At 41.4% G+C, this 486638-nt stretch overlaps 2 protein-coding genes and 2 long non-coding RNA genes across 12 annotated transcripts; 1 reads left to right on the forward strand and 3 right to left on the reverse strand.

Annotated features, from left to right (window-relative positions):
* The first annotated feature begins 66852 nt into the window (after nucleotides 1-66852).
* On the forward strand, nucleotides 66853-240452 carry CLVS1 (clavesin 1). The gene is made up of 6 exons (XM_019421260.2): nucleotides 66853-67026; nucleotides 78586-79213; nucleotides 151743-151917; nucleotides 205845-205955; nucleotides 209697-209932; nucleotides 238304-240452. Exons 2-6 carry the CDS (start codon nucleotides 78759-78761, stop codon nucleotides 238389-238391), a joined length of 1065 nt encoding a protein of 354 aa, XP_019276805.1. The 5' UTR covers nucleotides 66853-67026; nucleotides 78586-78758; the 3' UTR covers nucleotides 238392-240452.
* Nucleotides 240047-463376, reverse strand: ASPH (aspartate beta-hydroxylase). Of its 8 annotated transcripts, none has more exons than XM_053896187.1 (26): nucleotides 462066-463376; nucleotides 422967-423116; nucleotides 421186-421230; nucleotides 419505-419573; nucleotides 392180-392272; nucleotides 389053-389127; nucleotides 384748-384873; nucleotides 381018-381050; nucleotides 379950-380006; nucleotides 379415-379465; nucleotides 378929-378961; nucleotides 374260-374298; nucleotides 373366-373401; nucleotides 369063-369107; nucleotides 356331-356372; nucleotides 315176-315261; nucleotides 307773-307859; nucleotides 301250-301400; nucleotides 298707-298843; nucleotides 291063-291161; nucleotides 288864-288953; nucleotides 283003-283140; nucleotides 260429-260564; nucleotides 254362-254453; nucleotides 253839-253972; nucleotides 240047-242262 (listed from the first exon to the last, which is right to left on the reverse strand). In XM_053896187.1, the coding sequence occupies exons 1-26, from the start codon at nucleotides 462202-462204 to the stop codon at nucleotides 242112-242114; spliced, it is 2334 nt and encodes a 777-aa protein (XP_053752162.1). In that variant the 5' UTR covers nucleotides 462205-463376; the 3' UTR covers nucleotides 240047-242111. The 8 variants fall into 8 exon arrangements, with proteins under 8 accessions (XP_053752162.1, XP_053752165.1, XP_019276810.2 ...); XM_053896190.1 differs by lacking the exon at nucleotides 462066-463376 and adding an exon at nucleotides 428956-429122; XM_019421265.2 differs by lacking the exon at nucleotides 421186-421230 and having other exon boundaries at nucleotides 462066-462807.
* On the reverse strand, nucleotides 411215-412467 carry LOC128775292 (uncharacterized). The gene is made up of 2 exons (XR_008419917.1): nucleotides 412109-412467; nucleotides 411215-411484 (listed from the first exon to the last, which is right to left on the reverse strand). It is a non-coding gene; the product is annotated as an uncharacterized LOC128775292 (long non-coding RNA).
* Nucleotides 463377-472908: 9532 nt separating the features above from the next.
* LOC109250261 (uncharacterized) lies at nucleotides 472909-484328 on the reverse strand. Of its 2 annotated transcripts, XR_008419959.1 has the most exons (3): nucleotides 482983-484328; nucleotides 479119-481533; nucleotides 472909-474179 (listed from the first exon to the last, which is right to left on the reverse strand). It is a non-coding gene; the product is annotated as an uncharacterized LOC109250261 (long non-coding RNA). The 2 variants fall into 2 exon arrangements; XR_008419960.1 differs by having other exon boundaries at nucleotides 472909-481533.
* Between the last annotated feature and the right edge of the window lie 2310 nt (nucleotides 484329-486638).

The following is a 486638-nucleotide window of genomic DNA, read 5'->3' on the forward strand; positions in this document are numbered from 1 at the left end:
AGCCATATCATATGCTGGTTTTTACATTGAGATTAGCAGGGCACAGGGGTTTTTTCTCCACGTCCTCACCAACATTGGTTATTTTTGGGTTTTTGTTTGTTTTAATAATAAGCATCCAAAAAGAGTACGAGGGAAGAAATTTTTTTAATATTTATTTACTTATGGGAGAGTGCAAGTGGGGAAGGGGCAGAGACCGGGGGTGGGGTGGGGTGGGCAGAAGATCTGATGTGGGCTTGCACTGGCAGCATAGAGCCTGATGCAGGGCTTGAACTCCCGAACTGAACCATACGACCTGAGCTGAAGTCGAACGCTCAACCAACTGAGCCACCCAGGTGCCCCGGGAAGAATCTTTCTTAATACTAAATGCCTTTTACTTTTTTTGTTTGCTAAAGTTCTTTAAACTCATCCGTCTCTACTTATTTGAGTTCTGCTTATTTCATCTGTCTGTAAGCTCAAAAACCTATCGACTATGTCTAGCTAATTTTCAAGCACATGATAGGTACTCAATAAGATAAATATCTGTTGAGTGTGTAAATAGTTGAATTAAGTGATAAATTCCCGGCCCAGCATTATTTCTAATTTATTTCCATTCAATTCAGCAAACTTCATCAAACCTCTACCATATAGCAGATCCTAGATTAGCAACAGTGTCTTTATTTGTTTTTAATTTTTAAATTAATTTATTGTTTTTTTAGAAAGAGAGTGCAAGCAGGGGAGAGGGGCAGGTAGAGAGAGAGAGAATCTTAACCAGGCTCTACGCTTAGCAAGGAGCCCGATGCAGGGCTCCATCCCATGCCCCTGAGATCACGACCTGAGCGAAAATCAAGCCTCAGGTGCTCAACCGACTGAGCCACCCAGGCGCCCCAGATTAACAGTGTCCTGAGTGAGCATACTGTTAAATATGCTTCCTCACAGATTGTCATTCTTAGATTGACTATCTTTGTTTAAGCACTAACCTGTACTATCAAAACTTAAGGCGCTTTGGAAGAGTATATTTCCCTAAAACCATTGACCCAGTGAATACCTATTGAGGATTGAATACGTGCAAAGAAATTTGCAGGAGGTTTTGAGCAGGATGTGGTGTGTACGGTAATGGACAGAATGGTTGAAGACACAGGACTGTCAGTTCTTTCTGCCCAGAGTGTTCAGAAACCTCGATTCTCTGCTAATGAATATTTTACTCAGCTCTCAGGGCTTAAGTAAATGTCACTTCCACAGAGAAACCTTCCCATTTCCCTAAACTAGTCTAGGCTTTCTTGTTATATTCATTCTCGGGACCCTGAACGGCTTGATAGCACTTATCCTAATATTCATTAGTTATTGAATGATTTTCTTCCTGCTAGTTTCTCAGGTTGACGAGGGCAAGGCTATGTGTGCCTTATGCACCTGTTTCTGTACTCCTCGTGCAACGCCTGGCCTCTGTCAGTCGGGAGGCATTTGATGGATGAAAGAAAGAGTGCATGTGGCATCCTTGCCCTGAGTGAGCCTGTAGCCTAATAGGAGAGGTTACCAGGTGACTTAGCATTGTCAATATCCGTATAAACAAATTGCCGTGGAAGCAAAGAGAAGGAAAAAGTAATTCTAACTGCAGAGGGAAGGAATTTGAAGACCTCATGGCAAAAGTTTCTCAGCTGCGCTGTGCATGAGTTACTGTGAGGGGCAGATATGTGCTGGGTGGGGAATGGGGAGATCTTGAAAGAATAGTGAGGCGCCCCAGAGTATGTTCAGGAAGTCTCAGGTAGACCAAGGTGGCCACAATACAGGCATGGGGATCTAGGGATTCAGGAGACCCTGGCAGACATTCCTTCATGGGCATTTATTTATCAAGTGCTCGCCTTGTACCAAGAAACCTTTGGTGCCTGGGCTTCTGCCAATGTTCATGATATAATTTTAGGTTGGGGAAAAAAAATCAGGACTTTTTTCTGAAACCAACCGACCTTGACCTTGCGGAACTGTGACCTACAGCAGAGGAGCTGTAAGCTTGTAAGTGGCTTCGTCTCAGCCTAGCACCTGCCACAGACCCAGGCACCAAGAAGGGCTGCAAAGCAGTCAGCGAGCACAGGGCTGGTTTCTAATCTAATTTTTTAAAATTAACTTTTACTGAAAGGAAATGAAAAAGAAATTTTTTTAAGTTTGTTTATTTATTTTGAGAGAGACGGAGACAGCGTGAGCAGGGGAGGGGCGGAGAGAGAAGGAGAGAGAGAATCCCAAGCAGGCCCTGCACGGCCAGCACAGAGCCTGATGTGGGGCTGGCACTCATAAAATCGCGAGATCATGACCTGAGCCTAAACCGACAGCCAGGCGCTTAACTGACAGGCGCCCCTGAAAGGAAATTTTTAAAAGACACACATGAACACACACACACACGCACTCACACACACACGCACACACACACACATTTACCCGTGACTCATGCATCTTAATTCACAGACTCTTTCCATCTTGCTATGTCCTTCTTTGGTCTCTGCCGTGTACACACGCAGGTTTTACATTCTTGTGACCAGTGTAGGCACAGCGTCACAGTCTACAGATAGAGCTCAGCACGATCTCAATTTTATAGAAAAGGCTTATGGTTTCCTGTGCCTGAAAAATATTCCATCGAACCGAGGCGCCATAGTCCCCTTGGCGACTCACTGGACGCTTTTGTTAACAGCACATCAGCTGGCGAAGGCACGCGCAGACTCTTCCCTGGGATGGCCGTGGGGGCCACAGCCTGAGAAAGGGGGGGAGGCAGAGACCAAGGCTCCTGCATGTGAGGAGTTTGTTTGCTTGTCCATCCCTCATATCTTATTTGTTGAACAACCTCCAGGAGTTATAAGACCCTTTCTGTCTCCAGCTCCACCCTAAGAGCTGGGCATCTCGGGTGGAGATGAGCTCTGCTTTCCTGAGAAATAGAGACATACGGAGCTGACCTTCTCAAGCTGGATGCGCTTCACCCTCTCTAGGGAGAGATCACAACAATGCAGATTCCAGAGCCCCATAGACTCTGGTACAGGGTCAGGTATCTTTTTTTTTTTTTTTTTTTTAATGTTTTTTTTTTTTTTTATTTGGGGGGAGAAGGACAGAGAGAGGGAGACACAGAATCTGAAGCAGCTCCAGGCTCTGAGCTGTCAGCACAGAGCCCATCACGGGGCTCGCACTCACGAACCACGCACGAGGTCATGGCCTGAGCCGAAACCTAGACTTGGACGCCTAGGCATCCCCCAGGCGCCCCCAGGTATCTATGTTTTTAAAACCCCCTCAGTGATTCTTACACATACTCATGTCTGTAAGCCACTGACAAAGACAGAGACACTTGGGCTTCAACTCGGCTCGGTTATTGATCAAATGTGTGACCTCAGGGAATTCACCTATCAGCTCTCAGCCTCGGTTTCCCTTCTGTATATTGGGTTTTGGTGAGACGGAAGCGATCGTGGTGTCCTTGGCTCATAACTTACCACTATTTTCAGCGGCACAGGATGTCTGAGGTAACAGATTTGTTATATGTTTCTCTGTCATGATTCTTAGCTCTCACTCTGTTCGCAGGGAGGGCAGATGGAGATTGGGAAAACACTCGGCCCCATGGCTTCCCAGGCAGCCTGTCAACCTGGTCTTGAAGTACCAGCTTTCCACCACTGGAGGTCCTTGGAAAGAGTTTTCGACAGATTGCTCAAGGAGACCAGCTGAGCGTGTGAGGGGACACGCTGTGGTTACTGCAGGTAAACGAAAGTGAGGGAGCCTGGTGGGCTCAGCCACCATAGCCTGTAGTTCTTCAGGACACTCAAGCCCGTCCTCATAACCTTTCACCTATTGGTCTTGGTCTTTCAATAGAACTAAAAATGAGAAGCCAGAAAAGAGAAACGCCTTCACATGTTTTATTGCATACAGACAGATCAAGTAATTTTTCTCTGTGGTCCATCACCAGTATATTTGCGGAGGGGGAAGTATTTATTGGTTCCACAAAATGATAGATTTTTCCAGACACACACGCTGATTTAGTTCCAACTGTGTGGCAGAATTCCTTAAAGACCCTATCTTTCATATACTTTGGAGCAAGGTACGCAGCTCATTAATTCTGAAGAAAGTGTCCTGACAAAATATGAGATAAGTCAGAATAATATTACATTCTTACTCTTTCTTGGCAAGAGCTGCAAGAGTTTTAGAAATTAGCTTCAAGAACTTGCAAAGCTGAGGTGAGTTTTGCATTTTAGTGACTAAGGTATTTGGTACTGCTTGCACATGAAAACCAACAAAATGTAAAAGTTATCAGAACATATCTGCCAGAGAGGAAAAATAATTTAGTGAATTGAGTGCACACCATTTTTCTAATAGGATTGGAGAAATTTCCTCATAAATCCTTAGATTTCTAAGAGATGCCTACGGGCAGGTGTACGGTCCCATTAAAAATACGGTGGAAGATTATCTAGCTGGTAAGGCAGCATAAGAACTTATGTCAATCCTCCTACATTTGAGAATTATTTTAATAAGCTCCCTCACCAAAATAACAACACTCGTGCTGTGCAGGCACTGACCATATTTGTAACCTGGTGGCTCTACGGGGGATGCACAATGGATAGAATGAATGACAGATGTGTAGGCCAGACTCTAAGGGCCAGTGAGTAGCCAAGGCTGGCCTTGGAGTCCAGCACTCAGGCTAAGCTGCTTTTCTTGGTTTGGAGGTTGCTATCTTGATTGCCCAAATTGGCCGCATCAAGTTTAGAACGTTTTATCTCATCTTCATAGAAAATGCTCATTGTCACATTTCTATGGTGCTTCAAAAGATGCAAAAGAAGAGAAACTTAACTATGCTAGGGCATTGAGTACGGTATGGATTTGGATGGGCAAGACCGTAAGCTTGGGGACCTGCTTAAAGACCTAATAATGACTCCTGTAGTTGTCCAGGTAAAAGAAGATTATTGCCTGATTAAGGCAGAGGCAGGAGGGATGGAAGAAGGGGATGAATTCAACTTCATGTTGTCTGAATGTGAGTTGTAGGAAGGAATCAGAAGTCAAAGTTGACCGCCATCTTTTTTTGCATGAGTGATGTTAACTAAGCTTTGGAAAAGCAGAGGAAGGGCAAGTGTTGAGAGAAAGATTATTGATTTACTTTTGGACATAATTTGTTTATCAATACCTGTGATGTCTCAGATACAGACATCTAGAAGGCATTTGGATAGATAAATGTGAAAGTTAGTATGGTAGACAAAATTGTCAAAGGAAGGGCCTCATGACCCTTGTATAACCCTCTTCTTTTGAGTGTGTACATATGGGGTGACCTGTGACTGGCTTCTAACCAATAGAACTTGGCAAAAGTGATGGGATATCACTCCCATGACTAGGTGGTGAAGGGATTTTATAGATGTAATTAAAGTCTAATTAGTTGACTTTGAGTTCATCAAAAGGGAGATTATCCTTAAAAGGCCTGACCTAATCAGGTGAGTTCTTTAAAGAAGGTTCTTTTATGGGGCACCTGGGTGGTTCAGTCAGTTAAATATCCGACTTCAGCTCAGGTCATGATCTCACAGTTGGTGGATTTGAGCCCCTCGTTGGGCTCTGTGCTGACAGCTCAGAGCCTGGAGCCTGCTTCGCATTCTGTGTCTCCCTCTCTCTCTGCCCCTTCCCTGCTTGTGCTCTGTCTCTCTCTCTCTCTCTCTCAAAAATAAATAAACATTAAAAAAATTTTTTTAATGAAGGTTCTTTTCTTTTTCTTAATGTTTTTTATTTTTTAATTTATTTTTGAGAGAAAGAGAGATACAGAGCACGACCAGTGAGGGGCAGAGAGGGAGACACAGAATCCGAAGCAGACTCCAGGCTCGGAGCTGTCAGCACAGAGCCTGATGCGGGGCTTGAACCACAAACTGTGAGATCATGATCTGAGCTGAAGTCAGACGCTTAATGGACTGAGCCACCCAGGTGCCCCAGGAAGGTTCTGTTCTTTTCTGAAAGGAGAGACTCAAAGTGAGATATTTGCTTGCTGACACTGAAGAAGTGAGCTGTTGTGTCCTGAGAGGGCCTGTGAAGGTGATATGGCTGAGAATTGTAAGGACTTCTAGGAGCTGAAAGTGACCTCTAACTGACAGCAAGAAATCAGTGACCTCATGCCACAGTCATAAGGAACTAAATCCTAACAACAATGATGTGAAGCTTGGAAGGTGATGCTGAATTCCCAACAGGAATGTAGTGGGGCAACATCTAGACTGTAGTTTTGTGAGACCCTGAACAAAGAAAGCTCAGCCCTGCCTGGACTGCAAAGCCTTGGATGCTGTGAAATAACAAATGTTTGTTACTAAATTTTTCGTAATCTTTTCACAGCAACAGAACACAACTGTAGTTAGCATTGGGACTGGATGTATAGACGAGGGAGTCCATGCCATAGAAAAATAGATGCCATGGGTCAGGGAAAGCCTGTAGTGTGAGAGAACCAGCGGGCCAAGGAGAGAGCCTGGTGGAACACCTCCATTTTAGGAAAGAGAAGAGGAATCTGGAAGATGCCATCAGAATAGAATGGGGAGGACAAGGGGGAGGTAAAGTCAGGAAAGTCTAGGGGATAGAGGGCTTGGAGAAATGCCTAACAGTCAACCATGTTAACTGCAGCAGGGAGATCCAGGAGGGTGGAGACCAAAACATGGCCAGTGTGGAGATCATGGGGGACCTTCTGAGCTGCTTCAGTCGGGACATTGGTGAAAATATGGAGGGACGTCAGACGTGGTGGGCTGAGGAAGGAAGGTGGGATGGTTTTTTCAAAAGATTCAGTGGAAAGGATAGGCAGCCTCTCAAAAGAATCAAATAAAAATGCATCTTTCTCTATTTCTTCCTCCTCTTCTGGGCCCAGTTGAATCACAAGGGTCCTTACAAGAGGGAATCAGGAGGGCGAGCGTCAGCGACAGACTTGAAGGTATAGTACTGCTGGCTCAGAAGGAGGGAGGGCCACAAGCCAAGGAGAAGCGGGTGGCCTCTGGAAGCCTCTGGAAGCCTCTGGAAGCCTCTGGAGGGAGTATGGCCCTGCTGACACCTTGATTGGGGCCACGTCAAACCCGTTTCACACTTCTGACCCCCAGAACTGTAAGGTGATGCGTTTGTATTATTTTAAGGAACTAAACATGTGGTAATTTGATACAGCAGCGATAGGAACTGGGTACAGAAGCTAATGTTGGAGACAGCCTCGCGGACCCACCCTTCACGACGCTTTCATTGGATGTGCACAGGGCCCTATGGGGAGCCCACCCACAGGCGCTGACCACAATCGGGGACCAAGCTTGGCAAACTTCAGGAAGTGAAGGAGGCTGACTCTAGGGTACGCGGTGAGGCCTGGGGAGGGATGAGCCGAGGGCTGCGTAGGCACCCGCCATGCCTGCCAGGCTAACTTGTTTGGATTGTATCCTGATGACAAGGAGGAATCACGTGAGAGTCTTACTAGGGGAGTAAACCTGACCATATGTGTGTATTAGAGAAATCTTAGCAGTGATGTGTGCGAACGGGTTGGAAGGCTGGAAGCAGGAAGTCGGTCACGTGGGGGATCACAAGGGCTTGAGGCACTGGTGGCTTAAACAGAGGGCAGGTCATGGAAATGAGGAAAGGACAGAGTTGAATATGATTCAGGTGGCAGACGAGCGTGCAAAATAGAGCAAGGTCCCGAGGAAGACGGAAGATGGAAAGCACGGTCGACAGGGAGCAGGAGAGAGTCTTCAGAGATGGGGCAACTTAGGGCAGGAGAGGAAAACTTACCCCCGGGGGCAGAGGGGTGCCGGGCTTGCACGTGACTGGCCGGTTTCTGGGTGTCGTGGGCCATCCTCTGGCCATGCAGGGGGGCAGGGTTGAGGGAGGTAAAGCTCTGAAACATTTGCTTGGAAAAATTAATAAGGACCTTCCCAAGCCCAAGGATTAGATTACTGGCTTCCTCCAGCTCATCCTAAGCCTACACTTTGGTCTCCCCACTCCCTCCTCCTTCCCAGGGGGGCATTAATATTTGGGAGTGGGCTGAACATTCCCCCATCTCAAGTGCCTCGGGACCAACAAATGGAGGCTCTTCTCTTGCCACTGATTGCCCCGCTCTAGCTGCTTGGGTTGGTGGCGACAGCTGGGGGATAGTCAAGGCTCAGTTTTTGTTCCGAAAGTTGTCGGCTTGCTTGGCTCTCACCTGCCAGCTGTGCTATTGTTTTCTAAGCATTTCCTTGAGGGAGAATCTGATCTTTATTGCTGCTAATCCCTGAGAAAGATTGGTTTGCCTTTCTAGCACTCCCGGCAGCACACAGGGCTCTAAAACCCCCTGCACCTAGCTTTTTGTGTGTGGGAAGAAGAAAAGAGATGACAGTCACCGGGACCCTTCACACTAACGGCGTAAACTTCTATTAGAGTCTTTGCAGTCAGGAGCGGTTCTTTCTCCAGGATCACCAGGGGTGACACGGGGGTAGGGTGGGTGGGAATAATTACCCCTCCCAACAGGGTGGTAAAAGCCAATTTTAATGGTGTAAATAATTTGGATGTAGGTACTGCTCTTGGCGACAAAATTATTGGTGTACAAAATTATTTGTATTAGTCCATAACAAAGTACCACGGACTGGGTGGCACAAACAACAGAAATTTATTTTCTCAAAGTTCTGGAGAATGGAGGTCCAAGATCAAGGTCTCAGCAATTTTGGCTTTCTCTTCTTTTTTCTTAAAGTTCGTTTAACTTGAATTAAATTAATTTAAATGAAATATTTATTCTTATTATTATTATTTAGTTTTTGGTTTTTGGTTTTTGTTTTCTGGGGCATCTCTCCCTGCTTGTAGATGTCTATCCTTTCCCGGTGATCTTGCATAGCCTTCCCTCTCTGCATGTGCCTCCCCGGTATCTCTTTGTGTGTCTAGACTTCCTTTTCTCGTAAAGACACCGCTCAGCTTGGATTGGGGCCCATCCATACAACCTGATTGTACCTTAATTACTTTATTGGGGTCCTTAGGTCCAAATACACTCTCTATCTGAAGTACTGGCGTTAAGGGCTTCGATGTGTGAATTTTCAAGGGACACAATTCAACCCATAACACTTATCCTCCCCAAGTTCAGTTTCTTTCCTCATCTCTAAACTAGGGATAACAACTGCACCTTCCTCACATGGTAGGCTTGCATATTATGTGAAATGCTGCACGAAAACTGTTTAACACAGCACCTAACACTAGTGCTCAGCCAATGTCTGCTACGTGAGGCAGAGTCTGAAGACGGCAGCCCGCGTGGTGACATTTACAAAGAGGGTGAAAGTACGTTCTTTGACCTCAAAAAGGTGTTTAAGTTCTGTGCTCCTTTCAGTCCACTAGAATTCTTAGATATACATCTAGAACACATAGGAAAGCAGTAATACTAGTTATCTCTAGAGTAAGGAGTATGTGGTTAATGTTTTAATGTTGTTGATACCATTTTTTGTTATAAAAAAGTTTTAAAAACTTCGATGTGGACATTTTACATCATGTACTGCCTTAATAGCTTTTATCTCTAGACTGGTATATTTAATTACATAAAAAATTAAAAAAAAAACCTTCTTTACAACTATATGTATGTTTATATTTATGTTTACTTTTTTATTTTTATTTATTTTTATTTTTGAGAGAGAAAGCACAAGTCGGGGAGGGGCAAAGGGAAAGGGAGAGAGAGAGAATCTTAAACAGGCCTCTCACTCTTGGGCTCACTCTCATGAACCATGAGGTCATGACCTCAGCTGAAATCAAGAGTCTATGCTTAACCAACTGAGCCACCCAGGGACCCCTTATTTTTACATTTAGATACTTAACTCGACATGCATAAATTTTTGTACTTGGTTTTCAATAGGGATTTAATCTTTCTATTTTGTCACCATATAGGAAGTCAGTGGTCTCAACACTATTGAAGAGTTCATCCTTTCCCTATTGATTTGTGATTTCTTTTCTATGATGTATGAAAGTTTCATATGTATGTACTTGGATCTGTTTGGGGCTTCGTGTGCTGTGCCATTAATCTATCTCTGTGCCCCTCTCATAGTTTTAATTATTATCTTGTTTTAAAGAAGTCTTATTATCTAGTAGGGCAGGTCTTTTTTTTTTTTTTTTTTTTAATCTTTGCAGAATGAACTTATCTATATGAATTTTATTTTAAGTTTATTTATTTTTTGAGGGGAGGGAGGGGCAGAGAAGAGGGAGAGAGAGAATCCCAAGCAAACTTCAGATAGTCAGCATAGAGCCCGATGTGGGGCTCCAACTCACAAACTGTGAGATCATGACCTGAGCTGAAACCAAGAGTTGGATGCTTAACTGACTGAGCCACCCAGGAGGCCCTCTAAATTTCAAAATCAGTTCCTGTAATTGGTGATTTTTAATTTCATTGTACTAGAGTCAGAGAAAGTGTTCTAATGACCCCCTCATCCTCTTCCTCTTCCCGCACATTTAGGCTCGTATAGACCTGTGATCTCACCCCCAGAGGCTCTGATTTCATTGGTAAGGTGTGTTTCCTGAGACCGTTGAGAGTTAAGTCTATTCAGGTCATTCCCATGTCTCTGCAGTTGTTTCAAAGTGGATTTGTGGGCGGTAAACTCTCCTGTTTGACTATCTCACCCCGCTTTTCCAGCATATCTGCCCCGATGAAATACCTACCATCATAAATGTTCCCTTTGCAGCAGTTTGATGTTTTTCTCTCTTGTGGCTTAAAAAAGCTTTACCTTTGTTCTTGGATTCTACCTGTGCATTTTTGTTTGTTTTTATTTATTCACTATGGTATGTGTCCCTCTGCCCTTATTCAGTTGTGAACAGCTTTGAGCCATTACCCCTTTAATTTAGGTCTTCTGCCTCTGCATTCTCTTCTGAACAGAGCTCCTGTTAGATGCATGAGGAAATCTTTTGCTCTTTCCTCTATGTCTCTCAGATTCTCATTTATGCATTTTATCTCCGGGTCCCTCTGTACAGCATTGCACATGAGTTGCTGCATACCACATCCCTTCTTACTTTAACTTTGTCCTGTGCTGAGTTTATCCAGTTTGATAAATTCTAAAAAGTTAATTTCCATGGCGATATATATTACTATTTCCGGGGGTAACTGGCTAGTCCACCCTATTTTACATCATACTTCTGTGGTTTGGTTAAATGAATGTTATTTGTTCTTTATCTCTCTGAGGCCCTTCGCCATTGCTCACGTTAAGATCACTTCAGATTGGTCTATTATTCCAGTTTGTTGGAAGGAGAGTTGCTTGCCAGACTTAGCAAAAACCAACAGGAAATAAAAAGGGTGACTAATTAAAATTAAATTTTATTATTTATTTATTTACTTATTTACTTAAGTATTTAGAGAGAAAGAGAGAGCAGGGGAGGGGCAGAGGGGAGGGATAGAGAGAACCTTAAGCAGGATCCCCCATGTGGGGCTCTATCTCATGACTGTGAGATCCTGACCTGAGCCGAAATCCAGAGTCTGAGGCTTCATTGACTGAGCCATCCAGAGGTCCCTAAAATTGAATTTTAAATAAACAAGGAATAATTATTTTTAGTATAAGTGTGTCCCATGCAATATTCTAGACATACTTATGCTGAGAGATTTTCATTGTCTTCCCTTGTATCTGGCAATTCTATGCCTGTTCCGGCACCTTTGGGGCAGTGATCTGTATTTTTAACGCGATCCTCTGGTGACTGTGATGTGTATCAAACTTGGGAAGGACAGGTCTACACCACACTACCTCCCTCGTTGCGGGGAGAGTCATTCCTGATCACGGTTTGTGGGCTATCTTTCTCAGTGTTAATTTTTTCCCCGTGATTTGAAATGATAGTTTGCTGTAGAATCATAAGTAGTTTACCTTCAAATTTTTCCTTTTTTTTTTTTTTTTCCTCCCTGTCTGGCGGTCCTACAAGTTGTCTCCATCTGGTTTCCTGGAAGCTCCTGTTCAGACGCAGCTCTCACACTGGTGGCGTGAGCTCCATGGCGATGGTGCAGACATTGTGGAGCCAGTCGTCAAGCCAGTGGACGATCTGCCCCAGGACCAATCTGCAGCTTTAGTTTCGTTTACAGCAGTGCCCATTTCTGGTCGATAGATGGTTTCTTTTGTTTTTAACGGCGCACCAGCCGTTCAAATGAAACGTGTGTGATCTCCGATGGACAAAACAAAGAGGGGAGGTTGTAGTGTTAACACCATTTTTATGAGAAGTCTTTATGGTTACATTCTAATTCCTGTTTCTTTAGTCAATAATTTAGTGGCAACCAAAAAGTACAACGAAGAATTCTGAAATGCAGTTGCCCTCTGGGAGTTAAATTGATGGAATCCGCCATGCAGATGCGTTTGGCCACTTATGGAAGGAAACGAGGGAGGGGGGAAGGAAATGTGTGACTCGAGGGTTAGGGAACAGCCCCAATCCAAGTAAGATGCTGGTTAAGAGAGGCAGGACTGAAATGAAAGTGTAACTCAGGAAGCTTAGGTCTAACCTCCTGCGGGAAAACTGCAGCACTGAGGGGACTGGCGTTACCGAACTCAGAATGGAGGTCCTATACGCTCAGATTGGTGTTTCCAGTCAGAGAGAGTCCCCTGAAGGGCCCGCACAGCAGCACATCTGCTCAGTGGGCTCACCTTGCAATGAGTACGAGTGCAATGAGCCTACAAAGACATCGGTTATCTCACCTTGAAGGTCATCCTTTGTTACGGGCTGAAGCGCATCCTTCCAGAATCCATAGGTTGAAACCCTAACGCTAGACACCTCAGAATGTAACTACATTTGGAAATAGTCCTTAGAGGGGTAGTTAAGGTATAATGAGGTCACATGGACGGGCCTTAATCCAATGTGACTGGTGTCGTTAGAAGAAGAAGAGATGAGGTTTAGACCCAACATACAGAGGGAGGACCATGCGAGGACACAGGGAGGAGGCGGCCATCTACAAGCCAAGGAGAGAGGCCTCAGAAGAAACCAACTCTGGGGACACCTTGATCTGGGACTTGCAGCCTCCTGAACTGCGAGAAATCAATTTCTGTTATTTCAGCCCCCTGTCTGTGGTACTTTTTTGTGGCAGTTTCAGAAAACTAATATATCCATCCAACTCTTTGCGCCCTGATTTCAGACCACTGGGGTAGCCTTCTGGTTATTATTTGACCTCCTGTGCAGCGACTATTATGGGGAAAGAATGCATTCAGCAGACATCATGAGAATCCTGGCCCGCTTGTCAGCTCTATTCTCCACCGTAAGTTAGCTAACTGGCATTGCGGTTCATGTGTCCGTTTGAAGAGCATGTTTATAATGGCTCAGTCTTTAATCCCCCCATTACTAGGGAGCCCTGTAAAAGTGAGTTTCTGGGCCTGCAGAGGCATTTTCACGCTGGAAATGTATTGAGCACATCTATTGTGTGACATCAAGTAGCTATCCGGCTTTTACAAATGTTTTCTCTAAGCAGTGTGCACAGCGGACAGCCACATCCCACCTCAACCCCTCACCTCTGCAAGCTTTGAGGTCAAAGATGGGAGGGAGAAATGGAATACAGTTCTGGTACAGGAGGAGGATATCAGGTATTCAAAGGACTTAGTTTTTTTTTTTTTTTTTAAAAACTTTAATATTTAGAAATTTGTTTTTAGGCTGCATTAACTATCCTAGCAGTCACTTTAAATTGGCTGTATAAAAAGCATCCAAACTTCTGTTTTGGCAAGACTATGTGGCACACAGATCAGTGGGAACAGACATACAAACAGCTGAAGAGATGAGGAATTGTACCAAAGTCACACTGTGTACCTGAACCTGACAGCCTTTGAATTACAGATCCTATGACATCGGGCCAAACTCATGAGCTAGCTCGTTTGCCAATGATCGAAGGTAAGGTTTAGTCAATCTCTCTCTCTCTCTCTCTCTTTTTTTTTTTTTTACTGTGCTATGAAGAAAAATCAATAGTTTTCACTTGAATTTTCATTTATCTACAAACAGGTTTCTACTAGCTAGAAGAAGTTTTGAAACATCATTATTTCCCATTTGTGTTCGATGGTGTAAAGTCATTATCATAGCACTGAAACTACAAGTGTGTGTCTGGTGTGCATGTGGTGTGCACGCAATGTGTGGGTGTCTATGTATGGCACGTGTGTATGTGTGGTGTGTGTGCATGTGTGGTGTGTGTGGGTGTGTGGGTCTGTCTCCGAGTGCCATCCTACTCATACACGTCAAAGCTTCCCAGGCACTGCTAAAGCAGGTGCAATTCCGTTGACAGCAGGAGAGCTCTGTGGTCGCCCAGCTTCTCGAATGTGTGCGTGCCTGCATAACGATGGTCATGACTCCGTCCAGGCAGAGGAGACTGGCCTGGGAACGGAACTGGATCAAAGCCCGTGCCACTGGGTAGAGGAACACGAGTGCGGTTTCTTTCCAGGAAGCTGAACTTCCATCGGCAGATCTCATCTCCTCCTGCCCCGGGTCCCCTCACTCCTTGTTCATGCCACTTCTTGGGTCGTTCCCCAGGGTGTGAACATGGTGGCTGGGCAGCAGACATCCAAGCCTAATTTGTGAGTTGGTCATCTTGGAAAGAGCAGACCAGCCCAGCGTGGCAGGATGGGAGGGACCTAGAACGTATCCCCTTGGCCTTTACTTTCTCTTCTCCAGGCCTGCCCTGGGGCTCAAAATCCCTTTCCTGTCATTCTGAATTTAGGGTCCTCTGGATGAAGAGTGTTTCTAACTGGATTGTATACCAGTTTCTCCTGCAGGTAGTAGATTAAATGTTAGCACAGGCTTCTTTCTCTTTAAATCCATTAGGAACTCATTGTCACATAACAAAAACTGGGTACCAAGGGAATATGATCGAGACGCTAAAGTCCCTAAGAGGAGTGCGAAGGGTACCCAAGGAGAACCTTTGCCCTGCTGGCCACAGACATGCTCCGCTCTCTAAACAGATCTGTTTGGCCCCTCCCTGCCTAGTCTTCCCGGAGGGAAGAGTTGAGCAAACCTTGCTAGCATCCGTTCTATTGCTTCCGCACAAAGACTGCTGCTTTAGGAAGCTGGGGTCTGGATCACAAGTGCTCAAACATTAATGCACTTGGATTACATTACCTTCAGATCAGGATTGCAAGACGGTGCTTAGCAATAATCCTTGACCGAGGAAGATGGACAAATGTTGAAAACATAATAAGGATTTGAACACATAGTTTTCTGCCTCCTCTGGGACCTGGCCTCTTGCTTCTTGCTTCAGCAGAGTCTAGCCTCTGGTCCTGAGATAGGCCTTCGTTTCGATCCTGGCAGTTGAGGGTGGACAGTTCCTGACTGATACGTGGGCAAGGTTCTCTTTGGCACTCTTCTATCATGGCAGCACACAATCTTTAAAATCATGTGCATTCCACCTTCCTGGCTATTCTAAACACGCTTTCATTCAAAATAGCACCGATTTAAGCATTTTTAATCTTCCTAATTATCCGGAAGAGTGCTCATCACTTGTCTAGATCTAGATTATTCTACCTCCTCTTTTCTAAAATACCATCCTAGCTAATCTGAATTTCTTGAAATGTCAGCCCCTCCAAAATTTTTCACTTAACTTTTCTGAGGCTTTTTCACTACTTTCTTGCCTTTTTCCAAGTACGGTGATAAGTAGCATCTCTAATCTAGGTGGATGTGATTTCGATTTACAGAAGACTTCTTGGATTTAGAGATTTAGAGAGTTGGGTTTCAGATATTTCTAGTTCGCTGAGGTATGCATGTCCATGAGCCATAAGGAGGGCCCAAGAAGGGCCAGATGAAGGCGCTACAAATCTTTTTGTCTGACCAAAGGTATGTCTTAAGTCACTGTTTTGCTTCTCTTTTTGGTCATTAGTGACTATATCAACCCCACGGTTCAGTTCAACACATTTGATTTTTTTTTCTTTTATTTATTTTTTAAATTTACATCCAAGTTAGTTAGCTTATAGTTCAACAATGGTTTCAGGAGTAGATTCCTTAAGCCCCTTACCCATTTAGCCCATCCCCCCTCCCACAACCCCTCCAGTAACCCTCTGTTCTCCATATTTAAGAGTCTCTTATGTTTTGTCTCCCTCTCTGTTTTTATATTATTTTTGCTTTCCTTCCCTTATGTTCATCTGTTTTGTCTCTTAAAGTCCTCATATGAGTGAAGTCATATGATATTTGTCTTTCTCTTAGACTAATTTCGCTTAGCATAATACCCTCTAGTCCCAGCCACACGTTGCAAATGGCAAGATTTCATTTTTTTTGATTGCCAAGTAATACTCCATTCAGTTCAACACATTTTAATTAAGCATCTGTTATACACCAGGCCATGGGCTCAGCACAGATGAGATAAACACAAACAAGAGACAGCAGCTGAGCTTATAGTCTTTGGGGTGGGAAAGATAAAAAAACAGAATACCTCACTAGAATGTAGTTGATGCTCAGTCAGAGGTATTTATAGGATTTCAGGGGTCACTGAGGGCAGGGGGCAAGGGGGGTGTCCTTAGCTTATGACCAGAGGGCATTATCTGTCATACCCTATGAATTCTCCTCTATGACTCCGCCAGAAATTGAAATACATGACATATTTATGTTTTACCAAAGTAATCTTATAGTTTCAAAAACAGAAATTTTAAATCATGAACATAAAAATGTTTTATGCCTTGTGGTGATTAGCTATGATCAACCACCATTTATGCTTATCAAATTCTGGGAAATGGGTTTGTAAAAGATCATGCATTGTTATTGTCAAGTGAAATCTTTCCCAGTCTTGTTTGAATGCTCTGGACTTGTTGGGATATGAAAGTGAGATTTTCCCCTGGATGCTCAAATCCTGGTGAAGCGGTTTGAACTCTGAAGGGCTTTTTCTAAATTCCTATCCCAGTTCCTATTACTGGTTTTACAGGGAATGAACTACTAGCACGATACTTGAACCAGAAGCAACAACAACAACAACGAAAATCCTTTTTGGTTTTGTTTTGCTTTCTTTTGCTATGCAGAATGCAGAATTCAAACAGCAGGGGAATGCATTCTGTAAGTCAGCGTGTGTATTTCAGGCTATTTGCACAAGCTACAATTGTCTGAGCCACCTAACTGGATAGCACATCCTAGGGCAAAATGATTAGTTGGAATTAATGACATTTTGGCATCAACTCCGTCCATTGTCAACCCCTGAGCTGTCCTTAATCCCCAGGATGCATTTGCCTCTCCTGGTAGTGCGTCCTCCTGGGTGGCAATTGGTACGTGTAGTGCCCAGGAAAAAGTCATGTCCACTATTTCCAGTCATAGCTGAAAGATGATGTAACCACTGAATTTCTAATATTGTCTCTAAAATGTCCTCTTATTGCTGAAGACATTTCATGTAAGCTTTTTAAGAAAAAAAAATAACTGAATTTCCAATTTGAGATACACACGTGATAACAAGTAACTTTGACTACAGTGAACATAATCGCTAGGTTTGTTTCGGCTTTAGAAGGTTTGCAAATGGAGCAGAGATGCTTACTGAAGTAAAATTAATATGTTCCAGAAATGAAAAAGTAGAAGCTTGTCAGATAATTATCTTCTTAGACACCTGCTGGCTCTTTTTGAGAGAGCTAGATCAATTAGCGAATAATAAATGTCACCTTTAAAAGGAGAACCGACCCACAATTTCTCATTCAATGGTATTGTCAGAAGTTGTAGTTTCGAAGAGTGACTGCACTCTTGGCTTGGAACATGTTAGACCCTCAGAACGTTGGTTTGTTTTTAATCAAAACACAATTTGCAAACTTTTAAGACCCATGAAGTTTTCCAACTTGAGCCTTGGCCCTTCAAACCAAAGACATTTTTCACACACGGCTGACGCGGTTCTAACCCGATCAGAACGAGCGGGGGAAGAAATGTGACACTCTCCACTTGTGCCTCCTGATGTCTTCCTGTAACAACAGACTTTGTGGTAGAGCTCACTGTGCCCTTAACATCAACAGCGTCGAAGGTGAGGGATACTCTTGGAGTCCTTTTCACGTTGACTTTTTAGATTGAAACCAGCTTCTCTTCACTGGCAATCCTGCAGGCCATCCTGTGGCATTAATCTCCCACCTCACACGGAAGCCGCTGAGGAAACAGAGTCACACTGGGGGTGGCCGACGTCAGCAGAAAGATCGCTGGTTCCTATCTGTGATCACTGCCTTAGTGCCAGCAAATGATCATTCATGCCCACCCAGCAAAGGACGTAAGGAACCACCGAGTTCTAAAGATGCTGCAGCTGGGGGAGATGACGGTGTCCCTTTGGAATCTAATTAGAATGAACGAGAGTTCCTTTCGGACGATCTGCGTCTTTAGAATTATACAAAGAACACCTGCCCTATGGTGAAGACATGTTATTCCTCGCTCAGCTTCAGTGTTAAATTTAGCTTTTCTTTTTTTTTTTTTTTTAATGTTTATTTATTTTTGAGACAGAGAGAGACAGAGCATGAATGGGGGAGGGTCAGAGAGAGAGGGAGACACAGAATCTGAAACAGGCTCCAGGCTCTGAGCTGTCAGCACAGAGCCTGATGCGGGGCTCGAACTCATGGACCATGAGATCATGACCTGAGCCGAAGTCGGACGCTTAACCGACTGAGCCACCCAGGCGCCCCTAAATTTAGCTTTTCAAAAGCAGTGCAATATCATATCCGTGATCAATCCTAACAGATAAACTCTGATAACAGTTGAAAGGCACACGATATGGAAGATGTCATCAATGCGTCCATGATGTCTATGTGTGTCCTTAGCTGAATAGAAGTGTCCTAATAAATGAACATGGAGGCAGATTGCCTTATAAAACAAGGTTCTATCATAGACAGCGGGGCTATATTGAGTGAAGAATCATTAAGAATGAAGTCCACTTAGATGTGAGGAACTAGCCCTTCAAGGATTAGGTGAGAAATGTGAATCCTTTGTTATGTGAAAGACTCTACAATCTTTCTGATCAGGCGCACTGCTGTAAAATCTGATTCTGGGAAACTGTGTAATCACATTTCCAGCAAACCTTTGATGTACCCTGAGCTGAAACTACACCATTACATTTTCATGAGAACTTGTTATTTGCCTCATTATAAACATTTTGTCACATTTCCTTCTGTTTAAATAGTCCAACTTAAAAAGAATTGTCTTGAAGAGACATGAGTCATTCTTTTTATATTAATTCCTGTTTTGGGTTCTGCCAACAAAAATCGGTATTTGTTTTCCATAAATGTGACACATTCATTCTCGTGTTTACTTTTTTGCTGTTGTCATCACATCCAAAAGAAGACACTGGGAGGCAAGGCTTATTTTGTTCTATAGCAAAGGTCAGTCGCAAAGAAATGAGTCATTTTGAGACATTTTATATTGCAAAGACTGGAACCCACATGTTAAGTTTTGGGGGTTCCAAAATGTTGGGGTGCCAAGTGAGTTAAGGGCAGGGGTTTCCCAGGACACAGGACCTTCAGTGCTAACATTGTAAAATCCTGGACAAACCAAGACTATCGGTCAACCTATTGCTATGACAGTCAGCGGAACAGTGGAGCCGTAAGGACGAGACAGAGGGGCCTTCTGCTTTTCTGTGTTGGGTGAATAAGTTAGATATTCCAAATGTCAGGGCAGCTTGTAGCACAGTGGCTGATCACACTGACTTCCAGGTCTAGATTCCAGCTCTCGAGTCCCTGGCTGTGTGACCTTGTGACTAACCTCTCTGAGCTTCAATAATCTCATCTATAAAAGGATCATGATAAAGATAGCATCTCACTTAGAGGTCATGAAAAGGAATCCATTAGTTAATAGATAAAATCACTAAAGATAGTCTCTGGAACACAGTAAGTATTGGCTAGAATTAGTCAAGTCCAAGGTGAATTGTAAGGCAAGCGTGATCCCTACTATTTAAATTCCCTTAATTGTGTACTTTATAATTTGCTGTTTTCTGTTTACTTCTCCTGTGCTTATCTTCTCAGGCTTCCTACTTGAATACAGTAGGTTAAGTTACTGGGCTTATTATGCAAAATTGAACAATGTTGTTTACTTGGAGATGCAGGATGCAGAAAGCTACCTTCCCTGAAAGCTATTTGGATCTATAGGGCCAGCTGCGTCAGTCCCCATGAGAGATTTGCTTTCACTGAAAAGGACAAAACCTTCAGGTCAACTGCCACCTGCACTCAGTCTCCTCCCTCAGTGAATACATGTGTACACACAGAGAACCCCCAATGCTGGGGAACTTATTTTATAAAGCAGAGATTTTCATTGCTGGATGCACGCTAGAACCATTCAGGGAATTTTAAAAATACTTCTGCCCAGCAATTCTCAGCCTCCACTCCAGACATCTAATTAGAAACTAAGAAGGGAAATTATTATAACAGGTTTTTCACATGACTTTGCACACTCAAGTTGGAGAACCAGAGGCTAAGAGCGGTGGGGACCCATGGCTAGAAATGAGGGCAGGATCACTTCACTCAAACCTTATAAGAGTTGCACAATGCAGGAGTGGGTGTGTGCTGGGTAGATGTTGGGGAGGCAGTCGCAGTGTTGTCTATGCGTACATTTTGCTGCAGTAACATTGGATGCTTCCAGACCCTTGTGGCCAAGGGAGAAGCCAAAGAAGGAGCCCTGAAAAAAAGTTCTAGAATAATTTTAGAGTACAGTTTGCATGGGTGACCTCCAGTGGTCTGTTTGGAAGAGGTCTATTTATTTGGGTCAGTCAGATTTGGGACTTTTCTGGATATGGAAAGTCCATGGAACCTGTAGAATAAGAACCCAGGGTCCAAATGCAGTCTTTTTTAAGTCCAGATTTTTCCTGACTAGTTTCCTTCATTTGAAAGATACATCACCATAGAAATTCTACTAAATGGAAGCTGGTCAGATCTGCAAATGGTAGGTTGGTTTCTGGAGGTCACCATGATATAATCCATAGTCTTTTTAATGTGTGAATATTCATGAATCTGGGAGCTTTCTTAGTGAAAGCCTCCCCGTAACTGCAATATCAGTCTTGGGATATCCTTTGCCCTGGACTTTTTGACCCAACATCAAAAACATAGCAGTTACCATAGCAACTATCTGGCAATGTCATCATATCTCCCTCTAAGATAAGTAAGGCCTCTTGAACAAAGGGTAACAGTGTTAACGATATTTTATATTTATAGTTTGCGTTAAAATAAACCACCTTGATCATCTCTATAACTCTGCTTAATGGTTGAGATTTTCATCATCATTTTTTTTTTTTTTTTTAGTTTTGGTTTCCCAGAATCTTTGGAAAGTAAAACAATATCTAAAAACTATGTAACCGTACAAAGATTTAGCAGAAGGTCAAATACTATGGTTATTTTCGAGCATGTCTGAAGAACATAGAAATTGGTCTAATATCTTTCAAAAGATCATGACTTATTAGTCACAAGACAAACTCTTTAGGCATGTGAACATCTGAAGGTTTGGACTATTTTTTTGAATTAATTTATTTTGAGAGAGAGAGAGAGAGAGAGAGTATGAGCTGGGGAGGGGCAGAGAGTGAGGGAGAGAGAGAATCCCAAGCAGGCTCCGAGCTGTCAACGCAGAGCCCCACGCGGGGCCCCATCCCACCAATGGTGAGATCATGACCTGACCCAAAATCAAGAGTGGGACTCAACTGACATAACCACCCAGGTGCCCCAGAAGGCTTGAAGCTTTACAAGGAAATCACATATAAGGGAGTTCTCTGTTAAGCGAAAAAAATTAGGAAATAGACATTCTCTGCTAGTGAAGTTAAGCAAGGCCTTATTTCATATTTCAACAGGTTCAATGGGAATGTGCAGGGTATCTGCATATTCTGAATTCGCTTGCCTCGTGGGGTACTCAGGGTTGCTAGATGTTCATCACTGCTGTACTTCGTATTTGGTGGGGTACAAACGTGGAATGGACTTCTTTCTCCCTATCATTGCTGTCAGCCATTTTCCATTAACTCTACTCCCATTCTTTCATGAAGTCTCAGGAAGGACCCGTAGCTTTTTAAAACATTCAGGTATTTAAAACTCCAGGCCAGTCTAGCCTCGTTTAAAACTTCGGACTCACTTCTGGCTTAACGCTTCTCTCTTTCCCCTCTCCCGGAAGCGGACCTCCGCCAGCCTGCCGGCTGCACTGCCTCTCCCAGCTGCGTACCCCGACCCTCTGTCGCCGAGGTCTGGTCTCCCGCCAGCCTGTCCTCTTGGCTGGGGAGATGGCCTGCTGCCCCCACAGCGCACATCCCCCGCAGAAACCTGCCCAGCCTCGCCACACTCAGGGGCTGCCCTCCCCCCCGCGCTCTGCCTGGCGGATGGGGGGCTTCACGTGGCCACAGCCACCCACCCCCAGAGTGAGATGCCAGCCCCTTCTCCCTGCCCACCTCGTGTTCGGTTTGGTGTTCTCGGAGACTTTTTCCCCCTTTCTTCTTAAGTCAAGTCATCCCAAAGAAAGAGACTTGCTCTGGGGGTAAGTGATATGCTTTTCTGCTCTCTCTACCCTATTCAGGAGGAGGCGAGCAAGGAGCTGGGGTGGCAGGCAGACGGCAGCAGAGTTGGTGGGTTGTTTTTTAGTAAGTCGTGGAGGGAGGCTCCAGCCTCAGTTAGGTATAACTTCCTTGGGAATGGGGGCCAGATAACCCCGTTTGCTTGAGCTTTGTGTCCCAGGCACCCACCTGGGGTGACAAGGAAAGGCGCACTCGGCATCCTATCACTTGTACCAGTTCCCCCTGGAGGGACCTCCGTGTAGGACCTTCCTACAGACCCCCGGCGTCAGGGACTACCAGCCCCAGTGCAGGCGTCTCATCAGCCCAGGCAGTGGCGAATGAGGGCAGGCTGGATCCTGCCCTTGGGTTGGTGGACAGTGAGGGCGTCCTGGATGGAGGGACAGAACTTGGTTTGACCAGTGCTCATCGTCCCTTTTCTGCTCTTTCTGTTGGAGTGTCAGCTTGGCAGAGGATGCCTGTGTCTGTGCATAAGTAACCGTGGATAATTACTCCAAAGGAAGAGCTGAATTATCCCTGCTGGGCCCATCTGTATCGATAGAGCTTGTACATGCCTTTTATCTGAGTCCAGACGGGCAAAGACCCAAAGCGCATTTGAGCTTTGCTCTCATTCAGCTGCTCGAGCAGGAGGGCGAGTGTGCTTCCCTAGCGGCCCCACACAGGACTGGAAGAGGGGGTCCTGGCATTTTAGGAAGAACACTTTAGCATCCATGACAAGTCCTGCTAACTGCCGACTGTCAGATGTCCCTGCTTCCACAGGGCGGAGAGCAGGCACTCACTCTTCCCTGGAATGATGTGTCAGTGTCTGAGATCCTGTGTCATAGACATGATCTTCACAAAGAGGAAGCAATAAAAATCAACCGGAAAACAGTATCAATACATTTCTTACTAATAATGGTAGTTTGCATTTGCAGGTGCTTTTTTATATGCTAGGTTTTGTGCTAAAAGTTCGGAGCATGGAGACACATGTTCCTGTTCTCAAGTGGAGGACAGCTAGAAGCAGTCCCCAGAAGCCAGAGAAACCCGGTCAAGACTTTGTTACTTTATAGGCACCATCCCGTTTGATCCTTACAACCACCTTATGGGACTAGATATTTAATTATCCCCACCTTTTACTTTTTCAGATGAAAAAGATAAAGCTTAGGAGTATACATAACTTGCCCCAAATCGTACATGGCCGACATGTCACCAGCCTCAGTCTCTGGTCTCTGGCACTGAGGCTAACTGTTATCCCTCGTGATATTGACCGAATCTTTACCAGCTTAGGGGATGTGGGTCTCAGCAGGTAAACAGAGGTGTTCAGAGCTCGCAGACTCTGGCATACCTAGTACAATCGGAGTAAACAGAATGACTGCTGTGACTATCTTCCAGCTGGATCTCTAAGGAGCAGTCTGTCTTCTCTGCACAGCACATCCAATTCCGGGCCGCTCCAGAATGATCACTGTTACCCTAGACAGAGCAAGACGAGTGTCGCTTTTTAACATGACTATGCTAATAGGTGAACCTGGCAGGCCACGTAAAGAGAAAGTCTAGGGAACGGGGTACAAGGAGGCACTAAAAGCATCTGTGCAAAAAGCATCTCAATGACTCGGCTGTCCTACAAGCAATTACTGTTAGGGTTCTGGAGGAAATGTCTCGAAGGTCAAAATCCAAGCATGTGAGCAGAACACAAAGATATTCCCGTAACCTGAGGATCTGTGCCCCAAAAGAGAAACTACCCATGGCCTAACAGAAGCCCATTTGAGCTACACTGAAATGCCTCCTCCCTCTCCCCCTCCCCCTTTTAATGGTTTCGGGAGGCAAAATTTCCAATCACAGATGCATTCACCTAGTTCTGTGCTCTTGTCAATAACCACAATTAAAGCTGAAGAAAATGGAACTCGAGTGGACACATGTTGCATTCTCTGTTTTGTTTTGTTCAAATTTAGCCCAAGTCACCACTTTATTTTCTTAAAGCTTCTGACTGTGTCTTTCAATTAAGAAAAGCGATTACAATCTTGAGGACAAGATCTTTCTATAAAGTAGAGGGTGGAGGGAGAAGTTTTCCGCAAGGTTCCTCTTCCCACGCTGATATTCGCCAGCAGTGTTAAGAAAGGGAGACTCATTTGTAAGCAAGCCAAACCCCACAAATATCAGATGATTTGAACTGAAGATTAATAATATGAACACCTTGCTCCCCGGCACATCCTGTGTCCTGCCGTTAAAACAGAATGTTCAAGCCTCTTCTTGTTGCTCTGGATAGAGACCACTGGGGCCAAGATCTTTGGGGACTTTCCTTCTTTGTTAATCGTCCCCATCTCCAAGCCAGAAGGCCTGTAAACAAAAGCGATATGTCTTCTGGCACATGGTCAGGTGTAGTCAGGTTTCCGAGCGATGAAATCAGAGGCTGCAGTCCCATCCGCTGAGACGTGCTATCGATGTCAGGATCCTTTGTGAGGCGTCTGGACCGCTTTCCATAGTTGGAGAGGGAGCAAAACCTGTCGGTAATGAGTTGGCCTTGCCATAAATCCCCAGGCACCTGAGCCAAGCTTTCCTCCATTCATCTTGGCTGTGCTGATCTGATGTTGAAATGAGGCAATGTGTTGCCAAGGTCAAGGAAAGAGAGGGAACGGTAGACTGGCCAAGGGCATGAGAGATAAGCAGGACACTTCTCAAGCCAAAGAAAGGGTGAATGAAATCCGTAAAGGCTATGTGACGAACGTTTACAAGGTGGCTCAGAATGGCAATAGATGTGGTGACAGCAGGCAGTTAGAGATGAATGTGTTCGGCTTGCTCACTGCAGGGTCCGGAGTGAGAGCAGGTAGGTTTGTTTCCGGTGGCAGCAGGCTCTAAGAAGGCCTCTTTCCAAGATGCAGCCTGCAGCCGGGCACGCTGACATCCCTCTACAGTCTGCCACTTGCCCAGGCCTCCCTCTGGGACCCAGAAATCCAGCCGAAACCAGAGCGATGGAGTTGAGAGTAACATTTTACAAATGTAGCAGTGGCTTGCTACTCGGTGGACAGCCTTTTCTTTTTGAGAAATCATCTCTCTCCCCCCAGCGCTCAACACCTGCTCTGTTCTTTAATAGCTCCCCAGGGCCTAGAACCAGCTGGGCTTCATTTACGAAAACAAGAAGGATTACAGGTTTTTAAATAGAAATGACTGTAGAGATCATCTAGTTCACTGACCTCATTTTACAAATGAGGAAATGGTGGCCAAGAGAGGCTAAGTTACTCCCCTAAGGTCACACAGCTAGTGCAGGGGGATTAGCTCAAATGGATGAGCCCTCACTCAGAATGGGAGAGGTCAATGGAGCCAACACCTGCAGCCTCAACATCCTGTTCTCATCAATGCTGGTGGATGATGGGATGGAGGGCAATTAAGAAATGGAGTGCAATTAATTAATGAACAAAGTATAAGTAAGTGTGACTATAGTATCATGAGCAACTTGGTCAGAGGACCCAGAAACACTTCAACCCTGCCTTAAATTCATCAATTCTTCCTATGAAGTCCCTAAGGGAAATATATCCATGGAATGATGATCAGTAAAGCAAAATGGAATGTATATAATAGTAATAATAATAATAATAATAATAATAATAAAGGAGAATATATTTTAATTAGCCCAGACTTTGCTCTCAAACCTAAGAGAATTCTCGTGAATTAAAGTCAAACTACAGGATGACGCCTATTTCTGGCGAAGCTGGCCTAGGCAGCAAGCCTCTGGCAAGAGTGACAAAGTCAATTTTAAGGAGGTGGCTGGAAATGCCGGCAAGGGAGGGAAGGGAAGAGAAAGGAGGTCCACGGAGAAAAGAAGTTCTCCTCTATTTTGAGAATCCTAAAGTCACCGAGCCGGACATAGAAACAGACTCAGGGGTCGTTTTTCCAACTTCTTCACTTAATTTAAGAGCAAAGAGTATTGAGGTCTAGAGAGGTAAAGTGAATTTTCTCTCCAGCGTTAACAAAACTCGAGGATTTTCAGACAGACCACGATGAAGCAGCCACCCCAGTGGGCAGTAGATTGATAGGATCCTGTGGAAAGCAACAAGCTGTGGGAAGGGCCCATGGGGGAGCAAAGGCCCACCTAAGAAGCTGCAACATTCAGAGATTGTGAGACTTGAGACAAATGGCAGAACCACGTTGTTTCCCCCTCGGAAGTCAAGGGATGGTCAGGAAGTGCGGCCAATGCATCGCATAAACCGTGATTCTCTTCCTATCCTGACGCCCCTGTGAAGAGGACCCTGGGGGAGGTCAGAACTCTGAAATGCTGAGTATGTACCTGAGTCATCCAAGCAGAGACCGAATTAGCTAAAGAGGCACTTTGATCACTGCTTTGGCTTGAGAACCTAATTTGGTCTTAGAGTGGCTAACTCCTAGGGTTCCTCCTATCCCATCCCACATTACTTCCTGACGAAGCAGGGGGTCTCATAGAGAATCTGAACAGCTATAAAGAAGTTACGAAATCATTTGAGACTGGGCCATGAACATTACATATATACATATATATATGTATACATATACATATACACATATTACATCTATCTATATATATATACATCTATATATATATATATATATATAAAATCACCTATAATTCTTACACTCAGAATGGACCTATAGCTAAAATTTTTGTCTCTCCTCTCTCTTTCCTTTCTTTTTTCTATTTTCTCCACTTTATTAGAAGACTACATCTTTGTTTCTCCAATGAAAGTATTTCATTCAGTTCTCTGCATGAATGGGTTTTCTTTGCTTCTTTTTTTTTTTTCTGAGAGAGAGAGAAAGAGAAAGCAAGTGAGCAGGGGAGGGGCAGAAGGAGAGGGAGAGAGAGAATCTTAAGTGGGGTCCAAACCCAACGTGGAGCCCCATGCAGGGCTCGATCTCACACTCAATCTCACAACCGTGAGATGGTGACCTGAGCCTAAATCAAGAAGCGACTGAGCCACGCAGGCGCCCCTGGTTTTCTTTGCTTCTTTTCTTCATTATTTTTTTTTTTTCTTAATGTTTTATATTTCTTTTTGAGAGAGAGACAGAGATAGAGCATGAGTGGGGAAGGGGCAGAGAGTGAGGGAGAGACAGAATCCAAAGCAGGCTCCAGGCTCGGAGATGTCAACACAAAGCCCGATGTGGGGCCCGAACTCATGGACTGTGAGATCACGACCTGAGCCGAAGTCAGACACTTAACCAACTGAGCCACCCAGGCGCCCCATGAGCCACCCAGTCACCCTTCTTTGCTTCTTGATGCACCTGTGGCCCATTCACACCCACAGCCTCCTGCAGGGTACTTCGAGCCATTCAGTCTCTTAATTGTAATCTCCTTGCACCTAGTTGTTAAAATACAAAAACAAAAACTTTGTTTTATTTAATGTTATATTGTGTGGAATTTTTCATGCTATTGGATATTTTCAAAGAATATTCTTCCAAAAGAAGACAACAATTGATCTAATCCATCTGCTATTGTGGCCATTCAGGTAGTTTTCTAATTTTTTACCCTAATGCAAAAAAGATAAGTCTTTGTACATGCATCCTGGTCCATGACTATGATTCTTTCTATAAGGTAAACTCCTTATATTCTTAGAAGGAAAATTTTCATGTTCAAAGATGAACATATTTTAGTGGTCTTGATATACTCTGCCAAATTTCTTTCTGGAAGGAGCAAACCAATTCACACTCCCACACCGCCAGCAAAATATGTGTCACCATCTCAATGCAGCTTCTTCAGAATTCTACCTTTGCTATTTTGACAGTTGAAAAATGGTGTCCAACTTTCGTTTCAATTGGTCCTTTTCATTTTAAGGACTCTTTAAATAGTATGGTATTAATGGCTATATTTGTTTGATTTTTAAACCTGGTCTATCTAGTCTTTAACTTATTCGTGATTGTTTCGTAAAAACATACAGTTGCTTTCTATAAATCTTACACAACGGGACCTGTCAGCCCTACAGAAATATTTCTAAATTTTGTTAGAATCACTTGTGAAATTTGTGTCTATTTCTTTCGTGATTTCTTTGATTGTTATTGTACTTAGAAAGCCATGCCTTAGCCAGAGATGAATTAAATTATAAACTACATATTTTTCGGCCTTTTAATATTGTTTTTGTGATATGAAAGCTAATTTCAGAAAGTGCTTCCTTTGTGCCACTCCTTATGTTAAACTTTCATGTAAGATTTCATTTAATATTCAGATAAGGCTTGCAAAGTGGATACCCTTATTATTTCTTTGTTTAGAAACTAAAGGCACTGAGGCTTGTCGTGGTTAGGTGACCTGACCTCAGGCCGCAGGCCGGAGACCCAGTTCATGCCTCTCTGACTAACACCAGGGCTTCTCCCTAGTAAGCCATGTGGTCTCAGTGTTTTTTTGTAGACTGGGATTTATTTATTTTTTTACAAAGCCACGTCCCTTTACTATGGAGAGAAAACCTATTTTTAGCAGGAAAAAAACAGACCAACAAACAATGAAAAGCAGAGATGCGATAAAGGGGGAGAGGGTCTAGCATGCTCTTCTCTGTTTCTTGGATGTTTCTGTTTCTTGGATGTTTCTCTGTTTCTGTTCCAAGGGTTTCTTGGATGACTTCACGCCACCATTGGAATGAAACCAGACTCTTGGATGGGCATCATCAGACCCCCGTTTTCCTCCTGTCCGACTCCACTCCCCCTGTACTCACTGGGCTCAATTCATATCAACATTTTCCCTGTTTCTTTAATAGACCAAGTTCATTGCTGGCTTACGGCCTTGGCATGGGCCATTCCCTCTGCCTAGACTGCCCTTTACCCAGAACTTCTCATGGTGGCCTCCTGCCTGTTGTTCTAGAGCAGCCTCTTTCGCAAGAAGTCTCCCTCTATTGTATCACTCTGTGTAAGCTTCAGGGCACAATTTCTATTCAAAGCACTCTTACTTATTTTTATACATATGTATTTGTCTCCCACACAAAAACGTATACTGCAAAGAAGACAGGTTTCTTGATTATTTTATTCACAACAGGGATTCTCAATGCCTAGCATTTACCTTGTGTTCAGCAACTTTGCTAAATTTACGTATTAGTTCTAATAGGTAACGCATATACTTCTTTTGGATTTTTTATGTACCCAAAGGTATCATGTTATCAGCAAATACTAAAGATTTCATTTGTTTCTTTTCAACTGTATGGTTTCCCCTACCTCCTTGCACTGCTAAAAATCTACAGTGCAATGTTGAACGAAGTAGTGATAGTGGGCTCTCTTGCCTTGGTCCCGATCTCAGGGGTAAAACTCTGAGAATTTTAGGATTAACAATGACATTCATTTTAGCAATTTGGATATAACCGTTATCAGATTGAGGAAGTCCCCTTCTATTCATAGTTTATTATGAATTGTTATTGTAAATGAATTCGAATTACCACAAATGCTTTTTCTGTAGCCATTAAGATTATTATTTGGCATTTTTCTATTCATGAGGTGAATTACAGTAATGGATTTCAAATGTTAAACCACCTCTGCATTTCTGAAATTAACTCAAGTTGGTCACAGTATATTATTTTGTTACATGCTCTTGAATTCAGTTTGCTTTTTTTTTTTTGTTTTTTAGTGGCTGCTATAGGAAAAATATTTATATTGCAGTACATATTTTTAACTTTTTGCCGTCAACTTGGGGTTAATTAATATTGTACCACTTCATTTCAAAAATGTAAAAAAAAAAAAAACCAGAAAAGGTAAAAATCTTGCAACCATAAAGGTCTATGTACTCTCTTCCCATGATTCTTTGTTATAATTTTCATACAAATTACACCTATATACGTTATAAACTTTGCAAGACAATGTTATAATTTTTGCTTTAAACCGGCATACATTTTAAGTAATTAATAGGAAAAAGTAGTTTTTATAATTATGTAAAATTAATTACATTTACCATTTCTGATGCTCCTTCATTCAGGAGGATCTGATTTCCTCTGTAATCCTTTCTGTTCCCCCTGAAGGAATTTCTTTAACATGCCTTGCAGTGTAGACCTTCTGGTGATTATCTCTCTTAGCCTTCCTTTGTCTAAATATGGCTTTATTTTTGTCTTCATTCTTGAAGAATCTTTTCACTAGGTGAAGATTTATGGTTTCACGGGGTTTTGTTTTTGTTTAACACTTTAAACATATTATTACATTCTATGGTCTCCATTTTTTTTTTTTTTTTCTAATGAGAAAACTGCAGTTAGTTGAATCATTGTTCTTCTGTATGTAATGAACTGTTTTGTCCTGGCTTCTTTCAAATTTTTCTCCTTATTTCAGTTGTTAAGAGTGTAACCATGACGTGCCCAGGTATGTTTCTTTTACAAACATATCCTGTTTAGAGTCTGCTGAGCTTCTTGAATTCATAAATTTGTGTCTTTTACCAAATTTGGGACATTTGCAGTGCAGTCATTTCCTTCAAATATTTTTTCTTCCCCATTCTTTCTCTCTTCTCATTTTGAAACTTGGATTATTCATATGGTAGACTTTAAAAAATTACTCCATATATTCCTGACACTGCATTTTTTAATCCTTTGTTTTTCTTTTTCAGATCGGATGATTTCTAGTCACCAACCTTCACGTTTTCTGATTTCTTTCATTTCTCTTCTGCCATTCCAACTATCTTGTCAATTTTTGATTTCAGATATTCTATTTTCATTTCTAGAATGTCTGTTTTTTAAAAATCCTATTTTCTCTTTCTCTGCTGACATTTCCTGCCTTTCAATGTCCACATATTATCCTTGACCTCATTGAGCACTGACGATGGCTGCTTAGACCGAGAATTCCAGAGTTGGCATCTGTTGTCTTTTCCCTTGACAGTAGGTTTAACAGTCTCCCTGCTCCTTTCTTTTTTAAATCTTTTAAAAATGTTTATTTGTTTTTGAGAGAGAGAGAGTCAGAATATGTGCAGGGGAGGGGCATAGAGAGAGGGAGACAGAATCTGAGCAGGCTCCAGAGCCTGATGGGGGGTTTGAACTCATGAACTGTGGATCATTGGTAATTGAGACCTAATTTCAAACTCCTTTCGAGCTGACTTGCACGTGCGTGATTCAAGGGCCAGCAAGAGACTTGGACAGAATTAAAGAGACTGCTGTTCACTTCTCTAGATCTTTACAGGGTGTTTGGTGGTCCTGGTTGCCACGGGCTTCTTCAAATCTGGTTTCTCCAGCCCCCAAAATGCATATTTCCATCGAGGCTTTAGGTATTTGTCACTGCCACCGTATCTGTGGTGAAGCCAGAAAACGCTCACCCCATGTTGATGGTTTCCTCCAAACTTCCGTTCGCCTCCAAAGTCTGCCAGTTTTTGCTTATTCTCCAGAGGATTTGATTAGTATATGATCCAGCATTCACAGTTGTTGTTTGCGAAAGGTACCAATTTGTGGGAGCTTACCTATTCCTAACAGAAGAGGAAATCTTATAGGAAGGTTTTACTTTCATATTCAATTTCCTTAAATTGTGATACTCTTCTAATTTTTTGTTTCACCTGGTGTCAGTTTTGGACTAGGTTTTTTTAGATTTCTACACATCATCTCAGTTGATGAATTCGTTGGCAGACAGTTGTTCATATTATACCACGATGATATTTTTTTAATGTCTGTAGGCTTTGTAGTGAAACCGTCTTTTCCATTCCTGATATTATTTATTTATCTCTCCTTTAATCAGTCTCACTAGGGGGCTAGCAATCATTTTAGCCTTTCGAAGAATCAGTTATTGAATACTGATGATATATGGTTGTTATCTACTTCATTAATATCTGCTCTTTCATTGTTACCTTCCTTGTACTTTTGGGTTTAATTTGCTGTTCTTTTTCCAACCTCTTAAAAAAATTCTTCTTAAGTTTGTTTATTTGAGAGAGATAGAGACAGCGTGAGTGGGGGAGGGACACAGAGAGAGGGAGAGAAAGAATCCCAAGTAGGTTCTGTGCTGGCAGTGCACAGCCCGATGCAGGGCTTGAACTCACAAAACCAGGAGATCATGACCTGAGCCCAAACCAATAGTTAGATACTTAACTGACTGAGCCTCCCAAATGCATCCTTTTTCCAACCTCTTGAAGGGATACTTTACTCATTGATTTTACGATCTTTTCTAGTACAGTTGGTCCTCATTATTCATGGATTCCATCCTTGCAAATTCACCTCAGATTTATGCGTAGCCTCAAAATCAACACACGTGGCATTTTTGTGGTCATCTGTGAATATGCACAGAGCCTTGAAAAATGGGAGTCCCCTCGTGTGCATGTGCTCGGCAGAGACTGAACAAACCCAACGTTGGCCTTCAGGTTTCAGGAGATGATGAGGGTGGAGATAGGAGAGGGGAGTGAAGTGCCATGCACTGGGTTTCTGTTTCACCTTTCAGCTCAAAATATTTTCTAATTTTCATTTTGATTTTTCCTTTGATCCATGAGTTATTTATAAGCGTTTTTCTTAATCTCCAAGTATATGGGATTTTTATACATTTTTTATATTGATTTATTTCTTACTGCACTGTAGACAGAAAGCATATTCTATATGAGCAAAACATCCTTAGACAGTTGTTGGAAGTTGTTTTATGGCCTAACGTGTGATTAATTTTTGTAAAATTTTCACGTACATCTAAAAATACGTTTCTGCAGTTGTCGGGTGTTGTGTTCTACATACAACAATGAAACCAAGTTTCTAATGTTGGCATTCCATTCTTCTATGTCCATACTAATACTTGCACACTCATTTTATTAGTTACTGAGAGAGCTTTGTTAAAATGTCCCCTGTGAATATCCATAGGATGTACAACACAAAGAGTGGGCCCTAATGTAAAGTACGGACTTTAGTTAATAATAATATATCATGCTGGCTTATCACATGGTTCACACAAACTCCAGATCTTAATAATAGGAACATTTTTCTGTAGAGGGTGGAGGTGAGGGGGATAAGGGCATTCTTTCAGGTGTTGATAAGTGTTCTCTATCTCCTTTATGGGCTTCTCCTTGTAATCATTTCCGTTCTGCAAATAAATCTCTACCTTCCTTCTCGTAGGCGTGGACAGCTCTGGTATTTGGTTTCAAGGTGTATCTTTGCAAGTAAGACAACAGAACAGAAAGAGAGGTCAAATAAACCTCTGAGGAAGTACATCTTGTACCATCTGTCAAAAATAACTAAAAGATTTGCCACTGAAGAGTTCATAATTCTGTTTAGAAACCCTGAAGGTTGACTCTACTAAAAAAAATAGACCCTACTAAATAAACAAAGGGAAGGTGTATACTTTTAAAATCTAAGTACTACCTTTGACCTAAGGAATACACTACTCAACTTTCTTTCACATGAATTAGTTATTACTGCTTTGGGAGGAAGGCAGCTAAAATATTAATTTTTTAATTTTATTTGTTGTAGTGGTAACAGGACACAACATCTATCATTTTAACTATTTTTTGAATGTACAGTTCTATGGTATTAAGCACATGCACATTATTGCACAGCCATCACCACCATCCATCTCCAGAACTTTCTATCTTTTCAAACTGAAATTCTGTCCCCATGAAACAACATCACCCCATGGACACCTGTCCCCCGGCCTCCGGTAGCTACCCTTCTGTTTTCTGTCTTTATGAATTTGACCACTGTCAGAACCTCATGTATGTGGAATCATAAAATATTTTATTTATTTTTAATGTTTATTTGTTTTTGAGAGAGACAGACAGAATGTGAGCAGGGGAGGGGCAGAGAGAGAGAGACAGACACAGAATACAAAGCAGGCTCCAGGCTCTGAGCTGTCAGAACAGAGCCTCACAGAGGGCTCTCACGGACAGCGAGATCATGACCTAAGCCGAAGTCGGACGCTCAGCCGACTGAGCTGCTCAGGTGCTCCAAAATATTTTAAAATATTATTTTTTAAAAGCCAACCTACTCTATGTAGAAATCAAACAGTAAGTTACTAGCACAAGTAACTATTCTGAACATTGTTGTTGAGTGCGGCTTTTATGCATTTTGCTTATTAAACCTACGAGGCGGTTTTAGCCAAGGAGGCAATGTCAGAACGTTTCAACAAACTAAATCACCAGAGCCTTCTCATACAGGGCTTCTAAGTGAATTAAAAAAGGCACGTTTCAGAACCACGAGCTTCTCAACGACTTACATGTTTATTGTCATTAATTTCCTAGTTGGAAATATGTTATAAGAGCTGTCGGTCTTACACGGCATGCATTTGGAGTGGTGTTTCTGGTGCAAATGAAAACATGTCTCTGATGTTCACAATGATTTCCTTCCCTGAAATAACACTAAAAAATAGTTTTGATTGATCATAACACATGCATTTTAAAATGGGTGAAAATCAATCCCAACCACACCATTAGATTAAACAAAACCCAGATTGTGGGGATAACTCCAACAAACGCCATCAGCAACATCGCTTTCCTTTTCTGACTCTGTGCTAATCAAGCAGACAGACTTTTCCTTTGCAGCAAACAGGTATTGATAAAACAGCCTTAGCTGTTCGGTCTCCCATTAAATTGACGGTGGGCAGGCCTTCGATGCCTATAAATTTGATCTATTCAGCAAAGCCACACATTTAAAACCTCGACTTTTAACATTTTAAAAGTCTGAAATATATTTTAATTCCAGACCGGAAACACTTAAATTATATATGACTCAGGCACACTTGAAGAGCCTGGGTAAATTGTTTCGGATGCTTTCAATTCCCTGTCCTTTAATTAAATTAACTTTGGACACGCTCCTGTCTGCTCACAAAGTTGAAGTGAGTGGATTTTCTGTATGCACGAGTGCAGGCTGCTGGCTGCAAAACCAGTAAGATTTGTACCCATGTTCCAAGGGTGTTACCGAGCATTTTTCAGCAAATTAAGGGGGTGAGGACTGGGAGCTTTAGAGAGAGGTGAGTAAGAGAAGGAAAATGGGAAAATAGGAAAGCAGACCCTGATGGAAAAAGTAGATAGGCTATTGTTATGCTTATGAATGCATATATGAACCTAGATCCAGAGTTTAGGAAATAAATATGCCCACGTGCCCCTCACTGTCTCCTGCAAACCCTGAAATACCATGTATCTAACTAATGTGCCCTGTTTCTCTAGCCGAGGAGGAGACTTGCTAGGCACTGCTATTTTCTTAAATACGTATTTATAGTTGTTGATGATGATGGTGACGATGACGACTTTACTGAGAAGGCCAGGAACAGGAGAAAAAGCAGGGTGGGAAGAAACAAGGACATGGAGGAAAGCAAGGGGCAGAGTCTACTGAAGAGGGTAGAGCCAGCCCATCCTGCCAAGCTGCTTTGCTCCTGCCGCTGGCCACGCTGCAGTTTTGCAAGAACTTCCAGCCTTTATCGTTTAGCTGAAGACGAGTCTCATTTTCATTGCAAAAGCCTTCACTTGCAGTGAATTTAATAACGGACCAAAATTAAATTTGCTGGTAAGGCTGTGGAGAAAAAGGAACCCTTACGTACTGCTGGTGGGAATGCAAATTGGTGCAGCCGCTATGGAAAACAGTATGGAAGTTTCTCAAGAAGTTAAAAATAGAACTACCATATGATCTCACAATCCCCCTTCTGTATCGACATCTGCAGGAAGTGAAACCATTGTCTCAAAGGGATGTCTGTGACCCCATGCTCACTGCAGCATTATTTACAATAGCCAAGGTATGGAAACAACCTAAGTGTCCGTCAACAAGTGAATGGATCAAGAAAATGTGGGGTGTGTATATATTATATACAGTGGAATATTATGCAGCCTTAAAAAGGAAGGAAATCCTGTCATTTGCAACAACATGGACCAAACTGGAGGGCATTATACTAAGTGAAATAAGCCAGACCGAAAAAGACAACTGCTGCCTGCTGTCATTTACTTACGGAATCTAAAAACCACAAAACCGGGGCACCTGGGTGGCTTAGTCGGTTAAGTGCCTGACTTTTGATTTCGGCTCAGGTCATGATCTCGAGGTTCGTGGGTTCAAGCCCTGCATCGGGATCCCTGCTTGGGATTCTTTCTCTCCCTCTCTCTCTGCCCCTTCCCCACTCTTGCTCTCTCTCAAAATAAACAAATAAAAAAAAAAGTTTTTTAAAAATAAAAAAACGAACTTTTAGAAACAGAATAGAAAAGCAGTTGTGAGAGACTAGGGGGTAGGGGAAATAGGGTAAGCTTGGTAAAGGGTACAAACTTTTGGTTATAAGATACATAAAGTCTGAGGATCTAATGTACAACACGGTGACTGCTATTAATAACACTGTAATGTATAATTGAAATCTGCTCAGAGAGTAGTACTTAAATGTTCTTCCCCAAAAGGAGGAGTAGTAAAGATGTGAGGTGATGGATGTGTTCATTAACTTTCTGGGGGAATCTTTTCACAATGAATACATATAGCGAATCATCATACTGTACACTTTAAATATCTTACAGTTTTATTTGTCAGATGTGCCTTACTAAAGCTGAAAAAAAGAAGTAGATTTACAGATTTTGAATGAACCGAATGCAAAAAAAAAAAATTCCTTGGTATTTTAGTAGTCAAGATAATAGCATTCCTCCAGAAATCAGCCCAACTCAGTTTACCAAAGGGTTGACGATTTCAGATTTTAAAACATTACTTTTTCTCTGACATCTTAGAAGGCGCAAAGTGGTGCCATGCACCCTGCAAGAGGAGGGCAGGAAAATGTTCTTTCGTGTTACCGGGGGAATACCTATCAGGAGGAACTCTTTGGAGCGGGATTGAGCCAAATAATCAAGGCAGCCCAGGGGAAGGGTGCAGACCAGGAGACAGAAGTGACCCACCACGCACGGGACAGGCACAATCAATTCTCACCCCGGTGACCCAGACAGAAAACCCCAACCCCAGCACAGACACAGCTGTTATTATCCTCCTTGCCCGGGGCCACTGAATGGCTTTCCCCTAAACCACACAGAACATCCTTGGTAAGTGAATTCACAACTGCCGCTAAGTGAATGGCATAAGAAAGAGGTGTAAGTGAATTCCAGTAGGGCTCAGATTAGAACTTCTATTTACGTGTCTAGTGAAATTGTGACAGAATTACTGTTCTTGTTCCCATAAGAGCTTATTCTGTACAACAGAATGTTTTGAGGCAAAGCAATGCCTCACTTTGGCTTCATTTTACATGTTCCAAAGGAACAGCGTGAAGGGACACCATGAACCCAGAGGAAGAAGATGAGGCATATTCCCCAATTCTGGGCCTAGCAGGCACAAAATATTTACAAAGTTCCAATATCTGAAAAGTTGCATAGGAAAGGTTCCTAAGCCAGGCTTGGGCAAGAACTGTATAGCCAAACTATTACGGTGTGCTAGCCAAAACATATGTTTAAAAAACACTTGGGGCACCTGGGTGGCTCAGTCAGTTCGGCGTCCAACTGTTGATTTTGCTCAGGTCATGATCCCAGGCTTCGTGAGTTCAAGCCCCGTGTTGGGCTCTGCGCTGGCAGGGTGGATGCTGGTTGTGATCCTCTCTCTCTCCCTCTCTCTCTCTGCCCCTCCTGCATGCACTCTCTCTCAAAATAAATAAGTAAACTAAAAAAAAAAAAAAAAAAAGAAACACTCATGAAGTACTTTTTTTTAAAAAAAAAATTTAATGTTTATTTTTGAGAGAGAGAGACAGAGTGAGAGCAGGGGAGGGGCGAACCAGAGGGAGACACAGAATCCAAAGCAGGCTCCAGGCTCTGAGCTGTCAACACAGAGCCCGACGCGGGGCTCGAAATCACGAACAGTGAGATCATGACATGAGCAGAAGTCAGACACTTAACCGACTGAGCCACCCAGGGGCCCCATCTTGAAGTGCTTTAACATATCAAGTCTGTTTAAAAACTGCAGTATATATAATTAGCAACTAAACTTCAGAGTGCATTGAAAATGAAAGCTTTATTTTCAATCTTAGAAATGAAATCCTTATTTTCAGTTTTTAAAATGAAATCCAGTAACCACTGCTTAGATAGCTGGAAAGTCAACCCTGGTTCCTAGGTAGACTTTCCATTGGGGCAAGGGCCAAAATGAGAAGTGGCCTCCTTAACAGAGAGACTATTTTATTGACAGTAAAGCACCAAAGTACACTCCATGGTATGTAAACGACAACGTCAGAGGCGGTCCTCACCTTGGTATATCAGTGGAACTTCCCCAAACACAGCAGGTCAGGGAACCCTTAAATAGCAAGAAAATGCTCTATAGGTAAGAATCACTGTCATGGTATCTTCCTTGCTGGGAGAATTGTTACAAAGCAGTCCTTGTATCATGGTGGATATGGGGGTGCAGTCCTGGGTGGAGGTAGGTTAAACATGACAGTAACTGTACCCGAGGTGTTTAGGCGAAACCAGAGATGTGGTAGCAGAAGAATGAGACGACATGAGCGGCACGTTGCTCACATGCGTGGCGAGGGGGAGGGACTTCAGTAGCATGGATCACGATGGAAACGTCCATGAATTCATAGTCACCTTGTAGCCTGGACTCGGGAACAGAGACCCACAGGCTCCTTGGGCACTCAGCACCATCCGCGCTCCATGGGTACTGACGGGGAACAGCAGATGGCAAGCAGGACGTTTCCCGGGTGGCAGGTGGTCCAACGCAGCTGTCCGCAGAGCGCCTCATGCGGGGGTGCTCCGGCCCCAGCTGTCCTCTCGAAGCACCATGTTGTATTTTCTCTTTCACCTGTGCCCCACCTGCTGCTGTAACTCCAGGGCCCACCTGAGCCCCCCTTCATGCAAATGTCACCTCTGCCTGGACGGCATGCACCCCCCCCCCCCCATTTCTGATTCCTCTTCCTCCTCTGCTCCCAATTTAAATCACCTTTGCTCTGCCCCAGTGCCCATCCAAAGTAGGGTGGTGTTACCTGTTTTTCTCATTCTCCATTCCAATCCCTTCTTGCTTCCCTTCCTAGCGTTTATGGGTTAGATTGCACTTATCTGGATACCATTCAGTCCAAGCCCTTCCTTTTATAAACAAGGATGCTAATGGCCAGAGCATTGGGGAAGTGCCTGTGGTCGCTCACTTAAATTAACAGAGGTACCACAGCTATGTCTATAACATCTGAAAGGGCAAGGGCATCTGAAAGTCCATTTGCCTCTAAACAAATCCAGCTGTTCGGTGATAAAGCAAACACACAGCCCAGAGGAAGGAACAAAACCTTTTCTTTTGCTTTTTTCCTTTATATTGCCTGCAAACAATCTCCCTTTCTCTTCTTCCCACACACCAGGTAAGCAGGAAGATGCACCTTCCCTGCCCCCCCGCCCACCTTCCCATATGAGGGTCTCATCAGTTCTTCCTCTAACCCTCTAGTGAAGTGGTTGGTTAATAGAAGGAGCTGGAACAAGACTGGGGGAGGGGCTTCAGAGGGGCAAGGTGCTCGGGTCTGGTGTATAAAAGGAGGAGATGAAGAATCATTCTTCCTGGTCCAGCTCAAACACAGACAGCCTCTCGGCACCCAAGTTCTGCATTTTTATTATGCTGAGCCTTTTCTGTTTCCTCTGTCTTCCGTTATCCTGATTTCATAACTGCCAGCTCCCTAGAGGAAGCACCTGTCTCCAGCAGGTGGATAAAGGAGAGGGAAGATAACAATGCTGGGGGCTTGGGGAAATATGGTGACAAGGGAGGTCCCAAAACACAGCTTTGCACGCTGAAGGTGCATGAGAACGGTACGAGCAGCTTGCTTACGTTCGAATTCCCGGGCATCCCTCACCCTCGGAAAGTTGGAGTCAGTAGCTCTGGGGTGGAAATGTTGGATGCCAGAATCTACATGTAAAAGAGGCACCTGGTAATACTGTAAAAAGCAAGTCTTACGTTTTTACCTGTCGTAAAAGAATCAAGCACCGTGGCTTGAGCTCTCTGCTCTGACTCAATACTTCCAAATGAGGCGTGCTCAGATACTGCTCCCCAGAGGTGGCTCTGGGACCCAGCCAGAGGGATGCCCTCGACCAGCCTCACCCATTTCCCCTGCTGGGCCTTATACAAATACTGTCGTCTCTTTTGAGTGGGCTGATGTGGAAGAGATTGTGAGGCATTTTGGCTCAGCAACCCCGTTTCAGAACCCCCACACAGGCTAACTGTCCCTTGAACAATAAAGTTAATTTCAGAACCAAAAGCAGACAGAAGAAAGGCGAGTCTCTCCACAACATCCTTGTCCTTTCTACACACAAATCGGGAGATACAGAAAGGCCTGGAGGGCATGAGGGCTCCACAGTCTATGTTTTCAGTCAAGACATGCTGTCTTCTTGTGGGGGGATCACTGCTTCTTTCTTTTCTTCCACCTTTGGACAGCTCTTCTCGCTGCCTTGTGTTTTTTAAGCACATTGTAGGATGCTGCTTGACTGCCCAGGTCAAGTGTATGGTTCCCTCGGCCTATCTGCTGAGAATTCGGAAGGGTTTGGGTCCTTGTTCTGAGATGGGGAAAGGCACCGCTTCAGAGAACGTGCATCTGCTGAGCTTGCCTTGGACTTCAGTGCCTGGAAAGATAGAGATTCGGTGCCCTTTCTCCGCCCGCCAAAGCCTGTCCCCTGTTAGGACAAGTTTTCCCTTGACACAGAGCTTCCCAGGCTGCAGGCAGTTTTGGCGACAGGGTGACAGCCGTTCGGCATGCTCTCATGCTTCCAGCTCCTTGCCATTGCCTGACTTGCGCTTCTGTCTTCCAGAAGGTTCCGAGCTACAGCAGCAAAGAGCACTTGTTGCTCTGGGAGTCTGTCACACGTGTGCTCGCGCTGAAGTTACTGGAACAGGCAGAGGGGGTTGGGGGGGCAGTGCTGGTGATTTAAGACGGTCTTACTGGCAATTTCGTTAAACCTGCTGTGCAGCACTGTCTCAAGGCAGGAAGATGAATGTGCCTTTTAGTGATTGAATCAGCTGACATTTGAAAGAGGAGGAGCAAGAGACAGACACCACCCTGGGAGGCTTGACAGCTGAAAAATGAGCCAGAAAAGTCCACGGTTAAATAGCAGAACAGCTGGCACAAGGTACTGGAAACCAAGTCATATTTGCCATAGTTTAAGATCTCCACTAAAGCCCTCTGTCCCTCTCACTAGCACACAAAAGATAGGGTTTGTGTTTTCCAAATTGCTATTTTTTATCTTCTGCTTTTCTCTGAATATCAACTCTCTATTATTTGTAATACTGCAAACATCCGATTGTGGGAAACAATCCATAGATTATTTTTAGTTGACTTTTAAGTGTCGTTTTGTAAATACGTATGCACATAGGTGTGTTTCATGCTTTGAGAATTCATGTTTAACAAACTAATGAAGTCCCATGGGGCAGATCTCCCTGTGCAAGTGTTGGAATCCTGCCCAGTTCCTGGCCGGCTCCTTTTATGGGCTGTTATCTATAATCCGTGATGTCTTGGGATTCAACATTATCAATCCTGAGACATTTTGTCTAGTAGGAGAGATAAAGTTCAGTGTTTGCATTTCTCCCTTTTTCTTTTGACAAAATGAATACAGTTGCAAATGTTATCATGAAGTTCACCGGGTGTGCTGACCAGGCAGTTTTGCAGAAAGGGCACAGGATTGGGTAGTGCAAGATGTGAGTCTGAGTCCCAGCTGTGCTGCTTAAGCTGCGTAGCCTGAAGCAAGTTATCAAGTCTCTCTGAGCACTAGACCCTTATCTGTAAAGGTTTACTATCATCAGTACCCAGCTTACTTCCTGGGGTAGTTATGAAGGTCAAATGAGATGCAGATAAGAAAGCATTTAGTGAATTGCAACGTGGTTTTCTGGATGTCAAGTGGTCTAGGGCTCTAGGACCAGGTCAGCAGCCCGCATGGTAACAAAGCACTTTCTCGTGTTGAGAAAGCAGTCATTCTCGCAGTGATTTGAGTGTGAGATTTTATATATACAAAGAGATAATCTGGCCCGAACAAATGCAAATTGACTTTTTAGCTTTTTAACTTTTCAGTTTCTTTTGAAGCTGCAACAGTATGAAAAGGAGGTATCAGAACAGACACCCGTGGTGAAAGCAAGCAAAGCGGGGAGAAAGGTTCTGGGCTAGGAGTGTCACTGCTAAGCGCCCCGCCATGCCCAGGGTGCAGAGTTTGTCTTTTTCTTTTCTTTCTATCTCTGCAGATCATCTAACCAGGAACGTGAAATGCCATCTATGTTGAAGATGCCGAAAGTTATGGCCTCATTGGAAATTCCCCTGAGCTCCCAACATATACCCAATTAAATTTCTAATGCCATCAGTTGGTTGTCTAATAAGCATTAAAAAATTAACGTGGCCTATAACAAGCTACTAACCTCCCCTCAAGTCCACTTCCCACCAAGCCTTATTTATCCCACGGCAGGACCCTTCACCCAGTGGCTCAGGTCAAAATCATAGGAACCATGCATATTAGCCTCTGGACTGAAACGCACAGGGCCCAGGTCTGCAGCTTATTAGCTCTGTGACTTCAGATAAGTTACTTCATCTTTCTGTGCCTCGGTTTCCTTATCTCTAAAATGGAGACAATGTTGCACCTGAGTCTTCACATTTTGGGGGGAAGATTAAATGTGCCAGAACACGTAAAGCACTCAGAATAGTGCCTAGAACATTGTAGGTTCTAGGTGAGGGTTTGCTGTGGTTAATACCTGGTGCCTCATCCACATTTCTTTAGAAGACATTGTCCGTTCTGCTTCTAAAGCCTATCCTGAATTCCTCTGCACCATCCCACTACAAAAACCCCTGTCTGGACGGACCATCATTCTATATCTGTTGAATTCCCAGGCCCTTCTTAACTTGTCTACTTGTCTGTGCTTTGCCTCTGCTACTGTCCATCCTGGGCACAGCAGGTCCGACCTGCTCTGACTGCTTTCCCTTCCAATCAGTTGCTGCTCTCTCCTTGGGATGGTCTAGCTTGCTCTGACTGCTCTTTGGTATTATTCATTTCTCGACTCAAATGGCACTTCCTCCAAGACACTTTCCCTCATCTTTATGATCAGAGAAGCCTCCTCTTCCAGCCCACCACCGTCCTATCCACCCCTTTTATTTGTAGGCTTAACAGAATCTGAAATGACTGTACAATGGACAGACCTAAGGTTTCCTGTTCATCTCTTCCCATGGACAAGGTCCTTGAGTGTGGAAACCAACTTTGTCTATTTGTTGCTATGTCCTGATAGTGTTGAACTTCATCTGATTCCTGTGATGCTAAGAAATCCGCTCACCCTTTGTGTTCTGAGAAATGGCTTACTTGCAAAGAACCATCCTTCCCCAAATGACTTAGATAAGACTTACGGATGCCCCCCCCCCCCATTTCCTTATAACAAGGCCAGACATAGACCCTCCAAATTCCCATCCTTTTCTTCCCAAGTGATTAGCTGCACTGCTTATTCTCCAGTCGGAATAAAATGCTTGTTAACCAAAATTTGGTTAATATCCTCTCTACCCCACATGCCACTGAACTTTGACCTACTCTCAGCATGAGCCAGCAGATGCATAAGAAGAGGTTGGCCACAGGGTGAAACATTCTCTGATCTGCTCCCTGATCAGGCCACTGCCCAACACCTACTCCTGTGTAGTTTTTTGGCTTCTTTCTATAAAAGAAAAACTCTTTTTGCCTAACTCTTGGGGTGCTTACAGAGCTTATGGACATAGTATTCTTCTTGTGGCAACAATTCCTTTCCCCCTTTGCAATAATTCTTAAAGTCTCCCTGATAAATCTGATTTTTTTTTTTTTTAATTTGACAGTCCCTAGTGTCTAAAATGTGCCTGGTACGTGATGAGGACCTAACAGATATCCATTATGGATTTAAAAATGCATTGCTATTTGGGAGTCTAGTCAAAATATTGTAGCTTTAGTATGGGAACCCTGTGCACAGTGAATCCCAATGCCCATTGCTGAAAATCCCCATGGCAGAGCCCACTTTGGGCTGATTTCTGGACACAGAGTTAGAAAGAATCTTAGGAGAGACTGAGCACGCAGGCCAGGAGTGAGTAGCCGATGGTAGGGATGGGATTGCCATTCACTCATCAACTCATCTCGTTCTTTTCCACTTGCAGGAAAAAACTGCGTACTCTGGTCCTCTTGTGATTTTAGTTCCCTTGTTCCTCACCCAGTCGTTCACTGCATAGGACCTGGGTGGTACACTGAATAAAGACGAGAGTATTACGGTGTGTGTGTGTGTGTGTGTGTGTGTGTGTGTGTGTGTGTGTCTTGTTATCTGCAAGAGGCTAAATATCCATGTACTCAAGAGTATTATTAGAAATAAAATCTCCCATGTTTCAAGCAGACGCTTAGCAACTTATAAATCTTGTACCTAAACTTGTGCTGTATTCCTGGCTGTGTTTAAAAATTAAAACCAACAGAAACAGAGTAGAGTAAAATAAAATAAGCCGTAAATACTCTGCCCAAAGCAAACATACACATAACCTTCTATTTTTAAGACATTTTCTTTGTTTTAGACCACCCCTGCCTAATGTCTCACCCTTTTGCCCAGAGTAGGTAGCTCACTATTATTATATAGAATTACCTTCAGCCTTGAAAGACAGACCAACTGCTACATTTTCCATATACTGCCTAAAGAGCTGTGATTAAAACAAACAAGTTTCCATACCAGTTTAGTTTTTCCTTTTCTTCTGACTAATCTAAGCATCCATCTTAATTGCAAATATATTAAATGATAATCACGACTGAGGTACATAGCTAATTTGGGTTTATTGCCTTTTTATATGTATAACAAATATGAGCTTTCCAAGTTAGTATAATTATATTTCAAGACCCATAAAATATGCTTCATTTTATTGTAACTATATTGCCATTTTGAGTTAATTTATTTATGAAAATTCTGCTCACTGCTATTAAGAAATCTATTTCAGGGCTGGGCATGAAAAAGGCCATTAATTAACTCTTTATTGATGGATTGATCAGGAAAGGAGACTCCCATTCACAGATCCTGATGGTTACTCAGCACAATATAAGTCCTGATGCCAGCTGTTTGGTGATGGGAGAATAATTTTGAACTTGGAAGAATTAGAAATGGCTAATTATTCCAGATAAAAATTTATAAGCACAACATACAGTTTACTGTAAATGTTTCACATGATATTAGGGAATTGACAGTAATTTGTGGCGTATTTTCCTTGTACCCAGGAATGTGCTCAAGAGCCAATGGAAGATTAAAACGGTATAAGAGCTATTCTTTCAACGCTGTTTTAGAGAATCTATTTTGCCGCCATTTGCTTAGGTCAGATTAAACATTCTTTGACTTTATTTCCCCCGCATGACTGCCAGATGTACTCACTTATTCAGCTGAAATTAGCTCTATTTCCGAGTTTAAATCTTCTGGACAGTTATTGATAATGCCATTTCTCTAGCCCAATGAATCACTTAACCAAGAACATACTTAATTCCTTCAAATTTTTCTTTGTTGCTTTCTTCTCTTCCTTCATTTTAACCACATTCTGATTAGTGAGCTCATTACTGTTTGTATTTGGGTGTCTTTTAACATGTGGCGAATTTGAGATGTTTTCATCGAAGCAGGGAAATTGCTACTTCCCTCTTTCATCCTACTGCAACTGATTTTCAGGCCCCAAGAATTTATCTCCATTTTGAAGATACATTGTGGCAAAGGAGTACACAATCACTGGTTATTTTTAAGTTTGGGTGCTTAAAATGGACTTAAAACACATACATCCTTTTTCTCCAGATGAAGTTGCTAAAAATTTGGTGCTTTCTTAAATTGATTAACACTTGTAGTCTCTGATGTCTTCATAATTCATATTAAAAGCTTTGTTCATTTCTCCAAGTACAAATAAGGTTGTCAGACAGCTTTAAAGGCTGCAATCATTGAGTAATACATAAAGAGTGCAACCAAATAAGTAATTTATGGAAGGGCTCTCTGGTGGTGCAAAGAATTAATGAAGTTTTCAAAGGTTCCCTATTTGCAGTCTGGGGATAGCTCAGATGCTGAGAGATTTTGACTTGAAGCCAAAGAAACAAAGACTTAGGGGGGGGAGAGAAATATTGTCTAACCCAGAGATTGCAAACAGGGGAACTGCAGGATCCTTCTGGCTTACAGATTGCTGTTATTTCTTCAACTTTGGTTTTGAATACCTTTAGGAGAGGGAAACTGATCTTCTCCCCACCATGTTGCCCATCATTATCACTGTCTGACCTGTGTGAGCCCAGTCACACACATAACATTACCTGCCTGGCACCTAAATGCACTTCGATCTGTGACCCAGTCCTTACAGATGAGGAAACGAGAAAACTGCGAGCTGAGTGACATATTCCAGGTAACTGATGAGCAACAGGTCTCATGTGTGGATTACCTCACAAGTAAGTATCTGGAGTCGATCCATCCAGTGTTCTTTCTACTCCATGTGTGGTTATACTTGTTTGAGAGCTTAAAATCAGAACCAATGAAGAGTTGTGTTCATTAATATAACATTTCATACTTTTATGGAGTCACAAAAGTATTTTAGAAGAAAGAGTTATAAAAAGGACATTCAGGAAATTGAGTAATTTGGGGGCACCTGGGTGGCTCAATTGGTTGAGCGCCGGACTTTGGCTCAGGTCATGATCTCACAAATTTGTGAGTTCGAGCCCTGCATCAGGCTCTGTGCTGACAAGTCAGAGCCTGGAGCCTGCTTCAGAATCTGTGTCTTCCTCTTTCTCTGCCCCTCCCCAACCACCTCTCAAAAATAAACATTTAAAAAAAAAAAGGAAGTTGAGTAATTTGGCCAAGTTGAGGGAGAAACCTGGGTTTGGAGTCTTGTATTCAAACCCCACCTCCCACACCCCGTAGGTGGGATTTATTGCTTACTTTGCACAATGAAGGAAGCAACCAGTAAAAGGTGATTGAATTATGGCATTTCTATCAGCTTCAAGTCACAATTTCCAAATAACCCTCTCATAGTCCTTGCCTTTAAAATGCCACTGACAATGAGAAAAAATGAAATCTGGCCTTTTGTAGCAACATGGATGGAACTGGAGAGTGTGATGCTAAGTGAAATAAGCCATACAGAGAAAGACAGATACCATATGGTTTCACTCTTATGTGGATCCTGAGAAACATAACAGAAACCCATGGGGGAGGGGAAGGAAAAAAAAAAGAGCTTAGAGTGGGAGAGAGCCAAAGCATTAGAGGACTGTTAAAAACTGAGAAAAAACTGAGGGTTGATGGGGGGTGGGAGGGAGGGCAGGGTGGGTGATGGGTATTGAGGAGGGCACCTTTTGGGATGAGCACTGGGTGTTGTATGGAAAACCAATTTGACAGTAAATTTCATATATTAAAAAATAAAAAAAATAAAAATAAATAAATAAATTAAAAAAAAAATAAAAAAAAAAAAAATAAAATGCCACTGACCCCTCAGAAGACCAAACCACTGGACTAAAAGAAATAAAGCAAAACCTATGGCATGTATGCTCAGAAATTATTTTCTCTTAACCATCATGTTACTCATGCAAGATTTCTGTAAGTCTGACTTCATTTCAAAACGATCGTTTGGGTTGCCATAAGAGGCCATAGTATTTCTTAATTTAAGGTGCCTTTAATGGGATAACCAACAATCACAACTGCATCATAGAAGCCTAAAAGGCAACAAAGAAAGGTTTAACTTGAGAAATTCTGGATTCCTTGCACATTCTGACTCTGAACTAATCGTTCACTAAAAGAACAATAATTCTTGCAGTTTTCTAAGATATTTGGAATAGGCCATTAACAATCATCAGGGAAGATGCCCACAGAACGAAAGACAAATTCCAGACTGGTAATTAGAAATATACTCTTCCATCATTCTTGTCCAAATGGTGCCTTCAACATGCACCTACATTTGTTTACAATATTTTCCATTTCTCCCATTCTTATTTTGTAATCATCATGGGTTTGGAATACCCTCTCTTTTCTTGGTTTACTCTTGTTTTTCTTTTACAGGCTGATCCCAGACAGTTCCCTGCAGGAGATCTACCTGAGTTAGGAGGATTGCTTGAGAAGCCCTTGCATTTATGCATCAGAAAAGTTGTATTTTGGCTATTGCCAAAACAAAATTGTGTTTGTTTTTAGACCTTCATGTAACTAGACTCTTAGTTTTTAACCTCCTCTGTGCTCCACAGCAGTTTTTCATATCTGTGCTTAGCACTTATCAGATTGCACTATAATTATTTGCTCTCATATCCAGCAACCTTATTTAACACTGCAACTCAAAGACAAAGGAGTATATCTTAATCAGTTTTGTATTCCTGGCACCTAACATAGTACATGTGATATTATTCAAGGAAAAAAATGAATGAATAAAACCACACAGATAATAGGTCGGCCTGTGAAGGGTTCGGCTTTAAAAAAAAAATCCAGGTTTTATAGAGAACAGACAAGAGACAATGGTTGAATTGGAAAAATCAGGCAAGACAATTTATGTAGGGGATGGTGCCATCAAGTGAGGGGAAGCTGGCTTTAGTCCAATATCCCAAATGGATCATAGGACTGGCTGAATGGCTACCATTGACCTCAGATGTTCTCCCTGTCCCATGTCAAGTTCTGTCCTTCCTCCGATGTCTTCTTTCTTACCTCTGCCACCTCACTGATGCTTGGATGAGCTGTGCCAAACTTGTCTTTCAGATTCTGGTTTTTCTAAAACCACCATCACATACTCAACTCTTCTTTATCCATATCTTTTTATTTCATGTCTTTCGATCTGTTCAATCCGATTAGAGTCAGGTCTTGTTGGCTCAGAAGCCTCTCTCTGTCTCTTTTCCTCCCACCACTGATACAGCACTTAGTAGGTACCAGGCAAGTCGTAGGTACCAGCACTTCCTGTAGAGCTGGGTAATGGGAGCTTTTGTCCCGGCCATCTTCATATTATCACCATGCAATGAGGGGCTCGTGGCACCCAGAAACACATCCAGCCAGAGTCTGCACCACCCTCCCATATTCCAAGTACCCAGAACGTAAGAATAGCCTGTCCAAATGGCCCCCAAACCTGCATCCGGGACTCGTACAGACCTCTTCCAAAGGTTCTGCTTTCTGAGAGCACCTGTTGTCTGTGGATGAGCTTTGCTGTGTGGAATGTCTGCACAAATATCCATGAGCTCCCCCCCCCCTCCCCGCCATATAATACCGGACAGAGACAAGGGTAATTGTAGGAGGGAGTGGTCTATGGGTTCTGGTAGGACGGTGTCTCCTTTTTCTCAATTACTACTTTTAGCTCCCATAAATTTTAGAGCCTGCTAAACGCTTTACATGTTTCCCCTTATTTGTTCTTTATAGCAACTCCACGTAGGAGAAATCAAGGTCTTATGGGGAAAACAGAATTGAGGGAATTACTAACATCTCACGTAAACTCATCCTCTCAACGAGTATTTATCGATAGATACAGTGGTGAGCAAAAACAGATGGTCTCTTCCCTCATGAAACTTTTTACATCCGCTAAACATAGCAATAAAGGCAGTGCAGTAAGCAGAGGAAACACTCTGTCATTGTACACTGCTTTAAATAGCAATCACATGTACTGTAACACTAATTTCTGTTTACCAGTCTTGGATGACAAGGAAACATTTAGCTTCTACAGTTGCAAGAAGGTCCTTGTGAATGCTTCCTTTTTGTGAGCATTTTTTTCCTATGGCTTGTCTTCAAAGAAGATGTTAAAAATGTCTCTGATTTTATAACTGGGAGAGGTGGGACACAACCTCCCAAGTTCTCTGGTACTGCTAGTGACACAAACTAATTTGGTTATGTGTGTTGTTGGATGTCATCAGAGATTAAATTTATATATATATATATATATATATATATATATATATATATATATATATTATATATATAATGTATATAAATATTTATTATTTATAAATATATAAATATTTATTTATTCATAAATAATAAATAAATATAAAAACAATAAATATTATTTATATATAAATATATATTTTAATTATATTATATATTATTGATATATTATATATTATTGATATATTATATAAATAATACAAATATTATATTCATATATAATAAATAAATATAAACATAATAAATATATAATAATATATAAATATATATTTATAATGTATATAAATATTTATCTATAAATATATAAATATTTATTTATAAATAATAAATAAATATAAAAACAATAAATATTATTTTATATATAAATATATATTTATTTTATGTATACTTTATTATATATTATTTATTTATATATTATATATATTATATATTTATATATTATTTATATGTTATATAAATAATACAAATATTATATTTATATATAAACAATAAATAAATATAAACACAATAAATATATAATAATATATAAATATATATTTATCATGTATATAAATATTTATTATTTATAAGTATATAAATATTTATTTATTCCTAAATAATAAATAAATATAAAAATAAATATTATTTATATATAAATATATATTTTAATTATATTATATATAATTATATATTATTGATATATTATATTATTTATATGTTATATAAATAATACAATTATATTCATATATAAAATAATAAATAAATATAAACATAATAAATATATAATAATATATAAATATATATTTATAATGTATATAAATATTTATTATCTCTAAATATATAAATATTTATTTATAGATAATAAATAAATATAAAAACAATAAATATTTATATATAAATATATTTATTTTAATTATATTTTATTATATATTATTTATTTATATATTATATATTTATATATTATTTATGTTATATAAATAATACAAATATTATATTTTATATATAAATAATAAATAAATATAAACATAATAAAATATATAATAATATATAAAATATATATATATGTTTCCCTTTGTCTTCTTCAGTGAAATAGGAGCCTTGATATCCCTGAAGGCAACTTCTCTCCTCCAATAACCCCCTTCCCGCCAGTCTAGGACCAGAACCCTTGGAGTGACAGGTGGGTCTCCTTCAAGAAAGGAAATCATCTTGGGATCACTAAGGGTGGCTTTTCCTGCATCCAAGGATAGTTGTCATCTTCCTAATCCCATGCCCCTAGAGCCTCTGGGTCAGGCTTGAGAACCTTGACAGCCTGAGCTGGGAACAGAGGCTGCAGTAATGAGTCAGGTGTCCCTGACGGGACTGGCGCCCCGTGTGTAGGAATAGGTTGCTGGCCCGAGTGACCAAACTGTCCTCTGGGTCCGTGGGGGGGTGGGCAGCGCTCCCCTTCCGACTGAGTTAGGTTCTAAGGCTCCTGGACAATGCAGGAGAGATGGAGACTTCCTGCTGACAAGGCTTGGGGAGAGGTATTTTAGGAACTGTTTTTGCAACATAGGGGACTGGTGGTCCTGCTGCAGTGAGAATGTGCGATGCAAGTCATACAGGTTACACTTGGCATTGTAAACACTTGAGGCTTGAAAAACACAGTGATTACCTCTGGCTTCTGCCTCCGAACGACCCCGCCCTGCCTGCGGTGTCTTCACGCCAAGGTGCTTGCTCCGAGCCAGCTCTTCTTTGTGTCCCAGCTCCTGCTCCCCATTGGGCAGGGGCAACCGTGCCCCACATGGGCCCAAGTCTTCACGCAAAAATTCTGCTCCTTTCTACCTATTCCCAAGAACGAATTCTTTTTTTTTATTATTATTATTCTAGAAGTTTCCCAGAGGAATGGCTTATGAGCTGCAAATTCAGCAACTGAACTCTTGTGGTTGCTGAGGAGATGTACAGAAATAATTCCACGTGTGTTCCACTTTTGCAGAAAGAAGAACTGACCGTGGCGGAAATCCATTTAGAGACTACTTACGGCACTGATTCTCCAAATCATGATTCTCCTCTGATCCCCTATTACAATACTCCCTGAAAGTTTTAGGGAATTGGGAGGATACAAACTTTTAACTGTACAACAAGAATATAAATTTGAATTATTAGTCCAATAAGATATACAAGTAAGGTGGAGGTTTGATTGATTATCTATTTATGAAATATTTGTGTATAACATATATGTCAAACATACCGAATATAAGACCTAGTAGAGATATTTCACTTAGTTTTTGGGGTCTCAATAACATTTTTGGTAAGATTGGTGTGAATTTTGGAAGTAATACTAATAACTTTGAAATTGATTAATTTCATTAGAAGACATGAGACTTCACAAATCTTGCCGCCCATGAGAAACAGACCGACCTCAAACTCGTGCTCTTCTCCACTGAACTTTTGTTTTAAAACTCCCTCCCAGGTTTCCTCCTAAAACTTAATATAAGCTGATCTTTCCTTTGTGTCTCCATACTTCCTCTGGTTCACCATAGCTTGCACAGCCAGTACTGCGATTTCTCTGCTATTTCCCAAATAAATTCATTTTGCTGGAAAAAAAAGAAAGAAAGAAATGAGGCTTCATTTAACATGATAGGGTTTGTCGTAAAGGCATAGAACTATATGAGTAGAAGACAAAAGTAACTTTTAAACATCTTATTTTAAATAAGATAAAAAGCCCAGTGCACTTTAATATTTTCTGAACACACTATTAATCATATTATTCAAAGTATGGTACAAAAGGATTAATTTTTAAATTAAATGGATGTTTAAATATGTTAAATAAAGAACCTAATTAAATACACATTTGCTGAAGTATATCCCTTGTATTAGTCAGAATTTTTCCTTTGGAATTCAAAATGACGTCCAATTTCTAAGAAGTCCAATTCTTAAAATCATAGTGTTGACATTTGGTATTGAAGAGCTATTTTATCATGGCTTTTTTAAATAAAATATTGTTTTAAATTGAAATGGAAACGAAAAATAAATGAACATAGTAAGACTATTAAATATCTACACTAATAAATATCACATATTTTATTTTCTTTCCAGTTCTTTTTTTTTTACTTGTTTTCTTTTTTCTTTTTTTAACTTTACATCCAAATTAGTTAGCACATAGTGCAACAATGATTTCAGGAGTAGATTCCTTAGTGCCCCTTACCCATTTAGCCCATCCCCCCCCCCCCACAAACCCTCCAGTAACCCTCAGTTTGTTCTCCATATTTATGAGTCTCTTGTGTTTTGTCCCCCTCCCTGTTTTTATATTATTTTTATTTCCCTTCCTTTATGTTCATCTGTTTTGTCTCTTAAAGTCCTCATATAAGTGAAGTCATATGATTTTTGTCTTTCTCTTACTGACTAATTTCACTTAGCATAATACCCTCCAGTTCCATCCATGTAGTTGCAAATGGCAAGATTTCATTCTTTTCAATTGCCAAGTAATACTCCATTGCATATATATATACCACATCTTCTTTATCCACTCATCCATTGATGGACATTCGGGCTCTTTCCATATTTTGGCTATTGTTGATAGTGCTGCTATAAACATGGGGGTGCATGTGTCCCTTCGAAACAGCACACCTGTATCCCTTGGATAAATGCCTAGTAGTGTAATTGCTGGGTGGTAGGGTAGTTCTATTTTTAGTTTTTTGAGGAACCTCCATACTGTTTTCCAGAGTGGCTGCACCAGCTTGCATTCCCACCAACAATGCAAAAGAGATCCTCTTTCTCCACATGCTCGCCAACATCTGTTGTGGCCTGAGTTGTTAATGTTAGCCATTCTGACAGGTGTAAGGTGGTATCTCACTGTGATTTTAATCTGTATTTTCCTGATGATGAGTGATATTGAGCATTTTTTCATGTGTCGGTTGGCCATCTGGATGTCTTCTTTGGAGAAGTGTCTATTCATGTTTTTTTGCCCATTTCTTCACTGGATTATTTGTTTTTTGGGTGTTGAGTTTGATAAGTTCTTTATAGATTTTGGATACTAACCCTTTATCTGATATGTCATTTGCAAATATCTTCTCCCATTCTGTTGGTTGCCTTTTAGTTTTGCTGATTGTTTTCTTTGCTGTGCAGAAGCTTTTTATTTTGATGAGGTCCCAGTAGTTCATTTTTGCTTTTGTTTCCTTTTGTGTTTTCGGATTGCAGAGGCTAAGACTTCCAATACTATGTTGAATAACAGTGGTGAGAGTGGACATCCCTGCCTTGTTCCTGACCTTAGGGGGAAAGCTCTCAGCTTTTACCCATTGAGGATGATATTAGCATTGGGTTGTTCATATGTGGCTTTTATGATCTCGAGGTATGCTCCTTCTATCCCTACTTTCTTGAGGGTTTTTATCAAGAAAGGATGCTGTATTTTGTCAAATGCTTTCTCTGAATCTATTGAGAGGATCATATGGTTCTTGTCCTTTCTTTTATTGATGTGATGAATCATGTTAATTGATTTCCGGATATTGAACCAGCCCTGCATCCCAGGTATAAATCCCACTAGGTCATGGTGAATAATTTTTTTAATGTATTGTTAGATCCGGTCGGCTAATATCTTGTTGAAGATTTTTGCGTCCATGTTCATCAGGGAAATTGGTCTATAGTTTTCCTTTTTACTGGGGTCTCTGTCTGGTTTTGGAATCAAGGTAATGCTGGCTTCATAGAGTTTGGAAGTTTTCCTTCCATTTCTATTTTTTGGAACACCTTCAAAAAATAGGTGTTAAGTCTTCCTTAAATGTTTGGTAGAATTCCCCAGGAAAGCTATCTGGCCCTGGACTCTTGTTTTTTGGCAGATTTTTGATTACTAATTCGATTTCCTTACTGGTTATGGGTCTGTTCAAATTTTCTATTTCTTCCTGTTTCAGTTTTCGTAGTGTATATGTTACTAGGAATTTGTCCATTTCTTCCAGATTACCCATTTTATTGGCATATAATTGCTCATAATATTCTCTTATTATTGTTTTTATTTCTGCTGTGTTGGTTGTGATCTCTCCTCTTTCATTCTTGATTTTATTTATTTGGGTCGTTTCCTTTTTCTTTTTGATCAAACTGACTAGTGGTTTATCAATTTTGTTAATTCTTACAAGAAACCAGCTTCTGGTTTCATTGATCTGTTCTACTATTTTGTTTTTTTGTTTTTTTTGTTTCGATAGCATTAATTTCTACTCTAATCTTTATTATTTCCTGTCTCCTGCTGGTTTTGGGTTTTATTTGCTGTTCTTTTCCCAGCTCCTTAAGGCGTAAGGTTAGGTTGTGTATCTGAGATCTTTCTTCCTTCTTTAGGAAGGCCTGGATTGCTATATACTTTCCTCTTATGACTGTCTTTGCTGTGTCCAGAGGTTTTGGGTTGTGGTGTTATCATTTTCATTGACTTCCATATAGTTTTTAATTTCCTCTTTAACTGCTTGGTTAGCCCATTCATTCTTTAGTAGGATGTTCTTCAGTCTCCAAGTATTTGTTTTCTTTCCAAATTTTTTCTTGTGGTTGATTTCGAGTTTCATGGTGTTGTGGTCTGAAAATATGCACGGTATGATCTCGATCTTTTTGTACTTACTTAGGACTGATTTGTGTGCCAGTATATGGTCTATTCTGGAGAACGTTCCATGTGCACTGGAGAAGAATGTATATCCTGCTGCTTTAGGATGAAATGTTCTGAATATGTCTGTTAAGTCCATCTGGTCCCGTATGTCATTCAAAGCCATTGTTTCCTTGCTGATTTTTTGATTAGATGATCTGTCCTTTGCTGTGAGTGGGGAGTTGAAGTCTCCTACTATTATGGTATTACTGTCAATGAGTTTCTTTATGTTTGTGATTGATTTATATATTTGGGTTCTTCCACATTTGGCACATAAACGTTTACAATTGTTAGGTCTTCTTGGTGGATAGACCCCTTGATTATGATATAATGCCCTTCTGCATCTCTTGATACAGTCTTTATTTTAAAGTCTAGATTGTCTGATATAAGTATGGCTACTCTGGCTTTCTTTTGTTGACCATTAGCATGATAGATGGTTCTCTATCCCTTACTTTCAATCTGAAGGTGTCTTTAGGCCTAAAGTGGGTCTCTTGTAAACAGCATATAGATGGATCTTGTTTTCTCATCCATTCTGTTACCTTATGTCTTTTGATTGGAGCATTGAGTCCATTGACGTTTAGAGTGAGTACTGAAAGATATGAATTTATTGCCATTATGATGCTTGTAGAGTTGGAGTTTCTGGTGGTGTTCTCTGGTCCTTTCTAATCTTTGTTGATTTTGGTATTTATATATATTTTTTCATCTTTTCTCCCCTCAGAGAGTCCACCTTAAAATTTCTTGCAGGGCTGGTTTAGTGGTCACAAACTCCTTTAGTTTTGTTTCTCTGGGAAACTTTTTTATCTCTGCTTCTATTTTGAATGACAGCTTTGCTGGATAAAGAATTCTTGGCTGCATATTTTTCTGATTCAGCATATTGAATATATCCTGCCACTCCTTTCTGGCCTGCCAAGTTTCTGTGCATAAGTCTGCTGCAAACCTGATCTGTCTTCCCTTGTAGGTTAGGGACTTTTTTTCCCTTGCTGTTTTCATGATTCTCTCCTTGCCTGAATGTTTTGTGAATTTGACTATGATATGCCTTGTTGATGGTCGGTTTTTGTTGAATCTAATGGGGGGTCCTCTGTGCTTCCTAGATTTTGATGTCTGTGTCTTTTCCCAGGTTAGGAAAGTTTTCCGCTGTGATTTGCTCACATAACCCTTCTACCCTTATTTCTCTATCTTCCTCTTCTGGGACCCCTATGATTCTGATGTTGTTCCTTTTTAATGAGTCACTGATTTCTCTAATTCTTAAATCGTGCTCTTTTGCCTTAATCTCCCTCTTTTTTTCTGCTTCATTATTCTCTATAAGTTTGCCCTCTGTATTGCTGATTCTCTGTTCTGCCTCATCCATCCTTGCTGCCGCGGCATCCATCCGTGATTCCAGCTCAGTTACAACATTTTCAATTTAATTCTGATTACTTTTTTACTTCTTTTATCTCTGCAGAAAGGGATTCTAATCTATTTCAACTCCAGCTAGTATTCTTATTATCGTGATTCAAAATTCTGGTTCAGACATCTTGCTTGTATCTGTGTTGGTTAAATCCCTGGCTGTCGTTTCTTCGTGCTCCTTATTTTGAGGTGAATTCCTTCACTTCGTCATTTTGAAGGGAGAAAAGGAATTAATGAGGCAGAAAAATTGAAATTAAAAAAATTAAAATTAAATTAAACACACACACACACACACACACAACATCTAATAAAAGATGTTAGATCCCAGGTGTGTTTTGGTCTAGGTGTTGAAAATGGTGTGACAGATTAGAGAAAAAAGGGGGGGAAGGAAATCGTTTGAGAATTTGAAAAAAATGAATACACCTGAGGTAGACTAAAATGAGATGATGGGAGTAAAATACAATTTGAAAAAAATTACACAAAAGTAAAAAATATAGTAGAAAAAAATAAAGAAAAATATTTGTAATAAAAATTAAAAATAAAAATGAATTTTTTCTTTCTGTATTCAAGAAAAAGAAATGAAAAAGAAAAAATAGGAAAGAAAAGAAATTGTTTGAAAATTTGAAAAAGTGAATACACTGTAGTAGACTAAAATAAAATGATGGAAGTAAAATAGAATTTGAAGAAATTTACATAAAAGCAAAAAATATAGTAAAAAAATAAAGAAAAATATTTTTAATAGAGATTTAAAGTAAAAATGAGGGTTTTTTTCTGCATTCAAGAAAAAGGAAAGAAATGAAGAGAGAAAAGAAAGAGGAAAAAAGGAAATCATTTTTAAAATTTGAAAAGGTGAATACATTGAAGTAGATTAAAATAAAATGATGGAAGTAAGATAGAATTTGAAAAAATTTACACAAACACAAACGTAAAAAATATAGTAAAAAAATTAAAGAAAAATATTTTTAATAAAAATTAAAAATAAAAATGAATTTTTTCTCTTTCTGTATTCAAGAAAAAGAAAAGTAGTGTAAAAGAGAAAAAAGAAAGAAAGAAAATTAAACAGATGGACCTGGTAACAGATTGATATAGAACTGAAATTATTTCATTTTCCCCCAGGAGTCAGATTATGAAGTGCTTTATAGTCCATAAACTAAGCAGGCGGTGAGACTTGTGTTCTTGAAAAGCGAGGTGGGTCCGGTTGGGCGGGGCTCAGTGTAACGGCTCCACTGTCCACTAGATGGCGCTGCTAGCCTCCTGGGGTGGATGGTTGCGGGGCTGTAAGTATGTGCAGGACCGTGAAAATGGCGTCATCCAGCTACCCTGTCTGTTCTCCCCGATCAGCAATCGCGCACCTGTCCTCTGTCTTCAGCTTCTGTCCACTCCCTGCTTCACTCTCCATGACCAGGCCCCAGGCAGTACCTCTCTCCCAAGTTTTGTCTCAGATGCGGCTGTTTTCCCCGGATCCTTACTTCTGACGGACTGCGGCCTTGACCCGTTCGGCCCCTCTGCGGGAGGGTCTCACCGAGCAATGGCCGAATGAGCAACGGCCGAATGTCGGCTGAACCCAGGACCGCTTGTGGGACTCTGCTGCTGCCGGAGCCCCGAGACTGCGGCCAGGTGCCAGCCCGCCCCAGAAAAAGGTCGCGAGATGGTGTCGCAGCAGCGTCTCAGGGATTATGGAAAATCACAACACACGCCTGGCAGCGGGCTTCACCCTCGACGACCTTGTTCCAGCACCAGCGACTGTGGCCGTTTTCCGGGGTCTGCTGGGAGCAGGTGGCTTCAACCGTCTCCACCAAATGTCCTTCCAGCAGTGGAGCCGCTTCTCCCCGTGTGGCCCGAGCACCTCCCGGACCCCACTCTGCCCCTGGGGATTCGCCCTTCCCACCAGAGCACCGCCAGGTAGGGAGCTGCGGAGTTGCAGGCTGCACTCCCCTTGTTTACAGTCTTAATGGAATTTAAACCGTCTCCTTTCTCCTTTCTCCCTTTTTAGTTCAATCCCTGCGGCTGTTTCCACTTTCTCTCCAGCTGCTTTTGGGGAGGGGTGCTTTTCCCGTATTCTCCGCCCCCCCCCCCCCAGGCTCTGTCCTCTCTCCGCCTGCAAAAGCGGCTCCCTGCCCCCCGCCGGCTTCTCTCTCCCCAAGTTCACCTCTCCGCGCCACGTACCTGCTGAATTCTGTGGTTCAGGTCGTGCAGATTGTTGTGTTAATCCTCCAATCAGTTTTCTAGGTGTGGAGGATGGTTTAGTGTTGGTCTGGCTGAATTTCATGGACGCGAGACACACAAAAATCTTCCATGCTGTTTCGCCATCTTGGCTCCTCCCTAAATAGCACATATTTTAAAGTAAAATTATTTATTTATTTTTATTTTATTTTGGAGAGACAGAAAAAGCACACACGCATGAGCAGGGGTGAGGGACAGAGGGAGAGAATCCCATGACCCTGGGATCATGATCTGAGCTGAAATCAAGAGTTGGAAGCTCAGTCAACTGAGCCACCCAGGCGCCTCAGTAACATTATTTTTAAAAGAAACTAGATATGAATTTCCCTGGGACTTTGCTTAATTAGTTGTAATAAAAGCCCCATTTGTAAATAAAACAGACCAAAAAATAAATGAAAGTTCTAGAGTATATTTTATCATATACTTTAAAATACATTAGCCCTTCAAAGCAGTTATTTACTTATTAATATGCATATGCAGATTTTATAGTTTTCTCCTTTAAATGGCATTAACCCTCGCTTGAGAAATGCATGTGTTTTGCAGTCTCAGAGACAATGATAGAGACTCCCCAAAACTACCCAGAGACTTGTACTTGTGTATTGATTCTGCAGTTTCCTTCTCTTGAGCAGAATCAACAGCATCATTACAAAAATTTCCAGAAAGTACCAATGAAATGTGGATTTTCCTGTATGCTGAAAGTCAGCATTAATTTTTGAAGTGTGTGACAATGAGAAGGATAATTACAGAGCTATTCGTGACCCAGAGGGCAAGAAAAGGAGTTTGGGGGTATTCCAAACTGAATTGTGTCCCTGCCCCCCAAATACATTTGTTGAAGCTCTGCTCCCCAGTGTGACTGTCTTTGAAGATACAACCCTTAAGGAGATAGTTAAAGCCAACTTAGATGGGTCCCTAATCCAATATGACTGGTGTCCTTATAAGAACAGTCAAAGACACCAGGAGTGTGCAAGGACAGAGAGAAAGCCATGTGAGGACTCAGTGATAAGGCACTGTCTGTGAGCTAAGGAGAAAGATCTCATGAGAAACCAACCCTGCCAGCATCTTAATCTTGGGCTTCTAGCCTTCAGAATTGTGGGAAAATAAATTTCTGTTGTTTAAGCCATCCATTCTGTGACACTGTGTTATCAGCCCTAGCAGGCTAATATGGAGAATGCCTTTCCACTCACCAGTCCATTCCTTTCCATGTTTCTGCCGTACTTTCTTTGTTATGTTAAAATTATGTCATCCTATCATCACCCCTGGACATAACCAGTTAGAACAGAGCTTGTCTTGAGCAAAAGGCAACTAGCAATGGGACAGCCATTTTACCTGAGAGGACACTGCTCACCTGATAATGACTAAGCGAGCCAATCATATTGTGGGTCTAAGACAGTTTGAATGCAATACTCAGAACCTCAGTAAGTCATGTGGGGTAAGACACAGAGAGAGGGGGTCGTAGACATAAGGCACAAGTAGCAGAAGTCATGAAGAAGAAAGAAGAAGAAAGAAGCATCTGTAGAAACAGCAGAAGTACAGGGAGAAATCAATAGAGACACTGATTATAGGAGCACAGGAGCAACACTGAAATATATCTTTTAGTCTCCCCAGAGGCCTGATCATCCAACTCTTTTGGGATTCATACGGTACAGTAAAATGGTGGTTAAGAGCACTGACCTTGGGAACAGACGTGGCTTATGCTCCCAGTCACCCAAATAATTCAGGCACTTAACCTCTTTGTAATTCAGTGTCCCTGGTAAAATGGGGGCAATAAATGTGCTTCCCTCATGGGATTGCTGTAAGGAGTCAATGACATATTGCTTGTAAAGTTCTTACTATATTGTGTACCTATACAAAAAGCTTTGTAAATTTTAGCTATTACTTTTATTACTGTTATTATAAACTGTGTATACTTAAGCTCCCATCTGATAAAGTAAATGACATGTAGATCTGTTCTTTGCAATCTGAAAGATGCTAGAATGGTTATTATGATGTAATGAATAACCATCCCCAAAATGGACTTACATCTTAGAGAGGTTTGTTGGGAATGAAAGTATTTGGTTTTTAGTACTTAGCTGTCTCTTTTTGCCCTAACAAAGGGGGAGATTCCTGTAGAAAAGATTAGGATTCTCCAAAGTCATCTGGCCACATGGTAAGAAGTCTCATAGGCAAATCCTACTATGGGTAATGCCAGTTAAACTCACTACTTCTCATTTCCTTCCCCCAAGATTGGGTATTCACCAAGGGCTCCCATTTTCTGGGAGGTAGACTTTCCTCATGGGACTAGGTCTCATAGGGAAATTATGGTCTGACGAGTAAGATCTCCTCAAACGATTTTAGAGAAGTCAGTAGAATTAAATAGAATCATTTAATAGTAATGATGTAAACCTACTTCAAATGAATTTGATGGACTGGTTCTTGTGGCTCAGATGATTGAAGGAAGACATGTAGGAACCAAGACAAGAAATGGGACCTGTAAGACTCAATCTCCGTAGGTGTCCAAACTATCACTGGCTCCACCCCTTCCTCCTTTATCCACAGTGACGGTCTGCAGCAGTGATAGACCAGGGTCAAGTGCCTTCCCACGACCTGGTCTGGACAGAACTATTAGGTAACAGTAAAAGGAGCTCCTACAAAGGAGTATTGGCCAGTCAGAAAACACATGTTTACTATAGTAATTCGCCTGAGATCCCACAGCCAGTAAGAGGCAGAGACCTAAACCAAACTTCTATTTCCAGATCTCGTGCTCTTTCTTCAATCATGTGGATGTTGATTACTGAGCTCTTTTGTTTTCAAGTCATAGAAATAATAATCCTGATAGCAGTGGCTCTGCTTCCTTTTTAAAACAGAGTAGACATTCATTACAGGTTGAATTACTTTACTCTTCCTTTCTGTCAAGAGCTCCTAACCTTGTGCACTGCCTGCTGTTTGGTCCCGCACAGTGATTCGCTGGGATGAGTATCAGTACATAATAATGCATCGTTAGTTCTTTGTGTTTAGTCTCTCAAGTATGGAAGTGAGATTGTTTGCATTTTCCTATTAAATTTTACTGCACATCAAATACTGCCCCTACTGTTCCCAGCTCCGTGCAGTCAATTAAGACCAAAGATTTATTCTGGTCAATGAGTTATGAGTAGAAATGGTATCTGTCACTTCCAGGTTCCAACAATAGGATTAAGTGTGAGTTCGCATGTATCTGTTCTCCCTATTGTGACAGATTTGCAAATGATGCATCTTTCCAAAGCCTGACTTTGTGTAGCAGAGCCCTTCTAAATCCGCTAAACCCTATCTCTCTGCCAACTAGCACTGAACCTCCAGTATGAGAAATCAAACTTTGTTGTATTAAGCCTCTGAGATCTTTGGGTTTATTTATTATCACTATCACCTCCTGGATAGTGGAGTTCTGTATTAAAGAATGAATTGTGTAGTGTTGACTTAAGGGTTGGCAACACATGATTAGGAAGCTGATATTGAAGGTAGGAAAGATAACAATCCATGTTATGCAGTGGTAAACCATTTGGTACAACTGTCACCTGTAGTAACTTAGGGGTAAGACTATATTCTTAACAAATTCCCATCCTAGGAGAAAGTGTGTGAAAAACAAAGTGTTAGTAATATGCCCTGGTTATTATTTGCTGCACTTAGCAACATAGTAAAATAAGAAGTGACTGATTTTATAAGTAGAAATTAAAAAAAAAAAAACGGAGTGATGCCCAGAAATCCAAGAACTTGCCATGCTGGAAAAGCCAATTAATTTTTGCTCCCCAAGAAAAAGATAAAGTTAATAAAACATTTGGGAAAAGTCAATTAAAACCAAATATTTTTAGCAAGAATCTGATTCAGGATGTCACCTTCATGCTTACTTAAAACCTCAATGGTTTAGGACTTCTCAAGGAAAAGATCAGATACAGGATTTGGCTTTATCACTTACTACTCCAAAAGGGCTCAAATACATTAAGAGAGGTTTGGAGCTGAAAAAGCAAATAAATATAGCAGATCTGAGATACATATCTCCAAAGAACCATGATGTGTATACTGGAACATAGCACTGATGAAATCAGACAGACAATATACCTCTAAAGTCTTCAGGGAATTATACTTCCATGGAAACTATGAACTTGCAGTGTGAGCCTTAGAGAATTGAAATAACCCTTTGGCCCCCAATCTCCAATGGGAAGGGAGTTGGTTGAAAAACTGTATCCTCTAAAGAAGTTGAGGTATGTATGTTTCAAAGCATGCCTCATCCCATTTGTAACCACCTTACACGTGAAATTGGCTAGATGTGAACTTAATTTGACCTTAAACTTTTTAAATGTCACCCCAAAGGAAACACTTCTTTGATAACCATATGGCCACAGTGCTCTGGATAGGTTAGAATATTGCAATATAGGAACATTCCAGTTTAATGATGTAACTCTGAATGTTGTCACTTTGGACCAGTTAGAATGTAAGGTCTATCAATGCCATACAGGTCCCGGCTGGAAGAAACCAGCAGCCTGCTTGTTTTGGAGCAACCCATGATTCTGGTTTCTTGAATGGCTCCAAGAAATATTGAAATGTCCATGAGCAGAAAACAACTGATAGTGGTCAAGCCCAAGAAAGGCTGACCAATTCAGAGATTTATCTTGTATATCACTTTCCCACCTTTTAGAGCTTGCTTATGCATTTAGACTTGTAGGAAAGAAATACTGGAATTTATAAATGTTTCATTATGTGGTTGTGTGGGGTTCTTTTGAGTGCATATTGCTACTCAAGGAACTTGGTGTTTGCTGTAACCCAAATAAAACAGAAATTGAACCTAAATTAGAAACTCAATTTCAACTGAGGGCATATTCTGCAATTCCTGTTTTGGATGTGGCCAAGGAGTATAATGGAAAAACACACACACACTCAAAAGCCTCTTAAACTTTGATGCCAGAGGTCATGGAGAACAAAGGAGTAGGAAGCTTTTCCAGAGACCAGTGTAAGGCCCTGATCAAAAACCCTTTCACGCCTGCTTAGGAGGTCTTTGCCACGTGTCCAGTGTGATTTCAGAATTGCTGGGCTCGGTGACTGCCAGGTATCACCCTTGTCTTTCTGACTGGGAATGTTTTTTGTGGTTATCCAGTCTCTCTTCTAACGTTGTCTGTTAGGGGTGTTGGGGGGAGGCACTGCAAATAGTTTACATTTTTATTTATACATCTCTAGAACAAGAGAAGCACGTCTGGATATGTAGTAGAGATAAAACAATGGCATAAAACTAAGAGGTCTGGAACTTGGAGCCAGATGAAGAGAGTAAAGGACTCTTTGCAGATGGGTTGAGTGTTAGGAAGGGAGCTAAGACATTTTTAGTAACCACAGGGGTAGACTGTTGGAGAAACATTGATATTCATCAAATAGTCCTGTGCTTGTCCACACTTCCCAGCTCCCTTGCCTTTCGCAGAGCCCTGTGTCTTGTTCTGGCCAATGGGCTATGAGCAGAAACGATGTGTGCTACTTCCAGCTGAAGCGTAAGAGCAGCCCCAAGTTCTCTGTGCATCCTACTTCCCTGCTGTGGCAATTCCTCACCTGGCCCCTGGGTAACTATTGCTGTAAGTGGTTATAGAAAGGAGAAAAGGAGGAAGAGGCACAGCATAATTAACATTAACATCTCAGGAGGAAAAAAGTTTACAAAGTTTTTAAAAGGATTGAGCTCAAGAAGAAAAGAAGAATATTAGAGTGGGAATGAGAGAAAACTTTCTTTAAAAAAAATTCACAGTTGATGCCACTTTGTAAGTCGTGTCCATAATTAGATATATATTAGAAGATGCACCTTTAATTGAGCTCATTTATCTGTAATCAAAACTCAGCAGCAACCTCAGATCATTTTGGGGTGGTATACCTTTTTGAATAACTTTCTATATGAAATTCACAACTTTATAAAATATTTAAAAATACATCTATATGTGGGAGGGTTTATCATTCATTTATTCATTCATTCATCATTTATTCATCTATTCAACAAATATTTATTGACTCCTCTGATGTTCCAGGCACACTTCTAGATGCTTGAGAAGCAGTAGTAGTAAACAAAACAAAAATTTCTAACACATGGTGTTAACATTCTGTTGAAGAGAGATACAGTAAACAGATACATAAATAAATATATGATGCTACATCATAGTTGGAAGAATTCTGATAACTTCAAACCTTCCATGAGATATATAATAAAAGATTGCTTTAGGATATTTCATAAGTTTTCTTCTTTTAGTAAATATAGAAACTTTAGATAACCACAAGGAAGAAAAGCAACTTGTCCAACTTGACAAAAAGCAAATTTACCTATAATCTCACTGTGCTATCTTATGAGCTCACCAACTTGATATTTGGGGCAGGAGGAGAGTACTGTATTTGGTATTTTGCTTTTCGTTACTATTTTCTGAGCATTTTTCTGTGTTGCTAATAGTTTTCAAAAATAAGTTTTTAGTAGCCATGAATATAACAGGCTATATACAAACAATGTTAATGTTTTTATTATTTTTGACAAACTTTATGACTATAAATTGAATTTATATACATAAATCTTTATGTAAATTTATGTACATAAATTTTTATCTGCATATCTGATTATATCATTAGGAGAAGGTACATAAAGTGGAATTACTTGATGTATATGTGTGTATATTTTATGATACTGGATGTATGTTGCAAAATAGGCCTATACAAATGTTACATATTCTTACTATTATTATAGTATTGTTACTATTGTAACAGTATGGGACATTAAGTAGACTTACAACCTCAGCCCAAACTGCACCTTGGTGTTATTTTAAATTACATATCTGTATACTGGTAAGGTCGATGTTTTAAAATAGGTTTCATATACACTTACCTTTCCTTAGTGAATTCTTTGTCATTTGCTCTTTCTCCTTGTTTCCTCTTAAGCCATAAGAATTTTTCTTTTGATATATGAGATATTTTCTGTATGAAACATATATCTGTTGCAGTTTTTCCAAATAGTCATTTATACTTATGCTTTTATGATAATTTACATTTGAGAGTATTCTTATGCATTCCATCTTATTGATATTTTGGGGGTGGTGATTGCTTCTATTCCTCTTATTCTTAAAAAGCCTTCTTGGGGCGCCTGGGTGGCTTGGTCGGTTGGGCGTCCGACTTCGGCTCAGGTCATGATCTCACCGTCCGTGAGTTCGAGCCCCTCATCGGGCTCTGTGCTGACAGGTTGGAGCCTGGAGCCTGTTTCGGATTCTGTGTCTCCCTCTCTCTCTGCCCCTCCCCTGTTCATGCTCTGTCTCTCTCTGTCTCAAAAATAAATAAACGTTAAAAAAAAAAGCCTTCTTTATCAGTAAAATATTTCTTATATTCTTCTAGTTTATTTTTTTTAAATAATTTTATTTTTTATTTAGTTCATTAATCTTTGTGTAGCTAATTCTGGTGCGGTGAGGGTTAATTTGAGCCTTTTCCAAGTTGTTTATTTTCTCACTACCATTTGTTAATAAAATAATCTGTGCTTTTCCAAATGATACTTTTTCATTTGTTAAATTTACATACACACACACACACACACACGGGTCCGTTTCAGAGGTTGCATTAATCTGAAAGATTCTGTTTTTGAGATTGGTGGTAGTTGGGGTCGGGGGTGATGGTTCCTGTACTTTTTGTCCCAGGTGTTACAAAATTACAGTAATTCTTGGTATTGTCTTGATGGAACGGGGGAAAGCGGCGGTGCGGAGGCACTTAGGACCCAGGGGAAAGCCAGGCTTGGTATAGAAGGACCGAGTCTCCGGCGCACACGCCTCCTACCAAAATCACAGCCCCGTGGAGCCGGGGCTCTCATTCACAGCTTTCTAGAGAAATCTGAGCCCGAACCTGCCAGAATAGGGGATCTCACCCACTCAGCTCAGCAGCGAGGACACCTGCAGAAACACATTCCTAAAGCAAGGCTGAGCGGCTGTGTGAAGGTATTTGTTGCCTTTTTTCTCCCTTCTGTATTTGCAGCGCCTCCCCGCCTTTCCCCCCAGCTCTTGCGATGCCATGGCTGCGGCGTTTCAGCACTTCGGTGCGTGGACAGCTCCCATCTGCAATCCCTCCGCACTCCATCCCTCCCGCACCCCACTTTCCACGCCTTCGCGGTCCATCCTCCTCCTCCCGGCGCCCGCTCAGCCTGCGCTCCCTTACACCATCAGCACCCCCATCTCTCCACCATCACCGTCATGATCTCCACCATCACCAGCGCCGTAACTACAGTCCACACAACTGTGTCTTGTCACTTAGACAAAGCCCGAGGTCCTCAGGGTAGAGCAAAAGAACCCAAGTTTTCAGGCGCAGGAAGGAAAGTTCAGGTGTACGACACCCTTGAAAACAAAGAGACGCCTGCTTGAGAGAAAGGGAAAGTGAAGCCAGGACAGAGAGAGACCCTGAACAGGGGGACAGATGGGGCACTTGCCAGACACCAGCAGTTAGCCAGCTGCCTTTCAGCAGATTAGGGGCTGTTTTAGTTAGTTCAGCAAATTAACATGGCCTGGGGTATAGTGTTATTCCAGCAAAACAGATATGTAAGCTCAATCTGTGTTTCTGGTTTTCCAATGGAGAATCACCAGGAAGCAGGGTGGGGGTGACTGATGACTCATATTCACCCACACGCCAATTTGCCTTCCTAAGCGTTTATTACAGAAACTCTGGAATTAAGTTTTTTACTGAAATGTTTTGTAAAATGGAGACCCCCAAAGATGAACTCTGTGGCCAGAGTAAAAATTAAAATGCTGATGATGATAACCTAACAAATGTGGCTCTCATTGGAAAGTGCTATTTGTTCCAGGGTCTCTTCCTGTCTAGTTATTTCATTTCGGTTTTCCAACCTTAAACCTCTCTTTGAGGCAGAGAAGATAGATCCCTTGGCCAAAAGGCCAAAGTAGTAATGATATTCAGAGCAGATGGCCTGTCTTTGTTCATCACTAGTCAAGGACTGACTCGGATTTGGAAGGCGAGATTTTTGTGTGCTTTCTCAGTAATCAGGCGATAACACCATTTTCCCATAATAGTAAAGGGTAATAGAGTGCAAAAATTGAAAAGGCATTTTATGTAACTATGTTCTGCTGGGCTCTGCTTTTAGAGTGCCATCATTTTCTATCTCAGCTGAAGGGAAGTTGGAACATCTTTCAAATATCCGGAAGGTCCAAACCCAAGTCATAGCACCTCTTTAATTTATCCAGGATCATCTCTTTTATAAGAGTTAACAAACATCAGAAAATAAGAACTTGAGCCTGTCAGCAATGAAAATCTTTCAATGAATACCCATTTAATCAATTATCACTGAAGAGCAAAGTATTGGGTGGGTTTTTTTGTTTGCAAATTATTTTTCATAAAAATAACAAAATAACATCTTAATTAAAAATGAAATGGATCGTGTTTTCATATGAAAATAATGTCAGGTCACATGTAACAATTAAGTTTAAACCAGAGCACAGAGAAGGCTTATTTAAAAATCACTCTTGTACATTTATTCTGCTTTCCTTAAAAAAAAAAAAAAAAAGAGTCAATAAAGCAAGTTTTGTCTAAACTGGCTTGCTCATTTTGTCAAAAATAAAGCTAGTCAGAAACAAGTATCTTCTGGAAGAAGTTTTGAGGAAAAATTCACACCAAATACTCTTCTGGAATGAAGAAGAGTAGATTTTGTCAAAAGGTACTTGCTGCTATTAATTACATAAATACTGGCATAATTCAATTTGCCTCTAAAATTCATCCACTTTTGAACTCAAACTAAAAAAACTAGTGAAAATATTTGGTGAAATATTTGCTCATTTATATACTGTCTTTAGATTGGTAATATCCACAGTAAAAAAAGACCCCTCACATCCTAAAGAAACAAGATTCTTAATATACCCTTATCTGTTTGCAAAGAATGGTTCATCCCAGATAATTTTTTAAAGTGTACATATTGCCTGTTCTAGCTGCTTCAAAACAGAAACTCAGGCCAGGAATCCAGTGCCTCTAATGCTGCTGCCTTCCTGTGCTTAATACAATTTCCTGAGGTTGGGGAAAATTCAAAACAATGCTGCTTCGGTGAGATTTACAGGCATCTGTCTCAGAAGTGATGCCTTTCTCTGATGAAATATTATGCTAGGCTTATTAATTTTTATAGAGTGCTCCTATCCTGGCTGCTTCTTTTATTCTTTCTTCTATTAAGGGCTATTTCACTTTTTTCGTATTTTCAGTAACATAACATTCTCATTTTTATAATGGATTTAAAGGTGAACAGAAGACATATTTTCCATCACAGTGGCATCATACATTTTTGTAGACATGTTCACAAAGGGCACATCCTTTTGGAATCATGGAGTGCAAAGCTGGTAAATTTTTATTTCCCAAACGGGGGACTCGGGAACTCTTCAGAGCTAGTGGTGTCTTCTCACTTTTGCAAGCTTTACAAAAAGACACCTTATTAACCCTGAGAAGTCTATTCATGACTTTACACACACTTCCTCAAAGCAGAGTCATCCTTAGTAAGTGGATTCAGACTTATTTGGATCATCTCTCCTTTCCTGTTACATAGTTACTGAGACAGGAGGTAACATAGCAAAATGAATATAAAAACTACGAAGTTTGGTCCCATGTAGTCAGCCCGGAAATACCCCTCAACATTGCCAAGAGAGATCTTTTCCTACATTACACCCTTCTCCCAAATTTTGATAATTTTGATCGTTGTTCATTTTATCCAGATTTCAGTGGGATAAATTTGTTTCAGGAGATCCACAGTGTGAATTACTGCAAGTCTGTAACCCCCTAACATCAATCCCAAGTGTTGTATCTCTCTAGACAGAACCATGCTTACCTTTCTATCCAAGTTTGTCTTAGCTAAAGTGAAGTTTGTCTTTGGTTTGATTCTTCATGGATGTGGAAATCAACTGGACACTCACCTTCCCTCAAAAACCTTTCATTTATTCAGTTCGTAAGCTCATTATTGTTCACTACCTCTGCTCCCCTTCACAGCCCTTTATCATCTCTTCTCTGGCCAGGTGCTCTCCCTTTTCATGGACATGTTTCGGTATGAGAAAGTTTTCTGTGTAGGCAGCTAACTTTCTATGAGCCTTTCTTCTTCCTGATTTCTGAGCCAGCAGGAATTTTCCCCATATGTGTTTCAAGATGATTGCTCTTGTCTTCTGGACCCTTTTAACCACATCTCCAATTTATTGATATTATGTAAGCCAACTTTCTCCACCTCTTCTCCTTAAAATCACATCATGTCAATTCAGCTTCTGTTACTGGTCAAATGTCTTGCCTAAAGCTCCATACCTTTATATGTCTTAAGTTACATAGTGTATTCAGTGTTCATTATGTTGTAGTTTGGGAGGAAGGGAAGTCCTGGGCCTGGGAATGGCGGAAGGGCTCCCATCACAGGTTTTATGAGTAAGAGAACTCTAGCCTGATGTGTGATCAAAATAACACAAAATAAACAAAACATGAGATTCTCCTCTTTTTCTCTCTCTTCCTTCTTTTTCTCCCTTCCTTTCTCTTAGCATTTCTTGCTTACCCCACCCCTTCCTTTCTTCGTTGTTTTCTGTTTACATATAGAGCACACAAGCACGTGTACAATTAATGGAGTGAGTGATCTGATAAACTTTTATGAGCATTGGTATTCCAAAAGGAGTGAGACACTGGATGTGCTTTTAGTCTCCTGTTGGACACAGTAGCACCGTTTTTCACAGACAGTGTGAGCTTGACCTCACAGGTAATTAACCTACCTTCTCAATCCTTTCGATTCACTGCAAATCCTCTTGAGCAGTGCTTCCCAAACAACGTACATACAAATTGCCTGGGAATTCTGGTACCCGTTCAGCAGGTCTAGGTGGGTACTGACATCCTGTATTCCCAATAAGCTCCTGGGTCCTGCTGATGCTGCTGATCCATGGACCACACTTTGAGAAGTAAAGACAACAAACAATTTCCTTCTTTTTAAACATTTCCACCTTAATATCTGATTAACAAATAATGGCACTCATACTAAAACAAAACAAGAACCATCCTGGGATCTAAGACAATAACAGCTTAGAAATTATAACTGTAGTTGAGGAGAAATTTATACAAATAACCCCTTTCTTCCCACCTCACCCTTATGCACCTTGTTGTGTTCTATGTTGACCTCGAAGTTTTCTTAACTTTGATTCCTGTGGCCAACATCATCTGCCTAATCACATCTAGAAGGGTCCCAGTCACATAGAATGCTGGGGAAAACACTGAGAGGAAAAGAAAGCAAGTGGATTTAGTGGCCGTCTTTGGGTGAACCCTGCCTTTCTTACATTTTTCCAGATCCTCTTCCTCTAAAGAGTCTATTCTTAGAGAAATACCCTCTTCCCTTGATGAGAGAAGAGTCACATGTTTGTTTGTTTTTTCCTTTCCCTCCTGCTGATACTCCTAAGAAGCACAACTAAAATTAAATTTTAAATTGGGGCATTGACTGCCAGTGACTTCTTATGGGGATAGTTTAATAGCATAGAAAAAGTTCTAGTCTAATTTTCTACATCTTAATACATTTTTCCCTGTAGATTGTCTTTATTTAACATACAGTGAGGTGTAAGGTAAACACTACTTCAACTAAATACCCTTCTACAGTGAAGAGGCAGAAAAACCCCATGCCTTCTTTACAAGTTGTCTTTTCCATCAACTCCTTGAATTATTTTTCCCAAAGCAAACTAAAAGAATAAAAGTCGTATAGCTTGTTCTAGAACAAAGGTCACAATCGTCTGTCAAAAGGTCCATCTTCAGCGTCCCAGACTACTCTAATTCTGACCTGGCATTTATTTTGGGTACAAGTTCCCAGTGTCCCTACTCTGATGGAACTCATTCCAATTTACTCTTAATCTTTCTTGTGGGCAAGAGCAAATGGGAGAAGATGACTGTGTGCTTAGTTGCTATTTTAAAGGGTGCCAATGGAGTCAACACAATGAATATTTATATGGCAAGGGTAAGCCCTGGGCTAAGATTGAGCTAAAGGTGATAGACATTTGACCGTGAGCCAGGGGCTAAATTCTGGTCACACTGTACTTTCAGATGATTAAAGGTCTCCCTTTTACCCTTCTAGACTTCTCTTCCTGCCCCTGGTATAAGTAGTTCATAACTGCAAGTTGGGTAATGTTTGAGAGAACACTGATGGACTAGGAACCATTCTGTTCTCCCAGGATTTATGTTCTTTTGCCAGTACTTATGCAGAGAAGTCATACAAGCCCTAATGGTCAGTTTCAAATTCATCATTTGGAAAAAAGACTCTTTTCTATTTAGCACCAAAGAATATTATAATCAGCCAGCCTCTAAGATTAAATGTAGGTGCCACTGGCAGTAAGGGAGCTTATCATCTTTCGGAAAAGATTTCAAATACAGTTGTACTTAAAAAAAAAGATTTTTGCTCACTGTGATTTTCAATTTTTGTCTAGATGTATCAGCAGCATCTATTTTTATTTCATTCAGTATAAAAATCCCTTTCAGCATTCCTAGGGGAAAAACATAGTTAAAAATTTTGAAGTGAGATTTTAGAAAGGTGAAGAGTCATTGGGGTTAACTTAATTCAATATTCATTTAAAATCTGGAAACATAATTTTCACACCTACTAATGAATGAGGTAGTTGATTAGACTTTCATGTGGAAAGGTTTATCTCTGAGATTCACTTTTCATTTTTTTTCTCATAAAAACAAATATGGGTATAGTTTCTCACGTATATTTATATTAATTTAAATTTATGTGTACTTAAAAGGATTCTTTGTATTACCAAGAACATCCCAATGCAATAAATATTTGAAGTATTTTCATTATTTATTGATGTTCTTATATTTCCAACAGTATCTAGGCTTCATAGATGTTATCTTTCTGGTCGTGACAACAATATACTCTTTCCTCCCCAGATCTGGCCAACTTTACAACATCCTTTAAATGATCTTCCTTAGGACTGGTGGGGCGTGGGTGTGTGCCTGTTGTGTGAGTGAGTCATTGTGAGGGCACAAGTGGTGTAGAGAAATCACCTACACTGAGTGGCAGGGCAAGGTCATTGATAGAACATGGGCTTTATGTCAGGTGGACTGAGGTGTGAATCTTCATTCTTCTAGTTATAATTAATCTATCTAAACCTCAGAGTTATCCTCTCATATAATAATTAACAACCCGGCTTTAAAGGTTGGTGTGGAGATGAGATCATAGAACATCAAAGCTGTAGACACATAATAAGTACTCTAACAAATATTTGTTTCCTCATGCCCCGAGTTTTTAACATTAGTTTATTATCTGACTTTAAGACCAGTGCTTAGTTGTTCTAAGACTCAGTATCTTTTTATTTACCTGGAAACAACAAAATTATGGTATCAACAAGATTACAGTAAGTGTAAAATGGAGCTTTTTATTTCCAAAGCACTTTTACCTACATCAGTTCACATGGTCCTCAGCATCTCCTAAAGAATTCTTTTGCTTCTATTTCTTGCAGTATCACTGTAACAATGAAGAAAGATAATTGGTGTAAAATGCTTTGAGATAATACATACACATGTACATAGTCTGTAGACAAGATCTGGTTATTGGCTTATATTTAATGTGTGTTTCTGAAGATAATGAAATAAATGAAAGTAATAAATTATAAAATAACCAAAATCAATTTTATTTGAATTATTTTGCTTTCTGAAATGACTTTTACACCTGGACTCTTTAGTTCATAAATACTAGGATATATGTTTATAGGTGTGTAGGGGTGTGTGTGTGTGTGTGTGTGTGTGGTATGTGTGCGCGCGCACGCACGTGCACTGAATTTTGCATAAGGGAATACACAAATAGATCTTTTCTAATGGAAACTTGAGAGGAAGTGAGAATCTTAAATCTGTGGATGCCATGATTTCAAATATCACGATACAAAGATTCTTCTTTTCTCTCTCTCATACAAAATACTACTACTTAAATGTGTAGTTTATCAGAAAAAACATGCTGTTAGAAGTGGAAGTTAGCTCCTATGTTGGGCTCCCTAGGGCACATGGTGAGTTACTCTCCATGTATCTGTAACAATGTCTAAAAAAAGAATCATTTGGGACCCAAACAGCAATGGGAAAGATGGTTTCTGAGGCCCACATGCATCTACCTCAAGTACCCTTGTTGATTATCAAGCACATTTCAGTCCCCGGATCATGTTTCGCACTCTGCTAGGCATGGCAAAGTATCAATCCTTCAAATAGAATGGCAAGATCTTTGATCTGGCATTTTAGCCAAAGGAAAATACATAAAGGAAGAGCAAAAGTTTGCGACAGCTGGAAAAGGCATCGACAGCTAGATTTTTTAAACAGCTTTAGTCATCTTCTGGCGAAGAAACAAGGACAACACTAGACTTCTGTAAGGTATGGTATTAGGCTACCGAAGAATGTCTGTCAACTCCTTCAGCACATTTAGGCTTATAGAGTGGTAAATCTAGAAGGAATTTTAGTAAAGGACAGTAGGGTTCTGAGAGGGAAGGTGACTCACTGAAGGTCACACAGCTCTTAAGTAGTAAATCTTAGAACCTCTTTGCTACACATAAGAGGCAGGACAGCACAGTAGAAAAGAGCATGGGACTGGAGAAAGATTACTTGGTCTTGAATCCAATATCTGCCAGCTAGTAGCTGTGTAACCTTGGGAAACTCATTTTACCTCTCTATGCCTCAGTTCCCTCACCTGAAAAATGCAGACAATAATATACTCTTCTCATACAGTTGTTCTAAAGATTAAGGAATGTAATATATAAATAGAGAGTATTAAGTGCCTGGGACATAATAACTACAGTTATAATAAATTGGAAATTAAAGCTCTTGTTATTATTCATACCCCTAGGACAGAAAACGACTCCTACTTCATGTGATACCAAGTCCAATGTATCCCTCTATCCTTGTTTGACAAATTTAGAAAAGTTGAATGAGAACCAAGTCCTTCACGTGAACAGAAGATGACAGTCAAGTGAAATGCTACGTCCTGGAGAACGTTCTTGAACGGCATAGCATTTTTAGCCTTAAATATTATCAATTGACATTGTTGTTAAAGTAGCAGTTTATTCAGAGATCTGAAGTGAAGGATTTGCCTTTAATGGAAAATATCTGTTTCATCCTGAGTATGAAACCCAGCGATCCTAGCTTGGGTTCTCTCCCCAGAAGCTTCTACTGTATGCTGAGGACAGAATAAAGATGTAGATTGAAGCAAATTTATTTCAGTTATTATAGATTGGAGGCATAGCTATGTGTGGAAGCAGGCCATGAAAAACGCAACCTCCGCTCTCTCCTTGAACCCATAGTAATTTATTTCAGAAACATTGTAGAGTTCCCTGAACTATAAGGTGTTTAACTTGCTCCCAGAACCTTTAAATCTTCTGAAGGGGACAAGCTATTGCTATGACTTGTCTAAACGTCCTGTGCCATGGCTTGGAACAGGGACCATCACCGAGCATGCTTCAAGGAGGCAGTGATTTGAAGTACAACGTGCCTAGGCTAAATTCTCCTAGGAAATTAAGTTAGCTGCAACACTGTCATTTAAGGAAAATGATTCCAGAGGCATCCAACAGAATGGGAAGCAACTCACTCATTGAAACAATGTTTTGACTACCTTCTTTATGCATTTACTCTCTATATTTTTTCGGGCACCTATGCCCCGGTAGACACTGTGTTAGGTGCTGAGGATAGTTGGTGAGCATAACAAAGGTGCTCCACCCATGGAGGTGACACTCTTTGTGCCAGGCCCTGTACTGGGGATACACAGATGAGCGGGATCCAGCTCTTCTCCACAAAGAGTTCAGAGGAAAAAGGGAGGGAGGAAAATGGCAGTGAAATGATGCGGTCAGGGCTGTGAGGCTACCAGTGACCTGTGAAGGTCAGGGAGGCTTCCTAGAGAAAGTGGTGTCCAAGATGACTCCTGAAGGGCAAAGAGGAGTTCGTCAGTGGTTATTCTTTGTCAAGGTCCTGAGAGGTGAGGAGAAATGTCAAGTGACTCTGAGTGGCTACTTGGCCAGATGGTGAATCTGGAGAGAGATAGGCACCACACGGAGAAGGGTCTTAAAAACCTTATTACATAGTTTTATACTTTATCCTAGGACAATTGGACAATTCAAGGAATGACATGAGCAGATTTCAATTACAATACAGAGAACGGACGAGAGAAGGGCAAGTTTGGCAGCAAAGGTGCCATAGGGAGAACGTTGCAGGGCTAAACAGACAGTGTGAGATTGGATGGAAAAAATGGGCAGATTTAAGAAATATTATGGAAGTAATTGTCTGGAAGTGGCCAATAAGGGAGAGAGTGGAATAATAGTGGACTCCCAGGTTTTTAGAATGGAAGCTGCACAGAAGGTGACATTAGTCACTAAGGGATGGAGGTGGAGGGACAAATTCAAGATGAGGAACGATGGTTAGTTCAGGTTTAAGCATATGGAGTCTGTGGTGTGTAGAAGATGTGTCCGTGAGGTTGCTGAAAAGGCAGTTGGATATGTAGCCTGGAGACCGAGAAAGAGCTATAGACGGAAGTTATATTACACGTAGGCGGTCACATCATGGGGCAAGATCCTGGAAACACCCACTAAAGTGTTCACAGAAAGAGAAGAGGGAGCAGGGATCAACATGGCTAAAAGAAAAATCATGGTGTCTGGAGTTAGAGAAAGAGAGTGGGAGAATGGGGGAGAGAGTTTTAAGAAGGATGAAGTCAGCAATATAAAATGTTGATAGGGGTCACCCATAAAGAGTACTGAAATTTGTCTATTGGATATAGGAACAAAAATATCATCACTAGTAGGGTGACCATCTTTCTGGGTTTGCTTAGAATTGTCCCAGTTTATAGCTATTGTGCTAGCATTATTATTATTATTATTAGCATCCCCTCATGTCTAAATTTGGATAATAAATTATATGATCTTCCTGGTCAGTTCGTTGGTGGAAATAGTAAGGACATATTGCTGTGAGTGTAGGGATGAACTAGAAAAGGAGACATCAAACAAGGGAATTTTCTGAACGGCTTTTGTAAGGCTACTAGACAGGGAATTTTAACATCAGATGGGTGTTGAACGAGATGGGTTTGGCAGTTTCTTCCAATCCTGGGAATAGTTCGTAGCATTATTTTCCATTTACAATCCTAAGTCCTTAAAATTAGTGAAGCTCAAGACTTTATTCTATTTCTTGTTTTTGCATATGGCAGAGCTAAATGCCGTTTTCTTACAAACTATTCTACAAAGCCAACATTTTACACATCGAATTTCTATTACTCCCTCATCTTGACAATGAATACCAGTTACTTTAACTATTCTTCATCTCCCCTATACCACAATATAAAACAGAAATGTGTGAGTTGACTGTCTCCCTTAAGAACTAACTGGTCATTCTAAATTAAGCAGAAGAATAATTTTGTCTTTTACATTATTTTGTATGATAAAGCATTACCAATAATAACTAAGTTGGGAATAAATATTCTTCCTCTGATTGCAGATACTGTCGACCTAGGAAAGCTAGGAAAAAAAAATATGCCTTCAAGTTCATTTACACCTAGTATGTCTTCTGATGTTTAGAACTTCCAGATCATACCAAACAAATATCTGAAGGCATTAAAATATGAATTTATATTTAAAATGAGGAAGATGTAAATAATATAGATGTCCTTCTGTATACCGTTTAGGTGTAGACATCTTAAGAGATATATATGAGGAGATTAAAACAATCATCATAAGTAAAATAATATCTCCGAACGACAGGAAAGTTATGTAAATGGGAGGATTTTTAAGCCTGTGTGGATATTGGGTCAGCAGGAAAGCAATCAGGAGTTTCAAATCCCTTTGCCTTTCCTACAGAAGACTAACAAAGGCAAATAATAAAGCCGCTTGTAAGACACGTGAGCATCCTTTCTCATTGCTGTTGAATTTGATTATTGAAGGTCAGGCTTCCAGCCACGAGGCTGCCCCCCTCCCCCTCCCCCCAGCTGTTGTCAGCTCAGTTTTGAGTAATTAGGTACCTGTGGGGTTAGGATAGAGTGACCTTTAACAGTCCCTTTTTATTGTTAAGATGCAAATAACTGCCTTTGAAAAAGGTGGGGGGGGGGTGCATTTCTGTGAAAGGTACTTCTCTTTGAGAAAAGAGGCTAATGGGGAGGCTAATAAATTGTACAGCAGCCCTAATTTCTCTGCCACATCTAGGCCTGTGAACAGCCCCATAAAGCATGCTGTAACAGAGAAGGATCTTTCTTCTTAGTGTTTCTTAAAGTACTTAATAAAAGAGCGATCTATTACTAATCGGACCATACACTATTATGGTAACTAATCAGTGTCACTAGAAAGTTCCAAATATTTGCATATTATGCATTCAGGAGGTCAACAATAAAATTATCCCAATTACACCATTTTAAAGATAATTTAGCCTTTGTTCTTTGGATACCTAATCAAATCCACAGCACAATACTGCCTTTTTTTTTTTTTTTTTTATCTAAGTTCCAATTAATTTGCCCAGATTTTCTTTGTATCATCACTGTTTTGTCTCTCTTGTGTGCATTTGTTTTGCAGTAAGAAATGGTCTCGTTTTTGCCTCCTTTCTGGATGGCCACCACCACATAGGACCTGAATGTCCTACTGCTTTCTAAGAACAGAAAGAAGGCCTTCGATTTGTCTGTTTCAGTGGCAGCTTGGTAGCAGAAAAACTGTTGAATGGGCCCCGATTTCAGCAGACCATCGGGTGAATGGGACCAGTCTCCCTTCTTCCAAAATATCAGCAATTAAGCACTTGGAAAGGAGATTTGGCCAAGATGACCCATTTACAGGCCGGACTCAGTCCAGAGACTATAGAGAAAGCTCGCCTGGAACTGAATGAAAACCCAGATGTTTTACATCAGGATATCCAGCAAGTCAGGGACATGATCATCACCAGGCCTGACATTGGATTTTTGCGTACAGATGATGCCTTCATCCTGAGATTTCTCCGAGCCAGGAAGTTTCACCAAGCAGATGCCTTTAGACTCCTGGCCCAGTACTTTCAGTACCGCCAGCTACACCTGGACATGTTCAAAAACTTCAAGGCTGATGATCCTGGCATTAAGAGGGCTCTCATCGATGGGTTCCCCGGAGTGCTGGAAAGCCGAGATCACTACGGCAGGAAGATTCTTCTGCTGTTTGCGGCCAATTGGGACCAGAGTAGGTAAATGTAGATAGTGTCTTTCCTTGGTTTTTCCTTTTTATAAGCATACGTACTGCATGTTTAGGGTCGTATGGCTTTCATTTAAAAAAAAATGAAAACAAATGTGTGACTAACGAGCTTTTCTTTAAAAAAATATGTGTATGTATATATATATATATATATATATATATATATATATATATATATATAGTTTCCCCTCCCCGACCCCAAAGGAAGTTTTAAGGCCAGAGGATTACTGTCATCAAATGCATTTCCAGATTCACAGCAGTGTTTTGGAACAATAGAATCGTAGTGTTAGAATGGCAAGACGCCTTAGAAATCATTATTATGTTCATCAGAGTGGGTCATTTATTTTCATAAAGTTGAAAGCTGGTCTTCTAGAAGAACCATATATTCTGCCTTTAGTGTTTCCATCTTTAACAGCAAAAACAACAAAAATGGATTCAGTAGATGGCTTTAAATCAAGTGTTTTCATCACGTAAATAATTTCTTGGATCCTCTCCATGACTTTAATATCCTGTATTTCTTCGGAGTGCCAGACCTCTCTACCCAAGTGCATCTCTCCCTGAAAATCCTGTAAAGAACCTCGAACTCAGCATGTGTCAAATCGAACACACCATCTTTCCCACTATACCTGCTTTTCTCCCCACCCAGAAATCCGGGCGTCGTCCGTGACTGCTTCTTGCCTTTGCTCCTCACATCCGATTAATTGCCAAGGCCCACGCCTTTCTTCTCAAAAGTCTCAAATCTCGTCACTTCTCTTTGCTCCCCTTGTCACTGCCTTGGTTTAGGTTCTCTTCATTTGTCCCTTGAATTTCTGCGACAGACTTGTCACGGGGACCCCTGCCTCAGCTCTAATCTTTCTCGAGCCATTCTAGTCCATACTGTAGCTGGAGTGACCCTTCCAAAATTCTGTGGTGTCGCTCTGCTGATGAAAACTCTTCCATGACCTGCGAAGCCTTCAAGGTAAAGTCAGGTCCTTTGCAATCCATCTTGTACATCTCCTATCTCCTGCTGTACTTCATCCTCTGGCCTTCGCGTTCTCTGGTCCAGCTGGAAGGAAGTATAAGCCTTGCTTTGAATGGCTGAGGTTTTTCCATGCCTCCAAGCCTTTGGACGTGCCTCGACAAGCACCTAAAGGAGAGAACCACCACTTCTTATCCCAATTCCAACCACCCTGGACCCAATCTGCCCTACCATTTATACTCATCTTCCTGCTTCTTCACTCTATAGTCTTCATCTACTGCCAGCCCCAACCCTTTTTAGTTAAGTGCCCTTCTTTTGTTCATATTTCCATTAACCTATTTGCAAGAGGAGTGTAAGAACCATTGTTAGTACAGCTATTATTTTGGAATACTTACCTCATACTCTGTTAAGCATTTATGTATATTGTCTCATTTAACCCAATGAGAACTTTCCACAAAAGGTATTATTATTATCCCTAGTTCACATATGGTGACACAAGACTTTGAGAAATTAAGTAGCTCACTCAATGTCACAGAACTAGTGAAATATGGAGTGGGAGTGGACCCCCCAGCAGTCTGACTGGAGAACGAGTTGTCTCAACCCGGCATTACTATAATCGTGTGTTTACTTGTATACCCTTTCTTACCTCTCCACCCGAGTCTGCAAGTTCCATGAGGTCAGGAAACTGCCTGTTTCGTGTCTTTCATATCTTTTTGGCACAGGGCACACTATCCAACAAATGTTGAATGAGAAAGAATGCATGTATCACTCTCCAAAAGTTCACCTGTGGCTTTAGTTTTCACAGAGGTATAATCGTTGAAATTTTTATGGTAGCTGGGGAGACGCAGGTTTGACTTTCAGAATAAACCAAATAATTCCTCCCCAGTATAATTAAAAGGAATTTGTAAGGTGGCCCTTTATTACTTCCTATCATTCCTCCTCCTCTTAAAAATGATAATATTATAAACTAAGTAATCACTGGCTATTTTCTGGTTGATAAATTGTGATAGCACAACTTAATCCTGAAAAGGTATTTCAGGGTCTTAACTCTATGAGTCTAGAGTTTGGTCAGCTCTGCATCTGGGCGAGAATGCCTCTCCACGTTTCTGCTCTGTTAACACAAGGTCCCTGCCAGAAAAGAGTCCCCTGTGCAATCCAGTGTCCTTCAGTGTGCAAGCATACGAACAGCTAACTCCCATCTGCCATCAGTGAATTCCTTCTGAGACACACAAACCATCAACACAGGGCATCCGTCTTATACCAGAGAAAACGGCCATCCTTTTGAGAATGGCATGTTAACATGTTGAATTTTGGAACAGGACAATTTTGATGATTCTGGAGAATAATCGTGCTGACTTCATTTGTTCTTAGTGGTTGTAAGTATTCTAGAACTTCCATCTGTTTGGATGCTAAGTAGTGATTTATCCATAAAAATACATCAGAGCAAAATATCTTATTTTGTATTAGCATTCGGCCCATGTATATCACAAAATGTGTTAAGAAATAATAACAAATAATAATAGTAAAAAGAAACGAGTCTCCAAGAGAATAATCCAAATGTTTATGACTACAATAACCTTGAACAAGTTACTTCACTTCTCTGTTCCTCAGTTTCCTCAAGTGTAAAATAAGAAGCTCAAGTTAGGTAATCCCTGAGACACCTTCAGCTCTAATGGCTCATGAACGTGGAGTTCATTCAGCCTGATCCTATGGATGGATGGATAGGGATTTTAAAATTCACTTTATAGCTTCCTAATTCACTAGGCTTTTTGAAGTAACCTCTCTCTCTTTTTTCCCTCCCACCCTCGCCCCTAGCCTACAAAGGCTGAGTCTACTTGAGACGATTTTTTTTCCCAAAGTATACAATACCATTTGTTCCAAATATTTTGGTTTCAACAGGAAGGTAAATGATCAGGCTATCCCAGTGACAACCAAAGATCATTAGAAACAAGCAAACCTCAGTTGGAACCCGGCAAGTGACGTGTGCTTTATTGGTTATATGACCTGGGGCAAACAACCTCTCTGAGACTGTTTTCTCATCTGTAAGGTGGGGATGTCTAGCTAATAATGCAGTTGGGACGACCAAATGAAAGATGCACTTAAGGAACACAGCTCGTTGTTTGGCACATGGTAAGCACTCAACAAATATGAGCTTCTGGTATTATTATTAATATTATCAAACATCCCACTACAAAAAGAACGGAGCACAGAGAGTAGATAAATAAAGATAGAGACAAGAGTACAACACTCGAAAATGAAAGTGGGCCGGTGGGTGCGGTCTGCCTGTATGGCCATCCTAAGAACTTCTTTGTTTTCTCCCCGAACACATTCCCTGTCACACAGACCCAGATTAAATGAGGCCCAAAAGGCCCGGAAGGGTTGGCACAGCTTTGCAAAATGATTACTTCACTCTCATTGGGCCCCTAAGATGAGTGGGAAGTGATTTGAATATCTCCTGTGAAAGGTTTGCTGAGATTAAGATGGTTATTAATATTTATTAAAACCGTGTAAATCTCATTCATCTAAACCCAGATGCCACGAACAAAAGCGCCGAAAGGTGACCGGTAGGAAGCGCTGTCCTCCAGAGGCGGGGCTCCCCGGGCCTGGGTGAGGGTGCCAGCTGGAGTGCGGGGGCACTGGGCTCCTGGAACACACACTGGCCTCAGAAATCAGGCCTCAGCAGAGAGCTTTGTGGTTTCTGTGTTTTCTGAGGCTACCAGGCTGAAGTGAGATGAATTAGATGAAATCAGCACTCACATATTTATTCATAAAATGAAGCTGGCCCTTTCTGGGTCATCAGAGGTCACCTTTCAGCCCACCTGCTTGGTAAGTAATGGAGACCTGGGGGGGCACCACTGCTCAATGGGCCTTTTGATCTGTCTCACCTAGACTCTGTTTCCCCCTTAAGATCTGATAAAAAGGAAATCCATTTCTTGTTTCTTTCTGGGCTGCATACTTGTACCTGGTCATACAGCCTGATTTGCCCGTGAATGCCCTTCCCACAGAGGGAAGTGTGATCATAAAGGAGCATGTCTGGTTTTCTTGGATTTTACTCAGCTACAAAGGAGTTAAGTTTGGTCAAGTTATTTTACTTTCTGGAGTCTCCATTCATCAAGTGGAAATGGGTATAATATCTGGCATGTGGAGCTGTTGCAAGGATTAACCCCAATTGCCCTGCTTGATGGTGTCCAAGATGCGGAATAGAACAGTGATTAAATGCACTCAGAAACTCCGAAGCCAGACAGCTGGCTTCATATCCCAACTGTCTCCTAATCAGCCATGTGATTCTGAGCAAGTTGCTTAAATTCTTATTACACTGTTTCTCACCTATAAAGTGGGGCTGATGATGATCATAGATTAACATTAGTTGGTGTTCCACAAATGGCAGTTGTTTCTTAAGAAAAAAAGAAAAATTCCAGTCCAGCAAATATCTAGGCTACTGGGTCACAAGATGTACTTTCCAAATCCAAATAGCAGGATTTGAACCATTACCAACTTTCCTCCACCTGGAAAGGTATAAAGGATGCAGTTGAGTCCCCAAGCCACCATGCTCCAAAGTGCTTTAGGGAAGCTCAGTCATGACTGGGAGGCTCTGAGAAATGACCTGGTCTTAGTGCCCCTCCCTATTGTTGTTTATTACATTCTCAGGCTATGAGAAAGATATTTGGGAAGGAAGGTCCAGATAATAAAAGTCCCATGATAAACTACCATAATATCCATGTGTAAACCAGCTGGTCCCCAGGGAAAAACAATTGGAAATGCAATGCCAATCATAATATATAAATGACACTTGACCTTCTTTTGTCAGTGTATTGTTTATTTCTCAAAATTAAGAAAACTCAGAAATCCGCAAACAGGTTGAAAATTAGTTGGTCCTTTCAGGAAGCTGGGGCACCTGAAGGAAGAGCTAAGTTAGGGTAATTGAGTAGAGCAAAAAGGGGGCTAATGGACCATTTCATTACTACCTTCATGCTTATAGAGTTATTGTAAGAAGCCAATGAATCTTGTAGACTGTCTTTCCCCACCGTACATAACAAGGGCTGAAGGTTTAGATCAAAGCACAACCAACTGGATGGAAGATTAGGGAATCTGAGCTGAGACCTCAGACCCAGGGCCAGCATGAGGGTGAGGGATGGGGCCATTTGCCTGGGGTGTAAAATTTAAGGGGGGCACTAAAGCTCTCAGTGATCAAAATAAATAATTTTGTCATAAAATGTTTTTATGGTTCTAATTTTTATTTTATTTTATTTTATTTATTTATTTAGAGAAAAAGAGAGCATGAGCTGGGGAGGGGCAGAAGGAGAGGGAGAGTAAATGTTAAGCAGGCTCCATTCCAGCACGGAGCCCAGCGCAGGGCTTGATCTCACTGCTGTGAGATCATGACCCGAGCAGAAATCAACAGTTGGACGCTTAACTGACTGAGCCACCCAGGTGCCCCTGTCATAAAATATTTTAAAATCAAAATTAATGCCAAAAAATCCATGATGAACAAAATGTCAAAATTTAAAAGAAGGCAGGATAAGATCATTAATTTTTCCTTGTGCCTCAGGCTCCCAATATGCCTTGGCAAAGCACTGCTCAGGCCAATCAGATTTCACAAGAGAAAAGCCTTAAGTTGGCTCCTAGTCAATTGTATTACAGCACATAATACTGAATATCTGTATACTATACAGCTGCACAGAACCTTATGATTCCCAAGCGTTTCCGTGTGTGTTTTCTGATTTAATGCTCATTAACCATTTGGGGAGTTTTAGTACCACTAAGGGACAGATGACAAGAGATCGGAGGAGGAGAAGATCCTTTCTAACCAAGGAACTGAATGATTCATCAATGGAAAAACTTAGACTCAAAGCTTCTAATTCCAAGCTCCAGAGACATCTGGAGCCAATTGTTCAGCCCCTGAGTGACTAGTTATTCCAAAACACGCACGGAGCTTCTGAAAGTCTGTAAGTGGATTTCCTGGAGGTGGGTACGTGTGTAGACGAGTGCAGTGAGTCACAACGGACAGATCAGCAGGTTAGTGGCAGTGATTCTCAAAAGGAGCACAACGGCCATTCAGAGCTGCTCAGTTCTTAACGCATAGGGCTGTCGAGCATTGTGGAATGTTTTGTATCCCCTCTCCCAGGCACTGTGGTAACTGTAAAGGTCACCTTCATGTTTCAAAAGCCCTTAGGGGAGCTGGTGTCCACTTTGAGAACCCCTGATGGAGAGTGTCTAGAAATGTCCTAACACCAATGTCAATAACTCCCATTTGTTAAGCACCTTTATGCCAAGTTATTATTTATACCAAGCTATACAGTAAGTATATGTGTATATATATATATATATATATATATATTTATGTGTGTGTATATATATATATATATATATATATATATATACACACACACATTTTTTTCCCTAATCCTTTCCACAGACCCACAAGGATCTATATGGTGTTTAGATAATATATAACAGAGACAGAATTCTTCCCTGTTTTGTCTGAACATAAAGGCTATGCTTTTCTGCTAAGCCTTAGCTGTGGCCTCATTTCTACTCTGACCTCAAAAGTTTCCAGAGCCTCTTACAATCAAAATCTGAATCACTCGTATGCTATTAAGTGTTACTCGTATGTTACTACAGTGTGGCTCCAGGGCCCAAATTCAAGGTGTTTCACAACTTCTCCTCAGTTCCCTCTTCTAGCCAAGAGACACTGGGAGGTTCAGGGTAAACAATAAAGCCATTCCTTGTGCATGCGTTCTAATGGGGCTCCAAAGGTGAGGAACGTGCTTTAGAGGCTGGGAGCACCAGAAGTTGAGATGATTCTGGAGGCTCAATGGCAAGGGCCTGCCTAGTCCCTAATATGAGGGAAAGGAAGTGGAGAAGGACTTACCGCTTCAGATCGAGCAAATACAAAAGCAGTTGGGGTGCTGACCAATAGACAAGAGTTGTCATTCTTCCATGGGATGAATCCAAGCCTCGTTCATTCCTTCATGTACTCAGTAAACATCCTGAACTACTGCAGTGGTCCAGCCCTGTGTGGGTTCCTGAGGGCCCACAAGCTCCTGTTCTGAGCTCCCGCTCCCAGAATGGCTTCTCACACCAGTTTCCCCTGAGTCCCTCTAAGCATTAAATGACAGGAAGATGAATGTTAGTAAGGTGCTTGACCTTCTCGCCTTCCCAAGTCTGAAAGCAAGGACGCTGTCATATTTACTTTATCATGTAGAAAACAACCTGGCCTCTGTCTGTTCTTAGGGACAGGTGCTTTTCCACTCACTGTTTTGTTCTGGGAAGGTGTTCAGCTGCTCCTCGTCCCCTCATGCCAGGCAGTAATTTATTTGATGGATATGCTGGAGATAGAAGCTCCTTCAAACGTCACTGCTTATTGCTGACCTGTGGCAATCTCCAAAGGGCTGACGTGGCAAATGTCCTACAGCTCTGTGGTGTGATTTGGCAGTGGGAGATGAACAGTAAGTAGGTTCTTTCTTCTGATTAAAACCCTGAGGCAGTAGGAGGGATATAACTCTTCAAACTATAAATAAGCCAGTTGATTGAGGTTCACCTTTAGCTTTTGGAAGAGCATAAAAGAGCTTTTTAGAAGTAGCAGGGGGTCTACGCCTCTTTCAGTTTGACTGTGCTCAGTATAAGAACTTTGTGGCACAAAAGGGGACAAATTTCTAATGTATCCATGCCGAGTATTGGTGAGGTGAGAGGAGATGGGGCAGGCCAAGTGGGTTTTATGTTTCTCACCAGGGCCAGGAAGTCAGCCTCCTCCCCAGATCCCAAAGCCTCTTGAGAGCAGCTCAAGAAAAATATTCACCGTCTGTTCTTCCTACAGATACGTTCCTGGAATTGCTCTGGTTGTGATCAGCTTTTCAATTGTTATGAGCTTGGAAATGAGCAAAAATGAACAGAGGGGAGTTATTACAGCCACAAAATCAAACTTGCTTACCAAGTGTTTACCATGTGGCAGATAGTCGTGCTGTTACATAGGCACTATTAATATCCATATTTTGCAGATGATGAAATTAAGGATCAGCGAGGTTAGGTAACCTATCCCAGGTCACACAGCTTAGGTAAGTGGCGAAAACAAGCAGGATCTCAAACCTAATTCATTTGCCATTCTTGGGGGCCACTAAGTCAGACATTCGGGGGGCGGTTCCCAGTGAGGTCTCAGTAAGCAAGCAAGCTAACACCAGTCACTTCAAGGTCTCAGACAACTTGAAAAGGATGTCATAGCTCAATAGGCAAATCCTGTTGCCACAGATTCCAATCTCACAAAATCTAGGCAAATTAAGTGTTGAAAATCTTATCCACTAATTATTTAGCCCTAATTATTTGGCAATGGTAACAGTGATGACAACTTTGATTATCTTTTTTTTTTTTAATTTCAGCTCCCCAAAGGAATCTGGTTGTTCCTTGGAATATGTTACCAAAAGGGGTGTCAATATGAGCCTGACTTAAGATAGTGATCGGAGGCCCTCCCCATACCTTGCATTAAAACAAGTGTCCACATGGACTTTCAACTGGCTCACAGCCTGCAGGCCACCAGCTCTGCAGCCTGCTAGTGACCCTGGTGCCATATGCAATTCTTCTAACGCGTAGTTTCCTCTTTGTCTGGTAATGATCATATGTACTTTGCAGGGCTCTGAGGATTAAGTAAGTTGCCAGATCAGTAAGGGGTCTGGCACATAGGGAGACATTTATTTCCTTTCTTAACTGTAATCCAAGTGGTTTTTCCACTTTTATCTCTCTATCTAATCCAGAGTCTAAAATGCCCAAGATACGATTCCTTATTCTGTTAAAAGCTGTTATAAAATAGACTATATCTCTGTTATGTGCTCCTAAAAAGCTGATGATTGATGAGAGGATGGAGTTGGGAGAGTTTATGTTGCTTCCTCGCCCTGCTGGACGAGTATATGGCTTGTCATGTGAGTCAGCCAAACGGTTCTTCAAATATTTCTTTTAAATCCCCTTCATCCTCCACAAAACTCCTTATCAGACATTCTCCAGCACTTCCACGACCATTCCGCTTGGTCCAGGGCTCAGCTGCTTTCTTCCCGCAGTCTCCATCCCCTTTGGATTGCGTTCAGGCCCTTGGAAGCTTGCCTGTTAGAAGCCATCTCCCACGGGGTTTGAAAAGGGTCTCCGTTCTGAGATAACGCAGCAGCGTATGCCCCTGCCTAACTGGGTGGCTGGCCCTCCAAGACATGGCAGATGTCTTATGGCTCCTGCAACATGTTACAAAAGCAGGGCAGCTTTGCAGTGAGAAGGGGCTACAGGGACCAGGAAAGCAAGCTTTTATTGACAGCATATCTTTCCAGGCCAGCTGTTCTTCCCAAACTCACACTTAAAAGCCCAGGAGTTTAAAAGACACGACCCTCATTACCTTGTAGATAAAAAACTGTCCTCCAATGGCTAGAAATCTAAGGGCCTAAGAATAACTTCCTGCTCCTCAGCGCATGGCCTGGATAAAGCAGCCAACACCGTGAGCTTGCTCTCAATTACTTGACTTGAAATCATGCTGCTATGGGGGCATGCCCTGCGTCTGTTCTTGTAAAGGCCAGTGTCAGTAAAGGAGGGCACGGAGAAAGGGCAAGTTTTAAGCATGATGTTGCCTCTATGCTGCGTTCACTGTTGATTTTCTCATGAGCATAGCTGGCTTCTTGAAAGAGTATATCGCAAGAGATGGGACCTTTTCCTGTACAACGTGAAGCTCTTCTGGGTGACTAACTGCTTTCCCCAGTTCTCAATAAACCAGGAAGCATCTTCTGATCCCCTTTACAAGGAGGATACTGTAGAAGGAAGCCCTTTGGCATCTGCCCAGACTTCAACCCCCCAATCCCTGAGCCCCGAAACTCAGCTCTTTAAGAAGCCACCGGCTCTCCTGCCCTTTAAATATGGTTCCTAGATAATCGCTCCTGAGCGGTGATATACAGATCCTTAAGCAGCTGCTGGAATGATTAAATGTCTGCGCTTCCCTGAGGTTGTAAATCAGGCTCAGAAGCCATTTATTGTGAGTGTACTATAAAGCAGTAGAAGTTATTGCTACTATACTGCAAAATGTAACATTGGACAGGAAAATAAAGAGAGGGTAAATTTTGTTGTGAAGGCTTTAAAGTGATGTGTTGTTTTTCCTTTGCACATTCTCTTTCTGTTCCTCGTCATTTTTCTCTTCTCCTTGCCTCTAATTCTTCCCTATCTCCAGTTGTCCCTGCTGGATTAATTTCAAATATGGCACTCCCACAGATAGCACCCAGTGCCTTTCTGGAATAGACAATGTTCATGTTAGTAACGCTCCCAGGCTTCAAGCACCTCCTTATGCTGCACTATTAATTTAATCCTCACAACAATTTATGAAGGAGATATTATTATTCTTATTTTAAAAATATTTTTTTATGTTTATTTATTTTTGTGAGAGAGAGGGAGAGAGAGAGAGAGAGAGAGAGAGTATCTGAAGCAGGCTTCAGGCTCTGAGCTGTCAGCACAGAACCCAACGTAGGGCTTGAACTCTCAAACCATGAGATCATGACCTGAGCTGAAGTCGACGCTTAACCGACTGAGCCACCCAGGCACCCCAATTATTCTTATTTTAAATAGAAGGTATTTAATCTGGACAAAATCACAAGGCTGGCTAATGGTTCGATCCCAGATATTTCTCTTTCCCCTTCTTCATGATGCCTGATTATATTTGGGGTCTGCTCTTGGGGAATGTGCCACTGAATCTCTACTCACAATTTGTTGTAAAATCCCTGCTTGGAGTCTTTAATGGCTCCTTAATAAAGTTGGTTCAGTCCCTTCGCCACACATTGTGCCAAACAAAACCTTAAGAATTTGACATCACTTTCCATATCCAAAGAATATCCTCTGCTTGAGTCAAATGGATCTCCCTCCCCTCCCCTCCTCCTCCCGGGTTCAGCCCAGCCCTTCCCAACCTTTGCTTATGTACTTCCTCCTACTCAGTCTCTATTCCTCTAATGAGGGGAGCATGGGCCCTCCAGGAGCACAGAGAAGAGGCATTGCAGAGGCATTATCTGAGTCGAAGGAGAAGTAAGATTAAACAGGTCGAAGGAAGGGAACTTGAGGGAGGCTGTCTGAGACAAAAAGAACGCACTCTGCAGGGATCCAGGGTGAGAGAGCCTGCCCCACTGGGAGAGCTTCAGATGGTTGCATTGAGCATAGAATGTAAGGGTTCACATGAGGAGAAATGAGGCTGAGGAGGTAGGCTGAGGCCAGGAATTATCCTTGCTTGCCGTAAGGAACTTGGGCTTTAAGTTTAAGAACAAACCAAGTCCTACTCATCTTTCAAAGCTCATATTCATGCTAAGAAGCTTTGTCCCTGGCTGGGGCAGCACTGATCTTTCCTTTGTTCTTCCCTGAATGCCTGTCACACTAATCTTTGCTGCACACTTTTTCATGCTTTGGGGAAGCTCCTGGAGGCACAATGCTGGTTTTTTGTTTTTTGGGGTTTTTTTTTTTTTTTTTTTTTTGGTTTTTTGGTTTTATTTTTTTCCTTTTTTGTAGCCATAGGTACAGAGTAGGGCTCAATGGAGTCCCCTCAACTGACTTTTGGGGAGAAATTTGGAACAATGGAAAGCCCAGACACAGAGGCTCTTTCTAGACTCTTCCCAATGACAATAATCTTGTTGACGGACTGGAGTCGGGTGCAGCTGAGCTTGAGAAGGAGGGAGGAAAAGACTCGGGTGCTCTGTCTACCCGTTGCCCAGGGATTCTCAGCATGACATAAGGGAGACTGAGTGTTTTAGAAGCATCAGGAGCAACCCGGGCCCAGAATCGGAGCCAATATTGTGGATTCCACAGTGGCTCCATCCACTGTGTGACTTGAGCTCAGCTACCAACTGTCTAATAATGACGTGGAGTACACGACAACCATCATTTTCTCTCATCTCTCAAATTCTATATTCTATCTGTGTCATCGTGCCTAAGACAAAATTAAGAAAATACTTTACATAGGGAAACCTTCACTGTCCAGGGCGCTACCTTCTGTATAGAGGTCAGGGAGCGGAACCTGATTCCCTGCCTCCTTCTCAGTGAACGACTCTTTATTTCTACTCAGGGTCTCCTCATGCTAACAGGTTTGTGTGGAGTTTGTTCATCCCTCATTTTCTCCTGAGTTTCTGATGAGTTAATCCATCCTATAATTTTATAGCATGCATATTAATTAGTGAATTGCACCACCATGGGTGGAACATTTCAGTCTGCTATTACTCATCTCCCAGAATAATACTGCAATGCCTCATTTACCTTATATCTTTGCGAGGGAAGAGGGTATCCCAGTGACGTTAAGTCTTCAAATAGTTGAGGGCTGCTTTTTAAGGGCCAATTTTAAAGTTTTATTTTATTCAGTTCTGGCTAAAAAAACCAACCAACCAACCTTAGAATGCATTGTATACTCCCTACCTTGTTAAATATAACTTAACACTTCATGACAAATGGTAACTACGAGGCATATGGATTATTGTACCCTGGGCTAGGAAATAGCTAGCAGAATGGGGATTCTGGATGCATATGGGCTGTGCCTTCATGCTACATGGCCCATTGTGCCATGCTCTGTGCACTTCCTTTTTTTTTTTTTTTTTTGGTAATTCTTTCTCCTCTTAGCTCTTTGCTGATTACTATTAGTAGGCTTACTCTCCTAAGTTTCTGTGGGCTTGGAAGCTAGAAAACTGAGCTTGTTGAATTATATGCTTTGGGTGAGGATCTATGGGGAATCCCAAGGAGTCAGGCAAATGAGCTGTAGCAGGGCATGAATTTTATAACGTCTCATTTGTGTGCTCAGAAATACAGTTCTGCCTAATGCACCAGCAGGCAGGGCATGAAGCATCTTCCATTGCAGCATCTCTCTGGAACTGTGCGAAATTGGAAACCTGAGCAATTTTTCTTGCAAGGTTTCTCTAACCTTGGATTCACATACAACATGCCTCCCTGACTTATGTATCCTTCTTCTCTATTATACTTCCCTCAGCCTAACAGGAAAGGACCTATATCTTCATTTATACTTGTACTAAGGCCCATTTTTACCAAAGTGGGCACTATCCTTTGTATTTCTTCTTTAGCCTTTGTATTTTCATTTTTCGACTTTTCTCGCTATTAAATATAAGACTTTGTCTCTCATCAAGAAGATAGTGGGAAAAATAAAGTAGCTTATCTTTCTGCTTGTATCTTGTTATATGCCTTGTCTTCTCTCCATACCTACTCTAAGCCGGTGGTGGCCCACACAGCACTGTCATGGAGCCCATACCCTTCAGCCCCTCATCTGAGCTACTATTCTCTTCTTATACGTCATAAGACCCTGGCCCCATCACCACGGCCATAATTTTTATATGGATATATTTGAATCTCTACTGTTTTTGTCCCTTAAGTACCCAGTCACCCAGGTGTAGGGACAGGGGTAGGGACATTGGCAATGATCATCAGGTCAAAAACACCTTAGTCAGGGATAGAAACGTGGGAGATGCTTTCTTTCTTGTTCTTTGCAGTGGGCTAGGTAGGTAAAGCTGCTAAGTGAAGCATCTTAACTCGGGTCACTCTTAAGAGGGCAGAGGCTTTGGGTCTACAATTGGCTACCGGGAATATGTGAATGGCCTGAAATTTTAGACACATGTATTTGGTGGAGAAGGGACCCAGCTTCCACCAGATTCTCAAGAGGTTCACAACCCAAGGAAGTTTAAGGACCGCCACATTAAATTATCCTTCTACTAGTTTAGCTGTGAATACAATTCCATGATATACTGGGGAGGCAAACATCCTACTAGGATAGTATCATAGAATGGTTGTCAAATGGGTTGATGGCTCTTTTACATGAAGGGTTGTGTGATTATAAGAGTCAGCTTTCTTATTGAAGAAAATCATGAAAATGGAGGAAGTGTTGGGATATTAAAAATTATTCATAATCCCTCCACTTAGCTACTGCCATTTACATTGAAAATTGAGGTATATTTTGCATGCAGACACACACATGGTTGGGCTTATACTGTGCATAACTTTATATATCTACATGGGACAGCACAGTGGTAAAGAGCTCAAGCACTATGGCCAGATTATCTGGGTATGAGTCAGAGCTCTCCCACTTCCTACCTGCTTGAGCCTGGTCAACTTAAACACTCTGTGCCTCAGTTTCCTCACCTATTAAATGATGATAATAATAGTCTCAACCTCCAAGTGTAATAATGAGAATTAAAGGAGTTAATATAAGCAAAAACTCAGAAAAATGACTGACCCATACTTAGCACTCAGTAGATGTCAACTACTTTTTATTATTCTGCTTTTTTTTTTTTCACTTAAGTTTATATCGTGGTTACTTTATTAGTTTACTAAATCTGCATTGGGCACAAAATAATGACTGAATAGTTTAACACTCAATGAATGGCTCAATTAATGCCATTTAGATCTTTCAATTTCAATTTTTTGGCAAGTAGAAATAACAGTATAATGAATATCTCTCTATATAAATATTTTTCCACATCTTTACTTTCTTTCCCTTAGGATAAATTCCAGGAAGTTGAATTAATAAGCAATGAACACTTTTATGGCTCTTGGTACATATAGTTAAATTGCTTTCTGGAAACCATGTTCAAGTCTCTCCGCCCATCAGCTGTCCATGAGAACCCCACATCCCCTTGCCTCACAGTGCAATGCCTTGTTAGCCCACTATCGCTGAGCAATGCTTTATGTTGGGTCTAATCAAGTTTTAGTGTTTCATGCTTTTCCTCATTTTTGCCCTTTGGGTTTGGAAGTTATCTGTTTCTATTATGTTACACATTATTTTCTAGATTTTACTATGGACGTTTTACTAGTAGATTTTGCTAAAAAGTCCAAAGTCAGTCAATCTCTCCGTTTCTCACTCAGAATAACAGAAGAAAGAACAATTTCTTTCTGAACTTCTCCATTTTTAAAACCACTGCTGTTTATTGTTTTGGTCCTCCCGTGTATTCAACCGCATTGTTATTGTCACTGTTATTACTTGTAATTAATACCTATTGAAATCTACCAAACAGTTTTAACAATTTCTTTATTCACTTTTGAATCTTACACCCCGTTTTTCTTTGTGAATTGTTTCCTTCTTGCTGAAGCGAGGGGACTGTGGCTAGTAAACTTTCTTAATAACCTTTGTATGTTTGAAATGTTATTTCTTCGTTATTCTCCAATAATAATTTAGCTGGGCATATAGCTCTAGATTAAAAATGATTTTCCCTCAACACTTTGAAGTTATTAATTAATTGCATTCTGATTGTTTTTTAAAAAAAAAGTGTGTTGTCAGTCTAATTGACATTCCTTCACAGGTAATCTGTTTTTCCTTTCTCATGGCTTTAACATTTCTCTTGGTCTATGATGTTCTACAGTTGCGTCTAGGTGTTTTTATCTGTATATTTTTTTAATGATTATTTATTTTTGAGAGAGAGAGAGAGAGAGAGAGATGCAGAGGGAGAGGGAGACAGAAATCCCGAGTGTGCTCTGCACTGATGGTGGGGCTTGAACCCACGAATGGTGAGACTATGACATGAGCCCAAACTGAGAGTCAGGCATTTAATCGACTGAGCCACCCAGGCACCCCTTATCTGCATATTTTTAAGTCCTGCTTGGGATTTGATATATATATTTTTTATTTCACTCATTTTATTCATTCTTTCAATAAATCTTTGTTTTTGAGAGGGCTGATGTTTTCTAGATGCCAGGGACACAGAATTGAACAAAGTTCCTACTTTCAGGGAACTTACGGAGGAGCTTACAGTCTTACCTTCAGATTTTCAATCTTACAACTCATAAATTTATTTTTGTTTCTTTTTAAATTCTTTTTTTAATTTGCTTATGTATACATGGTGAAAAGATTCCCACAAGCGAGTTTATTAACACATCCGTCACCTCAAGTATTTTCCCTTGTTTTGGTGAGAACACTTAAGTTCCGCTCTCTTAGCAAATTTCAGTTATGCAGCACAGTGTTATTAGCTATAGTCACCATGTTATATATTAGATTCTTAGATCTTAGTCATCTTGTAACTGAAAGTTTACACTCTTTACCTACCTTTCCCTATTTGCCCTAACTCTCAGCTCCTGGCAACCACCATTCTACTGTCTGTTTCTATGAGTTTGATTTTGTTTTTGTTTTTGTTTTTCTGATTGCACATAGAAGTGATACCATGCAGTATTTGTCTTTCTCTGACTGGCTTATTTCATTTAGCATAAAGCCCTCCTGGTTCATTCATGTTGTCACCAATGCCAGAATTTCCTTTTTTTAAAAAGCTGAATAATATCTAAATCTACCTATCTATATTTATCTATCATCTATCATCTATCTATCTATCTATCTATCTATCATCTATCTATCTAATCTATATATCACATTACCTTTATCCATTCGTCTGTTGATAGACACTTAGGTTGTTTCCAACCTTGGCTGTTGTGAATAATGATACAGTGAAATGGAAGCATAGATACCTCTTTAGGATAATGATTTCATTTCTTTTGGATATATACCCAGAAGTGGGCTGGAACATATGGTGGTCCTATTTTTAATCTGCTATGGAATCTCCATACTGTTTTCCATAGTGGCTGCACCCATTTACATTCCCAACAGTCCACAGGGTTCCCTTTTTTCCACGTTGTCAACAGCATTTGTTATATCGTTTCTTTTGATAATAGACATCTTAACAAGTCTGTTGAAATAGCTCATCGTGATTTTTGTTTACATTTCCCTGCTGATTAGTGATATTGAGTGTCTTTGTGTACCTGTTGGTTATTTGCATATCTTCTTTGGAAAAATATCTATTCAAGTTCTTTGCCCATTTTAATTGGATTATTTGTTTTTATTTTCTTCTATTGAATTGTATGAGTTCCTTGTATATTTTTGGATAACAGTCCTTTGTTGTGTATGTGGTTTGCAAATATTTTCTTTCATTTTGTAGGTTGCCTTTACGTTTTGTTGGTGGTTTCCTTTGCTATGCAGAAGCCTTTTAGATTTATGTCATCCCCCTGTTATGTTTGCTTTTTTGCCCTGCTTTGGTGTCAGATCCCCCAAACATTGTTGAAACCATTGTCAAGAAGCTTACCTATCTTTTCTTCTAGAGTTTTACGTCTTCAAGTCTTATGTTCAAGCTTTTAATCCATTTTGAGATGATTTTCGTCTGCAGCATAAGTAAGATAGGGGTCCATTTTCACCCTTTTGCATGTAGCTGTCCAATTTTCCCAGCACCATTTACTGAAAAGAAGTCCTTTCCCCATTGTAAATTTTTAGTACATTGTCTAAGATTAATTTTTAGTAATATAAGCATGAGTGTGTTCCTGGGCTCTCTATTTTGCCCCACTGATGCAAGTGTCTGTTTTTGATTGCCATACCTTTGTAATATAGTTTGAAATCAGGAATTATGATTCCTCCAGATTTGTTCTTCTTTCTCAAGATCGGTTTGGCTATTCATAGTCTTTTGTAGTTTCATACAAATTTTAGGATTGTTTTCTCTATTTCTATGGAAAATGTCATTGGAATTTCATAGGGATTGCAATGAATCTGTATATTGCTTTGTGTAGTGTGGATGTTTTAACAATATTGATTACACTAATCCATGAATACAGACTATCTTTCCAATTATTCAAGTCTTCTTTAATTTTTTTCATCAGTGTTTCATAGTTTTCAGTTACAAATATTTTACCTCTGTAGTTAAACTTATTCCTAAATATTTTATTCTTTTTGATACTATTGTAAATGGGATTGTTTTCTTAATTTCTCTTTCTGATAGTTTGCTGGCGTGTAGAAATGCAACTGGGTTTTGTATTCTGCAAATTTACTGAATTTATTTATTAGTTCTAACATTTTTTTGGTGGAGTCTTTAATATATATAATATCATATCATCTGAAAACAGAGACTCTGCCCTCCCCCTGCCCACCCCCCATGAACGATAAAAGTCCCATTCTCTGTTATACTCAAAGATAAGCAGGTAGAATTTCCTTTATTCCTGTTACAGTTGGGATTCTCCACTTCCCAGCTGTTTGTTTTATGCAGAGAAACATTTCTAGTTTTAGTCTCAAGGCCTCATCATCATCATGGAAGCATTAAAACCCTAGCCCCTGAGAGACAGATCTGGTTAGTTGCTTCATAAGGCTTCAACCACTCATCCCTTTGATGACTCCTGATTCATTTGGGACCCTTGGAGATTTCCCTTTCTTACTTTTGATTTTAGCTATGAGTTAACATTTTAAAATTATACTTCTCCCACATTGCTGTCTGGTTAGGAGAGGTTTGCTGCTTTCTGGCAGCAACCTATTCTACCACGTTAAGCAGAATTTTTAATGTATGATAATAATAAATATAATAAACAACAATAATATATTTGTATATTTATCTAATATTTATTCACCTTACTTAAGTTTTGAATCTCTTGGGTCTCAAGCATATTCTAAAAGTATTGATAAATTTATTCTCTATTTTATCAACCACTTTCATATCTTTGTTTTTACTTAGGTGTTCTGTCATAAATTGATAGCAGTGGGTCAAATTCTTCCAATGTAATTTTTTTAAATCAGTCTCTCTATAGATTTGCTTCCTATAAGTACTATGTTATTCACTGTATCTTCAGCATTGATTATAGCTTTTTTCCATATAAAATAATGCTCTTTTTAAAAAAAATTTATTTTTACTTATCAGATATGAAAATGCTTTTCTATGGCTCTTCCTTTGTGTGATCTGCTCTGCCTTTGGCTACCTCAGTTGTTTTTCTATGTTACTTTGTTTCAGCCATGGTTCTTTTTTTTTTTTTTTAATGTTTATTTATTTTTGAGAGAGAGAAGAGAGAGAGCCTGTCCGTGTGAGCCAGGGAGGGACAGAAAGATGGGGGGACAAAGGGCCTGAAGCTGGCTCCATGCTGATAGCAGACAGCCCTATGCTGGCTCAAACCCATGATATGAGATAGTGACTTGAGCCAAAGTCAGTGCTTAGCGGACTGAGCCACCCGGGTGCTCCTCACCTGTGTTTCTTATAAGTTATTATTGTGGTGTTGTTACTATTATGGTGTTGTTACTGTTTAATGCTTTTTATTTTTGCTGTTTATTTGTGTTTGTTTCTGGTTTGTTCATTTTTGCTGTATAAATTTATTTTCATTTGCATTTTGGGGCAGTAATTTAGAAGATAAGCATTGTGCTTTCGATTTTAATGGCGGTTAACGTAGAGTTTTTCAAAGATAATGCTAGCCCTGTATTACATTAACTCTTACAGTAAATAATGAATTTGTTATTTTAAAAAGTATCTGTTATGGAAGAGAAGATACGGAATACTGTTTCCCTTTACTCTCCACCATTCTAATCCTAGTTTGTTTTTTTTTTTTTTCATAACTCTGTAGTTATGGATGCCATCATTTGGCTTCTATTATCTTACAAATAAAAGTGATCGTTTAATTTACTTAAAAATACCTTTTAGTAATCAATTTTATAACCATTTAAAACACATTTAAGGGGCGCCTGGGTGGCTCAGTCGGTTGAGCGTCCGACTTTGGCTCAGGTCATGATCTCACGGCTCGTGAGTTCAAGCCCCGCGTGGGGCTCTGTGCTGACAGCTCAAGAGCCTGGAGCCTGCTTCTGCTTCTGTGTCTCCCTCTCTCTCTGCTCCTAACCCACTTGCATTCTGTCTCTGTCTCTCTCAAAAATAAATAAACATTAAAAAAAAATTTTTTTTTTAAATTAAAAAAAAAACACATTTAAAACAAACATTTAAATTCATCTCTGCATCTTACGCATTTTTCTGCTCAATGCCTGTCCCACCAAGATTGCTCCGTTATGGACTTGGTTTTATATTTGCTCCATTGTTCTGGCGTAGGTTTTTCAATGGCTTATTCAGCAAGACTGCCTTGGATAGTAGACTTCTGCGTGCTCAAGTAGCCAAGGACATGCTTTTGTTGTTTTCACATGTAAGGGACAGCCCGACTGGGTATTGGCTCAGAGGCCTCATTCTATAGTGGTTTGTTAGTTTGCCTTCCAGCACTTTGACTTAAGTAGTCTGACAACCTAATTTTGCTGTGGATTTTTTTTTTTTTTTTTTTTTTTTTTGCTGGGTGACTTAGTTTTTTTCTTTCAGATTTCTGGAAGAGTCTCTCCTATTCTCTCTTTTCCTCATTCTCCTTTCAGATACTGAAAAATTCCTCCATGTTATGCTTAGGAGCAGTTCTTATCATGACATTTTGTTTTCTTGGAACATACCGTGTGCTATAAATTTTCTAACTAGCGTATTTCTTTGTCTTATGAAACATTCCCCATATCGCTACGGTTGCTTATCCTGCTGCTGTTTCTTATTAAGCAGTCGTGTTGTGTCCATGCAATTCCTTTTGCCAAAGTGACCGCTTTCATAGCAACTTCTTAAAGTTTCATAGATACGATATTCTCTGGGATTTTTTTTTAATGGATAAATGAGAAATTTAAAAATATTTTCTCTTGTTTTAGAGAGGGAAATATTTCTGACAGTTTCTCTCCTTTCCTATTCTCAGCAAAGGCTATCCTGACCATCCAGTTCAGCATTGTTATCCCTCCCCAACCCTTGAGACCAGATTCCCCTGTTTCTGTTCAATTTTCCTTTGTCCATACACTTATCACTTTCTATTTTCTAGTTTGTTTCATATACCTTTTAATTGTTGTCTTTCTTTCAATCCTCCTCCAGCTTCATTAGAATATAAACTCTTAGAGTGAGGATAGGGATCTTTTTATATTTTGTTCTCTGGTGTATCCCAAGCACCTAAAACAGTCCCTGGCACATACTAGGTCTTATTAAATATGTATTTAATGAATGATCAAAATCTTCAGTGTACCTAAATATCTGGTGATTCTTTTTTTCTGCTTGCTCATATTCTAGAAACAGATATGTTCTTCTCTAATATTCATTTAAAGTCATGGCCAATTGAAATGCAGTAGATCCCTATGGAACCTCATGTGGATCCTTCAAAGGTCTTTCAACAAAAACAAGAAATGCACATTTACTGTAAATTTACATCAGCATTTCGAGGACCGTCAGCCTGAAGTGAAGGGTGAGAGATGGAATGATCAGTATCAGAGGGTCATGTCTCTCTCCTGCAGAGCATCTCTGTGTGTCTGATGTCAGTGCCTAGGAGCAAGTTTGCTTAAGGAATACGTTTTAGGGACTCCCAATGCCACTGGTGGTACCAAATTCTGCCAGCCTGCCCAAAGAGGAATTTACTCAACTTGTCTTATCAAATAACAAACATAAAGTAAACTAGTTATTGACTGAAATACAAAGTAGAGTAGCTCTTATTTTCTCCTGGAAACAGAGGAAAGGGCTATTGAGAAGTCAGAATAATTGTTCCCATCTTCCCTGGCCCACTCCTGTTCCTTTGAGAAGCACTACTCTTCTCAGCTCAATAAATCAGCAAAGGAAATTAGGGAGCCTCTTTTCCAAGAAAACCTCTAAGATTTCTGTTTATGCTTCTCCTAAACTAAAATATTCTTCAAGATTCAGTTCAAAAATTATCTTTTCTATAGATACCCATCCTCCCAAACAAAATTGAGTCTCCCATACTTTGAACTCCCAAATTTTATTTTTTCAAGTTTTTATTTTAATCACCCTGTGCTTGGGGCACCTGAGTGGCTCAGTCGGTTGGGAGTCCGACTTCAGCTCAGGTCATGATCTCACGGTTTGTGGGTTCGAGCCCCGCATCGGGCTCTGTGCTGACTGTTCAGAGCCTGGAGCCTGCTGCAGATTCTGTGTCTCCTCCTCTCTCTGCCCCTCCCATGCTTATGCCTTGTCTCTCTCTATCAAAAAATGAATAAACGTAAAAAAAAAAAGTTAATCACCCTGTGCTCATCATGACATGTGCACTCCTTAATTTCCATCACCTATTTCACCATCCCCCTACCTACCTCCCCTCTGGTAACCATCAGTTTGTTCTCTATAGTTAAGAGTCTGTTTCTTCGTTTGTTTCTCTGTCTTTCTATTGTTCCCTTTGCTTGCTTGTTTTGTTTCTTTAAATTCCACATATGAGTGAAATCATACTTGTCTTTGACTGGCTTACTCCACTTAGCATTATACTCTCTATCTCCATCCACGTCATTGCAAATGGCAAGATTCCATTCTTTTTTATGGCTGAATCGTATTCCAAAGTATGTATATACCACATCTTCTTTATCCATTCATCAATTGATGGACATTTGGGCTGCTTCCGTAATTTGACCATTATAAATAATGCTGCTATAAACATAAGGGTGCGTATATCCCTTTGAATTAGTGTTTTTGTATTTTGGGGGTAAGTACCCAGGAGTGTGATTACTGGATCATAAGGTAGTTCTGTCTTTAACTTTTTGAGGAAACTCCATACTGTTTTCCAGAGTGGCTGTACCAGTCTGCATTCCCACCAACTATGCACGAGAGTCCTTTGTCACCACATCCTTACCAACACCTGTTTGAACATTCAGATTTTAGTATTGCATCTCTTATAATACCTAGCACAATCATTCTTACATGCATCCTTAATTAAGTGTGCACATCTCCTCTTTTCTAATATTTTATAAGCACTGAAAGAACAGGAATGAATGTTCAGCTCTCTTTTGCCACATAAAATTTAGTGGCTTAAGAGACAATTTATGATTTTTTACAGTTCTGTGCACCAAATGGGTGCTTATTCCTGTTTTTTTCTGCCCACTCATAAGGTAGCATTTAATGGAGGGAGGATGGTGTCATTGGGCACTGGGCTCAGCTGGAGTAGTTGGGATGGTTAGGCTTCTCTTTCGTCCTTGGTTTCTTCAAGACATGGTGTTCTCAGAGCAGTTCTTCCAGAGGGGAAGTGCAGAAGCTACAAAGTCCGTTGGAGCTGAGGCTTCCACAGTGTCACTTCCACCACATCCTACTGAGGTATCAAAGCAACTCACGGGCTAGTCCAAACCCAAAAGATGAGGAAGTTTCTTTTATTTTTTTGAAGTTTATTTATTTATCTTGAGAGAGAGAGTAGTGAGGGCAGAGGAGGGGCAAAGAGGGAGGGAAAGAGAGAATCCCAAGCTGTCTCCATGCTTTCAGCCCGAGGCGGGGCCCCATCTCGGGAACTATGAGATCAAGACCTGAGCAGAAATCAAGAGTCAAACTGACTGACCCACCCAGGGACCCCCCTCCCCCCACCAAGAGATGAGGAAGTTGACTCCGCCTATTTATGGGAGGAAGGGTAAAGTGAGGTTGCACAGGGATATGCAGGCTGGAAGAAATTGTTGAGGCTTTGAATGTTTGCAAAGTTGTGTCATCTGGCCAAAATAATTTGCATCCCTTCCAAATGCAGATATACTCACACCCTCCCCTAAAAGTCCCACTTCAGTTTTCAGCATCAAACTCTGAGGCCGTGATCCCATGGTTTTCATCAAATCCAGACATGAAACAAGGCTTCTCTGGTGCCATGCCTTGGGAGCAGCAGTTCTTGATCTGGACATCTATGAATTAAATGTCAAGTTATCTGCCCCAATACAACCCACATACCACGGCATGAATAACTGCAATACACACACCTATTCAAGAGCGGGAAGAACATGGGGAAGACAAGCACATAACAGTCACTGACACAGAGCAGTTTTGAAATCCGGCTGGGTCGTCTTAACAGTTCCCTCTACTTCAGGGATAGAGAATGTTCCTTTTTTTTTTTTTTTTTTTTAATTTTTTTTTTTAACGTTTATTTATTTTTGAGACAGAGAGAGAGACAGAGCATGAACAGGGGAGGAGCAGAGAGAGAGGGAGACACAGAATCGGAAGCAGGCTCCAGGCTCTGAGCCATCAGCCCAGAGCCCGACGCGGGGCTCGAACTCACTGACCGCGAGATCGCGAGATCGTGACCTGAGCTGAAGTCGGACGCCCAACCGACTGAGCCACCCAGGCGTCCCGAGAATGTTCCTTAATTAGAGCTTGTTTCTGCTCCTTTGAAGTGTTTTCCTGGTTTATTATTCTCCTAGACTCTTAGCTGTGCCCTGTGGGCTGTTGGTTCTTGCCTCTGAAGCATCTTTCCTTTTCCTTAAGAAATGACCAATGTTTGCTGCTGAGTAGTTTTCTGAGCCTACTTCTTTTGGCTGAGCATTGGAGAGACCAAGAATAGGAAACAGTTTTATTTTCCGTATGACACGTTCTGGGCCTTTTACCTCTCCCCTGAGTTTTGCTTGCTGAGTTGAGTTCATCTGTCCTTCGACATAATTTATCATACGTAGCCAAAGTGTGCCAATTGACACTCGGAACCTACTGCCCTAGCTACAAGTTCCTTAGGTACGTTTTCTGTGCTCTGCTTTACCTCAGAAAACGTCTTACGAATGTTCCATCCCTCCATAACATGAATTGCCATCCCCCAGCCTTTAATAGCAATTCCTTTCTGCTCTCCAAGCCTCTACTAACAGCCTTTTCACTGCCTTTCAGTCTTCACCTGCAACCTAGAACTAAAACCAGTGCCCCATTGTGATATTGCGATTTATCAGAAGGAATATATATTTGGTCTTTGTCCACGTGTCTGGCACAGAGCTTTCAAAACCCTTGGAATTTCCTAAATGATGAGCGCATAAGGGTGTCTTTGTTATGTTAATGAGGTGACTTTTGGACCATGCCTGGTTGTCAGGAGCACCATCCCTGGGAGTAGAAAGTTAGAACTTCCAGTCCCACCCTCTTGACTTCAGGGAGAAGTGTTAGTTTGAAACTTGGAGGGCTTCCTGGGTGAAATCTGAAACCAGCAGGATATGCAGAGGGCAGAGAGAGACCACTACAGATTGGTAGGTGGCAAGATTCAAAAACTAGGAAACTTACACAGGAGGCTTGTCCTGGGTGGCCACAGGATGAGTAGATCTCCGTACCTGCCTGCCACATCTTAAGAGTTTATAGAGAGGTTTTAACTCGATTTGATCATGTATACCATTTAGATGGTCTCAACACCGCATCAATATCTCAAGGCTATGTCCTTGGGGCAGCTTCTGGGAGCGAAGACGGCAAGCAAAATGTACATTCCAAAGATGGGGAGGGGGTGAGGATCCTCTGATCACATGGGTCCAGCTCAAGGGTCATCTGGCAGTCATGTCCTCTGGATGATCTTTCCGAAGAGGGAGAGGGACTGGAGGTCAAATCAATCACCAAAGGTCAATGATTTAATCAACCGTGCCTATGTAATGAAGCCTCCATAAAAATCCAAAAGGAAGGGGTTTGGAGAGCTTCCTGGTTGGTGAACATGTGGACATTTGGGGAGAGGGACATCCTCCAAGAGAGCATGGAAGCTCCATGCCTTGCCCCCATACCTCACCCAGGGCATCTCTTCCATGCGGCTGTGCCTCTGTTGTATCTTCCTATACTAAACCAGTTATCCAGTAACTAAAGTGTTTCTCTGCATTCTGCGAGCTGCTGTAGCAAATTAATCCATTCCAAGGAGAGAGTCACTGGAACCCCCAACCTCTAAGCTGGTTACTCAAAAGCACAGATGCCAGCTGGGCTTGGGACTGGCATCTGAAAGGCAAGGGCGGGCAGTCCTGGGAAACTGAGCTCTTCCCCCATAGGATCTGCCACCAGCTCCAGATAGACAGTGTTGAACTGAGTTGAATTCTAGGACACCGGGCTTGTGGTGGAGAATTGTTTGATGGTGAGGACCTCTCCAGCCCTTGTGACACGAGCTGGAACAGGATGCAGAAGCTTACATGTTTCCAGTGTTTGTTACAGCAGAGCTCCGCTTCCCGGTATCGATTTGGGTGTGCCATCTATTATCCGGTAGGAAACTGTACCGAAATTTAGTTCCTTAAACCAATAGTGATTTATTATTTCTCATGATTCTTTGGCCTGAGTGGATGATTCTTTGCTGGTTTTGCCTGAGTTCACTCATGTGGTTGCATTTGGTTGTAGGGTCAGCTGTGACTTAGGCTCTGCTGGAACAGTTGGGGAGCTGGGCCCCTGTCTCCAAGTAGTTAGCCTTTGACCTTGGGCTTCCCTACAGTATGGTGGTCACAGGATCCCAAAGCACAAAGGGCAAAAGGTGTAAGGTGTCCTCCTGGACACTGGAAGTCATGTTATTCATCAAAGTAAGTCACATGACCAGCCTGGTTTGAAGAGGGGCAGAAAGAAACTCCATCTCTGGATGAAGGGTCAGCATAGTCACGTTACAGAGAGAAACGTCTCCTAAAATGGGAGGAATTTGTGACCATTTAACAATGTACCACAGAAGCCAAGTCCTATTAATTTTTATATTCCTTACAGCACCAAGCACATCATATAACATAAATAAATCTATAATAGATATTTGTGGAAGTGAAGGAGGAAGAATTTAGGTCAGTAATTCCAAATCTGATGTTCTATTTAAAATAGACTTGGCATTCAGATACCTCCAAAGGCATTTTCTTCTGTTGATTTGGGAGGATTTCAGTCCACATAATAAATGGTGGCCAGGAAGATGCTGATTTTATCTTATAATCCTTGAAACCCTAAAAACATTGTTCAGTTAAAAGATTTTAGATTTGACAGCTCTCATGAATACAATATTCAGGTTATTGTTAAAAGTGAGCTGAAATAGATCTCCATATATTAAAGGCAAGAAAAACTCACACGCATAAGTATATCTCACTGTATTTGGCTATATAAATGAAACTGTTAAGAAATGAATAGAACATGAGAGAATTCAGAATGAGCATTTTAAGGAGTATAGCCAATTTTTTCTCTTTAGTTAAAAAAACAGGGGGGTGGGGAAAGCTTTGTTTTTATATATTGCAGGAAATCTTATCTTGAAATAATCTAAGTAGCTTTAAATCCCAACAATTCGAAATATGGTCAGTATGAGTATAAACCTGTAGATATCAGTACAGTTAGCATTCTGGTTGTGCCAATAACATCCTATTATTTAAAATCCTGAAGTTCATTTTATATTTCTACTTATTAATGGATAGAACAGTGAACAGAGAGTCACTTACCATTTTTAGCACTCTTATTTGTATGTAAATATTTTTTTTCCTCCTAAATAAGCTCTTTATAGTCAAAGACCATATATTATTCACTTTCTCATGTCTGGCTCCAAGCGTTTCATTCAGTCTGCCTACAATATTTGCTGAATTAAATCAAATTGGACTTGTAGTTCCAATTCCAACAATGATGTAATTGTTTCAACTTTTCTGCATGATTTTATAGCTATATGCACATTGGAAGTAAATATTTTTCAGGTACTTTCGAAGGCATTTTTCTCTTTCTCATCATTTAAAGTGGTGTCACAACACACTGGGACCATTGACTCACACCTGAGGATCCTCACTCCTGCGTCTGGATACGATTCAGTGGTCTCCCCCCAGCTATTAGCACTTAGAACCACTTTAATTAGTGGCATGGGATTCTCCGTCTTTAAGCAACACACTGTGCAGTAGCTAACCAGCCCTGTCCTGAGCCGCCTGCACGGATTCAGTCGTATCCACCACGTGCCTGGCACTATGATCCTGAGGAGGGAAAAGGACAAAGTCGCTGCGGTCGAGATATGCATTGTTTAGCTGAGAAAAGAATATTTACATAAACAATAATAATCTTGGTGATAATAATAGCAGCTACCGTGTCTTGCACACCTACTCTTTGACAAGTACTTCACATGCATCGTCTCTATTCTTCCAAGAACATTGCGAGTTGGACAATTATTATGCCCAATTTGTAGGGAAACAGGCCCAGGGAGTTTTGTAAACCTGCCCGATACCACAGCTGTAGTAAGTGGTAAAGCAGAAATTCCAACTCAAATTCAACTCAACTTCAACGCTCTTGTGTTGTCTTGTGGTCCAGGGAAGACTGGATCAAGACACATGCAGAACAACCTGTAAGTGCCCCAAATGAGGGTGTGGGACCCCAGCTAAGGGCGAAGAAGAGAGAGACACTACTGTTGTCTTTCCTAATAGGGCACGTTTTGCGGCTGAGGCAGAGGTGAAGCTTGAATTGGAAGGTGAGTGTTCTCTTACACACCCAGGATGGGCGGGATTAGCAGGCTAGATCTGGTCAAGGTGGGCAGGGGGGCTCTATCTCTTCAGCATTACTTGTTTGCTATCCTGTTTGACTTTGTCCTGGCCAATCTTAACTCTTTTTATCACCTCCCTTATCTTCATCCAAGAACTGTCTGTTCTTTCTTCATTCAATGCCTCACACAAATCTGTTACTTCCGTAAAGCCTCCTTCCCCTTCCGACTGCAAATTCCCTGAAACCTCAGAAGTTCTCCAGCATATGTCGTTTCTACTCTGCCCTGGATGGGATTTCTATGTGTTTCTCATTTGTGTATTCATGTTTTCCCACTTATGCTGGTTGTCTCTCAGCAGGAGGTAAATCTCCTGGAAACCAAGATTTATTTGTCTTTTGTTCTTAACTCCCTCCTTGACCTGCAGTCTGCTTATGCTGGACATTTGTAAATGTTACAGACTGAATAACTCAGAGGCACATTGTGAGGAATAAATTAAGGCAATAAAATTAATGAATGACAATCCACGAAGGTTCTGCAGAATGGTGCACTGGGTCTAAAATGAAATTTTTATTATTATGTCTGCAAGTTGGACCTATGCATTCTTTGCCTTTTTATTTGTCTTTATTTTTATCAAAACAATTTTTGTCCCTTCCTTTTGATGTTTCTATACTCACATTTATTTTTCCCCAGTATTTCCTTTTAAGGATCTCCTTTGTTTTAATTTAATTTTTTATCAGACAGTGCAAATAGTTTCAAAAGTCAAATTATAGTAGCCTTTGGACAGTAGGTATCATCTTTCTACCTTTCTATCTCTCCCTCTAATTCCCACATGTAAATTTTAGTTTTGGCTACTATTTAGTAATTCTACTGTGGAACTTTAACCCCACCTCACACAGAAATTTCCCCTCTTCCAAACATCCCAAAATAGTTCAAACACAATTTGGGGCTAAATCAATATTTAATGTCTATATTACTATAACTATATAAATATTATTCATAGCTGGACACATAAAAAGCTGATTAATATTTTAAATGCTTTTTTAGTAAAAATCTTTGGTGACATTTCCTTCCTTATATGGCATTTCCTATCCCTTAGGTTAGTAATTGCTTTCAATCTTTTTTAACGTTTCTTTATTTTTGAGAGAAAGAGAGAGACAGACAGAGCACCAGTGGGGGAGGGGCAGAGAGAGAGACACACAGAATCCAAAGCAGGCTTCAGGCTCCATGTTGTCAGCACAGAGCCCGACGTGGGGCTCGATCCCACGAACTGTGAGATCATGACCTGAGCTGAAGTCGGACACTCAACCTACCGAGCCAGCCAGGTGCTCCTAGTAATTGCTTTTATAAGAGTTTACTTGACATACTATGTATCTGGTACTACCCTTAGACCCAGGCCAAACGGCCCTTTGCCCTGGGCCATGACCTTTAGACTCTGGCCTTCCCCCATCCTCACCCTTCCGTGGCAAGGGATCCACGGAAGCTGAGGGAATGGGGACATGCCCACCTAGAGCCTGGGCCACTCTGTCCTCCTAGACTTTGCTTCGGAGACTCAGACTCCAGGAGTTCCTGCCCAGATGGTCCCGGTGCCCTTTTCAGGTCCTTTTTGGTAAAGACAGGAGGTGCTGCTGTGTGCACACTCCAAGGCCAAGGACTGCTTCTAAGGGTCAGCTCTTATAAGCAATGTCCACAGGCTTGTGCAAAACCCCTCATGGTGGAGGAAGGATCCAGGGCAGGAGGCAGCAGGTGGGCTGTGGGCGGGAGGCCTGCAAATGTGAGGGGCCAGTGCATGTGCACCCGTCAGTAGCTCACCCCCAGCAGGTGATGGGACTAAATCTCTCGGTTCCTCTCAACACAACCGCTAACATCTCTGTTCTGTTTTGTTAGAGGAGTCCCTCCCTTCACACTTGACCAAGCCCACCGGCCTGCTGGGCTGCAGCCGCCCATCCCCTCCCTTCTCCATCCTTTCTAAAACCCTTTTGCTTCTCCTTTGTCATGTCTCTGCTGTTTTCTGGACCCCATGTCTTTTTCTCTCTTGGATTTATTTCAAAGTTTTTTGAGGATGCACGGAAGATACACGGTCGATCGAAAAATATTTTACTTCATCCTTATGCTAAGCTTGGTATCGAATTTGTAGGCTGGATATCGTTTTCCTTCAGAATTTGGAAGGTATTGCTTTATTGTCTTCAAGCTTCCGATATTGCTGTGAAATTCAATGATAATTAAATCCTGGGTCTTTCCATTGCTTGTCTCCTGGAGTCTATCTCAGGAAACTTGGCCTGGTGTTTCATGACTCTGTACTGATGCGTGTGGCCCGGTCTTTTTCATTTATGCAGCTGAATACTCTGTGAGCTCATTCAGTCTGAGAATTTGTGTGTTTCAATCCATGGAAAGTTTCTTACCCTATTATTGTTTTTTGTGGCTGAATCCCCTCCTTCATCTCCCCTGATTTTTATTTCTGTAATTCCTGTTCATTGAATATTTGCTTTGTAGGAGTTAACTTAGAATTTTTTTTTTTTTACTCTTTTCTTCCACTTTTTGAGTTTGTCTTTTTGTTCAATTTTCATTTTTATTTTTCGGGTTCCCTTGTTGTGACCTTCTCTTCCTTTTCTGCATTTTCCATGCAGGGGTGTCATACTTTCCTAGGAGTACTTGGTTGTTGTTGTTAATGGCATCTTATGCTTTTTCTCCCCCCAGAGATGTGGTGTTTTTATTATCTCTCTGAGGATGTTAATTATAATTCTCCTTTTTGCATTTTCTCATTTTCTCCAAGTTAATCATTTCTTCATTTATCCTTGATTCTTGGCCAAGTTATCCTTCTAAGTGGGAGCGCTAAGGACCCATTTGGAAGTTCTGCACGCATGGGAGGGGCACCTTAGATGAGCTCCACGGTGGCAGGACAGAGTGGCAAGCTGTCTTTTTCTGTGGAGGACCCCCAAATGTCAGTGTCTGTAGGTCTTTCTTCCTTAGCAGATCTGTCCTTTCAGTCTCCTGCCCAAGGCTGAGGGGGGCTGCCCGCTCTCAGGAAGCTGAGAGGGGAAGGAGAGCTGGTGGTTTTGCAGCCTCAGAAATAGACTTTTGCTTCCCCTCCTATCTGGCCCTTGACCTAAGCCTCTCTCTGTTCCAACCCCATGACAGTAAACGGTCCCGCTGAGTGGGCATCTAGGTATCTAACTGTGCCTTTAAACGCATTCTGCCGATTCCCCTGGTTTTAGCCACCTGTCCCTGCCTTTAGAGACTGTATCTCCTGGGCACTTCCAGGAGTTTGTGCTGCATGTTGACTTGCTTCTTACTGGCTTCCTTTCTCTGGTCTATTAGGTCAATAGCCACTTGTCCATCTTCTTGCCGACTTCCAAAATTTGTTGACATTTCTCCATACGTTCTTTTTGTTCCCTAGGTTTATGCATTAAAAAAAAATTCCTTTACTTTTATGTAAATGGAGTTTTAAATGGAGAAGAAGTAAACTATGTCCAATCTGCCATGTTTAACCGGAAGCTCTACAACATGTTGGCTTTGTTCATTTTTTTTATGCTCTCCCGTGAATCTATTCTGAATGATGTGAGTTAGCATGTAAAAGACCTATGAATTGTCTTTAATGTCATTAAAGTTTTTGAGTGCTTTCTTTTCTTTTCTTTCTTTTCTTTCTTTCTTTCTTTCTTTCTTTCTTTTTAATATAATTTATTGCCATTGAGTGCTTTATTTTCATATGCATTTCCTGATTATGGGGTTTTTTTTTTGTTACATTGCTTAGGAAGCAGGAAGAGTTTCAAAATACCCTTTAAATTAGGGCAAGAATAATGTATGGGAAAATTTGAAAGTTTAATAAAGAATCTACATATCCCATGATACATAGGTAAACATCATAGTAAGAAGTAATTATAATCAGAAAATTTATTTAAAAATCTAAGCCCCGGGGGCGCCTGGGTGGCTCAGTCGGCTAAGCGTCCGACTTCAGCTCAGGTCACTATCTCGCAGTTTGTGGGTTCAAGCCCCGCGTCGGGCTCTGTGCTGACAGCTCAGAGCCTGGAGCCTGTTTCAGTTTCTGTGTCTCCCTCTCTCTCTGCCCCTCCCCTGTTCATGCTCTATCTCTCTCTGTCTCAAAAATAAATAAACGTTAAAAATCTAAGCCCCATCATCTAATTGTGACACCTGACAGAATCCTATAAAGATCTCAAGGGTAAGAGAGGATACTGACTTAAGGGTTCATGACTAACTGAAGCCTGCCAGAAAAATAACATAGAAAGGAAACTTAGGGATTAATTATTAATTAGAAACACTGAGTTTCAAAACTGACAAAACCAACAACAGTTTAAAATGTTTCCAAGACCCACTGCGCAAGAGCATATTGTCAAATAAAAAACAAATCTGGACTTAGGAAGGAGTGACTTTATTCAAAAAGATCATTGCAAGGGGAGAAAATTTTTTTTTTTTTTTTTTTTTTTTTTTACAATTCAAGATTTATATGAGTTTAAGCTACTTATCTGACATTGCCAAATGCTGAAGCCAGTCCAAAGGAATTCAAACACATGCCACTGCAAGGCGATTCAGTGAGTTGCTTTTTAAAAACAAATTTGTACAGCAAAAATAATCAATCACCCAATCAACTAATTAATTTTAAAATGCCAACTCACAATTTAGACCATGCAATCACCCCGTCCAGTATGCAGGAAGCCATGGGCACTCAGGGCAAGAGCTGGGATGGGTGGCTTTCCTCTGCAGGAGTACCCTTCCCTTACAGACGACATGGGATGTGGAACAATCTTGAGTCTCCTGTTGCAGGAGGGGGAAGGGAACTAGCTCAATAAGAACACTCTGAACATAAATCTGCAAGCGTCTCAAGGGTTAGGCAAAAAGGGGTTTTCTTTCATAAGGAAGAGCATGCAAGGCCAGGAAGAACAAGGTGTGGGGAAGTAGGATTAAAGTCTGCCAGATCAATAATAGATGAGAGAAGGTTTACCCTGAGACCAGGTGAGGATGAGCCAAAGTTCAAGGCCTAGGGGAAGGAAGGAATCATAACCAAATTAGGTTAACAAGCATTTTGTTCCATTGATCATTGGGGATGAGTGGTTCAACTAATTTATGAGGCAAAGAATGGGAAGCTGGCGGGTCAGTGCCTGCCTTGTCACAGGTAAACAGGGGGTGAGCATCTGTGTGAATCCCACCTAAGTCTTTTTTTTTTTTTTTTTTTGAATCCCACCTAAGTCTTAAGGGAAGGGTGGTTCTTTGCCGTCTGCCCGTGTTTCCTGGATCACAAAGGATGGGAAGATTCCATAACCTTTGCTGTTTGCCAGGGTCACAGAAAGTGGGTAAATTTTAACGTTGTCAACATGCATAAGCAAGATGGCTACCCCTGAAAAACTAAGTGGCTACTGAGGGCGATATCTGAGCAAAGTATTTCCACACACAATGTAGTAAGTGCTGTGATAAATAAATATGCAGGTTGCCATGGCAACGCAGTGGCGCTGCACCTCACATCGGGGGAGGGGCAGGCGGTGAGAGCTACACAGGGTCTTAACAGATGGCCAGAATCTGTCCATGGGGACAGGTGAGCATCAGCCCTACACCAGGGCATATCGGCCAAGACCATGAAGGTGACTGTGCTTTGTAAACTCTATGCAGCAGAGCCTGTGTTCAAGTGGACCAGCGGAAAAGAGTCTTTTTCGGCTGAGAGATTTTTCTACTCCTTAGGGCTGTTATACCAATTTTCTTCAGAGTAGGAGTCTATTTGTAAATGTGTAATAGAAAGCTAGGCAATACATGTGAATTTATCTAGAGTTTATTTTCTAATTTAAGGCTTTTGTTGTCTTTTGGCATCAAACATCACATTCTAAAAAGTGTCAAACTCCGACTTTACTCCTTTTGAGAAACAGACTGCAGCAAAACAGGTTCCTTCTCTTGCACTCCAGACACAGAGCAGAGCCTTTAGGGGGCAGGTAGCAAAGGGTCCAGGGACAGCACACCTCTCCCTTGACTTTGTATTTATGTCTGACTGACTCGCTGGAAGGAGATCCGTCTGGGTGTCAGAACTCAACCAGAAGGCACACCAAGTACGGAGGATGAGGGACTCTTCTGGGGGGCTGAGGGGTGAAGGACCAGGGTCAGAGCACAGATGGACACTGTCTGAGAGGAGAGGCACGGTGTCCCTCAGCGGGGTTCAATGAGCAGGATTCACTGAGGAAATCAAGAGGTGGGCTCAGGCTTGTATACATCTGCTGGACCCTCCTTCCCACAGTGAGCTGCCAGCCTGGGCTGGGGACTTGCAGCAGACCCAGAGCTGCCCCCAGCCGTTGTTATGACATCTGTCAAGCTTCCCTTCAGACCATAAAGTCTCGCCATACATCCATCCTGGAGAATTTCCAGGATTTACCCCAATTTGAGACTCACATTTCCCTCTAGGAGTGATAAAGATCTGTTTTGTTATTATTTGATCTCTGTAGCTCCTTTTGTAACTTCCAAAATGGTAGGGCATTTGTAACAAGAGGAAAACAAATAACGTTTTACAAACACCAGGAGAGTAAAACACAACGTGTCCTAAATTTAGAGGCAGTGGCTAGGCACGAATGTTTCACTGGCTTCAGGTCTGGTATCCTGACTTTCTGCAGGAGGGAGGGGTCCTCACCACTCTGGGTCAGGTGGCCTGGAAGTAACCACAATTCTCACTGTCCTGGCACGTTGGTCTCCGTGGGAGGAAAGGTGTGTAGCAAAGGAGGGGGCGAACAAAACAGAAAAAGGAGATTTAGGGGAGTTAAAAGTTAATAATAATAGTGATAATCTTAATCCAATAGAATGAGAAAGGAGCTGAACACCTAAAAATCAATAACATGGCCTAGGAAAAATTAAGGTGGAAAATAGGGTGGCAGATCCATGAACCTGAAGATTCATAAAGATTGACAGAGGTAGGTAGTGCAAAATGCAGGCATCTAAGGCAGGGTAGAAATGAATGTGATCTACTGGTAATGAATAAAAAAGGAAATGTAAACTAAAAATAAAATAAACTTCTCTAACCAAAAATACAGAAGGATAGATTAATCAGCAGGAAGAATGAACCGGGAAACGCAAGGTGAATTCAGCATTGGGCTTAGCTGGTAACTAATTCAATGTTCCAGGGTAAAGATCATGTGGCTTTCTTAGCTTCCATTTCTCGAACTGTGAACTCAGTTCGTAATTCAGATGTGGATACCTGACTACAATAACTACTGAAGGTGATTATCTACATCACCCGGATGTCCATGTTGACTGCAAGGAAACCAGGGGATCAGAACTAGTGGCTCTTAATCCTTGTCTACTCCCCAAACTGTTTCCAGCCCAAGGGAGTGAGCACTTTTAAACAGCAGATTTGGCTTTACCTGTGTCCTAGGGCAATCCCAAGCAAGTCTGTGTATTTCAGGAATCTCATGCCACAAGTGGGTGAGTTATGGAATGTTTCCCCTTGTGATGGGACCCTCGCCCCACAACTAGTTATTTGCCCTACAACTGCCAGCTAGTCTTGGAGTCTGCATCCTGATTGGGGCTCTCATGCTGCGGAGTCCTGGCCAGCCCCTCCTCCTCTGACCGGAGCGATTGCCGGATGGCCTGCTTCAAATGTACTGCCCTCTTCACACTCCCTGCCGTTCCAGAAACACAACCAAGACAGCTGCCATATTTTAGAGATTTCTGTCACTGTGGCCTGCCTTGCAGATGGGCCCCCATCCGATGTGACCAGTTGTGATATTGTGATCTGTGGTGTGGGCTGCTACCTAAGTGTTTTTACCTACAGCCATTTAATCTGCAAAACAGATGCGTGAAGTGGGCTGCCGTAGATTTTATTTTCAAGATGAAGCAACTCAAGTCCAGAGTCGTTACATAACTTGCCCAAGTTCATACAGCTAAGGACGGGGCAGGCTGGGATCTAGATCCTGGTCTGGGTGACATAGAGAGCTTGCATGTCCTTGTTTGTTTGTTTGTCTTTTAATGGTTATTTATTTATTTTTGAGACAGAGAGAGAGCGTGAGAGTGTGAGAGGCAGAGAGTGAGCGAGACAGAGAATCCCAAGCAGGCTCCACACTGTCAGCACCGAGCCTGATGCAGGGCTTGAACTAACCAGTTGTGAGATCATGACCTGAGCGGAAACCAAGAGTGGGACGCTTAACCAACTGAGCCCCCCAGGCACCCTAGAGCTCACTTGTTCTGTCACCTCATACAGATGACTAGAGAATATTTACCCTAACAGTCTCATTTTAAAAATGATGAGGAAAGCAAAGAACGTCAAAATTGATTTGCCTCGTGTTGCACAAGTGGTTAATGGCAGAAGTGGCTTTAAAAAAAAGTCTCCCTTGGGGCACCTGGGTGGCTCAGTCAGTTGAGCATCCAACTTTGGCTCAGCTCATGATCTCACGGCTCTTGGATTTGAGCCCCTTGTCGGGCTCTGTGCTGACAGCTGGGAGCCTGGACCCTGCTTCAGATTCTGTGTCTCCCTCTCTCTCTGCCCCTCCCCTGCTCACACTCTGTTTCTCTCTCTCTCTCAAGAATAAATGAACATTGAAAAAATTTAAGAGAAACAAAATCTCCTCCCTCCCAGACAGGTAACCAACCTTCAGCAAGAGACCTTGAGACGTGGCACTATAAAATGGGCAGTTTCCATGATTTTCAGTCTCTCTGTGTTTCTTCAGGAAAAAGTCCAGACCACTAGTTAGCATGAGCATGCAACTCACCTTCTGTCACTTCACTTTGTGTCCCTGCAACGCCAGGCACAGAGCCTCCACCATGCAAATATTTCAATTGAATTGATTTGTTAGGACCGTATACTTCTTCATTTCTGGACGGGGAAATGGAAATTAAGGTTATTATTTGCTAAGTATTTACCATTACAGACACTGTAATAGGCACTTAAAATTTTTTTTTTAAACGTTTATTTTTGTGAGAGACACAGAACGTGAGCAGGGGAGGGGCAGAGAGAGGGAGACACAGAGTCCCAAGCAGGTTCCAGGCCCTGAGCTATCAGCACAGAGCCTGACAAGGGCCCTGAACCCACGACTGTGAGATCATGACCTGAGCCGAAGTTGGATGCTTAACCGACTGAGCCACCCAGGCGCCCTGTAATAGGCACTTCTAAATCGATCAGTGGTTCTCAAACTTGGGGGTACATCAGGATCACCCGGATGGCTTGCAAAAAACAAAGATTGCTGGTCCCCCCTCCCTTTTCCCCTTAACGTTTCTGGCTCAGTAGCCCTAGGGTCCAGTCTGAAATTTTGCATTTCTTTTTTTAAAGTTTATTTATTTATTTGAGAGAGAGAGAGACAGAGAAAGGGGGAGAGAGAGAGAGAGAGAGAGAGAGAGAGAGAGAGAGAGAGAGAGAGAATGTAGGGGAGGGACAGAGAGAGAGGGAGAGAGAGAATCCCAAGCAGGCTCCACACTGTCAGCAGAGACTGTTGTGGGGCTCAATCCCACGAACCATGAGAAACTGAGCGGAAATCAAGAGTTGGACACTTAACTGACTGAGCCCCCAGGCACCTGAAAATTTGCACTTCTAATAAATTTCTAGATGGTGCTGATTCTGCTGGTCCAGGGACAACACTTTGAGGATCACTGGTATAGTGTTATATGTATCTCAGTCCTCTCAACTCACTAGGATGCTATTATCTTATTCCTTTTATAAAAAAGGAAATTGTGGCTCAGAAATGTTAGGTAAATTCCTAAGATTACCCAGCTAAATAAGGATGAAGGATCCTAGCACAGAACTTTCTGGTTCCCAAACTAGGTCTTCATTCTTCCAAAAGTCATCTCCCTCCCTAACATGCAGCAGAATTTCCAAGAGGCAGCTGAACTGATGCCTCTCCTTCCTGGTGTAGGAGCTGTGCACGAATCTCCTGAGCTGAGCCCCGGGTGTGGGAAACTCGCACAGGGACCTCTGCTCTGGTTTGATGCTCAGCGGCAAAGCACAGATCAGTCAGGTGTAGTGTAGAGCCAGCTCACCCTTCCCTGTTTTCCCAGGTCAGCGGGCATGGTAATAAAGGGGCTATTTTGTTCATGTATGTGGATTTATTTTGAGGGCCTGAGGATGCTTTGAAGATGAGGGTAAAGAGAGGGATGGAGAGGCCCCCTCAGGCATGACCCTTAGAGGACCTCCTCTACTGTCCCCTCGGGGGCCATGGTGATGCAGGGAAAATGCGCACCAGAGTTCTCTCCCCGGTAGCAATCTGAGCAGTTTGCAGAGTGAACACAGCCGAAGAGACAGAACAGAAAGGACCCTAAGGCATTAGGAATTTTGCTTAGGATGCAAGAGATCTTTATTTTCGAGCAGTTAAGCAACAGGAGAGCGCCTGACCACCTATGGGCATTTATGAGCCCTGAGTGAGATATTGAAGGGTCCCAGTCAGAGCCAGACCTGTGACCTTGTCCTGTGTCCCAGGAAGGTCACTGTGCCTGTGAGGACAGGGTTTCAACTAAGAGACCCAGAACCCCCAGATATATGAGAGGTATCACACCAAATTGAAATATTTGACTTGTATCTAATCAGCAAACAGGTATTCAGGGGAGTTATACCTCAGGCAAGCTGATGGACTATTTAAAAGGAAAAAAAAAGAAAGGGAAGGGGGGGGGGAGGAGAGGAGAGGAGAGGAGAGGAGAGGAGAGGAGAGGAGAGGAGAGGAGGGGAGGGGAGGGGAGGGGAGGGGAGGGGAGGGGAGGGAAAGGAAGGGAAGGGAAGGGAAGGGAAGGGAAGGGAAGGGAAGGGAAGGGAAGGGAAGGGAGGAAGGAAGGAAGGGAGGAAAGGAGGCAAGAAGGAAAAAAAGAGAAGGAAAGAAAGAACAAATGTCTTTTGCTGGGTACATTTCTAATTTGAATCAATTTCAATATCATATTGTTGAAAGAAGGCAGAAATCCTATTTATGAATCTCTTTTTAAAAAATGGTTCAATAATTTTAAAATGCTGGGATAGAATTTCAGGTTGGAAGCTTGGAGAATGTGTATGTCCTGGTTTCTGCTTTGTTTTGTTTGGTAAACGAGGTGTCCACATGTCAACTCAGCTCAGGCAGGACATAGGCACTGATGATAACACTCCTCTCTCTCTTACAAGTGTTGTTGATAAAAACATATACCTTTCAAATGCACTGAAAAGAATAAATTATGCCTAGTCGGTAAATGATAGAAAACATTTCCTTTTCAGCTTCTTGATGGTTTCAGTGTTTGTCGTTTCTACTCACCACAATGAATGAATTCTGTTCCACATGTTGATAAGTCCATCATTCTGTTTAGAGGGAATCGGGTCTGAAAATTGCACTGGGACTGAAATTGGATGGAAGCACAAAGCTGTTAAAGATAATAGATCTGTGTTGAAACCCAAAAATGAAGGAGCAGTCCTCTGGCCCCGCACTCGTTGTCCCCCGTGCGCCATTTTCCACACATACAATGTGTTCACAGCTGGCTGTCCATTTGGGGCATTCGTGAATATGCATGCCCCAAATCAGCGGCCTGGCTCCCAGGCTGGGAACTCACGTTCATGCCCATTTCCTCCGGCATCTATCCGGAGGACCCCAGCCAATTGTGCGCCCACCATCTGGGGTGACTGTTGGGGCCCGGCTCTTCCAGGGACTGCACACGGGCACCAAGGGCAATCCAGGCTCATCTGGTTTGAGTGTCACTAAGATGGACTCTTCCCCAGGGTTCAGAATTTTGTCCCAGGGGGAAGAAAAATGTATCCACAGGAGACAGTCTGGCAGTATTTTCTACCTTTTAAGGCTGTAGTTGTGCTAGCACATTGGGATAGAGCTACCAGACTCTTACCCAGTGGCTTCGAAGGGGGTTCGCAGAAGCCTAGGGTGTGAACGTCCCTGAGTGAAAACAGCTGCTGTCTCTTCTCTTTGAATGGATGCCGAACTCCCTGCCACTTCCTGGAGGGCTTTGAGGGCTTTTAGTGCTTGGTATCTTGAGTGGCAGAATCAAAAAGCCATGAGAAGCTGCTAGTTGGCTGTCCAATAGAAACCGGTAGAATTTCCAATCTTCAGTCTCTGAGCACCCCACATTCCTGAGAGGTGTTTGCAAGGAACACACCAGCTAGGGGTGGTTTGCCCCAAATCTCCAGTAGCCCCAAGTGTGGTGAGCCGGCTTTGCTTCCTCTTCTCTCTGTGGAGCATTCAGCCTAGGGTCCCCTCTGCCCCTTGCCCAGGTCCCACCCTGCCTTCGTTCTGCCCCCTGCAGGAGGGAAAGAATTCTCTGCCCCAACCACAGGGGGCTTAGGGCCCTTCTGATTGCATCACTGGCCTGGTGGAAGGCGAGAGAAAAGAGAGCTGAGCCCTGCTAAGAACAAAGGGGTGATGGGTGGGGAGATCCCCTACCCAATGGGGAGGTCTTAGTAGCTTGGTGGCTTCGCCAGTGAAGTCAGATGTGAGCATTTATTGCCTATATCCGTTCTACATGTAACTCTCAGAGGAGAACTGCCTGGGCTGCCTTGTTGGCCGTCCTGTTCGCTGTTGCATTGATCTCATGGGCTGGACTGCTGCGTTTTCTTCGCCGTCTCCCCCTGAAGGGTAAGCTTGGGAACAGAAGCTGTGTTTCCTTTGCTTCTGTTTTGCCTGCATCTGGCGCAGCGCATGACACAGAGCTCAGTTAACCCTTGCAGCAACGCTGAGTGATATTTATTACATCCTGTCAAAGTTCAATTATAACAAGTTATATTTACGTGGTGGCTTAGGAAAGCAGCCCCATGTGTCAAATGGAGCGAGTTAGGAAGGTCCTCTGGTGTCCCAGAGCAGCAGATACGGACAAGGGACTTCCTGAGGCTTCCAGGAGATCAGTGTGTATACCCAGCAGATTTTTCAAACCACTACCCAATTGTAATGTGTCATTATTAACCTTTGAAAAGATAAAACAAAGTCCAAAAAAAGCAATGTGTTGGGCACAGAAATGATCAAAGGAAATCATGGTTGGGAGAAGAATGAAAAGTAGCGGGAAAATGTACAGGCACAATATTTTTAAAATCCCGTTTTTTTCAATGTCCATCTGCTTTCAGGTATTAACACCTTAGGTTCTCTATACTAGAGCAAGACAGAGACCTCATTGTTCCACCCAATTTAATGAAACTAATTGAAAGTATCTTTGGTTATATTTTATTTAGCATTACCTGGTACAACGCAATTCCCTTAAAATACATAAAGTGCTTTCTTCAGATTTGCTGATGATCTTTGGATTTACAGCAAAGCAGTTTTTTTTCCAAGAGATGAACATATATATGGGGATGTTTTATTGGCTGCAGTTGCAACTAACTTTTAGAATGCAGATTTTACTGTAGCTCCTGGTGGCTAGTCTTAAGGTAGACCCATTTAAAAACCATTTTTTTTTTTTTTTACATTTATTTGTTTTTGAGAGACAGAGAGAAACAGAGCACAAGTGTGGGAGGGGCAGAGAGAGAGGGAGACACAGAATCGGAAGCAGGCTCCAGGCTCCGAGCTGTCAGCACAGAGCCCGATGCAGGGCTCAAACTCACAAACTGCGAGATCATGACCTGAGCTGAAGTCGGACGCTTAACCAACTGAGCCACCCAGGAGCCCCATGGTAGACCCATTTTTAGAATGAGTGTAAAATAGGGAGAGGAGATCATTGCACATTGACAGGACAGCTATTTAAGACCTGATAGAGACACTGCTCTGTGTGCTGATACTGCCTGACTCTTAGTGTTGTGGTTGCCCAGCATTTTCAAAGCAGCGTTTCTATAATTAAAGACAATGCACCTGGAGTGCCTGAGGGGCTCAGTCAGTTGAGCGTCCGATTCTTGGTTTTGGCTCAGGTCACGATCTCAAAGTTTGTGTGTTCGAGCCCCACGTTAAGCTCTGCACTGGTGGCGTGGAACCTGCTTGGGATTCTCTTTCTCTCTGCTCCCCCGCTGCCTGTGCTCTCTCTCTGTCTCTCTCTCTCAAAAAATAAACAAGTAAACATTTAAAGACAATGCACCTGGACTAAATACTTCAGATCAGTATCAAGTTTTCATTGTTTTTGTTTTAGTAAGTCTGAGTAATAATAAGTAGCATCCACAAATGAAGAGGAGGATTACAAACCTAAGACCCAGAAATGTGGACCTAAACAGTCTGAGCAAACTGTAAGCAACTGGGGCAACACGGAGTCTCAGGGCCAGTTGCAAAATTTATGTCAAATAAAGAGTCTCTCAACTCCTTCTGAATTCAGTTCCTCTGATTCTCCCAAGTAAAATCCTGGGGATATCTCTTACAGATACAGTTTTTCAATTGGGTGATAGGTTTGAAAAAATATCGACACTCTGATATTGTCCTAGAAAGAAACTGCTGTATAAAATAAAATTAAGCTTTCTGTAATTATCAGCCTCAATTCACTTCAAACTTTAATGCTAGGAGCTAGGAAGTGTAAAGAAAGCTCAGACCCATTTCCTCTCTTGAGAGGGCTTATTGAACATGATATATACACAAGCACACACATACATATTAATATAAATCAGAATAAAATAATATGACAAGGGATCAGTATGTGCATAGTAGTTGCCAATGTTCATTGTTCACTTACTTGTAAGCCCTGTTTTTAGTTCTTTAAGTGTATTAATTCTTTCATAAAAATCCTTTGGGTTTTGTACTATCATTTTGATTATACAGATGAGGAACTTTGATTGTACGGGGAAATTAAAAACAACAAGCTTGATCAAGTCAAAGTGATAGATTCAGATACAACATTCGACCTCGCTGTCTGGCTACAGTGTGTTCACCCTTAAGCACTGTGCCACATGGCCCAAGGACTGTCAAGAGAACAGTGCAAGGTTAATCTCTCCTTAATTCAGTAGGACGAGGCCAGGCTTGGTGCTCAGCACATTATTATAGGGTTAGATATCCCCAGGAAATGGAGCGATCTAGTTGGGCTGGATAACCTCCACCTCCTCCATGACCCCACAGCAATCTGCTCACCTCTCGATTTTGGCATCTTGCAGCATAAACTGGAATTTGTGCAGCTGTCCTTCTATCTGAGCTGTTCCAGCATGGAGCATATGGCTGGTACATCACGAGCACTTCATAAATAAATGAATGAATGAATATCCAACTAGGATCTGATCTGAGATACTTTTTCCCTTGTTGAAGGAACCAGCTCTGGGTTGTTGTTGGTTTGTTTTTTGGTTTTTGTTTTTTTGTTTTTGTTTGTTTGTTTGTTTTTGTTCTTTCCCCATTGGTTCTAACACTTACCTTGACTTTTTAGCCATGAGATATGACTTTTGGTAAGCACTGGTTTTCCACCCTTCTTAAATTGAGGTTTTGCAAAAGGTATACTATTTGGGGACTGAGCTACCCAGGAAAAAAACACTGTTTCAGAAAGAATAAAAAGTACCATATAGAATGGATGATATGAAAAATTGTATCCATGTGACCCACTGTGTTACCAAAAAGCAAAGGTATTTTGTTTGCTCAGATTGGCTTATCTGTTGTTTCTCCTCTCTCCTAGTGTCATTTTAGTGGTAGTTTTCTAAACCATCCTCATATGCAAAGTTTTTAATAAAAATAAATCCTTGTGTTAACCTATTAAAGAGTGCATGGGTACTCTTTAATAGCAATGGCACCTAACAACATATGTGTGAGAGCCGAGATAAAGCCAGGTCAACTTTCTTTCTCATGGCTATGTGCCCCAAACACTTGCCAACCACATTTTCTTTATTATAATTCTTTTAATTATATTTTTCCATTATTGACCATAATCCTTATGACTATTAGTTACAAAATCACATTTTCATTTAAAAATTTTTTATTTTCAGAACATAGTAGGCTGGTGTTTGAAATATTCCTTCATGTGAGTGCATCACATGGCACATCACATTAGCTGGGGGCAGGGGACAGATGGTGGCAACAGGTGTCTGAGCAGGTGAGAAATTGGGCCTGGAGGTTGGCAGTGTCACTTTGAGGGGGCCAGGGAGCCCCCCACCCCCAGCTTGGGTTGTAGGGCAGGCATTTCAGGAAACTCAGTCAAAATCAGCTCAAATGACTCCACTACTCTGAGGCCATATCCATTCTCGGTTATTTTAGACAATGAAGAGAGAGCACATTTAACTCCATGGTGAAATATTTTTTAAGGAAGCGTGTTGCTTCAATGGCCTAAGGTAAGATTGTGTCCATCACATTCTAAAGAAAATTTATTAAAAAATGAAGGAACTTCTAATTTCCCTACAATAAGGCATTACACTGAAGAGGTATTCACGTCTGGTATGGGGTCTCATCATATTTCTTATCCCAGGTTGCCGGGACTTGCCCCAAAATGATTACATCAGAATCTCTGAGAGTGGGGCAAGGCTGTCAGTATTTTGGAAGAACTCTTCGGATGTGAAGCCAGGGCTAAAACCCTGCCCTAAGCAGCCTTCACATAGAAAAGTAGAGGTCATGGATGAGGAAAGTAAAGAAAAAATGAAGGATGGGAGTTTTTCAGAGACCCTTAGCCTTTGTATATGTTTGTGCTCACTAAAAAGATAATAAGGACTCCTACCAAACACTAATGATAACTTCTTGCGTGTCTCCAATGTAGTTAAAAGGCACCATGCAATTGATTTCCATCTGTCATCACTTTCTCACCAGCAGACCCTCAAGATTGTGCCCCCCTGAGGTTTCTTTGTGAACTGTTTCTGACTTCTTTTTCCCCCAGATAATTTATTCATCTGACAAATCTCGAGCTCCTATAAGACACAGAGCCAGGAGCATGGCAGATGGCAGTCCCACACTCATGGGGCCTCTCTCCTAATGGCAGAGACAGTTGTAAAACAATTCACCACACAAATAATGTCTCAGTTAATTTTTAAAGCACAAGTGTGATAGGAGTTCAGAGGAGAAGAACAGGATGGTCAGGAGTAGAAAGCAGGATCCCCGATCTGCTCTGGGGCAGATATTTAAGAGGAGACCTGAGAGAGCCAGAGTTAGCATCCCAGGCAATGGAACAGTCTGTGCAAATATCCTCAGGGGGTAAAAGTATATTCAGGAAACTTAAGGAGGCTAATGAGGCTGAGGAGTTAGAGTTTGAGTAGTTAGAGTTTGGTGCCCCCCACTCTTGTTAAATGTACGCACAGTTGAGGCTGCTAAATAGCCAAGTGCAGGGTGGCATAGATCACAAGAGAGGGCTATGGCAGCACCAAGAATGCACACTGAGTTGCGTGAAAAGGCATTGAGAAGGAGTGAGACAAAGCCATGCAGAGCCTGGTGGCCATCCTAAGAAAGGGCAGGAGGAGGCCATTGAAGGTTGTAAGGAAAGGAACAATAGAATCAGTTTTGTCTCTTGAAAACTTACCTCTGCCTGTTGGGCTGAGATGGATTAGGGGATTGTAAGAGTGCACACAGCAGAGACCAGTCCCAAGTCTACTTCCTACGGAGACGGAGAGGAAGGTGACAGTAGGAGCGAGGCAGTGGTGGGGTAATGTAACCTGGGTAGATGGAACAGCTCTCAGGAGATAAAACCAGCCGGGCTTGGTGGCTGACTGGATGCAGTCAGAGGAAGGGGATAGGGAAGGAGGACGAGGATACCTTTCAGATTTCTGCAGGAGAACCCATGTTTGGGGGAGTGCCATCCCTTGAGATGGGGAGCCAGGGGAGGACCAGATTTGGGTTGTCAGATGGCTCAGCGTGCATAGCAAGTAGTTTTTTGTTTTTGTTCTTTTTCTTTTTGATCCCCCATCTGAATGCTCAGAACCTTCTTGATTTACCACCCGGAGTCAGTAGGAAACTATTTGAAATGATTTGCAATTCTAGTGTACTTGATTCCAAATTCCCAAACTCTCCAGGTTTAAAAATTCCAAAGAGAAAAAAAATACAAATTCAAAAGAAGCCTACATAAATTAAAGTTTCATAAGGAAGGGGTCACCATTTGGTGAAGAACCACTCTAAGCAGTCACGTCAAGCGCGTCTGGGCTCTCTAGCATTTTCCAAACATGACATGGGTGTGCACTATACTATGCGCATCTTTCAAGCCCTGTCTGAAAAATCTCAACTGCATCACTGAGGCACATGCTCTCTTTGCCATGTCATAATTTTTTTCATAAAGCTTTAATTTTTTCTCCTGCATAGGCTAGTAAGTCTGTGGGGGTACTATAGTAACCAAAACACATTGAACTGTGGCTCCTTTCTACTCAACCTCCTGCGGAGTGTTTTTGACCACTGAAGAAAATCCAGTGTCCCATATGGGTCGTTGTTTACTTCGCTTACCAGAGGTCTAGTTAGCATCTCTCACTCAATACATTTTCTTCACTTCTATTTCCCAAGTGAGCTATTTCTCTTGCAAGTCTGTGTATCTGGCATTATCTTATGTTGTATTGGAACGTACTTTTCTCTTTATCGTCAAGTGCGGTGATAATACGTTGCAAGAGGGAACCATTTCAATAAACCGCTAGAAGATTTTTGGTTCCTGAATGGTAGTTTTTATTACTCTGAAGATAAGCTAGCGGCATAATCTGCCATCTTGTTAAATGCACATACACATTTAAACAATTGTCAGACTCCAGGCAGCTTAGAAAATGCATGTTCTCTTTTACCCTTCTTATATCATTATGTTTTTGTTCATGTTCACTGAAACCGAAGGTAAAGCAAAAATGAGCAAAGCAATTACCATGTTGAGTAGAGGGAATGCAGCTGAATGGAAGCCTTTAGTTACCTGTGTGATTCCCAATCATCCATGTAGTGGTGATGGTAGCAGAGAGCTGCAGGGGTGTCTGGCCCATTTCTGTGAAGCCTTACTCACCTCTCTCTTGCTGTAGAGTTGAGTGGAAATGGCATACTGCCTGCCTTGTGGGCATGGTGTGCTGATGGAAATTTCTAGAAATTTCTAGAAATTTCTAGGTTGCATGAGGGGGTTGGTGGGGAATGGAGGCATGGCTTCATCTATTCCAGAAGGATGGGTTTGGCACTATAGTTGGTCCCTGTAAGCTATTTTGTGTAGTACACCCCGCATCTGGTCCTTCCTCTCTACTTGCTCAGGTCTGGACTCCTTTGAGGAATCCCACGTAGTCAGGAGTACTCCAGGAATAGGGTCTTCTCCATGAGGCCTTCACTCCATTTTGAGCAATCTCTCTTCCCCCTGAGGGGTTATGGTGAACTATTCTAGGCTCATAAAGAAGTTCTGGGGCTACAGGGTGTGCTCAGGCTACTTTAGGTCTAGTCCAACTATTTTATTCACACGGATGTTTATTGAGTGACTTCTCTATGCCACACACAGATGCTACCCCTGTAGAACTTCTATTCAAGCAGCTACTAAGTTCAGGGTTCTAACAAATCCACAACCCCTGAGGCTGTGGTTTTCATGGGTGGGAAGGATCAAGAGAAGCCAGGAGCCCTGCTGAGCCTTTCTGAGTCTGGGCGTAGCTGGTGTGGCTGCAGAGATGAGGCCACTCTGAGAGCAGGGCTTGGCTCTTTTTATCACGGTCTCCTTTGATACACATATGAAAGCTCCAGGATACAGAGAAAAGCAAATGCGCACAAAGGCACAAAATCCAACCTCAGATTATGATCCCCTGCTCTGGAAACAGAAAGCCTTAAAAAACAGTCTCTTCTGACTTCCTCTCCAGACAAGACAACATAGATGGGCTTTTCTTTGCTCCTCCACACTAACCACAACTGTCATGTCTGGAAATAGCTCCAGAGACAACCAAAGGAGTACCCGGAAAAGTGACAGGAAGAAGGGAAACAGATTAAGACTCCAGGACCGGAAAACGGCACAGCGACAAAGCCTCTTATGTCCCCACCCATGGGAGAAAGGGACCCAGGCCTGTTGTTTCCTGACACCTGCACTGGCCACAGAAAAAAAATCCCAGGTAGGCTCATTCCTCTCCATGGGATCTGACAGTCATCTCCCCAGCACCATGGGGAGAGCCATGCACCATGAAAAAATAGAAAATCTCCACAAAGGAATAGAAGTTATAAACAAGAACCAAGCGGAAATTATGGAACTGAAAGATAAAAGAAAAGAAAAACCTTGCTGGATAGTCTCAATAGTAGAATGAAGAAAAAAGATAGTAAACTTGAGGACAGATCAATAGAATTTACCCAAACTCAGTAAATAGAAAACAGACTGAAAAAAAAAAAAATTGAACAGGGACTCAGGGACCTGTGAGGCAATATTATAAGATTGTATATTCGGGAGCATCTGGGCGGCTCAGTCGGTTGAGGTCTGACTTCGGCTCAGGTCATGATCTCACGTCTCATGAGTCTGAGCTCCACATCAGACCCTGTGCTGACAACTCAGAGCCTGGAGCCTGCTTCAGATTCTGTCTCCCTCTCTCTCTCTCTGCCCCTCCCCCACTCATGCTCTGTCTCTCAAAGATAAACATGGAAAAAAAATTAAAAATAGAGTGTATATTCACATGATTGGATTTCCAGAGGGAGAGAAGAAAGTGTGCACACCCCTGTTTTATTGCGTCTCACTTTATTGCACTTCACAGATCCTGCGTTTTTTACAAATTGAAGATCTAAGACTTCAGTGGAAGAAGTAACTGCAGATGTGGTGAAAATAGCAAGAGAACCAGAATTAGAAGTGGAGCCTGAAGACGTGACTGAATTGCTTCAGTCTCATGATGAAACTTTAACGGATGAGGAGTTACTTTTTATGGATGAGCAAACAAAGTGGTTTCTTGAGATGGAATCTATTCCTGGTGAAGATTGTTGAAATGACAACAAAGGATTTAGAATATCGCATCAACTTAGTTGCGATACAGTGGTGAGGTTTGAAAGGATTGACTCCCATTTTGAAAGAAGTTCTACTGTGGGTAAAACGTTATGAGACAACATCTCCTAGAGAAATCGTGCAAGGAAGAGTCAATCGGTGCAGCAGGCTTCATTGTTGTCTGATTTTAAGAAATAGCCACAGCCATCCCATCCTTTAACAACTACCCTCTCATTGGTCCGCAGCCAGCAACATGGAGGCAAGGCCCTCCACCAGCAAAAAGACTATGACCCACTGAAAACTCAGATGATGATTAGCATTTTTTGGCAATAAAGCATCTTAAAATTAACATATGTATCTTGGGTTTTAGACAATGTCATTGAACACTTAATAGACTACAGTGTTGTGTAGTTATAACTTTTATGTGCATTGGGAATTTTAAAAAATTATTTGACTCACTTAATTGCAATATTCACTTTAACTGAACCCATAAGATCTCTGAGGCATGTTTGTATTTGAAGAAATGGTGCCTGAAAACTTCCCAAATTTGGTGAAAACCACAAATCTACAGATCTAACAAGCTGAATAAATTCTAAACAGGATAAAGCAAATTAAGACAACATCATTAAACAAAATTAAGACAAAAATCTTGAAAGTAACCAGAAACATCAATTCAAATGATGGTGGGCTTTTTATCTGAAACCATGTAGGCTGAAAGAATAAACACATTTTTTCCAGTGGCAAAAGAAAAGACTTGTTAACTGTGAATGTCACATCTAGTGAAACTACTCTTCAGTAATGAAGAAGAAATAAAAATGTTCTCAAAGAAAAGCTAAAAGAGTTTGTCCCTAGGAGAGCTATCAGGAAAAACCAGCTATCGACATTTCTACAGACAGAAAGTCAAAGGTAAAAGAATCTTGGAGCATCAGGAAGAAGGAACACGAAGAAGAGCAAAAACATCAGTACGTGTAACAGACTATTCTTTTCCTCAGGAGTTTTAGAAATCACATGTGATAATTGAAGCATCAACTCCGACATCTGATACTGAAGGCAACGATATTTAAAAAGTGAAGTAAGTAAAGGGAGCTAAATAGAAGAGAGGTTGTCATACTTTATTGGAAATAGTGCAATGTTAATACCGTAATTGTTCGTTGCATATGCACATTGTAATACCTACAGCAACTACTCTGAAAACTCTATAAAGAAATATACTAAAGACACTATGAATAAATTAAGATGGAATTACAAAAAATTATTAAAGCAACCCATAGGAAGATAAGAAAAGAGGAACAGAAGAATGATAATCAGAGAAAAGAAAAAGAAAGCAATCAATAAATGGTAGACTTAAGCACTAACATTAATAATTATGTTCAATGTAAGTGGTGTACATACACCAATTAAAAGACAGGGATTGGCACTAGATATTAAAAAACAAAAAAACAAAAAACAAAAACTCAGGGCACCCGGTGGCTCAGTCAATTAAACGTCCAACTTCGGCACTTGTCATGATCTCACAGTCCATGAGTTCGAGCCCCGCGTCCGGCTCTGTGCTGACCGCTCAGAGCCTGGAGCCTGCTTCGGATTCTGTGTCTCCCTCTCTCTATCTTCCCCTCCCCTACTTGTGCTGTGTCTGTCTCTCCAAAAACAAATAAATGTTTAAAAAAAAAAAAGCTCCAACAATATTTTCTTTACAAGAAAATCACTTCAAATTCAGTAACACAGGTAGGTTGAAAGATATATGTATATATATATAATATATATTATCGCACACATGCAAAGTTGAACATAGGAAATAGACATAGCAATACTAAGATAAGACAGACTTCAGGGGAAAGGGTATTACTAAGATTATTATCATTATATAATGAAAAAAGGATCAACCCACCAGGAGACATAAAGATACTAAGTGCATGGTCACCCAACAGGAGTCTTAAAATACATGAAGAAAAAACCAAAAGAGCTGAAAGGAGAAATAGATAAATCTACAATTATCATTGGGGACTTCAATACTCCCTCTCAACAACTGATAGAACTAGTAGACAAAAAATCAGCAAGAACATAGAAAATCTGAACAAGACAATCAACCAACAGAATCTAACTAATATTTACAGAACACTCTACATAACAACAGCAGAATACATATTTTTTGAAATACCCTTGGAACATCAATCAAGACAGATAGTAAAGTAAACCACAATAAATTAAAATGTAAAATAATATAGGGTGTTCTCTGACAATAATGGAATCAAACTAAAAATCAAAAACAGAAATGCAATAGGAACAGCTTCAAAGATATGGAAATTAAACAACACACTTCTAAATCATCTATGGGTCAAAGAATAAATCATCTATGGGTCAAAGAAGACTTTAAAAAAATTTTGTTTATTTATTTATTTAAAAATTTTTTTTTAACGTTTATTTATTTTTGAGACAGAGAGAGACAGAGCATGAACGGGGGAGGGTCAGAGAGAGGGAGACACAGAATCTGAAACAGGCTCCAGGCTCTGAGCTGTCAGCACAGAGCCCGACGTGGGGCTCCAACTCACGGACCGCGAGATCATGACCTGAGCCGAAGTTGGCCGTTTAACCGACTGAGCCACCCAGGCGCCCCCCAAAAAATTTTTTTTAAATGTTTATTTATTTTTGACACAATGCGAGAGACAGAGTGCAAGCAGCAGAGGGGCAGACAGAGGGAGACACAGAATGTGAAGCGGGCTCCAGGCCCTGAGCTGTCAGCACAGAGCCCAATGCGGGACTCAAACTCATGAACCGTGAGATCATGACCCGAGCTGAAGTCGGATGCTTGAGTGACTGAGCCACTCAGGCGCCCCTCAAAGAAGAAGTTTTAAAGGAAATTTTTAAAATTACATGCAACCAGGGGCACCTGGTGGCTCAGTTGGTTAAGCAGCCGGCTTTTGGTTTCAGCTCAGATCATTATTTCATGGTTCATGGTTTCAAGCCCCGCATTGGGCTCTGCGCTGACAGTGCGGAGTCTACTTGGAATTCTCTCTCTCCCTCTCCCCTTCTTTCTGCCCCTCCTGCTCGCTCACTCTCTCTAAATAAATGATGTCATTTTCATTTAAAAATAATAAAAATTACATGCAACTAAATGAAAATATAAAGAAAAAGCATCGATACATGTGGAATGTAGATAAAATACTGCTGAGAAGTTTAACTTAGAGCATGGGAAGTTGCTATTAGAAATTATTGGGAAAGATCTCAAATCAAAAACCTAAACTCCAACCTCTTTCTCCCAAAAGAGAAAGTCAAAATAAACCCACAGCAACTAGAAGAAGGCAATAGTAAATAAAATAAATCAATGAGGTTGAAAGTAGGAAAACAAAGAAAATCAATGCGAAAAAGCTGATTCTTCAAAAAAAATCAAGAAGAATGATAAACCTGTAGCAAGACTGACAAAATGAAAAGAGAAGACACAAATCACCAATATCAGCAATGAAATGGTGGTATCACTACAGATTCTACAGCCATGAAAAAGAAAATGAAGGAATACTTCTACAATTTTACCCTTATAAATTCAACAACTTAGAAAAAAATGGAACAATTCCTCAAAACCCACAAAGTAACAAAACTCAGTCAATATGAAATAGATAATCTGGATAGCCCTATAACCGTTAAAGTAATTGAACTAATAATTTAAAAGCTCCTGAAAAAGAATCCCCCAGGTCCAGTTGGTTCCACTGGGGAATTTTACCAAACATTTAAAGAATTAACACCAAGTTTATATAATCACTTCCCAGAAAAAAGAAAAGAAGGGAACATTCCCCAATTAATTTTAGGAGGTCCATATTATCCTGAGGAAAAACCAGACAGTAGAGAAAAGAAAAACTACTCACAAATGCCTTTTATGAACTTAGACTAAAAAACCGTCAAAGAGTATTAGCACATGGAAACCCCTGAGTAAAGAAAGAATTATACGTAATGACCAAATGGGATTTATTCTGAATATGCAAGGCTAGTTCAGCATTCAAAATTCAAGCAACATAATTCACCACATCAACAAGCTAAAGAAGAAAACTCATATGATTATATCAATTGACACAGAAAAAGCTATGACTAGATTCAATGCTGTTTATGATTAGAAAACAAGAGGTCAGCAAGTTAAGAATAGAGGGGAATCACCTCAACTCGGTAAAGGGAATCTACAGAAAACCTACAGCTAATTATACTTAAGGGTAAAAGACTGAATGTTTTCTCCCTAAGATTGGAAATAAGGCAATACTGTTCATTCTCACTCTTTTTATTTAACATAGTACTGGAAGTTCTAGCCACTACAGTAAGTCAAGAAAAAGAAATAAAAGGAATACAAATTGGAAAGGAAGAAATAAAACTGCCTCTATTTGTAGATTACATGATGTTTCAGGTTGAAAATTTCAAAGAACTTACAAATACTCTTATAATTAATAAGTGAGTTCAGCAAGCTTACAGGATAGAAGATCAACACATAAAATTGAATTGTGGATGACCAATGAGTTCTCGGAAACCAAAATTAAAAATACAGTATCAATTTACAATAGCTCCAAAGAAAATATGATATGTAGGTGTATATTTTACAAAACATGTACAGGATCTGAATCCTGAAAACTGCAAAATGTTGATGTAATAAACCGAAGAAATCCAAAACAAATGGAGAAGTATTCCACATTTTTGGATTAGGAGATTCAACCTGGTAAAGTTCTCAACTTAACATACACACCTCATGTACTACCTATCAAAATTTCAGTAAGTTTTTCTGTAGACATATACAAGCTTACTCTAAAATTTACATAGAAAGGCACAAAATCTAGAATAGTTAAGACAATTTTGACAAACAGGAATAAAGTGAGGAATCAGTCAGCACCCAATATGAAGTGTTACTATATAGCTACACTGTGGCATTGATGGAGGGACAGACACGTAAATCAATGGAACAAAAAAGAGAACTCAGAAACAGACCCATACAAATATGCCAAAAGATTTTTGGCAAAGGTGCAAAAGCAATTCAGTGGAAGAAGGACAGCCTTTTTGGGGCGCCTGGGTGGCGCAGTCGGTTAAGCGTCCGACTTCAGCCAGGTCACGATCTCACGGTCCGTGAGTTCGAGCCCCGCGTCAGGCTCTGGGCTGACGGCTCAGAGCCTGGAGCCTGTTTCCGATTCTGTGTCTCCCTCTCTCTCTGTCCCTCCCCCGTTCATGCTCTGTCTCTCTCTGTCCCAAAAATAAATAAACGTTGAAAAAAAAAAAAATTTAAAAAAAAAGAAGGACAGCCTTTTTAAGAAATAATGCAGATATAACTGGACATAGATTTTTTTAAAAAGTCAATTTAAACCTCACATCTTGCATAAAAATTAATGCAAACTAGATCATAAATTCAAATGTAAAACAAAAAACTATAAAATTCTTTGAGAAAAAAATAGGAGAAAATCTCTAGGATAGGCAAAGTGTTCTCAGAGTTGCATCAAAGTCACGAACCATAAAAGGGACAGCAATGGTATACAGGGCATCATCAAGATTAAAAACTTTTTTTCTGCAAAAGCCTGGGTGAAAGGGCTGAGAATACAAGATACAGACTGGGAGAAAACATTCATAAACCGATTTAAGAAGAACAAATTAAATGGCATAAAAAGAAAACAAAAGTGTAGAACATTCTACAGGATGGTAACATGTAAGTCATAAAAAAATTATATGAAAATTTTAATTTTCCAGGACATCTTCTTTTTTTAAATTTTTTTTAATGTTTATTTATTTTTGAGAGAGAGACAGAGAGACAGAGCGTGAGTGTGGGAGGAGCAGAGAAAGGGGGAGACACAGAATCTGAAGCAGGCTCCAGGCTCTGAGCTGTTAGCACAGAGCCTGACGCAAGGCTTGAAATCACAGACCATGAGATCATGACCTGAGTTGAAGCTGGACGCTTACCCGACCAAGCCACCCAGGCACCCTGTGCCAGGACATTTTCTTAATGAAAAGTTGGTGGAAAACAAATCCTGCTGGCTGTCTAGGGATTGGATGATCTTTAGGTCCCTTCCCTCTGTGATATTCAGACACTGAAGTTCAAATGTTGGCTCCGATATTTATTAACTGTATCCTGCAGGCCTCATTTCTTCCTCATGTATAAAGATGAAGGCTTTGGAACAGATCTAAAATTCTATAATGTCTTAAGGTCACTAGAAATTGATTGTAAATCTCTCAGTAATCTGTTCACATCGTGAGCAATCGTCACTGCCAGCACATTTTTCTTCCAACCTGAATCTTCCAAACAGTAATCTAAGAACTTTCTTTCTTTTTCTAGACACAATAAATAGAGAAGGAAGAAGAGAAAGTCATCTCCAAACATTTGAAAAATGTTCTTTGCCCCTTATTTATGTCCTTTCCTAACCAGCCATTTCCAGCAAGTCAAATCAATATATAATCATATTGTATACTGTGTGCAGGCCTCTTTCGCCTTTCCAGTATCAATATTTAGTCATTTTTTACTTTCTTTTATACCTTTCCCAAGGCCTGTCAGTCCAAAGTCTAACTAATTTGCTCAGATCACTCCAAACTGCCCGACCAGTATGTCTGATCCAAAGATAGGTTCCAAATTTGGTCAGAATTCCGGACATGGCACCATCGTTCCTCTTCTAAGGTATAAAGCTGAACGTAATTGCAAAGATTTATGTCAACAGTGTGCTTCCTGTTAATGCAAAGCCCAGCTTTGGGAGCAGAGAACTGAAAACCTACCTCCACCATTAAGGTCTGAGTATCCTCAGGACAGAGGCTGCCCAAGTAGATTACTGGAGTAAGAACAGGGTAGAAGTGATTACAAATCTATGAAGCTAGGGTACATCAGACACATTGAGGATTTTAAGTTTTTCATCATAACAATAGAAGACCTTATGAGGCCTTTCTCTTTTGTGGTTGTGCTCAATAAAATATACATTTTATTTTTTAAACATTTTTTTTACAGCAGTGTTAGGTTCACAGCAAAGTCGCGAGGAAGGTACAGAGATTTTCCCATATACTCCCTGCCCCCTCACATGAATAGTCTCCCCACTTGTCACATCTCCCACGAGAGAGGTACACTTGTAATAACTGATGAACCTTCACTGACACACCGTAATCACTCAAAGTCCACAGTTCACATTACAGTTCACTCTTGCACATTCTGTGGGTTTGGAAAAATGCATTATGGCCAGTATCCGTCATGATTGTATCGTAGAATATTTTCACTGCCCTAAAATTCCTCTGTATTCCACCTACTCTTCCCTCTCCCAATGACCACCACTAGCAGCCATCACTCTTTTTACTGTTTCCATTGTTTTTCTTTTTTTCAGAATGTCTTATAGTTGGAATCATACAATACGTAGCCTTTTCAGATTGGCTTCTTTCACTCAGCAATAAGGGAACACATAAAAATAAGTGAAACATTCTGCTGTCTTGAAGTTCAACAGTTTAGCCATTCACCTACTGAAGGGCATCTTGACTGATTGCATGTTTTGGCAATTATAAATGAAGCTGCTTTCAATATCCGTCTGTAGATTTTTGGGTAGGCATCCATTTTCAACTCCTTTGGGCCAACACCAAGAACGATCGCTGGATCATACGAGAGTATGTTTAGTTTTGTACGCGACCACCAAACTGTCTTCCAAAGTGGCTGCACCACTTTGCATTCCCACCAACAATGAATGCAAGTTCCTTCTGTTCCACATCCTCACCAGCATTTGGAGGTGCCAGTATTTCAGATTTTGGCCATTCTAATACATATGCTTTTTATTATTATTATTATTATTATTATTATTATTATTATTATTATTTTAGTTATGTGTATGTTATCTAAGTATTTCCCCAAGCAATCTTGAATATTTATAGTATTATTATTTAAAAGTTTACAGGGCACCTGGGTGGGTGGCTCAGTTGGTTGAGCATCCAACTTTGGCTCAGGTTCATGGGTTTGAGGCCTGCGTCAGGCTCTGTGCTGACAGCTCAGAGCCTGGAGTCTGCTTCGGATTCTGTCTCCCTCTCTCTCTGTTCCTCCCCCATTCATGCTCTGTCTCTCTCTGTCTCTCAAAAATAAATAAAAGTTAAAAAAATTTTTTAAGTTGTTATTTATATTCTTTACTATGGACATATTTTCAACAGTTTTCTTTTTGCCCCAAGTTGTCTTGTTGATATAAAGGAAATGGCCCTTAAGCTTTGCTTTAAGAAACATTTTCAGTTGCTGATAATGGTTTATTATGACTGTTATTCTAAAATCAAGTCCTCATCATTTAAAGGACTAAATTACCAACCACTCTACCACAGAGAGAATATTAGGTTCTTGTAACTTTATTATGTCTATAGCATATGACCAAGTTTATAGACCCTGTAAAGTTGATATGTGTTAAAAAAATTGAAGAGGGAGAGATTGCTTATTTCTATGATATAAATATAAAGGTGTATCTCTGTTTAATGAAGCTAAAAAAGACTGCTATAATCAATTTAGATGTAAGAACTCTGTATCCACTGTGCAAGGCACTTCATTTTACTAGTGGTCAACTTGAACCTTGAAGAGGTAACGTAATTTATTTCAGTATATATACTTAGCCAATGGCAACACCTGGTTTCCTTGTTTCCAACTCAGTGTTTGGAAAACACAGGCACAGCCTAGACCAGTGGCAACAAACTGGTGGCCAATAAGCATTTGCATGGCCCACTCAATGTTTTTCAAATTTTTGAATTAGCTGGCCATGGTACTGTCCTTAGAACTTGGCAGCAATGGGCTCCTGTTCTGGATCTCACATTTTAGGGGAACTTCCTCTGTTCCTAAAGTTGTGCTCCTTTTCAAGAAGGTTAGAAGCTTGTAGGACCAGGAGAAGTGCCCAACTGGAGTCCATACCCTCTCCTTCTAGACTGTGCTCTGGAATCTACAAGCCCAGAGTTGTCTGCCCAAATGATCCCAAACCCACTTCCAAGGTCTGTGTGGATCTCTTCTCCAGATGTGACTTCCCCCAGAGTGTGCAAATGTGCATCTCCAGGCTTGAGACATAACCAAAGAATACTGACTGTAGAAAATATGTCTGGAGCTTAGACACATGAACTGGGCTGTCGATCTCCCTGCATGCGAGGCCCAGCCTACATCAGATGGAGCCAGGGGTGAAAAGAGCAGTGGGTGGGTGCACTCAGGCTCGGGGGCTGGCTTTCTCAGTAGTACTACAATTGAGCATGGAATTCAAAAGATCCCCCAGATTCTAAATTAGAACCTGGCCTTCCGGGTCGTCATGCAGGTATATCTGTTAGAGGAGGGGTTAGCACATATTTTATTTAACAATCTGTTGACTTAGTTTCTAATCTTGAAATATTTAGACAGATGGTATATGGACCCCCATTTGTACTCTTTTCCCAGGCTGCCCAAATGGTAGAAGCAGACCTGTGGGTCGATGAGATTCACATTAGAAATATCAATTTCTAACTGCTCTTGGTGCCAACTGGGGGCTTCCCCATGGTCACATCCTGCCGGGGGGGGTGCACCCCCCAACCTGCTTCCTTCATTCACAAGCCCTGCCTGGCCATCACAGGCACCTGGGCTGTGAGCCGCTGTACCCTATCTCTAGAGCTGAATTTGGATCTCCCTTATTCTTTTAGCTTACACAGTACTAGTTATGAGCACAGTCCCGTACTGAACCCTGGAGATGATACACATCTCAGCCCCCAAAACCACTTGCAATTTTGGAAAGCCATTCTAGGCAGGCTGGATGGGAGTTCGGGAAGGAGTAGATTTGTGCAGAGATGGACAGGGATCTGTGTGTTGAGATCTGGGGGGAAAGTCTGGGAAGGGACCACTTAATCATGGTTTTTAGCCAGAAGGAGTAGCTTTCTTGTTGCTTTAAGAGGCCTTCCTAGTTTCTGCGTAGGAATGGAGAGAAGATGTTTTTTAATTACCTTTAAAAAAACTTAAATAGAGTTTTACTTGGGGTGTAGGTGATTCTGGAACCCTTCTTTCTCCATTCCTACCATGAAAATTCTTTAACTATAGGAAGCATCCCACAGTCAGAGACACAACTCTTTAAAAAACCTGGCTGAACAAGCATTTTGCGTGTGTGCTTTTAAAGCAGAATCACCAGTCAGTCAATCACAGAACGTAACCAACTCTCAATCCTTTGCAGTCTGCATTGCAGAGGAGGAAGGACAGGACAGAGGATTTGAACTCAACTCCAAATACAACAGGGGCAAGTGGGAACCTGGAGAATTGGGAGGTTTGGGAGCCACGGGGATGCCAAAAGTATGGCCTGGGTGGATGTTGTTCACTCCCAGACATTTGGGGCTAAGGGAAGCTTCTAGAACAGGCATTTCTCCAGGCAGCTGCAAACAGGTTTTCCTCTTTACCTTATTTATGAAGATATTTTGAGCATCAAGACCTATTTTTGAAGGGAATGTTTGGGTCAGATCCACATACCTTGCTCATGGTTCCTTGAGAACAAACTGTGGACTATGCCATTGGACACCTGGGTTCTAATCTCTGCTCATCATTTTGCTGTGTGGCTATCAGTGACCTCAGCAAGGCACAGTTTCTGCACTTGTGTGCACTAATGCCCACTTCATAGGATTGTTGTGAGGGTACTGAGCTTGTGTATGTGCAATTGTGGCACATGACACGTGGCACTTGGTACTTGTTGGTGACCCTTAAATGTCAGCTCCACTCCTTTCTTCTGAGATTAGCCAAAATGAAAATCAGCCAGACCAAAACTGTGTCTTTGGCTTACTGAACCTCACAGTAAGCGCTGTGCCCCTCTGAGATGACTCTGTCCAAATTGCCAGAGTCAGATAAATGGAGAAGTTACTCTTTTATGAAGTTTCAAGATTAGTATGGAGGGGAAAAAAAAAAGGTAAACCTTGTTTTCCTTGACAACTTCACATTAGGCTAATTAAAGAATATGTGAGTTGTCATTGCACAGTATCTGGGGCGGAATAACAAACAGATGCTCTCCTACTGATTCTTGAGGAATTTGTGTCTTCTTGCTTAAATAATAAGTAACAAATACCAGAGTGGACTTTTCTAATGGATTTCTTCAGTCTCTCAACAATGACAAATGTGTCCATGAAGAATGCATGAATCAGTACAAAAGAATGTGTCCATTCAGTATGGAATAATAACCAGAAAGGTCTGTTCTACTTGAGAGTATCCTAGCCCTTCATTTTGTCCATGTAACCCCCCAGGTACCAGCTTGTCTCTTTTGCAAATTGAATACCCCCAAGGATATTCTCCAAGCCTCAAAGTGTTCCACCTTTTCCTGGCCCGTGGATTGGCACAACGGGCTGCCTTAGCTGCAGAGAAGGCTCGTTGGCACAAATGGACCCAATGGTTGTCCCAGCACCCGTCCCTGGGAGCACAGGAGAGCTCTTCAGGGTCAGATTCTTCATTGCAGTCATTCTGGGTTCCTTTAGCTCATCCACCAGGCTTTTTTCCCCATGTGGGGACATCTATCTAGATAGCTTCTATCAGGAATTCATCCATTTGACATGTATGTATTGACACTACAAGAGAAAGATTTTTCACTGAAAAAAATTATTTTTTTCAAGACTATTGTAATAGGAAAGAGAGTTTGAACTCAACTCGGAAAACAACAGGGGCAAGTAGGGATTTACAGCCGACAGGCAGGGCAAGGTAGTAGATGGAACATTACCAAGAGAAACTTGGTTACGTGTCAGGGATGGGTGGTGCAGAGAGGAGTTTGACTAGATCTCAAGGCTGGAGAGATTCTCAGTTTACTGGCTTAGCAGGGTTATTTACTGTAACTGGGTTCTGTAGGCTGAGGATGTAGACCAACCATGAGGCCCAGGTAAAAAGGGCTCAGAGGAGCCTGACCAAAGTTTGGTCAAGGTGGGACCTTGACAATACTTGTCAATCCTTGTCAATACTTTGCTACTTCCTGTGGTAGGAAAGTCGCCCGGAGAAAGTAACATTTGTCTTAGGGCTTAAAGAATGAGAAAGAGTTGGCCTGGTGAAGGGAAGGGAAAGAACAGTCTAGGCACAGAGGAAGAAAGTGCAATAGAGAAACAGCAGGAGATATTCTTGGTTCCATACACTGCCCAGCTTCCCATTCGAGTTAGTATTTCTTCCTTTGAATGTTCTGTGAGTCTCAGGGATATAGCAGGCACACTGGACCCAAGAGTCAGGAACCTAGTTATTGCTGTGCAACTAACTGCTGATGTAGTTTCTCTGATCTTCTCTGGCTCTGAACCTCATTATTTAAGATTAAAAAAATGCAGGCATTTGGGATGGGCTCTAATTCTGGGGCTTGTACTGCACATTGCAGGATATTTAGCATCATTGGCCTTGGCCCAATAAATGCTGGTGGCAGTATCCAAATAATGTGGAAATCATCAATTCCTCCCCCCCACACATTACCAGACATCCCCCAAGTGGGAGGAAGTGATCTTACCTTTAAATGAGGATCACCACGTAATCACAAAGATTGCTACTCAAGGTCAGTTGCCTTATTCTATTTGAATTGTAAATCCATTCTGGAAGAACCAGTCTCCATCTTAATCCACTCTCCTTCCAAGCTTTCCCAGTACTCTGGCCTGCTTTGGTCAGCAATTACTTGTACATAGTAAGTACATGTAAGCAGTGCTGACGTGTTGCTTCAGGATCTAGAGAATTATGTAGGTGCGTAAGTACCATCACCAATTCCTGAATGTGGGTCAAGCAGACAGGAAGTTTCAGTTCCTTCTGGGAACGTTAGGAACCAGAATGAGGAAAACCCTCCTTGTGCCTTGTTTAATAAATAGAATAGGGATGGATAATAGCCCATCAATTTATAGCAGGCAAGGATTAAAGCCAGAGAATAAACTTGAGATAGAACCTTCCAGAGCCTGAGCATTTGAATTTTTTCCTCTTTTCCTCTTTGGACATTAAACTGCTAATCTTTCCAAGTAGTCCCTTACAGTCTCTGAGATTTTGTTAGAATAAATATAGGCACTGAAATCCTCCTACAATAAAGAGGAACAAAATCCCAAGTCCCCAAATGTTGTATTTTCTCTTTGTGTGAATATTTAAATATGTAAGTTATGTGTCTGTATACATATGTAACGCATTTTCCAAATTCTGTTCTGCTATTCAGAGTAGGATATTTTGGACCTATGTTGAAGATAAATGTATGTTGATGTTTTACAGTATCTCCGGCAGTGTAGCTACTAAGTGGCAGCAATAAATAATAACCGCTGGCTCTAATTGCTTAGAGAATTGCCAAGTGATAATCTGTGATGTAATTAAGTAAAAGAAACTAATGTTGTCTTTAACCAGCTCCATAAAATAATTCCCCAGAGTTTCCCTGTGTAAAGTCACCTTGTAGGGCAAAATCCTCTCCAAGCACACTCTACCTCAGGTAGGAAAAGTCAGCCAATTCTTTGGGGGGTTTTTGTTTTGTTTTATTTTTTTTGTATTGTACAATATGTACAATATGTACAATATGTTTTGTATTGTATTTTTTTAATGTTTATTTATTTTTGAGAGAGAGAATGAGCAGGGGAGGGGCAGAGAGAGAGAGGGAGACACAGAATCCAAAGGAGGCTTCAGGCTCTGAGCCGTCAGCACAGAGCCCGACACGGGGCTCAAACTCATGGCCTGTGAGATCATGACCTGAGCCGAAGTCGGATGCTTAACCAACTGAGCCACCCAGGCGCCCTGTACTTTGTATTGTATTGTTACATCAGCTATGATGAGCCTATGTTTATTCTTTTATAAACATTTTACGTGTTACCTTTTGTTTCACTTCCGATTCCTAGAATTAAGCAGAGTGGAAATAAGGAGTTCTGGCTGGGGCTCAGTAAGTGCGTCCATCAGAGCTCCCAGCTCACTGGTTTATAGAGTCCAGGGAGAAGGATTACCACCCTTCAGTGTCCATTACGTGCCTGATTCGGGCTGGGTGGAGTGTGTGTGGGTGCATGTGGATCTTTCTCAAGGAGAATTCTAGAAACTCCCATATCTCTATTCTGACACGTCTTCTCTTGCCAATTCTCTATTATAAAGTCACAGGACTCTAGGCTCCAGCTGTCATCTGAAATGTCCAAAAGGTTGTTTTTTGTTTTTCTGCTGAAGTTAACCACATGTCCGGTTGCAGAAGCAGTATAGGGGGTATTTGCAAAAAGCTTTTTCTCTCCAGGCCATGGGAATATATTTATCCTGGTTTCAGAAGCATGTTCAATCCTCTTATCATTATTATGATTTGTGAACCATCACTAAGCATTTTAGGAGTTGATCAAGACCCAAATTCTCCTCATGAGGCTTGCCGTACTGGTGTTCAAACTCAGAAACAGTATAGATGGTGTTAAGAGTCTCTCTGAACCTGATAGCTTTGAAGGCACAGCCACCTTCTATCCTTCTCTCTCCAAGAATCCAATAACCTTAAAGTGTCTTAAGGAAGATAAAATAGTTGAAGGCTGATAGCCAGGTAGAAGAATGCCTACCCAAAAATGAGCCAACAAGTTACATCTCTGTCAGGGTAGATAATAAATATATAAAAATACACTATCTCCGAAAATAAGATTTTTCTTTCTATTACATAATGATTTCCTGTGGCTCTCTCCTTTTCATCTTTCGTGAATTTGATTGCTTGCTGCTGTTTCAGTAGCTTATGATTAAGAGGGCTAGAATTTTTAAAAGGGGAAAGGATAAACCAACTTTGAAAACTTCAGTCAGACTGCAGACTCTCCAAATTCAGTCTCCATTAAATATTCCGATGTGAATTATCCATATTTTTCAGGGTTGAGACTCCTACTTACAGACAACTAATTTTAGAGCCTTGGGACTTCTTGGTTTAAAGATATTGTTAACCTCTTTATTAAGCACAGAGATTTGGAATTTTCATCGGAGTGGGCAATTTTCTGAATTAATTAAAATTATAAGATGTTGTGTACTTCCAACTCAAGTCACAGGTGTGCTTTCCGTGAAATGCAACATCTATAGGGTTGTTTTGCTAATGTACTATTTAATTCAAGATGTCTTGCACACTATTATCAAGTTTGTAATTTGGGAAAGGATACTCTTGATTGCAAGAGTGACAGCAGCATACGAAAGGGAAGATGCTCAGGAGGCAAAATCATTCAAAGCAATGCACTGTTATGGGATGGTTGTTTTTCTAAAATACCTTCTCACCTTACTGTCCAGTGTATTATCCTGAAAGCAATTTTGTTGTAATAAGAGCCAGACAGACTCATAGGAAAGAATATTCTAGTTCACGTGGTGACTAGTCCATAACCATGAACCCTGTGCAAAATCTATAAATGTCACTTGAACTCCGTTGGAAGTAAGAGTAATGTGACCATCCACCTTAACTCCCTCACATCAAGGGGGATCTTGCTCTTTGTGACCTCAGTTAGGCTGATATGATCCTAGCTCTGTGCATAGTATTAAATACGCGGTACTAATTATTTGCAATCTTGAGACTCTTCCTAGTTTTTACTCTTCTGCAGCTTCTCAGCCAGGGGAGTTAGCAGAAGAGAGAAGCATGAAATTAATTTTTCATAGTCATTTAGTAATGGATGGAATGCTCATAATTCATTTCCATTATAGGGTGGTTTTTTAATTCTTCTTCTGTGGCTCCCTATAGACTTTGGATCAGTCCCTATCTGGAGAGCTGGATGAAATAAACCTTTTCCTCACTTGCATGTCAGGTTGTCTTTAAGTGGTATGTGGGGATGAGTTTTTTCCCAGTGGGCTAAGAATCTTATGGTATACCAGACTTCCTATCTAGAAACATCCCCATCTAGCATTTATTATTAACTCTTCTAGATTGTCATTTTCTTGGTCTTAATTAATGCCATTACTAACCTTATGTGAAAGCATGCATGGTCTTTTCCTAAGCCAAAATCTAATCATAAAGCCTAGTTTCCTTTCCCCCTCTTGGATACATGGTGCTTAGTAGCACATTATTCTATAAATGCGAGCCATAATGGCGAAAGTGCTTAAGGACACGCATCTGACACCACTACCTCTAGCAATGAGCATAAGAGACATTGACGCGGAGGAAAATTTACCCACTGGTGTTCTCAAAGTGGCTTTTGTGTATTTTCACTGTTTCGAAGCATCTAACAGGTTGGTTTAGCCTACCTGCCTTTCTTCCTTCACCGAGCATCATTTGTTGAGTATCCACTATGTGTAAGTACTGGTGATTGCCAAGGATTCAAAGACAAATAATACACTCCCAGCTCTGGTGAGCTCATAGTCTAGGCTATAGAGGCAAGTGGTCTTTTATAAATAGAACAGGAAATATTCTTGTCTGCAGACATGGCATCTACTTAAAGTGGTATTTCATCACCTGTGTGGCAGGAATTCAGACTCCAAACAACCATGTACTTCCAGGCACCCTCTTGACAGCTTTGGTGTCAAATCATATTAATACGAATATCAACACTGTATGCTGTCCTGGGTGCTGATTATTGCTATGTAAGAACCTCTGTAAGATACAACTGCAGCGCCTGTGACTCACTTCTTACCTGACATTTGTCCTATTAAGTAGCCCTGTCTTTCCTCTCTTCACACCTACATCTAATCTGTAACTAAGTCCTAAGTACTGTCTTTCCCAGTTCTTCTCACATCTCTACAATTTCCATTCAGTTCTCACCTAATGTATTGCTGTCACCTCCTCCTAATTGGGCTGTGTGACTCCAGTCTCCTGACTCCAATTTACAGTCCCTGTTGCCAGTCCAAATCTTCCTAAAACATGCTACCGTTGCTTCCCCCTACTGCATAAACACTCAGTAGTTCTCCCACTGAGCGGAATGAAGAAGCCACAACCCCATTTCTGACCATATTTCTACATTCTATTCTCTTTGTTCCATGGCATAGGCAAGCATGCCCTGGCTCCCAATACTTGGTCTCTGTGCTCTCAACTCTTACTGTTGTTTGTATGGCTCCTTCTTCCCTTTCCCTTCTCTGTCCAGTGTCCAAACCTTCCCATTCTTCACAGCCCCGCTGAAGATGTCCCAAGTCCTCCAGCCATAAGTGATCTTTTCTCAGTACTGTGGGCGAGTTGCTATGATCCTTCTTCTGCAGATGAGAAAACGAAACCACAGAGAGATAAATAACTTACGAAGCTCACATGGCCAGGAATGGCCAGGATTTGAATCAGAGTCTGCCCAACTCCAAATCTCATTGCTTTTAATGATTCTGCTTCATTTGCCTCCCATATACATATTTTTAAATGTCTCCTACCAGTTCCCATGTACTTGCAGAAAAGGAAAAAAAAAATCCTCTTATCTTACGTGTTTTCCATAAAGTTGAACTTTTGTTAAATCTTTGAATGAATGCCTCCTGACTCCTTATCCAGTTCCAGGTACTTCAGAAATTTAAAAGAAGACATTAATTGATGAGAAATTATATTATCTGTTTAAGTGAGCAGATAGATACACTTGGTGTTAATTTAATTATTTTTAATTTGGGGGAGACTTCAGAAGCATTTGGATCAAATGTGATGAAAACACAGGTTTTATTTATTCAAACTATTTCTTGATTTAAACAAAAAAATAACTGAACGGGATGGAAGACAAGTTCTAGGAGAATTAACTCTAAACGGTGAGTTATTGTAGGTGCACACACACACGATTTGTACCCTTATTTGCCACAGAAGCACAAAAAAGGAAGGATGCTGGCCGACTGGAATTGTGAGCTTTAGTTCCAGTACCATTTTGAATGTCGGGTATGAATACTTGACATTCTTGTGTCTGTATCTCGAGATGTAGGCCTGTCGGGATTGGTCTACAGAAACACGGCCTCTTATCTTCAAGCTTTACTTGAGTGACAAAACACTGTTTTCACCATTTTTATCTCTGTTTTCTCTACATGAGTTCTAAGTGAGGGTCCCGTTCTTAGACAAGATTATTACCCTTTTGTGCTCTGTCCTCTGTAAGCAAATGGTTGGGGAAGAGGTGAGCTTGGACCAGAGATGACAGCCCCATCCTCTTTCCATGTATTGTTGCCATACTTGGTAGAGGTAGACAAACATCTGAAAGGGTTGTACTTGTTTGTATAAACTACACTCCATTTAACTTGAGAATCTGTCACCCGGACTGCACTAAAAATTCCGAAAGCAGATGATATGCTATAGCTCGCCCCTTATCTAAAACTCCACACACAGGAAGGGCCCCATATGTTATGTTTGAATGGTATCGAATACATTATTCCTTTTATCTGATTCAGAGGCTTTGAGAACCAGATATTCCCATACTGCAACTAATCATAAATCAATAGGCAACTCATTATTCTGGTGTTACAAGGAATTGTGTTCTTATGTTAACCTAAATCCTATTCACTGACCGGAATAGGATGAAATTAATAGATGATAAGTTAATTGCAAGATGTTCCCTTTTCCTTTTTTTCACTCATTCTTTCTCTTTTCTTCCCTCATCTCTTTTTCCCTTTCTCTCTTTCTCTTCTCCTCTTGAGAGCATGAGCCTCATCAAATCATGTGAGGCAGAATTAAATCCAGGCTTCTGTTCCCTCAGTGATCATCCCTGCTGAGAAAAGTAATTGTCTAATTTACTTTCCAGCTAACATTTAGGAAAATAAATTGAATAGTAAGCGCCTGCAAATATTAAGTCTAGTACAGCAAAGCTAAACGTTTTTGTTAGTATCTTCCTTGCACCTAATGTTTTCAAAACACATTTTTTTCACTGTTCCTTGATTACCTCATTGAGAAATATGGGTTCATTTTCCTCAACGCACAATGACACACAGACAACCGTTCAGCTAAGCCTTGATTCATGTAGGAATTATTAGAAGTCATTTAGGAAAATATATCACCAGAAGTCCCATCTCAGACCATGTTTTGAAAACTCTCAGTTTTAGAAAAGGAGAAAATAGGTTCCTCTGGATAGAACACGATTCAGTTTGTACATTTCTTGTTGTCCTGTTATCATCACCTCCATGAGATCAGTGGGACCAAAAAGGTTATCCCTGTAATTCATGCAAGTACCAATACTGCCTCCTATTGGGATGTGCTTCACAAAGCTTCTTCACACATCATTTTGCATAATTCTTGCAACAACCCTCTCATGGAGGAGCAGGAAATTACCCCTTACTGAACTCCAGACTCCTATGAGTGTGGTCGCATATTTGGTGTGTGGCACAGCCGGGATGTCAAGCCTTGAAGTACAAGTCCTTTGGTCCCTTTACTAAAATAGAGTTCTTCCCCTGTCCAGAGACGAAATGCACCAGAGGATCAACGGATGGAGCACGTGTTCCTCTCCACCTCGGCCAGGGCATCCTTACCAGATAAGGGGCAAAGTGTAGTCAGTAACTGTGAAAGCCATGCCATGGTTATTTTGATAATTAACATTGAAAGAAGCTTCAAAGGGGTGAAGACATAAAGAAGCATGCTCAGCTACAATGTTTCTGCATCTGTGAATAGAACATAGATATTTGGTAGCCATCTGCTTAGCTACCATTAGCCATTAGCCATTAGCCATTTGCAAAAGCATTTTGTGGTTTAAGGAGGACTTTAAAAACTTCCCAAGAAAAAAACTAAACACTCGATGACATTGAGTGTGAAGTTAAGAGATTTTGAGATAGAACTGGCCAAAAAGCTTTAACTACAAATATTAAGAGACTTCTTGCTGCAGTAGAAAAGTTAGAATAGGAATATACACTGTGACTTCAGAATGATTAAGAGGCTTCTCACTGCTCTTCCTAAGAACGAGTGTCACTGGCAACCCTATCATATCTTTACATGGTTATTTGATCACATGTAGCAGGGGTTTTTTTTCCTTATGGGAGTCTAGGATCTAGGTTCTAAGTTCTAGAATCTCCACTGAAATTTCAAAGCACAAAAGAATCACTTCTTGAAGCTTAAGTGTCTTCTCATTGATAAAAGGCTTACTATCTCCACTATTTTGCATCCCATTTGTAGTATGCTCTTGCTAAATTGTAAAGCCTCGGGTAACAATATTGGGTGCTCAGCTCATAAAAACAATAGGACCTAAAAATGAGTCACTACTTGTAATCTCTAAGTGCTCACAGTATAATAATAAAAACCCTTAGATAAACCATGACTACGTCCTAATCAATATAGATATTAATATAAATATATTATCCTTTGTGGGGGGAGGTTTCTATTGGTTAGTAATATAGTTCTTTACATTCCATTGGCAATTTGTAGTTCATATAGTGCTTTCACATATATTATCACATTTGTGCTTTTAATTGTCAATTGAAAACTGATACAATCCATAACCGACTTCTGTTCTCATTTCTACAATTTACTTAAAGTAGCTGAATTGTTCATGACCATTTTGGTTTGCTTAGAAACCTTGTTAGAAGATTCATGGAAACTTACCACAACAGATTATAAACTCTAATAAAAACTTTAAAAAAACAAACTTCTTGTTTAGAGCAATTTTAGATTTACACAATTTTTAGGAAGAGAGCACAGTTTCCCCTGTGCCCTGCCTTCAGTTGCCCCTATTATTAACATCTTACATTAGTATAGTGTATTTATTATGTCTAATAAACTGATATGACACATTTTTATTTACTAAGTCCACAATTTATTCAGATTTCCTTAGTTTCTACCTGGTATCTTCTTTCTGTCGCAGGATCCCATCCAAGATACCACATTACATTCAATCTTCATGTCTTCTTAGGCTCCTCTTGGCTGTGACAGTTTCTCAGACTTTCCTTGCCTTTTAATGAACTTGACAATTTTGAGGCATGCTGGTCAAGCATTTTGTAGAATGTCCCTCAGTTGGAATTTGTCTAATGTTTTCCTCTTGATTTACTTGGAATTATGGCTTTTTTGCAAGAAGATCACAGGGGTAAAGTACCTTTTTCATCACCATATCAAAGGATAAGACTATCAACATGAGTTGTCTCTGTGCCACAAATGTGAGCAATAATAAATGATTAGTTTCTTCAGCCACTGAGTTTGGGGACCCTAGTCACCTGGCCAAGGTAGGGCTTGGAGGTTTCTCCAGCTTATACTTGTTTCCCTTTCCGTACTGTACTCTTTGGAAGGAAGTCACCACACTCAGCCCACACTTAGGGAGTGGGGATTTATGCCGCACCTCCTTGAGGGCAGAGTATCTGCATAAAGTATTTGGTCTGAGAGGTATTTTTAAATTATAAAAACCTGGGAGGATTTCACAAGTCAACAGTGTTGTAAGGAGGAATGAGGAAAAAGATGAGGAACTCCATAGGAGGAAGGCAAGAAGTAAGGAATTCAAGATAATCATCACAACTAAGGCATGAGGTGAGGTTGTATGCCTCACCGGGGGTTTAAAGTTAAGACCTGAAACATAATCCATTCAACTTTTTCCTGCTCATCCAGTTCCTCTGTTAAAGTGAAGCATTTGAACATTGGGGAACTGTAATGAAGTCCAGAATCCCTTCACTTTTCTCCTGAGATCATCCCATGGATATAATACTTCATGCATTGACAATGCCTATCCTTCAGTAAGGTCTGGTGTTGAAAATGCATGAAATGGTTTCCCCATTTCCAGAGTTCGATACCTTTTCTTGGGAGTGGATTCAAGCGGATACGTGATGAGAAGAGGTGTTATCTCTCAAATTATACTGTTGCATTTGACTTAGTTAACTACTGATATTGGACAGCGGTTGCTGTATAACAAACCATCCCCAAACTCAGTGGCTGAAGAAAGTAATCACTTATTATTGCTCACATTTGTAGGACAGCTAGAGTTTATCTAGCCTGGGTTCAGCTGGGTAGTTCTGGTTCTCATGAAGATCTGTTAGTTGGCTGGGAAGTCACTGATCTGTGTTCCTCACCCTTTTCTTCAATTCAGCATGCTAGCTGTAGCATGTTTTAATCATAGCAATGTCAAAAGGCGAAGGAAGAAGTAGTAATGTTTGCAATCTATCATACCCTTATTTCTCGAAACACTCTTTTTTTTTTTTTTTTTGTAACTCAGGACTATCTCCATTCTCTTATCTTTTATTTCCTTAATTCTTCTTCCTTCAACTCAGTACTGTAAATAGGCTCTACCTAAGGTTTTGCCTTATAGTCCTAACCTTCTCCATGTGTGTGCTCTTCTTAAGAAGGCTTATCCAGGGTCAGATTTTCTAATTCCCCAGTGGTAGTTTCCAGTTTACTATTAGGCACTTCCGTATTTTCATAATCTTTAGTCCCATGCTCCCCTTAAAGCAATGTTTCTCCTGAATACAAAGCTGTATGGTTTTTTTGAGATTTTATTTTTAACTACGCTCTACACCCAACACGGGGCTCAAACTCACGACCCCAAGATCAAGAGGCACGTGCTCTACTGACTGAACCAACCACATGTCCCTAAAGCTGTATGTCTGAAAAGGACTTTGGTCTTCATTTAATGTTTGATGTGGATGCAAAAACAAAAAGTCCTGATGAAAACCTATCCTACATTAATAGGAATCTGACAGCTCTTAACGTTAAGAGAACACATCTGAAAGAAAACAATAATGATGAGGGGAGTATTAAACACCATTTCCTATAAGAAACGGTTAAAGTTACTAATATTTTTTTTTAATCTAGAGATTACATGGGGCATCATGATCATCATGCTTACAGAGTGGAAGGTATGAAATATGGAAGACCTGAGGTGTTTTCTTTTATAGCAGAACTACAGCCAATAGGTAGATTTGGGGAAGAAAAATTTTAGCTTGATGTAAGAAAGAAATTTTTAGTAAAAGAACTGTATGGAAACAGAATGGGCTATATGTATATCTTCATTTTTCAATTATCGTCACCCATCTTTCCTGAAATGTCTTGCTTCCCTTTCTCTCGATCATCATCAAAATCCTATCCATCCTTTAAGATTAATCCCAAGCCTTCATCTCTCCACAAACTCTTCCCTGACGACTCAAATTTTATTGATCCTTTCAACTCACGTCCATAATTTCCTAGCCCACCCCAGCTAAATTAAGCGCTCTTTGAAAATGGAAATACAACATATAACTTTATAATCTTGAGTATGAAACACAATGTTGAGCTTCTAATAGACATTCAGTAAATTCTTACTGATTTACTATTAGAAATCTTCCTGATTTCTCATCCGGAATCATTAGGCTTGGGTTAGAATTTGAACCAGGTTGAAATGCCCAAGAGTCTGATCATTTCATACTTCTTTCGCAAAAGGAGATGCCTTCTGATTTTAATAGTAGCCTGAAGAAAATACGGAATTTTGCCATCACTTGCCATCCAAGCTTACATTTTCCTACTTATCAAAAAAGACACTGAATTCACAGGTTCTCTAAGATTTTTGATTTATAGCTCAGATAATTTGTTGGAAGAATTAGCAGAAGGAAATTGGCATCAACTTCCTCATGTCTGAAAATTATCTCACCCAAAAATCATCTGGTGAATGGGAATATATGGCGTGGAGGAACACATACAACACTGGAGAACGTCACTCTCGTTGGCATTCCGGTCTGCCTGTTGTCATAGTTACCGAGGTACTCCAAGCGGTTTCCCTCCTGAATCATACTCTGCAAACCCTCAATGAAAATAAGCTATTCTTCCTGCTTTATTTTTCTCTAACCCAGAACTGAAGCTAGAAAATAGCCTCAATTGCATGGGTGTTTTTATACTTTCAGCAAGATTTTAAGCAATGAGCAAACAAAATTGCTTTTGTTTTAAGCAAACAAAAACAATGAGGAATTTAATCAAAATAAGTGCCTCTGATTGCAGTTTTTACCTTATTTGTTCAGCGATGATTCACTGAGGAGCTAGGTGTCGAGGATACAACTAAGATTGTGGCCCAGTCCTCGCCCTAGAAGCTGACAGAGCTCTGCGAGGGAGAGAGACGGGTAAGGGATGCATTTCGGGGAAATGCAATCAGTTTTGTGCCAGGAACAGAGTATGGAAACCAATGGAAACGCTAAAGAGAAATAACTTTAAAGTTCGGGGTGCTGATGCAGTTGTATCAGAGGGAGGCCCCCATCCTGTGACTCTTGCCGCGTTGTTCCTGTGAAGTTTAGCAAACGTATTTTTGGTCACTTTGGATACAGGACACCTGCATCACCCTGCAGGTTGGGCTTATGGAGCAGCGGCATGAGGCGACCAGCCCTCTCCTCACAACATGCTATCGCCTGCTGATACTCACACACAGTCTCCCCTTTGTGCTTTGGCTCCAGGAACTCGTTCACAGACATCCTCCGTGCCATCCTGCTGTCCCTGGAAGTCCTTATCGAAGATCCAGAGCTGCAGATAAATGGCTTCATTTTAATCATAGACTGGAGTAATTTTTCCTTCAAACAAGCCTCCAAACTGACACCTTCAATCCTCAAACTGGCTATCGAAGGGCTGCAGGTATGTTCACCCAACGTACAGTACGGGACTGTGTGACAGTGTACTTTTGTCTTATTCCAACCCAAGTAATATTTGTCCTTTGGAATAGGAAAGGAAAACTTCGGTGCAGTTCGCCTGTGACTCCTCCATATTTTCACTCCAGCCTGAGTTAGACTTTTTGTAAAAGTCAGTCTTCGTTTTCATTAACAACTCTAAAGTACTGTTACCACAGGCACAAATCACCTACTGTAGCAATTATGAATAAAGCTCAGAGATGTTTAGCCTCATCCGAGAGTTCACAAAAATTAAAACTAGAAAACATCTGCTCTATGAGCATGCCCTAGGTAGAGGTGGCATGGGGGCCTTCCACTCTTTCTAGAAACAGTGTTGCACTATGGAAATGCACCCCGTGGACCCTCATTTCCCAGAATGCACTGTGCTTGAGTGTCTGTACTAAAGTAAACCACGTCAGTGCAAACAAAGGAAGCAGACAAAACTCTACGTATTGTTTGTGTGACCAGTTGTCAGGACTTTGGGGAAGGGGGTTTTGTGCTGCACGGAGGTCGGGATGGTCAGTCTTGGGGTTCCTTCTACTTTTCAAAGCCAGTGATTCTGTGAAAAGTAACAAACTCAAAGGGCACTGCTGGGTAGCTTTCTGGTGACAACACTATTACAGTACAAAGTAAAGGCACAGTTCGGGAAGGTTCAGAATCAGCACAGATAAAACCCATGTCCCTTCTTAATTTTGAAGGAAGAATGACTCAATGCGGTGACCCTCCCCAAAGATGGCAGTGACATGAAGCTATGTAGAAAAATAAATACTTGCTAATTTTCAGATCAGCAGCCATTACCCTTGCTCTTCAAAGTGCAAAAGTAGGAGACCCATTTCCACCACTCATCATCGTCTAGTGTGATGGGTGGTTGATGGGTCTGTTTCTGGAACTGTGGCTTATTCGTATCGGGCCTCCCACAGATCTCTAGCACCTCGTAGGCCTCTGATAAACAGGTTTCTTGAATGGATCTTATTTTATTGAAATGGTTTCCTATTTCAAGGGTAGGAGAAATAGAACGGGCATTTCAGAAGAGGAGGAGCAAATACACCCTCTTCCACTAATGCCACGTTATCCTGGGGGGCTGCATCATGCAGTGTACTAGGGACACGTTTTGGAAGTTGCTTTCGCATTTCTAGACTACAGGCAGTGTCCTGCCTTGCCTTAACCAACCGGATCATGGATTGGTCTGCTCTATACTATCGATCACTTTCTCTCAGCTTTAACTCCTTTTGTCCAGACTCCTCTTATCCAAATCACTGAACCTCTGATCTCTCTCTCCTTACAGCTTTTATCAAAAAGAGTTTTAAAGGAAGCTGCAAAGTTTACTTCATGCTCTATAATTATGCTGACCATATTTCCAGGGTTTTCTGTGGTGGTACAAGCTTCATTTGATTTTATCCATTTTAAAAATATAATCCAATACACGTATAAGTAGCTGTGATTCTAGCTCTGTTTTTATAAGATTTTTTTCATAAATCAGGAAAGACAATGTCCTTTATCCAAACTTGTATTCCAGTTTTTCTTTCTTAAAACGTGTGAACTATATAATATGTCCCTTGCCAAGTCCACTGGGCTGATGTGGGTCTTACTGAGTTAATACATGTGATGTGTTTTAAAAGGTAAGGCTACACATAAGCTTGTAAGATGTTTTTGTGAGAAACAGTAGGTGACCTTTTGTGGGCAAGGTGAGTCCCATCTGGGCCTTTACTTGTACCAGGGCCTGGGATGAATCTCACAACATCCTTCCTACAGCTCTGGTTAAGGAGTAACTTCTACTGAGAGAAGGGAGATGCATGAGGTCAAGGTCAGAGTGGAGTAAAAGTACTTCCTCCCATCATCTCACAGAACAATGACCTGAATCCCTTTACTCCTCTCCCTTTATGTAAAGCAAGGTAAACTCCTTTGACGGTGGGTAAGTATCAGGCCAGTCTGGAGTCAGGCAGTCTGGATTGGAATGCAGATTTTTCTGGGAATTCTGCCTGCCCAGGCCCTGAATCCCTGGGAACGCTTAGGAAGGTGCAGTCTCTCCTGCTAGGAGAAGGAAGCCAATGGTTCCAGGGGAAGCTAAGCATGGGTGTAGCTCCTCCATTTTGGATACAGGCTCCCTGGACCATCTAGCTGTTGTCTGGGCCACTGTGAAAAATCCCTCAGGGCCACTGCAGATAGGTGCTGCTTTTGTTCCACAGAGGGCAGTCATATATGGCCATTCACTGGCAACTTCTCACTCCAGGCGATTACCTCTGAGGCTCATTCTAGGCTTTTCTCTGAGGGGACATTCAGATACCATGTCACCTCTCTACTGGCTCTCTCAGTGATCTTTCTTCATTGCAGGATTGTTTTTATCCACAATGTAGCCATTAGCTCCTTTGACATTTCAAAAAAGTCAGAACTTGTACTGAGCAGAATTCATGCCTTTGGTATTATACTAAGTTAAATAAGTCAGTCAGAGAAAGACAGATATCATATGATTTCACTCGTATGTGGAATTTGAGGAACTTAACAAAAGACCATGGGGGAAGGGAAAGAAAAGTAAGATGCAAACAGAGAAGGATGCAAACCATAAGAGACTCACAAATACAAAGAACAAACTGAGGGATAATGGGGTGGGGGAAATGGGTGATGGGCACTGAGAAGGGCACTTGTTGGGATGAGCACTGGGTGTTGAATGTAAGTGAGGAATCATGGGAATCTATTCCTGATGCCAAGACAACACTGTATGTTAGCTAACTTGACCAAAAACAGAGAAAAGAATTCATACCCATGTGGTCACCCTTGTTGTGAAAGGAGGATCTCATACAGGTCTCCATTCGCCAGCCACAAAGATTCGAGATTAATTCTACAATACTGCTGACATGGGCAAAGGCATAGATAGACTTTTGCGGAGAAAGGGAACTCGAGGTAAGGCCAGTCAGCGAGAGAAGAGAAGCCCCTGTTCTTCTTCCTGTGCGCCCTCTGAGAGGCCTGAAGAGGTTAGAGTATCTGCTAGGCATGCGGGAAATTGCAGGGGATGGAGATCCTGTGTTCCAGTGAGGAGACCTTGCTCTCTCTGCCGTTCTGCCTTTGTAGGGTAGATGTGAGACAGCAGCCTTGTCAGAAGGAATCATCAGACCACTTTCGTGCTAGGCCATCTGGTTTAGGGTTTTAGCTATTTATAGGAACTGTCTCAGATTACCTGCTGCTCAAACCCTAGATAATTTGGGGCCCTGGGGTATTACCACACATAGGTAATACAACACCTACCGCAGGGAGGAGGGGGTGGGGGCTCACTGCTCAGGCAGTGAGAATTTAGAATCGTTTTTGGTCATCCCACACCTTGCGTAACACACTAGTTCCCAAACCCTGGGTTTTAGCCCTATTACCCCCATTCTTAGTTCTCTGTAAAGACAGTTGTTCAGCGCTACCTTCAGTTACTAATTGTTGTGCATTGAGTTCCTTGAGGAGCAGACTCTGCCAGAGATTAGCGTGAGGTTCATCAGGGAGTGCTCTTGGGATCAACTCCTGTAGAAGGGAAGCTATGGAAGAATGTTTGCCAGCAGAAGTCAAGCTAGGATTCTGGCATTTCCCGTGAAAGCCTCGGGTGTTGTGACTGAGATGACCCTTCAGATTTCTCCCTGACTGGGGCCAAGGGGTTGGACTTTGATATTCCCACACTGTTCAGTCATTGGGTACAGGCTGCTCTGGGAAATGGGTGTGAGTTTGGGCGAAGTGACTCTCTTCAGCCGAAGCCCCAGAGAGCACTGTTATCTGCCAGCTTTCTGCTAGCAACATCCCCGAACAACTGGGGAATAACTCCGCAGTCCTGAATGAGGCCTGGCAATATATCAGAATTTCTACCATAATACGAAGCAAAAGATATTTGGAATATTCTGTAATGTAATGTCAAGGAGCTTCCTTTATTTTGAATCTAGGTGTTGAACCGCTTTTTTTTCTTGGTTACATGAAGTCCTCAATTCTACCCAACGTGGAAGAAATACCCAGTAATACTGAGGTGATGGGCACTGGGCAGGGAAATCAGTGGCCTACCAGTTGTATTTCTGTGCCTCAAAAGGCAATTATATACATTCAACTGATCCTTGATAAAGGAGAAAAGGCAGCACAATGGAACTGAGATAGTCTTTTCAACAAATTGTGCTAGAACGGGACATGTCATGTGCAAAAAACTGAATCTAGATAGAGACGTTACACTCTTCACAAAAACTAACTCAGAATGGATCACAGACCTAAGTGTAAAATTGAAAGCTATATAAATCTAGTAAGATAACATAGGAGAAAACCTTTGTGACCTTGGTTATGGCAATGACTTTTTAGATAAACCACCAAAGGCACAATCCATGAAAGAAATAATTGATAAGCTGGACTTCATTAAAATTAAAGACTTCTGCTCTGCAAAAGACCGTGTCAAGAGGATAAGAAGAAAAGTCAGACTGGGAGAAAATATTTGCAAAGATACACGTGATAAAGAACTGTTATCCAAAATATACAAAGAACACTTCAAACTCAACGATAAGAAAGTGAACAATCCAATTAAAAAATTGGCCAGAGACCCGAATAAACACGTCACCAAAGAAAACATATAGATGGCAAATAAAATAAAAAGAATGCTCCACATCACATTCATCAGAGAAATGCAAATTAAAACAGCAATGAGATACTACTGTCCACCTAAGTAGAGAGGCTAACATCTGGAACACCAATAACACTAAAGCCTTTCAAGGATGTGGAGCCACAGAAACCCTCATTCAATCCTGGTAGGAGTGCAAAATGGTGCAGCCACTTTGGAAGACAGTTTGGTCGCTTCTTACAAAATTAGACATATTCTTACCATACGATTCAGTAATCAAGCTCCTTGGTATTTACCAAAGGAATCAAAAACTTATATGTACACAGATGTTTTCAGCAATTTTATTCATAATTGCCCAAGTTTGGAAGCCACCAAGATATTCAGTAGGTGAATGGATAAATAAACTGCGATACAAAACAATGAAATATTATTTAGTGCTAAAAAGAACTGAGCTATCAAACCATGAAAAGACATGGGGGAAACTTAAATGCATATTATGAGGTGGAAAAAGTCAATCTGAAAAGGCTACGTACTGCATGATTCCAACTATATGACATTCTGGAAAAGGCAAAGCTATAGAGACAGTAAAAAGATCAGTTGTACCCAGGAGTTGTGGGTGGGGGTGGGGGGGTGGGGCCGGATGAACAGACTGGGCACAAAGGCTGTGTGATGCTATAATGATGGATACGTGTCATACATCTGTCCAAATTCATAGAACAGACAATACCAAGAGTGAACTGTAATGTAAACTATGGACTTTGGATTATAATGATACGTCATTGTAGGTTCATCAGTTGTAATAAATGCACCACTCTGGGGGGGCGGGTGCTAATAGTGGGGGAAGCTACATATGTGTGTGAGCAGGGGATATATGGGATTTCCCATATCTGTGCCTTTCCTTCAATTTTGCTATGAACTTAAAACTGCTCTAAAAAGTAAAACCTTAATGAAAAAAAAGGTAATTATATTGCCTCTAACAACAATTATCCAAAGAATTGTCTGTGCATAGAACTTTGGTTATGTGCTTCATAGGCTGAATTAGTGAGTTATAATAATAATTCTATAGAAGACTGCTCTTTAAGGGATCATCAGATTTCTAGATCAAAAGTTACGCTGTATCAGCCAGTCATGAAATTCTAATAGTGTATGTATTATACATTCCTCCTTTCACAGCAATGCTTTGAGGAAATGTCATTGTTTAGAATGTTAAGTTGTCCCAGTTACATAAATATTCTATGAATATTAGTTCAAAGAACTTCAGTTAAAATACTAATTTTGAGAATGCCTGGAAGTCATTTTCTCTCACTCAGTTGTTTGATCTCTTAAATGCGGTCAATAATGTCTAAAAGAGTCATGTATCTGTTCATTACAACTTGTTTAAATTTTAATCAAACTTAAAGTAATATTTATGCCACCATTTTAATACAGCTCAGTGTTACTCTCAATTCTGCTGGGGAATTCTGGCAGAATGAGCAACATGCTGAAATCCTGTTCTTGAGTTTTGTGATGTCTCCAAAATCAATTTTTGGAATTATTTCTTGTAAATCATTGTGGCCCAGCCATTACAATCAACACACGGCATTTATCAATGTTCAGCCAACCCAGATACTTACAAAGAGCTTACTGGGCTGAAGTGTTTTACTTGGGAAGAGCTGTAGCCTTGTGTCCCGCAGGCTATTTACAAAATGGTTGATTCCCTTAAAGACCCAGGCATTTGTTAAGGGTTTAAAGAAGCTTACTTTTCATTCACTGGAGGAGAGCCAGGCATCATTCATTCTTTTTTCTCTTTTCCCCTCATTTCTGGGCTTAGGTCGTTTTCCTCTGGCCCATCAGACACTTTTTCTATTCATTCACTCTTCATTCAAGGCTTACTGTGTGACTGTTTTGTTGTGGTTAAGGATGGTATTATAATATTTATATGATAAATACTATAAATATTTGACTTATACTGTTATAAATATTTGATTTACACTGACTTTGCCCCAGGCACTTTTCACACACCATTTAATTTCTACCATAAACCTATGAGGTAATACTGTTATGACACCACATTTTACAGGTGACAAAACTAAAATCTAGAGAGATCAATGGCTTGCCTGAGGTCTTTAAATGGCAGAACCAGGATCCAAGCCTGAATAGTTGGACTCTGCTCTCACCTACATCAAAGCGTGGTTGTACCGCAGCAGCTGCAACACCTGGGAACATTTTTGAACGTTCGGAATGTTCAAATGCTTTCAATAGAGTTATCTCCCTTCCTCCACCTCCCTCCTCAAACTCCCAAAGCTTTGAGCCAGCGTACTGCAAAAGGAGGTCCGCTGCTTTTCAAACTCTTAGCCCAAAAGTGAGAATGGATTTGGAGCAATGCTCAGAGGCTCGGCCAGCTGCAAATCATCTCTCTCTCCTGGGTGTCCCTTTTTGTTACACTGCTTCCCACCTTTGTCCAGTCTCTCTACCCGCTTCCCACATTCTACTTTTTCATCCCTTTTCTAAAACATATGACATGCTCACTTGCCTTTAGAGTATCCCAAGTGCCCTATTCGCCTAAAAGACTAGAACAGTAAAAAGTCTGTCCAGTCAATGGGCAACCTGAAAGTTCTCTGGGGCAAATGAATGTATAGTGTGGTTAGAAATTTGGAAAGGCAGGTTGGGCAAGTGCACTTCAAGTTAGCAGTAGATTCGCACCGTTATCAAGCATCAATGACGCAGACATGCAGATACAGTGACTCCCGGTGTATTCATTCCACATAGAATGTGGGTCAGGTACTCTCTAACTAAACAGGATTTACAGCAGAGAACTGAGCTGGCCAGGCTTACTGAAGCTTACTTGCTAGGGCTTTATTATGCAAAGTGTAGTCCACAAATCGGCAATATCAGCATCACCAGGAGCTGGTTAAAAATGCAGAAACTCAGGCCACTGAATCAGAATCTGCATTTCAAGTTCTTTAATGTGTAAGTGGTCTGCATGCACATTTAAAGTTGGAGAAACACTACTGTAACAGACGGCATTACAGTATAAGAGGATCTCTGCGTCAAGGGCGTCAGACTTCCCTGGGGGGCTCGGTACAAACCCCATCGACTGTATTTCATCCCCAGTGTTTCTGAGTCCATAGATCTGGAGCAGAGTTCACGAACTGACCTTTCAAAAACATTCCCAGGGATGCTGTTGCTGGTACAATCACACTTTGATGTAGGTGGGCATCGACTCTAACTATTTGGGCTTCAGTCCTGGTTCTGCCACCTGAAGACCTCAGGCATGTCATTGATCATTCTAGATTTTAATTTCATCATCTGCAAAATGTGGTGTCATAACAGTACTACCTCAAAGGTTTATGGTAAAAAGTGGATTGTACGTGAAAGGTGCCTGGGACTAAGCGTCACAGACAGTGCTCGCTGAATGATAGAGTGTTATGGAAAGAATGAAGAGACCAGCCCTTATCCATGGGCTCCTGTGCCTCTAACGTATGGATTTAAATGCATATGCTCTCCATTGTCCCAGGTCTGCCAGTGTGGATCCCGGAAAATGCGATCTCATCAACCTGTTCCCTGGCCCTGAACAGGGAGCTCCCTCTCCTCGCTCGCCTTAGTTAATGACTTAGGTCCAGCTTGTTGTCACCTGTCCAGGCGGTGGTACTTGAGATGCTGTATCTTTCTATTCATGTGGTGTGATCCTTTTCACTATCACCAAACAGTCATCTGTGCACGCTTTTGCAGTTGGGTGATTAATGGGGTCAAAATCACCTCTTTCATCTGGCAGGACTCTTTAGCGATAGCATTTATGGTGTCTTTTCTTGATCCTTGCAGTTGTCATGTATTAAAGAATATTAGATAGAAACAGATTGAAGGAAAAGGATATTTCTACTTTGCCAAGAGGTTGCTTAATTTATGTTTCCTGAACACTCCTGGTATATTTGAAGAACACTTTCCCTCCAAACTATTTTTTACCTTCTCAGCCACAAAGCTGTAATTCTGAATTTGCAATAGTGCAATATGTTACTATGGAAATATTAGAAGAATAAAATATCTCCTTTAATGCACTACCTTGTTAAGTATCAATTAAACTCGGGAAGATAATTAGAGCTAATGAGACTCTGGTGATCCTGATGGCAAACAGCATGGCCTATTTAAAACAGTTCCAATTAAATAGGCGTGTCTCTAGCATATTTTCGATAAATAGTTTTTCTGGACTTTCATGCATTATAGATCTAGCCAATGCTCTGATTCACCCATTTAAGAAACAGGTACTAAGTCTTTACTTTGTGCCAGTCACAAAAGTAAACAGATGCAGTCCCTGCTTTCAAGGTGTCAGGGGTCAAAGCAGAGGCAGACCCATGAACAAATGATGAAACAATGAGCACACGCAGAAAGGGGATATGCACCAGGTTCATAAAATCCCAGCCCAGGCCAGAGGTGTTAGAAATGGCATCCTGGGAGGGACACACATCAGCTGATTCTTAGCAGCTGAGTGCAGAATAGCCAAGAGAAGGCAGGGTGGGAGAATTTCAGGCGTGGGGGATAATACAGGCAAAGACATACAGGCAAATATACTCAATAGGAGAGAGAAATGGAATTAATTTTGTATTCCTGGAGTGCACCAAGGACCAGGCAAGGAGCTTGTGTGCCCTGCAGACATTGAGGGCCACTGAATATATTGAAGCAGAATGGCCACACACATTTATATTCACGTGGGATCAATTTGGTGGGTATGAGCAGGGAAGATTCAAAGGCAGGAGAATAATTAAAAGACAAGCGCAGTAATTCAAATAAGAAATAATAAGACTAAGTAGGGGTGGTGGAAGGGATTTGATAACTACACAGGAAGTAAACTAAGGCAGCGTTTGGTGGTTAGATGCTTGAGAATGGGACGTGGTGGAGGAGTCAAGGCAAAAGCTGAGGTGTGCAGCCAGGGTGAAGGGTGCCTTGTGGTGCCAACCAATGAGATCATGCAGACAGGAATGGCAGGTGTGGGGAGATAATGAGCATTATTGGAATGTTGGACATGGTGAGTTTAGGATCCCAGGAAATATTTGAAAGGTTTGTATGAAGTCTGAGCTGAGGGGAAAGGTCTAGGGCGGATCTGTAGAGTTGGAGGTGTCTGCAATCATGGGAAAGGAAAAGATCATTCAGAGAAAAACTAGAGTGATGAACAATGACCGAGAAAAGAACCCAAGTGATGAGCAATGTAAATGAACAAGTTGGACGAAGAGGAGTCCGCCAAAGAGAAAGGGGAGGTGGAGATGGGGAGGTGTGAGAAGAATCCTGAGCTCATCTCCCGACAGGAACTAAGGGACTGGGGCTTCAAGGAGGGAAACCATTTGAGGGTGATGGTGGGAGGAGCATCTAGAGAGCCCTGGTTTGAGGGCGAGGACGGTGGAAAAATCTCTATCAAGAGACTCTATCAAGAAATGCGTCCCGGAGACCACAGCAGGTGGTGGAGAGAGGAAACTGGAGGAGAGGGAGCAAGAAGACGGTAGTGGAAGAAGTTTTGCATCTTACTCTTCCATTGGACAGGACTTTCAGCAGCAGAATATATTAAGGGCCTTCACACAGCCGTGGCAGATCAGTCTTGACAAAAGATTGACCCTTGTGAATTGTTTAGTTCCAGGTTAATATTTCTCAATGCACCAGTGTAGAGATCTCTGCCTTCATTATTATGAAACGAGTAGTGACATGGCTATCCAGGGACTCTGCTGAATATATTATATATTTGCAAAAATATGGACTACCTATGAGTTTCTAGTCCTGTCAGTGTCCTAGGGGGCATAGTGGCACAGAGTTAATCGGTATTCAGCTGCCTTGAAGTCCAGCTGTTGAAAGAACCTGTGTGGAAAACCTTGCCCTGTCATCCACATTCTCTGGTGATTAAACTGTAGGCATTAAAATAATACTACATTTCCAAAAAAAATCAATCAGAGCCCCTTTGTTTCCTGAAATGAAACAGCAACTCAAATCTGGCTCAAACAAAAGAAAAATGCAGGCGTGGGACACGTACAGAACAGGAAAGTTCCTGGCTACTCTATCTTCCATATTTGGCTAGTCCTGGAGGCAAAGTTGCAACAATGCTCTAAGAGCTCAGTCTTTCCTTCTCTGACTGTCTCTTAGTTACACCTTTCTCTGTACTGACCTTATTCTCAGACAGGCTTTCTCCTGAGAGTGACAAGGAAGTCTTCAACAGTTCCAGATACAGGTGACCTCTCGTGTCTGCACTCTTGGCAGGAGTGAGGGGGTTGGCCAGACCAGTTTACGAGCCCTCTCAGGATGCTACACGTGAACTGCATAGACTCAGAATGTTGGAGGAGTGGCACCCAAAAGATGCTGAGAAATGACAAAAGTTTTGCTTAGAAATTTAAGGTAGAAGATTAGAAGTTTTATTCAAAGTCTTTACTTGCTATACAACGTAGCTACTAGGAGTTTGTTTCTGTTTGGCAACTAATTCCATGGATAACCTTGGGAAAATGGTTTAACATCTGTACACCTAAGGTTCTTTATCAGCAAAAAAACAACAGGATTGGACTAGAGTAGTGGTTCTTACACTTTATCACCCACAAAAATCACCAGAGGGCTTATTAAGGCTCTGATTACAGAGTCTCGACCTTGGAGTGTCTGATTCAGTAGGTTGGCGGGAGTGGGTGAGTGAGAAAGCATTTCCAGCAAGTTCTCAGGTCATCTTGATTTGCTAGTCCAGGAATTACACTTGACAACACTAGACTAGATAATTCCTCACCACCCTTTTTATCACCTAATGCCACAAACCTATAATTTTACCTCCATGGAATAGTTTTATAGCTGATGTTAGGGAAGAGAAATAGGCTTTCCCCACATAACAAATCTAAATACGGTTGACCCTTGAACAACACAAGTTTTGAACTGTGCGGGTCCACTTACACGTGGATTTTTTTTTCCAATAAATACAGTACAGTACTATAAATGTATTTTCTCTCCCTTATGAGCTTCTTTTTTTAAAAGTTTATTTAATTATTTTGAGAGAGAGAGAGGACAGAGTGGATGAGTGGGGGGGGGGGTGGGCAGAGAAAAATGGGAGAGAATTCCACGCAGGCTCCTTGTGGGCAGTGCAGAGGCTGATGCAGGGCACAACGCCGTGAATCCTGAGATCCTGACCTGAGCAGAAACCAAGCACCAGACACTTAGACTGAGCCACCCAGGCGCCCCCTTATGAACTTCTAGATAACATTTTCTTCTCTCCAGCTTACTTTATTGTAAGAATACGGTGCATAATCCCTATAACACACAAAATATGTATTTATCGACTCCACGTTATCAGCAAGGCTTCCGGTCAACAGTAGGCTATTAGTAGTTACATTTGGAGGAAGCCGAAAGTTATATGCAGATTTTCACCTGTGCCCCTAACCCCCGTGTTGTTCAAGGGTCAAGTGTAATTAGGTTGCAGTGCAAAGAAGAATTTTGAGGCAAGCTCCATGAATGCTAGCATTTATGTGAGACGTCTGCCTTCATTAGAGATAATAAAGGGGCAAGCCTGCCCATATACACTGACTCAAATATTCTCACTAACCTGTTCAGGGGACAGTCCAGTGTTCATGGTACAAGAAATAAGGAGAATAACCATAGGGGGAGACAAACATCTCAAGGAGCTCATATTTTCTAGTCTAGGTTGGAAATAAGCACACTTGATGATGCTGATGGTGGTAATAGTGATGGTGGTGGTGATGGTGCCCATTCTTCGTCCGGCACTTAATGTACTTTCGCCCCGGGGCGCCTGGGTGGCTCAGTCGGTTAAGTGTCCAACCTGATTTCAGCTCAGGTCATGATCTCACAGTTCATGAGTTCAAGCCCCACATCAGGCTCTGTGCTGACAGCGTGGAGCCTGCTTGGGATTCTTTCTCTCCCTTTCTCTTTGCCCTCCACTGCTTGCTCTCTCTCTCTCTCTTTCTCTCTCTCTCTCTCTCAAAATAAATGCATTAAAAAAAACAATAAAAATAAAGTACTTTCACACAATGTCTTATTTGATTTTCCCAACAGTCCTGTGGAATAAGCAGAGCAAGAGAATAATAAATCATCACTTCAAAATAAAAACATGAAAAAAACCGATTGGAACAATCAGTGAAATATCAGTTCTGCGTAAGGTCATAGTTGCCTTGGAGGCCAACTAAAGACCCCAGACATTGTGTCGTGTCCCACCATGAGAGAAGCTGGACTTTGTGAGGATAAATAGGTGATAACTTTCACCAAAGGAAAGCATTTGTTGCTAAGAAACCATTAAGGATTGTTAACCCCTTTTAGCCCAAAGACAAAATTTCAAAGTGCAGTTTCTTATTGTTATATTTAGAAGGACCTAATTTTTGTGTAATAGAATATTGGTGTGCAGTACACAGAGAACTACTGAAATTGTAAGTGAATGCTGAGAAATGACAAAAAACTTTGCTTAGAAATTTTAGACGGAGCGTCTGGGTGGTGCAGTCGGTTAAGCGTCTGACTCTTGATCTCAGCTGGGGTCATGATCTCACGGTTTGTGAGTTCTAGCCCCACATCAGGCTCTGTGCTGATGGCGTGGAGGCTGCTTGGGATTCTGTCTCTCCCTGTCTCTGCCCCTCCCCCACTTGTGCCCCCCCCCCCAAAATAAATAAATAAACTTAAAAAAAAAGAAATTTAAGGTAGAAAGTGAATTTTTCAGAAATGAAAGCATTTAAATGACTCAACACAGATCAGGAAAAAGACCACTAACACTTACCCTGAGGTCCCTCTTTTCTCCTCCCAGTAATAGACTCCCAAAGGTAGCTACTTCCCGACAGTCGACATTGTAGTTTTACCAGAGTAGAGTCTGATTTCCAGAAAGAAATGACACCTCCTGTGTCCAGGTGTTCCCGAGATCAATCATTCTTTTGTGTTACAACCATCATTGTGTGCTACCTGTTTGTACTTTTTTCATCAAAGATCTCAAACTATAGACGGAATTTAAAAATAAAATTATTCTTGAAAAATATTAAGGCTTAAGAAATGCAGTAGCACATTTTCTTTGTGGAATTTAATCAGACAGCAACCACATCTCACAGAATATAGAATATGCAGCAACAAATGTCACAAGAAATGGCTGTATTTAATGCATGCACTTCATTTTTAAGAGATTCCCTCAAACTTTCCCCCTCGAGCCTATTTATTCTCATTTTACACGTGATTCTCGTTGATTTGGTTGTGTCGTTTCCAACCTCACCGTGTGTTAAAAGCCTCTAATAAGAATTTGGTTGAGGGGGTTGGTCCACATTAGCATATAGACTATATCAGGAAACAGCAGCTGTCAGCCGGGGAAGAGACACAAATAACATAAAATTTTATTAATGAAACTGGAAACACCACGACTGAGGCCATTTAGCACAGAAGTTCATGCACCCTGGAGGGCATCAGCATACCAGAGAGACGTATATGATGTACACATCCGTGATCCTTAGTTGTCTGGAATAGTCTCACTCGCACTCAGTAAGCTTTACGGAAGACACTGAAGATGTGTAAAATTGTAGAGAGATTTCATCCAAGATATTTACGTGATATAGAAAATGTCATAGCGTAAGAGACAGATTCTTAGCCGCTTATATAACTAGACAGTCACTTACAGTGACTAGTGTATGTCACTTAGTCACTTATATAACTTAGGAATCCCAGAAATTATTCATTTTTCTAGAGTTCTAGAAAAGTTTCATTATAGAGTGAAAACAGTTGCCTCGTTGCCAAGACGCATCCCTTTGAAGGTGTGTCTTTTAAATTCCCCGAAACGGAAGAACAGTGCTATTAGCTGTTGAAATCTGCAACATTCTCTAAGCTAAACTTCCACTCCCCAAACTCCCAAACCCCACTGTTGTGGGTTCATTATACATGGTCAGATACAGAATTTTTTTTTAATACTGGCAATATTGGTCAATAAAAATAAGAAAATGCAAATTGCACACAACTTTACTCATCTTAAACCCAGGCATAGTATACAGTGAACAGTATTCTAGTTCTTTAAATATTGTACCTCAACATCATTTATAATGATGACATAGTGTTTTATTATTTAATTATACGATAATGTATTAACCAATTCCCAGCTTTTGAATGTCTAGATTGTTCTCATTTTTTTTCAGCAGTATGTTACAATGCTGACATGAATGTCTCTTTAGCTAAATTTTTGACCACATAAATTACTTCCTTAGAATTAATGTCTAGAGGTAAAATGTATCTTGAAGATGCTCTAGAGAAGGGTTTTTTAGTATTCACCAGTAACGTATGAGAAGGTCTGCTTCTGAACCCAAACCCTCGCTGTTAAAAATAAATCTTGGTGTGTTTGTAACCTTCCCATGATGGCTGCACCATAAGGCCCCTTTTTGTTTTAATTTGCTTTGATTACTTTGATTACTTGTGAGACAGAACATTTCTCTGTATGTTTATTAGACATTATACTCTCTTTTCTGTGTATTGCCTGTTAACGTATTTCATCCATTTTTCAGTTGATGTTTTTAAATCTTGTTTTACTGCCAAATTCTAAGAGATTTTTATTACTTAAGGAAATATGCCTTTTATCATACTGAACACTTTTTTCACAATTTTCATCTAGAATGAATACTATTTATTTTTGCTATTCTTATCTAAAGCAGTTTAAAAAGTTTATATGATCAGGTCTGTTAAGGCGCCTTTCATAGAACTCAGAAGGTCTCTTTTTTCCCCACAATTGTAGCAAAGTCACTAGTGTTTCCTTCTAGACTTAGATTTTTTAATTTAGCTTTTTTTATCTATCAGAATTTGCATTTGAAAGATGTGAGGAAGAGATCTACCTTCATTTTTTTCTCCATGTATTTTGCTTAGTCCTAATACTAGTTATTGGACAATGCATCCTGAAATGCATTTTAGAAGGTGGATAAATCAATGCTTAGGGAATATTGACAGGGAGAGGAATGAGAGAGGTGGTTATTCATTGCATGGTCTCTGTAAGAAATCTGAGGCAATTTTTCATAAGTATGAGTAATGTGAATTGACAAAGAATGGAGAGATGAGACTCACTTCACTTTAGCAACTATTTACTCTACTTACTATGCCAGAATTCCAAGCAGGCATAGATGGAGGGACCAGCTGGTCACGCCCCCAGGACGGAGCAAAGATTAGCTTGGTGTTTCTTTGGAGCCATACGGGAGAAAAGGAAAAGCGAGATGGCTTAGCCAGGTAGAGGGCAGTCATTGTTGGGCCCAAAAGCTGGAGAGCTTGGAAAATATCTTTCACTGCTAAGGAATAAATACTCATAATGAAGATCTCTCCTGTTTCAATAGTATCAGAGTGGAGTTTAGTAAGTTAAAGATGTTTAATGGAGAGTATTAACACTGTGAAAAATCTTAAAAGATTAAGCTAATGCCAGCTCAATTGGAATGTCATTAATTGAGAGGAGTAATCCCTAATGCCTTAATCTGTAGACTCATTAAGGATTTGAAAGAAATTATGAATAACTTGTTCCATTAACTGAATGAAGTTTTAATTAAGATATTCTTGGAAAAATAAGAGTACAGGGCAACACTAAAGAGGATTTTATGACTTTGGAAGGGGAGAACTCAGTTCTAAAAGAGGTCTACAGGTCTAGGTCTCCATCTCTCCGTCCGTCCCTCCCCTGCTTGTGCTCTCTCTCTGTCTCTCTCAAAATAAATAAATAAACTTAAAAATTAACTGAAAAAGATTGCTGAACTCATCCTCAGCGTTTCTGATTTCCATAGGCCTAAGCGACCCAAGAGACCATCTCACAGTGTAGACTACATCACTCAGAATAGCTCACAAGGGTTGTTCCCCAAAGGCTAAGTGGTTGGTAGAAAACTCCAGAGAATATTTGGTTGGCCCTAACATATGAAGAATACCCAGCACCATGTCTAGAACATGTCTAGACATGCGATAGATATTTATCCCTCGTTCTAAAACCTGACTTATTATCTGTAATTTCACCTCATTAATAAAGGACATATGTTTGAGAAGGAAATGCATTTTCTAACAAAAGATTTAAGTCTCATTAAAAAGCACAGATATTATTTGTAGTCTTAAATATAACTAATTATGTCTGTAGGATGACTAATATTAATATTGTAAATGTAGCCTTATGCTTAGGACTGACTAAACCAACACATCAGTAAACTCTAGTTGTTTAAGCAACTTAAAAATCTATTTTTATAGTTATAAAAATTATATTTGAAACTGGAATAAAGTACTTAAAGAAATACTGCATTGCTCATGACAAAGAATTTTGTGCAATTTATTTTCAAATCAGTTATGAGAGGAAAAATTGATTCGGTTTAATATGAGTACCATTGATTCTCAAGAAAGAAATTATAAGTATAATAGATAGGTCTGATAGTCAAATAGCCTTTTAAATTAAATAAGTCTTTTAATGCATATTAGGCCTTTCCTAACAAATACTAAAATTATAAAAGAAAGTTGGTGTTTTTTATTCAAAATTTCAGAAATCTCAGTAATTATTTTAAGTAATTATTTTAAGTATGATAAAAGAGTGATCACTGAATAAGTGTCAAGCCAGAGTCTTGTCTTTGCCAGACTGAGTGTTGTAAAAGGCAATGTCCATGTCTAATGGAGAGTTTGCTTGAATTTATTCATTCACTGAATGAGTTTTGTTAAATGTTTTTCATATGCTAGGTTTTGTGTACCCAATCAGACATGGACCTTAATTCCCATTTACTCATACAACAAATATTTTTTGAGGTCTTCTAATGGGCCAGACACCGATCTAGGCACCGAGAATACATGGGAGGGTAAGACAGACCAGGTCCCTGCTCTTCTGTAGTCTGTAATCTATTGGGTGGTAGAGAGAAGAGGGATAATAAATGATAAATAAGTAAAATACGCCAACTAGCAAGTTCGTACATGCATCATTTTTGTACAATTTTGTACAATTATATCTTCAAGATACATTCCCAGACGTAGGATTTTCTAAAATTAGAAATTATGCATTTGTAATTTGGGTAAATATTCAGAAATAGCTCTCCACACACTACTACAATATCCACCATCAGTAATATATGAGAACACGTATTGTTCAAGGCCTTGCTCAAACTTTTGGATTTTTGACAGCCTGATAGAATGAAAAATGTTGTGTCTGTGAATTTTTAATTTGCATTTCCCTAATTATAATTGAGATGGAGCATCTTTTCCTATGTTTACTTGGAATTTGTATCTCCCTTTTTTTTTTTAATTTCCTGTTCTCATGTTTCCCCCATCTTCTTTACTGCGTTATTGGTCTTATCAATTCACGGTAAGAAAATTAGCTTTTTGATATGAATTGCAAATATTTCTCATAGTTTTCTTTCAGTTTTCTTTTTATTTTCCTTACAGGATTTTTTTTGGGGGGGGGCTCTGTTTTGTTTTTGCTAGCTAAGAGGATTTTTTACTATAGTGTTTGCCAATTTTTTATGGCTTCTGGAATGTGTTCTAAAGTTTTATGGTTTCTTTTTATTTTATGTTTAAGTTTTTCATCTGTTTGTAGTTTATGCTAGTGTACAGTGTGAGGGTTTTGGCTTTTGTGTTTCCTAGAAGGCTGCCTGGTTGCTCCAACACAATTTATGGAAACTTTTATTTCCCCACTTCTGACTATACTTGCTGTCTTTGTCACGTGCCATATATACTTGGGTCTCTTTATGCAAAGATACCCATACTGTTCTAACTATTGAGGCTGAAAAAGAAGTTTTAATATCCGGTGCATCCTCCTTTGAATAATTCTACGCAATAGAAATTCATTGGCTGTGAAAACAAACAGAATAATAGAATAATGTATGACAGTAATAAAATAAAATAAAAAATGAGAGGCAAAGAAAATAAATAAATCTGGGTTCCTGCCCCAAAGTGGTTCACACTTTGTGAAAGTGGCAGACATATAAACTACAGGTCGCAGAGAAAAGGGATAAGTATGAAAACAAACACGTGTCCAAGATGCTATGAGGTTCTAAGAAATGCATCACACTGGGAGTTATGCCATCAGCCCCGTGGCTAAGATCAGATCTGCAGGGAACTTTGAACAATTCATCGGTTATAAAAGTCTCAGAGGAAAGACAGAGCATTCAAGCCTCATTTGGAATTTACCAGAAACTCCCCCCCTCCTCCCACATATTTTCCATTCTTGTTTTCTCTCTACTAACAGTGGGGCTGGGATAGTTTTATGACACAACCTGGGGACAGAATGAGGTGTCTTTAATGGAAACATGACCTTGACTTGCCAGGTCTCACACTTGTTTTCCCAGAGACAGAAAAATGGCCTCGTCCTTAGCTGGAACTGCGGGTGGGGTCTGAGGCTTCCGGACTGGTACAAGGAGTCTGCTCTGACCTTCTTCACGATTTCCAGCATGTAATACACTGAGGGAAGCTGTGGGGGAAAGAGAAATCTACAGAGAAAGAGAAACACCTCCGCGGGTCTGAGAGATATCATGACTGAAACAAACCCTGTATGTGAGGAAAACTCTGGCTGACCCTGTCAGGCAGGCCACTTCCCCCCAGGCCAGTCAGATGAGGTGTCAAATACAGCTTGTCCTCACAGCACCTGCCTCTGCTTTAGGTCTCCAGCTGGGAAAATCCACCTGCTTATCAAGCAATTTATTAACATATGTTATAGATTCACAAGGCTTCACTTACTCTCTGCACCCCCTTGTCAGCCACAGAGGGAGGCAGCGATCAGGCACCATCTGGGGATTGGTAAATGAAAAGAGTCAACCAAAGTTCCCCACTCCAATCAAACAGGAGATGGGAGTGAGTGCTTCCCTGGGTGAGGGCCCAAGCCTTCGGCCTTAATTATCCTCCCTGGCTCCTGCCTCATCTGCATTCAAGGCCTTTCCCCCACAACCACTTCTCTGCACTTCTCTGTTCTCATAGGCTTTGTCACTTTACATCAGGCCAATTTTTTACAGGATTCAGTTTGGCCTGTTAACACTTTCCTGAGGGTGGGAACAAAAGAAGTGGCCTCCCAAGTGGAGGTGCACACCGGAAACCAGGACACCTGGCCCTGGACGCTCATCGTTAGGGCTGCACTGCCATCAGCCTCCTGATCTCTATTTCACAGTCCTAAACTAGGGCTAGAACATTTTCTAGTTAAAGAAAAAAAAAAAAAAAAAAAAAGGTAAAATCTATAATAAGAAAAAAATGGTCTCTAGGAGGTTCTTAATTGTCTTTCAAATGGTGATGGCTAAGGTCATCTCAAGATACAGAACTTTACTCAAAACAACAAAATAATCAGCAGTCCAAGAGATTCCCCCCACCCCCGCCCCGTTCATCCAAAATACCTGGGCAACAATTAATGGGAGGGCTGCAGAGCTTCTGGAATGGCAGCAGAACTGTGGGAATCAAGGGACTTTAAAGGAACACTGGCTCTCACAGTAGCTTTCAAGAGGGTCGACGCATGCTCCCCGCTGTTTGTCCAGACGTGTGAAGAATTCCCCATGAGTGGCCACCTACTCTTTCCTCGAGGAGATGAATCCCACCTAGTGGTCCCCAGACGGTACACAAGATGATCTATAGGAAGAAAATTTTCTGTTTTCTATTTTCATTGATTTTATCCATGCATTCAATTTATACATAAGTATACACTATTGAAAAGTTTGGAAACCCCTGAGCTTGACCCTGACCAGCAGGAAACAAAGCCTGGTGAATTACTTGCGCCATGTGGATTCAGTGGATGTTCTTAGACAACACTTGCACAAGAGCTAAGCGGAACCCTGCAATTCTGAAGATATGGAGATGTGCCCTTGGATAACAAGGTTATGGAAATCATGACCAGAGAAAATAAGAAATAACAGTCTTCTAATTTTGCGCAATTTCTGGGATTAACAATTATTATTCTGGAGCTACCTTCAGATATGGAATTTGAGAATTCTACATTTATGTAAAATGGTGACACAAATCAAAACCACAATGAGATACCACCTCACACCTGTCAGAATGGCTAACATTAACAACTCAGGCAACAACAGATGTTGGCGAGGATGCGGAGAAAGAGGATCCCTTTTGCATTGTTGGTGGGAATGCAAGCTGGTACAGCCACTCTGGAAAACAGTATGGAGGTTCCTCAAAAAATTAAAAATAGAACTATCCTATGACCCAGCAATTGCACTACTAGGTATTTATCCAAGGGATACAGGTGTGCTGTTTCGAAGGGACACATGCACCCCAATGTTTATAGCAGCACTGTCGACAATAGTCAAAGTATGGAAAGAGCCCAAATGTCCATCGATGGATGAATGGATAATGAAGATGTGATATGTGTTGTGTATACACACACACACACACACACACACAATGGAGTATTACTCGGCAATCAAAAGGAATGAGATCTTACCATCTGCAGCTATGTGGATGAAACTAGAGGGTATTATGCTAAGTGACATTAGTCAGAGAAAGACAAATACTTCACTCATATGAGGACTTCAAGACACAAAACAGATGAACATAAGGGAAGGGAAGCAAAAATAATATAAAAACAGGGAGGGGGACAAAACATAAGAGACTCTTAAACATGGAGAACAAACAGAGGGTTACTGGAGGGGTTGAGGGAGGGGGGATGGGCTAAATGGGTAAGGGGCTTAAGGAATCTACTCTTGAAATCATTGTTGCACTATATGCTAACTACCTTGGATGTAAATTAAAAAATAAATAAACTATTTAAAAAAAATAAAATGGGGATACTGTCATTTTTCTCTTCTGAATTTCATCCCTAGTTTCCTAAAAAGATCTACTTGAGCAAGATATAGATAGATGATGACCATGATCATGACCAAGATGAAGATAGATAGTGGGACACCAGGTGGCTCAGTTAGTTGAACATCTGACCCTTGATTTTGGCTCAGTTCGTGATCTCATGATTCGTGAAATCAAGCCTTGTGTGGGGCTTTCCACTGACAACGCTGAGCCTGCTTAAGATTCTCTCTGTCCCTCTTTCTCTGCCCCTTCTGCACTCATGTTTCTCTCTCTCGCTCTCTCAAAATAAATACATAAACTTAAAAAAAAAGATGAAAGTAGATACATACATAAAATGCAGCATGTAGAATAAATATTAGAAACAATAGGTGGAAAAATACTGAATTTCGCATTGGTTCATCCCAAGATAATCTGTCACTTGTGTTAAAGGTCTTGATTCCTACTTTTGCTATTTCACAAAATATGAAATATTGATGTGAAATACACTATGCTGAGCCCTCATCTCTGCATCTACCTCCTTCAAAAGAGTGGACCACAAACAGGAAACCAACGGATACAGCTTCCATCTAAGAATGCAAGAATGGAAAAGCAGCAACTCAGTCATGGGAACCTTCCTTGATGCAGACGCCATTTTTTTCCCCATTATTTGCCATGATCTACTAGATTATCATTCCATACATTGGGGGAGTAAGGTGAAATTCAGTCTTATGGGGTGGAATGTTCTCTCAGCCAGAATTCTGAGGAGTTTGGGGTGGGCGGAGGGAGAATCCAAAGAGCAGGATGGGGTTGATTGGTAACAGAATAGCAACTAAAGTGGATGCTCTTCCCCCACTGTGTGGCAGGAAAAGCTATTTGTCAGGAGGCAAGGGAAAGGGGAAATAATCCAGAGGCACGCCTGGTCGAAGGAGATCGGGAATGGGGAGAGAGACTGAAAAGCCAGCACAAGGAGTGAGATGGAGAGTAAGAGTGAAGTCTAAACACAAAACAAAGAAGTGTAATGCTCGTCAGTAAAGTAGCCCCCACTCTGTCTGCCACCCCCACCTGCCCCGCCCCTGTCTTTATGCCTGTGCATGGGTGGGCTAACACTCTCTATATCTGAATTCTTTAGGCCTTGTTTTTCCACCAGGCTTTTGTTTCTTTAAATGTGGTGCTAAACAGAAACTGGACCATACAAAGTTCTTGGTTTTAAGTTTGGCTTTACCTGTTCAACCTTACGGTTTTCTGGCAGCCTGCAGCAAAGGCCAGAATTCTGCTGGTTGCTCACTTGCTTATTTCCAGGTGCTCTTAATTTTTTCATCACTACGGGTTATCACCACTATAATATCTCTCCTCTTTTTCGAGACTCTTCCATGGGAGAGGTGAGGGCCTTCTAGTATGTAAATTAATTTTCACCAGCATCAGATGTTAAAAACTATACTCAAAACAGAGAAGCAGGTAGAAAAACATCCTAAGCATTTCCCAACTGAGTACTCACAGCCCACACAGTTGTGCCTACCTATGAATTACAGTCAACCTTAACCACTTCCTTAAGAGTGGTTTGTCGATATCTGGAGGCTATAAGAGGGTCTCTGGACTTGGGAGAAGAAGTTATGAAGAACTTGGTGTAGTCAGTCCGGTGTCTGACATCACACCCAGGGCCAACTGGTCTACTATTGATCCCTTTAGTCAAAATGTCTTATCCCCTCATAGCAGAGACTTTTCTTTTGCTTTTGTACAATGCCCCAAATCCCCAAATCCTAACAAGTGGTGATGTGTTTGTTCCGTGGAAAAGAAACAGCTGCTGTGGGTAGAAATCCCACTGTCCTCTCAAGCAGAAGGTTTGGAATGAAGCCTGGCTCTGTTTATTTCTGGCCCTATCATCTGAGGAAGACCTTGCTTTCCCTCAGATCCAACTTCTTCACTCATAAAAAATGAAGAATTGCTAAGCTCAACCTCATAGTATTATTTATTTTTCTGCTTGTTTCTTAAGTGTAAAAATTGTTGATACTTTTCAAACTACAAAACTGATGCATGCTTATTTTACCTGATGAAACAGGTGCTAACAAAACAAAACTGTATAAAAGCAGGATGACTTCTCCTTGTATCCCTCCCCTCCCACCCTCCTGATATCGGCAATGCACATGGCCCAATGTGTATCCTTCCATTGCCTTCTCCTGGTTCATACAAACACATATAAATAATGAGGAATTTTGTTTGTACCTAAATTTATATGTAATATTATATTCTGCAACTAGAGTTTCCCCCACTCAATATATTGTTGTTTTGAGAAGCAAATGAAATGAGATTCATGACAGAGCTTGGTAAACTATAGTCACCACTCAGCCTCCTGCTTTCTTACATAAGTGACTGAGTGAAGGCATAGGTGACTTTATTGAACACAAATGAAGTCAGTAACTTTGTTGCATAGAATGCAGAGTTGTCTTAGAATGCAGAGTTGCCAGGCCTAGATAGAGTGGGGGCAATTTAAGGGCCCAGTGGCTGAGCAGGAGGAACACCAGAGCCACCAACTCCACGTTTGTCCCCCAAGACCAAGCCGCGTACAGAGTAGCTGACCAGTAAATAAGGGAGGAGATGGGAAAGATAATCAGAAGTATTAATGAACAGACCAATGAATTTAAGAAGGAGCTGCAAATGAGGACCATTTGTTTAAGAAGTGTTGCAGTAAAAATGAAGAAGAAAATAATGAGGGGAAATAGGGAATTTTCTCTAAGAGATTTAGGGATTGTATTTGAATGAGCAACGAAAAAAATTGCTGACACGCTGAAGGCTGATGGCAAGGGACCTGTAATTGTTTCACCAGCCAAGGGAACTCCAAAGCTAAACTGGAGATCAGGCTTCTCTTTTACCCTCTTAAATTAATACAGTTTAACATAATTCTTTGGAACTTCCTCGGGGAATACTGCCTCTGGAAGCGGCTGACTCACAGAACTGGATGCCTTAGTTATACACTTTATCTTTCTTAATGTCTCCATAGGCTCTCTGGCTTTGGGGGCATAATTTCCTGATTCTAGAAGCTTCTAGACTTTGCATGAACTTAACTGCTTAGTGCAAACCACTAGTTAAAGATGTAATGTCCAAAGGGGCTTCTAGAGTTTCTAAGAATAATTGCCTAACCTCTTGATACTTGCTACTTCCCCATTAGTCATGCTAAATAAGTTTGCTAAGGCTGCTGGCTCAGTAAGGTAACAGGCGAGTAACCTATCCATTATTTACTCAGGTCTGGAACCTTCGAATCTGATTATTTCTAATATAACTAATCTATTTATTTTTTAATGTTTATTTTGAGAGAGAGAGAGAGAGAGAGAGAGAGAGAGAATGCAAGCAGGGGAGGGGCAAAGAGAGAGGGAGAGAGAAAATCCCAAGCAGGCTCCGTGCTGTCAGTACAGAGCCCAACACGGAGCTTGATCCTACAAAACGTGAGATCATGAGCTGAACCAAAATCAAGAGTCAGATGCTTAACCAATTGAGCCATCCAGGGACCCCTAATCTATTTCTAATACATATCTAATATATTTCAATAACTTTCCTCCCTTTTATTTCATGGAATTCATATTCAGTATAAGAACTCTGCAGTCAAATTGCCTGGATTCAGATTCTGACTCCAGCGTGTATTAGTGGTAGGTCATGGGGTAAGTTAGTTAACGTCTCTGGACTTTGACTTTCTCATCCCTAAAACGGAACCAATAATATTGTCTTTTATAAGATTATTATGAGATTTAACCGATAAGCTTGCAAAAAGCATGCAGCAGGGAAACTGGTACATGGTAAAAACCCAATAAAGGTCTGGGGAAAAAAAAAAAAACTTTTAAAAATCACTGTTATTAGTGTAGGAATTAGGTGTATCAATCATTTATTTGTCTCAAAGACGAGTCCTAAATATCGTCTGCAACAGAGTATACAAGCTAAGAAAAAGAGAAGTCAAAACTAGCATCAAACATAGGGTTGGTTTTGCTTTTTTGTTTGAGGTCGTTGGCATTTTGGTTGGGATGCAAATCCCATTCTGAGGCAGACTCTTTGAAATATGAGAAACGGCTGGCAGGACCTCTAAAACCCACCCCCTCAAGAGAGCCAATGGGATGGCCCTGCTCGGTTGTAGTGAAGAACTGAGTGTAGCTGTGCCTCTGAGAACATCGCTCCCTGTTTAACATCCAGGAAATGGCAGTTTCGGCAAGGTAGGCGTGGGGAGGGCTGGTAGAAAGCGACACTCCATATAACAAAGCCCATCCTATGCCAGAGCTGAGAGTCTGCTTTAGGTTTTCTCAGAGTTAGCAGGAGGTTTTTGGGGTGGTTCTCGCAGGGACAGAGCCATCCTCCAACCCCCAGGAGAGCCCATAGCTGGCTGATTCTGATGACAGCAATTCTAACTCTGCCGAGTTGAAGTGGGGGTGGCTCTGGGTTGAGCTGATTCTAACACCCTTGGACTATCAAAAGGCCTAAGTTTTCTCAGCCTCCGATTACCAAGCTGTGACCGCTCCCAGGCGCTCAGCAGGTAAGCCCAGCGCTGATTGGTGGAGTATCCAGTAGAACAAGCTGCCAAGTGTTCCCACCCATTACAGGACCAGTTCCGCAGCTCTCAGACAGTTTCTGTTTCTTTCTCTGGAAACAAAACAGCGGGAGATGTTATTGCTGGCTCTTCGTGGCAAAAGGACGTGTTTGCAGTTAAATGGGAAGAAGACAACCAAATGTTATTTTATTCCTCTGTGGTCACGCTAGGATGCCTTTGTTCTGGAATGAGATGGAAGCGTGCAGCTAAGGTAGACTCCATCATGGGGCGAGGATCTCACAGTGATGCCTCCTGCTGTGAACACACAGATTGAAATACCAGACCCATGAATAAAAATGTTGTGCCTTAGTCAAGAAGAGGGGTTCGAATAATGAAAGAGGATTTTCTTGCTTGGGAAATAGTGTGAACTGGATGATTCTACTCCAGTGCTCAGTGTGTGATTCACTTTCATCAGCTTAATTTTTTTTTTCTTCTGAAGAGAATTTCCAGGTAGCCATAGACATAGTGTAGATTATGTTCAAATTTCTGATTTGAAGTAAGGAATAAAAGGCCTCGAGGATTTTTAATCACCTAAGTAAAGTCAATGGAAATACACATATATATAGAAACTGAAGATTACATATCTGCTACCATACCATCAATTCATTCACTCAGTGGCTACTTACCAAGCCCCTTTCACACGCCAGACGCTGAGTATTGGGTGCTGGCTTTGCAGTGTGCAGAGCAAATGTGGTCACCGAGTCACAGGGGCTGAGGTCCTGAGGAGGAGAAAACATAGGACAAATAAGTATGTAACTAAAGATGACATTCAGTGCTATGAAGAAAAGAAAAACACATAAATGTGATTTGTGTGGTAAAAGAAAATTCTCCTCAGCTAAGCTTTCTTGCTATTTGTCTTAGTGGTTTTGCTAATTGCTTCAACTTTCTTGTGTTTAAAACAAAATATATATCCAGTACCTACTTTTCAAATTGCTGAAGTTCCAGTTAGGAACTGTCTTTAACTTGAAGCGGGGGTACCTGGAATATAGAGGAAAATGAGGGATAGGGTAAAAATAAAACAACAATCATGGTGAATCTTCATAAAGGAAAAGCATCTTTAAAACCCATCATCAGCTATGTGTGCTCTGGAAGACTAAAAGAATAAAAGCTACGGAAATGTGCTTATCAACAGTATTTCTTAGTCTACTCATGAGTTAGTTGAAACAACAGGAGGAATTTAAAGAAGGAAAAGAGGCTTATTTACAGAGGGCAGAGGTCAAAGAAGACAGAGGTAGAGTAGCTGCAACCACCCATCACCCTGTCCTTCAGACCTGTCGCAGGTGGGCGGTCCCCCAGCTGGCAATGGATGCGTGATCAAGAGTGAGCCTTCTTGGATGATGAACTAACCCCCAGTATTCATTGATTGGTTTTAAGTTGATTTATTTTGAGAGAGACGGAGAGAGTGAGAGCGGGGGAGGGGCAGAGAAAGAGGGAGAATCTCAAGCAGGCTCCGTGCTGTCAGTCTGTCAGTCATGTGGGGCTTGAACTCATGAAACCGTGAGATTGTGACCTGAGCCGAAGTCAGGAGTCGGGCGCTTAACCGACTGAGCCACCTAGATGCCCCTCCATTGATTTGTTCGTAACGGGAAACTAGGTGGGTCAAAGTGAATCTCAAAGGTTTACCAGAGTAAGCAACGTGTGCCCTGCAAGGTGGCTTTTCCTCCTTCTCTGGCTCTGCCCTGCAGATGAGGCCACCTGCCCTGGTCCACTCCCCTTCGTCCACCTCTCCCAGGCGGTGGCATCAGAACCAGGCACTTACTTCTTCATTAGCTCATGTAATCCTAAAACTCATGTGAGTAAATGTGTAACTGTTTAACTTTAGCAGAATTTAGTAATACTAAAAATGAAAATACTCTTGAAGCCAGGCCATATAGAAAACGATGGAATTCACAGAACATGTTAACTTATGATGCTCATTAGCTGTACTCAAAACAAATGCGTTATGACTTTTACATCGTTTCTAGGGCAGGACAAGCACAGGAAATATACTGTAGGGATTTCTCCCTGCAAGGGGCACCTGTTCTCCTTTCTTACCTAATTATAAATATCCTCCAAAATGTAGTCTGTGTGGTGTTATAGAATTGTACCTAAAAACGTTTTTCAATAAGAGAATGACTGGTAGTGAGGAATGTGTCCTAAATCTGACCAAAGATAAGTATACAATTTGTAAACCTGTATAGGAAAAGTTGACAACATATCTACGCTCCCAGTTCTAAAGAAGGAGCATATATGTGCTGCCCACAGAGATTTCATACGGGTTCTTAGTGTTCTGTAAAGTCTATTTATTGGCCACTAAAATGCGTACACACAAGCAAAACCTCTTATCCAATAATCCAATGGGTAACAGCCAGTTTCCTTGCCTAATTGAATTTAATGGAATTTCCTTTTTGCTGTCCCTCTCTTTTTTCTTTTAAGAATGACTTGTCTTTTCTGGGTTCCCTTAAAATGCTCTTCAGGGAGGTTTCAACTATGCATGCCCTCTCTTACTCTTGCTTCTTACCAGCAGCTGGTAGAGGGATTCCAAATAATTGTACACAGCTGCGTCTTCCAAAAATGACCAGAATATTCCCTTCCTACTGTTTAATAGTAAACCACGTTTGACCAAAGTGTCTCTCAAGTAAGAGTGGACTGAACCGAAATGGAAATGTTACTGGAGCAACATCAAAAGATTAGAATGGTTAATTTACAAATATGAGAACACTGATTTTTCCTATGTAGCAAAGGTGTCTAATTTACAAATCAAGAATAATCTTCAGAGACTTGGAAACATTTATCAGTGATTTATAAGATTATTATGTGACACTACAGAATGCAGACCAACACCATTCATGCTCATCTCTCCTCCTTTGTGTGTATGTGTGTGTGTGTGTGTGTGTGTGTGTGTTCGTGTGGACACACACACACACACACACACTATAAAGTCTGCACTATACACAAATACTCTATATCACAGCTATATCACAGAGAACTAATTAGCAAATTCATTAATTAGTTCATGTTTTTTCCCCTAAATTGTCAGCTATAATAACTCATTTGTTTTCCCAAATTGTCTGCCATTATTATCATCATGAGTGCCTCTTAGTGAAAACTTGAACCTCACAAAGGTTTTATTCTTCCTGCAGAGCAAAGCCTCTAGTACACCAAGAGTTGTGGGCAAAGCATACAATGTCCTGAACAAATGGCTGCTTTTTGACGTAGGGAACTAAAACAAAAGACTCATTCCTAGTTTGTTTGTTCTAAGTCACCAGCAGCAAAGAACCACAGACACAAACATACACCAAAGTAGTATGGACTATAACTTCCATAGCCAAGATAATTAATTAGCAGATCATTCATTTATTGTTGCATAGCAGTAGAAGCTTTGTTAACCAAGTAGTAGTCTATGTAGACTTGTCTTTAATTATTTACAAAAGTGTCCAGGTTTTCCTACATCTACTAGTAACCAGATATCACAATTATATCTACCATTGCTTGAGTTATTTGTTTCCTTGTGTCTTTCCCCTCCCAAACTGTGTCTCTCTCTCGGAAGGCTACCCAGTCATTTCATCTTTGTATCTCTAATACCTCCACCCTGACACAGTGGATCTCATTACAGAATTGGTGGCCAAGAGCTTCAAGTACATATGAGTTACTCTGCAAAATTTGGGTTCTCTTCCACTGGGACTGTTCACGTAAAGGAAATGCACATAGAACGTGTCCTGAAGAATATACCCCTACATTTTATGCAGTTCAACTGTATTTATTTCTTTCTCCTTGCTGTGAGCTCTTTATCTAGATGGACATTAAAAATACAGTTTGCAAATGACTACTTATATCTGGGTAAAGGGCTCCAGCCGTGTTGATCCTCTCTCTGCATCCAATTCAACTCTCCAAACATCCAATATGCTGGTACGTAACACAGCACTCAACATTAGCTTCTACGTACCGTCTAGCTCTTGATGCCCAGCTACACAAGCTGCTTATCATCAGCTGGGATTCCCCTTCCCTCCCTTCAGGAGGGAAGTCTTGGTTACAAAATGGCATTAATATTTCAGAATGGCTGAAGGGTTGAACCACCTTTTGGAGTAACCTAATTCTCCTAATTTCTTCCCCAATTATGACAGCGGTTACAAAAAGTTAGTAAGCAGAACTTGCCAGGCCTCTCTTTGCGCCTTTTGATGACATTCTTTGTCACCTTCACAAGGCTGCACTCTCTTTAACAGTCCCTTGGTTGTTCATCCTCAGGGGAGGAATAGCTATGTTTGGGAGGGGTGATGTATTTTATTTCACCCAATATTTCCAAAATAGTGTCACTTCAACATGTAACATAGATTTTAAAATATTTAAAAAAAGTAGATTTTAGATTCTTTACATTTGGTGGGTACTTTATGGTGACAGCACATCCCAATTTGGACAAAATACATTTCAAATGTTAATAACCTTGTATGTCTAGGGGTGCCTATACCTGACAGCTCAGGGTTTTGAGAATTGATAACTACAGTCTGTTGAAGCTTACTGTGGATTCCAGATGGAGAACTGATGATAGTTCTGGGCCATAAGTGTTAGAAAAAAGTCACTATATCTAGGAAAGAATTTCCATTTTTGTGTTTATGAGAGCATCAGGACTTGTGGTCAAGATGGACCCAATTCTGTTTGAGCTCTGTCCCAGTTTTCTTCTGAGAGAGCCCGGATCTGTACAGCCCAGGATATAGTATAGTCAAGTGGTCTTAGAGAATTTCAAACCTTTCTAGTGTTCAATGATTCAGCCCAGTGATGAGACAGCTCTTTAGGACCTTAGAAAAATATTGCTACTCAGATTTCTTAATAAATGTTTGTTGGATGGAATGGCCAGATGAATCAATAGGCAAGCTACCAATTCTCTGATACACAAACAAAATATTTTGGGCTCCAGGTTAATGAGCCCATGCTCATTTGCATGCTGGTCTTCTATTTAAAGTGGTTTCATATTTCAAATGAATAATTTTTTCTCTATTGTAAGGTCATAATTTCCACTGGGTTATAATGTAAATTTCCTCATTTTCAAGAATAAGACTAATTTATTACACCATGCACAATGAGCTGTATTTGGATTCTAGAATTATAAAGTATCTCATTAAGACTGAATCTCAACTGTGTTTTTAAAAAATCATTTATTGAAATATAATGCACATACCACAAAATTCATCCTTTTAAAATGCATAATTCAGTGAGTTGTATTCAGAGAGTTGTGCAACCATCACCACTATTTAATTTCAGAACATTTTCATCATCCCAAATAGAAACTCAATACCCATTAGCAGTCACTCCCCAGTCCCCCTGCCTGCGGAGCCCATGTAGCTCCATTTGAATGGGGGAAAAATCGCCTTAAAGACGGCGTGTAAAGTTTTCATAATCAGAATAGGTAGTGGACTTTTTTGGTGTGGTAGTTTATGCACCCCTACCGTTCTCTTATTCATTTGGTCTACAAATATTTACTGAATAGTGGCTAGGGTATAATGATGGAAGAGAGTAAATAGGTCAGCCTATTAGAAGTGGTTCTTTTTGAGAGAAGCCCAGAGTGCACAGACTGGATCTCGTTTCTGTGCTTGATTGCTTGTAGGGTCAGATACAACGTTATTTTATATGAAGTGAGAATTTTAAGTTGCTGGAATGCCATCATTTGGTATCTCTGGCTCTGCAGGGCTGTGAATACATTTTTACAAGTTCGTTTAGAGTTAGCCCGTGGATCTGATCCAGAGACCACGTGGCGTGTAAGTGACGAAGTCTGGCTTGCTTCCATCGCACACTCTGCTTCTATTCCCTTCTTTCAGGGGAAACCCAGTGAGGGTTAGTCCATAAACTCCAATCTGTCGTTCCTACACATGTGTCATTCTCACACTCGCCTCTTCTACCGGGGGCTCTATGGTGTCACCTTAGTGTACTCAAAACAGTCTCATGGGCATTTACTTCTGTGGCATGGACTCGTTGAAGTAGGAGAAGCTTACCTGACAGACAATTCCCACAATACACAATCACGTCTAGCTCATGATCTTATGCTTCATTGTATACGGACGTATTATTTGTTATTTGTATTCTGTATTTGTCTTATCTTCACAAATGGAATAAGGTTGCCTTGAGAATAGAGAGCAGGGTGTCCCTGTCCGACCCTAGCCCTGTGACAGGGTAGTATGTCCTCATGCCATTAATACATGACAATTGATGGAATTGGCTTAGCTATTACGTGGAAAGCCATAGATTGAACCACCTTTTCTCCTGGCTCCTATTTTGTAATAGAGAGTCGGACCCCTGCTAACCGGTGTTCCTGGGTCCCTGCATTTGGTTTGCAGACCCGGTAAATTCCATTACTGGGTTTACCTCATATTTGAACACCTACTATGTGCCTCGCTCTGTGCTAGGTGTTTGAAAGCAGCACCCCTCCTCTCTGCTCACCTTGTATCCTCACTCTTATCCTGACGTTTGTTCTGCAGTGTAATGGCTGTTTTGTTTGCTGCCTCTCTCCCTAAACTGTGAGCTCATCAGGGATGGAATGGAGTTTTACACAGAGCCTGGTACACCGCAGGCTCTCAATCGATGTTTTTCATGTGAATACGTAAATAAAAAGGCAATTGTCAGTAGCATTCTGCCTGTCTGAAAGACAGCACAAACACATGGGAAATGATGGGAGAACAAGGTAGTATCATTTAAGGTGCTAATTATGCACAGCAGACAACACGTAAACCAAATAAACTTCAGCTACCCATGCAGTGTGGAATAAGTAAAACATTCTTTTAAGTACAACCCCTTAACTTCTTTTCTAGAAGTGGGTGGAGATGAGGGGACCGGCAAAGAGGATTTATATGGATGAAGACTAGGAATACCCCAACAGTAATTTTTGTCCTTGTCATGAGTGCAATAAGATTATGAAATGGAGAGAACCTGCCAGTGTTGCTAAAGAATCTTCCTGTCCATTTGGGGGCATGCCACTAGATATTGTGATGCAAACAGCAGCAAGCACACAGAAGTTGTTTGTGACCACTTAACCTGGACTCAATGGGATATCTCATGCCCTCGCCTAACACAGAATAGTAATCACATATCTTAAGAATCGCGTCCTGTGCTCTCCTCCTTGCTGGGATACGGCATTCCTGGTCACCAAGATTCTTACTGGTCCTTCCTTCAGAAGTTTTGGCTCCCCATTTCAATTCAATCTGTGGCCAAGGTTAACAGGGGTCCTACTGTGTCTTCTGTGCCTATGTGTACAGCTATATTTACCAGTCTCCTTAAGTCAACTTGGCCCTGTGATGGTCCAAATCCTTTTACCTGATGAATCTGAGGACCCACTGCTTTGAAACTCTGTAGTGTGTTTCCAGCTTAGAGGCTAAAATTTAGTAATGTCGATAACACAGCATCTGTGGACCAGTCAGGGTCCAACCAGGAAGAGAAACCACCATAAGTAGTTAAAACAAGGGTAACTTAATTTAACATAAGGAATTGGCTACCCCATGCAGGAGATGGAAAATCTGAGAAGCCAGAGATGATGAAGCAAGCTAGAGATTAGCTAGAATTGGGAGCAGAGACCTACCTGAGGCTGAGAGTGAAAGGGTTAGCAGAAAGGGACCCTGACTTGAGGGAGCAGGAGCCCTGGGATGGGTCGGTGGGGGGGGGGGGCACCCAAGGTAGAACAACCTGATAGAAATGTCCCGGTTTCTCTCCTTGCTTCACCCACCTCAGAGTTTCTACCAATAGTTCCTATTGACTGAAAAGGAACATGGAACATGAGGCCAGGAACAGGGTCAGAAGCCTGTATTATAGCCCAGATCAGGGGAGGCATAGTGATGGAGGCACCTTGGGGTAAATCAACCCAGGATGTGCACAATCATGAAAAACATGACTGACAAACCTGGAAAATAGAAGGATATGAATGAAAGACAGATATGGTGGCACAGAAATGGCCTGGCCACGTGGCCAAAAGCACTATCACCGAGAATGGGAACAGTGGGTAAAGGCTCAAAAGAGGGCCATGCAGGGCACATTCCAGTTGCCAGATGCTGTGGATTACATACACTGATCCACTGAAGCCTCACAATTGCTTGCAGAATTTTGCCAGAAGCAGACTGAGCCCAGAGAGATTAAGTAACTTGCCTAAAGGCACACTATAGGTGGCTTTGGAACCTCAAATCACTGACCGCCAAGTTTCCACTGACTGCCAAGTTTCCATTGACCGCATTGCACCTGAAATACAGCGTTGCATTCCCAAAGGTGTGCATTCATATGTCCCTTTGGTAAGACCATTAGAGAGACAGAGTTAGTACCGGTGCAGGGACACTTTGCAGTTCATGTTTTTCTATCTTTCATGCCAGGCTCCCTCCTCAGCCCTACAAATATCCTCTTGCCACCAACACTCACGTTCCTCCCCCACGACCAGCACAAAATTTGTGCCAATAACTGCTCTGAATCCGCTCCCAGGAAATAATGAGAGAAAAATAACTGAGGTGTTACCCCCACAGTGATGCCTTTAATCGACCAGGAGATTCAGCTGTGGGGCAAAGGGATGATTCTTTCATGATGGGTCTGTCAGTTCTAGAAGGGGTGCTGATTTGTTCCAGCTCCTCAGTGAGCACCCCATAAGTCACAGCTGGCTCACCTGCTGAGAAATCCAACTTTTGAGTCATTTTTATTTGTAAATTTGAAGGCGTTGAACCCTAAATTTAAGAGGCCTTGCCAATGAGAAAAGAAGGGGAAAAAAACCCGAAATAGATATATATCAACTGTGTGCTGGGGTGTGTGGCACATGATGTGTGTGTGTGTGTGTTGTGAGTGTGTGTGTAAGAGGGGGAGAAAGGAAAGAATAAAATACAAACTTTTATCCTGAGTGAATGTAGGTAAGGCATAATATGGTCACATAAAATTAAGTAAGAAGGAGGGTAACATTATAATATCCTGAATAAAATCCCTGGAAATCTTAGATACCCTTCGAGAGTCTTTTCCCTCAAGTAGTGGATTTCTCATTTCTTAAGTAAAACTCCACGTAAGACATGTAGCCAGGACAGCAGATCTGAACTGAGCTTATGTAAAAAGACATTCTTCCCCTTGGAGCCGATTGAGATATTCCCTGATCATTACGAATCCCTGATCCTGATCCCTGGTGATGTTACCCTGTGTGTGTGTGTGTGTGTGTGTGTGTGTGTGTGTGTGTGTGATATCATTATATCTAAAAGCATTTTCTTGATGATATAAGCTAATTCTGGAAGGTTTTAATCTGAAATCTTTCAATAAGAATAGTGTTTCTTGGTAGTATAAAATAAAATACTTACAAGAATTTGCGTAATAAAAAGCAGAAAATCATTTTTCCCAAAGTATATTATGATGGTGGTGGTAAATTTTGTCTAATAGAAAATATCTAATTTTATTAGCAATAATATTCTTTTAGTTGGCTGTTCTTTTATTATTATTATTAGCAATAATATTGTTAGCAATATTATTCTTTTAGTTCTCAGAGTTTCTCACGGCTGAGTTAAAAGCACCAACAGTAGAATTTAAAACTTAACAAGTCTTACTGGTAAGCTGTTATTTTTTCTGGGATCATTTCTATCATTTTTTAAAATTATCAGTGTAAGTGTCTGTCCATGAAAAAATTACTCAAATATTTATAATGGTCAATATTTGTTAAGGAGCCTATTGTGGTTTGTAAGTTGTGCCCTTAAAATACCATTTATTATTAGACCAATGCAATATATAAGTAAGTGTATAAAGAGTGTTGTAAAGTCTGAACATTTGTCAAAACTCTTTTGCAGATGCCGTTATGAATCATAAGTATATTAATGCATCAGATCTCTAGAGATGCTTACATCAAACATTAAATTTCACGAAACGATTTGGATAGTTGCGGTGTGATTTAGTGAGAATCTTATTTGAATTGTGGAATTAAGTGGTTACAAGTCAATAGAAGCCCCATTCAGCATATGAGACAGATAATCAAAAAGAAGAGGTATATGAGATAGTTTTTCAATGCAAGAAAAATAAAATTTCCCCTCAAGGTCACTTTCTTGCCCTCTCAGTTTAAATCATGTTTTTATTTTTGTTTTAGTTTTGCACTCAGCAAAGCAGCAAACTCATATTTCAGCGTGAGAGGCAATATTTCCTACATGTGCAAAATGGGTCTTGGATCCAATAGGAGGCTCTGTTCAGGCCCAGCCTGGGTCTTCTCCAGGCTCCCAGGTCATAGTGACCTGCCAGTCCTCTCTATGGCTCTGCTACCGTCAGTGTCCTGCCCTCAAGATGACACCAAATCTGTGCTCAATATGTTCCCATTTGAAGGAAAGATTACACTCTATCAGACAGGCTTGATGCCATTTAAACGTAATGGAGAGTGCAGCTTTTTCCCAAGGCCAGAGATCACAGAATTGGAGTGAACAAATAGCATCCTCAGGAGAAGATCCCATTCCCTGGTCTTACTTGGTTAGAGCCAGAAACCAGCGGGTCTCTCTTTCAAAAGGCCGGGGACAAGCTGGGTGAAATAGGAATAACACAGAATTCAAATGACTAAAACACATTTCTAACTTTAAAAAAGAGACAAAATACCTTCTTAAAATCACCTACTTGCTCCCTGTAACTATATGACTTTCATAATAGATTTGTTTAAAATAGTATGTGACAATATTTAAACTGTCACACTGCTGACTCAAATCTGACAGATGTGATACCCCAAGTACACGGTTTTCTAACTTACCAAGAGGTTAAGTCCAGAATTTCCCTTGCACATTTTCCAGAAGATTAGTTTGGTTAATAAACTCCCCAAAAAAGGTCCTGTGGCTCAAATCCCATGGGAAACAATGAATCAAGGAGAGTTCAGTTGGTTTCTTTGCTACCAGACTTTTTTTTAAAGGCTTTAATTAAATAGACAAATGTGTCCTTTAACTTCCAAAGGGAAGGCTGAGTGTGCAGTGTTTAATTTGGAATCCTCTTTTGTATGGAGAGACCCTTCGGGATTAATATTCTGCAGTGCTTTCTTTGGGAAATGCTGGTTTAGTTGATTCCTTTCTTTAGACGTGGTGGAAATGCTCCCACCTCTGGATTTTTACACCGCTTCCCTTTGCAGAAATACCAGCCCTAGGCAACCACACAGCCGGCTTACTCAAAGCAAGGGTTCATTTCTCAGTAGGCTTTTTCTGACCAGCTATTTATTTATTTATTTTTAAATATGAAATTTATTGTCAAATTAGTTTCCATACAACACCCAGTACTCATCCCAACAGGTGCCCTCCTCAGTGCCCATCACCCACCCTCCCCTTCTTCCCACCCCCCATCAACCCTCAGTTTGTCCTCGGTTTTTTTTTTAATATGAAATTTATTGTCAAATTGGTTTCCATACAACATCCAGTACTCATTCCAACAGGTGCCCTCCTTAATACCCATCACCCACCCTCCTCTCCCTCCCATACCCCATCAACCCTCAGTTTATTCTCAGTTTTTAAGAGTCTCATGTTTTGGCTCCCTCCCTCTCTAACCTTTTTTTTTTTCCTTCCCCTCCCCGATGGTCTTCTGGTAAGTTTCTCAGGATCCACCTAAGAGTGAAAACATATGGTATCTGTCTTTCCTGTATGACTTATTTCACTTAGCATCACACTCTCCAGTTCCATCCACGTTGCTACAAAAGGCCAGATTTCATTCTTTCTCATCGCCACGTAGTATTCCATTGTGTATATAAACCACAATTTCTTTATTCATCAGTTGATGGACATTTAGGCTCTTTCCATAATTTGGCTATTGTTGAAAGTGCTGCTATAAACATTGGGGTACAAGTGCCCCTACTCATCAGCACTCCTGGATCCTTTGGGTAAATTCCTAGCAGTGCTATTGCTGGGTCATAGGGTAGATCTATTTTTAATTTTCTGAGGAACCTCCACACTGTTTTCCAGAGCGGCTGCACCAGTTTGCATTCCCACCAACAGTGCAAGAGGGTTCCCGTTTCTCCACGTCCTCTCCAGCATCTATAGTCTCCTGATTTGTTCATTTTGGCCACTCTGACTGGCGTGAGGTGATATCTGAGTGTGGTTTTGATTTGTATTTCCCTGATAAGGAGCGGCGTTGAGCATCTTCTCATGTGCCTGTTGGCCATCCAGATGTCTTCTTTAGAGAAGTGTCTATTCATGTTTTCTGTCCATTTCTTCACTGGATTGTTTGTTTTTCAGGTGTGGAGTTTGGTGAGCTCTTTATAGATTTTGGATACTAGCCCTTTGTCCGATGTGTCATTTGCAACTATCTTTTCCCATTCCGTTGGTTGCCTTTTAGTTTTGTTGGTTGTTTCCTTGCTGTGCAGAAGCTTTTTATCTTCATAAGGTCCCAGTAGTTCATTGTTGCTTTTAATTCCCTTGCCTTTGGGGATGTGTCGAGTAAGAAATTGCTGCGGCTGAAGTCAGAGAGTTTTTTTCCTGCATTCTCCTCTAGGGTTTTGGTGGTTTCCTGTCTCACATTCAGGTCCTTTATCCATTTTGAGTTTATTTTTGTGAATGGCGTAAGAAAGTGGTCTAGTTTCATACCTCTGCATGTTGCTGTCCAGTTCTCCCAGCACCATTTGTTAAAGAGACTGTCTTTTTTCTATTAGATATTCTTTCCTGCTTTGTCAAAGATTAGTTGGCCATACTTTTGTGGATCTAATTCTGGGGTTTCTATTCTATTCCATTGGTCTATGTGTCTATTTTGTGCCAATACCATGCTGTCTTGATGATTACAGCTTTGTAGTAGAGGCTAAAGTCTGGGATTGTGATGCCTCCCACTTTGGTCTTCTTCTTCAAAATTACTTTGGCTATTCGGGGTCTTTTGTGGTGCCATACAAATTTTAGGATTGCTTGTTCTAGCTTCGAGAAGAATGCTGGTGGAATTTTGATTGGGACTGCATTGAATGTGTAGATAGCTTTGGGTAGTATTGACATTTTAACAATATTTTTTCTTCCAGTCCATGAGCATGGAATGTTTTTTCATTTCTTTATATCTGCTTCAATTTCCTTCATAAGCTTTCTATAGTTTTCAGCATACAGACTTTTACATCTTTGGTTAGGTTTATTCCTAGGTATTTTATGCTTCTTGGTGCAATTGTGCTTTTTAAAATTCAGGTACTTTCCTCAACATTCTGCAGCTTTCTCCCCTGTTTACTTTCCAGTGTAGCACCTTCTAGCTTTTATTGTTGTTGTTGTTTATCTCTCTTTCCCTCCCAGCTGGAAGGGAAGCCCTTCAAATGCAGGGACCTTCACCCGGCTACATTCAAGGGCCATTTCTCAGCTTTCATATTTTGTCAGCCTCAGAAGAATTTGACCCCTCTGAATGCTCTCTCGATTGGGAAAATACTGAGATAGTCTGAAAATGCTCCTTGGCCTCCAGGACACGGCCCTCTTTCCTGCCTGACGGGCCACCCTTCCGACATCCATCCTAGATTCTTCTCCTGCTTCTGCCTTTCAAACTTAGCGATGCTGAGGACTCAGTCTCTACTCCAGCTTCATTCACTTCCTGGGTCACCGCACAAAACTCACGGTTTGAAGTATCATCTGCAAGATGGTAACCCCCACGTCGTGTCCGTAGCCCAGATGCCCCCTACCATTCACTGTGAATGTCTGCGCGCATCAGGACAGGATAAGTTATGCTGTGTTTGATTTTTCTCGCTCCCACAAATCCTCTCCTGCTGTTCCTGGTGAGGCAGTTCTATGGTCTCCAACAAGTGGCTCATAGTGGCTCCATAGTGGCTCCATAGTGGCTCCCTGCATTCTGGGCCTCCCCTATCTTCTAAGGCCTCTGAGTTGTTCACTTCCAGCCACATGGAGAAGAAAGAGAGAGCATAGAAGAGTCATATCTATTTGATGTTTGGGTCTGGATGTGGTGATCTTACTTCTAACCACATTTCATTCTGCAGAACATAGTCCCGTGTGTCACTTTGTAACGGGGACAGGGAAATGTAGTTTAGCCATGCTCCCAGGAAGACGAGGCCAAGGTTTTAATGAGTTCTACCAACTCCATTACAAGGAGGAAGAAGCAGTACCGCTAATACATTTTGTGAATTGTCTAAGCCTGTCCTGACAGAACCCTCCCTACTGTTTGTTTGGGGGATATTTTATTGATAGTTTTTTTTTTAAATTTAGTTTCATTTTACTTTTAATTCCGGTACAGTTAACATACAGTGTTATATTAGTTTCAGGTGTACAATATAGTGATTTGACACCTTCCATACGACACCCGGTGCTCATCATGACAAGTGCCCTCCTTAAGCCCCATCACCTATTTCGCCCATCCCCCCACCCACCTCCCCTCTGGTAACCGTCGGTTTGTTCTCTATAGTTAAGAGCCTGTTTCTTGGCTTGCCTCTTTCTGTCTCTCTCTGTCTCTCTTTTTCCCTTTGCTTGTTTGTTTTGTTTCTTAAATTCCACATATGAGTGAAATCGTATGGTACTTATCTTTTTCTGACTGACTTATTTCACTAAGCCATATATTCTCTAGCTCCATCACATATCATTGTGAATGGCAAGATTTCATTCTTTTATATGGCTGAATAATACTCCATTATATATATATATATATTTATTTTATATATTATAAATTATATATATATTTATATATAATATATATTATATTATATATATATTTATAGTATATATTATTATTATATACTATATATAAATATATATAATATATTTATATATATATATAATATTTATATATATATATATTTTTTTTTACATCTTTTTTATCCATTCATCTATTGATGGATACTTGGGCTGCTTCCATAATTTGACTATCATAAATAATGCTGCTATAAACATAAGGGTGAATATGAATCCTTTTGAAATAGAGCTTTTGTATTTTTTGGTAAATAGCCAACAGTGTGATTACTGGATCATAGGGTAGTTCTCTTTTTAACTTTTTGAGGAGCCTCCATACTAGTTTCTACAGTTTGTATTCCCACCAACAGTGCAAGAGGGTTCCTTTTCTCCACATCTTCACCAACACTTGTTGTTTCTTGTGTGGGTTTTTTTTTAACGTTTATTTATTACTTTCAGGAGACAGAAAGAGACAGAGCCAGAGCAGGGGAGGGGCAGAGAGAGAGGGAGACAAAATTGGAAGCAGGTTCCAGGCTCTGAGCTGTCAGCACGGAGCCCAACGTGGGGCTCGAACCCACGAACCACGCGACTATGGCCTGAGCTAAAGTTGGACACTTAACCGACTGAGGCACTCAGGCGCCCCATCTTGTGTTTTCAATTTTCGCTATTCTGACAGGTGTTATTGGTAGTTTTTCACATGGAGAAATGATGTGTATTTAGAGATTAGAAAATGAAATGTGCTTCAGTACAAGAAAATTTTTGGCCGACTTAGATCTGCAAAATAAGGCCATGTTAAAATAAAGATATCTATGCTATAAAAAGTACAATGTTCCCCAATAAGGCACGACCAATATGTGGATATTCAGGTTCACCTTTAAAACTTCTGTAGTCCGTATTAAGACTAGTTGTCCATTCTATTCTAATAATAGCAGAATTAATCTTACTGATCTGATTAATCTTACCTGAATTAGTAAGTTTATGCATCCTTAAAACCCACATGAAGATAGTCAACAGTCAAAATTTTGCTCATATAAAGAGCTTAAATAAGAGGAATAAAAGCTTCAACTATAAGAACAGACAGATCTGTATTAAAATTCATCCAATCTCTTCTTGATGTGTGAATTTGGACAAGTATTTAACTACCCTAAGTAAGACTATGCTTCCTCACTTGTTAAACTGGTATACTTTAATAGGTAATACACTACATATATAATATCTATGTAATATTGTCATGAGTGTTATATGAATTAACACATATAAAAGCTCCTGCCAGATACGAAATGCCCAATTCTTAGCTATTGAGTTACCTTTATTGATTTTAATATTTTTTCTTAAATTGTATTTATTAAGACTTTACCATTTTAGTATCCTTGCTTATTACAGCCTTAGTTACAAACCAAAGACATTTGTGTGGTTAAAGGCTTACCATTGGCTGAAAACTTAGCTTTGAGTGATTTCTGTGTCTTTTCCACCATGCTTCTTTCTCTCAGAGACACCATGATTCTGTGAGTTTAAGCACTAAATTGCAGGTTGAATTATATGAATGATACTGTATCTTCTGGCATTGATTTCCTGTGCAAATCAATGATTCAAGCAACCTGGGTTTCTCCATGAATTGGCTTTTAAATAATGAACAACAATCATCTGTTTACTAGTTAGGGACCCCGAGGGAAACCTGAAAATGAAATATTATGTCCTTACCATAATGTATTTGCTATTTAATAGCCAGATATAAGGTCACCGTGGTTAGAGAAGCTGGAAGTGATTTTTATGGCAAATTAAGTTTCCATTGCTTGAGCTCACCTCTGCAGACTCAGAGCGATCATGCTGGATGGGCTTGTATTTTGTTCCTTCTCTCCTGGTAGCAGTCATGGTCACCTTTTTGCTCATCCCACTTGAGCAGCAGTGAGATTGCCAGAGTCAAAGAAGGATGCAATTCTCCTATATGGAGCTCTATTAAGTAGGAAGTTAAAAAGACAATTGGGATTGTCTCAGTTTTCTTGTTACTAAAGCCTTTCCTACCAGACACGAGGTGATACCAGTGTGATCAAGATATTCTTTTTTTTTTTAAGTTTTATTTATTTATTTTTGAGGGAAAGAAAGAGAGAGAGAGAGAGAACAAGTGGGGGTGGGGCAGAGGGAGAGGGGGACAGAGGATCCCAAGCAGGCTCCAAGGTATAAATGCAGAACCCAAGTTGGGCTCGAATCCAGGAACCATGAAATCATGGCCTGAGCTCAAGTCGGACGTTTAACTGACTGAGCCACCCATGCGCCCCAAGATATTCTTTAAATTTATAGTCATATTTCCCATTATCTTGGCAAAAATTTGATGTGTATGCACCACAAGATGATTTTTGAGCTATTTCCCTTCCTTCCTTCCTTCCTTCCTTCCTTCCTTCCTTCCTTCCTTCCCTCCTTCCTTCTCTTATGTTTTTATGTTTTAAAATAGAGATCATTTGAAACTTATTCTTATAAAATAGTGGTGCTAAGTACTAAACTCTTGAAGCAAAGAGGTGCTAAGCAAATGAACTCTTGAAGACTCTCAAACTCAGTCACATACATTTTCTGTTAGCTCTTTACATAAGGCATTTTTATTTGGCCCTGCAGGACATCCAACCTTCCCCTGATCTTCACCTCTGGCTATCTGAGCTGTTTATTAGCTTTGCTTTAAGGAACTACCATAGAACACAGAACCTAAACTCTGAATTCGGTGTCTTCCCCTCAAAGCATCGTCATTTCCCTATCTCTCCCACTGGACAATGAACTGGTTGAAGCCAGAGAGTATGTTTTGTAGGTCTGTGCACCCCTGCATTTTCCTCATAACAGGGGCCTGATACCTGCTTGCTGAACTGGTGAACAGAAACGGACACCAAAAAGATGGTCAAGGAATGTCGTTTGGGAATGTTGAAACCGGGGAGGGTTCTGAACTTAATCTGCTGGTCGGGTCAGTTTGACAGAAGGCGAGCTTTGCTTACTATGGTTAGGAGCACTGCCAATCTGTTCCAGGATCTGCAGATAAAACTTTTACCCCCTAGCCTGTCCTGATCTAAAACCTGCATTAAAAAAAAACCCAGCCCTTCCTAACCTCAAGAGAACACCAGGTCAATGCAGCTTCTTAGAAGGCAACAATGACTTCTAGGAGCATGTACTGGAAGAAAATCCATAGCCTGTAATCAGTGGAAGCCATTGACCAGCTGCCTTGCTAATCAGCATGTTCTCTCCTCTTTCATGCTTGCTACTGATATATATATATCGCATTTGGTGTGCAACTGCTATGGCATGAGCTGTCCATTTCCTTGCAAATAGGTGGATATGTGACTTTCACGCTAATGACTACCACGTGGTATAATAAAAACCCATCAGCATGAAATATAGCATTTTTAGAAGGCTCTCTTGCATCAGTGAAGCCCATTTATGCTGCCAAAAATGTTTTTATCTGTCCGCTCTGATGTGGGAAATGGGTGTCATTAGTAGGACACGCATAAACTGAATAGATAAAGCTGGCCTCCATGCATGTGTCTTTATGCTGCCTGCAGACCTCCATACGTGCTGTTATGTGAATGAATGGATGCCATCTGCCAAGGCCCTGAAGAAAACTCAGAGCTGCTAAAGGGAAGGAGGCAGAAAGTCTGAGAGACAGCTCTTGTGCTCATCCGTTCCTTTTTCTTCTTTGCATTTGGTTTTCGGAGGAATCTTCATAGGTGGGGTGGAGGAGGAGTTCATATATTTGGGGATTTGCCTGGTCCTGTTCTACTTTTCAAATAAGGGCAGTGGAAGAGGTGGGAAAGGCTGGGAGTTGGAGAGGGCAGTTGTGAGCAAAGTTCCCCAGGCTTCACAGGGCAATGTGATTTTGAGGTCAGTCGTGTTTTGAGCCCCATTGTGAAATATAATTCGCCTGCAGGCATTACAAATCTTAGCAAATGGCACTAGTAAGTGCTTCATTAGCCAGCAGGAAACCCAACCAACTGCCACCAGTAACATCTGTATCTGATTGTCAAAGAAAGAGAGAGGAAATAGTTTTGCCTCTGTCACGTTGCTCCTAAATCCCCATCAAACACAAGAAAAAGCAGCCGAGTGATGCTTGAATAGAGCCAGTGTGAAAATGAAGTGCAGACGAAGTGCCTATTAAAAAATAAAGTACACTTCCAATGGATTGCTGGAATCACTGAACACTGGCCAAAACTCCCAAAGAAAATACAGAAGAGCACCTTAGAATGCCCTGCGATGCATCTTGTGCCTTATGATTTACTTTGGCATTTTTTGTCGAACATTCCATGTAAGACAGAAAAGGTCATCTGCAGAAATGCTTCCGTTATACTGTAGAGATGGCTGCTTCCACTTTGGGGACTTTTGGAATATTCACAATAGTCATATTCTTTCATTTTTATTTTGAAATAATGTAGATTCACATGCAGTTGTAAGGGATAATGCAGAGACATCCCATATAGCCTTTATTTCGTTTGCCCCACTGGAAACGTCTTGCAAAACTATAAGCAATATCACAACCAGGATACTGACATTGATACAGTCAAGATACAGAACATTTTCATCGCCACAAGGATTTCATCGCCACATTTTCATCCTGTACCCTTTTAAAGCCACACCCACTTCCCTCCACCTTCACCCACTCTTTAACCCCTGGTAACCACGAAGCTGTTGTTTCTATGCTTTTGTCATTTCAAGAATGTCATATGAATGGAATCATACAGTATGTAACTTTTGGGGATGGGGTTTTTTGACTTAGCACGATTCTCTCTCCAGAGATTTTTCTGGATTGTTGTGTATATCAGTAAGCGTTCCTTTTCATTGTTCCTTTTAGTGTTGCACGGTGTGAATGTACCAATATGCTTAACCATTCACTCACTGAAGGACACCTAGGTTATTTCCAGTTTGGGACTATTACAAATCAATCTGCTATAAACACCCTAGCACCAGATTTTGTGTCGACATAAGTTATTGTTTTTCTGGATGAATGCTCTGGAGTGTACTTCTTAGGTCATATGGTAGCTGGATATTTAGTGTTTCAGAAAACTGCCAAAATGTTTTCCAGAGTGACTGTACTATTTCACGTTCCCACCAGCAATGTAGGAATGATCTAGTTTCTCCGTATCTTCACCAGAATTTGGTGTTTTCATTTTTTTAAGACATTCTAATAGGTTTATAGTATAATATCTCATCGAGTTTAATTTGCGTTTCAGTAATGGTTAATGATATGGAACATCTTTTCATGTGCTTATTTGACATCTGTGTATTTCCTTGGGTAAAATGTCTCTTCATGTCTCTTGTCCATGTTCTAACTGGACTGCTTGCCTTTTTGCTGTTGAGATTGAAGTGTATTATGTATCCTACATATTACTCCTTTGTGAGATAAGCGGTTTGCAAATATTTTATCCCACTCTGTATCTTCTTAATGTTGCCAATATCCAATTTATTATTCTTTTCATTTTATGGATCATGCTTTTGGAGTCAAGTCTAAAAACTGTCTACTCCGAGATCCTAGAGATCGTCTCCAACACTTTTTCTAAGTCTGTGTAGTTTTACATTTAAGTCCATGATCCATTTTGAGTCAATTTTTGTATGAGGTGTGTAGTTGAAGACAGGTTTACATTTATTTATGTATATATTTATTTATGCTTATGGAACTCCAGCTGCTCCAGTCCTATGTGTTGAAAAGCTTTCTTCCTTCAATGAAATGTTTTTGTACTTTAGTAAAAAATCAGTTGAACATATTTGTGTGGATCTATTTCTGAGTTCTCTCTTCTGCTTCATTGACCCATGTATTTCCCCCTCCCCTAATACCACACGGTCTTGATTATTGCAGACATAATAAGCTTTGGTTTTGGTAAAATAATTTCTTCCACTTTATTCTTTTCAAAATTGTTTTCACGATTCTAGGGTCTATGCCTTTCCATATAAATTTTAGAATATCTCTATTGATGTCTACAGAAAAAATCTCACTTGGCTTTTGATAGATACTGCAGGTTTGTTTATCAGTTTGAGAGGAATTGGCATATTTAGTATGTTCTCTTTTGAGTCACAACATAATATGTCTCTTCATTTATTTAAACCTTCTTTGATTTCTTTCATCAGCATTGTGTAGTTTTCAGCATACAAATGCTGGATATGTTTTGTTATGCATTTTTGAATTTTGATGGCTTTGTGTTGATTCTTTGTATGTTTATTTTCCATTCTGCAATGTTAATGAACTCAGTTATAGAAAGCTTGTTTTTTTCTTTTTTGGTGTCTGGTTTGTTTTTTTTTAATAGATTCCTTGGGATTTTCTATATAGATAATCATGTTATTCCCAAATAGAGTCCCATTTTTCCAAAAGTTGTTTTTTTTTTTTATCACAAATGGGTGTTGAATTTTGTTAAATTCTTTTTCTACATCACTTGACATGATCGAGTAATTTTTTCCTCTTTGGCCTGTTCAAACAATGGATTACTATTGTAAAGGCACCTGGGTTTTGTTTTAATCAGGTATGGTGAGACACACAGACATGGAAATGACTGTCATGAAGGAAGAAATTTGTTCTTTTTCAAGATCCCTAGAAACTGGGTCAAGGCACGCCATGATGGGAGGGGCACAAGAGGAAGCCCTGCGGTTTGTCAGGAGGCAGAGAGAGTGAGGAGAAAACTTGGGCAAGGGTCTTCATTGTGATTTAATGGGAAGAAATGAACAAGGCAGGGAAAAGAGGCTAAGCACGATTAGGATTTAGGCTAGTTGGAATAATTTCAGTGGGCTCCTGGGTATAGGAGCTGCCCCTGGTTCCGGGGGTGATTGGGGCAGAGGAATAGTGGCCCAGAGTGTAAGAGTCCAATAAAGGAGGCAGTTGGCGTATGGGTGCTGGATTGGTTAGTCTGCATATAAAAGGAGTTCTCTCTTGCTCTAAGAATCAGCCAAGGGACAGTTCCTTCCTCATCAACAAGTCCTCAGATGGCAAGGCATCAAATATAGAAACTAGAAAATATGGTTAATCATTCAGTTAATTGATTTTTAAATATTGAGCCAGCCCTGCATCCCTGGATAAACCCCACTTGAACATAATGTATAATTCTTTTTGTATATTGCTGAGTTCTGCTTGCTAATATTTTAAGGATTTTTACAACCATATTAATGAAGGATATTGATTTTTTTTTTTTTTATTTTGTGGTACTGTTTTTGTTTCACTTTGGTATTTGGGAGATACTAGCTTCATAAATGAATCAGAAAGTGTTTCCTTCTCTTCCACTTTCTGGAAGAAATTATGTAGAATAGATGCTAACTCTTCTTTGAAAGTTTAGTAGGATCTTCCAGTGAAACTGAGCCCAGTTTGGTTAACTTTTAAAATTACAAATCTAGTAATGTTCTTAATAGTTAAGGGCTATTTTAAGTACCTATTTCATATTGGGTGAGTAGTGGTACCTTCTTTCTGAGGAATTAGTCCATTTCTTCTCAGCTGTTACATATATGTGTGTATAATTGCTTATAGTATTCCTTGATTATCCTTTGGGCGTCTGCAGCGTCTATAGCAATATCTGCACGTTCGTTCCTGATTTGGGTCATTTGTGACATCTGCCTTTGTTTCTTTGTCAATCTTGCTAAATGTTTGTTTATTTTATTGACCTTTTCAAAGAATCAACTCTTAGTTTTATTGGATTTCTTTATTGTTTTTCTATTTTCAATGTCGTTATTTCTGCTCTTTATTATTTTCTCTTTTTTTAACGTTTATTTATTTTGAGAGAGAGAGCATGCGTACAAGTGGGAGAGGGGCAGAGAGAGATGGAAAGAGAGAGAATTCCAAGCGGGCTCCACACTGTCAGTTGCAGAGCCAGATAGGGGCTCGAACCCACAGACCATGAGATCATGACCTGTGCGGAAGTCGGACACTTGACCAACTGAACCACCCAGGCAACTCTCCCTCTACATTCTTTTTTTTTTTTTTTAACGTTTATTTATTTTTGAGACAGAGAGAGACAGAGCATGAACAGGGGAGGGGCAGAGAGAGAGCGAGACACAGAATCCGAAACAGGCTCCAGGCTCCGAGCTGTCAGTACAGAGCCCAACGAGGGGCTCAAACTCACGGATCGTGAGATCGTGACCTGAGCCGAAGTCGGACGCTCAACCGACCAAGCCACCCAGGCGCCCCTCCCTCTACATTCTTAAAGTGGGGACTTTAATTATTGATTCAAGACCTTTCCTCTTTTTGCATATATGTATTTAGTGCTATAAATTTCCCTGTCAGCACTGCTTTAGCTATGTTTCACAAACTTTGATACATTGTATTTTCATTTCCCTTCAGTTCCGTGTATTTGTTTCCCTTGAGACTTCTTTGATGCATCCATGAATTATTTAAACATAAGTTCTTTAGTTTCAAAGTGCTTGGAAATTTTCCTGTTATCTTTCTGTTAAATTTCCGGTTTGATTCCATCATGGACAGAGAATATACTCTGTATGATTTCACTTTCCTTTAAGATTGTTGAGGTTTTTTTTATGTCCCAGATATGGTTGGTCTGTCTTGATATATGTTCTATGGGCACTTAATTTTTTTTTAATGTTTATTTATTTTTGAGACAGAGAAAGACACAGCGCTAACAGGGGAGGGAGAGAGAGAGAGGGAGACACAGAATCTGAAGCAGGCTCCAGGCTCTGAGTTGTCGGCACTGAGCCCGAGGGAAGGCTCAAACCTACGAACCACAAGATCATGACCTGAGCCGATGTCCGACGCTTAACTGACTGAACCGCCCAGGCACCCTGTGGGCACCTAAAAAGAGAATGTATTCTGCTGCTTTGCATGGAATATTTTACACATATCAAAAGGATACTTGTTTAAAATATGAAACATGAAATAATAAAGTGAAATATTGTCTTTTTGGGGATGCCTAGGTGACTCAGTGTTAATGTCCAACTTCAGTTCAAGTCATGATCTCAAGGTTCATGGGTTCGAGACCTGCGTCGGGCTCTGTGCTGACAGCTCAGAACCTGGAGCCTGTTTGAGATTCTGTGTCTTCTTCTCTGTCTCTCTCTCTACCCCTCTGCTGCTTGTGCTCTCTCTCTCTCTCTCTCTCTCAAACATAAATAAATGAACATTAAAAAAATAAAATAAAATAAAAATTATTTTCCCTGTTTGTTCAGACCTATTCCTTACTACCCCATCAGTTTATTGGTCACTGGCTTCTCCTCCATTTATCTTAAGTCAGTGTTATTCTACTTTTCACACTCTGATATCAGATCCTTATCTTAATAACATTGAGATGCTTTAATAGTTATCCCATATGGGAAACCATAGCACATAGTTGAGAACAGCCTTACTCTGCATATTCAGAGAGCAAAGGGGGCATCCTGGACATGAGTGATTGGAGCTCAGATCTGTAGGTCAGTTGTTGAGCCAGTATTCCAGGTAGTAGAGATTTAAAGGTAGCACTCTTTGAATGTGGAGTTAGAATGCTTTGAGGACTAGTCTGGAGGATGTGTTTGCCCTCATAGATATGTGCTGAACTGAAGAGGTGCAAGGTATGGACTGATGTTTTAGTGAAGAATTAAAGATGCTAAAGAAATCATTACTTGATTGCCATTGTCTGTGTCCCCACTACCCCGTGAATGCTATATTTGTATTATTCAATACTGTATCACCAACATCAAGCAGGCCATTAATGAATAGTTATTAAGTCCAATTTCAAAAACATAATCCCACTAGGAAAGGAGAGAAGGAAGAAAAGAAGGAATTGAAGGGAAGGGAAAGGAAGGGAAGAAGGAAGCAGAGCTTGGGTAACCTTAGTGCTCTCTACCTGCAATTTTAGTCTTTCCCTTCCTAGGCACATGGTTGCATCCCACTTCCTGACCCCTTGGAAGTCAGTCGCGTGTTTGGCTTCTAACGTATGACAGATGAAGCATGTCACTTTCTGGTGGCCAAACCTAAGATCTAAGGTGTGATTCTTTCGGCTCTGGCAAGGAGCACTATTCCAGATGGGGAAGGCAGCATCCGTGGCTGAGAGCAAATCAAGCATGGCTCCCTGCCAGCCCAGCAAGGACATTCTATTCTGCGTGAGCAAAAAATAAATCTTTATAGTTTTAAATGATAAAAAGCAGGGGCTGTGTGTTATTATAATATAACAGAGCCTTTCCTAAATGATAGAAAACAGCAAGAGTATGTCTTCAGCAGTGAGAATATACACGAATTTTCTTTTCTTCTTTCTTGTCTTTCTCTGTTTTCTAGTTTTTCAAAAAATTTTTAAATCTATTTCTGACTTTTCTAGAATGGGTATTATTTTTGTCTTAAGGAAATAAATTCATTTAAAATAAACTGAGGGACAAAATTTATGATTTGTATATGCTTATAATTTGAGATGATGTTATATTTTTACTGAGAGATGCATGAAATGTAGAGAAATTGACACCATTTTCTTGAACCTAGGGTATGTTTTAGCACATATTCACTCTGACAAAGTGTTACACTGTCATTGAATCCTGGCCTGTCATCTTGAGACAGATCTGTTCCAGACCCTAAGAAATGCAACTCAGTATGGATAGTGGACCACTGAGGTCTTTGGAGACATTTTCCCTTTATCCGTGGTTTGCTTCCCTCTATCTGCGGTTTGCTAATGAGACCAGGAAACACCACCACCAAGGTAGCCATTGCTTCTAAGAGGGTTGTGTTGGCTAACTTTTCCTTCCCTCATCTTTCCCTGGCACAACACACACACACACACACACACACACAGACTCCATTATTAATAATGTGGTCAGGCTCATTTGAGAATACCAGAACATTTGCACATTGTCTTTATTAGGTAAGAGGGAATTTCATTTGAATCTTTTAGAGAGACCTGAAGTGAAGTGATCCTGTTTCCACTTTGCCCTAAACCTAAGACCTCTGAGGCACAGGATTTTTACGTGCATGTATCTGCACATAGTTGCTGGCTGACCTGGATGAGATCGATAAAATTCCATGCCTTCAAGCTGGCAGACTTGAAGCCAGGGCCAACCTAGAGAGAATTGACTGGGTCTCAGCCCTGTGTTTTTTTTTTTTTTTCAACCTTCTCTGACACAAACCGAAGAGAGTTTTGATGTCTTTGATGATTGAGTTTCCATGGACTAAAACTAAGAGTCTCTAGATATTTTAAAAAGTCTAATGTTTTCTTTAAGATTTTGCCCACTGCCTCTAGAGTATTATTTACAGAGTTTTCTTCCACTTTACTAACGTAAAAATGTGTAACACAATAGATTCTCAATAGAAATAAAAGCCCTGTTGTTGGTCCTCTTAGAAAAAGACGGTAAAGCCCTGGTTTTATAGATAAACCCTTTGTAGTTCTCTCCTCATCTTCTATAGTCCTTCAGAACCCATGCTCAGTATGGGATAATGAGTTTTATTTCTGAATAACGAGTTCAAAAGGACCAAAAAGAGTAAGGTTAGTATTTAGCACTTTTTGTTAAGGGAAAACTCTGGGGAATGATCTTTTTTTAAGGCACCAACGAACTTTTAGATCCCAAACTACCCTAACAGAGAAAAGACAGCCTTATTGAAATCTTTTACATATCTAAAATTAGATTTGGAATAATGAGAGATTATGACACATGTACAAATTAATAAAAAAAACAGCCTCGCCACCCTTACTTGGTGGTTTCATTAAGTTTTTAAAAATAAAATAAATTACTGGGTCATAGGGTAGGTCTATTTTTAATTTTCTGAGGAACCTCCACACTGTTTTCCAGAGTGGCTGCACCAGTTTGCATTCCCACCAACAGTGCAAGAGGGTTCCCGTTTCTCCACATCCTCTCCAGCATCTGTAGTCTCCTGATTTGTTCATTTTGGCCACTCTGACTGGCGTGAGGTGGTATCTGAGTGTGGTTTTGATTTGTATTTCCCTGATGAGGAGCGACGTTGAGCATCTTTTCATGTGCCTGTTGGCCATCCGGATGTCTTCTTTAGAGAAGTGTCTATTCATGTTTTCTGCCCATTTCTTCACTGGGTTATTTGTTTTTCGGGTGTGGAGTTTGGTGAGCTCTTTATAAATTAAAAAATATATACCGTCCCACCCAAAGACTTTTAATCAAATTGTCTGGTTTATCTTCAAAATATGCAATTCCTTTGTACCCTGTAAAACATCTAGATAGAGGCAAAAATTATTTTTAAGTTTTTAAAATGTCAACCCTCACGTACAGTTCGTGTACTTACATTGGGAACTAGGTCTCGGTGTGGAAGATTCCCAGGGATCTTGCAGACTCACAGGGCTCTGAAGAAAAGTTAATAACCCTCTTGCCTTGTTACTAAAAAAGACTCAGGCAAGGCATTTCATACACCCTCAGGGATCAGCTTGCTGCCTGAACTGTTAGCTCAGGCGGCCAGGCTCCTTCCGCTTTCCTCTCTTCTTGCTTACATTTTACAAAGATGCTTGTTGCGATGAAATTGATTGGCAGCACACTTGGCAATTCAAATTGCTTCAGGTGTTCCTTCTTTTTTTTTTTATTCCATTAACCAAGATGAATGCAGTGTAATCTGCAGAAGCTCTGCATCGGGAATTCGGGTCCTGGTGCCGTGGGACTAGCTCAGACTTCATGGTCAAGGCCCCTTATTTTGTGGGTCTAATTAGGATGGAGAATAGCTTCTCGGTTTTTCTAAAAGATGAGGCCGTGCCCTGAGCTGTATTCTAACATTGGAAGCATTTAAAAGATGCTCTCATTTCCTAATGTATACAGAATATATTGATGTGCAGAAGCGGAGGCCCATATTTCCTCAGTTAGGGGAATCAACTAGTCCATCAGTCCACAAGTGTCTTCTCCCTGGGCCCTCCCATGTGGGTCCTGAGACGAAAGAAGGAACTAGCTCTGGAATCTGTGGAATAGTTGCCAGCAAATGCTGTCATACGTTGGTGTGACATTTCTGGAGCATTCCAGAAAGCTCCTTCTCTTCAGCAACTTTTCAACGTTTTTTTTTTTTTTTTAATTTTTTTTTAATTTTTTTTATTTTTGGGACAGAGAGAGACATAGCATGAACGGGGGAGGGGCAGAGAGAGAGCGAGACACAGAATCGGAAACAGGCTCCAGGCTCCGAGCCATCAGCCCAGAGCCTGACGCGGGGCTCGAACTCATGGACCGCGAGATCGTGACCTGGCTGAAGTCGGACGCTTAACCGACTGCGCCACCCAGGCGCCCCCAGCAACTTTGAAATCCTACTCCCAGGGAGTTCACCTGCTGTCATGATAATGCCACTGGAAACGGTGGGGGGGGGGGCGCAAGAATGAGGGTAGAGGAGCGAGTATATACTCAGAGCTCGTCTGACATGTGGAAGAATCCCGACTCCCTCACTACCTGGTTCACACATGCTCCCGTGCCACGTCAGAGGTCCTATCACTGCGACTTGGGGAAGACAGGGCTGGCACGGAGGCACAATTTTTAAGTTTTGGAGTCAGAGGGGAGGAAGGAGGCAAGGGGAATAGAGGAGATGTTACCAGCTAGGAAGTGTGTGTGCTTTCTTTCTTTCCTACCACTAGCTGGTGCTTCAGTCAGAGAGAAGTAGGTTGCTCCCGGGGCTGTGGTCCTGCGGGCCCAGTCCAATCTGGAATGTGTGCTAACTGGTGTGCATTTCTCTCTTTCCGCCCCAGGACAGCTTTCCTGCCCGCTTCGGAGGAGTCCATTTCGTCAACCAGCCCTGGTACATTCATGCCCTGTACACGCTCATCAAGCCATTCCTTAAAGACAAGACCAGGAAGCGGGTAATGCAAACAAACACCCAATGGGGGGTGCAGAGGGACAGTGACCGGACCCTCCTTTCAATCTCTCTGCTTCCCTTCTCTCTCTTTCTCTCTCCGTCTCTCCTAAGTTTTCACTGTGGGTCTTCTGCTTTTCTGCACTCCCTGAGCCTTTGAGCCTCAGCTGGAGTTTGCAAATGGCCTGGATTTAATCAATAATTTAGTAGAACTGGGTTATTTTCAGAATCCCAGCGACCAACCAAAGGAAACTTTGAAGGCATGCAAATACCAGATGCCCATTTTACTGTAAGTGCTCGAGGGAGATACGGGGTCAAGCAGCTTCCCGTTCATGGGATATTTTAAGAGCTAGCATTTTGTCCTGCAAATGTATTATCCTGATGAAGAATGTTTACCATTTGTTTTTCTCCCCCATGGCTCTTGGGTCATAGCTGCCAGCTCCGTCACCTTTGAGGCTGGGAAAGCATTCTTCACGAGAAATAATAATGCTCTGAGGAGGAAGGCTTTTAAAGTCTTAATTGCATCGGCTGATGACATTTGGGAGGCCAGCACCTTCGATCAGGGCTGGGGCTTTTCATGGCATTCTGATTAGCTGAGAGACTGAACATTGTTTCTGCACTCCCTCTGAATCTCAGTTTCCTCATTTATAAGACAGAGAAACAAACACCCATATCACAGAGCTACTGGGTAATTGGGTAATTTAATGAAGCAGCATGTGAAAGCAGGTAGCATAAGGCCACTGATGTGGTAGAGACTCAGTGACTTTCATTCTCTTCATCATTTAGCTCCCGTTCTTTTAAACTTTTTGATTTCAGCTACCTCTTGGGTCAGGTGCACCACCTCTCAAGGGAATCTGGCCAGGGTCAGTCTTATGGCACCTTACGTATGCCCCTATACCCAGAGGAACCCGTTCTGGGGAAGAGCCTGAGAATTCAGGGGGAATGATCATGTGAGGAACCCCCCTACATACACACCCATATACACACTCTGTGTTATCCCCAACTCCTAGACCTCAGATGCTTCCAGATCCTTAGGAAATAGTACAGCAGGGAGGGGTAATTCTGTCCCCAAATAAGCATGGAACTAAGAACTAGAACTCACCAGCCTAAGGAGACAGGGACCTTTGGAAGCTTTTTGCTAACTAGGGCTCAGGGCATAGAAGGGAGTTTCTGGAACTCTGGGCACAGAACAGAATCTGACAGGTGAAGAATCCAGCCTCCTATCTGCTGAGTTCTTCCATCCCATAGCACTTCAGGAGAGACGGCCAGTTTCCACAGCACTCATTTGCCCTTTCGGAACTGGAGGCGTTGGCTATCGGTGGGAAAGCAAACTGGTGTGGCCACTCTGGGAAACAGTATGGAGGTTCCTCAAAAAGTTAAGAATAGAACTACGATATAGCAATTGCACTGCTAGGTATTTACCCAAAGGATACAAAAATACCGATTCGAAGGGACTCGTGCACCCCGATGTTTATAGCAGCAGTATCGACAATAGACAAATTATGGGAAGAGCCCAAATGTCCATCGATTAATGAATGGATACAGGAGTTGTGGTATATATATACAATAGAATATTTCTCAGCCGTAAAAAGAATGGAATCTTGCCATTTGCAATGACGTGAATGGAGCTAGAGTGTATAACGCTACGCTAAATAAGTCAGTCAGGAGAAGGACAAATACCATATGATTTCACTTGGATGTGGAATTTAAGAAATAAAACAGATGAGGATGGGGGAAAGGAGTGAGAGGAAAACTATAAAACAGACTCCTTTTTTAAATGTTTATTTATTTATTTATTTTGAGAGATAGAGTGCACACATACACAGGGGAGGGGCAGAGACAGAGGGACAGAGGATCCCAGGCAGGCTTTGCTCTGTCAACATAGAGCCCGACTCAGGGCTCCGTCTCATGAACTGTGAGATCATGACCTGAGCCCAAATCAAGAGTCGGACGCTTAACCAACTGAGCCACCCAGGCACCCCAACAGACTTTTAACTGTAGAGAACAAACGCTAGGGTTACTGGAGGGGAAGTGGGTGAGGGATGGGCTAAATGGGTGTGGGTATTAAGGAGGGCACTTGTGATAAGCTCTGAGGGTTGAATGTAAGTGATGAGTCGCTAAATTCTACTCCTGAAACTAATATTATACTATATGATAACTAACTGGAATTTAATTTTAAAAACTTGAAACAAACAAATGAATATCACAAATAAAATTGAAAGTATAAAGAATTCAAAAACAAACAAACAAAATAACTGGAGGTGTTAGGTGGGTGGGTACAAATATTTGCTCTAAAAACCAGAGCTAGTATTTAGCTCTGCTTTTCCATGCTTCAGATACTTTAGCTCCTCCTGAAAAGTGTTTTGCAAAAGCCAGAACATGGGAATTTCTTCAAAAACCATCACTCTTATTAAAATTGAAATCCACTGTCCGAAAATGTATATTGTTTTCTGAAGTGCTACCATATTCTTCTGAAGAATCTTAGCACTTAGCTTCTTGTCCCTTTCCTTTCTAAATGATGCCATTATATCATAAATTGAAATCAATGTAACAGAGCAAGGTGGTAAGTGTATGTGTTCGTTACGTGGTATATTTTAATATAGTATATGGCATAATTGATAATACTTTTATGGTATATTATGCTATATTTAAATATTTTAAAAGTCACCTGTATATTACAGAAAGGCTAACTGGTATGCATGCGTACACCTATGTGAATATAATCAGTGGTCCCACACTTGCCTAACTCATGTGCATTGAGTTTGCAACACGAAGTGTGGGAACCGAGATCACTCCACAGGTGCGCTTTGAGTAGACTTTCGGGAGTCAATTCCTAAATTGTAGGAAATGGTAATTATCAACTAGTGGCTTATCCACTTTGTGGACTTGTCTGAAAATAATTGGGATCTGGGGATGTTTTCTCCCCTGCTCGGCCAGTTTCCATCACCATCCACTATATGTTCAGAAGACGCAAATTTATGTGGGTGTCAGCCCTCAATCCACACACAAATGGAAGATGGCTGCAAAAATATCCATAAGTTCTCAGGCCACAGTTTTCAGTTCCACTGCCCAAGAATTGATAAGGCTTTTACCTCGTGTCCACACCACCCTGGGAGCTAGGAACGTATTAAGAGAGTAAGAAAATATCACCCCTTTTCCCGAGGATTCTTCTCTTCCTATGGGGACGCAAGACATAAACGAACAGATCAGAGAAAATAGGAGTCAGCAGATACTAGTTAATTGGGGGAAGTGAGGAGGAGAACCAGAGTGTGCGGGTGCCTCTGGGACAGAATGAGGAAGAGGCTGCCACTTGGTGAAGGTTTGGGAAGGATGGTGAGATGGGGGCGGGGTACAGAGGGCAGAAAGCACTGCGGGGGGAGTGGAAGGAAGAGAACAATGTGGGGATGCATGTGAAGCGTGATTGGGGGTTTGTGTGGTCTACGTCATAGCCTTTTTATCAGCAGGGATAATTAGGAGATTACTGTATGTGTAAATTTGGGCCATGGCCAAATAAGACCCAATTTGTTCATAAACTTCATTTTTTAAGGACTATTAATTCAGCCCCTTTTCTGAGCAATAAATTAACATTTTACGAAGATTAAGCTGCAGACACAAAATTGAATGCCTCTTTAAACACCATGATCACCAGCAGCACATCCAATTTGTCATCGCTAAATTGTGTTTTAGGCTAAATAGTGGCTCGTAGGTTTGGGGGGTTTTTTGTTGATAGTTGTTTTTTCCTTTGCAGATTTTCCTGCATGGAAATAATCTAAACAGCCTTCACCAGCTAATCCACCCTGAATTTTTGCCCTCTGAATTTGGAGGAACCCTTCCTCCTTATGACATGGGAACGTGGGCCCGGACGTTACTTGGTCCAGACTACAGTGATGAAAATGACTATACTCACACTTCCTACAATGCAATGCATGTGAAACACACATCCTCCAATCTGGAGAGAGAATGTTCGCCCAAGCCGATGAAGAGGTAAGACCTGCATTATCAGAGCCTCCAAGTCAGAGGTCAATAAGCATTTTTGATTTGGGCCTATTGTGGGTTAAGTAATTGCAGAACTTTATGGGCACAGAACTTGAATAAAATAAATTGCAATACATTCTCAGCTGATTTCACTAGAATTGAAAGCAAATGGGGCTTGGCTGGCGCAGAAATCTAGTTATCCCTGTTGTATTAAAGAAACAGTTAAAGGCTGGACCTCGCTCATGTCATGATTGCAGTGTTAGTCTCTAGAGAGTCTGTTAACACACACAGAATGAAATGCTGTGCCTTTGAAATACCCTGGATTGAAAAAACAACCTGCCAGAAAACATTCCTATCATCTGTGAATTTAGAACCATTTATTGAGCCTTTGCCTATAAGCACTGATAGGTGCTGCAAACACACGAATAAGAACAGAGACGTATAGCTCTGGAAAATCTGATGAGTAAGACTTTTGTCGACGTATTTATAAAGTGGGTGACATTGGAGCTAGGTTCTGAAGGGTGAAAATAAGCCAGGCTTAAAAAAGGTAGAGAAGGCATTCTAGGCAGATGGGATAGAAAGAGGTACAGAGGCTTCAGAGGGATGGGATAGTCTGGTGTGGCAAACAGGTGAGCGAGGGGTGGGGGACGGGAGTGGGCATGGAAGGAAGTTCTAAAGACTGTTGCATCTAGGGCGTGAAATATATTGCATACTGTATTTAATGGAGTGCCGTGAAAGAGGGTTTTTTTTTAACTGATGTACAAATAATATATGAGTGCTTTCTCATTGTAAAAATTAAAACCTTATTTTTAAGGCTACAATCTGTTTAACCACTACTCCCAATCTCAATCCCAACTTTTCCCAAAGGTGACCATTGTTATCGGAGTAGGGTGGACCCTTTTCCATTCTATTTTCTAGATATTACCCACATCTATCCATACCCATAGAAAATATCTAATATTATGTATTAGTTTGCTAATCCAACTCCTGCAACAACAAACCAAACTGGGTGGCTTAAGCAATAGAAATGTGTTTTCTCACAATTCTGGAAGCTAGAAATCCAAAGTCAAGGTATTGGGAGGGTTGGTGTCTTATGAGACCTCTCTCCTTGTCTTGTAGATGCCTGCATTCTCCCTATTATCTTCACATGGACTTCCCTCTGTGCGTCTGTGTCTTAATCTCTTTTTACAAGGATACCGGTCATATTGGATTAGGACTTACCCTAAAGACCTTGTTTTACCTTAATTACATCTTTTAAAGGCCCCATCTCCAAATACAGTCACATTCTGAGGTGCTAGCAGTTGGATCTTCAACAGTCCAATTTGGGGGGCAGGGCATGGTTTATCCTGTAACATACTGTAACATCTTTCTATACCAGTAAATCTAGAGACATCTCATGTTTTTCATGCTGCATAGTATTCCGGTACATAGTATTCCAGTATTCCAGAATATGTCACAGTTTAGCCATTTCCCTATTGATGAGCATTTAGCTCCTCTGAGTTTTTTCTCTATTCCAAAGGACGAGACTCAATGAAAGTCCTTGATATGCCTCCTTCATTCTCACAGGAAGTCCCTCAGGTAAACTTGGAGACTTGTAGTTGCTGGGTCAGAGAGTATGCGTATTTTCAATAGCCCACACTGCCTGGTGGCCTTCCTAAATGACGGTACTAATGGATAGCCCCAGCAGCATGTGTGAAAATGTCCTTTCCCCGGACTCTACCTTTCGTACTTGATATTATCAGAATTCAATTCTAATCATTATCCTGATGGCAGGTCAATTCTATGCCATTTTTGTTTTCATCTGTATCTCCTCACTGGACACAGTTGAGCAGAGAAATGACACAATGACAAAGTAAGTCTGGGTTTTATGAGGATCGTGGAATTCGCAGGGAAATATGGACTAAAAGCCGTCAGAAGGCTGATGCGGGGACTCAGGTCCAGGGATGAGGGCCATAACTAACACCGAACCAATGAAGACTGGCTGTAGTCTTGAGGTGTTTGGTGACGGAGGGATGTCACTGTGAGAGTCTTCTTTGGATAACTAGGCTTACACTGAGGCAAGAGAGAATGTCCAGGAGGAGGATCTCCACATTTTCTGCTCCCTTGGGAATATTACATGCAAGTGTCTGGTGAAGCCTTTCTGCTGAGACTGGAGGGATCTGGAAATTCATTTACTCCCTGGGTTAACAGCTGACATTCTCTGGGAAGTGTTGGTCATGGGAGCTGAGAACCTGGCTTTGTGTCTCCACAGTGAAGAGACTGACCTTACTGGTAGAGGTGAGATTGTCCCGCCCAGATTCTGAGCTGCTCTCAGGCCAGGCTACAGCGCAGTCATCGCAGTCATCGTAATAATGTAACAACTCACACTATTGACACCGTTCTGAACCCATTACCTGCATTAACTCTCTAAATCCTCACCATAACTGTATGAGAAAGGTATTGTCACTATTCCCATTTCACAAGTGAGGAAACAGACACAGAAAGGTTAAGCAACTGTCCAAGGTCACACAGCTAGTAAATGGCCAAACTGGGATTCTGAGCTGGGCAGCTTGGCTCCACACTCTGTGTTCGTGTCCTCTGTAAGATAAAGCACACTGTCTGCTTTTCCTCATACTTTCTACCGACACCTCTAGTGCCAGCCTTCTCTCTCCAATCCCTCCATGGGCCGGGACAATGACACTTCCTGTGGTTTGTCCTGACCTTATTTCTATAGACTTAGATAAAGTCAGCATACCCTCAGACTTGTTGGAATGTCCGAAGTCAAGTGGAATAAAATAGCAATTTGCCGCTCTTTCTCCAGGTGATCAGTTATAGAGTTACATCTCTTTCGGGTGACCAGCCATGTCCTGATTCCAAGTTCTGCCTCTGAGTTGATGTTGAGGATCAGAGAAGGTGACGGCCTCCGTTATTAGATGGTGGGTTCTAGAGGGTAAAGTCTTTGTATAACGTTTGTTCACCTTATGCCCTCCTCAAGAATCCAATTCAATGTCCAACACACAATCGACACACATCAGACACCCTGTACATGCCTGCTGCTTATGAATGAATTAGCGTTGAATGAAAGCTGCTACTTTCAAAACCCATCCTTGGGGCAGTTGTCCAATTGCTTCAGCCAAACTGTCAGCTCCTAGATGGAGAGAGAGCTAATTTCTCCTGGATTTTGTGGATCCTGGTTATAGGATTTTACGGCCTAGTAGGGGAGATAAGATCTGCCCACAAATAATGATAATATAATGCAGAGTGGAAGAGGTACTAGACAAGAGATGTAAGAACCTGCTGAAATGTTCTTTCAACCAGGAAGACTCTTAGAGAAGTCTTCATGGACAAAGGCATAGCTGACCCAGGTTTTGGAGAAGGGAAGACATCAGAGTCAAGCTCCAAGACTATGCCAGAGGAGCTAGTAATTGTGTACACATCTCATCACCCCACCATGGCCATCAAAGTGTCCTGCCCACTCCTGCTCTCACAAGTGGTGACATCTTTGATCCTTTGCTTGGGGATTTTAGACAGCAGTAGGATGGGCGGTGAGGAGACTGGCACCAGCAGCGACGCCGTGAGGAGGGACCACCTGTGGAACCGTGCCTGGTGTCAGGTGCTTCACTGATGGAGGTCTGTGCTGACTGAGAAAATTATAGGGACAGAACAGCCACCATTCATAACCTCTCTGAGTCCTCAGAGCTCAAAAGGCCATGGGAAAATTGAAAACAGAATTGGAGATCTTAAAGGTCCAGCTTCCCACCTGATATGGTATCTGTCCTCCAGCCCAGGCTGCCAGCCAGCCTCAGTTTGCATTGCCCAGAGATGGGCAGGCAGCTAACGGGGAAGCATACTCCCAGTAGCATAGTTTTAAGAAGTACTTCCTTGGTCCGAGCCAGATGACCTGGGTCCGTTCTGCGGGATAACATTTCACCTTCTAATGGGTAGACGCTGTGTCCCAATCCCTGCCACTACAGTTCCCATTTGGGGTCAAATGGGCTTCTGTGAACTTTCATTGGAACCTAGTCACTATTTATTATGTGGCCTCTGAGTTCCTAGTGGCTCAGAACAATGCTTTCTGGCATATGTAGGGTAAAATCTAAAATGTGTAAAATTCTCAGTGAATTAGTGGTTCTAACTAGCTCTTTTCTTTTTCCAGATAAGTTTGATTCAACCCTTAAGCAGAAAAACTTAAAAAGAAATGTTGGTTTAGATGGAAATTTTTCCAAACAGATTCTTTCAATATTGATCTTTTAAGAAAATGATGCTTTTATAGGCTTTTGAGTGTGTGGCATTCTCTGCTCTGACACACTTTTGCATTTTTAACTTCTTGTTTCTGCTCTTCATTTTACAATTTAGTCTATTTCCTTGCTTCCAGGCCATCAGCTGTCACTTTCTGTTTTTGGAACCACGTATGTAAGAAGCACTCTGTTTCCTCCTATCTAATTTACTACTGGAATACGTTTTAGGTTTGGAAAGTAGGGAGCCCAGCTTAATAAAACTGCCCAGCACATAACAGTAAATCGGCGTTGTCATACTTACGATTATTTTGGCTGCAAATAAGATACAACTCTGGTTGGACTGCTTTAAAGGGTATGGAAAATTTATTATTTCATATAATGAGAAGTTGCAAAGTGAGGTGACCATAGATCTGTGTGTTCCAGAACCTCGGCGGTGGTACCTATGACCCAGGCTCCTGCCCCTGTGTCCCACGTGATGAAGACTTCCTGGGCGGGAGTGCTCCCTGATTCATGCAGGAGGATAGGCCCCAGCCAGAGGGGCTTTTTTTCCCTTTAGGAAGGAGGAGGGGATGGCTTGTGGTGGGGACCCGGCAGCCTTGCTTCAGGTTTGGGATTGCAGGCCTGACGTTTCTGCTTCAGGAAGCAAGTGTGTGGTCTTTTCATCAGTGCGTTGATTTTGTGGTATCTCTTTCACTTATTAGGCATCGCTTATTAATTGCTTTCTGGTTGTAGCCTTTATCTCCGATAAAGTAATTAAAATGGTTATAGATATTATTTAAAAGGCACACACACACACACACACAGAAATGCACTGTCTTGAGCTACTGGTGGATGATTAGTCATTTTTGGAGAAGTTATACTTAAAAATATATATATGTATGTATTATATATGTGTACATATGCTCGGACATACATATACTATATGTTGTGTATGTATGGACATATAAACATGTATGCACATGTATGTATTGAAATATATACAGGTATGTTTTGTTTTTTAACGATTCCTGGTAATAAATCTTATGTAAAGTTTATCCTAAGACCTGGATTCTGAGTAAGGAACTGGGGCCTTTCCCCAGAGCCAGAGCCTGCAGTTAGGGTGGTTCAGAAGAGGGCTGCTCAGACCCAGCGCTCAGAAGGCCCCCATAGGACCCGCCTCCTGAGCCCACTAGGTGTCACAAGTGGCCCAGGATGCCTTGCCTCATTCCTCTGCTGGCTGGTCTCTAAGGCCCTGAGAGCCGCTGTGGACAATGGAGCTGCTGATCTCACAGAAATACAAAGCAGTTTCCTGGCATTTCTGGACAAAAGTAAAAGCAAGCGCTCTGGAAAGCCAGGTTTTGTGTCTTCTGAAGCCACCACCACGGCCAGCAAAGGGAGCATCTGATTTTCCAGGCCTGGGGTGTGTGCTTTCGCTCTGGTGGAGGGGCCGGGTGCTATTCTGGACCAAACAGGACTGGCACAGAAAGGAGAAGGGAAACGGACCAGATCAGAACTGCTGTGTCCCTGCCAGAGCCGGAAAGCACGTGGCCTCTTCCGGGGCAGGCAGGGAGAGAAAGCTTATATTTTACACCATCCTCTCGTTGCTTTTGAGGAGGCTCCTCTGGGCTGTACCAGTGCAGGCAGCTTCTGTCTGCAGGACAAACAGCCCCCACAAAAATTGTATATAAAATATTACAGTTATATATAAACATACATTCTATTATTCCCCTTATTATCAGGACTTGGGAAATTTTAGAACCAGGGAGATCCTTAGAAGTCACCTAGGGGTCAACAGCCTTTCTGCTACCAAGGACCTCTTCTTTTGCCCCCCGCCCTCCACATGGTATGTATATAGGTTCTGGAGAGAACATCGCATTTATTAGGAAATTACAAGCTCATTTTGCCATAATGTAATTCATGTTATTACACAGAATTATCCTAAGATCTTTAATTTTAATAAAAGCAAAGCTACTTACGATTTAATTTAAATTTTAGTCTCATAGATGGTAAGATCTCTTAAGTTTTGTGGCTTCTAAACAATGATGTAAAAATATCTGCCTATCCCCGTGCCCGTTCCTGCTTAGGTGACGTAGCAAGCTTCAATAGAGCTCAAGCCTCCAGGCTTAGGGGATTAGTCTGGGGATTTTCTGGACAGCCATGTAGCCAGCTTCTTCTGAAAGCAAGATGTCTTGCACAGGGTAGGTGCTCCATCCGTATTTGATATTTTGTCGCTTGAAAAGTAGAAGTAAATGGTATACATATGTACCCTTGTTTTCCATTGGTGCTTAGATTTAAAAAAATATGTTCCTTCTTCTAATTATTATAGTCAAGGTCCTGAGAAGTCTCACAGGGTAACAGACTGTGTCACCAAAGCTATTTTATCGTAGGAATCTTTCTGGTCCCTTGTCTCCTGGAGACTAGGGTAGGTAAACACTGAGCCAGAGTTTGAAATGGAAAATCAGGAAACTGATTTAAGTTCATGGAGACCCAACTGGTCTGAACCGTGGCTGACAATTTTCATCCTCATTGTTTTCTGGAGGTCCCCTCACATGTGCTCAGATGTACCAATCTGCATTTTGATCTGGGCTCCATCTGCCATTCAAGGAAAAGGAATATTATCATTTTTAAGGTCTTAAATTTCAGTCTCCTTAAAATTTTTTCAGTTTATTTATTTAGAGAGAGAGAGAGTGCATGCAGGGGAAGGGCAGAGAGAGAGGGAGAGAGAGAATCCCAAGCAGGATCCACACTGTCAGCCCAGACCCCGATACAAGGCTCGAACTCGTGAACCGTGAGATCATGACCTGAGCCGAAATCAAGAGTCGGACACTTAACCAACTAAGCCACCCAGGGGCCCTTGTATTGCAGTCTCCTTGGCTCATTAATTTCCCAAAAGATATTCGTGTCTCAGGACTGAAAGAGAAACTCCAAGCCCGATGGTAGTGGAACAATGGCTCCTTCTCAGAAGCTCAGAAGCTGACATAAGCAGAAAAGCACATTGTATTTCCCTTGTGTAGCAGGTGCACTGCATGGAGTTATCTCTACATTCAGCCACCTGGAGGAACAGAGTCAGTGTGAGGAAAAGCAGAGCCAGAGTGGCCTTGAAGATACACAGACAGGGGTTCTAACCTGCAGAGTCCAGGGCAGGCAGCAATGGCCACGCCTACCCTGGCCATGTCTATCCAGCAGGTACTTACTGAGTGCCTCCTCTGTGATGACCACAGGCTTTAATGGAATCCAAAGACCAGGGTCAGCATAGCACCCCAGTGCAAAAAGTAGCAACATTGCAGCATTCATGCACATAAGCATAATCATAACATTTTGGTTATTAATTCTGTACCAGCGTGCTAAAGTTGGCCTGACATAGCAAAGATTCAGATGCCTTCACTATGTATTTACATTTAAAGATGTTTGTCTCCAGGTTTTTGTTTCAAATGTTTATTTGTTTATTTTGAGGGGGGGTGCAGAAAGAGAGACAGAAAATCCCAATCAGGTTTCACCCTCCCAGGGCAGAGCCTGATGTGGGGCCGATCCCACAATAGTGAGATCCTGACCCCAGCCAAAATCAAGCGTCAGATGATCAACAGACTAAGCCATCCAGGGCCCCTCCAGGTTTTTGGTTTTTGTTTTTTAGCTATGTGATAACAGCATTCATAGAGTCAAAACAGTCAATTCTTGAAATTTCCAGGAATGCCTGAGTTCATATTTGGTACAGCTGATCACAAGCAAGGCTTGGCTGAGTATATGCAATAACTCCCACTTTGTTTATTTATTAAAACCTCAGCACTTCTCGGGGATGCAGACAAGTATTTATAGAGGAAGAAATCTAGGCAACCCAAACCGCATTTCCACTCATGCCAGTGAAGAATGACCCCAACCTTCAGAGAAATGATCCACCCTGGTCTACACTGTATGCTACACAACTGGAGGGGCCAATGTTTTGGGGTCTTGGCCAGCTGTACTGTATGGTAGAATTATTTCTGATCCTTTTGACCAAATGCCTCCATCTTTGTTTCCTAAACACCCTTCCCTCCTAGAGGAAGTGAGGAAGATGTGAGCCACCTGATTTGGGAGAAAGGGAGAATCTGGGAGAATGCCTGGGTCTAGTTCAGATTTCTGAGCCAGAGGGAAATTTTGTCTTCTGCCTGGGTGGTATAAGTCAGTTTAACTGTTTTCAGCTGTCTGTAGAATTGGCCATGACCTTGGCGATCTTCCAGCATGCGGTCCTCTTTTTATAGGGTGAAGGTATGCATTGGCTGGATTAACTACTCACTTCCGGCAGAGTGATACATCATCAAGAAATACAACCCATAGGAAAAGAATGAGGGGTGGCAGTATGGAACAGGAGGACCCTTGTCTTCCAAGCAGTCAGGGCAAAAAGGGTGCATTTTACTGTGTGGCCCGGGAACAGATGTTCCATCTGGATGCCACGTTCAATAAAATCACAGAATGCATCATTTCTTAACGAATGACCCACATTCGCTACTGCCCTCTAAGTTGTCTTGTGACTAGTTTCCAATCCAAAAAAATTGAACGTCTTAGTTTCAGGCTGTCACTCAGTCCTACTCAGGCAGCTAATGTCTGAGATGTCACCACTTCTAGAAGCAAAGACCTCGCGGGCAAGCCATGAATGCCCAGCATTTTATGTTGGTTATCGGATACTGCTGTGTTTCATGGATACCAACAAGAATTCGTTAACATTTCTTAAGGAACATAGAAAAATGGCTGCAGAGCCTCATCACTATTGTGTGTCTGGCTGAGATGGATTTCCCGCTTTTCTAGGGCTTTCTTTCTGTGGCAGAACTGAAGGGGGGGCGTCTCCTTGCCAGCACATCCTATATAGCCATGTAACATCAGAGAGAAAGAAAATCTATGCAATGGATTTGGTCAATAAGAGAATGAATGGGGCTGGATAAAATGTTGTATTCAGGGGCATGTTTTCTCTTCTTTTTTTAAAGAATGACATGAAAAATTAGGAGATAAAGAGTTCGAAGCTCCTGGCAAAGCAATGAAGTAGGGTTGATGTTGAGAGAAACCAACACATGCGGCTGAACTGGCCGCGTCGTCTCAAATACAAACTGATTGCTCTCGAAGTGTGTTCTTGAAACGATTCTTATTTACTGAAGCACCACGGTCAGATGCAACTAGTTGGAAAGGGAGATGTAGTCTGGGCAAGAAAAACAAAGAGCACTTTCTTGTGAACATATTGCTATTGGTAAACCAACATTTTGCCTGATTTCATTAAGCCGATGCTGTTTGGGCCCAACAGCTAGCCCACGATTTATCTGGCTTATAAGCTTTAATGACCATGTGGATGAAACAAATATTTGACATAAGACGTCATCAAAATCTCTTTGCAGTGTCGTTCTTAAAAATGATGTGCTGCTTGCATACAGGATTACGGTGCCTGTTTAGGAACCTAAGGGGAACTTTGTTGGACATATCATTTGGGCTTCAGGTGTGCAAACTGTAGCACTGGTGGTTTTATGTTGAGGCCGCAGAGGAGCGTTTTTGAGCTTCCAGTATCTCGTTGGAAACTCCGTCAAGGCCCCACTTCAGATGTGTTCCTGTTGTTATGGGTGATCAGCCCCAGGGAGCCCGCTTCACGCTTGCTTCACGTTGCTCTGCTACTCTCGAGATGGGCCTCAGGGGGCTATGTACTGCATCCTGAGCGTGGCCTCCTTGCTTCAGCTTTGTAGCTTTGTGACTTTCGTGGGTTTGCATTTCTTTGTCTATTTGTCTTTTCTTCTCAATCTTCCCTTATCAGAGTAGACATGGCTTCTGATCATATTATTCCTCCGATTTTTTCTGGTTGTATGTCCTTGAGTAAGTCATTTAACCTCACCCAGTCTTGGCTTCCTCAAGCATAAAGTGGCTGTAACTTCAGGGGATCGCTGTCAGGGTCAAAAGGCGGCAGGATGAGAAGTCTGCAGAGCACTAAAGGAAAGCAGCACAGTAAATAGCCCTTTCCTTTCTTCCCCAGCCTGTTCATAAGGATTTCCAGGGGCGCCTGGGTGGCTCAGTCGGTTACGCGTCTGACTTCGGCTTAGGTCATGATCTCCCGGTCCGTGGGTTTGAGCCCCTCATCGGGCTCTGTGCTGACAGCTCAGAGCCTGGAGTCTGCTTTGGATTCTGTGTCTCCCTCTCTCTCTGCCCCTCCTCGGCTTGCTCTCTCTCTCTCTCTCTCTCAAAAATAAATAAACATTAAAAAAATAAAAAATAAAAATTCATGAGGATTTCCATGTTGTTAGAGTTTGGATTTATTTTCCAATGGAAGTTCCTCACTAACAATGAAAATTCCCAACCCCTTAATAGAGAGGCAAGCAGCAGTTAGTTGTATGGGCTAATGGAGGGGGGAGACCTTGACTGAAAGTCAGACTGACATTGGTTGTTTCCTTCTTCTTTGCCTTAATTTATGCATGAGGCCAGTATTGGGCCCTTCTGTACCCTTGGAGCCCTGCACCCAGAAGATGCCCAGGCCCAGTGAGTGCTGGGCACAGAAGGCAAAACCAAGGAGAGGGGGGAATTAGCAATACAGACACCCCTGCCTCTTCCTCCCTGTCTGCCAGGAGGACCTCACCTTCGTACAGCCATGATTTCCCACTCTCCACCCTAGGCAATCTCTCTGCATGCCCTCTCTGTCTTTGTACACCTTTATTGGTCTTTGCTAACGTTCCCCTCCTCTCCGTCCCTCTAATCTTAATTGTTATCCATCCAGTATTGAGTGTAATCTTTAAAAATGGTAATGATGCCACTCTTTTGCCCAAGAGCCTCCCAACACCTCCCCTTGGTCTTCCGCATGTCATAAAGGCTGCCCTTGCTTGTCACAGGCCTGGCCGCCCTGACTTCTGTCACCCACTCAGTGTGCCAGGCTGTGTCCTGCTCCTGGGCCTCCCCTGCCCTGGGTTACTCTTCCACTCACTTGTGGCTAACTCCTCATTCATCAGGTCTGACTTCTCCAATTACTCCTCTGAAGGGAGTTCTTCACCTTTTCTATCCTGCTATTCTCTATCACCAAACCATTTCCTTCTTAACAGGGATCACGATTCCATAATCACATATTTGTTGGTTTTACTTATGTATGAAATCTCCCTTCTGTACATTGTTTACTCTCTGAGTGCAGGGATGGTGCTGTTCCATTCACAATATGTATCCTGTGTGCCACATATCCCCTAGTATGTAATAGACGCTCAGTGAATATTTTGTGAGGAAGCAAGGAAGGGGAAAGAGAGAGAGGAAGAAAGAAAATCGAAGAAGGGAAATAGGAAAGAAGGAGGGTAAAAAACACAGGAAGGAAGGCAGGGAGGGAGGGAGGAAGGCAACAAGGGAAGGAGGAAGGAAGAAAGGAAGGGATTCCATGACAGTAAGTGCTGTTAAGAATAAGGTACTTTGTAGAGTGGCGAGGAAATTGTTGCCAACCATCCGGATAGAATAAGACGATGCCATGGTCTTTGCGATCAATGTTTGATTAGAATTTGAAATGGTTTCTGAGTTTATCAATAACTGCCTCCTTAGTCTTATTATTTCTCCTACTTTCTAGATTTCCATTAATAATTAATACTTACAATACTTCTTGTCTTTTTGAAGACTTTTTTATTCATTCAACAAATATTTACCAAGTACCTACTAGGCATCAAGATATAGTATAGGATAAAAGTGGTTAAAAGACCAGAATCTGAAATCAGATTCTAGGAGTTCAAATTAGTAGTCATGTGGCCTGAGGAGTATCTCTCTATGGCCTTGTTTTCCTGTCTCTAAGAGGGGTAGTAATAGAAGTGCCTTATTATTGTGCTGTGACGATTACATGAAGCAAGGATAAATGTTAGCTGCTGTCGATAGCATGGTTATCTCCTGGTCTGAGTCCATAATCCGTAAGGGGGGGACAGACTTTAAACACATTACTATACAAAAGGCTGTTTCATTAACACCATGACAAGTGTTTTGAAAAACTAGAGTGTAGCATGAGGGTGTATAACGGGGTCCCAACCTGTGGTGGGACCATAGTGGGGGTCAGAAAGGGCTTCCCTGAGGAGGTAACACATAAGCTGAGAGTTGAAGGATGCGAGAAAGAGTTTCCTGGCAAAAGAAAGAGTGATGTGGTAGCAAAAACCTCCCTGTTTAGAAGGGGCAGGGCCAGCTGCAGGAACGACTGTTTTTTAACAATTGTAAATAAGATTCTTTTTTTTTTTAACATTAAAAATTCCCATCGGTACCTGGGTAGCTCAGTTGGTTACGCATCTGACTCTTGATATCGGCTCAGGTCATGATCTCACAGTTGTGATATTGAGCCCTGCACTGGGCTCTGCGCTGACAGTGTGGAGCCTGCTTGGGATTCTCTCTCCCTCTCTCTCTCTGCCCCTCCCCTCTCTGTCTCTCTGTCTCTCAAAATAAATAAACTTTTTTTTTTTTTAATTCTAGAAATCAGGACATGTTCTATTAATGACCTCTCAGACTCAATGAAATACAGAATTTAAAAAATAAACCAAAACATCATGGTTGGAGAGCAGAAAGTAAGAAGAAGGATGGCCGGGGATGTGTGCAAGGCCTGCTGTGTAGGGCCGCATAGGTCTTAAAAAGGATATTGGACTTATGAGCAGTGGAGAGGTATAGAAAGATTTTAAGCAGAGAAAAGATATGAATAGGTCGAGCTTATTAAAAATCTCACTCTGTTGTGAGAAGATTGAACTGAAGTGGGAGAAAGTAAGAGTGAGAAGACCATCTGGGGCTCCTGAGACAGCGTAGGTAAGAGATAATAGACACTTGGACTACAGTGGTGGGACAGGGACAGAGGGAAGAAGACAGACTCAAAAACATTTGGAGGGTAGAATAAGGCCTGACAATCAAGTGGTTATGCGAAATAAATAAAAGAGTTTTCAGGAATGACTGGAGGTCCCTGGCACGTGAACCTCGATGGAGAGCAATTCCATCTGCCAAGATGGGCAACTCTGGAGGAGGGGCTGGGGAGAGCACCTCCCTTCTCTGGGGGAGAAGGTTATGAGTTCAGGTGTGGGTATGGTTGGTGTGAAGAGTTACGTGACACCCGGTCGCAGTGGGTCACGTAGGCAGTTGCGCATATGGTTCTAAAGCTCAGGAAAGGATTCTGGAATGAACATAAATTAGGGACTCAAAGGCATAAAGAAAGGAATGCATGCCAGGGGAATGGAGAACTCCAGAGTGAGCATCCAAAGTGGTAGGAGGTAAACCAGATGCATGGTGTCCCTGAAGCCAAGGGGACAGAGTGAAGTCTCAAGGACCGTGGAGGGTCAGCTCAATTGACTGCTGCCAGAGACCAAGCAAGATGAAGACTGAAAGGTGTCCGCTGGGCCTCATGACTTGAAGGCCATCGCTAGCCTTCGCAAGCGTGAAGGTGACATTGCAGCTCAGATGCAGATGGGAGGTGAGGCTCAGAGACAGAGAATAGAAACAATCATCATGGAGGGTTTGTCTGTGAAGGTGGAGGAGATCTTTGTATCTGGAGACGTATGTGTTTTTACTGTAGCTTTTGTTTTATTTTGCTTTTCTTCATCGTTGTCTTCCTCTGCTCTTTATCCTTTTCTTCATCGTCTTCCTCTTTTATTGGAAAATGAGGCGAGGGGGATCTTTCAAGACTAATAGCACAGAAATCAGTAAAGAGGGCGAATTTGAAGACATAGAAATGGGAATGAATAGCAACCTAATTAGTAACCTAATTAGTAACCTGACCAAGCAGGTGTGACGGGTTAGGACCCAGCACCTGAGTGGAGGAGGTTTCTGACTTGCTGAGGAAGCTCCCTCAGCAGTAACCAGACAACTGAACGTGGTTGTGGTGGCCTGGAGCTAGGGGGGCTCGGCTCTCATGGGTCTGTTGGCTACCATTTTCCCCAGGAAGTAGGCAAGTCCTACCAGTGAGATCAAAGTGGTGTGCAGGGGGTGGTTTGGATAAGGTGACACGGAGGTGTGTGGATTAAAATTTGTGGAAAGTTGGGGAGGGTTTGAAATTGCTTTCAGGGGAAACATAGCAGGTGTAAGACAGTATTGAGAGGAGAGGTAGGAGAGGTGCTAAGGAGTATACAGTGACCTCCATGTTACCGGGTAGCATGAGCTGCATTTCTCATTAGCTACCAGGCTGACCCGGACGAGCCATATTGTTGGGCCCAACTAAAGTTGGGATTTGTTGGATTTTATTAGGTAGTTCAGGGTATGGCCAAGAGAAAGATTAACGGCTTAACCATGTAATCTCAGTCTGTAGGGAGGGAAATGGAGCTGAGAGGGGCCTCGTGCACAAGGAGGTATGGGTGTCGGCCGGAGACGGCTGTAAGGAGACAAAGACATCCAGTCACTGACCAAAATGCTCAGGAGTCATCGCCCTGAGCCCTTGCCCTGTCATTGGACATAGAAGAAAGAGGATGAATGGTGGCACAACGCCTCGGAGAATGCCAGAAGGAACAGGAACGAGACTGGAGGTGGTGGTGTAGCTTTGCAAAGGGGTACTCCGGGGGGCAGGTAGCATGCTTGCGGTTTACGTTCTCAGGGCCTCGCTCAGAGGCAGGCCAAAGATAAATGTCCAGCGCGTACTCCCTGAATGAAGAATGAATGAAAGAACAGGGCTCAAAATTAATGGAAATATTTTCGTAAGAATTCACCTACCTCAGGCGGTTATACTTCTGGTGAGTCTTTGACGTTTGACTAAAATCATACTTCCGCCTATTGATCTGGATGCGTTATTGTAAAATCTGACTTTTGTGTTATTTTGAAAGTCAGTCAGGACCTTTCATTTGAACCAAAGTAAAGCAATAATCCAAGTGAACGCACAGTAACCCTTTATGTGGCTTGAACTATAGACAGACATAAAGCATCGTCCAAGTTGAAAAATGAATTGAGGGGCGCCCGGGTGGCTCAGTCGGTTAAGCGTCCGACTTCGGCTCAGGTCATGATCTCACACTCTGTGAGTTTGAGCCCCGCATCGGGGTCTGTGCTGACAGCTCAGAGCCTGGAGCCTGCTTCAGATTCCGTGTCTGCCCCTCCCCTGCTCATGCTCTGTCTCAAAAATAAATAAAAACATCAAAACAAAATTAAAAAAGAAAAGAAAAATGAATTGAATGAGTTGCAGTGTTGCAAATGGAGGAACGGGGAAGGTGTCTGTGGGTTGGTTCTAGGAAGGGAACACCGCTTTCTCGCAGGTATACTTTAGGGCACCCACTGTGTATTCTACCCTCGTGGAGGGTAGAATGAGGCGGGATAGCTGGTTCCCACCACAGATACACAAAGTTGCTGGAGGAGCATTCTTACTAAGCAGCACGTCTCCTTTCCCCGGGGCTTCTTCATCACCTGCTTCCCAGCACTTCTCAACTTCCAGAGTTTCCCATTTGCTTCTGTTTGTCTGTGTCAGCCCCCACCACCTCTGCAATCAAGGAATCTCTGACTGGGTCAGTCCTGTGGCCTAACACCTAGACTGATCCCCAGCTTCGAGAAGGCATAATTCTGACTTGACTACTGAGTCTTGGCATCCCCTCTCCAATGTATGAACTAGCTCCAGAGGTGACAGACAGAGGTCGTGATAGTAACTTCCTTCTCTTTCATGTAAGTGCCTTGAAGCCAGAGATTTTTTTCTTTCTCAGCATACAGCGTGCGCTCGAACCTTGTGAAAGAACGTATCGTATGACATAGATGCTGAAAAATGTGAAGTGGAAAAGCAGGATGGCCTCAGTTCCCCAACTTGGAATTTCTGAAATGTTTTCCTGTCCTCCCCCCTCTCCCCCCGCAAATCATTTTTCAGAGACGAAGACAGATATTCCTAAACTGAAAGCTATTCTCTATTAAGCACTATTATTCTCTCATAAGTAAGACCCTTCATGAAGTCTTTTAAACCTCTAAGATATTGAGTGAACTAGGGAACAGAATCAGGAATGTGGTTGGAAATGAGCCGCACCTGACAAATGCTTACAGCTCTTCTTGACGTAGACAGAAGCAGGTTTCCGCAGTGTTGGATTTGGAGCAATGCTTTCTTTCTTAAAAAATAAAATGAATGTTTATTTTTGAGAGAGAGAGAGAGAGAGAGAGAGACAGAGACAGAGCTTGACTGGGGGAGGGGCAGAGAGAGAGGGAGACACAGAATCCAAAGCAGGCTCTAGGCTCTGAGCTGTCAGCACAGACCCCGATGCGGGTCTTGAACCCACGGACCTCGAGATCGTGACCTGAACCTCCAGATGCCCCTGGAGCAATGCTTTCAAATTTTAACTTGTGCACAAAGCAGCAGGATCTTGTTAAAATGCAGCTTCTGATTCCATAGGTCTGGGGTGAGCCTGAGACTCTGCATTTCTAACCAGCTCTCAGGTGGTGTCCATAGGGCTGGTCTGAAGACCACGCTTTAAATGGCAAGGCCCTGAACTGTAGGATTTTTCCCACAAGCCAGAGCAGATACGGATGTTTTTGGATTTGTCCCGAGCCTTCTTGAAAAATGAACCTTTCAGGTGTTTGGGATTTAAAAAATACATAGATTTTTAAAAATAGATGCCTTTTAAAAATTGATTTAAAAATAGATTATTCTGCCCACGTTATAAATAAAGTGACTCAAGTATGCAGAGATTAAATGACTTAGGCCAGATTACAGAGCTAGTAGGTGGAAAAGTGTTTTAAATCTGGTTCTTTTCTTTCCAAGTTAAATGCTCTGTCTCCTTTATCACGACTGTTCTCATGTCACTTGTGTGTTCATTCCTTCATTCATTCCACAAAGGTTATCAAGCACCTTTTGGGGGGCGGGATTTGCCTTTGCTCGAGCTGCTGCAGCTGTCATGGATATCTGTCCCCATTTCTGCCAGCCCCGATTTCTACCCTGTCTTTAAGATACAGTGGAAAAGCAACTTACTCCCTCCCGCTTGCCATGCACTGTGCTGTCCCCAAACCCCACTGTGAGTGGGGAAGATACAGACGTTCGGGAATTCAGGCTCATACAGTAATATCAAAGGAGATCCATGAATATACTGTCATTTAGATCTGTGAACATACTGTCATTTGACTCAAAAAATAGACTTTTATGAAGAGGTAGTTTCTATCGAGAACACTAGCCATCCTTTTCAAACTCAGAGCGAATGAGTCATCCTCATTGTCTTAGTTCTTGACAGCTTTTGGCATTTCTCTACCTGCTTCGGGACATTATATCCTAGTTCTACCAAAGCAGCTCCTCTGAGGGTGGGCACCACCAATTTCAGAGGGAGGAGAATAATTAGGAACAAGTAGGAATGCTCTGACACTGGCAGCTCTTTGTGCCGGTCTAATTCTAATGCAAGGTGACTCCATCCAAAGCAGGTGATGCACGCACCTGCAGCCATTTGCAGCGATGCTGTTTTAAGTTATGATTGGGAGCAGAAGAAAACCTCTCCAGAAATATCTGCATGTGAAGAACATATTTTTGTAATGCTCCCGTGACCATCTCAGAACCCCTGAATCATGCCATTCCTCAAAATTTGGTAAACCTACACACACAGAATCTGGAACGACTGTAAGAACAGCTGACTGGTTCGGGTATAGATTGGGTCCTAAGACATCTCTAGACCTCACTCTGACGCTTGGGGTTCCTATGCAGGACTTGGGCCCAACAACACTGCTTATGACCTTGTAGGTGCCCCAGGGTGGCTCTGCTTATAGGAATTCTTTAGTAAATTGCTCGGTAAAGTTAAAATTCTTTTTTTCACGTAGATCGTCTGCTCCATATCTATTTTCTAAATTTGCAGTCTTTGGCTTTCTTCAAAGCCCACTCGGGCTCTCTCTGTCATCAGACAAGTCAGAAGATCATACTCAGGGAAGTGTCAGTGAAAAGATAAACCCTTCCAATTTACATCATCTCTCCTCGAAAGAGCTCTGAGCACTTTATTATATCTCTTATCTCTCATAGCACTGTGCAGAAAACGGTAATACGATCTCATTTTACAGCTGAGAAACTTGGAGTTACTCTAACAGGAACGCATAGCTTCCTAAAGAGCGATAAGCCCCTTTGTAAATAAACTAAGCGGATGTCCATTCGCAGCCGCCAGTTTCCAGCGCGGGGTTCCTTGGCTCCCTTCTCCTGTCCCTTCCTCCCTACACCCCTTCCTTGGCTCGTCTTTTGGTGACTGAGCTCTGTTCTCAGTGAAATCTAATCGGCTCCCTTGCTTCACCCTACTGGACTTGCCCTATCGACCAACTGCACATCTGTATAGGCGTTCCCAGCTATTTGCACAAATGCTGTGCATTTAGAAAAATTATGAAGTATGATTAAATACTCCACTGGTCATTATCGATGAAGATATAACCACATAACCTATAATTCTTAGAACGCTTTCTTTCCTGAATGAAGTTCTATTTTCTTTTCTGATTTCATTCGCTTGCCTAAAAATCACATTTTTTAAAAAATAAATAACAGATGATTGGTGATACTTGGGTTCAGATTCTAGTTGCACAACGAACTAGGAAAATCTTGAGCAAATTAGTCAACTTCTCCGAGGCCCAGTTTCTTGATCTGCAAGATGGGATTCATAATACCCACCTCGGAAGGTTATTGTAAGGATTAAACAGAGATAATGCAGGCACTACTCAGTGCCAAACCTGGCCTGCACGAAGCGTTCGGTCAATGGTTGCGGTGGCGGCCGATGACGGTGACTGTGGTGACAATAATTATAACCAGCTGTGGAGATGGGAGACTCTCCTGTAGGTGGTAATTCTAAAAATATCCAAATAAAGCGTGTGTTGAAAACTTCTTCAAAACCTCCTCAGACAGATTTCAGACGTGGCCAACAAGGTTTACTAAACGCCGAGTGGGATTTTTTGTGCAAGCTGGAACAGCCTTGGTGGCTACAGACTGGGCAGTGGCTTCCTCTGCAGCGTGAAACTACTCTCTGAGCACAGATCATGTGCAGCGATAAGACATTTTAAATAAACTAAAACACATCAACGACACAGGAAAATAGTTATTATGTAGCACCTGGCAGATCTGAATGCAACATTTAGAAACTTGCAGAAGTACAGGGGCTCCTGGGTGGCTCAGTGGGTTGAGCATCTGACTTCGGTTCAGGTCATGAACTCATGGATCCTGAGTTCGAGTCCCATGTCAGGCTCTGTGCTGATAGCTCGGAGCCTGGAACCTGCTTTGGATCCTGTGTTTCCTTCTCTCTCTGCACCTCCCCCGCTTGCTTGCTTGCTCTCCCTCTTTCTCTCTCTCTCTCAAAAATAAAGATGAAAAATTTTTTAAAAAGAAGAAACTTAGAGAAGTATAAAATATTTTCAAAAGATAACTTTTTGACTCTCAAGATCTAAAGGTGTTGGTCACATACTAACTTCAGGGAAGGCATTCCATACCTGGCCAGCTGTTGTCATTTGTAGTACTTTTATGCTTTTCTAGAAGGAGGTAAAAACCAATGATGAGGCGGAGAGGGACTTAGACTATGTGAGTCAATTTAGCTTTACATCTGAATTGGAGAACTGTGAAAAGTGCTTTTCAAGATTTAATGGTTTTTCAGAACAAATGGTGATTGTAAGTCAGTCTGGTGGAGTTCATGGAATCTTGGGGCTGAATATATCACCCCACCCAAAATGATTTACAGGTGAATAGTGTGAGGCCAGAGAAGCTGAGTGAGGTACTCCATAGCGCCCACCACGAGTCAGTGAGGCAGTGATGAGAAGAAGGACTTAATCCGTAGCCTAGCCTTCTTCTTCCAGCTCACTTCTCCCAGGCCCCTTACAAGGAACGGCAAAAACCATCTGTAGTCATAACGTCAGTATTAACCAAGTTAGTAGTAATTTTGCTATATGTGCAGAAAGAACTTATTTCTTTTTCGTCAGGTAGTTACAATTTCTAAAGTTTTTTAAATATCACTTATTCATTTAGGGACAAAATAAAGGTATATGTTAACCTCCCTCTAAATGATAGCAAATTAATGGAGTCTAAACTAATGAAGTTTCTTTCTAGTTAGGATTCAAGCAACAACAGTGGTACTCAGTAAACAGCTCTCAGGTCACATGGGACCTTGTGTGTGTCAAAGGGAAGATTAAATCAATCAATGCGTGGAATGAGCTTAGAACGATGAATATTGGCAATGGCAGACAGTAATGTTGCTGAAGTCCTTTGAGATGGCTATAAATTTCTTTTTCTTTCTTCCTTTTTTTTCTTTTTACGGTTCATTTATTTATTTTGAGAGAGAGAGACCATGAGTCGGGGAGAGGCAGAGAGAGAGAGGGAGAGAGAGAATCCCAAGCAGGCTCCGTGCTGTCAGCATGGGGCTCAGTCCCATGAACCATGAGATCATGACCTGAGCTAAAACCAAGAGTTGGACGCTTAACGATCTGAGCCACCCAGGCACCCCTAAGATGGCTGTGATTTTTCAATGAGGATTAGAGTATTATTCTAGGCTCAGCCATAGGCATGATGGAGTATATGAAGCACTAGACCAATGTTGCCCAACAGAAATATAATGGGAGCCACATACGTTAAACTGTTGAAGTTGTAGCCACATTCCAAAAATAAATAAGTGCAATTAATTTTAGTGATGTTTTTATCTAACCCAATATATACAAAAATTATGATTTCAATATGTAATTTTGAAAAGTATTGAGATACTTTACATTCTTTTTCTAATACTGTCTTCAAAATCCAGCCGATCTCAATTCAGGCTGGCCCAATCTCAGGTCCTCAAGAGTCACGTGCGGTTAGGGCTCTGTATTGGACAGTGTTGCTCTACTCCTATTTACTCGTGAGCCTAATTTCACAAAAGCAACGGCCTCCAGCCTTTCTGAAGGTGTGTGTAGTTTTTCTTGGCTCTTTCTTCCTTGTTATAAGATCAGTAGTCAGTGCCCAAGCCCATCACAGCAAAATAGAAATACATTATACATTTAAATTGAGTTATGGTACATAAAAGGCAAAAACTAAGCTGAATGTTTAGCTCATTCTAAAAATAGTCCACTTCAAAAGTAATAGAATATTTTTCTTGGATCAGTTTCTTTCTATTTCCAGTTCAGTAAATTGTGGCAAACTGTATTGCCAGAGTAGAGGGAGGTTTATTTGTTATCTCTTCACTTTGATGGGGAAAAGGTTTGCTGCTTTATGCGAGAAATACTTAAGCTTATCTTTTAAAAAATGATTTATTGATTTATCCTTCGTGATTTGTTTGGTTCAATAAACAGTAATTGTTCCCAGTGAAAACAACTATAAATATGTTGTGCTGAAAGCTACATAAATGATTGCTAATCAGATGGAAATTTGTGTTACTTCTAAAAATACAAGGTAAGGCAGCAAGGTTAGCATTCATGAGCAATAATCTATTTTGAATTTTTTAAATGTTAGTCTTTCTCAATTTTGAAATGTTGGTTCTTCACAATGCATGAGTACACACAATTCTCTCTGGTAAACTTTACAATGAAGCAATTGGAACTTTGAGTTGAATCCATGCTTTGTGGCTGCATTTATGAAAGAATTCAGTGTTCCCAGACCTTAATTTTCTTATCTGCAAAAGGGGTAGAATAAGAAGTGCTAAAAATGAATGGGCATGTTTAGCTGAACACGTTATATGTCTCGTTCATCGAATCCTCTTTATTCCCACCTCGCATATCATTTTACATACAAGGAGGTGGAATTTGCCCAAGATCAGAAAGCCAGTGGTGAAGCCATTATTCAAGGCCAGGCTGGAGCTCCCTGGCAAAATGTCCTTGATACTTGAAACTACAGGGAGAAAAGGAGGCTTCATAGAATTACTTAGAAGAATTCTTTAATGATACATTTAAAAAAAATATTCTTTCTGTTTAGAAGTCCTTACATAGGCTCATTAGAATATGAGGCAGTTCCATGCTATTCCACAAAAACAAGCCCATCCTTGACTTTAAGAAGTAAAACCAGGGTAATGGAATACTTCCTGATGGAGCGATGAGGTTGGTCCCTGGAAAACAAATGGTTAGGACCTGAGTTAAATGAGGGTTTGACTTAATTGCCTCTGAGCCTCCTTCTATCTCTGGCCTCCCGTGATGCCTGGTGAATGCCTACGGTTGAAGGGCAGAGTTCCGGTGTCCTCCTCACTTGGGGTCTGCATAGTCAAAGCCAGGCAATGGCAGTTCATTAGTAAGAACGCTATGTAGTGATGACTTTGAAGATAAAGTAGCTAAACAAAGTTTTGGAAATAAACTTCTGAGAGCAGAAGTCTCAGTCCGGTTATTGGTCAATGCAAAATGGACTGGCTCACGGTGAACATTTCCCACCTTTATCTTGTTCTTTCTGGAATTTAATTGCTTTCGTAATCAGTAAAATTCAACCATGGCTAAAGATCTTTGGTGGTATGGAGTGGGGAAAGCTCCAAACGCTAGAGAAGTGAAAGGGAAGGTAGTGGGTAAAAAGAGAGAGGGAAGGGGAGGGAGAGAGGGAGAGAATGAATATAATGGCGGGAAAACAAAATGTTGCCATCAAGGCTGGAATGAAGGCTTTGTTAGGGTAGTTGGCTACACCACTGAGATAACCATGGCGGAAATAGCTCAAATCCCTCCCCTGTCTGCCCTTGGGGTCAAGCTGGCTTCAGTGTCGGAAAGCGGACCCCAGAGAAAAGCCTGAAATGTTTATTTCTGTGAAAGTGTCAAGCTTCTTGTGAGGAGGCAAAGCCACTGAATGGAGAGATTACCACCGAGAGTGATCTGGACAAGGAAGTCGCAAGGCGAGAGGCTCCTTAGTGGTTAATGCGCTAAATACACAATTTCTGAGCACTCTGTTTACCCGTGGTGGAGACACTTTTATCAGTGAGCACTTGATCGGTCTTCTTAGAGAGTACTTTGACTCTGCTGAATGTCCAGAGGGAAACATTTAAGGAGGGTGTTTCTCTTGGGTTCTTTATTTATACCAGATTTGTAAAAAAAGCAACGTTTGCTTTCTGTTTCCCCAGTGAATTTCAACTACTTCACAATGCAGTGTGTTCCTTGTATTGAATGTCCATTGTGCGACCAGGCACGTGGGATGATGTCATGCTGAGAGTAAAAAGGCTATGGTCATTGTCTCAATCAGGGGAAAGGCAGATAAAAAAGAAAACATTAAGTTCCGTTCCTCATGCTCGGCTCCTCCAAATTGATCAATTTTACCAAGACACACAGTGTATTGACTGAGGTAAAAAAGCCTGCATTGTGTCCCTGCTGTCAGTACAGGTATTGAAAGAAATCACACTGATCTAAATTTGACCCCAAGTGGAAGGAGGAAGAGTCGCCCGAATGAGCACTGTGAATGATGTCATTGTGTGAACAATAGCCTTTTCCTTCCTTCTTGTCCTTCTAGAGCTAATGCCTCACCTCCTCCGAACACCCTGTCTTCTGGGTGCCTATCACAGTAATCTCATATCTGTGTGTGAGTCTAGCTTGGGGTAACTGAAGCAATATTTCCACAAGAAAACTAAGGTTCCTGAACATTTGCTCAGGAGACATCCTCAAACATTTCTCACTATGAGTGTAAATAAGTGATTTTTGTTTGAAAATTCAATATTTGACATGTTGTGGATCTGTTCTTTTCTTTTTTTTAAGTTTACTTATTTATTTTGAGAGAGAGAGCGCGCAAGCAAGGGAGGGGCAGAAAGAGGGGTACAGAGGATCCGAAGCAGGCTTCTCCCGGACAGCAGAGAGCCTGATGCAGGACTCGAACCCACGAACGGATAGATCATGACTTGAGCCGAAGTCAGACGCTTAACTGACTGAGCCACCCAGGCGCCCTGAATTTTTGTCCACAGTGGCTCCCAAAATAGGGAGGGGAAGTTTGGAAACCAATCTAATTCTCTTTAAAATCACAGACAATAATTTGGATGGATAACAAATTTCGAGATCCAAAAAGACAGAGATAGAGATATGAGCCAAATTTCAGAAGAAGAAATTGGATACTGAACCATGCACCTTCAAGATGGAAGAGGAATGGTTTACCAGCAGCCTATGCAAATATAGCTAAATTTTCCCTCAGCTGTGTTGAGTGAGTGCCAGAAAGGCTAATACAATTTTAGGTGCATTGTCTATGCTTCAACAGAAGCATAGAAAAAGAAAGAAAACCAAGAAGCAATAATTTCACTCTATTTTGGGGTGACACCCTGCGGGCAACCAGTTGATGAAGAGATTCAGGAGAACGTCCCAGCAGTAATTTTAGAAACCTTGGCAAGAGAGGAATCTGGTTAGCCTCGGTGGTGGCAGGAAGAGAGGGCTGAAGGTGTAACCTGACCAACGGGAGGTGGCTCCTTGGTGAGTCACAGAGAGAAACGACACCAGGTGAACCGTCACACAAAAGAAATTCTATTTGCGACAAATAAGGAGATCACAGGGAATAACTTCCAAAGTCATGACTTCCCGAGCAAGGGTGGTTAGGTTCCTTTGATTTGGGGTGAAGATAAATATTTAAAAAGAGGCTCCTTGTCACCCTATGTGCAGGTGGGCGTAGGGTTGCACACGTGCCTATACATATTTTGTGTGTTATGTAAATGAGGCTTGTGTTCCCCCTGGGGCAGAGATTTTAGTGTTATAATGGGGTGAAGGTAATCGTTGGTAGTTCCAGAGGCCACTCCATGGTCCCGTGTAGGCGCGAGTCAGGGGGTTTATCTCAAGCTGGTCTGGATGGCCTTGTCCGGCACTCGCTATCACCTGAGGGGCGGGGTCGGGTCTCATTTGCCAACCAGGTAAGCTGGAAAGGAGAGCTTAAGGAAAGATGGGGGAAAAGTGAGTGCAAGCAGGTGGGCAGTGATGGTGAGATCTTGGGTTCTAGCTGGCGACAAGGACACTAGATAAACACTTAGAGGGTGGTCATGTGAGGGCGTCCGGGTGGCTCAGTTGGTTGAGCCTCTGACTCGTGGTGTCGGCTCAGGTCACCATCTCATGGTTTGTGCGTTTGAGCCCCACCTGGAGCTCCGCGCTGGAGGTGCGGAGCCTGCTTGGGATTCTCTCTCTGCCTCTCTGCCCCGCTGCTGCTTGAGCCCATGTGCTCTCTCTCTCTCTCAAAATAAATAAATGAACTTAAAAAGGGGGGGTGGTTATGTGGACCAGGCAGATTACATGTACACGGGTGGCTCTAGCAGACAGAACAAGAAACGGTATCTAGAAGCTGCAAAGACAGGTTTGAGTTCAATGTAGAGAAGTTTCTGGGAGAGTCACCCCTCTGGAGCGGCATGGAGGACTGGGGTTCTCAATTTGGATTGATTCAAGAAGAGGCTGCACGGCCCCTTACTGAATACTCCCTGTTGGGTTCATCTCGAGGGGTCACTGCGGTGCCTTGTCACTCTGTGGTTGTGACCTCCCTTGCCACGTTGTAAACGAGAAGCAACCAGCTCGAAAGTAGGGAAGCGCAGTGCAAGGCCCCCGAAGTGGGACAGCCAGCAGCATCTTCTGCGCTCACCAGGGCCTGAGGACAAGGCAGTTAGGCAGCTGCCTGAGGGGCCACACTTCGGGAGGTGTTTTCTTCCTGCTTATGGCAATGCTTCGGCTCTCAGCTTTGCTATAAACCTATAAATCTATTGCCCCCACCACACACACACACACACACACACACACACACCGGACCCCTCATGAAAGCAGAGGGAAATGCATAGCAAATGTGTCAAATAGCTGAGCCACACTGCAAGCGGGGGCTTCCTCCGTCCTGTCCCGGGACCACATGAAGCCATCTCACTTTCAAAGCTTAGGCTTGGCACCCAAAGTGGGACTGTGCCTGGAGTCACAGTAGAGTCAGAGTACAAATCTATTGTTTTGAGACAATTGTACTAATTTGATTCTTGATTTCTTTAAACTTTCTACGGTACGTGCATATCCTGAATGGACGTAAGAATCTGGGGCCGGTGTGGGGGGGGGGGGGGGGTTATTTTTACAGTGAGGTAAAACTAAGGAACACTAAATAGTTCAGATAAACAGCTCTGCAGCCCTAGGTATGCCCGGAAGTGGCATGATGGTGACAACCCTGTCCTCTGTGTTGCCTTTCCTATGTTACTCGCCGCCCCCCCACTTCCGCCCCTTCCCCTCCCCCGTCTATAAAATGGAGATAATAGCATCACTCCTCAGGGGTGTGAAAATGAAGTAAGCTAATACATCTAAAGAACTTCCAACAATACCAGGTGCACACAGAACAAGTTGTTAGTGTAATTATATATTATTCTGGGGGTCATTTCGACCACCCCCGGGTTTAATACGTTTCCAGGACACACAGGTCCCAGAAAAGCTGTTATACTCAGTTGTGGTTTGTTACAGCAAAAGAATACAGATTAAAATCAGCAAGGGGGAAAGGTGCATTGGGCGAGGTCCAGGTGCACAGGACCAGTCGCTGGCTTCCGGTTGTCCTGCCAGACTTTCATTCTCCCAGCAACATGTGACAACATGCACCAAGTGTGACCAATCAGGGAAACTCACCCACACCGTGGTGTCCAGGATTTCTCTTTATTTTTTTAAATCTATTTTGAGAGAGAGAAGAAGAGAATCCCCAGCAGGCCCTGCACCGGCAGCACGGAGCCCAACGTGGGGCTCAATCCACGAACCCGTGAGATCATGACCCCAGCCGGGACCAAGAGTCGGACGCCTAAGCAACTGAGCCACCCAGGCGCCCCTGGTGTCCAGGATTTCTACTGGCTGACAGGGGTCAGTCACACAGACCTGCAGTCTTCAATTCCTCCTTCCCTACCTGACCCCACAAGAGGTCACACTGATACAGGGTGACTCCAAACCCGGACATACAGAAAAGGCATTCACAAGAAATCACATTTTTAGCATCAACTATATGGCATGGTGCACAGTCTCAAGCATGCGGAGACATTTTATCAGGCAGGATACCCCAAGGGTTCAAGAGCCTGTCCAGGGATAGTCCTGAAGGTTTGGGCAACTCAGGCCTTCTGAGTTCACATTTTATTGCGTGTCGTATGTAAATTTTGCTTGTCTGGACAATCAAGTTCAACCATTTTAATGTTTAAATATTTTTGTAATGTTTTTCTTTATTTTTGAGGGGGGGGGGGAGAGAGAGAGAGTGAGGGAATGGCAGAGAGAGAGGGAGACACAGAATCTGAAACAGGCTCCAGGCTCTGAGCTGTCAGCACACAGCCCGACACGGGGCTCGAACTTGTGAACTGTGAGATCATGACCTGAACCAAAGTCAGACACTTAGATGACTGAGCCACCCAGGCACCCCTTAAATTTTTTCTTTTTTAGCATGTGAACATTTATTGAACGTATATTGCACACCTATCTCTTATAACCTCTCTATATACTGGAAAATAACTTCAGTTCACATTGTAAACCCAAAATAGAAACTGTTATCATCTGATATGAGAGGGCTTATCAGAAACTACGGATTGCTATTACTGCACTATGGTGACAGAATACTCTGAAAATTTTGATTGAAATTACACGTCAAATGCTTTACAAATATGATTAGTTTTAGTCCTTATCAATAGCAGTGGGAAGTAGGTAATAGTTCTGTGTTACAGATGACAGAATAAAGGTCCAGAGAGTTTTAAGAACCCCTCCAAGGCTCCTCAGCCAGTCAAGGGCAGAGTCTACATTTACCAATCTGATTCCAAACCTGTGGTCTTAACATCATGCATGATAGTTTCCTATGATCTTGAGAAACATGGGCATTTATTAGTATGACCAGTTGGTGCTCAATGTCAAATAAAAAATATTTTAGTTGATAATGGGCAGAAAAATATGATTTTATGTTTTAAGTATTTGGGAGAATTAACTAAAAAATTCAAAGAAAGGCGGTGATTCAACTAGCCGTAATCACCCTCCATGGATGTTATTACTAATCGTAACCATTTATTACATCTCTTTCTCAATGAATCTAGCGTTGTAATTTTTCTTTTCTACTGGTAGAGGAGAATAAGAGAAGTAATTTTTGTATTCCACCCTTGAATACTAAATACTAAAAAGTATTTGGGAACATTAAAAAAATCCGGTATTCATTTGACTTGATGCATCTCAAGATCCGTAGAATGTTTAGACACTAGGGCAGCCTTGTGGCTAGAACATACATGTTGCTTTGACCACCAGAAAAGATCTTGGCAAAGAGGCTTTCAAGATGCCTCTCCCCATAAATACGTGGTGTAGAACGCAAAAAAGCCAGCAAGAGAGAGATACAAAAAAAGAGGGGGATTATATTGTTTGGATTAATAAGGGGAACTTAAAATCTGAATGCCCTCCAAGGTTCCAAAATTGTTGCCACCATGAATGGTCTGTAACTGCTTCCTTCTCCTTCCCCTATTATTAGATCTCAGTCTGTGGTAGAAGCTGGGACCCTGAAACATGAAGAGAAGGGAGAGAACGAGAACACTCAGCCACTCCTGGCTCTGGACTGAACCCCGGCTCACCCGACGCTCCCGCAGATCGCCAGCCTTCAGTGGTATCAGCCACCCGGGAAGCACGGGCGCAACTGACCCACACAGACATGTGCGTTCCGCTTGACATGAGGCCCTCCACTCTGCCACCTAGTAATGACTGTCACCAGCCATCGGTCTGAGCAGCCAAAGTGAACAGACTTGAGAGATGGGTTTTCTTTGTTGTTGTTGTTTTTCAGTGAGGGGATTGGAGGTGAAGCAAGGCGGTATTCCCCTTTATTTACGGTATTCCCCTTCCCCTTTATTTACGGTAGTCAATGAATTGAAAAAGGAAAAACTAAATTGATGCACACACTCCATTAGGACAAGGATTTTTCTGAGGCATCGCAGACACCCTTTCCAGTTTTTGTGATTTAAGATTAAGCACACTTCCAAGTAGATACACCAGAATTAAGCTGTGCAGACACAATTGTCAAGCTCAGTGTAAGTGCAAAGCCCCAAGACAGTAATCTCGCCAGTGATTTCCATTCTTATTGAATTCTTTTCTTTGACCTCATCACCAGCATCGAATTGTTCAGCCTAAGGGCATGTTCTTGTAGGTCCGGCTATTTGCGGAGTTTGCTTATTTGGATATCCTGCAAGAATGATTTTGACGTCACATCTTTTTTTCAGGCCACCAGCTGATTACCATGATCTGACTTTAAAGGAAGACGCACACAACTTGAAATATGATTGTTTCATCTTAATAATGTGACTTGTCACAGGCAACATGTATCTGCGGGGGAGGGGGTGGGGGGTCTCATTGAAAACACATGTCAGTGATGAATGAATCCATTCAAATTGCCTCACTCGGGTCACTACAGCAAAGAAAAGTGCTACTGAAGCGTTTAGCGCCCCCCATCCTCCTGCAACCAGTTCAAGGTGTGGAGAAGGGACCTGGCTGTTGCTGAGAGGGTACATATCAATCATGGAGGAAGACCCTTAAAGATGGCTAAATATGCAAATACTGAACATAAGAGATTAGGATTGCGGGATAAAATGCCAAAGATCATTTTATTTCTTTGTCTATTCTCCTTAGAAATGGAGTCCCCAACTATCCAGTCAAAGGAAATGAAAGGGAATAGGATACGATATCCTTACTTGGGCCATGTTTCCCCAGATGAGTTGTATGTTTTTACATATATTTTATGCTCCCAGCCATCTGCATGACATGGGCATTTATTAGTATGACCAGTTGGTGCTCAATGTCAAATAAAAAATATTTGAGTTGATAATGGGCAGAAAAATATGATTTTATGTTTTAAGTGTTTGGGAGAATTAACTAAAAAATTCAAAGACAGGAGGTGATTCACCTGGCCATAATCACCCTCCGTGGATATTACTAATCGTAACCATTTATTACATCTCTTTCTCAATGAATCTAGTATTTTAGGTTTTTTTTTCTACTGGTAGAGGGGAATAAGAAGTAATTTTTGTATTCCACCCTTGAAATAAAATTTAAATAGAATTGAAAATATTTCTCAACCAACTGTATCACAGTACAAGTAAAACCAATTCATTTTATGTAGACATTTCAAATAACAAAATAGTAACACTGAAAATCATTCTACCAATGCAGTGACCAAAATGCTTTCCTTATATTCCATGACAGAGGGAAGAAAGATAAGGAATTAAAGTGAATTAGAAAATCCATTTTATTACTTGTGTTTATAAAATAGTTGAGGGATCCAAGTGTTCAAAACGGTATCAGAGTCAATTATTGCCAACACTTTACAACAGTAAGGATAACTCTGGCTTTTCAATTGGCAACATTTAGAACCTCCTGTAGTGACCTGATTTGAAATACCATATTATAATTATTAAGTCAAGAGCTAGTTTTTACTCTAGTCCGTGATTTCATTAAATGAACGTAAGATGATGGTTTAACACTGACAACTCATACTTTAAATTTCTTTATGTGTATGCGGTATACATGTAAGAACCAAATTCAGTAAGTGACATGAATATTCTTACAGGAGCATTGGATTGTGTTGTCCTTTGTCAGTCATTTCTTCCGTTCAATAAATACTGAAGGACACAACACCCTTTTATTTTCAAGAGTTTGCTTTTTCTTCTGGACTTTGGTAATTTCGATACTTTCCTCATGTGCTTCTTCATCTATTTTAGTGGGATTGTTTTGGCAAAACAGACGGGAACAAAATATCTTGCAAACCCTTCTCACTGGAAGCTCACGTCAAGCCAAAAGGGTCCATTTCAACGTTAAAGAACTCTTTTGAAAAGACATAAAGCATCCCTCTTTGTCCTTAAATGGAAAGGAAGCACAAGTGTTTTTTTCTACCCGTGAATGACATTTGGTAACTGCTGTGTCATTTCTTCAGCATTTTTGTTCATATTGGCTTAAAATTCAGGTACATGAATATCGTTACATTCACATAGCTATCATTTCTAGTTTGGACTGGAAACATGCAATATTTAATGCATTAATACTCTTCTAAGTTTGATCATCTTTGGAATAAGGAGGCAAAACCATTTTTCAACTGTTACTTCTACGCTGTGCGTAACATTAAAGCTAAACTATGGACAACGATTGCTACTTCAAAGCTATATTTAAATGGCAGAAGTTTCTCAAGCCAGGGAAACACAAGAGTCTTCCAAACTCTGTCAAAGAGGAAGGCGATCTGGACATCCTAAATGCAGGACAAAGATCCTGGCATTCTTGAGGTCTTTCACTCTGCCATCCTTCAGATTTTTACAAATTTGTGGTGGGGACCCACCTAAGGACCTCCTCACTCACGTGGATCTACAACAGGCAAGGAGACTCTGGGTTCCAGCCCTTTCTCAGACGGCAAAGAGGCCAAGGAGCCCGATGTCCTAGCAGCCACCTCGCTATTTGATCCTGAGAGAACGTTTTTACTCCGAGAAATGTTACTTTTTCAAGTCCTAATTCTTGGCATTAAAAAAATTTTCATGTGGCACTTTCATACCTCGATATAAAATAATTCCATGTCTTCTTTCAGTGTGAAAAGTTCCTCTCAGAAAGACAGAGTCTCTACCATTTGCATGGTGAGGAGAGAAATGAAGACACCGTCTTTCAATGACGATTTGAAATAGCAAATGGACTCAGTTGGTAGGAAGCAGTACAGTCCGCAGACATCAGCACAAGTACATCTTTCTCCTTTGTAGTAGGAAAATATAATTGCTTCTTTTATGAGTGTCTTTCACTAAAAATAATTAAAAGAGGGAAGTATGGGTTCACGGGGAAAGTTACCATTGAACAGCATTTCCACAGCTCGTTATCAAAATCAACAAGAAAGTAGTGGTACGTGATGACAAAATTGCCTAGCTACCCTAGAAAAATATAATTGCATAGAAAGATTACAAGCTAAAGCGATCCATTCACAGTTTCTACATATCTTCTCATTGTACACTGATTTAGGCCTCTTCTAAGTGGAGAAAGCATCTTTGGCTGACAAGGTAGAAGCTATCCCGTGTTCACCTGAAAATGTGGCATCAGATGGGAGCCGTCATGGGAGGAAGTACAGCAGAGTACTTTCTACATGAACTGCAGCAAGGCAAATATTCCTTTTAGTGTCTTCTAATCCTAGGAGGAGCCTCGGAATTTTTCGGGCTGCAAGTCAAAGGAATCAAGGGCCTCAGACTTGGAACCTGTGTCCCTACACCCAAGGAGATGGAAGCGGAAAGGCAGCCTCTCTCCAGTGTGTCCCAAGCCTGTACAACACACTAAATCGCAGGAAGGCTCTGTCTCTGCTGGGGGGTCAGCTCTGGGTGCCACACGTCCACGATGAATATCAGCCGGAAAGACGCAGCGTCCTGCCATACCTCGTGCTCAAAAGAGTCATCAAAGATGAGCACCTTGCCTTCTTCCCACGTCCTGGAACAGAAAAACATGGGTTCAGATGTCTGAGAATCAACCCATGGCTATGTGCAGATGGGCACTTTCATGATAACCTTTGGGAGATGACCAGATAACTGGAACACGAAGCCAGCATTTATTCTCTCCTTGGCGATTAAGAAAGAATTTAAGGACTCTTACCATGAATACAATTTTCGATGCTGAGCCCTGAACGTGAACACAGGGCAGGGGACTGGTGATAAGAGCATACTGACCTCATCACAGGCTTTGCAATTATTCTTGGAACAAGCCTAGGTGTGGCTTGTAGAGTCAGGCAAGCAGTGAAAGGCGTGCCCCGGTGGCTCAAGCCCACATGACTTCCCGGTCAGTGACTGCATGCTGTCCTCCCTTGGCCTTTCAGAGACTGGTCTAGACCTATGGGCAGCACCTGGGTATCTTCATGCCCCGTAGGACACCTGGAAGGGTGCCAGTGCATCTCCAAATGATTTTCTCAACGCTTTCCGTTGGTTAAAGCTCCATTTCGTGGAAGAAGTCCCATTTTATGGAAAGGCAGATTGGGAATGGATTTTGTTTATATTTTTAATGTCATTTGCAATGCAAGTGGGCTATCCATGGAATATTTTAAATCAATGCTGAAAAACATTCTTCAGGGCCTCCAACATTACTTCATAAAATATGTGTATAGAAGCTAAGACCTAAACATAGTACTAGTCTAAATAAAGCAATCAAGACAGAAATATGCAGGGGCAATTACACAATGCCTTTCAAATCCAAAGAAAGTTTATTAGTCATGCTAATGTTCTTCTCTTTTTAAAATAGGTATTTACTGCCAATTTATTACATGCTAAGTTACATTTTTAAAATGAAATCTTTACTAGGAAATTTTCCTTAGTATTAAAATTCCATGCAAGCATTTGATATTCTATATTGTGGATTAGCAAAAAATTAAAATCATAGGATAGAAAATGCTAGCTTGATTTTAAGATTTCAGATAACTTGGGGGCTGTCCTGTGCTCTGCATATGTTTGACAGCCTCTCTGGCCTCTACCCACTAGATGCCAGTAGCACTCTCCCACCAGTCATGAGATCCAAAAGTATCCCCAGTCATTGCCAAATGTCCCTGTGGAGTGGTGGTCGGGGTGGGGGGGTGGCTGTTGGTGAGAGGCACATTCATCCCAGACACATTGTATTAATCAGACAATAACATTTCTACGTTATTTAAAGTAAAAGATAAACAAATGAATATTTGCCAGTTGCAAGTTCCTTGAAGTTGAGAATCGACCCCTACTTTTCCACTCGTCCCCACCTTCCTACCCCACGTCACACGCTGTCTCACACACCTAGCCTAACAGCTTGCATTCAATAAACATGGGCTGCTTGACTCTTCGCTATGATTCCTCTTATGGTTCAAAGAGTTCCACTGGAGTTCCATCCAAGTGAAACCAACAACAGAAATATACAGACACCAGAGCACTAGACAGAGTATATATTATTAAATATTATTCGACACATATTAAAACCAAACTTGAAAAGAAAGGCAAAGTTAAGAAAAGGACAAGAAAAAGGAAGTGGAATGGCCCATAGCTTATACAGTTTGGCGGTGATGTTCTAGGTCTTAGTGTTACTGGTGGGGCTATGCAATGTGTATAGGGGATCGCTGACAAGCCTAAATATAGGCAGCAGATAAGGGGGGCAGTGCACTGACGGGGGAGCGGCAGTACGCCCGTGTGCACAGCAGCATCGCCCATAGCAGCCAAAAGGCGGAAGCAACACAAGTGTCCACGGACCAATGAATGGGTACACAAAATGTGGAATATGCGTACAATGGAGTATCATTCAGCCTTCAATGGGAAGGAAATCCGGACCATGCTACAACACGCACATTATGCTCAGTGAAATGAAGCACTCACACAAGAACAAATATGGTGTGAGTCCACTTACAGGCGGTACGTAGAGCAAATTCACAAAGATGGGAAGAACGATGGGGGCGGGGGTTGTTCAGTGTGTTCGGTTTCACAAGATGAGGGGTCCTGTGGACGGACGGATGTTGGCGATGGCAGCACAGTACGAACGTACACAGCGCCACTGAACTGTGTGGATATTTAGAAACGGGATGGTAAATTTTATGTTATGTGTTTCACCACTGTTAGAAAAGGAAAAAAAAAAGGTGGGGGGAAGGGAAAGGGGAGCATGCGGTAGAAGAGAAAGAGGGAGAGAAACGGCACGGCACAATGGGCAGGTTACAGCCCTGAGTGGAAGCAGATTTAAAACCAACTGGCCATTTACTACTGTGTGACCTGGGGGGTCACTCAGCATACAGGAGCCTTTGTGTCTTTATCTGATGAAGGGTAGAGAATGTAAAAGAGGAGGAAGGAAAATACAGAAAAAAAATAGGGAAAAGATAAGAGATGATAACATATGTAAGTGGTATAATGTTACCAAAAATAACCTTGGCTTCACGCCCTATGAATTGGCCTTCATTGAGAAGACAAAAATCTTCCAAGGGGGTGAGATACCAAAAATTCCAGAGATCTGCGAAATAACACTTTGTGCTATCATGGCAAGGGGTTCTCAAAGTTTTTTTTGAGTGGCAGAGGATCTGGAATCTACTTAAAATACTGGAAGTAATTCGAAGAATGGAAGAGAAAATTCTAGGTTGCACAAGATGGTATTTTTCACTCGATTCTGATGGGTGTAAGAAAGTCAAAGACTTAGGGATGCTTTACGGGAGAAAATTATTGAACATCTCATTCATTAACTTACATTCCCCATGAATTGGGAAAAGCTTTTAGTGTTGAAACACACTGGTTTATTCGAGGAACACCAGTGCCTTTAAGGGTGGAATTTGAGTGACCACTGTCTGTGGCTTTTCAGATATCTTAAGTATGGACCAGTGTAAACCATTGATGAAATAATTTATTTTTTAACAAAAATCTGGGAGGTATTCTAAAGAGTTGGATTCCTTTAGGGCCCTAAAACTCACGGGGAAGTGTGTCCCGTTATCTTCTCTTTGCCCTTCCATTTTCTTTTTTTTATTTTCTTTTTTTTTTTTTTAATTTTTTTTTAACGTTTATTCATTTTTGGGACAGAGAGAGACAGAGCATGAACAGGGGAGGGGCAGAGAGAGAGAGAGAGACACAGAATCTGAAAGAGGCTCCAGGCTCTGAGCTGTCAGCACAGAGCCCGACGCGGGGCTCGAACTCACGGACCGCGAGATCGTGACCTGAGCTGAAGTCGGACGCTTAACCGACCGAGCCACCCAGGCGCCCCAGCCCTTCCATTTTCTTTCAGACAGTTTTCCAGAAAAACTGCCAAGATACCCAATTATTTAATGTAGATTCCTTGTGAATACTTCAAAACTGGCATCTTTCAATCCCTCATGAGAGCTAAAATGACAAAAAGTGCAGCCCTCATTAACCTGAAAGGGAAGAACAAAAAAATCCCATCCAAGCCACTTGCAGGCTGAGGGACTGAGGTTAACTTGAGATAAATGCCTTGCTTGGGAAAGGATGAGGTTTTCCAGAAAAAGCGACAGCTCTAAATCGGTCAAAGGTCTTCAGATCTCTTCTGAATAACAAAGACTCTCACTGCAAGGTGAAGAAAACAGTTTTCAGGCCGCTTGCTTTGTGAGCAAAGCTTCGCCAAATATGATTAAGTTATACTCCAAGTATGACCTGAAAAGTGACCTCTGGAGAAAAGATTTCCAGGGTTGCCCTTGAGTTTCCTGAGGGCGCACCCTGCCTTTCTCTCAGGGCTCAGGAGAGCAGGGCCAGAGTGGGGGGCTGCACCCTCTCCCCAGATGGCTACCTCATCTGGCTTTGAGAATGCCTTAGCATCGAGAGAAGCACGCCTCTCCCTGGTTTGCAAAAGATACAAGAATACCTGGTCAAAGACAAAGTAATGTCACATAATTCTTCAGTTTCTCAAATTATTGTAATTATAATTAACGATCCTGGTATAATGGTGGCAGTATTGTACCTAACAACCACACTGTGTCACAGAATTGTCGTCAACACCAATCATGCTAAACAATGATACTAGGTGCTTATAGAGTCTGCCACCTAGAAACTTTATTGATCGCATCTCAGTGATCCTTGCTAAAATGTTGAGGTAGGCAAGAGACAGGGTTCTAATTTTCCAGCAGAGGAATCCTATGGAAGCAAGTTCAGATGTCTGCAGTGATACTGCGGGTCTGTGGAAAAAGCGCAAAGTCACCCGCCTTGCTTCAGTAGAGCCCAAACCTTCAGCTAGGGATCACGGCACTACTAGGGGACGTGCTCAGTGCCTGCGCTGCTGTGGGAGGTGGCCTGGAAGGCATTTAACGGGCTGAGTGGAATACAGAAAAAGGGTCAAAGAGCTCAGCGGTACAAGGACAGAGATGGAAAGATGGCCTCTAAGGCTCCTTTCCACAGGAAAATTCCCTTAATTCTCTGAGCCGAGTTGCTGGTTAGGACTTCGGTCTTCACACTACATTTCACAGGGCACGCGTAAGCTTCCATCTGAGAAATGGAGAAATAGTATTTGCTGCTTTGTTTCAGGTCAAAATATCAATTCCAATGAAAGACGGCTGACTTCACAAAGAAGCTCTCTTCCCGACAGAGCGTGTGCATATGCACCCCTAGCACATCTCCCAGCCCCTCACAGGAGAGCCCGGCCCGGCTGCCACAGGGCCGCCCTCCCCTCCACACAGGCCCGGGGACTTCCCCTGTCTCTGTGGAAGCTCTGGACCTCCTCCTCTTGGTCCTAGGTCAACCAGCAGCCGAGAAAGCCAAAAGGGGGCCAAGAAAGAGAAAAGGCAGAGGAAGGCAGACTCATAAGACCCCAGATGGGATGCCGCTGCCCTCTCCCCACAGACCTCCAGTTCCAGGGTGGGGGCTCGGGGAGGAAAAGGGAAAATGTGGGAGCGGGGTGTGGAGCTCTCAGCTGTGCTCCTGCCGGTCCTCCTTTCTCCGGGATCGCTCCTGGCCCCACGCCTCTCAGATCACAGTCCCCATCTGTATCTGTTCCATCCCTCCACACCCTTGGCTTCCTGTCGTGCTCCCCTTTCCTAACTCCTTAAGGCCCCGCCTCCTCCAGGTCACAAGAACCATCTCCAATGGTGGAGGGGTGCTTGGTCTCACTCCCTGGAAGGTAAGAGACAAAGGTCCCCATTTCTACAGCGATCCCACAAGAGGACAGTAAAAGATCAAATACACGGAGTGCTTTTACCACACAGCACTCTGTAAATACAGTCCGGACTGTATCTAGGTGGACGGCTTTCACACTCAAAACCACAGAAAGATACACTTTTATTCTTCTCCCATCTCACAGGTGAGGAAATCAAGGCTTAGAGAGATTATGCAAGTTGCCTAAAGATGGAGTGAAAAGCCTTGGAGGACTGGCCCAGGAACCTCCACATCATTTAATATTGCCATAGCAAAATGGATGCCAACTTTCCCATTTCTCGACCATCACTTCAACAAACGAAATGTTTGCGCACGATTCGTACTGCCTGTGGGAATCGCCATTCCCCGTGCAGGGATCGCTGCGTATCTGTGTGTACGAATGCTAACCAGAACAGGGGCTAAGAGACTTCACTGGACGTCTTTAATTCACCAAGTTGCTCAAGGAAAGGAAGAAAGGGGACAAAATGTTACTATTTAGTAACAAATACTCAGGGAACACATCCAGGTAAAATGCCATGTTCGACCTGCAATCCCAGGTGCGCAGGCTCGGGTGGTGACTTATGGACGGGTAAGGTCACGTTACAGTTGGGCTGGAAGACGGTTACGTTCTGTGAAAGAGAAGAGCTATGATGTCCAAAGGAAAATCCTCAGACTTTAGCTTCCTGGACTCTTTGTGAAAAAAGAAATGCTGTCTATGAATAATTCATGGTGACTTCAAAAAATTAAGTCTTTCTCTCACTGTTAACATGTTAGCAGGCTTTCCACATAATCTTCCTAATTAAAAACTTGAGAGATTAATGGAAAGAGTATGCTACAAAAACACTTGAGGTATGCTGTGGTAGAGGGCCATTATTTCCACAGCAGCAGAAAGAGGCATCACAGGACTTCTTGCCAACTCATGTCTTCAGCGTGCTGCTGACGTGACACCCATGCACATTTTCCTGACGATCTGGTGGTCCTGTCCAATATTTTTGGCTGGTAAGTTGCAGGCAACAAGCCTGAGTCTCCAGGAGAGCCACACAGTCACTCTTCTTTCCCGCAGCCTGGTTCCAGCACGTCCTGGAGACTCAGTGGAAAGAATTCCCGTGTGCGATCGTCCAGAGCTCAAACAACTTGGCCGCTCCATGGGAGTAACGATGAGTCCTGCTTGCCAGTGGCACATTCATTTGCCGACTCAAGTTCATTCAGCTTTGGGTGGTGATCCTAAATGAGCTCACTTGACAGACCACAAAGCAGGGCTTGTCAGGGGTGACACAAATGGCCCGGAAATGGAGATTCTCCAGCTCGCTGCTTGGCCGTGAAGACCAGCCTTCACACTGATTGCCTTTCAGGTCCAAGATGATCTTAATTTTGTAGCCACCACCAACAAAACCCCCAAAGCCCAGAAATGTATAGTTAGATGCCGTGGGGTTGAGGCTACACAGACTTTCCAACCAGCCTGCTTGAGACCAAACCTTCGTTCTGATATTGTAGCGGGTTGAATGGTGGCCTCCCCAAAAAAGTATGTCCACCTGGAACCTGTGAATGTAAGCTTATTTGGAAAAAGAGTCTTTACGGTTGTAATGAAGTGAAAGATCTTGAGATAAGACCCTCCTGGATTAGGCTGGGCCCTAAATCCAATAGTAAGTGTGTTTATGAAGAGAAGGGGAGAAGATATAGGGGGAAGGTGTGTCGTGTTGGCAGAGGGAGAGATTGGAGCCATGTGTCCACAAGCCGAGAGACACCAAGGAATGCCAGCAGCTACCACAAGCCGGGAGAAAGGCAGGGCACGGACCCTCCCTCAGAGCCTTTAGAAGAAGCCAACCCTCCTGACACCTGACTTTGGACTTCTGGACTCCAGAGCTACGAGACAATGAATTTTCTGTTGTTTAAAGTCATCCGGTTTGTGGTAATTTGTCATGGCAGCCTCAGGAAGCTGAGACAAACATCAGCGTTTCTTGAGCTGAGTGACCTTGTGGAAGTTACTTGGCACCTTCACACCTCAGTCTCCCCAGTTACAAAAGAGATTTCAATAATCCCTTAGGATTGTTGTGAGGATTAATTAATAATGTAGCGCCTGTGGCATGCGAAGAAGTACTTCGTACAGCAAGCACGCTCTCGATCACTACTGTGTTCCTCCTCCTCCTCCTCACGGACACACACATGCGGTATGGAGAAGCATCTGGACAGTATCTTGGGGCATCAAGATCAAACATAATATTGACTTTTTTCTATTGTGCTTCTCTGTGTTTTACAAATTACGTACAAGGAATGTGCATCACGTATCAGTTTTACAGTCAGAGGGCACTTATTAATGTTAAGTGATCATTTTTATTTGTAACGATAAAAGGCCACGTAGCTGCGAGCTCGTCGTCAGATAAAAAGAGCGCGGCTGTTCGTCTCCAGCGATGGAATATTTAAACGAGACGCGTGCTAGCAGGACTCACACAGCGCTGGAGGAACAGCAGTGTGATTATTCACACCTGAGAACTACGATGCACGAATTGCTACGAGTAACCTCCTCTTTTGGGAGTCGAGAGGCTCTGAAAATTGCTTCCTGTTGCCTAGCGCAAGGGAGCCCTATTTCTTGGTCTATGTGTTTCTCTTTCCACACTAATAGTATTTCTACGCTAACAGCATGACACTTCCAGGTTTCATATTTCAGTATTTCTGTCTTCAGAGTCTAGAAACTGCCTGTCTCCCATCCAGATACCCAGCTGTTTTCCCCATAGGCATCACACAGCACTTAAATGGAGCCATTTCCCTTATGAAAAACATGAGTTTTGTAACGAAGTCCTTGGCCTGACCCAACCGCTCTTGAGTGAAGGCTTACTGAGGATGAGAATGTAACACAACATAAAACTCAAGAGAAGGGGCGCAGACAAGCCATCATGAGGAGGTGGAAAGGCATCGATGCTGTAGGCTCTTCAGGGAGGAGAGAACAGGAAGCACTTCATCCTCTGCAAAATCGCCTCCCTGACCCAACAACAGCAGGTAGGTGGGTGGGGAGCACTCTTAAATTTTTTTTTTAAGTTTATTTATTATTTTGAGAGCGAGATTCCCAAGCAGGTTCCATGCTGACAGCGCAGATCCCGATGTGCAGCTTGAAGTCACAAACCGTGAGATCATGACCTGAGCTGAAATCAAGAGTCGGACGCGAGACTGACTGAACCACCCAGGCGCCCCAAGGAGAGCACTTTTTACTAATCACTGCAAAATACACCATCTGCAAATTACTGTTTTCAACAGGTACTTACAGTCCGTGGAAATTGAGGGGCGGCCAAGTGAACGTTGTTTCTCGAGCTTACCGAGGCTGGTGCAGGACGGACGCTACTTCCTGTAGGTCAAGACCGTTAACCTAATCATGCTTTCAGCTTGAGGGGAGGGCCTGGCAGTCCCTTTCTTTGTCAAGCATGGTCACCAGGCGTCTGCTGGGAGCCTGGTGTGGGGAATGCACTGTGGACGTGCCGCTGGGGCGGCTCTCCCAGTGCCGCTCCTGCAGTTTGAGCCCTGCTGGGCTTCTTGTTCAAGCTTCCGGCACTCTCTACCTGCTCCCCTTCCTCACTGCCTCACTCTTTCCAGCTGGGCTTCTTGCCGCCTCAGGCCTCGGATGACAAGGATCAGTTCATACGTGTCTTTCTCCCTACCTGTTCGTAAGTGGACTTTTGTTTAGTGATGTTTTCCCCCAGAGTATCTATAAGCAGGACAGACAAGAAAATTTAAAAAATAAACAGAAGGCAGGATGGAGGGAGGGAAGTAGATCCAGAGACAGGAATAACAAATGACAAACTTCTAACCACAGGCAGTACTCAGGAAACAGGCCTGGTGCTCTTCCCCGTCTTCACTGCCCACGGTTATTTGGTCTCGTTCCCCGGCATTCTCTCCATTTCCCTGGGTCCCCCATCACGTCCTCACCCTGTTTCCCTTTGGTGGAGAGCTTGTGTACACAGAGTCCCCAAAGGCTTGACAAGGTCCATTTCATCTTGGGAGAAACTTCTTCCTGTCCGGCTGTCTCTGATTCTCGTCCTGGTTCTTCCCACCTCTGCCCTTGGCCGCCCCACCTCCCTGGTGGTTCTCTTTCCTCCTTCGGTCTTCTAAATGTGGATGGGTTCATGGAGTCTCAAGTTTCCTCCAGAACCTGCTAAGTCTGCCTCTCCAACCTTTATGTCCAGACATGGCTTCTCTCCCAAGCTCCAGGCATCTCTATCCAGCTGACTCCTGGATGTTTCCATTACTGTCTTCCAGTAGCAACTTAAATAAAATATATATAAACACTGAACTCATTACCCATTTCCCTGAACTTGCCTCACACCTCCCAAGTTCTCAGTATTCGCTAAAGCATCAACAGTCTCCTTCTGACCCAAATGGACACACGCTGAGGCATCTTGGACTCTCCCTCCCTTATACCACACACTTGAGTCAAGGCGCATAAGATCTCCTGTACCTGCCCATTACTCTCCCTTTGCTTCCAGCATCCCGAGTCCAGCTCTTCTTGGGTGGGCCACCATGACAGGGTGCTAACTGTTCTTCCTGCCTTCCCACATCCTCCCCGCCATGGCTTCCAGAGTAACTTCCTGACAAGAGTCTGATCCCACTATCAAATACTGATCAAAGCCTTCTTTAATTGGGCTTCTATTCTGCTTTCATTTTCCAACCGTATTCTATATGCGCTGTTAAAATTTTTAGCCAAGAAGGCCGTTAGACGAGGGTGGCTTCCACGCCTTGGCAGCCTACATAAGCAAACTGAAGTCTAAGCCAGAGTCAATGCACCTGAATCTGAGAAAGTGAAGCAGAAGAGCAACTGATCACAAACAGCCAACCGGGTTTTCCGAAGCAGGGCCAACTGCTTACGCGGCATCTAGTCAAATACTTCCTTTGCTTGGCTTCAGCATCTTCTCTCTGGAAACCCTGCCCTCCAGCTCCTGCCCTGGGGCACTCCTACCCACCTTTGCTTTGACACTATGCAATGTGAATCGATGCATGCCCAAATGAACTCTCGAAAATTTTAATGTGCATCAGTTTACTGAGGTATACTGTTGTATACACTTGTGGTTGCTGGCATCACTCCATATTCTCCCTATGTGCCCTCTCTCATTTTTGGCTTCTGTGCCTTCGCAGATCCTATTCTTTCAGCCTGAAATGCCTCCCCCCGCCCCGCCCCGGCTTTCAATGCCCAAACCCTTCCTGTCTTTAAGAGTCACCACTGTCAAGATTCTCAAAACCCCAGCAGCAAATGAGCTAGCTGCCCATTGTCCCATCTGTAGCATTTTTATCTGTACTGCTCTTATGACTCCGACATTTGAGCCTGTGGTACGTCCCTGACGAAGCACGTCTGGCAGAGGAAAGCCCTATCTGAACCTCCCACAGCACTCCGTGTCGCCACGCCACGTGCAGGACAGGCAGGTCTCTGCCAACAACCAAACGAACAACTCAAACTACCTCCCAAATAGGAGGTACCTCCCCGCCCCATCGGACCTCTACTGAGGACCCTGAGAAATGACTAAGAAGATAGCAACCTGGTTTCTGCCCTCCAGGAGCTTCTAGCTCACAGAGATTAGGCGAGCATACGCCAACTGATAAAAAGCAATGGGAGATACAGAATAGGATTACTGAGAATCTATACTATATACGCACTCAGAAGTCAGAAGAGAGGCTCCTTTGTATGAAACGACATTGGATCTTAGCAATAGGCTTATTTTGGATGAGTGTAAAGAAGGGCATTCTCGGTGGCCGGAGTAATAGGATTAGGACAGCAAAAGGCACGGGCAGAAGGGCCTAACATTCACCACATCCCACTCATGTTAGGACGTGGGCTCGGTGCCTTGTATGTATTATTTCATTCGATCCTATAATAATCCTGCAGAGCAGACAGCATCATTGCCAATTTCATAAGTGAGGAGGCTGAGGTTCGAAGGGATTAAGGAATGGGTCCAGGTTACGCAGGATTAGGTGGCAGAGCTGGGGTTTGAAAACGGCAGCCTGGGATTTGAAACACACAGCCTGTTTCTGTTGCCCCATGCTGCCTCCCCTAGAGCAACACACGTAAGTATCACCGGGCATTTTCTTCAGGAAGGGGGACCCTCGGCATTGATGAATAATTCAAGTTGTAGAGCAATAAACACAATGTGTAATATGTATAGGGCTCAGCACAAGATGGTTGGTCCTGAGTGCAAGTCTGTCCATCCAGAAAGAGAAGCGAGAAGGCTCTTCACTGAGATGACAGTGGTGTGGGGAGAAATGATTAGGGAGGGCGGCCCTAGACCTGAGGAGTCCCTCCAGACTCACGGAAAGCACAAGGAAGGGACACAGACTAGAGTGTGGATTAGTATCACCCGCTCCAGCCTACTTCAGTTACAAAGGGAGAGAAATAACCCAACTGAACACAGACTGGTTGTAAGGAACACCCCTCTTCAGAGGTGATACGAGAGGAAACGATGGCAGGAAACATACTTGCTCTCGTTGGCACATCGGATCTTGCAGCCTTCCTTGGGAATCACCAAGCCCAGGTGCATCCGGAGCCGGCAGTTGGTGGGGCCCGTGTGCGGCCACACGTGGGTTCCCGGGTGCATGACGGAATACTTGATCTGCGCAGAAAAAGTAATGCACCGGTCATCCACGCATCGACGGGTGGAGGAAATGCTACATTAAAGTGACCGCAGAAAATCACTTGGGAAAGTAATTACTTCTTCCAAGAAGGAATTACTTGGGAAGACTGAGAATGTATATTCTCGTCTAGTTTCTTTGTGAAGGAACTGAAGATAAGGACTCTCATTTTCCACGAAGCGATAAACACTGAACATCTTCCACCCTCAGCTCTGCCATCGACCACACGGAATGGCGTTTCGTTAAAGAGAGAAGAAAAAAAGAGGCCTTTGTTTGGCCCAAAGCAATAACTGTCGCTTTATAAACATTAGCATTCCTTTATTCCTAATAACTGTGTTCTTCGGGTCACCAAAGACACGCTAGGTACTACCTGTCCTCTTCGGCATCCTGTTGTCTCAGGGAATTTATCGAGTAGAGAACAGGTTTTAGGAGCTCCTTTACAGGCATTTTCATTTTTTCTTCCTAGAAGAAGAAATGGTAAAACCATCGTTAGAAACAAATCACAGTAAAATTTTAGCTCATCCTGTTTTGCCCATGGGCAATCTGTATCGTCACCCTCACTGGGAATGAGGAGGCTGAGCAAACACAAGAAGACAAAGCATAAAGTGTCTTCCACCAGCAGACGAGCAGGGTAATGACCAGAAATCTCCACTCAGCGTTGGGCGACTTGACTAAGGATGTCTAATGGACAAGGTGAGTGCCGAATCCTATTTTTCTCCCGGTGACAGGCAGAATAATGCCCCCCTCCCAAGGGTGTCCATGTTGCAAGCAGGAACCTATGAATATATTATGTTACATGGCAAGGGGAATAAAAGTTGCAGAAGACATTGAGATTTCTAATCAGCCGACCTGAAAATAAAGAGATTGTCCTGGATAAAGTGGATGGGTGTCATGACATCAAAGAGTCCTTCAATGTGGAAGAGGGAGGCAGAATAGTGTCTGAGTGATACAGAAGGAGAAAGACTTGACCGGCCACTGCTGGCTTTGAGGATGGACAGCAAGCTCAAGTCAAGGAATGTGGGTAGACTCCAGGAGCTGGAGCCTCCAGAGGGAATATGGCCCTGAGGACACTCTGATTTTAGCCCAGGGAGACCACTGTAGACCTCCAGACCTGTGAAGGTAATACATTTGTGTCATTTGAAAGCCACTAAATTTGTGGTCATTTGTTACAGCAGTCACAGGAGACTCCCTAAGGAAAAAACCAGCTTCTGTTTCTAACCTAAAAATGCATTCCTAGGACTATAGCAAAGAGTTACCTGAACATTTTTCATGGGAATTCAATGTCATTCTCATTGTACAGATCATTCTTCATACGTTGATAAAGAAGAGGATGTAAATGAAGAGGGCAAGGCGTCTCTGAGAGACGATGTTTTTCTATAAGTGGCAGTGTCAGGAGCACAGATTTTGGGACATGGTCTTAAGCACCCTGAACTATATAAATTTCTTCACCATTGACAAAATAACTGTGTTTTAGAAAAGACGTGCTCAGAAATGTACACGGCATTATTTGCTCTCATGGAGAAAAATGATGGATTTTTTTTTTTTTTTTTTACAGATGGAAAAACTGTAATTCCCTATTCAAGAGTCCTACAAGGGACTGCTACATCTAAAGCTGAGTTTAACTTTACTTAATTTTTAGTTGTGTCCCAGGATAATCATATACCAAGAATAAAATGAGTTACAAGGAATGCAACTTAAAGGTATTCTCCTTGGGGTGCCTGGGTGGCTCAGTTGGTTAAACATCTGACTCTTGATTTTCGCTCAGGTCATGATCTTACAGTTCTGTGAGTTCGAGCCCCACATTGTGCTCTGTGCTGACAGTGTGGAACCTGACCGGGATTCTATCTCCCTCTCTCTGCCCCACCCCTGCTCTCTCTCTCTCAAAAATACATAAATAAACTTAAGAAAAAAGTGTTTTCTTCAAATGGACCCCAATGTTCTAGAAAACAATGTCTATATGTACAGTAGCTTTTCCTAAGTAATCTTTTTGCCCCTTGAGTAAAGTATTAGTTGTTATTTTTAGTGATTAATGGAGTTGAATGATAAATGGCAGTTTGGCCAAATAGATTCCTGTATCATGTCATCATAAAGCATTTTTAAGCCTAGCTTCCCATGACTTCCCATATGCAGGATCTGGGGATGGCCTGGTAGAAAGCCCCGATTCTGGGTTCTGTGCTGTGCAGGCAGCAGTTAAGTGAAGTCTGGAGGCTTCAGGAACAGCCAGAAGTGGCTGGACTTTCCGTGGGCACGGTAGTGAGGACTGAGCAGGTGCCCCGTAGAGAACAGGTGTGTTGTACCTTAATGAAGGGTAACTTAATGGATTGGGTTTCACTAGGACTGCCACTTGGTCAGGGCTAAATGTGAACATCTTTAGCCTTGGAAGACACTGTAAACACATATGTAAACACATATTCTCCATGTAGTAGATGCTTGGCATTCGTGGATTTCCATTGGCAGCTTTAAGTATTCGCACGTGATGGTGAGCATTTAGGAAGGCAACCACAGTTCCGTGGTGCTCACGGTGGGCCAGGAACCACCTGACATACTCAAAAGGACTCATCTGATGCCTACAACTCCTGGCAAGGGAGGTGCCGTCAGAGCTGTGTTTTAGAGAAGAGGAACTGAGGCACAGAGAGGTGACACAGCAGGAATTCAGCCAAACTGGACCCAGAGTCCATGTTCTTAACCATGACCCAAGTAATCATGACCTAAGACCGCCCCTCCCTTACTGTTATTATTATATAACATACGGTTATTAGGTAGTAAAAAAGTAGTACCACTCTCACTTAGTGGATAATTGTGTACCAGATCTTTCGAGAGCACTCACTGATTCTAGTAACAACCCCATACTTGAGGCACGGTTCTCGCTGTCCTTTTTCGGATGAGGATCTGAGGCTCAGAGATTCAGGAACATGTTTGCATCACACAACTAACGAATGGTGCGGCCAGGCCTCCAGTTTGGGGTTGCTGGCCTCCAAAACCTCTGCTTTCAGCATAATTTACAACTCGGTCACATCACGGGTTAGAAAGCAGCTGTGAAAAGCAGCTCCCTCAGCTGAGGAGAAGACTGTCCAGCGGCGGGATTCAGTGTGGCCTTACTGCTGTCTGATTATTTCTCACCGAGTTTAAACTAACTCTGAAGAAGCGATGGACTTGGGAGAAGATGGCCCTAGAAGGAGTTTTATCAATGCAGATTTGGAAGAATCAGTTGGATATTTCATTTACATGTGAAAATACTTCATAAGAAATATTCACGGAGGTGGGATGTTTAAAGGTCTTGGGTTTTGTCTTTCTTAAGTTTCAAGGCTCTGCTGGGATAACAACAGGTTCGTCTTGCACGACGAATCTGACCGACTGTCAGCGGCTCCCTAGAACACCGTGTTGAGAAGGACTCAGAGGTTCAGCTCGAGCTTATCCAGAAAGGCTACTGAGACTGGTTAGCACTGTCTCCTATGGGCTCGGGAAGAAAAAGTGCACACATACGGTGTATTTGCCAACTACATATTTTACTGTTCACTGCTGGTGATGATTGATAAGTACGAGCAAAAGAAACACTCCATGACATTCACTTAGCAATTTGAAAACACATTTTTAGGGAAAAAAATAACCCATTATTTACATTTGTTGATTCTTTTCCTCCAAGTCCAAACAGTTGTCCCTTTAAAAATTTTTTTTTAATGTTTATTATATTTGAGAGAGAGAGAAACAGAGAGCAAGCAAGGGAGGCGCAGAGAGGGAGGGAGACACAGAATCCGAAGCAGGCTCCAGGTTCCGAACTGTCAGCACAGAGCCTGACGCGGGGCTCGAACCCACGGACCGCGAGATCATGACCTGAGCCAAAGTCGGTCGTTCAACCGACTGAGCTGCCCGGGCGCCCCAACAGTTGTCTCTTTAAAAAGGAATAAATATTCTTCAGCCTTGATGATGTTACCTGGAGACCCACCACAAGACCCAGTACCATTGGGAGAAAAATGGAATTTCCAGCCATAGCTTTATGGCCTTCAACCATCTAGCAGCATCCTCTCTTGACTAGACTAGAGGACCACTAAGTCAACTAATTCAGATACTCAGCAGCCTCTGTGTGTGGACCTGAGCTCTCAGTGTGGCTGAGACCGCCCTGCTGCCTCTCTTCCTCATATCTCCCTCCACCGCGCCCCCGCCCCCCACCACAGGATTCTCTCTCCAGTTTCTGCGCCACAGGGCCTGAGAGGGCACCTGGCTTCAAGGATTCCACCCTGCGTCCGTGCAAGCTATGGTACTAGTTGTCTTCGAAATTCTTTAGACTGTGAATGTGTTCGCAGAAACTGGCTCCTGGATTCCTCCCAGAAGCCTGGAACCACAAACGAAAGGCCACAAAAAACCTTAACAAAACTTCCTAAAAGAGGAACCACGTGACTTCTATTGTCTTAGGACGCACACACAAAAAAATACAATTAGAAATTAATTTCTGTGTAATTAACTGCAACTAATTGGAAAACACATACTTATGATATCCACCGCCCCGCCCCCCCCCCCCCCCCAAATACACACACAGGTCAACTATTTTGAGTCAAAATGGAAATCAAGCGAGAAATGCAGTCACTCTCTGGAAATAATACAAGTGAAAAATATCACATATTACAGCTTAAGGAATACATTTTGTCACAATTAAATTATTGTTAAATGCGGAAATTTAAGTCAAAATATTGCCTTCAACCAAATTTTGTCACCATCATTTTTTTCTTGCTTGCCTAAAACATTTATTTATTTATTTATTTATTTATTTATTTATTTATTTATTTATTTATTATTTTTTAAGTAGGCTCCACACCCAACGTGGGGCTTGAACTCACAATCCTGAGACCAAGAGTTGCATGCTCCAGTGACTGAACGAGCCTGGCACCCCGCTTGATAACTTCTATCTGCCTATAATGCCCTGCCGATTTCAACTTTATCAGAGCACCTGTTTATAGCAGGGACTGTGGTTCTGGAAATTACTGCCAGGAGGCCTGCTGTACTGAAGCACTGTTCTAGGAGGGCATAAGGACGCTGGTGCAGAAGCGTATTAATGCCACCGAGGCATCAGATGAACTGGTGAATGCTTAAGGCCAACACAATTCATGCATTCTAGTGAGTTGCCAGCAGACAGATTTAGCATGTTGTTCACATAGTGACCCTGTCACTCCCTTAAAAAAAAAACCTTGCTGGCAAGAAAGCTGACAGTCTCTAACAATCACGCGATCTCTCTTCTGAGATACTGTCTTTGAAAATGTTACTGAAGTAGCTCTTCTTCTCTTCTGTGCAAACCATTCTGAGAGCACAAGAGAGGAAAATGTGCTTACTTGTCCTTCAATGTAAGCCCCACCGCCTGTCCTCTCGATTTATTTGGTGCCGCGGACTCTTCACCATGGATCTGTTTCTGGATGGCTGTTAACCCAGGTTGACTTGATTTCTCAAGAAGAGAACTGGAAAGAGCCTTACACATAAAATCCAATGCTCCTCATTTACAGGACAGATTGATATATTCACTCATTGAACACACACATATTGGAGTCCCGTGTATGTGCCTGAGCCCGGGTTCAGCCCAAGGAATGTTCGGTGGAATGTGAACCACTTCCTATTCTTGAGGAGCACAGACACTAGTCATTATCTCCTGTTACTCTGTCACACCTGTCACTCTGGACTGTTATCATCTCCGACCCATGGTGACTCCATCTTGGCACGCGACATCATCTCCGTGCTACAGAGCAAATGAGGCTCAGGGTAGGTCCTTTCTAAGATAGTAATTAGCGCATGGTAGACTTTCAGTTAAGCCTACACAACAGGGTTAGTCTTTGTAACATATCATTTTTTAAAAATGTTTATTGATGTTGGAGAGAGAGAGAGAGATAGTGAGCAGCAGAGGGGCAGAGAGAGAAGGTCTGGGACAGGGGATCCGAAGCAGCCTCTGTGCTGACAGCAGAGAGCCTGATGTGGGGGCTCGAACTCATGAACCATGAGATCATGAGCTGAACCGAAGTCAGAGGCTTAACATATGAAACCACCCAGGTGCCCCTGTAACATGTCATTTAATGGGAAAGACCAGATGAATCAAAATACTATTTATATATTTATCCAAATACACATGTGAACACACACACACACACACACACACACACACACACACACACCAGTAAATGTTCACATGTAGTTTAAAGAAACAATGATGGGTTTATTTTTGAGACAGAGAGAGACAGAGCATGAACGGGGGAGGGGCAGAGAGAGAGGGAGACACAGAATCGGAAGCAGGCTCCAGGCGCTGAGCCATCAGCCCAGAGCCCGACGCGGGGCTCGAACTCACGGTCTGTGAGATCATGACCCGAGCTGAAGTCGGACGCTTAACCGACCGAGCCACCCAGGCGCCCCAACAATGATGGGTTTAGATAACGTATTTTTTCATCTAGAAGTCAGGAGCTCACCTTGCTGCCACAGCGTAAACTGACTCCAGTCGCCTTTCTCCCTCAGGTTTTCATCTTCAGGCAGGAAGAGGCCTTTGGCTTTGTCCATCACTGCAAGGCCTTCATCGCGGATTAACTTCCAGTTTCTTTCTAAGGACTAGAAGGAAGATTCTGGTGTTACTGGACTGAAAACATCCCTGGGAGTCATTATAATGACTCTCAGCTTTTTGTTTGTTTATCTGATTCACACAGTAACGAAATGTGTGCTCTCAACTACTTGCTTATTTCAATTTCCTCTGGGACTTCTTGTCGAGGGTTTAAAAGAAGCCCTATCATTTTTGAGAACTGAATGCCTTTGCGGCATAAAAATTTCAATAACCCCTCAGACAACAGTCCCCTCCAAAACGTAAGTGTCTTGTCTTGTTTTTTTAAGATCGTAAGCGAACAAGACCATTGCTCTTGCTGATCCTGGCACATGTGACCCTGCATGGCACACCCCGGCGTCCAAAGTGGCCTGCAAATCACAGAGTTCATCTTCCAACAGAGGTCCTCGGGAAGATGCCATTCAACACGGTGAACGTTAATCACATTTTAAAGACATTGGAAACGTGTCCATTGGGACTCTTGATGAATTACAGAGTGAACAGCAAAACAAAGCAAATAAATGCCCTCGTGTTTAGAACTCAGCCAAACAAACCTATTTCTTTGACTTCTTATTTATAAGGGTGGTTAGCCCTGGTCAGAAAGTGGGCTTAGGACCAGCACAGCCTGGAGTGGCCAGGCAGATGCTGGCAGGCCGGCGGAAGGAGCATTCTGGAGCTCTCGCCTCCTGGTAATCCTCACTACCACGCTGCGATGTTGACGAGGGCAGGACAGAGGGCGAAGTAGGCCGGAGTGAGCAGGTGGAGTGGCAAACGGGAACTACCCTCAGAAGAAAGAACAAAACCTGCTTTCCTACTGTACAATGAGACTAATCGTACAGCTAAACCAGGATTTTGAAATGTTAACAATGCCCAACATTTCTAGGTTAAAAGGGAGGTGGATGGAATAGTTGAATATACGGGTACATGGATAGAGAGGAACACAGTACCTGATTTCAACAAGGATCAGGGCTCAAGAGCATGGAACCAGAACTAGTAAGTTACAAACAAAGAGAAAAATTTTGACACACAAAAAATGGAAACAACAATTAGCGCTCCCCGAAAAGGGATTAAGGTACCTTGTAAAACATGGTTCTCTATCTTTTGAACCAATCAAGCGAAACTGGTTGACCGATTATTGGACAGAGCAAGGCATGAGATAATGTGTGAAGTGTTTTTACCAACCCGTGCTTCATGAATTCATGATTCAATGTAGGAAGAAAGATAAGGAGTCAGGAAGGCTGCATAGGCAGAGGGCCCTGAGAGACGGGTGCCCTCAGAGATTTGTATGAAAACATGGCGTGAACTTCGGCCAAACACTTGTTATATCACGTGACGTTAAGATATTCCAGGGCAAGACCCAGATTTTAAGATGACTGATTTTCTACTTTTTTCTCCCCCCTCCGTTTCTTTGAGTCTACCGGCTTATTTCTTTTTTAAATGTCAGCTTTGTTGAGGTATGACTGACACGTAAAATTGTAGGATACTTAAAAGCGTACGTTGTGGTGATCTGATGTAAAGATACATTGTGAAAGGATTTCTTCCACCTGGTCAATCAACACATTCATCACCTCACAAATTTATCTTTTACTTTTTAACTTTTAAATGTTTTGCTGAGAACATTTAAGTTCTACTCTCTTAACACATTTTGATTAGACAATACAGTGTAATCAACTACAGTCACCATGTTAATTAGATCCTCAGACCTTATTCATCTTATGGATGAAAGTTGATACCCTTTACCAACGTCTCCCTATTTCCTTCACGCCCCCCCACCCCCCGCCCCACGCCACCCTAGCCCCTGGCAACCACTTTTCTACTCTCCATGTCTAGGAGTTTGACTTTTTCTTTTTTAAAATTTAGGTCCCACATGTAAGTGATACCCTACATTATTTGTCTTTCTCTGTCTGGCTTATCTCACTTAGCATAATGCCCTCAAGGTTCATCCATGTTGTTGCAAATGGCAGAATTTCCTTCCTTCTTATGCTGAATAATATTCCAGTGTGTGTGTGTGTGTGTGTGTGTGTGTGTGTGTACATGTGTGTTTATGTGTACGTATATCACATCTTCTTTATCCATCCGTTGATGGACACTGTGGTTGTTTCTCTGTTTTGGTTATTGTGGATAATGGTGCAACGAACGTGAGAATGCAAAAATCTCTTCCATATCTCACTTTGGATATATACCCAGAAGGAGGATTGCCAGGTCATATGGTGGTTCTATTTTTAATTTTTTGAGGAACCTCCATATTGTTTTCCACGGTGGCTACACCAATTTACCCATTTTACGCTGCTATTTCTGTGAGACCCACCTGTTGATTTGTGTCAAAATCCAAAGCTGTAGCTACCATCACACTGATTCACGCTGGTGCTGTTCATCAGTAATTCCAACGCTACTTCATCCCAAGTAGGTGATTCATAAATAGCAAGTCAAAGACAGAATTCCAATAAAAAGATACTCAAAAGCCCCCACTTTGGCATGATGGTCGTTTTCAAGAATCCCAAGATTATGGAAAAGAAAAGAAAATGCTCCCCGTATATTCACATCTTCTTAAATGGACCAATCGCCAACACTCCTTGTGGCTATTGGAATTTGTTCAAGTTGATGGATAATTCGGTTAGACTCGTGTTAAACTAGCACGCATATGAGGGGAGAATGACCTTTCTAACACATGAAGTTGCTTTTCAGATGAGGTTACGGGAGCCTTACACAGCAGGCTCTTCCCTTTTTCCCTCCTGGTATTTTAGAAGTTTCCTTCATTTCTTCTGAAAGCTGATGTCAGGGAAATCTTTGCAAACAGCTGATCTTTAGTTACTAAAACAGGGCCCTGAAGCCCTAAGGAGAATGTTAAAGGGAAAGCATCACTACACACAACTATTTTTTATTTATTTTTTATATTTGTACTAAATAAAATTTTTAAAATTTTACTTACAATCAGGCTGCCTTTCACCAAAGTAATGAGTGTACTTGTTTTTTTCAACTCTGGAAAGATACGGCATGGTCTCTTTTATCAGTGTCAGGGAGAAATTAGGGATGGGACGTGGGAATTTTATTTTTAGGCATAAATCGAGGAACCACACTGTATAAAATCCGCATGATTACAGGGGACTAAACACCAAACCTAATTACGCAGTGTGTGTGTGTGTGTGTGTGTGTGTGTGTGTGTGTGTATGACAAAGAGAGAGAGAGAGAGAGAGAGAGAGAGAGAGAGAGAGAGAGAGAGAGAAAGGATATGAATTTCTCTATAGCAATACCACTCAGATGTCCAACAGGAACTTGAAGGCTCACACAGACCAGGCCATGCCTACCTTTTTAAAGGACTCATCTAAAATATTACTTCTTTGATCCTAAATACACCCATTTCATAAAACCGAGAAAAGACACTGACAAGGTTGATAACTTGCGTTGGTTGCCGAGAAGATAACAGCTTGTAATTCACGTTCCTTCTTGTGGCAACAGAGACTAGAGAGCACAGAGATCGGATTGTTGTTACGCTACATGGCTTCATAAACCCATCACGGGCACGTGACTTTTGCTAAACCTCACTTACATTGGGCAGTCAAGTCATCTCGACGTGGCGTCCCCAGCTTCGAGCCTCACTAATCCCACGACATACTACAGTTCTCCTGTTTCTCCTGAATCCAACCCCCACCCCCAAGCAGTTCAGGGCATGGTCCTCACGTCCCAGATGTTCTGCTCATTCACCTGGATGGTATGCTTTTCTCTTCAACATCAAATTAGGTTAGGTCCATTTTTATTTTTATTTATTTTTAAAATTTTATGAAAACATTTTGCTTTAATGTCTATTTATTTTTGAGAGAGAGATAGAGCGTGAGCAGGGGAGAGGCAGGGGGAGGGAGACACAATCTGCAGCAGGCTCCAGGCTCTGAGCTGTCAGCACAGACCGAGAGATCATAACCTGAGCTGAAGTTGGATGCTTAACCGACTGAGCCACCCAGGTGCCTCAGATGAAGTCCATTTTTAAAGTCTTCTCCCAAAACAGATTTCTTGTACAACGTCTTTAAAGAAGCAAACTAAAGCCAAACTGATTCTTCTAGTTAAATAGTTAAATTTCTCTGCATATTTTTATTCTTAAAAACACACATTTGCGGGGCACCTGGGTGGCTCAGTCAGTTAAATGTCTGAGTTTGGCTCAGGTCATGATCTCATGGTTCGTGGGTTCGAGTTCCACGTGGGGCTCTTTGTTGTCAGCATAGAGTCTGCTTCAGATCCTCTGTCCCCCCCTCTCTCTCTGCTCTTCCCCTACTGCACTCTCTGTCTCTTAAAAATAAATAAACATTAAAAAAAATTAAAAGAATAAAATTAAACATTTTAAAAAGTCAAATATTACTACAGGTCTTACAATAAAAGCAACAGTCTCTCACTCGATTCTTCCCCCATCCTGAGTCCAACCGCAGTGAATTCCTTTGAACGCTTCTATTAGGAAAAGTAACAAGTTAACAATCCAATGTCTTCTTTTCCCTCTTCTCCATCTTGCAATACAGTTAATTTCAAGAGTCTTTCGCACATCGGCGTAAATTCACGTTAAGGTTTTATACTGTTATCACAATGAGGGATCGTTCACCCCTGATTAGTACTGTAGTGACACTTCATTCCACATTTTTCCCCCTTTCCCTTGGCTTCATTCTGTAATGCACTTAGAGAATTCTATAGCACTAAAAGGGCGATAGAAAATCTCTTGGTACCATTCTGCCCTTTACCAAACACACCATATAAGCCACTCCTTTCTTCCTCTCTTTTTCTGAGGATAACGGTGCAGTAGCCATCGGCCTTGCTTTGACCTGGACTGGCTGTTGTCTGGGCCTGCAGGGCAAGCATCAGCAGGGAACTTCGTCTGGCTCCTGCCAGGTACTGGCCTTCCTAATTATTGCATTCTAGCTGTTCCCAAGAACGCAGGGTACGGCACAGGTAAAACTAAAATTCTGAAAATATCTGAAGCTATATTTACATCTGATTGAAGGCGGGGCAGTGCCCCGAATTCTAGGCAGGAAATACTTTCTCCTGAGAATTCTGAAAGCAATGCTACATTATATTATAATTTAGGGTTGCTGTTGGGAAATCTGAACTTTTAGGTGCCTTTTTTTGGGGGGGGGTCCCTCAGAAAACTTTAAAGGAAGTCAGTACAGAATAGTAGGTACGGAGCTAGACTGCCTGGTTTGGAAATCTGACTCTCCCACTTACCAGCCATGTGATATTGAGCAATTTACTTGTCCACCGTGCCTTGAGAGTGAAATATTCCTACTTCCCTCAAGAGTCTCTAAATTAAATGTGCTGAAAGTATCATTGCCTAAGCACAGCAATGATAATGAGGATTTTAAAATCTTCTCTTTGTTTCCAGCTTCTGGAAATTTCCTGGAACTATGCCTTAGTGTAAGTGCTGGTCACTTACCTGTCCCTTCAATATGGAAACTCACATTTTTCAGTTGTATTTCTTTAATAACTTCTTCTCCATTCCTTCCCTATTCTTTCTGGAACTTCTTTGGTTTGTTAAATTGAGCTTCTAGTTTTCCTAACTTCCCTGTTCTCCTTTTTTTTAAAAAAAAAAAAAAGTGTTTTTAATGTTTGTTTATTTTTGAGACAGAGAGAGACAGAGCACCAGCCGGGGAGGGGCAGGGACAGAGGGAGAATCTGAAGCAGGCTCCAGGCTCTGAGCTGTCAGCACAGAGCGCGACGCGGGGCTTGAACTCACACGCCGAGAGATCATAACCTGAGCTGAAGTTGGACGCTTAACTGACTGAGCCACGCAGCCGCCCCTAACTTCCCTATTTTCAATTTGTTTTTTGTTTTCCCTTCTGGGAGATTTTCTTGACTTAGCTTCCAGTGCTGTTATGAAATTCCTACTTTTGCAAATCATATTCCGTACATTTCTGAGACAGCACTATTTGGGTCTTGTTTCCTTTCCACAGTATCCTACCTATTCTTTTTTCCAGTCCCTCACAGCTCTGAGGGTCTTACAGATATTATTTGTGTTGGCATCTGCTTCCGGCGTTTTTTGTTTCCCCTGAGCTACAGCACTCCTTCTGTTTTGTTCTTTATCTTCTTTCACACTGGGTATCCTGCAGGAACTGAGACAATGATCGGGGAGGTGTGAAAGGGGAGGGTCTAGGGTTGGCAGGCCTCAGGCTGGGTGGGTGGTTGGGGGCATCATCAAGCCAGTTTTTTCACTGAGCATCTGAAACGAAGGCAGAGAGAGGCCTGTTCTTGGAGGCCATGCAAGTGCCGTAGTAGCAGCTACCTTCGATTCCTTCTCTTTGGAAGCCCCTCTGCCATCACTTGGGTTTGAGCTTTCTTGGGCTCGCCAAGTCAGATACTTCTCTCTTGTATTTTCAGAAGACAAACAAAAAAACATGCTGACGCTGTTCATCTGTTATTGTCTCTCTTCTGCTTTTTTTTAAAGTCATTTTTAAAAAATTATTTTATTATCATTCAAGAGATTTCATGTGGGAAGTATTAAATGTATCACTCAGTTCTGCGTAATCTTTCTTCACTCATATATTCTATAGATCTCTAAATGTGGATTGTTATTTATTTACCTTCTTTTCTCATAGGCTAGAAGGGACTTGTGATATATAATCTGACCTTCCAGTAAAACTCAGAAACAAAATCTTATTAGCCTGCAAAACCCTTTTTTAGTCCCCGGAATGCCTCTTCAAAACCTCACCACACTCAAAGTGATGACGTTTCACAGGACAGAGACAGGCAGTAGAGAGAAGAAAAAAATTTCTCGACATCATATTTCACATTTTAAATCCAACTCTGCTACTCCATATATTGATTGATTGTCACCCTAATTTCTTTTCACCTCTTGGGTGGTGAACGCCCAATTCCACGATGTGGTCAGATGATGACAGAATCGATTATGATGCTTGAAGTCTCACATAAGATCACTTTAATTTCGTCTTAATCAAGCAGCATTCACCTAACTGAGCTTTAAATATTTTTTTCTATGTAGGAAAACGGAACTGCTCAGAGAAATGTTTTTGCTAAGGCAGTAAGTAAACACTGCAGATTGCTAAGTAAGGAGACTTTCTTCACTAATGGTATTAGCTTGCGTAGGCTGCCATAGCATATAAATACCGCAGACCGGGAGAGTTAAACAATAGAAAGCTATTGTGTCACAGCTCTGGAGGCTGGAAGTCCAGGGTCAAGGTGTCGCAGGGTTGGTTTCTTTTGCACTCTCTCCCCCTGGCTTGTAGAAGGCCATCTTCTAGCTGTGTCCTTACCTGGTTTTTCATCTATGTGTGCCCACATCCCTCTACATGTCCAAATTTCCCATTCTCGTAAGGACGCTAGGCATACTGGATTACAGCCCACCCCAATGGCTTCATTTTAACTTAACTACGTCTTTAATGACCCTGTCTCTAAATACAGTCCCATTCTGAGATACTGGGGATCAGGGCTTGAATTTGGGGGAACACCGTCAACACAGAATGCGAATGTACATCCAAGTTAGAACTAGTTCCAACTAAGAGAGCAAATAACAGATGGAAGGGGATGAGGAATAAACTCACATCAACATGGAAAACTACATTTATAGGAACGAAATAAAACATAGTCATGAAAAAGGCAGGAAAAGCAATGCTTTCAACATGTGGACAAGACAACACAAGAACTCTTAGAGCTCAGAGTAACATAAAAAAGATTAGGTAAGTAACTGTATGATTAGCTGTTAGGAAAAAGGGAAGTGGCAAAACGCAGAGAGAGGCAATTGAGAAGTCCCAGAGATATGTACGTACCTTGTAAGGTTCTGACTCTAAATTCAGAGATGGCATGTGGCCAATGACTATGCTAGGCCAAGTTTGTGCATTGTTAACAACAGGACCTTAGAACACTATGTACCAAATGTTATCTAATTGGCTATGAACATGTTATAGTTAATCGTTTAGGGAATTGCATATCTAATTTTTGGGGAGATAAAATTCAGCTTGAGTCCTAGCCCAAACATGTCTATGCCTTACACCATGATCATGAAACAACGGATAGCATATCCTAGATAAGACATGAGTAGTGGACTTTGCCTTAGAGAGAACAGCCCAGGGTGGAGGGCATCTCTCTGAGCACTGAGCTGAAGTTACGCAATCACAGCAAATGGCACAGTGAGTATAATGTTCTCACAGCAAACTGCCTTTACGAGAATTTTAATAAAATCTCTGGGGAAATTAGTAGCATTTAAAAAAGCAATCTCTTGCTGGAACGAATGCATTTTAATCAGATTTCCTATTTTTCAAGTTTGAACAGAAAGATAACAGGAAGTATCTGACATTTCTTATTGTGGCAATAGATGAGGACCAACTGAATGAGAAAAGCAAAGGCTATTTATTCACAGCATGCCATAGCAAGGGAGTCGGCCACCATCACTTGTTGTGGAAGAGAAGCAGGAAAGCTTAAAGGTAAAAAAAAGAAAGGAAAGGTTCCTGGGTACCCTGAGTGTAGGCTGCTGGAAGGTAACTAGAAGTGGGCGCCCGATGTGATTGGTTAGGAGGGCATTTCTGGTTTTCTTGGGTTGGTTCTAAGTTGGAGGCAGGGATAAACATTAAGGCGGCTGTCAGTTATTAATCAAGTCCTGGCCATCTGGGGCCAATTGTTATAGAAGTTATTCTTTAGATTCCTGGATTGTCACTAGAGATTGTTATCTGGCTACTCTGGCTTCCTGCAAGTCTGATTTACAGCAGGCTGGCTTCCTGGGTTATTTATTACAGAAAAGGGAGTGGTTTCCTAGGCAGTTTGCTGCAGGTTGTGGGTCAAGGTTCTAGTTTTACGTATGGTCTGGATGCCGTCTGTACATTCAGTCGCTCATTATCCTTACTGAAGAAAAACGGCAAGATGAGGCACCCAGCACGGGGCAAGAGAAGAGTCTTGGAGAATGGGATTTGGCTCTTTCTAGAAAGTGGCTGAGAAAGGGTGTCCACTACTAGGATAAAGGAGAAAAGACAGTCCAGGTTACCAGGGGAAACATTCAGCCTGAGGGCTTCAGGGAGCAAATGAGATGCATATTCCTCATATCATAGGCCAGACTGGCAGGCACTGGGCCAACATTTTTAGAAGAAATTAAAAGGGGACACAGGGACCGTCCCCCTTTCCTGTTCCGTCTACAGGGAACAGTGCACTGCGCTATGTCCTAGACAAGCAAAACCCCCCAAGTCCCTAATATCAAGAGACAAGAGTGTGACAGGAAAATATCGAGGGGCTAGGATTCTGATGGGAGGCTTTCTGTGCATATATACAATAAATCACTTATCTAACAGATAAACAGATATCTATAATATGTATGTACATACGTATATGTAAGACATTGACCTGTGTGGATGCGTACTAAGACACAGATCATGACCAACAGGATTCAAAATTTTGGCACAGCAAATAGAGTACCATCCCACAGATACAGTTCACAATTTTTCTGAAATATTAAACACTGCACTGTGAGTTCCCAAAGAGAGTCACAGATAAAGACCATTTTTAGACATTCTTTTTTTCACTGACAAATACTGAAACCATGCTGATTCCATCTGGAGAAGGAAAACAACCTTTCGGTTTGAAATAATTGAGAGAATGTAAAATATTTTATTCTTTCGCCGTGTTGCCAAAATCGTCATCATACGCCAGTCTAGAAGCTCAGCAGAGTGCTGACTCTTGTTAAGGGCTCCTGTGCAAACACACACAGGCGCACGCAGCATGGAGGGTTTTCACTGGATTGTGTTTTGTTTTGTTTCATTTTTTTTTTTAACGTTTATTTATTATTGAGAGACAGAGAGAGACAGAGCGTGAGCAGGGGAGAGGGAGACCCAGAATTTGAAGCAGCTCCAGGCTCTGAGCTGTCAGCACAGAGCCCGACGTGGGGCCCGAACTCATGGACCACGAGATCATGACCTGAGCCGAAGTTGGACGCTTAACCGACGGAGCCACCCAGGCGCCCCATGTTTTCAGTTTTGAGCCTCATTAAAACCTTGCAGAAGAGAAACTGATGTAATTATTTTGAATTTAGAGATTAAGAAACTGAGGCTCAGAGAGTGAAATGACCCTCCTGAGGGGTCAGAGCTGAGAAGAAAACTAACGTTTTCAACTGCGGAGCCCCCTTTAGAAGCTTCCCTTTGAGTCACACCCCCTTCTAACTCTCCGAGTTCTCTGGACCCTACTGACATTGGGTTGTCATTTTTTTGTGTGTGTGAAACCATCACTGGAATCCTCAAAGTTTAACGTTTGATTTAGAAAAATAGGATTAAACTATTATGTTAATCTTAAGGAACTGCTTTGAGCACTTCTTTGTCTTTATAGGATGATACCTACTTTCATATAAAATTGCTTATCTTCTTAATTTACAGCTTAATGCCACTGTAAATCTGACACTCTTGCTTCTTTCTTAATCCATTTCATTTCAAAAGCAGTTCAGTGGAAACATTCAAATATTTAATTGCACAGACAGAAATGTTGAATAGACAGAAATGCTGAACCACTAACATATTACTGTATAAGTCTTATTTTTGTCAGGTGACGTTATTCTTACACAATGGGTTTCTTAATTAAAAGCCACAGTCTGAAGGAAAAAAACACGGAGAGTAGCGTTTTAATCAATCATTCTTATGCACTGTGTCGTGCCATCAGAAAAATATTACTGGGCACTCCTCCAACTAATATAACTACAATATGAGGAAGGGGAAACTTGTCTGTGATGCTATTTGCTTCAGAGCAGGTGCTCTGAATAACTCAGAAAAAGGATGCAAAACTTTTCCTTTGGCCCGTGATGAATGCAAAGAGGTATCAGGAAACACAAATACAAAAGGTGTCTTTTAAACTATAGTTTTCAGTTGCTGTTCGCTGTTGTTGAGTTTTCAATGTTAGGACAGTGATTTCTATATTAGGAATGGAGTAGTGTACATCAAAAAGCTAATCTCAAAAGGGAAGAGGAAAACTCTGACGGTATGGTGGCTTTTCTCTGGCCAGAAGAGATATTTTTTCTATTTATAACCTAGCAAAGACTTTAATCCATTTGTTTCAATTGCTATGTGAAATACCCCTAAAGCATTTATAGCTTTGATATTTGCGATTTGAGCAGCAACCAACATGCTTTTAATGAAAATACACCTAAAAGAGAAAACTCTACCGGGATATTTTTTCTCTAATTTTTTTTCAATCAGTTGCCATAGCCTCTTACCACCCCCAGTGCACCGAGTTGCCAAATTGCAAACTACAGAAGGAGGGAAAACAATGAACATTCAACAAAAGGGAAAAACACAGATAATGCATTGTCCCATGCCTTCAAGAAAACTGTACAGTGCGAATAATTTAAATGGAAATGTGCTATCCATGATAGTTAATTGTCATATGAGGGCCAAAAGGATCCTAAAAAGATTTTGGCCAAAAAATGGGGTGTGTGAGTGGCTCAGTCGGTTAATTAAGCCTCTGCCTTCGGCTCAGGTCATGATCTCAGTTTGCGAGTTCGAGCCCCGCGTCGGGCACTGTGCTGACAGCCCAAAGCCTGGAGCCTGCTTCAGATCCTGTCTCCATCTCTCTCTCCCCCTCCCCTGCCCACGCTCTGTCTGTCTCTCTCTCTGAAAAATAAACGTTAAAAAAATTTTTTTTAAATGTCAGCTACCTGATCTAGAAAGTTTCCACTTTAAGATGTTAATACCCAATCATGGGTTGGGCATCTTTGCATGTTATGTAATTTGTATGTTGTGAAACTAGACATTTTAGATAATGTGGCAACTCTAGAAATCCAAAATATATATAACTTGAAAGTGGAAGGAATATTGATGTGCAAGTGTTTGTCAACTAAATGGTCCCTCGCCCTGGATTTCCTTACACAGCAGGCTCTCTCTTGTCACAGTCATTATTGGCAGATGGTCACCTTGAAATTACTTTCTTATTTGAAAGTCATAACCAGACACAACATTAACATTTTTACCAGGAAAGACAGTTAGCAAGTAATGCACTGAGTTTCAAACACAAGATGTCACACACTCTAAGATTCTGTGCTGCTGGGGACCCTGCGATCGATGCACAGGTCCTGCTTTTCTTCTTAAATAAAGAAGAACTTAAAGCAGGCAGGGCTGAAATCAAGAAGTCTAGGTAAATAGGGATTTTGAAATACAGGGTTGACAAAAAGGAGGATTGAAACTAAGAGCAGACGCCAGTAACTCTGAGGGCAGAGTGGGCTACAGCGAAGGTATGGACTTTGGGGACAAAGACTTTCCTTCAAATCCCAGCCCTGCCAGCATTAAATATGAAACCACGGACGAACCTCATTTCTCTACTCCCTCCTTTACTCATACATAAGTGGGCACAGACACACCTACCTTGGAGAGTTCTGTAAAGATTAGAAGTACTATATACAAAAGCGCTCAGTGCGTTGACTGGGAACACATACACTACAGCTGTTACATTATTATTTTGATAATACACAATATTACAAAATTGCCTTTCCAAGTATTTTGGAAACTAAGAAGTATTTTCTATGGAAACAAGGTAACTAATTAAAATCACAAGTCATAACTAATACTTACTGAGCACTTGCTAGTGACTTGTTAAATCTGAACAGTCAGGGAACAGATCCCATTTCCACAGGCACTGCAGATAATGAAATCAAAAGACACAGAGTGTTGCTCAATGTTACACAGCTAGTAAGGACTGGACCAAAGTACCAGAATGAGGCAATGTGGCCACGGAGTCCTATGCTCTAAACTGCTTCACTCTATGGTCTCACTGATGATTGTTAAGGTAGGTGTTTTTCATCAACCCCCCAGAAGCCTATTTATTTTTATTAAAAACATTTTTTTTTAATGTTTATTTATTTTTGACAGAGAGAGAGACAGAGCATGAGTGGGGGAGGGGCAGAGAGAGAGGGAGACACAGAATCCGAAGCGGGCTCCAGGCTCCGAGCTGTCAGCACAGAGCCCGACGCGGGGCTCGAACTCACAAACCCTGAGATCATGACCTGAGCCGAAGTCAGACCCTTAACTGACTGAGCCACCCAAGCACCCCTTACTTTTATTTTTTACAGTTTATTTATTTTGAGAGAGTGTACATGTGCATGTACACACACACACACACACACACACACACACACACACACACACGTATTGGCGGGGGGGGGGGGGGGGCGGGGGGAAGGGGCAGAGAGAGAATCCCAAGCAGGCTCCATGCTGTCAGCACAGAGCCTCACTCAGGCTTGATCTCACAAACCATGAGATCATGAGCTGAGCCGAAATAGAGTGGGACACTTAACTGACTGAGCCACCCAGGTGCCCCAGAAACCTATTTATTTTTAACATACTTGAACTACAATATAATATCATGGTTTCCTTTTTTAAAAAACAGATTTATTGAGCTATAACTCACATACCAAAATTCATTTGACTTTTATAATACAGTGGTTTTTCATATATTCACAGAGTTGTGCCACCATCAACTTTATTTTAGAACCTTTTCATCATGCCAAAAGTAAGTGCTTACCCATTAGCTGTCACTCCCTCATCCCATCTCCTCAGTCCCTAGCAATCACCAATCTACTTTCTGTCTCCATGCATTTGCCTAATCTGGACAGTTCACATAAATAGAATCATGCAAAATAGGTGGTCTTTTGTGACTGTTTTCTTCCACTCGGCGTAATGTTTTTTAGGGTTCATCCATGTTGTATCACGCATCAATACGTCATTTTTTTTATGGCCATTGTGTAGTTATACCACATTTTGTTTACTCATTCAATCATCATTTAGATTGCTTCTACTTTTTTTGCTGTTATAAATGATGCTATTGCGAACATTCACGTACAGATTTTTGGACGAAGGTACGTTTTCGTTTCTCTTGGGTATACACCTAGGAGTGGAATTGCTGGGCCATGATTACCCTGTTTAGCTTTTTGAGGAACTGCCATACTGTTTTCCAAAGTGGCTGTGTTACTTGACATTCCCAGCAGCCATGTTTGAGGGCTCCAATTTCTCCTTGTACTTCCTAACACTTGTTAATGTTCATCTTTTTTGTTACAGCCATCCTAGCGGGTGTTAAGAGGTATCCTGTGGTTTTGATTTGCATTTCCCTAATGATGAATAACATTCAGCATCTTTTTTTGTGCTTCTTGGCCATTCATAGATCCTCTTTGAAGAAATGTCTATTCAAATCTTTTCCCATTTTAAAACCGAGTTGTCTCTGTATTTTAGAGTTAAGAGAGTTCTTAATATATTCTAGATACAAGTCCTTTGCCAGATAATGACTTGCAAATATCACCTCTCATTCTGTGGATTTTATTTTCACTTTATTGCTTGTGTTCTTTGAAACACAAGAGTGTAAGTTTTAATGAAATCTGATTTCTCTATTTTGACTTCTGTCATTGTGCTTTTGGTCTCATATCTAAAAAAAAAAACAACACTGCCTAACTCAATGTTATGAAATTAATTTCTATGTTTTCTTCTGCAAGTTTTATACTTTTCCTTCTTACATTTAGGTCTATTTCCATTTTTGGTGTAGAGTATGAGGTAGCTTCATTTTTTTTTTGCAGATTGATATTCAGTTGTCCAACCTGTCCTTTTGTGAAAAGACAATTCTTTCCCTGTTGCACTGTCTCGGCACCCTTATCAAAAAAGCAACTGGTCACAAATGTAAGACTCTCAGTTCTATTTTACTGATCTATATGTGTACCCCATGGCAGTTCAGATGTAAGAAGAGTGACAAGGGAAAAAAATGTACTCTTTTATGTTTACCCATGGGGTTATCTTTTGGAATGCTCTTTTTTCTTCATGTGGGTTTAAGTCATCATCTAGTGTTTTCATTTCAACTTGAACATTTACCTTTTGTTGGGGAGCTGGTCCACCAGCACGAAACTCTCCCAGTTCTTATTTCTCTAGGAATGTCTTCATTTCTCCTTTATGTTTGAGATTATTTTGCTAGCTATGGAATTCTTTTTATTTTTCTTTCCGCATTTAAATGTCACCCCACTGCCTTCTGGACTCCGTGGTTTCTAATGACCACTTAGCTATTAATCATATTGAGGATCCCTTTTCCACAAGGAGTTCTCTTTCCCTCTGCACCTTCGAGAGACTTGCTGTGTTTTGGCTTCTGACAGCCCGAGAAGCGTCTAAGCATATTTTTTGAGTTTATCGTACCTGAAGCTCACTGAGCTTCTTGGGTGTGTCACGTAAGCTCTTTCATCTAACTTGCTAGGCTTTTGGCCACTGTTTCTTCCAATAATCTTTCTACCACCTCTCTTTCTTCTCTCCTTCTGAGGATCCCATTACACATATATTGTTACACTTGACGGTGCACAAGAGATTGTGTTCTTCATTCTCTTTTCTTTCTGTTCCTTAGTATGAATAATCTTAATCAACCCAACTTCAAGTTTGATGATTATTTCTCCTATTAGCTCAAATCTGCTGCTACGCCTCTCTGGTCATTTTATACTCAAGGTGTTAGTACTCTAACGCTCCAGATTTCCCATTTGGTTCCTTTCTATATTTCTCTGTCTTTATTAATATCCTTTATTAAATGAACTATCACTGTCATAATTTCCTTTAATTCTTTAGATATGGTTTCTTTCAGTTATTTGGGCACATTTATAACATTGATTTAAAGCCTTTGTCTAGTAAGTTCAGCATCTAGGCCCCTCACGAACAGTTTCTATGGACTGTATTTTCCTGTAACATATATACTCTTCTGTTTCTTTGTGTGTTATGTAACTTTTGTTGAAACTAGACATTTTAGATAATGTGGCAACTCTAGAAATCAGATCTGCCCTCCTCCAACATTTGTTGTTGCTGATTTCCGTTGCTGTTGCTACTTGTTTGTTTGGTGACTTTCTCGGATTAATTCTGTTAAGTCTGTCACTCTATTGACATGCATGACCACTAAAGCCTCTTCTGGGTTAGTTTGATGGTCAGCAAATGCATGGCCAGAGATTTCACTGATTGAATTGAACTAGTAACTCTCCCCTCTTTGTGGTGAGAGGCTCTGTGTGCGTTCTGGAGCATGCCTGCAATACCCAGGCAGTTTACAACTCTGCTTTCTTCTTCACTTCTTGCCTCCGCAGAGCCTCAGTCAGCCAGAGGCAAAGGACTGTGATCCCCTTGATATTTCCCGGGCATGTACCCTACAGTGTACACGCACTGGAATATACATCCCCGGCAATACGTCAGAGCTTTTCAAAGCCCCTCATGGGCATCTTGTTCATCAGATTTTCTTTGTCAAGCATTTTTCTTTGCCTCAGTTGGTACAACTGCCTTGGGCAGCTATGGTATTTAAAAAATGGCCACTGACTGTTTTGACTAACATCCTGGGACAAAGCTGTACTTAAGAGCGAGATCAAATAATAACACTGTCCTGAGCAGCACAAGATACGTCAAATAATGGTAGTGCTCTGGATACGAAACTTTGCAAAATGCCCCAAACCTAATCTGGTGACAGTAATGCCCACAAGGCTGTGGTCTTCACAGCTAGAGTTGTAAGACTGCCAGTTTTCAAGGCTATCTGGAGGTGGGGAGGAATGGATGAGAGTAAGTCAAGTTACTATCCCACAAATCCTTCTGTTCTCACTGAGGTTGAGCAGATTTTCTTGAATAAATGTTCCTCAAATGGCTGCAACTCTTTGGTTAATGTACAGAGCTCTGCAGAAGTTGATTTCGATGTTTCTTCTCAGCGCTTTCATCACAGAGTTACAAAGATATTCCCTCGGTCATTCCAAAATCCTGTCCCATCCCCCAACAGTTTATAAGAGTAATTAAATACTTGAAATTTCAACAGGAACTCTGAACACTCTAAATATCCTTACCTATCATACAAATTTCTAGAAAAGAATTTCTAAAGAAATTTCTAAAAATTTCTAGAAAAGAATACCCTTGTCCCTTGTTCCTGAAATAGGGAGAGAAGATCTCTTTCTTCTCCAGGCAGCCCTCTGAGTGCAGTGGCAGTATGAGACAATTTCCCCTACATTCAGGAAAGGCCAAAAAGGATGCTGTGCCGATTGCTCATACGTACGAAATAGAAGTGGTAGGATTTTTATATCCCTGGGACTTCCGACACAACTATGAAACAACTTGAGAAAAGAAACTTTATTATAGAAACTTATACAACAAATCCCATTTGTGCGTACCTACCCTGTATCAGATACTGTGCTAATCACGCATGAATGTGACAGACACAGCCCTGCCATCTTAGGGCACATGATCTCAGGGGGCTACAGGGAATTAAAGAGGCTGTTAGAATCCTGCGTAAGTACTTAAAAAGGATGTATAAGGTGCTTTTGGACACATGCAAGGAAGGACCTCTAACTTATCCTCCTAAAAGAAATGACCACTTCTCTAACATCTGAAGGATAAACAAAAATTGGCTGTCAAGGGGATAGAAAAGAAGGAGAAAATGAAGGGAGACAGGGGCGAGAGACTATCACATGGGATGGTCTGGTGGGAGGAGGAATTTTGGCTGAATTAAAAATAGTAAAGGGCAGTACTAAGAAATATGGACAGAGCAGTAAACCTGGGATTTTGGGAAAAGCTGAATCCCTGACCAAAACCATATAGTTGGAAAGGAGTATTAACCATGGGATTACATGGTGAATTAACTTTCACATTGAATGTTAATGTCTCTAGGCAGCTGGAGATAGAACAAAATGAGTGAAAAACTCACTTCGGGAGCACAGCTTTGGTTGTAACAAGAAACTTTCACGGCAGTTGAACCAAAGCAAGGAAGGTTTTTTTTTTAAGAAAATGAATGACAAGAAAGAGGAGAAAGCAGAGAACAGTGTTTGAATCTGAGTGCATGTCCACAGTCAGCAAGGGCACTGAACACTGGAGGTCACTGTCCAAACATTTGATGTGTCTCCTCCTCCTTCCTGACAGAACCCTGATTTAGTTCAGATGAGGGAAACAAAGGCAGAAGGAAATGGTAGATAAAATTAAATGTCTTTATAACCTGAAGCCCATTGACAAATATTTGAGGTAAATACAGAGTGAAACATTCCTCCAGGGACTCCCTACTCTCTTAATGTTAATGCTTTCCTAGAGGGAGAAAGGACTTCAGCTCAGCAATAGCAAGGCCCCCAGTATCTTGTGAGTCTGCTTTAGCATATGAAAGTCCTTTTGGAAACCTTCCTTTTTCCTTACCCTCCCCCAGCTCCCAGGTATATAATCAGTCACTCCTCACAACCTTGGTGCAGCTCTTTCTGCCCACAACTCCTATCGCCCTGCTTTAATAAAACCACCTTTTTGAGTCAAAGGTGACTCGAATTCATTCTTGGCCATCAGCTCCGGACCCCCACCACCACTCCAAAATCATTTGGGTGTTCACTTCCTCTCAGATAATCCATTCAACTTAAGAGAAATCTGACCTCTCCCTGGCTTCAGGAGTTGATCTATTGGTTTAAAGATAATGTCACAGCCCCTTGCCAGTAATTCATCCAGAAGGGAAATGTGACTTAACTAGCTCAATCAGACCGAAGGAAAATATTTTTGTTCCCTGGTTGATGGAGAGGTACACTCTTCCTCCAGCTGGACGCTTGCTGTCCCAGCCTGCTGCCAGCTTCCTGGTCCCTCAGACTCCTTTGTAACTGTGAATGCCCATGTGACATGGTTATGACCACCAGGACGAGGTCTGCTAGGAGGTTTCTAGAATGCCATTTGGGCCTGGCGTGGTGGTTCAACAACGTTATGAAGCTCTCAAACACTTTCTAACCTTTTGTTTCAGGTGCTGCTGGCAGCCATCTTGACATAAGCCAGCACAAGGACGAAGCTAGCTGGGGAGGAAGTGAAGACACAAGAAAACCTTCTGCCTGGGTGCACAACCTCTAAAGTCTGCCCTACTGCTAGGCTTCCTTCACCGGAGTCAATCAAATTCCTTGTTACATAAGTCAGGTTCCAGTTGCGTTTCTGTTCCTTGAACTTGAAAGCATCCAGAAAGCTATAGTTGGGAAATAAACTCACAAAGAGACCAGGAGATAAAAGATTAGACGGTAGAAAGAGAATCAGAAGAGCTCAGTGTGACACAATCTGAGACAGGATGAAATTTTACAATGGAAAGAACCGCTGACAGTGCTAAATGTAGTAGATTTATCCAGGAAGATGTTTTTCCTTTCCTATTTCTGCTTTGGATATAGAACCTCTTTAAATCCAACTGTAGGGGCGCCTGGGTGGCTCAGTCGGTTAAGCGGCCGACTTCGGCTCAGGTCATGATCTCGCGGTCCGTGGGTTCAAGCCCCGCGTCGGGTTCTGTGCTGACAGCTCGGAGCCTGGAGCCTGTTTCAGAGTCTGTGTCTCCCTCTTTCTCTGACCCTCCCCTGTTCATGCTCTCTCTCTCTCTCTGTCTCAAAAATAAATAAATGTTAAAAAAAAAAATTAAAAAAAATAAATCCAACTGTACTCATTGTCACCATACCACGGTTTTCTGGCTTATTAAATATTTAAAATCTAACTGATGGTGGCCTCTTTACAATTGGAGATGATTATAGTGTGCTTTTACAAAGAAATACAGAATAAATATAGTCGAGTAATGCTTATTTAATGTAAGTAAACTGAAACCACCCTGAGCCTTTTTCTCTCCAAGTAGAAAAAATTCATCAGTGAAGACTTAGAAATCTTGCATATTTTGTTCAAGATGTTCTTTAACAAACAACAACAACAACAGCAAAATGGAAAAATGGAAAACACCTAAAAGTAGAGAGAACAGTATAAACTTCCATATACGTATGACTCAGAGTCCAAAGTGATCAATATTTTGTTACTCTTGCTTTTCCTCTCACCTCTCCCGGGAGTAGCTACACTGGCTGGTGGTAAGAACAACCCTCTAGTTCTCACCTACTTGCTTTCCCCTATCTGCGTGGGAGGGGCAGCTGTCTGCCAGACTGGCATCACTGCCTGCAGTCTAGGCCAGCACAATGGTCCAACCTAATGTGCTTTCCAAAAGTGGACATATTCTGAGTATAAATGAAGAGAAGGAGGAAAAGTAGCTGGGGGTAAGGGAACGAACACATAGGTTCTGGAATGGAGGGAATGGAGGGAAAGCCAATATTGTATTAACGCCTCAAAAGAGGCTCAGGGCAAGAGATGATATTGTCTCTTAGCTCAATTACACCAGATGCCTGAAAAGGTGAAGCCATATATTTCTAGGGCCACTCATACTTTTGGAACCTGATGAGATCTAATGGAGGCCTGCCAACTTAAGCGGCCTTGCCCTGGGAGATATTTTCAAATGATATGATGATGAACTAGACTAATTATTAGTGACTGAATGGAACTCTAGTAATGTGCCAGTATCTATTAACTGTTATGATCCTTTGTTATACAGGATGCATAAAAACAAAACAAAACAAAACAAAACAAAACAAAACAAAACAGGGGGTGACCTGTGGTATCAGGTTCCTGGCACTGATCTTTGTCTCAGATTCCTGGCACTGAGCTCCTTAAAACCCTTAGGACTTCCTGAATTATAGGAGTGTCTTGTCATTTAAACAAAGGCTTTTTGAGCAAAACTGAGTTTATGTTAATGAGGTGACTTAGAATGGGGCCCCTTGATAACCTCAGGATGGTCACCAAAAAGACCAAATGGTTGAAGGGTTAGAACTTGTAGCCTCACCCACCAGCCCCCAGGACAGGGTAACAGGTATTGTCAATTAAGCTCTATAAAAACTTGAACAAGATTTGCTGAGCTTCTGTGTTGATGAAAGTCTCCACACACCAACAGACAGCAACATCCCAGTTCCATGGGGACACAAGTTCCTGCACTCAGAACCTTCTGGACCTTATCCTAGGTACCTCTTTATCTGGCTGTTCATCTGTATCCTTTATAACATCCCCTTCACAATAAATGGATAAACCCAAGCAACCATTTCTGAGTTCTGTGAGCCACTCTGGCAAAGCAATCCAACCCGAGGAGGGAGTTGTGGGAAACTCCAATTCATGGCCAAATCAAAGCACAGGTGGCTGCCTGAACTTGCAACTGGTGTCTGAAATGGGGGCAGTCTTGGGAGACTGAGCCCTTAACCTGTGACTTGATGCTCTCTCCAGGCAGACAGTGTCAGAACTGAGTTACATTTGTAGGACACTCAGCCAGTGTCCCCTGAGAACTGGAGAATTGCTTGGTGGTGTTGGAAAACACGTATCGGAGGAGTAAAATCAGCTGACTGAGCAGCAGAATGTTATGTCTGAACAACGTCTATATGGCAGTTAGATTCTCAAGCTGGACGGAAGCCCATCGAACCTATAAGGCAGATGACATCTTCTACATTTTGAGTAGAAAACAACATTATTAAAACTATGAGTTAATTTACCTCCCATTTTATTAATACAGGTAAGAAGAAGAAAGAGCTTACCAAAGCAACAGTAAACTTCTGACCAGCCTCTACCAAAATCACAGACATTCTTACTGTTTGGATTTAATCTACCAAAACAAAAGCTTCCAATTTCTCTCTCTCTCCCTCTCTCTCTCTCTTTGGCATTAAATTGTTAGAATCACTTAGCGATTCTCTATCCTACAAATCTGCCACAACATTTTCTAAAAATATTGCCTTTTTTTTTTAATAGACTCAGAAGTAGTGGTTCCCCAAATATAGCCCAGGGATACCTAGGGTATTCCTTGCCCTTCAAGGGGGTCTGTAAGATCAAAACCATTTCCTTAACAATACAAGGATGTTATTTGCCCTTTTCATACCCAAATCTTTCACGGTGTACAATGGAATTTTCCAGATGCTACCTGACATATGATAATAATACCACTCTAGATGACATACATGTGAAGTAGATGTGAGAATCCTGTTTTGTATTAAGCCAGACATCAGAGATGTATAAAAATATAAAACAATTCCACGTACTGCATATTTTTGTTTTGAAGACAAAGTTACTTTTTAAGTTATTTATATTAGCATGTAATGAAATGTTTAAATCTTTAAAGAATTCATAAATAGTACATTTCTTTTTAGTGTTAATCTTGAATAGTTAGACTGACAGACACAACCCCCCATATACAGGCTCCTTGGGGTGCTCCGTAAGTTTTAAGAGTGTCAAGGGTTCCTAAAGTCAAAATGTTTGAGAACTGTTCTTCAAGAAAAATTCCTTTCTTCCCCGTCTAAACTGACCTTTTTTGGGTAACGGGAGAAAAGATTCTTTTCCAATCTTTTTTTTTTCAAGTTTATTTTTATTTATTTCGAGACAGTGAGCTAGAGAGCGAGCAGAGGAGGGGCAGAGACAGAGGGAGACAGAATCCCAAGCAGGCTCCATACGGTCAGCATACAGCCTGATGAGGGCCTCGAACCTACAAACTGCGAGATCATGACCTGAGCCGAGACCACGAGTCGGACGCTTAACCACCTGAGCCACCCAGGCGCCCGTCTTTCACCAGTCTTTTTGCAAATGTCACTGGATATAAAATCAATCTCCTCCCTGACATTCCTCTACATGGTAGGCATTCTCTGATTCTGAGTAGGAAACAGACAACGATTCGTGGGCACTCACGTGAAGCACTCACCTTCACCAATTCTGTGTAGCCCGTTTCTTTTGGGGTCCACCATGGCTGGGCTTTCAGTCCATGCACGTTGTAGAGGGAGCGCTGCCACACAGATGCAAAATGTCCCCTCTTGTGCCCAAGCTCGTACCACTTATAGGCCTGAAAGGACAAAGAGACTGAACTACAAACGAAGCATTTTTATTAATTTAAAACTACAGTGTCATTTTTTAAAAAATTTTTTTATCGTTTTTTATTTATTTTTGAGACAGAGAGAGACAGAGCATGAACAGGGGAGGGTCAGAGAGAGGGAGACACAGAATCTGAAACAGGCTCCGGGCTCTGAGCCATCAGCCTAGAGCCCGACGCGGGGCTCGAACTCACGGACCGCGAGATCGAGACCTGAGCTGAAGTCAGACGTTTAACCGACTGAGCCACCCAGGCGCCCCTGAAGTGTCATTTTTGTAACATGTAAATAAACAGCTGCTAGTCAGGTGCCCAAATCTGTTAACACTGGCGAGAATACGATCATTTGATTGGGTTTCTGCTCATGACCCACGATGACAAATGCATGTATGCATTTTAGTTTCACTCTGAGGCTATATGCTCTTGCAACGCAGGGTTCATGCTGCGATAACTGTGGTCTTCCTTGGAGTGTCCAGCACACAGTCTAGGACATATTTGTCAAGCGGATAAATAACATAAGAAACCATAGCGGATTGTATCTTTTGGCTTTCATTTCTCAAGTTCTAAGTTTCCCTTAAAAGGAAAGGGCTAGGGCTAGGATTTTAATAATTTCTTCAAAGACATTTGCATTTACTGAATCGGATTGCTAAAAAGAAATGTTACGTCTTTTCCCATGCACTTTCTTTCCAAGTCCCCATTCCAGAAGCCGGCCCCGAGGTGGCGGAGCACAAATCCTCCATTAAATTAAGCAGACAGAAAGGAAATATCATTCTGAGCTGGCCATAAATACGGCGGTAGCCCACAGTGGACTTTTTTTAAGGGGGAAGTTTTGTTCCTTTTTTGGGTTTTCTGCCGCCATGAGGAATAACACTTGTGGCTTTCATCTAGTCGTAACATGAGGCAACTTGCCTCCAAGAAGACTAGCCTTTTCAGGGACAGCTGGCTGCAGGGTGTGCTGCTCCATAGGTCTCCTTCGAGTGACACCCTCACCATATGCTCCCCAGGGGCCCTCCCCACGGGACTGCTGCACCGCGCAGTCCCCACTGTCTTCGGGGTGGAAGGCCCCCCGAGGGCTGTACTTACTAGTACTGCCTTCATGACTGCAAGTCTGCATAACGGTTGCTTTGGAAGAGGGCGTTCGAATACAAATTCTGATCGCTTAAACAGAGGCATTTAATATCAGGTGGGTGAAGAAGCTATGCAAAGAGAGTATCTTCATAAAACTCCAGATAGACTTAATTAAAAAAATATTTTTAAGCTTTATTGTTTTTAATTCATTTTGGAGAGCAAGAGAGAGAGAGAGAGTGCATGGGAGGGGCAGAGAAAGGGGGAGAGAGTCCCAAGCAGGCTCCACGCTGTCAACGTGGAGCCCGACGTGGGGCTTGAACTGAGATCATGACCTAAGACGAGATCAAGAGTCGGACGCTCAACCGAATGGGCCATCCAGGCGCTCCAACTCCAGATATACTTTAATGTAAAGACTAGTACCTTTTAAAGGTCTTAAAATTCTTAGGTCAAAATTTCCTTCACTAGAAAAATCAAGCGTGGTAACAGTACCACGTCATATGTTCAGTAACACTTTTCAGGTTATTGCTCACTTTTACATGTGTAATTGCATTTGATCTCTTTAATAACCTCAAATATCTCCATTTTACAAATGTTGAAGCTAGTATTTAAAAAGGCTAAATATGTTGGGGCACCCGGGTGGCTCAGGTGGTGATCCCAGGGTTGTGGGACTGAGCCCTGTATCAGGCTCTGCACTGAGGGTGGAACCTGCTTAAGACTGTCTCTCTCTTTCTCTCTCTCTGCCCATCCCCCACTTGCACGTATGCTCTCTCTCTCTAAAATACAAAAAGGAATTAAAAGAAATTTTTAAGAAATCAGTAAGTATTTTGAAGTATAACCCAAGGCTCTAGCAACTTCATCCATTCTCCTTCTATCTTCCTATCATTAAAAAAGAAAAAAAAAACTATCAGAAGTGATATTCTTATTTATCTCTCTCCATAATACCTCAAATTAAGAATATATATATACTCATCATTCTTATATGTCTTCCTTAAAATGCATGTTAAATTGTAGCCATAAAGTAGTTTCTTTAAAAGCCCAAAACTTAAAGTGGCTAGTCATTGCGTGAATTTTGTTTTTGAATTTTGAATGGAATTTTGAACTTTGCGTTTTACTTTTGAAATCAATTTGACTATTTTAGTTATTTCTGTCCAATTTAAATTTAGGATCTCGTTTCCTACACCGTTCAGTGTTAAAAGTGAACAACAATATGAATTACCACAGTTGATTTTTTTTTTTGAAATGCTTATTTTTGAATCAGGCAGTAATTCATTTTATGGGCCAGGCACAATGTCAGAAGGGAGAAAAAAAAAATCTTCTAGAGAAACCAAAACAGCAAAGCTCATAGCTCTAGTTCAGGAGTTAAAAGTCACAACGTAGTCCCAGACCTAACATTCACCCTGCCGGATGCCTGGGCAAGTCGTTTCACCCACAGTGTCAGGTTACCGCTATCGCCAAGGTCTCTTCTCACACTCAAAGCCAGTCCTACTGGACCCTTTTTTTGTACCCCTCTGCTACTTAACTTTTCAAGAAACAAAACTGTGACAGTGATGCGTCAGGAATTTTAAAAAATCATCTTCAATGAAGGTAAAATAATCTTCAATTATGTAGAGGACCCAATGAATTCAGTCAGGCTGCTTTCTTACAATACAAATTGCTAGAAAATCAATGATCAAGTTAGAATCCTCTGAAAATTCTCTCTTTACTCTTTCCCTTTTATACCTCTAATCAAGGATATGAAAATAAACAGAAAGATCACCTGTGGATACCTTCTTACATGTGTTTTATATTAATGTCTCCTATACTTCAAATTCTTGTCAGGTATGGTTTACACACACACACACACACACACACACACACACACACACACACTCCCACAACACAGAAACAGTATATCAAAAGATCCCCACTCTGAAAAGCCCAGGCCCCGTCTGGGGCACAGGCCTGTCAGGTGTGACCCCAGCTGGAGCCTGTGCCCCTGGAGCTCTGTGCACAGTGGGGCACATGAGCCACACTTGTGGTGAGGATGGCTGGCTGCGGCTGGACCGTGAAGGACTACGAATGCCATCACTTGGACATATGACTTTATTTGTAATTTTGCACCGTACGGTTTTTGAGCACACGATGTCCTGGAAGAAAGTAAGACAAAAGCAATAAACAACAGCCAGGCTTGTCCAGCCCTCTCCGAGGCTGACAACACTGACCGAGCAAGCGGGAAGGTGAGATGGGTGCCAGAGGCTGGGGAAGTGAACTTCCCCAAACGTGGCCCCGACTGCACAGGAGAGAAGTTGGCAATATCATCAAATGAGAGATGGAGCCTAGGAAGAAAAACAGTTTAGAAGAAGACAAGTGAGCTGTCTCTGTGACCTTGCGTGGTGCCACCACACGGGCAGCAGACACAGAAATCCTGACTTTGAGTAGGAGACCAGCTAAAATGTGGATTTGTGCATTAATGGAAATACTGAGAACAGCTGCAGGTGAACTGCTCTAAGACGATCATGGTTTAGGGGCGCCTGGGTGGCTCAGCTGGTTAAGTGTCCGACCCCTGATTTTGGCTCAGGTCATGATCTCATAGTTTGTGAGTCAGAAACAACCCTGTTAGAAAAACCTTCTTCAAAAACAATTTCATTGTCAGCCTCTGCAGCACAGAAGCTGTGAGTTTGGTCCTCTTTTGGTGCCTGAGCAGAGCCCCATGCATCGGAACATGAAGGATGGTTGCTTCCCAATTTGTAAACTCAGGGCATGACAGTCAATTCACAATACCTGATATCGAGAATATACTAATGCGGGTTTCCTATAGGCTTATTTTTGTTCTCCTGTAAGGATGAATCCCAGTGAATTTTTTAAATTCAAGAACTGTGGTGTTCTTTGCCATCTTGATGGTAATTAAGCTGATAGAACAGTCCCATAGGTTCAAATCCCAAGCCCTCGACAAATGTTTAGTAGTGAATTCTTTGCCCTTGAAGTAAGGGCTGTTTTCATCTAAGATGTGAGAAAAAAAATCACAGACTTCTTTTATCTGTCTTTGCCCTGGACCCTAAGAAGTTCAAAGATAAATTAATTAGTGACAATTACATTTATAACAATCAGACATGAACATTTATCCAGTGTTAGATATTATAGCAAAATCTTTTTTATCCTTCTCATTCAAAAGAGGTACCAGGGATTTATATCTAAAACAAGGAACACAAAAACGAGAACTGATCAGTGAGTTATTTTCCTTTCTTCACGTCTAATGTCTCATTTTATTCCAGTTGACTGACTGGTAGGTTAGAGGAGAAAGGGACAGATGCATAGAAATGTATAAAGCAAACTGACAATCATCCAAATCTCTCTTACCGCAAATCAGTTCATGTCTCTAGCTGGCAATTACCCCATCACAAAACCCCCTGCTCTTATGAACCCTCAAGTGTCAAGATACCTCCACGTTCTTATTAATTTTAGAAACCTGACGCTCTGTTATCTTTTATTTTTATCCTTTAAGCCTACTGCATTTTACTACGTATGTGGAATGCAATGGCTACAACGATTCAGTGTCTCGCTTCGCCCTTTTGCCTCTGACTGTAAGGAGAGCCCACTCTAGAGCCTTGTGATGATGTAAGACGGAAAAGGTAGGCTTTACTCTCCACCAACAGCCTGTAAATCATGGTGATTGTTGACAATTTGGTAACTTCAGTATATGATGTCATGATTAATAATCTCAAGTTATGTTTAAAGAAGCTGACACGGTACTCAGAAAAAAGCAGTAATCACAAAGAAAACACGTAATTTGGTTTAGCTAGTACATTTTGTGTATCAGTACCTGTCATTACTCTAGCTATAGGTATTCATCTCAAACTTGGCATTAAATACCAGAAGGTAATTTACATAATTAACCACTGAGTTCAGTGTGCTTAGGGATCAGTTGAATAAAGACTTCATTCTAAAAATAACTACTTTTTAAATACCCCAAATAAAATAAAAACAAATCTAGATATATTGTTAAAAGATATTTAAGCAATTTCAGACATCTCTTCGTTTCATAATTTTAAAAATATTTTTTCAGGACAATGCTTATGCTTTATGCACACAGACACACACATGTGCACACACACACACACATACACACATATACACGTACTAAATGAGAGGCTGGTCTCATGATTACTCAGCTAGTTTCTTAAAAGAAACTATAAGAGTCAAAAATCCCCAAAATTCTTTCTAGGCTTGTAGGAGTTGTTGGGTTGCTTTTTAAGAAAAGTTTAAATAGCTAAATGGTTTTGGCGTGCCTGGGTGGCTCAGTCAGTTAAGCATCCGACTCTTGACTTTGGCTCAGGTCACAATCTGGCAGTTTGTGAGTTCAAGCCCTGAGGAGAGCTCTGCACTGACAGTGTGGAGCCTGCTTCAGGTTCTGTCTCCTCTCTCTCTGCCCCGCCCACACTCATGCTCAGGCTCTCTCTCTCTCTCTCTCTCTCTCTCTCTCTCTCTCTCAAAGATAAATAAACTTAAAAAAATAGCTAAATTGTTTCAATCACCACCTTCAAAAGTCTACGCTCAAAATATTTTTTCAGTTGTTAATTTCTCCTAGAATTACCCTCCCCACCCCACCTAGTCTACCCTCTGTTAAGAGAACAAAAACTTCACAAACTCATTACCTCTTTGTCCCCAACCCTCTGCATGGCATCCCCCAGGTGGAAGTAAAACCTGCCATCGTCAGTGCCGGGGTCCCCAGATTCTATTCCTTCCTATAAAAAGGACAGTGTTAGCATTTAATGAAAAAATTAAATACCAGCTTTTGTTCATTGATTTACTTAATCTTTATATACCATATAAAAACCTAAGGAGCAGAAAAGTTCATCTCAATATTAAAGTCTGGCAATTAGGTTACTGGTCAACATTTACAATGCAAACCCAAAAAGAGGTCATAAAGCTTAATTTAACAATAGATCTGCCATAAATTAACAATCTCCTAGCCCATAAAATTAATATATGAATCATCTCTGTGGAAACTATCATATTTCAATATCCCAAAGAATTTCTTGACTGGGTATCTATCCCATTTATTTTGCTCTCCAAATCTGACCATATGTCATCTGGAGGCTTCTTATTCCTAAACCAAAATGTTTAGTTGCTCATAAAATGTTTGAAGTGATAGAGACCTAAATGCAAATAGTGTTTCATTCTACTCAAAACAAATGCGTCCTCACCTTTTAATGAAATCTTTTACAAAACTTACAGTTAGGATTAAAGCCAGCTGGAATCTTCGAAAATGTAGCTGTTATTAAACAGATCCTATGCTAAAACATTTAGCTGATTTCTGCCCTGTCTCCCGCATAAGGACTGAATTGAGATGTGTATACACAACAATAACAATAGCAAAAAAAAGAGAGTGAGAGAAAAAACATTAAAATAAGAGAGTAAATTTAGAAAAGCATAAGAAGGACAGAAGTAAAAAAATATTTAAATATCAAGAATTTTTTTCTAAAAATCTGCATTTTCAGGTCTCTTCATGAGAAACCCATTATCTTTACTAGGAAGAAATTTTATTTGCATAATGTTGGAAGGTAGCAGCGAGGAACAGAAGAATCACTCAGGAGAGGAGGAGAGCTGTGATCGGGGCTCTTGACTGACAGGTTAACTAACAGACCCCATGCTCTGTTTCCCCATCTCTGAAGCAAGGAGGGTACTAATAGCCCCTTATTATGTCAAAGGAAATGTAAGGGGAACACTTTCAATCAGAGAAACCCACATGCCCAGAGGGTCCTGGCAGAGAATGTAAAGGTTTGCAGAGGCCTGGTGACGGCCAAGGCAGACTGGAGGGTGCGGGCCACCTCAAGGGGACAACACTGCTCTTCTCCAATGCTGGGATGTGGGCCAGATGTGATCTTTCAAGAGAAATCAGAAATGTGCATGATTATATAAAACGCTCAGATTCTTAACTGAAGCAAGCAATTTAAAATTGTTTTTAATAGAACTGTGCTGGCCAAATAAAATATGCAAGTTATTTGCAATCAGTGGATTGCTATTTGAGAGCTCTGATTTAAGTCATGTGAAAAAGAGAGATCATGGAAGTGTGATATATACTGTTACTTAAAAAAAAAAAAAGTTCATAGGTATTCCACCAGCTACCTGTCTAATATGGTAGCTGCTAGCTACATGTTACTATTTAAATGAAAATGAAAGTTAAAAATTCACTTCCTCAGTCACATCAGCCACATTTCAGTTGCCCAATAGCCACATACGGCTAATGGCTACCATACTGGAACATACAAACAAAGAACATTCCCACTGTGACAGAAAGTTCTACTGAATAGCCCTTAGCTAGACCAAATGTGATTCTGGTGTATCTGCAAGGATTCAATTAGATATACAAGGGAAAAAAAAAATGACAGCATATTTTAATCTGAGTATTTGAGCTATCAGGTTTTTTAGGGTTTGACCTATTCAGGTGCCATTTGTTACCATACTTTATGTAGGTTGCCATGAGCCCTTGTTCAACCTAGACTGAATGTATAATTATATTATAACAGGAACATTTAATGCATTGCCCATATTCCAAAGTATTACATTAGTAATTTTGATCTACCTTTCCCATTTCAATAAAAACTAGTAACTACAGTGTTAGGAATTTCTTCATAACGTCTTTTCCAAATAATCTCTGCTCGTATGGTTGGCATTTCTACATCCAACACTCTCAATCGCTGCCCATGAATGTCATGGTCAGAGGGTGTACCTTCTGAAGATGAAAGTACTCCGCGGTGCATGCCAATTAGTCGACAATGCATAATCAAGGGAATCCAAATGACTCAAAGGAATCAGAAGATGAAAAAAAGAGGAAAGGCAGGGATAGTTACCTTTAAGTAGGGAATGCTCTCAGCAATTTTGTTCTGCGCCTTCAGGATAAAGCCATAATGCACTTTAGCAAAGCCATCGTTAGGCGTCACATTCAGAACCTAAACTCAAAGAAAATGGAAAGCTATTGTGACTGATACACATTCTACAAATGGCTGTCAAAGGAAATTTTAATTAGCTTTGCTGTGCTTGGGTCCACATTATGATGTTACAGCTTAAAACACTACAGTGTTTTGTCTCATTGCGATATTAGGCTTCAATGCCCCCATTTCTTGTCAACTCAAAAAGTTTGCACATCTATCCATCAGTTCTTCATGAATGAAGAAATCTGGGCGCCTGGGTGGCTCAGTTGATTAAAAGTCCAACTTTGGTTCAGGTCATGATCTCACAGTTCATGGGTTTGAGCCCCGCATCAGGCTCTGTGCTGACAGTTCTGTGTGCTTCAGATTCTGTGTCTCCCTCTCTCTCTCTCTCTGCCCCTCTCCCTCTTGCACTCTGTCTCTCTCTCAAAAATAAACATTAAAAAAGGGGCGCCTGGGTGGCTCAGTCGGTTAAGCGTCCGACTTCGGCTCAGGTCACGATCTCGCAGTCTGTGAGTTCGAGCCCCGCATCGGGCTCTGGGCTGACAGCTCAGAGCCTGGAGCCTGCTTCAGATTCTGTGTTTCCCTCTCTCTCTGGCCCTCCCCTGCTCACACTCTGTCTCACTCTCTCTCTTAAAAATAAATAAACATTAAAAAAAAAAATTAAAAAATAAATAAATAAAAAAATAAACATTAAAAAAAATTTTTTAAAGGAAGGAAGACTACAGTGAAAAGGCAATGACCATTAAAGCATCAATTGAACAATGCAAATCAGCAAAGTATGTGTCAACTGATATGACCTGAATATTTTTTTTAGGGATCAGGGAAAAACTGCTTTAAATTTGCTGTATTTAAAGTCAACTCTCAGTGGTTATTATACCTTTCTTTATGTACGTGCTTTACACATTGCCTTAAATAAGAGACAATTTAGATTTTTACAATCTAAATTTCACAATCCATTTATTTAACACAAATTTCTTGAATGCCCAGACCGTTTTAAGGACTGAGGATGAAGTGACAAGCAAATCCAATAGTCTGTGATAAAACCTAAGTAAATATTTAATATACATCGAATCCCTACTATCATATGCATTTATTATGACTAAAGATAAATTATGCAACATGCCTCCAAGTTAAATATTAGCAGGGAGAAAGCAAAACAACAACATTCCCCTTTGAAGCTGCCCAGACAAACTAATTCATGGAACAAAAGCGAAAGCCAACGGTTTGAGTTGAGTGAGCGTAAGACGAATGTCCTGAATATCCCGTAGCTTCTCTTCATCCTTCAGCCTGAGTGGGGAAAGGGAGTAGCAGCCAGCCTGGGCTCTGTACCCAGGACCAAGTGAGTAAGGGAGACGGGACGCCCTGCCCTTCAAGAGTCCACAGTGCATACTGGTGATACTTTATAAATTTTCGGTTCCTGTCTGGTCCTGCACCTCCTCCACGCACAAATCCAGTCAGCACCACCTTCCCCATATATTCAGAATCATGCCCCTGCCACTTCCTTCACCACTGCCACCCTGCTCTACGCCTTGTCACCTCTCCCCTGTGTTCTCACACAAGACTCCTAACTGCTGACCTTCTGCACCACCAGCCTGCTCTCCTATAGCCTGTTCTCCACAGGGGCCCTGAAGGAGCTCGCTAAATCCTATGTCAGACCTCATTCTTTTTCTGTTCAGAACCCAGATGGGTTCCATGCCACTCAGAGTAAAAGACTAAGTTCTAGGGATGGTCTCCTGGGCCTCCCTTGAGCTGGGCCTCTCTACCTCTCTGGCTTCCTCTCCTAAGCCCCTCCCACCAGCCAACCTAAGGCACCTTGGACTCCTTGCTGCTGCACAGCAAGCCAAAGGCACCCCTGCCTCAGGACCTTTGCATGTACAGCACTTCTTTGCCTCAAAGAGTCTTCTCCCAAACATGGAAATGGCTCACTCTTCACCTTGATGAAATCTGTGCTCAGAGGTCACCATCTTGGTGAAGCCAACCCCCAACCACCCCCTATAAAACAGAACCAACCTCCCATTTGCTAGTCACTCTCTTGACTTTCATTACGCTGATTCTTTTCTTTACAGCGCTCATCACCATTTGACTTATTATTCTTTTATTTCTCCCGCTAAGGCCTCAGCCGTACAGGGATTTTGTCTGCTGCACTCACTGCTGATCCCCGGGGCTTACAACGGTGCCCGGCACGTGGCAGGTCATCAAGAAAGCTGTGCTAACTGAATGGGTGAGTGCGTGCCAGGCTGTCCGCCTAACCAGATTTCTGAAAGCACAGACTCTGTTTCTTCTTCACCTTCCAAGCACCCGTTACCGAGCAAGAGTACAATAAATGTTGCTGGAACTGAACTGAGTCGAGGCCACTCATGTTTCTGCCAGCATAAGGGGACTGTTATATGAGGGGACTTACTATAATGATTGCAACCACACAGATGGCATTTCTATCTATTCAGACCCACAGTCATCCTCTCAGGTAATTAACAAATGTATTCATTTGCCAGATATTTTAGAATATACAGAGTTCTTCTGGGCTCTGGACACATAAGCATAAATGAGATACACTCTTTTCTCAAGGGAAGTCTCAGTCAAGGGAGGAAGACAGATTCACAAGCAGACAGTGATAATCGACATGGTGATAGACACGAGGCATGCAGGGGGGTAAAGAGGAGGAGTAGCTTGCTCGCTCTAAGATTGGTGTGGCAAAAGCAAGGTCTGAAAGGTGCTCAGGAGTTCACCAGGCAAAGGGAAGACGGCGGATGGTGGGGGAGGAGGCACTCAAGGCATAGGAGAAAGTGAGTGGAAAAGTAATGGACCAGGAACGGCAAAAGGGAATGAGACTGGAAAAAGGGGGACAGAAGGCAAAAGGTCACAAAAGGTCCTGTCCCTATTGTGGTTTACATGTACATGGAGAATGAACACGTGGCTTATATTATCTAATGGCAATCAACAAAGCCCCATGATATGACAAGTGGCTTTATAAAGTTTCTGAGAAAATAAAATTGAGATTAATATTAACAATACTGTATAGATTCTGTCTCTTTTTCTTTATACACACACACAACAGAGATAGTGACAAAAAACAAGTATAGTTGATATTTCTGCTTCCAGTATAAACTCTGCATGGCACAGTGCCAAGAAAAAAACCCCCAAATCCTGTAATTACAAATTATTGCATATACATATCATGAAAATATCAATTTGTTCTTTAGCACACAATCCAGTGATTTCACTACTGGGTACTACTGGGTATTTAACCCAAAGAAAACAAAAACACTAATTCAAAAAGATATATGCACTCCTATGTTGATTGCAGCATTATTTACAATAGTCAAACTATGAAAGCAGCCCAGGTATCCATCGATAGAAGAATGGATAAAGAAGATGTGGTATATATACACAATGGAACATTACTCAGCCATAAAAAAGAATGAGAAAGAATGAGATCTCGTCATTTGTGACAACACGGTTGGAACTAGAGGGTATAAGACTGAGTGAAATTAGATAAAAGACAAATACCATATGATTTCACTTATCTGTTGAGTCTGAAAAACAAAACAAACAAACAAAAAAAGCAGAGACGCACCTGGGTGGCTCAGTTGGTTAAGTGACCAACTTCTGCTCAGGTCATGATCTCGCGGTTTGTGAGTTTGAGCCCCGCGTCAGGCTCTGTGCTGATGGTGCGGAGCCTACTTGGGATTCTCTCTCTCTGCCCTCCCCTACTCTCTTTCTCTCTCTGTCTCTCAAAAATAAATAAAATTCAAAAAAGAAAGCAGAAACCGACCCATAAATACAGAGAACAAAGTGGTGGTGGCTAGAGGGGACGGGGCTGTGGGGATGGGCAAAATGGGTGAAGGGGAGTGGGAGGCACGGCTTCTAGTTATAGAATAAATCACGAGGATGAAAGGGCAGCACAGGGAATAGAGTCAATGGTACTGTAATAGTGTTGTGTGGTGACAGATGGCAGTTACACTTGTGATGAGCTTAGCATAACATATGAAGTTGTTGAATCACTATGTTGTACATCTGAAACGAATGTAACATTGTGTGTCAACTATACTCCAATAAAAAAAATACATAAATTTTTTTTTGTTCAAAAATGTTCATTGCAGCATTGTTTATTACAACAAAATAATTATAAATAACCTATCCAGGTTAAGAAACAATCTGTCAATCAGCTAAGCATCTGACTTCGGCTCAGATCATGATCTCACGGTTCATGGGTTTGAGCCCCGCGTCAGGCTCTATGCTGACAGTTCAGAGCCTGGAGCCTGCTTCAGATTCTTTGTCTCTCTCTTTCTCTGCCCTTCATCCATTCAGGCTCTGTCTCTGTCTCTCAAAAATGAAAAGATGTTAAAAAAAAAATTAGAAATAACCTATCCAGCCAAGGCAGTTTAGTTAATGATGATATATCCCTAAGAAGGAACACTTGGTAGCTACTAAAAATGAGGTTCTAGAAGAATATTTATTCACTTATAAAAATTCCGGTGATAGTATGGTTAATATAAACCAATTTAATTAAAAAAGACAAGTGTATGTTCTGTGTATGGAAAAGAGATTAGAAGGACACATACCACATGTTTTCATGGTGGTCTGCATGTGACAATGAGGCTGCAAATGATTTCTGCCTTTTGTGCTTATCTGTCTCCCTTGTTGGTTGCATTAGGTTTCTCTTAAATTTTATCATTAGAAAAGAGAATAAAAAAGTTTAAATAAAATAGAAAATTTTCAGTGACTAGATTTTTTTTTTTTGCAATTTAATGAAATTTAAGAGTATTCAGAAGACTTCGTCTCATCTTAAAACTTATTTGGGGGCATGCACCTTTCATGATGTACATTACTACCTAACATGTATCTTGTATTATTAAATAAACACCATACATAAATATTTAAGCATACATATCGCACGTTTTTGCTTGAGCCTGTTTCACCGGAAGGCTATGCAACCAGGCATGTGGGAAGACCACTGCTGGGGGCAGTGCGAACCAATGAGGAGTTGAAGCCAAGGGTGGGATGGTCTGATTTGTGTTTTGTGTTGATGAAGGCTGGAGGACGGCAAGCCTGGACAGGATAAATGTGCCTTAGTTTAGGCAAGAGGGGATGAGCCCTTGGGTTAAAAAGAGAGTGGATTTGAAAGATATTCAGAGGGTAAATTAACAGAAGCTGAGGATTTGACATCAGGTTGAAAGTCCATGAACTCACACCATATGTTTGTTTCCTTAACTACCATTTCCCAAGCTGGGGTGTGTGAGTTTCAATCAACACGTGTGGGCTAAGTGAATGGAGGGAAAAATTGGGAAAATGCTAGACTCTAGAACACGGGTGGCTCGGTTAACTGTTAATGCCAAGGGGAACGGGGGTCATCTCTAAACTACAGCTGTCAGCAATCTACATCAAACCATTGTAAAGCAAAGTCTTGTTGAAACTGAAAAGCAGCAAAGAAAAAAAAAAAAAAAAGAAAAGAAAAAGAAAATCCCAGAAAGGAAACCAACAATGACTTGAGTTTTATAAATTTACTTAAAGACAAAAATCGACATGAAGAAAAGTAGAAAATTTCTTCTGAAAATGACCTTTGAGACACAGACATATCAGGATCAACTTTGGGTAGGGAAAGAGCATGCCTTAGACATAGCTTATTAACTTAGAAGTGAGGGGTGGGAAGAAAAGGCAAACCTCACATATATTTTCAGTCTATTAATGCTTCTTTAAGAAGAAACCCACTCAATTGTGTAATATGGCCCTGTTTTAGACTTTCTGCATCTTGTTAAGGTTACTCAGATGAGATTATGATTTCAAACATATAAATGACAATAGAAAAACATTATTTTTCAAGATGAATTAAAATGTTTCACATATCTGGCATCTACTAACAGGTAAAAACAATGAATATATTCAAGGAAGGTTCTGGAAAGAAATCCATAGTGAGTGGGAGAATCTAGTATGCTTTCAGATCCTGCCCTAACCTCAAATCTACTTGGTATGTAGTCAATATTTGCTCATGATTTTTGAAAGGAAGGAAGGAAGAAAGGAAGGTAGGAAGGAAGGAAGGAAGGAAAGGAGGAGAGAAAGAAGGAAATCTACAATTCCATCTCTAAGGCTTCTAGGATAGGCAGGATAATGGGTATATCTAGGTATTCTGATATAGGTGGAAAATTCTTATATTCATAAGGTCCTGAATTGTGAAATACATGATATGTCTCTTAAACAAAACTAAGCATTAGGGTTTGGTCATTAGCAACTACAAACCCACATGGACTTCTTGTATGACCTGGACCAGGTATTTTAGCGAATGGCACATATTTTCAATGCTGTAGGATCAATCTACTTTATGCAGATATTACACACATTATAAAATGTGTAATATTATATTACAAATTCAAATATTACATATTATAAATTCAGCAGCCTTCAGAAAATATAAAAATTATGAGAAGGAAGAAGAGAAAATTGTTCTGAAATTCAATGATTTTCAAGTAAGCCTCAACACCAATAAAAGGGAGAAAGCATCCCTTTGTGAATAGATCCAGTCCCTAGCCTGAGTATGAAATCACCATATTTTGACAGCATTTTTAAAACAGAAGGAATTGGGGTGCCTGGGTGGCTCAGTTGGTTGAGCAGCCAACTCTTGATTTTGGCTCAGGTCGATCTCACAGTTCGTGAGTTCGAGCCCTGAGTCTGTCTCCATGTGGACAGCATGGAGTCTGCTTGGGATTTTCTCTTTCCCTCTCTTTGCTCTCCCCCTCTTGCTCATGCATGTGCTCTTTTTTGTCTCTCTCTCTCAAAATAAATAAACTTGAAAAAAAAAACAACCAGGAGGAATCATATTGGATCACTGAGTAGTAGCACTTTGATGTAAAGCACACCAGCTTAAAAACCATGGACCAAAACACCTAAATTAAAGAATAACAGGTAAATGTGTTCCTTTTCTTTTATAGATGCATTAACTTTCTCCAGTGTCAAAGTTCATTTGGTATCCTATTTATACCAAATGAATTCCTTATTGCTTGAAGGAGTCACAGCTTCCTAGATTTATAGTTACTTGTGACTTGGAGGTTATCTATTAAAATAACCACTATAAGGTAAAAATCCCTTCAAAGGCATCCCTGCTGGAGGATCAAAGAGTCACTGCCCTCCAAGAGGTGAGTAATTTACTCCACATGCCTGAAAGGCTCCTGATCTGTAGTCTCTCTGTAGATCGGACTTTTTGTGAAAAAAGGAAAAGGCTATGTATTTTAACGTTCATGGAAAAATGGAGTTTCACTTCCTGTCATGAAGCACACTGTTAGAAAGGATGTCTGTGGACTGATAAGTACAGTTTTAAAACGATCACAATTATAAGTTGAAGGTTTTGCTGTACCAAGTATGAATTAAAATTTACATTTTTCTGATTAAGGGAAAAAAGGGATGAAAACAAAGTTTCGAATATGTTAACATAATAATCCTTACATTCCACTTAACCTAATTTAAAACAAAGAAAACAGGAGATTGGGTACAATAAATGCGATTTACAATAATATTAAAACTTCTTGCTCAAAACAATCTGATGTAGTTAACAGGAGACTGCTGTTTGCTTACCTCTTCATAAACCTTCTTGGCATTGTTATTATCTCCTATCAAGAGGTACCCCACTCCAAGGTCATTCTTTAAAGAAGTATCATCAGGAAATAGTTGAACTAACTTCTGTAGGGTGATCAGGGAACCCCTCATATGACCTGATTTGGTAGGAAGAAACAAACAAACCAACCAACATCAATAATATATCTTTGTATTGAGAGTGTGAATCACAAGAGACTCTTCAATAGAGCCCTTAGACCAGCTTAAATCTGACTATACAGTTTTAATGATGGCCTCTTCAGCTTTCATCATGCAATTGCGATGATTATCAACAACTTCTATAAGTAGATAGTAAATGTAATACTGATTATAAACATTTTAAAGACATTCTCATTTTCTAAATCCATCAACATTTTTCTTACGTCGAATTCCCTCTTTGAAAAGTTTTATCAATTCCTTGTAAAAAAATGTCTCACTGGTGTATCTTTGGTTTATCATGATTAACTTCAAGATTATGAATAGAGAACGAATAAAAAGTCTAACAGATTTCGAGTCTAGCACCTTGTATGGAACTTGAAAAGGCACTGAGGTACACCTCTGTAGCTGTTTCCAAATAAGACTGTCCTCATCTCTAGGTAACGAATAACCTAGTCATGGAGTGAAGGAGACATCATCTGGTATTATGGGACCCTCTGGTGGACGATAGGATACTATGCACAACAGGAATCATGAAAACCCTAGCTAGTTCTGGTCGATTTTTAAGGCTATCGGATGGAAATTTAAAATTTCTGGGGCCAACTGTCACTACTCCTCCACACAGAAATAAACTGAATATGGGAAAATGTGCAAAATATGGCTAGTATACATGACAAAATTAATTCCCTAAAGGGCTCAGTTGCCCACAAACGAAGTATTAGCCAAGAGTATGATGGGATATCAGGCTAATGCAGTTGTACGTCCTGCTAACAGTTAACCCGTTTGGCCTAAAACATCACCAGTTTATCCCATGGCCTTCCCCCTCTACTGGGCAATCTTGGATGGATTTGCTGAGCTATTCATTCCCTCACTAACAAATCGGACTCCACTCTTCCCTTCCTCCCTACCTGCCCAATTTAGATTCGTATGTTTCTTCTGTTCCTACAGTTCCCCTGTTAACCACTGCAAAGGCCCAGATGGAAAATCCCTTTGGCTACTATCTCTGTTCCTTCCACGCTGCATCACCCAACTGTGTTCTACTGTGAGTAAACTTCACCACCTTGTCACCTTCAACAACATCTTCTCCCTATAATCCTCTCCTCACAGAGCCTCCTCTCATGAACTTGCCTTATTCTCATTTGGGGAAAAAGACTATATTCAAGTATTGAAGGATGGCTGCAGAAGGGGGGTTAGATTTATTGATAGTCAGTCTTTTTCCACTGGGGCCAGAAACAAGGTGAGGCAAGCGAGATACTCAAAGCAAAGTTGAAGAGGCTGCCAAAAATTCAGTAATCAAGATGAGCGATACTTTTATGCATTCTTTCTAAAAAAATCCACAATGAAAGAAATATCAACATTTTAAGGGCAGACTAAGTGAATAATGCCTAACAGAGCCATATTGGAGACTCAGGCAAGAAAAACACTCAGTAATACTGATTTTATGCCTAAGGCAAGTGCCTCCAGTGAGTGGCACCCTTGCCTTTTCCATCCTGTGTGGGTGCCATATGCTTTTCTTCTTCTGGACTGGCTCTTCTGAATAGAAGTCTAATGGGCCTTCTAGTTTCTAATCATAACTTGGGTTCTGTTCCTATCTGATAACAGGGTCAGCTGGCTTCCAATATTACTTATATGAGCCTCTCCTAGTGACATCAATAATTATTCATGTAACTTACCCAGCCACTACCACCCACCTGAGCAGTTACACTTGGCCTAGATTCTTCCATCTGGTTTACTGATGACAAGTTAGGTGGGAGAGAATCACAAGCCTGATAATAATGAAGTTAGGTTAGAGCTAGTCTTATCTGCCTTTGGCATGGGAACCTGGGTCAGAGAAGATGCTTTATGCTGCTCTTTTCAAAGCATTTGTAAATTTACCTAGTGGTTTTAAGACTTTTTTTTTTTTTTTCCTATCATTTTCCTTGGGATGGAGTCAAACTTTGCAGGCAACATTTTTAGTGCCTGGAACTCCTAATATTCCCTCTATAAAAACTGCTGCACTTATAACTTCAACCTCCAGGAATCAATTTGTTATGGTTAAGAGAGAAAAGAGTCTGGCACCGCAGGAAGAGTTTTTGATTCCAGACCTATTAGTTTATTAGCTATGATTCTTTAGGCAAATTATCCAACCTCCGAGCATCCCATCTGCCTAGCTTTAAAATGGGGTGGGGGGTGGGGTGGGGAAAAGGTGGTAAAATACCTTATGCATCTTTCTAAGTATTAAGGCTAGGACTGCCATTTCTGTCTGGGACACTTTCAGGTAAATTACGCGAAATCAGTTATGAAAGTCAGGTTCCCTTCCAGGTAACTACACTCTTCTAAGAATATACAGCATGGCATTTGCTGTTGAATTAACTCTTACTCCACCTTACCCAGAAATTGCTGTCGGTCTGAGCGCCGCTTCAAGGTCAGCTTCAGCAAGTCTGTGGGGACATCGGGCAGACTGGCCACCTCCTGGTAGGTTTCGATGGCCCCACGAAGCACCTCATTGCTCCTTCTTTTCTCGGCCAGATCGTCTTCACACTAGAGGAAGTCCCCACACTGGATAAATGTCCCATGACAAGATATATTTGTAATCACCCAAAATATGCACGCAAACTTAATTTCTGGACATGCATCAAAAGCAATCTGAGACACATTAAAATTTTCTCCTTTTCAAGTGATTCAAAAGCAAACCAAAAAAAGCAAGACAACATGCTATCTAAGTAACACGAAGACGGGTTAGCTATCAAGCTGCAGAGGAGGAAAAATGCCATAAAAGCAAGAGGAATTAATATATGCTGGGCTGATGGAGATCTGTATCATGTTATATATTAACATTACACAGACAGAGCTCCAGTCCGTACTTCCTATTCTCTCAGTAGTTTGTGTGTTCACTCATTCATTCAACAACTATTACCCGAGAGCCACTTGGCAGGCAAAATAAACAACACAAAGCCCTTTTCTCATTCTGCTTCATTATGAACAAAAAGACAACATACAAATCAAAGTACCATGTGCCTGGCAGCCATAAATGCTGTGGGTCAAAAATGCAGCCGGCTCAGGAGTGCTGGCACCGGTGTGGTTGGGAAAAGTTAGTTTAGGCAGGATGAGCAGGGATGGCCTGACAGAAGTGAGGGAGTGAGGCATGAGGATATCTGGAGGAAGAACATTCCAAGGCAGAGAAAACAGCAAAAGCAAGGCCCCGAGGGAGAAGTGACGGGTGGAGGAAAGGCGGGTGCAGGCGCGGGGCAAGGAGGAGACTAGTGGAAGGGTGATGGTCAGGCAGCGAAGAACCTGGCAAGCTATTGCCAATTCCACTACGGTACCTCCATGTGAGATGGAAAGGCACCAGGGTTTTTTGTTTTTTTTTTAATGTTTATTTATTTTAAGAGAGAGAGAGAGAGAGCACGCACACATGAACAGGGGGAGAAGCAGAAAGAGAGAGAGAGAGAGAGAGAGAGAGAGAGAGAATCAATCTGAAGCCAGGCTCCACCCTGTCAGCACAGCCCAATGCAGGACTTGATCTCACGAACTGTGAGATCATGACCTGAGCTGCAATCAAGAGTTGGACGCTTAACCAACTGGGCCACCTAGGCGCCCCCACAACAGGGGTTTTTGACATGATCGAAAGGACCACACTGGCAGTGGTATGGAGAACAGACCGAAAGAGTGGCAGAGAAGCACAGAGGCCGGTGAGGATGCTCCAGTAGGAACCCAGACAAGGAGTGATGATGACGGTTTGGATGAAGGTGGTAGGAGATAGCTGGATTACAGATACATTTTGAAGGTCAGAGCCAAAAGATGTGCAGATGGTCTGAATGTGGCAGAAAGGGAGGGAGAGAAGTCAAGGATGAACTCCAGGGTGTCGGCTGGAGCGATTACCAGACAGAACTGCCGTCCTCTGAGAACGGGAGAAGAGGGCAGGAACAGGTTGGTAGGCATTCGGAATCCAGAGTTCTGGTTTGGACCTACTAAACTCAACACTGATTAGGCACCCAAGTGGCGATACTGGATAGAAAGGTACATATAGGAGTCTGGGGTTCAGGAGAGAGGTTGGAAAGACAAGGAGGACCAGCAAAAAGCACAGAGAAAGAAAGGTAAGGAGAAAATAACAACAAAGAAGTGACAAAGTGATACAAGGTAACAAGAGGGAGCGATCAATCATGTTCAAAGTGGCCATCAGCTTGGGCATCTTGGTCATGATGCTGGATTGGGCACTGTGGCACTTCTGATGAGCCTCGTAAAAGCATTTTTTATGGGACAACTGGGGACCCATAACAGAATGGAGCAGGATCAGAGGAAACCAGGAGGGAAGGAGGTGCACACAACCCTTACAGGGAAGCAGAGAAATGGGCCAGTAAGTGGAGAGGAATGTGGAGACCAGGGAGAGATTTTTTTTTTATAATGGCAAATATTACAGCATGTTTCTAAGCTGATGCAAAAGAGTTGGTAGAGAGGGAAAGTGTGAGGATGCAGGAAATGCAAAAATCAGAATGATGTCCTTCAGCAGGTGGCAGAGGCTGGGAAAGGGAACAACTCATCCATGCGAACAGGAGAGAAGGCAGAGCATATGGCAGGAGGGGAAGAGAGGCTGTTAGTGCTGTAGTGGGATCATGCAGAAGTTCTCTTTGGATACTTCCATTTTCTTAGTGAAATAAGCAAGAGTCTTCGCTGGAGATTGAGAGTGGGGAATGAAATAGGAGAGGGATAAAGAGAAGAATGTGTAAAATGGTAGTTAAAATCCCATGAGATTTAGTACACTATAATTCAAAGATTATCATTTGAGGAAAAATGATACCAGTTAGAGGCTAAAAGTGGCATATAAAGGGTTTTCTCAGAATATCCTATTTAACATGTTTACCTTTTCTAAATAAAGTGTGGGCTGCAGTCAATATATAGTTGTCTGAAGAACCAAAATGAAGCACAACTCCATAATTTGAGGGCGTGGTAAGAAAACGATCCACCCTCCCCTGTTCCAAATCAGAACTAGTAAGAATCGGCACAAATTGATAAAATACCTGTGGAGAACTCTTCAGAAAATATCACATCAAAGAATAACTTGTTCTGTGTACTGATTAGGTAAGTGTCCCAAGATGATGAGGACTAGAACTGAAGCAGTAGAGAGAGAGAGAGAAGTGGACAGATTTATGATTTTTCTAGATGAAAATTTCCCGATGAAAGAGGGGCAGTTCATCCTAAGTTGACAGAAAGAGCTTCAGAATATACTGCTATCCACCTGTTCATATCTGTAAGTGGTCTGTTTCCATTATAGACTTATCTACCAGGTGAGCAAGTCCAATGTCAATGACCCACACTGGTCATCCTGCCCCTATGGCCTTCGGTATATTCAGATGCTGGCTTTTCTGTTTAGGCATCAGTTTCCTCTGAGTTTGGCTATGGTGAGTTAACTCCCCAAAACATGATTATTCATAGATAACTTCCAGAATGACAGAGTCCTGGAGCTGAGAGAGCCCTTTTGAGACCATGCAGCTCAGTCTCTTCAAGCTACCAAACAGATCCTGGATCCGGAGGGTCTCTTCGAGGTTGGCAGAAGGAGAAATGTCTACCAAGATAATCCTTCTTTAGAGAAATTGAAATAAATATCTAACTAAAACTCAATCTGAAAAGACAGAAAGATGATAAGGTTTATATACCTTGTTCCCTCTCCTCCACCTATCCCAAGTTCCTTCATTTTAATGAGGTAAAAACTTCTTACAACTTCCAGAATTGGGAAAATATCAGTATTAAAATGGCGTATACTTCTTAAAATCTCTTGAATGAAACTAATAGACTGCTTTGAAAATCAAAATTGTACAGATTTATTGCTATCAGCTTAGCATCTGTACGTAAAATGGTTTGGGCAGGTACAGAACATTTGTTCTAGGATGTTAACATCACAAAGCCTTTTGTTGACTTGAAATAATTCAACCATCCAAACTTCCTAGGAAACGTGTCATTTTCTGCCTCAGAGGCATTAATGGTTTGTGTAAGATAATAAAGTGAACTGAATTTATAATTTAACATTTTGTATTGATGTTCAGGGAACTTGGTCAAAATTGATTTTCATGGTGATCCAAAGAATAACATAGTATCAGTGCTGCTTCAGAAATGATGGATATTATAGTTTGTATTTAACTTAACGTTGCTGAATTTAAAAAAAAAATTGTTGGGATATTCCCACAAAATTGTTTAATTTGCTAACAAAGAATGAAAAATTCATCATTTATTCCTCCCTATGGAATCCATCTTCTTTCAAATTCTTATTTTTAAAACCCCTAGGCATTTAAGATTTCTTTTAAATTACTCTATTAAAATTTAATTTACCATGCCTAAGTTTTGCTTAATACCATATTAACATTACTATCAATAACACCTTGTAGCAGAATAGTTTAGGGACAAAAAAATATTGCCTGAGGCCAAAATCTCAAATTCCTACTGTTAAATAAAGATACGAATCCAACAATCACATGTGCGAAAGTACTGAGTTTATTTAGACTCTGGCACCCACAATCACCGTCACGTAAAAAGAAAAATTCTAAACACAAAGAATTTTTGCCACAATTAAATTACCATGTGTATCCATCATTATTCTGTCTAGTTAATATGCTTTCTTAATCAAATGACTGTCAATACTGGTAACAAAGCCCATCAGTTATTTGAACAGGCATCATCTTTTGGTAATGAACACATTCTGTCTTGCTTAACACCAATGAATTTAGCAATTTTGGAGGATGACTGACCAAATTAATTTACAAAAATGATATCATTGCTGTCTACTACCCCTGGTCTGTACCATGGACAGGGGGAACTTCTTGGCATTAATTTTTCACAAACTTAGTTTATTAAAATTTAATAAGTGAGTGTTTAATAGAAAGATAAGAATTTGAGCAACTGGGTCTCAAATGGTCGCCGCCTTTAGTTCAAAGCAAAACCTGTTTGTTTTATCCACAGATGTGTCAGTTTCCATGTGAGTGCCATATACAAGTCATGGCACTGACCCCCTCCAAAGAGGTGATGTCAGGTTCTCCTTGGTCTGGAAAGTTTTGGTATTGTGTCCCAGTAGGGCTGAGAATCTCATCCCACCAGGTGGGACTGTGGGAGTTTTGCTGGCTCGACACATCGTGTATCAGCCCTGGCTTTTACCCTGAACTCCAGACATCATAAATTCAATGTCTCCTTGCCATGTCCAGTTGAATGTCCGACAGGCATCACAAAGATTACGGGATGAAAAGTGAATTCTTGACTTCATTCCTACCTCCCCAATCTGTTCCTCTCCCAGTTTTCCCTGTGAGTAACCAGCACTCTCTTTCCTCACCTGGCTGAACCAAAAATCCAGGACTCAAGTCCTGTCTTCCTCTGACCTGTACACCTAAGCCAACATTAAGCCCTCCCCAGCCATTTCCCTGTCTCCACGCCACTGTCCCTTGAGTATACCTGGAATAGTGTCCTATGCTTCTTGCTCCTACTTTTGTTCCCTTAATCTATTCCCCAACCGGGAACCAACACAATCTTTACGAAAAAACAAGATGCCCAAGTCCACGCATAAAGCTGGGGCACGGAAAATACCATCCGTGAGGCCCTGGCCTCACCTGTGCCGCCTCACCGTCTCTCAGCTTGCCCTTCTTGCCGTTCTGGAGGTTGTTCTGCCAACATCGCTTCCCTGTATCACAGCCTTTGGCCTAGCTGTTCCCTCGGCCTGCACAGCTCCCTCAGTAACCTTGTCACATTTCAGCCACTTGCCACCTTGATAGAGTGGCCTTTTCTGATCAACTTATCTAAAGTGCTATCTGCCCTGTCGTCCTCAAATCACCTCACCTGCAGCCAAAAAATCTTAATAGGTATGCTTTTCTTTTCTTTATGATATGTATTATAGAAGATGATCTAATATATTTATGCTTAATGCCTTATAATATGCTTAAATATATGTTCCTTTATATATTTACTCATGGCCTTGTTCAACTGTCACCTCCCGGGTAGACTTTTCCCTGACACTCTATCCAACATATCAACTCCCTCCCACATCGTATGCTGTACGGTTTTTGGGGAGGGTTTGTTGTTGTTGTTGTTTAGGTTTTCCTTAGCCCTTACCACTAACAAGCATTATATCTTATCTTGTCCCAGGCTTCGCCATCACAATGACAACTCTGTACGTTTTGCCGAGGGGTTCATCTGCAGGGCCTAGAACAGGGCCTGGCATAGAGTGGGCTTTCTCTAAGTAATTTGTGACTAGGTAGCTTTCAAAATACCTTGCACGGGAATACAAGATCCACAAGGACAGAGACCTCTAGAGTGTTCATTATGATAATCCCAGGGTCTAAAAAGAGCATGTGGGATCTGGTGGGTGTATACAATTACAGGTGAATGTGGACACGCTTCACAAAACAAAGAGCTGGAAGGTGGGGAAAGTCAGAGAAGAAAGGAGACGAGGGAATGGAGGGAGGTAGGGAGAAGGGAGCTGGTGAGAAAGGAGTCAGCGGAAAGAAACCACAGCGAAAACAAAGTACATTCCACTTGATATTTTCACGTCTTTCCTAGGCACACTTGCAGCCTCTAGTTACAAAACTGAGGTTCTTAAAGCTGCGAGGAGCCTTCAGTGAACACTTCGAGGAATGGGGCACCACAGTGACGGGAGATCGAGGACAAAAGCATTCTTCTTGACCTTCTTTTGAAAACCAGAGAGAAGTCCGATGGAGGGAGGACAGGAAAATGTTGTTGAATTCACCAGGCCACAATAGCAAGTTAATCGTCTCCTTTACAACAGTATTTTTTGCTTGACTTTACACATATGCATGAGAAATGGATTCTATACATAAGTTACAAGAGAAAAGAGAAGTGCAAAATAGTGGGCAGCGAAAGAATGACACAGAATACAAACACCAAAAACATTTTCTACAGAGGACGGTTTTCGAATACCTGTGCCTTTCCGTATCTCGCCCGTGGACTCTGACGGTATTTGCGAACCAGTTCTTGGAATGCACTCAATGCTTCCTCAATTTTTCCCTGTTAGGAAGAGGCAGTTACGTAAAGACGGCAAGTTCAGATGCATAATGTTATTCAGTATGTGTGTGTGTGTGTGTGTGTGTGTGTGTGTGTGTGTGTGTGTGTGTGTTTTAAGTAGGCTCCATGCGCAGTGTGGGGCTTGAACTCATGACCCCGAGATCAAGGGTCAGATGCTCTACCGACTGAGTCACCCAATGTGTTTTTTTTAATATTCACCAGCTAATGCTGTCAAAACTGCCTGGACTCCATTTTGAGTCTAGAGACAGTTTTACCAAAGATTTTTAAAACATTAACAAGTATGGCAACCGTACAAGTAAAAATGAACACAAATGTACTTCATTTCTTTTAAAAACAGAAACCTGGCAAATGATGTACTATAAGTCTTTGTTTAAAAAGTTGCATCTTGGGGCGCCTGGGTGGCGCAGTCGGTTAAGCGTCCGACTTCAGCCAGGTCACGATCTCGCGGTCCGTGAGTTCGAGCCCCGCGTCAGGCTCTGGGCTGATGGCTCGGAGCCTGGAGCCTGTTTCCGATTCTGTGTCTCCCTCTCTCTCTGCCCCTCCCCGGTTCATGCTCTGTCTCTCTCTGTCCCAAAAATAAATAAAAAAACGTTGAAAAAAAAAATAAAATAAAATAAAATAAAAAGTTGCATCTTCCCTCTAGATGCACAGTTCCCATGGGCATTAGTTCTTCATTTTCTTTTCAACAGAAGCATAGTTGACACACAATCTGCCATTGGCTTCAGACGCACAACACAGTGATTCAGCAACGCTACGTTACGCTACGCTCGGCACAACTGTAGCTACCATCTGTCACCAACCACTACAAAATCCCTGACTATGCTCTTGAAGACAATATTTAGGTTTTAAGTTGGGGGAAGAATACTGCTGGCAGCTGGAATGTCCTGGGCTCTGCAAGGAGAAGTCTGAAGCACCTGTTGGGGTGGGGGTGAAGCCTGCAGGTTGAGAAGGCCACCTGGCATGGTACCTGTCACCCATTGGACATCAGGATTGATTTGGCTCCTCTCCGATCAACTTTGAGGGTTTTGACTGGGAAAACTCACTGACTCTGGGTCATGTGACCCCTCCCCGGAGCGCATGTGGGCCCTTCAGAAGAGGGCCCAAGCACCTGTGATAAGTCTCTGACCACCACCACAGGAAAAGGAATAGAGGGTGAGGAACCCTCCCCCCACCACACTCCATCCACGGCCATTCCAGGGGGTAACACACGTCTCCCGGTTTCTAATGGACGGATGCAGGTCGAGGATGTTGCGAGCCATGGGATAGAGACGGATTTTTTGAGATGAACTTTGGGAGGCACTTCAGCTCCCTATACACTGGTAAACCCACTCGTTCCTCATCTAAACGGAAGCGTGCTGTGGTTTGTATGTTTTGATGTTCAGTTTTCATGCAACAAAGTGTACCTCTCCAACGTGGCTGTGCACAGCAAACTGTACCTACTACCCCACTGTTATTTACACCGACTTCGGACAGACTTGACTAGAGAAAGGTCGGGCAGTGTTCATATTAAAGGTACGTAAGATCAGTTCTCTAGGCAGACGTTCTCGAAGAAAGAGGTTTTCACTTCCTCTCACGTGCCCGTAAGTGGTGCTGAGGGGCTACTGGGAAATACATGCACAGTGGAGCGGCTACGAGGGCCGGTTCTGGAGCCAGACCGACTGATGTGAGTCTGCTCTCCACCACTTGGAAGGCGCATGACTTATGGCAAGTTACTTACGACTCTGCCTCAGGTGCCCGGCCTGTAAAATGGAGATGAGGGTACTCGACTCGGCTGTGGGGGTGCCGTTTCGGTCAAGTCTCCTAACAGTGACGAAGCTCTGGCTGACACTGCACGGAGCATGTGCTGTGTGGGGGATGTGTGTGCAGCACAAGATAACGGGGCCCAGCCCAGGGAGGCCTCGGACCCGAGAGGCAGGTTCATGCTGACAACGGGGACTTGGCTGTAGAGATCAATCGGGCCGGGACCACAGACTCCACGTTACGTTTAGTGTCACAAAAGTCTGTAGAGCTTTTTAAAATATGCTGCCCTCTCACGGTATTAATTTCTTTAAAGATTTTATTTCTCAAGAGCAGTTTTAAACTCATGGCACAATTGAGAGAAAGTATAGGTTTCTCATATACCTGCTACCTCCCCCACGATTAACATCCTGCACCACAGTGGTACGTTTGTTACAACTGATGAACCTGCCATATCAAAATCGCCCAAAGTCTATAGTTTACCTTAGGGTTCGTATTGTATATTCTGTTGTATATTCTGTGCGTTTGGACAAATGTATACGGACTGTATCCACCATTATAGTATCATACAGACTAGTTTCACCGCCCTAAAAATCCTCATCCCTCCCCCCACCCACTTTTAAGGGATGAAGGATTCATGTTAAATATCTTTTTCTGTGTGACTTTCTTGTAACTGCCCTGTATTATTGTTATTATTATTATTATTATTATTATTAGAAGAAGAAGAAGAAATAAAAGGAAGGAAGGAAGGAAGGAAGCAAGGAAGGAAGGAAAGGAGGGAGGGAGGGAGGGAGGAAGGAAGAAAGGAAGGAAGGAAGGAAGGAAGGAGGAAGAAAGGGAGGGAGGGGAGGAAGGAAGGGAGGGAGGAAGGAAGAAAGGAGGAAGAAGGGTAGGGAGGAAGGAAGGAAGGAAAGGAGGGAGGGAGGGGGGAAGGAAGGAAGGAAGGAAGGAAGGAAGGAAGGAAGGAAGGAAAGGAGGGAAGGAGGGGGGAAGAAGGAAAGAAGGAAGGAAGGGAAGAAGGAAAGAAGGAAAGGAGGGAGGGAGGGAGAGAAGGAAGGAAGGAGGGAAGGGAGGAAAGGAGGAAGGAAGGAAGGAAGAAGGAAAGGAGGGAGGGAGAGAGGGGGGAAGGAAGGAAGGAGGGAAGGAAGGAAGGAAAGAAGGGAGGGGGGAGGAAGGAAGGAAGGAAGGAAGGAAGGAAGGAAGGAAGGAAGGAAGGGGAGGAATAGGAGGTGGAAGATAGAAGAAGAGAGGAAAGGAATCACTGATTCCAAGTAGCTTCAAAATGCAGGCAGGTAAATTCTTAGTTCTGAAGGTTTGGAGCTTGAGGCCCTGCCTTCTGAGTCCTTGGCTCTGGCTTCAGAGCCCTTATCTCTGGCCTCTGGGTCCAAGACTCTGCCCTTGGAGTTATCTTTCCTTTCTATCGAAAGGGTGTTTAGTGTTATCAGCCTGGTTCTTGCCTGTAGAATTTTAGGACTCTGCCAGCCTTCTTTCAGTTTGTCCTCTGTCCCTTTCAGGTCGAGGTGGTTCTCCTGGTATAAGATTCTCAAAAACCTTGTGGATCTTTTGTGTATGTCACAGGGATTCACACCATTAGACAAAAGTCACGGCCACAGACCTCTCCAGGATAATCCCATCTCTATTCCTGGCTTCTGCTGGATGGCTGAGTAGATCCAAGAGCCACACATCCACTCCCTTCAGGAAAAGGATGTCTAGCATGCCCTCGGCCTTCTCTCCAGACCACCCTTTCTTAACAACGAACTTCCTACCTGTAGCATCTTCTGCAATCTGGATAGACTAAGAAATCTCCCCGAACTGTCATGTCCTGGCTCTTTTTTCTCTAACAGTTTCTTCCTTAATTATCACTTTCCTCTCTTATTTTACGAGAAGCAGCAAAAAAAGAAATCAAGCCACATCCTCAACACTTGGCTTGGAAATCTCCTCAGCTAAATATCCAAGGTCATCGCTTATAAGTTTTGCTTTGCCCAGGCCAGTAAGATGTAATTCAGTTAAGCTTCCTGCTACTCTCTAGCGAGGACTGCCTTTCCTCCAGTTTCAGGGACCTGTTCCTCATTTCCTTCTGGGCTCTGGCCAGAAGGGCCTTTAACATCTCTGTCAACATGCTGTTTGCAACGATAATGTGCATTCTCAAAGATTATCAATAAACCTTTCTCTAAGGTGCTCCTCACTTCCTCTGAGAGCCCTCGCCAGAAGCAGCTTTCGCATGCATATTTCTACCAACAGTCTGCTTCAGGCAATCCAGGCTTTTGCTCTCATGCCTCTCAAAATTCTTTCAGCCTCTACTCCTAACCCAATTCTCCAAAGCCACTTTCACACTTTTAAGTATCTGCGACAGGAGCAACCCACTGTCCAGCACCAAAATCTGGATTAGTTCTCTATAGCTGCTGTAACAAATTACCAGAAACTTGATGACTGAAACAACAGAAATTTATTCCTCAGTGCTGTGGAGAACAGAAGTCCAAAATTAGTTTCACTGGGCTGAAACTGAGATGTTGTTAGAGCCACGTTTCCTCCAGAGGCTCTGGGGGAGAATCTGTTCCTTGCCTCCCGACAGCCTTTCTTGACTGTGGATGCATTACTCCAGTCTTTACTTCGGTTTTCACATTGCCTTCTCCTCTCTGTCTCCTATGTCGTCTGTATTCAATTTCCCTCTGCCTCTCTCTTATAAAGACACATGTGGTTGCATTTGGGGCCCAACTGGATAACCCAGAATAATCTCCCCAGTTCAAGATCCTTAACTTACTCATATCTGCAAAGACCCTTTCTCTAAATATAAGATCCAGGGATTAGGACGTGGGTATCTTTTGGGGGGACTATTTTTAGCTTTACCACATGCATTATGTAACTCAAATTGCAAATGTTGAGGCTATTTTTATGAAAATCATGCTAAATGCACCATTACGCTTTAAAACAGAAATAACAATAGAAATAACAATCTTCATAACAAATTTGCTAAAGTATTTTGTCCCTTCTAGACACTCCCTTAATTGGTCATCAAGGTTATAAAAATAATGGAATATTTGGCTTGACCTAGGCATCCTTGCGATCCCCTTAAGACAGAGACGGTGTTGCCTTGCTAAGGGTTGACAAAGTAAACGTGTTTGCTTTTGGTCTGAAAGAATTTCCCTTCCCCAGAATCTCCTAACACTATTATGCATTTCTTATTTAAAAACTCAAAAGCAAGACACAATGCTTGTGAAGAACTGCCTAAAAATCATCTCTTTCAACATAGCTTACATTTTCTCCCAGGACCAAAGCCAGTTCATTGGAGAGACTCGTACTTGGGCCCCGCTGTGCTGGCATGAGGCCAATGGGCCATGCTGAAGGACATTAAGACACCCCCCCCCCCCGCCACACACACACACAGATGTGTTGTAGAATCCGCTGGTGTGATGTTAGGGGGGAAGCTGTGCCATCCATCAGTGTACCCTTTATGAAGATCCACAGCAGAACGTTTCTCTCCGGACTTGGTAGAGGACAGCTACTCTGATGAACACCATTAATCTTACAGGACGATGCTATTCCCCGTGTCTTCTGCCTACAGTGTACTTCATTCATCCCAAGCACCATTTAGAGCCTGGGATGTAAGCTTTCATGTGCTGGCCTTACTTACCCCGGCCTTATTACGTTTTCCATTTTCCCTCTCTTTTTTCACTTAAAATACAGTAACAGTAAGTGACTCCAGCAAATAAAAGAATCTTTCAGTATAGCACTTCAAATTCTTTTTTTCTAGGGATAAGGAAGAGTTTCAAGCAATACATACTTCTGAAAAATAGAAGTATTTTAAGCAATACTTTTGAAAAATAGATGATTGAAATACGATCTGATCTATGCACTTTGGATGGAAAAATAAAGTGACCTCATACTTTCATGTAGCATAGCGCTCAAAGCTAGACTGGACCTCCTCCGTCTAGGACATACCTCAGCATGGGCTACTCCAGCACGTCCAGTCGCATCATTTGAAATATCAGCCATAAAAATAACCTTAAAAAATTACGCTGATAATGCAGCCAATAATATGGATCCCTGCTATTTCAGAAGCAAGGACTGTAGCTATTTCTTCCTCCTTTATTTAGTCTGTTAGAAATTCAGGGTGCTTCTGGAGGAATGAATGATAATTTCTCCAAATAAGCAAGAACCAGAGAATACCCCACGGACTGTTCCAGCACTTTTATGTCCCATTGATGTATCTGCCCCTTGGTAACTGAGCTCTTTACCGTTCATTAGAATTACATAAAAACCCTTCTCTAAAGTTGTTCCTTTGTCCTTTATCCCAAAAGTCACCTGTGAAATAGACACCCCACATTTTCACACGTGGCATTTAGCAAAGAGCAAGTGGAGGATGCCAAAGAAAGTGACAGAAAAAGAAGATTCCCACTTCATTTCTATTAAGAAATGCAAATTTCCTACAAATAGTAGAGGGCTTCCTCTTATAAAAGCTACACAAGACAGACTCAGAAATCATTCCAGCGGTTAAACTTAAGGGCAGTGAACAACAATTTGGCCGCGATATTCTCTGACGTGACTACATGTTTATTAGCTGCTAAGGAGGGTAAGCCCTCCTTGGCTTGGGAACCTTGTCTAATACTAGACAGAAGTCTCCGTGCTTACTGGTATGGTTCCGATAAACATGTGGGAAGCACATTCTTGTCCCACTTCAGTTCCTAACTTGTGTGCTTTTGTCGTTGCTTATTTACTTACAATCCCCCTGTCCTATCTTTGCCGCCAATGTCTACTTGATAAAAAAAAGCATTTACAGGAAAACTAAATGTTTACGCAACTAAATCATTACGCAAAGTCTAATTCATGTACAGAGTAGAGAAAGAGCAATTTCCACGGCAAACAAGTAGATGATTAAGTGAAGGTGTTATTAAATGCATTATTATAAGTGTTTGACATGATAATTAGATGAAGAATATGACTAAGAGAACAAGTAACTTCAATCTAGTGTCAACTTCTTTTTTTAACTGCAATATCCAGAAACAAACGCAAGTAGTATTTCAAATTAACGGGTAACAACACAAACCACATAATAGTCTCCCTGAAAACTGCAGGTGCATGGGATTAACCCCAAGTGAGAAGAATGTTAAACCCAGTGTCATTTCACTTAACAGTAACTACCCTAAGAGTACTGGACTAACTTACTTTCTTTTTGCATTGAGATGCTACCCAATCAAAAACTTTTAGAAAGAGTACTTACTATTCTCCTTTTTTTAAATAAGGAAACTGAGGCTCAGAATGGCCAAGTGTTCTGTCCAAAGCCACACAACTAGCAAGTGGTGGAGGGAGGCTGACCTCAGGTTAGCCGACTTCAATGTTAGTTCTACTTCTATTTGGTCATCCAGCCATGATTCTTCCTTCTACTTGACTCATTTCACATGGAATGCTGATGTTCTTGGGGAAAAATCCACTCTATTCAAGGGCTGTTTCTATTGTTGTTGTTATTATTATTATTATTATTATTATCATTTTAACAATTCAAGAGTAATGCCTGAATTTATCTTCATTGCACATTTCTCCACCAGACAAAAACGTCAACATACCCTTTTACGAAGTTTTTCTGCAGCGTCAAGTTCAGCTTTAATAGTCTTATCAAATTTATTTAATAGTTTAGGCTTCTTTTTCTTAACTGAAAGACAAAAGAGGTTTTATTTTGTATTTTTTTTTTTTGTCTAGAAATAATTATTAAGAATAGTGATTTACAAGTAATGAGAAACCTACAGCTGCAGGAGCAAACCCACTCCCGGCTCACCTCTTCCCACCCCCATCCCTAGCACGACACAGTCAGTAGCTGCCAAGGGAGGTACCCGCGCCCTTACTTCGACGGTCACAGGTGTTCCTGGGAGACTGGGTGGGTACTGGCATCCTGAAACTCGCGAGGGATACTGGCCTGGTTTCCAGAATAAAAATGGGAGGTGTGATTTATGAACTCTTATTGTCAACTTTTGGGCTAAGTGCAAAAGACTGCTTAAAAGAGCTTTTGAATATTTCTGCAATGTTTCTGATCAGATAAAGATAAAAATGGGAAAGTCAGTGGGAAATCTCAAGGGAGCCAACGCTAACAGAATTTCATAGTCTAGTCCTCAAGGTTCTTCCATTGCATCGTGGATACCACTCCAGCCATATTCCATACTTCAGCCAAACAGGACCACCCTGTCTTCCCCAAATAAGCTCTGTGCCATTTCGGACACTACTTTCTCTAAGTAAAACGGCCCATTTTTTACCTTTGTCAGTTGAAAATACGCTCATCCTGCAACAATCAGCTCTAAACTACACTCTTCATAAGGTTTCTCCAGGTGTCACTCACATAAGTGCTCAGTTCTGCCTCCCTCATGTCATTTCCCCTCTGGCTTAGAGTCCACAGCACCCTGCATCTCTCTCTCTCATGGCCCTTCTCCTATATGACTTGTACTATTTTAAGATTTTTTTTTTTTAAACTTTGTGCCCAGCGTGGAGCCCAATGCGGGCTTGAACTCACAACCCTGAGATCAAGACAAGGCACCATGTCTTAGATGCAGACTAAATTGATTCATGCTCACTTAGCATAAAGTCACATCCAGCAGGAGGGGGACGAGTCCTGCTGGTGCACACCTGGCAGTGCCTGTGGGGTGGATGGAGGCCGCATGGTCCCTGGAAGCCTACTGCAGACTGTCCTGTGGGCTCAGGAGAGTGACGAGGGTGGGACCTTGAAGGGTAAGTGGGATGTTCCAGATAGAGAAGGGGGTTGGTAGTGGCATAGGGGGAGGAGACAGAATGAGGAAATGAGGACAGAAGAGAACTTCTCTAATGTTCTGACACTGAACCTACACATCCAATTGCCTCTCTCCTGTCACAGAGGAGGAGGGGCTCTCCTTTTTAAGATCCCGCCCCTCCGCGCACACACACCTGTCCTCGGCCTTCTGCACCTTCTAGTTGTCTCCTCACTCGCTGGCTCTATTCCAAGCATCTCTTGTCATTTAACAATGCTGAAGTCTTCATCGTCTTAAAGCAAACCAACACCAGCCAGGACAAACGTCGGGCTACCCTCGTCTACTTGCCATCCTTTCTTCCTCACCCCTCACTCATGGCCCCCTCAACTCACAGTGCTCTGGTTTCCTCACCCAACACAGGGCAAAAGCAAGTCTTCTGGAAGGAAGGGGAGCTCAGCGGTTAAGAGTCAGAAGGCAGGGGGTCTGAGTCCCAACTCTGTGATTTCCGTGCTCTGTGACCTGAGCCAAGCTGGTACCAAAACTTTTCTGGCTCTTACTTCCCTAATCTGTAAAATGGGGATATTGTTTCTGAGAATTAAGTCAAAATTGCACATGAACATACAGCACAGTGCCTGGCATGCATTAAGGTGCTCCATATCTGACAGCCAGTAATGCCTACGGCCTTCTCTGCCAATCCTTTTGTTCCTTTTTCTCCTGACTTCTTTCAGCACCTGGCACGGCTGATTCTTCCCTCCTTCCTGAAACGATCCCTCTCCTTGACTTCGTTCTGTGTTGTCCGTCTTCCTAGTTTTCCTCGTGCTTCTCTGGACTCTGCATTTCCCCCCCCAGCTCCTCTCTGGCTCCTGCCCCCTGCTGGACCCTGGGATGCTGTCTTCAGGGTCAGTCTTCAGCCCTGTACTGGGCTTTCGTTAACAGTTTAATTTCCAAATGGAACTACAAATTAACTAGTTAAGTTTCTTTTTTTTTAAATTTTTTTCATGTTTATTTATTTATGTTGAGAGAGAGAGCGAGAGAGAGAGAGCATGAGCAGGGGAACGGCAGAGAGAGAGAGGGAGAGAGAGAACCCCAAGCAAGCTCCACACCGTCAGCGCAGAGCCTGACCTGGGGCTCCATCTCATGAACCGCGAGATCACGACCTGAGCTGAAACCAAGAGCCAGACGCTCAGCTGCCTAAGCCGCCCAGGCGCCGCCCCTCTTTGGCAGTACAAAAATCACAAATCCACGTGCCTGTGATTCGTGACACTGATGTCTCAAGCTCAGCACATAAGAAATCGAAGGCACTGTTGCTCACTAATCTGTTCTTGTCACGTCTGCCCTCTTTCAGGGGATAGCGCCGTATCCATCTGGTTGTCCAAACCACAAAACCGGCTAGAGGTGGCAAATAAAACGGCAAAGGAGGAGCGCGTGGATTTGTCCAAAGAAAGACTGAATGGAATCGCTACTGTTTTATTTTTAGCATTCACTCTGGGCTGGCCTCCACACTGGGTGCTTTACGTATATCTCCTTGTATCCTCTCGACCTCCCACCCATAGGGAATTTAACTTCACGGGCATGTCACTGAGGTTCCGAAAGGGTTAGTCCCTTGACGCCTCCCCTCGCTCATCCACATGGGAAGGATGGTTTCCACTCAAATGGTTTCCAAAGGGAAGGACGCTTCCTAAAGCCTCTTAGCCTCTTGCCTCTCCCCACAGGGGAGATGGTGTGACTTATCTGCTCACTGGGTTGGGGGATATGACAAACTCGGGTGACTCAGTCCCATCCCTTCTCTTCCTCCCAAGGGCACATCTGAGCCGACCACGTGGGGGAACCAGGCCTGTTCCATGCTGCCGGAAGTGGGAAGTTACGTCTGATTCTGGGGTGTATTACTAATAAACCCATTGTTCCTGCTCATCCTGCCCATCCTTCAATTCAGGCTTCATCAGCAAAAAAGCTGACACTCTGATCATCTTTCCTTTATTTCATTCCTTATGCATTAAAAAAAAAATGTTATGCTCTTTTATTTGTTTATTCCATCTTTCTCTTCCCCCTCCCTGAACCCTCAGGACCCCTATTGGTTTTTTTAAATAATTTTTTTAAACATTTATTTTATTTTTGAGAGAGAGAGAAAGAGAGAGTGTGAGTGGGAGAGGGACAGAGAGAGAGAGAGAGGGAGACACAGAATCTGAAACAGGCTCCAGGCTCCGAGCCCTAGCACAGAGCCCGATGCGGGGCTCGAACTCACAAATGGTGAGATCATGACCTGAGCCGAAGTCGGACGCTTCACCGACTGAGCCACGCAGGCTCCCCATCAGGACCCCTAGTGTTAAAAAATATAAGCGGCTAAAGCAGAGACGGACAAAATAGGGAATAAAGGGCATTTCCAGCTGTGTGTCACTATACGTTAGCATGTGCGCTAAGGATATGGAAAATAAACTGACGTGTGACCGAGATGAGAATTCATGGTGGTGAGTTACTATCTTGTCGTCTCAGCACTGACTCACGTCTCTCAATTGTTCATTTTGGTTTTGCAGAAGTGTCTGTTGGCAGAATGCCAGTGGGACCAAGAAAGCCCAGGGTGTACCCGACTAGAGTATATTACTGCTGGCGTCACTGGTTTTCCCACCTCTGTCTCCCGTTTTAAAAAGTTAACACGAGACTTATCTAGAAGAAGAAAAATAAACTACTGCCAGCTCAGGACATCCAACATAATATGCTTGTTAAACAGCTAAGCTGTAAGTATCTCAATGTCAAAATATTTCAATATTGTCACAAAAAAATAGACAAAATATTAAAAAACTTAACATATTTCTTTTCACGTATCTTCAAACATAATAGTTCCTATTTCGCCTCTCTTTGAAATTCAAGTCTCAGCCCATCATGGCTATTTTTATTTTTAAATGTATGAGAAGCCTAAGGCAATTTTCCCGACTCTCAAAAACACAGACAGATCTCCTCCTTCTTGTGATGGGGAGGCACAGAGCCAAGCCACAGAAACGACAAGGAGCACTCATGGTCAGTGATGGAACTAGGCTGTCAGGTGCTTTTGGCCTCAATGTTCTCTCATTTACCAATGAGTCACTTGGGCTGGTTGTGCTCAGGTCTCTTTGAACTTGGAAATCCTGTGCTTTAAAAAAAATTTTTTTTAATGTTTATTTATTTTCGAGACAGAGAGAGAGAGCATGAATGGGGGAGGGTCAGAGAGAGAGGGAGACACAGAATCCGAAGCAGGCTCCAGGCTCCGAGCCATCAGCACAGAGCCCGACGCGGGGCTCGAACTCACAGACCATGAGATCATGACCTGAGCTTAAGTCAGACGCTTAACGAAATGAACCACCCAGATGCCCCGGAAATCCCGTGCTTTTAATTTTCAGTTGATTGAAATCAAGTTAATCTTTCAGAGTAGACCTAGAAGGTACTGGAATGAATTGTGAATTTTGTTGAACGCGGATTTAAAAACAAACGGTTTGGAAGGAAGCTATTTATGCTATATTAAACTTTGTGTAAAAATAATCACGGCCATTGCAAGTATTTTATCTTCTTCCAAAAGCACTAAGAAGGAAAAAAGTGCATTTCAGTTGCATTTCAAATTCTTAGTTCCTCTGCCATGCCATGGCTGAAATGGTAAGAAAAAAGAAGAAAAGAAGAAAAATAAAAGAATAATAAAGAGTATGAAAAAAGCCCTCAGATTACATAAAAATTAATGTTGATTCCCTTTTCATTTCTACTTGGCCCACAAATGATGATGTTTTTATATTATGGTGCCTGGGTAGAATTTGACCACCAAGAAAAACAGACACAGAACCTTTGTATTAGATTTGTGTTCTAAAACTACTCCATTAAAACGGAGTGATGGAAATGGCAATGTCTCCACATGGTAGGTAGAAAAGCAACAATTTCCTAGCCAGTCTCCCTGTTTCCAGTCTGTCTCCATGCTCTACACTGTCCCAAGGATATTTCTGTCCATGTCTTCCGCTGTTTAAATACACCCATGGATCCCTGAACATACAAAATAAAAAGTGAAGTTCCTGAGAATATCATGTTAGCACTCCTGATCCTGGTTACCTAGCCAAGAGAAATGCAAACATATGTCCACACAAAGCCTTGCATGTGTATGTTCACTGCACCATTGCTCAGAACAGCCAAAGAGTACAGAAAACCAAATGTCCATCCACCTGGGAGTGGACCATCTGTGGCATAGTGATACAACGGACTACTGCTCCATACTAAGCCATAATATGCATAATGCACCTCAAATGTATCACGTTAAGGAAAAGAGGCCAAATTCAAATGGCTACTGGTTGGATGATTCCCTTTATACAGCATTTTGGAAAAGGGAAAACTGCGAGGAAAGAAAACAGGTAAGTGATTCCAGAGGCTGGGAATGGGTAAAAAGGTTGACTACAAAGGGTACAAGATAATTTGGGGGTTACAGCATTGTGTATCTTAACTGTGGTAGATGGACTGTATCTAGACGTCTATACATATGTCAAAACTCATCCCTGCACACTGGGATATATATGGTTTGGACCTAACCACGTGTAAATTATGTCTCAACATGGCCTTCATAAAAACGTTACAAGGAAGAGACAATCTAAGTGATTCTCAGTAAGGATTCTTACTTTATGTACAACAGTATGAAAAGCATTTGGGCATGGAAATATAATACTTGTAAAAGTAAAAATAAAATTGAATCTGATTTTGAGCCCCCTCCTTGCCATGAATCTATTGGGAGGTAATGCAACCTCAACCATAATTCAGAGGCTTCTCCTTGTAAAAAAAAAAAAAAAAGAAAAGAAAAGAAAAGGAAAAGGAGAAGGAAAAAATGCTCCTCCAGACCTAATGAGGCCTTTGGTGACATCTATATATTCTTCCTGTTTAATACCCAGCTACTTTTTTTAATCCTGATTGCTCACATCTTTCTTAGTGTTCATTCCACCCTCAAAGCATTCTACTCTTTAAAAACAAACAAAACAACATCAAGGAATTTTTGACTACTCTTGAAATACATCAAAATGTAGTTCTTCAGTGTTTGAACACAATGGACAGAGCCCGAGGTCTCTGGATGGAGACCAACTTTCTTCACTGACTGGTTCATTCTTCCAACTATTTGCTAAAATCCCACTGTGTTCCAAGGACTGTTGCTAGGTGCTGGGAATTCAACAGAAATCTTCTCAAGGAGGCCACTGTCGTATTGAGAAGAAGGATGTAAATGGATAATTAACCTTCAGAGGAATGAGTTTAAGGATGGATCGGGAGTGGTGCTAATCTATTTGGGAGGCAAAAGAGAAATTTTCCTGGGGAAACTTAGAATTCAAGTATACCCAGGTAGTGGTAGCATTATTCTGGGCAGAGGAAAGAGGATCTGTTTTGTAATTCATTTACAACTGGGGACTTGGACCTTCATCATGAGTTATTTTTCTTGGAAGCGAAAGCCAAGCATCTCCTTCTGTTTGGATGGTAGCGTTTGGTACCATCTATGTGAATGCTCTTATTATGGGAAGCTGAAGGCAGAGATATTGTTCAGGGACTCTGGGCACTGACTTGCTCTCTTCCCACATTTGAGGATCTAGCCTTAGTGATGCTGAGCCTGCTTTAAGAACCAGCAGAGGCCCAAAGTGCATGTTAAGGGAGTATAAGTTTTGTTGAGAGAGGATGTACACCCCAACTGTAAAATGGCAGTGGGGGGCGCCTGGGTGGCTCAGTCGGTTAAGCGTCCAACTTCAGCTCAGGTCATGATCTCACGGTCTGTGAGTTTGAGCCCCGCGTCGGGCTTTGTGCTGACAGCTCGGAGCCTGGAGCCTGCTTTGGATTCTGTCTCTATTTCTCTGCCCCTCCCCAGCTCGTGCTCTGTCTCTCTCTGTCTCAAAAATAAAATAAAAACATCAAAAAAATTTTTTAAAAAAATGGCACTGGCACAGCAAGAATTGGGCTCTTGAAAATATGCAAGACACAAAGTATACAACCGTAACTCCCTACCCCGACCTGGACAAGGGATTCCAGATGCCATGTGTCTGACTTGCACTGAAGGCCATGGTATCTGCTCCTGCCCTGGGCTTCCATTTTGCTTTTGATACAATTTTGTATGCTAATTAAGGACCTTCAATTAACTGAACTCTGAGACACAGGGAGAAAAAAAACGAGAATTTCTCCTGCTAAGTCAAAACCCCCCAAATGCTTCATTTGTTCAAGGGAAATAATGTCCATCTTGAGCTATTTCACAGTTGTGTTTCCTTGAACTAAGTTTACTGCCTTTTGCAAACTGTCCCCTGGTTTCTGTTTTCCTCTCCTGTTCTGTACTGTAAAGCGTTTTAGATTTCCTTTATATAGCCTCTCAAATATGGCATGAACTTCGACACCTCTGTGACTCTTCTCATGGTGTTTTCTTTGTCTGGAAAACACTTCCCTCTATTTCTACCAAGGAATACTCTGCACTTCAACCTTTAAGACCTAGTTTAAATGCCATTCCTCTATTTAGTCATCTAAGACTTCATCATGCAAAAAAAAAAAAATCCTTCTCTTCTGTGCTCTTATAGCATTTTGTTTCTAGAAATAGTAAACTTTTCAGGCTGTGTTTAGTTGGTTGTATATTTAGCTTGTGCACGCTCACCCCCTCTCTCTTCCTACCAAGACTCCCCAACCTTTGCTGGATTGTTAATTCGTGTGAGAAAAGAATTTACTTGCAACTTATTTCCAGCATTTAGCCCATGGCTTGTCCTACAGAGAAAGTCCTTGACAAATGTTTCCAGACATATGTAAGCATGAATGAATCAAGACATTCTGGAAGGGGGTAGGACAATGTCAGTCTGTAACTTAGGCATATCAACTATTAAAAAAAAAAATCAGCAAACCATAAGCAACCAAGAAGAGAACTGAGAGTAGCTTGCTTTAAAAAAGAAGGTCTAATCCAGAAAGCATCAATGGACAATAGTGGAGGGGACAGAGGAAAAAGATAAGACAAAGAAAAAGGTATATACGCAAGCCAATCCTCCCTGAAAAAGTATAGAGAACACTGATACTTAATTCTCATGTCTCATTCCATCCTTATTTTTCAGTATATTCAGCAATTTAGAACACAAATGGCAGAATACTAGCACAACTGCAGGGGCCAAGGGCAGGCTGCCCCAAGATGGGCCACTTTGGCATGAAGACTTCTTCAAACAAAAAGCCATCAAAGCCCAGAAGATTCAGGAAAAGCTCTGTACCTCCCTGACAGCTGCTGTAAAGGATTTGGTTAGAGGACCTGCTCCAGGAAGAGAGCTACCCCCATAGATAACTAACTACGTCATGATATGAAGTAGGCAAGTAGACATGGAGGAACCTAGCAAGGCCTGTTTGATCAAAGTTCTGTATGTCCCATTGTTTCAAATGGCAAACATTTGTTTACCAAACATTTACTCTTTTTCATCTTCTCCTGAATTGCATTCCTTCCCTTGGAAGTCCCAGATCCCTACCCGCTTCTCCTTAGTTCAAAATGACCTACTGACTGTCCACAATTTCCATGTCTGTATGGATCCCCCATTGGTACAAAATTAAATTTGATTTTCTCCTGTTAATCTGCCTCATGCCAAATTTGATTCTTATTCTGGCTAGAAGGACCGTGAAGGACAGAGAAAATTCTTCCAACCTAACACAACTAATCAGTAAGTTCTTAGACTGCAAAATTCAGCTAATTTTAGTAGAATATAAGTCACAAAACATCTTGTTTTTATGTTCTGAGTCATTGCGTAATGCCTTATAAAATTGTTTGCTGATAATAGTTGACATTTACTGAGCACTTACTCTGCTTGACATATGTGACTCACCCAGGCTGTGCAAACTGTAAACAGCAGAAGCCAAGGTTGGATCTTGGGGTTATCTCGGCTGTAATGTCTATGCTTTTGACCATTGTGCTGTATCTCTAGCATCTGGCCCAAAAGTTAAGAAACTAGGGTGTTTCTAAGGGTTTTGAGAGTGATGACAGAGTAGAATTAAATGTTAGTGTATCATGTTGTTGTCAGACAGGAAAAATTCCTGTTCCTTTCAAGGTCCTTCTAGTTGGATGAAGAATCAAATGGCATGAAACAGATTAACAGGAGAAAATCAAATTTAATTTCACACGTACAAGGCATCTACACAGATACGGAAATTCCAAAGACAGTGAGGCAAAATGAGATATATATGTCATCCTGAACTAAGAAGAAGTGGGTAGAAGTCTGAGACTTCATAGGATGGAATGCAGTTCACAAGGCAATCATGAGAAGAGCAAATATTTGGTCATTAGATGTTTGACCTGCCATACGGATGGGTCACTCAGATCAAGTTTACCTCTGGTAATAACTCTTATTCTGAGAAAGACCCCCAATTTAGATTCTTCTATGTAGTTAAAAGCAGAAGTATGTCTTGAGTTCATAAGATCTAAACTGTCTGCGGTGCAAAATAATCTTCATGCAAAAGTGGCCCACTTTGGAGCAGCTTGCTCTTGGCCCCTACATTGTATAAAGGAATAAGGTGACCTTTGTACTGCCTGTCTTGAAGGATAAACGTAAATAACCACAGTAATTTTCCTTTTGTGTCTCTAAGATCCAGGGTTTATACATTATGCATAGACACCATGGCTTGGTAGGGTAATCACAGTGTATAGAGTCTGGGGGCCAGAGTTTGAGCCTCAATTTTGCCTTTCTTCAGTGACTTGCTTAATTTTGCTTCCATGAAATTGGGATAATATCTAACCCTCATCTACCAACCATAAAGGAGCATAAAACATCAATATCAATGTTATTCATGACTCCCATCTATAATAATACCTTATTTTCATGTCTCTTAAAATTCTGTTCTTTAATTATATGGGATATGTGTATGAATATATCTTTGTAGGGGCCAAGGGAAGGCCACTCCAAGATGGGCCACTTTGGCAAGATTATTTTGAGTTAAAAGGAATCAAAACCCAGCAGATTCAGGAAAAGGACTTTACCCCTCCCTCAACTGCCCAAATTTACATTGAAAAGGAAAGCCTGCATCAGCAAGAGAGCTATTAAGAGATTCCTTTTTACCTAAGAAAGCTATTTGCATAATAGGGCAGCCTTTGCTTCTCAAACAGCTCCTCTTACCATCTGACAAATGGCCTTCCTTCTCATTGTATCCCCAGACCTCTACCTTGGGGGGGGGTTATTAGCTTCTTAGCTCCGAATGTCATGTAAGCCTCATGTTGCCAGACTATCCTTGGGAGTTTTATGTATGTGTACGCCCTGCATGTGCAACACTAAATGATATTTTCCCCTGTTAATCTTGTCTCACATCAATTTAATTCTAACTGGAAGAACTTTGGAGAGAGGAAACTTTGCTCATCCCCAACACCTTATTAGCAAATGGTTTTAGGAATTATTTTTATTCATTTATTTGTTTTTAAGATACCAGATTTGCTCTAGAGTCTGAAAGGGCGGGCCTAAGGCCGACTCCATCTTGTTCTGTGTCCTTCACCTTGACCACGCCTCCTCCCGTTGCGTAACCTCCCGCTCACCTGCCTAACAGGACTCCGACCCTTCCCCAGCCAATCGGCTGAGGCCACAGCCATTACCTCACCAACTGCCCCAAGGCCCCAATAAAACCTTTGTCCTTTTGAAACTCACTCTCTCTCCCCGGTATCTCACCACTGTGTCATGCAGGTAGGGGATTGAGCTCGAGCTAGCTCGAATAAAGGCTCTTTTGCTTTTACATTGGACTCGGCTCCCTGGCGGTATTCGGGGATCACGAATTCTGGGCCTAACAGAGTCAACCATTTCCCTGACAGATTTTGGGCACCTAATAACTTTGCCACACTATATCTGTATCCAGTTTGCATTTTCTGAGTCAACAAAGGACTAAGGACCTATGGGGACACACTATACTTCCCTTGTTCCCTGGACCCTGCCATGCGTCTCCAAGCAGAATCACACAAAATATGAAAAGACTGCTTTTTGTAATAGGTATCCAAAGGTGGAATATGATGAGAAATAATCTAAAAAGCAAAAATATTTTAAGGGACGGAAGAGTAAGACTAAAATAAGACATTGAAGGAAAACATGCTCTCTCTCTCTGAAAAGCAGCCTGAAGCTAAAATAATCATGTAATACACTATTGCAATATTATTCATGTTAATTAACAGTTAACCTAAGACATATTTTAATCTTCCTGTATTAGAATTGGAAGTTAATTTTTCTTTTCTTTTTTTTTTAAGCTTATTTATTTTAAGACAGAGACAGCAGGGAAGGGGCAGAGATAGAGGGAAAGACAGCATCCCAAGCAGGTACTGTGCTCACAAAATGGAGCCTGACACGGGGCTCGATCCCACAAACCATGGGACCATGATCTGGGCCAAAATCAAGAGTCAGATGCTTAACCGACTGAGCCACCCAAGTGCCCAGTTTCCTTTTCTTTTTAAAATCAATGCTAGGGGGCGCCTGGGTGGCTCAGTCGGTTGAGCGTCCGACTTCAGCCCAGGTCACGATCTCGCGGTCCGTGAGTTCGAGCCCCATGTCGGGCTCTGGGCTGATGGCTCGGAGCCTGGAGCCTGCTTCCGATTCTGTCTCCCTCTCTCTCTGCCCCTCCCCCGTTCATGCTCTGTCTCTCTCTGTCTCAAAAATAAATGTAAAAAAAAAAATTAAAAAAAAAAAAATCAATGCTAGATTTCAATGTAAGAAAAAAAGTCTCTAAATTTGTCTGACATTATGGTAAATCTATAGATTAAGGCAAATGATGAAAAAGAAGGAAACAATAGAGCAAAATATTCAAGACTTGGAAGAATCCAGTACTAAGATTTTTGATGGGATTCCTTCTGCTGGGTATAGGGAAAGCAAGCTCGCATTTGCTCATGTACCAGTGTTCCTCCAAGGCTCAGGCAGGGGAGGACGACAGGGGCACACAGTTCTTTCTCTTTCTTTTAGAAGTGTGAATTGAGCAAGATATTTTAGGGGAGCAAATTTTGCCACCCCACCCCCCCACCCCCTGATATGCCTCTTTGGCATGTTGTTTATTTTAAGCTGGTTATTTTTAAGAAAGTGTAGACACAAGAGAAGCTCCGAGAATTGAGTAGAAGTTACCCTTTTGTAAGAGACATTCCCATTTTAAGGGAGATAGCCATTTTGAAGGGTGTCTCCCTCTCTGTCTTTAAGGGTATCCTTCTGTACCAGGAAGGAGGGATGACTCAATGTACAGAAACTCTTACCAATGGAGAAAGCCCAAAACTTAAGTCTGCATAACAACCTGATACTCGTTTATCGGGTTTTCCTGCTAAGCTCCCATGACCGACTCCCCAGCCCCACCACCTTTCACCTTTAGCTGCAGATGGTATTTAGGGTGATGGCTTCAGTCATTTTGGAGAGTTACTCAGTTTTCCAGGGTCTAACCCATGGATACAGAAAGTACACGTTATTAAACTTTTTTTCTGTTAGTCTCTCCTATGCCCATTTCATTATTAGACCACACAAAGAACCTAAAAGGGAAGAAGGGAAAACTTCTCCACCCTTACAGTATTCTATTGCTTTGCTTCACAGTGGGGTCTGAAATAAACCTGCTTTCATATCAAGAGAGAGTCATGTTATTTGCTGTTGAGAAGCCCAATCAGCAGACAGCCATGGAAGTGCTTCTGGCAGGAATCATTGTATTATCACTGTGAGAGAGGAAGATTAATGTGTTTGATCCAGAAAGGAACCCCCTCTGAGCCTGTTTCCTCTAATACTGTCTACCTTGTAGGTCTATGGTCCTGGGAGAAGAGGCCAATCTGGGCAACAACTCTTACCTGCTGGCCTTCACTGCAGATTGGAGGGAAGAAGAATGGTCCACCCTTCTTTCGCCTCCTACAGCTAAGGAATAACGGACCCCTGTTCTCCTCAGAAGTAAATAAATATCAACTATGTAGCCGCAGGAGTTCAATAGTCAGAGCTTAAACCTAACAGTTAACATAAATATTTTTCAGCTGAGAGACACTAAGTAATACAACACAGTAAACATTATATAAAGGCCAATTGTTTTCGTCTGCCCCCTCTATTGAAATGATGTGGGATTCCACTGGGAGCATTCAATGGAGCCAGCAAGTATTCCAGTTTATTAAATGTAGTCTGCCATCTCCCCATAGAGTTGTTTTAATAAATTATACATCACTCCCTTTCTAGACTAATAATCCTTTAACAGATGTGACCCCATATGTTAGATTAGAAATTTCAGAAACGCTAAGTGATGTGTTTTCTATACATAAAAGAAACCCCTTCGGTGCCAAGGCAGTGCACAGGCTTACCAACAGCTGCTTCAGACATTATGAATTTATCTCCATGTGCACTGTTCCATGAGAGGTCAGCCACCTTCCCCAAATCTTATTTTAGATACAATTCTAGCGATCCTGCTCTTCTGGGTAAGCCCTTAACTCACTTTTAAGTAATACATTACAACGAGTGTTTGACTCAGAGACACCAGCAGCAGCAAAAAGTAAAAGCTGACAGACTGAAGTAAGAAACAAAAACCAACAGAAATTAGCCCATTTCAACATGGGCCAAACTGCGTAGGGGTAAACAAGTGCCAAACGGCATCACTTCACAGCAACTGATGTTTATTAAAATGGGCATCATAGTCTCCAATCACCAAAGAAAGTTAAATTAAGTGCAGCACACCGTTTAAAGTTTTTTTTAACATTTATTCATTTTTTGATAGAGAGACAGAGCATGAGTGGGGGAGGGACAGAGAGAGAGGGAGACACAGAATCCGAAGCAGGCTCCAGGCTCTGAACTGACAGCACAGAGCCCGATGTGGGGCTTGAACTCACAGACTGTGAGATCATGACCTGAGCTGAAGTTGGACGTTTAACTGACTGAGCCACCCAGGCGCCCTGCAGCGCACAATTTTAGAAGGCAGAGATGCATAAAAAGTATTTTAGAAAGGTATCTACCAAATTTTTAAATTTTTGTTTAATGGTTCTTAAAGGTAATTTAAGCCATTTAATAATGTTTCTATGAAATATTGATTTCCCAGTAATGTTAAATAAAGCAATAATTTCCAAGCCTGGCTGTACATCAGTATCACCAAGGGAACTTGAAACAAAATAGGCATTCCCAAGTACCATCTAGTAAGAATCTTGGGGAAGTGGGTATTGCAAAGGTGAGGAGATAAGGATCTATACAATAAATAAATAAATAAATAAATAAATAAATAAATAGTTATACGTAATTCTATTCTGTAACATCACAGATATAGCTAAATATTAGTACATATATATGAATGAATAACTTAGGATATTTGGAAGCTAAGTTTCTAATGCTACCTTATTTTTTTGATTATCAGATGTCAACGTATGTTTGCTTGGTGTCTGTCAGCATTAATATTGGCTGGCTATGATTATTATATCTTTTAAGACACTAGTTACACCTGATTCATATTTTTTGACAGTAGGTGAAATGTCACCAAACCCAAGTGGAAATCTTTAAATATCATTCGATCACTGTAATAAAAGAAATCCCAAGAGTGCTTTGAGAATTCCTCCCTATGTGAAGAAAATGAAAACCTGATATCAGAGAATTTATTAATCTTGGTTTGTAGGAGTGGGGATAAACATAAGATAGCCACAAACTTTCAATAAGCAATCCAACTGTAAAGATCTGGGTCTCCAGGGAATGAGAAATAGTTGAGCTTATTGGGGAATAGCAGAAAAGTAGGGTGACAGATTTATAATTTAAAATTATAAAATTTTAAAAATATTTAAAATATTTAATTTTTTAATATATTTAAATGTTTAAAATTTAAAAATATTTCTAATATTTTAACAAACAGAAAATACATGTTTAACTGATAGACTTTTCATTACAGACAAACATGAATATGGATCAGTAACAGAATCATAAACCTATAATTCAATATATTGAAAAATAAAGCCATTGCCTTTCTGAAACAGATGTAGTAGAAATAGCAATAAAGAAGAAGGGGATATTATCTCCAAATACTAACTTCAAATGCATATATTAAAACAAAATCAAGTTCTTAAAAATTTCCTTATCATATATGAAACAAAGGTTTGCAATTACTTTATACTGGACAATGAAGGGTAGTAATTCCTGAGAGAGAGGAATCCAATTTCTCAAAACCAGTGATAAAAAGAAAACCTTTTATGTAGACAGGGGAGAACAGACATGCTACATATATGGAACAAAAAAATAAGGATGATAGCAAACTTCTTATTAGAAAAAATGGAAGGGAAAAGAGAATTGTACTTTTTAAAGTACAGTTGACCCTTTAACAACATGGGTTTGAATTGTGTGGGTCCACTTATACTTGTTTTTTTTTTTAGAATATAGTGCTGTAAATGTATTTTATCTTCCTTATGATTTTCTTTCTTTTTTTTTTTTTTTTTTTACAATTTTTAATGTTTTTGTTTTTGAGAGACAGAGAGAGACAGAGATTGAGCAGGAGAGTGGCAGAGAGAGAGGGAGACACAGAATCCAAAGCAGGCTTCAGGCTCTGAGCTGTTGGCAGAGTGGCAGAGCTTGGTGGAGGGCTCAAACCCAGGGACGTGAGGTGACCTGAGCCGAAGCTGGATGCTCAGTTGACTGAGACACCCAGGGTCTCCCTTATGATTTTCTTAATAAAATTTTCTTTTCTTTAGCTTATTTTACTGTAAGAATACCATATATAATATATATAACATACAAAAGATGTGCTAGTCACTGCTTGCTACCAGTAAGGCTCTGACTAGGCTATTAGTAGTGCAGTTTTCGAGGAGTCAAAAGTTATAGTGCATTTTGACTGTGCAGGGGGCTCAGTGCCCCTAACCCCTGCATTGTTCGAGGGTCAACTGTACTAACAGAAAAAAAAGTCAACTGAAAATTCTATACCCAGCAAAAATATCCCTCAAAACAAGGGTGAAATAAAGGCTTTTCAGACTTATAAAAACTGAAAGAATTCATTACCAACTGGCCTATACTACAACATATGTTAAATGACATCCTTCAAACAGGGCAAATGGTAATAGATAGGAATGTAGATGTACACACAAAAAGAAAGGACTGAAATGGTAACTGCATGGCTTACACTATGTTTTCTTTCTTGTTACTTAAATCTCTTTAAAAGATAATTGTTTTAAATAAAATAATTGGTTAAGCAAAAACAGTAACAATGTAGGGTAGGTTTTAAAATAAAGGTGAAATGTATGACAACAATAGCACAAATTTAGAAGGGAGAAGTGGAAGCATATATTGTAAAGTTTCTTATAGTATATGTGAAGTAGTATAATATTACTTAAAGGCAGACTGACAAGTTAAGGATATATGCTATGGACCCTAAAACAAAGACTAAAGAAATAGTTACAGCTAATAACCCAACAAAACAGATAAAATGGAATCATAAAAATTATTCATTTGCTCCAAAAGAAGGTAGAGAAAGAGAAAAATGGCACAAATAGATGTGACAGATAGAAAACATACAGTGAGAAATAGATTTAACCTAATCAAGCCAATACATTAAATTTAAATTAAATTAAATATAACTATCCCAATTAAAAGCCAAAGAAGTCCAGCTTGAATGAAAAAGTACAACCCAACTATGTGCTGACTATAAAAAATGCACTTCCAATAGAAAAACACAAACAAGTTAAAAACCAATGGAAGGAAAATGGCACGCCCTTTTAATAATACCAAAAAAAAGCGCTGGAGTGCCTATATTAAATCCAAGTAGATTTGAGTTCAAAGAATATTATGACTGACAAATAAGGTTATTCCATAACGAAAAAGGAGTCAATTCATTAGAAGAATATAATAATCTTCAAAATCCATGACCCCAAAACAGAACTCTGAAAAGAGTAGAAAAATCTGTTAGTCCATCACAGATTTTCATAGTGCTCATCCAATAACTAACAGAACAAGTAGAGAGAATGTCAGCAAGGATATAGATTTCAATAAGAGTATGAAACAACCTGACTTAACTGATATTTCTAGAACACTCCCCTCCAACAACAGGGAATACACATTTTTGCAAGTGCACATAGAGCATTTTCCAAGCTTCCACCTTAAAGAAACTAGAAAAAGGAGAGCAAATTAAACCTGAAGTATAGAACAAAGGAAACAGTAAAGCTCAGAGCAGATATCAATAGCTTACAAAGCAGAAATATAAGAAAGTCAATAAAATTAAAGCTGATTTTGAGAAAAGATAAACCGATTAAACCACAGCCAGACTGATTAAAAAAGACAGCAAAAAACCCATAAATAACCAATGAGGAATTGAGGAAATGAGTATCAGGAATGAGTCAGGTGGATCGCTACAGATTCTACAATTATTAAAAGATAATAAGAGAATATTATGAACAAAGTTTTGCCAATTAATTCAACATTTTAGATGAAATACACACAATTCCTGAAAGACACAAACTACTAAAGGTTACTCAAAGAGAAATAAATAACTTGAATATCCTGTATCATTCAAAGAAATTGAATTTGTAATTAAAAATTTTCCCACAGAGAAAACTCGAGGCTGAGTCATTTTCACTGGTAAATTCCACCAAACATTTAAGGAAGAAATAATATATATTACATAATTTCTTGAAAAGGAGGAATTGCTACCCAACTCATTCTATTGAGGTCAGCATTATTACAAAACCCAAATCAGGCAAAGACATTACATGAAAAAAAAAAAAAAAAAACTATTGATTTTCCTCATGAGCACGGATGTAAAAGCTTCTAAACAAAATTTCACAAATTAAACCCAAAAACATATTTAAAGGATAATGCATCATGAAATTTAGCTCAGGAATATACATATTTGGCTTAATATATGAAAATCAATCAATGTAACCTCTATTGTAACAAACAAATAAAACAAAACCAAAAAACCATATGATCATTTCATTAAACACAGAATGTGTCTGAATCCAAAACTCATGCCTGATAAAAACTCTTAACAATGTAGAAATAGATGGAAACTTTCTCAATCTGATAAACAGCAACTATGAAAAATCTACAGCTGACATCTACTTATTGATAAAAGACTAATTTTTCTTCCTCCTAAGATCAGGAACAAGATAAAGATATCTACTAACATAACTGTTCAACATTGTACTGGAGATTCCAGCCACCGAATCAAGCAAGAAAAAGCATCCTGTTTGGAAACAAAGCAATAAAACAGTCTTAAATAAAGAGATGACATAAATATCTTTGTAGAAAATCTGATATAAACTACAAGAAAGCTACTGGAACATCTCAGTCAGTTTAGCCAGACTCCAGGATACAAGATCAATATAGAAAAATCATTTTTTCCCCATAGACTAGTAACAAACAACAGAAAATTGAAGTTATAAAGTAATACCACTTGTAATCACATCCAAAAATACGATATACTTAAGGATAAATCTGACAAAAGTAGATCCGTACGTGAAAACTGTAAAACAATGCAGAAGGAAATTTTATAAGACTTTAAATGGAGAGACATACCATGTTAACAGATTAGCAAAACTCTACATAGTATAGACATCAATTTCCCCCAAATAAATATATAGACTCTATGGGAGAGCAAAATCTCAATAGCCTTCTTCATTTGGTAGAAGATGACAAACTAATTCTAAAATTCACATGGAAATACAAAGGACCTCCACCATAACCAAAACACAACTGAGAAAAAGAACAAAGTTTGAAGACTTTATTCCTCCAGTATTTTTTTGACAAATCCTGTGATTTCAAGACTTATACAGCTATAGTAATCAAGGCAGTGTGGCATTCCTGTAGAGAGAAACAGATCCATGGGACTGAACAGAGTCCAGAAAGAGACCCATACATACATGGACTTTTCAACAAAACCATAAAGAAAATTGAGAGGAAATAAATAATATTTCTAGCGAATTCTGCCAACATAAATAACCATATTTTGAAAATGGACTGGCATTTATGCCTTTACCATAAACAAAAGTTAATTCAATGGAACACAAACCTAAATATAAAACCTAAAACCATAATACTTCTAGGAAAAATGATATGAGAAAATCCTGGTGATCTTGGATTAGGCAAAGATCTCTTAGGCATGACTCCAAGAGCACCATCCAGAAAAGGACAAATTCATAAATTGGACTTCATAAAAATTTTAAATATCTTCAATAGCTACTATTAAGAAAATGAAAAGACAACCCAGAGGTTGGAAGAAAACACCTGCAAGTCATAAATGCGATAAAACTGCTATAAAAATAGTATATAAATAACTATCAACAATCAAGGAATAACAAAACAGACAACACAATACAAAGTTGGGGGTGGGCAAAAGATTGGAGCAAACATTTCACCAAAGAGATAAGAATGAGAATTAAGTTCGTGAAAAGATGCTCCACACCATTTGTTTGTCACTAGGGAAATACACATTAACACTCAACTGAGATACCACTACACACCTATTAGAATGGTTAAAATTAAAAAGACTGACCATACCAAGTGTTGGTAGGTGAGTGGGAGAACTGGAATTCTTACACGTTGCTGGTGAGAATGTAAAATCAACCGTACATCCACTTGGAAAACAGTTCGAGAATTTCTTAGAAAGGTAAACATACAGTTACCAAACCATCCCACCACTCCACTTATGACCCAAGGGAAATGAAAGCATGTGTTCACAAAATGACTTGTACGTGAATGTTCACAGCAAATTTATTTGTAATAAATAGCCCCAAACTGGAAACAAGCCAAAGGTCCATCAACAGGTGAACAGATAAGAAAATTATTACATCAATAAAATGGATACTGTTATACACACTATACCATGGATGAATGTCAAAATAATTGTTGAATGAAAGAAGCCAGACACAGAAAAAGGGCACATACTGTATGATTCCATTTATATAAACTTCTAGGAAATGTAAACAGCACGGAGATGAAGGGACCTTAGCGGATGGGGAGGGAAGGGGCATAAGGCGAGCGTACAGGAGGGATCACAGAAGGGCAAGAGGAAACTTCTGGTACCATTGGATGTGATCTTGAGGGTTTCATGGCTGCATATACGTCGAGACTTATCAAACTGTAGGCTTTAGGTGAATTTTATCTATGTGAACTAAATCACAAGAAAGCTATTATAATAAACATACACAAACACAACCACAATAGTATAATCATATCTAAAAAGAAATTAACAATAATTCCTGAATATAATTTCATGGGAGAGTCAGTATTTATATTTTGCTATCTTATGAACTCATATTATTAGAGTTTATTATTCTGAAAGGGGATCCAAACAAGACCCAAAGACTGTGATTGGTTTTGTCTCAAACAAATGAGTCAAAACTTCCCATGAGATCTTATGAGATATTAATGGTCCAATAAGAAACACTGAACAAAAGAGTGCCAAGAATGTTTCTGGACATTCGTAACTATTGTCCAATAGCTCCATAGAATAAAAATCCAATCTAGCATCTGACAATCTATTCTGATCTGTTCATCTAAATTTCTCTACTGCATGAATTTGGTTATTCTGGATTTTCTAGAGGAATGTGTACATGAGTTTTCAAATCATTTTGAAAAACATTTATGGAGTACCTGACAAAATATTATGCTGGTCAGCATAGGGGATACAAAGATGAACAGAACACAGTACTGCTACAGATTAAATATTTTTTCCCTTCAAATTTGTAGGTTGAAACCCTAACCCCCAAGGTGATGGTATTAAGAGGTGTGGCCTTTGGGAGATGACTAGTTCATGAGGGCAGAGTTCATGAAGGGGATTAGTGCTTTATAAAAGAGACCCCACAGAGCTCCCTACTCCCTTCCACCATGTGAGGACTCAGTGAGAAGACACCGTCCATGAACCAGATACCAAATCTGCCAACGCTTTGATCTTAAACACCCCCACCTCTAGAACTGTGAAAAATAAATTTCTGCTAAGCCACCCAGATTGTGGCATTTTTGTTATAGCAGCTCGAAGGGACTAAGACAAATCTCTAGCCTTAAATAATTTAGATCTTAGAAGGGGTGGGGGAAGGAGGAGTCAATTAATGACTAGAATAGAAGGTTGAAAATTATCAGGCAGGGGCACCTGGGTGGCTCAGTTGGTTAAGCGTCTCACTTCGGCTCAGGTCATGACCTCACAGTTTGTGAGTTCGAGCCCCGCGTCGGGCTCTGGGCTGACAGCTCGGAGCCTGGAGCCTGCTTCGGATTCTGTGTCTCCCTCTCTCTATCTCCCCCTCCCCAACTTGAGCTCTGTCTGTCTCTCTCAAAAATAAATAAATGTAAAAAAAAAAAAAAAGAAAATTATCAGGCAAAATGAGAATCATAAAATACTCTGGAAACATAAAGAAGCAAGACATTACTTCTAACTGGAACAATAAGGTAAGAATTACCTGGGGTCTGAGCTGAGTTTTAAAGCCCAGATCTAATTTGGGATGAGGCAGAGGCAGGGAAAAACCTTCCAAAGAAAGAGAAAACTGTAGAGATGGGAATGTGGAAGAGGCAAGCTCAGGACTGAAAATTCAGGCAGAATTGCACTGGGTCGTGGATTAGGAATAGTGAAGATGCAGACTGTGTAAGGAGCTGGGCGCCAGACTATGCAATTTCTTGCACAACATTCTGAGGGATTTAGACTCTGTTCCACAGGCAATGTGGCATTACCGATGGTTTTAAGGAGTGACAGCAAATAACCTGTGTTTTAGGAAGTTCCTCTTGTCAGGAGTATGGGTAAGTAGAAAGGCAAAGAGCAGAAACAGGAGTGATTTCAGGAGGAGGAGATTTCACAGAGCTGAGGGGTTGCCAACGCAGGGAGAGAGTTAAGTTCCTGACTAAATTAAATGGTTAAATTTTAAGTTAGAAAAAAAAAAAGACTTGAACATACAATTCTGAGAAAGAATTGCATTTGAAGCGATCAAAGAAAAAAATTACCATGTCTTATCAATAAAACTCACATTCAGATAAATCCACTTTCATGAATAATAATATACGCTACATGTTAATTTTTGATAGCTTTTCATTTTCTTTTTAACCCAACGCACTACCGATCCCACCGTCACTTAGAGAGAAGGTGGGGAACATTCTAAAATGGCACAGATGACTGTCAGCCCAAATGATATGTGTTGTGTTGTGATTCTTTTTATGAATAATGTGCACTTTATTTTTATGCCACAGCACACCACATGTTTTGGTTTTTAACAGATGGCAAACTCTTTTTATCAGGGTTTTAAACTTGCACACTGGGAACAAAAACTATTTATACGGTAAACACTTTAGCTGATCCTATCTTTGGACAAGTTTAATTAAAGAATGAGATACCAACAGCACAATCAAGCAGACTCACGGGAGGAAGCAAGAAGTTGCTTCCTTGCTGAATACATTATTTTACCCCTGCAATTTAAAGCATCCATGGAAATAAATGGCACTATGGAGTTTTATAATAAACCCCATAAGCATTTAGCTTTTTCTGTTGTTGTTGCTAGCTGTTTTCAAACCTGGTGTTAATAAAGCTTTCACACCCAAGGAGAAGGAAAGCATAACTTACTTTTTAATGAGATGCCCTGACTCGACTGCTCACATAGCCCTCCACTAGCCTCACACCTTACACAGCGTGTAGATGCTGGTTTTCTACATACAAACACTTTCTGAAACATCCCTGAAGAATCAGTATTCTCTTGCCCCAAAGACACTGAATATGTTGGGATATTGGGAGGATCAAGCTTCAAATTCATCAAGAGCCTCTTAGAAACGGAACATAGGCACATAAACAGTATGAAACAGACTCTGGATTTGGGGATCACTTATATTTTTTATGAAGTAATAAAAGGAGGGAAAGTAACAATAACAGTTGCTCATAACCATAGAGCAGGACGCCTCCAGCAAAGCAGAATGGTCATCCAAGGACAGGAGGATCCTGCAAAAACTGCCGGAGGCCAGGCAGAATTGGCTCCGTATCCTACACCTGGAAGGCTTATTCAAGACCAAAGAGCAAATAGGAATTGGCAGGGCTGACGGTACGCCTCCTGGGAAGGGACTCTTTCATCATATTCCAGTAATTTTCTTTTTTTTTTAAATACACTTTTTTTTAATGTTTATTTATTTTTGAGAGAGAGTGTGTGAGCAGGGGAGGGGCAGAGAGAGAGAGAGAGAGGGAGAAAGAGGATCCTAAGCGGGCTCTATGCTGTCAGCAGAGAGCCCAGCGCGGGGCTCAAACTCATTAACGGTGAGAGTGAGATCAGGACCTGGGCTGAAGTCAGACGCTCAAGCGAATGAGCCACCCAGGCACCCCAAGAATTCTCTAGTTTTGATCCAGTGACTTTAACCAGCAAGAGGAATTTCGGTGCCTATGAAGAAAATGTTCGTGGAAAGAAAGGAAGAACTGATGACTACTTTAAAGGCTGACGCAGGCTGAACAGCACTCATGTTCCCACATTTCCTCTCATGTTATTATGGGCCTCAGTCTCCCAACACCACATTCAGCCACACGCTTTAAAAACAAAACAGATCGAACCAAAAATTCAGTCTACGATGACTGACCAAGGGGGTGGGGGAGAAACCGTGTATTTCCATTACTTCAGTGCCTGTGTACTAAGTATGTCTGACCCTGTTAACCTAAGAGCCAATTTAAAACATTCCTCATTTTTAATTTCTTACTAACGAGTCTCTTCACTCATGTTTTATCATCACAGGGAAATACTCCAGGAAGTGCATGGCTGAGCTATTATCATACTTCTCAGGGGGTAAAAGCCGGTCTGCCTCTGGCCTCCTTCCTCACCCCACACAGAGGTGTGCGGTTAATGGCACAACAACAAATGCCCTGCTGGGTCCTAGACCGCTCTGCCTGAGACTGTCTTCAAGTGCCATGGAAAAATAGACTGCAGAGAGATGCACACGGGGTTCATGGCAGCAGTTATAAAGCAAGATGCGGTATGAATCAAAGTGACAAGGCACAGGAATAAAAAGCTCACCCAAGTTCATTGGTTTTATGTTGAAGCTATAATTTGGAATTAATGCTACTTCCACCCCACGACTAGCTGAATGACATTACTAATGACATCACTAATATGGTGGTAGAAATGCACAAAGGAGTCAGTGATCCTTGGGGGAGAGGAGCCAAATTTCAGTGATGCATAAAAATCAAGGTCATTACCTGAAACACACCGTTATCAAACCTTGCCTTTTGTGTAAAGCATATCAATTAAAGGCATCTTGCTGTATAGATTTCATCCACGGTTATTTCAAGTTTAGTTTTGAGTGTTTCATACAACCTGAAGAGAGTTGGTATTATAATCATGGTAGCTAACCAGCCTTGAAGGCTTCAGATGAGTATATACACACACATACATACATATATACACATTCCTAGAAGTAGGTCCTAATAAATCTTCACATGGACCAGGAAAGGAACAAATAGGAGAAGGTAGCATTAATGGTATTGACAAATTAAAGGAGAGAAAGTGTAAAAACCGATGGATATTAGAAAAAACAAATCATGACGATTTTCCTAAAAGTGGTAGTGTCAAAGGTTTCCAGAAAAGACTCTAACAAATTTAAACTGTTTTACAGATAGCACCCCCATGATACCCTAGCAGAACTGCTCCTGGGGAAAGATGAGTGAACTGTGCACAGAAACACCGAGGAGATGTTTTCCACACCAACACCTCATGTCTTTCATTCAAAAATAATTAAGTATCTGAATTCACAGGTCTACACAAAGAGAATTCTGTGGATATAAGCCTGATTTGCTACTTGAGGACCAGCTCACACATCTTCCCCCCTTCCCCCCCAGGAAGACTTCAGCTCCCTGCCCACCCCCGCCCCCCTCCTCCCGCCCCCTGGCTGTGAGTTATTCTGTTCTCCGGGCTCCCTCAGCATTTTGCCCATAACCTCTACCTCCTTCCATTCTAGTGGTTTATTTGCTCTGTTTTCAGGGCATTCCACAGAACATGGCAAACAAAGGAAGTGGAAATATTTGTTAAATTAATAAGGCATCCTCTTAGCTAGAAGTTGTTGTCCCTTTACTCAGTTCCCATGTACATTCTTGAAGCAGAGTCAATGCTCAGGGGGTGACTCAAGTCCCAGGACCCGGCAAAAGAGGATACACCTTCACCCGGCACAAATGAACCTCCTGTACAAGAAAAGGGTAGAAATACATACAATTCCTCCTCTTACTCTCTACCCACACATGCGGGCTTCTTAAAAATTAGCACAAAGGCAAAAATCACTGTGTTTTCTGATTCTACCATAGCCAAGTGAACAAATGTACTTGAAATGGGTTTAGAATTTGCAACACAAGTTGCTGCATACTTGCCTTAAGTGATTATTAACCACATCAGTGGTATTTTCGTATCACTTTAATGATAAGAGTTTTGAAAAAGTTCACTCTGGCAACCCAAGAATGAACAGGTACACAGTGATCCATTAAATGCTGAGCACCTTTTGTGTGCAAGGTGCTCATTGGGAGAGGGCACAGAGGGAACCAATCTAGTCAAATGCACTTGCTTTCTAGTTTTAGGCTCCTATTTTTCTCAAAGCATCTTCGTCCCAGTTAGGAATATATCTTCAGTGCGTGATTTGTCCTAGGTTCCCAGCTACTTTCTAACCCATACATGATGAGGGTTAAATTAATTGGCTCTAACAGTTAAGCAGCAAAAATGCCAAAGAGAACAGTTTCTGTCCCTGGCTTCTGTAGATGGGTGCAGACAGACAACAGGAGAGACAGGATCATTGATAACAACCATGTTCTTCGATAGGTGAAGTTTGAGCATGTGCAGACGGCAGGTAAGAATTCATTAACATTATTCTCTTGCAATACTGGCTCAAGTTTGTGAGGTTTAGCAAAGGAATGGACTTGTGCGAGATGAGAGGAGTGTGCAGATGAGACAGACCAGGGCCCCAAAGGGCCCGTGACCAGATTCAGAAGCCTCCCCGGCCCAGCTCAGTATCCTACCAACACCACGATAAGGAAGTGGTCTGTTTTTCTCAGATTCACACACAGTTAGGTTTGCTCGCCATTTGTGACTCATATACTTATTGTTAAGACAGCCGTTTAATAAACTTACAATGGTCCTTTCCCTAGTACAGGTTCAGCTCACAGTCCAGTGTTGCTGATATCCCTGCACTGGTCCGACACCCTGTAGCTGTCGTCTGGACCAGCACCTTAGCTGGGCAGGGCTAGCGAGGGGGCCCTGGGCTGCGTGCCAGCGCCTCTGGAGGAATCCAATGCTTCCCCTCTACGTGGAAATCCTTCTGTCAGCAAACGTGTTCCTGCTCCCGGGACTTGTTGCCTGTTCCTGATGCCCTGTGATAAGGGCTTCGACCTGTTTCTGAGACATATCTGCCTGCTGCCTGGCCTCCCGGACGCCACCTGCTGCTTGCACCTAATTTTCTGTCCCACCCTTGAGTGCCTGTCTGACCTCAGGCTCCAGCCACTCTCCACCCTGCTGTAAGCCACCTGCTGATCACACTCAGTCACAGCAAAGGACCTTAGGACCTAAGTAGACGACGAGTGGGAAGAAGAAGCATTCTGGCACAGGAAAAAAACATGACTGCCGGGCTAAGGTGTTAGGAATAAGTAAGGAGTCTGGCTTCCTGGGCAGAATGTAATAAAATCGCCTGAACTGAAACAGAGAGGATCTGATTTATCTTCACTATTATTAATACTTTCTACTGTCAACACATATTTGATTTTGAAATGAAAAACATATAAACATACGGCAAGAATTACTGCTGTAAATGCCGGTACAATCAACCATTACATCAGAAGAATAAAAAAATGCTGTGGAGAAGAGCTCTGTAATCAGACTGAGGTAATTTTCCGTAATGCATTTTCCAAACTAATGCGCTCTCCAATTTGAAGCCTTGTTTAAGTAAATGAATGTATCTGACTACTGACGGCACTTTTTATGACAGCACTGTCTTTTTATGACAGCACTGTCTTTTTATGACAGTTCTTGAAGGCTTAATTTTAAGCTAGCCTGAGCATATGTGGCTAATATGTTCATCTTTAATTTGCTTCGGCGTACGAATAGACCATGTGTTAATACACAATAAAGTGGATCACTCTGATTTGAAGACAGGGTCATACTTCCCATCAGTCAAAAGAAAATTTAGACCCAGATGATAATTTTCAAACACACTAATATCCGGGTTTTTTCCTTGATAAACCTATTGTGCTCCCCTGCTCATGTTGTCACAACCGCGGCAGAAATCAGCTCTGTAAGCTGTTGAGTGCTCAACGGAAAGCACGAGAATGGGATTTTACAGATAACGAAGAATTTGCTATTATTGTCCTGCGGTGCATCTGACTGAAGATTCATTCCGGTGCAAACAGGTGCCCTGAATTATCCCTGGTACCACAGTTTGGCTGAAATCATGAAATGAAAAATAAAAACAAAGCAAATGTGTATTTCAACACAGCTAAAATCTCTACTGCACTTGCTGAGACTGGTAATATATGCTGAGCTCATTTAAATCACCAAAATTGCTGTAATTAAACTTCTCTCTAAATCAGACTTGTAGAAGAGTCAGAAATCTCCTATAATTAACTTATCTGTGGAAGTAATCAGACAATAACTGCTGGTGTATTTTAGGAACCACTAAAACTACAGTAGCTGTTGAATGTAATGATTATAATAAATCTTTAACAGCAGGTTCCCTCACAACCCCTTCTCACAGCTGCAAGGGTGGGAGGGAGACTTCTCCCCGAGCATTTCCTGGAGTTGGTTTAAGTGTGCTATTGCTACACTGCTCTTGGATGATACGGGAAGATTGCTAAGGCGTCATGGTACGGCCTGAATGGAACCACCAGTCGGCGCTACACCTAGGTGGGCTGTTGGTACTAACAATAAGAACAGATAGCGTGTTAGGTTCTGCTAAAGACAATGAACCAAAGCACCTCCAAAAAGCAGCTGAAAGACAGAAGACCTAGGGTACCTGGGTGGCTCACCCAGTTAAGCGTCCAACTCTCGATCTCGGCTCAGGTCATGATCTCATGGTTCGTGAGTTTAAGCCCCACATGGGGCTCTGCACTGCCAGCGCGAAGCCTGCTTGGGATTCTCTGTCCCTTCTCTCTCTCTCTGCCCCTCCCCCACTCGTGCTCTTTCTCTCCCTCTCTAAATAAATAAATAAACTTAAAAGACAGAAGACCTACCTGTAGAAATCATGCAATAATTAAGTTCAAGGTAGTGATGACTTGGTCAAGCCCATGTGAAGGGCTCTCAGAGACCAAAGCCACTGAAGCTTGATGACAGCTGTCTTCCCAGACAGGTACTACCATTCGTATCCCAAGAAGACAAATGAATGAATTATTTGAGGGAAGAACAATGCTCCCAAGCCAAAGCCATCTGAATCAAGGCTGTCCAATGTTTTGGTACATATTTTATTACAACAGAAAAGTATATGAAAGCAAGGAGATACTGCTGGAACAAAGTACTACAGCAGGTGAGAGAACAACATTCTCATGCATCGATTCACACACTAACTTATTTCAACGATTATGTATCTGTAAAGCACTGTACACGAAACTGATAAAGCACCAACTGGGAAAGTATTTTTGCAATACAAAAACCAACAAGGGTTTAATATCAATATTAATGAAATCCTAAAAACCAACGAGAAAAAAAATACGTGAATAGGCAGTTCGCAGAATGGACGCATTTAAGATGTTCAGCTTCTCTAGCATTCAAAGAATGTTAATATTCATATTTCATTACATCAATGAGTTATCACGGATTTAAATAAATTAAATCAATGAAATGTCACTGAAACATTAAAGCAGCTATTGGAAGGCACTGGAAAATGACCAAAGATAGGTAGAAACTTATAAACAAAAGAATTTATTCTTGACAGTTTCTATGTTGGATAAGAATGGTAAATTGTTGATCTTTTCAGGTGTGAGGGTACTTTGCTCCCCAAACACCCCAAGTCAGGCAGTGGAACTGTGTCCTTCCCTGCTGAAGGGGGCAGGTGACAGCATGCAGAGAGCAGAGCTGATAAAAATTTTAAAGAGAAATTTTAGATGCAAGAGAACCACAGAAGGGCTGAGATCCAAAGTTTGAGAATACACTCTGCACAGATCCTGGCTGACTGATAACTTTCTATCTTCACGGACAGCCCCTGGGAGGCTGGTGAAAAATCAGGCAGAATCTCAATGAGGATGGACTGCATCCTTCCCGTATCATCAAAGAGCATATGTAGCTGCAAAAACAATTACCCCCAAACATAGCAGCTTACAGCAACCATAAACATTTCGTTTCTTCCACAAGAAGAAGACCTATTTTGCTATCTAGACCTATTCAAAGTGCTGCTTATGTATTCTCATGGCAAGGCAGCCAGTTTCCTCCAGAGCAAGCAAGTGATCCAAAGGAGAGTGAGGTAGAGTATACACTGACCTAGACTTGGGATTCACCCTCGGTCAATTCTGCATTGCCCTATTAGTCACATAGGTCAGCCCTATTCAATGGAAAGAGGACCCCACAGAAGCACAAATACCAGGAGGCAAGAATCAGTGGGCGCCCTCCTGGATGTTAACTACTACAGAAATCTACCTTTGAAAGACAAAACTACTCTGGTGACATGTGCAAGTGTGTTGTGTTTTGCCCGAGTACATTTCTCAATACACACTCAGTTGGGGTAGCAGAGATTAGAAGTCCTAACAGCTTGAGGTATAAGATAGCAGAACCTCAGGCTGGCATAGCAACTGGAAATTAAGATGGTGAATATCAGAAAGAAGCCCCCAAATCTGAGTATGAATTCTGCCCACATCTAAACTACACAGGCCCAGAGTACCTCCATTTCTACTCTCCAGAGAGCTGAACTTAAAAAATAGCAGCTGGGAGCCAAACAACAACGACGACGACGACGACGACAAATTGAACAGGGAAAGCAGTCACTTTCTGCAGGGGAGATGGATTTTTCAGTTTGAGTCCAGGCAAGTTAACTGTCTACTAGGTAGCAACAATCATTAGAGGGGGAGAAAAGTTCCAGAGTTGCTGTAACAGATTATATACACAGTCCAGCTTTTGCCCACAATTTACTAGACATGCAAAGAAACAGGACGCTCCTGATCCACACTTAGGGGGAAAAAGTAGTCAGTAGCAACTATCTCCAAGTGTGCCCAGATACTGGGTTTAGTGGAAAAACATTTCAGATCGCTGATTATTAATAAGTATAAACACTTAAAGAAAAGCATGGTATTAATGAATGAACAGATATGGAATCTCAATAGTGAAATGGAAACTATAAAAAAGCAGCAGAGATCTAGAGTTGAAAAGAAAAGTAGCTAGAATGAAAATTTTACTACATGGGCTGAAGAGCAGATTTGAAATAGAAGAAGAAAGACTCACTGACCTTAAAGACAGAACAACAGAAATTATCCAATGCAAGAGGGGAAAATGATAACAAAAACAAAAGTTTCAGAAACCTGGATATTATCATGCAGTCCAACAAGTAACTGGAATACTACATGTAGTGGAGAGGAAAAGAAAAAATAAATAAATAAATAAATAAATAAATAAATAAATAAGGCTGAATATGGCTGAAAAACACTTAACTCATAATAAGAAATTTTGGTAAGAATTAAATGAGAACCTATGTGAAAACAACATGAAATATAGTACATTATAGACAGTTAAGGTTAATTCATATATTGATACTTCTGTTTATAAACTCTTATTGCCCATCACTTGGGCTATTTGCATCTCATAATATCACCATCAGATGAAGAGGTAAATTAAAGGGAAAGGGATTAAGCCACACTTTTCATACCAAAACTATCTATTCAACTCCTATGATATTATGGTTCAGTGCTATTAGAGGGACGTGATGGTTTAATTTTATGCGTCAACTTGACTAAGCCATGGCACCCATATATTTGGTCAAACGTGTCTGCATATTGCTGTGAAGATATTTTTTAGAGGACATTAACATTTAAATCAGTCAGCTGGGAGTAGAGTGGATTATCCGCCATAATGTAAGTGGGACTCATCCAATCAGCTGAAGGCCTAAAGAAAAAGACTGACACTGACCCCCCCAACCCCCCACCAAGGAGGAGGAAACTCTGCCTTCAGACTGCCTTTGGCCTCGAGCTATAATATCAACTCTCCCTTGGGTTTCCAGTTTGCCTACTTACACTGCAGATTTTGGACTGGCTAGTCTCTACAATCATGCGAGTCCATTCCTTAAAATAAATCTCTGTGTCTCTGTCTCTATCTCTCTGTAAACATACACACATACACACACACACACACACACACACACACACACACACACACCCCTATTGTATTAGTTCTGTTTCTCTAGAGAACCTTGACTAATACAAGGTGGGGGGGGGTGTCACGGTTCCTACCTTTAAGATCCTTCTGTCTATACTCAACACATCTCCAGAGACAAGGGGAAACAAAAGCAAAAATGAACTATTGGGACCTTACCAAAATAAAAAGCTTCTGCACAGCAAAGGAAACAATCAGCAAAACTAAAAGGCAACCGACAGAATGGGAGAAGATATTTGCAAATGACATATCAGATACAGGGTTAGTATCCAAAATCTATAAAGAATTTATCAAATTTAACATCTAAAAAACAAATAATCCAGTGAAGAAATGGGCAAAGGACATGAGGAGACACTTCTCCAAAGAAGGCATCCAGATGGCCAACTGACACATGAAAAAATGCTCAACATCACTCATCATCAGGGAAATACAAATCAAAACCCACAATGAGATACCACCTCACACCTGTCAGAAGGGCTAACATTAACAACTCAGGCAACAACAGATGTTGGGGAGGATGTGGAGAAAGAGGATCTCTTTTACATTGTTGGTGGGAATGCAAGCTGGTGCAGCCCCTCTAGAAAACAGTATGGAGGTTCCTCAAAAAACTAAAAATAGAACTACCCTACGACCCAGCAATTGCACTACTAGGCATTTATCCATGGGATCCAGGTGTGCTGTTTCGAAGGGACACAGGCACCCCCATGTTTATAGCAGCACTATCAACGATAGCCAAAGTATGGAAAGAGCCCAAATGTCCATCGATAGATGAATGGATAAAGAAACTGTGGTATATATACACAATGGAGTATTACTCAGCAATCAAAAAGAATGAAATCTTGCCATTTGCAAGTATGTGGATGGAACTAGAGGGTATTATGCTAAGTGAAATTAGGGAAAGACAAATATCATATGACTTCACTCGTATGAAGACTTTAAGATACAAAACAGATGAACATAAGGGAAAGGAAGCAAAAATAATATAAAAACAGGGAGGGGGACAAAACACAAGAGACTCTTAAATATGGAGAACAAACAGAAGGTTACTGGAGGGGTTGTGGGAGGGGGGATGGGCTAAATGGGTAAGGGGCTTAAGGAATCTACTCCTGAAATCATTGTTGCACTATATGCTAACTAACTTGGATGTAAATTAAAAAAATAAATTAAATTTTAAAAAGATGCCTTCTGTCTAAAAATTAAGGGAAAAACTCACAACACATGCTAAAAATCTACAAGCACAGGGTGTCTTGGGAGTAGAAAGGAAAAGCACATCTTCTGGTCTGGAGTGAGAGGCAGGGGTGCACTTGGGGGAGGATTCCTAGCAGAGGGAAACTTTAAGCTCATTTCCAAGGAGCAGGAGCTTGTCAGGTGAACGTGAAGAGGAGAGGCAGGAAAGAACATTTTGAACAGGGGAAAGCCATAAACAGGAGCCAGATCCCGAGAAGCTTAGGTGCTATACCAGTAAGTTTAGTTTTCATCCTCAAGACGATGATGAACGACTTTGATCAGATATGTTACATGCAGTTCTAAGAGTCCCAGGAAAAACTTCACTGACAGATGTATTTTTTAATAATGAGAAAACTTCCTAATGAGTCTTGACTATTTGCTCACGTTGGTTCCGTGTTTTCCTTACGATCACAGAAAACCCAGAAGTATTTATACAAGGCACTGGTTTCAGCAAGCTGATTTACTGGCTATATTATAACCTTCTCAGCCTTTGAAGCTGCAAACTGTGATTTCTGTTAGTGTAAAGGTGACTTGTTTTCTAGTGCCATCTGGCGTTTTATTAGGGCACTGATTATTACTTTTCAAAAGAATGCAAACGGTAAGCAAGACACCTTTAAATGCCTAAAAGACAGTCACAGAATCTACTGTTTACGCATATCCTTAATTGTAATGAACGATAAAATGAGATATTAAATATTAGTCTAAATCAAAGAAAAATTTCAGGAAAAGTCCTCGATTCAAATGCAATTTTAACACACACACACACACACACACACACACAGAAAAAAACACATTTCCTTTTTGCAGGCATGGGTATTTTGTTAGTTTTTTTCAAATTCCTTTAAAAGACTCACAAATCCTCAACTAAAAACTAACACTTGATAGGGACGCCTGGGTGGCTCGGTCGGTTAAGCGTCCGACTTCGGCTCAGGTCATGATCTCACGGTCCGTGAGTTCGAGCCCTGCGTCGGGCTCTGTGCTGACAGCTCAGAGCCTGGAGCCTGTTTCAGATTCTGTGTCTCCCTCTCTCTCTGCCCCTCCCCTGTTCATGCTCTGTCTCTCTCTGTCTCAAAAATAAATAAATGTTAAAAAAAATAAAAAAAAAAAACTAACACTTGATAGATGTTAAATCAGCCACCTGTTGCATACTTTTCTGTTCAATGAACTGTTAAAGCCCACATTTTTTCAGGAGCTTCAAGTCATTTTTGGCTCCTGTCTTTCTTTCATACTTCATATCCTATCCATTCACAAATTCTAGTGACTTTATCTTCAAATACACGGAGAACCCAAATGCCACTCACCTCCACTACCCCACATCCTAATCCCGACCATCACTACCTCTAGGAGTCGCCTAAGTGGTCTCCCTGCTTCCAATCTTGCATCCCCAGAGCTAGAATGAGCCTTTTGTAACGTGCCAACCTTCTGTTCAAAATCTCCCAGGGGCTTCCCACCTCGCTCGAGGTAATACACAAAATCCTTCTGGCTGGTGGCCTTCATAGCCCTGTGTGATTTGGACCCTGCGAGCCCTCGGAGCTCACCCGCTCCTCCCCCTCCCCCTCCCACATTCCCCAGCCGCCACACTGGCCTCCTCTCTGATCCACATGCTAAGCACCCTCCCTCGGGGGCTATGGATATGCCCTTCCATCCCTGGACTTCCTTCTTCCAGATGCTTCCACAGCTTATTCCCTTGCATCTTCAAATGTCACTGTCCCACAGGACTCTCTACGGAGCAATACCCCTGCTCACTGTCAGGCTCTGTAGTTTTCTTCCCATTTTATATTCCTTTTCATACTTATCACTATTATATTCTGATTTTTAAAAATTACATATCTAACCTTCCCCCTCCACACACATACACATTATAAGTACCATGAGAACTGGGACTTTGTTTTTATGGTGTTAGCCCCAGTGCCTAAAATAGGGCCTGGCACATAGTAGGTACACAGCCATGTATTGAATAAATGGATGAATAAAAGTTAGTGTTTGAATGTGACATCTAGTAAGCCATTTTAGCACTGCATTACTTTGTAGTTCATGCATTTTGCGGTTGTGGAATACAGAATAAGTGGGAAAAGATGACATCCAGTGGGGAGGAACTGATACAGCAACTTTATCTAAAATGGACAGAAGTAATCTGATTCAGTTTAAGAATCTGGCACCTCCAAATAGGGCCTATTTTGGAATAAGCCTTATTTCAAACCCATGACTCCATCAAAATAAACTTAATATGACTCTCTAAAAGGAAGGGACGTAGAATTATTAATTCTTTTTTTTGTAAGTTTTATTTTTACTTATTTTGAGAGAGAGAGAGAGAGAGAGAGCACGAGTTGGGAAAGGGCAGAGAGGGGGCGGGGAGAGAAAATCCCAAGCTGACTCTACAAAGTCCGTGCAGAGCCCCAAGGTGGGGCTCAAACACTCAAACCACAAGATCATGACCTGAGCTGAAGTCAGATGTTCAACTGACTGAGCCACCCAGGCGCCTCTAGAATTATTAATTCTAAGTAAAAGCAAAATCTTCCATTCTTACCAGCAGTCCCTCAATGCACTTGAGGAGCGATAACATAAGTAGAAAATCAGGCAACCTAATAATTCATCTTGAGATAAATTCATAATAGCCACTAAAAAGAAAACAAAACTCCAGTTCTATTATTTTGAAACTAAGGTCTATTAAAACACATTCCACTTTTTCCTACATGTTCCACAGGTGGATTCTTTCCCCTTCTCTCGTCCCTACAGTTAACAGCACCATATGAATCTGAGTTAAAAGAAAAAAAAAGAAAGAAAAGGATAGAATCCCAAAGTGGACAATGAATTCCAATGGATTTTCCATGAATCCAGGGTAATACTGATCACCCTATTTTTTTTTTAATTTTTTTTAACGTTTATTTATTTTTGAGACAGAGAGAGACAGAGCATGAACAGGGGAGGGGCAGAGAGAGAGGGAGACACAGAATCGGAAACAGGCTCCAGGCTCTGAGCTGTCAGCACAGAGCCCGACGCGGGGCTCGAACTCACAGACCGCGAGATCACGATCTGAGCCGAAGTCGGACGCTTAACCGACTGAGCCACCCAGGCGCCCCCTGATCACCCTATTTTTAAACTCTAAGACTATTCCACTATTCCAGCATTTCGCACTCAGTACAATACCGTTTGCTACAAACATCTTTCGGTTGGAACGGATAGTAACTGCCAGTTTTACACAATGCAAGGCGATGAATCAGTCAAGTGAAGCTGTTCCGTGGCTTCTCTCCAGGGATTCCCTGAAGAAGCAGCCAAGAGAAGCCAGCACCCACCACACTGGGAAAGTCCCCTTCGCATCAGAAGCAGCCTGGAGGGCAAGGCTGTACAGAGCATGGCGGCAGTGCAGAGGGAGGCAAGGCCCCCTGAGGAAGAAACGGAGCCTCTGTAGACAGAGCAGCAACACGGCTTCCAGTCATGCTGTGAGCAGGAGAAACAACACCCACGACCTACCCTCTCCGTCTCTACCTTTGTCAGAAGCACTGGGGCAGACCTCCCAAGAACACACAAGTCAACATGTGAATGGCAAAGGCTCTGATTTGCAGACACGCACAGGGCCTGGGTATGCCATCCTACTACCTGAAGGAAAATGTCAGCCCCCCCTGCCATGGCGTTGCCTCTGATTTTCTCTCTGACCGCATGGCATATACTCTCAGCTTGGTCAGGGTGCTCTAGCTTCACAGGCTTGGCTTTCCCGCCACAGGACCTTTGCACAGACTCTTCCTCTGTTCAGTGTGCTCCTGGCTCAGCATTCACACAGCTGCCTTGATTACATGGCTAACCCCCCCAGAGACCTTCTCCCCTTCCCATTTCCCTCCAGCACACTCTCCTGTTTGGTTTCCTTTAGAGCACGATCTCTATTTTAGTTTGTGTATGTGTTGCTGGACTCCTTACTGGGATGTAGGCTCTATGAAAGCAGGGATTTTGTCTTATTCTCACCTGCATCCACTTATCTGGCATGCGGTAGGCATGCAAATATTTAAGTGGATAAATAAACCAGTGTAGGTTTTCGTGAATGATGAGAAATTGATGGTTTTTTTAATTCTCCGGTGACTTATTGACTTTTGAGCACAAAGCAGTAGCCATTTTCATAAAATCTGGTGGCAGGCCATACTTTGGTGACAAAACAGTAAAATGCCGCATGCCCAAGACTGCGAAATGCCACTTCCTCTCAATATTCGATGTTCCTTTCTTCTGTAGAACTAGAACCCTGAATTTTTAGCTGCACCAACATGCTATCAGTTAAAGGCAGTTCTCCCAAGAACTACCCTCCTACTCTCCCCACTTCCTTCCTGTTATCTCGATGTGGTGATAAGGGCTTGGGCTTGAATGGCCCTTTTGGAACATAAGGTTATGGACTAAAGACGGCAGAATGGCAAGAGAGGAGCTAGGTCCCTAAGGAGCCACTAAAGAGGCCCTAGTTTATTTATGTGGATAAGAAATAAACTCTTACCTTGTTCAAGCCACGGCAACTTGAGGTTGTAAAAACTAGATGTAACTGTATTTAATTGTAATGGGAATGTGGTGATCTGTAGGGAAGGTCTGAATCTAACTCAAATGCTGAAGACACAGGAGGAGGGTAAAAATGGGGGGCTGTTAAAAAAAACGAGGATTTTCCTTAAAATTGTTTCTTTCCCTAATCAACATAGGGCAGGAAAACAAGAATAAAGGCCAAAGAGGATCTGTTTTATATCCCTTCTCTGTTATACTTGGGGCTGGTATCTGGGATCACAGAGCGAGACGCTGGCTAACTTGGTCCCAAAGAACAGCCTTGGTGCAGAGGCGGGACAGGAAGTGTTCATTGGTCCAAGGCCAAGCAACCAAGTGAGAGCAAGGTCCAAGGCCAAAATGATGTGGATCATTTTGTGAGTTTTTTTGCACAGCTAAATTTATTCAATCAAAAAAAACAAAAAACCAAAAAAAAAAAAAAAACACCCTTTATTCTTTCACTATATGTGTCTTACTTTGGGAGCTAAAAATACTTCTGCTTTTGTAACTGATTATGACAGTACATATGGATCTTTGAAAAGCACTGCTTGAACAAAATTTAAAAACTTGGCACACCGATATGACTGACCCGCATCAACGAACTGAACTGCTAATCAAAAGCGATCCGAAGTCCAGATATTTGGATGGCAGTAGTGTAGCAGACTGCATTTATCATTTACAAATACTAATTTCATTTTAACTTCCTGTTTTGAAGTAGGGCCTGTGAGGCACGAGAAACACTATGCTTATTTCTGGATGCAGAAACTGTAAGTGTATGTAACACTTTAACGCCAGTCAGTTCTGCGCTCCGAACAGCAGGGGTACGAGGACACATCCACTGAGCTCAGACATACGAGGTCACGGAGGAGATCACGTAGTCGTCCCAGCATCTTGAGGGATGACCACAGCAGTCTCCTTACCCCAGTGTCGCTGATTCAGGTCTGGGTTCCCCATAGATCTCCATCCTAGGAGTTCTAGCTGGGTGTGCTTCTTACTCCAGAGCCTGGGTTTTAAAGAGCCTATCATGTCTGTTCATATTAATCCTTAGGAATTAAAACATAATAGAAATTCATTCAAATACTGACTAAGCGCCTACTATGTGCCAGGCACAAGAAATGCAGCGGTGAGCAAAACAGACAAAAATGCGTCTCCATGAAAATTTAATTCCAGGGGGAGGTTCGAACAAACACGAAAGAATGAGACAAACTATCAAATATAATCACATGGTAGTAAGCGGTATGGAGAAACCAAAGCAAGGAAACAGGGTAGGGAAAGTAAGGGGGGTCGGGAGAGCGTGCAGAGAGAGCAATGCTCTGAGGACCGAGTCCCGGGCACTGGGGTGCCGGAGGGTCAGGGAGACGAGCGGCCATCTGAAGAGGCTGAGAACAAGCAGACAGCAGACAGTCGGAGAAAAACCAAGAGGATGTGGCATCAGCAAACCAAGTGAGAGCAGGATTCTGGAATCGAGGATCTACCCAAGACCCGGTGACATCCTCCTCCTTGCTTTCTTTTTTTCTCCTCAGTACAGTCATCCCCCCTCGTCTGTGGGGGATCCACTCCAAGATTCCTAGTGGATGCTGGAAACCACAGACAGTACTGAACCCTATACAGACCAAGTTTTTTCTGATGCATATACACCCATGATAAAGTTTAGTTTACAGATCAGGCACTGCAGGAGATTAACAACAATACTAATAATAAAATAGGACAAATACAGCAATATACTGTAAGAAATGTCATATGAATGTGGTCTCTCTCTCTCTCAAAATACCGTACAGTCCTGGACTCATCGTTCTTATGATAATGCCTACATGATGAGATGAAGTGAGGTGAAGGATGTGGGCATTTCTGACAACACGTCAGAAAGAGGGTTCTGCTTCCTGACCACATCTGACCACGGGTAACTGAAATCGCAGAAAACAAAACCGAGGATAAGAGGGCTCCTTACTTACGATCGGAGGATGTCATGGCATCCTGGAAGATTAGGAAGGCAGCGTGGAGAACTTGCGCCATGACTGAGCTAAATCCCAGTCACCTACGTATAAAAACCAACTAACAGTTTCTGATACTGACGAGAAACGTGCAGAATTAGCAAGTTATTTAGAAATGCATAGGTAAGTACCAGCAGAAACGGCTAAAAGAAAGTCAGCAATGGGACTCACGGACAGGGAGCGGTAGGGGAAAAGACTGCTGTTTTCATGAAAAGTCATATGTTAAAAACTACCCATATTAATTTGATAAAAAATTAAATACAACTAGTCTGGAAAAAAAATACGTGACTAAATGCCTAGTTCCCAGCCTAAGGGCTACCGAATTACAGCCAGCGGCTAGCAATTCCACAAGTTTTATTTGTACACTAAGACTGCGTACATTATGTGTATTATAACATGTTATGTGTATATATAATATATCTACTCTAATATCTTCTCAAATGTAGACACCGCTTTCATCACTAAAAATTAAAGGCATTTATGAAATTCTAATGCTTAATCATTAAAGTTTTTTTTAATTTTTTTTTTTAACGTTTATTTATTTTTGAGACAGAGAGAGACAGAGCATGAACAGGGGAGGGGCAGAGAGAGAGGGAGACACAGAATGGGAAGCAGGCTCCAGGCTCTGAGCCATCAGCCCAGAGCCCGACGCGGGGCTCGAACTCACGGACCGCGAGATCGTGACCTGAGCTGAAGTCAGACACTTAACCGACTGAGCCACCCAGGCGCCCCAATTAATCATTAAAGATTTTATCATTCAAATGATACTAAAAGCAAACAGAACTACCCTATGATCCAATAATTGCACTACTGACGATTTACCCCCCAAAAACAAAGAAAAAATAACTAATTCAAAGGGATACATGCACCCCTGTGTTTATCGCAGCATTATTTACAATAGCCAAACTATGGAAGCAGCCCAAGTGTCCATCGACTGGTGAATGGATAAAGAGGATAGGTAGGGTATACACATCTTCAATGCAACGGAATATCATTCAACCATAAAAAAGAATGAAATCTTGTCTTTTGCAACAACAGGGATGGGGCAAGAGAGTATAATGCCAAGTGAAACAAGTCAGCCAGAGAAAGACAAATACCGTAAATTTCACTCATATATGGAACTCAAGAAACAAAACAAATGAGCGGGGCGGGGGGGGGGGGGGGGAGAGAGAGAAAAACCAAGAAAGAGACTCTTCACTATAAGAACAAAATGAAGGTTACCAGAGGGGATGGGGGTGATTAAACAGCGCACGTATCATGATGCAAATAAACAAACAAATAACTAATTAAATAAATAAAATTACTGAAAAGATCTATGAGAGCTAAAATTTGCAGCCTTATTTACTATTTAGAGATTCTTACTGACTGGGCTTGAATTAAATATTTGAAAATAAAAATGTCAAGGACTGGAAAGAATAAAGACAAGTGGAATATGAAGAATAAAGCATAAGCACCATTCTGTGATCATCGATACCACTTTTTAACTTAGTTCCTCACTCTAATAAGAGCTGACTTAAAATTCTACTGGATTCTTAAACTTATTGGAATCCCAATGTAATCAACTCTGGGAAGGCAGACATGATTCATTCTATGTGGATGTAACCTTGTTTGCATGTCTTTCCAACAATTCAGAGTTCCTTGAATAAAGAGAACATGTTCTAGTAATCTCTGGATCTCTATTCCTGGCACAGATGCTAAGATAAACAATCATATTTGATGTTTCCTAAGTGCTTTCCCTGTATTGCACACTTCCTTAAGCACTTTGCACATATTTTCACCCCAATTACTATTGTAGAAACAGGAGTCGTCTGCTTCCTGAACTTGGTACTGTTTTATTCCCATATCACAGAAGAGGAAACTGAGGCACACCAGGCAAGGGATTCTCAGACACACATAGAGTGAATGGCAAAACGAGGATTAAAAGCCAGGCAATCTCTCTTTAGAGGCTTGGCTCTTAATGTTTATGTAAATATTACTAAATGTTTGATAAAATCATTGGAATAATCAACCCAGAGACAACTTCTTTTAACTGGTAATAAAAAAGAAAGTCATGCTATTCGTGAACGCTATGCTGATTTTTTTCCTATGCATATTTGAAGGGTTGTTTGTCTGATAATCTCACCTTTTTCTTTTTGTTCTGGATCATCTGTTTTTCTATTTGTTTCTGAAAAGTAAAGATAAAACAAAATGAATATTGTGAATGTCACCATTCAATATCTCAAAATATAGGACCATATTTAAATGAATTCAAACAAATATAATTTAAGAAAAATATTTCTGGGCATAGAGTTTAACTTTCCAAAACCCTAAATTCTTTCCCACATGAAATTTGTTACAAAAACATTAAGATTAGACTCATTTGAATTACTTAGAAAAGTCACCAGGCAGTGGGGCGCCTTGCATCTCAGTCGGTTAAGGTTCCAGCTTTGGCTCAGAGCATGAGTCTCACAGCTCATGAGTTCGAGCCCTGGTTCGAGCCCTGCGTCAGGCTGCGCTGACAGGGTGAAGCCTGCTTCGGATCCTGTGTCTCCCTCTCTCTGCCCCTTCCCCACTCATTTTCTCTCTCTTAAAAAAAAGTCACTGAGCAGTAACCAGGGCTGAGGCATCTGGCTAAGTGTTCCACATCTACAGGAAACTGGCTGTGGGTCATCCCCACCAATTCTTTTTTTTTTTTTTTTTTTAATGTTTATTTTTGAGACAGAGAGAGACACAGCGTGAGCAGGGGAGGGGCAGAGAGAGAGGGAGACATAGAATCCGAAGCAGGTTCCAGGCTCCAAGCTGTCAGCACAGAGCCCGATGTGGGGCTTGAACCCACAAACGGTGAGATCATGAGCTGAGCTGAAGCCGGACGTTTAACTGACTGAGCCACCCAGGCACCCCAATCCCCGCCAATTCTAAGTGCCTCTGTGGGGACAAAGGCAAACTGAAGTGGAGAGAAGCCCTCATCAAAGCTCGTTCAATATCTGCATTGTCTCCTAAAACCCTAAGAGTACTTTATAATAGCAATTGTGTGCTTTAAAGGAATACAGCATGTCCCCCTCACTGGGGTGACACCAGTCTCCCTTCCCTAAGGACTTCACATATACACAGGTGGCCCGCTGAGGGTGCTCGCACTGAGCCCAGGTGCTGAGGAGCCAACGGCTTACCTGTGTCAGCCTCTCACTAAGTGAGTCAGAGTCATAGGGTCTGTCCTACAAACGGGGCTGAGTGCAAACCCACCCAGAACCTGGGCCAGTCAAACAACATCCCCCCTACATGGAAAACTATGGTACCTGATCTGACCGTGCACTCATAACCTCATTTCTGCATTATCTCATATCTGGCCTACTGTTTAATATAGGTTGGGGTCTAGTAGACCAGTTGATTATAGTTCCAGCAGGTTCTTATCCAGCTTTGGGTATTTCTCGGCACACGTGTTTCGGCATGGATGTTGGAGTCGGGATGGGGTAGCATTTGGGAGGCTGATATAAAATCTGACTCAGTTCTTCCCCCATCGTAGCCTGGGCTCTGGGGTGAGATCAGGGGTACAACCACAGAACACTAGACTTTCTGCTCCCCAGTTTCCTCCATACGTTCATGATCACACTTATCAGTTTTTAGAAGTGAAAAGTCAATCTGAGGCAGGCTCCCAGACAAAGAAGGAATTTTCATAGGTCAAGTGTTTTTGAGACGCTAGTGGAGAGGAAGGGAGCAGCCTTTCAAAGCTGCAGTGTGGCAGGCTCGGTCTAAGCCCATGGCATCTGTCTCCTGTCTCCTCACACCCGGGAGGGAGGGAGGTCTCATCTCCCTCTGTGCAAGGGAGGAAGCTGAGGCTTAGAAAGTAGAGTGTCTGACGTTATCAAGGTCAGTTTACATCCCTCCAGAGCATATAATCTTCTACAGTGCCCTTCTCTGAAAGAGAAACAAGGGGTAGTGACGTGTAGGTCTTGCCTTCCGCAAAGAGTGGGTTTTATAAAGTTGAGTGCCACACACTTCCTGCCACTGAGGCAGGACATACACGGGGTATTTAAAAACAAAAACGAAAGCACGTTCTAGATCTCCGGTGAATGTTCTAGAATTTCTCATCTCATTAAAGTTAGGCAGTGTATCATTTAACAGGCAGACGTCAAGGATACAGGATTGAGGGAAATCATCAACAATTTCAGTCCTCGAGAAGTCCTTCCGGTGGTATCATCAGTATCTGCAGGAAGGTTGTGACCCTCCACGTCCTCAGTAATCTGTCACCTGGTACACGCTAGTGTAATTTGAAAAGTCAAGCACAAAATGTAAGTTCCTAACCTGACTAGAGAAAACAGGCGGGTACTGGTCATGAAGAAGAGTTTAGGGTTCTCCACACATCTTCTGCCCCAAGGAAGTTAATAAGGAAGGAGGAGTGGTTTGATCACATTTTAAATAGGTGTGAGAGGGCCCTGGCCAGGCGTGCTCCCAGGAACAAGGGACACCACCTTTCTTGCTCTTCCAACGGAGTATCTATGATGAGGCAATGAGCTTGACCTAAGAAGGCCCAGCCCAAACTCCCCCAGCTCTGGGCAAAAGCTCTCGCTCGTGTCCCCTTCTGTCCCTCACATCACATCAACATGCTAACATCTGTGACTCATATTTGGATATGGGGAAATGCACAGAGAGCAGGCAGGTTAGCCTCTCTGATTTGCAGTGCGGAAATGTAGCTTAGATAAACGGGTTTTCTAAGAGTTCCAGCTTACTCACTGCTACTCTGCATAGCTAATCGTAATGTGTCACTCTGCTTTACTTTATTCTCTGCACATACGCGTGTCTGAGACACTTTATGTGGACCTTGCTGTGCCAGAGGAAAATCGACTTGTTGGATGCTTATTGTGTGCCCAGCATTGTTCTAAGCACAAAATGCAGATGATCCCATCAATTCCATCGACCCAGTCCAATTCCGAAAGTTATCAAAGTACAGTTCACTTGTATCTCATAGTGTTTAAGCACTCATACTGAAGAAGAAAGACATTATGCAATCTTTAACCATACTTAACTCTTTTTTCCCCTTTCAGAATAAGAAAACTCTTACTAAAATGAATGGGATCTTAAATGTCCAAAATTATCATGAACCATTAAAGAAAATCACTTTCATGAATTGCAAAATCCTCAACTCTATGATGTTCCAGATACTGTGCTGATCTGCTTTCTGGCCAGCTCTTCTTGGACCCCCGGCACATCCCAAAGCTAATTTCCATCCGGGTCTAGTTGTCCTCCCAAGCTCATCACAATGGCATCTGTGACTCCCCAGGACCCAGACCTAGGGCTCTGCTTCCCCTCTGACAGCCCACCCAGCCCAGCCTTCCAGTACAGCTTTCTGTCTTCTTCTGTCTCCCTGCCAGTACTGAGTCAGGTCCTACCACATCACCCGGACTATTACTGGTTAGTCTCCAACCTGCCTGCCCTCCAACTGTTTCCACCTTCCACCTGTTGCCCATTGCTCACTTCAGAATACCATGAATGACCACGGCTGGCAGGTGTTCCCCTCTCTGACCTTCAGCATTCTTGTCCACAAGCAGGGATAACCCCTATCTGCTGGGGAACCTCAACTCCCTAACACACACGAAGCACATAGCAGAGTAAATGAGGTCAATAAAAGTGGGTCCGCTTAGCCCGTGTTCAAAGTCTTTATTTTATTGTTTCCTCTGGGCATGCTCGGGGAGAAAACAACACTTTCTGGAATTTTCTAGTGCTCCTTTTGTGCCCAGAGAATGAAGATCAAAAGAGAACTTCCTGTACCCTTTTCTGCTCTACCACCTGCTCAGACTCTCTTCTCAACTAGGATGAAGTTCATTCATGTCCTCACAGAACAATGATCATGGTGGCGGGGGAGGGGGGGCGGTCAGAAGGGTACAAGGGAGTGGGGCTTGCCAAAACTTCTAGGTGCTGAACAAAAACCCTACAACAGATGGAGGTAGGGGCTATTTCATTTTAATCTTGCCCCCGGATGAGTATGCTACTCTTATGTAGCATAAGAGTAAATGGTAAATAAAATAAACATTACCTATTAGAAATACGTTAAGAAAGAGTTGAAGGTACACTTTCAAGATTTCAGTCATCAAAGATACTGTAACATTCTAGAATACTAGTAAGCGTAAAATGAACTGATTTCGTTATATAACAAAATAATAACAATAAATAATGACAATAAAGAGAAGAATTCCGCATTTTATTGCACTCAAATAACATTAAACAGAAGACATTTACATTATTTTTAGAAAATCCATTGATGTTGCCCATCCTTGGCATCTGTTTGTAGAGGCAAGGCTCATTAAGTCAGATATTTGGAATTAAAAAGTATTTGAAGTTGACTACAGCATAATTAATCCTCAATTTCCAGAGTTGTAGAGATGATTATATACAAAACTCCAGCAAAATTTTACTCATTTATCAGTTCTATGTCACTCCTAAGTTTCCCTAAAAAAATATGGCTTTATAAAAAGTAGTGTTCTATAATTCACAATATGAATTAAAAGCTTTATTAGAATTTGAGTAGCAACTCTGTATTACCCATATCACAGCTTCGGAAAATTATTGCTTTTCTTAGTAATTTAATCTTCCGGATTTCGCTACACACTGGGTCAGCATGCATAACTCACTACATTGTAACTATGATCTATAATGATATAAATATAAAATCTCTTTGATTGTAGCCCTAAAAGCAGGAAAAAAAAAAGTCACCTTATCTTAAGACAATGTTAACATAATCAAGCTTTCCCTGACATGGAAATGAAATGACTTCTTATGGCTTTTTTTTTTTTTTTTTTTAACAGCTCATGGTCCTTTTAAATGATGTCACTGACTTCTTTTCTAACAAATGAGTATTTTCATCACAGCAACTATTTCTGAGCCAAAATAAAGCACATCAAAAATAGAAGAAACTCTTCAGGATAGAAGAGAAAAAAGGCTCATACATTGCAAACAGCAGCAGGCATGTGGCTCTGTGAGTGTTTTTCACACATCCTAAATCAACCCATGTAGGGGCGTTATTCTTTAGCAAGATCACTGTGTGGTCTTCAGTGTCGTGAGGGCATTACTTAATTAGCCAAAGGCAAAGCAACCTTTAAGACGTGCACCAGTAACTGATACAGATTTTCTAATATTTAAACCAATACTGACTGGACTACAGCTATCATATGATGGACCCGAGGTGCCAAACAGCATTTTTTGCATTATATACCAGGCCATTCCTTTTGCCTACGTCCCAGCTAGGAATTTTAGATGTCCCCCCTCTATCTGAAAAATAAATTAATCATGATAATTTAAGACTTTCACTGAAATATTAAACTTTGCTAATCCATGAGCTGACAGCTATAAGAATCTCAAAATTTGAGTTTTACCCTGAATACTCAAAGCTAATGGTAGAAAAGTCCTACGAGGAGATCAGTGCAGAGATACACAACCCAAATCTTTACAGCGAATGGTGACCTCTACTAGTGTTTCTCAGAGCATGGGGCACTCTTCACGGCTTGGAAATCACGTGTATGCGGTTACACAGGTCAGCCCAACAGTTAGTGGTAATTACTAGTAACATATATAGATATAGATATATATATATAGCAGCAATAGATATATATATCTATATATTAAAACTGTGCCAAGGCAATTGCTGCTACATCATCAGTACAATTAACTGCTGTCTGAAAAACACACATAAATGTAGGTAAGACTAAAAGCTTTGTCATGAAAAGAAAAGGAAAAGAAATCCAAAGGATCCACTAATGCTATCAAAAATGCACATGCAGGAATGTAACATCACATGTAATTTGTTTCTAAAAAAAAGAATACACTAAAATGCCAGTGGACTATGATCGACTGAAAACATCTTTAGTGTTCATTCATTCCCAAAGATCTTGGTCTGCTCAGTAATTACGTCACAAGATCTATCACAGCCATCTTTTGGAGCGTATGGTTAGGCTGGTCCTCCTGTGGGTAGTGGGGGCAGTCTTTCTGAAGCTTTAAGTATCTGTAAAAATAAGGGGAAATCTAAATTAAAGGACCAACTAGACACAGACTGTGAAACTGCTTCATTTCATTCCACTTAAAAAAAAAACAAAAAAAAAACCCCACCGACAGAAGTAAATGCCTTTTTGCAAGTTGTTGTTTTTAAGGGCAACTTGTTAAACAGAGTGATTAACTACCCAGAGAAGTCCCTGGGAATTACTTGCAAAGCTGCTGCTGCGAATTTAAGCTTCTTAGAGCCATCTGAGAATTACAACTGAATTTAAGAATTTCAATCTTTTGAGAAACACAAGCATTAAATCTCTTTCTCCCGCCAGTGTTTTCACTGTATTAAAAAGAAATGTGATAGAGGAAAAAAACTCTAGCATATGGTATTTGAAAAACGAATACAGGAGAGATTTTCAAGGAGCAACTGGATACTGTAAGTTGCAGTTAAAATACATTTCTTTAATCATTTTATGTCAGCTTTTAATGTTACAAACAATATGAATGATGGATTTTTAAAAAGTATGCAGTATTTAAAAAAAAGTAAAAGGCATTCTTGTCCAATTTTTTACAAATATTTTCTCATTCCACACTTTAGTATCTGGTTGACTTTACTATCACAGTTTTAGATCTGTTATAATTTGAGTAGAAAAGAAGACGGTGTATATACAGGCCCAGCCAAATTGCGACAGAATTTCTAAATCTGGGTTATGATCCTTCCTTCCTCCCTTCCTATCTACCTACCTACATAGGTGTGTTTACACACGTGCGCACGTGTGTGTGTGTGTATCCAGAAATTTTTATATAAGCAGAATTGTTTGGTGCTAAAGTGAAGTAACTAGAAATTATATGTATACTTTCATATATCCAACAGAAATGAGTGTTTATGCACAAAACACAAGTACAAGATTATTCATAGAAGCTTTCTTCGTGACAGCCAGAAACTGGAAACATTCACAACAGCCATCAATGTAGAATGTATTTTTTTTAATGTAGTGTACTTACAGTAGATAGTAACGGATAAAACCAAATTATTATACATTACAAAGTGGAAGAAACTCATACACGATGCTGAGCCACAAAACAAAGTCACCAAAAAAGTATATACGTATTTGTGTGTGTTTACTAATGTTTTTTATTTAATTAAATTCAAGAGCAAGCAAACCAGTCAATGGTGATCCAGATCAGAATAGTTACTGCTGGTGGGGATGTTACTGGGAGGGGGCAGGGAGAGATTTCTGGGGGGCCAGAAGCGTTCAGAGTAGTGGGTACAGGAGGGTATCCCATGTACAAGTGCATCAAACTGTATGCTCAACGAGGGAGCATGTCTCTGTGTGTTAATTATACCTCAGCAGAAAATGTTTCTAAAAAGGAGTTTGACTTTAGGGTGTCTCAGAATTTATCAACTAGCTTGATTGTAAGAGGAATAAGCGTATCTGTAGCCTGTGCAATCAAAAAACCCGAGCTTGTGGGAAGCTGTTCAAAGTATAATGATGAGTACTGATAAAAAGGCAAATAAACTGGAGCTCCTGGCTGGCTCAGTTGGAGGCACACACGGCCTTTGATCTCAGGGTAATGAGTTCAAGCCCCACGTTGGGTGTAGAGATTACTTAAACAAATAAAAAAAAAAAATTTTAAAGGCAAATAAACTAAAAGCCCAGTTACAACAATATCCAGAATGCCCTAATTATATGCTCCTAAATATTTAAAGACAACTCTGCTCAGAAGTGGTTCGCTGAGCTGCACACCCAGTATGTCTCACACCAGGCCAGTCACCTCCTCTTTCTCTCCATTTCTCCTTCTCCTATAGGTCCATGAAAGGCTGATCATTCATTCACTCAGGTCAGGAACACGGGAATCATCCTCGACTCTTCCCCTCAATCAGCCCTCTTTCCTGCAAATTATTTCCAATTCCAATGCTCAGGGGTCGATCCTGCCTCTCCAGCCCTGCTATGATAGGGAAAAGATAGGAAAAATAGGTGGAGAGAGAAAGCATAGGACCTGAGGTCCCAGGGTGGGGAAAAACACGTATTCTGAAACAATGATGGGAGTTTCTGACTGTAGCAAACCTCCTCAAGCGTAAGGTTCCTGTAGGACTGTAACAGACCCCACCTACTCCCCTTCGGGTTCCCTCAGGAATTGGACAAAAGACCTGACTAAAGATAAGTAGGAGACCATAGAATGTATGACCCACAAGGAATAATATGGCCGTAGACCCCTCATACAATGGAAACGAGCCAATCAGGAATGGACACCCAGCACCCTGAGTTATCAATAAGTGTAGAAACTGAGAAGGAACAAGGAGGGGAGGAAGAGAGGGCTGGCCAGAACCTGATAAAACAAGGACACTTGCCTATAGCTGCCCGGCGTTCACTTTCAAATCCTGCCTCTCTGTAAAGAGAGCTTTTTCATACTATTCTTCCTTTCTGATCTTATACTCTAATAAACTTTTGCCTGCTGTTCATCTGTGTCCACCTCTTCATTCTTTGAAGCGGTGAGACAACGAATACCAGGCATTGCGGAAAATCCCGCAACACTTCCACGGTAGCTGAAGCTTCCGGCCTCCAGCCAGTCGGTACACCTGCCCCCTGCCTAGTCACCCACCTCCTCACTGGACTGCTTTTTTCACATCTGGATTTGACCATGTGACTCTTCTGCTTAGAATTTTTCAGCGGCCTCCTGCCACTGTTAGGCCCAGATTCTAATTTTTAAACATCATGTATGGGACACTCCAGGAGGTGACGCCTGCCCATTTTCCCACTTGGCTTATTACACCTATATATTATGGCGCACTGTCTTCGTCCCTGTTCTGTAAGCACTTGCCTCCTCTGCTCCCCTCCTGCCAGCTCCTGGCTCTTCTAACAGCACCTCGAAACTCAGCGCCAGCGTGATGACACGTGGGAGGCCTGCCTCACTTTCTGCACCCTTGCCCCCAAAGTTGGGTTAGTTATCCCTCCTTCTGTGTGCTGCCCTGTATGCCTGTCTGGGGAATTATTGACATCACAGCGGTTGTTTTACTCAGCTGTACACTTGTAGGACTGTGAACCACTACGGGGCAGGCACTGTATTGTTCGAGTACCTTCTTCACCCAGGGCAGAACCTGTACCTTTGTAATTGCTCAGTATGCATTTCTTGCATAAATGGTGAAATCTGTAACAATAACATTTATATTAGGTACTTATTTCTTAAGAAATTCTTTAGTGTTTATTTTTGAGAGAGAGAGAGAGTGTAAGTGGCGGAGGGACAGAGGATCTGAAACAGGCTCTGTGGTGACAGCAGACAGCCCGATGTGGGGCTCGAACTCACAAACTGAAATCATGACCTGAGCCAAGGTCGGACACTTAACAGACTGAGCCGCCCAGGCGCCCCTCATGTTAGGCACTTATGAACATAAGCTAAGACCTCTAGTGCTGCCACACTAAAGCTGGTTATGTGTCTCACTGATCATGTTAGAAAATGCTGGGTGACCAGAGGAGGCAAGAGTGAAAGTCGGTACAGATGCAGTGGAGTGAAACCATCCCCACTGCTAGGCCAGTCCACACTGGGATGAGTTACAAGTGTTAGCTCCATTTTTGGAGACACAGGAGCAGAAGAAACACCGATGCTCACTCATCTCCATTTTGAATAACATGACTATCATCATAAAACATAATATTAACTTTTTTTTTTCTTGGCATGGTAGGACAGAAAAAAATTGTTAATGGAACCGGTTAGTGAAACAGCCTTCAAGTACTGTTGGGCAGGAAATTGTACTCTGATGAATTTTACAAGCGATTCCTTCATAAATGCATCAAATTGTTCTATGCATATTCTGTCATATTGCTAGAATCACATGCTACATGATTTCAAGTACAAATCTGAGTTTGAAGAGAAAGGTGAAACTTACTGAAGGAGTAAGGGTTACAAAAACAATGTTTTAAAAACATCTGGTATTCAAAATGATGGACTTCTAGAGTCAGAATGATCGATCCTTAGGACTTTTTACACCCTTGTTGATAGCAAAGCACTTATAAACTTACAAATATAAACAAAAAGTGCCAAAATTCCAACTACTGGACAACTGGCTTTTCGACATCAAATCCTAATCTTCAACACTCCCAGGTCCTAACTGAAGTACTAATATATATAAGGAGAAGGATGCTGAAGAATACGTATCTTTAGTTCTACCACATCACAACAGCTCTCAGAACTCATCAGCTCTCAGGCCTTCCCTTATGTAAAACCTCTAGGGCACAGCGGCCGAGAGTGTGAACTTGGGAGCCAGCACGCAAGGAGCAGCCTCAGCTCTACAGGTACCACCTGTCAGCTCTCGGATCTCGACCTGCCTTGCTGTGTCTCAGTTTTCTCATCTGTAAAATGCAAATAATAGCATGTCTATATTTAGGCTACGGAAGGTATTAAATGAGTTAATTAATGTAATTAGAGCGTCCAACTTCGGCTTAGGTCATGATCTCACAGTTCATGGGTTCAAGCCCCGCGTCGGGCTCTGTGTTGACAGCTCAGAGCCTGGAGCCTGCTTCGGCTTCTGCGTCTCCCTCGCCCTCTGCCCCTCCCCTGCTTGTGCCCTGTCTCTGTTTCTCGAAAATAAATAAATATTAAAAAAAATTTTAAATAAATAAATACGTGATTGTGAATTTTTAACAAGCAATATGAAGACAGTAGAACTTAGTCTTAGAATGATCAGGGAAGGCAAAGGAATCATCAGCCCGAGTCTAAGGGCCAGGAAAAAGTGAACAAATCACTACCATGTTGCAGAGGGTCCTGAATTAAAGTTTCCACTGAATAACAGATTTTAAAGATTAGAAGGTAAGGAGAATTGAAAAGTTAGGAGACAGGCCCTATGATCAGTGTTCCTGCAGTTTCTGTAATCACACAGATAATTAAACCCTTACAAAAGCAGTCAGGTTATTCTATAAAAAGATCATGAATATAGAGTTTTAACTATTATTTCTTTTGTAAGATTGAATAAAAGAAGTTGTAATATAAAGTAAGGCTATGAAAATAATGGGAAACAGGCAAACCAAGTGCAATCATTAAAAATCACTATTGTTAACTCTTGGGCTCACAGTGTCTTTTGGCAAGGTCAAACTGCAACTGGGCAGTGGGTCAATCAAATTTTTATGACACCAAATTACAGGTTACAACCTCTTGAGTGGGTCTTTCCGGACTTTACCTCTCTTGATCCACCTCAAAGATCAGGCTAATTAATTACTAAACAAAAATAGCCAAGGTCACCATTTATTGGGAGCTTACTGTAGGTCAGAAAGTGTGCCTATTAATCAAATCTTCATTTTTATGTGCTTCCGTTGTTAAATGGTAAATATCTCATCTAAAAAAGCACCTGATTCCTGCACCCCAACCACGTGGATTTTATATGTATTTTCCAAGGAAATTCTTGGGCTTAGCTTATAAAACATGGAAATAAAAGCACAGACATTTCTGGCCCTAAAATGGTATTACCTTTTATATCTTTGCTAAAGGCAGGTCAATATTAAAAAAATATGAAGTGTAACTAGGAAAAAAGCCAATGTTGTAAAAACTCACTATTTTTAAAAATACTTATAAAACAATTTTCTTTCAAGGCATGAACAGTAATCATAATGCTAATTCGGTAACCCTGCTCTGCCTCATCAAGACAGAAACAAGGCACTCCGTGAGGCATCACTCAACAATAAGGAGGAAATTACAAAAGTGGATAGAAACATCAACTCTCCCTGCTCTGTGCACCTTTCCTGAACACAAAATACACACACCTGCCCAGTAGTCATCACTTAAAAGGCCGACTTCTCTGTGAATTTCTATTCTCATTCACATTATAATACCAACAACTCAATTCCCTTCAGCATTTGCACATATTATTATAAATACACGTGGTATGACAACTGTCCAAACCCAAAACATCCCAGTCGTTAAATAAGCAAAGATGAGCTGGGGTATTAACTAAATATGTTCTTTGATTAGAAAAGTTCTTTTTTTTTTCCTTGAAATTTACAATTCCATAGATTCTGGCAGTTATAATTACTTCTACCAAAATCGATAATGGTAATACACACCATTGCTATAAAATTCACATTAAGCCTAATGTAAAAAATAGGAGCAAAAATTCAACCAATAAATGACACAGAAAGAAAGAAAATGGAAATAAAACACAGAAACAAGAAGACAGACCCTTGGGAAAGAGGTCCTGGAAATTCCGTCTCTTAACCAAACATGTTTTTCCCACTCTGAGAACAGGAGGCTTGTACATTAATTTCCGACTGCAGGTAGAGTTAATGTCATCTCTAACATGCATTTGAAAGCACAGGCCTTGGTTGAAATGCTGTTCCCATTCTCTAAATTCCCTGCTGACGAGAGGGGCATGTGGCAGAAGGGAGGGAAGACTACAGAAATGGGTTAACGCAGTTGGCTGTAAAAGAGGACTTTGGGAACTGACACGGCCTGGGCAGCCGGGATTGCCCCGGGGACACCGAGATGCTCTCAAGGAAATGGGGGATGGGAAAAAAGAGGAAAGTCACAAGGTTATGCGCTATTAAACTTTCATCTTAAAGGCAATTCTGATTCCATATCCTCCATCAATTAGCCTGTCAAAGAAAAAAAAAAACCCAACAACAACAACTCCACCCCACCTATTACTATGACTACTACCGACTACAATGGCAGATCATTAATACTCCTCATATCCCAGCTCAAGAAACATGAACTAGACTGATTCTAACATGCATTTCCCTTACTTTGGCTCAACTGATCAAAACACAGACAATTTTAAATTTGGGATAATTAAACCTTCTTTCAGGAGTTTTACTCTTCACACAGACTGTTTTCATGCAGCTACTGTGAATATCAACAGTCCATTTTAAATTAAACAGAAAAGGAAAAAGGCAACACATCTAACAAAATGTCCTACCTGGTGGTACTTCCTGTTGTTCTTCGGCAGGGGGCACATGTGCTTCTACAATAAATAATGAGATCACAATCCATTACATATTGCTGACCAGTGTTAAGTTACAGTGATTATTTTTACAGACATTTTTGTGATTCGATTGCAATTATCACAAAAAACATCAGGTTTTCAGGCTGTTACAACAAAGAAGCATTAGCTATAACTTTGCAAAACGTCGTATACTCTGCCAGTGTTCTGCAAGGCAGGCTCTACATTATCTGCCCAACTGACGAACCTCAAAACTCACTGCCCGGGCAAAGGAGATATGAACTCAAACCTAGGTTTTTGTCACAATTTTGCATCAGACTTGAAAAGAAAGCTGAGGAAAGACGTTCAGAGCCTCTTGTTAAAAAGTTTTTAATACATAACCCTAATTGTAACGTGAATGAAACAACATGAAGGAGTTGAAACAGAAACCTAAAAGTCAATCACTATCTTTAATAAAGGTTTTGAAAAAGAATATTCAAGTTAACATATCCTAAGACTAGCCAAAAATGTGGATATGACTTTTTTTTAACATCTTGCCTTTTTCCTGGCTGCTTCAACCCACTTGCAACTAAAGAGACCGTAGACCTTATCATCTAACGGTACAATCATACATTGATCTGCTTCATTCTATAAAATTACATCATGTACTAAGATCTTCATATCTAACAACTCATCGATCATTACCTTAATCTAGAGATAAGATTATATCAGCTTTCCTTTTGCTGCTGAAGACTTGTAACAGACTTGGGTCAAAAGGAAGAATTTTTAATAGCTTTTTCTAAAACTCATGTATTTATGCATCTATTTTAATCATTTTTCTTCTTACATTATTTATCTTCTAATTTTAAGAAGAATGCATGACCAAATGGCAGATTTGGAAATACTTTACATAAAAGGAAAAAAGGGAAAAAAAATTTCACCTATTCCCCCTAATCACTGTTAATATTCTGGCATATTTCTTTGTTTCAGTGGCAGTACTAGGAGTGTTTACTAGCTTTCCATGTCGTGACTAGCTTGTTAAGGTTTGCCTACTGATTTCATTCTTAGTAAGTTTGAGATATATTAGCACTATATTCTTTCTCTCTCTGAATTTCTTTTACTTGTCATTTTACGTTTAAAAAAATTGTGTGCAGCACAAAGCATTAAGAGCTTCCACTGTTATTTCCATCACTGATGTTATACTATGAAAGCCTTAATATTGCAAGATAAATTAAATTTTCAACCAATTTTATTCTGAAAAAATGTACATTTAACAAATGTACAAATTACAAACAAATGACCTGAAATCTATTTGGGTAATGATGTAATGAGAGGATTTTGAAAAAGGAAATACCTAACTAATTACACCAGCATAACCTGATTTTCTTTCTTTATTCCAGGACTTTTTAAACCCACTCCAGTATGGCTTTCAACTCCCATCCGTTTACTCAGCTTTCTCTATAATCACCAATAATCTCTATATTCCCAAATGCAATTGATACTTGTCAGTCCCCAGATTCCAATGGCAATAGCATGAAACATATTACCTTTCTGCTCTTTAACATTCTTTTCTAATGATTTTCCTCAGGTCTCGCTGGTTGTTCATGCTCCATCAAACCTCAAAATGTTGGGATTCCCTGGAACTCAGTCCTGGGATTGCTTGTCTACTCTCTCTATACTCACTTACAAAATTTTATCAGTTTTCATGGAGTTAGTACCATCTTCGTGATGATGGCTCCCAAACACCTATATCATCAGTCTCACGTTCTCGCCCATCCAGTTCAGATTGGCATATCCAACCCCCTCCTTGATATCTCCATCTGGGAATCTTACATCATTCCTCAACTTAAAGTGTCCACTATGAAGCCTTGATTTCCTCCCCTACACCAATTTCTTCTATATCCTAGTTTTCTTCTCAGTAGATGGCCCCATCATCCAACAGTTTTTCAAACCAAACCAAAGGCTCCCTTTATTCTTCTTTCCTTCACAGTCATCAGAAAGTTCCATCAGTTGTGATTCAAAAATACGTCTCAAATTCTCCACTTTCCCTTCCATTTCCACTGCTGGGACATTACTCCAGGCCACCATGATCACCTCCCAGATTGGTACCCAATCATTTCCTAACACAGTGGTTCCTGCTCTGGTGCTTGTTCCATCCATTCAATTAACTAGGAGTGGAAGTAATTCTTTAAAACATAAGTCACATTATGTCATACCTCACTTAAGTATTTCCCCAGATTCCTACTGTACTTGGAATATAATCCAAATTCCTCACTACGTTCTCGAAGTTCACCAGTTCAGGCTGACCTGTCACCTGTCTCTTTAATGCTTAAGCCAATTCAAGTTTAGTTTTCTGTTACCTGTAACAGGAAGTACCCTTACTGACACAGATGGGGAAGAAAAGAGGGTTTAGGCACAGGATTGATATAGCCAAACCTGTACTTTTGAGTAGATCACCCTAATGGTATCATGACAGAGAGATCTGAAGGGGACAAATGTGGAAGTGAGAAGATGGGCTAGAAGGGCTACCACTTATTGTCCAGGAAGGTGATGAGGGCTGAACTACATCACTAAAGCCACAGAGAAAAGAATGGATTTGAGAAGCCCATTCAACAGGACTTGGGATTAGCTACAGAAATGGAGGGAGTGTCAATGATGACACTCACATTTCTGGTTTGGGAATGCAAGTATATACTGATGCATTCAGCCAAGTCAGGGAAGAGGAGTAAAGAGAAGGTTGGTGGGTGTGTGAAGATGATGAGTTCATTCTTTTTATTTTTTTTTTAATGTTTATTTACTTTTGAGAGAGAGACAGAGCATGAGCAGGAGAGGGGCAGAGAGAGAGGGAGAAACAGAATCCGAAGCAGGCTCCAGGCTGTGAGCTGTCAGCACAGAGCCCAGCACAGGACTTGAACCCATAAACTGTGAGATCATGACCTGGGCTGAAGTCAGACGCTTAACCGACTGAGCCACCCAGGAGTTCCAACATGATGGGTTCATTCTCTGTCCATTCAGGTTCCACAGGAGCACAGAAACTACAGGCTGGGGTAGAGGTGCACAGTCCAGAGCCCCACTACCCCCAGAAGGAACTCCCTTCGCAGTCCCAGCCATGTCCTCTCCTGGTTTATCAAAATGCCTGAAACGTCTCAGGAAAGACTGTACTTTTAATACAGGAACGGCAGGGCCAAGATGCATATTGTGATGTTTTGTCTCCTATATAAAACAATATACGTGGGGTGGGATGGATAAAGTTCTTCCTAGGGATGTGGGGTTTCCATTTGCTGATTCTAACTGAATAAAAACCAGACTCGGCTATATCCTTCAGAGAGAACAGAGTAATCGGAGGGAGGAGCAAATCTGAAGGGAACCCAGCCTGCCACGTGGAGATGAACTGGCGTGTACGCAGTGCCTCCACAGCAGGTGGGTGAACAACGAGGGCAAGTCTCGTATCTCCACGTTGCCTCCACCCCTCCCTATCTTCTCCCATTTCAGTCAACTGTACTATTAGAGATGCTGCCTAACCAAGCTCAAGTGCAGTAACATTTCATCTGAAAACTGACAATCAGTGGCTCACGAATGAATTCTAAGAGTTACTTGTAAAAATTCCCCGTTACATGTTCCCGGTGGCAACTTCCTGCCATTCAAGCCCATGGACTCCAGAGTCTACTACAGGCCCCACGCCTAGGTCAAATACCAGCTTAGCGACGTCCAGCCTGACGTGGAGCCAGCCACTGACCTCCCTCCCATGTCAGCCCTTCACTTATTAAAAAAGCACAAAGATATTTATCCCACCTCCTCCTCAGTGTCCACTGTAAGGAACTGAAATAACATACGTGAAGGAACTTTGCGAACTGTTGGAATCTCTGTGACTCTAGCTGGTGTCAAGGCACCACCATGTAATATATGCATCAATTCTACTTTTTCAGAAACAATCCCTTCACTTGCAAAAAGAGTCTGTCCAGCTGTACAGCAACATAAAGGACCCAACTTTCAACCCATCCCTGCCCAAGGCTAACCCCTTCCGAACAAATCACCTCCCCTATTTAGACTAACCCTCCTCACTTTCTATTGTGCTATCCTGTTTTTTTTATCTCTGTTGTTGCACTTTTCATAACCTTTGCCTACTTTATCACGTTTGACCACCAGAATGCCAACCCCAGAAAATAGAAATTCTGTCCATTTTCAGGCTGGTCCTCCTAGCCCCGAGCACCACATAGACAGCCAAGTGTTCAAGGCACACTTGTTGAATACATGAACGTAATTTTAATACAAAAAGTAAAGCGATCTCTATAAAACTTACCTTCTAAAATTACATTTGAATCTTCCACAGCGTTATCTTAAAAAAAAACACAAACACACATTTTACATTAACTCACACTACATCCCTAAATTAGCTTATTTCTACTCAGATACCTAAATTTGGCTAATTTTAAAATGGGGCTTCTTATATAGAGAGACTCACAAGTATTTATATTAGCATATCAACTTTAATCCCTAAATTACATTAGAAGAATATACCAAATAGGCTAATATCATTCCTGATGACATAAAACTTGCCATAAATAGGAAACAAATATATTGGCAATATCCAATTACTCCCTTGGAGACTTGAAAATATATTTCTTTTTTGGGGCGCCTGGGTGGCGCAGTCGGTTAAGCGTCCGACTTCAGCCAGGTCACGATCTCGCGGTCCGTGAGTTCGAGCCCCGCGTCAGGCTCTGGGCTGATGGCTCGGAGCCTGGAGCCTGTTTCCGATTCTGTGTCTCCCTCTCTCTCTGCCCCTCCCCCGTTCATGCTCTGTCTCTCTCTGTCCCAAAAATAAATTAAAAAAAAAAAAAAATATATATATTTCTTTTTTAAAATTTTTAAAGGTTTATTTATTTTTGAGAGAGAGAGAAACAGACAGACAGAGCATGAGTGGGGGAGGGGCAGAGAAAGAGGGAGACACCGAATCCGAAGCAGCCTCCAGGGTCTGAGCTGTCAGCCTAGAGCCTGACATGGGGCTCAAACCCATGAGCTGTGAGATCATGACCTGAGCTGAAGTCAGACGCTTAACTGACTGAGCCACCCAGGCGCCCCGAAAATGTATTTCTTACCACATCTGTCTTTGTTCTACAAGTTATCTGAGATTCGATAAATATAAGGGGGGGTGGGGCTGACTTGTAGGAAACACCTGTTTAGAGAAAAAGCTTACCTGAACTTTCTATCCCTTCATTTTCTGACGGCTCGTATACTAGAAAATACACAGAAAACATAATCCTTTAGGACTACATAACTCTCACTATAAGACAACAGCCATTGTATGGTATCGAGAGCAGAGACAATGTCTAACTCATCCTTGAGCCCCTAGGGCTTAGTCACTGGGAAGCGGCAGGCTGCAGAGGAGGGTAGGGAAGGGTTTGTAGCCAGAGGAGATGGGCAATTACATAAGCTGTCTTCACATAAAATGGGGGACATTAAGGTTCTTCCCAATCACTTGTGGTATCACCAAGATCCAAAAGTCGTTTACTTCCTGACGGCACTCTCTTTTCCATTTTTTTCATGTCTTTTCCCTTTGTTTGGGGAACAACTCTCAGACCTTCCATGGGGGCGGAGGGCAAACACTCCCGGTGCCAGCCCCTCCGAGCGAGGGTTCAGCTGGCAGGCCCTGAACTCACTGCCTCCCTCCTCCTCCTGTTTACCTGCATGGGGCTCAGTGGCTCTCAGCTCTGCTGCAAAGGAGGCTCGGCCTCTTCTCTTGGGCTCAGCTGGGTCACAGCCTTTTCAGTCAAGCTTTTTCCAGCTTTTTCCTTTCTCCAAAATGCCTCAAATTTTCTGGTTCACTGAGAATGAGCTTTCTTATTTTCTACCATTTTCTGTACCATTTTCTTTATTCCTTTTGACCATCTACTATAGAAAAATTTCTGAGTACCTACTATCTTTCAGATAGTACTCTCAGTGCTGGGGTAGAGCAAGGGATGCCAATTTTTAATACATCACCTTCTGTCCTCCTGGTGGTATTTGTAGGGCAAAGGAGCCATGAACGTTCGCTTGCTTTGTCACTTTGAACTGTGTTGATATTTAACCATGCTCGAGTCTCTACCAACTTAGAAAAAAAGCGCTTACTTGAGCCCCTTCCCCTCTGTTCCCTCTCTTCCCTCCATTTCACCATCTAATTTCTTCAAAGAATCATTTACATTTGCTGTCTCATCCCTCACTTCCTTCCTCAACCAGGTCTTGGGCCCTGACTCACCCCTGAAAGGCTCTTCCAAGACCACCAGTGAGCACCTCATTCCATCTAATGGACACGTTCTACCCTCTCCAGGTTAGATCTCTCAGCAGCTCCTTCCTTCTCAAACATTACTGCCCTTGGACTTCAGTGTGACCATGTTCTCCTTTTATTCTTTCCTTTCTCCTCCTCAATCTTCTTCATCAATTATCCTTGTCCTACTCGGCATTCAATGCTGGCTTTCATCAAAGGTCAGCCACAGAACCTCCCATCTCCCCACACCGTCCTCCCTCCATAAGTGACCTCAGCCTTCAGCTTTGATGACCTTTTATAGACTCATGATTCCCAAACTCACAACTACAAATTAGAGGTCTCTGCTGAGATCAAAGCACCATCAATAGGCTTATTAGATATTCCCCCAGATACCTTGACATATACTATCAACATATACAGACTGGACTCGTGGCCTCTTGGTCCGTTCCTATTTTCCAGTCTCACCTGTCTTAGGAATACAGCACCGCCATCCATCAAGGGCACAAGCCAGAATGGTGGGTGGGGCTCCTGACACCTTGCTCTCTTCCCCCAGCTATACCCACACAACATTCCTTGTCAATTTTATCTCCTTACATGTCTCAGCTTGTCCACTTCCCTTCACTGCCATCACCCTGGTTAAAACTGCACCGCCATCACCCTGGTTTCTGTCTGTCCATGTTCACCTGTGTCCATGGAAAATGGCTCCTGCCAAGGTCACTGGGAGGCTGCTGCAGTACTAGGTCCGATGCATGTTTTCTCAGTGCTCGCCTCGTGTGGGTCTCCAGCAGCACGAGACGCTGCTGACCATCCCTTCCCTATAACTCATCTCTTCTGACTCCTCTTTTGGCAGAGATGTGACTCAGGGCAAGATCAAACTGGGATAATTGCACACTAAACTAACCGGTCCCCCCATATCCACTCTTGTCTCTCTCCAGTCTATTTGCTGCATGTCAGACTGATCAATCTTTACAAAGTGAGTATCCGATTCTATAGTGCCTTCAACAATGCCCTACGGGAAGGTGACCATCCCTGATTACTGATAGGCACTCTCTGCAGCCGGGACATATTGCAATCTCAGCCCGTGTCCCTTACTGCCAGCACTCCAGACACTTCGGATGCTTCCCGTGGCACTCTAGTCACCCGCCCCTTGCCTGGTCAAAGGCTCTAATCTTCACCTCAAACTTCAAGGAAGCCTTCCCTGGTCCGCTAACGAGGTAGGTCTCTTCACTATATGCTCTTGTTACACACCATACTTGTTCTTAGCAGCACTTAGCACAATTGCAACAAAATACTAAATTGAAGTTATTTGTGTAATTTCTACTCCCTGCTAAAATATAGGGTCCACGGTTATATGGAGCATGGGTGTGTTCTTCACTAGAACTGCTCCAGTGTCCTATGTTTTAGACATAAGGCAGTTAATACATATGCAGGATATGAATCAATCAATCAGATGGTAAGATGTCATTTCTTAGGTACATCCGATGTAGGCTTGATGCTTTCTAAATGTTTTTATGTGGACAGCTGGGTCCCTCCCCAGCTTTCATAAGCCACAGGGTCTAGATGTGGGGAGTTTAATACACAATATATTCTGGGTTCCCAATGAAAAATGATTTTGTTTTCACCCTACTTACAGCTTCAGTTACACATGTTTACTTGGTTTCCCTAGTCTGGTTCCTGAATTTGACAAAGGTATCTTTTTAGAACAGCGAATAATCTTCTATTCTATTAAATCCATTGTTTGAAAAGTTTAGGTTCTATAGCCAGGTAATCCAAAGTATCTCACCAAATCTTGATGACCCCTTAGGTCATATTTATTACTCTTTCTTACCATTTTAAATTATACTCATTCTGATATTCTGCCTAAGAAAATACATTTATTGTTACAGCATTCTCATCAGCATGATATCTAATTTTACACTTCTTTCAAGTTTGATTTTAAGGGTCTCTGGATCTAGTCTGCAAAATGCCTTCCAAACATGTTCCTTCTACCATATTTAGAAAAACACTATAATGAGTGGCAGAAATTAGAAGAGTATCTCAAGTCACATCTCTACATGTAACTTTTAATTTCCAAATTCCTATTTTCTCCTTCAAATTCAAAACTGAAAAGAAAATATAAATGCAATCATAGCAGCCAAGTTATTTAATTTCTTATAAAAATATTAGTTCTTAAAGACAGAACCCAGCATTCTTCCAGTGGCATCATCCATATCCCATTAGAAATAGCCACTGTGAATGGTCATCTTAGTAGGACCTCAAACCTTTAATACATATGCTTAATAAATTAGCCTATCAGGTTTATACACAGCCGTTCCTAATTTTCTTCAACTGAGAATCACCAATTATCATGAGACCACAAATTTCGTGAGAGTAGGGACTCTCTGTTGATCATATTTAAATGTTAAGCCCCCAAACTGTCCAGCACATGGAAAGTCCTCCATGTTTCGAGCACTGTACGTTTCTTTATCGTCTTGGTTATACTCAACTGACTTCTTTCCTTTGATAGAGCCATCCTTGAAGGTGGTGGAATAAAAATGGTCCGCCCCTGGTTTTATCATTTCTTATTCACCATGAACTTAGGCAAATCATTTACATTCTCTGACCCTTAGTTCCTTCATCTGGGAAGTAGCAAAAATAGAGTCTACTTCATGGGGTTTAATGAAACAGCATGGGAAGTGTGGGGCAACAAAAGCAGCTACAGCGGCCTAAATCTGACTCTAGTGCCACTCGCCCCACAAACGTGCCCGGACTCTTCTCTTCATACCACTGCTAAGCCTGCAATGACATTTTTTTGTACCTTTCTCATGCTAGCAGATCCGTCACTCTAAGAATGGGATCACTTGGTAGAGGCAGCTAGGGGAGTTAAACTCTGACCAGTTTTCCACGCACAAGACGTATTTTAGTCAAAAGACAGCTATGACTATAAAGTAATGAGGTAAGTTTTCGTGCATAATTTTTAACTGCTTCCTAGGGCGACTTTGCAAAGGGTTTAAGAAATTATTTAGTCAATGGCAGAATTACTGGAGGGGGTAAATGGTCTCCCCAAGTAAATTCTTTGAAAACTACCATTCATTTGGGTATTTTAAGTTGTGGCATTTGCAGCTTAAAACATTATTCTCCACACTCTACAGTCAAGCTTGGAGTATATCTTAAAACAAGAAGATGGCTTAAGGTTAAGAAGTGTTTTCACGAATCTGAGGAGAAAGAATGAAGTATGGCCCTTTGTAGTAACGTGGATGGAACTGGAGAGTGTTATGCTAAGTGAAACAAGTCATACAGAGAAAGACAGATACCATATGTTTTCACTCTTACGTGGATCCTGAGAAACTTGACAGAAGACCATGGCAGTGGGGGGGGGGGGGGGCGGGGAGGGGAAAAAAAAAGTTAGAGAGGGAAGGGAGCAAACCATAAGAGACTCTTAAAGACTGAGAATAAACTGACGGTTGATGGGGGGTGGGAGGGAGGGGAAAGTAGGCGATGGGCATCTAGGAGGTCACCTGTTGGGATGAGCACTGGGTATTGTATGGAAACCAATTTGACAATAAATTTCATATTAAAAAAAATAAAATAAACACTCAGCCAGAGGAAAAAAAATTAAAAAAAAAAAGAAGTGTTTTCAAACCTGGTTCATCATAGTCTTGGTATGTAATGTCATCTGCAAAAAAGAGAATAAAACCAAAGTAAGTATTAAATGAGTCATTCAGTGTCATTGCTTAGCTAAAAAACACAACTTAATCTCAAACACAGAATTCTATTCCTTGCAATATTAATGTCTGCAGTCAGTGATCAGTGTCTCTGCCCAAAAACGAGACAAAATGACAACTACATTATTTTCATAAAAATCCGTCAAACCGGCAGAAAGCACAATACGCAAAAAGGAGCATTAATGATTAACATCCTATTTTGCGGTGCCAGTGTGGGTGAGGCAAAATATGAAAGCCTGATATATTTTTAATCATCTAATCTCATTACAAAGCAAAAAGACTTGTATTAGGTGTTAAAATTCCTCCTCTGACACCTTTGAAAGAAAAATCACCGTGTTACCACGGCACTGCAACTGTAAAGCCTGAAGTGATGTTTACCGTTAATGAAAATATTCGTCTGATACCTGCATCATGGTATGTTCTCTCCTCGCCGCCTGCTACTGGTTCCATGGGATCTAAAAGGAAAAAACACACACCTCTGCCAAACATGAAAAAACCGAACACATTACCAGACACCATTCTAAGGTATTTACAGATTAATTCTCATCTTCACAACTGTGTAAGATAGGTGTTCTCATTATCATTCAATGAAGTTTAAGCCGAATAAAGTTCCATAATTTGCCTCATCACAAAGATGGGAAGGAGCAGAACCAGTCCGGCTCTACCACACCATGCTGCCTTGTTAACGTCCCAGTATCCTTTCCAGTGTCCTGTCTACAAAGAGCAGAATCCCAACAGTGGTTTGAAACACACATCTCCTTGTTTCCTCATTCGCGCAGGTAATATTAAACTATGTTCAGAAATTTCCATAAATGTCTGGGCAATCAAGAATGGTTATGAGTATTATAAAGAGCACTCTGAGTTGAATCAGAGTGAATCATTAAGCCTGGGGGAAAATGGCCTTGGCCAGTGCTTCACACAGAAACACATATCACAAACCTGGATTGTCCTGTTCGTACATCATCTCCTCCGTATCCTGGTTATAGACCTGTGAAGCTATAAATTAAGAAATGATGAGGAAACTTCAAATATGTCTAAAGAAGGATTACACTTGATATTCAAAATAGGTAAAGCACAGTATCTAGTAATGACAGAAGTATAAAATCACATTATAACGATGCTCCCATTTATATTCACTCATGGAACACCCAGGTACTACCTTTGCTAGATGCCTAATAGAAAGCTGAGTAAGACAGGACCCATCATCAATGGGTTTCTAATCGAACCAAAATGGCGAAGCTAATATTCTCACTTAAATTATGCATATCAACTGTATTCAGCAAAAGACTAATGAGGCAGAGACAGACAGACAGACAGACAGAGACCACAGACCTAGCAGTACAGGTGAGCCTTCCTCCCAGCCACTCAGCAAGCACCTGCCGCAGAGTGTGCCTGAATAGGGATACAAACATTTCCTAGCCCCTTACACTTGAACTTAAGACCTGAGTACTCCCAGACTGCAATATAATTCTAGTATTTACAGATTTATATTGTTCAGCAATATAGGTCCTAAGTGACAGCCAACAATATGACGTGGTCCTCGAGCACATAAAGAGGGATCTACTTCAACACTGGAAGAAAAACTGGCCAACACAGGCTTACCAAAAGATGCCCATCTCCAATACGGCCATATCTTCTGGGCACGTGTGACCAGTGACATTCCACAATTCTGACCTTTCATGGACTTTGTAACTTAAGATTACAAAACATGTACTTCTATTGTATCTTCTGACCTAGTAATCCCACTACTGGGAATTTATCTTCAGGAAACAGATTTCAAGAGCACAAAAACTAGACTCACAAAGAAACATATATATGAAATTATGATACAATACATGTATGCTATATATAACAATTAGCTATATATATTGCACATATTTTATGATATATTACAAAATACAATAATAAATAATTATAGATAATACATTCTCTCTCTCATGATGTTCTTTTACAGGAAAAGACTCATTCTAATAAAAAAAAAAGAACAGTATTAAGTTTAAATCTCACCTGTCTCTTCTACATGGTAACTATCTTCAATTTCTGGAAAGAAGAACATCAAATCAATAGTGCTACTTTCATAAAACTGTACGTATATATTCCGCAGATGTATATTCTGAATCTATGCTTATCATTGATTTTATTTTGAAAGTAAATATTAAAATAGAACACGAAAATACCTATTAACTGTCTGCTAAACACTTTATCTTTCACAAGAACTACACTTAGAAACGCCTACATTTTCTCTTCAATCCACTCAATACCACCATAACCTGGACTAACAAGGAGACAGAATAACACAGGGACAAGGCTGGACCCAGGAAAGGGGCGAATTCCTAGTCTACTTCACGTTCCACTGCGGTGTCCTATTCTCTAGAGCAAAAGCACACTGTCTACAGATGGGAACATGAGGAAGAACGGAGGAGACTTTCTAAGAGGGGGAGCTGAAGAGCAACTGTGTTCCTAACTGAACCCGCACACCCCCAATAGCAAAGTGCTACCAACACAGGGTCCTCACTACTCCTGTGACCCTTGTTAATGCGACAACTACACAAGGTATAAATATTTTTAATTTCTGAAGACTTTTAATAAACAACTTTTAAGTTCACACTGAATCTATGTTCCAAATTAAGATGAAGTCAGAAAGTAAGGTTTTCTCAATTTATAAACTTTTTAGAAGTATTTCTTTCTACTCCCAATCTATAACTCCTAACCTCCAAAATATCAAATTCCTTATGTTTCAGATTATTTGAGTGTCTTAACTGAAATCTGTTATATAAGCAGCATCTAAGACACCAAAATTCCGAGGACCTGTTAACCTTCCTGAGTCATCTTGGCCAAAGACAGGAGGGAGCAACAGATACCAGGGAAATGTGGAAATCATTTTATCAGCATCCCTACTCAGCAGTTAGAAACACTGTTTGTTCCCAGAGAAATTTTAACAGACGTGACAACTAAAGGTCCAAAGTTCTAAAGCTGGTCTATAAATGCCTATTTTTGATATACAGTGCGGCTGAATTCAAATACAAGCTCAAAAGCATTTTGAGTGTACATTTTTCACAGAAAATTCTGTGTTATATACAACTTTGCAGGTTGGTATGGAAACCAAACCATCACTGGTAACATTACTTCTACGGAAAAGTGTATTTCCAACCTCGACAACAGGCACGAATGTTAAGTTTCTGGAAATACATTCATTCATAAATCAAGAACTTCTTGCTTCTAAAGTAGTTTCCCAATACATTGAATGTTGTGAAAAGTAGATATACTTTACCTTTATGCTTTAAAAAAGTCCTAGGAACCATTTACCAACTGTATTGTGACCAGGCTATCCCTCCACTCAGTTTTCAGCCTGCACAAGGGCTATGGCCCCACCTGGTTCCCACTGGCTATGAGCACAGGTGTGCAAGGCTGAGCTTGTTCATACCCAGCAGAGCAGGATGTGAAAAAATAAACAGCCTGGCCACACTTTCACTCGCTCCCGGCTGTACTTTGATATGATCTGGCGACCTTTTACAATTATCCATTTTCGGGGCCCCATACCCCAAACATTACAATTCACTCTGTGTAGAGTGTGTCACAAGTATTCTTTTTAAAAGCTCTCTAGGTGATCTGAATTGCATCTAAGATTGAACACCATGGGTAGGCATATCAGTCAACCTTATGTGGACCATATTTGCATTCTCTCTTTGAATCCACGGCTCTATGGCTATGGTTCTAGACCTTCCTACCTTGATTGCTGCTATGGATTTCATTTATTACTTGTTTCTCACAGTCTGCCTACCTGTTAAGACTCGATTTAGGCTTGGCTAATCCCTGAACCCTGCCAGACACCTCTGATCCAGATCCTCTGTGGCTTGTGGTCGTGTGTCGTTGCCTGGGTCCTAAAGCAACTCAACCACGGGCTCTGATGGTTATTATATGGCGGGACATGATGCGCTATATGGTTGACTGGGGGCGGGTGCTGTCGCCCTTTTTCTTCAGTTTGACTCTTCAGAAATGAAACATGCATCTTAAACGATGTTTCAGGGGATTCCTTTTAAGTATAAAATTATATACATGCCATTATATCATTTGTATGTTCACATATGCTAAGTAAAACAACATCAATCAATCAGAGTACAACACTTATGGATTAAAATCTTTCGGGGCACTAGCTGGCTCAGTTGGTAGAGCATGTGACTCTTCATGGCAGGGTCATGAGTTCAAGCCCCACATTGGGCATAGAGCTTAGTTAAAAAAAAAAAAGTAAAAATGTTAAAAAAAATCTTTCATGAACTCATTAAAGTCTTAAAGGGCTACTTTAAGAAAAAAGAACAGAAAATAGATACCGTGAGAACAAAACACGTGTACTTGTTTAACAAGGCTTCAAATAATTGCAGTAGGGTCACATTAAGGCATAATAGAGCACAAAATCTATGAAGAAACGTTTTCACCATCACAGAAATGATTTCTCTCGATAGGGCAACAGTGAATGACGACAGTCTAATCTGCCTTCTGCAAATGATCCAAGGTGAACTACACAACTGGTATTTAGCCAGCATTTAACTTAAGATACTGATATAGGACAGATGTCACCAAATCACGGTCTGTAGCTCAGAGTAAGCCTGACTCCTGACTTTGCAAATAACGTTTTGCTGGAACACAGCCATACTTACCCATTTAGATACTGTTCAGGGCTACGTTGCACTATGACTGCAGGGCTGAATAGTTGCAATAAAGCCTACATGGTCTGCAAAGGCTAAAGTATTGATCCTCTAGCTGTTTACAAAGAAAGGTTGTCAATGCCTGGTTTAGAGGCTAAGAACTGTGTTCTATAAACTGTGATTATGGAGTTTATGTTAGAATAAGAGCCTGTGATAGACAGCCAAGTAAAATATTTCATCAATTTTCTGAATTTCTTCTAATACACGACACTCCAGGAAGAAGTATACAGTAAAAGTAACATGCTAAAGTATTTCACTTACTTTCTATAAAGAATTTGTATATCCTGGCAGTTTCCTTAAAAGTGCTTTGACTCAAAGTTGGGATATATATTTATTTTAGGGGAAAAATTAGTTGTTTTTTTTTGGAGGGGGGAGGATTAGTTTTCATTGAACTTTTCAGCTTCAACTTAAAAATAAACCATATAGGGGCGCCTGGGTGGCACCGTCGGTGAAGCGTCCGACTTTGGCTCAGGTCATATCTCACGGTTCATGAGTTTGAGCCCCGCGTCGGGCTCTGTGCTGACAGCTCAGAGCCTGGACCCTGCTTCCAGATTCTTCCTCTCTTTCTCTCTCTCTGCTCCCCCCCACCCCGCTCTCAAAAATAAACGTTAAAATATATATGTGCTTGCATGTATATGTATATGTGTATGTGTATGTATATGTATATGTATGTGTATATATACAAACCAGATAAAAATTAAGTATTTGTTTTAAAGATATTCATGAAGGGGTGCCTGGGTGGCTCAGTCGGTTGAGTGTCCGACCCTAGCTCAGGTCATGATCTCTCAGTCCGTGGTTTGAGACCCCACATCAGGCTCTTGTGCTGACAGCCCAGAGCCCAGAGCCTGCTTCGGATTCTGTGTCTCCCTCTCTCTCTGCCCCTCCCCGACTCATGCTATGTCTCTGTCTCTCAATAATAAATAAATGTTAAAAAAAATCATAATAAAAAACTAAAGATACTCATGAAAACTTCAATAACGATAATGAAAATTGCCTATCATGTTTTACTCTGAAACCAGAGACATGTGTTCTACCTTCATGAAATGCTCCAGTGTCCAGAGGCTCAAATCTATCATCTGTGTCACTTCCTATGAGGAAATCATCATCTTCCAGCGGTGGTTTTCTGGCTGGTCCCTCCTCTTCTTGCTGCACATCGTCTCCTTGAACAATGATAATGAACAAAGCGTCACGGGTCCGCCACGAGGGTCCACGGGCAGCAGCTGACACAGGCACATGCCCCCTCCTGCTGCCGGGCACTCCCTAGCCCCCGTCTGGTCCACGGCACATGCCGTTGCCCACTCTGAAGCTCTGTCCTCACTCCGGTCAAGTGCTCGTCCACCTGAGCGGGGGACAGACCCTTCTCTCACTGGAACGTGAGCTCACCAAGCACAGAGACCTCCTCTATTTTATTTACTATGTATGCCCAGCATCCAGGGCCTGTGCCCAGCCATGGGAAATGCTCAGTAAATATTTCATGACTGAATAAATGAATTCACAATTATTAATATAGCTGCCTCTTCATTTATCACTAGGTTAGAGAAAAGGTCACCCTGTGACCTCCCTCATTGAGAAATGGCATAAAATTCCATGTAACAATCTTAACTAACTACATACAAATATTCTATTGCAAAGAACACCTAGACACCTCTCTAAACCGTATGCCAGGTCATCCGCGTTAGGTCACCTGTATTATACTTTGCATCTAAAGATTACTATGTTTAGCCTGTAAGTCATGCAGAAATGCCCGTTTTTCTCTTCTGAGACTTTTATGACATACTGAACTGTTCTGCTTCTTTTGTGTAGATATTGGATATGCTACATTATCCTGCTGCAATGTGGTTTAGCTTTCCAGTATGGTGTAAGAAATTCCCCCAACGGTAACTTGACATGGCTTCAGGGACAGAACGTCCTGTACATAACGCTCTAGGCAAACAACTCAAGCGACTTAGCTGGGCAGGGCAGTACAGTGGTTGGGAGTGTGAGGTCTGGAATATATGAGTCCAGATTTAGTTTTGCCACACCAGCTGTGCGACCCCGGAGAAGTTCCTTACCTACTCTGTGCCTCAGGGTTTGTTTCTATGAAAAGGAAATAATAAGAATACCTACATATAACACCGTCGTGAGGACTCAAGCACTTAGAAAACTGCCTAGCCCATAATAAGCACTTAGGTGTTATTGTTCTTGTTGTGTCATTATTTTTACCATCATCATTGTAATAATATTACTATTTCTGCTGCCACTGAGGTCTCCTCAAACACTGCAGGAAGGAGGGCTTCCTTCCTTCACTTTCAGTATGACCCGGCGATGCTCTCAAGCGTCACTGAACTACGTGGGCCCATGTATGTCCACACTACGTGTTTTCTGTATTTCCATCCCAGCCTGCTACATTGTTCTCCTCATTTCAATTTTCTGCTGCACGCCAATCACCCATTCCAATTCCTGTCACTGACTTTACCATGTTCCTTTTTCCGTATTCTTTCTGAGCACATTGTTTTTTCCTCACTCTTATGTCACCCAGTGCAACTGCATGGTTTTTACGTGAGCAGGATTTAGCTCTCTCAGTCACCGCTGCTTAATGGAAAGTCCCCATTTTCAGTAGGGAAACCCAGTAAACAGCACACAGTGACAGCCTGGTATGAGGAAAACAGTTCCCTGAAGGCTGGCTACAGTTGAGGCACTGCCCTCTGCAGCCGTTAGGTACTAATATCCCACTTTGAAGGACGAGAAACTTGGCTACAGCCACACAGCTAGTAAATGGCAGCTGCAGGATCTGAAACACAACAATGAAATACAGAATATTGTAGACAGAGAGTCTACTGCAAAGAAGGCGGTCAGGGAGGCCACGTTTGGTCGGACACGATGTGAAGACTGGAACACACACGTGCCAGTAAAAGATGCAAGTACCAAGGCTCCGAAGCAGGGATAGACTTGGGGATGCCAAGGAAAGGAGGGAAGGTCGTCTGGGCTCAAGAAAAGCAACTGAGGGGAGAAAAAGACCAGGCCACATAAGGCACATCACACACACACCAAACACAGCCCCAACTGGATGCTACCGCAGCAGTCACGCAGGAGGGGACGGTGACGCTGACACACTGCAGTCCAGATACGTGCTGGAGGCAAAGCCTGCAGGACCTGCCCGGGGCTTACACAGGAGGCGAGAAGAGGAGACAGAAAAAAAGGAAACACCCCGGTTTTTAGCTTAAGCTACTAAGGGGAGGGGAGACCATTACCTAAAATACAAAAGAGTGGAAGAAAAGCAAAATCTGGGGGGGAGTGAGGGGAGAACTATGAAATGTAAAGGAACCGAGAATTCTGTCTTAGGTACATTTTGAGTCTGAGACACCCATAAAACATGCAAATGGATATGATAAACTGGGAGCTCAGAGGAGAGACAGGGCTGTACACAAAGGCTCAAAAACAACACAAAAAACATGTACGGCCACGGCCTCTGTGAATTCCTAAATAAAGAAGAGAATAAGTCCAAGAGGAAGGCTTGGGGCCAGAAACCCGGGCATGGGAGACTTGACTGCTCCCCTTCTGTCTGGCTTCCTACACCCACCTGCCTAAATGTCTACTGTGTCTGCCCACACTTCTCTCTCCCCAGCTGTGGCTAAATTTGGTTTGAGTGACCATCTTGAGCCCCTTGGATCCCCAGTGCAGCCTGCCATCTCATCCCCCCCCACCCCCCACCCCGGCACACTCCCCCCACGTGTGCTCACGCTGCAGACAGAAGCATGACACCCTCCAATGTTCACTTACTCTCCGAATCAAGTGCAAACACCCTTTCTCAGTCGCTCTCCACCTATGTAACTCCGTGTGCCAGCCACCCTGAACTACTCTGGGGTCCTCTTTTCCTCTGGACTTTCATACATGCCACGCCCATCGCTTAGCCCTACACACCCGCCTGGCGAAGCCCTACGCTCTCCATCCTCCAGCTACTAAGTCAGAATGTCACTTCTTCTAAGAAGCCTTTGCTAACCCCAAAGTCTAGGCAAGGTGCACAGAGCCACTTACATTTCACCACTACAGCACTTACCTCATCAGACGGAAGTCACTTATTTATTTAGACTGCATCATCCTTAGGTTAGGTTAAAATTAAAAAAAAAAAAAAAAGACATAGGAAGGGAAAGCTTGTGTGTGCTGATAGAGGCAGGTGCGTGCTCAGGTAAAGCAACCCTCCGAGCCGAGGAGAACCTCCTAATGAAAGGACACAGGCTCCTAGACCTCGAACAGCCAAGGGGCAAAAACCTACACAACTCAGCCAAAGCTGGTCTCCCCAGCAGAGCACCGACGGAACCGGATGGGCTGCTTTACATGGAACCCCAAACACCTAAGACTGACTAAGACAGTTTAGCAGAGCTGCTAAAGCAGAGTTTCAATGATAGAGGACCGCATTTGTTTTCAAGAAACAGAATTTTTTCCTTCAGGACTCTCTTCAGCTCACACCAAACCATTAGGCGTATCGGGATACGATGTGTTCTGCCCTCTTGGAAACCCCTTCGTGAGTTACATCTTGGGGTTATCCTCTCTGCTTTTATCAAGGGATGTTTCAAGAAGCGGTCTCATAAAATCTTAAAACATGGGTTTCGAGAGTATCAATATTCTCTGTACAGGACTGTACCTAAGAAATGTCTGAGATGTAAGAGCTAGGATACTGCTTGGTATCCTCTAAGTAGATGGCGTGTTCGTTTCCTCTCTGGAAATATGACGCATATAATTAAGAAATTTCTCCTTTTGCTTTGGCGACCACCCAAGCGTGCAGCAGAGTTAGGCTGACGACAGCACCCAGATAGCCCGTTACCGCCTGCCTGATTCTGTTCCACTTTCCTCCTCCCCTTTCCTGCCATCTGTTCTTGATGTCTCACTGGTCTGGACTTGTTTAGTCTCATTTATCCCTACCATTTCCTTACTAAAATTTATGCAGTACGTTTCTTAACAGTAAGGCGAGGTAAAATAAAGTGAGTCTAGTGCTCTTTCAGAAATACTTGCCCTTGGGGCGGGTGGGTGGCTCAGTCAGTTAAGCATCCGACTTCTGCTCAGGTTGTGATCTCAGGGTTCAGGAGTTCGAGCCCCACACTGGGCTCTGTGGTAACAACCCAGAGCTGGAGCCTGCTTCGGATTCTATGTCCCCCTCGCTCTCTGCCCCTCCCCCACTCACAGTGTCCCTCTCTCTCTCTCTCTCTCTCAAAAATAAATAAAACATTTAAAAACAACTTGCCCTCTGATAATTTAAAAAAAAACACTCACTTATTCACATTTAAAAATAAAGTCCAAGTCACCTATGGAATTAACCATTATGTCAGCAAGCAATTCATGAGAAAACAGATTTTAATTCATACCATGTTCTGTATACACTGCCTCATGGTGAAGGGACTGAATTTGTTCTTGTACTTCATCGTCAATATTCTGAGGTCCTGAAATGATTACAAAACATAACTCAGTAGAAAAACTCTAGACGTGAATGAAGAACGTGAAACATGACATCCATGTAGACACATGCAGTTGAAGATATTTGGTTAATCAACTATGCTACCTTTTTGTGTCAGTTTACCACTTTTTTCTCCATGTTGGCCAACGTGGTAAATATGTAAGATTGGTTTTATTTTGGCAGCAGATATAAATGTTAAATAAAAACCTCCCCACGTGGAATTCCTTCAGTTTCTAACCAACAAAATTCACAGCAATGATAAAATGAAGAAAATGGGATGGGCAAAGCTTTCAGAAAGGGGGGGGGGGAAGTTCTGGGAAATAAAGATGAAAATGTGGAAGACGAGGTCACCACGCATTGAAGTGCATGCATGGTCGGCCACCGTCTGCCCTGACAAGTGAGGCCCCAGGCTGGTATGAGGGCGGAGAGGGGCAGGGTTGGCTGACCACTCCCCAAAGCTGAAGGAAGACCCAACGTTGTAACTGATAATCCTTGCAGCTCTGGAGAAGCCCATCTGACAGATCCACAGATGCAAACAGACAGAAATTACAAAAATGAACAATATCAGTAACGACGTTCTGACAACACCACGGCACGTACTGGATTATCAGGTTTATTACAACATCACACACAAGAAGCCATAACGACACTGACACTATTATAAATTTTCTGTGTAACAAACATCCATGTTCAGAAAACTGAAGTTGGCGAGACGTGGCATCCCGAATGCTGTCACGTGAAATAATGCCAACCACAGCGGTTATACTGACAAGTTAATCCTCAATGACAAAAACAGGGTAAGCTCATTTGAACGTCAGGTAGGAAAAAAGTTTAACAACCTACTATGCTAATCACACTGGTTTTGTAAACCATTCCTGAAGCACAAGAAGTACCTCCTACTTTTATAGACGTTTGTATGTCACAAAGCATTTATATACGCATTTGCATAGAATTACAGAAGGGCCTGCCAATCTCTATTTTTCCCTCCTCGCCTCTCACAGTACCCATGACAGCTTCCTAACCAATTCCCGGTTTTATAACTGCTGACAGCGGCATCCACATAGAATATAATATTAGTAACAGAAGTGGACTATGGTGCCCTGTTCCTTCGCTTAACCCTTTAGCGGCTTCCTCTGCCCAAACAGATGAAAATCTAACTCCTTGGAACAGAATACAAGATCTCCGCAGTTCAGCTCTCACATGCCTCCCCAGAATCACCAGCTACCAGCACTGGCTTTGAACTTGGTGAGTGCACCAGGCTGTTTCATCTTTCCATGATTCCATGAGGCTCCTGCTTTCCTCTGGGAGGATTAGTAGAGGCAGAAGCTAGATTACAGTGAACTAAAAACTGAGTGGAAAGTAAGGCAAAGAAAGCAACTGCAGATTCTTTTTCCAAAAATCTGGCTAGTACGGCAAGAACACGGACCGGAGGCCAGATAGAAAGTACTGTAGAGATCGAGAGGGGGTTTATTTTATTGTGTTTTAATGAGAAGCATGTACTTGTATCTGTAGAATAGGTAGACAGAGAAGAGAAAGAAGCCAAAAACCTAGACAAGAGAAAGGTTGAGACGGCAACATTTAAACTAAACCAAACACTGTCAAGAAGTCGAAAAGGATTATGAGCTGAAACCTGATGGATTTAGGACAAGTGGTCAGATAATATATATTTATACATGCGTGTACACACATACACACACACACACACACACACACACACACACACAGTCTCTCTCTCTCTCCATATAGAGTAACGTTAACAAAAATTTTAAAAGGAGGGGCATCTGGGCGGCTCAGTTGGTCAAGCGTCTGACTCTTGGTTTCGGCTCAGGTCATGATCTCCCAGGTCGTGAGGTCCAGCCCCACATCGGGCTCTGTGCTGACAGTGCAGAGCCTGCTTGGGATTTTCTCTCCCTCTCTCTCTACGCCCCTTCCCCACTCACGTTCCCTTTCCCAATAAATAAATAAACTTTAAAGGAAAGGAGAAAGCAGAAAGAAATAGCACAACATTTCAGAGTAGATATTACCTTTAAGAAGCATGATTTTTAAAGTATAACTTTATTGAGTACAAAGTAATGTTTGAGATGCTAAATCCAAAGACACATTTAAATTAGCACTTTTGCTCCAGAGCTAGGGTAGGATTGCAGTACTTCTAAAGAAATGGGAGGGAGGCAGTAAATTCTCCTGGAATTATGATTTGAACAAATAAAAAAAATCAGAGAAGCATACTGATCTTAAAAGGGAGAAGAGAAAATCACACGTTATTCATCCGCGGTGATAAAAGCAGCCACAGCACTTCAGTTGCCAGTAAACATGGAGTGTCATACCGAACACTTCCAGTAGGTGGCGAAATGAAACCAAATTTTGGAGAATTATTAGGTAAACAGAAAATGCGCAGAAATTAAATAGTACTTTGTAATCAATATCACCGCATAAACAGGAAATGCTAGTAATGGATTCAAATTTCATTTGCCAATTGATTCACAGATTTTAGGAGTTTTCATTCTGTGGGTCATAGGTGCTTGGGTGACTTAAGGAGGTATTTAAATTAATCTGTGAGTTCATGTGGATGTAACTCCAGGCCTCACACACCATCGTATGGAGGTCTGGGAAGTCTCTGATGTAGAAAGGAGACTCCCGTATTACAAAGAATGGGAGCCCATAGGCCTCTTCTACTAGACCATGTGACAAACGGCAAAACTCGTGTAACACTACATGTCTAATGGTACTTTCATTTTAAGAAGTTCTGGAACTGGAATCAAGAAACCTAGCATTTAGTTCAGGATGTTCTGAACTGTGCCATCTCAGGCAAAAAGCACCCATCTGGGCCTTGGATTCTTGATCTCAAAAATTAAAACTGTCCTGAGTATTTTAGTAGAAAACATTAAGTTTACTGCAAAATCTCAGAAGAGAAGAAGAAAAAGTACTTCATTATTCCATAAACACTGTGACACAAATTATGGGTAAAACGATTCTGGAAACTGCACGCTGGACACCTGGCAGGCCGAGGCCCATCGGGTCAGATGTAGAGGTGAGCTTACCTGAACCCTCGGAAACCTGCTCCCCCAGCCAAGGGTATGGCTCAGCTTCTTCCGGTGGGACTGTTGGCTTTGAAGCAGATCTTTCTTTAAGGCCTGCATTTTTAGTCACAAAGTTAACTTAAGTTTTTTTTTTTTTCGTTTGACATATTAAACCAGGAAAAACAATATTCTCAAACACTTCATCCATAGTACAAATAACTCAGTTTCCAAGACTTTACATACCACATGAAAATGTAGAAATGCTTAAAAACCCAAGTAGGAAAACAGTATGCTCTTTAACTTCACATGGGCCTTCAACATCTCTTTACCTAAGTTAACCTTTCATTTAAAAACAATAAAACAAAAAATCATTGCTTCGATGTTCACGAATCTCTTAAACAGTCATGTCTGAACTTGCCAAAAGAAGTTCAATAGTTCAAGCTCCTTGTGTTCAGAAATGATTAATGAATTGCTGCTTGAGCTCTGAATCCAGCAGTTAAGACAACTAAGCTACACTTGAACTTTGTTATTGGTTTGTATGCCATATTTTGATTTATGTATAATTTCTTGAAACCTATAGTTAAAAATGAGAACAAATCAGACATAACTATTTACAACCTTCTAAAGGTACCATTTACAATCATACTATGCTATAAGGAGCTAAAAGATATGAAAACAAAGTTTTTTAATGTCTTAAGGAAAATAAAACATCAGGGTAAATTAACATGAGAGCTGATTTCAAAGTCAACACCAGTCTAAAATCTACCAGACCAAATTAATTCTTTGACATTTTATATGTGAAACATTAAAATAAGTCCTCAACTGAATACAACCCTTTAGAAAGCTAAACAGGGTTCAAGAGTCTGTCGATTCCACTTCCCAAATCCTGGCTCTTCACGACCCCCAGTGAGACTCTTGTACCAACAACTGTTCCTGGAGGAAGTGGGTTGTGAGTCTAGAGTGAAAAGGTCAGTACAGAATCGAGAGGCACTTTGCCAACGTTGAGCACTTCATACCACGTCTAATATACATCCGCTACTGTAGTCTGCTAGATTCTCAGTGTCTTTTACTTGCTTTTTGATCTTTTCCTTACTTGAACTTTTCCTTACTGTTCCCTTTTTATGTCTTTATTTTTCTCTCATGGACAAAAACACGATTCCCACCTTCTTCTCCCCAATCGTAAAGAGAACAAGACAGAGATACACAGGACTCTACCTCACCATTTATATTTGTTTGAGGTACTTATGTCCCACACTATTTACACGAAAAGCCTAAGGCTATTACAACAAACACCAACGGACACAGTTGTGTTCTACTTCTAACTATATAGGGACTTCTAACAAAGGGATAATACACAAGTAACCACGGATCCCAAACGTTCCACTTCGGGGCGTGGCGGGTAGAGATGAAGGCCTTGTTAGTAAAACACATCACGTTTCAAATTCCAAGTTCAGGACTGAAAACTCCCGTGCTCTTTCGCCTTTAAATAATCCATTCTTGCATCTCCCAACAGTAAATGGAACAGGTATGGAACTATTACTCATTGCTACGTTCTGCTGAATGAACAGGGTAAACCTTCAGAATCCTGTAACTTACCTTGGAACCCTGAGCACCTCAGAACATACCTGGCACGTAACAGGTGCCTGGTAAACAGCTCAGGGGCTGAACACACCCCACAGTGGGGCTGCTCTGCCGGTACCGATGACTGCAGACATCCTCTGTGGGACCAGGGCTCCTCAGCTACACTAGACAAGCGAAAGGTGGGAAAGGGGATCCGAAACAATTTCCTACTACTACCAGCAAGGAGATTCCTATCTGGGCTCTAGAACCCACTGCTGCAGAACCAGGGGCCTAATTTGCCCGGGACAGTCCCAGGTTAGTCTGTTGTGCTAGTGTAAGTATCTTGCCCTCAAGAGCATCTCACTTTGGATGGGAAATCACGGGTCATTCTTCACTGATCCTCTAGGTAGCAGGGTTTCAAATCGTGCTCCATGGGTTCGATAAGCAGGGAAATATTTCCCCACCAAACAACAGAGACTTAAACTGCCTGAAAGCCCCATTCTTATTGGATTTTGTGAAGTTTCATTTGAAAACAACTTATGATGTGAAAAGTGTTTGAAAACTACTAGCATTGCCAGTATTTAGCCATGAGGTTCTCCTCATTGTCAGCTTTCTCTACATCAACTGGAGTTATTTGTCTCTAAAATTGAAATGGTAAAACCACAGGAGAAAGCAAAAGCACATAACAAGAGAAAATACTGTGCAGTTTCCTTTTCTGCCCCAAGTGGCAGTTGAGTTCTAAATTTACCGATACCTGGTCACAGCTATTTTTCCAGAGGTGAAAGCAGTGCAAAAATAAACAATATTGTAAACTTCAAAAAAGCTGAGGATCAAATTAACACATATCCTTCCCCAGACCCCTAAAAAACTTTCTAAAAACAACAACAACAGTACACACTCTAGACTAATTATTACTTTGATAACTCATATGGAAGAATTAGCCATACAAGCTTTCATTTTGGTGTTTCCAGAAATTATACTGCCACCCAAATCCATTTTAGTCCACGAATGAGTGGCAGATACAGGTCTCATATAAGATTTCAGGTCTCATATAAGATTTTAAGGCAGAAAGTAAACAAAATATTAAACAAGAAAAAAATACACATACGGTCAATTCAGAATCAAAGGAAAGGTATTCAAACTGGATTTATTGTGAGGTACAAATGGCAAGGAGATCGCACTGAAATAAGTACTCAAAGTTACATTATGAAATGACTGTCATCAGTGTTGACGCTCCTGGGGCTGCAGACAACAAAACACGACTCACACTGGCTCGGGGGAGGAGGAAATTCACTATGTACTCTCAGGAGGAGCGCGGGGGTGAGCGGGCTTGCTCTGGGCGCTGGCTGGCTTCACCCTCCCACCGCCGGTCGGGGCTTCCCCCCCGCGGCAAGCTTCTCTCTCGGACCCCAGGGTGTCCAGAAGCAAAGACCCACCTCTTGCTCTGCCTCTCTGGGGCTTGAGGAAATCTTTCCTAGAAGCTGAAACTTCCAGCAGTCTTCTCCTTCCACTTAACAGTCAAACCAGAACCCACGTCCATTCCCACGCTGGCAAGAGTGACAGGACGGCCGTGGCACCCGCGAGTAACTATCTAGCTGCAAGTAACCACACCAGCCCCTGCACAATTTGAAAAAGCAACTGTTTCCCTTAAAAGACACCTCGTTTTCAGTTCTTCGGGCACATCAGAAAAATTAGGAAATAAAAAGTGCCTGCATTTATTAAACATATAATTTTCCTACAATTGTCATTCAAAATGGAAGCTATAAAAGGTGACGTGAGCGCTTTAAATCAAGCATTCATAGCAAATTTGATTATGTGACAGTTACCTTAGCCCAACATTCGCTTACTTCATTCCCTGCTACCCCAGTACACCTGACAGCAATGGGAAATGTGTATTTTCTTCCCATAAATACGCTAACAGTTTAAAACTTACTAAGTTGCATATGGCCTTCGTTCATTCATTCAACAATTATTTGGCACCTACTGATGCAAGGCACTGTTCTACAGAAAATGAGAACTGAAAAGCCCTACCTCTTACAGGGAGGGAACGATTTAAAAAATAAGAAACATGAAATATTTAGAACATATTAGATGGGGGAAGGCAGGGGGCAGGGAGTGCCAGGCCATCAGGGAGAGGAGGAAGGCTATCTCCAGCGAACTGATGAGGAAAGGACTCGTTGATAAAATGTGAACAGATTCCTGAAGGCAGCCAGGGACGTGGCCCTGTGACTCCCACTGGGGGAGAGTACTCCAGATGAGGCTCTGGACCAGCGAGTACAAATTCCTCAGCTGGGGGTGAGGGGTGTGTGTGCAAGATGCTGGCAGTGGGGAAGAGCCATGGGGCCCATGCAGCTAGAGAGGAGTGAGGGTGTGCGAATCCGAAAGGCCCTGGGGCCACCGGATCGTGGAGCTATTCACATTGACTGAAAACGAAGGATTCGTTTTTTGTGAAGAATTCTACACAAACCACTTCCTCGGCAAAATGTGGGAAAGAAAGAACCACAAATAGTGTTGTGCTTCATAGGACTTCAGGCACTTAGCCCATAAAAGCTAAGACATTTTAAAAAACTGGTTTATCGGGGTGCCTGGGTGGCTCAGTCGGTTGAGCGTCGGACTTCGGCTGAGGTCATGATCTCGCAGTTCGTGAGTTCGAGCCCCGCATCGGGCTCTGTGCTAACAGCTCAGAGCCTGGAGCCTTCTGATTCTGTCTCCCTCTCTCTCTGCCTCTCCCCCGCTCATGCTCTGTCTCTGTCTCAAAAATAAAGATAAACATTAAAAAAAATTTTTTTTTAATAAAAAAATAAAAAACTGATTTATCAATCTCTGGAGTATGATTCAGTAGTGCACAGACTGAAGGAAATTTTGGTCTCACCGACCCAGGTTACACCAGCTGCCGTTATTCAAGGGGAAGAGCTCAGAACTGCTGCTTCTTTAAACACGAGTAGGCTAATAGTATAAATCAATATATCCCAGGAATAATCCTAACAGGTACAGGAACATGAGAAATACTCCGGAAAATCAACAAGCCAGAAAGATGCACATACTGATTGACCGTGCTAATTGTCGCTGTTGCTCCTGGCTTCTGTAATCAGCAAACACAGATCTTAGCAGGCATCCCAACCTCAGCCCCATCAAAATTCTGACACTGCCAGAAACCAGAAGAGCTGCCCCACGATATACAGTAAGAGCCATTCCAGATTCAACGCATCTTCACACGACTCAAGATAGAGACAAGATTGCAGGGACAGGATGACCTACACCTCGAAAGAATAAAACTGCCGAAAGGGTTGCCAAGAGCCTGGGTTTCAGGGCCACTGAAGGGTCTCCACAAAGGCTGGAACGGAGTGGACTCACGTTAACACCTGCAACGCGAGATGGCCCCAGGAGCTCGGGTTTGTGAATCAAGAGGGCTGTCGCTTGTTTCCCCTGGAATCCCATCCTGGGCACATTCCCACCGACAGGACTGGGTTTCCCCAAGTGTGTAAAGGGAACACAACTACCTCCTCAGAAGGGTTTTAAGAATTAAAGGAGATAATTTAAAACCAGCAAATACACATACATTTTTTTCCACAAATTAATTTCTCCCTTCATTTCTTCTAAAAAAGTAAATTTACCGGGGTATCTGGGGGGCTCAGCCGGATAAGCATCTGACTCTCGATTCCGGCTTAGGTCTATGATCCCACGGTTTGTGGGTCAAGCCGCGCATCAGGTTACGTGCTATCAGCAGAGAGCCTGCTTGGGAGTCCCCCCCCACCCCGCCTCTGCCCCTCCTTTACACTCTCTCAAAAAATAAATAAACCAAAAAAAAAAAAAAAAAAAAAAGAAAGCGTATTTACCATCTTCCCTGCACACACGCACACAACATGAACACAGCCACCAGCAATTTCCAAGGTGGTTAAAGCCTACTGCAATTTACTGCAGAAATGCCTAAGTTTTTCTTTAAAAAAAATTTTTTTTAATATTAGTCACCAGTATATACAGATCTGAAATATTTTTAAATGATCTGTGTTTTAGATGCTCATCATCCAATAAACACACATTGAATGCCTGTTATTCTCAGCCACTACTCTGCTAGGTACTGGGCATAAATCAGGCTGGTAGAAAGCAAAATCCAGGAATGAAGTGAAGTAAGGAGCACGGCAAAGGGAAGACACACAGTCCCACCGCCTGGGAGGATCACAGAAGAAGTCAGTGTAGACGTGATGACTCAGCTGGATCCTGCAGCAGAGGTGGAAGGTGGCCTGCCACTGAGTCGGGAACACATTCTAGGTGAGGTGAAGAGCGGGAAGTGGTGGCGACAGCTGGCTCCGGCTGCACTATTTTCTTTCTCAGCCCCTTGTTTATTTCACGTTTCACCGCAGGGATGGCAGTCCCCTCGTCACCTGTATCCCTGGTGCCTGGCACAGCCTGCTATGCTGCAGGCACTCAGATTATTTGTTGAATGAATCAATAAATGCAAAAGAGAGATGACAGAGCACATGGCTATTTATACCATTGTCACAAGGGACACAAAAGCTTTGTATGTCTTCCTCTAACCTTTTGGGAAACAAGAGAAGTAATGCTTGAGGCCAAGGAAGAAGTAAATGACAGAACTCTATGAGGTACGGATGCTAATACAGAGTGATAAATACTCACAAAGTGAAATCAAATGAGGTATGAAATGAGAACAAAGAAAAGTAGGTAACTTCATGCTGTGCAGGGCTTACAAGATTGAAGCTTTTGTGACAACTGGTTTCTCTATGTAAAAATGATGTCCAAACAGGTAATAAACATCTAGGTCACGTGGTTTTATCTTCAGGCAAACAGAGGAGGAAGGACAAGAGGCTGGAGGCTGTCACTGGGTATTTTTTCAGATTACCCCAAACAAGATTTCCATGAGCAAAACGCTTACAGATCTGCTACACAACACCGCTCCCTTCAGTTTCCGAAGAACAAAAACTTTCTCTTCAGCTAGAACCTGGGGGAAATGAAATGCACAACGTGCCAGCTCTTTATGCATATGCAATACCAGCTAGTTCTCACAGCCACCTGAAGGAAAGGTTTTATCTTCAGTTCACAAATGAGGAAACCCAGTATTTCCAAGGTGCATTTTATAGTGAAACAATCCAAGTTATCGATCTGGAGAACTGTCACCAATGGAGAATTATTCCAGGAGAGGGGAATAGTGGAGGACAGAGGAGAAAGGAACCAAAGCCAGGAGATGTAGTCCAAGCCATCAGACCCATTTCACAGAAAATGACTCTACAGTTAAAACAGTTAAAATTGAAAATCATACTTGTGTATGACCTTTATCTGTTCTTTTAGTGGAAGTGCATATAGGGAGTCCTTATTATTCACATGATCACTATGAGACCCTGAAGGGACGGAGTTGTATGACTAAGGAGGTCATAACACTGTAAAATATTTCCTACGAATCAGTTACTTACAGAATTAATCCTCCTGGATTAATTCAATCATTCATGCTCATACCAATTTCTTTATCAATCTCTCCCTGACTGTGCAACGTTGAGAAGACAGTACATACACAATGCAAATCACCCACAAAGTAAAGCTGAAAATCTTGTAAAAAAAACTAGTCGGATTTCAAAAAGTTGGTTACAAATGATGTTAGCAAAAATGAAAATTCACACACAAAGTCCTTAACAAATGAGGCAGACATTATTGTGATGTCACAATACGTGAAGAAAAAAAATCAATGATGATAAAGTGTTTCAAAAAAAGGAATCTGAGTATTGAAGACTAAAAAAGATCCTTGGAATACTGATCGGCTCTCAAATATTTCTGTAAAACTGGCCATCTTTACCTTTATAGCGATTGTGACACTCACACGTGAAATACTATCATACGACGTTTGGAAAAATGTGCCAGGAATGTCATTTTTTGAAATTTGAAGTATCATCTCATAGTGTAATTTAAACAGAAATTTTGTTTGTGATATGACAAAATAAACTTACTTTCTTAGTATCTCACTTTCACTCTTCAGGGGTTCTTCTGGCTCCCAGGTACTTTACATTAGGAAATTTTTGTCCCTATGTTTAGGCGGCTTTTTAAAAAGGACAACCTTTCTAGCTTTAATTACCCTTAGATAATATGAAGCAACAGAAAATAGAAATAACTACACACCAAATTTTAAGATGAATGAAACTGAGAGTGCAAGCACCGTTTTAAGCCCATTAAAAGCTTCTCCCACATGAAAGTTTCAGGTGAATGGTGAGGGCCAATGCAGCTGGGTGAAGTGTGACCTCAGCTTCAGAAAATTCAGTTGCAGCCTTTATTTGCTGAACAAAAGGGAAGGAAAGAAAAAAGAGTAAAGAAAATAAATCCATCCCCAGCTCACAAAAGCTCTCGAAATATATTGAAATGTGTTCAGTAGAGACATTTCCATTTAATTCTTGAGCTGATACGCAAAGCAAAGCTATGGCAGAAGCAAGATATTTTTTTTTTTGTTAAAAAAATGTTTTTAAGTTTATTTATTTTTGACAGAGACAGGGTGCGAGCATGAGCTGGGGAGGGGCAGAGAGAGAGAGGGAGGCACAAAATCCGAAGCAGGCTCCAGGCTCCGAGCCGTCAGCACAGAGCCTGCCGCAAAGGCTCGAACTCATGAACCGTGAGATCATGACCTGGGCCAAAGTCAGACGCTTAACCGACTGAGCCACCCAGGCGCCCCAGACGCAAGATATTTCTAAGCACTTTACTGAAGAGCAACAGGTAACGTGAACACACTCATGTTGATTAGGTTATTCTAAGACTTTTTTCCCCACTCACGTTCTTAGACTTCAGCATTTATATACTTTATCCTGTATCACTTTTGTCCTTCAAAACCCAAGGTAGAAATTATTAGAATGCTCTCAGTAAATGCAAATGTAATGACCAGCCCTTCTCCAAGGAAGGGGAAAAAAAAACCAAAACACCAATCTGTAGAAAAATTAACACTTAAAATTTGGGACATAAATTTAAAAAATCAATCCATTTATCTTAGCAGCATGATCTAACATCAAGATATGTTTTTAAGATGGTGTAACCTTTATGTGTGTGATGAGTATCTGTTTTGCTTCTTGTTCTGCTCAGTGCGCAGTTGGAGTGTCCAGACACCCTCTATCCTGGGGGAAACATTTCATAGGGTTTCAGCAGGACCCAACCCAACCCCCAGCCACAGCTTTGTGCACAGGAGTCAGCCTGGGAGGACTAATCCCCGACTACAGGAATGGTCACAAACGGTCACCAGGTCTAACCAGGCCCGGCTGCAATTCTTCCGGACTTTCCTCCCAAGCCATTTCAGAAAACTTGCTCTCTGCACTAGGACCGCGCAACTAGAAAGATGCGTCTGGAGCTTTCTGAGGGCTGTCTTCTTCATCAAATTGTAGCTACTCTATATAAAGTCCAGGGGGGCGCCTGTATGGTTCAGTCGGTTAAACGTCCGACTTCAGCTCAGGTCATGATCTCTCAGTTTGTGAGTCTGAACCCCGCATCGGGCTCTGTGCTGACAGCTCAGAGCCTAGAGCCTGGTTCTGACTCTGTGTCTCCCTCTCTCTCTGCCCCTCCACCTCTCTCTCTCTCTCTCTCTCAAAAATAAATCAACATTAAAAAAAAATTAGAATAAAGTCCAGGAAAAGCATCAGCAGAGCTAAGACTCGAGACAAAAGCTAGGAAGCAACAGGTCTGATGATAGGTCCATATTTGGGATCTATTCACCTGAAGCCAGCCCCTGAATCCACCAACCAGATGAGTCATAAAATGCCCTGTGTGGCTTACAATGTTCCGGGAATCGATAAAAACAACGAAACCCTCACTACAATTTCTTTGGGCCGTAGTCCTTGAACAAGAAAATAATAGGACTGGATTAGCTACAGCAGGTATTCTCTAGGATTTCCCCCTCGCTGTGTACTTCTGTCAGTGGGAATTTCTGTCAACTAAATGTCCAAGTGGTTGATTTTAAGCAGGAAAGGTGCAAGTATACAAGAAAAAGGTGCACAGTATTTTTGGAAACACTTGCACTGATGCTTATTCATGTTTTATTTGAAATGTCTTCCATTAGGTCAAATTCTCTGGTTTTCAGCTCTTCATAGACAAAGTTGAAGAATTATTAAAAAAGAAAAATAAAACCTTTGTGGCAGCACTTTTGATTCTGTTACAACAAATCAGGTTGCTCTTCTCTAATTCATAACTGAATCTCACCAGCGGTTACAATTAAAGATTTAAGACTTCACGCACAGGACAGCACAAACCATTTGTAGAAATGTACTCTTACTGAAATTTCATTTTATTAAATATTTTCTGATTAACAAAGTTCTGACCTCTAGTTAGATCTCAAATTGGCAGCGCCTCACAAACGGTAAACAATGATACAATCAAACATGGAAAATGTATGCCGTGTTCCACCAAAATAACTATAAAACCGTGTGACATAAAATGAAAGTATATCCTAATTTGAAACACGTAGTCTTTTCGTAACTCTTCTGGGTCTGTAAAGATACCATAAATAAAAGCGCTCTAAAATTGGTCTTCTAAATCAAGTTCCTTCTTTTATTCACAAGTGTATCCAGAGTTCTTAGAGCAGTGTATGGGGCACACCGGAAGCACTAAGTATTGACTGGGTGACAAAAGAAGGCGGGCAGGACTGGCAGGAAGAGAAGAGGTTGAGGAGTGAGGAGGCACGGAGGGATGAGGGAGGCAGGAAAAGAGCCAAAAAAGACTGAGGAGGAGAGACCTGAAAGGAGGGAAAGGGGAGGAGAAGGGAAAGGAGAATCCAGGGAAGAGCCTGAGGAGGGGGCAGCCCCCCCGAAAACAGGGGGTGGGTGGGTGGGGGTGGGCGCCTGGGAAGAGGACTCGGGGGGTTGCCACAGGAGCCTGAGGGGAGGGGTGGAGAGGTCAGGAAGGAGAAAGGAAGTGGAGAAGGAGAAGGGCAGGTGAAGAAGAAAGGAAAACAGGGAAGCCAGAAGGGAAACGAGGAAAGAAGACAAAGAATGACGGGAGAAAAGAAGGAAGGGAGAAAAGATGCTCCTACCTGAGCATCTGTCATAACTGAAGGCCACTTGGCATGTATGTACTATGCAAAATCTTAACGTTCTTACTCAACTCCCATGAAAGTATTCAGTCGATTAATAAATTCACTACAATTCATATTATATACAATTTATCTGGATACATGATCAATAAATTAATAAAAACAGAAGCTATTACATCACATTTTTATTACACGGTTTTTACAAGCTTCATCTTTTAAATTGAGAAGCATGAGACAGTGTCTCTAAATTTCAAACAACTTCCTTACTGAGCACCAACAAATAAACTCAACGGCGATGGGACACATCTTCCCCAACCGGTGCAATACTAAATTTTCCAGGCCCTTTAGCAGCAAGTGACGATGAGATTGCCATTTCCTGGGATGATGACATTACAGCTCTTAGTTCTTCCTTTTCTGGTTATTTCCCTTTGCCAAGTGTGCATGTTTGCTAGAACTCCTACCTTCCTTCACGTCATCTTTGTCTCTGGATGCCATTTTACCAGAAGTATCCTTTATAGTTGTCGATTTTTTCCTACTTTCCTTGGCTTTAGCACTTTTGTCTAGGCCCACATTCTCCTTCTCTCTGGGCTTTTTACCCTTAGGAGACTCTTTCCTGGATATATCTGCATCGGTAATTTTCTTAGCCTTCCGGTCATCCTCCTTTTCTTTCTTCCCCTTTTTTCTCTCTTCGCTCTTACTCTCCTTCCTTGACTCGGGTTTCTCTTTTTCCTTCTTGGGCTCTTCTTTAGTGAGTTCTTTAACTTTCAGGTTTTCCAATCAAAGGAAAGAAAGTTTATTGAACGCATCTCTTAATTCACAAAACAGTAACTTAGTGCAAACGTATGCTCTTTATCTCTCCACACACATGAAATGTTCATTCAGAAAGTGCTTTAATCCTCTAGTTTTCAATCGGCTAAAAACAGATGCAAACCTCTACAAAGTATCCACTATCAAAAAAATGCCAGAAACTTGCCATCCTATTTTTCCAGTGGGAAGTTATGACTTAAGATAAGACTAACATGCAAGATTATTAAAATCGAGTCCATCCATAAAGGCAGTACTTTGCACAAAGGGTTAGCAACTCCCATTTCACAACTGTAATGACATAATTAAAGGAACACGGCAGCATTACAAAAAAAATGTCCGTAACGTGCAAGTATTCATACGAAGAGAATTTTAAAACTTTTAGTTCTAACAAAAAGTGATGCCCTTAAAATATTTGTGCTTACGAGCCTTGAAAATATAATGCACCAATGGAAAAAGTAAATGCCATTTAATTTTCTTAGCTAAGAAAAAAAACCCCATATTCATGAGTATGAAATTTTAAGTTCATCACTTACAGTGCTTAAAATGACAAGTAGAATTTTTCGCCTGCTTATATTCAACATTATGAGATCAGTATTCCTTTAAATATGTTTTCTTGTTAATCTATGTAAAGCTGCTCAAGCCAACATGTTGTCCATCCATGCTCACAGGCGAGAGAGCAAATAAATGGAACATACAGGTAATTCCAAATTTCATCTAAAACCAACCCGCTTTCACCCTGTTTTACATGAAGTGTAACAGAGCTGCTTCTCTCTCTCTCATTAGGAAATTTTAGCTTCTCACTCTCTCGTTAGGAAATCTTAAGAGAAGCAAGGTGCTTACTGTATTATACAGCATGTAAACAGAAACAAAGAAAATGAAAGATTTCCTTTAATAAGATGTGGAGATGTTTTTGCCCATCAAAATTCACATAGCACAAAATGTTACTCAATTCTTCCTGAAAATCTTGTCAAAACCTTCTAAAAATACAGAATAACATTCATAAAGAATCAACTGTCCAAATCCTCACCTACTTCAACGCTGTTTGTAGAGTAACAGACATAATGTCACTGCACGAACACACGTGCACTGCTCTCAGATCTGGTTCTGCACTTGTTACAGCATTAAATCCTTACTGCTGGATTTGCCTCTTCAGTTCGAGAAGTACAAACTATACTTTACTGGGTACTTATTTCCTAATTACTGACATAAGAATAAAATGGCAATAATTTTTCTCTTCCTGGGAATTATTCAGGTGGAATACGAAGTGAAAAACGTTTCAAATTCCCTAATCTTAAAATTAAAATACAAACTGCAAAACCCTGCAAGTCACATAGTCAAAGTCTCACCTGTTAATGTTTTACCAAAAAACAAAAAAACAAACTAAAAACACTAGAGGCCAAGCACTCGAACATGAAAGAATATTGCAAGTTTGTAAAGGAAAACCATGCACTGCTCCCATGCCCCTGTCCTTAAAGGACATATATGTCCTATATTTATATTTACTTTTGTGTTTATATTTATATTTACATTTATTATTTATATTCATATATATTTATATGTGAACAAGAGAAACCACAGGGATATAAATAAAATCAGGCTGTAATAATAAGCTGTTAGCCTACATATAATGGTTGGCAAGTCTACTAATTTTTAAGGAATTAAAATATGAAAAGACAACAAATTCTATAGCAATGAAATACAGACCTCCAGATTATAAATCTATGTTTTCATTTCATTGAAAACTAGAAGTTTGCTCACACTCTCTCTGATTATGCTCTAAGATACAATGTCATCCGAGCTTTTGAAGAAATGAAATCCATCAGTGGAGAATTCACCTTTTTTCCCAGAAGTCATTAAAAAATTCAAACTAACAAAGGTTTTAGATTACACGATAGCAAGTACAGAAGTAAGTTTATATGTAAGAGAACAATATGATATCATCATGTTTTTAACATCAAGTCTGTTATAAAAGTCTTGATAAAGTAATGAAGGAAATTACTTAAAATTATAGGCTTGAGGCAAAAAAATTCTTTAATGATGCCTTAATAAAACTACTTACGACCAAAGGTGCAACGCAAACCAAAAAGCATTAGTAGCCGCAGTAACATATCTAGAAAATGTCATGCATCTTCAAGCATTAAACTTGATTCACTCAAGGCTAATTTGAAAAACAGAAAATACCTTTAGCCTTAGTTTTTCTCTTGGCTACCCCACCAGGTCCTTCTGTTGGTATTTACAAGATGAAAATAGGTTATAAACAGAAAATATTAAGGGAATTAAAAACTAAGTATCTTTAAAAACTAAGCAAATAAATATAGTCAAAATCAATGCCTCTATTAAACAAATTAAGTTAAACTTACCATTCAAAAAACATACTCCTTCAACATATATATATATACATATATATATATATACACACACACATACATATATATATACATTTCATACATAAAACCTTACTTTCACTATAGCAAAAATGCATTATAATCAGCCTGTAATTCAGTCAACTTCATGACTTATCTTGGACATGAAAGGATTTGGGGCTTCAGAAATACTTAATTTCCTCTGGAAATGGCATTTCCCTCTCTGGTGTGGCTGCACAGCCAGGGCCTTGTGCTTAGCATGACACACGAACAGACCAGGGAACTTTACTCTCCTACTCAATCATCACTGCCATGCAAAAAAAGGACAGCATATTTTGACAGGACTCTAATCATTGTTTTTTTTCCTCCAAAGTTTCAAACTTCCTTTATAAGAAATTACACAAGCAAGAATTACACTGTCATACTGGTGTATCCTTCTACTCTTCATTTTAAAATTTGCAATGCCTTTCTATTTCTTATCTTGGCAAATAAAAGCTGTGATAATAGGTTTACCCTCTAACAAACATCAATACTACATACCTCTCAGTACACTGTCATTCTAACCAGCCTGTATTCGGCATCCTGGGCAACTGATGTTCTCAGTTCTATCCCCCCATCACATAAATGCTATTTTATACTCATGTATCAGCAAACTTTCCAAGGTGGCATTCCAAGTTGCCAACACACTTCCTAGGCTTAGAGTGGGAGGTGTGGTGATTACCGGTAACCGCCGGTGGGGGCGGCACCATGCACGAACCGTCACTCAGCAGTGAAGGGCTACGGTTGTATAAGAAAAGCCCCCAAGCAGAACCTACTCTCTGTTTCTCAAAACCCTAATCACACTCCCATTTTCAGTATGAGACGTTTTCACTCCTATTCTGTTATACTGTTCAAATCACCCTCCATGCCTAAATTCCTTTCCTCTTTCTCTACCCATCACCATTTGCTTCCATCAAATGAAATAGTCCATTTGAGAATGGCAATTTATTTTGGTTGAAATGTTATTATCAACAGATGATAGCTATACTTGTGGTGAGCACAGCATAACATGCAGACTTGTCAAAACACTATGTTGTACATGTGATATCAATGTAATATTGTGTGTCAACTATGCTTCAGTTAAAATAAAAAAAAATATCATCATCATTATTCTGGGGGGAAAAGTATTAGTGTATGCCTTACTATTGACTACACATAAAAAGAAATGTAAATTAACTGTTCCATATGGCTATCTATATCTGTCCAATTACTTATACACATACAGAACCATAACTAATGTGTGTGTGTGTGTGTGTGTGTGTGTGTGTGTGTGTGTGTGTGTGTGAGAGAGAGAGAGAGAGAGAGAGAGAGAGAGAGAGAGGGAGAGGGAGAGGGAGAGGGAGAGGGAGAGGGAGAGGGAGAGGGAGAGGGAGACGGAGACGGAGAGGGAGACGGAGGGAGGGAGGAGGAGGGGAGGCAATCATTTTTCACAGATAAAAGTTGACTCTTCTCTAAACTCTATTAAAAACAGCACACGATGGGGCGCCTGGGTGGCTTGGTCGGTTAAGCGTCCGACTTCAGCTCAGGTCATGATCTCATGGTCCGTGAGTTCGAGCCCCGCATCGGGCTCTGTGCTGACAGCTCAGAGCCTGGAGCCTGTTTCCAATTCTGTGTCTCCCTCTCTCTCTGCCCCTCCCCTGTTCATGCTCTGTCTCGCTCTGTCTCAAAAATAAATAAACGTTAAAAAAAATTAAAAAACAAAACAAAACAAAACAAAACAACAGCACACGACCCTGTAATACTGAATGCCATCTTGGACCACTCCCCACTAAAGTTTATTTCAGAATGAAATAACAAACTTGTACTTGTAATACCAACTTTTAAATGAGCATCATCCAATGTGCAAAAGAAATGAACATAAAACATCAAAATGCATGTTTAATGCTGTTCATGTCCCTCTCCTGACTCCTGCATGTTCTCTCAAATGCATGCCCAGATTTTCCTGTTAAAAAGCTGAGAGGGTTAAGAAGCAGACTCCCCAACTGCCCAACCCCACTGTTAATGATACAGTCAAAAGAGCTATATGGATAAAAAAGCTAGAGTTAATGTCTGACATTAATAAAATATTAGATTAGCATTAGATTAGTGAAACAGGAAAAAGTAATGGGTGCTTTATTTAAAACTTTTCCAGTTTGGGCACAAATCCTTAAAGTGATATATATACAATGTGCAATGCACTATACAAAATGCCAAAGCATCAACTCTAGCTACCTTCTCTGAACTTAAAGTATAGTCGATAATTTTTCAATTATTTTTGACATGATAATGACTGAGCTAAGAATTTAAACCACAATTATCATATTCAGTCTCAGAAAGCAAGGGTTTAGGCATGAGAGAAAGCACAGCACCAAGAAAATACGATGCTAACAGAAGAGCCCTTACGAAAAGAAGAAATGAGAGAAGAGTCAAGAAAATGAAGGGTTCTTCAAGTCGAATGTGCAGTTTTAGGAAGGAAGGTATACACAAAGGTTTAGGATGAGGACATAACTTAATTATATTAGTTATTAAATGTTCCATAAGGTTCTTCAGATTACAGTTTTACAAGCAGAAGAGGTGATCACATTATAATGAGAAAACGTAGGTGGAAAAAAGGTGACCAAAAACCCAAGGTGCTTATCCCCCCCACCCCCCCACCCCCCCGCCGACCACCTTCTTCTCAGAAGAAAAATGATCATATGTGGACTTTCCTAAGGTTCCTAGGGAGCAGAAAGGATCAAGTATTTGTAAGATTTCAGTGTGTTTGAATGTTTGATGGCTAGTCCTCTAGTGTAAAGGAAAGGCATGCCTATAGGAAAGAGAAACGGACCTAGCAAGAGGGGAGAAATTATAATGAGGCCAGAAGATGCAGGGGTTGCTACAGGGAAAGAGTCAACTCTGGAAACCAGAAGACGCAACACCTGCAAAAATGACCAATGAGAAGAAACGATGAAGAAAATTGTGAGAATAAAGAAATGCTATAACATGTAGAGACATGAAGACAACAGAAGGCAAGACAAAGATGACCGTCTTGGTAAAGGGAAAGCAAATTCATCTTTATGGAAGAAAAACAGTGACTCCAGAAGATGGAAGAGCATGTGGAAGGTTCTGGATACCTACTAAAAGAGGAACTGTTGATGACAGTGAGCACCTCACATAGGCTCAGTTCAGGGAAATTTAGATAGACCTTTTTCCATAAATGACACGAAGCTCAGTGGTGAAGGGGTTAGTGGTGATCCAGGACGAGCATATAGAGTGGGGGAAAAAAAAACAAAACACCTTTGGAAACATTACAGAAGTGGCTCCAGAGAAAACCACAGGCAAGTACATAAGACTTTGTTTTTAAATAATTCCTAAGTATAGACAGAATTACATTCTTATTTGTAACTGTGGTTGATGTGGACTCCCTTTAGCATCAAAACATCAACAAGCATGCCCTATTTTTCTTCTTTTCTCTCCTTACTACCATAGCCAATAACCAAGGACAAAAAAAAAAAAAAAAAAAAAGGAACAATTTTATCAATCAAATTCATGACAATATAACTCCTTTAAAAAAGTTTCCAAGTAGTATAAAGAAAATTCTATCAATTGGAGCCTGAAAAGGAAGCATTCTGGTATTCTCATTCTGGTAACTCATTTGGATGAAAATTGGTTTTGTTGATAGAATACATTCCAAATGAAAGCAGTCATCAAAAAAGCATCAGGATGTGGTTGTAGTAAAAGAAAATGGCAAAGAATAAATAATCACCATGTTCTTTACTTCCTTTTGCCTTTACGGTTACTGTGATGTTTTCTTTTTAATCTTTTTTAACGTTTATTTATTTTTGAGAGAGAGAGAGAGAGACAAAGCACAAGCGGGGGAGGGGCAGAGAGAGAAGGAGACACAGAATCTGAAGTAGGCTCCAGGCTCTGAGCTGTCAGCGCAGAACCTGATGCAGGGCATGAACTCAGAGACTGCGAGATCATGACCTGAGCTGAAGTCAGACACTTAACTGACTGAGCTACCCAGGCGCTCCTAAAAGTCTGACGGTTTTCAAGGTAATTACTGTAAATAGCTCTGTTAACTATTTGAGAATTTTTGAACAGAAAGTTTTGAAAAGCAGGTCTTATGTTCTTTCCTTAGAACATGAGTTGCCTAAAAGTAATTAATGTTATTTTGGCAACTGCCTCAGAGCCACTATCCCACACACATTTTCAAGATGAAATGTTCTGTATCAAATTAACATGCTGAATCATTAAGCCAATGGTTGGTTCCACCACATGCAACAGACATAATTTTAGAAGACTGGCTCCATTACAGAAACCCAAGTAGCTACTACAGGTTTTTGGAGACATGGCCATACACTTGGTAGGCTGAGAATCGCTTTGTACTTGGGTCTCTTCAGCCACTCCCACAGCCCCTGGTGAGACCTGTGAATCACCCCGAGCTTTAGTTTTTCATCTTCCTCCTCCCCATACCAAAACATCACAATTTATTTCAACGCTGACCACAGAGAGAGAGGAAAAAAAAAAAAAAAAAAAAGGGCCCAAATGCCTAAGTTCTCTGAGCTATGCAGACTGTTGCTCTAGAATGGATGCCTACCTAGTTCAGCTAATGCCAGGACACTACACCAATTTCTTTTCTATTTTCAAATAGATGTCATAACAGTATTATCACAGGCATTTTTGAAAAAAGCAAGCTACAAACCTTCCAATGCTCTGTGTTAAGCGGGGAAGGGAAGATCAGAACAGAAGAGAACGGAATGACTAAAAGTTTAGGAAGGGATTATATCCAGAGGCAGAAAGTCTGAATGAAGATGCAAACTCAAAACCAAACTTATGGGAAAGCTCACCTTAGACCTCAGTTAGCACAGGTTTACTGTATGGAATTCAAAATGGCACTTCTCTTGGGGGAAAAAAAAGAGTCCAATAATCTTTTCACTTATTTAAGCTGGCTTCGGAAAAAGAAAAAAAAAACAAAAAACAAAACACCTCAGTATTTCGTTATGCAATGTGTAACTCTTGAGGTTATCACTCATCAAGACTAATAACCCCAGTAAATATTTAATAAATGTCATACGTTGGGTTCAGCTTTGAAGAGGGATTCAAACGAAGCCTACGACCTGGTTCCTAACTTTAAGGAGCTCACAATCTAGTTAATATCTATTCCTATGTATTACTTGGTTATGCAACTAACAACAAGTATCAGAGGCACAGAATTTGGCATACAATTCTATCAGTCGACTTGTATAATAAAGTCTGAGTCAGTGAATTTCATGAAAATGCTCCAAATATGCGTTGTAATCAAAGAAAATTCCACAGCCCAAATCACAGAGAACTATTTATTTCACAGACCAGGATCTCATTTAGAAAGGATCATGAATATCAATCACCAAAAGGCGCAACTACCAAGTGATCACTCAAATTAAGAATAACTGCCAATGCCTTTAGCTGCTTTTGAGAATTCTCCAAAGCTTTATCAGGGTAGAAAGGAAACATTGTATTCAAACTGTAAGTAAGTACGTACACACCAGAACTCAAGCAGAGAAGTTTTGCTTACATGTCTGGATACAGCTCTATGAGGCAGGTGGGGAATTCCTAGAATAAAGAATCGAGTACAAGATGAAAAAGCACCACCACCCAGCATTCCATTATGTCTGGGGCATCTACCTGATTCTCCCAGGCAGGCAGCTGGCAGCTAGGCTTTAGGGATTTAACAAGACCAGCACCCACAAGATAGTTCTCCAACTGCCTTACGCCCCACCACTCACGTCCCAGAGAAAACTGGGACTGAAAGAAGCTACAATGCAGAAACGAAACCCCCAGAGTGCCACTGCTTGGTTTTTAAGCCAAACACCAGAGAACCCGACTCTGCAGTTCTAAGGACACAAGGCTACATCTGAACACAGAGCACATTCCGCGACGTTCCTCTGGTTGTTCAAACTGAGAAAAACAGAGTAAATACAATACAACTTAAAATTGCATGACTACAAATAAAGATTCCAATGTACAGAATACAATTTTGCCTTTTTAAGTAAGTCCCTAAGCTTAAAACACATAAAGCTAGGAAAATATTTATACTATGAATTAAAAAATTATACAATAAATCCTTAGAAAAATTAAAATTTATAACAAATACAATACAAAAAATTAAGTGAAGTAATTTTGATCAGCTTCAAAATACGCTACACTTGTTTTGCAAACAACTTTATTTTTTCTCACCAAAACAAGCCTTAGCCACAAGTTGAAGGAAGTCACAGAAGTCAGGGGTTCGCCAGCTCCCTAGGTTTTACCTTGATCAGAGACTTTTCAAAAGGGGTGACTAGACAGGGTACTGGCAAAATAGAAAATTATTACCTCACTTATTTTTCACTTACAAAGATAAAGCATAATTAATTTCTGTACATAAAACGTGCATTAGTATCATTATCACGGCACAAAAAAAAAAAAAAAAAAAAAAGGAGCCTGATGAGAAATTAATGATTCCAAACATTTTTAACACACAAATTTAATTAATTTACTTCTCAAACTAATCACACATCTTCTAGAGTTAGTAGTAATGAACACTGAAACATGACTGCTCTAAAAAATACATCTTAGATGTCTGGCTACATGAATTTCATTGAGCATGAGGCATAAGATTATTTCGAATTTAAACCTAATGAACTTTGACATTTCACAGTACTCAAATCCGAAGTGGAAGACACAATCAAAATGGACAAAGACTGCGTAAACTTTCAAAAAGAACATTATTAAGATCACACTCGTGTGTTCCAGGATATTAACATTTCAAAATCAGAAAATTTCCACTGTCAGAACCATTAACAAAATCATATTCCCTGAATAATTAGGGAAGGACAGACTAGAGTTTTAATAGCCACGTAAGCTTCAGGAGATCACTGTCCCATGTACAACATGCACATCCACATGCAAAAGTAGCCTTAAAATAATGCTTTTTAAGATTAGCAAGTTGCAGTTTTTTTCTGACACATGTGAGTGGTGGGTAAAGGGGAAGCTGATGTGCTTCCTGTGTTCTGATTTCATACTTTTACGTTCCGGCCATTGCTGAGCTGAGCTGCATACTTATAAATACCTAAATAGCCTCCAACTGTGATTTCCAGCTGAGAAACCAAATTTGTCACATTCCCCTCTGGAAAAAAAATGGGTGACTTATCTATCTTACCAAAAGCAATTTGGTTAAATACAAAAAAAAAAAAAAAAAAAAAGGAATGAATATTTGAAAAGGAGAAATTACTATAGCTACATAAAGGTTCAAAAATAGAAACATATTCAAATTTTAAGCTCAATGAGTAATCAAAGCTAAGTTTCACAGAGAGCTAAGCTCAAAGAGATTTAAACACATGAAACACCACTCCCTAAAAGGTAACAGAAACCAGAGGTCCTAATTGCTTTCAAGCAGTAAGGATACACATAAAGTCTCATTTTATGAAATGCAGCTCATATACAATTAATACAATTGCTTTTACTATTACTGAAGCAAATTCATTTTAAATAAACTGATTCAAAAATGTTTTCAAGGTTTTCTAATGGCAAAAAAAATCATTCTCCTGAAAAGAATGACCACTTTAGTAAATTTAATTTATAAATCTAAAAATCATATCTTACCTAAGCCGAAGTTGATAGTCACTTAATAAGGAAATACAGGGAAAAAAATGGAAAAAGACTTATTTAGGATGAATAGTTTTAATATGTACAACATTATTTAAGATACATATTCACATTTTCCCTCTTGTGTGGTAATATGCCTACTTAAAAAAAATACAAATTTCTTTCTCTGGATGTAATTTGGAAATAAAATTAAAAATAAATTTTGCTTTTGTACAGAAATATTCAGACATACTGCTATCTGAATACAGTAATTTCACTACCCTAAGGCAAAAACATGGGCTTATTTTCAAATTATTTTAAAAGCACCGTTAATACAGAATTTTACACTGAAATTTGTATTATCCTATCTGACAAATCAGTTCACCTAAACAAATTACAATAAAGAAAATCAGCTTTTTAAAGAACCATCACTTTACGCACCAGTCATATTAAAGAACAGAGAAGCATTTAATGTATGAATCATGCCAGAAACATTTTGATAATCAAGTGAATTATAATCATCTCCATTAATAGTGTGTTAGAAAGACAAGCATCAAGGGTTAATCACAACACAATTTGCCATTAAGCCTTCTCAATTTAGTTCAGTGAATACATAAGTTGCAACAAAACGATACAGAAACCAATTATACCACCAAGAACAACATCGTCAACGCGCTTTGTAGACTACTACAAGAACGAGGGGTGCCACTTTCTCCTCTAGAGGTGGGGGAGCCGAGCAAGGGACTAGCTAGGAGCTGTACTGGGGAGAGAGATCACGTGGTTGCCTTTTACTGTTTGATCACAGCTGCCCCACTGCGCGTTAAGCCCTGGGTGAGCAAAGGAAAGAAAGAAACAGGAGACTGCTTCGGGTTTTCATAAGCCAATGACTTCAGTCCCTGAATCAAAGTTACTGGTTATGTAAATCCAAAATGACACAAGTCTTGCCCTGAACCCCTTCGTTCTGTGACGTACCATCAACACCATCTGCGGTTTCGCTTTCTTCTTCTTCTTCTTCTAGCATTTCAAAAGGAGTCATTATATCATAGAGAAATGAGAGGAAACCATAAAACCAATCTGAACTCTCCTCTGCTAAAATATTAAGGACTTCCTCAAGAGAATCAATATTTTCATTACTGCCATCTTTGGTCAGGCCTACATAAGAATAAAGGAAGAGAGAAAGAGAAAATAAGGAGAGCAGTTAGGTGGAAAAAAGAAGTTGAGGAAGAGCGATCTCAAAAAGGATGTGCATCATGGTCACAGAAGTTTACGGAAAAGGTATTTTGGAAACTAAAGAGGCTGATTAAGATGCACACCTTACAATCAACTCTCAATCATATGTACCACAGGAAAGGTCCAATTCGACCAGTCCTCGCCATTCCTACCAGCCCCTAACCAGGTTTGCCTTTGTCTCAGTAGAGAATCTAGAGCCCCAAAACACAAAATTGCATCAGCCAAAATCGATTGATTAATGTCAGTGGAAGAACGAATGAAAGTACTATGAGGGTAAAAAGATAGATACTTCTGACCAACCTCCACATTTGCTGAGTTACCAACCAGATATTATCGAGAGTTGATTATACAAGCACTTACATATATCGGTACATATTCATTGGAAGAAAATAAAAAGGTTCATTTCCTCACACTTTTCCCCTTGGACCCAGAGTTAACTTTAGAAACTCTGGAATTACATGACTCCCAAGATTACTGTCGATAGCATCCGCGGATAGACGTGTAAATGTATTCAAATTATATCAGATAATCAACTTGAAGTTTAACACAGTAAGATGTTAGCTGTAATTTACAGTGTTCTGGCTACTGACTCATGGTCCTGTAATTCTGACCAAGGGTAAGAGTCAGTTATTAATAATAATTCACTCTGCTTACCAATATTAAATTTGATCCAGGTCCAGTCAGTCATTTGCTAATAAGAATAGTCCAAGGTTCTCTTTCCATACGCCTAAGAAATAAGCTTCTACTGCAAAGACCCTGGCTCTTGTTTTTGTTGTTGTTGTTGTTGTTGTTTAGACCCTGGCTCCTGTTTTTGTTGTTGTTGTTGTTTTGTTCCGTTTAAGTATTAGTCCCAAAACAGGCCATCGAAATGGAAAGAAAGCAAAGTATATATTTATATCATAGGTTTTTCCTGTGAAGAACTGGCTTTGGGTAAGAAACATCTCTGGACCCAGTAAATATAAAAATCCACCAATACTGAAAAAATGTGAACATCCATGACTTTGGAGCTTTTCAGATTCTAACCACCTCATTGAGTAGGTCAGGCTTGGACAACTCAAACTTTCTCCATGTGGCATAACCGCCAGCAATCAATATTGGCAGCTAAGCCACAACAATAAGACACCTAGTATAAATATTAAAGTATACAGTGTATTTCCCCCACTCTGGTCCACAGAAGAGCTACATCATATCATTCTTTGTGTATGGGGGGTAGGAGAAAACAAATTGCAGTATTCTGGTATTTAAACTACTCGTTGGTACAACTAGAATGTTTTCCACTGAACTTAACAGTTGACAAGGGCTATGAACCGAGGAGGTCTGTATGTCCCATTCAAATCTCTGTGGGAGTAACATTGTTTCTTCTTCCTGCCTTAAAACACTATAGCTGTATAGTCACAAGAACCATGTTTCTTTTTCTCCATTTTCAAATACTAGTACTTCCAAGTATCAAATATAAATTATAAAACTTTACTACCCTTCAGTATGACAGGCTGAAGTGTTCAACAAATATGCAGAAGTATCTGGACAAAACTATGACTCAAGTATGCAACCTTCCTGCGGTTCTTAAGACAAAAATACTACTTCAAGGAGAAAAAGGGAAATATTCTGGGGATATAATTCCTCAGCCTCTGAGAGCAGGCCTCAACCCAAGGGCGGAGGCGAATGCCTTGGAGTGGACAAGATCCAGTTCACTCATGGATGCATCCGGTCTACAAAAGCTTATCCAGGCTCTAGAATTGTTGACGGTGTTCCTTTTTGTTCTCCAGCCATGCCTGATGTGGTGCCAGCTAGGTGCTCGTCACGGACAAAAGGACAATCGCGTAATCCTTAGATTGTGTTACTCTACGATGATGCTACTCTAGGCATTTAGTCCTTGGATCACTTTCCTGTTAATTTTATTCAGGAAACAAGTCTTCAAAGAACACAATGTCCAACAATGTAGTTTTCAATAATCCAAACCATTATCAAAGATACGTTATTTTAAGTAATTTGGCCACAGAAGTAGGAAGTATGTAAACAGGCTGAATATTTTCGAAGTATATCATAAGGGCCATGGCCAGAAACAATGAAGTGAAATTAATGATGGCTGTTCAGAATATCTTGATTTACCCACACATATTTCATTCTCTCTTTATATTCCACAAGAAAAACCAAATCTTAAAATGTGAAATGTAAATATGAATGGGTACATTTCCTCAAACTGATAACATTTAGATACATGCAGATTTAAGAGTGCAGAAATAAATACTTATGAAAGAAAGGCCAACCCTACGAAAGTTCAGCATATCTCAACTGTTACTATATCTACAAGCCAAGCTCTCCCTTATCTCCAGCTTCCTACCTACGTCTGTCCCTCTGGTTTCCCTGTGCCTTAATCCAAAGCCCATACCTTGAGCAGTCTCTCCAGTGAGAATGCACCCAATAAGTCTGGTTTATTTTGGGATACACACTCACTGAATTTGCTCCCCCCACCCCAATACCTTTCCCTGAACATACAGAGCCCATTAATGACTCCGTAACCAAAGAATTCACCAGGCTCTCGTTTTCAAACGACCTGCCAGTAACAGAGGTACAACTAAGCTACGATAACCTCACCAACTAAAAAAGAACTTTAGCTAGAAAATTCAATTCCACTCAAGCTTGTATTTCATGCAGAGAATTCAATCACTACAGAAATAGGGTCCGAGGACATAAGTGAGCCAGACTGCTCACTTCTGGTTTGTTTCAGCTAACTGTGAAGCCACAGGCTAATGGTGAATTAGGACATTTATATGGTAAGATAGTTTATCTTAGCCTTTGTGCATTTAATAGTCAAATGACCAAAATGAATGCTGAGATTCACCAAATTTGGTTCTACCTCCAAATATACAATTTTTATAAAAGGACAAGTTATAATTTGCCCATACCACATATATGTCTATTGTAAATGGCAATGTTCTAAGTTACAATGAATTAACCTCTTAATGGTTGCTTAAAAACATTACAGGAAATAAACTCTTGCAGACTAAAATACTAAAAATCAAGTTATTAATGTATTTGCTATGGAAATCAGTGTGTCTTATAGGCGAAATAATATATTTTAATATTTAATAGTTGATATTCCCTGACAAACCACATAGCTGATTTCCAGCCCTCCCCCCAAAAAACCCAACGAAATGTAGCAGATGGAAGTAATATTATCTCTAAAAATGAGGAAACATGGCCCACATGAAGTTATCTTTAAAATGAAAAAGCTTCACTACTCAGAACCCATCGTTTAAAGTAATATAATGGAATAATAAACCATGTATAGGCAAGCAAATTAGCATCATTCCAATATGTTAAATTCTATATATTTTACTTCTTTTACATGTCCTGGATTATAGTCTTCTGAGGATTTACCATATTCATAGAAAAATTTAGATATGTAATAACAAAATCATAGAAAATTCCATTAAGGTTAAGACAGAGAAAAAACTTCATGGATAGTAAGCTTCCACTGGCAAGCAGCAAACCTAATTCTTACTGAGCAGTAATAAGCAAACATAAACTAAGGTCAAAATTAGGAAGCTAAATTACACTTAATCACAACTATACCTTTTTTTTTTTTTCATATTTAGAAGTTACTGTTTTATAAGGAAGTTAAGATTGACCATTGGTTATAAATGTGATATCCTCTCATTTTTTTTCATATCCACAAAATAGACACAAAACTGTGTATCTGAGATGAATTTCTTTGCACTAATACTCTGGCAAACATAGTGTACAATACCATGTCTTATTTGAAATTTTTCTAAATAATTTAGTATATAAAATTTTAATACATGTAACACTACATAGTAAAGTAAAGGAGGCAATGCTGTTTCACAAGCAGAAACACACATCTCACCAGGCCAGATTATATAAAATATTAAAATCAGCACCATCCTTTCTAGGAAGGCAGCATTTTAAAACAAATGATGGGGGGCGCCTGGGTGGCTCAGTCAGTTAAGCGTCCGACTTCAGCTCAGGTCACGATCTCGCGGTCTGTGAGTTCAAGCCCCGCGTCGGGCTCTGGGCTGATGGCCCAGAGCCTGGAGCCTGCTTCTGATTCTGTGTCTCCCTCTCTCTCTGCCCCTCCCCCGTTCATGCTCTGTCTCTCTCTGTCTCAAAAATAAATAAACATTTAAAAAAATTAAAAAAAAAATAAAACAAATGAGGGAATATCACATATTTATATATTACAAGAAATATCTCAATGGTAAAAGACAGGTAATTCTAGAGACAGAAAGAGAAAGTTTCAAGATTTCTAAAATAAAGAAACCCAGCCAAAAACTACTGGTTCATATTTTAATGTTACCTTTAAAATATGCATAGGACACTTTAAAATGTTTAGTACCACTATTTTATTTCAAAATGAATTTATGTAAGCCTTTAGAAACTTACATTTTCAAATGGAAGTGAATTATGTCAACTGATGATAATGAATGGCTATAATTACCATATCTGAAAACAGGCTAGGATGTTATCTATATGCTCAAATATTAAGTTCAGAATATGAAGTGCTTTAAATCTGAAAATAGATATGAAATTATTATGCTTATAAAAACATTACGTGCAAGAGCTATACACTTATCCACTTATAAAAGTAAATTGAAACGTAAGTCCATGGAAAAACAATTAAGCCATCAACACATCAGTAAGAATGAAATATACAATTAAATTGGGAAAATATCTTCCATAAAATGTGTACGACTGACATAGATATTATTAAGGCAAACATATTGTTTTGTTTCCAGCAAAAAGTAAAGAATCTACTTGCCTAATAAAACTTTGGCATCATCCACATCAAAATCTCCATCACCATCAGCATCATAGACTCCCAGTTTTCCTGCAAAAGGGAGGAAAAGATGGTTGGGAAGAAAGGAGAAAAGTTTGATAAGGTATTACCACTTACTGCAGGCCTGAACATTAGCCATAAATGTTACCGATCAATGCAATTCTTTGCTCTCTGAATCCTGAAAATCCTGAAGATCCTAACTGAACACCTTACCTACAAGTAAGTGACAGGCAATTCTCTTACAGATTCAGGAACTGTTTGGCTAACAATCTAAGAAATATAACTGAGATAAAATATTTTCTTTAAAGTTTTAATGATGTCTGATTTAATCCTTTCAGAAGAATTTTATTACGCTACTAAAAAATATTTTAGGTAAAATTTTCAACATATATAAGAAACATTCTTGAGGTGTTTCTAACATGAAATTTAATGCATCTAAAGTAGGAAAGTTCCTACCACCATCAACATTCAAAACAAAAGGAACACCCGCCAAACGTCAAATAAAGACTAAATATAATTAGTATTTATTAATATCAAGTATAAATACTGAAAATAAGAGGGCAATTAATTTTATATTTTATAAAATAATGATTTACAAAAGAAATATCATGACTCAACCTTACAGACTTCTGGAAATAAAGTATGTAAAACTGGCTTTCTGAAATTCAAAGGAAAACTTAATTATCTCACCTAAAACTTAATTAGCACAGCTATCTATTAAAGAAAAAAAAAAGGATTAAACCACAACTTGAGAAGACAACAGAACCAGAGCCTTTCCTCTTCAAGCAGAATAAATATGTATCTTAAGGCTTTATTATCTAGGAGCACTGCTATGCTTAGCACTTCAAATATGAGTCGGATACATTCAACCCTAAAAAACGTCCTAAAATCAACATGATCTATAACCCATTATAGGATAATGGCTGTGAAGAGACATAACGTACGGAAATATTTTAAACAACAATCACAAATACAGCATTAGTACTAAAACATCAGTTTGTAGTACTGTTATCTCTTTAATAAAAAGTAAATTAAAACATTGCCTAAGAGCAGGCAGAACTTTTGGAGGAAAGTGGATGTGATCAATCTTTACCCTCCCAGAGCCCTCGTTCTACTTAGGGAACTAGTTAACTTGCTATGTAAAAGTCTGGTTTAGAAAACACATTAGAAATGATGGTGATAATAATAATAATAGTAATAATAGTGATGGACAGATAAGGCAGTATCGTTTCCATTACTAAGAAAATAGAAAGCACTGGTCTGCACGTTGAGGCAATCTACAGCACAGAGCTCAAGTAACATTAAAAAGACAAAATATCAGGGCGCCTGGGTGGCTCAGTCGGTTGGGCGTCCGACTTCAGCTCGGGTCATGATCTCATGGCCTGTGGGTTCGAGCGATCTGTGCTGACAGCTCAGAGACTGGAGCCTGCTTCGGATTCTGTGTTTCCCTCTCTCTCTTCTCCTCCCCCCTTGTGTTCTATCAAAAATAAATAAACATTAAAAAAAAAAAGACAGAAAATACCATACTTTCTGACAAACTTAAAGGGGGAAATTGGTCCTACCACTTATATTCTCTGATGCATGTGACAACTAAGTTAATAAAATAAGGATGACGTTTTAGAGATATCACAAGTAGACTTAAAATGCATCTCCAAAGGCCTACCTTGAAGTACCTCTGATAAGTTATAACGGAAGTCCTTTGCTTTGGCTGCATGCATGTAAAAACATGAAAATTGTTACTTGCTCTTAAATGTATAATAATTTTAAATCTCTTCTTTTGTTTAATAGATGTTCCCTAGCAATATACCATAGTACGTCAACAAAAGCACAGATGTACTCAGCAGTTTGTCTCCCAACTAAAATTCTTCCTCTATTACTCTCACAGTCTATCCAGAGACACTCTGCTTTAATCACAATGAAGAGCTTCAACCAAAGGGAGATTACACATCAGCATGTTTTGCCTTTTCTCCCCCAGAAAGATGGCTATAATCTAACATCTAAAGCAGAAGGCTTTATGGAAGAGAGGGGATTTTCTATGCAACCTGCTACATATAGAACAGCACGGGTTTTGTTTTCAGTGACACGGTCCACATTTTTCACTGGATTATTAAAGAGGAAGACCACTTACAATAACCAAAAAGTGGAAACAACCCAAAGGTCCATCACAGATGACTGGATAAGCAAAATGTGGTGTGTTTCCATACAATGGAATACTATTCAGCCATAAAATGGAGTAAGTAGTGAACCTTGAAAACAGTATGCTGAATGCAAAATGTAGGACTGTATACGAAATATCAAGAATAAGCAAATCACAGATGCAGAAAGTATACTAGTAACCTGTACATTGCCAGTAAACTGTACATTTGCACATATCAACAATATTGAATTTTATGTTATATAAATTTTATCTCAATTTAAAAAAAGACTTCATGAGGCAGAAAAAAAAACAAGGAATATGACTCTACAAATGGTAATGAATCATTAATGTAAAAAGTCATGAACAACTGCAGTGATTATTGGGAGAGAAAAGGAAAAATCAGGAGAAAGGAAGACAACTATCTGAAATAACATGACAACTGCAACAGCAGACAGATAGTACCTAACACACGCACACCTACACACACATGCACACCCCTATCCCAACACCTACACGCACATGCACACACACCAATCTCAGCACCTACACACACACACGCATCCCTATCCCGGCACCTACACAGCACAGACACACCTTTATGGCAACACCTACACATACAGACACACCCCACCTCACCACCTACACACACACACGCACCCTTATCCCAACACTTACACAGACACACCCCCATCCCAACACCTACACACATACCTCTATCCCCTATCCCAATACCTACACATACATACCTTTATCCCAATACCTACATACATATACATACTCCTATCCCAACACCTACACACATATACAACCCATCCCAGCACCAATACATACACACGCACGCATGCACACACACACACACACACACACACACACACACACACACACACATTCATTCCAAAAAGAAGAAGGGGTATGCTTCAAAATGCTTTCTAAGGAAGGGTCTTGCAAATTGGGTCTTGAAATAAATTCAGTGGCTCATGAATACTTAAAACTCCTAACACGATGAATAAAAATGAGAGTACTCCATTTCCTAAGAGTTAAGTGCTATTTGATAAAACTTTTGTGTGATATACATACAGTATAAAGCCTTTTTTTTTTAACTGCAGCTCATGTTCAAAGAAGCTGAAAAGTCATTACTCCCAGGTAACCCTGCTAACATCCCCTTGTATTTCCACCCTGTTGAGAACAAGTGAAAGCCTACAGAAATTAAGAGTATGCCCCCAAATAATGACAAATCTTTAAGATTACTAAAGAATGTCTTTTATGCTTTTACAAATTCACAAAAGAAATGATACCAAAATTCTTACCTAAAACTTCCTCATAATCAACAAGATCAAACCAGACGACAGCTACTGATGTCCAGACTCCCAGCAACGCAATGACCATAAACCATGTGAAAAATGAACTTCCAGAAAGTCCTCCTTTCCTCCCATTTTTATGTCCTCCATGCTTTGTATCTGTTTAAAAATAAAACAGATGAACAATGTCATTATACAAGATGACACTTTATTAAACACCTCTTTTTCCTGAATTATTTCTCCAGTAATTTGAAAGTGTTTACATTGGTAAATCATTTCAAAAACAGTTTTCACTCAAATTCTCAGAACATGTTATGTAAAATGAAGATTTTGAAACAGAAAAGATTCTGTTTAGACCCAACACTACATATGTAAAACTTTGACTTAGAAGTAATGAAAGAAACAAACTACTCGTTGGCTAACAATTTTTTAAAAATAAAATGTGATATAACATGTGTATTATATTATATGCAATACATATGATATGTATACCTTCCAAGTTCTTTACCCAAACCACCTAAATATAACCTCCCCTAAAGTTCAGTGCCTATCAACGATTTAATGAAATCCTATAGAAATGTAGCCAAATCCTTTTCTCTGACCCACTTAGTGTCTGTAGAATCTTAAAACGCCTCTTAATGGTCACAGAAAATATCTCCCCCCACAATGGCTCCATATTCTTATCCAGAGAAGGACAGAAGAAGGAACAAGACTATTTAGAGCAAAGAGAGGTCAAGGAAGAAGGGAAGCAAAATAGCACAATTAGTCCCCCTCTGTGACAAGATCCACTGGGGTCTAAGGAAGCAGGAAAAGGCTCATCATGCACAATCCAATCGGTCTCAATGCAGGAAACAGCTTTGTCAACTCTGTCCGCTGAATGTCATGTATCACATCTCGTGTGTTAAATACACCTTCTCTTCTGGAAATATTCTTACAGCCCAAAGTAAACAAACAAACAAAACATGACAGTCAAGTGACACTGTGAGAAAATGGACAGCACTGTCCTTGAAAGAAAGGACCACGGTATTCAAATTTCTCTTACAAAGGAACATAGTAAATACTATTAAAAGGATAGGTCATATTCCCATATGCCCTTGAGAAAAGGAAAAGTTCAACCAGGTAGTAGAGCAGGACACTGTCTTCTCTCTGTGGAACGCGGGTCATACATTTTAAAGGGCTTCCACGCGCACAACTGCATGTGACTCTCACAGAGGTCTTGTCAGTGTATCTCGAGAGGGCATTTCTGGATGTCTGTAAAGAACAATTCTTTATCCTGTGCAATTGTGCCTCACACTGCTGGGCAGCTGGCATCCCTGGTTCCCTTGGGTCCCAAAGGTAAGGAGCTCCCGGTGATTATGACAAACAAAAGCACCGCCAATGACCCTACAAGGGTGATGCCTGGTTCAGAACCACTGCGGGTAAGGACAGGAATAATCAACGCTGTTTTATAGAAAAAAGTTCAAATGATTCACCAGGACAAGTTGGGTAGAGCTAGGAATTAAATCTGACTTCCACGGTCCTGAGTTCCTTGATCCATACGGGTGAACCAAATTACAGGATTTCAAAAAAAACAAAAAAACAAACAAACAAAAAAAAACGCACTAGCTCTAATCTAGAACCTGCTTTCTGATTCCTAAATCCAACTCTCATTAAAGAATGCTGGTAGTAGTTTTCCAATGGCTCACATCAAGAATATACTGCCAAATCTTCTAGAAGAAAAAAAACGAAATGAAAATCTTATTAAAAGGATAATTTTTTAAAAATAAACCACTAGATCAACTTTTCAAAAGGGGCCACAAAAACTAAATCAGTCTGAGAAAGTGAGAGTGTATATATGTATACACACTCAAATACATGTATTTTTTCTAGATATCCATATTTAATTATGTAAAATTATGACTAAATAAGACAAATGTAATTCTTAAAAAAAAAGTCAATTTTCTTTTCTTATGTTAACATTAGGACCAGATTTATAATCATATGGTGAATTCACAAAAGAATACTTACCAAATAACATATGGCCATCTACTATTTCTTATATGATTATTAAAAGTCTCCTAAAGGCTGGCTATCTAAAAACATAATGTATACTTTTTCAAATTCTCTCCGGGCATAGATTATAATGTTACATATTAAATGCACTTAAAACAGGCTTTCCTGTTTCATTACCTGAACACAGCCATGGGAGGGGGAGACTGGGTGAAAACTTCAGAAATGTTGGTGGGTGAAAATGATGATTTCTGATATTACTGAACAATATAGAGCATCACTAAAGTTTTAAAAAATAAGAGAAAAAAGTGAGGACAGAGGAGTAGCATAGATACACCAGCAGTGTTGTGTGTTTATTAAACTCCTATACATATGAAGACTTTTCAAAAAAAAAATTAATGTTTATTTTTGAGAAAGAAAGAGAGAGAGAGAGACAGACAGACAGACCATGAACGGGGAAGGGGCAGAGAGAGGGAGACACAGAATCCGAAGCAGGTTCCAGGCTCTAAGCTGTCATCAGCACAGAGCCCAACATGGGGTTTGAACTCACAAACCATGAGATCATGACCTGAGCAGAAGTCAGACGCTTAACCAACTGAGCCACCCAAGAGCCCCATGAAGACATTTTTAATGCTGTATAGGGGCACCTGGATGGCTCAGTTGGTTGGGCGTCCAGCTTTGGCTCAAGTCATGATTTCATGGTTCATGGGTTGGAGCCCCATGTCGGGCTCTGTGCTGGCAGCTCAGAACCTGGAACCTGCTTCAGATTCTGTGTCTCCCTTTCTCTGCCCTATACCCACTCATACTCTGTCTCTCTCTCTCTCAAAAGTAAATAAACATTAAAAAGAATTTTTTTTAATGCTGTATAAAAAAACTTTTATTTCTATATTCATACAAATATATGCACATATACTCTCATTTATATAGAATACTAATTATAATAAGAAAAATGCCTTCTGAAATACCCATTTACTGCCAAATACGGATTTATAATTTAAAATGAGTTTGTAATGAAATCGTTAATGAAACAAAATAATTACTTGAATTCAAAGATCCATTCTATGTCCATTTCTCTTTCTTAAAGCAGAAATGAAGGAAAATTTCTAAGATTCTCAAAACTAAAGTATCACTTAACCAAGTTAATTCAGTAAATACTCATCTAAGTTACTGACCTGCAACACTAAATATAAGTAAAAGTGCGAAAAGTGTTTTTAAAAAAATCATATAAATGCGTGCACCACAGCAGAGCTCAGGGATGGGGGGGAGGGGGAGCCAAACACAGTAAAGAGCATACTTTATCTACAGACCGTTTACATTTGTTTTAGAAATGAGGCTAACAACTTTGATCACGTTTCCTAACTTACTGCAAAAAACTACAGAATATACTTTACAGACAACCTCACCTGAGTCAAAGCAACAAAGTGCTCAAAGAAATTAGAAACCAACAGTGCTGATGGAAGGCAGGCCTGTAGGAGGTATGAAAACCAGCAGCCAGATAAAGAATTTGAAAAGAATACATGGCAGGGGGCTATTCCCCTTGAACTGTCCTTAAAACAGTCTTATGAACAAGGGAATAATGACCATCAAATTGAGTCTGTCATTAAAATAATATTTCGAACTGTTTAAGAATGCAAAAAATGGGGGTGCCTGGGCGGCTCAGTCAGTTAAGCGTCCGACTTTGGCTCAGGTCATGATCTCACAGTTTGTGGGTTGGAGCCCATGTCGGGCTCCATGCTGACAGCTCAGAGCCTGAAGCCTGCTTCTCTCTCTCTGCCTCTCTGCTCACACTCTGTCTCTCTCTCTCTTAAAAATAAATAAATGTTGAAAAAAAAAAGAATGCAAAAAATGTACAATAAATCTTAGATTTTTTCATTTAAGATACTGTTTATCAAACAGATTAATCACTTTAAAAGAGATTAATGTCAAAAAAAGGGTAAATGTTACTTAGCTAGAATATGAAATTATTAGCAATATTTTATCCATCCTTCATAATGTCAAATAAGTTGTTACTCTAGTATTATTAATCTTATTACGGTTAATATTTACTAATTCCATAAAGGAACAAACAGCAAATTATAAAAAGGAGTCTTTCCCAGGACATCTTCGTTAGGAGAATGTTTCAACTGACACCAAATAATACTCCCTTGATATGTCACTTTGAAAATATGGCGTACCTAGTCCCAAAGGGCAGATTAGTTTCTGTCCAATGAACTGAAATAAACACAGTAAGATAAACACTTCAAGAGAAACACCTTAAAGAGACCTGAAATCAGCACTTTGTCCCAAAGCTATTTCTAGTAGTCAACCCTATTTTCTAAGATCAGAATAAATCTGAGAGTGTTCATTTCATTTTCTGACTCATGATTCCACCTGTAGTCCCAGGGATTAGTCAAGATTTTGTTAATGGAGGTTAAGAATATGGCAAGAACTGTGGGATTCATTTTCTTCCACACTGACCCACCAAAAGTAATGACCTCCAAATCAGAACACTGTTCTTACTACCAAACACAGAAAATTACCACAGCGAGCAATGAAATGTGCGTCTACAAAACGTGGGCTAGGGACCATAGGTAAATTTAATTGTTCATTTGAGGAAAAGGAAAATAAGACATGCCCCAGCACCTGAACAGGGGTCAGTCAGTCACTTAACTGGATTACGACAAACTGGATTACAAATCAACCCTGTCCAAGTTTTGCTTAGCGTTATGCTGATGATTTCATAAATTTATACATAAGCCCCACACATTTAAAGTTTAAAAAAAAAACCATAAAAGCTGTCAAGCCACTCATCAAACTGATTATTTTTTTTATGTTACAAAGCATCACCTTTTGGAAGCCAAGAACTGGTAAATGTGGGTCAGAAGTACCAGCTGATTTTACCTAACTATGTAGATTATGTAATCACCAGAGAAACAGGGAGAAATGTCTTCTAAAAGAACTAAAGATACGTATTTCATATTCTTCTTCATGGCTGGATGAGGTACTTCATCAGAATAGTCAGGTGACCCATTCTAACCATTTATTTAAAACAGTGTTCAAAGTAAAGATATTCATATTTTCCATACTAATAATAGACTCCTTCCAGTGGCCACTTAGGCAGCTGAGAGTTGGGAGCTGTCTTGGTGTCTTAATACGTCTTTTTTTTTTTTCCATAAATAAATTTTTGACATAATGAACTGGGACGGGAAGGTTACAGAAATCTGGGGTCTTGAGATGGGGTTCTGTTTGTGAATGTATGTGCCACAGCAGGACTGCGGTGGCTCTTACCTCTGCTAGGGTTACCTAATGTAACAAATGAACATATATAAATGAAAAGTCCAAATCAATTTGAAAAACAAAAACATAACGAGCTAATGTAGCTTGCTTTCAACTAAATGGAAAGACATTCTTAACTCACAAACTAAAGCAAAAACAAATATACAAAAATGTAAATTCAACACATTATTTAAGAACACTTGAAGCTAATGATTCAGTTTAAAAACAAAATAAAACACTAGCATCTTTACTTTGCATTTATCACCCGCTTCGCAAAAATTAGGTCAGTTTCCACACATGGTAAAGCCTGAGTCAAGCTCTGCTTGCACCAACTAAATGTGCTCACTAATACAAGACTTACACATGTCTTAGATTTCCTATAATGTCATATGAGATCTAAATCTAACTACACACAATTCTTTGAATTTACTGTAATTATAAGACCAAAGAAGACTGCTTGTACATTTTTCTGAAGTTTTTAAAATGTGGTTTCTGCTTTTACAAATATATAATCTAATATACTAAAAGGTATTCTAAGACACCAAAACATATTCAGATCAAGGACAGATTCCTCCAGGAAAAATTAAACTACCATGAAAAGGCGTTGTCTCCAGGAGTTCTAAATAGAAAAGATGTAGAAAACGTAGTCGAACAGTCAAAACTATTTTAAAGGTGCACAACTGAAAATAAAGCTAAAAGCTGTCAGCTAGATCCCAAAACACTTTTAACCCAAACAATAAAAATGTACCTTTACCTTCAGCCATTTTGGTTTCTTCAATCCATGAAGAGTATATATGGAAGACAAAAATCAGCTATCAGCAGGTATCACGCACGCCAAGTGCCCTTCCTTACAGAGCTTCAGACTGGCCAACTGTTCCACGGGCAAGGCCTCTAGAACTGAAATTGGACCTGACTGCAAACTCTGCTCAGCAGTTATTTTTAGAGGCCCCTTCCTCATGGCCAAATACCGCTAATCACTCAGGCTGAAATGCTCTCCTAACAATGCGACAGCCTTTCTCCCACTTACGGGATTCCTTTCTCGGTTGGTGCTGTCTCCCAACTCCAAACCTTAAAAAAATTATGCATGCTGGACAAAATGAAATGGAACAGAGTGTGTTGCCAGGTCTGTTTTCTTGGAGTCAGTCTCGAATGGTTTTAGCCTAAGGACCGAATCATTCAAAACTGAAACAGGCCTTTCTGGAACACGTGGCCCCACGCAAAACCAGCTTGATCTGGCCCTTCAGGGTCTAATGAAATCCTACATGAAAAGACCATTACTTAGTTTGTTTGAATGAGACAGAAAACTAAATGGTAAGAAATTAATTAATGCTCTAGAATTCTGATTCACAGGTATGATCATTCCAAGTCTAATTCCTAATGCAGCAAAAGTAAAAAAAAACAAAACAAAACATATTTCCCCAGAGAAGAAGGGAGAAGGAGCTGGGAATGAAAGCATGGAGGGAAGATAGGCAGGGGAGGAATGGGGGAGAGGGAGGGCCAATAGGCTGGAAGGGAGCAGGCAGGGAAAGAAGGAACCCTGAAGCGTGGCAACAGTGATCCAGGAAACAGGACCTCAGAGAAAATACTGGAAAGACAGTGTGCAACTGTTTCTGATTTTTTCCACTTCCTTCCAATCCCAACTCCACATAGTTCCTTCTGGGAAGTAAAACCAGCCCAAAGTTACTACCATTTACTCACTGATTTAAAATCAGCAGTTCACAGAATTCATCAGAACTCTGATTAGTACATTAAATTAATTTAGCACAAATGGCATCGAGAGCAAGGCAGCAACCTTTATTTATGAGGGTTTAATTTTTTTTTCCAGCCGAACTGAATGCTTCACAAGCAAACTAAACATTTAAATGTTTTGAAGAGGAGTCAGTCGCCTATGGTACCCATATTTGATGGCCAAGAGCTGAAAGAGTGAACAAGGCATCAGGGCAACTGAACAAAACTGCTGAGCGTCCCAGGTGTCCTCTGACCAAAAGCCATTTCCTCAAAGATCCGTCCTGCGAAAGTGAGTGAGTGCTAAAATGTTACATGATAGTGAATCAGTTGTTGACAGGGAATTAAGAAGACCCGCCACCATACAAATTTATTTGACAAATATTTCGGAGGTTTTCTTTTGTTGTTTTCAGAGAGAGGAAGAGTGACAAGAGACCTGTCCTGGGGCCACAGGAAACCAAGCCACTATACTCACATGGTAGGCAGCCCATTTCAGACTTAAGAAACCCGGATTCGATTCCTGGCTTCCTCACTGACTTTGATTTGGGGGCCTCAATTTCCTTGCCTTTACAATGCATCTTGGCATTAAACCAGGCGTGCGAGTGTTTGTTGAATTCATCCATGCGATACGTTTCCAATGAATCAGTTGGGACACATGCACAAGCCCCCACCCCTCCAATCCCAATTCTGTTTCATGACACCAGCCTGCCACCACGGCTGCCCAAGCTGCCGGAGTTCCTTCTCTCCCTTTATGGGCCTGCACCAAGGCAGCTGCATTCTGAATTACAGGTCTGTGGCCAACGCCGAATTGAGATGAGAATCACGCCTACTAAATTCGGGGGTACCTCACCCCTGAGGCTTCTCCAACACAGCTCCAATCATCCCCCTTGACAAATGTTCATCACACACATTGACACCATCTTCTCCTTCACCTTTTACAAGTTTTACAGGTTTTTAAGAAAAGGTCTTCCCTCCCTAGTGGCACAATAACGGCACACCTGCTATTTGAGATAGGGTGAACAGGCTAAGTCTGTGAAATAACATGTAACCTGTCTTCTTCCTTAAGGAAAAAGAAATTCTGAATTCCAAGTTACTCTCACTTATAATAAGCACAACTTATTTTTATGACAGGAAATATTTATGAAAAGTTTAAAAGTAAATTCATGTGCATATAGAAAATCACGGTTTTAAAACTCTGGCAATGACAACTAAAGTCAAACTAAAGTCATAAATTATTCCTCGTAATCAATCGCTGCTGGGGCTAATAGCCAATTGCTACATCCAGACAAAGATCAAACTCCTAACATGTGCTCTGAGACTATTATTATCAGCCTGATGCCACTGGAGACCACAAAAGCCCAGTCTCATGTCCACGGATGCCAGGCTCTACCTGCTTCCAAAACATGCCAGGGGAAATCCATGAGACTGTTCACGGGTCCCAAGGACTACTTCCCTCCCCTCACCCAATCAGCTTTCATTCGCAGCAGTGGCTCTCGGGAGCACATCACAGTCACCTGGAGGGCTTGTCAAAACACAGACTGCTGGGCCCACTCCCAGAGTTTCTGAGCCTCTGGGGTCTGAGAACGTGCATTTCTAATAGGTTCCCACCCGGGTGACTGGAGGCAGCTGGTGCCGGGACCACACATGAAGAGAACCATTGCACGGCTTCCCGTGCTAGCCAGCTCTGATTCTCAGGCTCTGGAGGAGAAGGAAAGCAGGGCTTGCTTTGACCAGTTTGCCGAGCATCATTTCCTCACCCCCTAAAAAAGAAATAACAACAAAACCCTCTTCCTCTGAGGCCCGTGCCGTCCAGTTATACTGCCCTCCAACCTGCCTCCTCACTGCCATCGACCACCTGCGGTGCTCTCTCCCCTCAGTGATGTACTCACCTGGAAACCAGCCAGTACCGTGTGATGTCAATGTCCACCTGTGTGGCAAATGTGACAAGTTCTCTTTCCTTCATTTCTTCACCCCCAGTGACCTTGCTCCCCTCCATCCTATAGCCAACATTCATTCATTCATTCATTCATTCATTCAAGGCGGAGAAGGGGCAGAGAGAAAGGGAGAGAGAAAATCCCAAGGAGGCACAGAGCCCCATACACGGCTCAAACTCACCCACTGTGAGATCAGGACGTGATCCGAAACCATCATTCATTCAAGGCGGAGAAGGGGCAGAGAGAAAGGGAGAGAGAAAATCCCAAGGAGGCACAGAGCCCCATACACGGCTCAAACTCACCCACTGTGAGATCAGGACGTGATCCGAAACCAAGAGTCGGATGCTTAACCAACTGAACTACCCAGGCACCCCCCCCAACATTTATTATTATATCCCTACCGGGGCTCTTGTGACAAACCCACCCTAATTCACCTGTCCAATGGCATCTTCATCCTTGTTGAGGTATCTCTGTAGCTTCCCTGGCACAACCATCTTGACAGATTCTGTAACCTTGCTAAGAAAGCTCTGTTGGCTTGAGTCTATCATGAGAACTGCAGGATAGCCGAAGATACCAAGGATACCAAAATCTATTTCTTCAAACACACACACACACACACACACACACACACACACACACACACACACCCCTCATCTACATATAGTCTCCACAGCAAACATGAGCAACTTTTTTGACATCTAATTATTAAATAGCCAGTATTACAGACAGAACTCCTCAGACATTGAGTGAAATCTACTTGCACACACCCCCCCGAGCTAGGGAGCACCACCTCTAAATGCGAAGGTTTAGGCTGTCCCGAGTATGTGATGCACAGAGTAAAAACACCCACTCGGATCACACACCCTCCTATTTTTCCAGCTCGTTTACTCAACAACTTCTTCTTGGATCCTGTAGTTCTCTTGCTTCTACTTTCTTCTGAACTCCTCCTCGCCTGCTGCCTTCACATCTTTCCATGTTGAGAGTCCACAGTTCATCGGTTAAGTCACTCCCTGACTCACTAAAGCCTTTGCTCCTCAATCCATTCGTTGCATCAATCCGCCATAACGGTCTCTCTGGATGAACACAATCACTCACCCTATCCACGACTGTTAAGGGCAGCAAGGGACACCAAAAGAAATCACGCACAGGACACAGTGGAGCGAATCCCAACGGGCCCTCAGGGCTGCCTGTCAATCCTGCACACATCTCTGGAACACTCCCTTTCCTGTTCTCCAGAAGGACTATTTCAAACATCTCTGCCCCTCAAGAATCCTATTTTCTCATACTCGGAAAACGCCATAGCCTCTTATAGCACAGAAGACAGAAGCATCAGCAGGAAACCATCTGGACTGCACTGCCACCCATCACAAACCTACATTCACCAGCATCCATTGTTTTCCTCCCAATTCCTCAGCTACCTCACCCTCCTTATCCTTTCACTCTCCGGTACTGTCAGCCTTTCTGCCTTTACTACATCTTCCCTCAAGCCCAGAGTGAGCCCCTGCTCTTTCTCCTTCCCATCATAGATGAAATTCTCAACAGAGCTATGATTTCACTGCTTTCATTTTGTGATGGCCCACTCACTCCTTACCCCCTGTACGTAGGGTGCGATGTAGCTTCTGCACAGGGCAGTCACTCTAATGTGACGCCAATGACTTCCATGTTGCTGAATCCAATGGAGTATTTTCAGTCCTCATCTAACTTGCCCTCTCAAAGGAATTCTTCCTCCTAAAACATTCTCTTTCCTTGCTTGACTTTTTCTGATTCTTCATCTCGTATTTCTTCTACCTTTCTGAACTTTCTACTTCTCAATCTCCTTTGCTACTTCATTCTCCTCTAGTTGACTTTCAAATGTGGAAATTCCATACGCCTTGCTCCTATGCCGTCTCCCTAGTTGACTAATGCATCCATAGGCTTAAACTTTCCTCTCCTTTTAGGTCCAAACGTATCTGTCTACTCAATATCCATTTGAATCCGTATGGAAAACCCAAACTCTGCATACACGCAACTGAACCCATGATCTTTCTCCTCTCCTCTCTGTCCAAATCTCAGGAACACTTCCATCAAAAGCCAGCTGCTTAAACCAAAAACTTGACATTCATCCTTGACTTCATCCTCTTTCTTTTCCCAAATACCCATCTCTCAAGTCAGAGTCTCTCTAGCAGGCTGTTGCAAATGGCTTACACCTATGCCAAGACGTGAATTCCCCTCAGCCCCTGGGTCATCCTTGCCTATTTACCCTGGCATGATATTTTAAAAAACCATTTCTATGTGCCATGACATAAAAGAAGTGGAAAACTGTGTCTCAAACCACCCATAGTTCTGCCCCTCTACTGAGACCACCCAAATCCATGTTACCATCATCTCATAGGCTACTATAATACTTTAACATACTTTTCCTGCTCTATACAGCAGCCACAATAATTTTTTCAACCCGATTGTATCATTACCCTTTTTTAAAAAAACCCTATTTTTCTTAGGGGTTCACACTGTTCTTAAGATAAAATAAAAACCTTTGATGTGGCCTATAAGACTCTATTTGACATGGCCCCAGCCAACCACTCTGGCTTTCATTTTGTGTCACTTCCTATGGCTGTGTATGTTCCAGATACAAAACACTCACCCTGCTCTGGTCCTGCAAAGGCCATGCCCTCTTCCTGAATGAACGTCAACACTGGGTTACCACCACATAGTTGCCCCCAGCCCAGCTATCTACTGCTTGTTCTTCTTAAATCCCACCTCTCCAAGGAGGCTTTCCCATAACACTGTGATGGCATTTTCTTTTTCTTTCTGTTTCTCTTTGTTAGTATGATTATTATTTTCTCTTTCATCATGAGAAGTGTACTCTTTAATCTCCATCCCCTATTTCACTCACTGCCCCACCTACCTCCCCTCTGGTAACCATCAGTTTGTTCTCTATAGTTAAGAGTCTGTTTCTCAGGGGGTGGCTAGGTGGCTGAGTCAGTTAAATGTCCAACTCTTGATTTGGGCTCAGATCATGATCTCACAGTTCATGATATCGAGCTCCACTTTGGGCTCTGTGCTGATAGCCCGGAGCCTGCCTGGGATTCTCTCTCTGCGCCCCTCCCCACCCTGTGCACGCAAGTTCTCTCTGTCTCAAAATAAATGAATATACATTTTTTAAACGAAGACTTTTTCTTGGTTTGTCTTTTTGCCTTTGCTCATTTGTTCTGTTTCTTAAATTCCACACATGAGTGAAATGTTTGTCTTTCTCTGACTTATTTCGCTTAGCATTATACTCTCTAGCTTCATCCATATTGTTGCAAATGGCAAGATCTCATGCTTTGTTATGGAGGAATAATATTCCACTATATACACATACCACTTCTTTATCCATTCACCTATCAATGGACAGCTGAGCTGCATCCATAGTTAGGCTGTTGTAAATAATGGTGCAATAGACACAGGGGTGCACGTATCCCTTTGAATTTGTGTTTTTGCATTTTGGGGGTAAATACGATTACTGGATCATAGAGTAGTTCTATTATTCATTTTCTGAGGAACCTCCATACTGTTTTCAGAGTGGCTGCACCAGTTTGCCTTCCCACCAACAGAACAAGAGGGCTCCTTTTTCTCTACATCCTCACCAACATTTGTTATTTCTTGTGTTTTTATTTTAGCCATTCTGACAGGTATATTTGACAGATGTATCTGACAGGTGTCTCTTTCATTGAAGTTTTGATTTACATTTTCATGATGAGTGATGTTGAGCACCTTTTCATGTGTCTGTTGACCATCTGTCTGTCTTCTTTGGAGAAATGCCTGTTCATCTCTTCTGCCCATTTTTAACCGGAGTATTTATTTCTTGGGTGTTGAGTGGTATCAGTTCTTTATATATTTTAGGTACTAACCCTTTATCAGCTTTGTCATTTGCAGATATCTTCTCCCATTCAGTAGGTTGCCTTTTAGTTTTGTTGATTGTTTCCTTCACTGGGCAGAAATTTTTTATTTTGATGTAGACCCAACAGTATATTTTTACTTTCATTTCCCTTTCCTCGGGAGACATAGCTAGAAAAACACTGCTATGGTGGCCAATGTCAGACAAATTATTGACTATTCTCTCTTCAAGGATTTTTATGGTTTCAGGTCTCACATTTTGAATTTATTTTTATGTAAGGTGAAAGAAAGTGGTTGAGTTTCATTCTTTTGCATGTACCTATCCAGTTTTGCCAAAACCATTTGTTCAAGAGACTGCCTTTTTCCCACTGTCTATTTATTCCTGTGAGAGCATTTTCTAATACACTCTCACAGTAGTATGTACTTCTTCACAGCATTATTTCATCGGTAATTTAGTTCTTAACTTCCTTCTTCCTTCAGAATGCATGTTTCATCTGCCTTGTTCATTCCTCTACATTTGCCTTGCACCTAGTAGGAACTAAACAAACATTTGTTAAATGCATAAACTCCTTCTCAAATTCTTGATATGATATGAGTAATCACACTTCTTCCTGCTCATACTTGACAAAAAAAGTGCACAAAATCTAATCCAACAAATGTCACGCCACTTCAAGTTTCTTCCATTTTCCCAAGTTATCCTAAAATTAATTCACACTAGGAAAAGACCTATAAATAGTTAAGGGGAATATTAAGAAAGAAGCCCATTGTTTCCCAAACACTGGTTACGAAGCCAAGCTGGTCTACGAGCAACTTTTCACTGCTTCTGTGTCAGATGATTTCCTCACTGATCCATCTTTGGTGACTGCCACCTATATTGAACGTAAGTAGGCCCACGCTGGAAGGATGCTGCAGCCCCCGTGCACCTGGCCCCACAGTCAGATGCCTGACACTGCTCTCCTGACTGACCCTGTATAGAAAAGGCACAGGGGGCTGAAGGAGTGACAAGGGCTATTAGAATTTAGTAAGACAAAACTGAGAACTCGTCTCCATTTTCATCAGTGTAAATAGTAAAGGAAAGTGAAATATTAGCCGTGACTATCTATATCAGCCTGCCTTTATTTTTAGGAACCTTCACTGCTCTTTGGAACCCCAGGTTGAGGAACCACTGTCCCAACGTCCCCCTGTTTGTGTCCTGGATTCAGCTGTTCTCTTCTGCAGTGATGAGCACAGGTCCATCAACCTCCACCTATGAATCTGCAAGGGACTGAAGTGCCATTGGTAAGATGCTAAAACCATACTATAAATGGTAGTTAACTCCAAAAATTCATTTCCTCACGCCAGGCCTAACAAGTTAGTGTTTTAGGCTTAATTAGTTCCCCCTACAGAGCACTCAATAAAGAGAAAACAGTCTCAGAGGAAAAAGCACTCCCTGGCAAATCAATCATCAATGTGGGTAACAGTTATTAGTGGTGTTTAGTGATTATGGAGTTCAAAATCAGACAGTCTCCTGCTGAACTGGGAATGGCGGAGGGTCTAAAGAAAACTGAGTTGTGGTGTCCATTGAGAAACTCTGAGGTGGTAAAAAGTTGTTAGAAGAAATATGAAACAAACAATAAGTTTCTTTTTTCAAAACTAAAAACAGTAACAGTAAAAAAAAATTGTAAAAAAAAAACCCAAAAAACAAAAAAACAGTAAAACAAAAGCCTAGCCCCACTCATCTAACTCTAAGGCAAGGAGACTAGGTCATAAAACCAACAGGTACGACCACAGTTGATTTGCAGCTGTGTTCCCAAACGCCTTTGACCTTAACCCCTTTAGACAGCGGAAGATCCATAGCTATCCTACCTCACCAGTTCCCACTTTCTAGGACAATGGAATTCATCATTTACAAAAAGTGTCCTCAGAGGCAAATGGGGAGAGATGGGAGGGGGACAGAAAAGCACTAGCACAAAGTGTGCAGGGGATTCACGTGTAAATGGCAAAGCATATGGGTCTCAGAGTTAACTTACTAGAAAATCATAGGCCAAAAGCATAGTTGATGCAATTATGCATCACAATGTATTTTGAGGACAGCCTACAAGAGGCAAGGAAGGCACTGCCCCAAAGAGGGCCACGTAGAGCCCTTCCCCTCCTTCGTGCCCTCCAGTCTTGCTGCTAATAGGAGATAAAAAAAAATTCTACGCTGAAGAGGAGACCTGATTTAAAGCAAACAGACCAGAAATGGAGAGTGACTGGTACGTTAGGGAATCTGTCCCAAAGACGGTCAAGAGCCTTGCCAACCACACATTAATCCAGTCCAGCTAAGCACAATGACTGGAAGAAAATGAGGCTTTGTATCAACGCCTTGTCAGACAAAGACTCTGCTAAATGAAACAGCTACAAAATGTGGCCACATGTTATTAGGACAGCCCATGAAAAACTGCCAGTATTTAACCATTTTTCATATGACCGAAAAACAATGTATTTTCCCAAGGTTTTATTATGAAACTTTTCAAACACACAACAAAGCTGAACAAATTTCACAAAGAATACCCATGTGCTATCACTGAGATTCTACCATGAACAATTTATTATAATGTTTATGGCATGTCAATTCATCCCTCTATATCCATCTACTAACCTATTTTATATGTAATACATTTCAAGATAACTTGTAGACACTGGTTCACCTCCTCTAAGTACTTCAGCTTCTATCATAACCTACAGTTTTATATTTCTTTACCATTTTTTAAAATTTTTTTAAGCTTTATTTATTTTTGAGAGAGAGAGAGAGAGAGAGAGAGAGATGAGCATGAGTGGGGGAGGAGCGGAGAGAGGGAGACACAGAATCCCAAGCAGGCTCCAGGCTCCTAGTCGTCAGCACAGAGCCCGATGGGAGCTTGAACTCACAAACCATGAGATCATGACCTGAGCCGAAGTCAGACGCTTAACCGACTGAGCCACCCAGGCGCCCCATTCTTTACCATTTTTTATGTAAAATTTACATGAAATGAAACGCTCTCATTTTAAGTGTACACTCTGAGTTTTCACAAAAATACACACTGTGTAACCCAAAGCCCTGTCAAGACACTGAAGATTAACACCACCCATAAGTTCTCTCATGGCCCTTTCCAATCACCTTCCTCCCCAAACCCAACCCCAACCCCAGTGGCAGACCCTTTGTTCTTCCTTCTTTTTCCCCCTGGTTTTGCCTATGTGTGCACACAATATGTGCTTGTTTGTGTAAGGCTTCCCTCCCTTGGCGTTACGTACCAGAGAGCCAAGCATGCTCTGTGTAGAAGCAGTTCATTCTTTTCTGTTGCTCAACAGTACTCCACTGTATAAACATACCAGAGTATATTAGAATGTAGCCACTCTACTATTGGTAGAAACCTGGACTGTTCCCCATTTGGACTATTACAAGCAAAGTTATTAGGAATACTCTCGTACAAGACTATCGCTCGCATATAGGAAATAACACGCTTGCGTTTCTCTTGCGCTAAATCACTCGCAATTACTGGATCAGGGGCCACATGTATATTCAGAATTATAAGCAGCTGCCAGACCTTTCGCCAAAGTGGTTCTACCATTTTATAAACCTACTAAGAATGTACGAGGGGTCTTTTCTAGGATCTTGCCAACATTTGGAATTGTCAGTCTTTTCAACGCTGGCCATTCTGACCACTATCAGTTGTGTCTCACTGTGGTTTAATCTGCATTCTCCTGAGACCAATGTTTGAGCACACTCTTCATGTGCTTACTGACCATTTATCATCTTTTGTGAACTGTCTGTTCACGTCTTTTGCACACTTGTCTATTTTTTCTAACACTCTTAAACTGAATTGCAGGAGTTCCTGATATTTCCTAAACACCTGTCCTTTAACAGATCTATGTGTTACAAAATTTTCTGCCAGATTACAACTTTCCTATTCATTTTCTTAAAGCATCTTTTGATGGGTAAAAGCTTTTAATTTTGATGCTGTCTCATGTATTATTTACTCATTCTTTATATATCACCGAATTGGAAAATGTTATTTAAACTTTAACAGGGTTCCATGCTTCACATTCTGAAATGTGACACCCATTCCAGTGCTGACACTTAATTACTGGATCTGTGACATACTGTCCCTGACAGAAGCTCCGTCACTGGCTCAAACACTGTGCCCAGGAAAGAAAGGTCAGAAAGTGAAAGGCCAGGTCAGAGATACGTCGACTAAATGTCGTTTAGTGGCAGGTATCACAGAGAGTAAAAGCAAGAGAAATTTTGAGAGTTTTAAGGAATATTTTCGTTAGATATGATGAGTCACAAAAACGTTTCTAAGCCAATTATTTTCCCCTCAAATTCACGGGGATGGAATAAACCTAATTCCTCTGCCACCCAACAGCCCCACCAACACTTGAACCCTTAGCTTTTTTCAAAAACAAGTTTACCTGTGCAATTATTTGTACGTTTCCCCCCAACTTTTCATGACTCACAAATTTACATTACCAGAATACTGAGGAAACCAGAAGGTTTCTCTTTACTGTAATCTTCACCTCGTACACCCAGTAAAATCTTTAGAAAATCACAAAAAACAACATGTTTTAGCGAGAAGGCATATAGTTTACCTGTGAGACTTTGTGGGGGGAAACATAATTTTAAAAATCTTTATGTAAAATAGACATCAAGAATTGAAAGGTGGGCTGCAGGGTCAGCTTAAAGGATATTATTGGAATAAATTAGGAAAACTTGAGTATGGACTTTATATTAGGTAACAATACTACAGCAGTGTTAAATTTCCTAAGCATTATAATTACATGGTGGTTATGCTGGAGCATATCCTTGTTCTTAGGAAGAACACGCTGAAGAATGTTATTATGACTTAAAGTATTATGAGGTGAAGCATTATGATTTAACTTTCAAATGGTTCAGCAGCAAAATGCATAAATACATAAAACAGTATCTTTGTGTGTGTCTAGAGAAACAGAGAACTCAAACACATTAAAATACTAACAACTAGTGAATCTAAATGAACTTTTCTTGTAACAGTCTTAAAGGATTGAATGTTTTCATATTAAAAAGTTGGGAGAATATAGATTTCCAGGCCCATTCTAGTCCTAAAGAATCCAATGCTCCAGATGCTTAAGGCTAGGAGCCTGAAATGTTAAAAGCTAGCTCCCAAGTTAATTCCTGATTGGATTCTGGATAAGTAACCAATTAAAAAAAAAAAAAAAAAGCTTCAAGTTTTAAAGATGCTTCCAGAAACAACTAAAAAAAATCTGAAGACGGAGTGCATTTAGATAATTTCTTGAGTTGGAGAATTCTACAGTGGTTATGTATGAGAATGTCCTTGTCCTTAGGAGAAACATGGGGAATTAGTTAAGTGAGTTAAATTGTTATGATGACTACAGCTTACTCTCAGAGAGTTCCAAAGAAGGAGAGAGAGGAAAAGGAAGACAGATAAACACACACCCGGAGCAAATGTGGCAAATCCAAGCAAACAGTATGCAAGTCTTTCAACGTACAAAATCTTTTTGCTGTTGTATAGGTTTAAAGTTTCAAAACAAAGTTGGAAAAATATAAAAATAAAGACAAAATTAGACTGGTTTTAGAAAAGAAGATCAAAGAAGTTCAGGACCAAGTCCTCAACAAAGTAGTAATGCAAAGGATCCCAATTCAGCCACTGGTCTCAAAGTTAGTTAAGAAGCGGGGAAGCTGTCTCCACCTGGACGTCTCCTACAGGCAAGTTCTACTCACAAGCCTCCATGTGCTTGCTGGACATCTTCCACCAGATGCCCCACCTGGGCCTCAAATTCACCTGGGACAGTAAGCCTACTCCTCTGCCCCCCAGGGGCTGCTCAAACCCTTGGAAATGGTGATGTCCCCCAGGAGGACTCCGTAGTCCAGACTAGCCATCCCCCGCGTTTTCACCCGTTCCTCGCATCATTGTCAACACGCGCTCAGCCAAGGACCTCACCGAAAGCTCCTCCTCCTCCAAGAAGTCCTCCATCATTGTCTCCTTAACAGCAGCCCCCTCATCTGAAGCCACAATTCCAGAGGCAGCCCACCCAACACAATGGGCTTTTCACCTCCCTCACTCTGGTCACCAAGAACGCAAATACTGAAGGGGACTCTTCCTCAGTCACATGATGCAGGCAACTCCCTCTGAGACTAAAAGCAATTAAAACAACCACACCCAGACAAAATACTAGACCTTAAAAAAAAAAAACAACAAAAAAAAAACTTCCTACTTCAAGCTTCTCCCAGAGTTTATTTTGCAAATACCATGCTAACCCTGGTAAAGTCCACCTTCCCAGCCAGGCTGTTCTTTTGCAGTGTGTTCTTCCCTCCTGGCATTAGGTTTCCGTCAGAACTTAGTGTCACCCACAAATTTAACAAGCATTACGTGGGTGGGGCTCCCTTGAAGTTGACATGTGCCCATTAAATCAGTGCTCCGTGGGTACAGTCCCCCAATGTTTTGCCATCTTTGGCACAGGTGGATTTTCAGAGATGGTGTTAAATACCTTGGTGAAGTCAGGAAAAGTATCAAGATTGTGTCCTGACCACTTATTTGGAAAGCTTATCAAAATGCACAAGCAGTTCTGGTTTTCTTAGTAACCTGTAGTTACTTAGTAACTTAGTAACCTTGGTAAACCTGTCGTGTCTCCCGGTCTTCAAGGCTTTCTTTTCTGGGTGCTTAAAAATAATTTTTAATCCCAGAATTTGCCTACGGGTGCCGTGAGACTTCAGTTTAGTTACCCTGAACCTGGCTTCCTTTAATAAGAACGGGCCGTCTGTCCTCTGGGGGGTCTTTGCCACCTCTCCTACTTGTCCTGATTCCCCAAAAGTTAACTACCCAGAAAACATTAGTTGGACTCTGGAGTCTGGGGTCTGGGGTCTTTAAAAGCCTCAGATCATTCTCAGTTTAGTCTTCCTTTCCCTACTCCTTGCTCAGGCACAGCTCATTGATTCAACCAATATTTATAGCTCGGCCGCCCACAGGTCAGCAACATCCCCAGAGGCGTGGTGCTAGACTGGCCTGCTGTGTTCTCTCCCCACCGAGCATGGGGCCTGGAGCACAGCAAGCCCTCAGTGACTTCACTGGACAACTTCCACGGGATTCCCACAAGAGTCTAAAAATAGGAATAGGAATTACTTTCGTCCCATCTACACGTACAGCAAATATAACATGCACGAGTACTTTAAAAACCAAACCAGACCAGACAGCGGTGCTGGGGGAGGGACAGAAATGGCTGGGGCAGCTCCAGCCAGAAACCCGTCAGCTTCATCAGCTTCATCAACAGCCCGCACCCTGCTGCACACTCCAAGTCTGCCCCTCTCCTCCTGATCCCGCCCCAGTTCGAAACCGAAGCAACGGTCAATGGCATCCTCCGTTGGCAGATGTCATGTAAGTCTACTCTTGCTGACCCATTTTGCTCTAAACTCCCTCCACAAACACTTCCTCAGCTTCAGCTTTGCCAGATGCACCCCCCTTCCCCTGCCTGAATAAAAGTCACCAAGCGCCCCACTGTCCTGAGCTCAGGTGGCAGTGCAGGGGACACTGTTCCAATGCTGGTCTCTCGGCGATACTCCAGAGAAACCGGTCTGCCGCTGGAGGTCCACGGGAGTACGACCCCAGTAAGATCTGACTCACTAAAAAGGCTGAAGCCCCAAAGCCCACGCAAGTTACAGAGAAGCTAATGTTCAGGCAGAAGGCACAGGTATGCGGTAAAGGTGCTGTCCTTCTGAACAGGTGAGGCCTCTCCTGTGGCAGTGGGCAAGTGGTTTTAACATCATCCTGGATAGAAGTACTGCCCTCAATGCAACATCTCCAGTCAACGTCATACAGATCAGCAAAACAAAGACATTTCAGCTCTATAAACTAATACAGATTTTAAGACACAAAGCAATAAAAATCACAGGATGGTATATTTTAAAAAGGTTTTCTCCATACATCTGAGTATTCATTCATTCAACAAATACTCTTGAAAACCCTACCCTATGCTACAGCAATGAACAAGAGAGGCCACTTAGCCTACAACCCCAGTGAAGGAGAAAATCAAATAAAAATAAACTAAAAATTCATTTTGCTAAGTACTATGTTAGGTATATATCCCATATGGATAAAAATAATCATTTGGGAAGAATCATAGTCTTGAATTTTAAACATACAGCATTCTAAGGTACAATCTGTTCCAAATTCTTCTATTTTATTTTATTAATTTATTTCACTTTGAGAGAGAGCGCACGCAAGTCGGGGAGAGGGGCAGAGGGACAGGGAGAGGGAGAGGGAGAGAAAGAGAGAGACAGAGAAAGAGAGAGAGAGAGAGAGAGAGAGAGAGAGATTCCCAAGCAGGCTCCACACTCCATGTGAAGCCCCACACGGGGCTTAATCCCACAGCCCTGGGATCACAACCTGAGCGGAAATCAAGAGTTGGATGCTCAACGAACTGAGCCACCCAGGCGCCACGCCCCCCACCCCAAAGTTTTCTTTATAAATGTTAGCTCTGTTCACTTCATAGTTTTTTTAATTTTTAATCAAAACTGACAAAACATTATCTTGAGTCAAAGAGGAAATATTCATAATTCTTATAAAGGAATTTTAAAAGCCAAAACCAAAAAAAAAAAAAAAAAAATGAGCAGAATTTCATTATTCAGTAAATAATTCTGGCCTGTCTCTGAGTCACATCTAAAAGTAAAGTGATGGGAAAATCAGCATCTTCCAAAGTAAGCGAGCTTTTCTAATTTCACAAAATGCAGAACAAACAACATAGCTGTGGAACCTTCTTCCCCATCAGAATGCAAACTGCCAATGAGAATGTGAGCGATGGGGATGGCTTCCGTGGGTGTAGCTACTACTTTGGGGGAACTATTAGTGTGGTGTCGGTGCCTAAACAGAACCTATTAAAAGACCTGACTTATTTAGACAATCCTCCACTGATATCAGCGAAGAACGCACACCCCTAATAATTCTGTTCTTTTTCTTCAGCTCCAACACTTACAACTTCACTAGGAATTTTTTTATCTGCTCTCTTGCCCATAACATCAACCTGGAAAAAAAAAATCCATCCATGCAATGCATGATATGTGCACACTTATTACATTCATGGCAATGTAGAATACACAAAAACACAGCCCCTGTCCTCAATGTCCCTTTGGTCCACTGGAAGGAAGGCTTTTACCTGTATTTGTTCATTCCAATATTAATTACCTACTACATACAGGCAATCATTTAAGCACTAGAGTTAAAAAGAAAACAAAACATGCTCTTTACCTACATAAACATTAAGAGTAGCTCTCTCAACCCTGCCGATTACTCTAGACCAGGATGAGCAGAGCAAATGACAGCCTACCTCCTTCTTTGGTATGAACCATGAGCTTATGAATGTTTTTCACTTTCTAGATCAAGTGAAAAGAAATCAAAGACAAAAACTTATTAACATGAGAAAATGGTATGCAATTCAAATGTCCACGCCCATAAACAAAATTTTGCTGGAACCCAGCTGTTATTTGTCTGCTTACATTGTTGTCTGTGGCGGTTTTGTGCTCCAATAGCACAGCTGAGAAGCTGCAAGGGTGACTGTGTGACGGGCACTGCTGACCCTGATCTAAACAATCCTGGTAATCACTCCACAGCCAGTGACTTAGGCAGGCCTAAGCCAGTATAAAGCAATGCGTGGCAAGGACTCTCAGTCTATGCAAAAGAGAAAAAGAAGCTTCTTTTCTTCCACTGAACAGAAACAAGGAAGCATGCAACCTCAACTCCAGCTACCTTCCTACCTCCAGGAGAGGGCCCAGCCTCAAGATGAAAGTAGGCTGAGAATCAGAATGGAGAAGCAGAAGGAATGCGAGTCCCTGAAGACATTTCAAGCCACTGATCGTACCACATCTGGTATGATCATATCACATCTTTTGAAATGAAACAAATTCCTACTTGTTTATGGAAGTTTCAGTCTGGTATCTGTCCCTGCCACAGATGTTGCCCTTACCATCAAGCCAAGAATAGAAGACCACAGATCATGACAAATATTGAAACAAAATATCTGTTTTGTTCACGGGGACTATCACTATCACCATATTTAACAACCATATCAATGAAGCACTTACTACGTGACACTTGGTCATCAATCCTTTTAACTATGGTGCAAGTACTGTTATCTTTATTTTAAAGTGGGAGAGATAGTTAAAGATACTAAAAGAGGTCTGAAGACCTACTAAAAGTCAACCATGAGTGGCAGAGCCGGTGCTTGGGTCCAGTCCAGTCTGATGTCTGATGGGGTCACACTTTCCTCTGCTGAAGGAACCGATAAGTGAACGAAGATGCTAAAATAGTGATACGTAGGGTGCTACGGAACCTTGTGCTTGGGGGTGTGGGGTCAACAAAGCCCGGGTTACGGGAAGACAATGGACTGGAAGGACTATGAAGGAGCTAAATTGTGAAGAATATTTAGGAGTCGCACAGGGAGAGGCAAAGTGAGGAGCTATCCCAGAAGAAACAGTACGTGTAGATACAGAGACTACAGAAAGTGACTGAATATGGCTTAATTAGTATAAACACAGAGAGTGAGGCTGAGAATGGCTACAGAGGGTAAGAGGGGCAAGATCATGAAGTGCTCCCTAGATCAAGGTAAGGAATTTAAGCTGCATCTTGACTACTTGGGGAAGTACTCAAGGCTTTCAAATAAGGAAGGGGTATGACCTAGCTTCCACTGTACAAAGTGGGTATGCCAGGGATGAGATGGGGCCAGTTATAAGTAATCTAAGCCACCACTAAAGGATCTAAAATGTTCAACGAAAGAAGCTTTAGACTCGGAATTGGGATCGCAACTCCAGTTCCAAGTGTTACTAGCTCCATGATATTTGACAAATTAATCTAAGCTTCCATTTCTTTACCTACAAAAAGAAGAGTCAGAGAATTACTATGAGGATTAAATGCCAAGTTACAGAAGCACACAATGTCTGACATATAGTGAGCACTCAGGAAGGGGCAGTTAGGTTCTTCATCTGTCGTTATTGTTAGTACTTAAGTCGATAGCTCAGGAGCAGCAAGGGTTGGAAAGCATCAATAGACAGTAGTTAAAGCTACAGAGAGTGTGCAGCATAGGATTAGAACAAGGCCAAGCAAAGAATCCTGGGAAGACTACCCTTCAGCGAGCAGCTACAGAAAAGGAACAAGATCTTGCCCAGGGGATCTGGGGTTAATGGAGCCTCTGTTGACCCCGGCAAGACCTGAAGGAAAGGAGAAGAAAAGGAACCCAGGTTACTGTTTGTGATATCTGGCTGGGTATGGGAGGTAGACCAGAAGGAGGCTTTTGTGTTTTGTTTTGGTTTTCATTAAATGAGAGAAACTAAAGAAAGGGGGAAAAGCTGCGAGAAGGTGCAGAAAAGGAGAGTTCTCAGGGGGAGATAAGTGATGGCTCAGTGGTGTGGACACACCTTTATAATGAAGTGAAGGTTCCCTCAGTGGGGGCCCAGGGCTCTTGCCCCAGTCTTTGCTCTTCTCCTAAACAGGTGGGAACCCAGAGGTCTATAAAGGTTGCGACTACCAAGATTTTAAATTCTATCTGTGGTACTGCTCATCTCCCCTCACCCTCCACCCTACTGGGCCTCTTCCTAAGTCTAAAGAAAGAATAGGGACTATACTAAACTACACATTAAAGATATACCTCATGAGCTTAGTCTTTGCATACTCTCACGTGCAAAATTAAAGCAATATCTTGCCAAGAGCCTCAACTGAACTGGCTTTTGCAGCCGTCTTAGATGAGGTCCCAGACTCCTGTCTCCTCACTCGGGAGGTAGAGGGAGGGATATAAATCAGCCTCATGTTCAGTCTGCTCCCCAAGTCTAGCACCTCAGAGGCCAAGCCCCACCCATCATGCCAGAGATAAGAGACTCTTGAGGATGTCCCTGATTTCTCTACACAATGGGAGGAAGTCATCTGTCAAAATGCAATGGGAAGTAGTCAGGTATGAAGCTCAAGTTGTTGAAGATTTAAATAGCTATTACTGAAAAAACGGTTAAATGTCAACTATGAACACACAGAGGACTGACTGCAAGACATTGTCCAGGGGCCAGCTGAGGAGGAAGGTCTCAAATGCACAACATTTATTCCAAATCGGTACTTATCTGAGCTACTGAACAGTTCTTTACCTTACTCAGTCTTACTCAACCTTACTCTGTCCTAGTTCAGCCATCTTAAATGTCCCATTGATCACAACAGAATTCTGAAAAAGTAGCCTAATGCAAATTTGCAATACTGATACAAATACTGTACTACCTCTAGAAGAAAAAAAAATCCAAGTTGTTTTATGAGCTTTGCACCTTCACATACATTAATTTCACCCTAAAAACATCCTACCTTTATAATCTCACAGAATAAAAGGGAAATGGAAACACAGGGCACATAAATCTACTGGTACCTTCATATGAGATACAGAGCCCATCAGTAACTGTATCTCAGATCTGCATCAGGTACCCTAGACCTCCGGGTGTATGGACTGTTTACAACTAAAGAGACTGAGTAGTTAAACCCCATAAAATAATCAAGTTAAGCTGAACGTTCCCCAAATAAGCATTATGTTCTACTCACAAAGAAATTTCAGTTCTGAACAAAGTAACGTATACAGTGCTAGTCTTGAATTACCATTTAAGCAGGAAAATGGGCACCAGAACAAGTCAATCCAACCAAATTACCAGTATCAAATGGTTTACCTTCTCACAGGTATTAGAGTATCCCGTTTATTTTATAAAGACTTTTCACTTTAATAAACTCAGAAAAAATTCTGTCTAAAAAGTAACTCGAATTTATAGACAGTTAATATTTAGTGACCTTTCTAAATAACTTTATTTCATTGCAAAGTAATAGCAGGCACGCAATAGCGGTATTCTGTTTACAAGGTAAAGCTAAAACCATAAACAATTTGTTGCCCTAAGTTTGAAAACTCAGACAGAAAACTTTTTAATAAAGGTAATATGTCTAAGAAGAAACAAAATGTACCCTAGCCAACCTGACTCAAGAAACAGAAACTAAAATGGTCATTCAAACATTTAAAAAGTGAAATCTACCCCATACCGTCTCTAATTGTGGGTAAATGACAAAAAAGTTCAAATGAGCTCTACTAATCCCCTAAGACTATTCCAAAGAATAGAAGAAATTCCAAAGAAATTCCAAAGAATATTCCAAAGAATAGAAGAAAAGGAAATACTCCTAAATTCATTTATGTGGTAGAATAACCCGGACAACATCACCAACAAGGAAATTACAGGTCAATTTTATTTATAGATAAACCTATATATAGATATAGATATAGATATAGATATAGATATAGATATAGATATAGATATAGATACAGATATATAGATATACAGATACAGATTTTTTTTTAAGTAGGCTTCAAGCCCAGCATGGAGGCCAATGTGGGGCTTGAACTCATGACCCTGAAATCAAGACCTGAGCTGAGATCAAGAGTCAGATGCTTAACCAACTGAGCCACCCAGGCACCCCTATTTATGGATATAGTAACAAAACTAATCCAATAATATGAAAAATATGTATTATTACAAGGCTGAATTTTTCACTGAAATGTAAGACTGGTTTTAAATTAGAATGTCTATTGCTATAATTTACCAGTTAAAATATGGAAGAACAATTATATAAATTTTATAAATTGAATATTAAACCACTGATGCAGAGAAAATTTAGTACTAATCATAATTCCTAGTAAGGGGAAGAGGGCAAGCCAGGGAAGGCAGGGAGAAAGGGGAAAGGAGGAGAAGGAGAGAAGAGAAGGCAGGAAGAAACTACAAACCCATATGCCTCATGAATGTGGAGGCTACTTTAAGGCAACAGGCTTGAACAATGGAATGTGGAAAGGATCCGCAGCGACCACTGAGCAGAATACCAGACAGGCCCATTAGGTGACCCACCTCAAAATATCCACAGGCCCTACTAACCAATGGACTACTTACAACCAGGCATGGTTACCAAAAAAGGGAAAATTCCATACATCCCTATAACTCCTCACCTCCCCCCTTTAAATACAGCTCCCACCCAGGGCGCCTGGGTGGCTCAGTCAGCTAAGCATCAGATTCTCGATCTCGGCTCAGGTCATGATCTCATGGTTTGTGGGTTCGAGCCCCAAGTCTGGCTCTGTGCAGACAGCACGGAGCCTGCTTGGAATTCTCTCTCCTTCTCTCTCTGCTCTTAACCCCCCCCCCCCCAAAAAATAAATAAATAAACTTAAAAAATAAAATGAAATAAATACAGTCCCTACCCACTGCTATGTTGCAGAGTCTCTCCTTTGCTGGCCTGCTTCCTTGTTCTGCCTCGGGTGAATCATTTCACCACCCGTGCCATAAGCTTCTGGCCTGTAGGGTGACCCAATATTTGGGGAGTCCCATCCAATTGGGAGAGACACCACAATGAACACAGATACAAGACTGTTAACAGAAGATTAGCAAAGAAAGGACAATATACACAAGATATCACATCCAAGTGAGGCTTATTCCAGGAATGCAAGGGTGATTTCTCATTCAAAACATCAATAAAGGGGCGCCTGGGTGGCTCAGGTGGTTGAGCATCACACTCTTGATTTGATTTTGGCTCAAGTCACGATCCCAGGGTCATGAGATAAAGCCATGCATCAGGCTCTGCATTGAGCATGGAGATTCTCTCTCTCTCTCTCTCTCTCTCCCTCTGCCCCTGTCTCCTGCTTGCATTTGCTCTCACTAAGTTAAATAAATAAATACACCAATAAATATAATTTACCACATTAACAATAAGGGAAAAAACCATAGGATCATTTCGATTAGAGAAAAAAATATTTGACAAAATTCTCAGCCTAGAAATACAAAGGAATACCCCAACCCAATACAAAGCACCTATAAAACACCTAGAAATAATATTATATACTTAATGGTGAAAAGCCAAACACTTTTGCCACTAAAATCATAATAAACAAAGGCAGAATGTCTACATCATTTCTATTCAACACTGTATTGTAGGTCCTAGATAGCATAGTCAGCCAGGAAAATAAATAAAAGATTCACAGATTAGAAAAGAATATATAAAACTCTTTATTCGTACACGACATGGTACTTACAGAGAAAAATCCTAAGGAATCACTTTTTTGATAAAACAAATGAATTTTTGCACATGGGTACATGGGTCACATGGGTACAAATATAAGTTCTATGTCTATATGCTAGGAAGAAATAACAGGAAAATAAAAAATTTAAATACAATATAAAAGCATCAAAAGCATAAAATATTTAGAAAAATATTTAACAAAAAATGTGTAAGATCTTAACACCAAAAGCTACAAAACAAAGCAGAAATAAATTACAGGCCTCAATAAATGAATCTATTCCACTGCCAGGGATTAGAAAACTCAATATCACTAAGATGTCATTTCAAATGAACTGGGTCTATACATTCAGTGAATTCTTTTTTTTTTTTTTTTAAGTTTTTTAAATTTATTTTTGAGAAACAGAGAGAGAAAGAGAGAGAGAGACAGAGCATGAGCAGGGAAGGGGCAGAGAGAGAGGGAGACACAGAATCCGAAGCAGGTTCCAGGCTCTGAGCTGTCAGCACAGACCCAACGCCAGGCTCGAACCCACAAGCCACGAGATCATGACCTGAGCTGAAGTTGGACACTTAACCGACTGAGCCACCCGGGTGCCCCCATGAATTCTAATTACAAACCTTAGCATGCTTTAGTCTGTAGAAATTGATCAGTTGATTCTAAAATATACATGGGTATACAAAGGACCTAGAATATCCAGAGCTAGCTCATAAAGAACAACAAAGTTGGAAGATCTACGCTACCTGATTTTAAGACATACAATACAGCTAGACTAATCAAGAGTGTGTGATAAAGGCATTGTACAGACAGAAAACAAAAAGACAGAATAGAGTGCCCAGAGACAGATCTACAATTATATTGTCATTTGCTTTCTGACCAAGGCACCAAAAGCGATCTAATGATGAAAGCAAAGTCTTTTCAACAAATGATGCCAGAACAGCTGAATATCCAAATGGAAAAACATAACACTAATCCAAAATTTATCTGAAATGGATCACAAACCTGAACATTGAAACTAAAACTATAAAACTTCTAAAAGAAAATATAACAGGATAGCTTTGTAACTTGAAAATAGGGAGAAAAAGGCAAAAAGAGGAAAAAGAAAATAAGAAAAGTTTCTTAGGTAAGATACAGAAAGCAAAACCCATTAAAAACTAAACATCAATATAAAAATAGTTGCTTTTCAAAATATGCTGGTAAGGAAAAGGTAAGCTACAGCCTGGGAGAAATGATTTGCAATACATATAACTGAAAAGAACTTCTATCCAGAATATATAAAAATTACGACTCAATAACAAAATTTTTTTTAAAAAAAGCAATAATAGGCAAAAGAAAAAAAAAACAGGCAAAAGAGGTAAACAGAAACTTTGCAAAAGAAGATAGTGTAGATGACCAATGAGCACAAGGGAAAGTACATGATGTCACCAGTCCTCAGGGAAATCGGCAAAAAGCAATTTTAAACAACAACGAGAAGCCACTGACACCCACCAGAATGGCTAAAATTAAGAAGACTGACAACACCAAATGCTGGTGCCGATGTAGAACAAGCAGAAATCCCACACACTGTTGGTGGGAGTGTAAGATAGATTGTACAACCACTCTGGAAAATAATCTGGCAGTTTGTTTATAAAACTAAACAAACACCTACCTTATAATCCCAGTAATTCCTCTCCTAGGTATTTACTCTGAGAAATGAAGACATACTAAAAAACAAAACACAAAAACCAAAACCAAAAACCCTCCAATATTATAATATTCACAGAATGCTCTTCCTAATAGTCCAAACTAGGAATAACCCACGTGTCCACCAGTGAAAGAAAAGGTCAGCATGCTGTGCTATGGTCGCACAATGGACTAGTTGGCAATAAGCACAACGAGATACTCATACATGCAACATGGGTAAACCTGAAAACTGTGCAGACTCAAAGAACACTTAAAAAGTACTTACAAAATAAAGTTCTAGAACAGAAAACACCAGCCTCTGGTGAAAAAATACAGTGTGATGATTGCCTCTGAAGGCAGAGGTGGTGGCTAGCAAGGGACTTGAGAGAATCTTCTGGGGTGACAGACATATTCTGTCTTAACAGGTTGGGGCATGCAGATGTAAACATTTATAAAGACTATTTGAGGATACTACACTAAGATTTGTGCGATTCCCTATAGGCAAACATTCCCTCAGGGGGGGAAAAAACCCATAAACAAATGTTGAGCCCCAGTTAATGTCAGACACGTGTAAATGTTTAGGATGAGGCGTACTGATGTCTACCACTTACACTGAAAAGCATAAAAAGACAGATAAATTGATCAGTACAATCTAAAGCAGATATTAAACGCTAAGCACTGTAAAATCTAGGTGGTAGAATCATTGTACAATTCTTGTATCTTGGGTGCACAGTCTAAAGGTTTGATGATAAAATATTGGTTTAAAAAATAAAAATATATGAAGCACCCAGGCTAAATGTAAAGATGTATATAAGTTTTGGATAAGATTATAAAAGTGAATTATAAGGCTTAAATAAATAGGAAATTATACCATGTTCATGCAGAGAAAGACCTGGTATTCTAAATGTATATTTGCCTCAAATTGGTTTTTTTTTTCAAATTTTTTTTAATGTTCATTTATTTTTGAGAGAAACAGAGAGAGAGAGAGAGAGAGAGAGACAGAGCATGAGCAGGGGAGGGGCAGAGAAAGAGGGAGACAGAATCTGAAGCAGGTTCCAGGCTCTGAGCTGTCAGCACAGAGCCCCACGCAGGGCTCGAACCCAGGAAACACGAGATCATTATCTGAGCCGCAGTCAGACGCTTAACTGACTGAGTTACCCAGGCGCCCTGCCTCAAATTGTGCTATAAATTCAATACAATTGCAGTCAAAATCCTGAAGCATTTCTCATGAAACTTACTTAATAAGCCGATGCTAAAAGGTATTGTCACGGTCACGGAAAGGTCCCAATAAAAAGCAAGGACAATGGTATAAAGATGAGGGAGAGCACTTGCCTGATCAGATACACTACAGAGTGACTCAGTGACGTACTGCTCCTACACACTGGGAATAAAACGGAGCCACACAGATTTATACACAAAACGGGATACTGCAGATTAGCATAGAAGACACTTCAACTGATGGTGTAGAAAATTTTCATCATCTGGTTTTTAAAAATATTGAATCAGATCTCTATCTCACAATATACACAATAAATCTACACTTGGTAGTTTAGAGATCTAAATGTGAAAAGACAAAACTTAAGATATTTTTAGAATAAGAGAATGTTTTATGATCCCTGTGTTAGAAAGGATGTCTCAAAGCACAAAGGTACAAACCATAAAGTAAAAATTATATTCTTAATACATTAAAATCTTAAAATTCTGTTTGACAAAATATACTATAGAAAATGACAAGACAAATAATCAGATTGGGAGAAGTAATCAAAAGGTTCGGGATACAGAAAAGAAATTCTACAAATCGAAATAAAAAATACAGAACAAACAAAAACAACAGCAACAAAACACCAGAAAAATAGACAAACTATATGAACAGGAATTCACAGAAAAGGAAACACAAATCGCCGTTCTCTGGAGCAATCTCACTGCGGATCAAGTAAATGCACAAAATAACTGCACAAAGTAAACGCACTTCATACGCACAAATATTAAACCTCACCAAGTGTTGGTAACGTGGTTGCAGCAAAAAGGAACTGTATCCTCGGCGAGTGGGAGTATGAACAGATACTACCACTTAGATGGCAGGAGCTAGTTGAGTTTAATATACTCATTTTTATGACCAAAAATCCCAATCTAGAAAAACACTCAGACATATACACATATACACAAGGGGACGGGTAGCTACAAGAATGTTCAGAGCAGTAGTGTTTGAAAAAAGAAAACTACAGAAAAGAAGGAAAGTGGTCTTTGACAGCAGGATGGCTGAATAAAAACCGGCACATTCATACGGGGAGGAGCTATACACACGACACAAAGGGCCAGATTTGGTAGAATTCCAAACAAATGGTGTCAATCTAGTATGCCAAGTAGGAGCCTAGTCACAAAACTTTTCACATGTGCTAAACAAATTTACATTTGTACACGCTATATATGTGTGTGTATATATACACATATATATATATATATATACCTCTTAAGCAGTTTTTATGTACAGCTTTTAACAATAGGTATATCTACACAAATGGATGCATAGTATATAATGTCCAACATGACCTTATATTACACATTTATCTGCATGCCTATATATTATACATTATAAAGAAATACAGGAAAATAATTATCACAAAATGTGTAAGAGTGGCTGGGAAGGGATAACACAGGAGAGGAGAAACCGAGAACTTGGTAACATTTTATTTCTTCACCTGGATAGTGGATATATCCCACTGCATTACTCTTTATACCTATTTATAGGTCTTAAAACATGCAATATTTCAGAGAGAGAGTTTTAAAGAACAGTACGTAGAAATATGTGAATTCTAGAAGTTAGCGAGATGGCTTACTGACAAAAAGGATGAATTAATTTATAAAACTCAGTAAGTGACGATCATTCGAAGGAACTTGATTCAAAGAATGGAAAAGTGAAGTTACATGCTAGATACACTTTCAACAAATATTTACAACACAGATTTTTATTAACTGCTCCTAGATAAAATTTACATGTGAACCTAAGGCCAAAGGGCTTTCCAGTATAAGTTTTCAGGAAAACTGAAATATCAGACAGTGTGAAAAATGAGGAGGAGGAGGAGGAGGGGAGGGAATTATGTATATCAGTGACACGATAAACAAGAAGTTAGGGGCACCTAGGTGGCTCAGTCAAGCGTCTGACTCTTGATCGCAGCTCAGGTCATGATCTCATGGTTTGTGAGTTCGAGCCTTATGTTGGGCTCTGCACTGACAGTGTGGAACCTGCTTGGGATTCTCTCTCTCCCTTCTCCCTCTGCCCCTCCCTCACTCACACTCTCTCCTTCTCTCTCTCAAAATAAACAAATAAATTCATTTTTTTTCCCCCTTAAGAAACAAGTGAGAGAGTATAACATCAAAACAACACCGAGTTTACACCATACTGGTTATTTATCAAACAATATTCTCTCGCTTTAAAATGAAGGCTGGCTTCCGTACAGAATGAGTCACTGGGTTAAATGTGCAGGCACATTTGTGGGAGAGAAGTGCTGGCATTTCTCCAAGTACTGCAATAGTGCTTTCCACTCTGCTTTAACTGGACACCCCTCCTCCACCACCCTAGCCCCACTTGACTCACCACCCCTATCCGCTTTAGAGCACAGAGAGCATCTATGGCAGATGATGACAGTTCTACTACAGCCGGAATGACTAGGCAAAGCCACCAGGATCTCACAGGGAGCCAAAGACCAGCCCAACTCCTTCAAAAGTTCTGATACACTATTTTTTTTTTTTAAGATTTATTCACCAAGTAAATTCAAAACTTCCTGAGTCTAACAGCTTAAGTGTAGCAAATGTGTCCTCAAGTGTCATCAATCTGATGAGAACTAAACTGCATTCAGTGATTTCCCAGTAAAAGATAACATCAGCCAAAGGTAACTAAGACACATCCCTGAAAAACAAATACAAAATGCAGACCAAATGCCTGAAGCTCCCTCACTGCAGGAGAATCAAATTTAAGAAAAATAAATAAGTAATGAATGAATGACAAGAAAATACCATCTTGGCTCCCAGCACTACTAGAAGAACGAGAAAGGTTAAAGCACGGGACTCCAGAATATATGCCTACAGTTGACACACAGAGAGCAAAGAAATGAACATCGAGTCTCGTAGCAGACATGGCCAGAACCGCAGGACCAGGGCCGAACCAGACATGAATCCACCCAGACAGACTCACTCCTGCGGGAGAGCTGGACAGATACTGGGGCAGCAGATACTGAAACATGAGAGTGAACCCAAGCACCCCCATATCTCCCGACAGGTGACTGATGCTTTTTCCCCAGAGACTGGAGTAAATTGTAGAGGGGCTCTAAATACATTCCAGTTTTATTAAAGGGAAGTTAACTAAAAAATTTTTTTCTGTATCTTAGTACAAAAGATACTTAGTACAAGATACAAGATCTTAGTACTACGATACTTAGTACAAAATGAAATCAAACTACTTAGGAGATGCAGAAGTCTCTAAGACACAAAGTTGCATATTTTCATATTAAAAACAGTGTGCTGGATTAGTGTCAAAAGACTAAAATGTATCCGAGCTCTAGTATAATAAAAGAATGTAACACATCTCCAGGGATTGGAGAGTAAATCAAGTTGAACGCTGTTGTGCAAAGAGCATACTTTCACCCTCAGAGATAGAAAACAATGTGTCAGGTGATACTCCAAGCCACAGCATAAACACTATTGCTAGCACAGCCATCCTACTTAAATGTGCTAACAGAACATATTAGAAAATGATTTCTTTTTCAATCATAAAAAAATGTCAAGCATGCAATGACCTGCTTAGCTCTGCAGCCTTATATTGACCACCCTTACCACTAGAGACACTTTAATGAATGTATCTGAGAAACACAAAGGCACAGAAGATGGGTTTGAGGGCTTTTACAACTATGAAATGAAAGGAGAGAAGAATTCTTCCCATCTGGAGAGACCGAGATAAGAGATTCTGAGAGAACCTAGCTATACAGGTCTTAAATGGACATAAATCCAGGTTAATAGACTCCCAACGTACATTCCTTTCTAGAGGAAAAAAAAAAAAGTTAGTTATTCTACTGGGACCAGCGAGCTCATCAGGGGTTAAACTTCTGTACTAACTAAAAATAAGATAGACAAACCACTTGAGCCTTTTTCCAAGTTACTCTGTTGCTAATTAGCAGAAAATGAAAACTTCTCCTTTTCTAGTAATCTCTCTGCCACAAGGGATTTTAAAGAAGACTAAAATAGAGATCTCTCCTTTTACTTCCTACAGGTTAATATGTTTGTTCTTTTAAAAATGTGTTCAAGAGTTCCCTCAGAACATCTTTTAGTACTTGGTTTCATATGATCTGACCAGGCTGAACAGAATGCCGTGCAACTGAACACAAACTAGCACCCAGTTCTTGCAGTAGAAGAGTTAGGGCCTTGCTATCTTTTCATCCCAGAATGACTAAGGGAGGGTTAAGCAACTGGCCCTAACTGATAACATTTGGATAAAGAAAGGGAATTTCATGAAGGCCTCTGAATTCAAGGGAGCCAGAACGCAATCAGCAATGTGTCTATGTTAACTGAGTAGTCCAAGAGATACAGAAAGAAAGAACGAAAGAAAGAATGAAAGAAAGAACGAAAGAAAGAAAGAGCAAATTTCTAAATGATTAGTATCCATCAAATGAATCTGTGAATGCATACATTTTACAGATAATACATGAATGCACTTAATTCTAAGTAAGATAAGCTAAATAAATACTGCTACTAGAAGCCAACTCTAACTACTGAATTTCAAAATCTGTTAGAGACCTTGAGTTCAATGGCTACTAGTCTTTAAGTTGCTGTCCATCAATACTTCTGAATATGTACAGAACTGACTAAATGAAAAAACTAAGTGGTGTTATATAACCCGAAACTTCAAACTGAAAGAGCAAAACGTATTCTACAGTGACATCTACCGGTAAAGGGTAATGTACTAGCCTGACACGACTAGACAAACAGATGTTTACATCCCTCTAGCATGTTACAAGAAGCTACAGGGAAAGACTTAATGATCCTCAAAAAGGAAAAGCTAACCAAACAAAAACACTACACATACCAGTGTCTGTAAGCTACAAACTAAGCCCAAAAGGCCATCGTGATCCTTCCTAACCAAGAATGTTCCAATCAATAAATCTGAAATAGGTTTCCCCTGGCCCCAACTGGCAAGTTAAACTTTTATATGCTGGTTAAAGGCAGTATGTCCACTTTGCTCATGTTTATTTTCTATTTTACAGAGTAAAACTGAAAAGGTAAAATTGAGCTCTGTATGAAACTAGACATTTTATTAGTTTTCAATTTAAGTCGAAGATGTAAACGAAAAGCAGACAGTTGCTTTAAAAAATCTGCTCTATAAACCCCTACGTCCTAAACGTTGCTTGTCAATAAAATCTGCTCTATAAACCCCCTACGTCCTAAACGTCACTCGTCAATAAAAAATCTGCTCTGTAAACCCCTACGTCCTAAACATCACTTGTCAACAAAATGATCACAAAGAAAGAGAGAAGGCCAGAGAATCACTTTTTCCCTCAAGTGCATGTTTCAAAGTCCTCCCCCCCATACTTTTATACAAAAATTGAAGAAACAATGTTTCATGTGACCAATGTCATCAACTTGAGACTGTCAATGCAAAACATCTCAAAAAACTTACTATTTGAGCCCATGTACTCCTTCTCAAATTAAGATTTTAAATGAACTGTATTTCAAATACAATTTTAGTCAAATTCAATTGTTGGTGTGAAAAAAAAAAACATTTATTAGATAAACTATTGTAGTATGCCACAGACACAGCCAGAAAGGAAGAGATGATCTGCAGAAGGAAATGGATGGTCTATTTCAACTCTAAAATTCCCATAAAATCTCCCAAATTAGAGGACCCATAATTCGAGTACCATGGTCTAGTGAACGAATGACAGAAAACTTGAGTTCTAGCCTTGGATCTTCCATTAACTAGCTGGGTTTCCAAGACCCACGCAACCTTTAATAAATTATACAACTTTTATGGAAATTAATTTCCTCATCTATAAAGTTAGAGAAGGGAACTGAATGGGCCTTACGGTAATGCCACTGCTAAAGTTTCTTCAGCTTCTATGATTTCCCCAGCAGATGAGAACAGTTTGAGAACCTATGTCTATACCTCAGTGACTCAATAAACACGGCAACAAAAAGGAAGTGGGCTTAATGTTTCACGTATAACCTGCTGTAAGCAAACAATATAAACAGGATCACACTTTCACACTATAGTGTAACTGCTTAAGGCTGAAAGAATCCTTGTTTCCACTCCAGTGGTTCTACCTGGCCCACAGTCAGAAGTCTGTATTTACTACAAAATATGGTTACAGAAAAAGAATACTCCTCACATAACATGCAAGACCCCCAATAGCAACTTTTTAAATGTTTTGTGTTTTGTTTCTGTAATATAGTTACTTTTCTCTTTTACATATTCTTTTTTACATACCAGGTCGTTCCATGACAATTATGAAATCAGTGTGAGCAATGCTTAAAAGGCTACATATCCTCATATATGGACAGGGCTAGCTCTTAAATATTTGAATATGAAAGTCAGAATATATTAACTTAGGTCGTAACATTTCCTAAACTTATTATCTGCCTGTTAAAACTCACTCTGTGGGGTGCCTGGGTGGCTCAGTCGGTTAAGCGTCTTGGTTTCAGCTCAGGTCAGGATCTCGGGGTTCGTGAGTTCGAGCCCCACATCAGGCTCTGTGCTGACAGTGCAGAGCCTCCTTGGGATTCTCTCTCTCCCTCTCTCTCTCTCTCTCAAAATAAATAAATTTAAAAAAATAAAACTGGTTCAGTTATTGAACCAGTAGAGGCAGGAACACAATATACATTCCCCAGTACTAATTCTAACCCAGTGATAGTCTATCTACAGTCACTTCCTCAGATGCAGTCAGCCCTCTCTACTCATGAGTCTGAAGCGTAAAATGGAACAAAGATGTGCTTCACTTGTAAACAGCTACAGAAAACTTCTGACAACAGTTAACATTAACAATTAACAACTAACAGTCTTGTTCATCAGTGCTACTGCTTGGTGTTTAGGCTCTTCTCATTTGGAAATTTTTTAATGGGTAGCCAAAGCCACCCGGGACCGTTCATCTACTCTTCTGCCCATCTAAGCACTGGACGCCATTTAAGGACAAGTGACAATGGAACACAAACTTATGTCAAAAGTGAATTAATATGTTTTCTTTTTAGTTTTTTTTTATTTTAGAGAGAGAGAAAGCACACACAGGAGCAGGGGACAGGCAGAGAGAGAGAGAGAGAGAGAGAGAGAGAGGCGAGAGGTTGAGAGAGGGAGAGGGAGACAATCTTAAGCAGGTTCTACAACCCTGGGATCATGACCTGAGCTAAAATCAAGAGTCTGACTCAACCAACAGAGCCACCCAGGTCCCCCTAATATGCTTTCTTTGAACTTCAAATTGTGTGTATCTTTTTCGATTTACAATACAAGCATTAGCTTTTAGAGTCTAAATTTGTGCAATGACTTTAACTGCATTATGTTCACCATTTAAATTTACTCATTCACTCATTAATTAAATATTTACTGAGCATCTATTACAGTCCGGGACTATTCTAGGGTTGGGAATAGGAATGAACAAGAGGAGGCGGTAAGACAGGAAGACAATACACAGGAAAATAAGATACTTTCACAAAGTGGTAAGTGCTATTTAAAAAATAATTCTTTGAAGCATGACTATAGTCATCTGATTCATTTTCTTTACGTATGAAACGATTATGTGTAGACCTCAGAAACAAAAAGTCTAAATCATTTCAAAACGGTTATCTGCTCCCAGTCGTACACATGTGTATTGCAGTTTCAATATCCTAAGTGAGTCAAGGAAGTATAAAAGAAACTGAGAACCACAGAAATACGAGATGAAACAGATTTAAAACATCTGCACTGTTCTCTTTGCTGGGTAAGCACATGGAGGAAAAAAGGTGAATACCCAACATATTTTTTTTAAAAAAAGAGAAGACAAAGTGAAAAAATAGCAAAGTTCACCCGGTATTCTACAATACGTTAAAGGCAACTACAACGCATGTTAAGAAAGCTACATAAAGGCAAAAATATTGAAAATAATTTGCAAGTACATTCAAATCACTCCCTCTCCCCCCCCCCCGCCTACACACACACACACACACACACACACACACACACACGAGTATTATTCTTTGAGCTGCTCTTAAAAGCTGCTGGTTTGGCAGGAACTTATTTTCTCCGACTTTGGCTCGTGTCCAAACTCTCCAAAATGTGCAAGGCAAAAAGGTAAACTGGCTCCCTCACTCCCATCTTTCATTCCACGCAAAGCCAAGCAAGAGCAGATCAGTCACCTCCCTCCCGGCGGCGCCCTGCAGGTGAGGGGTCAGCCGGGAAGAGGCTCCCCGGCGCGACCAACCCAAGGCCGCGGACCCAGCTCCGCCCGGCCCCTCGGGTCCGCCCGCCTGCCCACGGAGCGCGGCCTCCGCCCCGCGCCAAAAGGAGGAGCGACGCGGAGGATGGAGGAGATGCACGGCGGGATCCGGGGAACTGGAACCGCAGCTCCCGCCGCCCGGGCCCCTCCTCCCAGGGGGCCCCAGTCGCCCTCCCCGGCACGCCTCCTCTGACCTCTCCGGGCCCCCGGGCTGCTACTGCTGCCGCCGCTGGTGCCTGCGCCCGGGCTGCCGCTGCCGGAGCCACTGCTGCTGCTGCTGCTGCCGCTGCTGCTGTTGCCGCCGCCGCCCTTGGCATTCTTGCGCGGGGCCATTGCGCGCACTGCTGAAACGGGTGAGGGGTGGGGGGCTCCCTCAGTGGGCCGGGACACCAGAGGCGCGGGGGCCGCTGACGGCGGCCGGCGCTGCAGCGGGTGCGGGCCGCCGCTCCTGCAGCTGCGCCTGGGTCTCGGCACCGCCCGCCGCGCCTCCGAGGACTTTCGCCCGCGTGCCGGCTGCGCGCGCCCAGCACTCGCGTGCGCCGAACCTGTGACTCCTTCCCCAGGCGAGAGCGCGCGGCTCACAGGCCCACCTCGGTCACGCCCCTTCCCGCCCGAGCCCCGCCTCCTCCCCGCCTCGGGGAGGCTGAGTGACGGGGGTGACAGCCAATCACAACGGCTCCTGCGAAAGGGTGGAGCCCTGCCGTGCTTCCCCGCCCCCTGCAGACTTGGGGCTGTTCTGGAGCGTCGCAGCCGCCTGTGAGCGCGAGCCGCCTTCGACTTTCCAGGCTGTCTGGGTCCTTTGGAACGTGGCAAACGTGGAAGCCAAGAGGGCTCTCGCGAGCGTTGGCGGACCCTGTAAGATCGGGATGGATGGGGCGGGGCGAGGAGGCGGGGACGGCGGACACGTGTGCTGCGTTCACACCCAGCGCGCGGCCTCTAGGCCCTTCTCTGCGAATTTCGTTCACGTCCCACTCGACTGTACGCACGGACACCCAGGAATGCAGTCCCGCTTCTTGCGAAAGAGTTGTTTCCTGTCAGTGGTAATATTAAGCCATTTTTGAAACGGTGATGTTAGGAGTAGTTCGATGCCTACGTCACAGGTGACTGATCGGTTGGGTTTTAAAGCAGGACTTCAATTTGTGCCATCAGTATTTTCAGAGACTCTTAGTTAAAGGCGCAAGTGTAGATGTAAAACAAAAAGTTCATTTTCTTGCCCTTGGAGAGCGCCCTCTCTCTGAATTCTCCGTCTGCTGGGCTCACGCCTACAGTCATCTTTCCTTGGTGTCCCCAACCGTGGGTCCCCTCGTGTACAGTCGCAGAGTGCCTGGGCCTGAGCTGCCTCTGAGCTCTTAAAAATCTGGGTCCATGGATGATCCAGGCAGGAACTTGAGGAACTTGACGTCACCATCATCTTTGTGTCGCCAAATCCGGCACAATGCCTGGTGCGTAACAGATGTGCGAGAAACGTTTCGTGATTTGATACATTTCTGACAACTTCTTAAAATCTTCCCCCCGATTCTTGGCCACGTTGCGGAGACCCTGACCCTGGATGTGTCTCAGGAGGGCTCTGAACCAGAGAGCTTTGCAGTGCGGCATCTGGTTTCCTCCCCCTTCTCCATCCAACATCACTCTCCTCCATTGGCAGGTTCCCCCGGGGCCCACTTGACTCTTACGTGAATGGCTGGATACTGTTTGGGCACTGCCCACATAGTGGAAAGAAGTCCTTTCTCTCCTTTTTGTGAAATAATGTTAGATAGTCATCAAGAGGTAACAGGTGCAGGGGAGCTCACAGCTTTTACTGAAACGGGTCTTTGTTTTTCTTATCCCATCTCTTTCTGCCTCTACACATCCTTTCTGCCATCCAGGTCCCCTTACGTTATTCCAATGGGGAGGTGAGGAGCTGGACTAAGACACAAATCCAAGTGAGAGTACTTCATATAGAATAATAATGAGAGCTGAAGTGAGAAAAACAATACTGTAGATATTTGAACTCTTAAATTCTCACCAAGTCCTGCTACCGTGTCCATATTTTTAGGGATGAGGTCACCAAGGCCCAGAGAGGTTAAGCAAAGTAACTGAGGTCACAGATCTAGTGATAGAACAGGGATATGAACTCAGTCCATCTGGCTCCAGAGTCTCTGGTCCAAATTTTCTTTTCAAGACAAGGCTTGGTTTGGAGCAGAGATTGTCTCAACCTGGCTCCCTCTTCTCTTAGCAGATGTGTCCCTGAAACCTCCTTGGTCCTATCTGCAAAGCTAAGTCTGAAGGCTGACGGTGAATGCTTATCAATATGCACCTCTTTGAGGGAATCAAATCTTTGATAACTGACTCCAGAATGTCATGAACTGATGCTTTGCTCCTGCATTTCCGAAACCAAATCTGGTACTATTGACAAGGTCCATTGCCATGTACTAAGGCAACACCAGGACAAAATAGAGGCTTAGGGTGCCTTGGTGGCTCAGTCGGTTAAGCATCCGACTTCGACTCAGGTCATGATCTCGCAGTTTGTGAGTTCGAGCCCCGAGTCGGGCTCTGTGTTGACAGCTCATGACCTGGAGCCTTCTTCAGATTCTGTGTCTCCCTCTGTCTCTGCCCCTCCCCTGTTCACGCTCTGTTTCTCTCTCTCAAAAAAAAAAATAAATAAATAAAAATAAAAATAAAAAAATAACCATTGAAAAATCTTCTAAAACAGAGGCTCTGTAAATGCAGATCACAAGAAGTTAGAGGTTACCTGTTACCTGACTTCCTCCTTGTATCACAAGGGAATAGTTACAATGACATTTAAATACTCAATATTATAAAGTAAAATTTATAACAAGAGTTGTAACATCAGATGTCAGCTATATATACAGTTTCGTTTCAGGGACTAAATTCTTCCAGGCTAACCATCATTATTAAACATTTTACATCTGTTTATACTTCCCACTGTATGAGCATTACAAAACCACAAAGCTTGCCTTGGACCTATGAATTTCTTCATATAGGTTCTTTTCTTGTCTTTGGGATGTGAGGGGCTAGGGAGTCAAAGTATCTTTGAAGTTGAGTAAAAGGTCAAATATCCTGTTAGCCTATCCTCATTTCTGTGATTTCTGAGTAAGCTATGGATGAACCCTGGCTAAAGCAGTGTTAAAAGGACCATAAAGACAAGACTTAACTAGGACAATGTATTAAAATACTAATTTAATAGAGCTTCTGAACTAGGCCAAATGTGCCTTTCAGATATCTCCATAAACTTTCCATTGGCTTCACTGGGATTTGCAAGTACCAACCTGAGGACAAGATTTGTCCTAGATTTTTTTTTTTTCTTTTGCTGACCTTTCACAACCTCCAGTCAAATGCTTTCCAAATTAAGCATTTCTGGACTTACTTATACCTAGTAGAACACTGTTTTAAAGTTGCATTTCAACTTGCTTCCTAGAAAGCGCCTCTCTATGCAGTTCTCCTAATGTGAAATAAATTTTATTATTGCCCACTAAAAATGAGTATTTCCTTATCTTTATTTACCATAGTAAATTCTGCCATAATGGAAAAAATTGAATTTCAACTGGTCATGACTCAGTTGTGTGCTTTCATTTTATATTAGTAGAATTCGTTGCAGTGAAGGCTATGCAAGTACTTTTAGGCACTTTTAAGGCATTCTGTACTCAAAAATGTTCTCATAGCAATTTTTCTCATATTGGTTAGATCTCAGCAAGTAAACGAACTGTGTTTTTCATCAAACAGCCTGACTTTATGTTACTGCAGAAAAAATAAGCCTGGCTAGTATCTAGTTTATAAAAATATGAAATGAACTTACAGGAGAAGTAATTTGAAACCTTGTCAAAAACAGATTTGAATTAGAAATACTGTGTGGTGATATGGAAAAACAATCTGTAAACATATTATCTAAGCAATCTATCATTTTTTTTCATTTCAGTGCTTTACATTTTCTGTCAGGATTAGTCCTTCTTAACGCCAAATTCCCTTCCTAATAAACAGCATTTATGCAATGCTTATTGCTAGTTCTTAAGGACAGGGAACTCATAAAATTAATTGATTCTTCTTAAGTCTCAGACTTAATGCCGGAAAGGATCTTAAACCTGGAGAGAAAGACAAATAATGAGAGAGTAGCAACTGATTATAGGCATGGCAATTTTGCAGTATATAAAAGGAAATATTAACATGATTTGGTAGTCCTTAGAAAGTATCAGAGAAATCAAATAAAGAAACAAAAGGTGTGGAAGCATCTCAAGGATTCAATTGTTTGCAAGATAATTTTTCTTAAACTATATTTGTTTCAAGGATCTCAGGGGTGTGTGTGGGGGGGGGGGGGGGGAGTAATGTAGTTATTTCTTTGTCCTTCATGAAAGCTACCATTCTCTTCAGGTGTAAACAGTTCCCTAAATCAAAAGAAAAGTATCCTGAAACCAGTTTCTAGGATCCTCCAATTTTACCAAATCTAAATACACAATGCAGATGTATTTGCCTTAATACATCTTAATGTATTTGCCTATAATAACACTAAGGAATAGTGTTATTACAATATGCAACATTGTATCAATTAGTCAACTCAAATCATTGGTTAAGTGGTGGGCAATCATGCATACATCAAATTAGTATTGACTTGACCCTTTTTACACTGTCATCATTCTGACTCAAAACTATTCTACATTTTCATAAGCACATGACAAGCACTGCTGAGCCTGTACCAAAAAAAAAAAAAAAAAAAAAAAAATCCTAAGAGACTCTGTCATGGAACTTCCTTAGATGGAAAATAGTCTCCTTGTATCATTGCAACAAGATTTTATTAACCTAAAGACCACTGCTAATATATTTGAAATTCTACAGTATGTATTTAAGGAGTACAATACCCATTACACTTAAAAATTGTTAGCAGATCCCTTTGATCGCTGTTGCAGATCCCTCTGAGTTAGAGACAGACATCAATACCCTACATGTTTACCAAAGCTACTCTTCCCAGTGCCTGAAGCATATGAATCTAGTAAAACTTCACGGAAATCATTTCCAAGCATCTGTCTCACCAATTCTATGATTCTATTTTCCCTGCTTCTTTATTATATCCATATTGCACGTAGTTTTTCTAGCTATAACACACAAAAAAAGAATTGAGGAATGCAGCTACCAAATTGGTATCCTTAGAAAAGCATTTGTATAGGGGCGCCTGGGTGGGTCAGTCGGTTGAGCGTCCAACTGCGGCTCAGGTCATGATCTCACAGTTGGTGGGTTCGAGCCCTGTATCGGGCTCTGTGCTGGCAGCTCAGAGCCTGGAGTCTGTTTCATATTCTCTCTCTCTCTCTCTCTCTCTCTTTCCCCCCTCCTCTGCTCATGCTCTGTCTCCCTCTGTCTCTCAAAAATAAATAAATGTTAAAAAAATTTAGAAAAGCAGTTGTATAAAAACCCAAGCGCAGATGTTTTGACCACTTAGACATACCCCAAGAAGTTATTTCTAAAGAAAAATTCGCTTTCCCAAATTTGAAAGAATGGAAAGCAAATGTGAGCAGCATGATACAGTGCTTAGGCTTCTACAAAAATAACCAAGTCACGAACAATATTTAGGAAACTGTGCAGAGTACAGACCAGGGTGAGGACTGCTGACCCCTTTTCTACGTGTCCATTCTTGTGACTCGGGCAGTGTCCAGCACAGAGTAGGTGTTACGTAAGTGTTTTCACCTCAGACTCTTTGTGCCCGCTGCTCTTCTGCCTTGGGAATGATCCAGTCCAAAGGGTTACAGGACTCTTGCGACCCTAATGGCTTAGCCCCAAGCCCCGCCATCCCTCTCAAGCTGAAATGTTCTTGGTGAGCACTCTATTTGCTCTATGCGTAGGTATGAAATAGCCATAAAGTACTGGGAAGCTGCTTACCTTTATAAGGTAAAGGCTTACATTTGATAGTAATGCAAAAAAATATATAAAATCAATGTCTTTTTGATAGAAGAGAAAATATTTTCGAGTAGTACATAACCTAAATTTTTAGTTATTTTCTTAAAAATAGGTAAGGGCAGCCCTGTGCAGCCAGAAATAGCTAAGGTAAGAAATTAAAAAGCCAGCATAGGAAGACACAGAACTGTTGTATGAATCTGTGCAGTAATCACTTAGGAAATATGGTAGCCTGAGGTAGAGAACTGCATGTAATCAGTACCTATTTAAAACATGAAATCTGACCAATTATAAAGAGAGAACTGTTTACAAACAGTTAAACTCTCTACAATTAGAATAACAAAACTTGAGTTTAGAAAACCTAAACTCTCTACAATTAGAATAAGAGCCTCAAAATAAAGATGTGACTTCCAAATCAGACGGGCATGAGACACAGAAGAGAATCTATGAATGACATAAAACTAGGATGGAAGAAGGGCGCCTGGGTGGCTCAGGTGGTTGAGCGTCCAAATCTTGATTTCGGCTCAGCTCAGGTTCCCAGGGTCACAGGATTGAGCCCCGCATTGAGCTCTGTGCTAAGTATGGAGTCTGCTTGGGATTCTGTTCTCTCTCTCTCTCTCTCTCTCTCTCTCTCTCTCTCTCTCTCAGTAAAACAAACAAACAAAAACTAGGATGGGAGAAAAGGTTTATCCCATTAGCTAGGTATGCCTGGGTCTTTTTTTTTTTTTTTTTTTTTTTTCCAATTTCCAAGTTAGAAGAGGTTGACTCTAACACCAGAAGTGTGCTCAATATTATTTATAGTTGGTTGGGCATGTGTGCCTGTATGTTAAGGATTTGGTAAATTTCACATAGGTTATTGTGTACTATCAGTTCAGATTGTCATCTAATTCTTAAAAAAGAAAGTCAAGTCTAAAGTTGAAAAGATCACTTCAAGTATTAAACATATGTAAACTGGACTCTGTTAGACTCAAATTCAGGTTCTCAGAAGGAGCAGGTCTTATAAGCAGCAACACGCACTGAATTATGCTCGTTCAAGTCTACTTCCTGCTTGTACGTGCACCGTGGCCCATACCTCAGGAGACGAGAGAGGGGGGTGACCTTGACCAAGCACCGCAGTGTGCCCCTCACTCCTTTATCATCTACCTATTGCGTCCAAGCATCAGCATTATGGAAAGATGTGTGAGATCCCTCGGTCCCTTCCCCTTCTGCATTCCCTGATAGCTTTTCCCCTCCCCAACTGCCTGCGATGGTATCCTTATTTCACTCTGGTACACATATTGGCACAAAGGAAAAGGGGAGCACACAGAGTGTGGTTCTCCGGGGTCCCTTCCCCCTGGCCTCTTCTCCCTGGCCTGTCAACAATGCAGGTCTAGATTATTTTCAGCCTGGGCTATGCTGTGGACTCAGAGCGAAAATGCTTTCCGTGGCTGAGGCTTACAAAGCAGGTGAGAAGCCCTGGTTTGGGGGAAAAATCTTCACCCGTCAGCAGAAAGCCCCCCTTCTTCCCATCCCACACTTGGGACTCCCAGTAAAAATGCAAGTTGTGAGGAGGAAGGATGGCCGATTCAGCATGACTGGCAAAACCCTGGCCTGCTTCTTGGCTCTCATCGGCCAGAGTCACAACTCTGCAAATAAATAAGGCACCATGCCAGAGAGACCGGCCAAAACAAAGTCCTATTGGGAGGGCAGGTGGCGAGACCTGATCAATAGTGCAAGGCTGCAGGGGAAGCACGGCAGGCACAAACCACGTCTCCTCAGCCCACCATTTCCCCCACGACTAGCACAATGGCCATCCTAGAAGCCCTCCCTCTAGACAGGCACCCCTCTTCTCAGTTATTCTAGCAGAAATGCTCGGGGTTACTCGCAGTTCCAGAATCAGCAGGTCATAGTCAGATGTTAGGATAGGGAAAGAAGTCAGTGTTACCCTTTGTGTTTCCCCTCTGAGCTCTCACCACTGGGCCCTGCACAGAGTAGGCTGGGCATCGGTGCCTGATGGAATCACCCTTTGTGATACCTTCTTTAGACTCTCTGTTTCTGAACGATTACCAGTCCTCAAGACCGTGGTTCTGTGGCTGCTCTGAACACTCTCTGGCTGTTTTCTGAATGGCCAAAAGCTGGAGCAAAATAACCAAGACAGGGAAGTAGTACTTGCCTTCACCTTCCAGGGCATCAGACGGATGACTGACACTGTGGCTGGCTTCCCTGCACCGCGTCTGACCCTCCCCTGCTTACTTCCTTATCTCTAACCCTTTCCCTCAGAGAGCCCTGATACAAGGGACTGCAAAAGTTTCCGGCGGTCCAAGCCTGAGGCTGCGAATCTCTGGGCTTGCCAACATCAATTCCTTTCTACCAGAGAGACAGGGAGCAGAGCGCAGGAGCCCAGAGAGCCAGCTCACCGCCACATCCCCGTCTATCCCTTGGTTAGGAAGCATGGTGCCCAAGGCCTCTCTCTTGTCCACCTCCCTCTCTCTATAACTCCCCCCTCGGGGGCATCTGGAAGGCTCAGGAAGGATGGGAAGCCGTGCTCCCTACAACACTTGGAGGAAATTTGTTGGCTCCCTGGTTCGGGAGAATGCAGTCACTGTGTCCTCCTCATTTTGAAGCTGGGGCTTCCTTTCCCCAGATCCACACTCTATTTTCGGGAATATTTCAGACCAGAAAATATTTGGACATTTGTTAATAGAGTAACACATGCTTTTTCTTTTCCAGTTTCCCCCTTTGCAGTTTTTGAGATTTTGGCAGTGTTTCTCATATAGACATAGCAATATTGTCAAGGCTTTATTTTTTAGCATCGTGATCTTTTTCTTGAGAGCCAACAGTGGCGAGAAACAATATATGGCATTTAAAGATCAGAATGGAGGAAGGTGAGAACAGAAGCGTGAAATGCTATTTTTTAAAAAACAGCTACACCTGTTTCCTATTCTTACATATGTTAGGCATCCGTTGATGTTTATCCTTACATTGTATTCTTGCTGATAATATAACCATATATTTTTTAAAGTGCTACTCAAGATAATGTGGGCAAATTCCCACAGACAAAAACTAAGGAAATCTTATTTCACATAATTAAACTAACATTTTCTATCTTCCCACTTATAACTTCAGCGTTGTTGCTTTTTAAAAATTTGTTCTCGGGGAGCCTGGGTGGCTCAGTTGGTTAAGCGTCTGACTCTTGGTCTTGGCTCAGGTCATGATCTCATGGTCATGAGACTGACCCCCCCCCTCAGGCTCTGCACTGACAGTGGGCAGCCTGCCTGGGATTCTCTCCCTCCTTCTCTCCCTGCCCCTTCCCAGTTCATGCGCTCTCTTTAAATAAATAAATACTTAAAAAAATAAAAATAAAAATTCGTTCTTGATATTTACATGATTATGAGCTTTTTCAGCATCTTTTCTACTGTCTTTTATATACGTGAAGGTTCTGCATTGACAGACCCCACCTTGGGTTCGATTAATTTACTACAGCAGCTCACAGAACTCAGGGAAACATTTTTTCGTACTTACTAGATAGTAACTCAGGAACACACCACATGGAAGAAATGCGTAGGTCAAGTTACGTGTGAAGGGGTGCAGAGCCTCCAGCCTCTCTGAGTACATCGCCCTCCCCATATCGCCATATGTTCACCATGGAAGCTGTCAACCCCATTCTTTTGGATTTTTCAAGAAGTTTCTTTACATAGGCATGATTGATCAAAGCACTGGCCATTGGCAGTTGGTTCAACCTCCAATCCCTCTCCCCTCCCCAGAGGTCTGGGGTGGGACTGAAAGTTCTAACCCTCTAAACATATGATTGACTCCACTGGCAACCAGCCCTTGTCCTTAAATCATCCACTAACATAACAAAAGACATCTTTATCACTCTAATCCTTAGGAAATTCCAAGGGCTCTGTGATCTGTGAGCCAGGAAGTTCGGGTGAAGAACAAATATAGACGTGAAATATATTCTCCTCATCTGAATGACCAAATACATATTTTTTCTTATAAGTCGTAATATCACAATATGAGTTAGAGCTGTTGCAGGATACAAATGAGATTTGCTCCCAATTACTTAATTCTCCTCTGCCCAACCATTTCCAAGGAAACTGAATATATGTGTTAATCTGTAATCATGGAACATTACCAGTTCTATTCAAATTTTAATGCACACCCACCGAATTTTCACCGTTTGAGATGACTCATTTTCTCTATACTTTACTGCTGAGGTTGTGTAATTAAGATAATAATAAATCATCCTAATTAAATGTTGGAAGCTTAGCACAAACCAGGCAGGTGTGTGTAAGATCCTTTCATGTTCTAACTTCAGAAACAGAGGGATATAGCTCTTCCCTGATTGGGGTCAAAAATGTATGGCTCCTACATGCACTTGGGTGATGAGCAAACAGCATTCAACTAGTAGTACCACAAATCGAATTCAGCCTCTAATTAGCTGTGTTCTAGAACCCCAAGAAATTCATTTGGCCTCTCCAGGATCTATGATCTCATAGGTCAGTGGGGACTGTTATCATGGTGCCCATCTGTCTTCATAATCTAAGGAAAACTATGGAATATCATGAGAAACATGCTCATAGCCATAAAGTTTGCTAGTCAGTTTTAGGGATTCATGTGTCTAAGACTGTCTGCACCAGAAGATAAAAGTCCTTCTTCCTCTTGCATTCTATGATGTTAAGACTTAGTAGCTGATAATGAGAAAGATTTCGTTCACCTTCTTAGTCTATTCACAGGGCTAGTGGCTGAGGATGAGGAATGGCAAATGGCTTATATAGCTATCTTGTATCCATGGCAACTTTGAATACTCTCAACCAGTCTGTGAAAAGAATACTTAAGATATCTACAAGAGATGAAAATGTGGTTATTACTGGTTCAGTGAATTTAATTAGTTTGACTACCTTTTGCACAATATGAAATTTTTCTGGAGCCTACAATGAAATAATTGATAAGAAAGTCCTTTGGAAGCTAGAAAGTGCTATCTATACTACTCCTTCTTAATTTTTATGACATAGATTTATACTATAAAGAGCAAAAAAAAAAAAAAAATTCAATGGCAATATGCTTACATCCCCAGTTTTGACCAAACTCATTAACTAACCTGCTGGGTCTATAGAAGAACAATCTGGTATAGCTAAAAGTTTATCAACCTAAATAAAGAGGTAAACTGAGGCAAGCTCAAATTACCAGAAATTGAGTTTATTTGGGAACAGCAGAGGAACTGCAATTCCATAAATGCGTGACGTTGCAGGCTACAGGTGAGTCTGCTGAGGGTTTGGAGCAGGCTGTATTTATAGGCAAGTTGTGCAAAGAGGGGGATGTCCAGCCAGAGTCCAAGCAGTGAGTTCCATGGCTTGAGAATGGGAAAAGATTCTTGGCAGTTGCTCATTGGTCAGGGGATAAATCTTGGTCTTCTGTACATCAGACATTTCTGAGAAATCAGTCTCCAGGTTCTTGAGTTCTGTTCTTCTAGGAGGTGCGCGTGCGACATTCTCCATTTCATATAATCAGGTTCCGCTTTAGATTGAAGTCCTTTTACAAGTTACCAGGAATTTTTGAAGAAATAAAATATTGGCAACAATATGATTTGTCTACCTTTTCCCTGTCTTACCTTCTTTACTTACCTTCCTTACCTTCAACTTACCTTCCTTAAACATCTCTAGACTGCCCAAAATGTCAGACACCGACCTGAGAGCTAGAGTACAGAGCAGGTGTCCTTTAATTCCATAGTTAGCCTGAGCTAACCTATAGATTTGCTGTCAAAAGGTCTAACCTGGGCAGTTGCATCTAGTTCACCCTGTAGGTACACTGTGCAGCCCATTCCACAAACATTGACCAGGTGCCTGCTTCCTGCCAGCTACTGTATCACATGCATGTGGACTTTGTCTTCAAGCAGTTCATGTTGTTTGGAGGGAGCCTGACACGCAAGCTAACAATCACGATAAGATACAGCGACAGCGTGTCCTATCTGTAAAGGTAGGTGGGGAGGGGAGCAGGGAGGGCGGGAGAAGTCAGTTACGCTGTGTCCACCAGTGCCATGCAGAACTCATAGGACTCCAGGGCTGCGAGTGAGGTTTCAACAGCACGTTGTTCAACCTTTTCATTTTACAGATGAGAAAACGGAGTCCCAAAGAGCGAGAGTGACTTATAAATGGTTGAGTAATCAGTTAGTGCAGAACTAGAACTCAGGTTGCCGTCCGGGGTGTCTCCTCAGCAAGGGCCATGTTGCCCCCATTGGGGTGAAAATTGGTTCTTGGAGACAAAAATTTTAGATATTCTAAGGGTGCAGGGAATCCACAGAGGTGGCAGCCAGAGATGTTGGCCAACTGAGTTCCTCGTAGCAGGATCTCTTGAAGGACAAACTGTGTAGTGCATCTTCGTGACTACCACAGGGACCTAACTCTGGTTCATTTTCAACCACCTCACAAGTTAGGTGTCATTATCCCCACCTAAAGAGAGAGAAACATGCTCAGAGAGGCTAAGCAACTTTCTGGAAGTCACGCAGTTGGTAAATGGCAGAGATGGGACTTGCACCAAGGCTTTTCTGTTTCAAACATGTCCTCTTTAGGATTTCTAAAACTTTATTGATGTTCTTAACAAATTCTTAAAAGTAGGCAGGGGAAGCTCTGCATTATCATAGGGCAGAAGGGGAGGAGTCTCGGACTGCACAACTCTACCAACAGGACACAGGATATAGAACAAATTAGCAGAAACTGAATGTAATAAATTCAGACAGTAGATCATTGGCATTCTTGGATTTAAAATTCATGGTTTTAATCATTTGTGAGACTCCCTGGCTCATAACTTGAAAGAATTTCAAATTTTACTGATTCATACAGCTGAATACTTTGGGGATGGGCATGTCGATATTCCTGATGATCTACTCAGCTGGTGAGAGATGCTCATAGCTGATTTAGCAATTCTGCCTTCGCTTGGCTTTCTTTCTTATGCTGAGTCATTGTCCCATATTCAGAAACACTCATAAGGTGAAACCAATTTGATTTCTTTTTGAAAAGTGTCCAAAAAGGAAACTAACTGCTAATGCTGATGACAGAAGTGAAATGCCTGAAACAATTTTTAGCTAACAATGAAAAGTGTGGGATATGCTAGAGTGAAATGTCAAATTTCTCTGTGGAACAATCACACTCTAGATGGGGGCGTCAGGTGGTCCCACAGAGGAATACGAGACACCTGTGACACCATTTCAAGAGGGTGCTCTGGCCTCTGGTGTAATTGTTCCCAAGCAAGGGAGAGATTTTTAAGAGGCTAAAAAGAGGCCACGTTACTATATCTTATGGGAAATATTAAGGCTTATGGTGGTATTTATGAATTTGGGGTATTCTTGAAGGCCATACACCTGTCTCAAAAAAATAAAATGTTAAGTTCCAGCATCTACTGTAGTGGAGTTTCCTGAAATCTCTCTAGATATCTGTTCCGCCCCCAGTGTTGCCCATTTCGGAATATGGTATACCATTCACCTAGTCCCTCAGCCGCACAAACTCAGCCTCTCCCTTGGCCCTTCTGTTTTGCTCACACCATTTATTTAATTCCCCAGCAAAATCTTTTGACTCTAAATTGAAAGTATGTTCTAAAGACAGTTCTTTCTGTCACTTCTACCACGATTATTCATTCTCAAATAACCACCCTCCCATAGAAGAGCCTCATGAAGGAATGTCCTTCCTTCAGAATCCAAGGTGGTTGCTGGAAAAGAGAAGCTAGATCTAAGCAAACAGCAAAAACCTTTCAATAACTTTCCACTTGACTTAGAGTGAATCCAATAGCCTATTCATTGCCTCTAAAGCTACCCATGATCGGGTCCCTGGCTTCCCCTCAGAGTTCATCTACCTACCCCCTGTTCACTCACTCTTTCTCAGTCATGTTGGCTTCTTATCTTTTTGGATGTGACAAACATGATCCTACCTCAGGGCCTTTGCACTTGCCTGGGACTCTATTTTTCTACATATCCATATGACCTTTCTCTTAGGTCTTCCTTAGGTCTTCACTCAGTGGTCACCACCTGACCTCTGACACAGGCCTTCCCTGACACATCTATGACCTGTCACCCTGCCAATCTCTACTTTCTTATTCAGCTTTACTTTTCTCAGTGACATTTATTACTGTGGCCATTGCATTATATATGTGTATATCTTTCTCCTTATATATTTATTCATTATCTATATCCCAAACAGGAATATAAGCTCCATGAGAGAGAATTTCTTTTGTTCACTGCTTTCATACCAACACCAAAACAAGGTGTGGCCCATAGTGGATACTCAGTAAATACTTATGGAATATCTATGTGAATATCTGGACAGTGTGTGCCCTGCTTTAAATTGGTCATTTAGGATTAAGCAGACACTGGAAAGGAGACAGAGTGTCTGTGGAAGACCATGGTGGGCTTGGTTAGAGGTACCCGTCCTTTTCTGCCCCCAGGTCAACCCAAGGTTCCCCGGCCCTCAGAGGTACCAGACACGGCACGCTGTGCATCAGGTAGCCTGGGCACACTGGTATCCATCCTGATGGGGTGGTTCATGCAGGCAACTGGAAAGAAGAAGGTGTGGGCAGAACTGAGCTGTGTTACAAAGCAGGGGCGGAGTAGATTCGCATCCTATTAATAAACTGAAGAATTAAGGTTGTTGAGACTGAAGGGTGAAATCTGCATATGTCTCTGAATGACTTTTGCATTGTGTTATACAAGCAGGCAGATTTTATTCCTCCCTTTCTATTAGAGTTCTATTACTTTCAGGATGAATGTAGAATATTTATATTGCCATTGTTTATTTAAAAAAAAATGAAAGATGCAAAAAAATAATAAAAAAATAAAATAAATAAAATAAAAAAATGAAAGATGCAGGGCACCTGGGTGGCTCTGTCGGTTAAGCGTCTGACTTCAGTTCAAGTCATGATTTCACGGTTCATGGGTTCGAGCCCTGCATTGGGGTCTGTGCTGACAGCTCGGAGCCTGGAGCCTGCTTCAGATTCTATGTCTCCCTCTTTGTGCCCCTCCCCACTCGTGCTCTGTCTCTTTCTCTCTCTCAAAAATAAATAAACATTAAAAAAATTTTTTTTAGAAAATGAAAGATGCATTTCACCCTCCGTTGTATAAATTATTAGTAGCTGAAAACAGCACAGACTTAAATTATGTAAGTGGTAGCAAAGTCACCTTTTCCTGAGATAAACATTAACACATCACAAGCGTACTCTTTGTATTAAGAATGTCTAGTGTTTATCTGTAGTTTGGCAGACAGAAACCATGGACAGCTGAAGAAAAAAATTCATGGTTTAAAGGGTAAACATTAAGCAAAAACACATCAAATTCAGAATGAACTTAAAAATAAGGTGACGATTTTTCATTCAATATGAACTAATCATTTGATAAACTAATTTTGCTTTTTGAAATCTAATCCCACGTGAACTATTTTTCAGTTAACTTCATTTAATTTTCTCAGTTTTCTTTCATAATTATGTGGTGTATATGATTCCCTATGCCAGTCAGATAATACTTTTTAAAAATCTCTTCATTTCTATCACCAAAATATATATGGAGGTAGAGCACAATAAGTCCTATAGAATCTGTATTGAGTGAGTTTCTACTTCTTTGCTCTGAATGTGAGAAGGCTTTGCACAGAGAGTATCTTTGATACTTAGTTTAGCACTCTGGGTACAACAGTAGTTCAATTAATGTCAGATGATTGCTAATACTGAAAAGATATTCTGTCTTTCTGGGCTACCCCTTTTTTCATCCTTTGGGCTAAAGAGAGCAGACTTGATGGGTTAGTATTATGATTAAAAGAAATTCTGGTCAGAGTAAAAGAAAAATGTCAATCGGCTACAGATTAAAAATACAACTGATTTTTCTTTTTAAATAGTGCTGGCTAGGAGACTTCCATTGCTGGAGAAACAAAATGGATACAATTTTCCTAGGAGTCTACTAAATGAGTTGGAAATTTACACACACACACACACACACACACACACTGCACAGGAATGTTTATAGCAGCTTTATTCATAATTACCAAAATTTGGAAGCAATGGAAATGTCCTTCAACATGTGAATGGGTAGACTATGACACATCCGTACAATGCAATAGTATTCCGTCCTAAAAAGAAACGAACCAAAAAAGAAACAAAAAGAAGTCGGGGGAAACTTTAATGCATGTTGCTAAGTAGCGGAAGCCAATCTGAAAAGGCTACATATTGTATGAGTCTAACTCTGTGACAATTTGTAACAGGCAAAATTGCACAGACAGTACAGAGACAGTACAAAAATTGTTAGTTGCCAAGGATTTGCCTGCGAGAGAGGGGAGATTGAATAGGCAGAGCCTAGGGGGTTTTTAAGGCACAGAAACTATGTTCTATGTAACACTGCAATGGCAGATATGTGGCATTATGCATTTGTCCAAACGCGTAGAATATACAATACATAGAGTGAACCCTAATGTAAACGATGGACTTTGTTAATAATACTGTATCATTATAGGTTCATCAACTGTAACAAATGTTCCACACTAGCGCAAGGTGCTAATAACAGGGAAATGGGGGTGGGGTAGGGAAGGACAGGGAGGGTATATGGGAACTCTCTACTCACTGTTCAATTTTCCTGCAAACCTAAAATCTCTAAAAAATAAAGTCTATTGATGAGTTTTAAAGTTAAAAAAAATGACACAGTGATAAACTGTCTATAATAAATCCAATTCAGCTATAACTATATAGATAGGCTGCAAGTAAGAGAATAAGAATCATGCAAACATTAGTCAGAAAAAAAATCTTTAGAGCAAAGAAAATTTCCAGAAACAGAGAGGAACACACTGGTAAAAAGATCAGCCTGCCAGGAAGACCTAGCAGTCGTACTTCTGGGCATTTACCCCACAGGAATGAAAAATGATAGACTAGTTCTGTGTCTCAACGGCGGTGATGGTTACATGAATCTACACACCGTGACCGAAATGGCATACGTGACACATGTACCAGTGCCAGTTTCCTATAGTGACACAAAGTGCAGCCATGTGGACAAACTGAGAGGGTACACGGGACCTCTCTGTATTATCTTTCCAATTTCTTAAAAGTCAGTGATTATTTCAAAGGCAAAACTTGAAAACAAAAAGGATGATGTGGGTTAAGAAAGTGATTTGTTATTTTTTAAATGTTTATATATGTTTGAGAGAGGGAGAGAGAGAGCACAAGCAGGGGAGGGGCAGAGAGAGAGGGAGACAGAGGATCCAAAGCAGGTTCCGCGCTCTTAGCACAAAGCCTGACGCGGGGCTGGACCTCACGAACCCCGAGATCATGAGCTGAGCTGTAGTGATCCGAGCTGAAGTCGGACCCTCAACGGACTGAGCCACCCAGGTGGCCCATGAAAGTGATTTTTTAAGGTATAGTTTACGTCACCCGAGTGGGTTTTGCCAGGGGTGTCCTTCCAGCTTCTGCTTCATGATCCCCCATGAATCTTCTTGAAGCGGCCTCTGTGAGCTTGGCCAGCCGGTGCTCCGGTGCGTCTGGAACGCCTCATTACTGCAATCTGGCCAGCTGTGGCTCTGTGCTCGTCGTTAAACATTTCCAAGCTGCCCTCGACAAGTTACTGCCAGAGTGACTTTTCCATCGAAGGTCTTTCTTCTCTTTTGCCTTTTTGAAGAACCTAAGAGATGTGATTTGCCCTTTACTTAATTATTTTTCGAAGGACCTTAGGCGTCCTTTTCTGTTTTCAGTTGATTTGTTTAGTTAAATTTCCCAAAGGAGAGACCAAAAAGGCAGATGCTGAGGACAGGTGCATCAGCGTTGTTTCTACCGGTTGGTGGTGAGCCAGGAACGGAATGAACAGGTATTCAGAACGGCTGGGGCATCAAAGGTGACAGGAATGTTAACTGTCAAGACTATGCTTTGATATTCATGGAACAGAGGAGAAAGGCTCCCCAAATTCCATTTGGATTTAACTGGGTTGATCATACAGAATATTGGCTACTCGTAAAAATCACCCTGGAAGCTTTAAAAAAGTAAAAAAAAATACTCAGGCTGGGTGGCTTCCATCAGTTGAGCATCTGACTCTTGATTTTGGCTCAGGTCATATATCAGAATCATGGGATCAAGCCCCGTGTCTTGTCGGGCTCTGCCCTGAGACTGCTTGGAATTTCTCTCTCTTCTTCTTCTCCCTCTGCCCCTCTCCCGGGCTCACGTGCTCTCTCTCTCTCTCTCTCATTCAAATTTAAAAACAAACAAGCAAACAAACAGAAACAAAAAAAAATAATGCTCATGTCCTATCACAAACCAGGTAAACTGGAATTCTGGTTTAACATATACCAAAGACACAGGAATATACATGTGTATATCTGTATACCAGATTTCACATATACCAGTGGTATAGATAGTATGTTAATAAGTGGCCTAGAGGGAAGTAAAGTTGAAAGGGGAATAGGAAATGTATGTGTGTGCTTATTGGAGAGGTTGTCAGTTAAAACTGGGTCGTCAGAGAAGGCATTCTTTGCCTGCTCTATTGTTTTTCTCTTTCATGAAGCTCCTTCAACATAATACGTAACCTTAGGAAAGGAAGTCTTGTAATATATCAATGTCAGTCTGCATTTATTAAGTCAACATTATGAACATAAGGAACTTGTCTTGAGAGTAAATATTTATAAATTGAAATAATTAGGCCTGATTGCTATCTCATAGTTTAAAACGAGCCAGAAAGAAGTGACTCATTGGAATTACTATTTGCATTAGGTACTCTACTAATACATGACAATATGTTCCATAGTTCAGAATATTACTTCCTTTCAAGCCTGAGATATCCTGAAAGAGCGAAGTTCACTTGGGGTACACCATTTTCTTTCAAAATATAAAATGCATTGCCTTTTAAGATTTTAGAAATACTACTGGCTGTTGTACAACATTTGAAACGCAAAAGAAAAATTATCAGCCATAATCTCACTGTTAACATTTTGGTTTATGTTCATCTAGTCATTTTTTATCTATATATACATGCGTGGAGTTTTCCTTTTTTTCTTTTATGTTTTTAAAAACATGCTGGGTATGCCCAGCAATCTATAATTATACATTATATATAGTGTATATTTACATATGCTACTTATATTGTAACTATGTAGCATAATTATAAATTATAAGTAAGACTTAATTAAAATATTTGGAAAAGTAGGTTTTCGACAAAATGGAAGGTTCTGATGCTTTTTCTCTGGTTTTGACTTGGCCATGCTCACCCTTGGCTGTCACCAGACCTGGCTGTCAGCCAGCTCTGCCCACGTCTGAAGACTCAAATGTCTACATCTACTCTCTGGTTCCAATCTTGTGATCGCCCCTTTTATCACTCTACTACTCTTGCTGTATCACTCTTCAATGTCATCGATCCTTCCAGGCTCTGTAACTTTTCCGATTTCTTCCCACCAACTCGTCTCCTCAATTCCTGCTTCACGAAGCCTAGATTCTGCAATCCACATCTGAAAGATCCCTCACCGCAGTTTCTTCATTGTGTCCCTTGGTCTCCCAATCATAAGCCAATATAACTAGAAATGTCTGCTTTGTCAGTTTTAACACTGCCAGAGAAAGTCACCTAAGAACATAGACTGGTTCCACTCCAGCCTCAAACAGGTCCTCAACTGTGTCAGAAATTCTGTTTCAGGCTCTATTAAGGCAACCATTTCAACCCTTTTCTGTCATCCTTAATCTCTTCTCCAACTTTCTCCACAGCCCTTAGGACATGTTTTCCCCACATGTCTCCCAGGGGCTGAGAGAAAACTTCAGTTAGAGGTTTTCTGGAGATGCCTCTAATCGTCATACTGCGTTTGGATGCTTGGCCTGGAGTGGAAAGGAGGACAGAAAAGGTAGCTCAGGTGTCAAGAAGGAAATCAACCAGTTTTCGTTCTATATTTAGAGTTACCGGAGGCTCTGGGTTTCTGATAGACAGTTGGTTCAGGGGAGCCTCGGTGAAGAGCCCCAGGCCCCGTCAGTCCCTTGCAGGGACATGGTTATCTGAGCCTCACAGATACAGGTCCCCGAGCGGATTCAGATCTCCAGTGGTTGTCTCCACGCAAGGGGCCTGGCTTATGGGGTTTTCATTTCTGTTGTCCCCTCTGAGGACGTTCTCATTTTAGTGCTCTGAACGGCCATATAAATGGCACTTGGTGCCAGGACCTCGGGAAGTCCGGTCTGACATAGCACATAAGGCCACAACTAAGACCTCAGATTTTATTATTTTTTATTTTTTTATTCTCCTCTTGATCTTGGTTGTAATATATCCAGTTGGCAGCTCTTAAGAGCTCCTCAAGGGTCCCTTCTGGACCAACAGCCAGTTTTTGCAGTTTTTTTTTGAATATTTGGGGCCAGTCCAGTGACATATTTGTCTTTTAGAATCGTCTCAGCCTCAGGGGTATTAGGGGAGATAGCTGTATATTTAATGAGAGCCTCCCTAAACCTTTCCAGGAAGGCCACCGGGCTTTTATTTTGTGTCTGTAAGATAGTGGATAATTTAGCGTAATTTAAAGGTTTAACCTTAGACCTCCTGACCAGATATAATTTTTTTTTAAGATTTTTTTTTTACAAACTTATTACAACTTTCTTTTGCTTTTAGATTTTGACCTAACTCTTCTTTTTTCTTTAAGAAAAAAGGTATTTCCATTGCTTATATACATATTTTTTATATATCTACTCTTTTACATGTAGAGTTTTTTAAATTTTTATTAGTCTTTACTACATTTAGCAGAATTTTAACTCTCAGAAACCTTAGTCATCAGTGAAAACTAAGTCGTAACCAATTATGAACTGTTACATTAGAATTTCTTAGATGGCAAACTATGAATCAATTAAGCACAAAGCATGTTTTTTCAACAGATCCAAATATCTTTGGTTTTTCTGCAAGAAGTCAAAAGCACAGACTTACCTCTAGTAATAAGCACTTTAGTCTCTTATCTCGTTGGATATCCAATGAATTTAATCCCAATTTATTATGTAAGCAAAAACTGTAATGTTTTAGGCTACCAAAGACTTTGAGAGCTATGCTAACAATTAGCCATGAAAACTATGAGACAAAGTTAACCATTACTTTAAGTCATCTTTTTGCTAACAAATTGGAACAGAGATAACATGAGTTTATTTGACCTTAAATCTAGGTAGAATGAAAGCTTTTTTTTTTTTTAATGTTGATAAACATTGTCTATCTTAAACCAACAAACTTAAATTAGCTTAAACACTGAATAGGTTTTACTTGGGTCCACGGAAGACACTTTGTTCCCCATGGTTAATTTTTACCTGGAACGTTGGTGGGGACATCTGACATCCGAGGTCTTTGCTCCTCGACATCTAGGGTGGGAGGAGGAGTTGATGGTGCCTGAGGCATTGGGGAGCCAGTTGTGCAGGCCGCCCGCCAGGTGGGGCAGAAACAGGAAGGGGGGAAGGGCAGGCAGAAGAGGCGAGGTGCCAGCAGAAGGCAGAGAAAGAGAATTCCTTGGTTTAAATCTTAGCAGGTCAGACAGAGGAGCAGACTCCAGGTTTCTTTTGTTCTGTTTTGTTTTGTTTTGTTCCTCCCCCCCCCCCCCCCCCCCCCGCAGTCCGTGTCAGTCTGGAGAAGACAGGGAGTTTCCCCGAAACAAAAGGAGTTTCAGCAGCTGCTTGAGAATATTCCTTGAAGTCCCCGTTCTGAGGTAAACCGACCAGAGACAGTTGTCTCTAATTATCATAGTCACTGACCCAGGAAATGAACGAGAGACAAATCCCCACACACAATCACACGGCCACTCCAACCCACCAGCCAGCACCCAGCGCCTTAGAGTTGCGGCTTCGTTCCTCGTCCCTCTTGGACCTACTAGGGCAAAGCTGGGAGGTGATCAGGGTCCCCTTCTGACTCTTAGGGGCAGGTCTGCCAAAACGAACCCGGGCTCTTACCAGTCTGACGGGCGCTCCCTGAGCCGGCTCCTGGGCCTCACGGATTCCGTTGGTGCACATAGGGTCCCTGCCCCAGTGCAGGGCTAGTCTCCTGCGGATCAAAAGGTCTGCTGGCACCAGGTGAAGCCGCCTCTCCTAGGGCCCCGAGGTTCACATCCCCAGTGGCAAAGGAGGTGGAAACCACTGCCTCCGAATCCCGATGCAAGCCCCCAAGTAATGTAGCAGGATTCTCACACAGTGGTGACACAGAGGCTTTTCTTTCCAGGATGCAGCTGTATTCCTGCCAGCACTGCTCAGTTGTGTTCGTACCCAAAGAACTGAGCCCCAAATGCCACGTGGCATAGTTCTTTATATATTTTTCACTTCTTTGTCTCCCATATATGGTACAGATACAAACATGCAGTCTGATTAAGTAGTCTCATGTTACAAGATCATGAGGGTTGTTGTCATGTACACACACAGCCAGATTACCTTGAGGTTTTTTTTTTTCCTTAGGGAGGGGACCCTACCACAATAACACATTTATAAAAGTAGACCATACACTAAACACAAAAGAAACCTCAAATATTTCTATACAGAGATGTCGTATTGACCATGATCTTTGACCACAATGCAAATAAAGTAGAAGTGAATAACAAAAAAGATACATTACGCATTCTCAAATATTTGGAAGTTAAAAATAACACTGTTGAATAACACATGAATTACAAAGATCACCCTAATACACACACACACACACACACACGTGTGTGTGTGTATATATATATATATATATATATATATATATATATATATATCTCAGCTGGGCTAAAGGGTATCCACGTAGCTGATAAAATACAGCTTTTGTGATGTCTGAGCGGATGTTTCAGAAGAGATTAGCATGTGAACCGGCAGACTGTGTAAAGAGATCCACTCCCATTAATGTGAGTGGGCATCATACGACCCTGTGAGGGCCTGAATAGAGCAAAAGTGCAGAAAGGGCAAATTTTCTTCCTTTTCTTGAGCTAAGACATTCATCTTCTCCTCCCCTTGGTCCTAGAGTCCAAAGGTGTTTGGGCCTTTGGACTCTAGGACATGACACTGGTGCCCCCTTCCAATAATATAATGGGAAGATAATATAGAGACTTCCCATATATCCCAAACCCATGTTCCCTTATTATTACCTTCTTATATTAGCATGGTACAATTGCCTCAATTAACAAACCAAATAAGGGGTGCCTGGGTGGCTCAGTCGGTTAAGTGTCCAACTCTTGATTTCAGCTCAGGTTATAATCTCATGGTTTGTGAGACTGAGCCCTTCTTGGACTCTGCAGCACAGAGCCTGCTTGGGCTTCTCTCTCTCCCTCTCTCTCTCTGCCCCTCACCCACTCGTACTTGCTCTCTCTCTCTCAAAATAAATAAATATTAAAAAAAAATAAACCAAATAATACATTCTTATTACCTAAACTTCATACTTTATTCAGATTCTCTAGGTTTTTCCCTAATGCCCAAATATAACATTACACTTAGCAGTCAAATCTCCTTATGCTCCTCTTGGCTGCAACAGTTCCCCAGACTTTCCTTGATTTTGTTGACTTTGACAATGTTGAGAAGTATTGGTCAGGTATTTTGCAGGATGCCCCACTTATGGAATTTGTCTGATGTTCTCTTATGATAAGCCTGGGATTATGGTATTTGGGAGGAAGACTGCACCTAAAGTGCCACTTACATCACGTCACTTCAGTGGTAATTACTATCAACATGAGCTATCGCTGTTGAGGCAGACCTTGCTCACCTACCTGGCTGAGGCAGTATTTGTCAGGTTTCTCCACTGTGAAGTTATACTCTTTCCCCCTTTCGATAGCATACTCTGCCAAAGGCAGTCGCTATGGAGAGCCCACCTTACGGAGTGGGGAGTGAAAATATTATCTAAAAAATGATGCTTTGAGGGAAATTCACAGCTTTAAATACTTCTACTTTAGAAGAGTTGACCATCAAAATTAACGATCCCAGTGTCCATATTTAGAAGTTAAACAATGAACGATAATAAACCTAAAGAGTAGAATAAAAGAGAAAAATTAGGGCAGAAATTGGTACAATGGAAAACAACAATATGATAGCTATCAACTCAACTTAAAGTTGGTTCTGTAAAAAAAATTAACTAAAATAGACAAATCTCTGGAAACACTGATCAAGAGAAGAAGAGAGAAGACTTCAAACAATATGAAAAAACTGGAGTATGATAATCTGTGTGGTGCCCTTCAGCTTCTAGCTCTTGAATCCATCCTTCTTTTCTTCTTTCATTGAAGTTATTAGTATGAACAAAGCCATGTTTTATATTCTGAGTTCATGGACTTTCTTTCTTTCTTTCTTTCTTTCTTTCTTTCTTTCTTTCTTGTTTACCATAGTGCTTATGACTCACTTCCCATTAGCCCAGTAAGCAAACAGACTCTTGCAGTCAAGGATCTCGGTTTCAGTTCTTAGCACCAAAACCAGGAGAATAGCAGGTGTCAGAGATTAGGTCTTGGTGCAGGTTGGGGTCTCCTAAAGCAGATGACGGGATGGACACTGGGGAGTGGGATGTTTATTAGGGATCACCATCTATGAAAGGGTGGGCAGGGAGAGATGTCCACCTAGCATGTGGCAAAACTAGCAAAACCTCAGCTGTCCTGGTAGGGAGTTCGGGGGTAATGGTGCCCAGAAGTACATCCTGCACTGACCTAAATGGCCTCATCCTTCTGGATTTGCATATCACAGTCACTGGATGCAGGCTGTTTCAGGGAGGGCAAAGAGGTTCTCTATTGCCACGGGAAACCCTAAAAGAAATGACGCCTGGGCACTCTCAAAACTTCAGCTTGAAGAAAATGAACAGGATGAGATTAATGCTACTGGATGTCAAGATTGATTATAAAGCCACAGTAGCAAAGACAGGAAGATATTGGCATAGAGATGGGCAGATATACCCTTGGAACAAAAAAGGTTCAAAGAACCTTTCAAATTGCCACCCACATACGGCAATTTGATTTGTGCAAAATGCGATTACG

The sequence above is a fragment of the Panthera pardus genome, unplaced genomic scaffold, assembly GCF_024362965.1.
Source record: "Panthera pardus isolate Hobbes unplaced genomic scaffold, ASM2436296v1 HiC_scaffold_7, whole genome shotgun sequence".
NCBI lineage: Eukaryota > Metazoa > Chordata > Mammalia > Carnivora > Felidae > Panthera > Panthera pardus.

What these genes read in the sequence shown, in the direction of transcription:
- CLVS1 (XM_019421260.2), top strand. Translation starts at nt 78,759, where the DNA reads ATGGGACCAGTCTCCCTTCTTCCAAAATATCAGCAATTAAGCACTTGG. An exon ending in GCCAATTGGGACCAGAGTAG is followed by an intron (nt 79,214 to 151,742) that starts GTAAATGTAGAT and finishes CTTTGGCTCCAG; the next exon opens with GAACTCGTTCACAGACATCC. An exon ending in TGGCTATCGAAGGGCTGCAG is followed by an intron (nt 151,918 to 205,844) that starts GTATGTTCACCC and finishes TTTCCGCCCCAG; the next exon opens with GACAGCTTTCCTGCCCGCTT.
- ASPH (XM_053896187.1), bottom strand. Translation starts at nt 462,204, where the DNA reads ATGGCCCCGCGCAAGAATGCCAAGGGCGGCGGCGGCAACAGCAGCAGC. An exon ending in GGCAGTGTATACAGAACATG is followed by an intron (nt 384,874 to 389,052) that starts GTATGAATTAAA and finishes TCATTGTTCAAG; the next exon opens with GAGACGATGTGCAGCAAGAA. An exon ending in ACAACAGGAAGTACCACCAG is followed by an intron (nt 356,373 to 369,062) that starts GTAGGACATTTT and finishes TTTACTTTTCAG; the next exon opens with AAACAAATAGAAAAACAGAT.